This window comes from Panthera onca, chromosome B3 (assembly GCF_046562875.1).
Source record: "Panthera onca isolate mPanOnc1 chromosome B3, mPanOnc1 haplotype 2, whole genome shotgun sequence".
Taxonomy (NCBI): domain Eukaryota; kingdom Metazoa; phylum Chordata; class Mammalia; order Carnivora; family Felidae; genus Panthera; species Panthera onca.
This window is the reverse complement of record NC_138344.1, coordinates 72,591,051-73,141,891: the sequence shown is the minus strand read 5'-3', so window position 1 is coordinate 73,141,891 and position 550,841 is coordinate 72,591,051. Positions and strand designations below refer to the sequence as shown.

Here is a 550,841-nt window from a genome sequence, read left to right as displayed (position 1 = left end):
GGAGAGAGCCCTCGCTGCCAGGAGCCCTCATTAGGTCAGCTATTCAGGCTTGCTCTGCTTAAAAAAAATTTTTTTAAATGCTTGTTTATTTTTGAGAAAGAGGCAGAGCATGAGTGGGGGAGGGGCAGAGAGAGAGAGAGAGAGAGAGAGAGGGAATCGAAGCAGGCTCCTGCTTGATGCGGGGCTTGAACTCATGGTCAGGTGAAATCATGCATGACCTGAGCCGAAGTCATATGCTTAACCAGCTGAGCCACCCAGGTGCCCCTGGCTTGCTCTGCTTTTTAAAATTCAAGGATGAACACTTAGGTTTTAACTTTTTATTATAGAAATTTACACACACACACACACACACACACACACACACACACACACACACACGACTAGTAAACTCCCAGATGCTCAACACTCAGCTTCAACTATTAACATTTTACCCCAATCAAGTTTCAGGATATTAATTAGTAAGACATATCTGGTGGGAGAGCTCTTTCTTTCTATTCATCATTTAGTTAAAAAAATATTTGAGTGCCTACTCTGTGCCAGGTACAATAGATATAGAGGTGATCAGAACAGACCAGGTGCCTCCCACTCAGAGCCTTAAATCCTAGCTGGGACGAGAGCCACATCAGCACATAAATAGAATCGAGAACCACATCAGCACATAAATAGAATCGTGTTGTTCTTTGGGGAGTGGAGGACATAAACAATGTGAGGTGGCTGTAAATGGAGCTGGGGAGGGAGCTCCTCAGAAGCAGTGGTCAGGAAAGCCCTGAGCAGGTGACATTTAGGCTGAGATCTGACAGCTGAGAGAGCCAGGAGCCCAACCAGCTGAGTGTGTCTAGATACTACTTTACTAACTTGTGTTGCCATATGAATGAGTAGTGGAGTTTGCGTGTGCAAAAAGTATTGCCTCGGGGGGGCGCCTGGGTGGCTGAGTCAGTTGAGCGTTTGACTTGGGCGCAGGTCATGATCTCACAGTTCGTGAGTTCGAGCCCCGCATCAGGCTTTGTGCTGACAGCTCAGAACCTGGAGCCTGCTTCGGATTCTGTGTCTCCCTCTCTCTGCCCCTTCCCCGTTCATGCTCTGTCTCTCTCTGTCTCTGAAGATGAATAAACGTTAAAAAAAAAAAAAAAGAATGAAAGTATTGCCTCGGGAGATTACTAGGAACAATGTGCATTGGAGGAGTGCTTCGTAAATGTGTGGGCCTCTGTTTTGCCGTCTAGTCTGATTCTAAAGGGGGATCAAGTAGGTACAGAGTCTCAGAAGAGGGGAGGGACATCCAGGCAGAATACAAGACTTGTCTTGGGGAAGTCCAGAGACCCCAGGTCTTTCCTGTTCCTTCCCCTCTGATGGCAGCTTCTGGAACCAACTGGGGCTTCATGTCCACAGTTGCTTCCTGGAAAGCCAGGGGGTCCTGATGTGGGCCTAGTGCTCTGTATCCCCAGCAAGCCACTTAACCTAAGCTTCCTCACTTGTGAAAGGGAGAGATAATACTCTGTCTTAGGCTTAGGTTTACTATGAAGATCAGAGGAGACAATGTTTGCTTTGGTGTGGAACAGGCCATTATGCACTAAAGATTCTAGATAAGGACGTTGCCACACCCATGTTGCTTGGTAAATCTCTGGAATAACGGGTCAGCCAGGAGAAGCAAGGACACCCCAGAGTTTGCTAAAAATAGTGTCTTGAGGTCTTCACTGGAGAGAAGTCCTTTTTAAGGTTAACCCAGTTTCCCCTGATCAAGGCTGGAAGCATGAAATGGAGGCCAGTTTCTCACCACTCTCTAAACCACATTCCTTCGTCTCCTTAAGCTCTCTTAAGTCCTGCCAGCCTTGTCTTACATTTATGTGCTCTTCCCCTAATATTTTCTTTTCTTCTTCTTCCTTGGCCGGAATTATATTTGGGTGGTTCAGGGAAAGGGTAGACAGGCACTCTCCTCTGCCTCAGTGGGATTTTCAAAAGGTTTTGAACATGGGAGGGATCTCTCCTGTGGACCCTACACCTGGAATGGGAATGTGCTCCCATTTCAAGAGCAAAGAGGAAGACTGGGCTCTTCCCAAAGGTGGTGAAAGCCCCCTGGAGCCATTAAGGGTGTTCTGGCCTGCAAGATGGCTGCCCCGAGAAGGTGTCCCCTGGAGGGTGCTGGAGAAGTCTGCCTTATGCTTTCAGATCTTGTGTCCTGTGGGGCTCCCAGGGACCTTTCTGGGGGCACAGAGGCCCCGGAGGGTGAGAGGGGAGATAAGAACCAGAAGTGTTCAGGGTAGGGGATCAGGGAGGCCTGGAGTGCTCTGGGGCCAGGAGTAGTGGCTTTTGTTAGAAATGGGGCCACAGCCTTGCCAGTGTTTCTGGCAGGTTCTCCATCAGGAGGTTCTTTCCATCCAGGTTCTTCCTGGAAGCTGGAAGCCATGGAGGGAGCAAGACGTGCATGCTGGTATAGTTAGAAGCTCCCACGGCCATGGTGAAGTGAGAGGTGGTCATCTGCTATGGGAAACAGCACATGCTAGTGGGACCTGGGAGCCTGGAGCTCACCAGGGGCTGTTGTTGGTCAGCGTGGTGGGCCAGCCTGGCAATCAGCATGCGGGGCCATGGTCCTTCCTCCCAGGTATTTCCTTATGCAGTAAAATCTTGCTTTGTGAGCATAATTAGTTCCAGAAACATGCTTCTAATCCAAAGCACTCGTATATCAAAGTGAATTTCAAGAACATTGGCTTAGTTATGATCGTGTGACGTTCGGCGTCACATACTACTCATTGCAAGATATCGCTCGTTTATGAAGTTAAAATTTATTAGAATTGTTTGCTCATCTTGCAGAACACTCGCAGAACAAGTTACTCTCCATCCAAGGTTTTACTGTATATGCATGTGTGTTTACTAAGCTTGTGCACCCTTACTGACAGCATTGAGAAGTAGGTGGGCTACTTTATATTTTATCCACATGACTGGTGAAAAATTGGGACTCAAAAGTTGAAGACTAGCGAGGCTGTGAAGCTTACAGATAATCGGTTCTCCTGACTCCTGCCCAGGACTCGTCCCCAAAATGTAACGGAAACCTCCATCATGAAAGTACAGAAATTGACACATCTCTTTCATGCTTACATAGTCACTGGACTGTTAGCTCCTTGAGGACAGAAACTGTGTTTGCATTTAATAGGAAGGGTGCTTTATTGAAATTTAATTAATATACACAAAAATGCACAAGTCCGAGGTGTAGAATTTGACACATTTTGACAGATGTACACATCCATGTAACCATCACCCAGATCAAGATACTGATAGTTTTCACCACCCAGAAACTTCCCTCATGGCCTTTCCCAGTCAATCCTACCTCAGAGGCATCCACTGTTCTCATTTCTATCACTGGTGATTGTTTTTGCCCATTCTTGGACTTCATCTGTGTGGAGTCATGCAGTTGTACAGAGACAACGCCCAGAGCCTGGCACAGGGTCCGGCACGTGGCAGGAAAGCAATGTGAAAGAAGGCGTTGGTTCTTAAACTACCCTGTGAGAGAGTACTGATCTCACTGGGAAACTGAGGCTCTGGGCATTTGCTGATCCCGGCACCAGGCCAGGGTGAAGGTGGACCCTAACGCCAGTTCTGAATCTCCTAAGGCTCCCTTTAGCTCCTCCCCCTAGGCTCCCCTTTAGCGCTCTGCCTGAGCGTGAGTGAGCGAGCCTGATGATCCTGGGCAGGTAGTGCCCCCTGCCGCTTGCGGGGCCTGACCCGGGACCCACTTCCCTCTACGGGGAGGTGATAGGATCACAAAAGCTCTGGAGCCCCGTGCAGCGACTGGCAATGATCAGGGGCTCCGTTCACGGAATGAAAGTCACCTGCCCTTTTATTTTCTTCTGAAGGAGGTTTTCCTAAGTTTTGGGGGGCTTCCCTTCCTCAGAATAAGCAGACTAAGGGAAAGAGGCCTTTTTTGGTGGAGCGCTGCTGCCCCCAGGTGGGCGGCGGGGGACACTACCACCGAGCGGGACGTCCAAGCCCTGCGTTGCGTCTCGGTTTCTGGTCTTAGTTCTGAGGCTCCTTGCCTATTGGTCTCCTGCATCCTGGGCTGTTGGTCTCCGAGAGGCAGATGTCCGTCAGGGCCATCACCCAGCACTTCAGCCTCGGCCTGGAGTAAAGGTCTTCTTCCGAGAACCAACCAGCTCCAGCTGTGTGTGGGGCCAGATGTGGCTCCAGGGAGGGTGGGCTGGACGTAAGCCTTGAGGGCCGGCCCTGTATTAAGCAAATGTTTAATCAGGTGTGGTCAAGGTTTGATCTTAGTGCTTGGTTCAGAGGAGGGGCAGAGGCGGGCGGGGGAGGCTTCTCTGCAACGGGGTGTGCAGCACCTCCCTGGCCTGCTGCCCGCCAGCAGCCCTCCCCCCGCCCCGTCCCGTCCCCTCCCGGCTCCGCGCCCCTCCCAGCTCTCCGTCCTCCTGTCGCACCTGCGGTTGGTGGCGGTATAACGGCCCAGCCCGCCTGGCCTCGGCACGTGGCCTGGGGCGATGCTATCTCACACTCAGTATTTTTAACTCCTGTTTGCAGAGGATGTGGCTTTTGCGGGAGAGCTTCAAAGGGTGCCCCATTTGCCCTCTCGGCAACCATGACGTCATGGAAATGGGGAGGGGAGGCCCTGAGTCCCCAAACACCTGCAGGGAAGTGGGAGACTTTTTCCACTTCCTGTCCTACTTCTGGCTACTGACTCAGTGTCTGACCTGTTTATTAATTTCAAAATACAGCTCTCCGGCGTGATCCTCAGAGGAAACCTTATACATGTGTGTGCCTGGGTGAAATGAGGTCTGGAAACCAGGTGGCCTTATACAAAGGCAGGGCTCAGGTGGTCCTGCAGGCTTCTCACCAGTCAGCGCACTTATTAACAGAATGACAGCACGGGGTCCCTACCTGGCTTACTCCCTGCAGGTCTGTCCTCAGTCAGGAGACCTTTGTCCCACACATTGCTCCAGGGAGGTAGACTGGAGAAGTGGTTTTAAGATAGGCCACGTGGGGAAAGTGAGGTGGAACAGTCATGTGACCTTCTGGCCCAGACCTTACAATGGTTGGGCTGTGTCAGGGGTTCTGCCTACCCTGCTCCCTGTGTGTTCTCCCAGAGTAACACCCTCCAGACTATTGGATGATTGCCTGCTTGGGGGCTTCACTGGCCAATGGACCATCACTCAGGTTTTGCTTTTCCTGATAGTTCTTGACAGGTTACTCTCAGCTCTTGGCAAAACTGTGAAATAGTGGCTCACCTGGCCAACTCCTCTATTAATCTCCATTTCCCTTTCTCTTATGCTCCTCTCACCTCCCCCACCAACTTGGTTTCCCTCCCAATGCCAAACGGCACTAATTATGTATTTGTCCATTTGCTAGTTATGTGTATGTTAAGGGTCTCTTGTGTGACAGAAACCGTGCTAGGTGTTGCGGACACACAGATGAACAAGATACACTTCCCATCCTGAGGAGTGCATAGTTGAGTGGACTTTCTTGCCAAGATGTTACCTGATAACTAAGGTGATACCTGTTAAGGCTTCCCAGGTGACCCAGAGGGGTTGGATTTTAATGGGTAAAGCAAGAAGATGAATAATCCTTGAAGACTCAGTTGGCTGCTTCTCCAGCAGCCAGTGGGTCATGGCAGAGGGTCCCTCTGTTGGAGTTGAAGACCCCACTTCAGGGTGTTCCTGAAGCACATGCTTGTGTAGCCTGCCCTTCTCCTGACAGGATAGTGATTCCAGTTTTACACTCAGGGGTAGGTCTCTGGGTCAGAGAATTCTCTAGGATCTTAGGCCTGGGGTTGAGAAGTCATTTGGTTCATTCTTCTGCCTTCGGGGCAGGAGGGTGTCTGTCCAGACGAATCCGTTCCACAACTGGCCTTGGTGACATATTCCCTAGTGGGATGAACAGTGGCCTCCTCTCCTTGAGACTGGTCCCTGTTCATGGGGCCTGGGGCTCTTCAGGGCTGGGCCTTGCTATAGATGTAATGACTGTGTCTCTAGGTTTCCTCGGCAGCCTCTTCCTGCCAGGCTGAGCAACACCTGGTCCTTTACTGCACTGAGGGGCTCTGCTGCAGTGACCCTAGGCCCAGCACTGACCCTCCCAGTGGGCACAGGAACCCTGTATCTGGGCCATCTCATAAGCCTACTTTAATTCCCTCTGACACCCTTGATGGGCCCTGCAGCCAGACATGAGGGCTGAGTGAATAAAGATGAGCACAGTCTCTGCACCACCCCCTCAGCACACCCGCTTGCTCCTGGTCTGCCCCCTGACTTGGCTCTAGGTGGCTTTAGGTGTAACCACCTTAGACTTGAGGGAGGGTTCTTGTTGGGATCGAGGAGCGCTGGTTTGGGATAGAAATGTCTCTGCTTTCCAGATGGCTTCCTACCTGCCCGAGGTGTTGTCACCCTTGGCTTGGGCTGGGCCTGGAACCAGGAGCCCCTGCTCTCTCTGTGGGTCTCAGTGGATCCCCAGCCACTGCCCATCACCTCATAGGTCCTTGGGTGGCCTTAGGGGTCCATGACTTCAGAGCCCTGACAGATGAGGGCCCAGGGCTGGCATGACTCCACAGGCTCCCTTGGCCTCCTTCACTCTGGGCTTCCTCCCAGGTTCTTGGAGGGGTCTCTCTGTCCGGTCCCCTGCCCTGAAGCCCCTGTGTCTCCTTTAGCCTCAGCATCTTTGCCGCCAACTCTCAGGAGCAGAGCTGCTTCTCCAGCCACCCACACATCCTGTGCCTGGGTCTTTTGCATACAGACCAAAGTGAATTACTACTTTAGGGGAGAAAAAAAAATAAACGAATTTGCCTTAGGTTTTTAACGGTTGATAAAGTCTTGCTCTGTTAACCCTCCCAGGGGCATTTGCATTTAATATGGAGAGGAGAATCCTTTAATTAAAAGAAATTCCCAATGGTGGGATCTCTGGCATCGTGTCAGATTCATGGGGAGGCAGTTTTCAGTTCCCCACAGGTGGCAGAATCTCACTTTTGGCAAAGTGGCCTCTGTCCTATGTGTGACAGTGATCCGCCAGGATGAGATTTCCTCGGCCGATGTTCCCTCCAATGATCTTTAAAGGGACTTGTATTCAGGCTGCAGATGAGGGGGTTCCGAGAGAACTGAGGATTCTGTGACTACCCTCAGTAAAGCTAGCCAGGAGATGGGCAATGGTTCTTAGTTCTGAATGGAGGCCACAGAATCAGAGATGCATGGAGCTTCCATGGATCTTCCTTCCAGGCAGCCTTCTAGTCCTAAATGACATTTTATAGGTGGTGATCCTGGGGCTCATGGAGGAGAGGGACATGCCTAAATCACTTCTTGAAGTGGTGGCTCTATCCCTGTGATAAGAAGCAGGCCTGAATTGTAGCTTGGAAGGATTTGTATATTAATGGTTGGTGTGGCCAGAGACACATGGGTGAACCATAGAGGTGTCTGGGGATAGGTCCCTTTCTTACCCCTGGGAATTGGTAAGCACTGGGCTTGACATCAGTAATTGTGAGGAGGATGGCTGAATCTCTGAGGGATGTTCCCATAAGTGTCCATGACCCCAGGAAAGGCACTCAGGTAGCAGAAGGCTCAGAAGAATCCCAGGGGCCCCAGGGAGCCCTACCTTCTGTCCTATAGGTGAGAGCTTGAGACATCCACTCTCCTTGGCAGAGTCCCTGGGCTTGAGGGGAGAGGACCCATTTCTAACATCCGGGGTTGGGGGGGGATAGAAAGTCTGGCTAATCTTCACCCCTTTCCTCTTAGACTGGGCACCCCAAAGTTGAGGCATTGGGTTGGGACCCAGGCATTCAAGTGGTGGGTGGTCCCAAGCCATGAATTTGTGGGGGCAATGCACCGTTTCAGTGGGAATCGAGTCTGAAAGGAAAGGCAAAGGAAATGTTCCCGGAAGGCAGGAGACAGTGGGTGGCATTTTGGGGATACTTGCTGTGTGGTCCCCGTCTGCCAAATTTCAACTGCCAGTCATTACCAGTCATGGATGCGGGCCTCCTGCTATGGGTGGCCTAGTGGTGTGGCCTGAAAACGGAAGAGCAGGGACCTAAACTTTTAAGTGGGTTTGCCTGGCCCCCAGCACAGCCTTCTAAGTGGAATTTTTAAGAGGTTGTTCCAGGAAGAGGTTGACTTAAGCAACTTGTTGAGTTAGGCTTTCTGAATGACATTAGGACGAACGCCTTGGTTTCTTTCTGCCGAGCCAGTGATCAAGAGCAAGCCGAAAGCGACCCTGACCAAACCCAGTCAAACAGAAACACAGTCTCTGCTCTTTCAATCGCCTTTAATGAAGTCATGGGTAGCAGAATATACAATGTGGCTCAGATACACAGCACAGCAGGGCCTAGATAATAATTTTCCTCACATCTTGGGGACAAGTGTGATGTGTTCTTCCTTTATGAACATAATTTAAAATATATAAACTCCTCACAACATTCTCCAGGAGCTAGAGCCTGAGAGGACCCACTGGGGATCCCTCATCCAGGGGACATATGGGCAGTCTCAGGGGAAGGTCGGGGAGTTTCTCCCCAGCCAGGTGAGGCCACAGCAGCAGCTCCTTTGCCGGGAGTGTCAGGCAGTGACAAGCAGCGATGAGGGGACAGACTGGTGGCAGCGGTGTTTGGCAGCTCTTCAGCATCTTGATCACAAATATCTGCTAGGGTCCGGTCAGTGGCATTGCCAGTGGGACCAGAGAGGTGGAGGGAACCTTCTTCTCCATGGGGGCAGAGAGTGTGCCTCTCTTCTTGAAGAGGGGGAGAAGGTGTGGGAGGAGCAGGGGAGCGCTGGGCTCTCACATTCTTGGCGACCTGGGATAAGGAAGAGCAGAAGTCAGGCTAGGTACCGAGGAGACAGACTCAAGACAGTTAGGGATGTGATGGAGATGCTTCTATGTGCAGAGTTCTAATGGACTCTGGAGTTCTTTTTGCTGGTGGTGGAACAGGATGCACTTGTCAGTAGGATGACCAGGGATACTGGGAGAGAAGGGTATGGAGACGCTAGCCAGGATTAGGGTGTATTAGGAATATAATATCTTCCCACCATATTGGGGGTGGAGGAGATGAGGAAAGGAATTGTGGACCCCTCTAGGTTTTGCAGTGAAATGGGGACAGTGGAAGGCATGGGTACGAATGAGCCTGGGTTCTGAGATTCTCTTATTCTTTGACTCTAATTAGTGGGTGGCCCTTGATGTTGCTTGGCCTCAACTTCTTCCTTCCAAAGTGAGGACAATAACAGCCATTCTTCGTGATTCATGGGAGAGACAAGGCTCAACTGAGGTAACTGTTGTCACCTGAGGAGTGTACTGTGTTATACCAGTGATCCAGGCCATTGTGATTAACAACAGGGACCCCTAACAGGAAAAAGTAGAAGAGTTCGGTGTGCCCAGCCTTAGGACCTAAAAGCAAGACCCTGGGGGGAGGTTTGCTTTCTGACCTTGGGGACCCACCCTAAGACCCTCACGGACCGCATTCCCACAGGAGATCCCTGCTCACCTCAGCTGGACCACAGCCGCAGCGTCATGAGCAGGTTAAAGCCAACCACCTTCAGGAAGGTAATGCGGAGCACGATCACTAGCAGGTTGTAGAAATTTAGGTTCATATCTGCAAAACCAAGAGATTATTAGCATGTACATCCGATGTGTCTACACAGCCCCTATGACCTACCCACGATTTCCCCCAAAGCCTCAGCTCCTAGCCCACCTCTCCCTTTGAACTTGGGTACACATCCCCTCCTAAGCATATTTGTACATTCCTCCAGGGTTAAGAGGGTTCCCTTTCAAAAGGAAAACACCAACTGCGCTCAGTGTTTATTTTATTTCTGCATCCTTCAGGAGTGGGGATGGGGTGGTGCTCAGAACTCACTGTAATCCCTTGGATCTGGGCCCCTGAGTGAGAAGCTGGTGTCTGGACCCCAAGAGGGACCATTCAATGAAAACGGCTCAGATGGAAATGGATGGGTCCAGGGTAGGTGGTGAGGAGAGGTGAGGATCCTGAGAGATAAGACTACTGCTGTGTGAGTTCTGCTGCTTTTCTCGAAAGGAGGCAGACAGAGAGAAAATGTCCTTAGGGTGACCTGGTTAGTTCAGGCCTTTGTGTAAGCCAGTGGGAAATATCATAGGTGGGCCACCGAGAAACTCTTTGGTTCTCCTGACAGTGGAGCAAGGGAAAGGAATACAGAGGCCTAGGAGTGAGTCATGGGTCTAGTAATACTGAAAGTACTTAGAGGGGAAAAGAACATTAGAGATGGTGAGAGGAGCCTGGGCATTCCAGAATGTTCCTGTTCCTCCTACCTTCATTCTAGATCCACATATTCCTTCCCAACTCTCCTATCTAGTCAGGGTGATTATGGATGCATTTCAAGCCATGATAGACCCCTCTCTTACCTGTTTCAAAGCCTTTCTCTACCACATTGGCATCACAGGGAAATTCTAAAAGGAGAAACAAAGAAATTTTCTTAGAGTTGAGTGTGCTGACTTTCCCACCCCAGACCATGGATTTGGGCAGATGAATGTCTGTCTATAGGCTTTCCACATTCTCTCATGGAAATGTCTGGAGGGAACTTGTTGCATATGGGCATCTGCTAGGAGAGCCCCTGGCATTGGTGGGATCAACACCGTAGCTTCCGGGTACCACTCCATTCCCGTAACAAACACTGGTCGTGCAAAGTACACATTACATGACACACAAGGCCACAGGAGCCATCAGACACAGACCCTGCCCTTGGGTAAGTTCCAGTCTGGTGTCTGAAAAGAGGCAGTAAGACATACACAGTGACAAGTGCTATAAGGAGTGTGGATGTTTTCATGTGTCCCACAAAGTTTGGATCCCTGCACTCTAAATTTGTTCCTTTGTTGTCACCATCTCAGTAAATGGCTCTGTCACTGACTCAACTGCTTGGGCATACAATCTAACTGCCTTCCTTGATCTCCTCTTTCTTTCTCACCCCTCCTTGGGTCTAACTTTAAATCTGAGATAGTGTTGGCCACTCATTTCCCCTGCTGCCTCCCTGTCTGGGCCTCCATCATCTCTCTGCTGCAATAGCCTCCTTTCTGCTTCCACTCTTGGTTCCTACAATCCATTTTCCACTCAGCAGTCAGAGTGTTCTTTTAAAAAAAGTAAATTGGATGTCATTCTCCTGCTTAAAACCAATCGATAGCTTCTCATTGTACTTAGAGTGGTGGCTGTTCTCTCATGACCTAGGAGGCCCTGTGTTGTGACCCTTCCCTACTTCCTCCATCTCATTTCCTGCTGCTCTCCCCCTTTTCTCACCGTGCACCTGCCTCAGGCCTGCATAGGATCCTTCCTTTGCCCTTGGAATGGCTGGTCTTTTCTTATCCTTTAAATATCATCTCACAGGGCATTTCTCTAGAGAGCCCTTTCCTGACTTTTTGTTCCAAAGTTGGCTGTTTCCTCAACTCCCAAGTTAAAGCACATATTACAATCTGAAGCTGTCTAGATTTCTGCTTGCTGATGGATGGTCTCTCCCAACTAAAATGGAGCTTCCTCATGGCACACCCCTCATCTGACTTATTTACTCCTCCATTCCAGCACCTGGCATATTGTACAGGCACAATCAATGTTGAATGAATAAATGACTGGGTGAGGTTTGACCTTTGGCAGAGAGACAGAAACAAGGGGTGGTATCTTGGAGAAAGGCATTGGACTGGAGCCTGAAGAGCAGCAACAGGGGCAAACAGCCCGAGCAGAGGCAAGGAGGCAGGAACTCAGGGCAGGTGAGAAGCCAGTGCCCTTCCTGCCACCTTCTCCCCATCTGCTCTTTGCCTGCAACAGCCTGCGACCTGCCAGGATGGACCTCGCTGGTGCTCAGTGACAAGAGGGTAGGGCTTTGCTGACCATCGATGAGGCTGAGACCACCAGTCAGAGCAGCTTTTAGATGCCCTCCACTTGAACTCCGGGAATAACCAGGCCTCTCAAAGTGAAGAGACTCAGCTTGCACAGGCACCAAGGCTGACTCACCTGAGCTGGAGTGGAAGGTGTAGTTGAAGGTACTGTTGCATCCCAAATCAAAGCTGTTGCTCCAGGCCAGGGCCCCGTTGCTCTTGGAATCCATAGTCTTCATGTCCAGTGAAGTACTTTTCAATCTAATCATGTCGGACTCTGTGGATGGTTCCACATTGACTTCCGAATCAAAATCAGTGAACAGGCAGACAGAGATGTTACTGGATTCAGGGCTTTTCAGCTGGTACACGGCAGGGTCAGGGTTCTGAATAGCTGTGGGCCAAAAGAACCCAGGTTAGGAGATGTCCGTTTGCCTCCTGCCCGAACCCAGGCCTGAGTCCAGATGCCAGTGATGGGCAAGAGCAGGGCTCTGTGGGACTGACAAGTCACATTCTCAGGCTTTGATGGGAAAGAACATTCCAGAAACCAGTTGCTCCAAAGAGCCTGGGAGTCAGGGACAGGTATAAACCATGAGTCCTGACCAAGCGGCCAGACTCTCAGTGAAGGCTTGCTGCCTGGCCTTGCCGGCCATTCAAGGAAACGAGAAACATAGGGCTGGCTACTTAATGGTATTGCTCATTCTTTTAGTTAATAGGAACTTCTTCAAAAGCACAAGGGGCCTACCAAGCAACAATATAGCTCTGGCAGGACAAAACAAGCCTAGAAAAAAGGCCTAGCAAAGCAAACCGTATGCCTTAGAATCTGGGGTGGTCTCCCCCAACTGAGACTGGGTATTGACAAGAATCTGAGGTTTATTATTGGCTGGCATTAAGTTGGAAGGAGGGTCACATCACCAGAAGACTTCTCACTGATAAAAGTTTTGGACAATAAACCTGCATCCCAGACCTGGTTTTACCATTCACTAGATACAAGGCCCTGTGCAAGTCACATCGGCTCCTTAAATGTCAGGAAGTTCATCTGTAAAATGGAGATATTGCCTCTTCCACCTTCCTAACCAGGCTATTCTGAGAAACAAAGGGGGAGTTTCTCCTTATAGAATTATATTTAATAAACCGTAAGGCACTGAATAAATGTTAGTGATTGCAGCTATTGATACCACTAGGGCGTTGCCATCATAACGTGCTACCGAGTTATACACAGTTTCTACTCTTCACCCCCCCCATGAAGCAGGGGCTGTTGGAGGCTTTTCCTTAGTGCTGAGAATCATTCGTCAGTATTTCTGGAGGATTTTGTGTTTTTAATGTAACTCTCATTGTTTATTCTTTCAGACCTCCTGCCTTTAGAGGAGGAAGCAGAGGTTTGCTGGGAGGGTTAACACGCTGGGGCCACCCAGAGAGTTTAGAGCAGCACTGGGACTAGAGCTTCCTGCCCCTGTGGTTCTCTGCTCCCACAGCTCCTCATCATGCATGCAAGGTTTCTCAGACCAGGAGTGCACCCCATGTGTGAGGCCAGCCAGGGTGGCCTTGGCAATGCAGACTTCCGGCTGGACCTGAAACCAGGGGAATCAGCCCTTGGCATGGCTTTGGGTTGCTTAGTCAAGGCATCCCAAGGGTGTGGGGCCGTCCCTGAAACAGCAGAACAAGGGTGGGTCCCTGGTCACGTGTGAGGGAGGTCCAAAGCTCTGGCCCTGAGGGATTCTGCCTTTTCCCCTCCAGTGTCCACATATCCAGGGAGTCTGCCATCACTGTGGGTTAAGGCCCTAAGGCATAAATCTTACAGGGAAAGGAGAGACCAGAAGCCATTATGCACCACAACACACCCCAATGGATTTTTTAATCATCAGTGGGAGTCATGGGTGGGACTGGGGAGGGGGATGTGGAAGGGTGTGGAGGTGCTGAGAGAATGTGGCTTTGAGGAGAAGGCAGAAGATAAGGTGCCACTAGATGCAGTTTGAGCTTAGAGGGGAAAAGGGATTGCAGTGGGGACCAGATGTCCAACTTTGAGTCCTGGTTAAACACTCACTCAAGTCCTAGAGCCAGTCAGCGTCAGACTAGAGAAGGTCTAGACCACACTGTCCAATATGATAGTCTTTAGCTACATGTGGCTATTTAAATTAAAGCTAACCAAAATTAAATAAAATGAACATTCAATTAAAAATTAAAATTCATTCCAAAACCAGACAAAGACCCCACTAAAAAGCAGAACTACAGACCAATTTCCCTAATGAACATGGACACAAAAATCCTCAACAAGATACTAGCCAACCAGATCCAACAATACATTAAAAGAATTATTCACCATGACCAAGTGGGATTTATACCTGGGATGCAGGGCTGGTTCAATATCTGCAAAACAATCAATGTGATACATCGCATCAATAAAAGAAAGGACATGATCCTCTCAATAGATGCAGAGAAAACATTTGACAAAATACAGCATCCTTTCTTGATAAAAACCCTCAAGAAACTAGGGATAGAAGGATCATACTTCAAGATTATAAAAGCCATATATGAAAGACCCAACGCTAATATCATCCACAATGGGGAAAAACTGAGAGCTTTCCCCCTAAGCTCAGGAACACAACAGGGATGTCCACTCTCGCCACTGTTATTTAACATAGTGTTGGAAGTCCTAGCCTCAGCGATCAGATAACACAAAGGAATAAAAGACATCTAAATTGGCAAGAAGGAAGTCAAACTTTCACTCTTTGCAGACAACATGTACTCTATATGGAAAACCCAAAAGATCCCACCAAAAAACTGCTTAGAACTGATCCATGAATTCAGCAAAGTTGCAGGATATGAAATCAATGCACAGAAATCAGTTGCATTCCTATACACCAATAATGAAGCAACAGAAAGAGAAATCAAGGAATCGATCCCATTTACCATTGCACCAAAAACCATAAAATACTCAGGAATAAACCTAACCAAAGAAGTAAAAAATTTATCAACTGAAAACTATAGAAAGTTTATGAAAGAAATTGAAGAAGACATAAAAAAGTGGAAAAATATTCCATGCTCATGGGTTGGAAGAACAAATATTGTTAAAATGTCAATACTACCCTAAGCAATCTACATATTCTCTGTAATCCCTATCAAAATAATGCCTGCATTCTTTACAGAGCTGGAACAAATAATCCTAAAATTTGTATGGAACCAGAAGAGACCCCGAATAGCCAAAGCAATCTTGAAAAAGAAAACCAAAGCAGGAGGCAGACTTCAAGATGTATTACAAAGCTGTAATCATCAAGACAGTATGATACTGGCATAAAAGCAGACACTCAGATCAATGGAACAGAATTGAGAACCCAGAAATGGACTCACAAATGTACGGCCAATTAATCTTTGACAAAGCAGGAAAGAATAGCCAATGGAACAAAGACAGTCTCTTTAGCAAATGGTGCTGGGAAAACTGGACAGCAACATGCAGAAGAATGAACCTGGACCACTTTCTTACACCATACACAAAAATAAACTCAAAATGGATGAAAGACCTCAGTGTAAGATGGGAAGCCATCAAAATTCTTGAGGAGAAAGCAGGCAAAAACCTCTTTGACCTTGGCCGGAGCAACTTCTTACTCAACATGTCTCCAGAGGCAAGGGAAACATAAGCAAAAATGAACTATTGGGACCTCATCAAAATAAAAATTTTCTGCACAGTGAAGGAAACAATCAGCAAAACTAAAAGGCAACCGATGGAATGGGAGAAGATATTTGCAAACTACATATCAGATAAAGGGTTAGTATCCAAAATCTCTAAAGAACTTATCAAACTCAACACCCAAAAAACAATCCAGTGAAGAAATGGGCAAAAGACAGGAATAGACACTTCATACATCCAGATGGCCAATTGACACATGAAAAAATGCTCAACATCACTCATCATCAGGGAAATACAAATCAAAACCACAAGGAGATACCGCCTTACACTGTCAGAATGGCTAACATTACCAACTCAGGCAATAACAGTTGTTGGCAAGGATGTGGAGTAGGAGGATCTCTTTTGCACTGCTGGTGGGAATGCAAACTGGTGCAGCCACTCTGGAAAACAGTATGGAGGTTCCTCAAAAAATTAAAAATGGAACTACCCTACGACCTAGCAATTGCACTACTAGGTATTTATCCAAGGGATACAGATATGCTGTTTCAAAGGGGCACATGCACCCCAATGTTTATAGCAGCGCTATCGACAATAGCCAAAGTATGGAAAGAGCCCAAATGTCCATCAATGGATGAATGGATAAAGAAGATGTGGGGTGTGTGTGTATGTGTGTGTATGTGTGTGTGTGTATGTATATATATATATATATATATATATATATATATATACATATATACACATATATATGTGTGTGTATACATATATATATACATATATATGTGTGTGTGTATACATATATATATACACATATATATATATGTGTGTGTGTATATATATACACACACACATATATATATACACATACATATACGTATATATACGCATATATATACATATATATATATATATATATATATATATATATACACACATACACATACACACACACATTAACAATGGAGTATTACTTGGCAATCAAAAAGAATGAAATCTTGCCATTTGCAACTATGTGGATGGAACTGGAGGGTATCATGTTAAGCAAAATTAGTCAGAGAAAGACAAATATCATATGACTTCACTCATATGAGGAATTTAAGATACTAAACAGATGAACATAAGGGAAAGGAAGCAAAATAATATAAAAACAGGGAGGGGGACAAAATATAAAAGACTCTTAAATACAGAGAACAAACAGGGTTGCTGGAGGGTTGTGGGTGGGGAGATGGGATAAATGGGTAAGGGGCATCAGGGAGGACACTGTTGGGATGAGCACTGGGTGTCATACATGGGGGATGAATCACTGGAATCTACTCCTAAAATCATTATAGCACTATATGCTAACTAACTTGGACGTAAATTAAAAAATAAATAAATTAAAACAAATAAAAATTAAGACTTCATTTTAAGAGCTTAGTAGCTACATGTGGCTGGTGGCTACCATATTAGACAGTACAGGTTGATAGAACATTTCCATTGTCACAGAAATTTATATTGGACAGCGTTGGTCTGGAGAGAGCTATGCCACAGAACATGAGATTTTGAGGAAGGGCACTAAGGGCTGAGTGTGGGTCTTAAAAACAATCTCTAAGTCTGTTGTGGGAGATGACTCCATCAGGGGCAGGCCAATTTTTGCTCAACTTTGCTAGTGAGAGATCAAAATGAAATAGCAATCAATGAAGTCAGAAGAATTGAGGTGATTTTGGCCTCTCTCAAGTCTAGTTGTCATCAATTGATACACTTTGGGCTTCTCTATCTGCATTTTTGCTGTTGTTTCTCCTGTCCAGCTCTTTTTGTCTGAAGACAAGAAATGAGTCACTTTTAATCTGGAGGTCTTTAGGGGTCCATCTGCCAGAGCCCTGGGAGGAGAGGCATTCTGTTGCACCTTAGCAAAACATATCCTACCACCGATGACATCTCAGCAGTTGGCCTTAGCAAGACCATCAATTTTTCAATGTGGAAGTTCAACTATTCTGGATCCTAAACTTTCATTTTAATTCAAAACTGACCACAGAAACCCATGCCCAGATGCTCAGTGCTTTGGAGGCAGAGGGGCACATAATGATCGAAAGCTTCCTTACCACTAAATCTGTGCTTCGTAGTTAGGTATCAGGAACTCGGAAGTGTGAGTTAGCAACCCTGACTCCAGGTCCCACTGAGCCTCTGGTGAGCATGGAAGCAGTGAGCCTGGGCAGACTTACCCAGAGTTATGAAAATTCTGGTTCCTTTGCCAAATTTCAGCTGGGAGGCAACACCTTCATGCCACCCCTAATATCTCCATTACAGAAACCCTTGGGCTTCCCCTCCTCTGAGGGATGGGGTAACCCACCTCTTAGAGCCCACTGAAGAAGGAAGAAGGGAGGTCCCTAGGCCTTGAGCTGTCCACGGAAGGAGCCAGCTCCTCTCACATTCACATCCAGTCTGTATTTCTAAGTTGGATCCCTGATTTCCTAGTGGGGGCCTTTGGCCCTAATTATCTGTATTTCTCTCAAAGGCTCTAGAATCCCTTTTCTCTGTTGTCTAAGAAGACATCTTATTTGCCTTTCTCTGCATCTGAATTTATTATCAGATGTGTTTACTTAGGCCAAAATGCACGTGCCTTGTTCATGCCCAACATCATGCCTTCTTTCTTGTTGTTCCTTATGCCTGAAATTCCCCCTTCTCTCCTTTCTTTGCCCATACGGATCTTACCTGTCCTTCAGGCTCAATGAATCCTTTCTACTGCATAAAACCTTATCCATCTGGGCTGGCTCCCAGTCGTAACCTTATTCCTTTGAATCTCTGTTGTGCCTATTGACGTCATCAATTGGTTAATACTAAAATAGTTTTCAGGTTGCTAAATTTATAATAGTTATGTGCCTTTGGCTAGTTTTCATCCTATTTGGGAATAGCTTAGGCATCTATGTTAGACTTCTTCACACTCAATCTAACACTTTATAGAGTGATGTCCACACAGAAGGCATTAGAAAATATCCATTGAACCATTAAAGTCAAATTTTAATGTGTTTGACCTAGAGAAACACAGATTTTGAAAACTGATAGTGATGTGGGCACACAGGTGGCCTGGTCCCAGCTCCAAGACAGCTCCAGGCCTCTGAAGACAATTCATTGTAACACCCACAGTTAGTCTTACCATAGTAAGACTGATACCCCTGAGGAAAGGAATAGTGACACTCACTGGCCCATGGGTGTCACCTGGGATGACGACTCACCAGATATTACAGACACTTGGGTTCCTTTTCCAAATGTGAATTTTCCCACACTTCCTCCAGTATTCACACTGCAGGTGACACCATTACAGAAACTCACTAAATCTACCTCCTCCTTCAATAGGAGAAGCACTTATCTCCCACAGAAGACAAGAGAATCACACTTTTTAGAGTTAGATCTTCTGCTCTTTTGGGTTGAGACTTTGGTGTGTTCATCCCTTTTCCTCCTGCCCTATCCTGCTGTAGTGCCCTGGGTTGGAGGTTGTGATTTCAATAAACCAAGAATTCAGTAGAGCAAAACCCCTGTTCAGGGCAGCAGTATCTTGGATCTTCTCGTGGAAGGTCCAGGACTACTTGTTTATCATTTGCCTCATGATTCTTAAAGTCTCAGTCTAAAGATGTTTCCCAAGCACAGAGTGCTGGTTGGGGGAATTTTCTGGGGAAGGGTGGAAAGAACCATTTGGGATCCTTCAGAAGAAAATACCTGGGCTTAACTTAGCATCTTGGGCAAAGAAGAATCAATTGTCAATGTCGATCCTTGCCCCACTTTACTTACTTGGATGGACACTCAGTCTGGTTCCTGCTCCAAAGATTAGCCTGGTATCCATGCTGTATCCTCACTGCAGCTAAGGCCTTTCTAATATCCTTCCTGACATAAATCTGCCTGAACCCACCAGGCTGTGAAAGTACCATCCTCAAAGGCTCCCTGAGTCTTTGTTTCTTAGATTTCCTATATCCCAGGGAAGCTGTTCCCCCTTCTCTTTATAATAATGTAAGCCTTTTATAGCAAGGCCTTGATGATGATGGTGATATCTTTTCTAGATAATAATAATAATAATTATTATTTTTTTTTTTTTAAATTTTTTTTTTCAACGTTTTTTATTTATTTTTGGGACAGAGAGAGACACAGCATGAACGGGGGAGGGGCAGAGAGAGAGGGAGACACAGAATCGGAAACAGGCTCCAGGCTCCGAGCCATCAGCCCAGAGCCTGACGCGGGGCTCGAACTCACGGACCGCGAGATCGTGACCTGGCTGAAGTCGGTTGCTTAACCGACTGCGCCACCCAGGCGCCCCGCTAATAATTATTATTAAAAGCTACCATTTATTAATTATTTGCTTTAGGCTGGACATTGTCTTATATTATTATGATGTCCTTATTGTCATTTTGCTGTTGAGGAAGGAGGCTTTATTAGTTAGAGAGGGTAGAGCCAGAATTTTCCCCAGATCTGCCAGCTTCTCAAATTTGCTACGAACCCCATACCATCCTGCCTCCATGCCTTGCTCTGTCACATCATATAATTGCCATGCAGATAGGAGTCGGGGTTACTTTTACCCTGGGAGAGGTTCAAAACTCTACCAAACTCCAGAGAGGAAGATTCTGTGAGAAGGTAAGTCATTAGCCAAAAGGAGGAATTTAGCTACCTGCAAGCATTGTGTTCGCCATTAAGTCATTCCTTCCCCCAAGGGCACGGAGCTAATTTCCTGAATGATCAGATTATCTGGTGCTGATATTATCAGCTTCGCTTGAGAGCACAGAGTATCTGGAAATCTTTTTATGTTTCTGTAAATTATTCTGCTCAGATTTTCATTTACTCAACTGCCTCTTGGCATTTCTGTCTTTAATATGAGAAATGGGACCATTTTAAGTCACCAAGAAAGCTTGTAGAAATGGGAAACTAGTATTTAATATTTCCCCGTTTGCCATAAATCATTGCCTGTTTTCTCATAGACAGGTTGTCAGTTACTTTGGTCCTTGACACGTGCATGGTCATACTCACGTGGCTGCACAGCTAGCCTGGTCCCAGCTCCAAAGATCAGCTTATTGTAGCTACCAGACAACACACAATAGCAGGGTGCTTTATAAGAACTCTAACCTAGGCAGGCCCAGCCTTCCTGGGGCAGCAACATCTCCTCTGTTCTACAGACTCCTCCAGATCACCCTTTCTCTGACACTAGCAAACAGTCTGGGTCACTGAGTCCTAATTTCTCAGCTTTCAGTGTAATAACCCCACAGATCTTACCCTCATAGTTACCTTCATAGTTACCCTCATAGTTAGCCTTGAGCTGTTCTGGCCTTCCTGGAGGGTGAACACCCTTTCTGGGTCCCACACTGAAAGTGAAGGAGGAAAATTGGAAGAGTCTGAAGATGAGCCAGTAATTAATTAGGAAATGAACCTTGAAAGAGAATTCAGAGCACTGGCAATGGATGGAAAACCTAGGGTAGGGCTGAATCATGAAATGGAGGCCTGCGCAAGGCCCTTCTTTTAGAAAGTAGTTTTATTATTTCTTGAGGGCAGAGAAAAAGAGAGGCTAAAATTGCCATAGGAATATTCACATGAAACGCACAGGGAAGATTGCTTAACTCTGAAGGTTGTGTGAATCAGGAGGGAGTTATGTACGGGGCTTCAGAATCTCTTTCTCCAGATGTTTCTAAGGTTAGGGTTGACATCCAAAGGGGGAAAAAATCTTTCAAAGTTTGAGAGTGGTTTAGATAAATCCTTCTTGGTGAGAATTTCACAGAACTCTACTCTTTCTAAATTTTTCTGCAAAAAAAGATTCTAAGCTCAAATAAGTTTGGAAAGTGCTGTATACTGTATACTAACAGGGCATATTAGCTAGTTTTAAAGGCTCCGAGAAGTCCTGCAGTAAAGAATCCAGAACCTCCCAACCATTTGATCCAGTAATCTTTTTTTCTTAAAACATCCATTAACATCTGTGGAACATATACAGGTTTAGATATATATGTATATTCCTTAGAAGTTCCTTTTCTAGCTCTAAGAATTTAAAATTCCATTCTAAATTTTAGCCTAATTTTAATCCTTAAGTTTTCTGTGTTCTGAGTCTGTTCTGCCTATGGCCACAATTAGGGGTCTCATTGATTCTGATTCTTTCTTTCTAATTATCATGAAACAGCTTCATTCTATTTGGGGAATTGCTGAACATGTAGTCAGCTGTATAGTGAATTCTCCTGCCACCATCAGGAACAGCTCGAGGGCAGTTACGGATGCAATCAAGATGCAGGAATCACATTGCTTTAACACTTTGCAAAGTTTACCTTCTAGAAACAATGACAACTTTAAAACCTTTCCCAAATATGAATTTATTGGTCTTCCTTCCACACACCTTCCTATACACCTTGAAGCTGTGTACTTCAAAGAAGATTCTGGTCCTAATGGAGGAAAGTTTCCTGGGTGGTCTCTCAAGTGGAGACATATTTATCAACAGAACTTTTTCCTTTTTGCCAGTAAAACCCATTTATGCTGCTTCCCTATCACAGGCATTATAGTTCTTACATGCCTCTGAACTCTGGTTCTTGAGGAATATGATAGGTTTTGGGCTTTTTAAATACAGCCTGAACAGACCCATGGCAGGGCAGAGGCTTTGCTGAAGTGCACTAATGAACAGGTCAAAGCAGAGGAAGTTTTCCCCAGAGAGATGGGCTTTATTTCACCCATGTGGATTTGGATGGATGTAATCTCCCATTTTGAAGTCTGACAACTCTCTCCATTGGGGAATACTTACTATTGTCTAAAGCAACATGTTCTGGGATGCCTGGGTGGCTCAGTCAGTTAAGCATCCGACTCGGTTTTGGCTCACATCATGGCTTTGTGGGTTCGAGCCCCGCATCAGGCTCTGCACTTCCTTCCTTCCTTCCCCTCGCCCTCACATCTAGCATAGTGCTCAGAATATAGTAGGTGCTTTGTAAATATTTGTTGAATAGAAAAGACCTCTAAATATTTGAATTCATTTTTAATGCAGTCCTGCTCTCTATCTTCTTTTATTAGCATTATTTCATTTCTCTTTTGAATTCTGTATGGTTCTATTTTCTGAAGTTTTTATGGTTTTTATTGCATTATTTAGGCTTTAAGCTCTTACTACAGCTCTTGATTAGATATGGAGTTTTGTGAGTGTGTCCAATGGCCAGCATCTTTGGGGAGTTTAATTTCCCACCTTTCATGAAAACTAGATGATAACAAAAATATATTTTCTGGCATAATCAGTCATAATTTCTTTTCTGATAAAGATCTTTTGTCTGAAAAGGATCCAGAAACAGCAAAAGAGTCTGTCTCAGGAATGATGAAAAGGCCAATCCCCGTGGGCAATTTCTAGCATTAGAAAATAAACCACTATTGAGCCAGTGGCTGGAAATTAAAATTTCAAAACATTCAAGTCTCATGAAGAAACATGAGAAATTGGCTCAGGAAGTGCAGATTCATCACCTAAGAAAGCAGAGTAGGGACTTTCTGTGTCTTTGACTAGAGTCTAAGGTCAGGCACTTACTTGGATGCACTTGGAGTCTTGTTCCACTCCCAAAATTGAGCGCTCTGCCACTTGTCCCCGCACCCTGATATGATTCAGTACAAATACCTGCCCTCTGCCACCCAGGGCGGCTGCCTGGTCCCCTCATGCGTTCACAGTGTTCACTCTTGGGAACAGGGCTTTTAAATAGCCTGTTCCATGGTTTTATGATAGATTTCTCTTTTCATGTCACCTCATGCCCATGGTTCTATTTCCCTGCCTGCCTTACCTGCATCCTGCCAACCCAATCCAATGACTTTACTGATTTCTCCAGAAATGCCAAGTCCTTGCCAAGGCTGCCATGGTCACCATGGCAAGAGGGCTCAGGATGGGCGAAGCAAAGACCAAATAAGTGGCCTCTGAGCCACTCTGAGATCTGGGGTCTTCTTTCTCAGAGTGCAGGAGAGATGTGGTAGCAGGGATAACAAGAAAACAATAGATAGAAGTCAAATATATTTGAGTTAAACTCTAAGTCTGTCATTCCTAGCTATGTGATCGTGGGCACGTTACTTATGGGAAGCCTCTGTTTCCTTATCTGTAAAATGGGCATGATACCAGCTACCTGACATTAGCATGGATGTGAACCTTGCAAGAGAACTTATGGCAAGATAGAGAATATCACTGGTACATGTCAGGCATTCAGTAAATAGTAGCTAATAATGTGATGATTCCCAGCAAGGCTTTACACTAAGGGAAAGAAATGAGGCTTCTCGCCACTAGAGGAGACCCATCCCTGCCTCACATGCCCCTCCCTCCAGCACCCTTGGGTGCCTTACTCTGGCTGGGACACTTTCACATAGGACAGGTATTTCATGGATCCACGGGGAGGTATGAGAGAGAGTCTCAGCCACAGGGTTGAGGGAGGGGGTAGACCTGTTGGCTGCCATGAAGAAAGTCCTGCTTCAGAAACTGAACCAAGAGTGAAGTATCTTTTCTCAAAACTTGAGAATTTGTCCTCTGAAAGCACCGTGAAATACCCTTGTTCAGCAGACCCTTGACCATTTCATTAGACCCAACACCCTAAGTTACTCCCAGACAACAAAGGATGGAGCAGACCACATCACGGACTCTCATTATTATGATATCCTTCTATAATATATTGCTGTCTACAAAATCTGCCTTATTGAAATGGTAATTTCTGTAATACTCACAAGGATGAACAACAAGGCTGGTCCCTCTTCCAAATATAGGTCTGTAGTTGCTTCCTGATACCCACAGCGAGGAAAGCCTTTGCTAAATCCTGTCTTATGTGACCTCCCCCTACCGATGGCCCGAGTGATGCTGGGGCAATAATCCAGGGAAAAAACACTGGGGACCCTTTGAGAGTTGCAAGAAATCTCCTGAGCCTTAGCCTCAAGGGGTGATGATGGGAGCCAGTGGTGGGGGCTGGAGAGTGCCTCACTTCCTTTACCCAGGAGAATATCATGTTCCTGGCAGCAGAGAAGTGGGGAGTGACTCCCCAATACCAGCACCACCACCCTGCCTGCTTGGCCAACACTAAGGGTCTGATCCTGCTGCTCTTCTGTCAGATACAAGGGGCTTCTGGAAGTCTCCAAGGCTGGAGGGCCCAGGACACATTTGGTAGTACATTGTGCTGAAGCTGTTCTATCTCCTTTTCCTGAAAGGCTTCTGTTCTGTCTTTCCCCTTCTTTAGCTCTTTAGGGTTTCCCATTCCTCGGCTTCTTCCTGCATTGAGGCCCATGGGTCTAGTCCCTGCATTTCCCTGGTTGTAGGCCAGACTCCAAGCAGATTTTGGCCCTTCCTGTGATTGGTACTTTTCTCCTTCCCTCTTTACCACCTGGAAATAGGCCAAAGCATCCAAAGGTCTTTGGTTCCTTTTTTTTTAGCTCCCAATATGGGGCTTGAACTCATGACCCTGAGATCAAGAGTCACATGCTCTCCTGACTGAGCCAGCCAGACACCCCCTTATTCCTTTATTCCTAATGACCTTGATTCAGACAGGGCCTGGCTTTTATGAACCATAGCACAGAGAAAAAAAGTCACAAGAATTTCCGTAAAATCTCTGAAGGATGAGAGAACCAGAGACCATGCTCCCTTCTTCTGAGATGGGAAAGCTAACCTCTCAGAAGTTATGGCCTGAGCTGAGGTCCTGAACTGAGGTGGGAACTCAGCTCTTGGTTTCCTGGCCAGTGCATGCTGCTGGTCCTCAGAGGGCTTACCTTGCACTAGGCTTGAGCTGTGTGTCTTTGCTGAGCTCAGGGCTTGCTGAGTGAGGGACTGGGGCCTTGTCCCTACCTTTCACTGCCTGCCCAGCATGGCCCTGGACAGGTGCTTGGACCCTGGGCCTCTGGCTCCCCCTACAACAAGAACAAGATGTCCCCAAGGCCCCTTCCAGCTCTCACCTCTGTAGGTCTTTGTGCAATTTGAAACCCAATCTCAGGGAAGAGCAGGGCAGATTTTCACGGAGGATGGGAGCATGGTCAGTGGAGATGCTGAGAGAAGCGGAGGGTAAAAGAAACAAAGGACAGGCAAAGGTTTGGGACAGTCACTGTCTAAGAACCTTAGGTGTGGCATCGATTAATGACATGTCCCCTACCCCCATGGACAGAAGAAGTTGTCCAGCACTGGGGGTTGGAACAGTGTTTGGGGGTGATGGGAGGGAGGTCATTTGTACAGGAGGATCCCAGCTCACTTACCTGGTGTGACCATCACCTGGGTCCCCTTCCCAAAAGTGAGTCTGTTGTTCCCATAGCCACACTCTGGGTAAGAGCATTACAAAAAGGTCCTGGTTTTGTGCACCCTCTCATGGAGGACACACACCCTTCACTGGAGCTCTAAAAGCTGGGGACCTAGAGGGACACCTGGGTGGCTCAGTCGGTTGAATGTCCAACTTTGGCTCAGGTCATGATCTCATGCTTCGTGAGTTCAAGCCCTACATCGGGCTCTGCACTGACAGCTCAGAGCCTGGAGCCTGCTTCAGATTCTGTGTCTCCCTCTCTCTCTCTGCCCCTCCCCCACTCATACTCTGTCTCTGTCTCTGTCTCTGTCTCTCTCTCAAAAATAAACATTAAAAAAAAAAAAAGCTGGGGACCTGGAAAGCCTGATCCTTCTGTTTTCCCTGTAATGCATGCTACAACCACCCTAATGGGTTTAGCTGTGCCACCTCCCACTGGCCTCCCTATTCCTCATCATAGCTATCAACAAACACAGCCTCTGGCTATTTTTCCTCTGGGGATGGGGGGGGGAGGGGGGAACAGAGCCTTCACAAAAGGTTGTGGAAAAACCTGCCTCCAATCTAGGTCAGGGTAGGTGTGAGTATTTCTAAAGATGGAAATTACAAGGCACCGGGGAGGCATTTTCTTACCTCAGCTGACACACCTGAAAAGAAGGTACCATTTTCTTGGGTAACATACGCAAAAATGTATTTTTCACTTTGCCAGAAAGAGTAGGAGCGAGAGCATTTCCAGCATGCCCTGCTGGGGCCCCGTGCTAAAAACATGCCTTGGCATGACTCAGTCACCTCTTCCTCTCTGGGGCTGAGTAAGAGTCCTGGTGACTCAGCCTGACTCATTGCAGTTTCTATCCTCACCTCACTCAAGGATTCTGCCCAGGGGGCTTTTTGTCCTCAAGAAAGTCAAACATCTCAGCAGATAACAGACATAAGTCCTTTTCCAGAAGCACATAGGTGGAATCATGCTTGGTCTCTGCCTGGGAATGCGGACTGACCCTTGTCACCACTGTCCTGTCTCCAGCCAACAGGACTCCCTGCCAGGTCCCAGGTCTTGTGCATGACCACATACAGTACCCATCTTGGCACATTCACATGTAAATTATTGTTAGACTTTTAATATATAAGTGTTGTTTCTCTGATAAGACTGGAACTTCTTGAGAGCAGGGGCCGTATCTTATGCTTCTTTTTTTCTTTTTTTCTTTTTTTAAAAGCAGCTGTGGTCCCTAGCTTATTGATGAGACCCAGTGATCATAAACAGTTGAACTGATTTTTGCTGTGCATAATTATTGGGACAAGGAGGCCAATTATGGGAGAGGTTAAAAGCAAAGTATACTCTGGATAAATGTAAGTTGCAAAATCTAAGTACCTAGGCAGGGAAAAATCAAGGAAACTTTTCTAAGACAGACAATAAGGAGGCAGTATAAAATCCAAAACATTTTGAGGTTCATATTGACCCTCAGCAGAGAAGGGGAGCATCTGAATGAACAACTAAGTTACTTGATTCCAAAGGAAACTCAAACATTTACCTCCTGATACCTTGACACTGACTCTCTTTAAAAGGTAAAAAAAAAATAATATGGTAGAAAATATATATTCTGAGTTAGCAGCATTGTTATGATCAATAATAACAAAATAGCAGTAGTACTAGTCAGAATGATGTTCTATTACAGACCATGCTAAATGCTACATATAAAAATGTAAACCCAGTTTTGGAGATGGGTTTACACATTTCAGGAGTTCTGACTTACTTGGGCTGATCAGAAGTTGGGTGCCAGTTCCAAATATGAGTTTCTGAATGGCTGTGTTCACACTCTGACATAACTCTATACAAAATGGCACCCTGTCACTGAGCCCGAGCCTGGGATTCCTATGTCACACAAAGGTTAGTTACTAAGCATATTCCTGCATCTGTGTGCATGTACCGAAGTGGGCGAAGGCATATAATTTTACTATTTACCCTTCATTTTCCTAAGACCATTGGAAGATGACAAGAAATAAGGAAGAACCCAATAGGAGATCCTGCTTTATATACAGTAGATTATATAAAAAAATGTTATGAAAATTCAGGTTGAAAAGGTCATTCGTATAATTACAGAATTTCAGTTCTATCCAGAACCTAGGGTAGTTTTATCCATCCACACTTGCTAGGTGTTCAGGACGTGTTTCTTGAATTCATGATGCTCATGGATAATAATGTGACACTATCATTGCCAACCTATCTTCTTATTTAAGTAGCAGACAAAACCATGCCCATCCCCTCAAATAAATCAATGAAAATGTATGTCCCTCAGCTGTAATCCCAATCAGATCATTTCATAGAACTTACTTGTTTTGACAAATAGTCTTGTTCCTGGCCCAAAGACAACTTTGGAGCCTATATTATTTCCCACAGTGATTTGTGCTGTGACAAAATGGGCCATTTCCTTCCCCTTCCATTTTTATACCATAGCTGGGGAGCAGGCCCAGGGTGCCTACTGGAAGGTGCTAATAAAAAGGAACACTTTTTTAATACTCCTATAGTAAAACCCATTTGTTTTTTTCCTGTGTTGAACATATCTCACACTTCCTACCAGGTTCATCAAACACTAGTCACTATTCTGTGAAATCAGGCACCAGAATCCCCAGGCTTTAGTCCCAGACCTACTTCTCACTGACTTTATGAGGTCAATTTTTTTATGGACAATTTATGGACAATTCAACCAACCTCCCTGGCGCTTAATGTCCTTGTTGTAAAAGTAAAGAGGACAGAATTAGATGATGTCTAAGCTCCCATTCAGAGCTGATGTTCTGTGATTCAGCGATGTCCAAAGTGCCCTTACTGTTACATTTTCTATAACTCACACTTGTGTTGGGCACTTGCCGATCAGTTACACTGGTGACTGGTCTACCTGGGGAAAATATAAGATACAGCCAGGGAAAGGGAGCATCAGGACAGTGGTTACTGGCAGCTCCTCTGTGTCCATGGGGTAAATGCCCCCAGTATCCCTGGTACTTTTTGTCTTTTCATGAAAAGGGGACGAGGATCCTTTGGACTCTTGGGGAATTCAGGTCAAGATCTCCCAAATCTCCATCTCTAAGTCATGGCAATATTTAAGAATAAAAAGATAAATTCCATGTTTTTCCTTACTCACGGTGATTGGCATTGTCTCTCATTTCTAAGTAAGCCCTGGCACAGGGTCTGTGACAGAATGTAGTAGAAAGAGCAAGGCTTTGAGATCAGGCAGACCTTGGTTTGAATCTAGACTTTTCTACTCACTAACACTGGGATCTCAGGCAATTACTTCTTTGAGCCTCAGTTTCCTCTTCTGTAAAATAGGGATACTGCCTCCTGCCCCCTAGAGTTGTTTGAGGATAAACAATACCATGTATTATGTACCTAACATCGCATCCACACATCATAGGCACAAGTTTCTATGATAAGGGAGTTAGTTTCTATGATAAGTTACATTATTGATTAACAATATTATTGAGTGAGGTCCCAGAACCACAGATTTTGAGTGTTTTTCCCCCACTCATCTCACACAGGAGGAGTCTAAGGCACACAGAGGGGCAATGACTTTTTCAATGTTACACCACCAGCTGGGGCCAAGTTGAGAATGCTAGACTGAAACCAGAAGCCCTGGGCTCATTTCTCTGCACTTCACTGACTCTTCTTGAACAATGTTTAGTGTAAAGGGACACAATCTCTGGAGTGAATTTGGTATAGCTTATTTGGGGCATGGATAAAATGACCTTGAACATCCTTCCCCCAGTTCATCTCTGAATCAATGGCATTGGAAGTAGAAAGCATCCATTAGATCATGGCCATGCAATTTTCTGCTTTTCTAGCTTTTCCTCTCGATCGGGCTCCATTTAGCTCACTTGCAGTGCTAAAAACTCTGATATTAGACAGAACTTCTGCCAGCGTCATATCTTGGGAAAAGTCTTAATGGTTCACTAAATCCTATCCCAGAGAAAATATGCTTGTATAGTCTTTGAATACTTTCACTAATTTGTCTGGGTGCCACAGTTCTTAATACATCAGTACTAGATTATAGTTAATTATAAATAAGATACAAGTGATGCAAATGACATCTCCTTTTCACCTGTTCACTGACACCAGAATACATTTTGTAGTTACTACTTACTCAGCTCCACCTTCAGCCATGTGCCTGTCCCAAAGGTGAGTTTGTTATTCCTTCCAGTGAGTCCCACAGTGTCTGATGCCTCACAATAAATTCTGTCACTTCACCTCTTTTCCTGATTTACCCTAATGAGTTAGAAAACGCTCAAGATTTCAGATAGCTACTTGACTTATTTGTAGGAGAAAAAAGCATCCCCCCTGCCATGGAATAAATTCATAGCTCCTGGTGCTAGGGTGGGCAGAGAGGCCATGCAGATCTGCTTCCCCATTTACAGAAGAGAAAACTGAGGCCCAGAGCCAGAGTGCTGTCCAAAGTTCCACTGCTAGTTGGTAGTAGAGACCAAACATGGATCTGTTTGATTTCTAATCTAGAGTCTTCCCCTCTTCACCACATTCTGGATGTTGTCATTTACTTTATCTCTTCTTCCCCTTGGCCTGGAAACTTGATTTCTTTAGGTGCTTGATTTCCATTAAACAAGCACTTATGAAGCACTTACATTGTAAAAGGACTATATTAGATGCTTCATGGGATATAACAAGAGTCTCTGCTTTCAAGGATCTTTCAGTTTTAATGGGAAGATCTTCTCAGTAATGAAAGGTTTCCATAGCTGTATGTGTCACAGATTATCCAAGATCCCATAGCTAAATTTGGGATATGGAGGGTAAGAGGAATGGGAGGGATGCCTGGGGAGAAAGTACAGCCAGGCTTCAAACAGGAAGCCAGCCTATTTCCAAAGATACCCGGTTTGTCCTAATTGTCTAGAGTGTTAATCTCTGCACCATTCTGACCCAGTGAATTGGTTCTACTGTTATTTCCAACTCTTCCATTTCCTATTTTCATTTTTAAATGTTCCCCATAAAGGCCCAATCTTAAATTCATAGGTTGCCTGATAAAACAAGGAAGATGCATCCATAAGGGTAAAACACACGTAAGTACACGTAGAAGCCTTAAGGTAGACACAGAGAAAATAAGGGCAGGGTGGGGTCAACATTTACCTGGAGAGACTAGAAGCATGGTCCCTTTACCAAAGATGAGTTTGTTGTATCCTGACATTCACACCATAGCAAACACCCACACAAAAATGGCCTTCCAGTGTTGGGGTTTGCAACCTCTAATCTACTTAGGGAAGGCAAAAGAAAACCATTTATGGAGAACCTATTACATGCCAAGCAGGTTAATAACCATATAGTACATTATCTCATTCAGGCCACAACTGCCTAGATATTATTATTCTTATTTTACAAATAAAGACCAGGTGATCTGAGGCTGAGCAGGTAGAACCATTACCACTATGAAAGACAAATGGCTTGGGCGCACAAGACATTTTGGCATAGGACAGGTAAATCGTAGAGGAGCTTCAAGAGAAGAATCTTGCTCCTTGTCCCTTTTAGAGGAAGATTATGGCTACTTGGGGTTAATTCTCCTGCTAGAGCCAGATGTCAGAACTCTAGTTAACAGTGATCCCCTAAAACTCCAGCTCATCCTCCATTACACAATCATTTCTTGAGACATGAAGACATTTTGTCCTCTATCTTTCCATTATTCATCTGATATTCTACTCACCAGGCCTGACCAGCAGTCGAGTCCCACTCCCAAAGACTCATGTATAACCTAGGCCCTTCCCACAGTTGTTTCTTAGTCAGCTAAAAACACCCACAAGTCTACACTCTTCTCATACCCCCAACCAAGAGGTAGAACCCTTTCATCTATAACGGGGGTTCCATCTTTGCTTTCTTTTTGTATTCTACACAACACACAGGCCATTTGACACAAATTTGGGCATTTATTGTGCAACACTTAAAATGAAGTCTCTATATACCCACATCTCTGCTTTATCACCATCAAACTCATGATTTTCAACTCTATTTATCCAACAGATAAATCTAGTCCTTTTATTGTTTCCATTACAGTTATCAATTTTTAGATTCCTGCCATAGTGTCTCTCCTAATTTTAACTTCAATCAATCTGAAACTTTATGGAGTGGCATCTAGATCATTATGAGTGACAGCTTCCCATTCCCCTAGTCAACTTTTTTTTGCAGACTCAGTGCAGCCTTGTTACTTACTCAAGTCCTGTTCTGCCCACAAAGCCAGGTGTCCTTCTGATTAAAGGACACCCTGTCTGCTTCAGGTCTGGTAAAAAACACCACTTGTCTTCTCTTTAGTTCTTATCTGTTGCATATCTACTATTTTCCATGGGCCTCACGAGTAATATCTTGCCTTTCTCTTCTATTAAGAAAGAGCACGACTTGGACAGAAGAATACTATTAGAATGTTAAAGGACAGCTGAGGCTATCCTTCTCCCACCTCTTTATTTAAATATTCTGAAAATAGTCAGAAAGGCCTATTATATCCTATCATGTACTCCAAATGTTATAATTGGAGAGGAGATGACATAAGGAAGAAGAAATGCTTGGGAATTTAGACTTACCTGGGGTGACTTGGAGCTTTGTTCCAGTTCCAAAGGTAATCTTTTGGTTACCCCCAGTAGTCACTGTAATTCAGGCCTTTACAAAAATGGCTTCCTTTCTCCTGCCATTTACATTTGGGTAACATACATGTCACTGTACCTCAGAAGAAGGATCTAATGACTATGGCTATAGATCCACATGAAAATGGCTAGTGTACTAAGAACCTATATATATATATCCTACATATGTAATTCCTTGAAAGAATTATACTAGCTGACCTAGCATTTTCTTTTTGTTCTGAAAACAGATGTTAATTTACATGTGTATAGCATTTAATAATTTATAGAATACTTTAAAATACATTATCTTATTTTGGTTTTAAAATTACTTATGAGCTGATGTTAAATATTTTCATTGTACTGACGAAGAAACTGTGGCCCAGATGCACTAATCAAGCCAAGGTTAGAAGAACTGGCTCAGCCAAAGTTTCTGCCTTTTTCTTTGAATCAACTCCTTGGCGGGGCTGTTTCAGTATGTTATTTTTGGTTCATCTCCATGCCTATTTTTCTCCACAGCTAGATCTTTGTATCCTCTATGCCATTATTTTAACATTTCTTGCTACATCAGAATGCACTTAAGTCTGCATAAACCATTAATTTCTTGACACTTGGGCCCTACAAATACTGCAGTAAGTTCAATGGGCCTCAGTAGCCACATTAAGTCTCCTACCTTAGTGACATATTGTCTACTTACTGGGTTTTACTAATAATCGTGTCCCACTGCCAAAGATGAATGTGTTATAAACCACTGCACCGTGCTGCCTGACAATACATGAGCTACCTTGATAATAGATTAATGTGGTTAACATGCCTCTCCCCTCCCTCATGAGAGCTCTGTCTGGGATTCCGCACCCCCCCCCCCCTTTTTTTATCTCACTGGAATAAAGACTATGGAATTAAGTCTGTGAAAGCCTTTTTTCAGGACACAATAGTAGTGATGTAGGGGAAAGCCTGAGAAGAGTTCAAGTGATATTCTCTAGACAGTGCTGACACTCATTTCCTTCAAAATGATTTGCAATTTTTCACCAAGTAATCTGTTTTTTAACAGCCATATTTATCAGCTCTGATCCCCATTTTTACTTCAGAACCAACACCTGCTCACAATCTCATTTTACCAGTGGTTAGCAAATTGGCTCTATCCCTGTAGGTAATCTTTCTTTTATCTTTTTAATGTATCTAAAAGTTTTATGAGCATGGAGTGGAACGTGGGATATCGTTGGAGTATTAGGGGTGGGGACAGCATCCCTTTTTTTTATTTTGTTTTAATGGCTTTCATCACTAAACCCCAATACTCATTGAGTTAAAGAATAAGGAGACATTTAGTCCCCTGTGCAATAGAAGACTACACGATAAGCACAAGTTTATAATCAGTAATAACCAGATACTTACTGGAGCTCACTGATAGCATGGTTCCCTTCCCAAAAGTCAACGTACTTGCCCCCTGGTAGGCACAGTGAAATGAGGCCCTACAAATACCTCGAGTACCCATTCACTCTACCTTGTTTATCACTATAAACAATGGAAATCTCGTATTCTGTCCTTACCTTCTGCAAGGAACTCAGTGGGCTTTAGTGTTTGGGTATGCAATAATAAAGCTCTGTTACTTTGTAAGGAGGAGGATAGGTCCTACACTCACTCGATAACTAGTCACTGAACACCTCTGTGTGTACGGCACTGAACTAGGCATAAGTGATATAGTGGATGGCCTCTTTGACACCATTCCCATCTACCACCTGTAGGTTGTCAGTCTAGGGAGTGACACACATAAAAATACACAGATAATATAATGTCAAGTGATGGAAATGCATGAATAAAATCAGGCTGGGCAATGGGATAGAAAACAACCAGGCAGCAGCTGGGTTTGATGGCTTGTTGGATTGACTGGGCAGGAAAAGTCTCTCTGAGGATGTGAGATCCAGGCATGGAGGAATTAATCATCACCTCCATTTACAGATAAGCAAATTGAGGGCTTGAGAGATCAAAGCCTGGATCCAAATCACATAGCATCAACCGTGGAGATGGAGGCTTAGATCATGCCTTCTCTCTGCTGAAGTACTAGGTCTAGTTCTACCATGTAAATTCCTGGTTAGAAAAGTTAAAGTGAGACAGGGGTTTTTCCAAAGTGATTTTGGGATGTTATTTGGGTAGTTGGAAGCTGGTACTGGCCATTGAGGGCATCAAGGTTGTGAGAAGACACCAGCCACAAGAGAAGGTGTTGGTATTTCAGAATAGGTTTTTCTGATGAACTGGCTACTAACATGAAGAGGTTTCCTTCATTTCAATTAAGAGAGAGAGAGAGAGAGAGAGAGAGAGAGATGGGGTGCCTGGGTGGTTCAGTCGATTAAGTGTCCAACTTTGGCTCAGGTCATGATCTCACAGTTTGTGGGTTTAAGCCCTGCATTGAGCTCTATGCTGAGAGCTCAGAGCCTGGAGCCTGCTTCAAATTCTGTGTCTCCCTCTCTCCCCTCCACCTCAAAAATCAATAAACATAAAAAAAATTAAAGAGACAGAGAGAGAGAGAGAGAGAGAGAGAGAGAGAGAGAGAGAGGCAGTCTCTCCATTCTGCTTTCCTATTAAGTTGGCAAAGAATGCAAACTATTACCTAGCAGAATGAAATCTTACAGTTAGGATGGGGCAGGCACAGAGAATGCTCTACTCCCCAATAAATCCGCATAAACTGAAGATACCTGGAAGTCCACTGAGACTTCCAAAAAAGCTTGTTACATGTGTGAATACATGTGGTGATACTTACTAAGATCCACCTTTACCACGGTCCCCTTCCCGAACACCAGCTTCTGGGTATTTGAAATACCACAGTGATCTATGTCCTCACAAAAACCAAAGGGTGCTTCACTTTTAAGTGTGGGAATCTTCCCAGGTTCTCTCACTTGGTTGAAACCCAACTCAACACTAAGCCTGTATTTAGGTAAAACTCAAGAAAGGTCTTAAACGCATATACTCTTTGGGATGTTAGGAAACCTCTGAAACCATTTACTACAAGCTCCCCAACTCACACATTTGTCTCTTCAGTGATCTCAGGTTTTTGATAATCTCCAGGGGACAATCCTGCTCAATAATTACCATGTTCTATTTTCTCATAATGGGAAGGGTTCATCCAATATCACAGTTTAACCCTTTCTCTGCCATAGCTGAACTTTGTTAAACCTCAGGGTTACCCTCCAATAGAGTTTTTCATAAAATCTGACTTTTTAAAAATTACGAGTCATCTGACTGCCCACACTTTTCTAAAACATATTTTTTTTTCAACGTTTTTTATTTATTTTTGGGACAGAGAGAGACAGAGCATGAACGGGGAGGGGCAGAGAGAGAGGGAGACACAGAATCAGAAACAGGCTCCAGGCTCCGAGCCATCAGCCTAGAGCCTGACGCGGGGCTCGAACTCACAGACCGCGAGATCGTGACCTGGCTGAAGTCGGACGCTTAACCGACTGTGCCACCCAGGCGCCCCGAGCCCACACTTTTCAAAGAGATTTCACACACATACTATCTAATTTGAATCTCACAAAATCCTTTGAGCAAGGCAGAGCTGGAATCATTATCTCCCTGTGACAGATGAACTGAGGCTTAGAGAACTTGAATGGTGTTCCCATGGCACAGAGTTGGTGAGTGGTTGAGCTGGGTCCACATTATCTTTTGGCTCCTAGTTGAATGTCTTAATGATTTATTTTGTACACATTCATGTGTTGATCACATCACCTTGCCTTTCAAATATTCCTCCCTTTCTTATTCTCTTCCGCATTGAAAAAGACAATATCATCAGCAACAAAAACAATACTTCTCCCCCATCACCCCTCCTCTCCTGCAAAAACCCCAAGCAAACCTCCAGCTCAACTCTTTTTCAGAGCAATGTTTTTTTAATGCTCATATGCTTTCTGTGAGCTGGGAGATAAGAGTTACCAATATTTCAGTTGCATTAATTGGGAAAAATGAGGGCCAGGGGAGATAAATCAGAATGCTAGTTATTGAGGTTGTAGCCTGTACAGACAGCAATATATTGAGCCTTAGAAAACGTGAGTCCTTGCCCTGCTATTGTGTCCATGTTCAAATCACTTAACCACTCTGAATAAAGAGAAGCACACCTTTCCACCGTCCTCTGCTTCTTGAGACAATCAGATAAAAGATGTGAAGAAATAAGAAAAATATACGTTAATCGTTTTCCTTCTCTTAAGAAAATAGACAAAATATCAAGGTAGCAATATCTTTTATCCATAATGAATTTGTATATACATATGTGTTTGTGCATAAGAGCAAGATTAAACATTTTTAAGGCAAATTTGGGACAGATTACTTTGGGCTGACATACCACATTAATGGCTGGGTTCTGGCTTCACTGCTAGAAACAGAATTGTGGCTCAAGTGCCAGTAGTCACTTGGTTTGACTAACACCCTAGTTTCTCCTCTAAAAATTAGCTTGTTTCCTGCAGTGTTGGTCACATGGTGATTTGAGGCCATCAAAACCCAAAGGGACCAAGGGACTCTGTAGATACTGGACCAAGGACATTTCCTACAGCCTTGACAAAGTGGAGGGGATGTGGTATTTAGGATAATCCTGTTTGCTATTGCTGTACCCACATTATAGAGCTGGAATGCCTGGAAGTGGGCACATATTTGGGTCTAACCCAATTATATGTTTACTTATTTCTCTGCTTTGGCTGCTTGGACCTAGATCTATGAGTGAAGTTAATAGCTCTCAACCATAGCTTCATTCAGGGGTCTGTTTGACCATTTTTAACCCACAGAGAAACCTGAGAACAGGAAGCCCCCTAAGCCCTGGAAACCTTCCAGGCCGTTCATGCTTCCAGGGTGGAAATGCTGATAAACACAGTCACGCACAGGCATGCAATATTAGGGTCTCTATACTCAATTTAGTGCTGAAGGAAGATGCCAAAGGGAGGAAGGATACATTAGTGGGTCCACCTAGGCTCTCTGAGTTGCTCTGCACTATGGATCAGCTTTACTTTCCTTGGTCTAAGTTTCAAACCCAGACATCCTATAGCTATTCTAGAGCCTCCACTGGTGAGGCTAGTATTAAGGAAGGGGGTAAGGAGCCTTCTTGGGGAAAGTTTACAGAATACAATGGAGAAGTCATTCTTGATAAGAAAGGAGTATAACAGTTGATGGCGCTTCTAACAGCGAGATGACCAAGAACTACAGGACTCAACAAAAATAAACCTTGTAAATCTATCCTCCAACTTGGCATGCCCATTCTGGGCTGAGGGCCAAATCTTTCCCCAAGCATTGGGTATAAGACCAGAGTGTATGTTGCAAGAAGCCTCACACACTCTAGTGGGATTGCCCTTCTCTTTTGCCTTTGGTGGGGATGAACACAGTCTCCTTTTAGATTCTCAAGTTCCTAAAAGGGACCCTAAGTCATCTTGACCTTCCTTTTGCCTTCCCATCCCAGTCTACCTAGCAAGAAGGGTCCTTCAGGAGGGGCAGTACACATGTTCCCTTAGTTTAAGGGAATTCATTCATTTCCCTTTCAGTTTCTTCATAGTGATATTTCCCTAGAGTCAAAAACAACCCACTCACCAGGCCGTACAGTTAGCTGAGTTCCTTTTCCAAAGTACAGCTTCCCTAAGGTTGAGCCTCTATCGACACAGTGCTGGCCCCCTTTACATGAACCTGGTGCTGATGTTCCCCAACCACTGTCTCTCCTGCCCTGGGGAAAGGGTTGAAAATCCACCTTCATCCTCTTTAAATGGCTTTAAGTGTTTTTCTTGTGCAGCCAGCAGTCTTAGCTGGACAGTCAGTCCTCAGAGGCTCTCTCAGGGGACAAACCGTCTACGGTAACAATAGCCTTCCCACCTGCAGAGGCCCCTCCTGTCAGAAAGCAATTACACGTCCTTTTGAGAGGGTTGAAATTGGAAGGAACTTTGCTTCCCTGGCCCTATTTCCCAGTATAAAAGACTGCTCACTTACTTGGATTGACATTATATTTGGATCCCTTTCCAAAGCTGAACTCGTGAAAACTTTGATAGACTAGATCTGCCCTCTGCAAAATCACCTCATTTCCCTCATTCAACCTCTGGTCCTCCTGCCAGGCATTTCTCTTTTCTCCTCTTTCTTTTTCCCTTCTGGATACCCCCTTTTATTTTCCCATTTACTGCACTGGGAAATCATGCCCCACCATCTTCTAGGCTTAAAAAATCCCAAATAGCCTTTAGCTCATGAATAATTTGGTGACCGATTTCTTCAGCTATCAAAATAATAAAAATAGAGGGAACAGGCCTGGGCTCTCACCTTTTCATCCTCTAGGCTTGAATCCTGGGATGTTAGCACTTACGAGTTGAAAGGGAGCACAGAGGTGATTCAGCCCATAGCTAAAATGGTATAGACATCCCTTCTCTAACATCCAGTGCTTACTAGCCTTAAGGACCCAGAGTGAGGATCTCCAAGGAAGAAGAGCTCTGCACTTCCCAAGCAGCCTTTCCACGGCAGGGCAGTTCTCCTAGTTCAAAAAGATTCCACCAGAGGCTGAGATACATCTCCTTGCAACCACCGGTTTTGTTTTTGCCTTCTGTACTAACCCCTTCCTCATCTACATGGCAGTTCTTCAAATATTTGAAAAGAGTTATATCTCATCTTAATAGAGTACAGTGACATCCTCTCTCACTCTTTCTTCAGGGACCTGAGACCATTTCAGATAGTTAGCTTGATTTTTAGCTGACCATGAAGCCCTTGCCCTCAACAAATTTATCATGGTGAAGGTGTACCTGATGGGGAGACACATTTCTGGGGTCGAAGAGGAGGTGAGGGAGACGAATGAAGTAGAAATCTTAGGATCCTAATGCAAACTGGGAAAGCTTTTTGGGAACATAGCTACTGACCATTGAGTTTCCCAGGTGAAACTGCCCATAACCGTAGCCACCATTTTATTTAAAAATGATTCTGACCCTTTCCTTCTTACTTACTTGCTCTTACAGTTACTGTGGTTCCTGCTCCAAAAACGTAGTTGTAGCCACTAGTGCCACAGTGCTAGGTCTACCTACACTAACCTCATCAAGACTGTGGGCTGCGGCAGGCAGGCTGCCTCTGGGCCTAGCTTTACGCCCCTGTGCAAGAAGCCCTTGGTAACTATTCTAACCTCTTGCTTTGGCTTTTACTTTCACAGAGTTTCCTCATTTGTGAAGAAAGCGGGGGATGCTAATATCCATCCTGGGGGATTGTTCAGAAGGCAATATGAGTTCAAGTAGGAGACACACTTAATACAGTACTTTGTACAGCACACAGCAAGCATTCAGTAAGAGTTCGTTAGGAAGATCAAGATTAATTCTTTTCATCTTAGAAGATGCATATAATTTTACTTTGTCACATCTTCTCTCTAAAACCTGGAACGTTCATAGGTACTTTAAATTATATCCTAAGGCTCCTTTGTCAACTAGTAAAAAATTGCCAGCAGTTAAACTTTGGGAATTTTTCATATATAGGATGCCATCCCAAGAGTAGGGTCGGCAGTTTCAGAATGTTTACTGAATCATAGGACTTGCTTACTACGTTTTATATCTGTTTAAGAGACATAAGAACAAGGAATGATAAATTGTTATGGGGGGGCGAACCCAAAACACAAAATAAAAGAACTCAAAACAAATACAAACTGGTAAGAGGAATTTAGGATAATATGTTGGTGACTTTCACTTATAGACAATTATAACTTACTTGGCTTTACGCTGAGCTTGGTTCCAGATCCAAAGTAAAATATGTTAGAGTTGTACACCACGTTTACTATCATTACAAAAAGTCTGGGACTTCCTAAAAGGGAGGTGGTTAAACAGAGGAGACCAACCAAGGTAGGTCAAGCCTCACTCAACCCCACCAGCTTCTTGCTATTTTCCTAGAAAATTCAAGAACCAAAGTGAGGAATGAGCCCAGAAGACACATTCATTATCAGAGACAGGCAAGATAAGGGCAACTGATTTTCTCCAGTGGTTTTATCGATTTCTTTTCTTTAGTTTTCTGCTTGGGTTCATTCTTATGTCTTCTGTGCTCCATACACACAATATTTGCAACAAGGACACTGCCAGTAAATGCTTTTTACCTTTTTCTTTTCCTAATTATAAGTGAAAATTCTCCTCAGGTGGACTGGACTGTGAGAAAAATCCTTACTCTCTGCTTTTAGTTCCAGGGCTATCTGGAAGCTTCTCTCCCTGGGTCTGTACCTGGATCTGTGTGCTTGACAACTTGAGCTGGGCTACTTTTTAATGATATCTTAAACCACACCAGCTGGTTTGCTGTAGTCTGTATGTATCATCCACCAAGATCCCTGTGTCCTATCTGTCAGAGTACCTACATTACATAACCAAATGTACTTTAACATCCACATCGACACTCTCCTTCCAGCCCCCACAATGAAACCGTACGTTTTGGCTTTTGTGTGTGTGTGTGTGTGTGTGTGTGTGTGTGTGTGTGTGTATGCTTTCTGCCTGCATGTTCTCTTTAGCAAAGAAGAAGAAAAGAGGCCTCAGTGCTGGCTGTCATTTGCAAGTCTAGATGAAACATTATTTATGAGCAAAATATTTTGCTGACAATAAGAACAGAAAGGGAAGCTCAGTGCCAACAGTTAGACGCCCACACAGTTTGGATTTAAACAAATCTCAACAAATGAACACAGTTATGAGAAATAAAATAGAGGTGACTTCAGTCTAAGCCAAGTAATTATAATACTTAGGCAGTTTTGGAGGACAAGGGGTTTACTTGTTCTCACTTGTAGAAATGATAAGCAGTGTGTTACGGGAACGCTTTGCTGGAAGGGCACCAGAGAGCTATAGAAAGAGAGCTTCATTTAAATATCTTAAATAGGCACGTTTGTGTTTAGCAGTAGAAATAAGCTAGAATAGGCTAGAAATATGGCTGGCTAACTAGACTTGGTTTAAGATAGTTAGTTCCTGGTAAAACCATCTTGTAACATTCGGTCTGGCTCAAACGGAAATGTTATGAGACACAGAGACTCCCTTTATGGAATCTGTTCCTATTATTCAGCATTCTTCTAGGTTAGGATAGCTTCTTCTCCACTCATTTTTCATCAACTCCCCTTCCAAACTTAGCAAAAAGCCTTCTCTTTCTCTTTGGTCTTTGATAAATACTTCTCTTCTTACATTACCCTTTTAGGCATGTGCTGTTGGTGTCTCTCCACCAACCTCAACCCCAGGCCCATTAACTTACATGTATGTACAGTAGACATTAATAGATTAATAGATCAGTGCAAATAGAATTTGATTGTGGAGGCCTACCAGGTACAACAGTCAACTGGGTCCCAGATCCAAAGGTCAGTTGCCAGCCTGAACCTGAAGAAACACTGTGATATGCCCAACAACAAAAACCAGATCAAAAGGCTAGGCTGGCAGTGCAAAGAGTTGGCAATTACTTTATGGGTTAGGCCTCACATCATTGCCAGACTATTGTCTGTCTACAAATCATAAATAAACCCGTCTTTATAATCTCCCTTTCTTTTAGGGAATCTTTGCTTTCCACTCTCTACTACAGAGTTCTAAGTGTCAAACATAAGCTTTCAACATATATGTAGAGTGAGTGCTCTCTGATTTCAGATGTTAAACCAGGGTTCACATCTTTTCATCTAAGAAGACTCACAAAGCCCAGGACAGAGACAATTTCTCCTCCACTCTGGGCATCACTGGGTTGTGCAACTAGGGAACTGCTCAAATCCTTGCGTCCTCCTTAGACTCAGTCTACAGGATCTAAATGAGGTACGGAGCTGCAATTATCTGGTTAGTTTGGCTGCTAGTTTGATATTGCTAAAATAATTTTACAATGATTAAATTATCAGGGGAAATTTCTAGTTTTCCACTTTACTTTTGGATCATTTCTTTTCTCCTGGCTAAAGTGGGACCTATATTGATCTAGCTGCCAAAAGTCTTCAAAAATGGGACAAAAATAAATTTTAATATTTTCTAAAGTAGTGAGGATGGCACGAAAGGGTCATGCCCAGGAGGGATCAGAATACAGATTGTCACATTCGAGGGAACAAATGAGATCCACCTCCAGACGGTAACTTCCCTGAGGGCAATATCACATTGAGTTTGTTCCCTAATGGGTCCCTGGTCTGAGCATCAAGCCTGGCAGAGAGTAGATGAACAAAAATATTTGTCAGATGAGTCCTGTGGACTCCTCAAACATCAGGCCAGGTAAATTAATGGTTGAGACAAGCTCAGAAAACTGGAGATTTAAGTTTTAGTTCCAGCTCAGGCACAGATAAGCTGTAAGACCATCATAAATTACCTGGTAAATTAGCTGGTAAATGAAGCTATGAGATCATGATCAGTGTCTTCCCCAGGCCTTAGTTCCATCATAAATGGAGACAATCAAAAGGGTTGATTTTAAGGGTTCTTTCTGCTCCATGAGGCTATGTCATACAAATTTTTGGCCTAAAGTTTCAGAAACAAGAAGCATCCCCTTGTACTTATGAGTAAACTTTTTTTTTAAGTGATTTTCAGGGGCGCCTGGGTGGCTCAGTCAGTTAAGCTTCTGACTCTTGATTTCAGCTCAGGTCATGATCTCATGGTTTGTGGAACCCTGAGTCGGTTTCTGCACTGACAGCATGGAGCCTGCTTGGGGTTCTCTCTCTTCTTCTCTCTCTCTCTGCCCCTGCCTTGTTCTTGCTCTCACTCTCTCAAAATAAATAAATAAACATTAAAAAAAAAAAGGTGATTTTCAGACTCTGGGAGAGGCTAGTCACAGTTATTTTGGTCAATGATAATTACTTGCAAGTTTCCTTCCATAAATGGACATAATCTTACTTAGCTGAAAAGAATGGTGCCTTAGAGGCTTGTTAAAGAATTAGAAATCTTGTCACTGATGACTGTACAAATCCAGGGCTACAGGGCCTAGCCAGTACCCCAAGAATCAGTCACACCCCTTTACTCTCACCACATATATTCTGGGAGAAATACCCAGGGCTCCCCTACATGCCCATTTCACACCAAGACATCAGGTCCTAGCCAGGGGTACTTTTGTCCTCCTTCTATTTGATGCTCATTCACCCTTTCTAAACATTCTTCGTATAGTGTATAATTGGGGCTAAATCAGCTCCTAATCCACAGACATTCCTTAATCCAGGGGTACACTTTTATACTTACTGGGCTTCACAGATAACTCAGTGCCTTGTCCGAAGATAAGCTTTCCTCCCTGGTTATAATTCACACTGTGTTACATATCCTGTCAAAAACACATCCAATCTTCCTGAACACATTTCTAATCCTCTCCCTCCAAACTCACAGCAGATCTCTTCTCACACCATAGCATGAATTGTGGCTATACTTATTGTAACTTTTTTTCTTATAAGGGGAATAAAGTACTTACACAGGAGACTGATAGAGAATAATGAGAATTCCTATTTATCCGAAAATGTTTCTATCCAAACGGATTTCTCGTGTTTGCTTAATGGCTCTGGGTATTGCTGCTCAGGGAAATGGCTTCCTTTCAAATATGTTTCTTGTGGTCTCAGCTAGAAATACTTAGCACACAGGGGTTAAAAAATTAAGGGCAGGTGAGACTCTGGGGAATCAGGCGTACCCGCAGTGACCACAACCTGGGTCCCTGCTCCAAAATTCAATTTCCACCAGCCATCAGTTGTCACACTGGTGACAAACACTTCTACAAAATGGCTTCCCCCGAGAAGACAGCTGGTAAATGAAGACAAACTGCTCATGGGGAAACAATCTTGCTACAAAATGAGGTAACTGCATGATATGAGATATAAGCTTTTCCCTCCCTTCTCTTCTAATTTCTCTTATTTCAAGACGCCAAGGATGATGTGTGCCAAGAGCTGTACTTCCCAGGCAGCAGGGCCAGAGAGCGGCGCCTCTGGGGTTAACAAAGCCTCGGCCCTTGCTCTAGACTCTTTAGTGACCCCAGTCCTCGGTACCACTGGAGTGCAGGTGACAACTGATCACCACTGCTACTCTCACCTTTAAATTATCTGGTGATTTGAATTCATGAGTCTCCTAGAAAAGCAGTTGTAGGATGTCTGAGCTTGGAGCCTCTTGGAACTATATCTGTCACTGGCGTCTACTAGCCTCGGTTTGTAAGTTTACAAAATAGGGATAACTCTACTGAAATCTTTGAGGAAGATTTGCCGTCAGATGAGGTTGCTTATTGGAAGTTTGAGAGAGCAGGCAGACCCCAGGCCTGGATTCCTGGTGGGGTCCTGCTGGGTTTCTTCCCCTCTACCCCTCCCAGATCTCCTTCAAGGATGAGAGGCTGAGGAAGATGACTGACCCTTGGTCTGCTCAACCCCTTTAATATTCTTCTGACTCAAGGAGGCCCCCCATAGAAAAGAGATCAGGTCTTCCCTTTGGAGATAATAGTATTCAGTGCACAATTCAAATTACATGCCACTTACTTGGCTTGACAAGCAGCCTTGTCCCCTTCCCAAAGATAAAGAAGCCTTGTCCTTGTACACAGTGATTAGCTCAGCATCAAAAACCTGCCAACTCAGCGTTCCCCCACACCGAGCCCTCCTGAGGAGGGAAACCTCCAGTGCACTTGCTTGGGTGTCATTCACACACACCTATGATTTTCCTCCCTGAATAAGCGATCCCTACCCCTCATTATCCCTTTCTACCTCCCTCTCCATCCCTGCACCTGAGGTCAAGATGGACCCAGGCCTCGAGACGCTCGGGCTCATTCCATCTCATCTCCCTCCCATCTAGTGGTACTTACAGGGCAGCACAGACAAGCTGGTTCCCTGACCGAGGATCAAACCCTGGCCATAGTTATTCCCACAGTGCCTCTGGGCTCTGCAAAAACCCCCTAGAGCTCCCCTGACTTCATCTCAACAGCCCAAGCGACCCAGGACCCAGAACCTGTGTTTCTAGCTTTAGGATGAAAAAGCCAACCTGTTTGTCCTGTCCAGTCCCGGGAACAAAGGGGGTTTGGGACAAAACCTAACCCAACAACCCTGGCGTCCTGAAGGGTGCAGCTCTGCGTTAATGAGCCAGAGTTTTTTTTTCACAGAGAGAGACTCCAGGGTCTGGAAGAGGCTTAAAGAGGTTCTCTCATTTCTCCTCCTGCCTCAAGGCAGAGTTGTGCTTCAATCACCCCTGATAGGAGGGTGTCTGTCTCCTTTCAGAAACTCTCTAGAGAAAGTGCTCTGGCAACTACTCCTGACAGCTCATTTTCACTGTTCAAAAACCTATTAGGAAGGTTTTACCACTAAGCTCGCTCCCTTCTTCTTGCAGTCTTAGCTGCGTCCTATGGGCTGCGTCCTGATGGGGCTGGAGAACACAGCCCCTCCAGCTCTTGTCCAGAGCCTCCGTTCCCAGACTGACATATGGGAGGCAATTCCACTTGCCCTTTAACCTCTTTTCTTCCATAGGCACTGCCCCTGTTTGCCTCTACAGAGACTTTACTGATCCTCAATCTCTGGGTCTGAGAGTTTCATTCAGGGGCTATTTTCAGGCGCCATATTTCACCATGAGCTTCACCACCCAGAGGAGCAGAAAGACAATTTGGGGGACAAGTTGCTCTTTTCTGTGAAGCTTCCAGCCTCTCTCTGTCCCTGTCCCTCCATAGGGGAAGCCTGTGTCTTGGGGCATTCTGGAGGTAGTCACACTGGGGTCAGCGTGGTGGGAGGCTGTGTAAGGTTTCAGCTACTGTGAGTGCATCCCTCTGAGTGGCCTCAGGAGCTCCAACCACGCAGCTCTCTGCAGATACCTCTCCCCTGCCTCTGACACTTGGATGATTTTGTATTTAAATGAGCAAGGATTCTTTCTATTTCCGCTTAGATACTTTCAAATCCCAGGTGAAGAATTTCATAGAGCAGGCTGACATTATCCACCCTCCCCCCACCAATGCCGGCTCTTCTCCTGATGCATGACAGAGTCTTGACAGAAGAGCCCGAGGGGCAAAACAAAAGTTCCACTGTGTGTTGGGGATGATGTTTATCATTATTATTAATAGCTAGGGTTTAATGAGCTCCTTTTATGTTTTGGGCACTATGCTAAATACTTTAGCTGTGTCATTTTATCTGATCCTTACAGTAACTCAACAGAGTGGGTATTTGTTTTTATCCTTATTTTATGGATGGGGAAATTGAGGCTCAGAGAAGTTAGGTAGTTTGCCCAAGGTCACACAGCTGAGCAAAGTCTTGGAGCCAGGACTTGAATTTAGGTTTTTCTATCTCTAAAGTTCATTCTATGTCACCTAATCCATAAACACTTGTGTTTAAAATGTCCCAAGGGAACAATGGCATCTCAGGGATGCTGCAGAAGTAGACTCAGCGCTGAGTCTCACTTTCTACAACAGAAATTTTGTTCCCAGATGAGATGCCCAAAGTTCTAATGGTTCTTTTTAGAGATTTAAACTGCAGTGGCAGGTGGTGTGGTGGTGGGTGGGGTGGTCAAAAAAATTCTTTCTGACAGCAAACATTGCTAAATTTCAGAATTGATTACAGAGAGGCACTGAGGAATTTCCTGCCCTAGACCATCCCTGGAGGGCCAGGGAGCACACAGGGAAGCCTAGTTAGGGGTGGTATGGCATTGGGTCCCTCTGGGAGTCCTTCCTGACATTCTCATTGGCTCAGTGGTTGTTTATATCTCTATTTCTTTGAAAATGTTGTATATGCTCCTGAGAACCCCTCACTATGAGCTGTAATAACAGATTGTGTGTGCATATGTGTGTGTGTGTGTGTGCACGCGCATCTCATTTTAAAGCAGAGAAGGAAACCAACTCTCTTTGGCCTGGGGAAAGAACATTAATAAAGAGCCCAAGCAGATGCACAGGATTAAAGTATTTTTCAAACTAATGATTTGATTGATTGCCCCTTAAGGCCCAGCCAAAGAAGAATACAACTTACTTGGCTTCACAGTGAGCGTGGTCCCGTCCCCAAAGGTTAATTTGCCCGCGTTGGTGTTACACAGTGTTCAGTGCTATTGCAATAACCTTGACTGGGGCCTCTAGGAAGACAGGTGGAGGTGGAGGAGGCAAGCAGGAAAACAAAATCTAAAATGACTGCCCATGGCCAAAACAATCTTCTTGTAATTAGGTTAGAACGTGGGATGAATACTAATAACTCGCAACTTCCCAGCCCGATTGTATTTGCCATAATCTTCCTTGAAAGAATGGGCCTTGGTGGGAGCACCTCTTGGGAAATTCACTCAAAGTGGCTACTGCTAGTCTCCTGGGATCCCGTCTTGTTTGTTATTCCTGCAGGCCTTTTGTCTATTTTCATCCAATTCCTGCCTTTTTTCTCCCTACTTTCCGTGGACCTTCCTTCTCATGGAGGTTCACATATTTTCTCAGGGAGAGACTCCACGGATAGTAAAAGCTAAAGCACAATGCTGTAGGGAATATACGCATTAATAACCTTGTTTTCCAGCTGGTATCACAAACCACCAACACAAACCAAGCAAAAAAAACACCACCTGTGTTTTGACAGCTTCTGCGTGATGGAAGACAGGCTTCTTGGGAAGAATAATTAGCCAGAAAGAAGAACTTACTTGGTGTGACCATGAGCTTGGTGCTTTTCCCGAATGTGAGTTGGTAACTCCCAACCCTAGAGTCTACCCAGAGTTTCCTTTCTTTGCAAAATCCCTGCAGATGCTGAGAAAATGAAACCACTCACAGCACAAGGAGCAGTGCTGACAGAAGCTCAGACTGTCACAGTAACCAGAAGACAGGCAGAAGAGCTGTGACAGAGGCTGGCCATGGGGTGGACCATCCCTTGGAGTCCTAGAGACATGGCTGGCTTTCAGAGGCCATCCAGTTCATCCTCCCATCTTCTGCCAAGGTGTTCTCTGACCAAAGACCTATCCAGTCTTTAAGAGCTCCTGGGAAGGTGGTTCTCCTTTGCCAACAGCTTTTGCATTCAAGAAACTGTGCCTTATCTAATTGAAATCTGCAAACTGCAGCCCGAGTTCTTTGTGTCTCTAGCCTCCCTCCTTGAAGGAAATTTCGCGTCAACAGACTCCAAACAGAAACTCATCACGACGTACCACACTAGTCCCAGTGGTTGTTTCTGGGCAGCAAACTGATACTGAAGGAAATGGGTCAAGGTGAATATTGGGTTTATCTGTAATTTGAATTGTTTTTACCATGAGACATCTTCATGTATTTCTTAGACAAATTTAAAATTAATAACAACATTAAATATTTTAAATGGCTCTTGGATCTCACACAAGCCTTCCTATGTGCCTCAGGCCAAGGAATCTCCACTTTTCTTTCCTAAGGTTTTGGTCTCCTGGGATCAGAGGAGGGAACTGGGCCAGGATGTGTGGTCAGAGCAAGCCGGAGGCACTGAGGCTGGGCTGCGCTATATGCCCATGATTGTCTGCTGGGCTTTTGAATCCTGCCATTGTAACCTGTTTAACTTCCTGCTCAGAACTAGCTTCTCAGCTCTTAACAGACCTTTGTTTGGGGGCAAAGCATTCCTGGGAACATTGAAAAATCATTAAGGGAAGAAGCCATGCAGATCAAAATTAGAGATAGCCAGGGACACTTACTTGCAATCACAGAAAGTCTTGTGCCCTTTCCAAAGATAAGCCTGTTTCCTGAATCCCCACAGTGATTGCCTCTATAACAAAAACTCTGAATGTCTGGCCCAAGTTTTTCGGGATGTTTCCTCTTGTTAATCTTTTTCCCAGATAAAAATCTTCCCACTTAACAATAGTTTTTGTTTTCCCTTGCTTGTCTTTGCCTCCTTCTCCCTGATCCTCTACAAAATGTGGTGTAATTAAGATGCCTCTAGCTTTGACCGTCTCCTGTCTGTAAGACTTTCTGTACATGGAGCTGTGGCCCAAGAATGCATTTCTGAACCACCTGCAAACTTCCATTTTATTGTTAGCCTGTGAAAAATATTCTGAAGGAAACTCCTATCTCTGGCCTCATAGTGAACTCTTTGCTGTGCTAGAACTCAAAAGGAGTGCCTCCTTTTCCTACATGAAGGAAAGGATTTGGAAAATGGCACACAGGGAGAAGGCTTGACACAAGATGTTGCTCTTGGCTGACATACCATCTTTGTTGCCTCTGGCATTTAAATAGGTCTTTACAAAGTTATCTCCCACCCATCCCTGGAACAAGGGAAATGAGAAGGCATGGGGCATCAGAGCCAGGAATCTTAGCAGAGGCCAAATGGGAAAAAGTGGGTCTTTTATGAACAAGTGGAAGGAGAGGGTCATAGGTAGGCTGTGGTTACTTCCAAAACCACTTAGGTTGGAGCCAGAAATCACACTGGGTTTAGCAGTGTGTTCAAATAAAGTCCACTGGGGACAAGCCTGGGGGGAGACCTGAAGATAGACTCTGGGCAAAGTTTCACAATTTTGTACTCTTGATAATATATAAACAATGAAAAAGATAATTGATAGGTAAGCAGCAAAACACTGACAGCAACTTTCCCAGCCCTAGAGAAGAAAGAATTGGCACTTGGCTGAGCTGTGGAAGGACCAAGGACTGAGTCTCTGTGAGAGCAGAAGGGCCCAGGACCTAGACGCTCCCTACATGTCTTAGAGCCTGAGAAACTTTTCGTGCCTGACACCAAACAACTTTGAACTCTGTGAGATTTAATATCAGAAAATTACAAGAGCAGCACTTACTGAGGAGAACATGAAGTTGAGTCCCCTTTCCAAAGATGATTTTTTCAGAATTTGTTCACACTGTGATTGGGGCCACAACAAAAACTCTTGGTGACACTTTTCAGGAAAGCACCCCTTAATGGATATTTCATCTTCCTGGGACTTAACAGATCCCCACACTATCTCCTCCTACTGTAATGAACAGGCTTCATTATCTCTTCAGCCATCTTTCTCTGTATCTCCTGGTCATTTTGCCGGAATTTTATGCTGCTCATTGCAAATGTGCAGAGAGGAAATTTGATGACCTCATTTAACACTGAGGGCAAATTACCAAAGCAACCAATTCAGCAGAGTCCTTTGCGATATCAAACACAATTCTATTATGGCAGTCAAAAAAATGGCTGGGCAACAGCCATGGGGCTAGAAATTCACCCTTCAGAGCCCAAAGAAAGATGGGGGCAGGTCGGGGCCATGTCAGCCACACATCTGATTTTCCACCTGAGGATAGAACTGCATTACAGAGCCCTCCCCTCACCCTTGGCTGTTAGAGTGGCCATGTCACAAAACCCTGAAGATACGTCACCTTAGGTCAAGCACAGGTTTGCTGCACTCACTAGAGCCCTGAGCCAGCCGGAAGTAGTGGGGATCATTCATTTTGGCCCAGAGGGATCCTAATCTCTTGGGAAGTGTTCTCCTTTCACTGTCCACAGATACAGTCTCTCAGCACTAAGAGATGGACACCTAGTGCCATTACCACCAGCCCTGATGGGGTCCTTGTTTGACTCATAAAGAACCAAGCCCCACTGTCTCATCCTCATTGTCTACCTGACCCCCAAATGCTGTTTATTGCAGTCATTTAAAAAGATTAACATGGGTTGGTCATGTTTACTAGATTTAAACAAACTTATGGAGCAATGTAGCTTGTTTCCTGGTCTTTTGGCATTTCCCACAGCTAAACCATTCACAAATAGGCTATCCTATTTTAAAGCTCCTTAGGTTGGTCATTTCATAGTCTCAATTATAACCCAGTCAGTCAACTTGACAATACATGCCTCTTAATATGAACTTTTCGACTGACATTTGGACGGGCCCTGTTGTCTCCAAAATGGTGCTGTGGAGGAACTAACACCTTGGGTGCAACCCCCAGGAATGCTAGCCTCCTGAATTCCTTATTTCCATCCTTCCCAGTGGGGTATGTGTAAAGTTTTTACTCCCTACGGAGGAATTGATTGTTAAACAAAAATCTAGCCATCACACCTGCCATTTTATTTTAGTCTGAATTTCCTTTCAGGTGTTTATAAAGCCATCTGGGACCATCAATTTATCTCTGAATTGTTTTAATCCCCCATTGCATTTGAATAGTAGAGCTATGTTTTTAGCGAAATTTGACACGTATGGGACTAGATGTGGACATTTGTCAAAACAGGAAACTGTGTGGGTTTCGTACTGGATCTATTAAAATAAATACATATGCAGGCATGAGAGACAAAGAAGGTACCTTATACATATTAGTAGAATTTAAAATGAGATGGATTCTCATTTTTAATAGAACGAAAGACAAGTTTGTTTGGTGGGCAAGATCACAGCAAACACACAAATCATTGCAGAACGTAGTTTAAGAACCACTGTGGCTGTAAATAACTCAGGGCCCCAATTTCTCTTCGGAAGAAGGAGAGCTAAGCTACCACATTAAAGGCAATTTGGGGAGGTCTCATTTTGCATCTATTTGTCGTTATTGCTCTATTCTCAACAATCATGAATGTTTCATGCATTTGCAAAAGTCATCTTTCAAAAGGTACATTTGTCTACATATTAAATTAAATCTTCACTAACTTCACAGGATTTATTTGTTTGGTCAAATATAAATAGAACATGGCCACTTACTGGGCTTTACCACCAGCTGGGTTCCGGCTCCAAAGAAGAGTCTGTCATTGTTATTCCCACAGCATTTCCTCCCTTTACTGAATCCCCTAGTAAAACCCCACCAGACACATGGTGTGGTGGTGAGGGGGCAGTTGGACTCCCTGTGATTTTTTTTTTTCCTGTGTCTCTGGAAATTGGCCTTTTAGGGTAGGGAGAAAAAAATTGGTTGTGCTACATAAAGCAAAACATTTTTATTTTAAAAGACCAAACTTATGAGCTTTTCAGAACTTTTTGCATTTGTAAGTTTAACTCTGCCAAAGCTGAATCAGATAATTTGTCAACTCTTGCTCTCAAATGTGTGAGCTCAGCCTTAGACGCACAGGTCTGCAGGGATGATGCAGTCCTATTCTACAGGGATGTTTCCCAGCAACAGAGACATCTAAACTCACATCCAGACTCCCCCCAAACTCTGCAGTCCTGTCCCCTATTCATTGGTCAAGTTATTTCACAGCTTTCTTCCTGTGTAATAGTGTCTATGTGGTAGCCAAAGAAAATATTTCACCAGGGAGGAGTAATAAAACGTAAACAGTCCTATCATTTCCCAAAGAAGTTCCACCGTGAACTCATGATATCTTAGACAGACAAGGGCAGGGAGTTAGGATGCACCATCTCCTGCACATTTAGAAAGTCAAGTCCTGAAACAAATGGAAGAAGTGAACATTTTTGTTATAAGAATGGTTGTATCCTAAAGGCAGGCATAAGAACTCACAAGAGCCCCTTTATCACAAAGCTGTGCATTGGTTGGATGGTAATATACATCAGGTATTGAAGAAAAGACATAGGGTGAGCCTCTAAGACAGTGGTACCAGGTCTTGGTTAAAAGTAGAGCTTGAGTGTCAGAATTGTACACTCTGAGAGAGGAGACTCGATCTCATCTCTGACATGACTGTGACTTGCTGATTCTTCAGATTTGGAGAGAAAGAATTCAAACCTGAATTTTTGACCGCTCAGCCTGGGAGCAGTAGGTGTCCAGAATGAACCAAAAGGACTCATTGCAGGGGAAAATGAAAGGGGAGACAAACGTAGGAAAGACAGGAAGGTGCTACAAGGGTCACAGTTTTAAAACTGAGTTAACCTACTCTAAGCCTCCTCTCTGTCCTCCTCCAGCTCTGGGTCAGTTCCGCCCGACTTCTTAGCAATCTCCCCCCTGTAGCTCTGCAGTCTTGTTTGGAAGAACAAGACAAAGAAGAGATGGCTGGTAGGAGAAGGTGCTTGGACCAGCTGACACACAATTGTACAAACAGGTTAGCAGAGGCTGTCTCTCCCCAGGTAAAGGTACGACCAGAGCAGATATGGGCCTGGAAATTGAATTCACGGAGCAGAAAGCCTGCAGCATTTAGATAGGAACAACATTGCCACAGAAGTTTTTCTTCCTAGGATTTATCTCAACCTTCGTACTCTTTCCCCTTCTCGGCTGTAGCATGGTAGGAAAGGGATGACCGTGGGGGTACCAGGGCAGCCCCGGCCCTCCTTCTCACCAGAGTGGCCATTACTGGCCACTTGTCATGGACACAGAACCCCACTACTCACGCACTTGGCTTCACAGAAAGTGCAGTTCCGGTGCCAAAGATGAGCTTGTTTCCAGCACCCCCATAATTCACACAGCCCTTCAGAGCCTTACAGTAACCCGCAGGAAGGGGCATGGTGGGATGGGGTGAGGATGGGCCTAGTCTTTCTAGGCTAAGCACGTCTCTGTCCCACCACTGCAAAGGCCAACTTGCCAGGTATCCCTTCAGCCTCCATATTTCCTTGACCTGCCCCGATACTGCCTGTTAAGTTCCATCCTTGTGGGACTTGCACTAAGGTCCAGAACCCGAGGTGATGCACCAGCAAGTGACTGGAAGTTTTGCAGGCATCCAAAGACGGGAGCCAGAGGCAGTGATGTGGGGAAAGCTGCAGACACCCAAGACAGGAGCCAGAGGCAATGATGTGGGGAAAGCTGCAGACACACTACTTTTCACCCATTGGTCTTTGACTGTGGACCTTTCTCTTTTCTTTGAATTTGCTTTTCCAGTGGAATGAAGCCGGTTCTATCCTTGGGAAAGAAGTCTAACTGTATCAGGGGGAATTAGATACTCCCCAACAAGTCAGCTCTGCTCTCGTACAGGGCTAGTTAAGTATTATTCATTCTGGAAGCAACTAGACCAAACAAGAGAGCTGGTGGCTGACATTTCCTCTCACTGGGAGTGAAAACCCCATTTGGGTTGAGTGCATTGTCTCCAGCAAGCCAGATTGTTCTTAAAAATATAATTTGCGTGCTATGCTTCCTGTATTATTCAACTCATGTCTCCTCTCCCTTACAGGCACCTGAGACTTACCTGGCTTTATAATTAGCTTGGTCCCAGAGCCCCAGATCAACCGATAGTTGCTATCCACACAGACACAAAAACCTTAACAAAAACCTTCACTGTCCTTCCGGGGAGCCTATTAGAGATAAATCCCAGATAAAAAGTCCAGAGCAAAGCACATAAAACAATGTAGGAATATTGACTACTGAAGATTATTTGCTCATTTAATTATATTTGATTCCCTTGCCCATTACAGATTCCACACACAGATGGTGAAATTGAATGACTAAACATCCAAAGTCAATCTAGGTCTCTCTGCATATAAGAGAAGCATAATTCATAAAGTTTTCAGATCGGCGAAGTTGAACTTGCTTCGCCTTCCCCAATATTTTAAATAAAAATGCAAAAGAGAGGAACAGATCATTTGTCTGGAGTCGTAATGCATCTGCTTCTCTAGCGTCTTATTTTCACTGCTGATAAGATTCTAGTCAGAACCGTGGCATTCACACATAGGTTAAGCCGATTTGGTTTACAGAGAGTTCTACCTGTGAGACCGGAGTCCCTAGGGACCCAGGCAGGTGGAGGCCCCGAGGACCCTACAGAGCACACTGTTAGGCGGCCTGCGGTACCGTGAGGAGGTACCAAAGCAAGTTGGCCATTTAATAGAAAACACCTTTTCAAAATCGCTGCTTGGTTTCCAGCACTTACTTGGAAACACTTGTAATCTGGTTCCAGCCCCAAAGAAGAATTTGCCACTGTTGGTGAACACTGTGATACCGAGGCCTACAAAAACCCCCGAGCCCAGGATGCAACTGATAACTACCAGCTACAAAAACTTGGAGATCCATTTAAAACACAGTGCAGTGACACAGTCCATTTTTGTTTTGGTTAAATTTCAACCCCTGCACGTTCCCATGGCCTGTGCCTATTGTTTTCAATTCACAAAGATGACAGCTCAAAATAATTCACCCTAAGAAAACAGGGCGTCTCAAGCTCTAATCTCAGTTCTGGTTTTTTTTGGTTTGACTTAAATTATTTAACTTGTCTGTGCTTTGGCTTTTCTGTCTGTGAAATATGTCTGATGATGTGTGACCCTGTTTATCTTATTAGAGCATGTTGAGAAGATAAAAGGGCTGGGGGTAGAGCAGTGGGTTCACGCCAGAGAAACGCATTTTGAATAATGTGGGGGGAAATGGGCTTGTTCAAGCCAAGATATTACTAACAGGAACGGGGGTGGGGTGGGGTGGGGGGAATATGTTAGCCGAAGTTTATTGTCAAAATCACTAACGAAAAGCTTTCTTAGTAAAAACTGAGGGAGAATAGATCTGTCTCGTGTGTTTTTTCACAAGAAAGTTAGCAAACACGACCACTTAATGTGCCAGAAGGGAAAGGCGTGGAAAAGGTCAGCTGAATTCTGAGGCCTCACTGCCGGGGGGAGAGGGGGAGGGATAAGAAGAAATGACAGCCCCCACCTCCCCTCACCCTGTCCCCCCGCCCAGTGGTGAATGAGCATCGATTAGCTTGCCATGACATGCCAATTTCCCTTTGCTGTCGGTGGCATTAAATGAAATCAGTCAAAGTTATTTTTAAAACGAATTTCACCATCTTAATGGTCAAACTGGCAGTGTAGCTAGATCCGGAAACTGTATACGCTCAGTACTCCCTGGGAAATGGGGGATAAAACAGAAGCCCTCGATATGATTTACAGACATACTCATGCACAGAGAGGAAAAAAGACACTTACGCGGTATGACCATCACTTGAGTGCCGGACCCAAAATGCAGCATATCCCCAAAGCCTGTCAGTCCACAGTGGCTGACGCTACTACAAAAAGCCTGCTGTGAAACGTCTCTTCAGAGACAATGTGTCTCGGGTCCCAAGGTGGAAGCTACAGTTTCCCAGATAGGAGAGGATTCAGACTCATGTACCATGAAAACCATGGTGTTCCTTACTCCACGCAGATCTTCCTCCAGGGGGTGTTCCTCATCCAGGGCCCCCTGTGCCAGCCTTGATGTAGGCGTTCGGTAGCCCATGGTGGCCACCTCCACCTCCATGGGGACTCTGCTGGGATCTGCCTTCAGGGAGGATTTCCTCAGGTGCCTGAGCCATTGAGGATCACCGAAGGAGCCAAGAAACTTCTCCGAAATACAACGGATGGGCTAAAGAGGCAGGCAGCAGTGTGTGGTGGGGTTGGTGCTGGGGTGGACATGGTTGCCAGGAATCAAAGGAGAGAGAAAGGAGCCAGTGATGGAAGGGACAGACCTGGAGTGGAAGGGTCTGAAAACCAAAGTAAGAAGGAGTAGACACACACCAACAGCTGATGTTGAAATCTGTCGTGCCCTGCTTTGTGGGAACACAAGAGTTCTAGGGGAAAGAAATGCTCCTGGCTCCGTCAGTTGCCCTGACCTATTTAGTACTGTTCTACCTCCTGTAACCACCTCTCACGTACGGCAGAGAAGACCCACACTACAAACGAAGATCGCCTCCTTTTCTCATTTCTGTATCACAGAGCAATCTGACCAAATGTTCTACACGAAAGGGCAGGAACAGCAGCCACAAAAAGATACTCAGAATCTGCGTCTCTCCTTCTAATTAGGCTGTCAATCTGTTTAGCTAATAAGTCGTATGAAGTGTCTTAATCTCTTCCAAGGAAAAGAGTCATATAAATGCAAACTAGCAGCAGCAATCAGTCAAATGGCTTGCTGGGTATCTTTCCTTTGTGTGAATAGAAGGAAAACTTTCTGTGTGGAGAGGAGACAGACTGGGGGAAAAACAAAACAGCATTTGTTTTTATTAGGCTGAGTCTATACAGCACAAAGTAAAACAGATCTGGCAATTATTTAGGTAATGTGACAGTCAATTCAAGCAATTTTGAGCGCAAAGAAGTTTTCACAAGGAAGTGCCTAAATATCTGGATCAGCTGCTGACATTAATCAAATTAACTGGACAATTGTGCTGTGTAGACACAAACTAATAAATGTGCCCTGAAACGGTTCTTCTGAAAGGGTTACATTTTATAAACTTAACATTAAAACTGGTCCAATATTTATATCCACCGTCTTCATTTTGGCACTGCAATTGACATTTCCTAATTTTTTTCTTTCAAAACATGTCTTACATTTAGAGCCAGGAAAGTAAGGGTGACCTTCTCCCTGGAGAGTCTTATCAAGTTAACACACGGAAGCTCATTTAGAAATTCATTAGGAGTCTGGGATGTGAGAGCTGGTCATTATAGATTAAGGGCTTTCTCTCAAGTGGTAAAGGACTTACAGGGAATAACGGTGAGTCTTTTTTTTTTTTTTTTTTTTTTTTTTTTTTTTTTTTTTTTTTTTAATTTTTTTTTTCAACGTTTTTTTTTATTTTATTTTTGGGACAGAGAGAGACAGAGCATGAACGGGGGAGGGGCAGAGAGAGAGGGAGACACAGAATCGGAAACAGGCTCCAGGCTCCGAGCCATCAGCCCAGAGCCTGACGCGGGGCTCGAACTCACGGACCGTGAGATCGTGACCTGGCTGAAGTCGGACGCTTAACCGACTGCGCCACCCAGGCGCCCCCGGTGAGTCTTGTTCCAGTCCCAAAGACAAGCTTGTTTGTTCCAGAATCAGCACAGTGTTTTTGCCCAGTACAAAAAGACTATACTCTGCTAAATTTCCTTCGTCTTCTTCCTCTATAACACTCACCAGGGGTATGCTGCACACATTTCGACTCCTATTTGGTGATAGCCTCTTAAAAATCATCCTGTGGAGGGGCTCCTGGGCGGCTCAGTCGGTTAAGCGTCCGACTCTTGGTTTCGGCTCAGGTCAAGATCCCACGGGTTGTGGGATTGAGTCCCGTGTCGGGCTCTGCACTGACAGCACAGAGCCTGCCTGGGATTCTCTCTCTCCCTCTCTCTGCCTCTCCCCCACCCATTCTCCCTCTCTCTTTCTCAAGATAAATAAACTTTAAAAACCAAAACCCCATCCTATGTAAAATGCTGTCTTCCATGTTTCTTGACAAAAAAAAAAAAAAAAAAAAAAAATCCAAGTCACCAACAGTTTCTCTTCTTTCCTCCCCATTTTTTCTGCATTTCAAATAAAAGCTTGCTATTTCCATGCTTGAAAGACAGTTTTCTCCCTGAATGACAGTTCTTGGAGAATTCTAGTAGCCATAGGGGCGGTTTCTACTCTAGTGTACTATTAGGAAAATCACTTTTACTTTCTGTGAGCCTCTCACATTGGATGTTTTTATTTCTCCAAGGTCAGCCAAATTTATATTCTCTCAGTCTTAGCCTAGAATTTCCAGACCCAGATCACCTCCAGTCTTTCTGCCCTTTTTGCCTCTAGCTGAAACCAAATGGGTTAGAGAAGACCCTATTAGCCGGGCTTTACACACATCCTACTAGCTTGTATAAAAGGAAAATAAAACCTAACAATCAAAGTCCTTGGTTAGAAATTGAGAAGGTGGATAAGATGACCCTCAAAAGGAATGTAGTGGGCACTTGTGCCTCAGTCAGGAACATTCAGACCCACCTGGTTTTACTTGTAAACTTGTCCCCTGCCCAAAGATGAACTTTCCTCTGCTGCCAGAGCCACACTCCACTGCTGCGCTTTACAAAAACTTTAGGATAGGATTTTTTCCTTTTCCTTCCTGCCAGCAACCTGATCTAGTAATAATAACTGATATTTGTTGAAGACTTACTATGTGCCAGCCACTAGGCAAAGCCCTTTATAGGTGTTAACTCTTTTAATCTGATAATTCAGTGAGGTAGGTAGTATTATTATCCCCATTTTACAGATGAGAAAAAGGAGGCATAAAGAGATTAGGTAACCTGCCGAAGGTCACATGTCCAGTAAATAGCAGAGTTAGGGTTTGCCCAGGCAGTTTGATTCCAAAATTCATGTTCTTAACCACTATGCTCTTAGCCATTTTTTCTATTTTGGGTTCTCCTTTGAAGTGTGTATGCCAGTAACATTGACAAAACAGTTAGCTCACTGACCCTAATAAATGTACCCTGAGCTGGTTCTGCTGAAAGGCTTACATTTCACAAACTGAACATTAAAACTGATTCAGTATTTATACCCAGTCTCTTCATTTTGGCACCGCAATTGACATTTCCCATTTTTTTTTTCTTGCAACGCATGTCTTACATTTAGAGCTGCAAAGGTAAGGTGACCTTCTCCCTGGAGAGTCTTATCAGGTTAACACACAGAAGCTTGTTTAGAAATTCATTAACCCCTATATCAAAGATGTCTTTCCTGAAGCCCCTTGGCTCCACTGTGAACTCCCTTTCTTCTCCCTGAGCGTTGCCAAGCCTGGAACTGTCCTGGGAGCTAGCCCCAGCCAAAGCCACAGCAAACACTACTGGGAACAAACACAGCCTGGTTATACAAAGCACAATTCCAAACAGGGTAGGTGGTCTCTAAGATGCTCTTGGAGATTCTTGGAGAGAAGAACTTCTTGGGGGAGGCCAGAATTAGGATGAAACCAATTCCTTTCCCGTTACTTCTAACAAATCCACTGTAAGGCTGTAAGCCAAGGAAGGCTGAGAGAAGGAGTAATTATATGGCAAATCTGAGTCATCCTGGGTTGTCCTTGGTGGGGAGGTGCTCTCCAAGGAGGTCACAGGGATGGCCCTGAGTCCTGGGAGTTCCCGGCAGTGCTTGACTTATCTTTGCCTCAGGGGAACAGTATTTACAATGGCCCATGCGAAGTTGGCACAGTATGCATGGAGGAGGCCATGAAACATGATGCATATTCCCACCTTCTCCAACTTTCAATGCTCCCTAACAGCCCTTTTTTGGAATGGGCCCACCTGTTTGCTCTATAAGAAAACAGTCAGGTACTCCAACTGCCTTCCTACCCTGCATTCCTGGATCCCTCTATCTTGTCATTTTGACTGAAGGAGATGCAAGGGCTCAGCTTGGGTGGAGGGAGAAAAACACCACCCGCAACTGCACATTTTAAACATTAGGGCTCAAAAGGGAGAGATGGTTTCTGAGATATTGCAAACTGCCCAGACAGGTTTGAGAGAGTTAATTTGAAGACTCACTTGGATTTACTGCCAGACTTGTCCCCAATCCCCAAATCAGCTTACGGTTGTTGCCAATATTACACAGTCATAGAAAGCCTTACAGAAACCGACCAGGCCAACGTGTACCAGGAACTCCCTTTCAATCCCCCAATCCAGGCAGCGTGCTCCTCCAGCTGGGACCCCAGCCAAAGAGGCAGTGGAGGGGACTACGTATTATTGTGGTCAATTCATAGCGTGGTTGGGACGGAAAGGCTCTTCTCGGATTAAACAGTGCATCCCTCCCCTCTAGATCAACCCACTCCCTGACCAGGAAGGAGTCGGGCAATCCTGACAAAGCCACTGGAGAAGGACTCTCCTGACTCCAGTGCTCACCCAGCCCTGCACCCAACGCAGTCAGGACTTTCTCACCCGACGGTTAAGACAAAAAGCACAAGGAGCCTGTTACTCTCCAATCCATCTGTTCCTGTGCCCGGCCATCACACATGTGCCCATTTTCACATGTACCTATGGCATATGTATAATTATGTACCTATGGCACAGTATAATCATGAGGATTCATAATCAGAATTAACATAAAAAATAAAATTGGGTGGAGAAAACAGCCCCCAAATGAAGCTCAGTGCTACGGCTTCCTTTAGAAATTAGAGCACTCATTATGGATTCAGCAGAGATACTCACAGGATTTGACCATTAACCTTGTTCCCCCTCCAAATGTGAGCTTGCTGCCTGCATTATTATTCACACAGTGATCTTCAGCTCAGCAAAAACCTCCTAGAAACTGAACTAAGTTTTCCCTAAAGATCTTCTGGAAGGAGCGATACCATGAGCACAGAGAATATTAAGTAATTGTCACAGTAATAACCTGGCACAGAATCTTAGCACCAGCTTGGATTTCAGGACTGTTTCCACGTTGGATAAATGAAGGATATTCTTTCTAAATATTCTAAAGAGGGAGTTTTCCTGTACAAGCCCAGAATGCTGACTGCCAAAATCCTGGTGTATCCTCTGGTGTTTTAGATAATAATTCTCCAGGGGTTCTGAAGATCATATTCCTCGTTTGGACAAAGGAGGAACAGTTCGTGTCCATGGCACCACGCCAAAGCAGTCAGAGATATTGTCGTCACCGTGGGAGAGACTGAGGGTGGCTGCCAGGGCTCCCCTGGCAGGGGTGGGGGTCAGCATGTCGGTCCATCCCTCAGGGTGCTGGAGCCAGACACCTCTGACCGACGTCCAGCTTGTGGAACAGCAGAGGGGATTCTCACCTTTTCTCATTCCATAGAACTAAAGACAGTTGCAGGCACTGGCCAGCCCTGAATTCACCAACTCCAACTCCAGCCCTTTCTACTCCCTGCTCAGATGGTCACCAGGACAAGACATAGATCTTTGTCCTAGTGGACACTTTTCCATTCTTACTGTCCCTTTCCTCAGGTAACACATGTTGAGAGCTAACCTGAAATGTTTCTCTTATAGGTAGCTTCTCCTATTCTGTCTAGGTGAATCTTTTGAATCTCTCTTAACTTTGAGGGTAACTTGAAGGAAAATCTGAGAAGAAAAGTCCATGGACACCCCTGCTGAGTGTATAGCATGGTGTCCTCCCTTTTCCTCACCTCTGGCTGCTTGGAGGACCAGGGGCTTAACAAGAAACAATCAGGAACATACCATACCAGGGGGGAAACAAGGAACACACAGGTAATATGGCAGCCGATACATTTCCTTCTTGGATTTAGTCAGTGTTTTTTCTCCTCTGGAGAATATCTTCCTGTGGATAAATCCCTCCTTCCCACATCCACTACAGAAGCATTTCCTTCCTTCCTACTTTGCTATTTGCTTGCTGGATCTCTCTTACCCAAGCCTCTTTAATTTTTAAAAAGGGATATGATTTCTCAAGCTCTCCCTATGAAATTCAGTGCGGTGTCACCTGTGAAACTCAATGTGTTTCATGAGTGCTAGTCTGTTTACAGTTGCGGGTCCATGGTGACTGATTTATGAACACCAGGTATTGGTTTGGGCAAGTGCAGGCATTCAGGGGAAGTAGGTGCCTCATTTGCCTCGAGCAGACCATTTGTGGAAGGGAACAAGTAGGAATACATTTAGAGAACCAAAATGGCCAGGTTTTAGAGTCTTAAGTGACAGGCTAAGAAGTGGACATAATGGTTTCTCAAAATATGAATGCCCAGATGAAATGTTGAGTTGGACAAAGGAGGGAGGCCAAAAGAAGGGTGGGAAAAGCAAGTGAAAAGTATGGAATGAGAATACAGTTTTAAAAGAAGAGAATATGGACCAAGGAATTCCTACAGTGTTTAGAGGGGTCTCTCAAGCTTTTTAGCTAATATTTTTCTAAGGATTAATACAATTCAAATGAAAATGGTGGTAAATCCATCATGGTGGTCCTCAGAAGTCTCCTTTACCTCTCCTGTCTGGAGTAGAGAGACCCAGAATTACCACTTTAGGGAGCAGTAATTTTTGCTTCTGTAGTTTATAATGAATATCTCTCTTATTTTACCTTCTCTTGATCCTTGAACACCAACAGCTTTAAAAATAAAGTCTTGTCTTGTCTGTAATACTCACTTGGTAAAACTGTCAGCCTGGTGCCTTCTCCAAAGATGTATTTGTAGTTTCCTGAGTTGTCACAGTGTTATGTGGCTCTACACAAACCGACATAAAGTTACCATTTCGTGGAATAGGTTTGTTATCAATTAGTAGGACATCATATGCACTTCCCATTGGAAGCTACTGCCCTCATGTTTTTCCAAAAGGAATTTATTTGGGATAATTATCTCAGTTCATACATAAAGTCTTCATTGGTTTGATGAGGTCTGAGTTTGCACAACTTCCTCAATTTCATGCTATGTTTATCTTAAGTGTGTTTATTAAGTAAAGAGGATAAAATAGCTAAAAGAGGCTCAAAACTTCTCAGGATTTGAACATCTAAATGATTTTTGACCCCTTTGAAGTAGTCCCTTTAGGACTCTCAATGAGAATCAGTTTATGAGCCACACAAACACACCAATGATACTATTTTATATTCATACCTCATTTTGGAACCAAAATAGTACCAGTAACGAGTTTGAGTCCCTCCTTTATTTTATAAATCATGGCTCTGAAAGGCTTGTGATTATTAACAAAAATGAAATCCACCTTCAAAGACAGAGGCATCATGGATGGTACAAAAAGAATGTGTCTTAAAAAAAAAAAAAAAGGATGTGCCTTGACCTTTGAGGGTGGATTCAAAAGCGAAGGGGTGCCATGGGCAGTGTTGGAATAACCTGTGTGCCACTTGAAGCTGAGTGGTTTGGCTGGGCCACTCATTTAAATGTATCAACTCCATTTGTTGACAAATCAGCCCCATTACATTATTGTCACACCTGCTTCAGGCACAGAGGGTTGTCGACGAGAAATACCACAAAATGTAAAGTGGCAGGCATTGCTACAAAGAGTATGTCGGCATGGAAAGCACCCAGTTGCTGTGACTCTAATGGGAAAGCAAAAAAACAACAACAAGCACAACCAAAAAACACTGAATTCTGCAAGGTGCGGGGATGGCCCGTAACTCTTCGATACTGCTTTCTATAATCCATCTCTATTACCCTGTCCCTGACAGCTTCACAGTTTGGATAAACATTCTGCTTTATCACAGATAATCCGGTGGAGGTGGGGAGCTTTTCAGGGTGTCGGGATTCTCTGCTCCTCCCACAGGGACAGCTCAGTCAGGTGAATGGGTGAAGTGGGTCCTCTCGGAGAAAAGGGGGCTGTCCAGAAAGCCATGAGAAGATTTTAAGTCCTGCTGCTCAACCCTCATCCGAGTCCCCAGTCCACTTGCCAGATTTTTCACCTCTACCCGGTGACACGGGCATAAACTCAACTGGGTCCCCGTCACTTGTCTGTTAAGGACACACTTCCTTGGCTACACACTCCTGCTTTGGTCACCTCCCTTTCCACTGGTTTGTTTCTGTCTCTAACACAGAGCCTTTCTTTCTCTTATCTCTGCCTCTTTCCCAAAGCCTCAACATGCTATGTGGATTTTCGAGAAACACCGCCTGTGGTATTAATACAATTTATCAAACTGCCCATAGACCTGATAACCAAATCCAGCCTCTGGGGAAACATGTATTCATATCTGGCTCACACATCTGACACAGTTAATGCCTGCCCGCTAAACGAAGCAATTAAATTCAGCTGTGTTTCAACAGGCCCCACTGGGTTTCTTTCCAGAAAGAATAATTAGTTAACCACAAGAACTCACCGGGTGTGACCAGCAGTGAGGTGCCTTTGCCAAAGTTGACTACATACCCGCCGTCTGAGTTCCACAGTGCGTTTTCCCTAAATAAAAAGCCCCTCGCAGTAACCACTCTGCTTCCCCCTCATGTGGTGCTCCATTAACTCTAGTGTCTGAAAACCAACCACACAGCAGCCACACAGACCATGGCTCATCTACGACACCACTGTTGAGAAGGTTGCCCACTCACCACAGTGAGGCGGGTGATCACTCCTGAGAAATGCCATCCTGGGGAGAACTTTGTTTCCTGTTATGAAGCCCAGAGTTTTCTGCCGTCCAGCAGAGGGAAGTGCCCGTCTGGACTGAGGACAGCCAGGGGCATAGACCAGGGGCAGTTTTGAGGGTCATGGGTGAAGGGTGGAAAGACACCACAGAGAAAGAGGCTGGTGAATTTCGCCTCCTTCATTCTGGGTCATCCTTGAGTCCTGCTCACCGATTTAGTTTCTGAGACCACCCCCCCCCAACTTACTTGGTTTAACAGAGAGTTTAGTGCCTTTTCCAAAGTAGAGCCTGCTTTGGCTGCCTCCGTAATTCACACAGTCATACGAGGCCTTACAATAATCAGGAGGAAGGAAGGACTGAGGGGGAGACTGGAAGAGTGAGGCCACTTTCCCCTCTGGCAGAAGACTCACCGCCCCGCAGCCTCAGCTCCCAGCTCCTTGGCAGGGTTAGGACATACCTCTAAAAGTAACAGCCAGCTGTGCAGAGAGATCTGAGCTTGCTCTTAAACCATCCATTTTGCTTCCAGAACACTGGGTTTTGATGGCCTGCTCATGCCTGAGACACATAGGACAACTTACAAGGTCAGGCAGAGACAAGCCACCTAACACAGGTGGTTAACACCGGGGGCAGGAGCACCATGCCACTTTCAGCGCCGTAGTTCATATAAAGAATATTAGTAAAAACAACAACAAAACCAACAAAAGCCAAAAACCACATTAAGAGAGCTGCTTGCACTCCTTTTGGATTAGAGGGGTCCGTATGGAGGGAACCCCAATTTCTGAGTTGTTAGGTCTTCATCTTATCACAGAATGTGGGTTTGCCTGTTATCCTTAGCATTTCTTTATATCCAGAGCCAATGAAGAAGCCAGTGAAAACTTCTACTTCTCTATGATCTGTCCTTAGGATTGCCTGAATTCATTAACTGACAGACTTCCAACCAGCTCAGGCACAAAGAAACTGGGTGCATTGGTTCGGTTGGGAGGGGCAGTGTCTTAATCCCACTAAAACTGCACAGAAGAACACCACTACTCGCCCTGATCAGCTTTTGAGATTGACCCACTTCCCTCACTCACATGGCTTTACCGTCAGTCTGGTCCCTGCTCCAAAGCGTAGGTCATTGTTGTTATTGCCACAGTGACACACCCTTTAACAAAAACCTCCTGGGGAAGACTTGCAGCCAGGCTCCCAGCGTGGCCGGGATGAAGGGGAGAGGCATCCACCAGTACCACACAACGCAATAGTCCTATTCTCCATTTACTATAGGAACCCAGCCACCTTGTCATGCTTCTAGGCTGTAAAAGCGGGCACTTCTCAGCTCACTGAGCACAGCTCATCTAGACCCCAAATTGGCACTTGGAGACATCTAATCAGCTTGCAAACAGGTTCCTGAACTGTGTATCAACCCATGCCACAAACAAATCGTGCCCGAACACACTGTTTGTCTTCAGGGACCACTATGTATGAGGTACTGGCTCGTGGCATGCTCCAGAACTTCTATAATTTGCATCTTAATTATGGGTTCAAAATACTCAAACTACTCATCTATATAATTTCATGTTAATTATCATGTAGTCATCTTGTAATTGGCAAATAATGAAACACAGCAGAGCTTTGGGGGAGAGGGTTAGTGATTGACTATGTGTTCAGAGGGTCGAGGTTTTGCTTTTAGTGCACTGAGTGTCTGACCAAATGACTCCTCTCAGAAGCTGAGTGTGTAGGACGTTAAGCAAGTTTCCTTACAGTCTCTCTAAAACAGTCATTAGAAGTTCACCTAGCCCACTTCCTCCCATTTGCACGTATCGCCGCTGAAAAGTTACCAGAATAAGTGGCACTCTCTAGTCTCCATTTGAGAACCCTTTTCGTTCTGCTGCCTGGAGTGACAAATTAATTCCCAGACCCACTGTTCCAATGGAAACACATAGGATATGAAGACTGAAGAAGCGTGGAGCAGGGAGAAGTCTGTTTGCCCAGGTGGAAAGGAAAGATTCAGTAATGGAAATAAAAATAACACAAATTCTGACTGAATGCAGATATCCTCTGTGAGATCACCTCCACTGGAAGGGAGGAAGGACTACATCCAGCCAGGACGTCCCCTCTGTAGTACCCCCTGTTTTAAAGCAACACACAGTTAAATTACCTCATGGCTCCTATCACCTACCCGGGGTGACCTGAAGTCTCGTTCCAGTCCCAAAGACTAATTTCCTGGCACTGCCAGTGGTCACACTGTGAGATGCTCCATAACAGAAACTTGCTCAAGTTTCCATCTGGTCACCACCCTCCACTGGCTTACTCAGAGCTCTTTCCATGACCTCCTCCCAGATGTACAGCCGGGTGGGCCCTCAGGGACCCATGTCCATTTTCCAAACACTGCACTCTTAGCCCCTGTGAGGGCGGGGGGGGGGGGGTCCAGGCAGATACCTGCTTGGCTAACACTATCAGCCTGTGGCCCTCTTTAGCCTCAACTGATCGTAGGGTGCTGGCTAGTTGATTAAGGCCAAAGACTTGTCAAGTTCAACCCTGGAGACTCTGGGAAGTGAACTCTTTGTCCTTTTCCTTTCTGGGTTTTATGTTAATGGATCCCTCTTGCCAGACTTGATGAGTGATGGGGCTCAGAAATCAAATGATTAATCACTGTTCTAACGTAAGGTCTCTAAGTCAGGCAGAGAAGAGGGCATGAAGGCAGAAAAAGAGAAACAATCAAACCTCCACATGCATAGCCATTTCCACAATTCCTGTGAAAGTCATTGCACAGTGCTGCTAAGAAAGCAGCCCACAGATGTTTGTGCCCCAATCCTAAGTGGTACCTTTTGTCTCTTGGAGCCTAGAATTCCCAACAATGGCCTCATAATCAAATACAATCGCAAAAGCACACAGGAGTCCTCCGAATCACAGACTGTATCACCTCCCTCATCTACACAGCTCAAAATCCCCTCTGTGTGTAGGAAGGTGCCATTGGTGGCAGGGGTAGCAGAGGCTCATGAGCAGGGTTGGGAAATGTTCCCAGGGGGCCTGCATTTGGATCCTGATGTCCTGAGCAGAAACACTTACAGGGCTGGATGATGAGCTGGGTCCCCTTCCCAAAGGTGAGTCTGTTAGTACTTCCTCCTACATTGACACCGTGGGTCAACCCTTTACATAAATCTCCCTGCCAGAGACCCACGCCCTGAAACCCTCAGAACCTCTACAGCTGCTCAGAAGCCCCCAGACACCGGCCCGGCTGGTGCTGTTGGTTATCTCTCCCCCTCCCTTGTTGCTGTCATAAAAGCTCAAAAAATACACGATCGAGGGAAGGGGCCCAAGGATGAGGACTGGGAGTGCCACTACACAGCCACTAACCCGTTTTACCTGAGTGGCTGTGGCCACAAACTTCTCCCCCATCATGTTGGAGAGGATGGCTAAGACGGAGACCCTCCGTCACGGATATTTAAAGGGGCACAAAACAACGCCATGGTTTGTCTATCTGGAATCTAAAACAGGACAACTCAATGGTCAGTCTAGAACACATAATAGGAAAAGACATGAAGACCTCACTTGCCCTCAGACGTAAGTTAGCCTGACAGTTAAAGGAGTCCTGGTCCCCAAAATCAGCCTTTCCCTGCTGCCAGTCTTCTCACTGTTGTCAGCAGCTTTACAGAAACAGGGCAGATGCCTGTCGCAAGTGTCGTCTCGCCAGCCGGTCTGCCCAGCTTCCCCCTGACACCACCCAGAAATGCCCTTTGAGCTCCCACACCTCCCTAAGTCGCAGGCTTGGGAGAAGTGGCTAAGCTTGAGACTGCACACTAAGTTTTCCATTTTGGAATCAAGACACCAAACAGCAAGCAGTGTGGTCCATAGAGATGCTGACATAAAAAAAAAATTTTTTTTTAATTCTGTTTTAAAGCTGTGGGTCACTCTAGTTAATTGGTGTGATTGGCTCTCTCAGAGGCAACGCTTGGCGATTCTTAAGTGAGTGACACTGGTGAAGTTCTTATGGTGCCCCTGAAATTTCACTTTCTTTCTTTGGAATCAAATATGTCTAAACCAGAAAGTTTCCTCAGCACGGAATGAAACTCGGGTTGAGACTAGGGAGTCCCAGAATGTGTTTTATACTCACAAGGCTTGACTCTCAAAATGGTTCCGGAGCCAAAGATTGGGTTGTTTCCCACAGCATCAGACTCCTCTACAAAAACCAAGTGGGCAGGGGTGTGCACCGGGTGGGGTGGGGGCCAGTGGCTTGGCTCTGGAAACAGAGGACTGTTCCACTTTGCTTTTAGGAACTGCTGGGATTTGGCCAAGAAGCCAAGCCAAGGCCATTGGAATAATTGCAGAAACTTTTAAATGTGACCAGGTCGATTGTGTATGGAATTGGCCTGTGTTTGCTTTTTGCTTCTTGGCCTAGATAAATGTTGCAACTCTTCCCTTGAAGGAACACTCCAAAGGCCTAGTGTATCTTTTCTTTCAGGACTTTTCTAGCCCTCTAGCCAGAATTTTCTTTCATCTCATTAATCCTAATCATGCTCCCCCTGTTCCAAAACATTCTACTGTGCTGTGATGTCCTCTAATTTCAAAACCCATAGCAACTACCAACCACTAACAATTTTTGGAAGCACTGCTTGGAAACAAACTCATTATAGCTGGCCTCCACATACAGTTTTCAAATATTTGGGGCTCTGTGTTGATTTACAGCCACTCTGACTGTCCCCTGCTGGGTATAGCATTCTTACATCGAGCTGCTCTTAGTGATGCGGGGAAGTTTGGCATTTTCCCTGGTTTGTTATGTTTTGACCCTGGACAATTTCCCCGAAAGTTTCTGGCTACTAAGCCGACTGACCATTGCTGGGTCCCCAGATCCCACTGCTCAGGTCTCGCTTTATAACTCCGGGACACTCTCTGAACTCCCTGTCCTTGGATACAGAGAAAGGAGAGCACCACTTTCCTATCGTATCTGGACAGAGGAGAAGAAAAACCTTGGATGTCTAAAGATGCTCCATCCAGCCTGGCTGGGAGGTGCTTTATCACGTAATTTTCACTGTAAGAGTCTGAGCCATCCAAATCCTCAGTACTCGTGCCTGTAATTTCTAATGCAGAAAAAAAAAAAAAAAAAAAAAGATTCCTCTAGGTAACTGAGTCGTTAAGACAGTTGGAAAATGCAGACTTGGAAAGGTTCCATACCTTCAGTTCTTGCTTTTTCAGTATGCTTTTCTTTCCATTTTGTGAAGTTGTCTTTGGTTACAAAGTGAACATATTCAGATTTTCCACAGCTTTTAATTTCAGGTGCAAGAAATGTATGCGCCCTATGTTTTTCACATTACTGTGTGTATATATATCCAGTATCCCTCTCTCTTTTTCTCTCTTCCTCTCTGTCATAGATCTAGACATAGTTGATTTTAACAGTTAATTATGTGCCTTGCCTAAACTATAATTTACTAAATGTAGATGTGCTGCCATACTAATAAACTACTGGAACAAAACAAAACAAAACAAAATCTTTGGGTTTTCCAAGTGTAAACTTTCCCCTTGGAGGGGCGCCTGAGTGGCGCAGTCAGTTAAGCGTCTGGCTCAGGTCATGATCTCACGATTTGTAGGTTCGAGCCCTGAGTTGGGCTCTGCACTGACAATGCCGAACCTGCTTGGGTTTCTCTCTCTCTCCCTCTCTCTCCGTGCCCCTCCCCTGCTTGTGCTCCCTCTCAAAAATAAAGAAAGAAACTTAAGAAAATAAATAATAAGCTTTCTCCTTGGAATGAGTGCTTAGTCTTGCCACTGAGTAAGCCTGTCCCACCTAGAACATCAGCTCTTAGCACCTTTCCAAGGACCTATGCCATCTGCAAAGAGAGCCACTTTGCAGTGGCTGGACTAATTTTGTAAAATTATACTGCCTGGCATTCTGTCTGCCTGCCTTTCTGGGTCTCCTTGTTGCTTGTCTCTTTGATAGCCTGTGTTTCTACCATTTCTTCCAAACATGTGCACTACTCGGAGCGAAAATTATCATACAAGATAAAAGTGAAGATGAAGTTATTCTGTCTGAATTTTCTTCACATGTCACATTAGCATATGATGGCAGCAGCAAACAGAGAATTGTGAATCATATTTTCTCATTTTGAATTAAATATTCAAGTGCCCCAGAAAGCTCAGATATTTGGTTGACACCCATCTCTACCAGTTATGAGAAAGGACAGATAGAAATTCCCATGTCTGAGCCTGCATGGTCTAGTAGGACCCCCCCAGCATCTTACACAGGTGACCTAGAAATTAAAGAATAACTGAGTCCCTGACCAAGGATGAAGTACTTACTGGGTGTAATAGTGACTCTAGTTCCTGTCCCGAAGGTTAATTTGTTGCCTCCGTAGTTAGACACACAGTGTTCTAAGTCATTACAAAAACCATTGCTCCAAACTCTTTAAACTGCACTGCAGCCCCCCACCCATTTCTCGTGCAGCACCCCCTCCTCGCAATGCTTCTACAACCTCAAAGCCACCAGTGACTCTTTCGTCCTATTTCCTGCCAGAGAAACTGAGAGAAACTGAGATGCGAGACTGTAATTAGGAGAGGCTTGACATGTGAGGTCTGTTTGAATTCTTCTGCCAAATTTTCCTTTGGAGAGAACAGAAACCCTCTTTCTCTCTCCACGTGCCGTCAGTGATCCCTCGGGTCCAACACAGTGACAAGCCTGGACACCCCTGCCATCCTGTTCATCCTTCTACGCGGCCTCATATTTTGGTTTTCTCCCAAATTATCTCATTTCCCTTTTCTAGCCTTCTGGCCCACTTCCTCTCAGTTGATACTTGTGCCCCTATTTGCTGCTCCCACGACCTGTGCCACAAAGGGCCAGGCGTCTCTGGTCAGTGCAGAAGTGAGGGGTGAGCTAGGGGACAGCCTGCCTCCTTCCCTCAGGGATTTTCAGGCAGGGCAATAAAGACCAGTCAAGGCATAAATCATTCTTGGTGTGGAGGGGAGGGGCTCTTAGCTATGTTCCAGCAAAAGTTATCCCCAGAAGCAGAGAAACAGAGTAGCAGACTTTTGACAATTCTTGCTGGAGTTTAAAGGCCTTGCTTGACACAACGGCGCGCGCGATGGAAAATTTTCTTTGACTTACTTGGGATGACAGTCAAACTTGTCCCTCGCCCAAAATAGAAGTTCTGGTTACCGGTGTTCCACTGTGATAGGGAGCCCAACAAAAACCAGGCAGAGGAGAGAGCCAGCACTTACACCTGGGACCCCACCCAGCCTGCTGGCTGGAGAGCAGGCATGCAGGCAGGCAGGCCTTGTCTCTCCCTGGGCAGGCGAGGGAACAGAGCGATAGCGGAAAAGGAGCTGCAGGGCTGAGAGCAGCTGTGACCATGCACTGCTGGAGGGACGGAGCCCTCCTGAGAGGGGATTAAAGGGAAGGCTAATGGGCACCTTGGGCTGCTCCCTGCCTAATTAAAGGCGTAGGCCCATTTGTTTTATGCCTGGCCATTTAAAAAATTCTTTTTCTTTTAAGACGTAATTTCTCTCCTGATGATCATATGATTTTCAAGTGCATTTTAATTAGGTCTCTTTATTATATCTTTTGAGTCTGGGAAGGATTTTCTTTGCGAGATTTCTGGAACAATCCATCGTCTCCAGATTAACTCAGTATGAGGCTCTGATCACCTTGCTCCTTTCCAACCTGCTCATTCCCTGAACACCCTGTCCGTTGCACTGTCCATTGTTCATCTTCACCCCTGCCCCACCTTGTCCCCCATATGCAGGGACATCATGTGGGGAGGACACAGGTTGGTGACACAGGTTGTTTTCCAAATTGCCATTTTCAAGTCCTGAGCTCTGTATGCTAACTTTTAAGGTTGAAAACTACATTTGCTACTCTTTGACCTTTTTTTTTTTTTCTGGCTAGAGTTAATAATCCTTGATTTTCTCAGCTTGGTATCCTCAACCACCATGCCACTTGCACAGCCCTTTGAGGCCCATGCATGTGACAGCCCCACCACACCCCACAGGCAAAGTCACGGGGAGACTTACTTGGAATGACTGATATGCTTGTCCCCTGCCCAAATGTCAACTTGTTGGAGGAGGTTGCCACACAGCCACTCAACCCTTTGCAAAAACTGACAGGTGACTCTTACAGATCTTAGACCTCGACCTCTCTATGCCACTTCAAAAGGCATCTCAGGTACCCATGGTTTCTGTGAGTGTGGGGCCACAGTCAGGCCATATTCTATAGGGAATGATAGGAAACTTGCTGCAAATGTGTTCTCCACCTTGGATTCCAATTTTTGACATGCTGCAGGTTTGACAAAGCATCAGTGAGCTCTCCTCTCCTCCTCACTTCTTTGTTATTCCCCCATCCACAAAACATCCCAATCTGCATCTCATTTCCATCTCCAAGCTCTAGCTTGGTGACACCAGGTCCTCAGGCACCATTGATCGGCCTTCCCTGAGACAGCATATGTTCCCCAGCACGCTGTGATTAAAAGACTGGAAATGCCAGGCTCTCAGAGGCTGAGATCTGGGCTCCTTATCTCTGGTCAATATGTTGTTCTCATTTGTCTGGCTAATGAAGAGCTGACCTTTCTAAGTGGATGCGTTTTGCTGAAATGACAAGGACCAGGGGGCTGACAACCAAAGCAGAGCCCTGAAGGCAATTTTGGCTCTTCAGACCCGGCTGGCATCGTTTGGTCAGAAGGCTCCCAGGCTGAAATGTCAACCTCTCAGCTTTGGCCCCCATCCGACTGGGCTTGGAGAAGCTCAACCAAAAACTGGGCAATTGGTCCGAGTGCCCCCTGCTCATTAGAACCAGGTTTCCCTTGGAGGCATCTGGCACATTCAAGATGGTCGCAACAACCCGACATTCTGCCTTGTAGCAGCCCTGACACATTCTAGCTCCATCCCCACCTGACGTAAACTGATGCTGCCACTCAGTGGAGAGATAACTGGGATGCCAGACGACCTCCCCAGCACACACAGAGCAGGGACTCCACCTGATAGACTGTGCCTGCACCGAAATACATGGCCTCCACTCTCGTTCCTTTGGCACAGGTGACTCTGCCCTGGAGGGAGAGCCTGAGAAAACAGAGTGCCCGGAAATAGCAATCGGAGTGACATCCTGCTCTCCTACCCACATCTCCTCATCCTAGTCTTCTTACCAAGCCACCTCGAAAGATATATTTCTACCTGGTTGTTCATTTCCTATTTCTGAGCGCCCACGGGGCTCCAGAATCTCCTCGATCCATTTCTATTTGACTCCATTAGAATCCCTGCAAGAAAGCCAAAAGGTCTAAAATGCAAAAAAGTGCACGGGGGACACTGAGTGTGGGTCTTTCCAGCTTGCTTGGCTTCATGGTTAGTCGCACCCCCCTTCTAAGTATCGGCTTCTTGGAGCTGTCACGCTTCTCCCTGCAGCAGGGAGTTTCACAACGACTGACAGAAGGAACTTTATGAATCTTAAAAAAAAAAAAAACAAAAAAACAAACCAAACCAACCACAACAACAACAAAACAACCAGGCAGAGTTTTTCCTCTCTTCCCAGCGGGGTGCAGCAACAAACACACGGAAGCCAAATCTTTCTATCTGCTCTAATTATCAGCAAGGATACAAGTCACCGTGAGGAAAAAGGTATTAAGCCTTGTATCTGAAAGTCTTTGGAATTAATTGTAATCCCTTGCCTGGTGGTTTCAGCGATAGGAATGGACACAGTGGCTATGTAATTCTTTCCATTCTGTTCTCTCTCTCTCTCTCTCTCTTTGTAGTTTTGCATCTACAGAAGCAGTGGGAGACATTCAGAGAACATAGAGGGATTTGAAATAAGACCTCAGATTCCCATTCAGTTTTCATTTTTTCCCCTCTCTGCTTTCATTTAAAAGCCATTCTGAACTGAACGCCACATACCTATTCAAACTCTGCTCTCAATTATCCCTCTCCACTGCAGAAGATACCGGTGGGAATGGCTTCCGCTGCACTAAGAAGAATTTAAGATTCATACAAGGAAGAAGTTCCTGATAGGAAATGGTACTAAATGTTAGACTGGGTTACTTGGTGGAGGGATGGGGGTTGACTGGAAAGGGTGACCTTCCCAACCCCCAAAGTTGGGCAGCATCTCTAAAGAAGGTTCTGAAAGCAGCAAAGAAAGATTCTTTTCTATCTTTGTGGGGTCAAGGTCACCTTCACTCAACAGCAGGGATCAGACAGACCTGGTGGCTTAGGGTCCAAAAGAGAACCTGTTAACATTGAGATTAAAGAAGGGACAGGACCTTGGGGGTCCTGTTGACTTCAGGCAAGATCTGGTTCCCAGGCAACATACATTTCTGTCAAGCCTGATACCTGGGGTGAAATTCCAGAATTCCCAGTGTGCAGCTGTGTCCTGTTACACTTACTTGGATGGACGGTCAAGATGGTCCCTTGTCCAAATGTCAGCTTTCCGTAGCCAGAGCTACCAGTATCAGCACTGCAGTGGAGGCCTTTACAAAAACCCCAGGGAGAACTCTGAGGCTCATAGACATCTTCCTCTTTCACTCTGGGGAGAAGAGACTCACCTACAGGGGCCTGGATCCCACTGAGGGCCAGGGGAACATTTCCATGTTTGGTTCTGGGACACTGACCTGCCGGGTCCCCTGAGGGTCTGACTCTCATCTCTCTCCCCTTCCTCTGGTTGCCATCCGGAGGCTTACTGATTTCTCATGTTCAGCATCTCTCTTTCTAAAGGTCTCATTTCCATTTTACGGCATCATTTTCGGGACAATTTCTCTGATCAATTTTCAAGACATGTCCTCTCCTCCCTTCGAGGTGTCACACATTTCTGATGACAATGAATTGATTATAGGGAGACAGGAGGAGAGCGTTCAGCGTTTTGGAGGCTGACTAGAATTAGATGAGGTTTAGTCTCTGGCTTCATGAAACTCTATCTCCCAAGCTTCCCTTCTTGCCCCAGCCTCAGAAATGAAAACGACAGGCACATCTGAATCTTTCTTCACACGTGTGGCTTTTCTGTCCGTCTCGAACCTGGTGAAATGCTAGTGGTATCTCACAGAAAGTTTACATTGAGCTTTGTTACGGTGTCTGACTATCCTGGGGGCTATTCTGGGGTTAGCAAAGAAGACCTTTGTCCCGGGAAGGTCCTCAATCCCAGTCAAACGGGAAAGCTGGTCACCCTACGGTCTAACCCGCAGTGTCCCGACCTCATGCAGCAGCCCAGTGAGCCCCAGTGGGAGAGTTAAGTGAGCCCTCTGTCAGAGCCAGGCTCTTGAATATTTACCTGGAGTTGTTATAAATGTCCTCCTTGGACCAAACACAGCTTCCCTGTGGCTGTGTCTGGTGGATGCCACAGACAGTGTAAGTAAGGAACTGAGGTGGGGCATTATTTGGCACAGTGGTGACCAAACCCTGTCCCCGAAGAAGATGGACAACAAATATTTTAGCTCTGTAACTGCATTCAACTTTTAAGCTCTTTGGCCTTTTTGACTGAATTTGTTGTGTCTGTCTAGTCAGCCATCGCTTCCAGCAACTACTTATTAGCAAAGGGACAAAGCTTTAGCTTGCTTACCAACATGGAAGCAAGGAGAGAAAACTCTACTATTTAGCTAAGAAGTGTCCACCTGCTTTATGGACAAAGGAGGCAGGAATTCCAATGATCCTTCCTGTCTCTCCCCCACTTCACAGCCTCACATTTTCCAGAGTCCCCCACACTTTACTTGCGCTGCCTTAACAGCAAGACATAAGCGAAACAGATGGCTGCCCTCAGCTGAGTCCTCAGAAGGCGCCAAAGTGTTGCTGTGGCAGCAATCTTAGTGCTCTGCTGATCGAAGGAAGACAGAATGTAATCCTGAGTCTTTGGAATCCAGCTCTGCTACTCTGCAGCCCCCGCATGTAAAAAGCCAGACACAGAAGGTAAAACCTCCTGTTTGGTCTCCAGGTTCGGCTGCCCACCCTCTGAAAAGGGATGTCCTCGAGCCTCCCAGGATGTTCATATGAATCCCCTGGAAGCCTTAATTAGGTAGGACCCCAGAGACTACTGAAGGCGTGGGATTTAACAATATCATGTATTATTCATTGTTTCTGTTGTGGCAGACATGTGCCGGGTTCGTCCCTGCTGAGCAAGGCACTTGTGCGCCTGACAACTTCATGGCTAACCACACTGCGTGTTCGTTAGGCAAGGCCTATCCCAGAACATCCCATGCTGTCTGCTACCAGGGCTGCATTAACTCCTTCCAGGCTGCACACACTGTATCACTTAATTATTTACATGCCCCTGAACCAGTCTTCTCAAGAGCTTTGACTAGGCTGGGTTTGGCAACATGCGTTTTCCAGCGCTGTATCCTCTCCTAATCCCAGAAAGCAGATCTGAATAAATGAAACTCAGTAATCAGGACATTTAGCTTATGTCAGAAGGAGACTGGGGCCCTTCAACAGGCTTCCCCCATTTCCATTTTGCCACATTTTTATAATAAGTCAGTTTTCCCAGCAGTAAGGGCATAAGGATCACTCCTCTCAGAAGCCTACCAGAAACATAGATTTTCAAGAAGTGACAGTTCCTTACTTTTGTATATAGGATTTCAAACTTTTCCAAGTACTCTCACACACATTACTACCATTATGGAAAGCTGGGTGTGTATTTGAGGGAGCGAACGTATTGCTCTATTCTCATGACTCAGAGGACAAATGAATTTTTTCCCTTCTCCTCAGCTGAACCAAGTAAAGTGGCAGCTTAATCAGTGATAGTGGTAATGGAGGGAAAAGTGGGGTTAAATGCTCTGAGTTAACCAGACAGTTCTACCCACCAAGACCTCACTTACTGGACTGGGGATTGAGAACAGCTCCTTTAAGAGAGGTAAAGTAGAGGTAAAAGAAGAAAAGAAATCTGTCTGTAGAATTTCCTGCATTTGTTAATAAAATCTCAGGGTCCCATTATTTCAGGAGATAAATTTCAGGGTTTTAGTATCTACGTCAGGAAGATTTATATTTGGTCTACTGAATTTGCATAGTCTCAATATGCCAATTTCCTCTCTGTTTTTTTGGCAAACATTTCCTGGCTTTAGCGGAATCCCTCAGGATCCTGTATTCAATTTTTCTCCCTGTACCGATAGTTTCGTTTAAGATGGATGATAGGAATGTTTTTGGCTGAAGGTAATTTAGTCTTTGTACAATGGAGTTCTAATCTCTCTGATGGGGACTCTATCTTCCCAACACAACATGAGATGTGGAAGCTAATCTGGAATGTTTTGGTGGGGGAGGGGAGTGGTTGGGGACAAGTAATTTAAATCAGAACAAGGAAGTATTTTGAACTCCCCACCGCACATCCTTGCTCTACCAGTCCCTTCAAACTTACTTGGATTCACAGTTAAGAGAGTTCCTTTTCCAAATATGAGTTTGTAGCTGCTGCTACCTTCTCACAGTCAGGGGAGGCTTTACAAAAACAGGAACAGGAACAGCTCTTTTGCAGAAGGGCCCTGGGGCTCAATATGGTCTTGATCCTTCAACCCTGCACTGACTATAAGCCCAGAAGTTGGCTGCTGCAGGCGGAAGCCAGGCTTCCACAGGGCAATGAGGCCCGATAAATATATGCATCGCTTATTTAAAAAATTTTTTTATTGCTTTTCTTTTTCTGTCCAAGCCACCGCCTTAGTTTGGATAATCCATTTCCTTTCCTTCTTCCTTCATTGTCTACCCCCTGGCTGGTACACTCACATAGTTTCTACTTTATTGCACTTTGGGGCTGTTTCTCTGCTTTTTATTGCAATTGCTCACATCGACTCATTAGATTCTGGTTTACTAGAAACTAATTGCCAAAGGGAAGGAGAGTCAGGGAGTTTTTATGGGGACATGTTCAAAGGTAGATATTTCAGGGCTTTTTGGTCATTCCTGGTCTGATTCCCAATGATGGGCTAAGCCAAGTGTGTGGGGCTCCCCTGTCCAGGAGAGCTCATGAGCTGTGGCCTAGGAAGGAGAGGGCCCCATGTAGCCTCATCTTTCATACTCACCGGGGTAGATGGTCAGCCTGGTTCCCTGCCCGAATACCACCTTTTGGCCGCTACTCCCCATGTCACACCACAGCAAATGGCTTTACACAAACTGCACGGAGGCCCCCCCCCCCCCGCTCCCCCTTGAGGAGGATGCCTGATCTGCTTTCCTAGCACCCCGGCTGCTGTGGACAGTTGCCCAAATCTCACAAACTAGACAAGTTCAAGGCAGTGTCTTTTTTTGGGCTACCTATTTGCTCCTTGACAAAGTCTCCTTCAGGCTCCTTTGTAGACATGTACCAGGTTTTTAATCTCTTTGCCAGACAAATATTTAACATCTTTATTTGTGCTTCATAGACTTTTAACTTTTTTCTTTTTAACCTTTCCTTCTGCCTTTACAGAGCTCCCTGCGAAAAAACAGGTGGATTAAAAGAATTTTTAAATATACTAGGTCTCCTGAGTGAAGCTAAACTGGCTTCCTCCTTAAAATTTCTGGTTTGCATCCTAGGGCCTGCTCGCCTGGGACCTAATCCATTGGGCTGAGACGGGAAAGGTCAGGAGGCAAGACAGGAAATCCAGGGGAAATCCTGCCCGGTGAGTCCTTCTTGTCCCCCGCACACTTATTTGGACTTATTTCTGTGCTCATTCCCTTCCTCCTGACCAGGACGTTGCTGGTACTTGTCATGAGCAGGGATCCCTCCTCAAGATCGGTTTTAGCAGAAACCCACCCACATGCCCTTTAATCTGACAACAGATAGGGTTTCTTTCCTCTGCTGGGGGAAGTTTGATTGAAAAACAATTTCCAATTTTGCAAAGTGAAGAGGATTAGGAGAATATCTGTTTGCCTCTGTTCTCCTCCTCCTCCTCACTCCTCTTCAATGGTTTTAGGTAAACTATTTATAGAAACATCCCCTCTGGGGTTAGAGAAATGTGACAAGTTTCTAATCTCTTCATCTTTTTTTTCTTGCTGTCTATTTACTGCAGTCATATATTTACAATCTAAATTTACATTTCATTTCCATTTGCAGGAGCTTCTAATGCACTTTTCCATTACTTCCAGAACACTGTGTGTAATGATAAACTCTATTGAAATAAACCAATTCACAAGGAGTTTTTAGGGCTGGAGGTTGACATTTCTCTCTCCCCAAGACAGTTATTACGACTTTTCCAAGCAAGCCTAGGAAAGGGGCAGTCCAGCCAAGCTGGGAGCAGGGAGGCTTGCAGGGTTGATGTTCTTATGACTAACATATCTACTGAGCATTGCTCTTCAGGATTAATTTGGATTTTCTTTTTAATCTAGTTCCAAAATGTCAATTTCCAATCTTTTTAGCTTTGAGAATCTCTCTGACAGGCAAAGCTTAAGGTAAATCTCATGGATGTTTTTGGAATCTCAACCAATATTTCATCTCTGTGCACGTCACAAATAAAGGAACCAAGAGTAGGATGAATATCACACCTTTGGGAGAAAATTTATAACAGTTCTCTGAGAGAGATGAGAATTATAAATAAAAATGGAATTGCATATGCTTTTTTCTGATGATCATTTCTAATATCTGGGGGGTTCTAAATATCCAAACGAGTTTGGAGATATAGCTGCTGAAACACCTGATATTTGGACTTTAGTTAGCAGCTGGACACATGGGTCAGCATGGAAATGCTTTTTTGACTTTTTTTATTTTTTTAAATCTCGTTTGTTTGATGTATAGTGGACTTCAGGAAAGTCATCTGGAGCTGACACAATGCTCACTAGGACATCCTGATTCTAGTTTTTCTAAGGTGGGTGATGATTTGGCCACGAAAGTGGAGGTTTTGTTTTACATTACTCATTGGGCAGCTGGTATCTCTTAGGAATCATAAGCAAAAGTTAAACCAATTGTCTGGAATGAGTTTCTGTTGCAAACAGAGACTCTCTCATGAAGCAAAATTTCAGCTACATTCAAGTTAGTTGAAATTAGGTTTGTTTGGAGAATGGTGGGCAACACCCAAAATATCCCTGTGGGTATTGCAGGGTGGAGAGAAGGGCCATTATTACATTTGGATTAGGGAAGCCCTTCTCTCAGACTTCCAAGCGTAGCAGCCACTTTTTCCCCGAGGGGCCACAGAGATGAGTGGGTATCAAAAGGGGCTTCTCTGATGCTGAGCTCAGCCAAGGCAAGGATGAAAATGTCCCAGTCAGAAACACAGTGCTTGACAACGCCCTGAGATGTGTTTTCAGAAGTTCACGATCTTTCTGACTAATTTGAATATTGCTTTCAATCTTACCCTTTCCCTAAATATCAGCTTGTCATCAGTGTCAACACCAGGTAATCTTACATGGCTTTATCCAAATGGCTTGGCTCCAAAATTTTGAGAATTACAGGGACTATATGATTTTTTTCCCTAGTTGCATAGACAAAGAGGCCTTGGGAAGACCAGGCAGATAACATGAGAGAGGTCGTTCCTTTCGTTGTATCAGTGGGGTTTATATCAGTAGGGCTACATCTCACTGTGTCCTTTGGATCAAGTTGTGTTGTACACCCCCTGCCATTGCTAGGTATTTTAGTTTAATCTGTATCTTTCTGTCCCCTGCTCCTTTCTTTCTAGATGCTTTCTGCCCCTACACACTAAAACTTTAAGTCTCATTCCATCTGTCGGACACGCATCTCCAACAATAACAAAAACAAGCTCAACATTTCCAAGTGTTTCAAGGTATTGAAAAAATGGTCCTAAAGGGGCTCCATCAGCAGCTGTCCTCATTATCTTTTTTGCCAGAAAGACACATGTCACCAAAGCCCCCAAAGATGCTAAGAACTGGGTGAGTAATTCAGTGATCGTTCACTGAATTTTTAAGAATAGTGGCTTATGTTTAGGTATAAGTCATCTTTAAAACATACCTGGTCTCACATTCAGAGTTGTTCCTTTTCCAAATGTCAACTTCTCATTGCTTTCCATATCACACAATGACGCGAGACTCTACAAAAACTCAGTTGCCCATACACCCCAAGATACCTGCTTAAATGTTTACTTGTCATCCAAGAATCCCCTGATAAAGCCAGCTCTTTAGAATGAGGGTCTCGTGGTAGAGTCCAGAGACCCCCTAGACTTTTCCTCGTGCTGCCGCCATTTTACTGGCAGTGTGTGGACATCCCCTCCCAGAATGCCTGCTTTGGTAAAACAGGAGTAGGGATTACCTCCCCCATTTTACAGAGGAAGAAAATAGAGGCTCCGGGAGTTGACTGACTTTCTCTCTGTTCCTGGAAAATTCCACCAATTCTAATAAGTTAAGCTCTCTAACAGTCTGACTCCTTACTTAGTTCAGTGACCTGCTAGTACCATTATTCTCATCTATTAGATACAACAGCACGTGATGGCAAGCAAGAGAGTCCTGCACGAGGTAGGTACACATCAGCGGTTGCTTGAATTGGAATCCATCAACGGACTGCTGTGGTTTGGACTTAGGTTACAAAACAGAATGGAAAATGTAGGAATCAGAGTTCCAGAGAGAAATTTGGAAGCATTAGTTATTCAAACTTACATGTCTTTGCTGTCAGTTTTATTTCTTTTCCGAAGAAGAGTTTTTCTGATCCGCCCGGAGGAACACCCCCACAGACTGCTTTACAAATACTGCCAAGGCCCTTCCACCAGGCGCTGGGAACCAGCCTCCCAAGGGAGGCACAAAGGCAGAAGCACAATGTGGTGCAATTATACAATTGTATGGTTATTCCTGAAAAGGGAGAGGAACTATGGAAAAATTTAATCACTCTTTACCTAACAGCCAGTTAGACTGTTCATCATTAATTAATTACTGAATCTAGCTGGTGGACAGTTGCAGTTAATTTGAAATAGCTCTGGGTTGGGGGTCAGGGCAAGTTCTTTAGCTTGCTGTGCCTTGGCTTCCCTATCTGCAAAGTGGAGAGAATAATAACCACTGGAAGATGTTGTTGTACAGATTAGGACACGTAAGTGGGTCTGCTGATCAATCCCTGGCTTTAGTTGCTGAGAGCACATTTCCTCGGGGATTATTTTAGTAATTTAGGAGACCAGATATCTGTGACTTTTCCCTCCAGACATAGTCCCAGCTGGCAAATATTTAGCTCTGGAATCTGAGTGTCAAGAATGAAATTTTAGGCCGTCTTTCTCACAGAACCAAGTTAAGCAAGCTATTAAACCTTTATGTGTTTCTAGAAAAATTTAAGATATAAAAATATAGGGGCACCTGGGTGGCTCAGTCGGTTAAGTGTCTGACTCTTGATTTCAGCTCAGGTCATGATCCCATGGTTGTGGGGTTGAGTCTTGCGTTGGGCTCTGTGCTGACGGTGTGGAGCCTGCTTGGGATTCTCTCTCTCCTTCTCTGTCTGCCCCTCTGTCTCTCTCTCTCAAAATAAATAAATAAACATCAAGAAAGATATAAAAATATAAAAAGTTCTTTTCTAGAAAGTGAGGGTAATAATAGCACCTAACCCACAGAGCTAGTATCAGGATCGAATGTGCTAATGGGTGGAAAGCATGCCGCACATCGCCTAGCACATAATAAGTAACTAATAAATCATCATTATCTTTCTCCCAAGAAGCCAAACACATGTCAACATTCTCCTTTCACAGTGACCTAAAAATGACCTGTCTTCCTCTAAGTGGCAGACCAGCAGGGCTTGGAGGGCAACAAAGGAGCCACCAAGCAGTTTGATGAAAGGGTTAAGCGATTTTGTGACAATTTAGTAAAAGCTGTATCCGGCTGCATAGGCGCACCTTCACGGTTGGACCATTCCAGGGGACGTGGAGAGGGCAGCCTCTAGCCAGGCAGGACTTGAATATGAGCAAAAAAGGGCCAATAAGTCACATCCTCATTAGTTGGAGTCAAAAAGATCTCAAAACACATTCAATCAAGAAGAGGATTCAATGCTCTCCTCCACTCACCAAGATTCACTGTGAGCTGGGCTCCCTTCTCAAATGTCATCTTAGAACCACTGGTTTGCTGAACACTGTGCAGAGGGGCTTTGCGAAAACCTGTGGCATCAACTTGATGACTCCAGCTTTGCAGAGTTTCCCCAGAACTAACGTCTAATTAACTTCTTCAACTTCCATGCCTCCAAGACAGGGTTGGGTGATGGTGTCTTTCTTTCTGGTAACTCAGGGCTTCTGGGCTCAGGGATATTACCAGAGATACGATTGCCACTTTAAGACACCAGAAGGTTTAGAAAACCAACTCTGTATACATATTCTGTGGCCCAAAGCAATTGTGTTGCTGGGTGCAATCTATCATAGAATGTAAACTCCCACTGGGAAAGAAATTAGCTCTGCAGTATTTTTAGGTAGTGTTTGATGGTCATAGTCATTGTCTGAAGACAAGACCAGCATTTTCATTTTGACTTTTTCTATCCCTGCCCTAGTTTGCAGATGGCTGAGCCTTTCTCCAAATGTCAAGTTCAGCTATTGTTCCTACTTCACCTCCAACAGCCATGCAATGATTTTATCTCCCTTTGGAAACTTGGAGTTCTGTTTTATGTCCATTAAGTCTTGGATAAAGAATGTTTGGGGTGCAAACGGAGCTGCTATGGCCAAAGATCATGTTTTTTCTCTGCTGGGTCTGGCCTGGTCAGAGCTTTGAGCTGTCTTGGCTTTGCCCTGGACCAGGCTCAGCTGTGTGACCTTCAGCAAGTTTACAACCTCTCTGAGTTTCACTGTCCTCATTTGCAACATTAAAGAAATGAGTTAGGTGGTCTTTAAGGACTTTCTGAGCTAATAGTTTTTGATTTCATTCTCTGGATTTACCTAAAAATGCTGTGCAATCCCCCACCCCCACCCCAAGAGTGTCCAGTCTTCCTCTCCATTTGCTAAACAAAATAAATAAGCATGATAGGTATCTACTTATTACATAGGGAAATAGAGTTTTCCAAGCTTACCATCTGCCTTAACATTTAATCTTTTCAGAAGTTTGAAGGCAGAAGTTTGGAACCGAATCCTCAGGGGAGAAGTGTTCTTTCTTCGGAGCTTCCAGATAATTCAGAAACCAAACCAAATAAACCGACACCTTTGGTTTAAAGCTAGTACTTACTCAATTTCATGATCACTTGAGTACCTGTTCCAAATGTAAATTTCCTGTATCCTTCCTTCCCACAGGAGCTGATGCCTTTACATAAACTACAGGCTCCTGCTTACCCACAGGAAAGGTGGTTTGATCTTTACAGCCTTTTCCCACAGGATAAGGGAATTCATCATCTGGCCGAGAGTTTCAGCTCCCTGATTACCCGGTGTTGGGGACCGAGGGGGTTTGATGCTAATACTGGGTCTGAAATGGAGGTACTTACCCCAGCTGACAATGAACTGAAACCCCTTCCCAAAGTGGGGCTTCTTAGTGTCTTCACACAGTGCCTAGGCCCTTAACAGAAGTTCCTCCTAGTGCTGGGATGCCACTTCCAGTTCTCAGACCCATCTCCAGTGTAATTAGGGCCACGATACAGGGCCAGCATCACTAGTGAGGTCACTGAGGACTGTCCTGTGCTACTAATGCAGCCCAGGACTCAGGCTGTGAGGACAGCAGGGCTGAGCATGTTAGGATGGCCCAAAGTTCTTCCCTGGTTTCACAGGCAGCTGGGACACCCCCACCCCCATCCTGAACACCCAGGAGGCTGTTCCTTGCTGCCTGCCCTGTCATCCAGATCTAGAAGAACCATAACTGCCTGGTGGTTCCCGGCTGGTTCTGGCCTGCAGCAGGGAAGGAGATCCCTGTAGGCCTCAAGAATACAAGGGATCCCTTTTTTCATTGTTGGAAAGACAAAAAAGCACCACTTCTCCTATGTTGATTTCTGGGAGCCTGATTTCAGAAATGTGTAATTCTTGAAAAGCTTTCCTCTCATAGACTTTATCGATCAGCTCAAGATAACTTAAACTGGGAAAGTGAACCTGCCTTACAAAATAATGAAATACATGCTAAAACCGATCATTAAATAACATTTTTTATTACCTTGTGTTTTAGATTTCCATGCTGTTGTGAACATTTTTTTTTTTTTTCTTCTGAAGCTCAGCTACTTACTCAGACATTTAACCATGTCTGGGTCTCAAAGGTAAATCTGTTGTTGTTGTTCACCCAGTCTCTGATCCATTGATAAAACCCCGTCCTCCATTAGGGCATTGATCACATCATCTCAGAAACTGGCCCAGATGATCCCCGGGAAAAAGTGTAGGCACTTAATAAATGTTTGTTAAATTGAATTGTATTCAACATTCATCTTTTGTTTCTATCCCTCGAGGAACACTTGACCATCTCTCTGACAATTTCCAGATGAGAAAAAAAATTAATTCTGCCAGGTATTACTTGCTGAGTTTCACGACTCTTTTAGTCTTGGTTCTAAATGTCAGTTTCCTATTAACCCTGTTCCCACAGGAGTGAGCACCTTTACAAAAACCAAAAGCGTCAGCATAGTTGAAAGGCATGTGGCGTCAACTTTGTTCTGTTTCCCTGCTAGCCTGAGACACCCATCTGTCTCCCCCCTCCCCAGGTGCCCCATCTTCCCCAGGGAAGGTCTGCCCTCCTTCCTTCTTTCAGAGCAGAGACAGGAAGGGGCAGAGGAGATTTCAGGGATGAAGATGATAAATAAGATATCAAAATGCTATCACACAATGCAGAGCTGCCTTCTTCTTCTTCCTTTTTTTTTTTTTTTTTTTTGCCAAATTGATGTTTCTTCCAAAGGCTGTTTTCAGCACTTTCTCTCTCCCAGATGCAATAATAACTGGATTCCAAGTTGGCAACTGGGTCTGCACCTCCAGGCTCTGATGAGTCACACATATTGAATTCAGAAATTATGCTACCCCCCCCACCCCCCCCAGTGAAGAAGCATGCTTTGCTTTTTCCCCTTGCTGGGCAGCAAGGGGCTCAAGCAACCTGCACAGGGAAATGAATAATAGCTCTCCTAGGTCAGCTTTGTAGCTTCATACATTAGCATCCTAGAATGTGAGACCCGGATGGGAACTTAGCGACCGCCTGGGCCAACTGCCCTCATTTTAAAGATGAGGAAGCTGAAGCCCAGAGAGGTAAATTTGCTCAAGGTCATGTAAGTAGGTAGAAGCAAATCTAGGCTGAAACTCAGGACTCCTGAGTCCCAGTCCTGCCTCTGCTCCTCCCTTCCTGTGATTCGGGAGAATTAGGGTCTTCTCTAGGTAATCTCTGTCCCTCATGGCTCTATGACCAGCCCAGATATGGTTATCCCTGTTAAACAAGAAGGTGTTTTATTTTGGCACATAGTTTATGATTTCAAAAGAGATAGAGAATATCTTAATTCATTAATTTTTTAAATTTTATTTCTTAGGCTGCAGGCAACAGCAACTAATAGTGGGAGAAATGGTCCATGAGATCTCAGGGAAGCCAAACAAAAGACAGAGATTTAAAAACTTGCCCTTTACCAAAAGGCTAATCCAACAGAAAGTTGGCTCTGATTATTCTTTCTCCGCAGGACTCATTACAGGAATGACATCTAGAGCAGAGTGGCAAATACAGAACCGTGTGGCGTTACCCCCTGCTCCTGTTCCCATGGCAGATATTGCTAATAGACACATCACTCTTTCGCTCTGAGTCTGCATGTGGCCTCACCATCCTGCTTAACAGTGTGCTTCAGAGAGCCACCACCAATGGCCAATGAGATAGAATTTGTCCTCCTCACCCTAGGGAGTAATTGGAGAGAAGACCCTATAGAAGGCTTGAGAATTCTGGTTGTCAAGAGTCAGGTCCCACACAGCCCATCACAAAAGGTGTCACTGACCTGGTTAGACCAAGACTGTTCTTTCCACAGGCTGCTCCAGACATGGCGATAGCAACACTATAGAGTTTCACTTCTTCTTCACACCTGGCTTCAGGCAACAAATGATGATGGGGTTCTTCATACCTGTTCTTGCCCAAAGGGCCTTCAGCAAGATCCTTCCCCAAAAAGAAGTTCTGGTGGGGGGGCTCCCCCTGCCTGGGGGTGAAAGACATCTGTAGGACCTCAGGCTCTGCTTGGCATGCTTCTTATCCATCAGACCTGGGGGTCTTGGAATGGAATGTAGCACAGGAAGAGAGTGATGGAAAAACCCCTTTTTAGTCCATTCAACTCACATTACCACACATTCAGATGCTTCTAAGCTTTTCCTTTTTATCACGTTTCTATTCTTTCACAAAAAGAGGTACATTTGTCCATATCCACCCAAGGAAATTTCCCCATGTCCTCCACAGCTGCATTAGGCTTTTTGTTGACAGGAAAATGTCCACCTACCCTTTTAGGGTGCTAACTTACATCCTTAAAGATAGGCCTCTTTGAGTGACTGGGGAGAATAGGCCAACAGAGAAGCAGCTGCAGGTGTCAGGGTTGAAAGGGGAGTGGGAACAGAAGCGGCAACTTTGACTTAAGTTATGAACAAAGAATATTTTCCTCCCCTGACCTGTTTTCTGTCAACATCCCATATAACCTGTTTATGGAGATGGGCTAATTAGAGCAGTAGAGGGCGCTGCAAGGTCAAAAACAAAGCTGCCCACCTCAGAGGAAACTGGGAGAAAAGTCTTTTCTGAGTGATAGCAGTGACCAAGAGCCAAGCCGTGGGACAAGAATGGCCTTGTTTAGCGACCCCACCAGGTCTGAGGGCCCCTCTTGAGTGGTGGTTTCAGGCTAATGAAAGGCAGTCCAGGGCACTCAGTGCCTTGGGGAGTTACTCTGCAGGTATCAATAAGGTTTAAGGGGGATGCAAAAGAGAAATTCAAGGGCGATAAGTCTGTAATAGCTCATTAGATCTTGAGAGTCTCTTGTATCCTGAAACTTTGAGAGTCACTTGATTGTACCCGGTTGCACACTGTGGTCTCTCATGAATAAGCCTGTTGCAATTTTTGGAAACCATATGAGCAGGGTAAGGAGGCCCATTTCTCATGCTTCCACTGCTCTTAGGGATTTGGGAAGAGCACAGCTGGCTCAGGTGTCAGGAGAGTGCAACGCTCTATGACAGGCTTGCAGAATTGACAGAAAATTACATATGTGGGTCACTTTTTGACTTTTTTGGGGGGCATTAATTGGTACAACATGTCTTTTGCCAGATTTTGCAACTGTATATTTTTATTTTTTTAAAGTTTATTTAAATATTTTGAGAGAATCAGAGAGAGTGCGAGTGGGAGAGGGGCAGAGAAAGAGAGGAGACAGAGAATCCCAAGCAGGCTCTGTGCTGCCAGTGCAGAGCCTGACCTGGGGATTGAACTCATGAAACTGTGAGATCATGACCTGAGCCAAAACCAAGGGTTGGGTGCTTAACCGACTGACCCACCCAGGTGCCCCACAACTTTATATTTTTAGATCTTTTCTCTAAATATCTGTGATGGGAATAAAACTCTCAGGACTATATTCATTAGTCTATTTAGTAAAAATTCTAAGAGCAACAGCAAACACTAATATTCCCAGATCATTTGCTTGTGTCTTGTGTATGTTATTTCATTTAATTTTCCAGCGGAGCTGTGAAAAAGTTATTATTGTTATCTCTGTTTTACAGATGGAGAAATTGAGGCTTGGGATAGTCAGGTCATGCTTAAGGTCATACAGCAAATAAATGCTAGAGCTGATATGAACCTAGGCATCTGGCTCCAGAGCCCCATTTTTCTTTTTCTCATTAAAAATGAAAAAATTTTGGGGGCTCCCAGGTGGCTCAGTCAGCTAAGTGTCTGACTTTGGCTCAGGTCATAATCTCATGGTTTGTGAGTTCAAGCCCCACGTCGGGCTCTCTGCTGTCAGCGTGGAGCCTGTTTGGATTCTCTCTTTCACACGCTCTCTCTCTCTCTGCCCCTCTCCTGCTCATACTCTCCCTCTCTCTCAAGAGTAAATAAACACTAATTTTTTTTCCAGCTTTGTTGAGATATAAATGACATAACATTGTGTAAATTTCAGGTGTGCCACTTTTGATTTGGTGTGCTTATATATTGCAAAATGGTTACTACCATAGCGTTAGCTGGATACCTGTATCAGATGACATAATCACCAATTCTTTCTTTCTTTCTTTCTTTCTTTCTTTCTTTCTTTCTTTCTTTCTTTCTTTTTGTGGTAAGAATATTTAGGATCTACTTCCTTAGCAACTTTGGAGTATATGTTACAATATTATCAACTATAATCACTATGCTGAACATTAAATTCTCAGAACTTGTTAGTCTTCTAACTGGTTGTTTGTACCCTTCGGCCAACATCTTTCCTTTTCTGCCACCCCAGCCCCTGGTGACCACCATGCTACTCTGTTCCTATGGCAGAACCTCATTCTTTGTCATGACACTGCACTGCTGTTCTGAGAAGTGCCCTTCCTGAAGGGATGCCTTTCAAGGAATGTTGGAAGGACACCCTGGTGGGGAGAGTCATGATTGTGTCACCCTGAGGAGTTCTCAGTGTCTGAACTTTCTGTGTGAAGGGGGAGGGTGTCTCCCTCTGTGTGAGGGTGTCTGAAGCCTTCTTTGTTCTTGGTGTGGTCACATGTAACTGAGGGTGTGCAGTCAGAAGAGAAGGAGCAGTTTAATTTCAAAATTACTCCCTAGGGACGCCTGGGTGGCTCAATTGGTTAAGCGTCTGACTCTTGATTTTGGCTCAGGTGTTGTGAGATTGAACCCTGTATCCGGCTCAGCATGGAGCACAGAGATTGCTTGGGACTCTCTCCACCCCCCCCCCCCCCCACTCGTTCTCTCTCTCTCTGTCTCTCTCAATAAATAAAAAAAAACTTAAAAAAATTGCTACTGCCTAATACTGCCTAAATTAGGAAGGGAACACTCAGCTCTCTTATAAATATCAAGGCTGCTGACACCTTTAGAGCAGGGACAGACACCAGAAGCTGGGTGGGGACTGGCAGAGCTCCTGGATGTTGAAAATCTGGAAGCTCTGAGACAATCTTTTGCCAGCAGAGGGCTGTGTTCCTGTGAAGGGGACCCCCGCCAGCAGGCGGCAGTGCAGGCCCCCGTAGCCTGGTCACTGAACCATCCTCTTCCAGGTCCAGGGGCCTGGGGATGCTCATGGGCCGACTTCCACGGCCTGGTGTTCACTTTTGGTATTCTCCATGCCTACAGTCGCCTACGATAAAACACAGGATTCCCAGTGAAATTTGAATTTCAGATAAACAATGTATACTTTTTTTTTCAGTGTAAATGCACTCCAAATATTACTAAAATTTTTTTGCTGTTCTTTTGAAGTATGAACTTAACTGGGTGTCCTGTATTTTTACTTGCTAAATCCAGCAAACTTAGCCATGTCAATGGTGAGTTTTTGAGTGAAGAAAGTTGCATTCCTTTATTCCACAAATATTTATGGATTGTCAATTATGTAGCAGCCACAACCCTAGGCGCTGGGGGTATATCCATGAACAGATAAACAAGGTCTTTGCCTTCATGGAACTGGCATTATGGTGTGTGTGTGTGTGTGTGTGTGTGTGTGTGTGTGTGTGTCAGGGGGCTGAGGTGGGACAGGGGCTGAGGTGGGACAGGAGGCAGCTGCCAGACCATTTGCAGGGTATTACAGGCCCAGGAAAGGAGGTCCAGCTGCCATAATCTGATTTATATTACATAAAGATCTGGGGAAGGGATTGTCCAGGAACAAGAACAGAAGTAAGAGGACAGTGAGGGGGTTACTGCAGTGGTTCTGACAAGAGATAGTAGTGTTTGCAGGAGCTGCTGGTGGTGGAGATAGACAGGGTGGACATTTATTTCATGGCAGAATGAACCGATGAGTTTGATGTAGGGAAGGGAAAAAAGGAACTCCTACAGACACTCCTGGGTTTGGGGGAGTGAGGTACTCAGTCTCCTCTTTCTCAGAGCCATACACCCTGCTGTTGCCATGTTCCTGGCTTACACACAAAATGGTATTTGTCTTGCATGTGACTGGAAGGGCCGGTCCCAGGGGCTCCAGCCACGATGGCTCCAGTGGCCACACCGAGCACTAGCCCAGCAAGCTTGTAACCCACTCACAGCAGTATTCCCCATGGAAAGTTCTGCTGCGGGGGAGAATTTTCCAGCTGGAGCCAAGCGTGTGCTGCAAAGGGCCTACTGAGAGATGGAAAGTCACACTCTATGATATGCAGCAAGCACTCTCAAGGGCAAGGTATGCCCCGAGCATTAGAAATAGAAGATTTCTAGAATTCAAGGCTAGGAGAGATTTTAGAATCCATCTTGTTCAACCCTCTTCCCTCCCTCTTTACATGGAGGAGTAAGAGACGAGTCAAGGGTACTCATTCCTTTATGCCATTTATTGAGTATGAGTGCAGCTGACCTTGGGCTGGACACCGGTCTGTGTGTGGTCCAAGGATCCGGGAATGGAGGGTAAGCCTCTTGTACAGCAATTGGGTCATTGGGCTTGCAGTTTCTATTTCTCTCTCTCTTTATTTATTTTTTTTTTAAAGTAATTCATCTTCATTGTGTTTTACAAAAGGATTAGTTCAAGATGGATTGAGGACCAAAATAACAATAACAACAATAATTTCTTGGCTGGAAGCATTTGCCTCCTAGAGTTACAGCTCATTCAGCCACATGACTGTCAGGGCTGCCTGCCTGCTCCAATTCCCTCCCACTTCCTCCCGTCAGAGGCCCCAAGATAGTCTTAGAGACCTCAGGAACCCCATTTTATTCTCCAGCCCTGATAGGAAGATGACTCTCCTTGTGGGCGTTAGCCTTTTGCTTCTCTGTGGGTACACTCACTCGTGTACATTCCCTTTGTCCTACCACCCTGTTTTCCTTTCTCTGACTTTAAACGCTTGGCCTGTTTCTCTCTGCGCCTGGTTTTCCAGTCATTCTCCACCTTTGACTTTCATCTCTGTGTCCTTCTCCTGCCTCTGCCCATTGAGTTCCCTCTGGGAGGGCCTGTGTGGGACCCAGTGCCTATGGGGTGCGGAACTTGACCGTTTTCTACTTTTATCTCTTCACAGACCGAGGCGTGCTGTGTGACCAAGTGACCCAGAGCCCCCCATACCAGACAGTGGCAAGCGGCAGTAAGGTGACACTGTTCTGCACTTATCACACAACATACTCAAACCCGGATTTATACTGGTACCGAATAAGGCCAGATCGTTCCTTTCAGTTTATCCTCTACAGGGATAACACTCGATCCAAAGATGCAGATTTTACTCAGGGTCGTTTTTGGGTGTGGCACAGTCAGTCCCAGAAAACCTTCCACTTGGTGATCTCGGTGGAGCCTGAAGACAGTGCCACATACTACTGCACCATCTATCCCCACAGTGTCGCAGGTGCCCAGGAGGTCTGAACATAAACCCCCAGCACAGCCTGGTATAGCTCCCTGGGATCCTTCTTCCCGGATATTTTGTGTTCCAGCCTGGCCTTTGGAGGTGCCCTGACATGTCTGCTGAATAATACAAGGGCAGCTCACATCCAGGAGAGCACCCTGGCTTCATATGAAGCAGAGCACCTCCCTTCTGACTCAGTGGGCCGTTGCGGTGGGAGAGTGGGAGAGGTATGTCTGGGGAATTCTCATCTTCATGTCCCCAGTGCCCAGGTCACTCACGCCTGATATGGGGGCCTGTCGCGTATGTACTCTGAGGACTGTGAAGATACCAGAATGGCCAAGGTACCATTCGGGAGTGTTTTTATTTTAGTCTCCATCATTTGTCCATTATTGTGAATTGGTCTGTTTTCCTTTTAAGATTCAAAGTAGACACAAAGTTACTTACTTCAAAAATTTCCCCCCAGTTCACCTTTTCCCTGCTTCTTCTTGTACAGCCACCTTATTTTTCTTGAATGCTCTTTGACACTGCCATTTCACTTACTTTATTTGGAGAACATTTTTCTTTCACGGAGGAGCATTGAGATACTCCGAAAAAGCTGTTGGTGATCCCTAGAACCCCAGCATCAAGTCCCTGGGTTTGGAGCTCATGGGTGTCTCCAAGGAAGATAATCATCTCCAGGAGAATCCAACTGTGTGATGTCAAAATAGATACACCCTGAGCCCTGGGAACTCGTCCCTCTTTCCTTTTTTTTTTTTTTTTCCGTTGAATTCTTTGCCTTAAAACAACTATTCATTATGAGATGTAACCTTGAAGAGAGTAGAAGCCCAGGCTATGATTTTATACGGAAAACACTAGAGCGCAGAGAAGGGAGGGACCTTCATTCCCAAGGTCAGAGAGCTGGGTAATAATAGAGCTCACATGTGCTGCTGCGCTTTTAGGGCTCTCCCTGGCAGCTTTATCAGTAGGTGCTCTGGCAGCAGTTTATCTGGGCTTCAAAACAGGTGGGTGAAGAGCAGTCACTAGAGAGAGGAATGTACAGAACACGGGTGAGGGAGCCAAAGGCTTTGGGCAAATGTCTCAGCCTCCTGGGTCTCCGTGCTGCCCACGACTGAGTGTGTGTAGCAGTCTTCTGGAGGACTCCCTCAGGGCTGTTTTGGACTTAAATGAAGTGCTGTATGCAAAAGCTCCAGAGAACTATAATCCACAATATGAGCCCCCCCCCCCCCCCCCCCCCCCCCCCCCCCCCGCTGAAAACGGCCACAATCCCCATGTGGCTCTTGCCATTAATTTTTTTCTGGAGGCTCCTTTTGGTAGGAGAAATTCAAGATCCTGTGATAAGCTAGGATTTTTTTTTTTTTTTTTTTTTTGACCACCAAAGTAGATCAGAGGGTGGCTCATTTATATGCTAACTATTGGACAATCCCGAAGTCCAGTCTAGCTGAAATCAAATCACCACCTTGTCCTTGTTTTGGGGATGCTGTATGTTCTAGAAGGAACTTTGGGCTGGTGCTCTTGATAACATGGTTCTGCTCACAGCCACATCCTGCCTCACTGAATGACTTTGAAGAAGGTACATTACCTTTTTGGAAGGGGTATTTTTTCCATCTGAAAAATGAGGATGTGATCTTTTTGTTCTTTGCCACTTATAGAAACATGCTAATGTTACCTAAGGTAACAGATGTGAATGTTTTGGAAATAGGCATTCTTTACACACACAAGGTGCAGTTGTGTGGAATCTTCTAATGGTTCTTCCCTGGATGGACCTCCTTATCCATGTAGATTGTCCTAAACCCATTGAGTCAGAGGGCTACTGCCTCCTTTCTTTGCTTTGGGCTGTGAAGACAACATGGGAGTCTGCAGATGGCAATATCAGGGGGAGTTGGTGAGGGTTGCTCTTTCACTTGTGACCCCATAAGCCCCTGCTTGACACCCTAGGTAGCACCCTAGGTGCCCAGGAAACCACAATAGTGGGTTGCAAGGGCTCTGCTACCTGAGTGGGTGCACCTGGGAAAATGCTGTGGCCTTGCTGACGTGGGGGTAGCAGAGCTCATCGGCCACAGAGGGGTCATTGCTGCTGTTTTGCTGTAGCAGCAGCAGCAACAGCCGGAAACCCAGGGCAGGGTCCCTGAGGCAGGAGCCTGCAGGCTTGGGGCTCAGGAAGCTGCGGTGTGACCTACAAGTTCAGTTTGGCTTTTGTCTGCCTAACAGTGAGTTCACAGCACCCACTCTCCCCCTCCCGCAGTGGTCTGTTATGAGTAAAGCCAGAGGCAAGGCACACTCGATGCACTTTAATAAATGCAACAGAGACAACACTGAGAATGGCAGAATACCATCAACAACAAGGGGCAAGCAAGAGTCAGCATCCACTGAAATCAAATTCCCTGTGCATATATTGGCAGGCAAAACCCAGTAAAGATACTCTTTTTACAGCCCAAATCCAGGAGTCTCATTCCTCTCCCTCCCTCCAAAAGTGCTTGCACAGTAAGTCGCTTGAAAGCAGACCCACCTCTCATTCATCTTTACACCCTCAGCTCGGTGCCTGGAACTTAGAAGGAGTCAATTCATGTTTGTGAAGTCAATTGATAAAAGTAATTTTCTCTGTATTTTACCCTGATCTTTGCTAATAGCTTGGAGAGTATTTAGATGAGGCTTTAGAAACCCCATTGGCTGCATGAGAAGTCAAATTTAATTTTGTTTGTAAAGTACTAAGGAAAGCAGAAAGTGCTTTTGTGGATGAGAATGCCAGCTTGAGGCAAACCTAGTGCTGGGCTGAAAAGAGCCATTCCTCTTAGGTGAAGGGCATCTTCTCTCCAACCCCCAGGGTCTGTTTTCCTCTGGGAGTATGGAGCTGGGAATCTGTTGGCTCCCACTTTCTACTTTTGAAGGCAAAGAAAGTTAAGGGAACAAAACACTATTTTCAAAGTGTATCTGTTGTAGAAATAATAATAAAAAAAATGAGTCCTATATTCCTTTATAAAGCAACAGATAGAGCAGTTAGGACCATAACGCCCTACTCCCTAGGACTTGTGTCTTTCCACAAAGCTGGAAAATGAGCTGGGTTTGTTGCTTTGATGGTTTGGGTAGCAGCCACTTAAGCAAGACTGGGATCGGTCACCTTGAATCACCGAGAAGCCAGAAGTCTAAGAGACAGCTCCTCTGTAGGCTTTTGTGAAGACATAATGTGGGAGTTTCATAAGGCAGCCTTCTGAAGCCAGTCAGCCTGCAAGTGAAGGACAAGGATCAGAGTGTCATAGATCACAGATAGTCCGTGCTGGGAGGAATTGTAGTACTTACATAGTCTGGGGATGGCCAGTACTTGCTGTGCCTGCATCATTACAGACATCACTAATCTATCATGGTATGGTTCTTTCTGCACCTGACCATAATTCAGCTACTCAGTATTAGCTTATCATTATTGGCATAAGCCATGCAACTCATTTGCTCTCCTTAGTCTTTCTTAACTCCTTTGTTTAATGGGTGAAAAACCTCAGGCCTAAAGCGGTGGACAACTAGGCTAGGGTAGCAGAGCGTTAGTGACAAGGACAGGGTGAAAACCCACGTCTTCTGTCTCCTAGTGTAGTGCTCTTTTTATATAGCCACACTGCTCTTGTCCTTGGGACTCCTGGAAACCAGTCACCCATTTGGAAATGATTGGACATGTCCTCAGGCTGGGTTGGATCAGTCCCACACTTAAAATCTAAAGTTGTCCCTAGATCAGGAGTTGGGACTGGGGAGAATTGGGGGTACTGGAAAAAGGGCAAACCTAGGCCCCGGTTTAAACTTCATGTCTAAGATTACATGAAGAAGGAATGCAAGTAGCAGGCAGATAATTAATGTCTCAACTGCAACTTTGTATGCATCTTGAATAGCTAGCAGTGTGCTGGTTACTACTAATGGGCATGTAGGTTCATCCCAAAGATGGGCTGGTCTATACACTGGGAGTCCTGTGATAAAGAGATGGGAGCTGGCATCTCCTTTGTCTAGGCAAGGCAGTTTCCGGAAATTCTTTGGGTGAAGCTTTACTGATGGCCTTGCAAATAACCATGACCCCTTGGCCAGATAAACAAAATAGCAAATAAAGAAAACTATTTCTCATTACATAGCTCCAAGGTTTTAGCTCCTGGGTTGGAGGTGGGGATTATCAGCCAGTATTACATCATACTACATAACACATTTTGAGTCTGGCTTGAAATAGGAGGACAACAGGAGATGGGGTGTTATGCTGAGTATCTGAGGTGGCCCACCTTTATTAAATCATACTATGTCTCAGGGCACCTGGGTGGCTCAGTCGGTTAAGCATCTGACTCTTGACCTCGGCACAGGACACGATCTCATGGTTTGTGGGTTCAAGCCCTGCATCAGGCTCTGCACTGATATCTCAGAGCCTGCTTGGGATTCTGTCTCTCCTTCTCCCTGCCCCTCCCCCACCCATGCACATGTGTTCACGCGCGCTCTCTCTCTCTCAAGATAAATTAAAAAAAAAAATCCTATTGTGTCTCTGTGTTCTTCCCTTTCCAAGCCTTCTTGGCCCCTTACATTCCTAAACTCCTTTTCTCCATGTGCAGCATAGTTTGGCTTGAGGTAGGCATAAGAAGAAGCTAATTCTTACCTTAAAAGAAAAATAACTTAGCAGTCAAGAGAAAATTGATGGCAAGACTCTTGGCAAACACCATCCGGAGCCCCAGCACTGTGAGGGACAGCATGTTTACATTCCCGGCTGTGAACTGTGAACTGTGATGAACTGTGGCTGAAAAAGAGTAAAGATAGCGGCTTTAGCAAGAAACTAAATTCCCTTCCAGAAATTAGGCCCACAACACACAGACACCAGCCTACCCCGAATCACCATCATTCTGCCTGGGCTGCAAGCCTAGCTTGGTGGCAGATGGCCCTGAGAGACCCAAGGCTGCTGCTACTCCCAGCCAGGCAAGCTTTGGAAACCCATGCTTGTAGCCAGGCAAGCTTCACCGAGAGGCTCAGAGGGAACCAGCTGGGCTCAGGTATGGTTTTTGTTTTCTTTTGAAATCTGCTGACTTTTGGCCCTGTCTGACAATTACAGAGTTTGCTTTAACACTCAGTTCTGAAGTTGACCCTTGATTTCAACTAACCTTTGGGCTCACTGATGCTCTTTGGAGTTAGCTTTATGTTTTCAGTTTCCGTTGGTTTTGGTTTTACAGTACCTGGAACAAACAGCAGTGGTCAGGGATTTACTGGCAACCAAGAGGCTCAAAGGGTTTGAGGTTTGAAAAGTGGAGGAGACTTTAAGTAAGTAAACTGAGGATCAGGGGTATGAGTTGCTTAAGGTCAAACAGCTATTCACACAGCCAACATTCTTCCCATTCTGGAATTTTTTCATTATACTATGAGGCCCACATTCAGGTATGTTTCTAATTTGTAGGATGAACGAGGGTTCTCAATCCCGTGATAGGCTGGGCTGCCCTTTGTTTTGGCATTCACACTGGATTAGACTGTGCACAAATTTTTTTTAAAGATTTTTTTTAAAGTTTTTAAAATTTATTTAGATAGAGTGCAAGAGAGCAGGGGAGAGGCAGAGAGAGAGAGAGAGAGAGAGAGAATTCCACACAGGATCAGCCCTGTAAAGGCAGAGCCCCTCATGGGGTTCGATCCCACAAAATGTGAAATCATGACCCGAGCTGAAGTCAAGAGTCAGACGCTTAACCCACTGAGCCACCCAGGTGCCCCATAGTCTGTGCATGAATTTTTAACCCAGAGTCTAGTAGTAGGACAGTCATTAGTATCAAGGAGACAGTGACTGGTGAAGAGGAGATAGGAGATGAAATAAGATGGACTTTATCTTAGATTCCAGCTCAGGGATGCAGAGTTAAGTTCAAAGTCAATGACGGGCCATAGTTGGGCTCAGTCTTATTTCTAGCATGAAGCCACGTTGAGAATGATCTGTCAAGAGTTTACATCTTCAGCTTCCCTTTCCCTCAATTTTTCTTCCCTACAATTCCAGCCCCTTGAAACTAGATGAGACCTACCTGAAGAATTTGTCCTTGGTTCAAAGTTAGTGGAGCTCACAGCTTTACTGTTGTGTTCAACCAAACAGGTCACCGAATTTGGATCTTCATACCGACCAAGCTTGACAGCACTGTACTTCCCACTGGGGGAGACGACAATAGCAGGGTCAAATTCTTCTATTTTCTTGGTTGATTCGAGTTTTATGTCTATATCCTTAGGATAGAAATCCTTCACCAGACAAGCAACCGTCGTCCCATTTCGCATGATGAAAACGGATGGTGTGGCAGGAGGCTGGCTTTCTGCAAATATAATCAATTTATCTTGAAAGATGATTATCCACAAGTGTGGGAGTTAAACGGTGGGGTTTACTTCAATGCCTTTGGGGCCAAATACTGCAATACAGACTTTCCTGCATCCTTTAGTGACCTGGGCTTGTTAACACCCAATGAAAGAGGTGGCTAAGGGAAGCGGAAATGAAAGGCAGTCAGTCAGACTTCTAGTTAGGAGCTGCTAAGAGACATGGCTGGAAGTGGAGATGGAAAATAACAACTACAAACAAGTTTCTGGATCATCTGAGATTCAATTATCTATATTTTGTTAATCAGTCCTCTGGATGATTGCAGTCAGGTTGAATATCTGTCTGCATCGTTGGTTTATTTTAAACGCATAAGCCCTTAGAATGAGAACAGGGTTGGTGCTCAGTTAAAGAATCAGGGTCTGAGAAGGACTACATGACTGGTTCAAATACCCTGAGGATGGCAGTATTGGAGTCACTTTAGGGTGTCTTTCTCATTTTTCGGACTGGAAGGGATAACCACTGAAGTTAAGTGGTACATCTCTCTGCCTTTAGGTAAATACTTATTTTGTTGTAAGGGACTATCCTATAGTTTCTGAGTCTTTTATCAGAGATAACAGCTATTATTCCCAGGAAGTCCTTATAGATATTAATTTTTTAAACATTTATTCATTTTTGAGAGAGAGACAGAGTGTGAGTGGGGGGGAGGGGCAGAGAGAGAGAGGGAGACACAGAATCCGAAGCAGGATCCAGGCTCTGAGCTGTCAGCACAGAGCCCGATGTGGGACTCAAACTCATGAACCATGAGATTCCGACCTGGGCCAAAGTCAAATGCTCAACCAACTGAGCCACCCAGGTGCCCCTAGATGTAAAACCAGTTTAAACCCAGTTCTTATTTTATTCTAAGTGAAGCTATGGAGTGTTGGTGCTAATCATTGGATCTCCTCCTGGCCTCCTCTGCATTCATGCCTCACCTTGATCTACCATCTATCTGCTACTCTGTATATGCATCTTTTTCTTTCTTTGAAACTGAAAGTTTTAAAGCTTTGAGGGAGGCAGTATTGATTCTTTCCCATCATGCCTTATTAAGGTTTGCGAATTATGATAAATTTTGTCCATGAAGACTTGGATCCTTAGGCTATCTTCAAATAACTGTTAAAAAAGGAGGGTGCTGTGAAGATGCCTGAAATCAGGAGAGACAACCAATCTGTGGATGGTGACCTAGATATATTTCCAAACAGAAGCTTAACTGTCAATTTTCTGTAGTAATTACTTGTGTGAATGTAGCTCTTCTATTTGAAACTAGGTGATATCAAGTTAAAAATGTTGAATTCCAGCGTACTTTTATTTACTATGATCTATAATCAAGATATAAGGTAATGCTAAATGAAAAGTCTTGGTAATGGATGAGTAAATGCAATCATTTTTCTAATACTCTGTCCTAATTTGGATTTGGGCGTTAGCTGTTGAAGCTCATGGTAGTGGAGCTATAAACAAATAAATTGGTTATATCTGCTTGAGAGGGTGCGTTTGCTAGTCTAGAAGTTCTTTCTGATCATCATTTTGTAAATGGACAATGGCCAATCAGGGCTTTCCTAGGGAATCAGCTGTTCAGAGACCACCGCCCCCCCCCCCCCCGCCCTTAACTAGCCTCCAAATATTTTTTTGAAAAAATTTGTTACCACTTTTTTCTCTGCCTGGAAGCTCAGCTGGAAGACTGGATTCTGTTTCAGTCACTAAGGGCAGGAAACTCATTCCTAAGAATCTGGTTCCATATATTTTGGCTTCAGTTCTAGACAAGATGGGGATTGGGGATTTTTTCAGGGGGCTCTCCTGGAACCTAATTTCAACCCATGTGAGGAAACCTTCATCGTTTTGCTTTCCGGCATAGCTGAAGCCACTGATAACAGACACTGATAACTCGGCAGCAACGGCTTGAAAAACCACATGTTCATTCACCTGTCTTCAGAATTGCAACATTTCTCATTCACTATACTGACTTTGGTGACATGTACTCTGGTTGATTTTCAAGGGAGTTATGAGATACAGAGAAAGGAAACCAGTAATTAAAAAACAAAGCAAACAAAACAACAAAACAAAACAATCCTATTTCCTTGGTTACTACAGAGTATGACCCAATCCTAGACTGATTTACTTGGATAATTAAGGCTTGCTTGGGATTTTAAAATCTAAATTCAAAGGCAGTTGTCAATGATCACTTGGGGCTAGAGAGATTTGGTTTGAATAATTTGAACAATGGAACATAGCTGACAAGACAAATGTCTGAAGAAGGTCATACACTTATGATATTGAGCTCTTAATCTGTTACTATTTCAGATAAAGCATAATGCATTCATTTGGTAAAACATTTTTCTCAGACCCTTTTCTCAGTGAATACCTATCTACTGAAAACAATTGTTTGAAAATGAAGTGTTTTATCTAATCCATTCTTTGGTATCATGATAACCAAATAAAAGGTTATCTGGCTGAATTGAACCTTTTTTTAAAAAAAACAGAATGCATTTTATATGGTTGCCATATGTAAACTAGTCGATTTTGTTTTCAGTTTAAACCAAAATCCGAGTTAGATAAAATTTGCCCTACTGTAGTCCAAAATTTAAAGATCTAATTGTTCATTTTTTTGAGAATTGCTGGTCTTTCTTCTTGGCCCACAAGTGTAATTACATTTCACTATGGGCTTCAAAGTGCTATTTGTTTGGACAATTGTTATTTTATTTCAGACTTTCTCTTTCTATGAGTAACAGTCCAATGCTAAGGTTATGTGCTGGTAAACAATACCAGAAGAAGTATATACCTTTCCTGAACAGCCTTTCTTAACTTGTATACATAGAAATCATCTATGTTTTAGATTCCCACTGAGTCCTATCAGTTCCCTAAGGATTGTACCATCTGTAACAAATGTCACTCACAAATTCAAGGCTCTCTGACATCGTGGGATTTAACTTTAACATTGAAATACACATTTGCTCTACCTGATTACTCTGACCTGGTTAACTGTCTCTGTCTTAAATCTTCCAAGCTACAGGGCATTTGCTTATGGTTGCAATGAGGCATGTGCACTAGTCAGGTTAGCCAAAGAGATGGGTAAGAATGGAAACAACCTTCTGGAGATTTGGGGCCAGAGTGTCCCTGCACATCCCCTCCCCCACCATGTGCCCCAGCAATTAGTATGATTTTTCTAGTTTTCCTGGCATTTTCTGGGCTGCCCTGAAGATTTCAGAAATAAGTGGGGGATGCAGTTTGAATGTATGTTTTTTTAAAAAACAAAACTAGTTACAGAGCTGCTTCAGGGACTCAGCCCAGTGTCTTTATCTGGCCACCCCCCACATCTGGGCTACTCCATCTCCTAGTTATACTTTCCCAAGTAATGCAAACTGGATGGCAGCCCCAGTGCCAGGACTCAATTTATCCCTAGAAATATAGTGGAAAAAATCAACTCACGTGGTTCCACGAGGAGTTTGGTGCCGGCTCCAAAAAACATCTGTCGGGTATCCCAGGAGCACATCGCAGCACTGCCTCACAAATAACCAGCCTGGGGCTGGCCCTGGGGCCTGGCCTAGAACATCTGTGCCCTGCCTCCCCAGCCTGGGTCCCAGCCTAGAGACCCCACAGCTCAGAGAACTACAAAGCTGCCCTCGATGAGATCAAGGGGCTGAGTGCACAGAGGCTCAGTTCCCTTTGAAGCTAATAATAGTGTATCTGCTGGATAAGGATGTGTGCATGAAATCCCAGCCAGGAAGCACGGAGACAGGGGACAGAGCTGACATAGAGGAAGAGAAGAAGGCGACAGGTGACTGGTAGCTGCCTTCAAGATGGACAATTTAACTCCCAGTTTATTGGAGGCCTTTCCAAGAAGAACACGATCGCTTGGGAATAGGGATGGGGCACGGAATAGTGACATTTCTTAGAGTGAATGTTTGGCTGAAGAGGGTTTAGACACAGGTCTGGTTCTTACATTCTGGTTCCCTTCTCTTGGGTCACAGATACTGCTTTTTGATTAGAAACCTAATTTCTTCCCCATCACTCAGACTGAGCTTCACAATAATAAGGAATCTGTCTCCTAATTCCCCGAGCCCAAGGAAAGGCTTTCTAAGGATCTGAGGCTTGAACAAGAAGTTGGTAGTGGATGGAGAGCCCAGGGTGCTGTGTGTCCATGGATGTGGGTCAGAGAAGCCGCTGCTTGCTTTGGACCGCTTGTTTTTGTTTTATAATTCCTCCCGTATCTGGATCCAGATACAAGCTTCAGGAGGATATAATAATCATGTGAAATAGAATTTGAAGGCCTTATGGATTACTCGGTCTCATCACCAGAAATCTAGAGTCTAGGGCTAGAGCCAAAGGAAACGATGGTTGTATAGGGCCATTATTTGCTGTCAAAACTTTAAGGATTGAGGGCTTGACTTGAAATTCTCACTTTCCCTAACTGAGCTTCACATAATCATTTTACACTCCATCACTGCAGGAAGAGAAAACTGAAGAAGTAAATAGAGTATCACCAGAGAGCACAGGTCAGAGTCCTGGCAGAAGGGCTAAGCATCAGTTTCATCTCTTTCCTTTTTCCCTAAGATTCCCAAAGGCACAGCCTCAGAGATTTGATTGTAACACTGCAGATAATTCTGAATTTCAAGTGGAAATGATTTAAAGGGAAAATGAAATACAATACTTTTCGCTCAGATGCAATTTGCCCAACATCGATCAGACTGCAATCAGCTACAACATGATTGTTTCCCTCCTTCTTTCTAGTCTCTCTCTTTTCAAAGATAAGATAACACGCCAAATCCCACTATTGGCCTGGAAGCAACAGGCAACCAAGAACCCCTGTAAGTTTATGTTTCCTTCTGAGAGGCAGACACCATGTTGACAGTACCAGCTGCTTTCAGGATGTCAACCTTGCCACATTCACGTACATTTCCCCACTTCTTTATTTCCTCTGAAACAAAATTTAACCACGTAAGGGGGCAATGCCTGCCCCATTGGACTTGGCATTTTGGAAAGCTTCTGAAAGACTACTGTTCTCTGGACCAGTCCCAGTGACTGACTGTTGGCAGCTACCCAAACTACCTGAATATCACCCATGGATTTCTGAGCACTGGCATGCCTTACCAGGGGACAGTATCTCTAGGAGAGCACCATGACTTCCCTGTTGTCCTGAAGTTGGTGTCTGTGATTCTACATTGGATGTAGGCTCCTGAACCCTGTGCAGAGTCTTCAGATCTAGGGCTAAACAAAGGGATGCAATTTCTGCTCTTGGAAGACCCCGACAAGGATGGGGCCTGGGGGATCATTTAGTCTGAGCCAGGCACACAGATTTAATGCAAGTTCTCAGCAAAAAGTCACAAAGGCAAGATTGGCTTTTGTCATCTGAGGGAGAGAAGACTGTCTTGATCTAACTCTCTCTGCAATAATATTTTTCTTCTTTTTAACCCTTCCTCTTCCTACATTTTGGCTATGAGTCTTTTTCCTCATAAACAGTGGAGCGACTCTCACCTAGAGCTTGCCTTTTCCCTGACTAAGGAGGGGACCAAAAGCCTGACTAAGGGATTTCTTCAGGCCTTTGTAGAAGGCTTATTGCTACAAATCTTTAGAACAGAGTTTCCATGCATACACAGACTATTTTCTTAAGAGAAACCTAATGAATTCATCCTCAAATTTTACCTTGACTCTTTGCAACAACAAAACAATGCATTTCCAATTTAGAACCTCCTGACCTCCCCCAAAGCTCCAATCCATTCAGGACTCTGCTACAACAAGCCCAAGGGACTATACGCGCTGAAGTAAATTAAAATGCATGACTTACTTGGTTCCACGACGAGTCGAGTCCCTGCTCCAAAGATAAGTGGTGCATCATGACACCACCTCAGGCACCATTACAAAAACCCCACCGCCTATTTGCCCTCCGTTTAGTCCGTCTGTTTGGAAGGGGGGTGGGTGGAGCAGAACGAGAATAGCTGGAGGCATAAAACTCTGCAACGGTTTCTGAGATCTAAGCACTGTATCTTGGCAGCTTGTTTATATGTGTTGTCCTCTGAGTGTTGGCATTTAAGGAAGTCCCTAGGTTTTCTACTATTATTTCCTCAACCTGCCATCACTTACCTGCCGATCTTGCTTCAGGATCAAATTTCACAGGGAGAAAGGAATCATTTTGGGTTGGCTGAGAATTGACAAATGGCTATTGTTAGCAGAAACATAACTATAAGTCTCTAGTCAATCATAAAGGACTATGACTCAGTTAGAGGTGGAAGAATGTGATGGTTGGTGCAAGAGCCATCGATGCAAAAGAAGTGGAGCCTACCCGAAGGGTCATAATAATCATACATGACCACCATTTGTATAAGAACTTGGCTATTTACAAATGTCTTGCGTTTATACTACCTTAGCAAACATTATAGTAACAAACTCCATGAGGTGATATCATTATTAGATCCTTCTTACAGATGAAGTCACTGAAGCTAATAATGGTTAAGATAGTGAGTGTCAGGACTGGGCCTTACTCCCAGGTTCTTCAGACTCCAGTTTCCATGCATTGAACCAGAGTAACGAGTGATAGGACTGGAAGGGGCCACAGCAGTCACTTGTCAAAACCTCTGTGGTGACACAAATGTTAACTAATGGATGCATAGGAACAGTTTTGATCTTTTCTAGTACCCTTTTTAACAATCAAATCACAGAATTCCTACTGGGTCATAAGACACTCAACACCATTGGACTTCCTTGCTTTTCCTACTAAATCATCCCTAAGAATTGGTCTAGAGGATAATTAGAATCCTAGTGTGCTAAAGCTGGAAGACCCCTTCGAAATCACTTTGCTTAGCTAGAGGGAAACTAAAGTTCGGTGAAGGAAAGTCACAGAGCTTGTCAGTCAAAGAGAAGGATTGAAACTTGGTCTGAATTCTTGGTCTGACTTGCTCATCATCACACCTCTCATTTACTAGGTGTATTTGGCGCAGTTCTGGTTATGACCTGGTTATGATCTGTAAATGGTGAGTGCACAGGTGGCAAGCTGGTTCTCTAAAGTTAGTCAGGTAGAGGGAAGACAACGAATACTCTCCAGGAAGGATAGTGGATCAAGAGGACCACTGCAGCACATACCTCATTCTGGAATTTGTCAGAAACTCAGTCCCCGTTCCTCAAACCATCCCTTGCTAAATTACATGCTGGCTAGATTTTTTTCAAGGGTTTCCAAAGCTGGTGACTTGGGAAAATACTTAAAGATAATTGCTAAACATAGTGGTCACAAGAAGGAGAAAGAAGTCACTTATGTGGTTCTACCTCCAGATAGGTTCCTTTGCCAAAGAACATTGGATACTGCACAGCTGATAGACCTAATCTAAAAAGAGCTTTGCTTTCTCTGTATGGTGACCCTGGCACCAGTTGCCAAGTCATGTGATATCTACTGGACCGTATTTTCTGTCTCATCTAGAGTAACTTCTTTGCGCCTCTGTCTTGGCGGCTATCCTTCAGGACAAAGCAGGAGGTGATTCCTGAGTGAAATAGAAATCTGAGACTTTGCCATGTTACAATCTGAATTTGTGCTCTGAATGAGAGAGAATGAGTTTGTGCTCTGAATGAGAGAGATTGGAAAGGAGTTTCTTAGTTTGATCAGGAGAGAAGAAAGGTGGTACGTTGGTCATAGGCTGGCGGTTCTCAACCTCTGGGCTACACTTAGGTGGGGCAAAGATCTAGTGAGTCATGTACCCCACTCATTCCTCACTTTAGGGGACTTCCATTTCGTATCCGGTAAGAGCTTTGCATCATTGTCAAGCATTGTGCAACACACTTCTTAGTATAAAATAGAATTAGAATCTTTAGTACATTAAAAAAATTTTTTTAAATGTTTATTTATTTTTGAGAGAGAGAGAGAGACAGAGACAGAGGGTGAGTGAGGAAGGTGCAGAGATAGAGGGAGACAGAGAATCCCAAGCAGGCTCCAGGCTCCAAGCTGTCAGCACAGAGCCCGATGACGGGCTCGAACTCACAGAACTGTGAGATCATGACCTGAGCCGAAGTCGGACGCTTAACCGACTGAGCCGCCCAGGCACCCCTAGTACATTTTAAGAACATGTTCATAAATATAAAACTTTAGCAAGCTTTAATGATACACTCACACTTAAAAATGACTGTGAAATTAGCCTCTGTCATATGTAAAAATGAGAGTCTATAAGATTGTCTGTGTCACTTATACAACCAGGGCGAAAATACATTTTCAGATCTGCTTACAGCCCGTAACGCGTTGCAGATCACTCTTCGAGAATCACTCAAATGGAAAGTGAGTCTCAGTGGTGGTGAGACAGAAAGATGTCAGAAACCCTGAAATCCGGTTCGACTCTGTTCCTCACTAAGTGTGTAATCTTAGCCAATTTCATGGAGCTACATTTGTCTCCTTTATAAAGTGAGGGTGATATCTTCTGTATTGGGGGTTCTAAAGATGAAATGAAAGGGTGTGTATAAGGCACTCTGTAAACTAGAAAGCCTTGGCTGAATGACTGGACTGTTCATTAGGGCTACACTCAGAGAAAACACATTTGACTTGAAGTAAGGGGTGTAATTTCCCTGAGCACAGAGCTTCCCAGGGTCAGAATGGTAGGAAAAGGTCACTAAGAGGGAACAGAGTCCTATTTCTTTGTTGCAGATGAGAATGCCCACTTCTTAGGGCTGTGGGTGAGGCCTGAAATCCAAATTTCTGTCTCCCTTGGTCTCTTCTCACGGCCAGGTATGACCTCCACTCCGTTCTCCAGCCTCCCCTTCTCTGGTCTCCAAACCGAAGCCCTGACTCCTCCCAAGGCCTATTACCAACCTGACCTCATTTTCAAATTCTCTCCCCGTCACTCACTTTCTTCCAGCCACACAGGCTTCCTTACTATCCTTCACATGCTCCAGGCAGCACTGCGTTCCCCCTGAGTGCTCTTCCTCTGGATGGATATCTGCGGGTGGCTCACTCTGTCCCACCCTCAGGTCTCTGGTCAAATGTCACCTTTCCAGTGCGGCCTTCGTGACTCTGTTAGAAACTGCACACTGCTCCCTCCTCTAGTCTTCTGCTTTCCCTTTCCTGCTTTATTTTCCCTCACAGGGCTTATTGCCGCCTAAAGTACTATATATTTTATTTATTTAGCTAGTTTACCATCTGTCTTTTGCCATTAGAGCGAAGGCACCAATAAGGCATGGGTTTTTGTCTGCTTTGTTCATGCCGATTCCCTTAGCAGCTAGAGGAGGGCCCAGCCCATGGGGACAGGGACTTGTCACAGGTTGCAGAGCGGGGACCTGGGCTTGGCTCTGCGGGTTCCCAGTTTGCTTTTATTTCTAATTCCCTTTGCCTGACACCACAACTGACTGTCCATTCATTCATTCATTCATTCAACAGTTATTTAGGCCTTCAGTGTATTTGTGGAAACAGTGAGGAACAAGTCAGCACCCTTGCCCTCAGGGAGCAAGGAAGACACATAGTGAGTTATACGAAGTTTCAGGTGGAGGTGAGAGTATAGAAATCGAGTGGGGTAAGGGGACCGCAGAATGACAGAGGATGGTTGGGAAGGCGTCACTAGAAGTGACATTGAGTAAAGACCTGGAGGAGGAGAGGGAGAGAGCTATGTGAATCCCTGGGAGAATGTGGTTGTGGGCACAAGGAACTGCAGGCCATGGGCTCTGTTCTGAAACTGATGGTTGCCAGAGGGAGTGGGTGGGGGAGGAGCAGCGTCGGGGGAAGGGGAGCAGGAGACACAGGCTTCCAGTTACAGAATGAATGAAGAGGCCATGAGAGTAAAAGGCACAGCATAGGGAATATAGTCAACGGTATTGTAGTAGTGATGTACAGGGGCAGATGGTAGCTACCCTTGTGGCGAGCACAGCATAATGAATATACTTGGGGAATCACTATGTTGTACGCCTGAAACTAATGTAACATTATGTGTCAACTATACTTCGATCAATAAAAAGAAGGAAGAAAAAGAAGGCTCTGTTCTGGGAGATGCTTATCGGGAATGAGAGGGGAATGCCAGAGACAGGAACAGGAAAGTTATCTCTTGGAATTTTAGAAACATACTGATGAGCCCAGGATTTTCTGGACTCTTTTTCTTGGGGTCAAGATAATCTGTTCATTGCCTGGATCTTTCTGAGTGTAGAGACCTTCGAGTCCAGGGGTGTAGTGTGAAGAATGGGCCTTGCCTGGAGAATACCTCCTTGGGGAGCTGGTTTGGGTATGGGCGCAGGAGCACGTCCTTGGTGAAGGCGGGATGGTGGTGGGGGATGGTGGTTGGAAGGGAAACAGCCTAACTGTGGCTTCAGACCCTTCAGGCAGCTTAGAAAGGAGCCCAGTAGAGGTGGAGGGGGAGGCTGGGCCAGGCAGGAAAAGCCTCTCATGTGCCTCTATCAAACTGCAGTCCCAACAGAAAAGAAAAGTTCTCAAGTGCACAGATGGTGGAATCAGACAGATGATACAAATTTTGACTCTGTGATCTTGGAGAACCCACCTCCCATCTGCAAACAGGTGAGGAATAGTACCTACCTCCACATGACCATTGTGAGAAGTGCATAAAATGGCATTCATTAATAAAGTGCCTCGTCCAGTGGCCTGATACATAATAGACACTCAGAAAGTGGTAGTTAATATAGTGATGGCACATAATAATACATATTATTCTAAGTGTATCTCATGACCCACTTTCCTGAAGATGCTCCTGATGACTATGGCTCTTTTCTAAGCTCCTATCATTGTCATGGTCAGTAGCACATGCTTACATTGTGGTTTTTTATTCCATGCTGTTTTGTCCTGTTTTCTGGTTCTGCTTTATGAAGTTAAGCGGCATGCCCAGGTTTTCTCTATCCAGAGGGCTGAAAGGTTGATGGATTTGGGTCTGTGGGTTTGTGTAGACCTTTTGTTACTTTTGTGCCACCCAGGAGCCCTGCAGATAAGAACACAAAAGGAGCTTCCAAGGAAAAGGAAGCTTCAAAAGGAAGTAGGCTTCTGAGAAGATAAAGTCTCTGGGTTTGCAGTGAGGCCTCCTCAATCCAATATTACTTGGCTAAAAAAGAAGGCATCATTCAAAGATATTCTGGATCCTTCTCTCTCTGGATGCCCCTTATCTTTTCATTTCAAAGGATGAAGGAATGTACCAGCGCAGTATTTCCCAGACTTCAATTAATCACATTTCTGTTTTGTCACATCCGTCATATAATTTGCTTAATAATTTTTTAAAATTTACTCTTTAAAAAATTTTTTAATGTTTATATTCTTGAGAGAGAAAGAGACAGAGTGTGAGTGGGGGAGGGGCAGAGAGAGAGGGGGAGACACAGATTCTGCAGTAGGCTCCAGGCTCTGAGCTGTTAGCACAGAGCCTGACGTGAGGCTTGAACTCACGAACCGTGAGATCATGACCTGAGTCAAAGTTGGATGCTTAACTGACTAAGCCACCCAGGCACCTCTTAAATTTACTTACCTTTTAACTTAAAATATAATTAAAAGGAACCTTTAAGTCATAGAGGTTTGACAACCTAGTTGTACTATTCTGATATCCATTAAAAGATAGCACAATGAAAATGAAAAAGTCTGTGTACCATATAAAACCTCAGGCTGTGCATTCCACACTTAGGAAAACACTGGATCATAACTCAGCAAACAGAAGGACTTAATTTATTAGGAAGAGCATGGTGAACAAAGGGTGGTTAGGGAAATCAGTCACTCACTCCACTGGGAATGTGGATAAACTATTATCTTAGTGAGAAATTTTAAAGCCAATGAGGTCTAAAGGCAAGGACTTGAACTAGTTGAATTTTCAAAATGTTGCTATGATTTTTCTCTCTCTTTTTTTAAAATCTGAATTTCTCTGCCCTGGCAGTGCTAGCACAGCTTGGGATCTCTCTCTCTTTCTGGATGCAAAGCTATACCCTGTTTCTCCCCATAGTAGGTGAGGCCTGGGAATGGCCAGCCTGCGTTCCTTCTTCCTTCCTCAGCCCCGAATTCTACGGTTCCCTCACATCATACATGTAGGCATTCTCTGAGAGGAGACCACCCCATCAAATTCTCCCACCCCACCTCTCTGGAGCTTTCTTTTACTTTGGAAAACACAAGCTGAATGTCAAAGCATTAGGCTAGAGTGTGCTGTTAATTTTCTAGTAGCTAGCTCAGCAAATTTGGGACCACTGACCCCACTGTTAGACTTCCCTAGGACCTTTGAAATGGGGTTTTGTATTTTCTTTCTTTCTTTCTTTCTTTCTTTCTTTCTTTCTTTCTTTCTTTTTTACATTAGGTGGCTAAATATTAATATCCACTATTTAACTGGAAGCTTCTGACAAATGGAGACTTTTTAAAAATTTTTTTTAGCAAGACATGGTTGAATTCAAATGTCATTTAAATGACACAAAAAGATGCCTTCTGTGTTGAGTACAATCTTTTGACAACTTCACCGTCGATTCTTTTATAGCAGTTAATTAACGAGTGGCACCATACCCTCTTTGTGAGGAAGATGAACACCATGAGTTGTTAGGGAATTTCTCCTGCCTGTGTGCTACAGTCTTTAAAGCATTTCTTAGTTGGAGGCATTACACATTCACTTTGCTTGGGATTTGGTCTCGCTGGGAATCAGAATGTTCCCGCTTCCTCACTAGTAACCTAGCTTCCATTTGTAGCTCAAACAATTAGAAGCCGATGTCTGGAACTGGGTTTTTGTTTGTTTTTTTCTGAAGAGAAATGTAGCAACCCCAGTGACCACCCTCTGGCTTCACCCTCCAGGGCCAGTGAGCTGTCTCGAGAGCATGTGTTTGGCCTAAGGAAGGTCAGAAGTATTCATATTTACATTTAAAGAACTTTGATAGAATCACTTAGGCTCAGATCAACCTTTTTCCTGATGGGTTCTCTCCTTGGGGAGTTAAGCCAACGACTCTGTGGTCTCTACAGCCTGACCTGAATCCTGCAGATTGGGCAGAATTTTCTCAGTTTCTCTGGACTTGTGTGGGTTCTTTTGCAGCTCCAGAGCCTGTTTTTGTTTTTTACAGACAAACCTCCTCCCAGCTCCCATCGAGGGGACTAACCATAGTTCACATCTTCCCTAAAGTCCTCCTTGACATGGTTTTGGCGCTATTACTACCTGTTTCACATTTCCTGATATTTTTGCCCCCTTCAATGGAGGAGCCCCTAAACTCGAAGAGCAGATAAATGCGTTACTTACTTGGTTCGACAGTCAGGCGAGTTCCTTTTCCAAAGACGAGTTTGTGTCAGAGCAGTTGAGGGCATTCCAAAAACCTCAACGGTTGTCCGCGGGAGCTCCTCTTCTTATTAGCTTTAGGACTGGAGGGTCTTCAGGGCTCAGCTCTTAGAAAAATGGCCCTCATTGCTTAGCCAACTGGTTCGTGATGATTTGATCAATCGCAGGTGGGGTGGGCTTGCTTTTGGGAGGCTGCCTGAGGCGTAGGTAGGGGCACTTGTTCCTATGGGGAACATTTCTAGTCTAGTACACCTCGTGATGTCCTCTGAACGATTGCTTTCTCTTGTTTTAGATTGTTCTTACTCCCAGACCCACACCTAACTCTCAGTCTTGGAAAACTGACAATGTCAAGAAGATGGGTCTCGGGTTTGTGACTATTCTAGAGTCAAGGGCCTTTACATTCACCAGGGCTGCTTTAAGGACAGATAGCGTGTGGCATAACAAGAGGTGACAGGGCAGCATGGAGCCCTGATGAGGGCCCGGTGATTTACAGTTCGGTCAGCGTTAGAATGAACAACTGTGGCTGGCGTTCCCCTAAAAACCAATCAATCTCTCTTTGAATTTGTTTTCTCTAAACTGCAAAGCAAAACACTCAGGCAAATCTCTCTAGGGATTTGGATTCAGAAATTCCATCTGAGATGGCTCATATAACCCTTATGACAGAATCAACATGAACAAAGACAGGAATAGTTTTTAAAGAAACACCTTTTGCATTCCCCACATGTGGCTGTGGGGATATGTTGAAATGCCAGTTTCATTCAAGGGAGAACAGCAGTGAGTGAGAGGCCAGCCGTGGGTGTGGGCGGGGGTCACTTTTCCTGGTCCAGTCAATTTTGTGGCGTCCTTTCCGGGTTCCTGAGCCAAGAGGGGTGGCTTCCTTCTGTGTTTCACCCTCGGGGCATGGTAGCCAGGCTGAGGTTTTCCCGGGGAAATGCCACTTTTGCTGCCTGCAGTTTTTGTACAGGTCTCTGTGGGTTTTGTAGCACTGTGAGTATCCCACCAATCACAGTGCTACAGAGCTTTACAAAAACCTGCCCTGGGTTTCTCTATGTGGCCTCTGATAGTCTTCTCCCAGTCAAGCTCCAGCAAGTTCAAAGGGTTTTGGCAGTTAGCTCAGGGCAGGCTTGCCTAGGTGCTGCTGTCTGAGGCTTTTCTGCCCTGCCGGCTGGATCTGCCCTGGAGTTTGCGACCATTATGGACATTCAGAAGTCATCATGTCCGTTCCCATCTGTGCCTTTGGCCAGTCCACTCTCAGATGGCTTCCACAGAGGAGTCTGTCAGATTTCTGGATGTCTCGAGTGGGTTCTACGCATTGTGGGCTGGGCAGAAAATGTTTGCGGTCAGGGTAATTTCCCCTGTGACCTCCTAAGCCTCTGAATCACCTCTGCCTGCCCCACTTTGCACCTCAATAGTGTTGGAGGTTTAGAAAGGGCTGTCATGTAAATTGAAAATTTCATCCTCTTCATGGACTCTCCTGGTTGCCAGCAGCCCATATGGTGCTTTGTGTGATGTTGAAAAGGCAGCCCTGTTGGGCAAATGCTGAGGCAGTCCCTTGGGTCCAAGCCTGGCGAACAGATGGCACCTTTGTGTGCTTTATAAAAGCCACCCCTTTCTCCAGCTGATGCTGCATTGCACCAGGCCTGGGCTCAGCTGGCCGAGCACACTCTGGATTTTAGCCCCGCTCGTCCCCTCAGCTGAGTGCCCTTGTGCAAGGCATGGCCAATGTGACAAGACACAGTGGCTTTGGCCAAAGTCAATGCATGCTTTTTATTCGTATTCTTGTTTGACCTCTGATTTTGGACAAGTTATTCCCTTTTCGAAAACTCCTCTGGGGCCCTCCACACACTGGTCCTGGTTTGCCTGTGATCTCTGTGTCTGTCACTGTGAAGATAAAGCGATATGCTAGGCTCATCGAAAGTGACATTATTGAATGGTAACCATTTGAAGAGAGTGTGGATTTTGCTGTTGTTGCTATCAATAGGAAGCAAGATTAAAAAAAGGTTTATCTTCACACTCTCTTTGGGAGATCTTATCCAAATCCATGGCTTGATTAAGTACCTCAGTTCTAGTTATAATCTTTGTGACAAGTCCTTCCCACCCTACATACAACTGTATGACTGTCGCATAAATATTGAGCAACCTCATCCCCATGTACAGAGTCTAACATTCTTTTGCTGGGAGAAAAAAACAACCAAATAAACAAACAAAAAAACAACAACCAAAAAACCAAAAACCGAAACCAAACAAACCAAAGAGTGAACAGGAAAAAAGGAAAAGAAGAAGCGTTATGGTCTCAGTAATCATGTAAAGGGTTGACTTTGGGGCAGAAAGGAAGGAAATGTGGGCCTTGTGGGGAGGGCCAGATGTGAACAAGGAATTATAACCTGGACTCTTGAGTAGAGCTGGTTTTAGGTGCTAGTGTTTGCAACGGCAGGAGGTACTTACTGCGTTTGAAAATGAATTAAGGGACTGGTTAATCTGCGTGAGACTCACTGACTCCTTCCTAGAGCTTTCCCAAGCAGCCATTAGAAATCGGTTTGATTGGAGCTAGTTATAGGAAACAAATAGTTGAGGATGAAAAGCAGTGGAACTCTGGAGTAATCCCAAAACCTAAACCATACAAATGTGTGGATCTGGGACGGTGAATCTTACAATCCCATGGCTGTGGCAGAGAGTTCTGGGGTGACGAATCCTGATGAGAATGCTGCTGTTGTGGCTTCCAATTCTTCACCCCTCCCTGCAACAGAAGTATGTGTCCAGGTACTTTGCCTCATGACTTTGCAAGGCCTTCTGTGAGCAGAGTATGTATCCCACTCATTGGCTTTGGGGCTTGGCCATGCTTTGATTAATAGAATATGGGTGGAAGTGACAGTGCGCTAGTCTAGGCTGAGGCTCCAAGAGACATTCCATCATGGATTTTCACAGCACTCTTGAATCTCTTTCTTCTGAGATGAGAGGAGTCTGCTCCAAGGAGTCACTGCTGCTTCAGCCAGGGTCCTAGAATGAAGACATGTAGAACAGAACTGAATCCAACCCACATATTGAAGCCAAGTCCAGCTGGACTGCAGGCCAGTGAGCCAAAGCAATATATGTTTGTTGTTGTAAGCAGCAGACAATTTGGGATTGTTACAGGTCACAATCACAGGAGAAATAGCTAATTAATACAGATGTTAAGCCTCGGGTGACCTCAAATATGAAATTACATGCTTGAAATTATTGGTAGCTCCCCATTATCTTCAGGAGAAAATGATACGTAACATAGGCTTTTGTTTACCTATCCAGACCTACATCTTGTACCTTTTCACTTGCTCCCATAAACTCAGATGCACTGAACTACGTGCTTCCTGAAAGCTCCATGTCCTTTCGGACCTCTTTGCCTTTGCCATGTGATTGCTTTTGCCTGAAATGCCTTCTTATTCTTTGATTCCCCAATTTGGATCTTAACCCACTTCCTTAGATCCTATTTATTTTCTGGTCTTAGCTTTGCTGTTGAATTACTTGCGGGGGCAGGGGGGCAAATGCTGGTGAAAGACTGAATTGGGTTAGATACCCACACTTTCCCTAAATTTTCATGAAAACCATTTCCCCCTCTTTTTCATTAGGTAGAGACCCTTGAGAGAAGGGATTTGTCTTGTTCATCCCTGTATATTCTGTGCCGGCACAGTGCCTGACCAGTGAGTGCTCAGAAAGTGTCTTCTGAATCTGTTTTAAGGATGAGATATTTCAGGCTCAGAGAGGATAAGTTAGGAAGCAATACAGCCATGGCCAGAATGCACATAGCCCTCTGCTCTCTCTCTCTGGCACCAGGCTGCCTTATGGAACACTACCTGCAGTTGTTTAGTGAAGCAGAGCAACATTACTCGTGAGCAAATTGATTTTTAACATTAGCCTGAGTTAAGCATCATCAGGAAGACAAATTTGTTGTGATTTGCTGCACACCATGAAATATATCCTACAGTCACATAGAAATGAGTTTCCCCTCATCTATATTCAAATCACATTCTTTACCACTAACATGAGTAATCAAGGATCAGTTGTGCCTCTGGAGAGGAATCCTAGAGTGTCATGGCTGGGGGAGACCTCGAGGATCATGTACTCACTCCCTGGAATGTTCAGATGAAAGAGTCTAGAAAGATCCAGTGAGGTTTTACAACTTTGCCAAAGCACCCAGTTTCAAAGAAGCATCCAAGAAATCAAGTATCCCAATTCCTAGTCCAGTGCTAGTTTTTATTTTTATTTATTTATTTAAAAAAATTTTTTAATGTTTATTTTTGAGACAGAGAGAGACAGAGCATGAATGGGGGAGGGGCAGAGAGAGAGGGAGACACAGAATCCAAAGCAGGCTCCAGGCTTTGAGCTGTCAGCACAGAGCCCGACATGGGGCTTGAACTCATGGACCATGAGATCATGACCTGAGCTGAAGTCAGACACTTAACTGACGGAGCCACCCAGACTCTTCTACTAGTTTTTAGTACACTAGGCAAATACCCAGTCTTCTTTGGCTTTTATTCTGGCATTTATCATTTGAAAGTGTTTCTGGGTATCGTCTCAGCTGACCTCCTTGTCTGAAGTGGCCATAGGCTGGCTTGGGTAACCTGTCCTTTTCTTTCTCTATGTGGTTTTACACTGTTGTATGAGATGCTGTTCTGTGGGAACGGCGTGGAACAGGCACAGGGCAGGTGTATCCTAAAGTTCAGCACTTCCTGGAGGGAGGCTGGGCCATGTTCTCAGTCGGTCAACTTCATTCTGAGGTGGGTACAGAGGGAAGGGAAACTGTGAAAACTGGGCTTGCCATGGTATTGTCCATTCCCAGCTAAGACCAGGCCCCAAGCTCAGAGACTCCAAGTACTTTGAGAAAATTCATGGGATACCAAAGCAAGAAATGAAGTAAGGGCTGATCAGGGACATCCTCCAGGCTTGAAATATTTGGAATTGTGGACTTTGAACTAGCTGTATTTATCACCACCGCCTACTTCCAGTATTGACATGTACTCTTTGAGGGTTTATAAACAAACTGCAGTGTATTCAAAGGAGGATACCAGGCTGTTGAAGATACTTCGTATCATGTACAGGGAGGAACATGGGGAGCAAAAAAACATGGGGGAGTGTAGACAGAAGGAAGGGACATAGATACTGGGGGTGTTTGATCATAGTCTTTGGTATCTGTCAGGGCAGAGCTGGCTTATTAATAGGCAGCTGGATTCTCATGTCTACTTATGCATTCCATCTACTGAAATCTGCTGGTTTGGTTTAAAGATATGAGAAAACTCTGGACTTGCACAGATCTGCAGTTTGAAAAAAGATGTTAATTGCAATGTGGAATCTGAAACCATATTAATGAACTTTTCATATTCTTTTATACTCAAATCCATTGGTCTAGCTTGCATTTTGGATGGAACCTTCGCTGGTGCATGGTTTTGTAACACTATCCATTGGTCATTTGGTAAATAATTGGTTCACTGATTTAGGCAACTTCCACATGTTGACACATTTCATTATACAGTGTCAAACTATCACAGTAGTTAATATCACCATCAACATCTTTAAATCAGAAAAGTATTTAAACACTGGAGGGGGGGGGAGCATTCAGCTCATGGTGGCAGATACAAGTTTTCCCAAATTCTGCTTTTTGCCTGAAAGCTTAGATTTTTTTTTTATCATTAGCCACAATTTTCAGTTTTTCTTGACGTGACAGGCTCAGTTCATTCATTTTCAAGGAGATGCCTGCCAAATGCCCAAGTCTGAATACCCATAGTTTTATCTGTCAGTTATTCTTTCAAGCAAAAGTGACGTCTCATGGAAAAACTGGCTAGTTCAGCTTGCAATTCAGCCTATTGCACAAATGTTTTCCCTTGAGATAACTATCCTAATTTAGAATGCAGCATAAGTATTTTGTGTGTACTTCCCCTTTTGTCACACAGAACATTAAAAAAAAAAACATATCCAAGAGTTGAGAGTTTATGAAATTAATACTTTTTACTGCTTTGTCATTGTTATAGACTGAATTGTGTCCTCCCCAAAATTCATATGTTGAAGTCTTCTCTCCCAGTACCCCCAGAATGTGGCTGTATTTAGAGTTAGGGTGTTTTTTTAAAAAATATTTATGTATTTTTGAGAGAGAGAGAGAGAGAGAGAGAGAGAGAGAGCACACAAGTGAGGGAGGGGCAGAGAGAAAGAGAGAGTGAGAGAGACAAAGAATCCAAAACAGGCTCCCAACTCTGAGCTGTCAGCACAGAATCCCATGCAGGACCTGAACCCATGAACTGCGAGATGATGACCTCAGCTAAAGTCAGATGCTTAACTGACTGGGCCACCCAGGTGTCCCTAGAGTTAGAGTTTTTAAAGATATGGTTAAAATGAGGCCATCTGGATTGGAATAGCATGGATCCTAATTTAGTCTGACTGGTATCCTTATAAGAAGAGGAAATTTGGACACAAAGAAAGGAGCCCAGGGGTATGCATGCACAGAGGAAAGGCCATGTGAGGACGCAGAGAGAAGGTGGCCATCTATAAGCTAAGGAAAGAGGCCTCAGGAGGAACCAACTCTGCAGGCACCTTGATCTTGGACCATCAGCCTTAGAACTAAGAAAATAGATTCCTGTTGTTTAAACCGTATTGCATGTGGTATTTTATTATGGCAGCCCTGGCAAACTAATACAGTTAATAGTACTTTAAAATGAAACCGGCTTTTTTCCACCTGAAAATAACATGGCAGTAAAGAATACAATGACTCGTAACACAGCATTGATGCCACTGCTTTGATTCATGCTACAGGGCTGGAAAGTTGACCATCAGTGTAGAAATCAACAGAATGAAAAAGGTAAGTCGTGTTTTGGTATTATTGTGAAAATAGTTCTTACCTCACGGAGTCCCTGAAAATGTCTTGGGGACCCTACAGGTCCATGGGCTCTACTTTGGGAACTACTGTTCTACATTTGTTCTTCTGCTGCCGAAGCTGCAATGGCAGCTGGCTTTCTCTACTGCCCCAGCATGCTCGACTTGCTTGCTAGTGATTAGCAGATCATTTGCATCATATGCTTTGACTGATCGATGAATAAGTGGTCAGAAGCCACGGTGCACAGCAGCATCCAGTTCTGTAAAAATGAGAAAATTGACCCAAATACTTTGGTTGAATCTCTAGAGTCAAGGACCATGGATCTGTAAGTCATCTGCCACTGGTTTCTTCTGCGTGATGGTACTCTGGGGGGACAGACACTGGATCCAGGACGGTTGTGCTTTGGTGACAGAGGGAGGGCTCAGTGAAAGCGTAGAGTCTGACTACATTACCTTCGGTACCCATACAACATTTCTGTGGCAGTAGTTCAGACTTTCCATGAAAAATGATGTTTACTTATTTAACGGGCAGCTAGTTGGGACGGTAACTTGAATGTTTGGCAAAACTATAAAGAAGAGGAATACAGCAAAATGCTTGCGGGTTTAATGGGTCAAATAATACCCTTAGTGACTGGATAGGAATTAAAAGAGGCCAGGCTTTTGAATAGAGCATAATATAAGGTCCCAAGTATGGATAAATCTAGTCAAGTTCCCCTCATTCAGGGGACTCCTGATATACCCCGACTTTTGTCAGAACCTTTTCTTTTCTTTTTCTTTTTAGAGAGAGAGTGGGCATGTGGGGGAGAGGCAGAGGGAGAAGGAGAGAGGGAATCTCAGGCTGGCTTCATGCCCAGCACAGAGCCCAACGTGAGGCTCGACCTCATGACCGTGAGATCATGACCTGAGCTGAAATCAAGAGTCAGATCCTCAATTGACTGAGCCACCCAGGACCCCCTATCAAAACCTTTTTGAACCTTCTTCTAGGATACTCACCCAACTTAAGGAGACATGAGCTTGACAGTCAGTTGATTGGAGTTCATCGGTACATCTGTAGAAGTCAGGAATACTCCCCTCCCCCAAGAGGAACACTTGATTTTGAGCTATTATCATTATCTCATATCTTGAAAGTCAGTGGTTTTTAAGATACCTCACTTGTGCTTATGTCTTGAATAAGAATAATCCTAAATGTGCAACATCACCATTAGGTGGTTTTCTTATTTATTTTACCTGTGTAGTCAGCAACAGAATTCTCTGTTGTCTTAGAAATATGTCATATGAACATACCATTTTAATTTGTTCAAATGCCTTCACCTTCAGGGAGTTATTTGAGCAGAGCAGTATTCTTTAAGAAGATATGCTAATTATTAAGAAACATATGGCATTTCGCTCTTCCCCTATTTAAACTTACTGCAGACTACTTGGCCACTTAAAAATAAAAACTTTAAAAAACACTTTATTATAAAGTTTTTGAAATATTCCAAAAAAAGAGGTTAATAGAATCAATATCTATAAACTCAATTACCTAGATTTAACACTGGTTAATATTTGCTGTATTTGGTATTTATTTTGGTCAAGTATTTAGTAATAAATTATAAGCATCATGACAATTCTTAAACATTTCAGCATGAATTTTTAAAAAGCAAAGTATTTTCCCACATAACTATAATACCACTTCCCACCTAATGAAGTTAACAATTCCTGAAAATCATTTAATAGCCAGTCCACAACCAAATTTTCCTAATTCATCCCAAATGTCTTTTATAGATTTAAAAAAAATTATTTATTTATTTTGAGAGAGAAAGAGAGAGAGAGAGAGAGAGAGAGAGAGAGAATGTCAGTGGGGGAGGGGCAGAAAGAGAGGGAGAGAGAGAATCCCAAGCAGGCCTTGTGTTATCGGTGTGGAGCCTGATGCGGGCCTTGAACCCACAAACAGTGAGATCATGATTTGAGCCGAAACCGAGGGCCAGATTGAGTTACCATGTGCCCCTGTTTTGTTTTGTTTTAACGTTTATTCATTTTTGAGAGACAGAGGGAAACAGAGCATGAGCGGGGAGGGGGCAGAGAGAAGGAGATACAGAATATGAAGCAGGCTCCAGGCTCTGAGCTGTCAGCACAGAGCCAGACACGGGGCTCGAACTCATGAACTGCGAGACCATGACCTGAGCTGAAGTCGGACACTCAACTGACTGAGTGACCCAGGCACCCCATGCTTTTTTATTTTATTTTAATTTTATTTTTTAAACTTACATCCAAATTAGTTAGCATATAGTGCAACAATGATTTAAGGAGTAGATTCCTTAATACCCCTTACCCATTTAGCCTGTCCCCCCTCCCACAACCCCTCCAGTAACCCTCTGTTTGTTCTCCATATTTAAGAGGCTCTTATGTTTTGTCCCCCTCCCTGTTTTTATATTATTTTTGCTTCCCTTCCCTTATGTTCATCTGTTCTTTGTCTTAAAGTCCTCATATGAGTGAAGTCATATGATGTTTGTCTTTCTCTAATTTCGCTTAGCATAATACCCTCTAGTTCCATCCACATAGTTGCAAATGGCAAGATTTCATTCTTTTTGATTGCTGAGTAATACTCCGTTGTATATATACCACATCTTCTTTATCCATTCATCATTGATGGACATTTGGTTTTCCATACTTTGGCTATTGTCGATAGTGCTGCTATAAACATTAGGGTGCATGTGTCCTTTTGAAACAGCACCCCTGTATCCCTTGGATAAATACCTAGTAGTGCAATTGCTGGGTCATAGGGTAGCTCTATTTTTAATTTTTGAAGAACCTCCATACTGTTTTCCAGAGTGGCTGCACCAGCTTGTGTTCCCACCAGCAATGCAAAAGAGATCCTCTTCCTCTGCATCCTCGCCAATATCTGTTGTTGCCTGAGTTGTTAATGTTAGCCATTCTGACAGGTGTGAGGTGGTATCTCATTGTGGTTTTGATTTGTATTTCCCCGATGATGAGTGATATTGAGCATTTTTTCATGTGTCGGTTGGCCATCTGGATGTCTTCTTTGGAGAAGTGTCTATTCATGTCTTTTGCCCATTTCTTCACTGGATTATTTGTTTTTTTTTGTGTTGAGTTTGATAAGTTTTTACAGATTTTGGATACTAACCCTTTATCTGATATGTTGTTTGCAAATATCTTCTCCCATTCTGTCAGTTGCCTTTTAGTTTTGCTAATTGTTTCCTTTGCTGTGCAGAAGGTTTTATTTTGATGAGGTCCCAATAGTTCATTTTTGCTTTTGTTTCCTTTGCCTCCGGAGACGTGTTGAGTCAGAATATGCTGTGGCCAAGATCAGAGAGGTTTTTGCCTGCTTTCTCCTCAAGGATTTTGATGGCTTCCCGTCTTACATTGAGGTCTTTTATCCATTTTTAGTTTATTTTTGTGTATGGTGTAAGAAAGTGGTGCAGAAGGTTCATTCTTCTGCATGTCGCTGTCCAGTTTTCCCAGCACCACTTGCTGAAGAGACTGTCTTTTTTCCATTGGATATTCTTTCCTGCTTTGTCAAAGATGAGTTGGCCCTACATTTGTGGGTCGATTTCTGGGTTCTCTGTTGTGTTCCATTGATCTGAGTGTCTGTTTTTATGGCACTACCATACTCTCTTGATGATTACAGCTTTGTAGTATAGCTTGAAGTCCGGGATTGTGATGCCTCCTGCTTTGGTTTTCTTTTTCAAGATTGCTTTGGCTATTTGGGGTCTTTTCTGGTTCCATACACATTTTAGGATTGTTTGTTCTAGCTCTGTGAAGAATGCTCGTGTTATTTTGATAGGGATTGCATTGAATGTGTAGATTGCTTTGGGTAGTATCGACATTTTAACAATATTTGTTCTTCCTATCCAGGAGCATGGAATCTTTTTCCATTTTTTGATGTCTTCTTCAATTTCTTTCATAAGCTTTCTATCGTTTTCAGTGTATAGATTTTTCACCTCTTTGGTTAGATTTATTCCTAGGTATTTTATGATTTTTGGTGCAATTGCAAATGGGATCGATTCCTTGATTTCTCTTTATGTTGCTTCATTTTTGGTGTATAGGAATGCAACCGATTTCTGTGCATTGATTTTATATCCTGCCACTTTGCTGAATTCATGGATCAGTTCTAGCAGTTTTTTGGTGGAATCTTTAGGGTTTTCCATATACAGTATCATATCATCTGTGAAGAGTGAAAGTTTGACCTCCTCCTGGCCGATTTGGATGCCTTTTATTTCTTTGTGTTGTCTGATTGCAGAAGCTAAGACTTCCAATACTATGTTGAATAACAGTGGTGAGACTGGACATCCCTGTCTTGTTCCCAACCTTAGGGGGAAAGCTCTCAGTTTTTCCCCATTGAGGATAATATTAGCATTGGGTCTTTTGTATATGGCTTTTATGATCTTGAGGTATGATCCTTCTATCCCTACTTTCTTGAGGGTTTTTATCAAGAAAGGATGCTGTGTTTTGTCAAATGGTTTCGCTACATCTGTTAAGAGAATCATATGGTTCTTGTCCTTTCTTTTACTGATGTGATGAATCACATTGATTGTTTTGTGGATATTGAACGAGGCCTGCATCCCAGGTATAAATCCCACTTGGTCATGGTGAATAATTTTTTTAATGTATTGTTGGATCTGGGTGGCTAATATCTTGTTGAGGATTTTTGCAACCATGTTCATCAGGGAAATTGTTCTATAGTTCTCCTTTTTAGTGGGGTCTCTGTCTGGTCTTGGAATCAAGGTAATGCTGGCTTCATAGAAAGGGTTTGCAAGTTTTCCTTCCATTTCTATTTTTTGGAACAGCTTCAAGAGAATAGGTGTTAACACTTCCTTAAATGTTTGGTAGAATTCCCCTGGAAAGCCATCTGGCCCTGGACTCTTGTTTTTTCGGAGATTTTTGATTACTAAGTCGATTTCTTTACTGGTTATGGGTCTGTTCAAATTTTCTATTTCTTCCTGTTTCAGTTTTGGTAGTGTATATGTTTTTGGGAATTTGTCCATTTCTTCTAGATTGCCCATTTTATTGGTGTATAATTTATCATAATATTCTCTTATTATTGTTTTTATTTCTGTTGTGTTGGTTGTGATCTCTCCTCTTTCATTCTTGATTTTATTCATCTGGGTCCCTTCCTTTTTCTTTTTGATCAAACGGGCTACTGGTTTATCAATTTTGTTCATTCTTTTAAAGAACCAGCTTCTGGTTTCATTGATCTGTCCTACTGTTTTGTTTTTGTTTTCATTTTTGTTTTCCGATAGCATTAATTTCTGCTCTAATCTTTATTATTTCCTGTCTTCTGCTGGTTTGGAGTTTTATTTGCTGTTCTTTTTCCAGCTCTTTAAGGCGTAAGGTTAGGTTGTGTATCTGAGATCTTTCTTCCTTCTTTAGGAAGGCCTGGATTGCTATATACTTTCCTTTTATGACTGCCTTTGCTGTGTCCCAGAGGTTTTGGGTTGTGGTGTTATCATTTTCATTGGCTTCCATGTACTTTTTAATTTCCTCTTTAACTTCTTGGTTAGCCCATTCATTCTTTAGTAGGATGATGTTCTTTAGTCTCCAAGTATTTGTTACCTTTCCAAATTTTTTCTTGTGGTCGATTTTGAGTTTCATAGCATTGTGGTCTGAAAATATGCATGGTATAATCTCGATCTTTTTGTACTTGTTGAGGGCTGATTTGTGTCCCAGTATGTGGTGTATTCTGGAGAACGTTCCATGTGCACTGGAGAAGAATGTATATTCTGCTGCTTTAGGATGACATGTTCTGAATATATCTGTTAAGTACATCTGGTCCAGTGTGTCATTCAGAGCCATTGTTTCCTTGTTGATTTTTTGATTAGATGATCTGTCCGTTGCTGTGAGTGGGGTGTTGAAGCCTCCTACTATTATGGTGTTACTATCAATGAGTTTCTTTGTGATTAATTGATTTACATATTTGGGTGCTACCACATTTGGTGCATAAATGTTTACAATTTTTAGGTCTTCTTGGTGGATAGACCCCTTTATTATAATATAATGCCCTTCTTCATCTCTTGATACAGTCTTTATTTTAAAGTCTAGATTGTCTGATATAAGTATGGCTACTCTGGCTTTCTTTTGTTGACCATTAGCATGATAGATGGTTCTCCATCCCCTTATTTTCAATCTGAAGGTGTCTTTAGGTCTAAAGTGGGTCTCTTGTAAACAGGATATAGATAGATCCTGTATTCTTATCCATTATGTTACCCTATGTCTTTTGGTTGGAGCATTGAGTTCATTGACGTTTAGTGTGAGTACTGAAAGATATGAATTCATTGCCATTATGTTGCTTGTAGAATTGGAGTTTCTGGTGGTGTTCTCTGGTCCTTTCTAATCTTTGTTGCTTTTGGTATTCATTCATTCATTCATTCATTCATTCATCTTTTCTCCCCTCAGAGAGTCCCCCTCAAAGTTTCTTGCAGGGCTGGTTTAGTGGTCATAAACTCCTTTAATTTTTGTTTGTCTGGGAAACTTTTTATCTCTGTTTCTATTTTGAATGAGCCTTGCTGGATAAAGAATTCTTGGCTGCATATTTTTCTGATTCAGCACATTGTATATATCCTGCCACTCCTTTCTGGGCTGCCAAGTTTCTGTAGATAGGTCTGTTGCAAACGTGATCTGTCTTCCCTTGTAGATTAAGGACTTTTTTTTTCCCCTTGCTGCTTTCATGATTCTCTCCTTGCCTGAATATTTTGTGAATTTGACTATGATATGCCTTTTGATGGTCACTTTTCGTTGAATCTAATGGGAGTCCTCTGTGCTTCCTGAATTTTGATGTCTGTGTCTTTCCCCAGGTTAGGAAAGTTTTCTGCTATGATTTGCTCCCATAACCCTTCTATACCTATTTCTCTCTCTTCCTCTTCTGGGACCCCCATGATTCTGATGTTGTTCCTTTTTAATGAGTCACTGATTTCTCTAATTCTTAAATTGTGCTCTTTTGCCTTAATCTCCCTCTTCTTCTTCTGCTTCATTATTCTCCATAAGTTTTTCCTCTATATCACTGATTCTCTGTTCTGCCTCATCCATCCTTGCCGCCGCGGCCTCCATCCGAGAATGCAGCTCAGTTTAATATTTTTTATTTCATCCTGACTAGCTTTTATTTATTTTATCTCCGCAGAAAGGGATTCTAGTCTATTTTTGACTCCAGTTAGTATTCTTATTGTCGTGATTCTAAATTCTGATTCAGACATCTTGCTTGTTTCTGTGTCGGTTACATTCTTGGCTGTTGTTTCTTTCTGCTCATTGTTTTGGGGTGAATTCCTTTGTTTCATCATTTTGAAGGGAGAAAAGGAATTAATGAGGTAAAAAAATTAAATTAAAAACAATTAAAATTTTAAAAATATTAAAATTAAAAAATTAAAAACAAACACACACACACACCAAATCAAATAAATGATGCTAGATCCTAGGTGTGTTTTGGTGTGGGTGTTGAAAGGCGCTTGACAGATTAGAGAAAAACGGGGAAAGAAAAAAAAGGAAATCGTTTGAAAATTTGAAAAAATGAATACACCGAAGTAGACTAAAATGAAATGATGGAAGTAAAATAGAATTTGAAAAAATTTACACAAAAGTAAAAAATATAGTGGAAAAAATTAAAGAAAAATATTTTTAATAAAAATTGGAAATAAAAATGAATTTTTTCTCTTTCTGTATTGAAGAAAAAGAAAAGAAATGAAAAAGAGAAATAAAAAGAAAAAAAAGAAACAAAATTGAATAGATGACCGGCAAACAGACTGAAATACTACTGAAATTACTTCGTTTTCCCCCAGAAGTCAAACTGTGAAACGCTTTATAGTCCATAAACTAAGCAGGCGGACACACTTTTGTTCCTGAAGAGAGAGGTTGGCCTCGTTGGGCGGGCCTTAGTGTAACAACTTTGTTCTCCAGTAGATGGCGCTGCTTAGCTTACTGGGGTGGATTCTTTGGCGCTTGTAGGTGCGTATGCGCATGCGCAGGAGCGGTTAAAATGGTGTCTCCCAGCTACCCCAGAACTCTGCTCTCCCCGAGCAGCAATCAGGCACCCACCGTTTGTCCTCAGCTTCCATCCACTCCTCGCTTTTACACTGTCCGTGACCAAGCCCCAGGCAATACTTGCCTCCTGAGTTTTGTCTCAGATGCGGCTATTTTCCCCAGCCCCTTACTTCTGAGGGACTGCGGTTTTGACCTGTTCTGCCCTTCTGCGGGAGGGTCTCACCGAGAAATGGTCGGTTGCCAGCCGCACCCAGGAACATTTGCGGGACTGGGCTGCTGCTGATGCATAGAGACTGAGGCCTGGTGCCAGCCCGCCCCAGAAAAAGTTCGTGAGATGGTGTAGCAGCAGCGTTTCAGGGATTATGGAAAATCACAACATGCATCTGGCACCAGGCTTCACCCTTAATGACCTTGTTCCAGCACCAGCGAATGTGATTGTTCTCCCGGGTCCACTGGGGCCTTACCTTCGGGGGACCCACACAGCCTCTACCAGGTGTCCTCCCGGCAAGGCAACCGCCTTTCCACTTGTGGCCTGAAGAACCCTGGACTCCACTCTGCTCCTGGGGATTCACCCTTCCCACCAGAGCACCACCAGGTATTGAGCTGTGGAGTTTCAGGCTCTGCGCTCCCCCTGTTTGTAGTCTTAATGGAATTTAAACCCTCTCCTTTCTCCCTTTTTAGTTCAGTCCCTGCGGCTGTTTCCACTTTTCCATTTTCTCTCCAACTACTTTGGAGGGGTGCTTTTCCCATATTCCCCCCCATCTCCGTCCTCTCTCAACAAGCAAAACCACCTCCCTGCCCTCCGCGGCTTCTCCCCCAGTTCACCTCTCTGCGCCACGTACCTGCTGAATTCTGTGGTTTAGGTTGTGCAGATTATTGTGTTCATCCTCAGATCAGTTTTCTAGGTGTGCAGAATAGTTTAGTGTTGGTCTGGCTGTATTTCATGGATGCAAGACACACAAAAAACTTCCACACTGTTCCACCATCTTGGCTCCTCCCCGTTTTTTTTTTTTTTTTTTAATAGAGTTTTTAAATGTTTGTTTATTTATTTAAAATGTTTATTCATTTATTTTGAGACAGAGAGAGTGTGCATGAGTATGAGTGGGGGGGGGGAGGGGCAGAGAGAGAGGGAGAGAGACTCTCTCTGTCAGCGCAGAGCCCAATTGTGGGGCTCGAAATCAACCATGAGATCATGATCTGAGCTGAAACCAAGAGTCAGAAACTCAACCGACTGAGCCACCCAGACGCCCCTACAGACAATTTTTAAAAACAGATTTGGCTCAGGTCATGATCTCATGATTCTTGAGTTCAAGCTCACCTTGGCTCTCTGCTGTCAGTACAGAATCTGCTTCAGATCCTCTGTGCCCCCCTCTCTCTGCCCCTCCTCCGCTTGCTCTCTCTAAAAAATAAATAAACATTAAAAATAAATAAATAAAAACAGCAGATTATGCTGAAAGGTTATGCATTTCATTTGGTGCTAAATTTTTTAAGTTCTTTGAATATGTAGTAGTCCTCCTTTCACTGCTTTCCCTCCACTGTACTTTGTTTTCTTCTCATGACGTTGATTATTGAAGGGATAGGGGCTGTTGTCCTGTTGATTATCTTACCTTCTGGATTTGTTTCATTGATTATCTTACCTTCTGGATTTGTTTCATTGTTTCTTTGTGGAATCCTTTAACTTGTTATTCTAGCTCCCTGTCTCCTTTTAGAACTAAAAGTTGGATTAGGTTGAGTTTATTTACTGATTTGGGGCAGACGTCCTGTGTGGGGGATGCTGTGGATACTGTGTCATGTCAAGATGGACATAATGACTGAATGAGGCTAATGTCGATCCCTAGGATCAGACAGTGACAGAAAAATCTATCTTTTGTAAAGTTACATATTCCCATTGCAACCAGCAAGTAAAGTGCTTTAAAACTTTTTTTTTTTTTTTTGGCTTGGAATATTTTTTTCTGCATGATTTCTTGTGTGAAGCAGGAAGCTATTCTGTAACTGTGAATGCCTCCAGTCTGCTATACCAGAGAGAAATGTTAAAAACTCATTGCTATATGCTAAAAAATTAATATCTAAAAGGGTTTGCTCTTTTAGAAACTGAGTAATCCAAGGATGATGTGTTCCGTTTCTGTACTGAAAGTAAGAGTTTCATTTAAGTGATATCTCTGTGAATTGTTTATATTCCCTGAAAATGGGCTCTTCTGATTTTATTTTGATTGAGTTGATGTATTCTATCCTTTAAGCCATAAGCCTAGTTATTTTGCACAACCTGGGAGGAAGCCTGGGTATAGTTTTATTTCCCTATGCATTGCTTTTGCTCTTCTAGACTTAAAAAAGAACAATTTTGGTGTGCTGATGATTGTAATCCCAGGATGAAGAGATTAATCCCTGTGCTCTTGGATCAAACGTATGTAGGGTCAAGAGAAGAGTGAAGGAGAGTTCGAGACTCGTAAGCTCTCAGATCTATGGTATTAACATTGACTGATCATCTGAAGTGAACAGAAATATTGCTTCGTTCCCAGGAAATATCATTCAAAAACACACAGTTTAAGTGGGCAGGGATAAATTGTGCCTTTGCTCTGCAATGAGGAAACCGCTTGGTGGCATTCCGTCACAGAGGAAGATTCCTTGACTCTGAAATAATATTCCTGGTTATGCTAGATCTTACACTATCTTCAAAGACCAGCTCAGGATTTCTCTCCAAGAGCATTTCCCAGATAACTCTACCTGCAAAACTCCCCCTGCCACCCTCTGTTTACTTATTTGTGACTTTCTGATAACTCAGGATTTATTCATGAAGAGTCTATTCTCCATCACATAACTGGGCCATTTGTCCAGGACTGCCTAATGGCAACCTTCTTGCCTCTCTGCTCCCTCATTCCACAGTTTCCTTATTTGAACAAGACACATGAATGGTTTGGATTTGGGAATTTGGTGTCAGAGGTTTATCTTGTGGATGCACTTCTGGTTATTGAAAAAAAAATTGAACTCTTTAAGCATGTCATATTGCAATGAGATGAAATTCATTTCACAACAACCACTTTCCAAACCCTTGTTTTGTTGTACTAGGCATCGAGCTCTTTGAGGGGAGGAATTATGTAAATTAGACAGACCTGGGTTCACCTGGATTCATCATCTGCAAGTGTGGGACTCAGTACACAGGCTCAAGGCCATTGTTACTCCCATTCTCTTTATGCCTTCCATGATATTCTCTTTTACACTGCCCCGAGTATATTTAATAAATGCTGTTAAAATGTATGGTTGGGATTATTTATTACTGATGACATTGGTGATAGTTGCCCACATTGTGAAACAATTGCAGTAGATGATATGGAGTATATCCCTAAAGAAAGGAGTTAGGGCATCAGGGAGCAATAAAGTTCACATATTATTTTCCCCTGGACACTCAGAGGACTCCTCCTGATGCAACATACATAGGGGATCACAGCTGAGTGTTTTTGAATAAAGGTTTAATGAACTTCAACCTCTGTGATAACCCCGTCACGGTGAAACACAGCAATACAAAAACTCTCTTTTTTCCTTCTTCCCTTTCCTTGGCATTTTGCCATTACCACTCGCTGCCACCCAGAATACCTCAGAAATTTCCTTTCCCCAACGCTGTTTTTGTGGTTAATTGCTATAAAATTCAGAGGCACAAAATTATTACAGTCACAAAAATCAATAAGTAAAATACTAAGAATCTGGAAAAAATGGGCAAAGGACAAATAAAGAAAGTTAGTCACTGGTTAACAAACTTAGAAAAATGTTTTAACCATCCAGTAATAAAAGATGTAAATAAAGCATTAACAAACCATTTTTCCTCTGACAGATATTTAAACAGTGCTTTTGTTAGAAAAGGTGATGTTCCCAATGCTGGCAAGATGTTGATAACAATATAAATGGTTGTTTTTTATTGAAAGTCAATTATTTAATATCAAGAGGGTGAAAATATTCATACTAGTTTGAGGAAATACTTCCACTTTGAGGAATTGACTGTGCAAAAATGCTATATATGTTTGAATATAGAGTGAGGTTTATTATCCTCAGAGAAGAGAGAGTCCCTTATATTTGGTTCCTTATAAAAATTACAAAAAGCAGTATTACAATGCTTTTACACAGCTATTTTATTTTGTGTGGTTGAGTACAGATTAGTGAAGAGGCATTAACCTGGAATGTTCTCAATTAATGCTAGTTCATGGCTACTTATAAAAATCAGCAGATGAGATCAGTGAAAAAGATGATGAAGAAATTTAACGAGGATTTAGTAACTATTCTAGAGAGTATGCTTTCGCAATGACAAAAGTTCAATATTGGTTAAATATCTATTGTTGTAGAGTCTTTTATAATTTGTTATTATTATTTTTAACATTTATTAATTTTTGAGATACAGAGCATGAGCAGGGGAGGGGCAGAGAGAGAGGGAGACACAGAATCTGAACCAGGCTCCAGGCTGTGAACTGTTAGCACAGAGCGTGACGTGGGGCTCAAACCCACGGACCATAAGATCATGACCTGAGCTGAAGTCAGACGCCCAACTGACTGAGCCACCCAGGAGCCCCTTTGGGGTCTTTTAAAGTAAATGTTTTGTTGTGGAAATCAGGAATATTTGCTTATAGCGTAATTGGCAAAACAACAGTTCTAACGTTTTATGAGTAGGTATCATGGTTCAAAAATGTTTCAGTGATAGCTTCATATGTGGATTCATAACGTGCTATAATTCAAACAACTTAAACACAAGTGCGCTTGATATGCTTTGGATAAATGTTTAAAGATTAAAAGAAGCAGCTCTACGGAGGACAAATAAATTGATTTGAGATGCTTGTGAAGAATTTGAATAAAGTTTTATGAACTATGATGATGGAAAAAAGCAGTATTTCAAAATGAATATACTATTTCATATAATATGTGATTTTAAATATGTATGTATAACTAAATTAATACATTAAATGTTTTAAAGTAGAATTTGATAATTTCATCTACAACCCTAAAGGTTTATATATTCAAGTTGGCTAAAAACCTTTATTTTGAATCTTCTAAATGAGAGAAATGAGGACTACTTCAGATTTACATATAAATAAACTTTATATATATGTATTTATTCTCATATACATATATGTTAACTTTAAGTAATGAAAAGATGATATACACATACGGTCTTTACAGCAACTTTAAAAAAATGTTTATTTATTTATTTTAAGAGAGAGAGCAAGTGTGCGAGTGGAGTTGGGGCAGACAGAGAGGAACAGAGAGAATCCCAAGTAGGTTCTGTGCTGTCAGTGCAGAGCCCAATGGGGGGCTCTATCCCACGGACCACGAGATCATGACCTGAGCCAAAATCAAGACTCAGATGCTTAACCAACTGAGCCACCCAGCTGTCTCAGTCATTACAGCAATTTTAATAATAGGAAAAATGTAGAAGCCCTCTAAATTCTCAGTCATAGGAACTGATAAAGTAAACTGTAGTCTGTTCCTAGACATAATATTAATGTAGCTTATTAAAAATGCTGGTTGGAAAAAGTATCTAATAATGTAAAGAATTGATTATGTAATGTGAACAAATATACAAATGTGCATATGGAGTAGGATTACATATACAGAGCGATAATCTATATGTTGAGAAAGAAAACTGGGAAGGAATATACCAAAACAGTTAACTGCAGTTGCTTTTTGGTGGTGGTCCTGATTTTCTTAACACATAGACTTCTGTCAGGAATTCTAGGGAGGAAAAAGAGCTCATATCATCGAGTTCTAGCCTGACCGGTGTAGACAACATTCCCAGTGTAGGCATCCACCTGAACACACTCTGACAAGGATGTTTATTTCACTGCTGAATGTAGTCAAATATCACAAAGCTATTCCTGCTATTGAAATATCTGTTTTTTCCTCTTTGCTCCAATTCTGCCTTCTTTTCTTCTTGGGCAAGATGATGTCCTCTGTGTGCTCCAGCTGGGCCTCTTCTTGGACATACTGGAAGAGAAGTGGCTGCTCTGTAAGAGTCCAGACTCTCTTGTATGATCCACACTAAGCCTCCAGACAAAGAGAGGACAAGCTTCCATCTTTCATTTTGGTCAGTGTTCCTCAAGTTTTGAAAATTTCACCATGGTTGCTTAGTCTTTAGCTTACAGCTATTGTCTCGATTAAAATACAAGGCTTCCTGCCTCTCATTGCAACCTGAGAAAAACCAAAGCCGCCATCTATTTCTGTCATTCATTAAATTAGTGTGAATTGGTTTCAAGTCATTTTTTGATATTGGGTTTTTGTGGGAATAGAATGAAAGCATATGAGGGGTGTGATGGCGAGGAGGGCCCAAGGGAAAGACACATAAAGATAAGAATGGGGAGCCATGGATGACCTGCTTTTCAGTTTGCAGAGGACTTTGGATCACCAAAGACTGGATTATTCCAGTCAGAGCTATGCGCTTTTTTTTTTTTTTTTTTTTTTTTTTTTGGTGGATTCTGCAGGATTCAAGGAGTCTGCACTTCTCGAATTCTCATATTTTCTTTCTTTTTTTAAATTTTTAATGTTTATTTTTGAGAGAGAGAGAGAGAGAGAGAGAGAGAGCAAGCAGGGGAGGGGTAGAGAGAGAGAGGGAGACACAGACTCCAAAGCAGGCTCCAGGCTCTGAGCTGTCAGCACAGAGCTCTACACGGGGCTCGAACCCACGAACCATGAGATCATGACTGAGTCGAAGTCAGACACTTAACTGACTGAGCCACCCAGGAGCCCCATAGTCTCACATTTTCTTTCAGAGACCCTAAGAAAATACCCATCCTAATATTTACCCTTGTGTTTTGGGGAGGGGGAGATCAGGTTAATATCAATTCAAGTGATAAATACTCTGAAGTTCACAATAGTATTTTATCTGGTATTAATGTCTTTGTTTCTTTCCTTGGACTTTGTCCTTGTCCTTTCTATTTTTCTTAGCTTTACTAAGTAGACAGTACACAATAGGGACCATTTTACTGGAGTAAAAAAAATAGTAAGGAAATCTACAGACTTAGGGATATCCAGGGTACAATCTCTCACAGACAGAGTACAAAGAAATGACCTTGCAAGGCTTGGCATGAGCAAGTAATGGCATTCTGATCAGCAGAATCCCATTCCTATTGTCCTGCATGTGGAGTAAAGAAAGGTCCTGGTGCAAATGGCTTTGAATGTCTATATGGAAAGTGATCACCATGTGGGATTTGGAGAGTGGGATGAGCAAGGTCAATGATACAGGAAGGCATTTTGTCAGAATTTGGGGTAGATTTGCAGGTTTTCCTTAAGTACATGTAAAGTTGTAATACCTACTTTTCAATGATTCCTTTAACTCTCAGTCTTCTTAAATCTTAGTAAACTCAGTCTTCTTAATTCCCAACAGAAAGCATTAAATCGCTAAGATGCTCAGGAGAAAGTCTCCCAGTCTATCTTTGAGCAGGTGTTAGATGACTGATGGGATCATGAGTATGGGAATTTTTAAGAATCTGATTCTCATGCCCTGCCCTGGGTGGTTGGCGGTTGCGACCCACATCTGTTGCGAACTGGCCCAGAGCCAGCGGCTTTTGTTCTCTGAATTGGAAAGGAACTCAAAAGTGGGGTGTTAGGGGTACAGGGAACCACAGGATGTGGATGTTCTGGGTCTCCTGTGCCTCTTAAGGAGATGCATCTGTTGGATTAAACAGCTGGTAGAAGACTGAGTCAGCAGAGGATGTGAGCAGTTTCCCAGCAGCCAGGTCCCACCCATTCCCTTAGAACATGGGCTTTTCCAGGCTTATTAGCCAATCTGTATAGTAAGTTCTGACTACTGGGATCAGTGTGATGGCGTGGACAATGCTGAACAAAGAAATCCTTCCTCCAGATGTGATGGAGGACAGATGGTGTGGGGTGTGGAAGCCAAAAAGCCATGGCAGAACCATCCTAACCCCTCCTGGCAAACAGTCTATCCAGAGAGAAAGTCATTGTAGGAAGAAAGTTTCTCTATTGTTTTCCTCATGAAAATAGAGGTTAATAAATCTCAGTGCAAAATTGTCTCTCCATCCCCTACAGTCAATCTGCACTGATAGTTGAGTTAATTAGTATATGTCAGATAGATCTTCAATTTTCATCACTGAATTCTCTGTGCAGAAACAATGTATAGGAACTGGGAGAAATATATCCAAATGGAATTTAAGGTGATTAGCACCCTGCTTTATACATAGCCCTTGGAGTCTTTGCGTTGGAAAGAGGGGAAGATTTTACTCCTGGAGTCAGATTCATTTACTTTACCTTGAGCCTCCAGACTAATGCAAGAGTATGTTGACTTTTTCCAGGTTTCTTTGGGTAGACTAGATTTGTGGTAAATTCATAGTAGAATGAGGTATGGTATTAGGAGAACCACAGAACTGGTACATTCAAGCCTTTGCCCTCTGGAGCTTCATAGGATCTATATATCCTGTAGAATTTAAGATTTAGTTCTGAGCCTTTATAGGAGTGATATGTAGATAGACCAAACTTTTTCTCTCAATGTGTATGGAAAATTACAGTGATGAAGTAGCTAGTCCTGGAGTTAGCTAGAAACTTTCAAGTCTTTCTGAGTTAGGCACCTGCAAAATTCATAATATCAATGAAGTTCGGTCTCAGTCCCCAAATGCCGCTCCAGGGACAGATCTCTGAGAAAAATGCCCACAAGTGGCGCAAGGTGGAGCTAACTTTCTAGACCTGCATGGGTTGGGGAAGGACTGAGAAACAAGAACAGGAATAGGAAGGGACCTGGTTTGCGTTCCCTATTGAAATGCAAATGATCTGGGAACAATTCTTGTGGGGGATGTAAAACTCAGGATGCGGGATCCTGGAAGGAAAAACTGAGGAGTGAAAGTTTGTAGGGTATCAACACCCTGTGAGTAGATTTCAAAGAAGAAAGTATGATATTATAAATAGGAAGTCCAAGGATCAAGATTAGAGAAAGATATTTATAAATTGATGCTGCAGAAAACGTTAAGTGAATGATAGGTATGGAACAATAATACTGAGAGTATTTTTTATTAATGTTGTACTGTCCCAAGGTAGTCCAAGCTTGAACTCATTGCTTCTGATAACTGCCTGGGATAACGAAGAAATGGGAGAGGAAATCTCTCCATAGAGATTTCTGAAGAAATCCAAAATTTTAACTTGTACATTGACCTTGTAATGGAAATAAGAATGCACAGGAAAGCCCTTTGGGAATTAGCTTCAGAAGGGAAATACTAGAAAATACAAATAAGCCCAGAGCATTTATAGAAAAAGAGAAAATTCCATGCCTAGAGAATGGTCGGATTTAACATAGTTTGGAACATAAAATTTTCCATCAGAATATTGGTAACAATATTTCAATAAACTTGGGGTTGGATGCGTTGTGTTGAATAAAATTGGAAGCTGTTATTTCGTGTGAGTTCAATCAGGGAGACACAGGGGACAATTTGTCTGATCCCTGATTCTTTGTTTAGTAGACCCTCTTGGCCCAGAAACACGTTGAGATGTCTTGTGTTTTTCAGGCCTTTTGTTTGTGAATGCTTTTCAGTGCTGTTATACCTGAGGACCTTGTGTTTTTCATCATGTGTATATATGATGTGAGACACCCTGTATTGGAGACACAGATGATTTATTTGCAAGCCTCGCCTAAGACCAAATTAATATCAGTACCTCAAGTAGCTTGCAAGATTAGATTCTAAGCCTATATTTAGGGAATATAGACTTCTTGGTCTTTTTCTTACTGTCCCAAAATATAATCAGATAATCCTCTGTCTGGGTACTTGGGTGCCAAGTTACTTTCTTGCAGAAACATTCTCAAGAATTCCTTTAGAAAATCTAGGAAAGTGTAAGTCTAAAGACAAGCTATAGCCTGAAGCCCAGGCTGCTGACTTGAGCACAGATGGGAGAATGTTAACAGCCAAGAAATATGAGGTCTTTGGCTCCTTTCCCAGAACTGCCAGGCTAAGACCTTGGCAGAGACTCAACAGGAAACTGAACTCTATTTGCATATCCTTTTATACATGGGAGATTAAAAGCTTCAACCTTGAGTGATCACAGTTTTTGAGAATCATGATGAGGCATTAAAGAGAAGGAGTGTCTCAAGGGAGGTGAGCTGGAGGCAAAGCAAGGTAGGTGTGAGGTTAGCAATGACTTTCAATCCCCTTTGATTAACCATGAGTGTATTTCATTTAGTTCTTTTTAAAAAATTTTATCCTCATTGGGTCACATAAAGGAATCAGCTAGGCCGAAATCTGTGCTTCCCAATCTTGGGAATCTGTCAAATGTGATCTCTCTTGTCCCACGGCTTCTTCCTTGTCTCTCTTCCTGGGCAGAGACCTATAGTTTGTTGGTGGTGGTGCTGAAGGGACTGCAGAGATCATTTAATATAAACTCTTTATTGTACAGATGAGCATCTGAGGCTTGAAGAAGTTCACTGACTTTCTAAAGTTATACAAAAGGAAGTAAGAGTTCTGACTCCCATTTTTTTTTTTTTTCAACAGGCTGCTAGCTCTACTTAGGAGGTGGAAGTTTCCCCAGCTCTCAGATAGCTTCTTTCCAACATGTGATTTGGCACAGGTACCCTTCACTGTCTTCTCTCTTCAGAAAATGCATTTCTGGCAAGAGAGCAGCTTCAATTTCCCTAGCTTTTCTTTCCAGTTCCCCTGGATAAGATCCTGATAGTTTTTTAAAGGAAAAGGCCAGGGCACTGAAATGGGGTTAGGGGATATTTATCGCTGGGATTCATTAAGGGGAATTGGGTTTTCTTGGCCAAGTACTATAGTCAGAACTAAACCCATGTAGGCAGCATGGTCAGCATGATGATGGACAAATGTTACCCTTCATAGGTTAGTAGCCCCACTTTATAGGTTTCTTTGGAAGGGTGGAAAAAGATCTCTCAGTTCCTAAAAAGGTGCATTAAATGTACCTTAAGACTGGGGAGGTCCTGCAGGAGAGTATCCTCAAGGCTAGATAGGAGAGAGCTTTCTGAAGATTGAGAATTCAGTGACCGGACCTCTGGAAAAGAGGAGGCACTAATAAGAACTGTAAGACACAGACCTCATACTACCTCAAAAATGGTGACTTGTGCATTACTGAAAAGGACCAGTATGAGGAAGTCCGGCCCAGGCAGGCACCACAGGCTGGACACTGAGGTGGGAAAGTGCCAACAGACATGCCATGGAAGCTGTCAGTCTTGGGTGCATAACATAAGGGTAGAATCATGGACACCCAATCAGAAATAGTTCTGCCTTCCTTACTTGGCTTCCTCTTACAGAGTAAAGCCCACTGTGGTCAAAAAGGACTCTGGGAAGGTACAAGGCCCACTTTTTTGCCCACAGATATTATTTAAGAAATAGCTTTTAATAAACTCCAGAAAAAGAAGACTCCTGAGTTGTGTGGCAAAGTACGTTTGGAGGCAGGCTTCCTGGGCCTGTGTCCAAGCTCAGCCCTCACCAGCAGTCTGACCTTGAGCAATGCCTTGACCTCTCCTTGCTTCAGTGCCTTCATTAGTAAAATTAGGATAATAATGGCAATGGGTTGTTGTGAAGATTAAGCAAATTAAAACATGCAAACTGCTTTGAGCAGTGATTTGTAGATAGAAAAGTATCCCCCATGACTGTAGGCCATCAATTATTCTTACTAGTACCTCTTTACAGTTGTTGATGATTTTCATTTCAAGGAGATTTTCATTTTTAACTTCTTTTTGCTGAAATCTCAGAATGTTTTCTCTTTTTCTCAGTTCCTAGGAAATGAGGACAACTGATCATAGAGTCATAGTGGGTAAGAACTGGAAAGGACTTCAGGCTGTATCAATTCTGGCCTCTTTACCTTATATAAGTGAGCTTGGGGAAGGGAGGTGAGGAGTTCAAGTTCTCACAGGGTAGAACTAAGTTTCGAACACAGCTTCCAGTCTAGTGGGTTTCTTTCCCAATGTGTAATAACTCTTCACATGCCACAGTTCAACACTTTAATTTCTCTAAGACTTACTTGGGATAACTCAGGAACATGCCAGGACTGTGACCCTGTGGAAGGAGCTGACCAGTGCTGAGTATAACATTGTTGTTCTTACAATCTCATAGCATCTCATTTGTTTTCTCTCTCTCTCTCTTTTTTTATTCTTTTATATATTATTTTCTTTTATTAAAAATTTTTTAAATGTTTTTTTAATGTTTATTTATTTTTGAGAGAGAGACACACACAGCATGAGTGGGGAAAGGGCAGAGAGAGAGGGAGACACAGAATCTGAAGCAGAGTCCATGCTCTGAGCTGTCAGCACAGAGCCTGCTGCGGGGCTTGAACTCAAGATTGGTGAGATCATGACCTGAGCTGAAGTCAGACGCCCAACTGACTGAGCCACCCAGGTGGCCCATATTTTATTAAAATTTTTTTAATGTTTATTTATTTTTGAGAGAGAGACAGAGCACAAGCAGGAAGGGGAGAGAGAGAGAGGGAGACACAGAATCCGAGTCAGGCTCCAGACTGCAGGCCTCGAACTCACAGACTGCTAGATCATGACCTGAGTTGAAGTCAGACGCTTAACTGATTGAGCCACCCAGGCGTCCCTATATTTTTTTATTTGAGAGAGAGAGAGAGAGAGAGAGAGAGAGCACGAGCAGAGGAGAGGAGCAGAGGGAGAAAGAGAGAGAATCTTAAGCAGACTCCATGCTCAGTGCAGAGCCTGACCCAGGGCTCTATCCCTCCACCCTGGGATCATGACCTGGGAGGAAATCAAGAGTCATTCGCTCAACCTGTTGAGCCACCCAGGCACCCCTGGTTTTCTGTTTAACAGCATTTTCGTATTGTTGGCTTCATTTATTTTGGGGGGAAAAAGGAGAGGGGAATTTGTATCTGAATAGAAGGCAGGCTCCAGCCATTACTCCTCAGCAGGGGCTATCAGAGGCACTGCATGGGGACAGAGGGCAGGGAGTGAGGAGCACTCCCTTAAGGGTCCCTAAGGAGTGGGGTTTACTTAGGTTGAGATGGGTGAGAGGAAGCCCAGCCTTTCTTCTTTATGCGGTACACTTGCTGTGTACTCAGTATGATGCTAGGCACCCATAGGAAGGACCCAGGGCAGGGTTTGAGATTTCAAGGAGTTTCTACAGAAAGAGGTAGAAAACAAAGGTAGAACTGTCGTCAAGCCCTTTGGAATTCTTTCAGGGGTCTTTACTCCCACAGCCCCGAAGAGACTTCCTACTCTTCCATCCGCAAGGGCACTATACAGGGCTCACCTTGGCTGGGACGAGAAAGACATTCCAGGTGACTGGAGGGGAGAATAGCATAGCAGGGATGTGGACTGGAATACAGGAGTGGGAGGGTGCTTTCCTGTGGCAACTAGGTGTCAGAGTGTGGTGGAAAGAGTACTTGACCGGGAGTTGGGATACCGGCACTCTCTATGGCTTTGCCAGCAGCTGGTTGTGTGATGGTGGGAAATTCGGTTAATTTCTCCATTCTTCAGTTTCTAGTTCTTCACCTGAAGAGGTTGAACCAGGAGGTGGTTAAAGTTTCACACTGTTCTAACACTCTTCGTGTGTGTGTGTGTGTGTGTGTGTGTGTGTGTGTGTGTGTGTATGTTGTGGGGGCAGCAGTAGGGCTCTCAGGCTGAGGAGGATATCCCTCACATTAACACTTGATGGTTTGGATGCTCAGAAAGGGACAGGCTGTGAACTCAGATATTTTTAAGTTGATTTTTACTATGGAGACATGTGATTGTTGTGCCTCTGCTCTGATTTCAACTTACGGTGCCAGTTACACTGGCCTCTTTGAGGTTCTCTGTGTCTTTATTTACAAACTTGGTGCATGGAAAAACCCTCTTTCCCTTCTCTAGACCACGGAGACAGTTAATCCTCTATCAATCCCTCATGACTGTAATATGTGCTATGCAAACACAGTTGAAGTCTTTATGCATGAGGAGCCTTTGATGTGACGGAACTTCTGACAACGCAGACTTGGGCTGTGTTTCTTGGTGTTGTCCCTGTGGGCACTGATTTTCCTTCTTGCTGCCTCAGTGATGTTACTCACTTTTGTCAGGTGGCAAGTAAAGATGGAAACTAACTCTGGGGCCAACCCTGAGCCTTGTAGTTCTAGCACACCCAGAAGCCCTGGGGGGTAAATCCCTAAAGCTTTGTGGGAAATTGTAAAGACACTCCCGCTTTCTCCACAGTGACTCCAAATCCTCCAGGTTTATCTTGGGCTGGCTTCCTGGAGATGAGGAAAAACCAAGAACTTTGCTGAGGTGAACACATGTTTTATTTAGCTTCCCTGCCTATTGGGACTGTTTTTGGAAGGTGCCTCAATCTGCAAGCATAGATGAGGCTGCACATTCTCTCCTGGGGAAGTTGGTGTAGAGTTCTCTTGGGGACCAGCAAGAGAAATGCATCATCTGATTTGTATACTCTCCTTTCATGGTTGGGAGATACCATAGAATGTGGTCATGTTAAGTAGGAAGAGAAGGCAGACAGCTTGATGTTACATGTCCCATATACCATTTGTCAGTAATCCAGTTCTGCCATTTTCCCTTTCAAGTTCTAAATTTTGACCTTTTCAGGATTGCTTGCTCCCCGTTTTGTGCTAATTAACGGATTCCATCACTTGGTTTTGAAAAACGAAAAGTCTGAACTATTAGTGAAAGAGCTCTTAGCAAGTAGGAATGAAAGACTGTTGCCTATTCCCCCAGGGCTACAGAAAAGCTGGTGCTATTATGGGTCCCAAACCTGGACGTGAACATATTACTTCTAACTGAAAAGTCTGGCAAATACTTGGACTCCGAATATCACCCTCCCTGCTCTTCCCCAAGCCTTTGCTGAAATGAGACCTTCTCATTGCAGCCTTCCTTGACCACCTGATTTAAAGTGATTATCTCCCATGCCCTGGCTAACAGCCCCCTTTGTCTTCCTGAGAGTCTTCTTCATGACAACTGTAATCATCTAACATGTATTATCTTACTTATTTTCCTTTGTGCTTATTTTCACTAAAATAAACTGAAGAGCTTCTGAGTACTGTGCACCCTGTGTATCTAGACAAGTACCTGGTGCATAGTAGGTATTTAACAAATTGTTATTTCATAAAAAGATGAATGTTGTTACATTCTCTGAAAGTAACTTCAGTCTCCAAAGCTCTAGACTTTGAATTGGCCTTTTTTCCTTAATAATTTGTTGCCCTAGCAATAAATTTATACTGACATTTCTTTCTCTGAAAGTTATAAATACTCATGAGGCTTTGCCCTTAAGCCAGAGAAAGATAATTTACACTTCCCTAGTTTCCCACACGGATGCAGGTAAATAAAAAGCTTACGGCTATTAGATTTCTTATTTAAACAGAGTTTGAGAACTTGCCATGTTTAAGTTAGCACAAGCAACTGCATTTTGGCTTGATTCCCTTTGTCCTGTCACCAGATCCTTTTCCTGTTGAGTGCGGCATGCTGGGTGCCCCCCTGCTCCACTGGCTGACTACTGCCTTGGGAGCCCTTGAGCATCCCAGGGAGCCCTTGAACATCCACAGAACTCCTTCAGGAGTTAATACACACTACTGTACACTGTTATCTTTTCACAATGTATGTCTTTGTGTATGTGGGAATTGCTAAAAAAAAAAAAAAAAAAGACCCCCAGGGATTCTCCATTCTTGAAGAATACCCAAAGCATGTGGTAGTAGTGATCGTGGTGGAGATAAGGGGGATGAGGGGGTTAAGGATTGCTCTTTTGTTTGGGAAAATGTGTTACTGTGGTTTTTGGTTACAAAATGCCAAGCCCCTGCATGGAGAGAAAGTTTATAAAACTCCTTTGTGAAGTAAAGTAGAAATGTTCAGCTTTTTCCTATTCAAGACTCAAGGCCTGGGGCCTTAGCATTAAAAGGGGGGTGGTGGCGAAAGGTGGCAAAGGAGAAAGCCTGCCATCCTCTCCTTTTATCCCTCTCATGGAGAATGTTCAAGAAACATAGAGGCATTAATGTGTGCTCTCCAAAACTAACTTATTTGGTGTTCTGGCAGACTCTTATTATCAACCCTTTAGAAAATCTTGTTACAGTTTATAGCACTTTGTTAATGGACAGATGAGGCTTGGAGAAAGCATCTCAGAAGGCAAAGTTAGCATCAGTCCTGTGCACAATTGCATCTCCGAGCATCCAGCATAGCACAGGGTACATAGCGCTCACTCACTAAAGACTTCACTCATTTACTCATTAATGTGTTTTTTAATTTAAAAAAATTTTTTAAAAATGTTTATTTATTTTTGAGAGAGAGAGATAGAGTGCAAGTTGGGAAGGGACAGAGAAAAAGGGAGACACAGAATCGGAAGCAGCTCCAGACTCTGACCTGTCAGCACAGAGCCCGACGTAGGGCTCGAACTTGCAAACCATGAGATCATGACCTGAGTTGAAGTCTGACACTTAACTGACTGAGCCACCCTGGTGCCCCCAAATGCATTTTTTTAAGTTTATTGTCTTTATTTTGAGAGAGAGAGAGAGAGAGAGAGCGAGCAGGGGAGAGGCAGAGAGAGAGGGAGAATGAGGGAATCCCAAGGAGGCTCTGCACTGTCAGTGCAGAGCCCGATGAAGTGCTTGAACTCATGAACCACGAGATCATGACCTGAGCTGAAATCAAGAGTCAGACGTTCAATTGACTGAGCCATACAGGTGCCCCTCAATGCATTTGTTTAATTCCTGTTTTGTGCCAGTCTTACTCCAAGTGTTGGAGTCGGGGCATTGAGCAAAACAGACAAAATCCCTGCCATCATGGAGCTTACATTCCAGTGGAGAGCTAAAAGAGAAAGAAATAAGCAAGTAACATATACAGCACATCAAATGGTGATAAATGCTATGGAAAAAAATTAAGCAGAGAGGAGAGATGGTTTTTGCTGGAGGAGTGAATCACGTGCTCTGATGAAAAAAGTTACAGGTGTATAATCCTACCATTTCAATTAATATTTGGGGGCAATATGTTGCAATATAGACTAGGAAAGAAGCCTCAGGTCTGGAGTTTTTCTCTTTTGTTAGCACGGGAAGAGTTATCAGCCAGCACTTCCTGTCTGAGGCATCACAGCAGCTAAGACTCTGCCTAAAGCCTTAATTCACTGCAGTGCTCTCTGGTGTCAGTTTGCTCACTTTGAATGCAGAGAACTAGAAATGACAGATCTTGAGCCCTTTTGCTACCTCCGTATAAGGATAATAAGTCAATAAAAATGGAAGAGACAAACTCAGACACTTTGCCGCACAGTAGAGCTATCTATGACTGGTAAAGTTAGCCATCCTGTGGATCTGCCAGAGACCCATAGAATTTCTCACGTTCTCTTCACACTTGCCCCAGACCCCTGTAGCTGCCATTCCAGGCGGGCCCCTGAGAAGGAAAGGAGAATGCAGTGAATACATTAGCACCCCAGAAACTCTTAAGGGAGTCCAACAAGATATTACCTTTGACAAACATCAGAGGGGAGGAATATGTAGGTCCGTTTCCTGGGAGAAGAGCTGCTGACCTGGGGGTGGGGCTCAGGAGTCTAAGTGGTAGGGGGTTGGGTAGCAGCTGTCTTCCTTCAGCCAGGGTTGGGGGGGGGTGTGGTGGTGGGCATCTCCAGAGAACAGCCTGGAGGCTGAAATTGCAACTGGTGTTTTTAAAAATTTTTGTTTAATGTTTATTTATGAGAGAGAGAGAGAGAGAGAGAGAGAGAGAGAGAGAGAGGCAGAGCACTAGCAGGGGAGGGGCAGAGAGAGAAGGAGACACAGAATCTGAGGCAGTCTCCAGGCTCTGAGCTGTCAGCACATAGCCCAATGTGGGGCTCAAACTCGTGAACCACGAGATCATGACCTCAGCCCAAGTTGGATGCCCAACCGACTGAGCCACCCAGGTGCCCCGCAACTGGTGTTTTAAAACAAGGGATGGAGAGATGGGAGATGGAAGGAGTTAGGTACCCCCGCCTCCACTCCCCTCTTCTGGGGACTGGACAGGAGTCAAAGAATGCCTGCAGCACCAGATGACTGGATGTCATACACTGGTTCCCAGCCATTCTGTAACTCAGATATTGTTACAGATGATACATCTCTTCAGTATATCCCCCAACCCCTAGCCCAGTGCCAGGACCATCAGCCTTCAACTCAGACCCAGATTCTGGCTCTGCCTCTGTAACCTTAGGTTAGCCCCTCAGACTCTCTGAGGCTCAGTATCCCCATCTGTAAAACAGGATTACGTGAGCCCACCCCTGAAAAGTGGCTGCATCTTGTTGGCACTCAGTAATTGAGTTTGCTTTCTCCTTGATTATCCCATTTTATTATTTGCCCTTTTTTATAAGTAACATCTACGAATAGCTACTACGTGTAATGCAGTTTACTTTCTATTGTTACCTTTTTACAACACGGTGAAGTTGGAACTCATTATCCTTATTTCAAAGATGAAGAGATCCAGATGATTTTAGAAGACAATGTGAAGCTTATGCCAGGATCACAAAATCTCAGAAAACATTTGAGAAGTCATGTGGGACCACTGCTGCATTGTCCTAGTTTCTTGACAGATGGTCACAGATCATCAGTTTGAATAGGTCTAGTGGTGAGAGCACAGCCCCTGCTCTTCCTTATTTCTGACACATCCTGGAGACTGCCTCCTCTATGGTACCTGCCCTGCCCTGAATCCCATTCTGTGTCCTCCAGTGCAGACTCTAGAGCCTGAAACCTGTCACCCTCCCTTACTGGATGTGGTACTTTGGACAAGTGTTTTAGCTCTTCTAAAGTGGAAGTGGACTGAGGATAATAATAGAAAATGCATTATAGGGTTGTTGAGAGGATTAAATCACATAACACATGTCAAGTGCTCAGTAGTACCTGATATATAGTAAGCACTCGACAGATGTTAGTTATTACTACAGCCAACCTGCAGTTTTATGGATTTGTCCACGTAGTTTTCCTCCTCCTTCTCCTCAAAGACATTCTTCCCAGTCTCTGTCAGAAGGACCCCTTGGATCTCTTCCTGGGACTCCATCTTGCAGGCCTTATAAAACCATGGTTCCAAAATTTTGACACCATCTGTGTAACTAGCTTCCAAATGTCATTCTTTTTCCAAAGTCATGATTTCAAACTGAGAGAAGAATCGTACCCTTTTAGTCTTAGAGATGCACTCTACCTTCCCACATATAGTTCATTTAAGCAAGAATAACTGGATACAAGTAGCAGGCTGAGGCCTTGGTGAATTGTGACAGGGCCTCTGTGGTAACCTGGACGCATGCTAGCTAGGAAGGTTGGGTTCAAACTCCTTTCCCAGAATGTGAGGCTCAGGGTGCCTAATCTAGATGGGGATTGGAGAACTTGATTTTATCCAAGGGCAGAGTCAATACCCAGAGCCTTGCTGACAGTTCAGCCAAAGATGCAACCCAACAGGGTGGGCAGAGAGGTAGAAGCCAGGCCCAGGCCTGTGTTGAAATCAGGACACAGTGAGTAGGTGTGATATGGAGAGTAAAAAGGAGAGGTTCCTTGAAAGGTTGGAATGAGCTGTTTGGGGAGATAAATGATGAGAGCTCATGGGGAATCCTGAAATATATACGTATATATTTCAGGCAGGGTCATGAGAGAGAGGGGGATTGGGAAGACCCTCGGTGGAACAGGGAGCAGCCCTGACTGGAGCTGTGTGTCTGGCAAACACTTGCCAGCCTCTTTGTCCTGACACTGTGGAGGGCAGTATCTTTTTTTTTTTTTTTAATTTTTTATTTTTTATTTTTTAATATATGAAATTTACTGTCAAATTGGTTTCCATACAACACCCAGTGCTCATCCCAGAAGGTGAGGGCAGTATCTTTGACTAGTAGCATTAGTTGGAGAAAGTTTTCCCTAGACATTGCCTGAAGTAGTCCAATGAAGCTTTTAAAAAATTGTATTTTGTTTCTATTTAGTTATTTATTTTTAGAGAGAGAAAGAGTGCCAGTGGGGGAGTGGCAGAGAGAGAGGGAGACAGAGGATCTGAAGCAGGCTCTATGCTGACAGCAGAGAGCTCGATGTGGGGCTCAAACCCACAAACCGTGAAATCGTGACCTGAACCAAAGTCAGATGCTTAACCAACTGAGCCACTTAGGCACCCCTAAAGTAGAGTTTAAATTGAGCTGTTCATAGAAGGATGAGGAAGTGTCAGTGGAAGAAATCTGTCCATGTTTCGTCTCTAGCACATATAGCAGAAGTCAAGAGATAGAGATGATAGGATAGGCAAAAGACATATCCGGTGAGTGAGTAATCATGAAAACAATATAGATGCTATATTGTCCTTCATGTTGGCAAGCTGAGCATTGGTGCAAACTGTTCCTGCTGGAGGAAGGGTGGAGTCTTCCCAACCTCGTCCTATAGAGTACCTGAGTTTCTGGTGAATATAGTTAGGGAGAAACCGGACATCATCCATGATTGTACTTTGAGAAGTGTCATGCCCTAAGAACTTTGGGTGTGGGGTCAAATCATTTATTAAACTAAAAAAAACCCCAAACAAACCCCAAAACATTAAGGGTATAGTGAATGCCACAATTCCTGCCTTTGGCTTTGTTTCTCCTCTCTCCTGCATGCCGCCCCCCTGGCCACACCACACTGGGAGTGGTCTGTCTGAACACCACAGGAGTACCTAGGCGGCCTGAAGGAAAGGCAAGGAATGCCAGCCTTCTCTGGCCCGCATTTCTCAAATGATTTGTTTAAGAGAAAATCCCAATCTTGTTGGAAATGCCAACAGTGCATTTCAGTGGACTGCTCAGCAGTGGACCTGCAGGAGGGTGGGGTCACTGGCACAGTAGTAAGATCCTTCCTCTCTTCTGATGCCTCAAGGATCTTAAGTAGAGTTTGGCTGTTTGAACCATCAATTTGACTTTGGAATCTGTCCTGAAAACCAGGGCCACATGGGGTCTTTCTCGGTATCTGAAAGTCATTGTGTTACCCTGGGTCTTCCTGTGCCAGTTGATAGGGTAGTCAGTGATTGTTTCTCCCTCCATGGAGCACTGGAGGGTGGCTGATCCCTCTGCGGCGGGACACGCAGAGCCACTACTAGGTCTTGCACCAGTGTAACAGCTGCCGTGACTCCTGAGAGAAAAAATAAGAGAAGGCTCCAAGAGGGTGGGGCTGAGATCCCTGAGGAAGGGGCACCGACCATGAGTGTGAGGGCCTGGCAGCTCCATTTCTCATTGTTGTTGAGTCTTGCCCAGTTGAGGTTCCAGGATCTGACTCACCTGTCCAGAAGAGGGTGAGATGGATGAGGGAGCACACCTTTGGCATGGCTCCCCTCAGGGACAGCTCTGCTTCCCCTCTGCCTGGGGAATCTCCCCTTCCCCTCTTCCCCTCTGTTTGCCCTCTGCCCGGTCCTTCCTCTGAGTCCACACTCTGATATGTGTTTGTGCCTGAGGAAACCAGCCACCATGGGCAGCTGCTCTGTTCCCCAGGAGGGACTTTGCCAATCATAGGAAGCACACAGAGCCTGTTGCCTATTAATGGGATGACAAGGCCACCTTCAAGATCAGTGATGTGGTCCACATAAGTGAGAGGAGGTAAAGGGCAGCTTATTTGGCTGATAACAAGGTTTCTTCTTTCCACCCTAGAAGTTTACTATTGTTTCTCCGTTTTCATATTAGATGTACATGTTGTATGCTCTGTGGTGAGGTTAACAGTTAATACCAAGAAGAATTATTAACATCTATAGCCATAATCAAAGGAAAATGAGCAGATCAAGATAGCATGTGCACGAGGATTGCGGATGTTGCAATGACCCCTGTATTTACTGCAAACTCCCTCTCTGGAAAGTTGGGTAAGGGTGATTCACCCAAGTGTAAAAGAGAAATCCAATGAAGCATTGTCTCCAAATTTGAGCCAGAATTTCCTGATCTTTATTGAGCTCATCTATCTTCTTTTCTGAAGGGTTCTTAGGTCAAATACTGAAGCAAAATACTGTTAAAAACTTAAAAACCACCACTACATTCCAGTTTATGACAGTCTAAATTTATATGTACTTCAAAAGAGAGGAGTGTTTGAATTCTTGGGACTATACTTTTGAATTGCAAGACCAGTAATCTATGAAATTTTGATAAAAGAGGTAATTTTTTTTTTAAGTTTATTTATTTTGAGAGAGAGAGAGTGAGTGAGCAAGCAGGGGTGGGGCAGAGAAAGAGAGGGAGAGAAGGAATCCCAGAGCTTGAACCCGTGAACTGTGAGCCAAAATCAAGAGTTGGATGCTCAACCAACTGAGCCACCTAGGTGCCCCAAAACAGGGAAATTAATAATGGAAACTGGAGAGTGCAGCAGAAAGTGGGAAGAGGGTCATTTGGTATGTGAAGAGGTAGGAGCAAAGGTGGAATCCAATGTCTGAGGACAGGTGTAGGACATAAATTCTCATGCTAGTAGAGGAGTGACCTACATAAACTTTCTGTTTTCTCCAGTGTGACTGAGACCAGACTGGCCTGGGGAAATTCAGATAGAAGCAAGCTCAAGTTGGTTCAACCTCATGGTAGTTGCTCTCCCTACCTTGACATCGTCTCGTTACCCAACTGCTTGTCTCACCCACCATTCCTAGAGGACCATTAACAAGTACTCAAACTGGTCACATTATTTGCAATGACAAATTGCACCATCAGAACCTACCTACCTACCTGTAGGTACTGATTTTCTTTGATTCTTTGAAAGTTGCCAAGGGCAACTTCTCTGAATTTCCATACTTGATTTTTTTTTTTTTTTTTAATCAGGTGGCCTCACTCTTGGCACATCCTATAAATCTAGTCATTTTTACCATGCACCAATCTCTGAGGATTCCCTGACAAATGACGAATATGGTTCTTTCTTGGAGCTTGCGTTCTAGCATGGGAGCCGGTCATCACTTCATGATTTGCCAAATGAATTCCTTCACTGCAGCTATGATAAGCACTCTGTAGATGCAGAGGGATTATGAGAGCATGTTACAGGCACCAGGACCTGGTCAGGAGATCACTTCTTCCCTGAAGAAGTGACTTTGCAGCTGAGATTCAGAAGCAGAAGTTACTCAGCCTTGCCAAATAGTGTCTGTCCCTCTGGATCTGCTTTCTTTCATATTTGAGGAGGCTGATCTTAATGGACAGCATCCACCTGGTTCCTTTGGTCTCTGGCACCCCATTTAGTTTGGCCAATGGGAGGCATCATCAGGAGATTGGAGAGAAAGAAAAGAGAGAGAGGTGGAATGGTATTACCCCAGATCCCTTCCTGCCAGGCTGTGGATTGGCAATGCCTGCCTCCCTCTGTGGGAGGCTCCAACTCCTGTTCTACAGCTGCTAGTCATAGTAAAGTCTCCTCCACTCTATGCTTTGGACCTAGGGTGGTAGTGGTTTCTCTCTTGCCAGACTCAAGGGTGTTCCATCATCTTTTTTTGGTTCCCCATAACCCAACTGTATTAGCTTCCTAGATCTGCCTTAACAAAATACCACAAACTGGATGGCTTAAAACAAGAGAAATTTATTGTCTCACAATTTTGGAGCCTCAAGATTTGAAATAAAGGTGTCAGGTGGGCCATGCTCCCTCTGAAATCTGTAGGGCAATCCTTCCTTGACTCTCCCTAGCTTCTGGTGGTTTGCTGGCCATCTCTGGTGTTCCTTGGCTTGGATTGCAGCTGCATGACTCCAGTCTCTGCCTTTGTGGTCGTGTGGTGTTCTCTCTGCATTTCTGTCTTCTTACAAAGACATCAGTCATATTGGATCAGGGGCCCACCTTACTCCAGTATGACCTTATCTTAACTAATTACATCAATCTTAACTAATTATGTCCATTGCCATGACCCTATTTCCAAAAAAGATCCCTTTCTATGGTTCTAGGTTTAGGAATTCAACTATCTTTTTTTGAGGGATACAATTCAACCCACAACACCTGTCTACATCTTGTAAATGTCTCTTTTATTAGATATTTTTCTAATCACGCCTTCGAGAGTACCCTCTGTCTCCAGCTAGGACGATGCCTGTTACACCAGGGATAATGGCATTTGTAGGGTAAAAAAACATTCAAAATAAGAAATAAGGACATGCAAAAAAAAAAAAAAAAAAAAAAAAGAAAGAAAAAAAAAAAGAAAAAAGCCCTGAGGCAGGAGGAAGTGCTGTGGGCTTAAAGCTGCATTAATATCAAAAGAACAGTTAGCAGGGCTCAAATAAGCCTGTCTTCCTAGATAATTACTGAAGAACTATCCCAAATCATGCAGGAAGTAATTCTGAAAAATTCCAAGAATGTGCTTGTGTTTATGACTGTGATTTATATCTGCCACAGGTTAGGAGTAATTTTAAGAGTTTATTGTTAGTGGACAACAACAACCCTCCTCTAGGCCTGACTAGGAGAGAGTTATTATGAATAATAAATCAAAGTCAGAGGCAGAAGGCAGCTGGGGAAGGGAACAGGTGATGGTCTGATGGAGGTTTGGGACAGAGTGTGGCTAGAAAGTATGTTGTACCCAGTCCTAAAGAGTGAGGACCTGCTCACTCCGGCATTATCTTGGGGTGCCCTGGTGGAAGGTAGAAAAGTGTGCCAGGGCCCGGCCCATGGACTCCATTTTTTCAGGCTCTGTGCAGGCTGTATTCTTTGTGCTCAGTCATTCATTCTGTGTCAAGGCTGCCAATTAGGCCACAGCTTCGCAGGCCCTGGAGGTTGTCTGTTTCTTTATGAGAGTACACTTATCATGATGGAAAAGAAAAAAGAGAGAGAGAGACAGAAAAGAAATAAAAATAAGGATACCTGAGACTTGAAGAGTTAGTAGGAGAGGCAAGAGTGCTTTGGGGGTTTTATGTATCCTTCCCCATAATCTCCACCAGTCTTTCATTCTTTGATATCTTTCCAGATTTTAGGTGGTGTGAAAATACAGCTTCAAAGCAGGTTCCTGAGGCATCTTCCAACCAGACTGCCACACCTCAGCTTCTCATGTGTAGACATTGAAGTTGTCATTGTATATTATGCTTTATGGTGTATGAGTGCTGCCTCACACTTGTTAATTGGTCTGTCTTTATCACCTGTGGAATCTCCCCAAAGCCCCTGTTGAATGCATACTCGTTCTCAAAAATACTGGTTGAAGTGAAATGATTTCTTCTGCCCACAGGCTGTCTGACATACAAGGAAAGCAAAGGAAGACCAGTGAGGAGCTCATTCCCAAGATGCTGGCTATGGGAAGGACCCCACATCTTTCAGTTGTGACTCTAAAACACTGGCCATATCATTATAGGAACTTCTGCTCCCTTCAGCCTTACAGACAGGGGATGTTTGAGATAAGCACTGCTGAGCCACCATACAAAGTGCCACAGGCTCGTTCTGCCTCTCTAGTAGTGTAAGATGGCTGGAGATGGCTATAAGGCTGAGGTCATTAATATTTCATTTTCAGGGACAGGGTGTTGCTTGGAGGTCCCAGGGGTATCAACCAATGCATTACATAGCAATGGAGGAAGATATGTTTATTGGCCTCACTGAGAACAGAAGGGTGAAGGGTTTAAGGGTGGTAGAGGCCTTTGCAAGCCTTCAGATCCATGTTTTCAGCCTTCACTCCCCCATAACCTTAAACAGAGAGCTGTTTTTCCTATTCTTCAAGTGAGTTCCATCAACCCATATTCTATTTATTTGAATTTGCAGACTGTTAAAAGCAGGCAGCTGGAGAACCCTACCTCTGTTCAGGCAAGACTCAGACAGAATATGATTTATAACACTGGGCTGGACAGGGTCCCAGAACTTGGGGGTCCTCTTTTTTGCTGCCTGCCCTAGTTCTCAAGAGGCAGCTGTGTTGTCATGGAGAGACCAGTGGATTTAGGCGTGGAAGATCTGGGTTTGTATCTGATACCACAACTTACTTGCAAGTTACTTAACCTCTCCAGGCCTTGGTTTTCTGGACAGTAAAATGGGGATAATATTGCCTCATGTGGCCATGAAATAACAAATGTGAATATGCCTTGTGATTAATCTACAGTTAGACCTGCAGTGGGGGTCAGCTGGTCAGTGTGGAAGGTCAGAGGGGCAAGCTCTGGTTTGTGACCCACCTGGAGGCAGAGGTGGGTGGTGCCGTGGGTAGGGCAGCAAAATAACCAGTCCCCTCTGCTCTTACTGGGCCTTCAAGAATCTCCAGGGAGAACTAGCATCTATTAGTAAAGTTGCTCTGGAGATCAGGGCCACAGAAGTCTCTTTGTTGGTATACAAAGTTCAGGACGCCATCTTGGTTCCTCTTATACAGTATGTAGTATAATTGTTCATTTTTCCCCCTGTGATTTTGCACTCAAAATTTTGCTTCTTCTAAAAGGAAGAAATATCTCTTGTTGCTCCAACAAGGCATCTGGCTTGATTCCTGAAAAACAAAACCAAGGGAAAAGGAAGATCAAGAAATTGAAGAACCATATCCGAATATCAAGCGTGGGATTACAGAGCCACTTTCCAATTTCAGCCTTTCCACAAACTCTCTCAGGAGTAATTTCGTCAGGGAGCCATTTATTTATTTACCCAATTATTGGGCAGATATTCACTGGATTTTCTGGAATGCTCAGGGCTGGGCTGGGCTGGGCTGTGGGGATGATGATGTTTCAGGCTTCCTGGGGCTCACCTGATTCAGGAAGCTGCAGACCTACTATTCCAAGGCTTCAAGGCTGCTCTTGCACCTGGGCAGCAGGAAGAGAAATGGGCAGATCCACTTTGTGGCTTCCCCTGAAGACTGAAGTCCTCTGGAACCATCTCCTGCTCCCTTCTTCATCATCTCAGCACCAAGTGGCTCAGTGACACTCCTGTGTGCTCTTGGGCTTGCCTGGGGACAATGAGGAAATGAGCCTGAATTAACAGATCTTCTGCCCCCAAAGAACAGCCTCACCAGGTGTACAGACCATCTAGGGATTTCTTCTTTCTGCTGCAAATGGAGGCAACTCCTTCCTAAGGAGAGGCCAATATTCTGGCAGGGGAGATGTTATTTAGCTTTAGACAGCTTTGAATGCTTCTTTCTCCCCTATTTGTGGATGTTCCTGTTATTTTTTGTTACAATATATTTGATTTTGGATCTTTTATTTATATAGCAAGGGAGCTGCTTCCTAGGAAGGGAGATAGACTTTGCCACTGTGCCTGTCTTCTATAGGATGACAGCCCATTAACTGTAGCACAGAATTTAACAGAAAATAGTATTGCATTGGATTTAATTTTTAGTAGCAGTTGAGTGTCTTCCACAGTACTCTGCCCATATCAAGCAACCTGTAAATGTTGATACTGGACTAAAGAAAACACAAAACAGACATAATGGGAAGATGAAGTGGAGCAGGCAATGAAAATTAAATGAGAAAGAGCAGAGTTAAATCATGAAAAAAATTTAATGGAGTATTATAGAATTATCTACTGTAAGGACAAAGAGAACAGACTAAAACTAAAAGAGAATATAACAGTCTGGTAAGAGGAATGTGGAGGCAGAGAAAAGCTGGAGAAGTAATTAGGACAATTAACCCCCATGTAGTGGTTCTCAGTCTTGGCTGCACATTGGGATCACCAGGGGTAGTTTAAAAAATAATGAAGTCTAGGTGCTACCCCCAGAGTCTGATTTAATTGAGCTGGGGTGGGGTCTGGGTATCAGGATTTTAAAAAGCTTCCCAGGCAATTCTGATGTTCATCCAGGGTTGAAAACCATTGTGTAAGAGAATCATTTAGTCAAAGAATAAAACTTGTAGTGCAGTCAAGGCTTATTACGGTGTTGTCTTCAGGAGACAAGGCAAAGCCTATGACCAGCAAGGTCTGCCAGTCCTCTCCTTGTCCCTTCCTCAGGACCAGGATGGACCCTCAAGAGCTCTCTTGCCTGGTGATTGCTTGCCACTGGCCTCTTATGAATCAGAGGCCATGAGGACCTGCTTAGGTCAGCATCAGCCATCTATCTCCCTGTTCCCCTGGGTGCCTCCAACAGTGCTGGGCACTTAATGGGCACTTAGTGAATCTTTGCTTAGCAGCCATGCTCTTTGTCCTTTCCAGGTTCTTATGCTGATTTGAAATGGGTTAAGTCTGTGGTTCTTGTTCCTCCTCTTAATCCTACCTTGACTTTCGAGATTCAAATTTTGCCCTACCCAGTTTCTTTTGAGAGGCAGGATTCAGATTCAGCCAGGGGAGCCCACTTGCTGTGATTCCTTCCATTGGACAACATATCACTCTGTGTGTGTGTGTGTGTGTGTGTGTGTGTGTGTGTGTGTGTGTGAGAGAGAGAGAGAGAGAGAGAGAGAGAGAGAGAGAGATGGAATGCATCCTAGAGTATACCAGACCCAGAGAGTAATGGGTTCTTGCTTTATTTGAACTTTGTGTTCTCTTTTTCTTCCCTCCTTCCCTTCCTTCCTTGTTTTTGTCCTGAAATTCCTAGGCTCATAGCAGACCATAGGCATCAAAGGAGACCTGCCTTTAAGAGTGAAAGTATGTCCAGTGCCCTGAAGTGGCCCCCTGTTTTTGGAGAGGGTGAATTACCTTCTACTTTCCTAGAATTGCTGATTTCACAGTGAAGATTTGCTGCCACACAAAAAGAGCTGTGGGTAGAATGTAAAGTTATTGCTGGCTCTGGAAATCTTTCATTTCCCCTGCTTGCCAGAAGAACTGGGTGGGGGGCGGGGCTGGTTGTCCTCAGGTAGAACAGAGGGGCCAGCCAGAACACAGGTTTTCATGCTGATAAGAGACTAATCTTATGCCTTTGTTGGTAGAAGTATCTTTATAAAAACAAAACAAAAGGAAACAATGGTAATTTTGTCCTTCCATTCAACAATATCCCCAAAGAGAGGAAAAAGCTGGAAAAACTTGGATTGGGGGCAGATAGGTTATTAGTTTAAAAGGAGCTGAATTGAAGCCCCTCCTCCTTTTTAGCTTTTGTCTACACATAAGAAAAAAATACTCCCTACTTTTCTCCTGCGAAATGGAGAAAAATATTTTGCTCAAGATTCTTGGTTGGGAGTAGGATTAGGGGACAGGTCAGGGATAGAGAGAAGATAAATGCTTTTTTTCTTCCTTTGGTGATGGAAGCTTACGAAAAAGTAGAATGTAGTATTCCAGTACTTCTAGGGAGCTCAAATTCTGTAGTTCTGGAGCCCTACAGCTGTGGAATTAAGATCTTATATAGATTGAACATCTGCCATCCTGCTAATTGTCCCCTAAAGCAGAGGGTAGTGACATAACTGGGCTCTCCCAGAACCCTAGGGAAATTCCGTGCTTCTCCCAAAGGGAAGCAAATAAAGCCCCTTACCCTTCAAAGAAAGGGAGAGGAGGGGAGTGAGACCATTCCTATTCTACCTTTAAGGGGGAGAGAGTTAGATGACCCCATCCTCTGGGTTGAATCTATGCTTCCAGAGGAGAAGAAATACCAAGATGGAAAACCTTCACTTTCTTTTCCTTGAGAGAGGTGTGTGGTGGGCCCAGCTGCCAGTACAGTTTGGTCCTCCCTGCCAGTGGCTTCCACAGCCCCCACTAGTAACTGGCATCCTCCATGCTTCTTCTGGTTGGACTTCCAGCCCAGATACAGTTCTGTAGGCACCTACCTCCCAATTCTTGGGCTCTGAGCTAATGCACTTACTACCTTGCTTAGTTTTATCCCAGTTTGGGAGGAAAAAACAAATGAGGCTGAAAGAATGCCTAAAACATGGCATCAGCTCTAAAGATACAGAACTAACAGAAGAAAAAGGAAGAGAAACATGGTCCCATTCTTGGGTGCTCTGTGGAAGGCAGCTGTGTAGATAAAAAGAAGTGGCCATGAGGTACCTTTGGGGCTAGAAAAAGAGACTTCCCCAAACAATTAAGTGGAAAAGTATTTGGGTGGCTGGATGTTGGTACAGCAGCTTGGGTTGCCATAACCCAGTGCCCTCTTGGTGTCCAGTATCCTCTCCCACTCTGCATCTGCTGCTGCCCCATTGCCACACCCTGAGCATCTCTGACTTTCTGTTTGGTTTGTGGTGAATCGTTGGTGGAAAGTGGGGATGAGTAGAGGGGCAAAGATGGAGGTAAATACAATATTACTGATCACATTCACCATGGCTTATCATAGTACAGAGTGGTTGTTCTATGATCACTGTGGTACTGATGTGTTAGAGCTGGTTTGGAATGCAGGGGCTGTTACACATATCATGGATGTGACAAATTAAAACGCTGTTAACACTGAGCTACATAATGAATGCTTAGTACAAGTGAAAGAAAAGATTATTGAGTAGAAAAGCTATTCGGTTGGCAGGGCTTTAATTGCCAAGTAGTCTGAGAGTTGGCACATGGGCATGACTGAGTAGCGACTGTGTGAACTTGGGAAGTTACTAAAGGAGGGCAAAGGAAATACTATGTGCAGCCTGATGAACAACCTGCATCTATCAAATGGCTATACTATTGCAAGTGAAATCACGGTACCTGACAAAGCACACAGTATCAATCTAAACTGACGGCAGTGTCCAGGCTGTGGTGAGAAATCAGGGATGTAGGATAACAAAAGGTGCATAGGGAGTGGCACATGCCAGGAAGACAGACTAGAAGAGGACAGGGGAAGAAGATTTTTTTTTGCAAGACTCAACTGATAATGATCTCTCTCTGTCAGAATACTTTATTTTGTAAAAGTACCAGCTCAAGTTCCAGATGGGTGACACAGAGGCTCAGCCGAGGGTCACAGCTGCAGCATGCTAGGGAGAGAACCGTAGCCTCTATTCACAATCTGCTGTGTTTGTGTTGACTCACAACATGGTTGGGGACCAGGCTGGACAGCATTCCAAACTCTCAGTGGAAATCCTAAAGGCATTCCACCCCTTGTTAATGATAAATATATGTTTATCTAGGGAAGTGTGATGGAGAGGGGATACCTCCAGAAAAAGAAGACAATTTGAAATGCTACAGAAAAAAAAAAAAAGCTACAGTGATGGAAAAATGCTTATTTTTGCAGAAAAGATGTAATCTGCACAATTTTCCTCTTATTTTGATAGACTAAATCCTAAGTTTCAAGCATGTGAAGGCCAAAGACAAACTCTTATTTAGGGCCGCCAAGATGAGAAATAGCAGCCTCTCTGTACACACACAAAGGAGCTGTGCCATGGGGCCATGGGGCCGTGTCCACATTATGATTGGGGCCTCCCTGTGTGGCCATCGGGGACCCCTGACTCACTTGGGCTGATCATCAAGTCTAAAAGAGTTCTTAGCTTTTCTCTAGAGAATGCTCAGTTTCCATCGGTCTGCTTTTTTCTAATGTGTATAAAACTGGGCTGCCTTTGACTGGTAGAAGGGGCCTGGGAGAGAGAGGCTTGGAAAAAACTGGATCAACATTCAGATGAAGCCCCAGAGGTGCAGGTGCCGCATGTTCTCATTAGCGCTGCTGGTGAAACACCTTTCTGCAATGAAGGGGGTCCTCCTCTTTGACCTCCTCTTTGGGTCTGACTCCTAAATTGAGGAGTCAGCGTTACACGGTGGAATCTCTGCTCTGGTTGGGTGGGAGGGTTTCAGGCTAGCCCTCGCTGTTTTCTCTTACCATTTCATGTTAAAGTAGGGAGTAGATTCAAGTGGGGGACTATTGAGAAGAGTTAGTCATCCATGGCTGTAAGATACCAGCAATGCCAGATGGGGTGCGGGAGTGCAAGCAATTTATAAAGCCTTCGCGGCAATTTCTGTGACCACAAGGGATGATACTGGCTCGATTTAGCATTTTTGAATTTAAGTATTCACCTCATGCCAATGTATGTAGCTATGTTCTCTCATCTGAGGTGGTTCATTTGGAAATACAGAAGGGTGAGGCATTATTTCTTGAAATAAAATATTCCCTTTCATTACAACTGTGTCTCAGTGATCCCTAAAGCAGAAATTCAGTTCAAACATTAAATTCAATAATCAGATATTAAACACTTACTATGCAACACACTGTGGAAACTGAAGATGAAACAGACCATGGATCCCTGTCCTCGAGGAGTATATAAATTAGGAGGAGCATAAAGGAAATATCCAAACAGTCTTGGAAAAGAGAGAGAACAATGAAATGACTCCAGACAGGTAAGTACCAAGGTGGTTCAGCTGGGGGAGACTATGTCCTCAGAGGGGAGGTTCATATCGGAGACATAAATTTGGGAATCATAAATGTGGAATTTAATGCCATAGGCATGAATGAGATCACTGGGGGAGAGATACAGAAGGGAAGAAGGACCCAAACAAGGGCCCTGGGTGCTCTATGTTTAGAAGCTAGTCAGGGGAGAAAGAGTCAGCTAAGGAGACTGGGAAGGAGAGGCCAGTGACCCTAGAGGAAAATCAGCAAAGTGTGGTATTTCAGAAACTAAGTGTGGAAGGCATTGCAAGAAGGAATGGGTGGTACACTGCTGAGAGGTTGTATGATCATCAACTATCTATTCTCATGTGTGTTTTATGTTTGTTTCCTCTTAAACTGGCAAATCCATGAGGACAGGGCCCATGTTTATTTTGTTCACACTGTGCACTCAATGTCTGGCATTGTACTTGGGACAGAGGGGTACTCAAAATATATTTGTTGCATAAAGGAAGGAAGACATAAAAGCCAGTCTAATGTGTTTATACTTAATTCAGTAGGCAAAGAGTAGTATCCAAATTAGCATTTTCAGGTTTCTCACACAGAGTTTGATCTTAGCCAAAAACACAAGCCTTCTTTAGGAGTCCTGTACAGATGTGTTGGCTTCATGCATACCTCCTCTTAACATCATTCAGTGTCCTTCAGTCTGGATGCACAGAAATGAAGAAGCAACAAGAATCCATCCGGGTGGTTCTCCTGTAATCCTTTAGGGCAATGTTAGTCACTGGAATCTCATGAGATATTAATGATTCTGCCATTCTGGAAATAAATCTATGATCCCAATCTTGGGTTAAGTAGCTATCTCTACAGCAGGTATCGTCGAGAGCATTTAATCTGATAATACAGAATTGTGAGTATTACGAGAGGGCTATTAACATAGAACATTTTCCAAACTTATTTGACCAGGGAATCCTTTTTAGTTGCTTAACAACTGTTAATATCTCAGGGGACAGTAATATTCTGAAGAATGATTTGGCAAATGTTGCACAGGGCTTAATAACAATCCTAAGAGGGCAAAAAAAAAAAAATCATATCACATTTCTTTTTAGTTGACATGGGGAGAAAATTCCTATACTGGATATAAGTTACATGGGTGGAGTCTAAAGGAATGGTAAGTTGTATTATTGTTCTGAAATAATTGATTCCCCCTTCTATATGAGAAGATTATCAATTCCTGCCTGTTGCTGTGTGTCTTTCAGTAGCTTCTGTGGGGGATGGGGGGTGAGTCCCTGCCCACTTGATTCTGAGGTTGACCATGGAAGGGCTTTGGGTAATGAATGTGAGTGGACATGGTGTGTGCCATGACTGAGCAGAAGCTTTAAGGAGCATCTGGAGTTTCTGTCAGCAGCTCTCTTGCTCTTTTTCCTCTGTCCTGAAAACAGTGTGTCCCAAATAGTGAATTATCTTTTACTCTGGATTCTGGAATGGGAGGACACAGGGAGCAGAGCTTAGTTGCCATCTCATAGCCACCAATCTGCAGTAAAAGCAGGAGCAAAAAGTAAATGATCGTTGTGTAAGCTACTGAGATATTGGTGCTATTTGTTACCACAGCAGAGTTGACTAATACAGAGAGGAAAGTATGTAAGGCTGTTATGAATGTGACAGCTATTTCTTTTCCAGAGCTTCCAGAAGAGAGACAACTCCAGAGGAGAAGCAGAAAACAGAATAGCTCCATTTGTAGCTGAATTTTTTATATTTTACAGGAGAAAAGTTGAATTCTTGTTCTGCCTCAAAACAACTCCATGAATTGAAAAAACTCAATCAACCTAAATAAAGATTTATAGATTTAGTGTAGGCTCTAATGTGCTGGCATATGTGAGAAGAAATCTCAGTATTTCAAACCGAATGAAATCCATGAACACACAGAAGTGGACATTCATGGCCAGTCCTACTGGTATTATTTGCCTCCTTGTAGAGAATATTATTTTTTTTAATAGTCTCCCCAGATTTCCTCACAGTTGTCATCAGTGGGACGAGGAGGAGGCCAGCTGCCCAGTAGCACCAAATTCTGGGACATCCCGGGTTTGGGAGGGCTCTTGAATAAGAACAAAAAGGTAAAGGGAGTGATCATTATCCAAGGAAACAATGTTCCTCTTCCCTGTCCCTTCCTCTTTACTTCTTCTTATTTTTTTTTTTTTTATTTAAAAAATTTTTTTATACATACTGTTACCCTTTAGCTGATCTGTTTTGTGGTGTGTACAATAGCAGCATTTTGGAAATCTCTCAGCTTTAGTAGGCAGGGAATTTGGGACATCTGTGGTTTAGGAGCCCCTGTGACATTAGCTTCCTCACACTTACGTCTGGTCCAGGTTCAATATTTTCCCATCAGCTTTCAGTTTGTTTATTTCTTTACTTAAATTGAAAAGATGATAGATGAGGGGCTCTCTCTCTCTCTCTCTCTCTCTCTCTCTCTCTCTGTGTGTGTGTGTGTGTGTGTGTGTGTGTGTGTGTAACTGTTGAGAATGCTCATTTTTCTTCCTGGGTCATCTTAAAAAATCTCCAAGCATATGCTACCTCAGGAAGCAAGTGTTTTTTTCTGTGATGAGCTTATATCACCTCCTCTGAGAAGCCTTTCCCAGCTTTAGGCCATCACTTTCTTCTTTACCTTCTCATAGATGTTTGCTCCTTCCTCTGTAAATAAGTCTCTATTTTCATGTCTGTTTCTCCCACTGTAAAGAGCACCTTGAGGACAGGAATTGAGCTTTGGTGGTTTTTGTAACTCAGCATGTGGCGTAGAACCAGGAACATTGTGCATGCTCAGTACATATTTGAGGGATGAGGATATGTATGCCCATAATTATAGACTTGTGTATTTTAATAATATAGCTACTGAAAATATTCATACAAAATCCAAAACACCAGAAGGGCTTATCATAAGCCAAGCCAAGAGTCACTGAGAAAATAATAATCATATCGGCTCCTCTAATTTCCTCCTAGCTGGCCACTCTTTCTGGGTGGGTTTTGCTTACCTGTCCCAAATCCCTTCTTGGTAACTGGCTCAAAAATATGCAGGATCCTCTGACCTCTCACTTTTTCTTTGTGCCCCAAATGCGTGGAAATCCTTGGTCTCTGAGAACCTCTGGACTCTAGCTCAGAGTAATTCTAGGGTCTCTAAGACCACTGAAAAGTGAAAATATGGTGAGACTTGGGAACTTAGCGATGAGCACCAAACTCTGGAAAATCTTAAGATCTCAGAGTCATTTATTCATACAAACACATTTCTGCAATTTGTCAGATTCAATGATAAGCAAAAGCAGATATAGTCCTTGATCTTTCAGAGCTTACAAGCTAGAAAAATAGACATTAATCAAATTAATGAAATAATATTACAAACTGATATATGAAAGCATATTTTAACCCCCCCCCCCCAAATCTGAACTTGTTGGGAGATTTCAAGACATCTCTGAGGAATTGATGTGCAAATTTTGATTCAAAAGATGAATAGGAGTAAAACAGGTGATGAAGAGATAGGAGAAATGTTCCCCAAGGATGGAGTAATATAATGTGCAAAGGTGGGAGGTACCTGTGCGTTTCATCAGCTGAAAGGTCATCTGTTTGATAGGAGCAGGGAAAATGAAGAGCGAGGGTAAGAAGTATTGGAAGTGTAGGTGAGAAGGGGTCAGACTGTGCAGGGTTGTAGAGGCCAGCTTGGGGATTTTGATTGGTCTTTTACCTGTAAGCAATGGGAAGTCATTGAAGAATTTTTAAAAATATTTATTCATTTTTGAGAGAGAGAGAACTCGACTGGGGGAGTGGCAGAGAGAGGGAGGTACAGGGGATCTGAAGCAGGCTCCTCACTGACAGCAGCGAGCCCAATGTGGGGCTCGAATTCATGAACGATGAGATCATGACCTGAGCCAAAGTCAGACGCTCAACTGACTGAGCCACCTAGGTGCCCCTGTCATTGAAGGATTTTTAATCAGAGGTATAACATAATCACATTTGTATGTTGAAGAAATTACTCTGGCTGCTGTGGGGATGACATATTGGAACGTCCGAGAGACCAGCTAGCTCATTCAGACTGACGAAATAATTCAAAGGAGAAAATGGAAGTTTGGACAAGGAGTTGGTAGTAAAGGATGGAGAGACGTGTCTGGACTGGAGATGGCAGTGTTATTCACTGAGATAGGCAACCTCAGGAAAGGACCATATTTGGAAGGAAGATCTTGATTTTAGTCTTGGAGTTGAGTTAAAGTGAGTTTGAGACTTTTACATGAACATATTGAACAGTCACTGGGCACATCATACGTTCACTCATATTTACTGACTACCCACCACATGAGAGTTACAATATTGAGAATTGTGTGGAACAGAAAAATATACTAAACTTGGAATCTACTCTTGAAGACCTTAAAACTTATGAGACAGTCATGAGGAATGGCTGAGTATTGGGTATAGAGAAATGAGGGCTTGAGAGTTTGGATATGATAGCTGTCTTCAAATATTTGAAAATATAAAGGTAGAACTTAGTCTATGTTGTTTCAGAATGCACAAAAAATACCAACATATAAAGTTATAAGGAAGGATCTCTGTGACTTAATTATTTTATAATTGGAAGTTTGTATCCTTTAATGTCCTTTATCTATTTCTCCCATCTGTCCACTCAGCCCCCTTCTGTGATGATGACTACACTTACCATGGCAAGCACTGAATAATGTATAGAGTTGTCAAATCAATATGTTGTACACCATAAACTAAGATAACATTGTATGTTAATTATATTTTAAAAAAAGTTATAGGGAAGCAGACCTCAATTTGGTGTAAGAAGTGATTTTTTTTTTTTTTAAAGTAGGCTCCATGCCCAACATGGGACTTGAACTCATCACCCTGAGATAAAGACCTGAGATCAAGAGTCGGACACTCCACTGACTGAGCCACCCAGGTGCCCAAAAAAGTGATTTTTTTTTTTTTTTTTTTAAATTTTTTTTTTTTTTCAACGTTTTTTTATTTATTTTTGGGACAGAGAGAGACAGAGCATGAACGGGGGAGGGGCAGAGAGAGAGGGAGACACAGAATCTGAAACAGGCTCCAGGCTCCGAGCCATCAGCCCAGAGCCTGACGCGGGGCTCGAACTCACAGACCGCGAGATCGTGACCTGGCTGAAGTCGGACGCTTAACCGACTGCGCCACCCAGGCGCCCCATAAAAAAAAAAAGTGATTTTTTAAAATAAGAACTGTCACTGAAAATATTTTAATTGAGTTTGGATGATCATTTATTCAATTGATATTTAATGTACATATACATTTAATGGAAGGATTCTTGCTTGGCCTCTAAGATCCCTTTTGGCTTTCAAATTCAGTGATTCTAATTTTCTGGTTAAAGCCATAATTATTTAGAATGAAGGTCACAACCTGGATTACCTTAGTCCATTTCCTTACTTGGACCCTACCTGGATGTTCCCTGGGCACTTGCAGGATGCTGTAATGAGTAATTTCTTCCAGGTTGTGACCCCTTCAGAAAATAAAATATATAATGTAGGAATCACATTCTCTTCCTTGGCTGGCTGTGGCCTCCTCTGACACAGAGGAAATTCCCTTGTTTTCTCTTGCCAGTTACTCCATACCATGGTTCCATGATGTTGGATGGCCTGTTTGTAAGTTCAGCCAATTGATAGCACTGTGCTACCAGATGGACACAAGCTACTGCCTTTTTGCTACCTGTGAGCAATTACATCTTCCATTTCTAGGGACAGAGGATGCCTAAGGACTCCTTTGTTTGGGAGCTTGGTGAAAGTGGCATGCCTATTACTGTGCCCTGACAGTTGAACTCAAAGATCTTTTAGAGCCTGGGCAGACACACTCTGAGATATCTCTTCATTGCTCTGAACTCTTTCAAGTGAGCACTTTTTATGATAGATAAGAGTCACAGAAAGAAGGATAATGGGGACAACAATAGTATGACTTTAGTCAACTCTCAATTGCCTTTACCAGTGCAGTAGGGAAGAACATGGACAATATAGAAATATCAATTGACATTCTTGTCACTCATTTGGCTTTGGAATTTTTGCAGAAACACTTGGTTCATGTTTATAGTATGCTAGGGCCTTTGGTGGCCCTATCTCCACCTCAGTCTGAAGCTCCAGGTAATATATAAAAGATTTTCTTTTTTTTTAAGTTTATTTATTTATTTTGAGAGAGAGAGAGAGAGAGAGAGAAAGAGAAAGCCCAAGTGGGGAAGGGGCAGAGAGAGAAGAGAGAAAGAATCCGAAGCAGGCTCTGCATTGTCAACACAGATCCCAGTGCGGGGCTGGAACTCATGAACCCTGAGAACATGACCTGAGCTGAAGTAGGACACTTAACCAACTGAGCCACCCAGGTGCCCCTATATGAAAGGTTTTCTCAATTACCTTCTGGTAAGCTCAGGGAATTTCTCTAGGTCTCTAATTTTAATTCATGTGGTTTCCTTTTTCCCTGTTTTGTGCCCAGCCTCTCTCAGATCATTGTTGGGCACTCTGCTTGCTTTCTTCTGCCTTGGCTCCAGGCTCTGTTTTTTATGCTCACCCAATGCCCATCTTAGGTTCTGAGTTGCCTCACCCCAACCTGAATCAGAACTTCACATTCTCATCTGTCCTGAAGGAGGAATGGACAATTAGATACGCACGCTCTCACTCTTATCCCTTTTCTTCCCAGTCAGACTTAATCAGACACTAATGATTCATGTTCTTTTTTTCTGGCTTGATCTTGAATTGAAGTTATGTGGCACAAGGTTCTGGGTTACAGTGGATAATCTATGAAGGTCACATGGTGTGGTAAAAAGTACATTGACTCAATAAATATTAATTCATTTCCTAATCTGCTTGTGGATGAATGAGAAATGATCATACCTGGAATTTATATAAAGCCTTCTTCCAAGGAACATACAAGGACACGGTAGCACCTCAATGACTCAAAGAGAATATTTATTATATTGGTAACACAAATAATCTGTAACCTGGTTTGGGGATGACTGATTGCTTGTCGTGAGTCCCACACCTGGCTGCACATCAGCCTCCCTCAGGAGCTTTTTACAAATACGGATTTTTTGGGTGGCATTGGGGAAAACCAGATTTATATTTCTCCACCTCTGTGAAATTTTTCAGTGGTGATGGCTTCCCTGGACTTGTGCTTCTCGAACTTTAATATGCATATAACTTACCCAGGGAATTTTGTTAAGATGCAGATTTTGATTCACTAGTTCAAGGGCAGTGCATGAGATTCTTCATTCTGGCAACATTCCAAGTGATGCTGATGCTGTCTAGCCAGAGACCACACTTGAAATAGCAAGGTCTTAGACTGGAGAGGGGGGAGAAGGCAAGGCATGGAGGTTGAATTACCTGGGAAACCAGAGTTCCATGCCCACACCACTTCAATCAAAATCTCTGGAGATGTGTTCCAGATCTTTGTATTTTTAAAGAACTTCCCCCAGGTGATTAAAATATGCAGTTGGAATTGAGACCCATTGTTCAAGAGATGCCTTGACCACATCTAATGTCCATTTCTCTGTAGTGAGGGCAGGAGAACCTGGCCACATCTTCCCTGTACTAAACTAATAGTTTTGTTGCTTACAGCAGAGTTTCTCAAAGCATGTCCTTGAACCACTTGCATCAGAGTCACCTGGGCACTTATTATAAATGCATGTTCCCAGGCCTGCCCCCAGATAGACTGAAACATAATCTTTGTAGCTGGGACTCAAAAGTACAAATAGGAACAATCTCTCCAGGTGCTTTGCATGCACAGTGAAGTTTGAGAAATACTGGCTTATAAAATCAAATCAAATCTCTTTAGCCTTGTAGGTCAGAGGTCTCTAAACAAGTTGGTCTCAACCAGATTTTTGAAGCCCTCTCTTTCTACTGTGTTAATCTCCTGTGGTAGGCAGCTTCTAAGATGGCCCCCAATGATCTCTAATCCCTGGTGTTCATATTCTTGTGTAATCGCCTCCTCCCCTTGAGTGTGAGCTGCACTTATTGACTCACTTCTACAGAATAAAAAATGGCAGGGGCAATGAGATGTCACTGCTAAGATTAGGTTACAAAAAGATGATGCCTTCAATCTTGGAAGCCTTCTTTCTAAGTCCTTGCTCTAGGGAAGGAAGCTGCTATGTTATGAGGATCTGTACAGAAATGCTCACATAAGGATCACAAACATCCACTTGAGTGAGTTTGGAAGTGGATCCTTTTTCAGTCAATGCTTAATGACTGTTGCCCCAGCTGATCCCTTGACTGGTGAGAGACCCTGAGCCAAAGGACCCTGCAAAGCCACACCTGGATTCTTGACTTACAGGAACTATGAGATAATAAATGTTTGAGCCTCTAAATTTTGTGGTAATTGTTATGTAACAATAAATAACTAGTACACCCACCTTGAAATATCCCTCCTCTTCCTTTCCACTTACCCAAGTCCCGCCTCTTTCAAGCCTCAGCTATTCCAAGAAACTTTGCTCATAGTGATTGTCCTTTCATGAGCTCCTAGAGCACTGCATATGAAGCCAGTGCACTCATTGTTAGATAGTATGTGCTTTCTTGTATTTTTGTATTCGTCTGTAATCTTTAATTGTAATTCTAATGCTGTCTTTAAAATAAATTGTAGACACATTAAGGAAACTAGAACTTAGGCTAGAACTTGACTTACAGCTATTTCTATTCCCATGACCTATCCTAATATCATAAGTACAATAATCGCCCTATAAATAAATGTGTGAGGAAGATGATAGTGCATTGGAAGGAATATTGAATAGAAGGTATCAGGAGAGCTGTTGTTCTCACAAACTCAATGTCTACTTTGCATCATAATGCCTGGGTTGTAATTTAATGTAGAGAGAGAATTCCAGACTAGTCAGTTGAGCAGAAAAATAAACAGTTGGCTACTAGAGCCAACAGGGTGAAAGCACTCCCTAAACGATTATTAAATGTTTGTATCTGTAAGTCCTCCAGCCTGTTGGTCTACTCAGTAGGTTCCTCCAGGACTTGGCTTCCTGTAGTCTCTGACACTTTTGGCTTATCCATTTCAACTTGGGACTTGGGATTTTTTTTTTTTTTTATTCACTTGATCCATGACCAACTCACAGATCCCACACTGCCACAAATATTAGTCTCCAAGATCTCGCTCAGCAACTAACATTGTGTTATCCCTCCCTACCCATCCCCATGCCCCCCCCCCCCACCCTGAACTCCTCTGTGACTAAGGGATGATATAAAACATTCAATATCTGAAATAGTTAGGGAGCATTTCAGAAAATGACTCTATTCATCCTTCTTCACAGAGTAAGAGTTAAAGCTATCTCTAATAGCTTTGGAAATTTTGATTAGGATGGTAATGGAAAACCATCCTTGCTTTATCTAGTTTATGCACACGAATGCTTTCACAATAAAGACTCTGGAATGAGCTACAACACTCATGATAGTAGAAATTCTGTTCATCTCAGCCTGCCCCCACACTAAGAAAACCTTCTCAGCATTGAAGATTGTTTTTTTTTTTTTCAACCTTTTCTCAGAAGTCCCTGAGAGTCAGGTGCAGGGCCCCCTTGGTCGCTTTGCATAAACCCTAATGAAATTTTCTGCCCTCTTCGACTGATAACTAAGCCCCCTCTCAACCAACCACAAAGATAAGGCCCTTGCCCCAACTTAGCTCTTGTCTCTCTTATCAGATGTTACTGTTGAGATTATCAGGTGGTCTCACCTCAGTGTGGTGCACATTTTAGCTACAGGTGGTCTTCTCATTGGACCTGCCCCCTTGGTTTGACGCAAGGGTTCTGAGGAGACCAGCTTGCAGGGCTGTAGCACCGTGGATATCGGACGCACAGTAGTAGGTCCCAGTGTCTTTTATTGTTGCTCTTTGAATGTCAAGTATACATTGGCCCTTTAAAGCATCGATATTTCCTTTGAAATTACTGCTTATATTGGCATTAGAACTGTTGCTTAGTCTGTATACTAAAGTCAGGGAGTTATCTTCATTCTTCTTATACCAGCTCACTTGATAATTTTTCCAGTCCCCTCCTGTTATGCTGCATCGGAAGGTGGCAGGCTCCCCAACTAGAACAGTCAGGGTTTCGGTGTCTGGTTTCAAAACGATATCCAATGAGACCCCTGAAAGGGAAAGCCCAGGTGGAGAGGCTATGGAGATCTCCCTCTTTTCCAATGGGATGGAGCCAAGCTCAGCAATGGCCCTCCCCGAAGACTGCCCCCCCTACCCCCCACCCCCTGCCCCGCAAATCATTCCTGCAGCACATTTCCCTAAGAGTGAAAGGCCCAGTGGCTTGTCCTTACCTGCACAGAAGAGGGTGAGGTAGAAGAGGGGACAGGTCCACAGCATGGTTTCATGGGGGAGGCTCTTCAGTATGCTGGTGCTCCCTGGCTGTCCCTGATCAGCCACTGCCTGCCTGGGAGAACTTTGTCAGTTATAAAGGTATCTGGGTGTTAGTCACTTCCTCACAGAGAGGTGTGACAGCCCTACAAGGTCACACGTTGGGCTGTTTATCCAACAAACTCGGGTGAATTACCTGTTGCAGGCCAGATGCCATTTGGGAGAAGAGGAGGTGAACAGGACGTGGCTTCTGTCTTCAAAACACTCAGTCTTTGCGGGGAAGCAGACATAGAGCAATTACGAAGGAGTGTTAAGTGCTATGGAAGAGGTCGGCACAAAGTGCTCCAGGAGTGGGGAGGAAGGAACTGTCTCTGCCTGGGACATGAAGAAGATTCCACCCTGAACAAAGCTGCAAGAGTTGAGTAGGGTGTTGTCAGCCTCTGCCTCTGGAGGGCATTCCCAGGGGAGAGGGCATTCTGCAGGGCATGGTTATTCTCCCTCCTTGTCATTCCTTTGCCAGTCCCTTTTCCTTTGGCCTCTGCTGCCTCTGCTTCCGTCGGAGCCTTCTTCACCTGTTGCAGGCTGTTGCTATACTATTCCAAGACGTCTTCTTCCTGCTTCCAGACTCTCCCCATTTTCATCCGTTCTCCAAGCAGCCATCATACAGATTTTTCTTCAGAACAGGGGGATCAGGTCACACCTCTGCTGAAACTCCTTCAGTAGTTTCCCTTTACTTTAGGGAAGTATGAAAATCCTATGTTATGGCCATAATTATCTCCTGATCTGCTTTTTTCCTCCAGTTTCACTTTTGGCCACTTGCACTCAGTATTTCAGCTGCACAAAAATACTTGCAGGTTCAAAGATGTATCATAGTCTTTATAGTACCAGTTTTTGCACTAGCTTCTCCTTCCTGGAAAAACCAGAACTTCCTCTTCCTTCCCCCACCCCAACTCGAGGGAAGCATCCCCTGGTTTCCCCGAGCTTGTTGGGTCATGGCGCTTATCACCTCTATTACAATTATCCGATAATTTTTTTTCTGCACTGGGCTTTAAGATTCATTAGAACAGTGACTGTATCTTATTTATATTCGATTTCTCAGTGCCCAGCACAGAGCTTGTCAATATTAGGAGCTTAGCAGAGATTCAACGGTCTAAGTAGGATTTCTGTCTGGAGTTTCCTGACTCTCAAGGAGCATTGTGGGCTGCTCATCTAGTGACGGATGGGATTGGGAAAGGATTTGCCAGCAACCCAGGCCAAAACCTGGGGAAGCAGGTCTTCTATATATTGTCGTAGGTGTAGGGAGAGGCAGGCCCTCTGCAACAGCAGGATATCTCCCACCTGGCTAGACCTTGTTTGTAATTGTAGAAGCAAACATTCTGATATCACCCCTGGGTGTCTAGGTGGTATCACTACCCGCATCATCTACGTGCAAAAGGGGCACTGGCTGTGCAGATCTAATGGCTCTGGGTTTTGAATCTTCCTTTGCAATTTAGCAGTAGCTGGGCAAGTGTGATCCCTAAGTCTTGATTTCCTCTTCTGCACATAGGGTCATTGTAGTTACCATGCAGGGATGTTGTGAGGTTGAAATGAGAGAACACATGTGAAGTAGCACTTACCCCTGTGCCTGGCACACGGTGGAATGCCCACTAGATGTCGGTTCTTTGCCACATCTCTTTTGCTTTGCTGTGGGTGGGTTAGTGACCTAGTCATAGCTCCCTACCTGAGCCATCATCACCAAGGGAGATACAGAACTTCCCATTTCGGGTGTGGCACAGAATGTTCTGCTGAGGGAAGGAGGTGTTGGCCCAGCTCTTTTAGGCTGTCTGTAGGACTCTGGGCCGGTGAATGATGACCTGAATGTAGCTGTGTCAGAGATGAATGGGCAATGTCACTAACTTCTACACCCTTTGGCAAAGGAGTCTCTGGCAACTAAAGATGGAGGCCCATAGGGGCTAGAGACACAGTCTTTTTTTGTCCATCTGGGATGAAGAAAGAATAGGAAGACTTGAAGAAGCAAAAAGACTCCAGGGTCAGATCAAATCAACCCACACTGGGTCCTACACACTCCAGCTCAGTGCCCTTCTCTTTGATGGCCGCTGCCACTCTGGGTCTTTAGTATCAAACATCTATCCAGAGGATCACTGGAATATTAGTGGGAGAGAGTGCCAGAATTTCTGATTTTATCTCTAATTGGAAGTTTCAGGAATCTACTTTGCCTTTGATTTGAGAACACATCCACTCTTTCCCCACTCCCTTTGAGTTCTTTGGGAGAAAAAAGAGAGAAATTTAGTGAAGGAAAGCTCTTTGCTTGCTTTATCTCATACTCATTACCCTCAAACTTCCCACATAAAGTTTTAGTGACAACAAAGTCAGACTCTGGTGTGCGCCCACGATTTATCTCTGTTCAGGCACGGCAGTTATCAGCTGTTTGCCCTGTTTCTAGTTGCCGTCTTTGCTCTTTTGTTTCTCTGCCCTGGCACCAGCTGGTTGGACAAGCAACTGAAGAACAAGAATGGAGGTGAGTAAAAAGAGAGGAAATACCATTTCTATGTCCCTTGGCCAGGACCTCAGCTGCCTGGGGTCCCAGGACGGCCTTCAGTAAGTAAGTGGTTCTTGGTCTGGCTGCTTTGGGATCAGAATGCTCAGACGGATGGGATTACTTTGTTTCTCTGATGTGTTTTCACTGAAATGTCTGAGCCCCACTGGTTGTGTTAAAGCAAACCTAAGCAAATTAGTGAGGAATTTCAATGGGTGTCAAGGAAAATCACAGTGTCATTTGTCTCTAAAAAGATTTTGGCTGCCACTATTCCATCTGCGACTCACTTACCCAGCTGTGTGGCACTGAATGAAGCAGCTGCCAAGCAGAGCAGCGGAGAGGCAAGCTGGGACTCTTCTAAGTTGTAATTCTGCTTCTGTTACTGACTTGGGACTTTGAGATGTAAATAAGTAAACTTTTCCATATTTAGTCTCAGCTCAATTCCTTTAAAAAGTTTGCCTGGCTCCCATCTCCCAACTCATCCTGAAATCTCAAGGTCCTAATCCCAATCCGTGCTTTGATCCTGGAACCCTCTTGTAATCGCTACCACCAAGTACTTCTCTTGCTCCCATGTGTGTCTGGTCTGGTTCCTCTGTTAGGCCGTAAGCCCTTGCTACAGTGTGAAATCCAAAATGGCAGAGAGCTTATATCATTTGCCTTGAAACTTGGCTCTTGGCATAGTGTCTGGCACATAGTAGACACTCAATGTATATATATTTATATTTTAATATAAATGATTGTCAAATTGGCTAACATACAGTGTGTATAGTGTGCTCTACCTCAATATATATTTTTGAATAAAAACTGAACCATGCCAATTCTATACTCTGAGACTTATTGACACTTATGAGCGATTTTTTTTAAAGTGTACTTATTTATTTTGAGAGACAGAGACAGTATAAGTGGGGAAAAGGCAGAGAGAGAGGGAGAGAGAGAGAATCCCAAGTAGGCTCTGTACTGACAGTGCATGAAATCATGACCTGAGCCGAAACTGAGAGTTGGATGCTCAACCAATTGAGCCACTCAGGCACCACTTGATGAGCATTTGTTAACCTTCCTGCTCACCTTTTCTTCTATGCCTGTCCTTCAAGGACTACATGGGGAGACTAGAGGGCTTCCAGTTAGGCCATGAGGTGGTTGGGACAGATCACCACCCAGAAACCTGCCCTTGGGAAGTACTCTCCAGTCCATACATAAATTTCTAATGACTTTGTTTTTCTTCCAGACTATCCTTTGACTTTGGTAGTAGCAGGTTTTGTAAAGGAAGAAAGATTATTTCTCTCACGGTACTCTTCGCATGGCAGAATCAGAGACCTGGAATTATGGGATAGTTTTTCCACTGGCAGAGAACACAGCAGGGTTACTAGGGTTGTAAGTGTCCTTTAGAAAACCCGCGTTCTCCAATTTAACATTCAGCAATTCTGGAGATGTGTCATCAATAACCCTGAGGTGCCCTGGAGAAAAGCAAGCCCAGGAGGAAAGTGACTTACTCACTCACCAGACACTTTCTGGGGCTGTGCCCATCCCAGTAAGGTTAAGACTTTGAAATCTGATCCCCAAAGCCAAATGGGGCAAAGGGTTTTCCTCCAGTTCTATATCCCAAGAAAAGCCTCCAATTTTGTATGATTCTGAGCCCTTAAAGGGCTGCTCTTGGGGGGCACCAGTGCTGATGAGCCCATATGTTGGCTGCAAATGAGAAAGCCAGCAAGACAGCAGGGGATTAGGATTTCCACTGATGAATAAATGCAGTATCTGAGGCAGCAGGAGATGTGCATCTTCAGAGGAGAAAATAGAGGAGACAGTTCTATTTACTCCTAGTTCTCAGCTCAGCGGGTCACACCAAGGAGTTTCCCTGGGTGGTTCCTTAAATAAGCAGAGGCAGAAATGGATGTGTCCTTGTAGAGCCCATGTACTTTTGGAATCTTGGGATCATCTTCACTTGATAGTTTTTTAGGATGTCATAAGGTCAGGGGTGCTTTGACTTCATTTGTCATGTTCTTGGAGGTGGGAAGTCATGTAGTACACTTGTGATGTTGATGGAACTAATTCCTTATTTATAATTATGCTTATAAACAACTTTAATTTTATAAGTGATTCCACTATCCATTTAATAAGTGGGGGGGGGGTACTGTTGTATTTTAATATCTCATAAAGTCTATATTTGCTTATTTTATGAGGGTCAAGCAGAAATTACTTTCCTTTGGTTTCATTTTTTCTATGTAAGAATGCTTTTAATAATTTATCAGCAACTAGTGAAAAAGGTCCTGAAGATCTTTTGAATTGTATTTCTCTCTATTTTCATTGATATTTTGTTCTTACTAGATGGGATACTAATATATGGAAGAATGTTTAGTTGCCTAAGAGATTGACTTATTTTTTAATCAAGAAGCTCCTCAAGCTCCAGCCCAGCCCAGTGGTAGGGACGTGGTGAGGAATTATCATCATGATAGCATCACCATCAACAACAAGGGTGACTGGTGCTTACCGAGTGCTTCCTATGTGCCAAGCATAGCTCTAAGTGCATGACATATAATAGTTCACTTAATTCATGCTACAATTCTCTAAGGTAGATATTATTATTATCATTATTTTAAGTTTTTTGCAGTTTTTTTTTATTAAGTAATCTCTATGCCCAACATAGGGTATAGAGGCATGACCTTGAGATCAAGAGTCGCATGCTCTATAAACTGAGCCGGCCAGTGCCTCTATTACCATTATTTCCTAAACGAGGAAAGCAAGGCATAGAGTAACTTGCCCAAGGTCATATAGCTAGTAAGTCAGTAAGTGGAAGATTTGGGATTCAAAATTTAAGAAGTCTGGATTTCAAGTCTGCTTCAGTCATTCATACTATACTGTCGACTCTATATCTATCTATCTATCTATCTATCTATCTATCTATCTATCATCTATCTACCAATCTATCATCTATATAATTTCCTGGATGTGTGTGTGTATATATATACATTATATATATAATTTTTTTTCAGGTTTTTAGAAATGTTGATAAGTTTTCAAGGATCGGTGATTAAGTTGTTGATTGTTGGCTTTCAGTTTGTATGTGTGTCTGTTCATTTGTCTTTCTGGGTGTTAGGGACTGTGCCTTTTTGTGTCAGGTCAAAGGCTCAAGTAATTCAACAGTATTTAATTTTCACTTTTCATGGCTTAGCAAGATAAAAGTGAGGAGGCGCACTTGCTGAATACATTTCATTATTTGAGAAATTATTGTTTTATATCTTTGTATCCCCATAGCACCTACTATATCCATTTGTAAGACATAAGGTCCCCTTAGTTTTGAGTGAATGAATTGAGGAATGAACGGGGGGAGGTTCAAGATGACTCTGAACACCTTCTGTCTTGTTGGATGACCCTCTGAATTTCTGGTGTTGAGTTTGCCTGAGGCTTACGGTTTTTGTTCCATGTGATACACAGTATGTATCATGGTGCCGAACAGCACAGTAGTAAATGGCTTTGTCTCTAGGCTGCACATGCTTAATGGTTAAGGTACTGGACAACAACTTTCTGTTCACAAACAACTGGTAATGTTCCAATTCCACGGTGCCTTGAGAGGTATGGCTGATATAGGTGAATCTTTGGTCAGCTCTTTGCAGATACCAGTACACAGACTCAAAATTTTTATCAGGAATATTGTATTGGCATGGAAACTCCACATCTGTCCCAATTATGGCAGTTATGTTGGAAGATTGTATAATTTCAGTCTTGCAGGAGCCATCTGGAAAAGAAAAAGGGGTAGGAAATGAGAAATGAGAAAGAGAGGGAAATTGCACCTGTTTACCTGGGAGCCACGTACAGAGGAGGGGCAGTACAAGGCAGAGAAGCCGGGACATGGTGGGTCTGCAGTTCCTCTCAGTGCTGTTTACCAGGAAGCCTACTTGGCATGCATGATGCACTCGGGCCACCTTATCTGCAACAGCCATGTGGCTGCTTCATTGCTGCAGCAATAAAGGAAAGAGGTCCTTGGGGGTGGTTGGTGCTCACGCTATCGAAAGACACACTCAGATTTTTTCAAAGGCAGCGATCCAACAGGCCCCTTTAGAGGAGGCTCTGGCGCTCCTCTGCCACTCGGGGCCCGTGTTTTCAGCATCTGGTGCCATTCTCTTATCAGCCCCGAGAGGCTTATTCTTTGAAAGGAAACAACCAGGGAGACAGTCTTTTGTTGAAAGACATTTGGTGGGTCATGATCTCTTGGGTCCTTGTTCCTGAGTTTAGGGGTCTAATGTGCGCAGAAGGATGAGGTAAGGTCTGAGCAGTCATTTTTTTTGGAAGTAGTACTATGGCTTTTGTTGCTCACCTGGCAGTTTCTGGTTCTAGGACCCACTCCACAGAAGCCAGACAGGGAGGAAGTAATTTGTTCATTTTTAATTAATTGATGAACCAGTCAAGCACCCATTTATCAGATACTTATTGAGTGTCAATTACATGCAAACTTTCTGCTGAGTGCTGAGGACACAGTGGAAGCAAAAAACCAGTCCAAGTTGCTGATTGTGGAGTTTAAAGTCTGATGATGATGTTTCACTTCAGGCAAGAGAAGGAGGTACAGCCCATCACACAATATGTAGGAAGCTGCGGAGGGGCCCGTGAAGGGGCTTCTGGGGTCTGCCCATATCCAGACAGGGCTTTCTCCCAGTCAACACAGCTGGTTGTGAGCTCACCATGGCAGAGCAGAGATTGGAATTTCCCCTGGCAACCCCCACCCCATCTGAGAATCAGAGGGTTCCTTTTCTACCCACCTTCCCTTCTAACCATTTTCCTATCAAGAAATCATTCTATTTGTTGACAATCCAAAGTTTTGGAGTTCCTGACTTAGCACTGTTATCATTCTATTCTTGGAGCAGAATCAGCTGGGCAGCAATCGTTCCCACTGTGAACATAACTGCATCTTTTGTGTGATGGCTTCCTTTTCATTGTGTACACAGTGACTGCAGAGCCAGGAAATTTTAATTTGGGATAAATAATAAGCTATCTTTAGGGCCAATCTTATTTTGAGAGTCAGGGCTGATGGAGGTCAAGAATTCGCTTTCTTTTCTCGCCTTTGTCAAGGCTTTTCCTCCCACATCAGCCTCCATCTTACTTATGTCATCTTTTTCCTAGTATCTTTTCCAAGACTGCTCATCTTTCTGCAAGATAGTCTCATGAACAGCTTTAAAGGCATAACGGGACAGTGCACAAAGAAATAAGGAGACACTCACCCCAGAATGCCTGGGCTTAGGGTTATACAGAAGAGAGCTGGGGACAGCTGAGGCCACACAGACACACAAACAGGCGTGTGGAGGTGGGGGTTGGGGGTTTGGGGGGGTTGGTGACATGGCGGTGGGGGTGCCTGCACTAGAGCAGGTGGTATGATGGGGTGGTCGGGAGTCCTCCCGAGGCATGGCCATAGCAGTGTGAATGATGTCTGGGAGCGGGTTGGGAAGATATATGTGTGTTCATGGGGACTGCAGACAAATTCACCAAAGACCCCTAAGGAAGGCCATCCCTGGTGGTGGGAGAATGTCATACCCAAAGCCATTCTACTGAATAGGGGCTCTAATTTTTTAGGACGACTGACACCTCAAGACTTAATGTACTAAAACAAAAAAAAGAATTAATTTTAGATGGCAAGGCCATAGAACTTGGGAACCGGAGAGTATTCAGTATGCAACCAGGGTGCCAGGAAGAGGCCATCTCTTCCTTCTCCTTCAACCCCCCTGGTACCATTCATTTACTTTTGAAGTGTCTCCTCAATCTGTTTACTCTTTCCAGGTCCTTATTTCCAATCCTTCTCATTGTCTACCCCACTTTTTGCATTAACTTTATATCCGATCTCATGGCCACAGCAGCACGAAAAATAAAATCCACCAGTTACTTACCAGGGCTGTGTGGCCCTGGAGTTGTAAGAAAGGCGTATGGTTTCAAGGTAGACAACCTCAGACACTTCTTGCCTAGGACAAGGTGTCAGAAAGTTAAGAATTCAGGAAAGATTGTGAGATTTTCAAAATCACAAGGCAGGAGGATCTGTGACCTGCCATCAATGTCAAACCTGGTCATCAGACCTAGTACAAGGCCTCAGGCATTATCCACCCACCAGAGACCTGGAAAGGGAAATCAGAGCCCTGAGACAGGTCTGTATTGAATGCAGGAAATAACCCTGGGGACCATCCTTGCCTCTCGACTCTTGTGTATTGACTGTCAATCTCCTCTTTTACAGAAATTTCTGTACATTGTTTTTTTTCCAGGTACAGAACTGAGACACTACCCTGGAGGCCTGTCCCTTAATCACAGTGAAGCCATCTTGAGAAAGTACATAGGATAGGACACGCTTAACACAGGGGATCATCTCAGATCCCATGCTTAACATGGGATCATCTCAGCTCCCATGGACAGTGATTGAATTGTTTTTTTTTTTTTTTTCAATTTCTGTTTGCTCTCAGGAAAGTATCCTCTGATTACAGACTTTTTATGAGAAGGATCAGGACCAGCCATGTCCTCTGAGGACCTAGATTTGAACTGTATAGTGAAATTTCAGTTAGAAATTTACAACTATACAACTTACAACTTACAAAGCGAGGGCTTTTCTTCTCTTTCCTTTTTCCTCCACTTTGGTTGGAGAACGTCTCCTCGAAGACTGTTGGGCATATTGGGGTTCTGTCGGGAGAGTAGAGACTCTTGGTGAAGTTTAGAGCACTCTTTTTTTTTTTGTTGAGAAAACTGACGTAAGGTTGAGAATAAGTTTATCCACACCTAAAACAAATATCCACTCATTGCTGTCGAGGTGATGAAGTTATCATAAAACTAAAGGCAGGGGCCCCTGGGCAGCTTAGTCTGTTGAGTGTCTGACTTTTAGATTTCAGCTTGGGTCATGGTCCCGGGTCATGGGATCAAGTCCCAGATTGGGATCCACGATGAGCATGGAAACTGCTTGAGATTCTCTCTCTCTCTCTCTCTCTCTCTCTCTCTCTCTGCCCCCTTTCCCCACTCTTGAATGTGCGAGCTCTCTCTCTCTCTAAAAAATAACAACCAACCAACTAAATGCAGATGTTATATACTAAGATGGTAAGTGTTTGGTTAAAAATTAGTTGGTGTCACGGTGCCTGGGTGGCTCAGTTAGTTATGCATCCGGCTCTTGATTTTGGCTCAGGACATGATCTCATGGTTCTTGAGATTGAGCCCTGCTTCGAGTGCTCTGCACTTGGGATTCTCTTTCTCCCTCTTTCTCTGCTGCTCGTGAGCTCTCTCTCTCTCAAAATAAATAAAGTTAAAAAAATTAATTGGTGTCTTTCTAATTAGAATGAGGGGCAGGTTCTACCCCCATCCCATATGAATTTAATCAGGGCCATTGGTGTCCCATAAGTGGTGTTCTAAGACCTAAAAACACCATGTTCGCCCTGTTGGGCTGTGAAGGCCACACTCTACCTGAGACAGTGGAGGGTGTGGGGAGAGCTTCTTGGCAGGAAATGATTTTTTTCCCCTGTCCTGGTTCAGGGCAGGAAAGGAGCTAGTCTTGGGTTCTGAACTTGGAGATGTGAGGATACCTGCAGATTTTTAACGGGGGCACAGACTGGTTCCTGCTATGTGAAAGCCCGTGGGGGAGACAGGAGGGTCTCATGTTGGGTTTTGGCGTCTCAAGATGTGCACTTCTTTCTCTCCTCAAGTATGTAGTTGTGTTCTAAATGATTGTGGGAGCAGGCTGTGTCCACACTGCCATGGGATCTGTCGGGGGCAGATACAGGTGAGAGTAGCCTAGACCTGAGTCTCATGAGATGGCCCAAGGTGGTGTGAATAGGAGCTCTGGCTCAGAGGAGTTGTTGAGCCCTGTGGGGTTCCAGTGTGGGATGAAATTACCACAAATCCCCCAGGGAGAGCATGGTGGCTTCATATTCCCACAAGAGAGGCTGCGGTTACTGTGGGTCGGATATTAAGGGAACAATGTCTGTGTTTTTAAATCCACAGGCTGGTGAGGTCTGAGGACACATGGGTGACATAATGAAGGACTTCCTAAAAGTAAGAGATTGAAATTCTTGAAGTGGTGTTTGAAATAACATCTGTACAATGACAGCCACTGTTGTAATTAATAACCTGACTATCCTTAGCTGTCTCCAAGACTATGAATGCTCAGCAACTAATTGATGGCTGAAACATCCGATGTTATAAGAGCTAGAAAACAGCAGCAGATCTGAAAATGGCCAATTTCCATTATGCATATATATACATGCATGCATGCATCCGTTCACTCGTTCAACAGACGTTTATTGCCAAGCACTGTATGTGCTGCCAGGAGCTTACATCCGAGAGGGTAGAAAAAGGTAGGAGTCTACAACCCCTGGTCAGAGGCACAGATTGTTCCTGCTTAATGACATGATGAGGCAAGTTTTCCTTTCAGTCTCTTTCCCAGGGGACTGTGTCACCTATGGAGCCAAATCCTCTTTCCAATGAACTGCCTTTTATTCCTACTACGCCAGGCGCAGGGAGCCATTGTAACAGTGCTGGCCGTGCTGCTGCTCTCAGGGTGCTCCCGTGGTCCTCGGTTTTGGCTCCCAACCAGAGGCTGCATGCTGCTTATGCCAGGGCAAGGTGGGGACAACGGTGGAGCAGAGCCCCTAAAGAGATTTGGCTGGTCCAGCACTGCCCTCCAGTGGTCAAATGCAGGCAGTTTGGGGAAGGATGGATTCCTAGAGTGAGGCTAAGGTGGGTGTCTGGATTCATCAGGAGCCTTAGGAACGGCTCCCCCAGATGAGGCTGGCAGAGTAGGAACTGGAAGCCCTAGTTGAGAAATGAAAGTGAGGATTAAAATTCACCAGTACCTGAACTGGTATGTATAGAGAGAACCAGAAATAAAGATCATATTGGTTTCCCAATTTGGGTTTTGTCAGGAGAAATAATGACCGGCTGACAAAATGACCAGCCTGCCTAGAGACCTAGAAAGTGTGGTGGTTGGGGCGCCTGGGTGGCTCAGTCGGTTGAGCGTCCGACTTCGGCTCAGGTCATGATTTCGCGGTCCGTGAGTTCGAGCCCCGCGTCGGGCTCTGTGCTGACAGCTCGGAGCCTGGAGCCTGTTTCAGATTCTGTGTCTCCCTCTCTCTCTGACCCTCCCCCGTTCATGCTCTGTCTCTCTCTGTCTCAAAAATAAATAAACGTTAAAAAAAAAATTAAAAAAAGAAAGTGTGGTGGTGGTGATGGTGGGGTGGTGGCCTAGAGCTGTACCCCCTTGACTCTCAGTCCAGTCTTGTCAAGGTTCTAGGAAGACGCTGATCTCGAATAAACATCTTCAGATTGATGGTCAGTGCAGGAATGAACATGAATCTCTGGAAATGAAATTGGATGCAAATTTGTGTGTAATGAACTCTTAAAAAAATTCGATTTGCAAAGGGATCCAGTCCATTGATTTACCTTAAGTCTGCTCTCAGCATTCTTGCTGTGATTCAAGGGGTCTTGGTCAGTCCTCCTGTATCTCACATGTAGGTGGTTCAGTAGCTTGACTTTGGAGGGAAGTTTCTCTTTCTTAATACCAAGAAGTCTTCGCCCCAACCCCCCTATTGGGTCAATGCCACTGGAAGACGTCCAGCACAGCAGGACACTGTGCTGTCTCCCAGATCATGGGAAGGTTGAAGTAGCCTTGGCAGCTAGTCCACTCTTGGCAAACTCTGCAATTAGTGCAACCTTTGCTTCCTTCTTTCTGTTACATCGTCGTGTGCGGTGTCCTTCAGATACATCATCACTTCCCTTCGGAGGTCATGGAAGCAAAGGAGTTTCACCTCACCCTGCTTTATTTCTTCTCGTTCTATCACTTGACTTCCTGAGCCTCCAAGCTTGAAATCTTCCTGGTCCCTGCCCTGTTGCTCTTCTGTCCTGCTCTTCTGAAAATACAGAGTAATGGGGTCAGAGAAACTTCCCAATCAAATTAAAAAACAATATAAAACAAACAGTGGCTAGTTCAGGAGCTTAGTAACTATAGCGTCATGCATCCGTGGTCTAATTGCTCACATTGTTGCCTGTAAAATTCAAGCATCCGAAGTTCTACTGGAAAAGACCGCAGTCTTTATGGTACACACGATGTTCACACTGGGAATCAAGGGCAGGAGTTCTGAGAGTAGTGTGACGGGGAAAGATGGGACATGGACCCCTTGGTTGTAGGAGTCTTGGAGCATACAAGTGACAGTAACTCTGTGTGCGCTGGTGAGTGGTTGAACTCAAGCTTTCTGAAGTCAAGAACCTGTCCTTCCTGTTCCTCCTCAGAATTCCAGTGCCTCCGACACATAATAAACATGTTGCCCCACAGCACGGTGGTTAAGAGATGATGCTTTAAAAATCCATCAATCCTGGATCCAAGTTCTTTTACTTTAGTTTTTCAATTTTAGGCAAGTTTCCTAGGCTTTCTGAGCCTTGGGCACCTCACCTGTAAAACAGGGATAATGATATCTGCCCTCCCCGCCAGGCACCTTTGAGGCTTGGAGGCGATGGTGTGTGCAAAGCCCTGGGCATTGTGCCTGGCACATGGTCAGTGTTCAGTTAGAGTGTTTTAGTATTTCCATGTGCGCATGTGCAGACCTCTGCAGGTGCGTGAGTTTTCCAGTCAAAGCCCAACTTAACTACCAAATAAAATCAGCCCCATTTCATGAGACAGCAATGCACAGACATGGGGTTGGACAGATTCCCTCCCTAGACATGTTTGCTGCTTCCTTCTATAACTGGAAAGACTTTGCCCAAGTTTCTAGGAAGCGACATATTCTTGAACCCTGTCTAGAATGGGAAGACCCTCCTCGTATATAGAAGCTTTCAGGTGAAACAGGCATGACGTGGCAGTGACTGACCCTCCCCTTTTGCTCTGGGCCTGGGCACTCACCATACAGTCGGCATGGCTGGGTCTTCTGCTCTGGACGGTGGTGACTGACCGGGTGTCAGGAGCTGCCAACACAAAAGAGACTTGGAGGCTTTGTATTCAATCATCATTGAGAGCCTATTAGGAGAACAAGGTGCCATGCGGCCACTTGAAAGCCTGAGTGTCTAGAAATGGCCATTACAGGGGAAAATCCTTCCGCTTGGCTGACTGGGGCCAGGTCTATGGCTTTAAAGCAATTGGCACAGATGCTGAGTGAGGGGGTGCATTCATTTTGTGCTCAATAAAACCAGTTTTATTCAGGGAAGTGAATTGTTATCCCCTTGGGAAGGGTGAAGGTATAAAAACAGGTTGTAATTCTTGGAGAATCTAATTCCTCTGTTGTTGGAGACAGAAAGAGAAAGAGGGAGAGAGACAGAGAGGTGGATGAAAGTGAGCTCTGTTGTCCCGGGGTAATTAGGCAGCTTGGATTTCTCCTGGAGCTTCAGGACAGTGCCAGATGTGCCCAGGCCTTCTGTGCGCCACCCCCCAGAGCTAGCATCCAGAGTCCACCTCCTCCCCACTGTGGCTGCTCCTCGTGTCTGGGAATACATCAAAGGAGGTTTGATATTCATAATGCTGTGAGTCATTTTCACATGGAGCTGTGGGGAGCTGCCTTCACCACGGCATGCTGTATTCAGCCCTTTGTAAGAGCAGCTGAGCTGAACCAATCCCCCATTATGGGCGAGAGTCGATCCCTCCTGGGAGACCTGGATTTGCCCCCAGACCCCTGTGCAGAATAAAATGGGTCTTTTTATTGAGAAATAGTTATTAAAACATCCTCCGGTCTTGCCCGTACATCTCCACCGCCCACTGAGACAGCTCTGCGTGGTCTCTTCCACAAGAGTGTGGCCACCTCCAGGCCCTGCTGTTAGTGTCAGTAACATCTGAAACTTCCCTGTTTCTCTTGCTCTGAGGACAAAGAACATCAACAAGACTCCAACCACGATCACATTTCTTCTCAACTGGAGGAGGAAATGCTGCTTGCTCCTGTTGAGTGTGGCTATTGTTGGAAAAAGCATCATGTGTGACACTCTCTGAGGGCTGGCAGAGGCTTGTGAAATTAAAGCCACAGGATCACAGAGCTGGAAGGGGCCTTAGTCATCATCCAGTACCAGCCCCTCAAATTACAGATGAGGAAATGAGGCACGGAGAGGGTAAGTGAGTTGTCTACGGTCACACAGACAAGTGAAGGTTTCTAGCACCTTCTAGGCTTGTTTTCCAAAACAGGGAGGGAAATGGTGGCAGGGTGAATCTTGCTATTACTTTTCCACTGGAGACCGTGGAGAGGTTTCAACTTTTTGGAAAGGGATGGGGACCGGGAGACCTGAAGCTATATCTCAGTTTTGTGCCTCAGTTTCTCTGTATGAAGAATGGCTATATAAAACCTTCGGTTGGGAAGGTGGGAGAGTTAACTAAGGAATGGTCAGGCTGAGTGGCTGGGGGTAGGGCAAAGTGTGGGGAGTGGAAAAGTAGGTGGAATATAGAAATGAAATATAGCAGTACCTGCTTGCTCCCAGCCCTGGTAACAGTCCGTCAGGAAAACCACTCTCCTAGTGAAAATATTTCACAGTCAGCAGGGCTGGACTCCCCACCTTTGCTTAGGGCAGCGTGGAAAAAAGTGTTCCCCTGTCTCTGTGCATTTGAGTGCATTTTCATTACACTGTGCATCTTCAATTCTGCCAGCAAAGTAAGCATGCCTCGCTCTTTAAAATGTCCGGAGCTCCCGTTCCCATTTGGGGTTTGTGGCGAAAGGTCAGACTCCAGAGCTGTCTGGTGGTAATCGGGTTCTGAATAAATGAGCCCTCAGGGACTGCCAGGGAGACCAGAAAGCTGCCAAGCTGGGCCTGGACTGAGTCTGGCAGCAGAGGCCACACAATGTCCCTTGGCAAGGTGGCCCCCGTGGGCTGGGCTGCTCGCATTTGCTGGCAACCCGCCCGGCACCCCGCCAGGGCGATGCTGCCAGCCCAGAGGCCCACGTCCCTACATCAGTCTTCTCAACTGCTTTCTCCTGTTATTACCTTGTCAACAGCGGCATCCAAGACACAAAGGACAACTCTGCATGATGATGCAGTGAATGACTAGTTAGGTGCCTCCTGTTTAATAACCAGAGAAATATTGCTGTGCGGCATCTCTCCATATGCTCTGGCATCTGTGTCTGGCATGTAAGGGACTCATTTTCTTCGCATATCTCATTAAAGATGTAAAGCAAAATGGAGGGGCTGCAAGCCTCACACGCCCCCCCTCCACCCCAGCCGCCTGGAACTCACTTTTCTTACCCTCTGCTGCCATCTAGTGGCCACTTGCCTCTTCTCCGCATTGTCGTTTTCACAGTGGAGGTGAAGTTCCGGCGGCGCCGGTGAAACAGAAATCCCACAGCGTTGATCTCCTTAGGTTCCCCGCTGCAGCAGAGGGTCCGGTTTCCTGACATTGGCCTGGACCACCCTGGCACTGCCTCCTGGAGCCTGGAGCCCTTTCCCCTCTGGAGAGACGGTGTCTGTTGATTTTTTACAAATCTGGCTATCTTCCAGACTCTACACGTAAATCTTGCAAATCTGGCACACTGAACATGTCTTGCCAAAGCCGAGGTGAATTCTGCCACTTGGGCAGACGGAGTCCCACGCCCCACTCTGAAATGTCCCCTCATATCTTGAGGAATCCCCAAAGGGCGGGATGGAGAAAGTCACAGTGCACAAGGGGAATTCCGTGGGTCTTTTCAGCTGCCTGCCACCCACTTTCACACCAAGTCCTTGTAAGTGGACCCTCACTCCAGGGCCGATCCCACCCTCTCAACTCAGGGCCCAAGTGTCCCAAGATTGACCTTGTATGACATGAGCTCCATTGCCTGTGATGGCGTCGAAGTGTGTGTTTAGCCCTGATTCAACAGACTGGGTCTTGGGCAGGTATGCTGGGCTGTGTGGACAGCTGTGAAACACTCCCCAGGGTGGAAGACCCAGTGCAACACACTGCAGCTCACAACTGCAGCTCACAAGAGCAGTGAATAAAGTGCAGGCAGGGCACGCGCCAGCTGCGGGGTTTAGGCACTGGCTGCAGGTGCCTGCGCATCACTGTGGGCCCCCAACACAAGAGGAAGGCGACTGCATCTCTGGGCTGGGGACTGAAACACAAAGAGTGATGTTGTTTTTTGTCATCAGGCCAAGCAGTTAATGTCCTTCTCCTTAAGCCTTGGCATGTGCTCATTAATTTCATTAATTGATTCATTCTTCTGTATGTACTCAGCTTTAGAATGTGCAATGAAGTAGGCACAAAAAGCAGCATATGACGCCATCTCAACCTTTAAGGATCATATTATCTAGAGAAGGAAGGAAGAAGCACAACAGTTAAAAACAGTACTGATTAATTCTCTAAATGAGGAAAACATCTCACATGGGAAGTAGAGATTCCAAGAAGAGAGGGATCACTAGAGGCTACAACAGGTGGGGAGCATATCATGGAAGCTAATGATTCAAGCTGCCCAAGGAATTGTGGCCGACGGTGACATGCTCGCTCGGATGTGTGTGTGTGTCATGCTAGGGATTCTGCTCCAGCTGTTGGCCACTCTCCCCGGGTCAGGAGACAAAGGGAGACAAAGGGGAATCTCCTGGGTTCCTGTTCATTGATCTGTAATAGATTTCTTCCCTTTCTCATATTGCTGTTCATTCAGTGGGTTGACGTGTCATTCATTTATTCATTCAAGAAACATGTACCATTCTAGCATGAGGGTTCTAGAAATCAATTCACATGAAGTTCTACGTTTCCACACCAGCTTGAAACTGAACCAGAACTTCATAGAACAGAGACAAGCTAAAATCATTGTCACTTTTGTCTCCATCTTACATTGCCTCATTTAAGTACCTGTTGGTTCTTTATTGCTTTTAGATATCTGCCCATGTGGTCCACCCACTTTCCCTACTCCATCAGGACCACTTCAGACAGAGATGGAGCCCCAACTGTTCCTGCTGCCTTTTCTCACAATCCCATCATACTCTCATCTCTGGGGCTGACTCTGGGGGTGATGGGGCTGATTCGCAGGGCTTCCGGTTGGCAGGATGGACAGAGAGGACACTTCATTGGTTGTGTGGGAACAGAAAGTCTAAAAATAAACATAGAAAGGACCCTTTGATTTAGTCTTGGTTAAAAGTAAAATAGACTTTAGTTTGCAATGGTGTTTGATATGCCTTGCGAGGGAGAAATCCTATTATGTCAAATTTTCAAAAGTCTGTGCTGCTAAGATAAAGATATTTACATTCCGAGACCACAGAGCTCAGTGAAAAGGGGCTGTTAAGAGACCAGGCAGTTGGGGGAAAGGTTTTATGTAATTTAAATTTACACAGGTTTGGCCTCTTCTTATGTTTACTGACAAGGAGCGAGAAGCTCTGATATCAACTCTCCAGGAATACAACTTTTACAGCAAAGCATTTGATCACAAAGAGCTAAGAAAAGTATTGTATTGTTCATTTAATCCTCAGAATGTTTGTATAGGAAATATAATTTGTTGAATTGAGTTGTTAAATGAACTCAAAAAACTTTAGTACTTTAACTTTCTCTCCCTCCCTCCTCTTTCTGTGTGTGTGTGTGTGTGTGTGTGTGTGTGTGTGTGTGTCTTTTCTTTAGTCGGAAAACTTTACACATCCTTCTGTTTCCCTCTCCCCTCCCCTGGGGCCTCGTTTTTCTTTTAGCAGACCACACAAATTGCAAGGCTGTAGTAGTCATATCTTGGAGCCCAGTTTCTTTGCCAGTTGTGTTGTTGGGGGTTTATATTCTGGAGACAGAGACCAGGAGAGGATGGGTAGCAGGTAATTCATTCCTCTCTGCAGGTGTGGAGCACAGAGGCTCAATGTGTCCTGGAGGTGGGCTGACCTTGGTCGTATCCACCCAGGCTGCGGGAACAAACGGCCCTCCAGATTCTATGACCTCCTGGTCCTGGAACCAAAGTAAAGCCAGTGATCAGAGTCCCTGGGCCTCATTTCCCTCTTTTTTCATTTCTGAACAAATCACAAATAAGAAGAAAAGTTCTTTCCAACTTCATGGAGTTGTACTGTGTCACCTGGAGCCTGATGTGGATTCGTCGGAACCACAACACCTGCGCTTCCCTCCTCCCTTTATCCCCCATCACATCTTCTCCGGGATTGTATGAGTTTCATTCCAAACTTACAAGGCAAGGGAATTTAATTGTCACTGAGTGCCTACTGCGCGCCTTCAACTCTACCACAACACGGACTCATTTAACTCTTACAACCAACCGAGGTTTGTGTTCTATTCCCATTTCATGAGCGAAGGGACCTTGGGCTGTTCAATGACTTCCCCAAAGTCTTAGAGCTAATAAGTGCCAGAGACAGAACTTGAATCTAAGTGTAAAGCCCTGGTGATTTCTCTGCAGCAAAGAGGAAAGGGTTGGCCCGTTCTGCTCCTCCCTGCTCTGCCCACCACTGTCTGTCAGAGGGAGGAGTGGTTTGGAGGTGGAAGATTCCTCAGTTGGGCCTTGTGGCCTTGGAGCCCCACTCCTAAGACCCCAGGCCTCAGCTGGGCAGGCAGGATGCTGGGGACAGCACAGTCACTAACACAGTCCTCTGAGTGTCCTTAGGGCCAGAACCAACCAGTATCACAGCAGTACCCCCAAGGAGGAGGGTAGGGGGCGAAGCAGATACCTGGTCTGACTGCTGCACTCTACTCTCTGACAGGCTGGACCTGAGTGAGGAAATCAGTGGTGGAGTGACCTCCACCCAGATCCCTTCTTTTCTTCCTTTTCTCAAAGGGGGCCTGAGTGGCCCCAGCTTGCTCTGCACATCTCTCATGGGCTCCTCTGAAGCAGGTGTAGGAATCCTCATAATCACAGGGGACTATGAGGGGTTGAGGACTTCCACCCCTTTGGAGGAGGGAGGTGACAGAGTTGGTTGAGACACCAAATGCCTCAGTCTCCTCTATGTCCCAGGGGCTCAGCAGCCGGCCTGCCTAGAAGAATTCTGCCTTAGAAGAATTGGTTTTGGAACACGTTAGAAGAATTGACGTGAATGTCTGTGAGGTAGGAAGAGGCCGCAGAACTCAAACTCCAGAGCCAGGCATTACCAGGTAGAGCTGGGGCCAGGGCGAAACCACTGAGCACAGAGGTGCGGTGGACTTCTGGCTGGAAGGCAGGTTTAAGCCTTGTCCAAGGGGCCAAGCCCACTTAGAGCAAATCAAAGTGGTTTATTCTGCTTTCTTCTGAAAGCTGGCTATAATCACTCAGCCTAATTTGATTTTCCTTGTATAGAAATATGGGGGTGGGGGGATCACAGAGAGGTTTCCTCCCAGTCTCCGAAGGCTTCTGGAATCACCTCGCTGAGAAATAAAACTTAGTCACTTAGCTGGCACTCCTAGGTTCCTTTGTGGTGGTGGTGTTTGTGATTTGGTTTTGTTTTACAAGATATGGAAGTTAGTGATTCAGTGTGAGAGGGAGCTATCACTTTTGTGATATCTCTTTAATATCATGGCATCACAAGCATGTTATGGATGATTTAGCCCCTGTTCATGTGTGGTTCTCTATTGGGCATCATCCTTCGTTCGTTAAATGGCAAGAAACCCTGCCTTCTTGAAATTTCTAGTCTGAATCAATGAGATGTTTCTCAAATGCAAGGCAGACAGACATACAGACTAATGCAAAACCACAAAAAGATGATCCCTTCCTATCCAGGAAGTAGCCATATCATCGACATTGTGAACAAGCACCTTTGGACAGGTGAGCAAGAAATTAAGCATGGGACATACCTGTCCCAATTCAGAGCTAACAACGGCTCAGGAGAGGCCTTCTGAGGGTCTTGGCCGGCACCACCAGCTGATTCCTCTGCCACTGGGTGTGAAAGAAGGAAAAAGATGGAGAGATTCTATAGTGGAGAATAACCGAACAGAAATTTTACAATGTGTTTTCTTTTCCATATCTAAGATCTATAGATCAGGAAACTGAGGCTCATATTGCTTAGGTGGCTTAATTAAGGTCACATGCCTTAAACGCAGTAGAGACAGAGTCAAAACCAGATCTTTCTGCTGTGTCTATCACACACCCTGCTTACACTGAATTATGAACGGAATCTGATCCCCGGGGAATCTGTACTAATATTCTGCTTCCGACATGGGCATGGGGGAAGTAGCTCTTCTTCTTGACATTAACCCCAAAGGTTAAACTGTAAGTTTGCGCTAATTCCTATCGATAGAATATCGAGGATCTGTCATGAATTTGTTGATCCAAAATGATCTTGAATCTCTTTACATTTTGGTACCACTTTAATTTCATAAATTAAATATATTTTCTTATAAAACCAGTCCTCATTTGTTGCTATGTTGATTTCAACCCAAACTTCTTAGTCTGACCTTCCAGCATTACTGGGGCATTAGTAATTGAGAAAGGTTCTGGAAGATGCTTCTGCAAGGAACAGATTTGGCGTTTTAACCTGCACCTTCAGTGGCTATACTTCAAAGGGTGAAATATGTCTAATGGATAGATTTCAGCTGTTACAGCGGGTTGGTGGGGGGTATAAATCCTGTTAGTGGAGGAATTTTGGTCTGTGTGTCAAATCCTGCTGCATAACTAACTTCTAGGTAAGGCCAGTCCTAACCTGAAGGAAGGCATTCTGGAAAATCTGAAATGCAAATCATGCTCAGGTTGTGATGTTAGAGAAAAACATCAAACTGGAACAGCAGTGTCGTCCCTCTGGCCATTTCCGGAAACTGCAGAGAAGCGGCAGAGGTGGGGGGTGTTCACCCTGCGCCGCGGGCCCAGTGGCGGCTCTACTGTCAGAGCTCGGCGGTACAGCGAAGACTCATCCCTCCGAGGAGAATTCCCTTCTGTGTAAGAAGTTCTTACAGAATTAATCCTCAAAAATCTTTGCTGGGCTTTACCAGATTGTTCTCTGGTATATATTTCAGAAGGAGCCAGAGGCCTCAGATGGAACACGATATCTGGGCACAGATGAAGAGCCCCAACACAGGAAGGTGCCCCTGAGCACTTAGGGGCATTAAGGCCCCTCCATTAGGTCGGAGATGATCCAGGGAGGTGAGGGCTCACCCCCGTCTACTGAAAGGAAATGTGCCTCTGGGCAGATTCTAAGCAGAACTGTGACATATTTCACTGGAAGTGAAATAGGAGATGTCATAAATTCGCGTGGGGGCTGTTCCTGTTTGGGGTTACTCATCACAATTAGAGAGTACATCGCTCAGAAAATGCAGCCTTCGGGGGCCTGGACTTTTGAGGAAGTTGAAGCAGGGAGGAGATCTTTGCTATTGTTGTTGGTCCTCCCTGCCATCAGTCCCCATGCTCTAGGATGGTTATGTGTTTGCAGAATGGGTTGGTTGGGCACCTCCAGGAGCTGTGGGCATCGCTAGGACAAACGAGGGCTGGCATGTTAGAAGTCACTTATTTGGACCCTGCTCTCTCTCTGGAGGTCAGATGCACGAATAAATTCCTCCAAGTGTCCTCCGTTCATGCTTTTCAAATTTATTTCCATCTGAGATCCACTTTGGCTAGGCATATACCCACGGGCCTCTACCTCTCCAACTCTTTCTTGCTAATGTAAAATCAGCTCGTTGGAATGAATAAAGAGAATGGCACTGCTTTGGCTCAAATGCTAATGAGCACTTTCACTTTGTCATAATGTAAATATTAAAGTTTTAAGAGACAGCCCTGGGACCAACTAATTATTTTAAAGTGCTTGCAGAATGTCCACACTGAGAAGCTATGTCATTTAGTGCGGAGACTCCTGGATTCCCTAAACTTGGTCTCCACAGGCCTCCAGGGGCCAGCCAGAAGAAAGCTCCTCATAGACCCATAAGATGTTAGAGCTAGCAAATGTAGTCCTTGAGTCCCTTCCCTCATTTTAGGGATGGGAAACAGATCACAGAGTGCCAAGATCTCGTGATTAGCTTGGGAGCCTCATGGTTAGACTGCCAGTCAGGGGGTGGGTGGTGGCTTTTCTCTCTCCCTCTTGCTGGGGAAAAGGACAGTGATCCCTTGATTGTCCACACAGGAGGTGTTTTGGGGGTTGGTTTTTGTTTTGTTTTTGTGCTTTTTGTTTGTTTGTTTGATTTCATTTCCTAAAGAGGATCTTTGTACCTCTTATTGTCCTTCCTGCTTTTAGGGAGAATGCAGTGTTTATCTATCAGATTTGTTCCAGGGAAGATTTGCTTATAGAAGCATCTGCACTTATCCCACTTAGTTCTGAAATAGGAGGTAAAGCAGTTCTTATCTTTTACAGGTTATTTTTTAGGGAGGCAGGAACCCAAGGTGAATGTTCGTGGCTTGATGACGTTTTGCTCTCTTTTACCCTCCTCATTCCAGTCTTCATGACCCAGCAGGGTGCTGGGTGCAAACTGGTGTTCAGAACGACTGAATTGATTTGGATGTTTTGAGAACAGTGATCAAACATGATTCTGTGGTCAATTTAGATTGTTCCCTCTGTCCTGAGTGTTAGGTATCCTCTCCTTCCTGGCCCTTTGTGGAGAAACAACATGTCGTTTTACTTTTGAAAAACAAAATGGCTCACCAAACAGACCATGCGTGTAGCTTGTATTGTTTAACAAAAATAATAGAGCTTTAGCTGAAGCTTGAAGCAGTTAAATTCAGGGGTGGGGGGAAGGCAGTTCTGAATTACATTGTAGGCAGTTGACTTTAGAACTCCTCTCTCCAGGGATGGAGCATATTAATCTGTGTTCTAGTGAGATCTGGACAAATTTATTTATGTTAGACCACCCACTTTAAGGGAAACTAGGAATATCTTAAAAATATGCAATCTAGTATTTAAAAGGTGCTTTTATGAGATCATTTTTCTCATTATATGTGTTCATTGAAGAAAAAATTGTGATTACATGTCATTTTATTTTACTTAATTTTTTAATTTTTTTAATTTTTTATTTTTTACACACCATTTTAAAGAAGAACATCATACATGATGCTGTGACCCAGAGATAATTACTATATCATTTTGCTATATTTCTTTTTAATCTTATTCTTAAGTATATTTTCTTACATTGCTGAAGCCATATTATATATTCAATTTTCTGTTTTCCATTTATATTAGAGCAAAATATTTAGGTTATTTCCAATTCTTGGGAGTATGAATAACCTTTAATGGACCTCTTTGTTTATTAAAAAAATCTGCTCAGATAATTATTTCAAAGACAGATTACAATTATTGGGCCAAGAGGGGTGATCATTTTAAAAATTTGCATTATATATATTATATATCTATGTTATATTGTATCAGTTTGTAATCATAGCAGCAATACATATAAGAGCCCTTCATGTGCCCAATTTCGTGAGCACTGAGGTGCAATTGTTAAAAAAAAAATCCATATTAGGCCCCGTGTCTGGCTCTGTGCTGACAGTGTGGAGCCTGCTTGGGATTCTCTCTCGCCCTCTCTCTTTGCCCCTCCCCTGATCCCCCCCACCCCTTTCTAAATAAATAAACTTTAAAAAATCCATATTATTTTATATGAATGATAGTTGTCTTCATTTTTTTTTTTAATTTTAAATGTGGTTGACTTTTTCAAATATTTATTAGCAATTTATATATAATTTTTGTAGCTAATTTCCCCCCATATATTTATCCGGCTAGTGTTTTCCTTATCCATTTGTAGGAGCTCTTTATATATTAAACATATTTTTTTAAGTTTGTTTATTTTGAGAGAGAGAGAGAGAGAGAGAGAGCGTGCGCACAAGCGGGGGGGGGGGGGGTGGGCAGAGAGAGGGAGAGAGAGAGAATTCCAAGCAGGCTCTGCACTGTCAGCCCAGAGTGCACTGCACTGTTAAACTCATGAACTGTGAGATCGTGACCTAAGCTGAAATCAAGAGTCCAATGCTTAACTGACTGAGCCACCCAGGTGCCCCTATATTAAACATATTAATATTTGACTGTTATACAACACACACACTTTTAAAATACTAATTTAGGGGCGCCTAGGTGGCTCAGTCGGTTAAGCGCCCGACTTCAGCTCTGGTCACGATCTCGCGGTGCATGAGTTCCAGCCCCGCATCGGGCTCTGGGCTGATGGCTCAGAGCCTGGAGCCTGTTTCTGATTCTGTGTCTCCCTTTCTCTCTGCCCCTCCCCCGTTCATGCTCTGTTTCTCTCTGTCTCAAAAATAAATAAATGTTGAAAAAAAATTTTTTTAAATACTAATTTATTGATCTTTTAATTAAAACACTTTGGGACACTTAGAAGTCTTTTGACTTTACGCACTCAAAATTATGTATTTATATATATCCTGTTAATTTTGTTTACTGCCTTTACACTAGAATTTCCTTTTCTATCCTTTTTCAGAGGAAGGGGACAAAATGTGGATGGAGGCAGAATAGCCTGGGCTGGGAGGAGGACTTGGTTGGGACTTGGATTAGAGGTTGATTGTATTTGTGGACCTCATAGCCAGGTGTCTCCTCACTGCTAACATACTCAGGAACTCCCTCTAGGTACGACATATGGTACCATTTTTCTCAGTGTGATAAGGCTTCTCCCAGAATTGGGAAGGTAGAGAGACTGTAGGCTGATAGTCCAAGACTGTGAAAGTTTGCCTAATTAAATTAATGTATAAAGAGAGGAGACACAATGCCTGTCACTTCTGCAAGAAAAATGATTGAGGTTCCAACCTGGCTCTAGCATTATATCTCTAAGGAAATAATAATTCACAGGAGGACAGTTGTCTGTGTTAAAACTGAATGCATGTGGAATCCAGTTGCCAGAGAGATGTTTTTGTTGGGAGGTAGGTTCTTCATGGTGGTTTGTTAGAGCTTGGGTTAAGATAACATCCCCTCTTGTAAGCCATTAAACTTCTCATGTTCTCAGCAGGCACATTTATTATCAATAATTTGGTTTCCAAGGTATCATAATAAGCAAGGGAAGAAGTTGCCTTGCACAGGGACTAAAAATGCAAATTCATAGGCATTTGGGTTTAAGTCTGAATCTTGTCCCAATTTAAATAGCTTAAGTTTGCCACTGGTAGGCCAATCACCTGTTGGTTTACTAAGAACATTCACTTTCTTTTTTCTTTTTTTTAATGTTTATTTTTGAGAGAGAGAGAGAGAGAGAGAGAGACTGTGGCAGAGAGGAAGGGGAAGGGGCAGAGACAGAGAGACAGGAGGACAGGGGATAGAAGATCTGAAGTGGGACTCTGTAGCCCCATGTGGGGCTTGAACTCACCAACTGCAAGATCATGACCTGAGCTGCTAAGCTAAAGTCTGATGCTTAACTGACTGAGCCACCCAAGCACCCCAAACTTTCTTAATCAACAGACTAAACACCAATTACTCAATGGCTGTACTGCCACAAGGAGGTTCCTCTAGCCATCAGCAGACCTTATCACTACTGCAAAGCCATTTGGAAAACAAATGGTTTTTTTGCTTTTTTAAACAAGTATGTTACATAACAAAATATGTTCATCAGTTGGGAAAAGGACTCAGTGGAATTTGCTCATTCTAATAAAGTTACCAAAAGGAACAGACATGGATGAAATGGATCTGGGTGCCAACTTGCAGACCTATAATGTCCTGTTACTATGCAATATTCAGGGTTTGTATTATGCAAGTATTTTTATTAACATAAATGGCACCATACTTTATGTATTGTTCTGCAACTTCTTTTCCCAATAACGCATTTTGAGGCTCTTTTCTTGTTATTATGCATATAGATTCACTTCATTATTTTTAACTGTATGGAATATAGACTTATCAGAATTTATTATACCACTTTTTGCTATATGATTATGTCATTTCCAGGGTGTTATAACCCCAATCGCTGCACCAACTTTTTCCTTTTTAATCGTAAAGTTAATATATGTGTATTTTATTGTAAATTTGGAAAACACAAAAGCATAATGAGAAAACAGGTAATCACCCAATTCCCATGAGCTCAGATATTCACTACTCACTAGTGAGATACTTTCTTAGAGATTAAAAAAAATCATAATTTGGTAACGGCTAATTGACAATCAGGCTACATTATACTGTTTTGCAATAAACAAGGTAATAAATTATGCCTTAAATATATCAAGAATTTCGATTATTTAGGTTACTGATTGAAGGATTTAGAAAACAAACGACCTATGAATTTCATGTTAGTGATGGACGGTATTCTACATTTTATTAAGTTTTTATCCCTTTTTTGAATAGAGTTCTTTTTTATAGAGACAAAGTTACCATGACTTTTAAGTCATTTCTAAGACCCATATGGAAATTATAATAGCAATAGAGGTTATTTTAAAATTGCGTTAAAAAAGTTATTTATACTTTGTATTTATCATATTTATGGTGATGTATCATGGAATTTTTATGGGTCTTCATATTTTTATGAAAATTAAAAATGTGTTTTTAATACGGTATTGTCTAAAACATGCAGCATAAATTTTGTGAAATCTAAGTGGTGCGATATAAAAGTTAATAATCCATATATTATGAGCAAAATTTGTAATATTGGGGTTTTCACCAAACTTAAATTAAGATTTGCATAATTTCAGTTGATGAACTAAAAGAATTGTGAATTATTTTTACTCCTGCCACATGGTGGCGACACTTCAGCTTGTAAGGGAAGCAACCAGGACATTCCTTGTTAGCCTGTTGTGTTCTACCTTGCGCTTCATGAGAATATCTGTAAGAAATATTGGTTACTTTTCTGCTATTATGTTTAACGGCCACTTAAAATTTTTCAAATTATTTTATGCATCATTATAGTAGCTTTTGTTAAGGGTTGGTACCAAAGCTCATGCTGCAAAGTATGCATCTAAATACATAACTTGGGGCGCCTGGGTGGTTCAGTCGGTTAAGCCTCTGACTTCAGCTCAGGTCATGATCTCGAGGTCCGTGAGTTGGTGACCCGCGTTGGGCTCTGTGCTGACCGCTCAGAGCCTGGATGGAGCCCGTTTCAGATTCTGTGTCTCCCTCTCTCTCTGACCCTCCCCCATTCATGCTCTGTCTCTCTCTGTCTCAAAAATAAACGTTAAAAAAAATTTGAAAAAAATACATAACTTATTTTATTTGTAACTTTTAAACAGATCTTAGCTATAATTTGGTGCCATGAAGAAGGCCATACGACTGCCTTGATGTTTTATTATTAATTTAAAGAAGAGCAATTGCTAAATATTATAGATAATGCTAAGAAAATAAAGAACAGCATGAAAACAGAAATGTGCTACGAATTTGTAAATATATGGGCTCTGTAAATCAATTCCTCATTTGCTCCCACAGGGAATTTCCCACCTTGAATTATGAAAGACTACAAAGAATATATATTTCTTGTAAAATGCAACTGACTCACATTGGGGCTTATCTTAATAATGATCTTATAAGCAAATACTGCCACAAGATTCCAACACCCTCCTTTGCTTTTTAATAATGTTAGCAATAATGAAGGTCAAGTGATGTCAGGTAATTTGAATAGAAAAAAAATTGTAAGAAAATGGAATCATCACATCTGGGATGCCATACACATGTAAAACTCAATGTGTGACCAATGCTGTATTCATCATGCATGTAGCTATGCTGTGTAGAAGTCATCTTTTGGTAAGCCATTTATTTGACTACAGCTGATTAGGAATACCTCCAGTAGTAATTAGTAAAGAATGTTTCATTAAAAGTTAAAACTATTTCTTTCAATATTGCCCTGTTGGTGGATCGTAAATTAATTGGACCGCCAAGTGAACGGAATTGGACCACCAAGTGAACAGATTAACGATTCAATATGAATTTGTGTTTGAACAAAGGAAAAATAACAACAGTGAAAATTATGCACAAAATAAAAAAAATCAAGCTGATGAGTAAAATCCACTACCACATATATATTTTTCATCTCTTCAATTCAAAACTGATGATATAGTTTCAGCAAAACTTCACGTATAATATTTAATGAAAATCTTTAAAGTTTTATTGGTTTTAAATTTTTGCACATGTTTCACTTGTATTTTTTAATTTTTGCTACAAGCGCAATAAGCATATAGAGTTTAAACAGCATTTTATGTTTCTACATGTTTAAATAATATTATGTTAAAAGTAGTGCAGTTAACACTGGGGTCTATGAAAATTATTTGTCCTTTAAAGGAGCTATACCTGACTCAGGTTGAGAAACATTGCTATGACGTTGGGAAGTCTGAGGTTCCTTTTGCAGATTTCCCCCCTGTTTTCTGGTTCTACCACTGTGGCCAGAATGCCTGGTGGGGAATGTGGCTGGATCCCACATCATAGCACTTAGTGGGAGGAGGCAGGGGCTGGGGAGCACTGTGTAACTGCTACATGGAGGTAGGTGGCCAATACTCTGAGCTGGGGAGTCCTGATGTGCAAGAAGAGGTCAGCATCTTTACTGAGTGGTTTTAAGAATCTTCCTCTCCATTTCTCTCTTTCTTTCATTTGATGAGATACTGCCTGAAACATTGACAGGCAAGCACTGGCTGTGTAAATCAGTTCAAAATAAAGTTCTCTGTATTTTAGAATTTATGGGACCTAGGGATTCTGTTCACTCTCCTTTTGGTGTTCTTCTTCCTTTGGAAGACTGAGTCTAAAACCAGAAATGAGCCTTTTGTTCCTCATACCCATAGTGTACCTTTTAGTTTCACTGTCTCTGAGAGGAATCTCAGTAGATCCAGACTGATGGTCTCATCTTTGAGAGGAAGGTTCCCTGTGTGCCTCAACTGCTGTCTCCAGGAATCTTCCAAATCACAGGTCAGCTGCATTCACAAGACCACCAGTGAGCCCCTAGGGTCTTCTCTGCTTTCCTTTCTGCCCATATTCACTGTCTTCTGAGATCTGGGATAAGGACAAGCACTTTAGAACTGCTGGACTGTGCTGGTCAGTTTGGTTAAACAGACAGTTGTGTTTCCCAGAATCTCCTTCCACATGTAGTTCTGCAGTAAAGATGGCCAAAAGATGGAATAGCATGTGATCTGGAAGACAAAAGTGAAAGAGTTACAATTCCTCTTACAAGGTCATGGTGGTCAGATACAGAGGTACTAGTCAGGTCCCAAGTTGTCTTTGTTCTCCTACATTCTATGTCCAGCTAATCTTTCTGACTCTTGACTTCCCTGGCCAACAGTGACCCCAGGCCCATCATGAGATGCTTGGCCTTGGGTCCACATAAGAGGTAGCTACAGAATTATAATTGATTCTATCTTGGAGTTACAGTGGTTCTGCTAACCTGTCTGACCTCTAAGTGATAACAATTTTTGGCCCTGGAACTGATTTGGAGGAACAGAACTTTAAGGATGGGAAGTTAGTATTGATTCTCTGATTTTAGTAGGATTAGTGACCCCATTGGCAATGGTAAATGGGACACTAGTAGTTCCTGACATTGGGGTCTATGGAAAAAAGGAGTTGGGTTACCAGATAGCTGTTGCCGTAGAACAATTTAGTAGAAATAAAGAGTAAGAGGTGTGGGTTTCTTCTGAGTGCCCATAGAGAAATTGGAGGAAGAAAATAATGAACTTACCTTTTCAACCTTTTCAACCTTTTCAACTCAAGGTCCAGGAAGGAACTGCAAAGTTTCTGTGACTGCTCTGATAGAAATCTTTATTTCTCATAACCGCAGGGTCGGACATTTCTGAAAACCAAACCCAAAGGCTAATCTTGTGGGTAGCTGGATTATAATACCAATTTAATTCAAGGTCTCTTATGGTTAAAATTAAGGCATTAATTGGGATTGATGTAGGCTCCTGAAAATAGCCACATGTGGCAGATTCTGAGGAAACCAAGGTTTTGCAGCCCCTCAGTCTTCCTTTTCCAGAAGCTGACTCCCTCCCTTATTTGGGGAGTTTAGTCCCTCCTTGCTTGAAGAATCTATCCTCTGGATAAATGCTGAGACTCTTCGAGAGCCAGCCTCAACATCTTTCATTGTTCCTATATCTAAAACCAGGCCCCATGGGGACAAGTACAAAATAATGAGGTGTCATACATTCTAAAAGAATTGTAAGATTTTTTTCTAATTTATATGGACAAAGTTTATATAATCTAAAATTTTAAGTTTATAGAATTAAAAATTTTTTTTAATTTCAAAAAAATTAGAAATTTTCCTTTTTCCTTTCCCCCCAAAGACCTGCAGTCATTTGCCAAGGTAAATGCACTGGGGAAGGGAAAATACCTAGACTTTTTGGGGATTTCTGGACACTGGCTCTGAAATGATACTAAGTCTTGGAAACCCAATATGCCACTCTGTCCACTTATCAGAGTAGGGGTTTATTACAGCCAAATGAGTAATAGTATTTTGGCTCAGGTATATCTCACAGGGTATCCAGCTGGGCTCTGAACTCACCCCATGGTTATTTCCCAAGTTCTAGAGCGTCTAATTGAAAGACACACACTCAGCAAATGGCAGAATCACTGTAACTGTTGTCTGATCTATGGAATGAGGACAAGTCGAAGACATTAGAATTGCCTCTGAATTCCAAAACGGTAGATCCAGTAATACTGGAGTAACTGTAGACATTAATGCCTCTATAAAGGACTTACAAGATATAGCGCTGGCAATTGGCAGCTCATCTCCATTCATCTCATCTATTTGGCCTGAGTGGAAGGAAGATGACTCTTGAAGAATGGCAAAGGATTACTGTGCATGTAACGAGATGGTGAATAGAATTGCAGCTGCTGTTCCAGATGTGGCTTCATTGCTGGATTAAATCAACAAATCCTTTGACATTTGACTCAGGCATTGATATGAAAAATAATTTTGTTCTTCTGTATACCTGCTAGCAGAGACTACTGGAAGCATTTTTTTTTTTTTTTTTTTTTTTTACCCAGAAGGTCCAGCAGTATACCTTCATTGTTTCACTTTAAATATATGTCAGCTCTCTTCACCTTGTCCTATTTTGTTCCACAGGGATTTGATTGCATTGCCATTCCACAAGACATCACATGGATCCACTACGTTGATGGACCAACTGCTTCAGACACCTTGGTAAGACACATATATGCCAAAGGGTAGGAAATACATCCAAGAAAAATTTAGGGGCTTGCTCCCTCAGTGAACATTTTTGGGTTTCCATGCTCTGGGACAAATTGAGATGCCTGTTGCAGGATGAAGGTCAAATTGCTACATCTGGTCTCTCCTACTGTTAAGAAAGAGTCATAATACCTGATGTGCCTCATTGGATTTTGGAGAAAACATATGTCTTACTTGAGTGTGTTGTTATAGCCTAGACCTATTTACTGAGTGATGTGAATGGCTTCCAGTTTTGAAAAGGGCATAGAAAAATAGAGCTGCAGGACTGGTGGTCCCAGTCCCCCAAATAGATGCACTCTTACCAGAGGACACAACAAGGTTTCCATAAACCAATAAGTCACAGCTGCTGTGTAACAAACTGCCTCAAACTTTGGTGCCTTAACACAACACTTTATTATCACCTCTTAAAGTTCTGTGGGTTGAGTGGGCTCAGCTGTGTGGTTCTTGCTCAAGGTCTTTCATGTGTTCATGGTCAGTTGTTGGCTGGACTGATGTCATCTGATGTCTCAGTTGGGTATGACATCTTTACGGCTTCTTTGCTTACATGATGGAGCTTGGGATGGGGGTGCTGTTCTGAAATTGCTGAAGGCTGACTAGCCATCTTTCTGTCATTTGGCTTCCTCTTATCATGGTGGTATCAGAATAGCTCACATGACGGCTGCCTTCCCCCAGAGCAAGTATTCTAAGAAATCAAGACAAAAACTGCAAAGCTTCTCCCAACAGAGCCTCAGAAGTCATGTAACATGATTTCTACCACATTGTACTTACAGTCGAGTACAGATTTCAAGCGGGGGGCGGGGGGGGGGGGGCGGACCACACAAGAATCTGAATACTGAGAGGTGTGGTTCATTGGAAGACCATCTTTGGAGACCAGTTATCACAGTTGCCTTGAAAATTTCCTGAATAGACAGATTCTTACCTTAATAACTATTCTCTTTACTAACAAATATTTATGGGGGAATACGTAGTGTGTGAGAGCCTTAGAGTAAGTAGAAGAAACAGAGAAGGCATTGCACCTATCCTCAAAGTTTGTACATTATACCGTGAAATATTCATATTAGCACTGAAGCTTAGGGCAAGCTGGGAGTCCCAGAAGTGAGAATTAATGTACTGGTACTGATGGACAATGTGTGTATTACAGCTCTCTGAGGTGAAATAAATAGATTGATAATGGCCCTCTGTACATAGTTGTATCAACAATAAAATGATGGAATACTTTCCTAGCTGAAAATTTTTACAACCTAGTGATTCTTAATCTGGTAACCAACTCATTCCTCAGAAGATCTGCTTACCTCAAAAAATTGTTTATGAGGATGCATTGGAGTGTCAGAAAGGACCTTGTAAACTATGAACAGTGATACAAATGTATGAGGCTGCTTTTAACTTTTCAAAAAGGACAAATGATAGAGGTGATATAAATATTTGTTGAATAAATGAATTAGAAGGTAAAATGCATTCTTGAAACAAATTTAATAAATGGTTAGCTGAACCATTGTCCCTTTTCAAGTTATAATATTATTGCTTACTCAACCTTATTATACTTGACATTTCTTGGGGTTTTGTGTCTTAATCCTTATTTTGTCCTAGATATATGGCTTGATGAGAATAAAGCAAATGAAGGGGAAATGGAAGAGAGACAGTGTCATGTGTAGGTGATAAATAACATCATTTATTTTTTTATACATGCATCAGATCTTACTCATTTGTTGAATAATTCAGATGAAGTCCTAGGCTTCTTGATGCTATATTCTGGTGGATATACAGATAAAAAATATGCCAAAACATATATAATATGATGTCTGCTAATGATGATTGCCATGAAAAAATGTGAGACAGGGTAAGGGGAAAGTGGGATGGGTTGGGGGAGTACTAGCTGTATAAGACTGAAGGAAAGACGTATCTGATGAGGTGGCATTTGAGCAGTGATCTGAATCATGGGATGAAGGGAAACATTTGAAGCAACAATATTCAAGTAAAAAAACCCAGAGGTGGAAGCCTGCTTGGGACACTCAAGGAACTATTCTAGGGGTAAGAGTGATCCCAGTAGAGGAAGAAAGGTGAAGGAAAAATGGGAAATATTCAGTAAACTTGAGAGTCTTCTACTTGTCATGTTCTGTGTCATGTTGGGAATATCGAGGTGAAAGAGATATCCTTGCTCTCAAGAAACTGAGTATCCTAGAGGAAGCAGGCAACAAATATAAAAATGTACAAGGAGATAAGTGCTATTTTGGAAGTATGTACAAATTTCAAAGGGAGCCAAAGGAGAGAGACTTTAAATTTGCCTAGACCTTAAATTAAGCTTTAGAGAGGAGATATCAGAGGACCATGAGGAGGAGGTGGTGATGAGGTTGGAAACTCCAAACAAAGAGAAGAGTAGAGGGAAGGATGGAGATAAGAGATATGTTAACTCATGGCATTTCTTGAATTCAGTATTTTGGTATATCTAGGTCAACATTGGTGAGAGATGTGTCAGGAGAGGAGGTTGAATCGGTAGCTAAGGGTGAATCATGTGTGGGCTTGTGCCAGGCTAGGTCTAAAATATTGTGAGAAGTGAAGTAAAATACGTAAATCTGCCTTTTACACAGAGCTGTGAGGTAAGATAGTATCATTAACTAAGGTAAGAAATACAGAACCAGAAGAGCTTGAAGTAGAGGAGGTAAGAAGATTATAGGTTTTAGGATTATACATTTTATATTGCTCAAGGGTCATCTGACCAAAAGGAAGTGGGCTGTATACATAGGTCTGAAGCAAAATCAAGATTAGAGCCTTGATAGTCATTAGCACAGGTATTAGTTGCAATCCAAGTGTGGACAAAGAATTAGAGTAAGGTTGCAGCCAGAAAAAGTGCAGCACTTAAGGCAAGAAATAGAGGAGAATTGACTCTAAGAATCCTGTAGTATCACTGACCTTATAGTGTTTGAAAATTTTATTAATAAGCCTAACTTGTCAAGTAACCGTGAACTTGTAGGAAATAATTATAACTCATCTTTTTTGGTGTATTCGTATTTCCAGCAATTGTCCCAGAGCTTTGTACATGGGATACTTAATGTATGTGTATTCAAATGAATGGGTGAATAATTAATTAATGAAGGACTCTCTGGCTTGACATTTCAGCTTGGTGCTTCCATCTTTTAGTGTGACATTTCATAGCAATTGTTCTATGTGTCTTTTTATTTTTATTACTTTTTTTTATTGTACAAGGAACACACATTTATTAAAGAAAAATTAGAAAGAGGAAAGCTAAAACAATTACCCTGAATTCTACTACCAGGAATAACTATTATTAACATTTCATCTCTATCATTTTAGACCACTGCAATCAATAGAAATACAATGTGAGCCACATAAATAAATTTTTTTAATAGCCACATGAAAAGAAACTATAAATAAATATATAAAATTAATTTAAAAATTTATTTGACCTGATAAACCTCAAATATCATTTCAACATTAGTCAATAAAAATATTAATGAGATTGTTTACATTCTTTTCTTCATACAAGTCTTTGAAACTTGGTGTATATTTTACACTCACAACACATCATAATTTGGACACATCACAATTCAGTGTTTAAGAGCCACATGTAGCTAGGGGCTATTATGGACAGCACAGTTCAAGACTCCTTTTGATGTATAAATAATGACATGACTATATTTAAATTGTAATTCTCCCTAAACAAAATGCAGGTCACATGAAACCTACAGTTTTGTAACTTTTTATAATAACTGTTTAGTTTTAGAACAGTTTTAGATTTACAGAAAAGTTGTGAAGATAGTACACATACTTTCCATATACTGCACACCCAGTTTCCCTTACTATTAACATCTTACAATGGTACATTTGTCACAATTAATGAACCGATACTGATATATTATTATTGACTAAGGTTCATTCTTTGGTAGATTTACTTTGATTTTACCCAATGTCCTTTATCTCCTGCAGATTCCCATGAGGAGACCACATTACGTTTAGTTTTCATGTCTTCTTAGGCTCCTCTCAGCTATGACAATTTCTCAGATTTTTCTTATTTTTTAAAATGTTTTGTAAATTGAAATTTTATTATATTTCAGAGAGAGAAAGAGAGCATGAGCAGGGGAGAGGGGCCAAAGGAAGATAGAGAAAGAAACCCAAGCAGGCTGCATGCTCTGTGTGGAGCCCAATGCAGGGCTTGATCCCACAATCTGGGATCGTGACCTGAACCAAAATGAAGAGTTGGATGCTTAGCCAACTGGGCCACCCAGGCGCCCTTCAGTTTTTTCTTATTTTTGATGATTTAGACAATTTTTTAGGAGTATTAGTTAAATATTTTGCAGATGTCCCTCACTTGGGATATTTCAGTGATTTCCTCATGATTAGGCTGGGGTTATGGGTTTTTTTGGAAGGAAGACCACAGAGGTAAAGTGCCATTTCTCATCACATCATATCAACAGGACATGCTATGAACGTGACAGCTCTGTTGATGTTGACCATGGTCAGCGAGCTAAGGTGGTGTTTGTCAGGTTTCTCCACTGTTGCTCTTTTTAAATTTTTTTTTAAATAGTTTATTCATGGGGCACCTGGGTGGCTCAGTTGGTTAAGCGTCGGACTTTGACCTAGTTCATGATCTCGCCATTCCGGAGTTCAAGCCCCGCGTTGGGCTCTGTGTTGACAGCTCAGAGCCTGGATCCTGCTTCAAATTCTGTGTCTCCCTCTCTCTCTGTCCCTCCCCCACTCATGCTCTGCCTCTCTCTCTCTCAAAAATAAGTAAACGTTAAAAAAATTTTTTAAAAAGTAGTTTATTCATTGGGATGCCTGAGTAGCTCATTCAGTTAAGCATCTGACTTCGGCTCAAGTCATGATCTTGCGGTCCTGTGTCAGGCCCTGTGCTGACAGCTCAGAGCCTGGAGACTGCTTTGGACTCTGTGTCTCCCTCTGTCTCTGTCCCTCCCCTGCTTGCACCCTGTCTATCTCTATCTCAAAAATAAATAAACATTAAAAAATTGAAAAAAATGAATAGTTTATACATTTATTTTGAGAGAGAGAGGGAAAGTGATCAGGAGAGGGGCAGAGAGAGATGGAGAGAGAGAGAGAATCTTAAGCAGGCTCCACACTGTCAGCACAGGGCCTGATGCAGGGCTCAATCTCACAAATTGTGAGATCATGATGTGAGCCAAAATCAAGAGTGGGATGCTTAAATGATTGAGCCATCCAGGAGTCCCAATCTACTGTTGCTCTTTTGTGACCCTTTTCATACTGTCCCTTTTGGAAGGAAGTCACTATGTGCAGTCCACACTTGAGGAGTGGGATATGTGGAGTGTCTATATCAATTATTTAGATTTATTAAGGATGGGAGATTTGTCTGTTTTGCCTCACTTATATATACAATAACTTATATATATCAGTGACTGTTGGATACTTATTTTATACCTTGGGTTATTGGGTTATTACTCAACACTACTTTATTTCGTTGCTCACATTGTTCCAACTTTGGCCACAGGGAGCTTTTTTAGTTGACTCTGATGTCCCCTTAACATAACCCCATCATAGATGGTGGTGGTTCTTTTCTTTCTCTCTCTCTCTCTTTCTTTCTTTTCTTTCTTTCTTTCTTTCTTTCTTTCTTTCTTTCTTTCTTTCTTTCTTTCTTTCTTCACTATAAGATGCTTCAGGCTTATCTGGCATATTCCCTGCCCCAGCCCTGGAATCAGCCATTTCTCCAAGGAACTCTGGTTCCTTTTATTGAAATGGTATTAGAAACCAACATCCGAGATCTAGGCATGCTCGTTGCTACTGGGCTATCCTCAGAAACATCAAACACACGAATTAGGTTTTGAGAGACAGTGAGTTGAAAAGGTAGAGATGGGGAGGAAACTGTTTACGGAGACACAGCTAGCAGGAGCAGGATTTGGGATTTTGGAAAATCACAGTCTCACAAGGAATCCAGAAGTTCTAAGCAAGCAAGATTCTTTGAAGAGACACAGTTGGGAGATTAATCTGGCAGCACTAAGCAAGGTGACCCTAAGCAGGAAGAGTCTGAAAGGGAAGAGAACAGTTAAATAAATGTTCAGTGTAATAACAGGTACAGTGTTAAATTTGTCCCTTCCCCTTATCACCCTGGATGATGTGTGAGGAAAGGGCTGAACAACTGATCTAATCTGAACAGTCTGAGGAGTCGTAACCTGTCTCACCTGCAGGAAGCCAGGAGTTTATGTAGGTCTCTTTTGATTGCAAGTGATAGAAAACCCATCTCAAAATAATTTATTAAAAAGAAAGAAATTAATTGTGTTGCATTTTTGGTGTCTTCCCTGTATCCCTTTGTGCTTATGACTTCAGTGCACATTGTCCCCTTCCTCTTGCCAGAACTTGGGTTTCTTTGCCTAAGGACTTTCTCTTACTGCACAGCCTGCTTGGCAGACATAAGTGCTGGGGAATCATTACTCATATTCCCGGGCGCTGAGTGACACACAGGATTTGGGGTATCAATACCTTAGCTCCTCTGGCCCTCAGGTAGGACAAATTGAGGCAAGTGTCTCATATGGGTTGTCAGATACTCCGTGGTAGGATGAAACTCTGGGTGTTCATAGTGGCAGTTGACTTGAGACTACATATGCCCAGCATTTATTTATTTGTTTGTTTGTTTGTTTTTCTCATTTTTTAAAAATTTAAGTTTTAATTAGTGAACTTACTGCATAATATTGGTTTCTGGAGTAGAATTCAGTGATTCATCACTTCCATACAACAGCCAGTGCTCATCCCAACAAGTGCCCTCCTTAATGCCCATCACCCATCAAGCCCACCCCACCCACCTCTGTCCATCAACCTCAGTTTGCTCTCTATCGTTAAGAATCTGTTATGGTTTGTTTTCCTTTCTCCTTTTTTTTCTTTACTCCTTTCCTATATGTCCATCTGTTTTCTTTCTTAAATTTCACATATGAGTGAAATCATATAGTATTTGTCTTTCTCCTACTGACTTATTTCCCTTAGCATAATACATTCTAGCTTCATCCATGTCATTGTAAGTGGCAAGATTTCGTCTTTATTGATGGCATAGTAATATCCCATATATATACATATACATATACATATACATATATATATACACATATATATGTATGTGTATATATATATGTGTGTGTATATATATATGTATATATATATTTTTTATTTATATATACATATATATATATACATATATATATATGTGTATATATATATATATATATATATGTATATATATATATACTACCTCTTTATCCATTCATCAGTCAATGGACATATGGGCTGTCTCCATAGTTTGGCTATTGTTGATAACACTGCTATAAACATTGGGGTGTATTCACCCCTTCAAATCTGTATTTTTGTATGTTTTGGGTAAAATACCTAGTAGTGCAATAGTGCAATTGCTGTATCATAGGGTAGTTCTATTTTTAACTTCTTGAGGAGTCTCCAAACTGCAGACTCCAAACTGCAGTTTTCCAGAGTGGCTGCATCAGTTTGCATTCCCACTAGCAGGGCAGGAGGGTTCCCCTTTCTCCAACTCCTCACCAATACCTGTTGTTTCTTGTTGTTAATTTCAGCCATTCAGACAGGTGTGAGGTGGTATCTCATTGTGGTTTTGAGTTGTATTTCCCTGATGATGAGTAATGTGGAGCATCTTTTCATGTGTTCAGCCATCTGGATGTCTTCTTTGGGAAAGTGTCTATTCATGTCTTTTTCTCATTTCTTAACTGGATTATTTGTTTTCTGCGTGTTGAGTTTGATCTAGTTCTTTAAGGTTTTGGATACTAATCCTTTATCAAATATATTGTTTACAAATATCTTTTCCCATTCCCTCAGTTGCCTTTTAGTTTTGTTGATTGTTTCCTTCACTGTGTTGAAGCTTTTCATGTCGATGAAGTCCCAGTAATTCATGTCTGCTTTTGTTTCCCTGGCCTCTGGCAACATGTTTAGTAAGCTACTACAGTTGAGGTCAACGAATTTCTGCCTCTGTTCTAGGATTTTGATGGTTTCCTGTCTTACATTTTGGTCTTCCATCCATTTTGAATTTATCTTTGTGTATGGTCCAGAAAGTGGTCCAGTTTCATTGTTCTGCATATTGCTGTCCAGTTTTCTCAACACCATTTGTTGAAAGGACTATCTTTTTTTCCATTGTACTCTTTCTTGCTTCTCAAAGATTAGTTGACTATATAGTTGTGGGTCCATGTCTGGGTTTTCTATTCTGTTCCGCTGATCTATGTGAATGTTTTTGTACCAGTACCATACTCTCTTGATGGCTACAGATTTGTAAGATAGCTTGAAGTCTGTAATAGTGATGCCTCCAGCTTTGCTTTTTCAGGATTCCATTGGCTATTTGGAGTCTTTTGTGGTCCAAAAAATTTTAGGATTGTTTGTTCTAGCTCTATGAAAAATGCTGGTGGTGTTTTGGTAGGGATTGCATTAATACACATGACCTTCACTGGCTGACTTCCCTTTTTGTTCATTCTTCCCACAGCCCCTGCCAGGCATCCTGGGATCACCTCCCAAGTAAATCACTTACATTCAAATCCTTGTTTTCTTCTGGAGGAACACAAGCTAAGACAGCTAGGGTGTACAACTGAAAAATCCCAGGTAAATCTCTAATCACTGCAGAGTCCAAGGGCCAAACAATGTTGAGAGAGCTCAGTTTCACTCCCTCTTTTCAGAATCATGCTCTTCCTTTGTGGTGGGAAGAGGGCTGCTGGCAACTGTAGGGTTATATCCTATCCTCTTCCATCCCCAGCAGTATTTCCAAGAGTTTCATATTAAGTTTTGGGATGTGGGCTTGGGGCAGGCACCCATCCTTGAACCAATCATTGTGGTCAGAGAGATGAATTATGTTAATTGGCCAGGGAGTCCAAGGCTGGGGTAGGAGGAATCAGGGCTTGGTTATCCAGGGAAAATCCAGGTGTGGTCATGAGAAAAGGGGGAATGGATGTTGGGCATGTCAAGGAGACAGATGGATATCTTGATCGGCAATGTGATCATCTTTAGGCACCAGATTTCTAGGTGAAAATACTGTTGAGGTTGGGATCTTGTAACCACAACTGTTTCTTTGAACCAGATGTGGGAATATTATTGCTAGAACATTCATCAGCTTCCACTCTAGACCCACCAGTGCCACCCACCCTGCCTTCTGTCTACCTTTCCCTGTGTTGTGGGTTGTTTTCTCCTAAGTACCTGGAGCAGGTAGCTGTTTCATGCTGAGCCCAGGGGGTTTTTGTAAGGTTCTTCCTGTCACTCCTCTCACTGTGGAGTTCTCTAACAGCACAGAAATAGACACCTGAGTCTGTAGACATCAAGCCTGTGATGGTGAGCTTTAGGGCTTTGTTTCCTTTCTGATGTGACACAGAATATCGTCCTTTCCTAGTGTTTGTGCTAGCAGAATAAAGATTAATGATTTCAGTCATGTTTCCATTGGAAAGCTGTTGAAAGAAGCTCATCACATAGTAAGTGTAGCTGAGTGTGAAAATGCAGTCCAAGGTCACAGATTGTTTCTCCCGTTTATGCACTGAACTTGGATATTGAGTGATGCTCTGTGTTTTGCTGGAACCTGTAGAAAAGAAGAAAAAAACCAACTTAGCTTCTGACATTGCTCCCAAGAAAGCTGTCACAAATAGCAAGGGTTTTATCCAGAAAACAAAGTGGAGAAAAGCACAGTCAAGTTCTCTTCTAACTTCTTTCCCAAACCCCCTCTATCAGGTGCCGACTGCAGGGGTGGTGGGCCCTTCACCAAAGTGGATGAAAGCCACCACTGTGCACAAGAGAGCGGGAAGTCCGGACTGCATCCTGGGGTCCTTCCTGCTGGTGAAATGGCTCTTGTTCTGCCTGTCACCTGCCAGGCTCTTTGCAGTGTCCCTGGAACTGAGTGGCTCTGTGGCCTTGCTTCTATAGGGCTGGCAGCGGGCCTTCTGCATACGTAAGCTTAGTCACACTTCCTGCTTTCTGTGTCTGCCTCCTGCCTCTCTTCCTCCAGGGCTCTCTTGTCTAATTGATTGATAACATGTCGTATATAGTTTATCATGAAGAAAACTTGTCCAATGTGGACATACCAAAAGGGAGAAGTAGACAATAAAATCCAACCATAATCTCATTACCCAGAGATAACATTTTGTTCTAGTTCTTTCAGTATTTTTTTTTTTTTTAACGTTTATTTATTTTTGAGACAGAGAGAGATAGAGCATGAACAGGGGAGGGGCAGAGAGAGAGGGAGACACAGAATACACAGAATCGGAAGCAGGCTCCAGGCCCTGAGCCATCAGCCCAGAGCCCGACGCGGGGCTCGAACTCACGGACTCACAGACCGTGAGATCGTGACCTGAGCTGAAGTCGGACGCTTAACCGACTGAGCCACCCAGGCGCCCCTCTTTCAGTATTTTTTAATGCAAATATGCATACTCTAATGGAATTGGGATCAAATTAAAAATACTTTTGTGTTGAACATTATGATATGAATATGCCACCATGTCATTCAACCGTATGTGAAAATATGATTTTTACAGCTTCATACTACTCTGCTGCGTAAGTGTACCTTAATTTGTTTGAATATCATTGTTTGACATCATTTTGGTTCCTCTTTTATCTGTTTTAAATAAGATTTGGTGGACATTGTAAATATAAGTCTTTGCAATTCTGATAATTGATTTGTATATTAATTATGGTATTTCAAAGTTTTGAATAATGAAAAATTCAAACATCCACAAAAGAGTATAGTGCAATCAAAGAGCATGTACTCATTGTCCAAGTTCTACAATTATCAAGTTATGGCCAATATTGTTCATCTACATCATCATCACCTTATATATCTATACCTCTTCCAGTTCTGGTTAGATTAAAGCAATTCCCAGACATCATGGGGTTGTGTACTTTACTCAGGAGACACGTAAGTTCAAATTGTCTTTTCGGCTGTGTGTGTGTGTGTGTGTGTGTGTGTGTGTGTGTGTGTTTTGTTAGTGATTGTTGATAAGCAGTGACTAGATCTATTGTTTGAATGGGAGCTGGTTTGCAAAATGATGATATTCTAATTATATCATCTCTACTTCTAAAAGTAGTAGTTTTCTACTGAAGTTTTAAACTGAAGTATTCCTATTAAAATAATTTTTCCTTGCCAATTATTTGATTAACTTTGAGGTTAAGTGTAGGATTCTTTCCACTCATTTATCAGTTTGTAGGATAATGAGCTGATTCGCCTCTGGGGTGACCAAACCATCCCTGCTTGCCTGAGATGGAGGCGTTTCTCAGGACAAACACCAAAATAGTCCCAAGCAAATGCCAGGCAACCAGGATAAATCCCCAAAAGTAATTAATGAGGATTATTTTATGAACTCATGGATTATAACATACCTGATGTGTTTTAGTTGATTGGATTCATGATCTCAGTGATGTGGGAATTGTCCCCTCTTTACCAGCAGAAATGTTTTCAGGCTGGCTCCTGAGTCTTTGTGACGTGGCCTCTGTAATCTGTGCTAGCTTCTAGTTTTCTGGGAGGAGAAGATACTCTAGGCTCATTTGTACGCTTTCTCCCCCAGCAATGGAATCAGCTATCTGTGATTAATGATAGATGTGTTTTCCTTTTGCAGTTCTAATGTTCTTATTACTTTACTGCACTTGTTAAAACGTTTAATGAAAAAGGGGTGCCTGGGTGGCTCAGTCAGTTAAGCGTCTGACTTCGGCTCAGGTCATGATCTCAGGGTTCATGGGTTCGAAACCTGCATCAGGCTCTGTGCCGACAGCTCAGAGCCTAGAGCCTGCTTTGGATTCTGTGTCTCCCATGTCTCTGCCCCTCCCTGGCTCATGTGCTCACTCGCCCTCTCTCTCAAAAATAAATAAAAACAAAAAATTTATTTAAAAAAATGTCTAGTTTAATGTAGAATAGAAAGAATAACACTGGAAATCTTTGTCTTTTTCAAATTTTTAAGGGAATGCTTTTAACATGTCCCTTTGAAAACAATTCAAAGATTCCCTAGGTCAGGTGAAGGAAGTTCCCTTTTCTTCCTAGTTTGTGAAGAAGTTTTAATTAGAAATACATGTTAAACTTGACCAGATCACTTTTCTGTATTTAGTGAGAGAATTTTATAGTTAATACCTTTTATGTGTGGTATGTTGCACTAATATTAAACCTTCCTCATATTTCTGACATGAACCCTAATCCATCATGGTGTATTAATATTACTTTTTAATATCTAATGCCGGTTTGATAATATTTTTAGGAGCAGTCATTGTCTTTCATAAATAATACCAGTGTATAATTTTCATTTGTCATCTGTCTTTGTTTATTTTTGTCATTGTGGTCCTCTTGGTCTCATAAAATGTGTTGAGTAGTAGTCTTCCTGTTTTTATTTTTCTCAGTAGTCAGGAATGGAAATTATTGGTCTTGGGTTTGATGTAACTTGCCTGCAAACCATCTGTTTGTTTAGAGTTTTAAATTTCTTTAATGTGCATGTAAGTTCAAGTTTTCAAATTTTCTTGTCAGTTTTGCTAGGCCATAATTTTTAGAGAGTTTTACATTTTGTTCAAGTTTTCAAATTAATTTGTATGAATTTATTCCTTGCATGTTCTTAAAATTATTTAAGTTTTTACCGAGTCTGTAGTTACGATCTCCCTTTACATCATATTTTTCTATGTTCTTTATTTCCTTGATAAATTTTATTAGAGAATTGTCCCATTTTGATTCTTTTCAAAGAACCATTTTAAATGGATTCTTTCCTTTGCTTCTTTGGCTTAATTTCTTTAATTTTAGCAACGATTATTACCATTTTTGTCCTCCAACTTTTGTTGTTTATTCTTACTCTCTTTTAAAACTTTCTGATTGAATTTTTAACTCATTCCATTAGTCTTTTTGTTCTGGTATATTTTTAGGGTATAAAAAGTTCTCTGTGTGCTGCTTAGGTTCCTTGCTCAAGTTTTAAAATGTAGACCTTTCATGATTGTTCCATTGTAAATATTTTAACAATTCCATTATAATTTCTTTTCTGGTTCATAAATTGTTTTTTTTTTAAGTTCATTTATTTGTTTTGAGAGAGAGAGAGAGAGAGAGAGAGCTAGCCTGTGGGGAGGGGCAGAGAGAGAGAGGGAGAAAGAGAATTCCAGGCAGGTTCCTGGCTGTCAGTATAGAGCCTGATGCAGAACTTGAACTCATGAACCTGAGCCAAAATTATGACCTGACATCATGACCTGAGCTGAAATCAAGAATCGGACCCTTAGCCAACTGAGCTACCCACGCGCTCCTGGTTCATAAATTATTTAGCAGTGCATTTCCTCTGATTTGAAGTTGGCTCTTTACTAATAGTATCTATGTTTATTCATTGTAGTAAAGGAACATGATATGTATGATATTTATTCTTTAATACTTATTGATATTTTCTTTTTTTGTGGTCAATATTTCTGATTATTTCTTAAAAAAATTTTTTTTAATGATTATTTATTTTTGAGAGAGACAGAGACAGAATGCGAGTGGGTTAGGGGCAGAGAGAGAGGGAGACACAGAATCGGAAGCAGGCTCCAGGCTCTGAGCTGTCAGCACAGAACCCGACCCGGGGGTCGAACTCACAAGCTGAGATCATGACCTGAGCCGAAGTTGGACACTCAAACGACTGAGCCACCCAGGCACCCATCTGATTGTTTCTTAATGATAAATTTCTGAATGTAGACTTATTGAGTGAAATAATTTTTATATATTAACAAATTAACTTTACAATGGCTGAACAAATTGATATTTCTGTAGTGTTTTCTACAAGTTTTATTTTATGACCTCAGCATTTAATGTTTAAAAAATTATTTAATAATTTATAGAGAAGAAGTATTACTTTTTTGTTGTTTTCATGTGCATTTGTTTAGCAATGAAGTCGGATTCCTTTCATATTTGTATTTATTATTTTTTTAATTTGGAAATTATTTGTTCATAGCCCTTGCATTTTTTTAAGAATTGGTAGAAGTTTTCTCTAATTTCTTTGCAATAATATTTTCTTTTTAAAGGAGATTAAACAAATTTGTTCATAAAAGATCATTGTCCCAGACTCCAGTGCTGATTCTTAACTAGATAGGTAGGCAGCTGAATGTTTATTTTGACAGTTCCTGAGCTCCTTGAACTAATCATGTACTTGGGCCCTCCCAACCCTCCACTTACCATCACCCTGATGTATCTTTACATGTAAACTACAAAACCTTGTGGCATTTATCCAGGCTGTTTCTGAGAACTATTTCAGAAAACCCTGAGATGCTGGCTGCTGAAATTGTCATTCCAGAAGAGTCAAACATGACATGAGTACCAATGGGTACATGTAAAGGTTAGGGTGACCTGCTCAAGACAAGGAACAATTTCTTCTGACCAAGTTATTCTTCCGAGAGGGATTTGTTATAAAGGATGAAGCTTTATAACCACTGTCATAAAGAGTATCTTAACCCAAAGAAATGATAATAAAATGGGGAGCTTCTCCAAGTGGAGAGGTTTGCAAGCCTGGGGTTGGGTCTAAGACAGGTGTTGGGAAAAATACCCTTGCAGGTGAAGGAAAGGGTTGCTCACAGAGGTTCCTAAAGTTTAGGAGAATTTTAAAGAGATCCTGTCTTCAGTGACCTCAATATTACTCAGGCTTCTAATTTTCAGCTTCTCCCTTTATTGTCCTAAGTTCAGGCCTCTCACCTGTCCACAGAGAATGTCAGCTTGTTCTCATTCCTCTGAGAGTTGTGTTAGTGGGCACGATTGCCCCCTGGAGGCCAGAGAGAGGAGCAGCCTCCTTAAAATATTCTAGGGCAGTGGTTCTCAGAGCTGGGGGCACATTAGAACAAATTGAGGAGTTGTAACAAAAAGTGCTCAGTCCTGGGCACCCAGACTACTGGGGATGTGGGGACACATTCTAGTAACACCATGTTAATGTTTACACTTGAGTGAAAAAATAAAAAGGAAATAAAAGCAACTGACCTGAAGTAGATCTAAACATAACCAGAAGCACAATTACTAATAGTAGTGAGCAGAGTAATAAAAGGTGTCAGAGGATGGAAAAAGGAAATACCTTACCTGTACGTTTACTGCTCTTGGAGGTAATTCCTTTTAGCAAATCTCACCCTGTGACTTGGAGCTTGAGTGTGACAGATTTTTGATGTGTATATGTGACGTGCCCACAAAGGTGCTCATTTTCATATATAAGTTGACTGCTGATTACCCAAGTTGGCCTCCTAATTCTTAGACCTTACTTTTCACTCAGCTTTCCCTGGGTTCTGGGTGGCTAGAATATCAATAGGGGCCAACATCACTGACTCTCAACTAAACTTCATCAAGGGCTTGGCCTCAGTGCCTAGACTAGCTTTTTGAGAGTTATTCTTCAACACTAGCACTAATTTAAATTTTACCTTTTCAAGTCATAGAATCACAAAATAAAAGTAGAATTAAAGGGCCTTTAGAGGCTCCCCAGGCAAACTTCCTTATTTTCAAGATCTGGAAAAAGCCATGAGAGCATTTTGTTTTGGCAAACAAACAAGCAAACATAAAATATAGCTACCATATTTAGTACCTCCTTCTTGATATCCTCGCCTGACTCTCTCATACTCTGAACTCATGGGATACAAAAACTCCAGGAATTCTCACCCTGCACTCCCTGGGAATTCTGTATATTTCTAGTCATGTACATAGAATTTTCCTCCCACTGTCTCTACCCAAAAGAAGCAAAACACTGCTAGGGGTTCTACTGACTTCCTCTAAGTTGTTTCTGGGTGTTTCTAATTCTGGATGTAGAAACATACTGGATGTAGAACGTTTGGGAATATATGGAGGGAGGAGAGACACAGCCCATGAAATACCTCTTAGGTCTGTGCCTGAAGGCCAGACTTTAAGTTATGAAGTGATTTTCTGCATGGTCCTGGTGTCCTGGTGTGCATCAGGGAGGGAAATCTGGCAATGTGTTTCTCGATACATTTCTATCTGCCCTATATTAAGGGTTAGCAGAAATCTGGAGTTTAAGGATACTGCTAGTGATGTCTTAGAAGGAAGTAAAGAATATGTTATTGGGAACTGGAGGAGGGAAATCCATATCAGGTGGTGATAGAATGCTTTTTGAAATTGCCTCCTATAGTTATGTGGAAGGTTGAAGTTGGTTGTAGATCTGGGGAGATTTCAAATCAATGTATGAAGGTTCCACCTGGTTTCTTCTTGCTGCTTTTAATGAAATGAAGAGATGTGAGGTAAAGGGAGGAAAGAATTGTTAAACAAATAGTAACCAGGACTGGATGAATCCGGAAATTCGCAATCTCTTCGAATGGGAAAAGATGCTAAAATTAAGATAGTGTGGCACGAAGGAAAAATCTGACAGCATGACTACATAACCTTTCATCAAAACCTCAGAAGGATTGAGGGGTGGGAGTATTCAGTCACACAAGAGCTCTTTCAAGAGTTTTGGATGTGACCTCCAAAAACGATTGATTTCAGGTTTTGAGAGATCGAAAAGTAAAGATGGGGAGGAAACATATTTCTGGAGAAGCAGCTAGCAGTAGCAGGAATTGAGATTTGGGAAAAGCACAGTCTCATAAGGAATCCAGAAGTCTTAAGCAAACAAAATTCTTTGGAGGGACACAGTAGAGAGGTTAATCTGGCAGCACTAAGCAGGGTGACCCTGAGCAGAGAGAGTCTGAAAGGGGAGAGAACAGTTAAATGTTCAGTGTAATAACAGGTACAGTGTTAAATTTGTCCCTCCCCCTTATCACCCTGGATGATGTGGGAGGAAAGGGCTGAACAACTGATCTAATCTGAACAGTCTAAGGAGTTGTAGCCTGTCTCCCCTACAGCAAGCCAGGAGTTTTAAAAAGTAGTATTGAACTATTTTGTTTGGTTACTTTGTTTCACCCAATGTTGTCTATATTAGTGTTTCTAGTTAGGTCTCTTGATTGCAGTGAGAGAAAACCCATCTCAAAATAATTTATCAATAAGAAAGAAATTAATTGTGTTGCGTTTTTGGTGTCTTCCCTGTATCGTTTTGTGCTTATGACTTCAGTGCACACTGTCCCCTTCCTCTTGCCAGAACTTGGGTTTCTTTGCCTAAGGGCTTTCTCTTACTGCACAGCCTGCTTGGCAGACATAATTGCTGGGGAATCATCACTCATATCCCTTTCGCTGTCCTCTATGAGTGACACACAGGATTTGGGATATCAATACCTTAGCTCCTCTGGCCCTCAGGTAGGGGGAGTTGAGGCAAGTGTCTCACATGGGCTGTCAGATACTCTGTGGTAGGATGAAACTCTGGGTGCTCATAATGGCGCTGGGCTTGACAATACACATGCCCTGATTGATTGATTGATGATTGATTTTTCCCATTTTTTAAAATTTAAATTTTAGTTAGTGAATTACCATGCATTATTACTTTCTGGAGTAGAATTCAGTGATTTATCATTTCCATACAACACCCAGTGCTCATCCCAACAAGTGCCCTCCTTAATGCCCATCACCCATCTAACTCATCTCCTACTCACCTCCCTCCATCAACCCTCATTTTGTTCTGCGTCATTAACAGTGTATTATGGTTTGTTTCCCTTTCTCCTTTTTTTTTGCCTTTACCCCCTTCCCATATATTCATCTGTTTTCATTCTCAAATTCCACATATGAGTGAGATCATATGGTATTTGTCTTTCTCTGATTGACTTATTTCACCTAGCATAATACATTCTAGCTCCGTCCACATCTTTGCAAAGGGCAATATTTCTTTTTCTTTTTCTTTTTCTTTTTCTTTTTCTTTTTCTTTTTTTTTTGATGGCTGAAAGAAAATACTACTCTTCTTTGTCCATTCATCAGTCGATGGACATTTGGGCTCTCTCCATAGTTTGGCTATTGTTCATAATGCTGCTATAAACATTGGGGTGCACGGACCCCTTCAAATCTGTATTTCTGTACGCTTTGGATAAATACCTAGTAGTGTAGTTGTTAGATCATAGGGTAGTTTAATTTTTAACTGAGAAACCTCTATAATGTTCTCCAGAGTGGCTGCTCATGTTTCTATTCCCACCAGTGGTACCAGGGGGTTCCTCTTTCTCCACATCTTTTCCAAAACCTGTTGTATCTTGTGTTGTTAATTATAGCCCTCAGACAGGTGTCAGGTGGTATCTTATCATGGTTTTGGTTTATATTTCCCTGATGGTGAGTGATGTGGAGCATCTTTTAATGTGTCTGTTAGCCAGCTTGATGTCCTCATTGGAAAAGTGCCTATTCACGTCTTCTGCTCATTTCTTAGCTGGATTATTTGTTTTTTGGGTGTTGAGTTTAATTAAGTTCTTTATAGATTTTGGATACTAACCCTTTATTAGATATGTTGTTTGCAAATATCTTCTTCATTCCATAGGCTGCTTTTTAGTTTTGTTGATTGTTTCTTGTGCTGTGCAGAAGGTTTTTATCTTGATGAAGTCCCAGTAGTTCATGTTTGCTTTTGTTTCCCTTGACTCTGGCAATGTATCTAGTAAGAAGTGCTATGGTCTAGGTCAAAAAGGTTTCTGCCTGTGTTCTTTTCTAGGATTTTGATAGTTTTCTGTCTCACATTTAGGTTTTTCATCCATTTTGAAGTTATTTTTGTGTTTGGTCCAGAATGTGGTCAAGCTTCATTGCTCTGCATGTTGCTATCCAGTTTTCTCCACATCATTTGTTGAAGAGACTCTTTTTTCCATTGAATATTCTTTCCTGCTTTGTCAAAAGTTAGTTGACCTTATAGTTGTGGGCCCGTTTCTGGGTTTTCTATTCTGTTCCTTTGATCTTTGTGAATATTTTTGTCCCAGTACCATATTGTCCTGATGAATACAGCTTTGTAAGATAGATTGAAGTCAGGGATAGTGATGCCTCCAGCTTTGCTTTCCTGTTTCAGGATATTTTTTTTTTTTTTGGCTATTCAAAGTTTTATGTGCTCCATACAAATTTTGGATTGTTTGTTCTAGCTCTATGAAAAATGCTGGTGGTATGTGATAGGGATTACATTAACACACATGCCCTTCCCTGGCTGACTTCCCTTCCTTTCTCTCTTCCCACTGCCACTGCCCTGTATCTTGGGATCACCTCCCAAGTAAATTACTTGCACTTGAATCCTTATCTTCTTCTGGAGGAACACAAGCTAAGACAGTGTGGGTGTACAATGGAAAAATCCCAGTACATCTCTAATACTGCAGGATCCAGGGCCTCAAACAATGTTAAGGGACCTCAGTTACATTCCTCTTTTCAGGATCATGCTATTCTTTTGTGGTGGGAAGAGGGCTGTTGGCAGCTGTAGGGTTATATGCTAGCCTCTTCCATCCCCAGAAGTATTCCCAAGAGTTTCATATTAAGTTTTGGGGCTTGGAGCAGGTACCTGTCCTTGTACCAGTCATTGTGGTCAGAGAGATGAATTAGGTTAATTGGCAAGGGCGTCTGAGGCTTTGCTTCGTCTAAACCCAAACATGGGGTAGGAGGAGGCATGGCTTGTTTATCCAGGGAAAATCCAGGTGTGGTGACTAGAAACGGAGGGATGGATATTGGGCAGCAGCAGAGACCAATGCATATCTTGATTGGCTATGTGGTTCCAAGGTGAAAATGCTTTTGAGACTGGGATCTTGTAACCATAACTCTTTCTTTGATCCCAAATGTGGCAAAATTGTCGTTAGAACATTCATCAGCTTCCTCTCTAGACCCAACAGTGCCACTCACCATGCTTTCTCTCTACCCTTTTCCTGTTCTGTGGGTTGTTTTCTCCTAAGCTCCTGGAGCGGGTGGCTGTTGCATGCTCAGCCCAGGGGTTTTTGTAAGACTCTCCCTGTCACTCCTCTCATTGTGGAGCTTCTCCAACAGCACAGAAATAGATGCCTGAGTCTGTAGGCATCAAGCCTGTGATGGTGAGACTTACAGCTTTGTTTCCTTTCTGATGTGACACAGAATATCGTCCTGTTCTAGTGTTCGTGCTAGCAGAATAAAGATAAATGATTTCAGTCATCTTTCTATTGGAAAGCTGTTGATACCACTTCATCACATAGTAAGTATAGCTGAGTGTGAAACGGCAGTTCAAGGTCACAGATTCTCCCTCTTTTTCCTGCACTAAACTTGGAGATTGAGTGATGCCCTGCGTGTTGCTGGAACCTGTAGAGAAGAAGAAAAAAACCAACTTAGCTTCTGACATTGCTTCCAAGAAAGCTGTCACAAACAGCCAGATTTTCACCCAGAAAACAAAGTGAAGAAAGGCACAGTCAAGTTCTCTTCTAACTTCTTTCCCAAACCCCCTCCCTCGGGCCCCAGCTGGAGGGGTGGTGGGCTCCTCACCAAAGAAGAGGAAAACTACCACTGCGCACAAGAGAGTGGGCATTCTGGACTGCATCCTGGGGGCCCTTCCCACTGGTAAAATAGCTCTCGTTCTGCCTGCTACCTGCCAGGCCCTTTGCAGTGTCTCTGGAACTGGGTGGCTCCGTGGCCTTGCTTCTATAAGAGCTGGCAGTGTGGTTTCTGCATACGTCAGCTTAGTCACACTTCCTGCTGTCTGTGTCTGAATCGTGCATCTTCCTCCAGGCTACTCTTGTCTAATTGATCGATAACACGTTGTGTATGGTTTATCATGAAAGAAAACTTGTCCAATGTAGACATAACCAAAAGGGAGAAAGTAGACAATAAAATCCAACCATAATCTCATTACCCAGAGGTAATGCTGTTAACATTTCGTTGCATTTCTTTCAGTATTTTTAATGCAAATATGCATACTGTAATGGAATTGGGATCAAATAAAAAATCTTTTTTGTGTTGAACATCATGTATATGAATATGCCACCATGTTATTCAACTGTATGTGAAAATATGATTTTTACAGCTTCATACTACTCTGCTGTAAGTGTAATTTAATTTGAACATTATTGTTCAACATATTGTTCTCTTTTGACTGTTTAAAAAATTTTTTTTTTCAACGTTTTTTATTTATTTTTGGGACAGAGAGAGACAGAGCATGAACGGGGGAGGGGCAGAGAGAGAGGGAGACACAGAATGAGAAACAGGCTCCAGGCTCCGAGCCATCAGCCCAGAGCCCGACGCGGGGCTCGAACTCACAGACCGCGAGATCGTGACCTGGCTGAAGTCGGACGCTTAACCGACTGCGCCACCCAGGCGCCCCTCTTTTGACTGTTTTAAATAAGATTTGGTGGGTATGGTACATATGTCTTTGCATTTCTGGTAATTTGTTTGTTTGTTAATTATGTTATTTTAAAGTTTTTAATTATGAAAAATTCAAATATCCACAAAAGAGAGTATAGTGTGATGAAAGAGGACATACTTATTTCCAGGTTTCACAATTATTAAGTCATAGCCAATGTTGTTCATCTACATTGTCATTACCTTACACATCTGTATCTCTTCCAGTTCTGTCTCGATTAACGCAAATCCCAGACATCATGGAGTTGAGTACTTTACTCAGGAGACACGTAAGGTCAGATTGTCTTTTCGGCTGTGTGTGTGTGTGTGTGTGTGTGTGTGTGTGTGTGTGTGTGTGTTGTTAGTGATTGTTGATAAGCAATGACTAGATCTGGTGTTTGATTAGGAGTTGGTTTGCAAATTGATGATATTCTAATTATATCATTTCTACTTCATTTATTAACTGAAGTACTTCTGTTAAGATAATTTTTCCTTGTCAATTATTTGATTATTCTTTGACGTTAAGTGTAGGATTCTTTCCATTCATTTATCAGTTTGTAGGATAGTGAGCTGTTTCCCCTCTAGGGTGACCAAACCATCCCTGCTTGCCAGAGATGGAGGCATTTCTCAGGACAAACACCAAAATAATAGTCTCAAGCAAATCTCAGGCAACCAAGATAAACTCCCAAAAGTGATTAAGGGGGTTTGTTTTATGAACTCATGGATTTAAACATACCTGATGTATTTTAGTTGATTGGATTCATGGTCTTATTGATGTGGGAATTGTCCCATCTTTACCAGCAGAAATCTTTTCAGTCTGGCTCCTGAGCCTTTGTGACATGGCTTCTGTAATCTATGATAGCTTCCAAATTTTCTGGGAGGAGAAGACATTCTAGGCTCATTTGTACACTTTCTCCCCCAGCAATGGAATCAGCAATCTGTGATTAATGATAGATATGTTTTCTCCTTCCAGTTCTAATGTTTTTAGTATTTTATTGTGGTTGTTAAGATGTTTGGTGAAATATAGAATAGAAAGAATAATATTGGAAATATTTGTCTTTTTCAAATTTTTAAGGCAATGCTTTTAATATCTCCCTTTGAAAACAAATTCAAAGATTCCCTTGTTCAGGGTAAGGAAGTTCCCTTTTCTTTGTAGTTTGTGAAGAGGTTTCAATTAGAAATACATGTTAAATTTGACCAAATCACTTTTCTGTATTTAGTGAGAGAATTTTATAGTTACTATCTTTATGTGTGGTATGTTGCACTAATATTTAACCTTCTTCATATTCCTGAGATGAATCCTAAATGATCATGGCATATTAGTATTACTTTTTAATATTCAATGCTGGTTTGATAATATTTTAGGAGCAGTCATTGCTTTTCAAAGGTAATATTGGTGCATAATTGTCCTTTGGCATCTATCTTTGTTTATTTTTGTCATTGTGGTCCTCTTGGTCTCATAAAATGTGTTGAGTAGTAGTCTTCCTGTTTTTATTTTTCTCAGTAGTCAGGAATGGAAATTATTGGTCTTGGGTTTGATGTAACTTGCCTGTGAAACCATAGTTTTTGCTTAGAGTTTTAAATTTCTTTAATGTGCATGTAAATTTAAGTTTTCAATTTTTCTTGTCAGTTTTGCTGGCTGATAATATTTAGAGAGTTTTACATTTTGTTCAAGTTTTCAAGTTAATTTGTATGGAATTATTCCTTGCATGTTCTTATAATTATATAAATTTTTACTGTGTCTGTAGTTATAATCTTCCTTTACATCATATTTTTCTGTGTTCTTTTATTTCCTTGATAAATTTTAGTGGAGAATTTTCCCATATCTAATTCTTTTCAAAGTATCATTTAAAATGGATTCTTTCCTTTCATTCTTTGGCTTTATAGCCTCAATTTTAGCACTGATTATTACTATTTTTGTCCTCCTACTTTTGTTGTTTACTCTTATTCTTGTATAAAGCTTTCTGATTGAATGTTTAGCTCGTTACCTTCAGTATTTTTGTCCTGGTTTATTTTTAGGGTATAAAAGTTCTCTGTGTGCTGCTTAGGTTCATTGCTCAAGTTTTAAAATGTAGACCTTTCATGATTGTTCCACTGTAAGTAGTTTAACAATTTAATTATAATTTATTTTCTGGTTCATAAATTATTTTATTGTTTTTTAAAGTTTATTTATTTATTTTGTGTGAGAGAGAGAAAGCAGGGGAGTGGCAGAGAAGCAGGGAGAGAATCCCAAGCAGACTCCTCGCTGTCAGCTAGACCCTGACACTGGGCTGCAATGCATGAACCACTAGATCATGACGTGGGCTGAAATCAAGCAAAAGACACTTAACTGATGGAGCCACCCAAGTGCCCTGGGTTCATTAATTGTTTAGGAGTGCATTTCTTTTTGTTTAAAGTTGACTTTTTACTAATAGTGTCTAACTGTATTCATTACAGTAAAAGAACATGATTTGTATGATATTGATTCTTTAATATTTATTGGGATTTGCTTTTTTGTGGTCTATTTCTCTGATTATTTCTTAAGGATAAATTTCTAAATACAGAATTGTTGAGTGAAATAATTTTTTTATCTATGAACAAATTACCTTTACAATGACTGTACAAATTGACATTTCTATAGCATTTTTCTAAGAGTCTTGTTTCATGACATCAACATCTAAAGATTTAAAAATTATTTAACAATTTGTAGAGAAAAAATATTATTTCCTCATTGTTTTCATGTGAATTTATCAATGAGGTTGGAATCTTTTTATTTGAATTTGCTATTTTTGTAATTTGGAAATTATTTGTCCTTATCCATTGCTTTTAGTAAAATTGTTACAAATTTTCTCTAATTTCTTCGTAATAAAATATTTTATTTTTTAAGGAGATTAAACAAGTGTGTTCATGAAAGATCATTGTCCTAGAGTGCACTATGATTCTTAACCAGATAGGTAGGCAGCTGAATGTTTACTTTGACAGTTCCTGAGCTCCTTGAACTAATCATGTGCCTGGGCCACCCCAACCCCACCAACCCCACAACTCACCATCACTCTGATAAATCTTTACAAATATCACAAACCTCTGTGGCCTTTATCCAGGTTGTTTCTGAGAACTATTTCAGAAAACCCTGAGATGCTGGCTGCTGAAATTATCATTCCGGAGGAGTCAAACATGACATGAGTACCAATGGGTACATGTGAAGGTTAGGGTGACCTGCTCAAGGCAAGGAACAACTTCCGACCAAGTTATACTTCTGAGAGGGCTTGGTTATAAAGGATAAACCTCCACAACCACCATTTAATGTGAATTTTATCCAAAGAAATGGTAATAAAATGGGGAGCTTCTCCCAGTGAGTAGGTTTACATGCCTGGGGTTGGGTCTAAGACAGACATTGGGAAAACTGTGCTTGCAGGTGAAGGAAAGTTTGCTCACAGAGGTTCCTAAAGTTTAGGAGAATTTTATTTTGTTCTATTTTATTTTTTATTTTTGAATTTATTTATTTAATATAATTTATTGTCAAGAATGTTCCTATGAGCTCACTACTGAGCCCGAGGCTGGCTCCCCTCCTTCCCAGGTATGCAGACAGGGCAGCTGGCCCCAGTCCGGAAAAAGCCCCACAGTTGGAAATTGGTTCTTTCTCCGTTTTTTCCACTCCCCACTCAGTAGTTTTTCTCTTGTCCAAGTACAATCTTACACTTTCACAGCCTCTCTTTCTCTTCCCTTTGTCTCTCCATAGAAGGGGATCCCTCCCCTCCATTCCTATGCTGCCCCTTTTATCTCTCCCACTTTGCAATCATGCACCTATGGCCTGCCAGGTTGTCCCCAGAGATGTCTCTGTCACTCTGCAGCCCTGAATCTGGGAATTCCAAGACCTCTGGCCTTAACACTGCTGTTTTTGAGGGATAAGGGGCTTCGGGTCCTCCTGCTTTTCTGCCATGTTGACCAGCAGCTCTTATTTTTATTTTTTAATGTTTAGTTTTGAGAGAGAGAGAGAAAGAGAGAGAGCATGAACGGGTAGGGGCAGAGAGAGAGGGAGACAGAGAATCTGAAGCAGGCTCCAGGCTCTAGGCTGTCCTCACAGAGCCTGACACGGAGCTCAAATTCACAAACTGTGAGATGGTGACCTGAGCCAAAGTCAGACACTTAACCAGCTGAGCCACCCAAGTGCCCCATACGAGAATTTTAAAGAGATTCTGCTTTAAATGACCTCAATAGTATTCAGACTTCTATTTTTCAGCCTTATCCTTTTTTTGTCCTGAGTTCAGGCCTCTCACCCACCCCCAGAGAGTGTCAGCATCTTCTCATTGTTCTGAGAGTTGCGTTAGTGGCACGATTGCCCCCTGGAGGCCAGACAGAGGAGCAGCCGCCTTAAAGTATTCTAGGTCTTGGATCTCCAGGCTGGCTGCACATTAGAAGAAATTGAGGAGACATCCGGATGGCCAACAGGCACATGAAAAGATGTTCAACGTCGCTCCTTATCAGGGAAATACAAATCAAAACCACACTCAGATACCACCTCACGCCAGTCAGAGTGGCCAAAATGAAGAAATCAGGAGACTATAGATGCTGGAGAGGATGTGGAGAAACAGGAACCCTCTTGCACTGTTGGTGGGAATGCAAATTGGTGCAGCCGCTCTGGAAAGCAGTGTGGAGGTTCCTCAGAAAATTAAAAATAGATCTACCCTATGACCCAGCAATAGCACTGCTAGGAATTTATCCAAGGGATACAGGAGTACTGATGCATAGGGGCACCTGTACCCCAATGTTTATAGCGGCACTCTCAACAATAGCCAAATTATGGAAAGAGCCTAAATGTCCATCAACTGATGAATGGATAAAGAAATTGTGGTTTATATACACAATGGAATACTACGTGGCAATGAGAAAAAATGAAATATGGCCTTTTGTAGCAACATGGATGGAACTGGAGAGTGTGATGCTAAGTGAAATAAGCCATACAGAGAAAGACAGATACCATATGGTTTCACTCTTATGTGGATCCTGAGAAACATAACAGAAACCCATGGGGGAGGGGAAGGAAAAAAAAAAAAAAAAGAGGTTAGAGTGGGAGAGAGCCAAAGCATTAGAGACTGTTAAAAACTGAGAACAAACTGAGGGTTGATGGGGGGTGGGAGGGAGGGCAGGGTGGGAGGGAGGGCAGGGTGGGTGATGGGTATTGAGGAGGGCACCTTTTGGGATGAGCACTGGGTGTTGTATGGAAACCAATTTGACAGTAAATTTCATATATTAAAAAATAAAAAAAAAAAAATAAAAAAAAAAAAAAAAAAAGAAGAAATTGAGGAGTTGTAACAAAGAGGCTCAGTCCTGAGCACCTAGACCACTGGAGATGTGGGGACACATTCCAGTATCACCACATTAAGGTTTAACTTTGAGTGAAACATTAAGATGGAAATGAAAGCAACTGCTCTGAAATAAATCTAAACATACCCAGAAGCAGAATTACTCATAGTAAGTAGCAGGGTAAATAAAAGATGTCAGGAGATGGAAAAAGGAGATATTTTACCTGTAGGTTTACCAGTCTTGGAGGTAATCCATTTTAGCAAATCTCACCCTGGGAGTTAGAGTTTGAGCATGACACTGTTTTGGTGTATATTTGTGATGTGCCCATGAAGGTGCTCGTTTTCATTGACAGCTGATTACCCAAGTTGGACTCCTAATTCCTAGACTCCATTTTTAACTTGGCTTTCCCTGAATTCTGGGTGGCTGTATTAATAGGGGCCAATATCACTGAGCTCTCAACTGAAACTTCATCAAGGGCTTGGTCTCAGTGCCAAGACTGGCTTTTTGAGAGTTATACTTCAACACCAGCATTAATTTATATTTTGTCTTTTCAAATCAGAGAACCACAAAAATAAAATTAGAGTTAAAGGGGCTTTTAAGGCTCCCCAGCCTAACTTCCTTATTTTCAAGATCTGAAAAAGCCATAAGAGCATTTTAGTTTTGGCAAACAAGCAAATAAGCATAAAGTACAGCTACCCTACTTTAGTACCTTCTTCTCTATATCATTGCCTGGCCCTGTCATACTCTGATCTTATGGGATACAAGAAGTCCAAGAATTCTCAGCTAGCACTACTTGGGAATTCTTTCTATTACTCATAGACCTAGAAATTCCCTACCACTGTCTCTATTTAAAAGAAACAAAACACTGTTAGTAGTCCTACTGACTTCCTCTTAGTTGTTTCTGAGAGTTTCTATTTCTGGATGTAGAAACATGGTGGATGTAGAATGGTCAGGAAGAGATGGAAGGAGGAGAGAAACACCTTGAAATACCTGTCAAGTTTGTGCCCGATGGCCAGACTAAGTTTTGAAGTGACTTTCTGCATGGTCCTGACTTCCTGGTGTGCATCAGGGAGGGAAAATTGGCAATGTGTTTCTTAGAAAATGCTCTATCTGCCCTGTATTAAGTGCTAGCAAAAATCTGGAGTATAAGGATACTGCTAGTAAAGTCTTAGCAAGAAGTAAGAATATGTTATTGAGAAATGGAGGAGAGGAATCCATGTCAGGTAGTGGTAGAAAACTTTCTGAAATTGCCTTCTGTAGTGTTGTGGAAGGCTGAACTTGGTTGTAGAGCTGGGGAGATTTCAAACGAATGAAGGTACCACTGGGTTTCTTCTTGCTGCTTTTAATGAAATGAAGAGAAGAGAGATGAATGAAGGAAAGTATTGTTAAACAAATAGGAACCAGGACTGGATGAATCTGAAAATTCTCAATCTCTTCAAATGGAAAAAGGTGCTAAAATTAAGAGCGAAAAAACTGACAGTGTGACTACATAACTTTTCATCAAAACCTCAGAAGGATTGAGGGGTGGGAGTATTCAGTCACACAAGGAACTCTTTCAAGAGGTTTGGATGTGACTCCCAAGCAAACGATAGGACTTCTGAGAAGCTTAAGAGATTGGTCCCTCAGCCATCAGAGCATGGGCCACAGGTGCAGTTTTTCTGGAAAGGATCTGTGGGTGGTGGCTTTTTTCTAAAGGAGTAAACTTCATTTAAATCCATGGGAGACCCAGGAGGTGTTTGAGAAAATGATTTCAGCAGAAACACTACCAGCTTGGTTTGAAAGGGACAGAATACAGAATAAAAGGAGGAGGTCAGACCCCTAAAGCTCTACTGGCAGGAAGCAGTTTTATAAAACTACTCAACTGCAAATATGTGTTACCTTTTGTGAAGGAAGAGAGACGACTCTGAAAGCAAAAGTAAAAGCCAAGGGGTCACAGTTGAGATTTATTTCCAGGCCTTAAATGTAATCAAAGAACTCCTAAGTTTTGCCCAGCTGGATTTCTCCAAGTGTTTCTACACTTGGTTTTCCACTCTTTGGACCCAAATGTCTTTAGCTATTAACCCGTGCCTTCCTGGTCGTGTCTGATCTAACACTGTAATCTGGATGTGTGGGGGAAGGTCGCTTGTTTTGCAGCTTGACAGATGGAGAGGAATTGTGCCCCAGGAGCTGTACTTAACAGATGACACCCGGGAGCTGCATTTGGACTTGGACACCATTTAGATGATGTGATTTTGTCTATGAGCTGACGCTGTATGATATGAGACTCTTGGGGTCTTTGGGAGTGTGTGTGAATGTATTTTGCAAGTAGGAGGAATATGAATCTTCGGGGGTCAGATGGTGGACTCTGGTAGAGAGATAAGTCCCTGCCTCCTGGTGTCCATGCCTTTGGATAATCCCTTCTTTTGAGTGTAGAAGGAACCTGTGACTTGCTTTAACCAATACAATATGCAAAGGTGATGGGGCTAGGCCTCTGTTTTTTGTTTGTTTGTTTGTTTGTTTTTGTTTTTGTTTTTTGTTTTTTGTTTTTTGTTGTTGTTGTTACATTATGAAAGGTTTCTGTCTTAGCTAAGATGAGAGATTCTCCTTGCTGGCTTGTGCTGTAAGCAGCCGTGTTGAAAAAGCCTAAAGAAAGTGCAGGAGACCACTAGGAGCTCTGGGAAGCCTCTAGGAAAAGAACTGTTTATGAGGGTACACTGGAGTGTCAGAGAGGAACTTGTAAACTATGAACAGTGATACAAATGCATAAAGCAGCTTTTAACTTTTCAAAAGGAACAAATGATAGGTGTGGTATAAATATTTGTTGAATAAATGAATTAGAAGGTAAAGTGCATTCTGAAAACAAAATTAATAGCTGGTTAGCTGAACCATTGCCCCTTTTTAAGTTATATTATTCCTTACTGAGTCTTACTATCCTTGACAATTCTGGGAGTTTTGTGTTTTAATCCTTCTTTTGTCCTAGATATATGTCTTGTTGAGAATAAAAGCAGATGAAGAGGAAATGGAAGAGAGAGAGTGTCATGTTTAGGTGGTAAATAACATCATTAATTTTTTTATACATGCATCAGACCTTTATTCATTTGTTGAATAATTCAGACAAAGTCCTACGCTTCTTGATGCTTTTATTCTGGTGGATAGACAGATAAGAATATACCAACAAATATATAAAGTGATGTCTGCTAATGATGACTGCCATGAAAAAATGTGAGACAGGGTAAGGGTAAAGAGGGATGGGTTGGGTGAGTAGTAGCTATATATGGTTGAAGGAAAGACATCTATGATGAGGTAGCATTTGAGCAGTGATCTGAATGATGGGTGAAGGCAACCATTTGAAGCAAGACTACTCTAGTAAAAATATCCAGAGATGGAAGCCTGCTTGGGGCACTCAAGGAACTATTCTAGGGGGTAAGAGTGATCCCAGTAGAGGAAGAAAGGTGGAGGAAGTGGGAAATATTCAGTAAACTTGAGAGTCTTCTACTTGTCATGTTCTGTGTCATGTTGGGAATATCGAGGTGAAAGAGACATAATCCTTGCTCTCAAGAAATTGAGTACCCTAGAGGAAGCAAGCAATAAATATAAAAATGTATAAGGAGATAAGTGCTATTTTGGAAGTATGTACAAATTTCAAAGGGAGCCAAAGGATAGAGACCTTAAATTTGCGTAGACCTTAAATTAAGCTTTAGAGAGGAGATATCAAAGGACCATGAGGAGGAGGTGGTGATGAGGTTGGAAACTCCAAACAGAGAAGGGTAGAGGGAAGGATGGAGATGAGAGGTGTGTTAACTCATGATATTTCCTGAATTTAGTATTTTGGTAATTCCAGGTCTACATTGGTGACAGATATGTCAGGAGATGAGGCAGCTAAATGCGAGTCGTATGTGGGCTTGTGCCAGGCTAAGTCTAAAGAGCTGTGAGAAGTGAAGTAAAATACCTAAATCTGCCTTTTACACAGAGCTGTAAGGTAAGACAGTATCACTAATTAAGACAAGAAATATGGAGGCAGAAGAGTTTGAAGTAGGGAAGGTGAAAAGATTATGGATTTTAGGCTTATACATTTTATATTGCTCAAGGGTCACCTGACCCAAAGGCTGTGGGCTGCATACATAGGTCTGGAGCAAAATCAAGGTTAGAGGCACAGTCATTAGCACACAGGTATTAGTTTCAATCCAGGTGTGGACAGAGAATTAGACTAAGGTTGGAGCCAGAGAAACAGCAACATTTAAGGCAGGAAATAGAGGAGAATTGACTACAGGAATTCCGTAGTATCACTCAACCTACAGTGTTTTAAAATTTTATTTATAAGCCTAACTGGCCAAGTGGAAAGTGAACTTGTAGGAAATAATTATAATTCAACTTTTTTGTGTGTGTATTTGTATTCCCAGCAGCTGTCCCAGTGCCTTCTACATGGGATACTTAATGTATGTATATTCAAATGAATGGATCAATAATTAATTAATGGACTCTCTGGCTTGACGTTTCTGCTCGGTGCTTCTATCTTTCAGGGTGACATTTCATAGCAATAGTTCTTTGTGTCTTTTTATTTTTATTTCTTTTTTTTTTTTATTGTACAGGAACACACATTTATTGAAGAAAAATTAGAAAAAGGAAAGCTAAAACAATTACCCTGAATTCTACTGCTGGAATAGCTATTATTAACATTTCATGTCTACCTTTTAGTCCACTGCTATGAAGAGAATTTAATGTGAGCCACATAACTAATTTAAAATTTTTAGTAGCCACATTAAATGAAACTATATATAAGTATATAAAACTAATTTTAAAAATATATTTTGTTTAACCTGGTAATCCCCAAATATCATTTCAACATTGGTTCATAAAAATATTAATAGGATTGTTTACATTCTTTTCTTTATACTAAGTCTTTGAAACTTTGTGTTTATTTTAAATTCACAGCACATCTTTATTTGGATTCATCACAATCCAAGTGTTTAGGAGCCTTGTTAGCTAGTGGCTATGTATGGATAACACAGTTCAAAATTCCTTTTGAGGTATACATAATGACATATTTAAATTGTAATTCTCCCTCCACAAAGTGCAGGTCATGAGAAACCTATAGTTTTGTAAGCTTTTTGTATTAAATGTTCACTTTGAGAACAGTTTTGGATTTACAGAAAAGTTGTGAAGATAGTACACATACTTTCCATACTGCACACCCAGTTTCCCTTACGATGAACATCTTAAAATGGTACATTTGCCACAGTTAAGAAATGGATGCTGATGTATTATTATTGGCTAAAGTTCATACTTCTGTAGTTTTACTTTGATTTACCTAAAGTTCTTTATCTCCTGCAGTCCCACAAGGAGACCACATTACATTTAGTTTTCATGTCTCCTCAAGCTCCTGTTGGCTATGGCAATTTCTCAGATTTTTCTTGTTTTTTAAATGTTTCTTTAAATTTCATTTTATTTAATTTATTTCTTGTAAACTTAAAATTTTTTTTATTGTTTATTTTTGAGAGAGAGAGACAGAGACAGAGATAGAGCACAAGCGGGGAGGGACAGAGAGAGAGGGAGACACAGAATCTGAAGCAGGCTCCAGGCTCTGAGCTGTCAGCACAGAGTTTGATGCAGGGCTCAAACCCATGAAAGGTGAGATCATGACCTGAGCTGAAGTTGGACGCTTAACTGACTGAACCACATAGGCAACCTAAAGTTTATTTTATTTTATTTTATTTTTTTTTTTTTTTTTTAATTTTTTTTCAACGTTTTTAATTTATTTTTGGGACAGAGAGAGACAGAGCATGAATGGGGGAGGGGCAGAGAGAGAGGGAGACACAGAATCGGAAACAGGCTCCAGGCTCCGAGCCATCAGCCCAGAGCCTGACGCGGGGCTCGAACTCACGGACCGCAAGATCGTGACCTGGCTGAAGTCGGACGCTTAACCGACTGCGCCACCCAGGCGCCCCAAGTTTATTTTATTTTAGAGAGAAAAAGAGCATAAGCAGGGGAGGGAGGCTGAGAGATAGAGAGAGAGAAAGAGAGAGAGAAAATCCCAGCAGGCTCCATGCTCTGTGTTGAGCCCAATGCAGTCTCCTTCCCACAAGTCTGGGATCATAACCAGAGACAAAATCAAGAGTTGGATGCTCAACTGACAGAGCCACCCAGGCGCTCCTCAGATTTTTCTTATTTTTGATGACCTTGACAATTTTTAGGAGTATTAGTTAGATGCTTCGCAGAATGTCCCTAAATTGGGATTTTTCTGATGATTTCCTCATGATTAGACTGAGGTTATGGGTTTTGAGGAGGAAGATCACAGAGGTAACGTGCCATTTCTCTTCACATCATATCAAGGGGACACGCTATCAACATCCCTGGTGATTTTGACCATGATCAGCGAGCTAAACTGGTGCTTGGCAGGTTTCTCCACTGTTGCCCTTTTTTATTTTTTTAAAAATAATCTATTCATTCATTTTTAGAGAGAGAGAGGGATAGTGAGCAGGGGAGGTGCAGAGAGGTAGGGAGAGAGAGAATCCCAAGCAGACAGTCCAGAGCTCGGTCTCACAAGCTGTGAGATTATGACCTGAGCCAAAATCAAGAGTCAGAGGCTTAATGGATTGAGTGACCCAGGTGCCCCAATCCACTGTTGCTCTTTTGTCACACTTACCACACTGTCCCTTTTGGAAGGAAGTCACTATGAGCAGCACACATTTGAGGAGTCAGAAATGTGGAGTATCGAAATAAATTATTTAGAGTTCTAAAGCATGGGAAGTTTGTTCTGCCTCACACTTATTCAATGATTTATTTATATCAGTGATTCATGGATATTTATTTTATACTTTATTTTATTGCTTAAATTGTTCTAGTTTCAGCCACAGGGAGCTTTTTTAGTTGACTCTGATGTCTCCTTAACATAGCCCCATCATAGGTGGTGGTGGTTCTTTTTTTTTTTTTTAACATTTTAAGATACTGCAGATTTATCTGGAATATTCCCTGTGCCAGCCCTAGAATCAGCCATTTCTCCAAGGAGCCCTGGTTCCTTGTACTGAAAAATTGTATTAGAAACCAAGATACGAGATCTAGGTATGCTCATTGCTTCCGAGCTATTCTCAGAAACATCAAAGCGTGACCTAGATTTTGAGAGACAGTGAGTTCAAAAGGTAGAGATGGGGAGGAAACTGTTTCTGGAGAAGCAGCTGGCAGGAGCAGGAGCAGGAATTGAGATTTGGGAAAAGGACAGTCTCACAAGGAATCCAGAAGTCTTAAGCAAACAAAATTCTTTGGAGGGACACAGTAGAGAGGTTAATCTGGCAGCACTAAGCAGGGTGACCCTGAGCAGGGAGAGTCTGAAAGGGGAGAGAACAGTTAAATGTTCAGTGTAATAACAGGTACAGTGTTAAATTTGTCCCTCCCCCTTATCACCCTGGATGATGTGGGAGGAAAGGGCTGAACAACTGATCTAATCTGAACAGTCTAAGGAGTTGTAGCCTGTCTCCCCTACAGCAAGCCAGGAGTTTTAAAAAGTAGTATTGAACTATTTTGTTTGGTTAATTTGTTTCACCCAATGTTGTCTATATTAGTGTTTCTAGTTAGGTCTCTTTTGATTGCAGTGAGAGAAAACCCATCTCAAAATAATTTATCGATAAGAAAGAAATTAATTGTGTTGCGTTTTTGGTGTCTTCCCTGTATCGTTTTGTGCTTATGACTTCAGTACACACTGTCCCCTTCCTCTTGCCAGAACTTGGGTTTCTTTGCCTAAGGGCTTTCTCTTACTGCACAGCCTGCTTGGCAGACATAATTGCTGGGGAATCATCACTCATATTCCTTTCGCTGTCCTCTATGAGTGACACACAGGATTTGGGATATCAATACCTTAGCCCCTCTGGCCCTCAAATGGGACAAGTTGAAGCAAGTGTCTCCCATGGGTTGTCAGAAATTCCCTGGTATGATGAAAGTCTTGCTGCTCATAGTGGCAGTTGGCAGGAGAATACACAGGTCCGGATCGATGGATTGATTTTTCTCATTTTTTAAAATTTCAATTGTATTTAGTGAATTACAGTGCAATATTGGTTTCTAGCGTAGAATTCAATGATTCATCAATTCCATGAAACACCCAGTGCTCATCCAAATGAGTGCTCTCATTAATGCCCATCACACTTCTAGCCCACACCCATCCACCTCTCTCCATCAGGCTCTTTCCATAGATTGACTATTGTGATAATGCTGCTATAAACATCGGGGTCCAGTTATCTCTTCAAACCTGTATTTTTGTATCCTTTGGGTAAATACCTAGTAATGCAATTGCTGGATCATAGGGTAGTTCTATTTTTAACTTTTGGGGAACCTCCATATTGTTCTCCAGCGTGGCTGCACCAGTTTGCATCTCCACCAAAAGTGCAAGAGGGCTCCCCTTCCCTCACATCCTTGCCAACACCTGTTGTTTCTTGTGTTATTAATTTTAGCCATTCAGACAGGTGTGAAGTGGTATCTCATTGTGGTTTGATTTGTATTTCCCTGATGATGAGTGATGTTGAGCATATTTTCATGTGTCTGTTAGCCATCTGGATATCCTCATTGGAAAAGTGCCTATTCATGTCTTCTGCTCATTTCTTAACTAGATTATTTGTTTTTTGGGTGTTGAGTTGATTAAGTTCTTTTGTTTTTTTTTTTGTTTTTTTTTTTTTGTTTTTTTTACATTTATTTATTATTGATAGAGACAGAGCACAAGTGGGGGAGGGGCAGAGAGAGAAGGAGACACAGAATCCGAAGCAGGCTCCAGGTTCCCAGCTGTCAGCACAGAGCCTGATGCGGGGCTCAAACTCACAAACCACGATATCATGACCTGAGGCAAAGTTGGATGCTTAACAGACTGAGCCACTCAGGCGCCCCGATTAAATTCTTTATAGATTTTGGACACTAACCCTTTACCAGATGTGTCATTTGCAAATATCTTCTTCCATTTCATAGATTTTGCTGATTGTTTCCTGTACTGTGCAGAAGCTTTTTTATCTTGATGAAATCTCAAAGGTTCATGTTTGGTTTTGTTGCCCTCGGTCTGGCAATGTGTCCAGTAAGAAGTTGCCACAGCCGATGTCACAGAGGTTTCTGCCTGTGTTCTCCTGTTGGATTTGATGGTATCCTATCTCATGTTCAGGTCTTTCATCCATTTTGAATTTATTTTGTGTATGGTCCAGAAAGTGGTCCAATTTCATTCTTCTGCATGTTGTGTCCAGTTTTCCCAACACCATTTGCTGAAGATTTTCATTGAATATTCTTTCCTGCTTTGTCAAAGGGGTTGACCATATAGTTGTGGGTTCTTTTCTAGATTCTTTATTCTGTTCCATTGATTTGTGTTTTATGCTAGTACCATACTGTACTGACTGACTATAGCTTTGTAATATACCTTGAAGTCCAGAATAGCGATGCCTCTACATTGCTTTATTATTTTCAGGATTGCATGGCTATTTGGGGTCTTTTGTGAACAACATAAATTTTAGGATTGTTTGTTCTAGCTCTATGAAAAATTCTGGTGGTATTGTGATAGGGATTGCATTAACACACATGCCCTTCACTGGCTGAATTCCCTTCCTGTCACTGTTCCCACTGCCCCTGCCAGGCATCCTGGGATCACCTCCCAACTAAAGCACTTGCACTAGAATCCTTGTCTTCTTCTGGGGGAACACAAGCAAAGACAGCTGGGGTGCACAACTGAAAAATCCCAAGTAGATCTCTAATCATTGCAGAGTCTGTACCTCAAACAAGGTTAAGGGATCTCAGTTTCATTCTCTTTTCAGGATCATGCTCTTCCTTTTTGGTGGGAAGAGGGGTGCTGGCAACTGTAGGGGTATATCCTAGCTTCCTACATCCCCAGCCATATTCCTAAGAGTTTCATATTAAGTTTTGGGATGTAGACTTGGGGCAGGTACCCATCCGTGAAACAATCATTGTGGTCAGAGATGAATTATGTTAATTAGCCAGGGTGTCCAAGGCTGGGCTCAGTCTCATCTAAACCCAAACATGGGGTAGGAGGAGGCATGGCTTGTTTATCCAGGGAAAATCCAGGTGTGGTCACCAGACAAGGAGGGATGGATGTTGGGCAGCAGAAAAGATGGACGCATATCCTGATTGGCGATGTGGTTCTGAGGTGAAAATGCTCTTGAGGCTGGGATCTTGTAACCACAACTCTTCATTGGATACCAGATGTGGGAAGATTATTGCTAGAACATTCATCAGCTTCCTCTCTACACCCACCAGTGCCACCCACCCTACCTTCTGTTTACCTTTTCCTGTTCTGTGGGTTGTTTTCTCCTAAGCTTCTGGAGCAGGTGGCTGTTTCATGCTCAGCCCAGGGGGTTTTTGTAAGACTCTCCCTGTCACTCCTCTCACCGTGCAGTTTCTCCAACAGCACAGAAATAGACACCTGAGTCTGTAGGCATCAAGCCTGTGATGGTGAGACTTAGTGCTTTGTTTCCTTTCTGATGTGACACAGAATATCGTCCTTTCCTAGTGTTCCTGTTACCAGAATAAAGATTAATGATTTCAGTCATCTTTCCATTGGGCAGCTGTTGAAACCAGCTCATCACATAGTGAGTATGGCTGAGTGTGAAACTACAGTGCAAGCTCACAGATTCTCCCTCTTGTTTATTCACTGGACCTGGAGTTTGAGTGATACTCTGTGTATTGCTGGAACCTGTAGAGAAGAAGAAAAAAGTAGCTTAGCTGTTGACATTCCTCCCAAGAAAGTTGTCACAAATAGCCACTTTTCACCCAGAAAACAAAGTGAAAAAGGCACAGTCAAGTTCTTTTCCAACATCTTTCTCAAACCCCTCCCTCAGTCCCGGGCTGCAGGGGTGGTGGGCTCCTTACCAAAGTGGATGAAGGCCACCACTGTGCACCAGAAAGCACTCAATCCGGACTGCATCCTGGGACCTTCCAGCTAGTGAAATGGCTCTTGTTCTGTCTGCCACCTGCAGGCCCTTTGCAGTGTCACTGGAACTAGGTGGCTCCGTGGCCTTGCTTCTATAGAGCTGGCAGTGGGCCTTCTGCATACGTCAGCTTAGTCATACTTCCTGCTGTCTGTGTCTGCCTCCGGCTTCTCTTTCTCCAGGCCCCTGTTGTCTGATTGATGGAGAACATGTTGTGTATGGTTTATCATGAAAGAAAACTTGTCCAGTGTGGACATAACCAAAAGGGAGAAGTAGACAATAAAATCCAACCACAATCTCATTACCCAGAGGTAAATGCTGTTAACATCTCGTTGCATTTCTTTCAGTAGTTTTTATTGCAAATATGCATCCTCTAATGGAATTGGGATCAAATTAAAAAACTTTTTTGTGTTGAACATAATGTGTATGAATATGCCATCATGTCATTCAACTGCATGTGAAAATGTGATTTTTATAGCTCCATACTCTTCTGTGTAAGTGTAACTTAATTTGTTTAAACATCCTTGTTTGAAATTGTTTTGTTTCCTCTTTAGATTGTTTTAAATAAAAATCAATGGACATTGTAAATATAAGTCTTTGCATTTCTGGAAATTTATTTGTATGTTAACTATGTTATTTCAAAGTTTTTAATTATGGAAAACTTAAACATCTACCAAAGAGAGAATAGTGCAATGAAAGAGCTTGTACTCATTGTGTAGGCTGCACAATTATCAAGTCTTAGCCAGTCTAGTTTGTCTGCACCTGCATCACCCTACACATCTATACCTCTTTGAGTTCTGATTAGATTAAAGCAAATCCCAGACATCATGGGGTTGTGTACTTTACTCAGGAGACAAGTAAGGTCAGATTGTCTTTTCAGGTGTGTGTGTGTTAGTGACTGTTGATAAACAATGATTAGATCTGTTTTTTGATTAGGAGTTGGTTTGCAAATTGATGATATTCTAATTATATCATTTCTACTTCATTTTTTAACTGAAGCATTTCTATTAAGATGATTTTCCTTGTCAAATAATTGATTAACTTTAAGGTTAAGTGTAAGATACTTTCCTTTCATTTATCAGTTTGTACGATAATGAGCTGATTCCCCTCTATGGTGACTATACCATCCCTGCTTGCCTGACATGGAGGCGTTTCTCAGGACAAACACCAAAATAGTCCCAAGCAAATCTCTGGCAACCAGGATAAACCCCAAAAGTAATTAAGGAGGATTGTTTTATGAACTCATGGATTTAAACATATTTGATGTGTTTCAGTTGATTGGATTCATGGTCTTATTGATGTGGGAAATGTCCCATCTTAGAACAAATCTTTTCAGGCTGGCTCCTGAGCCTTTGTGACATGGCCTCTGTAATCTGTGATAGCTTCCTAGTTTTCTGGGAGGAGAAGACATTCTAGGCTCATTTGTACACTTTCTCCCCCAGATATGGAATCAGGTAACTACGATTAATGATAGATGTTTTCTCCTTCCAGTTCTAATGTTTTTATTATTTTACTGTAGTCGTTAGGACATTGATTGAAATATAGAATAGAAAGAATAACATTGGAAATCTTTCTCTTTTTCAAATTTTTAAGGGAATGCTTTTAACATCTCCCTTTGAAAACAAATTCAAAGATTCCCTTGTTCAGGTTAAGAAAGTTCCTTTTCTTCCTAGTTTGTGAAGAGACTTTAATTAGAAATACATGTTAAACTTGACCCAGCTCACTTTTCTGCATTTAGTGAGATAATTTTATACTTACTATTTTTATGTGTGGTATGTTGCATGCACTAATATTTAATCTTCCTCATACTCCTGAGATGAATCCTAAATGATCATGGTGTATTAGTATTACTTTTTAAAATCCAATGCTGGTTTGATAATATTTTATGTGCAGTCATTGCTTTTCATAAGTAATATTGGTCTATAATTGTTATTTGTCATCTCTTTGTTTATTTTTGTAATTGTGGTTCTCTTGGTCTCATAAAATGTGTTGAGTAGTAGCCTTGCTGTTTTAATTTTTCTTAGCACAGGTATGGAAATTATTGGTCTTGGGTTTGATGTAACTTGCTTGTGAAACCATATGTATGTATAAAGATTTAAATTTCAGTTTAAATTCCGGTACATTTAATTCCAGTTTTCAACTTTTCTTTTCAGTTTTGCTGGCTGATAATTTTTAGACAGTTTTACATTTTGTTCAAGTTTTCTGATTAATTTGTATGCATTTATTCCTTGCATGTTCTTATAATTATTTAAATTTTTGCTGTGTCTGTGTCTTCCTTTACATCGTATTTTTCTATCTTCTTAATTTCCTTGAGATTTCCTATCAGAGAATTGTCCATTTTCTAATTCTTTCCAAAGAACCATATTATTTATTTATTTATTTATTTATTTATTTAATTTTATTTTTAAATTTTTTAAAAAACTTACATCCAAATTAGTTAGCATATAGTGCAACAATGATTTCAGGAGTAGATTTCTTTGTGTCCCTTACCCATTTAGCCCATCCCTCCCTCCCAGAACCCCTCCAGTAACCCTCAGTTTGTTCTTCATATTTATGAGTCTCTTCTGTTTTGTCCTCCTCTCTGTTTCTATATTTCATTTTTGTTTCCCTTCCCTTGTGTTCATCTGTTTTGTCTCTTAAAGTCCTCATATGAGTGAAGTCATAGGTTGTTTGTCTTTCTCTGACTGACTAATTTCACTTAGCATAATACCCTCCAGTTCCATCCATGTAGTTGCAAATGGCAAGATTTCATTCTTTTTGATTGCTGAGTAATACTCCATTATATATTTATATGCCACATCTTCTGTAACCATTCCTTCATTGATGGACATTTGGGCTCTTTCCATACTTTGGCTATTGTTGATAGTGCTGCTATAAACATTGGGGTGCATGTGTCCCTTCAAAACAGCACACCTGTATCCCGTGGCTAAATGCCTAGTAGTGCAATTGCTGGGTCATAGGGTAGTTCTATTTTTAGTTTTTCGAGGAGCCTCCATAGTGTTTTCCAGAGTGGCTGCACTAGCTTGCATTCCCACCAGCAATGCAAAAGAGATCCTCTTTCTCCACATCCTCACCAACATCTGTTGTTGTCTGAGTTGTTAATGTTAGCCATTCTGACAGGTGTGAGGTGGTATCTCATTGTGGTTTTGAGTTGTGTTTCTTTATAATGAGTGATGTTGAGCATTTTTTCATGTGTCGGTTGGCCATCTGGATGTCTTCTTTGGAGAAGTGTCTATTCATGTCTTTTGCCCATTTCTTCACTGGATTCTTTGTTTTTTGGGTGTTGAGTTTGATCAGTTCTTTATAGATTTTGGATACTAACCCTTTACCACATATGTCATTTGCAAATATCTTCTCCCATTCTGTCAGTTTCCTTTTAGTTTTGCTGATTGTTTCATTTGCTGTGCATAAGATTTTTATTTTGATGAGGTCCCAGTGGTTCATTTTTGCTTTTGTTTCCGTTGCGTCCAGAGACGTGTTGAATAAGAAGTTGCCGCAGCCAAGATCCAAGAGGTTTTTGCCTGCTTTCTCCTCAAGGATTTTGATGGCTTCCTGTCTTACATTGAGGCCTTTCATCCATTTTGAGTTTATTTTTGTGTCTGGTGTAAGAAAGTGGTCCAGGTTCATTTTTTTGCATGTTGGTGTCCAGTTTCCCCAGCACCACTTGCTGAAGAGACTGTATGTATTCCACTGAATATTCTTTCCTACTTTGTCAAAGATTAGTTGGCCATATGTTTGTGGGTCCATTTCTGGGTTCTCTATTCTGTTCCACTGATCTGAGTGTTCTTGTGCCAGTACCATACTGTCATGATGATGACAGCTTTGTAGTATAGCTTGAAGTCCGGGATTGTGATGCCTCCTGCTTTGGTTTTCTTTTTCAAGATTGCTTTGGCTATTTGGGGTCTTTTCTGGATCCATATACATTTTAGGATTATTTGTTGTAGCTCTATGAGGAATGCTGGTGTTCTTTTGATAGGGATTGCATTGAATATGTAGATTGCTTCGGGTAGTATTGACATTTTAACAATATTTGTTCTTCCTATCCAGGAGCATGGAATCTTTTTCCATTTTTTGGTGTCTTCTTCAATTTCTTTCATAAGCTTTCTATCGTTTTCAGTGTATATATTTTTCACCTCTTTGGTTAGATTTATTCCTAGGTATTTTATGGGTTTTGGTGCAATGGTAAATGGGATAGATTCCTTGATTTCTCTTTCTGTAGCTTCACTGTTGGTGTATAGGAATGCAACCGATTTCTGTGCGTTGATTTTATATCTTGCAACTTTGCTGAATTCATGAATCAGTTCTAGCAGTTTTTTGGTGGAATCTTTAAGGTTTTCCATATAGAGTATCATGTCATCTGTGAAGAGTGAAAGTTTGACCTCCTCCTGGCTGATTTGGATGCCTTTTATTTCTTTGTGTTGTCCGATTGCAGAGGCTAAGTCTTCCAATATTATGTTGAATCACAGTGGCGAAAGTGGACATCCCTGTCTTGTTCCTGACCTTGGGGGGAAAGCTCTCAGTTTTTCCCCATTGGGGATGATATTAGCATTGGGTCGTTCATATATGGCTTTTATGATCTCGAGGTATGCTCCTTCTATCCCTACTTTCTTGAGGGTTTTTATCAAGAAACGGAGCTGTATTTTGTCAAATGCTTTCTCTGCATCTATTCAGAGGATCATATGGTTCTTGTCCTTTCTTTTATTGATGTGATGAATCACATTGATTGTTTTGTGGATATTGAACGAGCCCTGCATCCTAGGTATATATCCCACTTGGTCATGGTGAATAATTTTTTTAATGTATTGTTGGAACTGGTTAGCTAATATCTTGTTGAGGATTTTTGTATCCATGTTCTTCAGGGAAATTGGTCTATAGTTCTCCTGTTTAGTGGGGTCTCAGTCTGGTCTTGGAATCAAGGTAATGCTGGCTTCATAGAAAGAGTTTGGAAGTTTTCCTTCCATTTCTATTTTTTGGAACAGCTTCAAGAGAATAGGTGTTAACTCTTCCTTAAATGTTTGGTAGAATTCCCCTGGAAAGCCATCTGGCCCTGGACTCTTGTTTTTTTGGAGATTTTGGTTACTAATTCGATTTCCTTACTGGTTATGGGTCTGTTCAAGTTTTCTGTTTCTTCCTGTTTCAGTTTTGATAGTGTATATGTTTCTAGGAATTTGTGCATTTCTTCCAGATTGACCATTTTATGACATATAATTGCTCATAATATTCTCTTATTATTGTTTTTATTTCTGTTGTGTTGGTTGTGATCTCTCCTCTTTCATTATTGATTTTATTTATTTGGGTCCTTTCCTTTTCCTTTTTGATCCAACTGGCTAGTGGTTTATCAATTTTATTAATTCTTTCAAAGAACCAGCTTCTGGTTTCATTGATCTGTTCTACTGTTTTTTGTTTTTTTTTTTTTTGGTTTTGATAGCATTAATTTATACTCTAATTTTTATTATTTCCTGTCTTCTGCTGATTTGGGGTTTCACTTGCTGTTCTTTTTCCAGCTCTTTAAGGTAAGGTTAGGTTGTGTATCTGAGATCTTTCTTCCTTCTTTAGGAAGGCCTGGATTGCTATATACTTTCCTTTTATGACAGCCTTTGCTGTGTCCCAGAGGTTTTGGGTTGAATTCCATATACTTTTTAATTTCCTCTTTAACTTCTGGTTAGCCCATTCATTCTTTAGTAGGATGTTCTTCAGTCTCCAAGTATTTGTTACCTTTCCAAATTTTTTCTTGTGGTTGATTTCAAGTTTCATAGCACTGTGGTCTGAAAATATGCATGGCATAATCTCAACCTTTTTGTACTTGTTGAGGGCTGATTTGTGTCCCAGTATGTGGTCTATTCTGGAGAACGTTCCATGTGCATGGAGAAGAATGTATATTCTGCTGCTTCAGGATGAAATGTTCTGAATATATCTGTTAAGTCCATCTGGTCCAGTGTGTCATTCAGAGCCATTGTTTCCTTGTTGATTTTTTGATTAGATGATCTGTCCATTGCTGTGAGTGGGGTGTTGAAGACTCCTACTATTATGGTATTACTATCAATGAGTTTCTTTATGTTTGTGATTATTTGATTCATATATTTGGCATGATATTTATATACTTAGCATGATAGATGGTTCTCCATCCCCTTATTTTCAGCCTGAAGGTGTCTTTAGGTCTAAAGTGGGTCCCTTGTAAACAGCATATAGATGGATCTTGTTTTCTTATCCATTCTGTTACCCTATGTCTTTTGATTGGAGCATTGAGTCCATTGAGTTTTAGAGTGAGTACTGAAAGATATAAATTCATTGCCATTATGTTGCTTGTAGAGTTGGAGTTTCTGGTGGTGTTCTCTGGTCCTTTCTAATCTTTGTTGCTTTTGGTATTTATTTATTTATTTTTTCATCTTTTTTCCCCTCAGAGAGTCCCCCTCAAAATTTCTTGCAGGGCTGGTTTAGTGGTCACAAACTCCTTTAATTTTTGTTTGTCTGGGAAACTTTTTATCTCTGTTTTTATTTTGAATGGCAGCTTTGCCGGATAAAGAATTCTTGGCTGCATATTTTTCTGATCCAGCACATTATATATATCCTGCCACCTCTTTCTGGCTGCCAAGTTTCTGTGGATAGGTCTGCTGCAATCCTGATCTGTCTTCCCTTGTAGGTTAAGGACTTTTTTTTCCCTTGTTGCTCTCATGATTCTCTCCTTACCTGAGTATTTTGTGAATTTGACTATGATATGCCTTGTTGATGGTCACTTTTTGTTCAGTCTAATGGGTGTCCTCTGTGCTTCCTGGATTTTTATGTCTGTGTCTTTCCCCAGGTTAGGAAAGTTTTCTGCTATGATTTCCTCACATAAGACTTCTACCGCTATTTCTCTCTCTTCCTCTTCTGGGACCCCTATGATTCTGATGTTGTTCCTTTTTAATGAGTCACTGATTTCTCTAATTCTTAAATCGTGCTCTTTTGTCTTCATCTGCCTCTTTTTTTCTGCTTCATTATTCTCTATAAGTTTGTCCTCTATATCACCGATTTTATGTTCTACCTTGTCCATCCTTGCACTGCTGCATCTATCCATGATTGCAGTTCAGTTATAGCATTTTTAATTTCATTCTGGCTATTTTTTACTTCTTTTATCTCTGCAAAAAGGGATTAGGATCTGTGTTGGTTAAATACCTGGCTGTCTTTTCTTTGTGTTCTTTTTTTTGGGGTGAATTCCTTCGTTTTGTCATTTTGAAGGGAGACAATGAATTAATGAGGTAGAAAAATTAAAATTAAAAACATTAAAATTAAAAAATATTAAAATTTAAAAATTAAACACACACACACACACACACACACACACAAATCGAATAAATGATGCTAGATACTAGGTGTGTTTTGGTCTGGGTGTTGAAAGTGGTTTGACAGATTAGAGAAAAAAAGGTAGAAAGAAAAAAAAAGAAAATAGTTTGAGAATATGAAAAAATGAATACACTGAAGTAGGCTAAAATGAGATGATGGGAGTAAAATAGAATTTGAAAAAAATTACACACAAGTAAAGAATATAGTAGAAAAAATTAAAAAAATATTTGTAATATTAAATAAAAATAAAAAATTAATTTTTCTCTTTCTGTATTCAAGAAAAAGAAAAGAAAAAAGAAAAAAGAGAAAAAGAAGAAAATCGTTTCAAAATTTGAAAAAAGTGAATACACTGACATAGACTAAAATAAAATGATGGAAGTAAAATAGAATTTGAAAAAGTTTACATAAAAGTGAAAAATGTAGTCAAATAAATTAAAGAAAAATATTTTTAACAGAAATTGAAAGTAAAAATGAAGTTTTCTCTTTCTGCATTCAAGAAAAAGAAAAGAAATGAAAAAGAAAAAAGAAAAAGAAAAAAAGGAAATCGTTTGAAAATTTGAAAAAGTGAATATACTGATGTAGACTAAAATAAAATGATGTTAGTGAAATGGAATTTGAAAAAACTTACATAAAAGTAAAAAATATAGTAAAAAATTAAAGTATTTTTAATAAAAATTGAACAAAAAATGAATTTTTTCTCTTCCCATATTCAAGAAAAAAGTGGAAAAGAGAAAAAAAAAAGAAAAAAAATTGAATTGATGATGGACCTACTAACAGATTGAAATAGGACTGAAATTACTTTGTTTTCCCCTAGAAGTCAGACTATGAAGCGCTTCATAGTCCATAAACTAAGCAGGCAGTAAGACTTGTGTTCTTGAAGAGCGAGGTTGGCCCAGTTGGGTGGGTATCAGTGTAATGGCTCCATTCTCCACTAGATGACACTGCTAGCCTACTGGGTTGGAGTGCTGTGGCGCCCGTAGGTGCGTATGCGCATGCGCGGGAGTGGTGAAAATGGTGTCACCCAGCTACCCAGTTCTAGTATTGGAACTCTGTTCTCCCCGATCAGCAATCACGCACCTGTCCTCTGTCTTCAGCTTTCGTCCACTCCCTGCTTTTTCACTGTCTGTGACCAAGCCCCAGGCAGTACCTCTCTCCTGAGTTTTGTCTCAGTTGCAGCTGTGTTTTCCGGCCCTTTACCTCTGAAGGAACTGAGGCTTTGACCTATTGTGTCCCTCTGCAAGCAGTGGCCGAATGAGCAATGGCCGAATGTCAGCTGCACCCAGGAATGCTTGCTGGACCCTGCTGCTGCTGATGCCTGGAGGCTGTGGCCAGGTGTCATCCCACCCCAGAAAAAGTTCGTGAGATAGTGTAGCAGCAGCTTTTCAGGGATTATGGAAAATCACAACACACATCTGGCACCAGGCTTCACCCTTAACGACCTTGTTCCAGCACCAGCGAATGTGGCCGTTCTCTGGGTCTGCTGGGACCAGGTGGCTTCAACAGTTTCTACCAAATGTCCTTCCAGCAGTGGAACTGCTTTTCCCCGTGTGGCCCAAGAACCTCCCAGACCCCACTCTGCTCCTGGGGATTCGCCCTTCCCACCAGAGCACTGCCAGGTATCAAGCTGAAGAGTTGCAGACTTTGTGCTCCCCTTGTTTACAGTCTTAATGGAATTTAAACCCTCTCTTTCTCCTTTCTCCCTTTTTAGTTTAGTCCCTGCAGCTGTTTTCCACTTTCTCTCCAGCTGCTTTTTGGGAGGGAGGGGTGCTTTTCCCATGTTCTCCCCGCCCCGTCCTGCCCTGTCTCCGTCCTCTCTCCACCCACAAAAGTACCTCCCTGCCCACCATGGCCTCTTGCTCCCCAAGTTCACCTCTCCACACTGTGTACCTGCTGAATTCTGTGGTTCGGGTTGTGCAAATTGTTGTGTTAATCCTCAGATCAGTTTTCTAGGTGTGCAGGATTGTTTAATGTTGGTCTGGCTGTATTTCTTGGACGCGAGACACACAAAAAACTTCCATGCTGTTCCGCCATCTTGGCTCCCTCCAAAGAACCATTTTAAATGGATTCTTTCCTTTGTTTCTTTGTCTTTATTACCTTAATTTTAGCACTGATTATGACTAATTTTGTCCTCCTACTTTTGTTTACTCTTACTCTCTTTTAAAACTTTCTGGTTGAATGTTTAGCTCATTATGTTCAGTCTTTTAATTTACATATTTGTAAGGTATAAAAAGTTCTCTATGTGCTGCTTAGGTTCATTGCTCAAGTTTTAAAATTTATACCTTTTATGATTGTTCAGTTGGAAATATTTTAACAATTCTGTTATAATTTCTTTTCTGGTTCATAAATAATTTTATTTTTTTAAGTTTATGAATTTATTTTGAGTGAGAGAGAGAAAGCAGGGGAGACGTAGAGAGAGAGGGAGAGAGAGAATCCCAAGAAGAGTCCTTGCTGTCAGTGCAGAACCTGATGCAGGGCTTGAACTCATGAACCTGAGCCAAAATTGTGACCTGAGATTATGACCTGATGAAATCCAGAGTCAGACATTTCGCTGACTGACCCGCTCAGGTGCCCCTTGTTCATAAATTATTTATGAGTGCATTTCTTTTTATTTAAAGTTGGCTTTTTTATGAATAGTATCTAACTTTATTAATTGTAATAAAAACACATGATATCACTATATGATATTGGTTCTTGAATACTTATTGAGATTTGCTTTTTTGTGGTAAATATTACTGATTATTTCTTATTTTAAACATTATTTTTAACATTTATTTATTTTTGAGAGACAGAGACAGAGTGAAAGTGGGGAAGAGGCAGAGAGAGAAGGAGACAGATCCAAAGCAGGCACCAGGCCCTGAGCTGTCAGCATAGAGTCCGATGTGGGGCTCGAACCTACACACCATGAGATCATGACCTGAACCTAAGTCTGACACTGAACTGACTGAGCCATCCAGGCACCTCTATTTCTGACTCTTTCTTTCTTTCTTTCTTTCTTTCTTTCTTTCTTTCTTTCTTTCTTTCTATTTTTAATGTTTATTTATTTTGAGAGAGAGACAGACAGCATGAATTGGGGAGGGGTGGAGAGAGAGAGAGAGAGAGACAGAAAATGTGAAACAACTCCAGGCTCTGAGCATAGAGCTCAACATGGGGCTTGAACCCACGAACGGTGAGATCATGACCTGAGCTGAAGTCTAGTGATTAACCAAATGAGCCACCCATGCATCCCTTTTTCTGATTATTTATTAAGGATAAATTTCCTAATATAGAGCTTTCTTCTGGGCCACTGACATGCCATCCAGACTGAGGAAGACCCGGAAACTTCGGGGCCACGTGAGCCATGGCCACGGCTGCATCGGCAAGCACCGGAAGCACCCAGGAGGCCGGGGTAATGCTGGTGGTATGCATCACCACAGGATCAACTTTGACAAATATCACCCAGGTTACTTTGGAAAAGTTGGTATGAGGCATTACCACTTAAAAAGGAACCAGAGCTTCTGCCCAACTGTTAGCCTTGATAAACTGTGGACCTTGGTCAGTAAGGAGACATGGGTAAATGCTGCCAAAAACAAGACTGGAGCTGCTCCTATCATTGATGTGGTGCAATCGGGCTACTACAAAGTATTGGGAAAGGGAAAGCTCCCCAAACAGCCTGTCATTGTGAAGGCCAAACTCTTCAGTAAAAGAGCTGAGGAAAAGATTAAGGGTGTGAGGGAGACTGTGTCTTAGTAGCCTGAAGCCACATGGAGAGAGGTTCATTAAATACTAACAACTGCTTTTCTTTTCTGGTCTGGGTGTAAGTTCTTTAGCACCCCTACCTCTCTATCTGTACATTGGAAAGTCACCTAACAGATCCAGGAGTAAGGGTATGAGGGCCTGAGCTCCTTTTGCCAACTCCCCTCAGAAAATGTGCAAGAGAGAGCACCAGTACTTAAAGGACTTGGCCCTACCTTGAACATTTATAAAGTGAGAATATTTTTCGATAGCATATTTGTGTATCTTAGAGTTGAAAGGCCTGTTTTGCATTGTATACTCTGAAAATACAATGAATGGGAGAATATAAAAAAAAATTTCCTAATATAGAATTGTTGGGTGAAATAATTTTATACATATTAATAAATTACCCTTCCAATGACTGTACAAATTGACATTTTTATAGCATTTTCTAAGAGTTTCGTTTCATGACATCAGCATCTAATGATTTAAAACAAAGTACTTAACAATTTGTAGAGAAAAAAATATTTGCTTATTGTTTTATAATGCATTTGTTCACCATGACATTGGACTCTTTTCGTATTTGTGCTTGTTTTTTTTAAATTGTTTAATTTTTTACATTTATTTATTTTTGAGAGATAGAGTGAGACAGAGTGTGAGCTGGGGAGGGGTAGAGGGAGAAGGAGACAGAGAATCTGAAGCAGTCTCCAGGCTCTGAGCAAGCTGTCAGCACAGAACCTGACATGGGGCTTGAACCCATATCATGACCGGAACTGAGGTTAGACGTTCAACTGACTGAGCCACCCAGGCGCCCCTGTGCTTGTTTTTTTGTTTTTTTTAATTTGGAAATTATTTGTTCATATCCATTGCATTTTTAAAAATTGGTATAATTTTTCTTGAGTTTCTTTGTAAAAATGTTTTATTTTTTAAGGATATTAAATAACTTTGTTCATAAATGATCATTATCCCAGAGTCCATTAGGATTCTTAGCCAGATAGCTAGGCAGCTAGATGTTTATTTTGACAGTTCCTGAGCTCCTTGAACTAATCATGTACCTGGGCCCTCCCAACCCCACAACTCGCCATTACCCTGATGTATCTTAACATACAAACCACGGAAGATCCGTGGCCTTTATCCAGGTTGTTTCTGAGAACTATTTCAGAAAACTCTGAGATCCTGGCTGCTGAAATTGTCATTCCAGAAGAGTCAAAGATGACATGAGTACCAACGGGTACACGTAAAGCTTAGGGTGACCTGCTCAAGATAAGTAATAAGTTCTCCTGACCAAGTTATTCTTCTGACAGGGGTTTGTTATAAAGGATGAATCTTTATAACCATTGTTATAAAGTGCATCTTGCCCAAAGGCATGATAATGAAATGGGGAGCTTCTCCCAATGGAGAGGTTTACAAGCCTGGGATTGGGTAGAAGACAGGCTTTGGGAAAATTGTGCTTGCAGGAGAAGGAAAGAGTTGCTCACAGTTTCCTAAGGTTTCGGAGAATTTTAAAGAGATTTGGCCTCAATTACCTCAATATTATTCAGGCTTCTAATTTTCATCCTTATTCCTTTTTTGTCCTGAGTTCAGGCCTCTCACCCACCCCCAGAGAGTGTCAGCATCTTCTCATTGTTCTGAGAGTTGTGTTAGTGGCACGATTGCCCCCTGGAGGCCAGACAGAGGAGCAGCCGCCTTAAAGTATTCTAGGTCTTGGATCTCCAGGCTGGCTGCACATTAGAAGAAATTGAGGAGTTGTAACAAAGAGGCTCAGTCCTGAGCACCTAGACCACTGGAGATGTGGGGACACATTCCAGTATCACCACATTAAGGTTTAACTTTGAGTGAAACATTAAGATGGAAATGAAAGCAACTGCTCTGAAATAAATCTAAACATACCCAGAAGCAGAATCACTCATAGAAAGCAGTAGGGTAAATAAAAGATGTCAGGGGGATGGAAAAAGGAGATATTTTACCTGTATGTTTACCTGTATGTTTACCAGTCTGGGAGGTTAATCCGTTTTAGCAAATCTCCCCCTGGGACTTGGAGTTTGAGTGTGACAGATTTTTGGTGTGTATTTGTGATGTGCCCACGAAGGTGCTCATTTTCATATATAAGTTGACTGCTGATTACCCAAGTTGGCCTCCTAATTCTTAGACCTTACTTTTCACTCAGCTTTCCCTGGGTTCTGGGTGGCTGGAATATTAGTAGGGGCCAACATCACTGAGCTCTCAACTGAAACTGGATCAAGGGCTTGGTTTCAGTGCCAAGACTAGCATTTTTGATAGTTCTACTTAAACACCAGCACTAATTTAAATTTTATCTTTTCAAATCATAAAATCACAAAAATTAGAATTAAAGGGCCTTTTGAGGTTCCCCAGGCAAACTTCCTTATTTTAAAGATCTGAAAAAAAGACATAAGAGCATTTTATATTTGGCAAACAAATAAACATAAATTATAGCTACCCTACTTTCGTACCTTCTTCTCTGTCCTCATTCTCTAAGTTGTTTCTGGGAGTTTCTGTTTCTGGATGTAGAAACTTCATGGATGTAGAAGGTTGTGGATAGATGGAGGGAGGAGAGAAACACCTTGAAATACCTCTCAGGCCTGTGCCTGAGGGACAGACTTCAAGTTATGAAGTGACTTTCTGCATGGTCCTAACTTCCTGGTGTGCATCAGGGAGGGAAATCTGGCAATGTGTTTCTAGATCCAGCTCTATCTGCCCTATATTAAGGGCTAACAGAAATCTGGACTTTAAGGATACTGCTAATGAAGTCTTAGAAGGAAGTAAAGACTATGTTATTGGGAACTGGAGGGGGGGAATCCAGTTCAAGAGTTGCAGAAAAATTTTGAAATTACCTCCTATAGTTATGCAGAAAGCTGAACTCTGTTGTAGAGCTGGGGAGATTTCAAAGCAACGTAAGAAGGTTTCACCTGGTTTCTTCTTGCTGCTTTTAATGAAATGAAGAGAAGAGAGATAAATGGAGGAAAGAATTGTGAAACAAAAAGGAACCAGGACTGGATGAATCTGTAAATTCTCAATTTATTCTAACAGAAAAAGATGCAAAAATTAAGATAGTGTGGCACAAAGAAAAAATGTGACAGTGTGACTATATAATCTTTGATCAAAACTTCAGAAGGATTGAGGGATGGGAGTATTCAGTCGCACAAGGAGCTCTTTCAAGCGGTTTGGATGTGACTTCCAACCACATGATAGTACTTCTAGGAAGCTTAAGAGAAATGTTCCTCAGCTATCTGAGCAGGGGCCACAGGTACAGGTTATCTGGAAAGGATCTGTAGGTGTGGCTTTTTTCTAAAGGAGTAAACTTCATTGAAATCCATGGTGGACTCAGGAAGTGTTTGAGACAATTATTTCAGCAGAAACACTACCAGATTGGATTGAAAGTGACAGTGAACAGAATAAAAGTAGGAGTTCAGTGTCGCCTGGGTGGCTCAGTCGTCGCCTGGGTGGCTAAGCAGCCTACTTCAGCTCAGGTCACAATCTCACGGTTTGTGGGTTCGAGCCCCGCATCTGGCTCTGTGCTGACAGCTTGAAGCCTGGAGCCTGCTTCAGATTCTGTGTCTCCCTCTCTCTCTGCCTCTCTCCAGCTCATGATCTGTCTCTCAAAAATAAATAAACGTTAAAAACAATTAAAAAAAAAAGTTAGCTGAACCATTGCCCATTTTCATCTTATAATATTATTGCTTACTCAGTCTTATTATACTTGACAATTCTTGGAAATTTGTGTCTTAATCTTTCTTTTGTCCTAGATATATGGCTTGATGAGAATAAAGCAAATGAACGGGAAATGGAAGAGAGACAGTGTCATATGTAGGTGATAAATACCATCATTTATATTTTTATAGATGCACCAGATCTTTGCTCATTTGTTGAATAATTCAAAGTCCCAAGCTTTGATGCTTATCTTGTGGTGGAGATACATGTAAAAATATATTCCAACAACATATAATATATTTGCTAGTGATGATTGCAATGAAAAATGTGAGACAGGGTAAAGGGGAAGAGAGAATGTGTTAGGTAGGTACTATCTATATTGGAGTAAAGATGTCTCTAATGGGGTGGCATTTGAGCAGGGATCTGAATGATGGGATTAAGGAGACTATTTGAAGCAAGAATAGTCTAGTAAGAAAAACCCAGATGTGGAAGCCTGCTTGGGGCACTCAAGGGTAAGAGTGACCCCAGTAGAGTAAGAAAGGTGAAGGACGATGGGAAATATTCAATAAACTTGAGAGTCTTCTATTTGTTATGATCTGTGTAATATTGGGAATATCGATGTGAAAGAGACACAATCTCTGGTGTCAAGAAATTGAGTATCCTAGAGGAAGAAGGCAATAAATATAAAAATATATAAGGAGATAAGTGCTGTTCTCATAGATAAGTACAAATTTCAAAGGGAGCCAGATGAGAGAGACTTTAAACTTGCCTAGAAGATCAAGGAAGGCTTCAGAGAGAAGAAGTCAGAGGACAATGAGGAGGAGGTAGTGATGAGGTTGGAAACTCCAAACAAAGAGTAGGGTAGAGGGAAGGATGGAGACAAGAGATGTATTAACTCATGATATTTCCTGAATTCAGTATTTTGGTAATTCCAGGTCTACGTTGGTGACAGATGTGTCAGGAGATGAGGCAGCTAAATGAGAATCTTATGTGGGCTTGTGCCAGGCTTAGTCTAAAAAGCTGTGAGAAGTGAAGTAAAATACCTAAATATGCCTTTTACACAGAGCTGTAAGGTAAGACAGTATCACCAATTAAAACAAGAAATGTGGAGGCAGAAGATCTTGAAGTAGGGGAGGTGAAAGGTTATGGGTTTTAGGTTTATACATTTTATATTGCTCAAGGGTCACCTGACCCAAAGGCTGTGGGCTGTATACATAGGTCTGGTGCAAAATCAAGGTTAGAGGCATAGTCATTAGCATATATATATTAGCTGCAATCTAGGTGTGGACAAGAATTAGACTAAGGTGGGAGTCAGGAAAAAAGCAGCATTAAAAGCAGGAAATAGAGGAGAATTGACAACAGGAATCCCATAGTATCACTGACCTTACAGTGTTTTAAAATTTTATTTACAAGACTATTTGGCCATGTGGACTGTGACCTTGTAGGAAATAATTTTTTGTGTATTTGTAGTCCCAGGAACTGTCCTTGTGCCTTGCACATGGGATACTTAATATATGTATATTCAAATGAGTGGATGAATAATTAATTAATGAAGGACTCTATGGCTTAACATTTTTGCTTGATGTTCCATCTGTTAGTATGACATTTCATAGCAGTAGTTCTTTGTGTCTATATTTTTATTACTTTTTTTTATTGTACAAGGAACACACATTTATTGAAGAAAAATTAGAAAAAGGAAAGCTATGGCACAAAAACAGACACTCAGATCAATGGAACAGAATAGAGAACCAAGAAATGGACCCACAAACATATGGCCAACTAATCTTTGACAAAGTAGGAAAGAATATTCAGTGGAATATATACAGTCTCTTCAGCAACTGGTGCTGGGAAAACTGGACAGCGACATGCAGAAGAATGAACCTGGACCATTTTCTTACACCAGACACAAAAATAAACTCAAAATGGATGAAAGGCCTCAATGTAAGACAGGAAGCCATCAAAATCCTTGAGGAGAAAGCAGGCAAAAACCTCTTTGATCTTGGCCGCAGCAACTTCTTACTCAACACGTCTCTGGAGGTAAAGGAAACAAAAGCAAAAATGAACCACTGGGACCTCATCAAATAAAAAGCTTCTGCACAGTGAAGGAAACAATCAGCAAAGCTAAAAAGCAACTGACAGAATGGGAGAAGATATTTGCAAACGACATATCAGATAAAGGGTTAGTATCCAAAATCTATAAAGAACTTATCAAACTCAACACCTGAAAAAAAATAATCCAGTGAAGAAATGGGCAAAAGACACGAATAGACGCTTCTCCAAAGAAGACATCCAGATGGCCAACTGACACATGAAAAAATGCTCAACAGCATTCATCATCAGGGAAATACAACTCAAAACCACAATGAGATAACCACCTTGCACCTGTCTGAATGGCTAACATTAACAACTCAGACAACAACAGATGTTGGTGAGGATGTGGAGACAGAAGATCTCTCTTGCACTGCTGGTGGGAATGCAAGCTGGTGCAGCCACTCTGGAAAACAGTGGGGAAGTTCCTCAAAAAACTAAAAATAGAACTGCCCTATGACCCAGCAATTGCACTACTAGGCATTTATCCACAGGATACAGGGGTGCTGTTTCAAAGGGACACATGCACCCCCGTGTTTATAGCAGCACTATCAACAATAGCCAAAGTATGGAAAGAGCCCATATGTCCATTGATGGAGGAACGGCTAAAGAAGATGTGGTATATGTATACAATGGAGTATTACTCAGCAATCAAATGAATGAAATCTTGCCATTTGCAACTATATGGATGCAATGGGAGGGTATTATGCTAAGTGAAATTAGTCAGGGAAAGACAAATATCATATGACTTCGCTCATATGAGGACTTTAAGAGACAAAACAGGTGAACATAAGGGAAGCGAAGCACAAATAATATAAAAACAGGGAGGGGGACAAAACATAAGAGACTCTTAAATATGGAGAACAGAGAGTTACTGGAGGGGTTGTGGGAGGGGGGATGGGCTAAATGGGTAAGGGGCATTAAGGAATCTACTCCTGAAATCATTGTTGCACTATATGGTAACTAATTTGGATGTAAATTTAAAAAAATAAAATAAAAAAAAATACCCAGAAATTTCAAAAAAATATCTACTAGATTAGATTTAAAAAAAAAAACCAAAAAAACAAAAACAAACAAAAAACAAAAAACAAACAAACAAAAAAACAAACAAAAAAAGAATATTCTTTTCCCCAGGGGCACCTGGTGGGCTCATTCGGGAAAGCATGTGACTCTTGATCTCAGGGTTGTGAGTTCAAGCCCCAGGTTGGGCGTGGAGCCTACTTAAAAAAAAAAAAAATAAAAGAATATCCTTAAAAATATTCTCTTCCCCAACCAGCTGAATTGGATCCTTTATCCAAGTTATGTAAATACTTGCTACCATTATTATTATGGATCCAAGTATCTCATCTACATGGGGTTTTGGGCTCCCACACATGGGACACTGGCAAGTGACAATTCACTCAAAACAAAAGCTTGACATAACACAGTAAAAAGGAAAAGAAAAACCCAAAGTTTTATGTGTGTCTCTGCACATGTGTTTGTGAGAAAACACACCCACACATAATGTTAAAAGGCCACACTACCCTGATTACATCCTAAGCCTAGGCATATCCCTGTAGTTCTGACCACATTCAAATGTCTTAATTCAATGCGATTTTGGATACCCACAATTCCTTTCTTTCAGCTGGACAAAAATAGCCAGGTTGCTCTGCAAAAAGAATACAACTTATCATCATGCTTCTGTGTTGGGAGACATTCTCGGTAAAATTTGAGCCCAGCCTCAAAACTTGCGGATTTATCTGTCTATTCTTTATTCATTTATCTACCTACCCACCCACCTATATTATCTATCTATCTATCTATCTATCTATCTATCTATCTATCTATCTATCACCTATTATCTAATCATCCATCCATCCATGCATCCAACAAACACTAACTCATTTCTTTGGAGCTCATGAGTTTTTTTAGAACTCATTTCAGTTCACTAGCCTCTCTTTCTTACCCAAGAGAGAAGCACTTTCATGATGCTAAGCCTTCACTTTTCACAGGGAATGACTTACCTCCTGTCCATTTTGTAAAATCCCACTGATCCTTAAAATTCAGGTTCAATTCTTTTTATTTTAAGTAATCTCTACCCACAACGTGGGGCCCTAACTCATGACCCCAAGATCAAGAGTTGCATGCCCTACCGACTGAGCCAGCCAGGCCCCCTGGTTCAATTCTTTTTTGGAAAATGGTTCACAGACTCCTACTGCAAGCCCACACTGTTATCTTCCATCTTAATTTTATGGTACTAAGGTTGTGTATCCCTCTTTTATTATGTAATAAATTGCTTCCTTCAAGATCTCTCAAAAAAAAAAAAAAAAAAAGAAAAAAAAAACTAAGCTAAAAAGTTACCCTGGATTCCACTATCAGGAATAACAATTGCTAACATTTCATGTCTATCCTTTTAGACCACTGCTATCAATAGAAATACAATCTGAACCACATAAATAATTTAAATTTTTTAGGAGTCACATTGAAAGAAACTATAAATAAATATACAAAATTAATTTTAAAAATATGTTATTTAACCTGATAAACCCCAAATATCATTTCAACATTAGTTAATAAATAAATATTAATGCGAATGTTTATATTTTTTTCTTCATGGAAGTCTTTGAAAGCTGGTGTATATTTGACACTCACAGCACATCTTAATTTGGATTAGTCACAATCCACGTGTCCCATAACCACTGTACCCTCTGGCTATGTTTGCACAGCACAGTTCAAGACTCCTTTTGATGTATAAATAATGATATGACTATACATAAAATTGTAATTCTCCCTCCACAAAGTGCAGGTCATATAAAACCTATAGTTTTGTAAGTTTTTTTTTTTTAATTTTTTTTTTTTAACGTTTATTTATTTTTGAGACAGAGAGAGACAGAGCATGAACGGGGGAGGGTCAGAGAGAGGGAGACACAGAATCTGAAACAGGCTCCAGAGTCTGAGCTGTCAGCACAGAGCCCGACGCGGGGCTCGAACCCACGGACCGTGAGATCATGACCTGAGCCGAAGTCGGCTGCTTAACCGACTGAGCCACCCAGGCGCCCCGTAAGTTTTTATAATAAGTTTAATTTTAGAACAGTTATAGATTTATAGAAAAGTCATGAAAATAGTACACATAGATTCCATACACTGCACACCCAGTTTCCCTTACTATTAACATCTTACAATGGTACATTTGCCACAATTAATAAAACAATACTGATACATTATTAACCGAAGTTCATACTTTACTAGATTTACTTTGATTTTACCTAATGTCCTTTATCTACTACAGAATCCCGCTAAGAGACCACATTACATTTAGTTTTCATGTCTCCTTAGGCTCCTCTTGGCTATGACTAATTCTCAGGTTTTTCTTATTTTTCTTAAACTTTCTTTTTAATTTAAATTTTATTTTATATTAGAGAAGGGGGGGGAGGGAAGGAGGGAGGGAGACAGCCTGAGCTGGGGAGAGGGGCAGAGGGAGAGAGAGAGAAACCCAAACTGTTTCCTTATTTCCTTATTCCTTTTTTTGATGCCTGAATAATATTCCATTGTATATATATATCACCTCTTCTTTATCCATTCATTAGTTGATGGACATATGGGCTTTATTCATAGTTTGGCTATTGTTGGAAATGCTGCTATAAATATTGGGGTTCATGTACCTCTCAAATCTGAATTTTTGTGTCCTTTGGGTAAACACTAGTGCAATTGCTGGACCATAGGGTAGTTCTATTTTTAACTTTTTAAGGAACCTCCATGCAGTTCTCCAGAATGGCTGCACCGGTTTGCAGTCCCACCAATAGTGCAAGAGGGCTCCCCTTTCTCCACACCCTCGCCAATACCTGTTGTTTCTTATGTTGTTAATTTTAGCCATTCAGACAGGTGTGAGGTGGTATCTCATTGTGATTTTGATTTGTATTTCCCTGATGATGAGTGATGTGGAGCATCTTTTTATGTGTCTATTAGTCTCTGGATGTCTTCTTTGGAAAAGTGCCTATTCATGTCTTCTGCTCATTTCTTAACTGGATTATTTGTTTTTGGGGGTGTTGAGTTTGATTAGGTTCTTTAGAGATTTTGGATTCTAACCCTTATTCAGATATGTTGTTTGCAAATATCTTCTTCCATTCTGTAAGTTTTGTTGATTGTTTCCTTCACTGTGCGGAAGGTTTTTATCTTGATGAGGTCCCAATAGTTCATGTTTGCTCTTGGGTCCCTTGCCTCAAGCAATGTGTCTAGTAAGAAGTTGCTGTAGCCACGGCCAAAGAGGTTTCTGCCTGTGTTCTTTTCTAGAATTTTGATGGTTTCCTGTCTCACAATTAGGTCTTTCACCCATTTTGAATTTATTTTTGTGTGTAGTCCAAATAGTGGTCCAGTTTCATTCTTCTGCATGTTGCTGTCCAGTTTTCCCAACACCATTTGTTGAAGAGACAGTCTTTTTTCCATTGGTTACTCTTTCCTGCTTTCAAAGGTACTTGAACATATACTTATGGCTCCACTTCTGGATTCTCTATTCTGTTCCATTGATTTTGGTGTCTGTTTTTGTGCCATTACCATACTGTCCTGATGATTACAGCTTTGTGTTATAGCTTGAAGTCCAGATTAGTGATGCCTCCAGCTTTGCATTTCTTTTTAAGATCGCATTGGCTATTTAGGGTCTTTTGGAGTTTCATACAAATTTTAGGATTGTTTATTCTAGCTCTGTGAAAAATGCTAGTGGTATGTGATAGGGATTGCATTAAAACACATGAATTTCGCTGGCTGACATCCTTTCCTTTCACTCTTCCCACTGCCACTGCCCTGCATCTTGGGATCACCTCCCAACTAAATCACTTGCACTTGAATCCTTATCTTCTTCTGGAGGAACAGAAGTGAAGACAGTGTGGGTATACAACTGAAAAATCCAAGTACATTTCTGATCACTAAGGGTCCGGACCTCAAACAATGTTAAGGGAGCTCAGTTTCACTCTCTCTCTTTCAGGATCATACTCTTCCTTTGTGGTGGGAAGAGGGCTGCTGGCAGCTGAATGGTTGTATCCTAGCCTCTTATATTCCCAGCAGTATTCCCAAGAGTTTCATAGTAAGTTTTGGGATGTAGACTTGGGACAGGTACCCATCCTTGAAACAATTAACTATGGTCAGAGAGAGAAGTATGTTAATTGGCCAGGGAGTCCAAGGCTGGCGTCGGCCTCATCTAAACCCAAACATGGGGTAGGAGGATGCGTGGCTTGGTTATCCAGGGAAAATCCAGGTGTGGTCACCAGAAACAGAGGGATGGATGTTGGGCAGCAGAAGAGATAGATGCATATCCTGATTGGTTATGGGATTTTGCGATGCAAATACTCTTGAGACTGGGATCTTGTAACCACAACTCTTCATCTGATACCAGATGTGGGAAGATTATTGCTAGAACATTCATCAGCTTCCTCTCTAGACCCACCAGTGCCACCCACCCTACCTTCTGTTTACCTTTTCCTGTTCTGTGGTTGTTTTCTCCTAAGCTCCTGGAGCAGGTGGCTGTTTCATGCTGAGCCCAGGGGGTTTTTGTATGGCTCTCCCTGTCATTCCTCTCACCGTGCAGCTTCTCCAACAGCACAGAAATAGACGCCTGAGTCTGTAGGCATCAAGCCTGTGATGGTGAGCCTTAGAGCTTTGTCTCTTGCCTGATATGACACAGAATATCGTCCTTTCTTAGTGTTTGTGCTATCAGAATAAAGATAAATGATTTCAGTCATCTTTCCATTGGAAGGCTGTTGAAACCAGCTCATCACATAGTAAGTATAGCTGAGTGTGAAACGGCAGAACAAATTCGCAGATTCTCCCTCTTGTTTATGCACTGAACTTGGAGATTGAGTGACGCTCTGTGTATTGCTGGAACCTGTAGAAAAGAAGGAAAAATAACTTAGCTGCTGACATAGCTTTCAAGAAAGCTATCAAATAGCCAGGTTTTCACCCAGAAAACAAAATGGAGAAAGGCACAGCTAAGTTCTCTTCTAACTTCTTTCCCAGGCCTCCTCCCTTGGGCCCTGGCTGCAGGGGTGGTGGGCTCCTTACCAAAGCTGATGAAGGCCACCACTGTGCACAATAGAGTGGGGAGTCTGGACTGCATCCTGGGGGGTCTTCCTGTTAGTGAAATGGCTCTTGTTTGGTCTCCACCTGCCAGGCCCTTTGCAGTGTCATTGGAACTGGGTGGCTCTGTGGCCTTGCTTCTATAGAGCTGGCAGTGGGGTTTCTGCATACGTCAGCTTAGTCACACTTCCTGCTGTGTGTGCCTGCCTCCTGCCTCTTCCTCCAGGCCTCTGTTGTCTAACTGATAGATAACATGTCATGTATGGTTATCATGAAAGAAAACTTGCCCAATGTGGACATAACCAAGGGGGAGAAGTAGACATAAAATCCAACCAGGAGGTTGGTAATAATCTCATTACCCAGCGGTAATGCTGTTAACATTTTGTTGCATTTTTTTTCAGTATTTTTAAATGCAAATGTGCACATTTTAATGGAATTGGGATCAAATTAAAAGTATTTTTTGTGTTGAACATTATGTATATGAATGTGCCACTATGTTCAACCGTACGTGAAATGTGATTTTTACAGCTTCAAGGTACTCTGCTGTGTGTCACTTAATTTGTTTACATATTATCGTTTGACATTGTTTTGTTTCCTTTTTTGACAGTTTTAAATAGGATTCAGCGGGCATTGTAAATATGTCTTTGCATTTCTGATAATTTGTTTGCATGTTAATTATGTTGGTTTAAAGTGTTTAATTGTGGAAAATTCAAACATGTACCAAAGAGAGAATAGTACAATGAAAGAGCACGTACTCATTTCCAGGTTCCACAATTATCAAGTCATGGCCAATCTTGTTCGTCTACACCCGCATCACCCTACACATCTATACCTCTTTCAGTTCTGGTTAGATTAAAGCAAATCCCAGACATCATAGGGTTGTGTCCTTTACACAGGAGGCATGTAACGTCAGGTTGGCTTTTGGTGTGTGTGTGTCTCTGTGTGTTGATCTATTGTTTGAATAGGAGTTGGTTTGCAAAATGATATTCTTATTATATCATTTCTACTTCATTTTTTAACTGAAGCATTTCTGTTAAGATAATTTTTCCTTGTCAATTATTTGATTACCTTTGAGGTTAAGTGTAGGATTCTTTCCATTCATTTGTCAGTTTGTAGGATAATGAGCTGATTCGCCTCTAGGGTGACCAAACCATCCCTGCTTGCCTGAGATGGAGGTGTTTCTCAGGACAAACACCAAAATAGTCCCAAGCAAATCTCAGGCAACCAGAATAAACCCCTAAAAGTAAATAAGGAGGATTGTTTTAGGAACTCATGGATTTAAACATACTTGATGTGTTTTAGTTGATTGGATTCATGGTCTTATTGATGTGGGAATTTCCCCCTCTTTACTAGCAGAAATCTTTTCAGTCTGGCTCCTGAACCTTTGTGACATGGCCTCTGTAATCTGTGATAGCTTCTAGTTTTCTGGGAGAAGATATTCTAGGCTCATTTATACACTTTCTTCCCCAGCCATGGAATCAACTATCTGTGATTAATGATAGATGTATTTTCTTTTTCCAGTTCTAATGTTTTAGTAATTTTACTGCAGTCATTAAGACATTTATTGAAATATAGAATAGAAAGAATAATATAGGAAATCTTTGACTGTTTCAAAATTTTAAGGGAATGTTTTTAATATCTCACTTTGAAAACAAATTCAAAGATTCCTTTCATCAGATTAAAGAAGTTCCCTTTTCTTCTGAATTTGTGAAGAGACTTCAATTAGAAATAAATGTTAGTGGGGCGCCTGGGTGGCTCAGTCGGTTGGGCATCTGACTTCGGCTCAGGTCATGATCTCGCGGTCCATGAGTTCAAGCCCCGCATCGGGCTCTGTGCTGACAGCTCAGAGCCTGGAACCTGTTTCAGATTCTGTGTCTCCCTCTCTCTCTGACCTTCCCCCAATCATGCTCTGTCTCTCTCTGTCTCAAAAATGAATAAACGTTAAAAAAAATTAAAAAAAAAAGAAATAAATGTTAGACTTGACCAAATCACTTTTCTGCATTTAGTGACATAATTTTATAGTTAATATCATTTATGTGTGATATGTTGTACTATTATTAAACCTTCCTCATATTCCTGAGATGAATCCTAATCGATCATGGTGTATTAGTATTATCCAATGCTTGTTTAATATTATGTTTAGGAGCAATCATTGCTTTTAATAGGTGATATTGGTCTATAATTGTCCTTTGTCATCTATCTTTGTTTATTTTCATCATTGTGGTTCTCCTGGTCTCATAAAATGTGTTGAGTAGTAGTCTTCCTGTTTTTATTTTTCTCAGTAGTCAGGAATGGAAATTATTGGTCTTGGGTTTGATGTAACTTGCCTGTGAAACCATATTTTTGCATAGAGTTTTAAATTTATTTAATGTGCATTATAATTCAACTTTTCCAATTTTCTTGTCAGTTTTGCTAGACAATAATTTTTAGAAAGTTTTACATTTTGTTCAAGTTTTCAAATTAATTTGTATGGATTTATTCCTTGCACGTTCTTAAAATCATTTAAATTTTCATTGTGTCTGTAGTTACAATCTTCCTTTACACCATGTTTTTATATATTCTTAATTTCCTGATAAATCTTATCACAGAATTGTCCATTTTCTAATTCTTTTCAAAGAACCAACTTAAATGGATTCTTTCCTTTGGTTCTTTCTCTTTATTATCTTAATTGTAGCACTGATTATTACTATTTTTGTTCTCTTTTGTTGTTTACTCTTACTCTCTTTTAAAACTTTCTGATTGAATGTTTAGTTCGTTATGCTCAGTCTTTTTGTTTTGATATATTTTAAGGGTATAAAAACTCTCTGTGTGCTGCTTAGCTACATTGCTCAAGTTTTAAAATGTAGACCTTTCATGATTGTTCCATTGTAAATATTTTAACAATTCCATTATAATTTCTTTTCTGGCTCATAAATTATTTTATTTTTTTAAAGGTTATTTATTTAGAGAAAGAGAGTTGGGGAGGGGCATAGAGAGAGGGAGAGAGAGAATCCCGAGTGGGCTCTGTCAGCCCAGAGCTTGACCTGGGGCTTGAACTTATGAACCTGACCTGAAATCATGACCTGAGATCATGACCTGAGCTGAAATCAAGAGTCAGACCCTTAGCTGACTGAGCCATTCAGGTACCACTGGTTCATAATTATTTATGAGTCTATTTCTTTTTATTTATAGTTGTATTTTTACTAATAGTATCTAACTTTATTCATTGGAGTAAAAGAACATGATCTGTATGATATTGATTCTTTAATACTTATCTGATTTGCTTTTTTGTGGTCTATTTTTCTGATTATTTCTTAGGGGTAAATTTCTGGGTGTAGATTTATGGAATGAAATAATTTTATATCTATTAACAAATTACCCTTACCATGAATGTACAAATTGACCTTTCTATAGTGTTTTCTAAGAGTTTAGTTTTATGACATCATCATCTAATGCTTTAAAAAACTTGTCAATTTGTAGAGAAAAAATATTATTTCCTTGTTGTTTTATTGTGCCTTTGTTTATCAATGAGGTTGGATTCTTTTCATCTTTGTATTTGTTATTTTTTAATTTGGAAATTATTTTTTGTGTTTTTTGAAGTTGGCACAATTTTTCTCTAATTTCTTTAGAAATTATAATAATAATATTTTATTTTATAAGGAGCTTGAACAAGGTTGTTCATAAAAGATCATTGTCCCAGACTCCACTGCTGATTCTTACCCAGATAGGTAGGCAGCTGAATGTTTATTTTGACAGTTCCTGAGCTCCTTGAACTAACCATGTGCCTGGGCCATCCCAACCCTCAACTCACCGTCACCCTGATAAATCTTTACAAAGAAATCACAAACCTCTGTGACCTTTATCCAGGTTGTTTCTGAGAACTATTTCAGAAAACCCTGAGATGCTGGATGCTGAAATTGTCATTCCAGAGGAGTCAAACATGACATGAGTACCAATGGGTACATGTAGAGGTTAGGGTGACCTGCTCAAGACAAGGAACAACTTCTTCTGACCAAGTTGTTCTTGCAGGAGGAAGAAAGGATGGGAAAGAAAGGAAAGGATGAATCTTTATAACCACCATTATGAGTGAATTTTATCCAAAGAACTATTAATGAAACGTGGAGCCTCTCCCAATGGAGAAGTATACAAGCCTGAAGACTGGGTCTAAGACAGGTGTTGGGAAAACTGCTTGCGGATGAAGGAAAGAGTTGCTCACAGAGCTTCCTTAAGTTTAGGAGAATTTTAAAGAGATTCTGCATTCAATGACCTGATATTATTCAGGCCTCTAATTTTCAGCTTATCCTTTTTTTTTTTGTCCTAAGTTCAGGCCTCTCACCCACCCCCAGAGAGTGTCAGCATCTTCTCATTGTTCTGAGAGTTGTGTTAGTGGCACGATTGCCCCCTGGAGGCCAGACAGAGGAGCAGCCTCCTTAAAGTATTCTAGGCCAGTGGTTCTCAGGGCTGGGGGTACATTAGAATGGATTGAGAAGTTGTAACAAAAAGTGCTTGGTCCTGAACACCTAGACCGCTGGGGATGTGGGACACATTCTAGTATCACTTTATTAACATGTACACTTGAGTGAAAAACTAAAAATAAAATGAAAGCAACTGCTCTGAAATAAACCTAAACATACTCAGAAGCAGAATTACTCATAGTAAGTAGCAGGGTAAATAAAAAATGTCAGGGGATGGAAAAAGGAGATATTTTACCTGTAGGTTTACAAGTCTGGAAGGTAACCCATTTTAGCAAATCTCCCCCTGGGACTTGGAGTTTGAATGTGACAGATTTTTGGTGTATATTTGTGATGTGCCCGCAAAGGTGCTCATTTTCATATATATAAGTTGACTGCTTATTACCCAATTGGTCTCCTAATTCTTAGACCTTACTTTTCACTCAGCTTTCCCTGGGTTCTGGGTGGCTGGAATATTAATAGGTACCAACATCACTGACTCTCAACTGAACTTCATCAAGGGCTTGGCCTCAGTGCCAAGACTCGCATTATGAGAGTTATACTTCACACAAGCACTAATTTAACTTTTATCTTTTCAAATCATAGAATCACAAAAATTAGAATTAAAGGGCCTTTTGAGTGTCCCTAGACAAACTTCCTTATTTTAAATATCTGAAAAAGCCATGAAAGCATTTGAGTTTTGGCAAACAAACAAATACACAAAGTACAACTACCCTAATTTAGTACCTTCTTCTCTATCCTTATTACCTGGCTGTCTCATACTCTGAACTCATGGGATACAAAAAATCAAAAATTCTCAGGCTGTACTACCTGGGAATTCTTTCCATTTGTAGTCATATCCATAGAAAAATTTCCCCACTGTCTCTACCTAAAAGAAGCAAACAAAGCACTGCCAGTAGTCCTACTGATTTTCCCTAAGTTGTTTCTGGGAGTTTCTATTTTGGATGTAGAAACATGGTGGATGTAGAACGATTGGGAATACATGGAGGGAGGAGAGACACAGTCCTTCAAATACCTTTCAGGTCTGGGCCTGAAGGCCAGACTTTAAGTTATGAAGTGAGTTTCTGCATGGTCCTGGCGTCCTGGTGTGCATCAGGGAGGGAAATCCGGCAATGTGTTTCTAGATCCAGCTCTATCTGCCCTATATTAAGGGTTATAAGAATCTGTCTTTAAGGATACTGCTAGTGAAGTTTCAAAAGGAAGTAAGGAATATGTTATTGGGAACTGGAGGAGGGGAATCCATGTCAAGTAGTTGCAGAAAAAATTTGAAATTGCCTCCTGTAGTTATGTGGAAAGCTGAACTTGGTTGTAGAAGTAGGGAGATTTCAAAGCAAAATATGAAGGTTCTACTGGGTTTCTTCTTGCTGCTTTTAATGAAATGAAGAGAAGAGAGATAAATAGAGGAAAGTATCGTTAAAAAAAAAAAAAGGAGCCAGGACTGGATGAATCTGAAAGTTCTCAAGCTCTTCAAATGGAAAAAGATGCTAAACTTAAGATAGCGTGGCACAAAGAAAAAAAGTGACAGTGTGACTATTTAACCTTTCATCAAAACCTCAGAAAGATTGAGGAGTGGGAGTATTCAGTTACACAAGGAGCTCTTTCAAGAGATTTGGATATGACTTCCAACCAAACAGTAGGGCTTCTAGGAAGCTTAAGAGAATGGTCCCTCAGAATTCTGAGTAAGGGTCACAGGTACAGGTTGTTTGGAAAGAATTTGTGGATGTGCCTTTGTTTTAAGGAGTAACATTCATTGAAATCCATCAGAGACCCAGGAGGTGTTTGAGAAAATGATTTCAGCAGAAACACTACCAGCTTGGATTGAAAGGGACAGAATACAGAATAAAAGGAGGAGGTCAGACCCCCAAAACTCTACTGGCAGGAAGCAGGTTTATAATACTACTCAACTGCAAATATGTGTTGCTGTTTTTTGAAAGAAGAGAGATGACTCTGAGAGCAGAAGTAAAAGCCAAGGAGTCACAGTTGAGAATTATTTCCAGGCCTTAAATCTAATTAAGGAACTCCTAAAGTTTGCCCAGCTGGATTTCAGTGAGTCTTTTCTACCTTTCATCCCCCCCCCCCCCCCCCCCCCCCGTTTTGGACCCAAATGTCTATAGCTATTAACCTGTGCCTTCCTGGTCATGTGTGATCTAACATAGTGATCTGGATGTGTTGGGGCAGATGGCTTGTTTCACAGCTTGAAAAATGGAGAGAAATTTTGTCCTAGGAGCTGTACCTAACAGATGACATCCAGGAGCTGCATTTGAACTTGGACCTCATTTAGATGATGTGATTTTTGTAAGTGAGCTGATGCTGTACAGGATGAGACTGTTGGGGTCTTTAGGAGTGTGTGTGAATGTATTTTGCAAGTAGGAGGGATATGAATTTTGGGGGGTCAGATGGTGGACTAAGGTAGAGAGATAAATCCTTTCCTCCTGGTGTCCATGCCTTTGGATAATCCCTTCTCTTGAGTGTAGGAGGGAACTGTGATTTGCTTCTAACCAACACAATATGCAAAGGTGATGGGCTATTCCTCTGTTACTGTTACATTAGGAAAGGTTGTGTCTTAGAAGAGTAGAATGAGAGATTCTCCTTGTTGGCTTGATGATGTAAGCAGCTATGTTGAAAAGCCCAAAGAAAGTGCAAGACACCGCTAGGAACTCTGGGCAGCCTCTAGGAAAATAATTGTTTTTGAGGATACATTGGAGTGTCAGAAAGGACCTTGTAAACTGTGAACAGTGATACAAATGTATGAGGCAGCTTTTAACTGTTCAAAAGGAACAAATGATAGATGTGGTATAAATATTTTTTGAATAAATAAATTAGAAGGTAAAACGCATTCTCGAAACAAATTTAATAAGTGGTTAGCTGAACCGTTGCCCTGGATTCCATTACCAGGAATAATACTGATATATTATTATTGACTAAAGTTCATACTTCAGTAGATTTACTTTGATTTTACCTGAAGTCCTTGATCTACTGCAGAATCCCACCAGGAGACCACATTACATTTAGCTTTCATGTCTCCTTAGGCTCCTCTTGGCTATGATAATCACCCAGATTTAAAAAAAAATTTTTAATGTTTTTTTAAATTTAAGTTTTATTTGATTTTAGAGAGAGAGAGAGCATGAGCAAGGGAAAAGGGCAGAGGGACAGAGACAGAGAGAGAGAGAGAGACAGACAGACAGACAGACAGAATCCTATCAGGCTACATGCTCTGTGTGGAAGCCAACACAGGGCTCAATTTCACAACCCTGGGATAATGACCCAAGCTGAAATCAAGAGTTGGACACTCAACTGACTAGCCACCCAGACGCATCCTCAGATTTTTCTTATTTTTGGTGACCTTGACAATTTTAGGATTATTAGTTAGATATTTTGCAGAATGTCCCTCAATTGGGATATTTCTGATGATTTCCTCATGATTACTTGGGGTTATGGGTTTTGGGGAGGAAGACCACAGAGGTAAAGTGCTATTTCTCTTCACATCATATCAAGGGGACATGCTACCAACATGACTTATCTCTGGTGATGTTGACCATGATCCTCGAACTAAGCTGGTGTTTATCAGGTTTCTCCACTGTTGCTTTTTCTTTTTTAAAGATTATTAATTTATTTTGAGAGAGAGAGAGAGAAAGAGCAAGAGAGCAGGGAGAGAGGGGCTGAGAGGTAGGGAGAGAGACAATCTCAAGCAAGCTCTGCACTGTCAGAGTCCGATGCAGGACTCAATCTCACAAGCTGTGAGATCGTGACCTGAGCCAAAATGAAGAGTCAGATGCTTAACCAACTGAACCACCCAGGCACCCCAATCCACTGTTGCTCTTTTGTCACCCTTTCCATACTGTCCCTTTTGGAAGGAACTCACTATGTGCAGCCAGACTTGAGGAGTGGGAAATGTGGAGTATCTAAATAAATTATTTAGAATTCTAAAGCATGGGAAGTTTGTCTGTTCTGCCTCACTTATTTATTCAATAATACATTTATATCAGTGACTCTTGGGTACTTATTTTATACCTTGGGCTATTACTCAACATGACTTTATTTTGTTGCTCAAATTGTTCCAGCTTTGGCTGCAGGGAGCTTTCTCCTGTGTCCCCTTAGGGACATAGGGGACTCCTATGTCCCCTTAACATAGCCCCATCATTGGTGGCACTGGTTGTTTTTTGAACACTTTAAGATGCTTTGGACTTATCTTGCATATTCAGTGCCCCAGCCCTAGAGTCAGCCATTTTTCCAAGGAACCCTGGTTACTAGTATTGAAAAATGGTATTAGAAACAAAGATATGAGTTCTAGGCATGCTCATTGCTTCTGGGTTATCCTCAGAAACATCAAAGATGTGACCTAGATTTTGAGAAACTGTGAGTTCAAAAGGTAGAAATGGGGAGGAAACATATTTCCAGAGAAGCAGCTGGCAGGAGCAGGACTTTGGATTTGGGAAAAGCACAGTCTCACAAGGAATCCAGAAGTCTTAAGCAAACGAGATTCTTTGGAGGGACACAGTAGGGAGATTAATCTGGCAGCGGTAAGCAAGGTGACCCTGAGCAGAAGAGTCTGAAAGGGGAGAGAACAGTTAAATGTTCAGTGTAATAACAGGTACAGTGTTAAATTTGTCCCTCCCCCTTACCACCCTGGATGATGTGGGAGGAAAGGGCTGAACAACTGATCTAATCTGAACAGTCTGAGGAGTTGTAACCTGTCTCCCCTGCAGCAAGCCAGGAGTTTTAAAAAGTAGTATTGAACTATTTTGTTTGGTTAATTTGTTTCACCCAATGTTGTCTATATTAGTGTTTCTAGTTAGGTCTCTTTTGATTGCAAATGATAGAAAACCTGAATCAAAATAATTTATTAAAAAAAAGGAAATTAATTGTGTTGCATTTTTGGTGTCTTCCCTGTATCCGTTTGTGCTTAAGACTTCAGTGCACGCTGTCCCCTTCCTCCTGCCAGAACTTGGGCTTTTTCTTACTGCACAGCTGCTTGGCAGACATAAGTACTGGGGAATCATCACTCATATCCCTGGGCCCTGTCCTCCACCAGTGACATGCAGGATTAGGAGTATCAATCTCCTAGCTTCTCTGGCCCTCAAGCAGGATAAGTTGAGGCAAGTGTCTCCCATGGGTTGTCAAAAATTCCCTGGTATGATGAAAGTCTTGGTGCTCACAGTGACGGTTGGCTTGAGAATACACAGGCCCTGAATGATGGATTGATTTTTCTAATTTTTTTTTAAATTTAAATTTTAGTTAGTGAGTTACAGTGCAATATTGGTTTCTGGAGTAGAATTCAGTGATTCATCACTTCCATACAACACCCAGTGCTTATCCAAACAAGTGTTCTCATTAATGCCCATCACCCATCTAGCCCATCTCCCACCCCCCTGCCTCCATCAACCCTCAGTATGCTCCCTATCATTAAGAGTCCATTACAGTTTGTGTTCCTCTCTCCTTTTTTTCTTTACCCCCTTCCCATATGTTCATCTGTTTACTTTCTTAAATTCCACATATGAGTGAGGTCATATGGTATTTGTCTTCCTCTGACTGAGTTCGCTTAGCATAATACATTCTAGCTCTGTCCACATTGTTGCAAATGGAAAGATTTCATTTTTTGATGGATGAATAATATTCCATTGTATATGTATAGAACGTCTTCCTTGCCCATTCATCATTCGGTGGACATTTGGGCTCTCTCCATAATTTGGCTACTGTTGATAATGCTGCTATAAACATCAGGGTACATGGACCCCTTCAAATCTGTATTTTTGTACTCTTTGGGTAAATACCTAGTATTGCAATTGCTGGATCATAGTGTAGTTCTATTTTTAACTTTGAAAAACCTCCATACTGTTCTCTAGAGTGCTGCACGTGTTTCTATACCCAACAACAGTGCTAGAGGGTTCCCCTTCTCCACATCCTTGCCAAAATCTGTTGTTTATTGTGTTGTCAATTTCAGGCATCAGACAGGTGTGAGGTGGTGTCTCATTGTGGTTTTGAATTGTATTTCCCTGATGATGAGTGATGTGGAGCATCTTTTCATGTGACTTAGCCATCTGAATGTCTTTTTTGAAAAAGTATCCTTTCGTGTCTTCTGCCCACTTTTTAACTGTATTATTTCTTTTTTGGGTGTTGAGTTTGGTTAAGTTCTTTATAGATTTTGGATTCTAACCCTTATTCAGATATGTTGTTTCCAAATATCTTCTTTCATTCTGTAGGTTTTGTTGATTGTTTCCTTCACTGTGCAGAAGCTTTTTATCTTGATGAAGTTCCAATAGTTCATGATTGCTTTTGTCTCCCTTGATCTGGTAATGTGTCTAGTAAGAAGTTGCTGTGGCCTGTGTCAGAGAGGTTTCTGCCTGTGTTCTTTTCTAAGATTTTGATAGCTTCCTATCTTACATTTAGGTCTTTCATCAATTTTGAAGTTATCTTTGTGTATGGTCCAGAAAGTGGTCCAGTTACATTGTTCTGCATGTTGCTATCCAGTTTTCCCAACACCATTTGTTGAAGAGACTGTCTTTTTCCACTGGTTATTCTTTCCTGCTTTCTCAAGGATTAATTGACCATATAGTTGTGAGTCCATTTCTAGCTTTTCTATTCGTTCCATTGATTTACGTGTCAGTTTTTGTGCCAGTACCATACGGTCCTGATGACTATAGCTTGAAGTCAGGATAGTGATGCCTCCAGATTTACTTTTCTTTTTCAGGATTGTTTTGGCTATTTAGGGTCTTTTGTGGTCCATACAAATTTTAGGATTGTTTGTTCTAGCTCTGTGAAAAATGCTGGTGGTATTTTGATAGGGATTGCATTAAAACATATGCTTTTCACTGGCTGACTTCCCTTTGTTTCTCTCTTCCCACTGCCTCTGCCATGGATCCTGGGATCACCTCCCAACTAAATCACTTGCGCTTGAATCCTTGTCTTCTTCTAGAGGAACACAAGCTAAGACAGCTGGGATCTACAACAGAAAAATCCCAAGTACATTTCTAATCACTGCAGGGTCTAGGGCTTCAAACAATGTTAAGGGAGCTCAGTTTCCCTCTCTCTTTTCAGAATCATGTTCTTCCATTGTGGTGGGAAGAGGGCTGCTGGCAGCTGAATGGTTATATCCTAGCCTCTTCCATCCCCAGCCGTATTCATAAGAGTTTCATATTAAGTTTTGGGATGTGGGCTTGGCTCAGGTGCCCATCCTTAAACCAATCACTGTGGCCAGAGAGATGGACTATGTTAATTGGTCAGGGAGTCCAAGGCTGGCGTCAGCCTCATCTAAAACCAAATATGGAGTAAAAGGAGGTGTGATTTGTTTATCCAGGGAAAATCAGGGTCTTGTCAACCAGAAAAGGAGGGATGGATATTGGGTAGGCAGAAGAGACAGATGCATATCTTGATTGGCTATGTGATCATCCTTAGGCACCAGATTCGAGGTGAAAATGCTCTTGAGGCTGGGATCTTGTAACCACAACTCTTCCTTTGATACCAGATGTGGGAAGAATGTTGCTAGAACATTCATCAGCTTCCTCTCTAGACCCACCAGTGTCGCCTACCATGCCTTCTGTATACCTTTTTTTTTGGTCCTGTGGTTGTTTCCTCCTGAGGTCCTGGAGCAAGTGTTGAGCCCAGGGGGTTTTTGTAAGGCTCTCCCTGTCACTCCTCTCACCGTGGAGCTTCTCTAACAGCACAGAAATAGATGCCTGAGTCTGTAGGCATCAAGCCTGTGATGGTGAGCCTTAGGGTTTTGTCTCTTGCCCAATGTGACACAGAATATCGTCCTTTCCTAGTGTTTGTGCTAGTAGATACAAGATAAATGATTTCAGTCATTTTTCCATTGGAAAGCTGTTGATACCAGCTCATCACGTAGTAATCAAAGTTGAGTGTGAAATGGCAGTCCAAGGTCACAGATTCTCCCTCTTTTTCCTGCACTGAACTTGGAGATTGAGTGATGCTCTGCGTATTGCTGGAACCTGTAGAAAAGAAGAAAAAAATAACTTAGCTTCTGACATTGCTCCCAAGAAAGCTGTCACAAATAGCCAGGTTTTCACCCAGAAAACAACGTGGAGAAAGGCACAGTCAAGTTCTCTTCTAGCTTCTTTCCCAAACTCCCTCCCTCAGGCTCTGGCTGCTGGGGTGGTGGGCTCCTTACCAAAGAGGATGAAGGCCAACACTGTGCACAAAAGAATGGGCAGTCTGGACTGCATCCTGGGGCCCTTCCCACTGGTTAAATGGTTCTTGTTCTGCCTGCCACCTGCCAGGCCGTTTGCAGTGTCACTGGAGCTGGGTGGCTCTGTGGCCTTGCTTCTATAGAGCTGGCAGTGGGGTTTCTGCATACGTCAGCTTAGTCACACTTCCTGCTGTGTGTGCCTGCCTCCTGCCCTCTTCCTCCAGGCCTCTTTTGTCTAATTGATCGGTAACATGTTGTGTATGGTTTATGATGAAGGAAAACTTGTCCAGTGTGGACATAACCAAAAGGGAGAAAATAGGCAATAAAACGAACCATAAACTCATTACCCAGAGATAACTTTTTGTTGTATTTCTTTCAGTATTTTTAATGTATTTCTTTCAGTATTAGGTATGCATACCCTAATGAAATTGGGATCCAATTAAAAATCTTCTTTGTGTTGAACACTATTTATATAAATATGCCACCATGTCATTCAAATGTATGTGAAATGTGATTTTCACAGCTTCATACTACTCTGTTGTGTAAGCAGACCTTAATTTGTTTAAACATCATTGTTTGATATTGTTTTGATTCCTCTTTGACTGTTTTAAATAAGATTTGGTCGGAATTGTAAGTATAAGTCTTTGCATTTCTGACAATTTATTTGTATGTTAAGTATGTTATTTTAAAGTTTTTAATTATGGAAAATTCAAACATGTACCAAAGAGAGAATAGTACAATGAAAGAGCACGTACTCATTTCCAGGTTCCACAATTATCAAGTCATGGGTAATCTTGTTCGTCTACACCCACGTCACCCTACACATCTATACCTCTTTCAGTTCTGGTTAGATTAAAGCAAATCCCAGACATCATAGGTTGTGTCCTTTACACAGGAGGCATGTAACGTCAGGTTGGCTTTTGGTGTGTGTGTGTCTCTGTGTGTTGTTAGTAACTGTTAATAAGCAACAACTAGATCTATTGTTTGAATAGGAGTTGGTTTGCAAAATGATATTCTAATTATATCATTTCTACTTCATTTTTTAACTGAAGCATTTCTGTTAAGATAATTTTTCCTTGTCAATTACTTGATTACCTTTGAGGTTAAGTGTAGGATTCTTTCCATTCATTTGTCAGTTTGTAGGATAATGAGCTGATTCGCCTCTAGGGTGACCAAACCATCCCTGCTTGCCTGAGATGGAGGCGTTTCTCAGGACAAACACCAAAATAGTCCCAAGCAAATCTCAGGCAACCAGGATAAACCCCTAAAAGTAAATAAGGAGGATTGTTTTAGGAACTCATGGATTTAAACATACTTGATGTGTTTTAGTTGATCGGATTCATGGTCTTATTGATGTGGGAATTGTCCCCTCTTTACCAGCAGAAATCTTTTCAGGGTGGCTCCTGAGCCTTTGTGACATGGCCTCTGTAACCTGTGATGGTTTCCTAGTTTTCTGGGAGGAGAAGATATTCTAGGCTCATTTATACACTTTCTTCCCCAGCGATGGAATCAACTATCTGTGATTAATGATAGATGTATTTTCTCCTTCCAGTTCTAATGTTCTTCTTATTTTACTGCAGTCATTAAGACATTTAGTGAAATGTAGAATAGAAAGAATAATATTGGAAATCTTTCTCTTTTTCAAGTTTTTAAGGGAATGCTTTTAGTATCTCACTTTGAAAACAAATTCAAAGATTCCCTTGTTCAGGGTAAGGAAGTTCCCTTTTCTTTGTAGTTTGTGAAGAGGTTTTAATTAGACATACATGTTAAACTTGACCAAATCACTTTTCTGCATTTAGTGAGATAATTTTATAGTTACTGTCTTTATGTGTGGTATGTTGCACTTATATTTAACCTTCCTCATACTCCTGGGGTGAATCTTAAATGATCATGGTGTATTAGTGTTACTTTTCAATATTCAATGCTGGTTTGATAATATTTGTAGGAGCAGTCATTGTTTTTAATAGGTGATATTGGTCTATAGTTGTACTTTGTCATCTACCTTTGTTTATTATTGTCATTGTGGTCCTCTTGGTCTCATAAAATGTGTTGAGTAGTAGTCTTCCTGTTTTTATTTTTCTCAGTAGTCAGGAATGGAAATTATTGGTCTTGGGTTTGATGTAACTTGCCTGTGAAACACCATGTTTTTTTTAGAGTTTTAAATTTCTTTAATTTGCCTGTAAATTCAAGTTTTCAATTTTTCTTTCCAGTTTTGTTGGATGACAAATTTTAGAAAGTCTTACTTTTTGTTTAAGTTTTTAATTAATTTGTATGGATTTATTCCTGCCTTCTTATGATTATTTAAATTTTTACTGTGTCTGTAGCTGCAGTCTTCCTTTACACAATATTTTTCTATGTTCTTTATTTCCTTGATAAATTTTATTAGAGAATGGTCCATTTTCTAATTATTTTCAAAGAACCATTTTAAATGGATTCTTTCCTTTGCTTCTTTGTCTCTACTGCCTTAATTCTAGCACTGATTATTACTATTTTTATCCTCCTACTTTTGTTGTCTACTCTTACTCTCTTTTAAAACATTAAAAAAATCTTTTTTTATTTTTATTTATTTTTGAGACAGAGAGAAAGACAGAGACAGAGTGTGAGTGAGGTAAGGCCAGAAAAAAGGGAGACACAGAATCCGAAGCAGGCTCCAGGCTGTGAACTGCCAGCACAGAGCCCGACAGGAGGCTCGAACTCACAAACCGCGAGATCATGATCTGAGCCCAAGTGGGACACTTAACCGAGTGAGCCACCCAGGTGCCCCGAGGATTCTTTTTATTTGTATTTGTTATTTTTGTAATTTGGAAATTATTTGTTCATATCCATTGCATTTATTAAGATTGGTACAATTTTTCTCTAATTTCTTTGTAATAATGTTTTTAACGTTTATTCATTTTTGACACAGAGAGAGATAGAACATGAATGGGGGAGGGTCAGAGAGAGAGGGAGACACAGAATCCGAAACAGGCTCCAGGCTTTGAGCTGTCAGCACAGAGCCCGACGCGGGGCTCGAACTCACAGACCGCGAGATCATGACCTGAGCCGAAGTCGGATGCTTAACCGACTGAGCCACTCAGACGCCGCTGTAATATTTTTTAAAGGAGATTAAAAAGTTTGTTCGTAAAAGATCATTGTCCCAGACTCCACTACTGATTCTTAACCAGATAGGTAGGCAGCTGAATGTTTATTTTGGCAGCTCCTAAACTCCTTGAACTAATCATGTATCTGGGCTCTCACAATCCACCTCACTATCTCACTATCACCCTGATATATCTTTAAAAAGAAACCATAAACCTCTGTGGCTTTTTTCCAGGATGTTTCTGGGAAGTATTTCAGAAAACCCTGAAATCCTGGCGGCTGAAATTGTCACTCGGGAGAGTCACACATGGCATGAGTATCAAAGGATGAACCTTTATAACCACCGTTATAGAGGGAATCGTATCCAAAGGAATGAAAATGAAGTGGGGACCTTCTAATAAAGAGGTTTACAAGCCTGGGATTGGGTCTAAGGCAGGCATTGGGACAATTGCGCTTGCAGAAGAAGGAAAAGATTTGCTCACAGACTTCCCTAAACTTTAGGAGAATTTTAAAGAGATTCGGCCTCAACTACCTCAGTATTATTCAGGCTTCTAATTTTCATCCTTATTCCTTTTTTGTCCTAAGTTCAGGCCTCTCACCCACCCCCAGAGAGTGTCAGCATCTTCTCATTGTTCTGAGAGTTGTGTTAGTGGCACGATTGCCCCCTGGAGGCCAGACAGAGGAGCAGCCTCCTTAAAGTATTCTAGGCCAGTGGTTCTCAGGGCTGAGGGTACATTAGAATGGATTGAGGAGTTGTAACAAAAAGTGCTAGGTCCTGAACACCTAGACCGCTGGGGATGTGGGACACATTCTAGTATCACTTTATTAACATTTACACTTGAGTGAAAAACTAAAAATAAAATGAAAGCAACTGCTCTGAAATAAATCTAAACATATCCAGAAGCAAAATTACTCATAGTAAGTAGCAGGGTAAATAAAAGGTGTCAGGGGATAGAAAAAAGGAGATATTTTACCTGTAGGTTTACCTGTATGTTTACCAGTCTGGGAGGTAATCCGTTTTAGCAAATCTCCCCCTGGGACTTAGAGTTTGAGTGTGACAGATTTTTGGTGTATATTTGTGATGTGCCCACGAAGGTACTCATTTTCATATATAAGTTGATTGCTGATTATCCAAGTTGGCCTCCTAATTCTTAGACCTTACTTTTCACTGTTTTCCCTGGGTTCTGGTTGGCTGGAATATTAATAGGGGCCAACATCACTGAGCTCTCAACTGAAACTTGATCAAGAGCTTGACCTCAGTGCCAAGACTAGCATTATGAGAGTTCTACTTCAACACCAGCACTAATTTAAATTTTATATTTTCAAATCATAGCATCACAAAAATTAGAATTAAGGGCCTCATGAGGTCCTCTAGCCAAACTTCCTTATTTTCAACATCTGAAAAGTCATAAGAGCCTTTCAGTTTTGGTGAACAAGCAAGCAAGCAAACAAACAAACAAACAAACAAATATAAAGTACAGCTACTCTACTTTAGTACCTTCTTCTCTATCTTTATTGCCTGGCCCTCTCATACTCTGATCTCATGGGATACAAGAACTCTAAGAATTCTCAGTTTGCATTACCTGGGAATTCTTTCTATTTCTAATCATATACATAGAATTTTCCTTGCACTGTCTCTATCTAAAAGAAGCAAAACACTGTTAGTAGTCCTACTGACTTTGTCTAAGTTTTTTTCTGGGAGTTTTTATTTATGGATGTAGAAACATAGTGGATGTAGAACAGTTGGGAACAGGTGGAAGGAAGAGAGAAACACCTTGAAATACCTGTCAGGTCTGTGCCCGATGGCGAGACTTTAAGTTATAAAGTGACTTTCTGCATGATCCTGACTTCCTGGTGTGCATCAGGGAAGGAAAGCTGGCAGTGTTTCTAGATACAGCTCTATCTGCTCTATATTAAGGGTTAACAGAAATCCGGACTTTAAGGATACTGCTAGTGAAGTCTTAGAAGGAAGCAAAGAATATGTCATTGGGAACTGGAGGAAGGGAATCCATGTCAAGAGTTGCAGAAAAATTTTGAAATTGCCTCCTATAGTTACACGGAAGCTGAACTCGGTTGTAGAGTTGGGGAGATTTCAAGCAACGTATGAAGGTTCCACCTGGTTTCTTCTTGCTGCTGAAATGAAGAGAAGAGAGATAAATGGAGGAAAGAATTGTTAAACAAAATGGAACCAGGACTGGATGAATCTGAAAGTTCTCAATCTCTTCAAATGGAAAAAGGTGCTAAAATTAAGATAGAGTGAAAAAACTGACAGTGTGACTACATAACTTTTCATCAAAACCTCAGAAGGATTGAGGGGTGGGAGTATTCAGTCACATAAGGAGCTCTTTCAAGAGATTTGGATGTGACTCCCAAGCAAACGATAGGACTTCTAAGAAGCTTAAGAGATTGGTCCCTCAGCCATCAGAGCATGGGCCACAGGTGCAGTTTTTCTGGAAAGGACCTGTGGATGTGGCTTTTTTCGAAAAGAGTAAATTTCATTAAAACCACGGGAGACCCAGGAGGTGTTTGAGAAAATGATTTCAGCAGAAACACTACCAGCTTGGATTGAAAGGGACAGAATACAGAATAAAAGGAGGAGGTCAGACCCCTAAAACTCTACTGGCAGGAAGCAGGTTTATAAAACTACTCAACTGCATCCATGTGTTACCTTTCGTGAAAGAAAAGGGATGACTCTGAGGGCAGATGTAAAAGCCAACGGATCACCGTTGAGAATTATTTCCAGGCCTTAAATCGAATCAAGGAACTCCTACGGTTTGCCCAGCTTTATTTCTGCCTTTCATTTCCCCCTCTTTTGGACCCAAATGTCTATAGCTATTAACCTGTGCCTTCCTGGTCATGTCTGATCTAACACTGTAATCTAGATGTGTTGGGGCAGGTCGCTTGTTTTGCAGCTTGACAGATGGAGAGGAATTGTGCCCCAGGAGCTGTACTTAACAGATGACACCCAGGAGCTGCATTTGGACTTGGACATCATTTATGATGTGATTTTGTAAGAGATCTGACTATATGAGATGAGACTCTTGGGTTCATTGGGAGTGTTTGTGAATGAATGTATTTTGCAAGTAGAAGGAATATTAATTAATCTTTGGGAGTCAGATGGTGAACTAAGGTAGAGAGATAAATTCCTGCCTCCTGGTGTCCATGCCTTTGGCTAATCCCTTCTTTTGAGTGTAGGAGGGACCTGTGACTTGCTTCTAACCAATATAATATGCAAAGGTGACGGGCTAGGCCTCTGCTTTTTTGTTACATTAGGAAAGTTTTCTGAATTAGCTAAGATGAGAGATTCTCCTTGCTGTCTTGGGGACATAGGCAGCATGTTGAAAAGGCCCAAAGAAAGTGCAGGAGACCACTAGGAACTCTGGGCAACCTCTAGGAAAAGAATTGTTTATGAGGATACATTGGAATGTGAGAAAGGACCTTGTAAACTATGAACAGTGATATAAATGTATTAGGCAGCTTTTAAGTTTTCAAAAGGAACAGATGATAGGTGTGGTATAAATATTTGTTGAATAAATGAATTAGAGGGTAAAATGCATTCTCAAAACAAAATTAATAAAAACAATGGTTAGCTGAACCATTGCCCCCTTTTAAAGTTATAATATTATTCCTTACTGAGTCTTATTATCTTTCACAAATCTGGGAGTTTTGTGTCTTCATTCTTCTTTTGTCCTAGATACATGTCTTGTTGAGAATAAAATCAGATGGAGAGTAAATGGAAGAGACACAGTGTCATGTGTAGGTGATAAATAACATCACTTACTTTTTTCATACATGCATCAGATCTTTATTCATTTGTTGAATAATTCAGACAAAGTGCTATGCTTCTTGATGATTTTATTCTGGTGGATAGACAGATAAAAAATATGCCATCAAATATATAATGATGTCTGCTAATGATGACTGCCATGAAAAAAATGTGAGACAGGGTAAGGGGAAAGAGGGATGTGTTGCTTGAGTACTAACTATATAGGGTTGAAGGAAAGACGTCTATGATGAGGTAGCATTTGAGCAGTGATCTGAATGATGGGTGAAGGCAACATTTGAAGCAAGACTACTCTTGTAAAAATATCCAGAGGTGGAAGCCTGCTTGGGGCACTCAAGGAACTATTCTAGGGGGTAAGAGTGATCCCAGTAGAGGAAGAAAGGTGGAGGAAGTGGGAAATATTCAGTAAACTTGAGAGTCTTCTACTTGTCATGTTCTGTGTCATGTTGGGAATATTGAGGTGAAAGAGACATAATCCTTGCTCTCAAGAAATTGAGTATCCTAGAGGAAGCAGGCAATAAATACAAAATTATGTAAGGAGATAAGTGCTATTCTTATAGATAAGTACAAATTTCATAGGGGGCCAGAGGAGAGAGACTTTAAATTTGCCCAGAAGATCAAGGAAGGCTTGAGAGAGAACAAGTCAGAGGGCAATGAGGAGGAGGTGGTTATGAGGTTGGAAACTCCAAACAAAGAGAAGGGTAGAGGGAAGGATAGAGACGAGAGGTGTGTTAACTCATGATATTTCCTGAATTCAGTATTTTGGTAATTCCAGGTCTATGTTGGTGACAGATGTGTCAGGAGATGAGGCAGCTAAATGCGAGTCATATGTAGGCTTGTGCCAGGCTAAGTCTAAAGAACTGTGAGAAGTGAAGTAAAATACCTAAATCTGCCTTTTACGCAGAGCTGTAAGGTAAGACAGTATCACTAATTAAAACAAGAAAATATGGAGGCAGAAGAGCATGAAGTAGGGGAGGTGAAAAGATTATGGGTTTTAGACTTACACATTTTATATTGCTCAAGGGTCATCTGACCCAAAGGCTGTGGGCTGCATACATAGGTCTGGAGCAAAATCAAGGTTAGAGGCATAGTCACTGGCACACAGGTATTAGTTTCTCTGTCCAGGTGTGGACAGAGAATTAGACTAAGGTTGGAGCCAGAAAAACAGCAACATTTAAGGCAGGAAATAGAGGAGAATTGACAACAGGAATCCCATAGTATCATTGACCTTACAGTGTTTTAAAGTTTTATTTATAAGCCTAACTGGCCAAGTGGAAAGTGAACTTATAGGAAATAATTATAGCTCATCTTTTTTTGTGTGTTTGTATTCCCAGAAACTGTCCCGGTGCTTTGTACATGGGATACTTAATGTATGTGTATTCAAATGAATTCATGAATAATTAATTAATGAAGGACTCTCTGGCTTGACGTTTCTGTTTGGTGCTTCCGTCTTTTAGTGTGACATTTCATAGCAATTGTTCTATGTGTCTTTTTATTTTCATTACTTTTTTTGTTGTACAAGGAACCCACATTTATTGAAGAAAAATTAGAAAAAGGAAAGCTAAAACAATTACCCTGAATTCCACTGCTGGGAATAACTATTATTAACATTTCATGTCTATCTTTTGGATCACTACTATAAATAGAAGTACAATGTGAGCCACATAAATATATTACATTTTTTAGTAGCCACATTGAAAGAAACTATAAATAAATATATAAAATTAATTTTAAAAATATATTTTATTTAACCTGGTAATCTCCAAATATCATTTCAACATTGGTTCATAAAACTATTAATAGGATTGTTTACATTCTTTTCTTTATACTAAGCCTTTGAAACTTTGTGTGTATTTTACACTCACAGCACATCTTAATTTGGATTCATCACAATCCCAGTGTTTAAGAGCCACGTTAGCTAGTGGGCCATGTATGGATAACACAGTTCAAAGTTCCTTTTGATGTATACATAATGATATGACTATACATAAAATTGTAATTCTCCCTCCACAACATGCAGGTCATAAGAAATCTATAGTTTTATAAGCATTTTATAATAAATGTTTAATTTTCAAACAGTTTTGGATTTACAGAAAAGTTTTGAAGATAGTACACATAATTTCCATACTGCATACCCAGTTTCCCTTACGATGAACATCTTAAAATAGTACATTTGCCACAATTAATAAATAATACTGATATATTATTGGCTACAGTTCATACTTCAGTAGTTTTACTTTGATTGCCTAAAGTTCTTCATCTCCTATGGAGTCCCCCAAGGAAACTACATTACATTTAGTTTTCATATCTCTTTAGGCTCCAGTTGGCTATGACAATATCTCAGATTTTTCTTCTTTTTTAAAATTTTTTTTCAAATTTAAGTTTAAATTTTATTTTATTTCTTGTAAACTTTTTTTTCATGTTTGTTATTTATTTTTGAGAGACAGAGACTGACAGAGCACAAGCGGGAGAGTGTCAGAGAGAGAGGGAGACCCGAATCAGAATCCGAAGTAGGCTTTGACTCTGAGCTGTCAGCACAGAACCAGCACAGTTGAAGCTACAAAGTGTGAGACCATGACCTGAGCCGAAGTCAGGTGCTAAACCGACTGAGCCACGCAGGTGTCCTAAAGTTTATTTTATTTTAGAGAGAAAAAGAGCAATGAGCAGAGGACAGAGGCTGAGAGAGAGAGAGAGAGAGAGAGAAAGAGAATTGCAAGCAGGCTCCATGCTCAGTGTTGAGCCCAATGCAGGCTCATTCCCACAATTCTGAGATCATGACCAGAGTCAAAATCAGGAGTTGGATGCTCTGGGAATGCACGCTGGTGCAGCCACTCTGGAAAACAGTATGGAGGGTTCCTCAAAAATCTAAAAATAGAACTACCCTATGACCCAGCAATTGCACTACTAGGCATTTATCCACGGGATACAGGTGTGCTGTTTCGAAGGGACACATGCACCCCCATGTTTATAGCAGCACTATCGACAATAGCCAAAGTATGGAAAGAGCCCAAATGTCCATCGATGGAGGAATGGATAAAGAAAATGTGGTATATACATACAATGGAGTATTACTCGGCAATCAAAAAGAATGAAATCTTGCCAGTTGCAACTACGTGGATGGAACTGGAGGGTATTATGCTAAGTGAAATTAGTCAGAGAAAGACAAAAATCATAAGACATCACTCATTTGAGGACTTTAAGAGACAAAACAGATGAGCATAAGGGTAGGGAAACAAAAATAATATAAAAACAGGGAGGGGGACAAAACAGAAGAGACTCATAAATATGGAGAACAAACTGAGGGTTACTAGAATGTTTGTGGGAGGGGGGGTGGGCTGAATGCATAAGGGGCACTAAGGGAGCTACTCCTGAAATCATCATTGCACTATATGCTAACTAATTTGGATGTAAATTTTAAAAAATAATAAAAAAAAAAGAGTTGGATGCTAAACCAACTGAGGTACCCAGTCACTCCTCATTTTTCTTATTTTTGATGATCTTGAAAATTTTTAGGAGCATTGGTTAGACGCTTTGCAGAATGTCCCTCAATTAGGATTTTTCTGATGATTTCCTCATGATTAGACTGGGGTTATGGGTTTTGGGGAGGAAGATCACAGAGGTAACATGCCATTTCTCTTCACGTCATATCAAGGTGACATGCTATCAACATCTCTGGTGATGTTGACCATGATCAGCAAGCTAGGCTGGTATTTGACAGGTTTCTCCACCGTTGCTCGTTTTCATTTTTTAAAAAACAATCTATTCATTCATTTTGAGAGAGAGAGAGAGAGAGATAGTGAGCAGAGGAGGTACAGAAAGGTAGGGAGAGAGAGAATCCTAAGGAGGCTCTACACTGACAGTCCAGAGCTCAGTCTCCCAAGCTGTGAGATTGTGACCTGAGCCAAAATCAAGAGTCAGATGCTTAATGGATTGAGTGACCCAGGTGCCCCAATCCACTGTTGCTCTTTTGTCACCCTTTCCATACTGTCCCTTTTGGAAGGAACTCACTACGTGCAGCCCACACTTGAGGAGTTGGAAATGTGGAGTATCTATATAAATTATTTAGAATTCTAAAGCATGGGAAGTTTGTCTGTTCTGCCTCACTTATTTATTCAATAATTTATTTATATCAGTGACTCATGGATATTTATTTTATACTTTGGGTTATTACTCAACATGACTTTATTTTGTTGCTTCAATTGTTCCAGCTTTGGCCACAGAGAGCTTTTTTAGTTGACTCTGATGTCCCCTAACATAGCCCCATCATAGGTGGTAGTGGTTCTTTTCTTTTTTTTCTTCCTTCCTTCCTTCCTTCCTTCCTTCCTTCCTTCTTTCCTTCCTTCTTTCCTTTCCTTTCCTTTCCTTTCCTTTCCTTTCCTTTCCCTTTCTTCTTTCTTTCTTTCTTTCTTTCTTTCTTTCTTTCTTTCTTTCTTTCTTTCTTTCTCTTTTAACACTTCAAAATACTTCAGATTCATCTGGCATATTCCCTGTCCCAGCCCTAGAATCAGCCATTTCTCCAAGGAACGCTGGTTCCTGGTATTGAAAACTGGTATTAGAACCCAAGATACGAGATCTAGGCATGCTCATTGCTTCTGGGCTATCCTCAGAAACATCAAAGATGTGACCTAGATTTTGAGAGACGGTGAGTTCAAAAGGTAGAAATGGGGAGGAAACATATTTCTGGAGAAGCAACTAGCAGGAGCAGGATTTGAGATTTGGGAAAAGGACAGTCTCACAAGGAATCCAGAAGTCTTAAGCAAACAAGATTCTTTGGAGGGACACAGTAGGGAGATTAATCTGGCAGCATTAAGCAAGGTGACCCTGAGCAGAAGAGTCTGAAAGGGGAGAGAACAGTTAAATGTTCAGTGTAATAACAGGTACAGTGTTAAATTTGTCCCTCCCCCTTACCACCCTGGATGATGTGGGAGGAAAGGGCTGAACAACTGATCTAATCTGGACAGTCTGAGGAGTTGTAACCTGTCTCCCCTGCAGCAAGCCAGGAGTTTTAAAAAGTAGTATTGAACTATTTTGTTTGGTTAATTTGTTTCACCCAATGTTGTCTATATTAGTGTTTCTAGTTAGGTCTCTTTTGATTGCAAGTGATAGAAAGCCCTTTAGGTTGTTCTCTATCATTTAGAGTCTGTTATGATTTGTTCCCCTCTCTCCTTTTTTTCCTTTATCCCCTTCCTATATGTTCACCTGTTTTCTTTCTTAAATTCCACATATGAGTGAGGTAATATGGTATTTGTCTTTCTCTGAGTGACTTTTTTCACTTAGCGTAATACATTCTAGCTCCATCCACATCGTCACAAATGGCAAGATTTCTTTTTTCTTTTTTCTTTTTTTCTTGATGTCTGAATAATATTCAATTGTATATGTCTACCATCTCTCGTTTACCCATTCTTCAGTCGATGGACATTTGGGCTCTTTCCATAGATTGACTATTGTGATAATGCTGCTATAAACATCAGTGTCCAGGTATCCCTTCAAATCTGTATTTTGTATGCTGGATCATAGGGTAGTTCTAGTTTTAACTTTTGGGGAACCTCCATATTGTTCTCCAGAGTGGCTGCACCAGTTTGCATCCCCACCAAAAGTGCAAGAGGGCTCCCCTTCCCTCACATCCTTGCCAACACCTGTTGTTTCTTGTGTTATTAATTTTAGCCATTCAGACAGGTGTGAAGTGGTATCTCATTGTGGTTTGATTTGTATTTCCCTGATGATGAGTGATGTTGAGCCTCTTTTCATGTGTCTGTTAGCCATCTGGACATCTTCATTGGGAAAGTGCCTGTTCGTGTCTTCTGCTCATTTCTTAACTGGATTATTTGTTTTTGGGGGTGTTGAGTTGATTAAGTTCTTTATAGATTTTGGATACTAACCCTTTACCAGATATGTCATTTGCAAATATCTTCTTCCATTTCATAGATTTTGTTGATTGTTTCCTGTGCTGTGCAGAAGCTTTTTATCTTGATGAAGTCTCGAAGGTTCATGTTTCATTTTGTTGCCCTGGATCTGGCAATGTGTCCACTAAGAGGTTGCCACAGCTGATGTCACAGAGGTTTCTGCCTGTATTCTCCTGTTGGATTTTGATGGTTTCCTATCTCACATTTAGGTCTTACATCCGTTTTGAATTTATTTTGTGTGTGGTCCAGAAAGTGGTCCAATTTCGTTCTGCAGGTTGCATCAGTCTTCCCAACACCATTTGTTGAAGAGACTATTTTTTTCATTGGACATTCTTTCCTGCTTTGTCACAGGAGTTGACCATATAGTTGTGGGTTCATTTCTGGATTATTTATTCTGTTCCACTGATCTATGTTTTTGTGCCAGTGCCATACTGTCCTGATGACTATAGCTTTGTAATATACCTTGAAGTCCAGAATAGTGATGCCTCTACTTTGCTTTTCTATTTTCAGGATTGCCTGGCTATTTGGGGTCTTCTGTGATCCACACAAATTTTAGAATTGATTGTTCTAGCTCTGTGAAAAATGCTGGGGTATTTTGATAGGGATTGCATTAACACACATGCCCTTCACTGGCGGACTTCCCTTCCTTGTCATTGTTCCCACTGCCCTTGCTTTGCATCCTGGGATCACCTCCCAACTAAACGACTTGTACTTGAATCCTTATCATCTTCTGGAGGAACACAAGTGAAGACAGTGTGGGTGTACAACTGAAAAATCCCAAGTAGCTCTCTAATCACTGCAGAGTCCAGACCTCAAACAATGTTAAGGGATCTCGGTTTCATTCTCTCTCTTTTCAGGATCATGCTCTTCCTTTGTGGTGGGAAGAGGGCTGCTAACAGCTGTAGGGTTATATCCTAGCCTCTTCCATCCCCAGCCGTATTCCCAAGAGTTTCATATTAAGTTTTGGGATGTAGACTTGGGGCAGGTACCCATTCTTGAAACAATCATTGTGGTCAGAGAGATGAATTATGTTAATTGGTCAGGGAGTCCAAGGCTGGGGTCAGCCCATCTAAACCTCAACATGGGGTAGGAGGATGCGTGGCTTGGTTATCCAGGGAAAATCCAGGTGTGGTCACCAGACAAGGAGGGATGGATGTTGGGTAGCAGAAGAGACAGATGCATATCCTGATTGGTTATGGGATTATGCGATGAAAATACTCGTGAGACTGGGATTTTGTAACCACATCTCTTCTTTTGATACCAGATGTGGAAAGATTGTTGCTAGAACATTCATCAACTTCCTCTCTAGACCCACCAATGCCACCCACCCTGCCTTCTGTTTACCTTTTCCTGTTCTGTGGGTTGTTTTCTCCTAAGCTCCTGGAGCAGGTGGCTGTTTCATGCTGAGCCCAGGGGGTTTTTGTAAGGCTCTCCCCGTCACTCCTCTCACCGTGCAGCTTCTCCAACAGCACAGAAATAGACGCCTGAGTCTGTAGGCATCAAGCCTGTGATGGTGAGACTTAGGGCTTTGTTTCCTTTCTGATGAGATACAGAATATCGTCCTTTCTTGGTGTTTGTGCTAGTAGAATAAAGATTAATGATTTCAGTCATCTTTCCATTGGGAAGCTGTCGAAACCAGCTCATCACATAGTAAGTATAGCTGAGTGTGAAACTACAGTGCAAGGTCACAGATTCTCCCTCTTGTTTATTCACTGTACCTGGAGTTTGAGTGACACTCTGTGTATTGCTGGAACCTGTAGAAAAGAAGAAAAAATAACTTAGTTGTTGACATTGCTCCCAAGAAAGCTGTCACAAACAGCCCAGTTTTCACCCAGAAAACAAAGTGGAGAAAGGCACAGTCAAGTTATCTTCTAACTTCTTGCCCAAACCTCCTCCCTTGGGCCCCGGCTGCAGGGGTGGTGGGCTCCTTACCGAAGAGGATGAAGGCCACCACTGTGCACAAGAGAGCAGGCAGTCCAGACTGCATGTTGGGGCCCTTCCTGCTGGTGAAATGGCTCTTGTTCTGCCTGCCACCTTTCAGGCCCTTTGCAGTGTCCCTGGAGCTGGGTGGCTCTGTGGTCTTGCTTCTATAAAGCTGGCAGCGGGCCTCCTGCATACGTAAGTTTAGTCACACTTCCTGCTGTCTGTGTCTGCTTCCTGCCTCTCTTCCTCCAGGCCTCTCTTGTCTAATTGATTGACAACATGTCATGTGTGATTTATCATGAAATTTGTCCAATGTGGACATAACCAAAAGGGAGAAGTAGACATAAAATCCAATCATAATCTCATTACCCAGGGGTAAATGCTATTAACATTTTGTTGCATTTCTTTCCGTATTTTTAATGCAAATATGCATACTCTCGTGGAATTGGGATCAAGTTAAAAAAACTTTTTTGTGTTGAACATAATGTGTATGAATATGCCACCATGTCATTCAATTGTACGTGAAAATGTGATTTTTACAGCTTCACACTACTCTGCTGTGTAAGTGCAATTTGTTTCAACATCATTGTTTGACATTGTATTGTTTACTTTTTGGACTATTTTAAATAACGATCGGTGGGCATTGTAAATATAAGTCTTTGCATTTCTGAAAATTTATATTTATGTTAACCTTGCTATTTCAAAGCTTTTAATTACGGAAAACTCAAACATCTACCAGAGAGAAGAGTGCAATCAAAGAGCGCGTATTCATTGTGTAGGTTGCACAATTATCAAGTCTTGGCCAATCTCACTCATCTACACTAGTATCACCCTGAACATCTATACCTCTTCCAGTTCTGGTTCAATTAAAGCAAATCCCAGACATCATGTGGTTGTGTACTTTACTCAGAGACATGTAATGTCAGATTGTCTTCTCGGGTGTGTGTGTGTATGTGTGTTGTTAGTGACAGTTGATAAGCTATGTCTAGATTTGCAAAATAATGACATTCTAATTATATCATTTCTACTTCATTTATTTATTTTATTTATTTTTTAACGTTTACTTATTTTTAAGAGACAGAGAGAGACAGAGAACGAGCAGGGAAGGGCAGAGAGAGAGGGAGACACAGAATCTGAAGCAGGCTACAGGCTCTGAACTGTCAGCACAGAGCCTGACACAGGGCTCAAACCCACGAACCCTGAGATCATGACCTGAGCCGAAATCGGATGCTTAACTGACTGAGCCACCCAGGCGCCCCTCTACTTCATCTATTAACTGAAGTATTTCTATGAAGATAATGTTTTCTTGTCAAATAATTGGTTAACTTTGAGGTTAAGTGTAAGATACTTTCCGTTCATTTATCAGTTTGTAGGATAATGAGCTGATTCCCCTCAAGGGTGACCAAACCATCCCTGCTTGCCTGAGATGGAGCCATTTCTCAGGACAAACACCAAAATAGTCCCAAGAAAATCCCAGGCAACCAGGATAAATCCCCAAAAGTAATCAAAGAGGACTCTTTTCGGAACTCATGGATTATAACATACTTGATGTGTTTTAGTTGGTTGGATTCATGGTCTCAGTGATGTGGGAATTGTCCCATCTTTACCAGCAGAAATCTTTTCAGGCTGGCTCCTGAGCCTTTGTGACGTGGCCTCTGTAATCTATGATAGCTTCCTAGTTTTCTGGGAGGAGAACACATTCTAGGCTCACTTGTACACTTTTCCTCTTCCAGAAACGGAATCAGCTATCTGTGATTAATGATAGATATGTTTTCTCCTTCCAGTTCTAATGTGTTTATTATTTTACTGTAGTTGTTAAGACATTTATTGAAATATAGAATAGAAAGAATAATATTGGAAGTCTTTGTATTTTTCAAATTTTTAAGGGAATGCTTTTAACATGTCCCTTTGAAAACAAATTCAAAGATTACCTAGGTCAGGTTAAGGAAGTTCCCTTTTATTCCTAGTTTGTGAAGAGATGTTAATGAGAAATAATGTTAGACTTGACCAAATCTCTTTTCTGCATTTAGTGAGAGAATTTTATAGTGAATACCATTGATGTGCGGTATGTTGTACTAATATTAAAACTTCCTCATAGTCCTGAGATGAATTCCAAATGATCTTAGTGTATTAGTATTACTTTTTAATATCCAATGCTGGTTTGATAATATTTTTAGAAGCAGTCATTGCTTTTCATAAGTAACATTCATCTATAATTGTTCTTTGACATCCATCTTTGTTTATTTATGTCATTGTGGTTCTCTTGGTCTCACACAATGTGTTCAGTAGTAGTCTTGCTATTTTTGTTTTTCTCAGTACTCAGGTATAGGAATTATTGGTCTTGGGTTTGATGTAACTTGCCTGTGAAAACATATGTATGTATAGAGATTTAAATTTCTAAAAAAAAAAAAAAATTTCTTTAATGTGCATTTAATTCAACTTTTCATTTTTTTTCAGTTTTGCTAGATGATAATTTTTAGAAAGTTTTACATTTTGTTCAAGTTTTCAAATTAATTTGTGTGGACTTATTCCTTGCTTGTTCTTATAATTATTTAAATTTTTACTGTGTCTGTAGTTACAATTTTCCTTTACATCATGTTTTTCTATCTTCTTAATTTTCTTGATAAATCTATCAGAGATTTGCCCATTTTTTAATTCTTTCAAAAGAACCATTTTAAATGGATTCTTTCCTTTGCTTCTTTGGCTTTATTGCCTTCATCTTAGCACTGATTATGACTATTTTTGTCCTCCTACTTTTGCTTACTCTTACTCTCTCTTAAAACTTTCTGGTTCAATGCTTAGGTCATTACTTTCAGTGTTTTAGTTTTTATATATTTTCAAGTTATAAAAAGTTCTCTGTGTGCTGCTTAGGTTCATTGCTCAAGTTTAAAATTTACACTTTTCATGACAGTTTTGTTGTAAATATTTTAACAATTCTGTTATAATTATTTTCTTGTTCATAAATATTTTTTTTTAAGTTTATTGATTTATTTTGAGTGAGAGAGAGAAAGCTGGGGAGGGGTAGCGAGAAAGGGAGAGAGAGAATCCCAAGCAGACTCCTCGCTGTCAGTGCAGAGCCTGACACAGGGCTCGAACTCATGAAGCTGAGCTGAAATCATGACCTGAGATTATGACCTGAGTTGAAATCCAGACTTGGACACTAAGCCAACTGAGCCACTCAGGTGCCCCTTGTTCGTAAATTACTTAGGAGTGCATTTCTTTTTATTTAAAGTTGACTTTTTATGGATAATATCTAACTTTATTCATTATAGTAAAAACACATGACCTATATGATATTGATTCTTGAATACTTATTGAGATTTGTTTTCTTGTGGTCAATATTTCTGATTATTTCTTCTTTAAAATTTTTTTACATTTATTTATTTTTGAGACACAGAGAACGAAAGCAGAGACAAGACAGAAAGAGAAGGAGACACAGATCTGAAGCAGGTGCCAGGCACTGAGCTCTCAGCACAGAGCCCAAAGTGGGGCTCAAACCCACACATAGTGATCATGACCTGAACCAAAGTCTAGCACTTAACGGACTGAGCCACCCAGGTGCCACTATTTCTGATTCTTTCTTTCTTTCTTCTTAAAAATTTTAAAAAATGTTTATTTATCTTGACAGAGAGAGACAGAGCATGAATGGGGGAGGAGTAGAGAGGGAGAAGGAGACACAAAATCTGAAGCAGGCTCCAAGCTCCAGGCTCTGAGCTGTCAGCATAGAGCCCAGTGCAGGGTTTGAACCCACAAACGGTGAGATCATGACCTGAGCTGAAGTCAGACGCTTAACCAACTGAGCCACCCAGACGCCCCTATCTCTGATTATTTCTTAAGGATAGATTTCTGAATAAGAATTGTTGAGTGCAGTAACTTTATATATAGTAACAAATTACCCTTCCAATGATTGTACAAATTGACATTTCTATAGTATTTTCTAAGAGTTTTGTTTCATGACATCAGCATCTAATGATTTAAAAATATTATTTAACAATTTGTAGAGAAAAAAATATTATATCCTTGTTTTATAATGCATTTTTTCATCGTGAGGTTGGATTCTTTTCATATTTGTGCTTTTTTTTTAATTTGGAAATTATTTGTTCATATCCATTGCATTTTTAAAAATTGGTATAATTTTTCTTGAGTTTCTTTGTAAAAATGTTCTATTTTTTAAGGATATTAAACAGCTTTGTTCATAAACGATCATTATCCCAGAGTCCATTAGGATTCTTAGCCAGATAGGTAAGCAGCTGAATGTTTATTTTGACAGTTCCTGAGCTCCTTGAACTAATCATGTTCCTGGGCCCTCCCAACCCCACAACTCGCCATTACCCTGATGTATCTTAACATACAAACCACAGAAGATCCGTGGCCTTTATCCAGGTTGTTTCTGAGAACTATTTCAGAAAACTCTGAGATCCTGGCTGCTGAAATTGTCATTCCAGAAGAGTCAAAGATGACATGAGTACCAATGGGTACACGTAAAGCTTAGGGTGACCCGCTCAAGATAAGTAACAAGTTCTCCTGACCAAGTTATTCTGACAGGGGTTTGTTATGTTATTCATAAAGGATGAATCTTTATAACCATTGTTATAAAGTGCATCTTACCCAAAGGCATGATAATGAAATGGGGAGCTTCTCCCAATGGAGAGGTTTACAAGCCTGGGATTGGGTAGAAGACAGGCTTTGGGAAAATTGTGCTTGCAGGAGAAGGAAAGAGTTGCTCACAGAGTTTCCTAAGGTTTCAGAGAATTTTAAAGAGATTCGGCCTCAATTACCTCAATATTATTCAGGCTTCTAATTTTCATCCTTATTCCTTTTTTGTCCTAAGTTCAGGCCTCTCACCCACCCCCAGAGAGTGTCAGCATCTTCTCATTGTTCTGAGAGTTGTGTTAGTGGCAGGATTGCCCCCTGGAGGCCAGAGAGAGGAGCAGCCGCCTTAAAATATTCTAGGCCTGTGTTTCTCAGGGCTGGGGGGACGTTAGAAGAAACTGAGGGGTTGTAACAAAGAGTGCTCAGTCCTGAGCACCTAGACCACTGGGGAGGTGGGGACACATTCCAGTATCACCACATTAAGGTTTAACCTTGAGTAAAACAATAAGATGGAAATGAAAGCAACTGCTCTGAAATAAATCTAAACATACCCAGAAGCAGAATTACTAGTTGTAAGTAGCAGGGTGAATAAAAGATGTCGGGGGATGGGAAAAGGAGATCTTTTACCTGTAGGTTTACCTGTATGTTTACCAGTCTGGGAGGTAATCCATTTTAGCAAATCTCCCCCTGGAACTTGGAGTTTGAGTGTGACAGATTTTTGGTGTGTATTTGTGATGTGCCCATGAAGGTGCTCATTTTCATATATAAGTTGACAGCTGATTACCCAATTGGCCTCCTAATCCTTAGACCTTACTTTTCACTCAGTTCTGGGTGGCTGGAATATTAGTAGGGGCCAAAATCACTGAGCTCTCAACTGAAAGTTGATGAAGAGCTTGACCTCAGTGCCAAGACTAGCATTTTGAGAGTTCTGCTTCAACACCAGCACTAATTTAAACTTTATCTTTTCAAATCAGAGAACCACAGAATAAAATTTTAAGATTTGCCTGGGTGCATTTCAGCAAGTCCTTTCTACCTTTCATCTCCCCCTCTTTTGAAGCCAAATGTCTATAGCGATTAACCTGTGCCTTCCTGGTCATGTCTGATTAACACTGTAATCTGGATGTGTGGGGGGTGGTCGCTTGTTTCACAGCTTGACAGATGGAGAGGAATTGTGCCCCAGGAGCTGTATTTAACAGATGACACCCAGGAGCTGCATTTGGACTTGGACATCATTTAGATGATGTGATTTTGTCTTTGAGTTGATGCTGTATGAGATGAGACTCGTGGGGTCTTTGTGATATGAATCATGGGGGTCAGATGGTGGACTGTCGTAGAAAGATAAATCCCTGCTGCCTGGTGTCCATGCCCTTGGATAATCCCTTCTTTTGAGTTTTGGAGGGACCTGTGACTTGCTTCTAACCAATACAATATGCAAAGGTGATGGGCTGTCCATCTGTTTTTATGTTACATTAGAAAAGATTCTGTCTTAGCTGACTGAAATGAGAGATTCTTCTTGCTGGCTTGATGACATAAGCAGCCATGTTGAAGAAGCCCAAAGAAAGTGCAGGAAACCGCCTGGAATTCAGGGCAACCTTAGGAAATAGTGGAGACCTCCAGGCGACAGTTGGTAAAAAGGCTGGGTCCTCAGTCATGTAGCTGCAAGGAAATGAATTGTGTCGGAAACCTGAATGAGCATGACAGTGGATTCTTTCATAGTCAGGCTTTTAGATGAAATATGCGGCCCAACTGACAACTTGATTGTAGCCTTGTGACACCCTGAGCAGATAACCAGCTAAGCTGGGCCCAAACTCTTGACCCATGGGATTGTGAGATAATAAATGTGTTTTGTTTTAAGCTACTAAATTTGTGATGATTTGTTACATAGCTATAGAGTACTAGTATGGCATGTGTCATTTATTCCAAAAAAATTTTAAAGATGTATAATTGTATATGTGTCCCATGCCAGCCAAAATGGGACCTAATGGCTGACCTATTGGTTTTGAGAAGTTTTCTCCTAGGTAACTTTTTTAATGTTTACTTATTTTTGAGAGAGAGTGAGAGCAAGCATGGGAGGGGCAGAGAGAGAGGGAGAGAGAGAATCCCAAGCAGACTCTGCACTGTCAGCTCAGAGCCCGATGTGGGGCTCAAACTCATAAACTATGAGATCATGATCTGAGCTGAAATCAAGAGTCAGACGCTTAACCAACTGAGCCACCCAGGAACCCCTCTCAGGTACTTTTTTGAAAAAGCTACAACAGGGATTGCCCACCAGCCACCATTTTATTTTATTTTATTTTATTTTATTTATTTTTAATTTTTTGATCAGTCACCATTTTAAAGTGTGATTGGTAACGGGGAGGTGTTTGAGTATAGGAGGAATATGATGAGTCACGTGAACACAAAGATTAATAATTTAAAAAAATTTAAACGTTTATTTTTGAGAGACAGGGAGAGACAGAGTGTGAGTGGGGGAGGGGCAAAGAGAGAGAGACACAGAATCCAAAGCAGGCTCTAGGCTCTGAGCTGTCAGCACAGAGCCCGACCCGGGGCTCGGGCCCACAAACCACAAGACCATGACTTGAGCTGAAGTCAGATGTTTAACTGACTGAGCCACCCAGGCGCCTCAAGATTAAGTAATGATTTTTAAAGAGAGGCAAGTGTAGTAGGAGAGATGAGAGCTCTGATTTTTAACCTGTTTGTTGGAGAGGGACCTTTGTGAATGACTGATAACAGTTATGAACCCATTCCCACTTATAGGCATGAGACAAGTTGTACAAAATATAGGAGAGAAGGGTTATAGATCTCCCAGTTACTTGGTTTCCATAACAGGAGCTCCTAAACTAGAGGCATGAAGAATAGTTAGGTGGCTTCTATAGTGATCTTCATGAAAAGTAGTAAGAGCTGAGCCAGGTTACTGATGGATATATGAATAGTCAAGACGGTACTTGTACTGAGATGAAAAATCTATGATTCCATGTGGAGGAAAGAGAGGGGGAGCAGTCAGAGGTGACATGAAGGTTTCATTTTTGTTTTCTGGAAAATAATGGTGTCATAACAGAAATAATGTATTAACACAGAATAGGAGAAAGACTTGGAAAAACTGTGATTAAATCTCTATCACTTTTGGATATGAGACTGTGGGATTCAAAAAAATTTTTTTTAATGTTTATTTTTTGAGAGAATGAGAGAGACACAGAGCTCAAGCAGGGAAGGGGCAGAGAGAGAGGGAGACACAGAATTGAAAGCAGGCTCCAGGCTCCAAGCTGTCAGCACAGAGCCCAACATGAGGCTTGAACTCATGAACCACGAGATCATGCCTGAGCCGAAGTCAGATGCTTAACTGACTGAGCCACCCAGGAACCCCTCAGGGATTTTTTTTTTTAAAGTTTATTTCTTTCTCATTTACTGTATGTAGTAACTCCAGGGCCCCTGGACTTTCAGTAAGAGACTGGGACTTTGTTTTTCTCTCTGTGAATGGCCCTAAGGGAGGACTGTCTTTGGAAGAGAGTGACCCTCTCCCTACCTATTATGGATAGAAATGTGTCCCCTCAAATTCATATATTGAAGCTGCAACTTCCAATGACTGTATCTGGAGCCAGGGCTTTTAAAGAGGAAATTAAGGTTAAATAAGATCCTAAGGAAGAGGTCCTAATCCAAAAGGACATCAGTTCCCTTATAAAAAGAGAAGACATCACTGATGTGCACAGAGTTTCCCAGGTTTGATGTTCAGTTTCCATACCCTCTGAGAATGAGTATATCTGAACCTGTGGTCACAGATGACGGGTGATCTCAGGCTCAGATTGGTCTCTTTGGCCTTAGGGACTACTGCGATACTGAGCCTGGTAGGTTTTGTATGGCATATCTACTTTAGGAAATATCTATTACCTACATGGAAGTGAAAGAATCACTGTGTGTTTCCTTAGTTCCTCTCATCTGCTTACTGGTGACTGTGCCTTGACTTCTAATCTGAGTTATTCAATATAAGGAGATAGGAGGGATACGTATCATGTATTTGTTGCAATTGAAGATATTTTAAGAGGCTTAAGTGATCACTCAGCATTTTTGAGCCTCTAACTTCATGATGTTCATTGTTTGAAGGATATTTTTTCTCATCCATGGTGAAAATGTACTGCAAGACCCACTATCTCTGGGGAGGGCCAATAATCCCTAAATGAACAAGGCAGCCCCCTTTATGGTGCTTTTATAATGCTCACCCATGGTTTCTCTCACACACATTTTATTATATTTTATTTTTGTGCTTGGCATGTCAAGAAGACTGTGACTACTAGGGTGCCTGGGTGGCTGAGTCGGTTAAGTGTCCAACTTCAGCTCAGGTCATGATCTCCTGGTTTGTGGGTTGGAGCCCCACGTCGGGCCCTGTGCTGACAGCTCAGAGCCTGGAGCCTGCTTTGGGTTCTGTGTCTCCCTCTCTCTGCTTCTCCCCCACTTGCTCTCTCTCTCTCTCTCAAAAATAAGTAAACATTAAGAAGACTGTGACTACCTTGAGGGCAGGGACTATGTCTTACTCAAGTTTGTAACACTGGAGCTGACCATAGTGTTTGTCACATGGTAGACGGTCAATAAATGTATTTTGAAAGAGTAGCTAAAGGGTTCCCTTAGCCCTGTGTCCACATTGCAGCTCAGTTGTACTGTAGATCAACCTGTATTGGGCATTCGATGATAGAGCTCTTTTGGTTTAGATGTGGTAAATCTGTGGAAATCACACAGATTTCCAAAAAAATTGCGTAAGAAAAACAAGGTTGCTTAACGTTGTATCATGTCACACTACATTAGTGGCTGTCCTCAGATTCGCTTCTATCAGCCATCCTGGAAAAATTAAAGGAAATGCCCTGGAATTTTCAGATTTATACTCTCAAAGTCCATGTGGGTTTCGCTAAAAAAGTGGCAATTATAGGTGGCAATGATATCCTTTATGTTGGAGTTCTAACTCCAGGCACAAAATAATGAGATGCTGAGCTGAACAGAAATTTAGAACCTGGTTGGTCGTGAAGCTTCAATTGTGAACTAGACATCCACCCATATGTAGTCTGAGCTCTGGCCAGTTAGCACAGCTCTCTAGAGTACCATTATAAAGAGAACCTTGGTGGTCACGAAATCAATGAATTGTGCTCTATTCTTCTGAGAATACAATTTTCCTAGGCAGATATGGTGCAAACGCCCACCGTCTTATCTCAGGAAGAGTGACATTGGAGGTGTGGTGGATTGGAGCAAATCCAAGTTACCTTCCCTATGGAGCAGTGTCAGCTCTTCCGGGAGCAAGTCTCACCTTTTCTGGGCCGTGTGACTGATGTGTTCATAGGCGTCTGTTGGGTGGAAACTCCTTTCTGCTTGTTCTGTGTTTCCCAGTGGTAGAATGTTCATTAGTGTAACAATTCTGACTTCTCTCCACCCCTTTACCCGCTGCTTCCCCAGGAGGGAAAGGCATTTCCTGATTACCCTATTTAAATTGCACCCTTCAATCTCCTCTCAGCCTCCTGTTTATTGCTTTCATAACACTCATCCCAATTTGCATATATATTTGTTTATGTATCTGTTTATCCTATCTTTCCCGTTAGACAATAAGGAACCAATTGTCGGGTATATTTTTTCCCTAGCTTTGTATCCTTGGCATCTAACACAGTGCCTGCGACCTATCCACAAATAAATGCAGTCTAAAACACCATGATTGTTCTAAGGTTTTAGAGTTGGCAAGGATGGGGAAGACTGTCTTCAGGTAGGTGTGCATCAGGGCTAGGTTTTTTTGTACTAAAACACAGGGAGTAGAGAGTCTTTGAGGCAAGTGGAATGGGCTGAGTGTGGAAACAGGAAAGTGTTTTCAGGGAAAGCCTAGTCTCAGGAGGGATCCTGGGACAGTTCTGAGGAGGAGAGAGACAGTCTGGAAGACTGGTCTGGCTGCACTGGGCAGAATGGTTTACAGTAAGCGGGCAGAACCTAAGGGTTCCGTGGGCTTGTGTGTGTGAGGAGCCTGGAGGCCTGCAGTAAAGCCAGCTGTGGGAACGGCTGTCTTAACTGCTTGTCGGAGCCCACTCTCCTTCCTGTGTGATGGGGGAGAGGCGGGCATGAAGTCAGAAATATTCCTTTTGAGACATGTAGCCAGTGTGTATGGCCAGAGGACTTGGCTTTGTTTCTGAGTTCCACAGGGAGACAAAGCTCAGACAGCAGGCCATTTTTTTTTAAACAAAGATTTGCTTTGTTTTGAGCGAATACCATTTTCATCTGCTGCCCAATTACCTCAGGTACTAGATTCAGGGAGGAGAATGTCGCCAAGAAGGAGGTCTAGACATCATTAATGTCTCTATTTTCTGGGCCCAGGGGTGGAAATGCTTTCCAAATATCATCAGCAGTTTCCTCCCCAGACCCCAGAGGAAACCACTCACAATTCTTCTTTCCCAGTGTCTTCGTGTGTGTGTGTGTGTGTGTGTGTGTGTGTGTGTGTGTGTGTTGGGGTCTCCAGGCTCCTGCAGCCTGGGGCTTTTTTGGCCACTGCTCTGCTGTCTGCCCTCTCTGGAAGCACAGTGATATGGGTCCTTGGCTGGAACTGTGAGCTGCTGGGATTGATGAATTTAGCCTCGCTTTGAAAGTTCATTGAAAACCATCCATTTGTCGAATAATCATTCTAATTACACAGAAGAAAAAGATAAATCTTCCCCCTACCGGGAAGCTGTTTGTAACACTCGAATTTTAATCAATAACACAGATAGTGTTCTTTCAGACTAGAATCACAGCTCCTCTACTGCACAGACATTGTTGTTGGAGCTGATGGTCCCCGGAGTCTTTCTGGGACCCATGGGTCCGAGAAGAGAGCTGAGGGCTCTCCTGATGGGCTCTCTAGGGACTCCAGGTAGGTGTCAGGTACCATTGGTTCAATTTCCCGTGCTTCCCTGCAATGAATTCTCATACCAACTACTTGGTGGTAGGGCAGGCTTCCCAGGGTAAGGGCATAGGCCTCTGCAAGACTGCCCTCGCCCCAGACACCAGTTGCTAGTTCGGGGACTCCAGGCCACCCTCATTTCTGACCAGCTGGCTACAAATTTGGAGAGTCCCATAGTCCCTCAGGTTTGGGAGTCCTAGGGGATGACTCATGGAATTCAGAAAAGTGCTATACTTACAATTAGTTTTATTATAGCAAAAGATTAGAATCAGAATCAGCAGGGCATCTGGGTGGCTCAGTTGGTTAAGCATCTGACTTTGGCTCAGGTCAGGATCTCCTGGTTCATGAGTTTGACCCCCAGGTCGGGCTCTCTGCTGTCAGCACAGAGCCTGCTTCAGATCTTCTGTCCCCTTTTCTCTCTACCCCTCCCCTGCTTGTAATCTGTCTCTCTCAAAAATAGATAAACATTAAAGCACACACACAAAAAGAATCAGAATCAGCCAAGGGAGAGACGCATAGGGTGACATCTGGGAAGGTTCTAAAAATGAAACTTCTGATCATCTTCCCCATGTGAAGACCTGGATTGTGTTATTTCCTCCCATCAATGATATGTGACGGTATGCACAGGGATGCCCACTTGAGCCTTCAGTGCTCAGAGATTCAGAATTTTTTATTAGGCTTGATCATACATATTGCTTATGTGGCTGACCTTTAGCCTTGCAGCCCCTCCAGAAGGTTCTGGATAATACTTTTAGTCTTTGTTTCCTCTGGAGGTGGAAACTCAAAAGGCATTGTTCCAAAGCCCCCATCATAAATCACACTGTGAAACTGATGGTGGCCAAAGCCCCCAGATGGACAAAGATATTTCTATGAGGCAGGACATTCCAGGGCCTTGAGATCACCTCCCAGTAGCTGATGATAAAGGCCAGATTTCTCTTTGGGAAAGTTAATTCTTCATTATAGAGGCCCCAAACCACTGGCAAATATAACCTCCCGGCATGCCCAGAGCCTGAGACGTGACACAGTCCCAGCTTGGGGTTGTCCCTGACTAGGAAGATGACTGGCATCACAGTCCAGACTGGAGCAACCAGGTAGGCCTTCCACTCTTGACAGTGTCCCCTCCACTTTGGATCCTGACCAGTCATATTCAGAGTCCCTGGAGCATTTGGCACTACAGTCCCAGAAGAGGAAATGGGATTTCTAGAAGGACCAGCTAAGAGCACTTCCTGTCACATCCTTGCCTGCTGATCTTTTTTCCTTGCTTCTGTCTTTGAACCTTCAGGCCTGTCTCTAAAATGACAGGTGCTGGGCACCTGGGTAGCTCAGTTGGTTAAGCGTTGGACTCTTGGTTTGGCTCAAGTCACGATCTCATGGGTTCATGAGTTAGAGCCCTGAGTTGGGCCCCTCACTGTCAGTGTGGAGCCTGCTTGGGGTTCTCTCTCTCCACCCCTCACAGTCTATCTGTCCCTCCCCTACTCACTTGAGTGGGCACGCATGCTGCACACTCTCTCCCTCAAAATAAATAAATAAATAAACAAAAAAAACCCATTATTTAAAAAAATAAATTAATTAAGTAAAATGACAAGTGCACATTTTCCAGGCCAAGGCTTGATTGTGTTGCAGGCTTATTGGGAATTGAGCGTCACGGACTCAAGTACTTTTGGGGTTTCCACTATGTGCAGATATTGTACTAAGTGCTGGAGGTACTATAAATAAGAGACACATATGATCGCTGATCTCACACAGCATAGATCTGGTATGGTATGTAGAGAGCCTCATAAGAGGATCCCCACCAGAAGAGGCTTCCCAGAAAAGTGCTGTCTAAGTTAAGATCTGATGGATGGTTAGGAGCCAATGAAGTGTGTGTGGTTGGTGGGAGGCAGGGAGGGGCGGCTGCTGGTTAGAGAGAGAAGGTCCCAGGCAGAGGAGATAAATGTGAGAAGGGTCAGGGGTCATTTATGGGCTCCTGGACTTAACTGTGCTGTTGAGCTGTCTAAGCACGGGTTTTGCCAACCCTTCCTAACAGGGGTCTTCCTAGAGGAAGCCCTTGAAGTGTGACCTGGTTCTTTCCTCACAGGCTGACCCAGGCTACTCTCTGTTTCTAGATATGGGCATCACTCCATTATCCTTCATTTAACTTCCTGTACCTTGGCTCTGAATTTGCACCCACTCTGACTTTAATTCTTTACCTACATAAATCCCTCTTATTTTTTTAATGTTTATTTACTTATTTTGAGAAAGAGAGAGAGAGTGAGAGCATGTGCATGGGTCAGGTAGGGGCAGAGAGAGAGGAAGAGAGAGAGAGAGAGAGAGGGAAAGAAAGAATCCCAAGCAGACTCTGCACTGTCAGCACAGAGCTCGACATGGGGCCCAGACCCATGAACCATGAGATCATAACCTGAGCCGAAATCAACGGTCAGACACTCAACTGACTGAGCCACCCAGGTGCCCCTCATAAACCCCTCTTCTCTCAGCTCATTTAGAGATTCTCCCACACTGGCTTTCAGAAGGATAACTATAGACAATAGAAATATGTCCACTACTTTAGGATACTATCATTGGTATTGTAAATGGTGCATCATTTTTATTTAGTGAGTCTCTTGATTGAAAACCATTTTCTTGTCCACTGAATTATTCCCTTATTATCTCTTACGTGTTTTATTTCATCCACAAATGGTCGGAAAGCTTGTTCTACAACCCCATTTCTTCTCTTCTTAAAAAAAAAAAAACAAAAAAAAGACATATAACCATTAAGAGTGCTTAGAAAATGTTTCTTGAATGTGGCATTTTCTGCTACACTGCAAATGGAGGTGAGAAAGAGGAAAACCAGGCAGCACCTGGACTCTCGTGCACCTCCTTTCCCACTCTTCAGACTCAACTAATAATCTCACTTCTCGGTTCATAAGAGAATAGAAGCAAATGGAGCACAACTTCTTCACCTGCTCACCCCAAGTCCGCCAACCCTGCCGCACGTGAAGTCGTGTTCTCTGCCTTTCCATCCATTTAATGGGTGAATCATCCATGCTTATCTTAAGTCTTATGCCTCTGTTTGTGCGCTGGACCCTGTCCTCCATTTTTGCCAACTCAAGGACTTTATAATATTAGCTTCTCCCTCAACATTATCAATTTCTCCCTGATGGATCATTCCAGTCGGTATATGTAAATATTCGATACTATCATCAATGTTGTCTCATACCCTCTGAAAAATGTCTCTTGGTTGGCAGTTTTTGATTTGCTACCACTTGGATGTAAAAACAAAATGTGGGGTTTCTCACCTATTTGTCTGTTATACCCCTCTTCTCCCTCTCTTAGGATTCTTTAAAAAATATTTATGTTTTTTTTTATTCTGCCTTCAAAGGAATGCATATTCATTATATATATTGGGAAAGCACAGGAAAAAATATGAAGAAAATAAAAGCAGCTTTTAAATCAAATGTGCAGAGATAAGCTTTGTTAACTTGTGCATTAGCTTTATATATGTGCATTTATAGAATTGTAACAATGTGTTATATTCAGTTTGTATTTATTGTATTTTTTTCTTAACAGCTAGAGTATTTTCAGATTATTAATATGGCTTTAATGGCCGCTTTTCAAGAAAAATTGCCAGGATTTATTTAACCATTCTACAACTGGTAGATATTTATATTTTTCCAATTTTTGACATAATAAAAAGTACACAATGAAATACTTCTGTATAATTATTTATGCACATTTAGATTAATTCCTATGAATTAAATTTGTAAGAGTAGAATTAATGAGACAAGCACATAAACTAACTCTCTCTCCCTCTCTTTCTTTCTCTTCCTGGCAGCAAAGCTCAGAATCCAAAGTACATGTTCTTTCCACCACTGGACCTTTGTGTCTTCAATCAGAAGGCTTCAGGTTTTCCAAAGCACTGCTTAGCTCTTCACTTCAGCATTGGCCATTATAAATTTTCCTAAAAATCCAAATCCCTAGGGGTGCCTGGGGGGCTCAGTCAGTTAAGCGTCCGATTTCGGCTCAGGTCATGATCTTGCAGTCCGTGAGTTCTAGCCCCGCGTCGGGTTCCATGCTGACAGCTTAGAGCCTGGAGCCTGCTTCGGATTCTGTGTCTCCCTCTTTCTCTGCTCCTCCCCCACTCTCTCTCTCTCTCTCTCAAAAATAAATAAACATTAAAAAAAAAAATCTAAATCCCTAAATTGCGAAAATGATTCATGCTGGCTGTTACCATCATATAAGACAGAGATGGGTGAAGAAGTCAACCTCTTCTGCTCCTCTGCTTCCTCTCCCGCCCCATGCTCCTTCTCTTCTGCCAAGCCCTTCCTCTTAAGGCAACCAGTGGTTCATGTCTACACATGTCTCACTATATAGGCTTTTATGTTTATAGGTTTTATTTTGTTTTGCTCTTGCAGAAAATTGAATCTTACCATAAGCAATATTTTTTAGTTTTGCTTCTCCAATAAATATATCATAAACATCCTTCAAGGCCAATGTTTATGGTAATAATATATTCTTTCTGATGGCTACATAATAATCATGATATTCTAGATTAGTTGCTAGTTCTGGGGCAGCAATTTAAGTGAGACTCAACTGAGTATTTCTTCTAGTCTTAGTTAGACTCCCTCAGGATCTGAAGTCCACTGTGATCAGCTGCCGGTCTTCTTTGCTGATCTTGGCTGGGCTCTCTCACCTGTCCAGGGCCTAAGCTGGGACTGGGCTAATGTGGCGATGGTCCACATGGTCTCTCATCCCCTAGGAGGTTAGCCTGGGCTTATTCACAGAGTAAAAGCAGAGGTCTCAAGAAAGCAGGCAGGAAAGTCTCACGCAGGCAAGGTCTCATGAGGTGTTGGCTCAGAACTTGCCCACTGTCACTTCTGCTACACTCTGTTGGCCAAAGCAACTCATAAGTCCAGTTTAGATTCAAGGGGTGGGGAAAAGGAGTCGACCTCTTCATGGAAGAGCCACCAAGTTGCAAAGGGCATGGATTCAGGGAGGCACGTGCAACTGTGCCCATTTTTGCAAACTACCACACAGGCATATTCCATTATTTAGCAAGCCAGTCTACTACTGATGAGTATTCATGTTATTAATATGAATCTTCTTGAGGGTTTTAGTAAATATTAGCATCTAAGAAGTTTGCACTAGTTTTCATGTTAATCAGCAGTGTATGGCAGTGTGTTTCACCACACCCTCAATATTCTAGGAAGGATCTGTACCCCCAAACCTCCATCAACTTGTGGTAAAAATATGCCACACCTTGTTACTTGATTTTGTATTTTGTTAATTATTGGTGAGGTTGAGTTCATTTTCAAATGCTTATTAACCATTCTTCTTTTTTCTTTTATGAATTTCCTTTTCATGGCACTTGTCCACTTTCCCATTGAGGTATTAAATTTTCTTATTTGTTTATAAATACTTTTCCTTTTTAAGGACATAAACCAATCTGTTACAAAAGGACAGGAACTCAGATTATTCAAGAGGCCATCACATCAATTTTGTTTGTTACCAATTTTAGGGTAACCAGAAGCTGAGTCCTTCTTAGACAGCACCCTGGCTTTTCAAGTAAATTTATGCTCAGTTTATGCTGAGAACAAACTCTGGCAGGGCACTGCCATACCTTTTTTTTTTTTTCCAAGAAGACTTTCCTTTTGTTTTTATGAATAACATTAGGAGCTGTTTCCTCCTTCTTGGTCTTCTTCCTCCTCCTCTTCCTCTTCCTCCTCCCCTTCCACTTCCTCCTCCTCCTCCTTCTTTAGGAAGCAGAAACCTAGGAGAAGTTTAAAAATGCCAAAGAGAAAAGCCAAGATACTTCATGACATTTGAGGGAAGTAGATTAAATTCAATTAATTTATCAAGAATTGTCTATAAGCAAGATACGGTGCTCAGTGCTGCTGGTGTTGAAGTATGAATCAGACAGAGTTACCACTCCGGAAAATTTGGAGACTAGTATATAACTCATATGTTACTGAGGAACTGTAAGGACTCTGAGATTCCACCTGTGCACCAGGCATTACCCATGGATTGAATAAACTTCGACAACAGCTGTCATTAGTAGTTACTCTTTATTGAGTGCTTTCACTGTGTCAGACCCTGTAATAAGTTTGTTTTATACATATTTGTCCTTTTGGGTTAAAAATACACATGGATGAGGCGCCTGGGTGGCTCAGTCAATGAAGTGTCAGACTCTTGATTTCGGCACAGGTCATGATCCCAGAGTCATGGGAGTCAGCCCTCCGAGTTGGGCTGAGAGTGGAGCCTGCTTAAGATTTTCTCTCTCTCTCCCTCCCTCAGCCCCTCTCCCCTGCTTCTACTCTATGTCAAATAAAAAATTAAAAAAAAAATTAAAAAGCAAAAAATTGGCATTAAAAAACTCATGGATGTATTGTGATTAGTAAAAAAACCCCCATATTATTAAAAATATTACTATATTTATAATCCTATTTTTCAATCAGTGAATATTAAAAATCTATTACTATTTGCAAAATTTTTGGATTTAAAAAGGTCTCCATGTTTAAAAAGGTGGAGATCCGCCCAGCAATGAATGGGACTTGGGACAGAACCTCTTTCAGTGAGGATTGACACCAGATTAAAAGTGTGATCGATGGCTGGGTAAGTTTCAGGAATTCAGATATTTAAACATCAAGCTTGATCTCTGTTTCTGGCCTATAACCTGAACCTATCTCATAGTCCTCATTTTTGTGCCCATTTTTATTTTTATTTTATTTATTTATTTATTTATTTATTTTTTTTTTTTCAACGTTTATTTTTTTATTTTTTTTGGGACAGAGAGAGACAGAGCATGAACGGGGGAGGGACAGAGAGAGAGGGAGACACAGAATCGGAAACAGGCTCCAGGCTCCGAGCCATCAGCCCAGAGCCCGACGCGGGGCTCGAACTCACGGACCGTGAGATCGTGACCTGGCTGAAGTCGGACGCTTAACCGACTGCGCCACCCAGGCGCCCCTATTTTATTTATTTTTTGAAGTTTATTCATTTTTGAGAGAGACAGAGACAGCATGAATGGGGGAGGGGCAGAGAGAGTGGGAGAGAGAATCCCAAGCAAGCTCCAAGTTGTCAGCACGGGGCCCGATGCGGGGCTCTAACTCGCGAACCGTGAGATCATGACATGAGCCGAAACCAAGAGTCGGAGGCTTAACCGACTGAGCCACCCAGATGCCCCTGTACCCATTTTTAGTTCCCAGGCCTGGTAGGAGAAGCAGGTTTCCTGTTGGGGGACCATGGGTCTTCTCTGGAGGCTGTTTTGTGGTATCTGGTGACTCACTCAGCCTGGGTGGCCTCTTCTGGACATTATCAGGGTTTCATGAGGGTTGGGTAGGAGTTAAGAGCCAAGCCAAAAGTGAGTGTGAGGAAGAAGGAGCACATCTGGATGTCTGCTAATCACCTATTCCCAGTGGGAAAAAGGCCTGGTAATCAACATTGGCGCTTCCTCTTTTTCCTCCTTCCTTTTTGCCCTTCCGACCTGGATTCCAGGCCACAGGAAACCAGCCAAACTGCCCCCAGGGCCGAGGAGCTCCTGATCCCTTAGTCCTCAGCCACATCCTCCACATCTCCTCACCCTGGTGGAGTCAGAGAGTTTAGGGAAAGGACACATTGCATTGTTCCACACAGCGAAAGACAGGAAGGGAACAGCATTGATTTTTATGCCTCATCACTATCATACTCTTGTTACTTGTCAGAGTTCCCTGTTGAAGACACGATAAATCGGACTTTTGCAAAGTATCCTTAATGTAACTATTGAAAATGAAAAAAGATATTTTTTCTCTCCCTTATGGATTTTCAAGTACTTTTGAAGTTTAGAAAAACACTGAATAAATCTGAAAGCAAGTTGAATGCTGTCAGACAGAAGATATTGTTGTCATCTCAAACAGAGAAATTGCATTGTGATTTAAAGTAAATCTGTTAGAATCATTTTATTTTTTTTTAAATTTATTTTTACAAGGAGAAATGCCTTCAGCTGTTTTACAAAATTTAGGTGAATCTGCTCAGTCCTTCTATATTGATTGAAAGAATTAGACCTACATCAGCAATACCACATCTAGCCTTTTATTAATCACAGGTCAGTGAGTCAGAACAGCCTCTCACGCAAACATAGTTTACTATTACAATAATCAGCGTTTTCTTACATAGAACAAGTGAGGTTTCTGTAACACACTTTCCTACTTAACGGTTCTTGGAGCCATTAGGATAATATTTTCAATATTATGGGAAAGCTCTTTGCTTTTTTTGGTGAACAGATAAGTAAAAAACTTTGTTATCAATATAAAATACAACTTTGTTACGTTTTATAGTCGCTGGCATATAACTAATCATTAACTGCTGCTTTTATTTACCTATATGCAAATAATAATTAGCATTAACCAAACACTTATGTGTCAAGCTCTAGCAACCCTATGAGGTATCTATTATTTACTCTCCCAATTTTTCAAAAACACCGAAGCACAGAGAAGTGGAATGATTTGTTCAAGGTCACAGGACCGAAATACGAAAGATCTGAATGCAGACTGTCTGTACCTGAAGCCTGTGCTCTTTATCTCTCTCCTTATACCATAAATTTCTTGCACTAAAAAAAAAAAAGGCTTATTGTTAACCCAGCGTTTTTCAGTCTCAAATGTCCTTGTGTCAATAACTTCTTGACATTTCGGTCAAATTTCTCTCTTTTTCTAAGAAGTTTTTCATTTTATTTTCATTTCATTTTAACTTAACTTTTATTCGGGGTCGAATCAAGGATGTTTGGGGCTCATAAAAATTCATTTCCACAAAGAGCTGCTGGGAGAAAGTATACATCTGTTCACTGAGACATTATTTCAAAACTTCCAGAATATGTGCAGGCTGGGTCTTTTCAACACTTCACTAAAACATAACTCAGTGTGATGAGATCAACAAGGAACTTACATTTTAGTAGGTGACAAGAGGGAATAAAAAAAGACTCCACTTTCCTATTAAGCCATTCTGTACTTGTGCTTGGTGACACCGGCTGATTGATGATCTTCTGCTGGCATGGCCAATTCAACAAAAGGACCGACACAGATGTGTGCCAACAACGTGGGGAATGGGGGCGTCCGTTCTCTTTTTGGAGTGATGCAGTTTTGGGGTTAGATTTATGATGTTTTTAATTGGCAACGGTGGCTCCTATGAGGTTTCTAAGAAGGTGGAGAATGAGTGTTTGCTAGGCCTTGAAAGTCAATTGTTCAGAAATTCTAAAACATATGCCCGGTCAATGGGTTTGCTGTCAAAACAGAGAAGATTGATAGAGAGGAGGACATTTCTTTAGAAAGCAGCTTGCGATCCTAGCCTCGAGTGCCCTTAAGGGAGACCCATTTGCAAGGCTGGTATTTACTCTTTCATTTGGCTTAGTTGTGGTATTTACATAGTAATGGTTTCAGTTTAACTTGGGAATGTTATTTTAAATCCTAGCCAAGCTGCATATAAAAGTGTCCGAATGAATTATCTTATGTGTTTACTGTTTCTCCATGTTTGTTTCTATGCCTTTTTGAAACTGCTGTCTGCCAGTCACCACCTCCATTCTTTTCACTGTCAGCAGGGTCCCCTAACAGGGAATATGTATTCCTCCGGTGCCTCTCGTAACGGATTCCCATATTTGAGGGTTATACCAAATTCCATACCAACCCAAACTATTTCTCTTAGTAAGTATCCAGGTGAGTGGTTTTTAGTCGTAGTGTTTTCATTTCTCTGGTCTTAGAAAGAGCACAGAAGCTTTGATAAGCCCCGGGGGTGGGGGTGGGGGGGTGGGGGTGTGTGTGTGTAATACACTTGAAAGCCATCCATTTGTCATTTGTGTAGGAGCAGAAAAGCTATTGAATATGGCTGATCTGATAAATATAGATGTAGTGGGTAAACCATTTGCAATTGACTCAGAGATACAAACCAGGACTGCTTTATCTTCTCTAACAACTGAGTGTCTAGTTCCGGCAACCATTTGCCTGGTATCAGAAAACTTACTTTAAGCAAATACAGGGTTTTCATAATTAAATCATGATTTTTGAAATCTGTGCAGGATTTTCCCCACCAATTCAAGTCATCCCCCCACCCCACCTTCTTGGAATGACATCTAAGTTCTAGAGTGCTGAAGTGTTCCTGACATCGCTTGGGGACACCTGGCCCGCACTGGCATGTGCTAGGATGAAGTTCTGGGTCTGGTCTGTAGCATTACTGTTTCTGTCTGTCCAGATGTGTGAGTCCCTGAAGGTTTCTGGTTGTTGATCTACATGTTCTGTGTCCTTCTTATCATAAAATTAAGGCCACTCCAGATTCACTTAAGGCTCTCTTGGTTAATTTCCATGCGTTTTGTGTACGTGTGAAAAGTCACCTGCTCTAAACTCAGTCTGGCAGAAGCAGGCTATCTTGGGCTCTGTGAGCCCATTGGCACTATAGCACAGCCATCTCTGGAAACTTGCAAGGATATTGTCACCAGGGCTTTCTGACAGGAATTAGTTGTAAGTCCTTTACGTTCAGATTCCTTCACACTGCTTTGGGGCTTCATTATTGCCCTTTCTACCCCATTGGTGGGAGACGGGTAAGGAGGTAGGACACAGGGATCTTCACCAATGTCTTACTTCCTTGTTTTTGTCTTCATCACCCCTAGGGATTCCCATAGACCAAAAGTCTGCATTACATCTAGGGCTGCATTCATTGCTCTTTGTATCAACTTACATTCTCAGGGATCTTTTTAAGGCATAGATTTCTTTTAAACTCAAAAGACATAACCCAGACTCAGACTCCTTTATTTCATTGTACTGTTTCTAGAGAAAGTTTCCAAATTTTATTTTGAAGTTTGAAAGCAAAGCATTTACTTATTCCTTTTTCTTTTGTGCTCATTATGCTTTCTCTCCTCCAGTACAAGAAGTCAGGACTTTCTGCCTAACATGAGAAGGATCACAGGGTGCAAGGGGATTGTCAGAAATAAAATACACATCTGCTCATAGAAAAATCTTACTCTGTCACAAAGATTAAGATTGGGAATTAAGATAACCAGTTTACTAACACCTTTCTATAAGATCAAAGAAAATATAAGTGATTACTTTCTGAGAAGCCATATGGAGCACTGATTAAGAGCAGAATTAAAGAGTCAGATGGTTTGGATTCAAATCCTGGGAGTACATAACCTAAGACAAATTATTTAGTCTCCTTGGGCCTCATTTTTCTATAAACTGGGCTGATAACTGGGATTGTTCTGAGAATTAAATTAGTTAATATATGTAGAACATTCAGAACAGACACTTTCAATAGTAAGCATTTAACAAATACTAATTATTATTAGATGTTGCCAGCACATGTGTTGAGAACATTTTAAAGTAATTATCTCATATACACATGTGTTCCAAATGACACGTGTAGACATTCACTTCCCTTTTCAGTTGCGTTGCCCATATTGTCAACTTTTAACTTTTTTTCACTTTCTTGATGTAATTGATTAGTTGTTCAGGCATCAACACAGACACTTTATTTTATCCACATGGGATTGCTCAATACAAAATGAAGCCGCCAAGATTTGGTCACACTGTGAGGTTGAGGTTTAGACCTCTGGACTGACAGGTCTACCCAGAACTTGTGACCCCAATTGCATGGAGTTAGGAACCAACTATAAAGTTAAAGGAAAACATGTACACAAGACTATTCTTACTTTTGACAGCTACAGGTTTAGGAGTTTCCAAAAACCACCTTAGGTTCCATCATTCTCTAGAAAGACTGACAGAACTCTTTGAAACCTATCATATTCATGGTTACTTATATTACAAAAAAAAAAAAAAAAAAAAAGAATACATTGAAACATCCAAAGTAAAAGGTGAATAGGAAAGTCTGGGAGATTTCCATACTCGGAAGTTTCCATTGTTCTCAGAGATGGGCTACCCTCTCAACATCACTATGTGACAAATATTCACGGAATATTGCCAACTCAGGAAACTCACTTGACCTTGGTGTCCCAAATTTTTATTGGACCTCATTATGTAGGCATGATTGATTGATTGCCCACGTGGTTGAGCTCAGTCTCAGGGTTAATTGATATCATTAACCCAAAGCCTCCACCACAAATTATATGGTTGTTATTTTTGGCAGAGTCAACTCCCTACCCTGAGACTATAGGGTGTGGCCAGCCCCATGCTGAATCATCTTGTTAGCAGAAACTATCAGGTGTGATCCAAGAGGCCCACCATCTATAATGAAGGTAGTCCTATGATTCAGGAAAATCCAAGGATTTATAAGTTACTTCCCAGGAGCTGGAACAAAGTCCCACCTTTAGGCAAAGCTAACTTCCTTCCTATCCTTTAGTGGAACAGTAAGCAAATCCCATTGTAAGTAATCCAAGGTTTCCCACTGTCTTTCAGGGCCTGGTCCACTATGATCTCTTACCTTAGCCTGGTTCAAGTTTGGAGATGATTAGTATGTTGATACTGTGTCCACTTTCCATATAAACATATTCTCCGTGGTTTTTCACATTTACATTAAACCTGGGTTTGAGAGCATAAGTCATTCCAGAAACATGCTTGTAATCCAAAGCACTTGGATATCAAAGAGAATTTCCCCATAAGAAATAATGGAAATTCAGATGATTCTTTCCATAACCTAAAAATATTCATATAAAAATGATTACAATACTTTAATATAATACAAAATAATAAATAAAACACAAAATATAAAAGAAAATACAAATTAACTTGCATTTACCTTTGAAAACCTTTGTGGCTCTTGTGAGGGAGACGAGAGAGAGGAGGGTTAGTGTATAGGATGACTTTCACTATCACTAATGGAATCACTGCTATCTATTGACTCAATGGAATCTTTCTTTTTGTGTATCTTTAACAAGGAATCTATCCAATGACCCTTGTTTTTGCCTCCTTTTGAGGATTTTGCAGAAATATGACATTGCATTGACGATCACCCACAATCCAGAGAGAGAGAGAGAGAGAGAGAGAGAGAGAGGGAGGGAGAGAACCATGGCTCAGTTGTGATCATGTGATATTCAGCATCACACATGACTTGTGTTACAAGACATCACTTGTTTATCAAGTTAAAATTTATTAGAAATGTGTGCTCATCTTGCGGAACACTCATAGAACAAGTTACTCGCAATCCAAGGTTTTACTGTGCTTTTATGTGAATTCTCTTTAAAGCCTTTGTTTTTTGTCTTCACTCATATTGAACTACAGCTACACTCCCAGAAGCACTGCATCATGTGTCTCCAATCCTCTTTGGGCATTTGAGAGTTTGAGTTAATGGATGTGTCACTGAGAGCATCCCCACTTACAGAACAGTCCAGTGTAGAGTAAGAGAGATGCCTGATGGCTCAGATTCATTCATTCATCAGCTATCACATTCCTTTGTGCCAGGCACTAGTCTGAACACAGAGCATTTAGTGGAACTTAGAGGCTGATAGGAAAGACAACTATTCATTATAGAGATAATCACACAGAAATATATAGGAATTGTGATAAGGCCAATAAAGTAAAACCTGTTTCACTCTTTTGTAGAAATTACAGGGTTCTTTGAAACAATAAAACGAAGGGAACAAATTGAGATTGGGGGCAGGAAAGTACTCATTGAGGAAGTGACATTTAATTCAAGATTACAAGAATGGGTAAGGATTAGCTAAATGACTGGAAACTGATTTGATATGAGCTGGTAAGAAAGGCATGATGTAAGCTTTAAATTTAGTCTTTGAGTTGCCTCCCCACTTCCACTAAATGAGGAAACTGTTCCCTGATTAAACTTGAAATTCAAAGGTCCTTTGTATCCAAGGTCCTAACTGACTCTGGGGGTCAAAAAGAAATCTAGTGAAGATATTTAGTGAGGTTGTGAAGAAACACTCCAAGAAGAGAAGGCTTTGGAAAGCTTTCAGTTCATCTCATTCCCATGTCTGTGGCAATTGAAGGCTCTCTCTAGCATTCAGAAGGTTGGTGTCTGTTAGAATCAAACTTAAGAGGGCCATTCTGCTTTCATTCCATGACATTTCCTGCACCAGCCATCAAAATCGACTTTGTTCCTTTGCATAGTCACAGTCCTGCCAGGCAAAGGAACCAGAAATCACTGTAAAGCATTATGAACTGTTCCTTGTTAAGACGAACTGAATGTGCCCCAGTGAGATGGTTAAGCAGCTATGATACTCAGTTTGAAGTATATCGGAATGAAAGCCACAGATTGAACACTGTGAGATGTCTGTGTGATAGATGACGAGAAAGAGAGAGTCATGGGCTTTACCTTGTCTAAGAAGATAGGGATTTGGGGAGGGATATTAGATAGCTCACAGAATCATCAAGCAAGCTGGGGAAATACTCTGGCCCTGACTTCTAGGAGCAATGACTGGAGTCATTTGTACAACTAGCCCCATAACGAGGTCACTGCCTCTGTCCCAATCACAGGACCACTTGATGGTGATGCTAAATGTCCAGATCAGGAAGCTGCCTTCAGTGCCACTGGCCACAGAACATGCAGCCAAACTGGCCCAACCAGGAAGCTGTGCTCCTGGCCAAATCAAAAAGATATCATTCCTGCCAATCCCAGAACCATGCAGCCTCTACTGTCCCCAACTAAGAAAAGGATGTCCCTGCCTAGACTGTTCTTCACATGGCTCATTTCCCAAGTAAAGGCTTAGGTCCACACCCCAGCTGCAAGGGACCCTGGGAAATCCAGTTATTAAAAATAACTGACTTGACAAGGCAGAATTCATAGCATATGGAACTGTCAATGTGGGGATCATGTCTGAGTCCTTTTTGGAAGCCATCAATGGTAGTTGCTCTTTAAAGTAAAAAAGAATGCCCGAAGAGATAAAACAACAAAGATGATTACAGGAATAAAAGAAAGATTCCGAAGAATTAGAAATTCTCAGTTTAACATGAGAAAATGAGAGAAATGATGGAAAGTACTTTATAATTTAGTAATGTTACAATAGATAGTATAATGAACTTGATCATTAAAAGCTGAGTAAAACTGAGGTTTGAAGCTATTTAAGGGCTTATATCCTACAAAACCATATTATTACAAGTGTCAGTATAGTTTGAATTTATCCTAACTTGACATGAATTATGGGTAAATGAATTCAGGGATGAGAAATAAGAACTAGTTTTTAAAGGCAGGTGTATTATTGATATCAGAAAAAAACCCAAATGCGTTTACTAGTAACTATTTTTGCCAATGCCATCCATAGGTATCATTTATTTTTGTTTTTATTCTTTATCTCAAGTTGATGGGGCTGTTTTGTAAATATTTATGTAAATGATTTTTTTGTTTGAAATGGCCAACAATTACGAGTGACTAGAGCCAGAGAAAATGAAATGTATGAAATTATTAACTAAAGAATTAAGAGGGAGGCTCCTGGGTGGCTCAGTTGGCTAAGCATCTGACTTTGGCTCAGGTCATGATCTCACAGCTCATGAGTTTGAGCCCTGCATTGGGCTCTCTACTGTTAGTGTGGAGCCTGCTTTGGTTCCTGTCCTCCCCTCTCTCTGCCCTCCCCACCTTGTGCTTTCTCTCTGTCTCAAAAATAAATAAAAAGATCAAAAAAAAATTTTTAAGTAAATCTATTTAAAAAAAGACTTAAGAGGTATATGGTCAAACAATAAGCTCCCTTCTAAATTCTAGATATACTTGAAGAGGCATTGTTCCCTCTAGTGCTTTTAGATGGCTTTTTCTCTGGCCTCAGGTATTTTCCACATGCCTGATGAGCATTCTGCTGAATACTTGAGGTGATTCTCTGCACACCTTCCGGGACCTCTCTCTACACAGCTCTCTTTTCTCTGGTATCCTGTCCTATGAACTGTAGCTCATCCAATCTCAGCTCTGTCTCCTCAACTCAGGGAAGCCACCAGGTTCTGCCTCAATTTCTCCTCCCTGTGCCCTGATCTGGAAACTCTCTTAAAGGCAATAATCTTGGGCAATATTAGGGCTTACCTCATTTGTTCTCACCTCTCGGAGATCATTGTCATTCATTGCCTGGTAGACAGTGTCTTAAAAACTGTTGCTTCATGTAATTTGTCATGGGCTTTCTGTTGGTTGTTTCAGATGGAAGGGGCAAATCTGGTCTGTGTCCTTCCATCTTGGCTAGAAGCAGAAATCCAAATAAGATGACTTCTAGTGGTTGTATCCATTATACACATGTGCCAAAAATTAAATCAATTCTTCTATCCTTAGACATTTAGGTTTTACCCCCTTCTCTTTTCTTTTAAATAAAGTTCTCATGATTGTTTTTAAAAAATAAATATTTATATATCATCTAACTTATTCAGCTAATATCTTTTGATAAAGGTAAGGTTTTTATTATTATCCTGGTTTTCCAGGTGATGAATGAAGCTGGAAGTGGTGATATGCTTTCTCTAAGGTCATTGGGATCAAGAGTCCAGGATTTTGCCCACTAAACACTGCAAAGAAGTTTTTTTCAACAGAATCCTAGAAACTATTCTGTTCACTTCACTTATTCCTGAAAACACTTATTGGATTTCTTCTAGATATCAGTTACTGAGCTGGTTGCAGGGGAAATACCAGTGAGCAAGACACACAAGGCTCTGAGCTCACTTATATTCTCTGAGCCAAAAAGACAATCCACGAGTCAACAAAAAGGCAAAATAGGGAGGTATAGAAAGAAAATCAGAAGGAACAAATAACTTCCAATGAAAAAGATGAATGCAAAGTAATGTAATTCCACATTTTTTTTCCTGTTTCTACATTTGGCAAAGTAATATGCTAATAAGTCTGTGGATGTGAAAATGAACAAAATATCCCCCTGCCATGAAGAAACATTCATTATCAAAACAGGTGACAAAACTGGATAGATCAATGAGAACCTTCCTCACTCCAGGCACTGCGCTAAGCACTAGGCACACAGTCATGACCAAGACATGTGGTATCTGGCCTCATGGACCTTGTAGTTGTTCAATTTCAGGAACAGCCTGCTTCATGGAAGTGAGGCTTGAGGTAAGACACATTGGGCCAGACTGAGTTTCTCTGAAGAGGGTTCTAATAGTTACCTTGCAGTTGTCGCACCAGCCTGATGCTGATGCCTGGTAAGTGCTCTATGAGTACCTCCTGATTTAGTGACAGAGGACAAGATACAAGAGAGGAAAAGCTGACCAAGCCATGTTTCTCGATGGACCAGTTTCCACCACTTCATTCATTTGGCCACAAAAGGGTATTGATTTCTATTCAGAGTAAAGGATACAAATGAACTGTAAGCTTTGGCACCTTTACACCAGAGAATCTTTCTGCACTCAAACCTTCCACACGGCAATAATCACTGAGGATACTTAGAAAAATTGAGACCCAGAAGTCTATCTTTGTGAATGATCTTGTCAACCCAACGAAGCAGCTTTTATCCTTGTTTGTGTCTTCTCTTTATTTTTACCTGTGGGTTTATCAGATGGAAAAAATCTTTTGGTTCTTGGGAAGGACCAGTGGATCTTCAGGCAGATAAGATATTTTATACAAGAATAGATTTTTGCCTTTCCTCTCTGCTAGTGTCAGCGTATCCTGGGTCTCTCTTCTGTCTCACTGTGTAATTTCACTCAGATCCTGACTTCAGCACTCGATTTCAGTAAAGTGATGTAGGTGTGTCCCATCCGTAAAGCTAGGAACACATATCACGACAAGGAGAATGTTGTTGGTAGTCACTGAGACAGTTGCATGGGCCAGCATCTATGGCTTTTGAAGAGGAAGAGATACTCCTGAGAGCAGATTGGAAGGGGTTGCATGTCTTCCTGTTCTGTGTTCTGTCTCTTCAGTGGGAGAGAAAGCAGTGTCTTAGCCTTAGTTTCCTTAAAAGCAGAACTAGAGAGAAAGGCATCTATTTGGGAAGTGAGCCCCGGGAGCAGGAGTGAAGGATAAAGGAAGCAGAACTGGACAGTGGGGAAAAACCACACTTTCAGTGGTGCATGATGGAGCTGGCCGCCATTGTTACACCATTGCTTGATCCTGCTGGGACCTTCTGAACAGCCTTATGGAATGTGCTGCAGACTTTGCCTTCTGTGGAGGGTGGGGTTGGTGTGAAGGTGAAACCATTTATTTGGTGGGTTTTTTCCCCATTGTTCAAAAGTAGTCCCAAGAGTATTCATTTCTCCTGCACTTCTTGGTTGTGTGATAAGTGTCCAGCAGGTTCCTAAGGTATCCCACACCTTGAGGTCAGAGAAGTCCCCAGTTGGGAAACAAGAGGTACACCTCTCTGGCCAGTTGAGGTGAGGCACTGAGATGTTGCGCATGCATCCGGCCAGAAGAAGCCTGCAGAAACCTGGTTGTCACAAGAGTGACAACAGGAAAGGTGGGGCTGATGCACTATGAAGTTATGTCCAGGAGGCATCTGATATAAGCCATTTGGCACTTGCCGTCTTTTTTCCCTTTTCGCAAAGTATTTGCTCCTGTTTGGCTCCAAACCATAGGTCCTAGCTGTTTCGTATTTTCTAGTAGCCTGGGTCTAGGAATATTTTTGGTTCTTCAACTTCAGCTTCAATTATCCACTCACCAAGACATCATTGACTAAATCTCACTGCTTCTGCTTTCTACTGTTTCAACTGTCAATAAAACAAAAGGTGTTCTAGAAGTTCGTTCACACCTCATGGAATTTCAACATTGGCTCCTCACCAGGAAATGGGTACTTGAAATTAGCATTGACTTGATATGGCTATATAATAAGACTTTGGAAATGGAGCCATGTCTGAGGCTAGGAGAGATTGTTAGGCTTTTGGAGAACTCTGTTGAGTCTCAAGGACAAATAGAAGAGAAGGAAAGAGGGAAGACAAAAGAAAAAAGAAGAGAGAAAAAGTGATTGGGGTATGGTGGTGGGTGGTGAAAGGTCTTTGATGGATTCCTCCCGGCTGTCATTGATACTCTCACTCCTACTGGGATCCTATTTTGAAAGTTTCGTGCTTGTTTAAAGTTGATCCTCTTTTGTTTTTTCCCCAGTTGTCATCCATGGAGCACGGTCTCAGGGCCAGCTTTGTGCCTTTGTCTGAACAACTTGCTTATAAAACCCTCTTTCTCAGCAGAAATCTGTGTAAGATTCATTACCTTAAGACTTCACTAAAGAGATTTACACATGTTATTGGTAGTTGAAATAGTGGGAGATTTAAACAAATGAAATGAACATATGTCTGATGGATGACTGATGAATATCTGTCCTTGACTTGGAAATGGGGTTTAGAAGATGAGTCTGGCATCTTTCTTTAAATGGAGGAGGGAGCAATGTTTCAGAATTCAAGAAGACCTGCCAAGTTTAAAAAGGAAGTGGAGAGTCAACTAATGTTAATCAATGTGCCAGGGCAGAATGAGAGAGAGAGCTAAAACAGGTCGTAGAGGCAAAAAAATAATATTGCACCTGGAAGCCATATGGCCTCTCTGAGTGTGAGGCAGGATAAGAAACCTTTAGAGCTGAACATCTAATCTTATTCCCATTGACTAGTTTGCGCCCATGGATGGAGTTGTGTGGCTGTCAATGGACTTTAATTTCTAATTCTTCCAGCTTCCAGCCCCTTGAAATATAAAGGTTTCGTGCTCTCATGACTCAGTTCAGAGCAACCAAGGGAGAATCGGGGACACCTGGAGTCATGTAGTTTCTAGGATTGGTGGATGGGAGGGTCTTTTTTCTGATCCTTCTGACCTTGGCTGTCTGTCCCTTTTCTCCCTCACAGATCCGTATGCTCCTTCTGGGACAGATCAGCTAGGTTAATAAGAGTGCCATAAACAAAGGACCACAAGACTACGAAAATACATACTGTCCTTCCCCAAAGCAGAAAATATCCATGATCGCCAGGATGCTTGTATGGAATAGTGTCCTGTGACTTTTTTCCAATATCGTAAGCCTCTTTAGAAGATGCTTTTATTTATTGCCTGACAGGACCCATTTATCGGAGGCATAGTCTGAATAAATGGAGTTTCAATATTTGTTCATTCCTTCTCCTTGTCTCCTCGAGCAAATAACTTCTTCTTTTACCTTGAAGTTAACTATGCTATCTATATGCTTTCACAAACTCCACAACAATGCTGCCTAAATGAAAAACATTGCTTGTTCATTTGTACTTTGAGTTTTATTATAAGTCCCGGTGATCACCAGAGTCTTTGGTCTCATCCTTAAAGGATTTATTTTTAGGTGCTTCACACCTGAGGCCAAATGTAGATCTCTCAGGCTGGGAGAGGTTGTTAGGGATCATCTAGAATTTCCCTCCATATCACAGACTGTGGTGTTGGGGTGTGTGTAATGTATGAAGTCTCTGACTCATGACTAACAGACAAATTTAAGGGTCATCCTGTCCTTTCTGTAGCTTCCAAGCAGTGATGTTCCTAAACTTTATAGTAAGACCATCTTACATAAGTGAATTTTTATATCTTCTGATATCCTGATCTTTCTACATGAGAGCACATTGTGACTTCTAGGAGAGGGACAAAATAAAGATACTTCATTCATAAAACTTATTTCCTGATCCAAACCTATTTTTGTGTAAATCAGAATAAAATAGGAATTTGATTGTCATAAAATATCATCAAGTCTCACATACACAGGTGTACAAACATGCTTCAAGTCACCACAAATTTGTTTTATTTATTTATTTATTTATTTATTTATTTATTTATTTATTTATTTTGAGTGAGACAGAGACAGCACGAGCAGGGGAGGGACAGAGAGAGAGGGAGAGAGAGAATCCCAAGCTACACTAACTCACGAAACTGTGAGATCCTGACCTAAGCTGAAACTAAGTGTTGGATGCTCAACTGACTGAGCCTCCCAGGTGCCCCACAAACTTCTGTTTTGAAAGAATACTAAAAAAAAGAACAAAAGCATCCAATTTAACAGGAATCTATTCCAAACCTGGATAGGAATCAGTGGAAAGGAAAACACAAGCTGAAATTCGTGGGTACACACCCATGCTATAGATTTTCAGGATCTTCTTGGGGCTTGCGGGCTATGTTCTTAAGGTAAACAGTGTCTGGCTGACTTGACCTTTGTATTGTAAAATTCTAGAAGGTACTGTCACATAGAATAAAGTAAGAAGGGTGCCCTCCAGAGTGGTGCCATGGAAAAGTACTGCTGGTAGAGTCTTGGGGATCTGGGATTTTTGTGTCACCTGTGTGACAGATGCTGAGGTAGCTGTCATTGCTTAGGTCATGATTGCTTTACGGATCTTTCCTTCCAACTGCAGTGATTGCAAAGAGGCTAAATTTAGTTCTGAAGTGCTATCTTGAATTTAGTTAGACAAAGAGAGGAATGTCATGAGATTTTGGGGAAATGATTAAAAATTCTCCTTTCCCCTCAGAGCTTCACTTTGGCTGACACAATATTGGTGTTTCCGCAGTCATCATTTAGTTTTTCAGACATTTGTTACCCAACTAGAGATTCAGGTACTGCCTTAATAAGGAGTGTAACCAGGCCATATGCTAATTCAACTCAAAGGTCTTAAACCTGAGTTGCTCAAACCTCAGGGCTGATGCAGGAAAATACATTTAAATTGGAAGTAAGAATGTTAGGCAATCCCCAGAGGTCACTTTTCTGCAAGTGAATCACTTGTATTTATTTAGTGATTTAATCCTGAATATCTAGTTTTATATTTTTATAAATTCGAGATGAGTTTCTATCACTCGTAACAATAAAGTAGCACCTTCAGATAGCTTTGTCTTCTGAACGCATACTCTGTTGTTGCCTATTTTTAAAATCAACCAACCAACCAAACAACAAACCAACAGAATAACAAACTGCTCTCTCACCTCCGGTTCTTGCTCAGTTAGTATTCTATTTCTCTGCTCCCTTCCGAACAAAGCTTCTCAAATGAATTATTTTTCCTGCTTCTATTTCTTTGCTTCCCATTAGCTCCTCAACCAATTTCAATTCATCTCCCATTCCCACCACTCACTGAAACTGTTCTTGTCAAATGCACTAGAATCTCCTTGCAGCCAGTTGTCAACTCTCCATTCTTGTCTTACTCAACCTCTTGGCAGACCAGTACCCTCTCACAGTTAGACATTCCCCTCTCCTGACTCTCCTGGCCTTCCCCTACCTTATGGCCACTCCTCCTAGGTCCCTGTGCTGCTCTCTCTCTCTCTTCTCTGCTCACCTTCTTCTGGAGTGCTCCAGCCTGACCCAAGCTCTTATCCCTTCACTATATTTTCTCCCTAGCAAATCTATCTCAACTGGCCTTAAATACCACCCACATGTCAATGACACCTGAGGCTTTATCTTGATCCCTGACCTCTCTATTAAGCTCAAAAATAATTTATCTAATTTCTTTAGGACATCTTTACTTGGGTTTCTAATGGGCATCATAAACCCACCATGGCTAGAACACAAATCTTGGGACACCTGGGTGGCTCTGTTGCTGGAGCATCTGACTCTTGATTTCACCTCAGGTCATGATTTCACAAGTTATAAGATGGAGCCTGAGTTGGGCTCTGAGCTGGGCATGGAGCCTGCTTAAGATTCTCTCTCTCTCTCTCTCTCTCTCTCTCTCTCTCCCCTTCTCCCTCTGCTCTCTCCTGCACACACTCCCTCTCTTTTTCTTTCAAAAAAATAAAAATAAAATGAAACACAAATCTTGATTTCTCTTCAGTATCCCAGTCTTTTCTACGTCAAGAACTCATACTGAGATGTACTCAGTTGCTTAGGCCACATAGCAAGAAGTCATTCTTGGTTCTGTTCCTTTTCCTCTGCCCTGCCCCTCATTTAAATCCTGAGCAAATCCTGTTAATTTCACTGTCAACTATATCTTATATTTGAATATTTCTCTTCGTCGCCTTTGTTCCCGTTCTAGTCTAAGCCACCATCATTTTTGCATGGATTATTTCAACAGTCTACTAAATGTTCTTATTTCTTTGTTTTTTGCTTTTCCTCCACTCTTCTCTCCTTATCTACTTTCCACACTGGAGCCAAATAATGTTTAAAAAAAAGTAAATCATACCATGTCACTGGCCTGTTTATAATTCTTGAGCAGCTTCTCATTACACTTGGTATAAATCCCAAATCCAACTCACTGTGGTTTTTGTAAGGCTCTACAAGACACCTCTAGGAGCCACCTAATCCACTTGGCTCCTTCACTGCACTTTGGTTTCTCCCTTCTTATTCTTGTTCCTGGAATACACTGGGCTTTCCCTCATTTCAAGGCTTTTGTATTTGCTTTCCCTGTTCCTCGAATGCTTTCTGCCCATGACCTGGTCTTTATTCTGCTTTGAGTTTTAGCCCAAATATCATCTCACAGAATTTTTTCCCTCACCACTTGATGAAAGTGTTGTCCACTCTTATTCCATCATAACAGCCTCTTTTATCTTCTCTGAATATTTATAATATCTGGTTTACCTTATTCACTTATTCACTAGAATATTGATTCCATGGGAGTAGATTCTTTTGTTTATTTTGTTCACTGCTATGTCCTCAGGGCTTAGAACATATCTGGTAAATAGTAGGTGCTCAATAAATATTTGTGGAATTATTGAACGTATTTATTTCTGTATTTTTATGTCTCTCTCTGTACCTTGATTGATATAAGTTTCATGGTCAGAAGAACTTTGCTTGTCTTGTTCATTGGTGTGTACCCAAAGTCTTGAATAATGCCTGGCCCTTAATAGTCCTTTCAACAAATACTTATTAAATTAACAAGTGAATAAAACAATACGATTTATGTATCCAGCATCTTTGAAAAAAAAGTGTTTTCCTACTCCCATTCAGGGAAGATGGTTCAACATCACTTTACTTGGCTTTTTAATGAAGAGAACTCTCTTTTAATGTTGAGGAAATATTTTATTCTTATCAATTTTTTTATAGGTGTGGTAGACTCAGAAAAGCAAGTTGTGCCTGCCTACTTCCCTGGATGATAGTCAATCCAGGGCAAGGAATGTGGACATGTATGAAGTGAACATAATTACAGGAGGAGTAGTAGATACTATTAGGTTATAGGCTCTTCTGAGACACCAGAGAGTCTCAGGAATATTATATGCATGGAGCCTAGAAATGCTTTCTACTTAGTTACTCACGTACATTTGCTGAATTGAAATTTTAGAGTATTAGGAAGAAAAGACAGAATCCTAAACCTGCTCAGAGAGAAAAAAAAGTCATAAAAGAGAATGATTCAAAATGGCATTACCTTTCTTAACAGCAATCCTGGATATTAGGACATCAGGGAATGATATCCTCAAAATACCAAGGGAGAATGGAGTGCTTGTCACACTTTTTCTCCAAAAAAAAAAAAAAAAAAAAAAAAAAAAAGTCAGTGAAAATACTTTTTCTACTCAAATACTGGAAATGCTGAGGGGATTTCAACCTATAATTTTCTAATTTTATATTCAGTCAAAATAGCAATAAAGTATGAGGGTAGAATAAAGATATTTTCAGACATGTGAAGACTGAAAAAAAATCTTATGTGTGCTTTATTACAGAAGTTTTGGAGAACGTGTTTTAGCAAAAGAAAGGATTAAACCGAGAGATGAAGATATTTGAGATTCAAGATGCAAGATGGCAAAAATGGTCAGTGATACAAAAACGTCCTAGAATGACATTTATGCCCCAGGTCCAAAGACCAATCAGTTCACACAAGCCAAAGGATAGATGTCTAGGGAGAGGGAATCTCTAGGGAAAAAAGAAAAAAATAGATAATCAACTTGATGTGCATTTGGGGGAAATTATTAACAAGTGTTCTTTTTATTATTATTTTTTAATTTTAGAGAGACAGAGCACACCCAAGGTGGGGGGAGAGGGACAGAGGGAGAGAGTGAGAGAATCTTAAGCAGGCTCCATGCTTAGTGCGGAACCCAATGTAGGGCTCATCATTGGGCTCAGTGCAGGGCTTGACCTGAGGCTCAATACGGGACTTGATCCCACGACCCTGGGGTTGCCCCTGGATCATGATGTGAGCCAAAATCCAGAGTCAGATGTTCAACTGACTGAGCCACCTAGGTGCCCCCATTAACAAGTATTTTTAGAACTCTGCTGAAGAACTTAGAAAAAAACCAGGAAATTGATATAGAATAAATGAAAAAAAAATGAAGTAATGATTAGCTAAACACAAATGGTACCAGAAAGGAAATGTAATCATAATACTCAGGTTGGTAGGAAAGTGAAAATATTTACATAGTCATAATCATATCTGTACTGACTACTGATTTAACTCCGTATTGTGATATAACTGTGTTAAGAAGGTGAGAGTGGTAGTGTGTTACCATAAAAGGAGGTAAATAGATCATGCCTAATATTGATCAATCAAGAGAAAAACATATAATTTAGAAATTGTTAAAGTGGACTTGGTTTGGAAAGTGGGAGTAGAGCATGGTATTGCTGTTTTTTTGGGTGGAGGAATAGGGGAACAGACATTTGTAGCACTAATGACTTTTTAGATATGCGCAGGTAGTAGTTTGATTTAAAAAAAAACTTTAAAAGAAAAAGACTTAGTTGTATGTTAATATATGCAATTAATTTTGTAAGTTACAAGAACAATGATAACAATAGTATGTTTCAGCATAAGAATTCCAGTGGATGGGAAAGAATGATGTAAGGAATCCTTGGTGAAAGAAAGGTGGAGAACCAGTGACTGAGACCCACTGGTTGATATTTCATTTCATGAATTTTTGGGTTTTTTTTTTTAAAGAGAGAGAGAGGAGAGGGACAGAGGGGAAAAGAGAGAGAGAATCTTAAGCTTCATGCCCAGCACAGGGCCCAACACAGGGTTCAATCCCATGACCATAAGATCATTACCTGAGCCAAAATCAAGAGTCAGATGCTCAACCGACTGAGCCACCCAGGTGCCCCTCCTTCATGAATTTTTATAAATGCCAGTTTCCATTAGGGATTTCCAGGTGAGAAAATTAGAACCTGCGTTTTCTCCAAAGGAAGGCACTGAACTTCCCCATGACTGCTCTTACCTGTCTGTCTCCATACAGAAACCAAACTGTAGTGTCATCCTTCTACTAGATTTTCTAAAACCACTCTATGTTTTTCCTAATACAATTTTTAAAGTCTGATGACTACTGGGCATTATTAGTAAATAACTTGGAAACTCTAAGTATTATTAGGTGCTTGTTATTTATCTTCCATTTATCTCTCCAAAGATTTAAGGTATTAACCCATCAGTGAGTATTGGCAAACTCATGGTACATCTAAACCTAATACTAATGATAGTTACCACTTACATAATACTAACTATGTGCTGGGGATTGTTTTAAGCACTTTACATGTATTGCATGTATTACCTTGTATAATTCCCACACGTAGGAGTTAGATACACTGTTTTCTCTTTTTTTAATTAAAAAAAATTTTTTTTAACGTTTATTTATTTTTGAGAAAGAGAGAGACAGAGCATGAATGGGTGAGGGTCACAGAGAGAGGGAGACACAGAATCTGAAACAGGCTCCAGGCTCTGAGCCATCAGCACAGAGCCCGATGCGGGGCTTGAACCCACGGACCGTGAGATCATGACCTGAGCCGAAGTCGGACGCTTAACCGACCAAGCCACCCAGGCGCCCCCTGTTTTCTCTTTTTTATAGCTGAGGAAAAAATGAGAAAGAGTAACTTGGCCAAGATCATCCCAGTGAGTTAAGTGGCAGAATCAGTATTTTTGTACCTTGGCTATTTAGCTCCAGAGTCTGTATATTCTACTTCCAATATAATAGATCATGTGTTGTTTTGGTTAAAATACTTGGTGATGATGCTTTACATTTTAGAGGTGGTTTAGAAAATATTACATTTCAAAAAAACTTAAAAAAACTGACATCATCTGCCCAAGGAGAGAGACAGACAAGTTTAGAAAGACAAGAATGAGGAGAAATGATGCCTTTGAGCTTCAGAGTTTGGGTACAGGCTCCAGATGACGGTGCAGCACTGTGTCTCCACAGCACAGAGGTAGATGGCAGAGTCTCTGGGCTGGGAGGCTGTGATGTACAGAGAGCTGTGAAGTTCCTCTGTGTTTATTGTGGCTCTTATTCTTCCTTTCTTCTTCATCTCGAGGCTCAGTATAAACAAGGAGACAATACCTCCTCCAGGATTCTGTTGCAACCAGTGCAAAGCGGTCATTCCTACTGAGAAACTGCAGTTGATTGTGACAAAATTACCTTCCTGGGCAGTCAGGGACTGGGGACTCTGTTCCACTCCATTTTTGCCACTTGCCCCTATTCTCAAAGACATGGTCAAACACAGCATATTACTATTATTGTAATATTTCTCCAAAACATTTTCCTTTATACATTTCCCAGAGGGTCCTCTGGGTTAGCCACTCACAGTTCCCTTATCTCCCCTCCTCAGAATCTTGAAAAAATATCCACTTAGGCTTCCTCTTCCCATATGCCCAAACTCCCCAACTTACAGATGAACTGAAACCACAGAGTAGCCAACAAAACTTGCTGGGTCTTCACCATTATTACTGCAGCTAAGGCTCACACGGTCTCTGCTATAGGATTTGGAATATATGTTAGTTGGTCAAGGAATCTTTTATTATTATGACTTCTGCACAGTTACTTTAGAAATCAAATGGGATCCCCAGCCCATCAGAGACAGCACAAATGTACATGTTTGCACTATTTATAGGGCTACCTGTACAATGAGCCGTTCACGGTCTTTAAAATGCCCACATTGCCACCTAGTGGCTAGATGCACAGTCATTTGTTATATAGGTCAAGTACTCTGAAAAAAACCAAGACAAATCTAGAATCAAAGTTAGCATCCGCCAGCTGGGACTCCCCGGGGTGGGGGTGGGACTGGGGGTGGAGCTGGGGGGGGGGGTGGGGAGGGGTAAGGTGGGGAAGAAAATTTGATGATTCTTTGGCTTCAGCTGGCAGTTCCAGATCAAGTAGAGTAGATGACAACCTGTCTGTGCCACTTGATATTTCATTCCCAAGGACTTCCTAAAAAACCCAAGGACTGTTCTGTTCTGTTTTTTAAAGGCATTCCTTATAAATATCTCTGGTTTCTTCACATGACAGCCCTGTTTCTCCGTGTCATATGATTTCAGTCTCCTTTCCTAGTCTTAATCTTTCATTTTTGTCCATGACTTGACCAAATATGTTTCAAATGTTATCCTGCCACAGTATCATTTTATTCATCTGGTTTCCATTCATCTATGATTGTTCCCTTAATTGTTTCAGTAGTTTTATCACTCTGTTGAATTATTTGGAGCTTGAAGTCATTTTTTAATTTGGGGACTCCTTGCTAGCCCCTCCATCAGAGGTGCTCCTTAAGGAACACACCTAGAGGTCATATTTGTATTAAGTGACCTTTCCCTGGCTGTAGCTTATTGGATCTGGGTAAACACTGGGGTTATGAATTTGGACTATAGGTATACAAACAGTTGTTAGATAGTGTTAGTTGCTAGAGCTATAAAACCCCATGGAGTTTGAACCAATCATCCCTTGGCAAAGCTGGGTATGTTCAAACTCAGGTTATTGTGGAATAGAAACTAACAGGCTTACCATGGAATCTAGTCTCCTAAGAGGAGAACTGATTATATATTCAGAGAAAAGTAGATTCAGAAAGAATAAGCAATTGATGATGTCCTTCTTGTGAGGCTCAGCTGTATTTTTCACAAATAGATTTTACGAGACTCCTCCGTATCCTTTCAGCAAATCTCCTTTTCTTCTAGTTAGGTTGAGCAAATTACACGCCCAAATCATTTTCACAAAAAGTACTGTCAATCCATGGTTCCCCTTAGTATGTATCAGAATAGATTTTGATAAAACTACATGCAGAAACACAGTTATCCCCATAAAATTTTATTTTGGCTATTTCAGTTCATCTAATATCACCTAACATATTAACTACCTATCTCAGTATTGTGCTGTTTGCCTATTTGACGGGCACAGCTTATGTGAATTCACATAAAGTGAATATGAACCAGTAAGAGGAAGGATAAAATCATGTGAAACGACAATAGAGACGGTGTTCCCAATTGAATCTTTATATAAGCCATTCTTTCAGCTGAGGACCATGGACTGTAGCATTACGCAGAGCAGCAACATGAAAAGTGGATATGATTTGGAGAGCCTAATAGACCTCAGTTTGAGTCTTAGCCCTGCCACTTGCTAGATACTGGGTTTTGAGAAGTTATCAAAATGCTCTAGTCTTCAGTTTCCTATAAAATGGAGATAACAACACTAAATTTGTGGTTTGTGGTAAAAATTGCTGATAACACTGGGAGTTAACAAAGTTCAGCAGTTAAGAGTACAGGTTTTGGTCTAATCTACCTGTACTTCTATGCCAGCTCTCTTCCTAACTCTGTTCATGGACAAGTTGGGCTATTTCTCTGTACCTTAGTTTCCTGGGGACTAATAACTGAGCCTGCTTCATGGGGTTGTAGGGAAGATTAAATGAATGAATTTATGTGATGTATTTAAAACAATACGTCATACATGTTGGGCACTTGATAAATGCTAGCTATTATTATTATTGATAGTACAATAGGGCCTGTGATAAATAGATCATTTAGTGAGTGATGTATGATATTACTTATTTTCCTAATGATCTAATGAGAAACAAAGTAGTCAAATGCCTTGCAAACATTTGAGTCAGTTTTAGTCCAGAGAAGTAACTTGAATTCAGCAGGTTTGTTTAAAAAATATCTTTAGGGAATTCATTCTAGCTTATAATGTTTCCTGCATTATTTTCTAAGAGCACACACATTATCTGTTAATAATATGCTTGAAAACGTTGTTGCTGGATATCAATCCATTTCTTCCTTGTTTATAGGTTTGAGATTTCCTTCATTCCCCTTAGGCTTTCAAAGATTTTGCCCAATACCTCTCAAACGATGCCTGAAAATTCTTTTTTGTGTTTTAGAAATTAATTTAAATGATCCAGAAGACTTGATTATATTGAAAGCATCTAAATCTTTTCTTTGTATCTTTTCACTTATCCTTTCCCATTTTCTCTTTCCAGTTCAAAAATTATTCTGCCTGATGGAATAATTTCCCTTTCCCCACATGTCTTTTTCAGTTAAAGAACCCCCTGGAATTAGAGGCAGTTGCAGCTGATTTTGTTTTTATTTATCTTCCAACAATGTCCCAACAGGACTGTGAGAGAGAACAAGTTTCCTCAGCTTGGGGTTCCCAGGCTCACTGCATACCTTGCCTGGGCCCCTGAGGTTTTTGTACAGGTCCTCCCACGCCCTTGGCACTGTGTGTATCTCTCAGAAGACAGTAGTACACCGCCGAGTCTTGTACCTGGACTGAGGATTTTGTGATAGGGGAGGTTTTGTCTTTAATATTTCTGCCTCCAAAGTTCTTGCTGTTTTCCATCGTCTCTTCCTGAAGAAATTGCAGAGCTTTGTTGGGGTATTGGACATACCAGAAAAGAGTAGGGTACTGTGTGGATGTGTACGTGCAATTCATTGTCACAGATGCTCCTTCCAAGGCAGTAATTTGGTCTGTCTGTTTGACCGAATTGCCACTGGTTCCTCCTGTAAGGAAAAAACAAAGGGCTTGTTTCACGAATTTGACCAGAGTTCTATCTTTTAGAGAAAGTTTTCATTATTTTGAAATTTAAAAAAAATAATTAAAAAAAACCCCATTTCAGTAAAATGTACTTACCAAACATTAAGATCAGAATGAGAGCGCCCAGAGAAGAGTTCATTGCCAGTGTGTTTGGTCTACCGGAAGGAGGGATCACTATTGAAATGGAGATACAAAGGGATCACAGCTGTGCTCAGAATTCATGCATAAATGATGATAGTGTTGGCAACAGCGCCTCTGTGTGACAAGTTAATGAACAAATTATAAAATAGTCTTTTTGATTCAAAAATCTGCTCTTCTCACTACCGTCCTCATCTTAAGGGACCAGCTGGGTAGAAGATGGTTCTTTGGTGCAAGGAGAGTTACTACACCTCTAATAAATCTGTTGTTTCTAGGATACATATTCTGAGGGAGAATAACTTCCACTAGAACTTAGACATCACAACTATATCAGTATTGTAGATAAAGTAGTTTCCATTTTTGCCCAGTGTTTATAAACAATGCTGATAAATGTATGCTTACATGAATTTCATCCATACCTCCCATTATTTCCCTAAGATATCATGCACTAGAAACACGTTTTGGTCAGATGCTCAACATTGAGATGTTAGGCCAAAGCTAAAGGTGAACCTGAACATCAACAAAGTAGAATTAACTTCAGTAGTACAAGAATAAACCCAATTTTGTATTCAAAATTTAATTATTATTATAATTGTATTATTAAAGGCTTTAGCATTCAAATTTGTAAAATTTGACACTACAGTACAGGAAGAATAACTTTTCAGGGCTGTCTATTGTTTGCTCCTGTTATCACTCTATTTCACATTTGCAAAACTTTGTATTGAAAATGCAGTAATGCAAGATATTTTTTGGCTTGCTCTCCTGGGAGAGGGCTATGCCAATGGTACATTCATCCCCTTCTCACCTGGACCTGAAAGTTGGTGCAACTTTATTGAAGTTGTCCTTCCTACAAAATGGTTTGTGCACTTAACATTGTTCTCTTTTCCTTGATTGCTTTTTTTTCCCTGTCCTTTCTTCCTCAGCCCTGACATCATTTAATCTAGTTTCTCAAAACTGGATACTTTGTTCTTTGGGTACATAAGCCTGCACTGAGGCTAGATGTGATTGGGCTTAAGAATTGAGCATTTGCAGTCTTAATTTCTGATTATAGAGTGGGTGGTTCAAGACTTGTGGTACCCATTTGGGGAGAGGTTGGGGGAGGTCCTTGGAATAACAGAAAAGGAATAAGAAGGAATTCCATGATCGTGTGTGTGTGTGTGTGTGTGTGTGTGTACATAATCTTCACTATTTTGATAGATGGAAAAATGAATCACATTGTAATTTTTTGTGTTTCTTTGATGGCTAAGAATTTGTATACCTCTTTATAAATTGACTGGCCATTTGTACTTCTTTTTGTGAAGTGCATTTTCACCACCCCCCCCCCCCCCCAGGATATTAATGGTTTCTGAAACAATTATTGAAGTATAGTTGACATACAATGTTATATTAGTTTCAGCTGTACAACATAGCAATGTCATCATACAAAGTTATTACAATATTATTGATTATATTCCCTATGCTGTACTTTTCATCTTAACACTTTTGTTATTGATTTATATGGACATTTTAATTACAAGGATATTATCAGAAAATCACATGGCGCATATTTTAAAATAACTGATGGTAAAGAAACTTCCTTTACGACGTTGCTAGGCTTGTAGGTTTGATCAATGAGCAAACATTAAACAATAATTTGTTTCCTGCCTGGCTTGGGCAGGGTTGTGATAAATCTTTTCTTTCCCCATTTCCAAAAAGCAGTCTCACAATTGTTCTTACCTGGGATAGCCAAACATAAGGTTTGTCCACCTTCCCAGAAATGTCCCCACATTCCAGGGCTCTGTGTCAAGGGAAAAGAAAGTTGCTCACCCAGACTGCACACAACCAGCCCCTGCTGTGCCCCCTTGGGATTTGTGTTTAGCTGCTCCTTTGGTCCTTCTCTCTATGTCATTAGGAACACAAAGTACCCAGTCCTGCCTGCCACTTAGATGTAGGATTTCTGTAGCTGGAAGGAAGTTCTGGTCCTAACCTGATGGACCTGAAAACCTTGTGATCTTTCTCTTCATTTTTCCTGATGCATCAGAGAAGGCAGTGCAGGGCCTCTCTGGGATATTGGACATACCAAAAGAGGAAAGGGGAGTCACTGGCTTGGTACGTGCAGTTCAATGTTAGGTGTATCCCTTAAGAGAGGTCCCTTGTCTGGGTCACTGAGTCTCCAATGGTTCTTCCTGAAAATCCAAGGCTTTCTTTTTTATTTTTAAACAAAGCTTTTATTAGAATGAGTAGAAACAGCATTGAATTCAATTAATAAAATGAGAATTAAGAGAAATTACAAAACCAGCCAGAGGTTTAAACTGTCATTTTGCTTCCCAGAGAGTAATAACGTCTCAGGCATCAAGGTGGAGGCAGAGATCATGGCTGCTCTAAGTGAGTCCACAATTTCTCCATGGAAAAAGGATTGTGGATTGGTTGTGCCCCAAGACCTGCCCTGTCTTGGGAGTGCCACACAGCACATGTGAGGGTTAAGGCTGCCAACTTGTACCAGTGTTTGCATATCCCTCCTGTTGACTTTGGGGACTTTCTCATTTTAGCCGTGATTTCTCTTTGAGGTATGAGACTCACTAAATCTGCTGGGTCCTTAGCAGTATGAATATACAAGTACATGTGATTCCATGTAGGAATCTTCCTTATCTTAGATATGCCAAGACACACGATTATTTCTGCACTGGAGGAAGAAACAAAACAAAATGAAACAGAGTGGCACCCTACCATGGGTAGGAAGTGAACTTTGAGCATTTCCTATAATTTTTATTGACTTAGTCACTAGAAGAGAGAAGTTCTGGTTTATAAAACACATGCTGCCCTCTCTGTGTCTAGTTAAATCAATAGAAATTAATAATAATGGCAATAGCTAGTATTTCCTGAGGCATACTAAGGGTTGGGCATTGAACCAGAGGCTTTGCATACATTAATCCATAAAGCTATAAAAAGTAGATATTAATATTATTGTCATTCTTGCTTTACAGATGAGAGAGCTAATGATCAGAGAGGCTAAATAAATCATCCACAGTCACACACTGCTCAACACCAGATCTGTCTCTCCATTCCCTGAGCCTGCAGGCCTTGTGTATCTGGTCACAGTTTATTGAATAGATATTCACTAGGCTTCAGATACTATACAGGTCTGTCAAATAGTAGAAGCTCAATATTGGTCAAATAAATGAATGAATTGATAAGTGAGTGAATGAGTATTTGTTTTCAGAACCTGGGAGTTTAACTAGAACATATGCCCTTTCTAAGCGTTACTTCTTTACATTTTTGCTCCTTGTCCTAGAAGACAGCCAAGGCTTTCAAGAAAAAGTCCCAGGTTGGCTGTGATAAATTATTTTTATGATGATGCAGTTTCTTCTGTGAGGGGAGAACTCTGAAATGTTATCAGGAGAGACAAATCTGGGGACTCTGATCATGGTGCACAAACTGGCCCCCTGATGCAGAGGGCAGGGAGGGGCTGAAGAAAGAGGCAGACCACTCCAGATTGGTGGGTGGCAGGTTTAAAAAGCAAGGGAATTTACATGTGAGGCTGGTCTTGGGTGGCCACAAGATGATAGAATTTCAGCTCCACCTGCCAGAATCTTAAAATTTATAACGGCCTTATAATGGGGCTCAGTCAAGTATGCAATCCAGATGGTCTCAACAACTCATTGCTCTTTAAGGCTGCATCCTTGAAAATGGCTTCCACTGTGGGAACAGTGGGCAGAACATACATTCCAAGGACAGAGGGGGGGATAAGGAGCCTCTGATTGCCTGGGGCCACCAGTCATGTCCTCTTGAAGACCTCCTCCAACACCTGCCTAGATAGCTCCTATGGGGAAGGACAACAGATGCTTCTCACTTAGAAGTCGTAAAAAATCTCATGGTAAAACTCAGCCTCTTTTTTGTTTTGACTAATAATCCCTTTATTATACTATTTTCCTTTGCAGATAGATTTCTCCTATTACCTTGGTCTGTGCCACTGGGGTCCTACTTAAACGGATTATATTCAGTCTTCAGATGCCAAGAGAACAGGGCATCTCACCAGCTCAGAAGTATGTGGAAGAGGTGATGTGCCATCCCAAATGGCACAGTTAATTTGCCCTCACTCTGTCTTCTGTGTGGCTGAACTATTATCAAATTAATGCAAGTTCTTCCCCATGCTCCTGTCTGTATCATCTGTATCTGGACTATCTGTTTGGCTCATGCAAATTCAAGCTAAAGCCGAGGACCAGCTTCATGGGTATTAAACCTTAGCAGTCTCGTAAGACCCCATGCTCAGAAGGCCCCATGCTTAGTTTAATGCTCTGCTCTTGCCATCTTGAAATTCTTACTAAGTTTGAACAAGAGGCCCTGCATTTTCGCTTTGCACTGGGCCCTACCAATTTTGTAGACAGTCCTGTTTACAGGCCTGTATCTCCTGGAAGGTTGGGAACTGAGCATTCTTCTCCATTGTTGATCACTCACCCCTGTTCAAAGTAATGAGACAGCAGTGATCCTTATTGCCAGGCCACTCACAGGCATTTATACTTTCCCCCTGCTTCATAACAGCTTCTGTTTCTTGTTACCTTCATTGTCATGGGACAATTTTCTAAGGTCCTTAATACGCCTAACCTTGAGTAGGGAGTCTTACACAACAGAAGAAAACTCCAATATTTGTCCTTGGAGAAGGTGTCTTCAGAAGTCTTCTGGTATCTGGAATCAGGACTCCTTCTAATCCTTTTCCCCAAACTCACAGATCATCCACAGTTCAAGGATTCCTGGAGAGGTTATCAAACATGTCTCCACCTCTCCATCAGCAGAAGCAGAAATGACAGCCACTCCTGAACCAGCTTTCTTTGTGGAAGAAGCCTCTCAGCTCAGGGGAACACCAGACACTGTTTGTTCTGATGTTTACACAATTTTCCCTGTATTCATCTTGATGCCTATAGTCTATTCTCAATAAAGCGGCCACACTGAGACTTTTAATTGGAAGTCAGATCATATTGTTCCTTTCTCACAATTCTCCTGTGGCTCCTCATTCCACCCAGTCCTTGAACACATTGGGAACTTCTTACTTAGAACTGGACTCTCTTCTGCCTGGAAAGCTCTTGCCCCGGATATCTTCAAGACTCACTCCCTCATCTTTATGTGTGAGCCTGCTCTGACCACCATACCTAAAATTACAAGGGGAACCACCTTCCTGTGCTCCACCCCCCACCCCACACTCCCTCTTCCCTTTACCCTTGATTCTTATCTCCACAAACTTATCTTTTAAAGTATTATATAACTTACTCTTTATGTGTTTATTGGAATGAAGTTTCTATAAGTCTGGCATCGTTGAACATTTCGTTAACAGGTAAATCTCAAGTGCCTAGAAGAAAGCCTGGTATGGAGTGGACATTCCATAAATCACTTGTGGAATACATTATTTAATCTGAGATTAAATAAGGATAAGAGTGGGATAAGAGTTTCAAAAAACACACTTCCTATAGTACAAAGGGACTGGACACATTGGCCCCGTGGCCACATACATTCATTCTACATTTATACCAACTCTCTCCTGGGCACTGTGCATGTGGTTTTCACAGACTTAGAAGTAAAGATAACTGATTCCCTGCAGGCTGCCCTTCCAGAGAGAAAGCTGGCTTCCTGAAGAACTCCAACCCAATGCTTAAGTCAACCGATTTCATTCAGAAAAGTGTTGGGGTGATAGATAAGGACTGAGGACAGTCCATCACTTTCTATTGTTGCAATTACATAGTTTGGAGCCCAATCCTTATGCTGAGATAAGGCCTGGTGCTTCCCAATAAAGCAGCATAAAATCTGCATGGCTCAAGACTGGGATCTCATTCTTAGAGTCTGGTATTGGCCCTGCTAGAGTGCCATTTGGCACCCCAGGATGTCAGGGGAGGGGTGTGTGTGCTGTCCTTGAGGAAACCACAGACCTGCTCCTTCTCTTTGTGAGGTTCCTCAATAAGCACTATTCTAGAAGGTCTGGTATTTGTACTGTTTACTTGACATATATTACATCTCATTTTAAATGTCATAAAAACTTTGGCAAGTGGATATTATTTTTCCACATATTTTGATAAGAAAAATGAGGCTTATGTAACTTGCCTAAGGGCACTGAACTCATAGTAGAAAAGTCTGAATACCAACAAATTCCTTCTGACATCAAGTCTGGTGTTCATGCTATTGTATTATTAGAATCTCCAATTCTATATGCAGTGGGATAAGAGTTTCAAACATAATCTGACATATTTTCCTTCTTTAAAATTCATTTTTTCCCCTCTAACCCTTTTGTCATAAATTCTGGGGATAAATTTTATTGATCCAGGAAAGGGAGATCACAAAAGGATCCAATGAGACCAAAGATTCAAATTCTTGGCTTTGTGTTTCAAAATAGACTTTAAAAGTCTTAGGAGGAGAAGATGTCCTAAAAATGAAAGCATTTTTGAGTTGCATGATCCTGGCACATGATTATTTTACCTTTTGAAAATTTACATGTCAAGAGCAAAGCTTGATGTTTCGGGGTGGTTTTTATCATGAATTCTGAGTCTAAAACCCTGAGTTAGTAATGCTGGTGATAAAAAAAAAAAAAAAAGCACACGATAGTGGCTATCCAATGTGGAGGGAACTTTTTCTTATTTCTGTCTGGAATACTGAGAAGACCCAGCTCTGCAAAATGATACACTCCTATGCATTTCAGCCACAGTAGAGTAGAAATAGTAATACGGTCAATTTAAATGCTGTTTTTCAAGAATATCTGAAAATACTGCTTGCCTGAAGGAGTTCATAGGAGGTAGCTGGGAATTGAGAATAGCTGTGCCAGCCAAGGGGACCTCATTAAGTAAGATACATGGTGCAGAGACCATGGTGCAGAGAGGGACGTGGTTGAATCTCAGGGGATCAGCAACTTCTGCAAGAGAGGAATTGGGAGTCAAGATAGCTGGGAGAGACTGAAGAGCTTGCATGCTTGGTCTTAGAGAAATTCCTGAAGTTGCCACATGACATTTACACTTACATTTCATTGACCAGAACTCAGTTTATGGCCATATCTAGCTTCCAGGAAGTCTGGGCAACACCGATTTTATTCTGAGACTAATAGAGGAGGGAAAGAGAGCAGAATGGATATTGAGGGGGAAATAGCAGGCTGTATTTATTACACAAGGTGAATAAGAAATAGATGATTTTCTGGGCATTATGCTAAACAGACAGACTTTATGGAGAGATGTGTCATAAACCATAGTCACCAAAAACACAGAAGCTCGGTAAATGAGAGAAAAAAAGCAATTTGCAAGAAGAACCTGATAAAATAAGTAGAAGATTTCAACAGCCCTCTTTAGGAATGTGACAGATTCGATAGAAAACAAAACAAGGGCATAAAAGAATTTAATGATACAATCAAAAAGGTTGAGTACACAGCTATATGCACGTATACAAATTCATAGCTTTCAGATAAAATTAATTATGGTTATGTACTTGGCCTCAAATTAAACCTTAACATTTTTTTGAAAAGTAGAGCTTTTATGGGCATATTCTCTGATCATAATCCAATTAATCTAAAAGTATAAAAATATATATATATAAAGGTAAAATACATTAACTCTTGAAATGAAGAAATGAATTTCTAGATAAACCTTGGAGCAGGGTCAAAATTAAAAGTAGCCAAGGATGCCAAAAGCAAAGGAAAAGAATAGTTCACACCAAAACCTGTGGGACAGAGTGGAAGAATTTAAGACATAAACAGCATAATTGAGAAAAGTTTCTCTTTTCCTAATCTTTAGCATGAGCAGACTTGGTAACTGGTGCATCTGATCAGGATGAAGCTCTGAGTGTTTTATGGACCTTCTTGTTGGTAAAAGCTCTGGTCATTAGCAGCAACTGCTGGAAGCTGGGATTCACACCACCAGAAACATTTACGGATATCCCGCCAGGGGTGAACATACTTGGTTTAGTATGCTCTGCTATGTTGGTGATGTTTTCAACTCTGACAATATTTTCTTACTATACCATCATACCCTTAAAATCAACTGGTTCAGTTTTGAACACCTGGATTTGTAACACCTAATGATATATTTTCATTAAAACTAAGTGATCCTAGGAGAAGAAAATAAAAAAATCTGTGTATTCACAAGTTGTGCAGGGCCAGTAAGGGAGGTGAGAAGAGCTTACTTTTTTATGTTTTAAATTTCAAATTAATGGCTATCTGTAAAATGTCTGAATCATGCGTGCCTGGGTGACTCAGTTGGTTGAGCACCAGGTTCTTGATTTTGGCTCGGGTCATGATCTCATGATCTCATGATCTCATGATCTCATGATCTCATGATCTCATGATCTTATGGTTCATAGGTTTGAACCTCCCATCAGGCTGCAAGCTGGTGGTGGGGAGCCTGCTTCGGATTCTCCTTCTCTCCCTCTCTCTCTCTGCCCTTCCCTCACTCATGCGCGCTAGTGCTCTCTCTCTGTCTCTCTCACAAAATAAATAAATAAACTTAAAAAAAATAAGTGTCTGAGTCATATTCATCTATTTTTGGGTTTGCTTATATTCTTGACCCTAAGAAGACTCAAAAGTTAATTTCAGAATCCAAGTCCTCTCTATACTAAGGACAAGATTTGAGGATTCAAGTGAATTATTTGTTCCTTCAGTAAACTCAATCGGATTGAACAATGATTTTTTTTCCCTGTCACGAATGGTTTCCTTGTGAAACTGCTTTCAACGGCAAAATCAAGGCGTGGTGACATGATGCTAAATGTTACAGAAAGGTTATAGGAAATTTGATATAAAACAATTGTCTGATTATAACAATGCAGAGAGTGAGTTCATAAATGCAAAATAAAAATTTCCTCACAGGAAGTCACTAATAAGGAAGCTTGCTTTGGTAGCAGTTCAGGAAACTTGAAATTCAGGGTACATTATGAACATTTATAAATTTAAGGTTAGAGTTCTTTTAACCTAATCTGTAGGAATGGAGCCTCTGCTTGACTTGAGGGAAGATGGAACCAAGTCAGTTTTTCATGAGAAATTTCATTTTGTCTAAATATGGAAGTTATTATAGTCAGTGCTGGAGGTTGTGAGTGGTTTGAAGAGCTTTTGGTCTGTACATGGCTGGAGCTGACCTTTCTTAACCCGCCAGCATGTTGCTGTAGATGCTGATTAGCCTGTGGAGATTCTGCCTATTTGGAAAAATAAGATTTTTCATTTTTTTAAAAATGTGGTGTTGCTTAAGAGGGTCTGAATATTGAAATGTTAAGGTCAGCTTTTACATTGTATTGTTATTTCTGGAATATTTTCACTTAAAGTCCTGACCGAAGCAAGGTTATTATTTTTCTCAGAGTTTTGGAGGAAAATCTGATGAGACTGGTATCTGAGGGTACTGATTAAGCCTTGTGCATCTCTCTTGTAGACCGGAAAACTTGTCTTCAATTATTTTTATGTAAATCTCACTCTTATAGGATGATTTTTCTGACAGGGAAATTTGTTCTTACCTAGCAGAAAAGGGCAAAGTTTAAGTAGATTTCACAATTTAGCAAAATAAAAACAAACAAAAATAGAGGGAGAAGAAGAGGGAACCGGTGGATAATAAGAAAAAATATTATATTCTTCAGACTGGCAAGGACACTCAGTCTTGAGGCAAATCTAGGCCAGATCCAAAAATTAGATTTTTCTGAGATTCCACCCTGCAACGTCTTTAGGAGGTGTTCTATGTAGTAGAGAGCTTGGGAGCATGTGAAAAGTGCCTTACAAGGATGTTGGGTCACAATTGCTAGTGGCAAAGAAACAGCCACATTTCAACAGATTTTTTTTTAAGTACAGTTTTGTTAACTGGTAGCTGCAGTATCTTATTTTTCCAAAATTGCTCCTCGGACTGAGAAAGCTGCTCAATTATTGACCCTATCCCATAGATGTGGAAACCGTGGAGGACAGAAAACAATAAATTCCACCATCAAAGACAGTCACTACTGGTGTTTACATAGAACTTTGCCATCTTCCTCAACTTCAGCTTGTCTGAGGTGAGACACCATCATGCTCAGGGCTCTTATACACCTTTTTTTTCCATTCTCCCTCTGCCCGCCCCCCGCCCCAGTGCCAATTAAAAACGTGGAAAGTTATTAAAAATCTGATTTGCTTTATGGGGGCGCCTGGGTGGCTCAGTCCATTGAGAGTCCGACTTCGGCTCAAGTCATGATCTCACAGTTTGTAAGTTTGAGCCCCGCGTTGGGCTCTGTGCTGACAGCTCTCCGCCTGGAGCCTGCTTCAGATTCTGTGTCTCCCTCTGTCTGCTCCTCCCCCACTCATGCTCTGTCTCTCTCTTTCTCTCTCTCAAAAATAAATAAACATTAAAAAAATTTTTTTTAATCTGATTTGCTTTAGAAGATAAGCTTCATGATGAATGGCTCTCTTATTCAATTTCTTCCTTTAAAAAGTTTCCAAGTTAGCCATTAGGGTTTTCTCCTGACTTTATTTCATAAAAGCTATTTCAAATGCTGCTGGAGTAATTTTGGCAAAGAATAGTGTCCTTACTGTTTCCTGTTGCAACTCACAGCACAATTGAAGCCCCATGTCATTTCTGAGGCTTTCACATTTACCAATTTGGGATGATCAGGGAATCTCTTAGTCAAAATAACCTTGTTGGGGCACCTGGGTGGCTTAGTCTGTTGAGCATCCAACTCTTGATTTCGGCTCAGGTCATGATCCTAGGGTCATGGGATTGAGCCCTGAGTAGGTCTCCATGCTGAGTGTTGAGCTTACCTAACAGTCTCTTTCTCTTTCTTTCCCTCCCTCTCTCTTTCTCTCTCTCTCCCTTTGCCCCTCTCCTTGCTCTCTCTCTCTCTTTCTCTAAAAAAAAAAAAAAAAAAAAAAAAGTTTCTTCTCTTGTAGCATATTTTCTCCTATTCGCCCAGTCAGTAAGTTGGGTCTCCCACTCAATATTTATCAACCAGTAGGGCCTCTCATTCACACAAAAAATCATATTCCTTTGCTATAAAGTTCCAATGATAAAATATGAAAAGAAGAGGAAAAAAGAAGCACCAATGCCTTTAGACCAAGCAGTCCTGCTGTGTTCTCTTAAAATTGTTATTCAGGGACTATAGTATCAAATCCAATGTACAATATGAATAAATCTCTATTTTTTTTTTTTTTTTTTAATTTATTTTTGGGACAGAGAGAGACAGAGCATGAACGGGGGAGGGGCAGAGAGAGAGGGAGACACAGAATCGGAAACAGGCTCCAGGTTCCGAGCCATCAGCCCAGAGCCCGACGCGGGGCTCGAACTCACGGACCGCGAGATCGTGACCTGGCTGAAGTCGGACGCTTAACCGACTGCGCCACCCAGGCGCCCCTCTATTTTTATTTGTTGTATCTGTACATTGCTCCTTATCCATTCCTGAATGATGGTGAAAATGGATCACAGGTTACAGATACAAACACTATTGCATACGCAATGACCAAGAAGCCACATCCCTGACCTTTTATGGCCTGTGTGGATTTTACCGATGTTCATGTAGTGTCACAGGATCTATTGTTCTATATAGTGGAGGAATCTGTTTGAGCTCGGGATTTTGGTTAGTAAATAACCCAGCCCCACTCACAAGCATTGCCCAACAGGGAAGAGGGTGCAAAACAAACCACCAGACTCAGGATAGAGACTCTGCTATGTTCTTCAGCAGAGCTGTGAACAGTGCCAATGTGGTAAGAAAGGCAGCCATGGACATTTTGCAGAACAATTAGAGGGAAGCAAAGCCTCTAAAACAATACAGAATTGATATTATGACTTTGAGAAAGTGTATACATAAACACTAGAAATATTCTGAGGTTTCATCAGGGTCTTTAAACCAGGCAGTGACCTCTCATTGCAAACTGTTGCATTAATGCAAACGAGAGCATTACAAGACAAGTAGAGGCATAATGGGACCTGGAAAAAGGTAAACCTAGGTTATATCAAAGTAGATACTACTTTCTTTGGCAATAAACTAACGTGTTGTAACCAATCCCTTAGCAGGAAGATTAGAACTTAATGTGTAATTTTATTTCATTGTATTAAATTGTGCTCAATTCACTTCACAAAAGCACATAGTAGGGGACCTACCAGTGGTAATGTTTGGGTTAGTTCTATTATTTAGGAAGAAAAGCCAGGAAACTATTGTATAGTCGCTGAAGTTATCATCCTTTAGAAAAGGAAGATTGATACTACGGAACCATTATGGTTGCCCTCTTAGAAAACTAGCATAGATCACCTCGGAGAGTCTCATTTTGGGGATAAATCACCCTTGAGTCTCTGAAAGTAACCTTGATTGAAGAGAGGCTGTAGGATTCTCAGGGGTTTTTAAGAATATCTTTCCTTAAGAGGGTCAGGGCATAACCCTATAGTCACTCTGGAGAAAGTGAGCGTAATCAGACCCACAGGGCCTGAGACTTGCAAAACAAAAGATATTTATCACTTAGCTATGGATCTCAGAGGATGGAAAAGGCAGTGTTGTGTGGACCCACCTATGAATGCCAGGATTACTCTGAACCCAGCGTTCTTTGGTTTTCCAGGGCTTGGGTGATGGTTTTGTGTCTACGAAGAAGAATACAGGTCTCTGTAACCCTGGGAGCCCAAGTGTGAGGCATCCCTTGGCCAGGCTGACCCTGAAGGAGTGGGGTCACCCTTCAGGGGCTGGATCAGTAGATGTCCAGCATTCCTTCTCAGACCATGGTGGGGGCCAAGTGCCAGCAAGAAACAAGGCAGGAGTCCACGGTGGGGGGACACTTTGTGGGCGTGGAAGTGGGGCTAGCCCTTTTTGCACTGCCTAAATCTGTCTATTCTGACAGGCCAAGGGCGGGAGTGGGGAAAGCCTCAAGAGGGAGACAATAAACTTGCTGCTTATTTGGCAGGTAGTTGCTCTAACCATTAGCTGGAAAAATAAAAGAGACCTGACGATATTTGTATCCTGGATTTATAGATCAGGTATGTGCATAACGTTTTCATTTAACAGTGTATGGTCTGCTCTGTCCAATTATTCTTGTCTTGTCTTTTTTTTAAGGTCCTACAATAAGAATATCTCCACACATTGATATAAATAAGTATCTGGACCATATGGATATTAACTACTGTAGTCAGTGCTTTGGGAGGAAGGTAAGAACCTTCTTATAGAATGTTCTTTTATAAAGCATTTATTTATTTTCTCCATCCATTGGTAAATGCTGTATGCTGTATTCACATCTAAAACAAATAATAGGTCCATGTTTCATAGGAATTATTTGTGACAGTTGCACTAATGCACAATCATTCTGTATAGAAGACTAACGGTTTTGACTGAGGCCGTAAAGAATGAGATCTCATAGTCTCAAAAAAGACACATTTAGGATTTTTTTCCTCCTTGAATCCTTTTTCCTTTTAAGAACATTTTCACAGTAAAGAAAATAAAAGTGAAAGCCACCATCTTTTCTCATTCTAGAATTTTCCTTGCAGGAAGAGTTAGAGTGACAGTTCAGTAAGCCTCATAACTGTAGTCTCTGCAGCAGGGGTGGCCAGAGCTTCAGCTCAGGTCTCGGTACAGACTGAAAACATGAGGGACAGTGAGCATCTATGGCACCAAAGTAGGTGGCAGAGAGGCCACCTGGGAGGTGGAGGTGTGCAGGGTGCCACCACGGGCTTTGGCATCAAGTGAAGCTGTGAATCCTCCTCCTGCTTCATTGCCCCTTTTGAAGCCAATAAAAACAGATTCCAGGCTCTTCTCCAGATCCTGTCTGTACCCTGCAGTCTGAAGTAGCACTTGAATCATTGCACCAGGCAGAACAGTCTTTTCCCTCCTGTGTGCTCAGGCGCAGCAGCTATGCTCTGCTTTTACCTCTGCATTTAACCCTGTCCAAAGAGAACATTTCAGAAGGAGGAGTATCATTATCTCTGTGATCCAGTTCCTCCCTGAGGAACCTCAGATGAGTCACATGGAGCCGGATCTCCATCCCTGAAATGTTGTATGACAATTTCTTTGCCTCCATGGTTCCCTCTCCAGTAAACTCTCAGCTCACAGTCTAGATGAAGCCACAGAGTCACTGTTGGCAGATCTTTCTTCCTTCCTTCCTTCCTTCCTTCCTTCCTTCCTTCCTTCCTTCCTTCCTCTCTCTCTCTCTTTCTTTCTTTCTTTCTTTCTTTCTTTCTTTCTTTCTTTCTTTCTTTCTTTTCTGTCCAGTTCAGTGAAGACTCAGATTTGGGTGCCTTAAAAGTTAGCTGGGGATCTCCAAATATGTAATATTTGCTTTCTCCAAAGAAGCACAATTTTAGCAGATGTTAAAACCGCTTGGAATCACCTCATGCAATTCACTCGGTTCCTCCTCTTATGCTTTGAACAGAAGTTGGTGTGCATGTGTGTGCGCGCATGGAAACAGTGTCCCTTGCAGGATATTTTGAGAAATTACTTAAAAAGTAACGCATAGAATTATTGTGTACACAAGTAGAATTTGCTTTTTGTAAGCCAACAGGTGTTTCTAAATATTTCTTAGCAGCGACGCCTGGGTGACTCAGTCAGTTAAGCCTCTGACTTCAGCTCAGGTCATGATCTCAGGTTTGTGGGTTCAAGCCCCCACCATGAGCTCTGTGCTGACAGCTCAGAGCCTGGAGCCTGCTTCACATTCTGTGTGTCTCTCTCTGCCCCTCCCCCACTCGTGCTCGCTCTCTCTCTCTCTCTCTCTCTCTCTCAAAAATAAATAAACGTTAGGGGCGCCTGGGTGGCTCAGTCGGTTAAGCGTCCAACTTCAGCTCAGGTCACGATTTCACAGTCTGTGAGTTTGAGCCCCACGTCGGGCTCTGTGCTGACAGCTCAGAGCCTGGAGCCTGCTTCAGATTCTCCCTCTCTCTCTGCCCCTCTCTCTGCCCCTTCCCCGCTCATGCTCTGTCTCTCTCTGTCTCAAAAATAAATAAAAGCATTAAAAATAAATAAATAAATAAACGTTAAAAAATAAATAAAATAAAAATTACTTAGCAAATTAATCCTTAAAAATCTGGTTGATTAGTCAGGACATTTAGTCAAGTGACAGAAATATAATACAAATAAGCTCAGGCGAAACAAAATAGATGAACATAGAGGAAGGGAAGGAAAAATAAAATAAGATAAAAACAGAGGGGGAGGCAAACCATAAGAGACTCTTAAATACAGAGAACAAACTGAGGGTTGATGGAGGAGAGGTGAGTGGGGGTGGGCTAAATGGGTGATGGGTACTAAGTAGGGCACTTGTTGATCACTGGGTGTTGCACGGAAGCGATGAATCACTAAATTCCACTCTGAAGCCAATACTGTACTGTATGTCAACTAACTTGAATTTAAATAAAATTGGAAGGAAAAAAGAAAAGGAGAAAAAAAAAGATATTTAGAATCACAGACAGCAGATAAGCCATGATTCAGCAGTTTAGTACCCTTTCGGCACAAATAATGTTTGGGCTGAATTCTTAGCTGTAAATACTCTTCAACGTAGACAAAAGCAGAAGTAACAAAATAGCAGTCATTATATATCTGAAATATATATACAAAAAAAATCTCTTCTTGGGAATGTATACTGTGTTTGTATGTGCATGCATCTTTTTAAATTTCTTCAATATATTATTTGTCTGAACTACAGTGCCCGGTTAGGAAATGAGATGGGGATTTTGGGGAAAGAGATTTATTAAGGAAGTGCTCTCGGGATAAGCCTGTCAGGGAGTGAGGGAGGCAGGCTTAGGCAAGTGGGGAAGCTCAGCCAGGATGTGGCCTCCACGGGAGACCACAAGGGTGATCACTCCCCAGTGCAAGAGAGCTAACGTTTTGTACCTGTTGTGCAGGGTTTGCAGTATGGAGAATGGTGAAAAAATAGGGGCAGTGATCAACCGAATGAGATGACTCCCATTTGGCCAAGGGTAGCTATCCGGACTAGGACGCTGCCGTGAGCTGTTAGCAGCCAACACTCAGAGCCACTGGGAGCCAGAGCTATGGACTAGTGGTGGGTGAGGCACCAAAAGCACCAACACGATGCACTATTTTTAAAACAACAACTGAACCCCATCCATAAATAAATAAGAATAAGAATATTCAGTCAGTAAGAATATGTACTGACTGACTTCAATGAGGTAAAAGTGTATTTAGGAATATGTATGAAACATGTCTTTCAGGCGGGGCTCCCTGTCTCTTTGTTGGGTTATCTTCTCCTGCTTCATACATAGTAGGCAAGCAATAAATGTGAAATCAAACAGTTAAAAAATAAACAAACAAACAGAAAACCAAATAAGCTTAGGCCAGAAAAGAAATCCATCGGCTCCTATAACCTTGGCAAACGCAGAAGTACATATGGGTTTCAAGTATCCAGGGTGCCAGGGAACTGAATCCTGCAAGGATTCCTGCTCTCTGCATATCAGCTTTACTCACTCAGACCACAAAAAAGGAGACATGGTGGCAACCATTCTCTACCTAGAGTTCATCTCACAGTGTAGCCACCAAGAAAGGACGAAGGATCCCTCTTTCCCACCCCAAATTAAAAATTTCTGGCGTAGGGTTTTGCTTATATTAGTCTGAGTCAGGTTTTCCTCCAGGGGGTCAATCTGTGACTGCAGCAGAGTGTACATGATGTGATTGGCTCAGCTGGACCATGTGTCCTTGTCTGGGTCATTTGGGGGTGTCCCAGGTGGCTATGTAAGTAAGATGACAGCCTCCATTCAGACCACATGGTTAGAGTTTATCTCTTACCAGGAGGGAGTTGCTGTTCTAAGCGAACAAAATATTAGATGCCCACCACAACAGTGTTGTCTCAATTGTGTGGACTCTTGGGGGTGGGGGTGGAGATTGGGAGGATGAGAAGGTTTCATTTCTTTAGGACTCCCCTAAACATGAGTAGCTACTTCTGATGAACTCGGTTAGTTTCTGAGATCATTTTGGTTCCCTACAAGCCGTGGACCTTTTCTGACTCACATTAACTCTTGGAGAACACCATCACAGCTGCTGCTGCTTCTTCTTCTTCTTCTTCTTCTTCTTCTTCTTCTTCTTCTTCTTTTCTAATGTTTATTTATTTTTGAGAGAGAGACACAGAGAAAGAGAGAGAGAGAGACAGAGTGCGAGCAGGGGAGGGGCAGGGAGAGTGAGATACACACACAGAATCTGAATCAGGCTCCAGGCTCTGAGCTGTCAGCAGAGCCCGACGTGGGACTCGAACTCACGCACCATGAGATCATGACCTGGACTGAAGTCGGGTGCTCAGCTGACTGAACCACCCAGGAATGCCCCATCACAGCTTCTTTAGGTCCTCAAATACCTCTTACACAAGTTGTGGAAAAAAGACAAAATACAATAATAATCATAACTAATATATACAGACCAGTGGTATACTCTAAGCACTGTGTTAACTGAATGAATGATAGCATTTACTCCTCAGAATATCTTTAATTTATAGAAGAGGAAAGTGGGATTTACAGGGGTAAATGTTAAGCTTAAGATCACGCAGCTGGTGTAGTGACGGGGTGGGATTCCAACCCAATTGCCTAACTACTGAGCTAATGCCTAGTCTTGTGCTTTTCTGTGTAACAAGCTTCTGGTTAGGATTTGGTGGCAGTGATTTTTTTACCCATTGCCCTCACTGCAGTCAGTGTGGGACATTGTGGAACAGCTTCATCCATATAATTTCTCTTTTTAAAAATCCTAAACCCAATCCTCTACTGTCTCAGGCAAATTCCCACTAAAATTCCCTTTCCTGCATGAACTCTCTATAACTGATAGAACCATTCAGTACTGATTTTTCTTCTTAACAAGGACACCTGAGGAGAAAATGAAGAATATTAGAAGAACTAAAAGACATTATAGTCAAAGGTACATACCAAGCACCCACCAAGTGTCAGGTAATGTGATAAATGACGGGATGGGAGTTTTAAATAATTTCATAAGGTCTAGTCTAGGTCTTAATGGAGTTGTAAGTTAGGAAGATTAAAATAACATGCAAAGAGCAAAAGTTAAAAAGTGAAAGCAGTGCAGTTTTTGGGGGTGGGGATGGGATATAGGCTTTCTATAAATTCAGAAAGGAGAGACAGATTATAGGAGACTGCAGGAATCTGATGCAGCCATTTTGGAGGAATTGAGACCAGAAGAATACATAATGTTTGACACAGAGAGAGACAGAGGCGTTGCAGGGAACATAGGGAGGTAGCAGTGAGGAGGATGAATTTGTGAGAAAGTGATAAGAAAGGTAGGACTAACATAGAAAACATAGGCTAGGAAAAAGCCTCTGGGAAAGCAGGTGGGTTGATAAAATGACGAGTGGATGATGGAGGTCACTGAAAGCTAGCCAAAGGGGCTTACTTTTGTGTAAAAAATCAGAACTACTATGAGATTTTGAATACTGAAGTGATATATAATGAAAAGATACTTTCTAAAAAAGGGTGTGGCAGTGGTACAGAGGGTGGTTGGGAGTGGGCGAAATGGGGCGAAGGGCAAGAAAGACTTCAATACTGGCAAATGTTTTGTTCAACTTGGTGGGAGGAATTACACATATATGTAGTAACTTGCTGGGTGTGTGGGGAACATAGAAGAGACAGGTTTTGTCCTTTATAATTTAATGCAGACTTTGGAATTATAAAATAATATAAATTTTTAGGAAATTAGGGTTCAAATGAAAAGTTATAGATTTTTAAAAATTATCCATGTCATCAAAGTCTATTTACACAAAGTACCAATAATTTTAAAAATTCCTTCCTGAGATGGTCTTATATCACCTTTGTCATTCTTAATGTGTATTCGTGTTTTGTTTTTTTTTTTTAATTTTTTTAACGTTTATTTATTTTTGAGACAGAGAGAGACAGAGCATGAACCGGGGAGGGTCAGAGAGAGGGAGACACAGAATCTGAAACAGGCTCCAGGCTCTGAGCTGTCAGCACAGAGCCCGACGCGGGGCTCGAACTCATGGACCGCGAGATCATGACCCGAGCCGAAGTTGACCGCTCAACCGACTGAGCCACCCAGGCGCCCCATTTTCTCTTTTTTCTTAACAGATTTTCCAGAACTCTTGGCTTAATAAATTCCAACTTTTGTTTTGCTCTTAAATTAATTCCTACTTTTATTATTAGACTTTTCCCTTCTTCATTTTGGCTTATTTTGCTTATTATCCTTTTTTAATTTCTTGAATTGAAGATTTGGCTCCGTTATTTGACTGTTTATTAATAAATGTATCAAGGCTGCACATTTTCTTATGGGTTTTGCTTTGAACAAATCCACAGGTTTTTATATGTAGTGTTATCATTAGTGTTAATTTTTAATGACCCGCAGTTTTAACTTTTAGTTCTTTGAACTGGAAATTATTTAGAATAACGTAAGTAGTTAATTTCCTTCCAACTCATTTATTGACTATCTTTTAATTATTAATTTCTAGCTTTATTGCATTTTCAGAGAATATAGCTCTTATGAATCTTTCCTATTGCTTCTTTGAGTCATAATATATGCTCATCTTTTGGTAAATGTTCTATAGCTGTATATATGTGTGTGTGTGTATATATATATATACACACAAGTTTATTTTTCATCTCCCTCTTTCTCTTTCTCTGAGAAATATATATTAAAGTACCCCATACTTATTATTGTCAAATTAGTCTTATATTTCCGACAGATTTTGCTTTATAGTTTTCTGATGCAACCTTGTTTTTGAATAAAAGTGGGCTCATTCATGAACTCATTCAATCCATTTTTGAATTCAACAAATAACTACTGAGAACCCACTGTCTTCCAGGTCCTGGGTTGAACTCTTAGATTATGACAATGAGCAAGACAGACTCAATCCCTAATGTCCTGGAATATGCAGCCTCCTAGAGAAGGTGACATGAACACGACTCAGTGGTTGTCACTAGGCAGGAGGATAAGTGACAGGAGAAGTACATAGTGCCATAGGAGATTTAGCAGGTAGTTATACATGAATCAAAAGGGCTAGGAAAGGCCTCCCCAAAGAAGTAACATTTAAGTTCAAATAGGCACATTTTAGGATCTGAAAGCAGACACTGTCAGCCAGGGTTCTAGCAGGAAACTTGTACACACAAAAATTGCAAAATTTGAGGAGAGTTTAATGTGGCTCTAGTTATAAAAGTACAAGCAAGGTGTAGGAAACATATAAAGGATAGTGCTATGCTCTGGGACAAGGATCCATCCAGGCCTTAAGTGGAACAAACTGATTACTGGAACCTGGAGCTAGAGAGGACAGACCATCTTAAAGAACTGACCTTGTGATAGAGGGTCAATGTCAGCCTAGGTGAATCTCACAGGGAAGATGCTGGGGGAATAGATACCCTGACCTTATGCTTCTCTTCTTCCTCTTTATCTCTGCAGGTGCTCCCCTTGGGCCAAAACCAACTAAAGCAGACAAGAGAGTCTGTTGATGCAGTTCCTACAGTTCAGCCACCTGGGGCACAGAGCAGGGTGCAGAAGGATGGAGAGAGGACCCGGAAAAGCAAACAGGAGATACTAAACACACAGTCCAAGGTGGGGGAAACTGAGAGATGGGAGATAAGGCCAGAGAAGTAAGCCCAGATCGAGGAGGGCTTGTGAGACTTGGTGATGATCTTAGGTTTTGTCCTATGGGAAATGGGCAGTCATTGGTTAATTTTAAGCAAGAGTGAAATTATCACCACTGTGTGTTTCAATAACTGGCTGTAGTGAGGAAAATACCTGGATGGAATGATGATTTCCTTCACTTCACTAGGATGGGGACACTGGAGGAGGTGGAGTGGTGAGATAATGAGCTTAATTGATTTGGGGCCTTTCAAGATTAAAGCATCTAGGTGGGTTTGTACTGAGAAGGGGCTGGGTCACTGACACCAATTTGTCAGTATAGACCAGTTAATAGGTATTTCAGAGGTTAGGAGTTGATGAGATGGCTTAGAATCTGTGTGTAGTCTAGGGGCAGAACGTTTTTCCTTTCTTCCCTTCTAGGTTCTCTGCCTGGTCCAATAATTAACTTGATATAAGACAGATTAATAGGAGAAAGGAAATTTAATTTAGTGCATATGGAAGCTTCAAAGATAGGAGACCTGAGGGCAAGTTGAGCAGTTGAGGCTCATTTGCCATCCTGAGCTAAGGAAAGGGAAAGGGATAGGGGCCTGGGGCTTCACTAGGGAGGAGGGGCATTCACAGGATGATACAAAGAGCAAATATTTGGAAATCAGATGTTTGCCCTGCCATATGAATAGATTTTTCAGATATAAAGTTGTCCCTGGTAATTCCTCTCCTGTGCCAGGCTCTCTATCTAAATTCCTTTAGGTAGTTTAAGGGGGAAAGTAAAAGTTTTTAAATCTGCTGGATTTTGATTGACTTCAGCTCAAAATAATCCGCATGCTAAAGTGGCACATTTTGAGGTGGCATATTCTGTTCCCCTTTAGTGGAGGGATTAAGAACACCAGAACTCAAGAAACTGGTAGAGAAGATACAGCCTTCAAAAGAAGAGGAAAGTAGGGAGGGCTAAGAAGGTAGGAGAAAAACCTGGAGAACTTTGAGAAGTCATGCTTTTGAGTTCTTTCATGACAAGTGTACTCCCAGCATGCACTGAGTCAGGGTAGGCTTTTGTTATGCCAGATACCAGGACAACACTAGTGAGGTCGTTTCAAGTAAGGGGGAAATTTGTGCTGACATTTGATAGACTTTCTTTATCTCCCAGAGTAACTGTGCCCTAGAATTCTGAAACCCTTTAAGGAAGATATGGATTTGAGTTTTCTTTTTGGAAAATCTGCATGCCTGCAGATTCTGCTTTTGTGAAGCTGGTGTCCAAAGCCAGAATGTGCCATGTGGTTGGAGAGAAAGGTATACAGTCCATGGGATTTGACAGTATTACTATAAATGAATCATCTATTTTTGTTTCCCTTCATCACTAAATCCAGACTATTGAAAAATAATTAGGAATGTCTCAAGACATGTGGTCCATTAGATTTCCTCTCACAAAGAAATCTTTAAATGTTCGGATATCAAACTAAATAAAAAATGGCCAGCTATTTTTTCTGTCCAACCTAGATGTGTACGGAACCAAGATTTTATAGTTTAGGTATCAGGAAGGACTTACCTGATTCAGAGCCAGAATGGCCTTACATGTGCTAAAAAATAAAATTCTCATACAAATAAAGAGTGAGTCTGTGTCCAAGTTTTATTAAAGTTTTTGGTGAGAGAACATTAATAATCAAAATAGCTGATTCCACGAGTGCTTACAGGAAAAAAGATATAAATGTACACATAGCAAAATAAAATATCGGTACAGTTGATACAACAATTTGAGGTTAATTTGTCTTCCAGGCTATGAACTCTTAACACCTCTTCCATTTCTGTAGGTTAACCTCCAATACACAGGAGTGTAAACCATATGAGCCTTTCTCAGTTATGGATTGCTAGGTAAATATGCTGTGACAGCCAAGTTACATTCCCCGAGAGTGTCAGGTAAGTTCTTACTGGGAAATGCTCTTGCATGATAGAGAAAAAAAAAAAAAAAAAGATCTGGCAATCATCATTTTTTTTCTCCCAAGGGACAACTTTCTCTTTCACAATGTTATTAGTGAATGGCCATGGCATTTAAAACTGCCTTTCCCAAGATAAAGACACATGTGTGTTTTGTTTTGAGGAGGCAAATTATGCTCAGAGACTGACTTTGTCTTTGTCAGCAATCTATTTAATATGGATTCATGGAGGGACTTTCACAAACCAATAGCATGCAGGAAAATGTCTCTTAATAAGCCAATAAAGAAATAATATACTCTGAACCAATGATAGATTAATCACACTATTGTCCCAGGCAAGGGGAGATGAAAGGAAAAAAGTTCATATTTAGTGGAGGTGTACTTTTTTTTTTTTAATTTATTTTGAGAAAAAGGAACAGCACGACTGGGGGAAGGGCAGAGAGAGAGAGAGAGGCAGAGATTGAGAATCCCAAGCAGGCTCCAAGCTGCCAGCTCAGAACCCAGGAAACTGTGAGATCATGACCTAAGGCAAAACCAAGAGTCAGAAGCTTAACTAACTGAGCCACTCAGGCACCCCCTGAAGTATACATTTAATAGGAGTTGGTACTTGGGGAGAGATGGCTTAGCCCCACCAAAAGCTGATGTCCAGCTGCGAGCCCCAGAGTAAAAGTCTCCTGTTGCTAGAGCATGTTGCTAGGAAACTATGGGGTTGGTGTTGAGGGACAAGTTGTTCTTCATGGGGCCACTGTATGGCTTTCTTCAATGTTGGTAAAACAGATCTTTACCTTGGCAGAAGCTAATTGCCCCATGGTTTTTTCAGAGTTCTCTTTAGGTCAGCAGAGGTCCCTTGTTCAGACCAAGCACTCTCAGATACTCCTCACAAACCCTTGGTAATTATGTTCTAAATGTACCCTTGACATATTTACTTCTTCGTGTTTTTATTGATAAGCCCTCAGTGGGGCCCCTCAGTAGCTCAGCTACTGAGTTCTTATTGGTAAAAATAGATAATATGATAACACTCTGACACAATGTATTTCATTCTTCTATCAAAACAACTTTCCTCCAAAAACCACTTCATTCTTTTTTGTCTGTCACAAACCAGTGGATTAAAACAACTTCATTTAAGTCATAAACAAGTTGATTTGAAATCATAACAAACCAATACACGTTAGTGTGCAAAATGACTTTGTGTCACGCAGGAACTTGATCCTTATTGCTTTCTAACTCCTCAGTAGCTATTCTTCCAATCCAGAAATGTCCAACAGATTTGAGGCAATTTATTAGGCTGATTGAAATTTAAGGCTCTTTCCTTCAAATTCCCTGCTTATTTTCCTCACACCTCATTCCTGAGCGAAGACTTCCACTTACTGAGAATGAATCAGTAATATTTAGAGCAGTCCAATGCAGTGATCTTCAAACAAAGGAGCAGATAGATGTTTTAAGGGAATCAACACCTAGATCCTGAACTTCTCTGTGTGTGCTTTCCTGAAAATGATCTGCCGGAGAACTTGACTATAGTTTTCATTTCACGACTGTGCTTCTTCACATTACACAAGAAAGAATCTTTTTTCTGCAGTTTAAAAACCCCAGGACCAAAAAAAAAAAAAAAAAAAAAAAAAAGAAAGAAAGAAAGAAAAGAAAAGAAAAAAAAAAACAACTCTAAGACATTAAGGAAAGGAGTACTTCTTTTTGTTTGTGTAGGGGAAGCCTCCTTCAATCAAATCATTATAGATCCCAGTCATTTCATTAAGATATGCATTTGCAAAGAAATTTTTACCTTTTATGTTAAAAATCTTTTTGAAATGGTAGTATCTTTAAGTAATTTTCATCAAATGTGCATTATTAATAATTGTGTTTACAATTCAACTCTGAAAAAAAAAACAGAGCAATATGGTCCGAGGAAATAAAAAGAATAATAATTTCGATCTCATACAGGTTTTTGTCGCACAAATTTTGAGTCAATAAAAGAATTTTAATGAAAAATATGTGATATTAAATCTTCAGGAGCTGAAAGGAAATATGATTTTAAGGAAAGAAAAAAAGCAATTGTTATTGTATCTTCAATTGTTAATGGAGACTTTGTTCATAAATTTTAATTGGGTGTTTATGGGTAGCAAATCACTTTAGTATTAAGATTTCATCGCATATATTTAAAAGCTCTTCTAAAATTTTATTTGAAAATGTCAATATTTATAATACAGTGGAATTTATAACCTCCATAGCTATTTAAACATTTACAGTAATGATCAAATATTTTAGAACTCATCTTCAAAATGTGTGATCACGTAGTTTCCCTAAGTTTGACTGCCATTAATCTAATGCACTGGTTGGTCTACAAACATGAACATGCCTTGATGGCATGCAGAATTACTGTCAATGTATATGTGTGTGTAATCCTTTAGCCATTCTTAAATTTGTATCTTCTATAGGGTGGTGGAAAATATCACTGAAATTCATGAGGCTGCTTGAATATTTCTCCTTAAATGTGAATATGAATGAAGTAAGACAGTAAAAGGGACTCTTAGATCTGACAGCATTCATCCTTCTCAATTTGCAGACATTGTGTGCGAGAAATTATCAAACTGTCATTCTGAAATACTGTCTCTACAGTATCTAAGGTTATCTGCCTTAGCTTCCCCATTAAGCAGAAGTGTTTCCTTCTGTCAAGAGATTGCAACTTCTGTTTAAAATGACTGATTCCTGGGGCGCGTAGGTGGCTCAGTCAAGCACCTGACTCTTGACTTCGGCTCAGGTCATGATCTCATCATAGTTGGTGGGTTTCAGCCCCACATCAGGCTCTGTGCTGACAGTGTGGAGCCTGCTTGAGATCCTATCTCTCTTCCTTTCTCTGCCACTCCCCTGCTTGTGCTCTCTCTCTCTCTCTCTCTCTCAAAATAAATAAATAAACTTAAAAAAAAATGACTGATTCCTGGTGGTGCAGAGAATAAAGTGTCCAGAGAGGGGTATATCTAAGAATAAAAGCCCAAGTTAAGAGGAGAGTGAGTGCTTTAAAGCCTCGTGCTGCCAGTTTTTGTTTACCACCAAAGCAGGCTACAAGTGATAGCAAGGCACATTAGTAAGAAGCAAAATAGGCATAGGGATTAACTAATGCAGTCTCCATACCTAAAGGTTCTACTCTGATCAAGTTCTTAAGCAAAGGCTAAGATTAATATAGGCACGTGTAATATTTGTGATTTATAATTAGAAATATATATTTGATCTGTGTCCCCACTTCAGACACACAGCATCCAAAACTCTTGGAATTTCATTTCGTGAAAGGGATAGAGGTGTCTTTTGTTTATGTTAATGAAGCGATTTAGGAAAGGCACCTAAGGATGGCTGGTGGCAGAGGAGCCAACCATATGATTAGAGGGTTGGAACTTCCAACTGAACAGTAAACTCCTGGCTTAGTAAGGGGTCCCCACCAGAACTCTGTTCTAACACTATGATTGTCTCCTCCCAACCTGTGTGCATTCCGATATTCATACCAAATCCAAACAGGCTATTAGATATCAGGCTAAAAGTTTTTAATATCATCCCTACCTGGAAGGAAACACAATACATACAACACATGACAAATATAACAAATAGTCTAGTAGGTGAGAAAAAGCTAATGTGGGCTAATGGAAAAACACAAAGAAAAGGTTTTTAAAGTTTAAATTAAGGATATTGAGATGGGGAGACTACCCTGAAATACCTGGTGTGGAGGCCACTTTCAGGCAAGCAGGCTTGAGCATTGAAATGTAGAAAGGACCACGGCGTCCACCTGGCTGAATATAAACAGGCCCATCAGATGACCCACCTCAAAATATCCATCAGCCCTAACTGACCAATGGGCTACTTACAACCAGGCACAGTTACCAAAAAGGGAAGATCCCATACATTGCCATACGGCCTCATCTTCCCCCTGTAAATATGGCCCCCACCCACTGCCTTGTTGCAGACAGCCTGTCCTCTGCTGTCCTGCCCACCACTCCCTGGCAGTGTATTCAATAAACTTTTATGCCTTTGTTCTGCCTCAGGTGAATCTTTTCACTGTCCACCGGCTTCCACCTGATCGTCACCCCACATTTGGGGGCCTCCATCCTATCCTGAGACACCCCATTGAGACACCACCCCTGGGTGAGCCCAGTGTAACCACAAGAGTCCTTGTAAAAGGGAAGCAGGAGGGTCAAGACAGAGAAGGACATGATGTGGCGGTGGTAGTAGGGGTCAAAATGATACAGTTGCAGGTTTTGAAGATGGAGGTCAGCCACGAGCCGGGAGTGTGTGGCAGGTGCTGGAAGTTGGCAAAGTCTCAAGGTTTCACTATCCTTCCCCCAACCCCACCCTGAGACTCTAGAAGTCATGCCGGCTCCCTTGCCAATGCTTTGGTTTTAGTTTGGTGTGACTTCTGACCTTCAGAAGATAAGATAAAAAATTTATATTGTTTAAGCCACTAAATTTGTGATTATTCCTTTCAGCAGCAATAGGAAACCAATACAGCAGGTTATAAGTCTGAGGCTGCTGGTGGCTGTTTTTGCCATCACTTGGCCAAAGCTTACTTCGGAATAAAGCCAAAAAAAAGAAGAGCTAGTGCAGGGCAAGTTATGGGTGACATCATTTGAATACTTGGACCCAGACTTCTTGAAGAGGTAGTTAGCTTGGGTTTTTCAGTTTTTTTAAGCCAACTAGTTTTTTGGTTTTTTGCTTCAGTCACTTTGACCTGGGCTCTTTCTTACTTGCATATGATGTGGAAAATACTGGGGCTCAGAGCCGAAGGCTAAGAAAGAATTCTTGAGCCATCTTCAGTGCAAAAAGGTAGTTTTATTAAAGCAAAGGGACAAGACCTGTGGGCAGAAATTGCTGCATTGGGGTTGTGAGGAGTGACTGATTCTACACTTGGGAGTTGGGAGAGGTCAAGACAAAGGGAAGTTTCCAAAAGGACTTTCATATGCTAAAGAAAACTCTCAAGATCCTGGAGGCCTGGCTATTGTCAAGCTAAGGTTGTTTTCCCTCTAGGAAAGTATTAACATTAAGACAGTAGGAGTTGCTGGAGGAATGTTCTACTCTGCCTGCCTCAAGTATTTGTCAGTGGGCTGCAGGTTATAAGGAAATTTAATGTGATCTACATTTCTTTCTGCCTTTGTTCCCCACATCACTATACAGCGTTATGTACAGTATTTTTCTTTAATACTTCAATTTTACTCATAATAACCCTGGTTTGGTAACAATATACTTGTGCTCATCTGCAAAAGCGACTGATTGAGCAAATTAAGGTACATCCCAAAGATGTAAAATTTTATAGCCATGGGAACTCATGCAATGGAAAAACTATTTATATGGGAAAGTATTTCAAATATTAGTTTTGCACTAGAGGTAAAAAAAAAATCAGAAAAAAAGCACTCACAGCAATACCCAGTCCTATGAAAAACAGCTCAAAAAGTTACAAAAAAAGGTTTTCCTATGATAATTTGGGTTTTTTAAAACTACATTCTTCATTGAATAACACAATGTGACACTTGGAACATTTATGGAGCACCACTGCCAAAAACCGTGTTTTAAATTTAAGATGTAATTGGGGCTCCTGGGTGGCTCAGTTGGTTAAAGGAGCAACTTTGGCTTAGGTCATATTCTCCTGGTTCAGGAGTTCAAGCCCTGAATTGGGCTCCTCACTTACAGGGTAGAATCTGCTTGGAATTTTCTCTCTCCCTTTCTCTCTCTGCCCCTCCCCCATTTGCGCGCGCGCGCGCGCGCGCTCTCTCTCTCTCTCTCTCTCAAAATAAATAAATACACTTTAATAAATAAATAAATAATTTTGAAATGCTATTGAAAAATGCATCAGACAAGTTAAAAATATTAAAAATTCACAAGCCAAATAAGCATAAACTAGTATTAAGGTACAAATTCTCTATGTAGAAGCATAATAATGGACTACTGTTAATTCTACTTTAACTTTAACTAATAATGATAAATGAAATCAGGTAGTATGCAATTACACCCTAGAAAGAGTGAGAACAGTGTGCATATTATACAAGTGTGTGCACATTATAGCACCATTTTCATGCATTTCTTTCTCAAAATATATCTATGCATCTGTCAAATTAATAAGATTGACAGGCTGTAGCATTTGCCACTCTCTGGGGACGCAGAATGTCCACTGATTAATGAACCATACACACAATGTGTGATTTTAGGCAAGTTAGCCTCTCTGAGGTTTAATTCCTCATATCAAATAGGGTTATCAAGAGTACCTAAAGCATAGATTTGCTCAAACTACTAAGTGAAATAATCCATATTCTGCACCTATCAGAATGTGGGGCACACATACATATGCAATAAGTGTTAGCTACTATTATTATTACTATTATTATTATTAAGTATTAGCTATTGTTATTATCAATATAATATTGTCATTATTAGTCATTTTCTGTATACCATATAGTCTCTGTTTCCTCTGAGTTAGCCCAGAATCAACTTTTGTTGTATCATGTTTATTGAGGAAATAAGGAAAATACTATCAATGAATTAACTTCATTAAAAAAAATCCTATCTGTGAATTAAGGAATATTGTAGGTACTGTTGCCATTGAACTGAATAAAATTCAGTCTCTAATAAGTAAAGCTTGCTCTTAAAACAAACAAACAAACAAACAAACAAACAAAGAATACACTTAGGGTTGAAAACCTAAGGGAAAAAAGAGGAAATGGTCAGCACTACCTGGGCAAGTTGGGGACAAGGACTTTGAGAAGAGGAGACACTTCAGAACACCTTGAACACTAGAGAAGTGGCTGAGTGGGGATGGGCATTCCATGTTGAGGGACCAGTTATTTTTATTACTATTTTGAGAATTACTAAGGCTTACAGACATCCTTTCTGTGTTTCCTCTGGTTTGATAGAATAGCATGTTTTTTCTCTGGAGAAGCTGATGATTCCCTCTCTATGCTCCTGGTACCCCAACCACTCACACTCCCCCTTCCCCTGACCTCTGCACAGATGCTGAGGTCTGAGGTTTCTGTAAACCTCCCTCTGTTACTCCTGTCACTGTGCCCTCCATGAGAGCACACAAATACATCGCAGCATCCTCCAGCTGGGCGTCTGAGATCCTGAGACTGAAGGATTTGTCTGCCTTCTGGAAGTTCACAGAGAAGCGATTATTTGTTGCATTCTCTTGCTTATTAGCTTCTTGGCGAATAATGAGAACCATCTCCCTGCTGGGAGGTTGTTTGTACCAGAACAAATAATAATTACTGTCACTAGTATCAAACGTGCAGTCCAGGGTCACAGTCTCTGCCTCATGCACAGACATTTCTGGTTGAGTCTGGGTGACCTTCTGGGCCATGCTGGATCCTGTGGGAAGGAGGAGAGGGTATCACGCCAGATAAGGCAAGCAGACTCACAAGCTGATCCCATTCCCTACCACCTTTCGTCTTCTTGATCAAACTTCAGGCAATATCCATAAACTTCTTTGCCCCCAATAGCCAGCACCAATGAGGAGGTAAGATGCCTGTGTTACTGATCTTTCTTCCTATTTCCCAGTCCTGTTGGATAATAGTAAAAGCAAATACATGTGCCTTTCTTACCAAGATAGGTGGAAACCACGAATACCCACAGCAAACCAGAGCAAACCATGCTGGCGGCTCTCTCTTGCAGGGTGAAAATTCTCCTGCTCTGATCTGAAACCGGGGGATCAGCTGTGCTCAGTGACGTCACTGCTCCAGACCAGGAAATGTATGGCAGGTGGGTGGTTGGTTCTGTCTTGCTTAAAGAAGTGCATCAAAGCTTTTTGTCTTTTGCTTCAGAGAATGAAAGTTTGGTTGTAGTGGCAAAGAAAAGAGATGTCAGAACTGTAATTTATTCTGAGATAACAATCAAGAAGTGAAGGAGCTGGTAAATTGTTTTTGTAAAGATGTAATCTAGGAGGGGAGGATGGGGTGGGTGGGGAAAAGACAAGCAAAGCTAATGTAACGACCTCAGTTTTCTCTGCCAGCTTTCTCTCTCTCTCTCTCTCTCTCTCTCTCTCTTCTCTTTTCTTTTTTAAAGTTTGGAAGCCAATATCCTAATGGTCTCTGGGTTGCCATACACAAGTTTTGGTTATATTATTCTTTGACTGATTCTGTATTTTAATTATTTCTCCAAACTTCAAAATAATGATAAAGACAACAGCAATGCTCAGATAGTCTAGAGAAAATTGGAACCAGGATTTTGATATCTAATGCACTGTTATTTGCTTGAAGAGTTTATTTTTTATTTTTTTGTAATTTGAGAGAGAGAGAGAGAGAGAGAGAGAGAGCGAGCGCATGTGGGGGAGGGGGACAGAGCGAGAGAGAGAATACCAAGCAGGGTCCACACTCATCCTGATGTGGTGCTCCAACCCATGACCTTGGGATCATGACTTGAGCTGAAATAAAGAGTCTGAAGCCCAGCTGACTGAGTCACCCAGGCCCCGCTCTCCCTTTTTAAAGAATATCTGGCTTAGGTGAGGTCAATGAGCTCTAAAATACCAGTGGCAAATGTTCCCATAAGGACTTTTGTGCACATGTATTCATGGCTGCGTAAATGAAGAATCAGAATAATTGGTATAAAACTTATCTGGGAACAGTCTGTGCTGCCCATTTGACAGTGTTTCATTGGCACGCCATTTTTCCTCATGCACACATTCTCCTATGAGGAGACAACGGAGCTAAAATGAAAACTCATACGTATGGAACCACTCATTTGCATTAATTTTCTCTTCCTACCAAGTTTTTGTCATCCAGTCTTAAAAAAGGCCATCTCTGTGGTCCAGCTTTATGTAAACTTTCCCTCTGCATAACAGAAAGGGGAACAAAAGATAAGTTAAAAGCTGTCTTGCTGTATAGGGCACAGTGGCCTTACGTCTTCCAACCTGTTTATAAGTTCCACTCGGGAAGTGTGGTGAATAGTAGGCATTTTGCCACCGACGCTGCTCTTAACATCAGAAAACTTAAAGCACAGCCTGGTGAATTGCTGTAGTTGGTACAGTCCTTTCTCCTGTTTGTTTCATGACGAAATTTCTACCATGCCTACCATTTTCTGGTTGGGGTCATACGACATTTGCAAAACTGTGATTATTTTACAATTTCTCCCTTTTTCTCTTTAGTTTTTATAGGAAACTCTAGATTGATGGACTGTCTTTGTCTCCATCTCAGCCCCACTGAAGCTATGAATTCACAAACGAGGCTCTCAGGAGGGAGTGTTTTCTGCCTCTTGCCTGCGTTCACTGCACATGCGATGGTGTTTGGGGATCCCTAGCCAGAGCGTCTTTCCCTGATCCTCTGGGCCCCACCAATCAGAATTTTAATATCTTCTATCCATCATCTGGTCAGCCCCTAGCTGCCACAGCTGATCAGGCCATTGAACTCTGAAGATGGAATAAGATAATTCATATGAAAGAATTTTCAAGTGGGCAAATATGGGGGTGGGCAGAAAGCTGAATTTACCTTTCTCCTTTTTCTTTTTTTAAAAGATAGATATTATATCTAGATGATCCTTGCTTTTGTTTTTTTTTTTTTTTTCTTTTAAGTCAGAACAGTCATTAGGTTGGGTTGTTTAGGAAACCTATAGAAGGTGGTGAGCAAATCCAGATTATAGATTATTAAGCAGAAAGGAAGGGTGAAGAGAATAGAGGAAGAGGTTAAAAAACAAAAAACAGGGGCTCCTGGGTGGTTCAGTCGGTTGAGCCTCCGACTTTGGCTCAGGTCATGATCTCAGTGTCCATGAGTTCAAGCCCTGCGTTGGGCTCTGTGATGATAGCTCAGAGCCTGGAGCCTGCTTCCGATTCTGTGTCTCCCTCTCTGTCTGCCCCTCCCCCCACTCATGCGCTCGCTCTCTCTCTCTCTCTCTCTCTCTCTCTGTTAAAAATAAATAAACATAAAAAAATATTTAAAAAAAAAATAAAAAAAACCCCAAAACAAAAAGCAGTGCCCCATGCGGGCAGTCTGAGAGAGTTTACTGTGCTCCCTTGGGATAGCAATAGTATCTGGCAACTACCATCACAGGATTCCTCACAGGATTTGACTATAGAAAGTCAAAACTAGGAGAAAAATATGTGGACATCACATGTCTACTCTCACGTTCTCATGGAAGAAGTTTGACAGAGGCAGAATCTAAGGTGCTTCAGCAACTCATGGCCCAAGTGCGAGAAGCTGCTCGAGACATCAGGACACTCTCTTTTGGCTGGGTGGATCTCACGGAAGAACACTGAGGGTCCCGGCCCCAGTCACATCTGCCATCTCCTGTGTAGTATTCTCATGATCTCATTTCCGTATTTGAAAATACAGCGAACAAAAAAACTGGTGAAAAAAATCTTTAAAAAGTTTTATTTATATTCTTTATATTCACTGACAATTTTCTTTTGTCAGTGGAGATGATGGGGACTGTTTACTAGCTTCCGACTGGTGGTCCCCATGCAGGGTGTAAGTCCCAGTGCACTTGGGTGCTCTTTGGGGACCGTGAGCTTCCTCTAGCACAGAATTAGGTGGCTGAGTCTCTCAAGTGCACAGTCTGGATGTGCAGGGAGGCGGGGAGCTGGGACTAACACAGGATCATCCCTTGTGCTCCAAAGCCCTGTTGACCCAGAACAAAAACAAAAGCATCAGATTTATTTTACACACTTTCCATACTATACCCGTGGATCTGAAATACTGTTCAAGCAATTACAGTAAATATTAAAATTCTTTCCTCCTTGGATCATCAGTTTTAGGAAGGATTTTTTTCTCTTTTTTCATTTGGTGATTAATTTTCTTAAAAAGAAAATGTTAAAGAGCGGATTACAAAATTCATTTGTTCTTTGAGTCCCTTCTACAAAAGATAGACACTAGTTCTTGGAAACTTCTGGGTCCTCTGGGTTCCTGACGACATAAATTCTCCCAGCTGGGGGCACCTGGGTGGCTCAGTCGGTTGAGCATCTGACTTCGGCCCAGGTCATGATCTCGCGGTCCATGGGTTTGAGCCCCACATCGGGCTCTGTGCTGACAGCTTGGAGCCTGGAGCCTGTTTCAGATTCTGTGTCTCCCTCTCTCTCTGACCCTCCCCTGTTCATGCTCTGTCTCTCTCTGTCTCAAAAATAAATAAACATTAAAAAAATAAAATAAAAAAAATTCTCCCAGCTGAAGCCACCAGATCATAAATGTGGCTCCTAGAAGCTCATTTATATTTGGCCTTCCTAAGTCCACGGAAGATTTGATTCTGGAATGTGGAAATCTGACCTAGACTCTTCAGATAAAGAAGTGTTTGTTCCAGAGTTTTCATATGTGTGAGGGACAGAGATGCTGGAATAAGAGACAGGTTTTTGCAAATAACTGTTGTCAATGAATGCAAGCAGTGCTCTCTTAAGGTCAAAGAAATAATAACAGGCAATTCCTATGATTTAGTCCTCTACACAAGAAGAACTTGGTTTTGTCAAGAAATCTGTTCTGGAAGTAATGTGTTTATATAAATTTCAGAGTTCTGTTTACACTCAATGAAGAGAACTTGATATTTAGAATGTACCTTATTCTTCCCTTTATCACTGCTTTTAAAAATCCTACCTTTTATCATGTCTTACCTTTTCAAAGAAAACTTTCTGTGACAAGGTTAGAATGTACCGATTTTTCTGCTTAATATTCTGTCATGAATATATGATGATTATTAAATATGTTTTAAGCATAATCTTTAGCTTTACCGAACACTTCCCATCTGCCTGACATTGTGCCAAAAACATTGAGGAATGTTGAAGAATACAAGGGAAAATTCTGTCCTCCTAGAGACTAGAGTAAGAAGCAAGATCGGTACCTTGAAACAATACCAAATGCTTACAAAGGTAAGTCACGGGGCACTTGGGTGGCTCAGGTGGTTGAGCATCTGACTTGATTTTGGCTCGGGCCATGATCTCAGGATCGTGGGATCAAGCCTGCATTGGTTGGGCTCCATGCTGTGTTTGCAGCCTGCTTGGGATTGATTCTCTCTCTCTCTCTCTCTCTCTCTCTCTCTCTCTCTATCTCTCTCTCTCTTAAAAAAAGAAGGTATATCACTGAGAGTCAAATTGTATGGTTCAGATTCAATGTCTAATTGCATGACATTAGAAGAAAAGGAATTCAAGGATTCTCTGTTAGAGATGAATCTTTGGATGAGATAGAGCCTTAAGGTGTGCTTATATAGGACTAATATGATTTAGCCAGCCTGAGATATACATAAAAGTATATTTGGCAAATTTGGGTGAGCAGAACAAGCAGAAAAGAAATTCAAGGCTTGAAGTGTTTATGGGTCAGTGAGGAGAACAGACTGAAATAGAGCTATGTTTTGGGAGGAAGTAAGAATGAGGTTTAAAAAGTAGAGGGTGAGCAGACATAGGGAAGGGGATAATGATAAAGAGAGTTTAGATTTGGTATGTAAAGTTTCTGTGCAATGAAAAGACATGATCACACATCTGCAGAGCCTGTAGTTTCATATATGTGACCTGTTTGAATCAGATCAGACAGATCTGTTGAATCACATGGAAGATTTCCAATTAATCACTCAAGTACCCACCTGCTGTTATTAGCAACCAGCCCAGTAAAGTTCACCTCAAACTCTCTTCTGTTCTTTCTCTATTAAATTTTCAAAGAATGTGTTAATTTTTCTTGTCCCCAAATAGAGCCTGAAGCAAGGACTCAGGTGAAAGTAGTTTATTTAGGAAGCGATCTTAGGCAGCAGGAGTGAGAAAATAGGTAGCATAAGATTGGAACTTGATTCTGCCCGGATCTCCTGGTAAGCACACAGGAAGTCCCTCTGGGACCCTCTGCTGGAAGGCAGGGAGCTAGGGCATGCCTTGGTCCTCCCTCCCACTGGTTGGGACTTGCCAGCAGAGGTGGTAATTCTTCTTTCAGGCTGTGCTTACCCACAGCCTGAGTGAGCTCCTGAGGAGTCAGAGAAGGCTCTGGGGTAAGAAATAAAAAAATACACAGTGCATGTGTAATGTTGGATGTTATCAGCTTGAGATGGGTGTGAGTGTCCACAGAATTATCTACCATACCTATTGATAGAATCGGAGCTGGGCATTTGGACATGACCACAAAGCACATCAGATCTTGATTACAATGCTTTTCTTTGCACTACTCAGGTGGGTGTTTGCCCTGTATTATTTTCACTACGTCACTGAGTCTTCAAGGTTGTGGTGGACTGAATTCCATCTAAAACACTTAATACATGACCTTCAGGCCCCACTTCTTTAACTGGTCCCAAGGCTGTAATTAAAACTCTTTCTCCCCCTGTCCCTACTCTCTAGATTTCCTTGCCATTGGATAGCATTTTACTGGACTTAGATTGCTTGCCTGATAGGGGGACCCAGGCCTTCATTGCTCAGGGGTCTCAGTTCTTGTTTACTTTGTCCTTTTCAGGCCACAACTACCACTTGCTGTTTTTTATTGGGCATGAAATACTCAATGTGAAACACAGATTCCAGACACATTCCTTTTTGCCCCCATTGTGTAATAACAACCCGATGCTTCATGATAATCAGAGTCAATTACCCCTCCTTTCTTTGCCTGCTGGACAATTGGCACAAGGAGTTTGAAATGGCGTAGGCAGCTGTCATAGCTTCAGGTTCAGTGGAACTCTTACTGGATCCTCTGGTGGAAGCATTCTTCTGCAGGGTCCTAGGAACTCTAATCCAGCAGAGCCTAGGGCTGTAGGAAAGGGCAACACAAATTCTGGAAATGAGTTACAGGGAGTGATAGTAGAAGAGTCTAGTCTACATCTAGCTCTTCATTTCTAAATTTGCATAATTTAGCTAGGAAGCCAGAGCACCATGTATCAGCCATTGGTTTAATGAATACTATCGCTTCCGGGAACATGGCATTCCAACCACTAAGGGTGATGCCGTTGAGCTGGCTTCTTAACTGAGCTTTTAACAAGCCATTCCATCCTTTTTCTAGGTCATCTGACCTAGGTACCATGGGTCTAGGTCAACTTTTTGGTTCATGGTAGGACCAGTGGATCCTTTCCTTGGTCACTCCTTCAACAGTCACATCCACTGTGTTGTAAAATGGGTACCTTATTCTGAGAGATTCGGTTTTGGACATGGATGGACAATTAAAAGAACAAGCACCAACCAGCAAAATGGAAAACATTATGAATTTTGGAAGCATGAGTTCCCAGGAAAATTATAAAGATTTGCTGGGCAGAGGACATGCTTAGGAAGTCTGATTTGTCACGTATACTATGCAAAGCGAGAAGGGTTACATGTGACACAATGTATGAAGATACTTCGTAAAACTGGAAAACACTACATATGTTATTATTTTTACTGTTATTTTAAGGATTGTAGCTTACAGATATCCATCTCTCTGTGTTTCTTATATTCGGATAGAAGGAGCTTTTATTCCAAGAGAAGTCAATGATTTTCTATGTTCCTGGTGCCCTAGTCACTCCTCCCACCCCGACCTCTGCACAGATGCTGAGGTCTGAGGTTTCTGTAAACCTCTCTCTGTTGCTCCTGTCACTGTGCCCTCCATGAGAGCACACAAATACATCGCAGCATCCCCCAGCTGGGCGGCTGAGATCCTGAGACTGAAGGATTTGTCTGCCTTCTGGAAGTTCACAGAGAAGCGATTATTTGTTGCATTCTCTTGCTTATTAGCTTCTTGGCGAATAATGAGAACCATCTCCCCACTGGGAGGCTGTTTGTACCAGAACAAATAATAATTACTGACACGAGTGTCAAACGTGCAGTCCAGGGTCACGGTCTCTGCCTCGTGCACAGACATTTCTGGTTGAGTCTGGGTGACCTTCTGGGCCATGCTGGATCCTGTGGGAAAGAGGAGAGGGTATCACACCAGACAGATAAGGCAGGCAGACTCACAAGCTGATCCCATCCCCAACCACTTTTCCTCTTGATCCAAACCCGAGGCAGCACATATCAGCTTTCTGCCTCCCCATAGCTGGGCTCTGAGGCGATGCAGTTCCTGTGCTATTAATCTCTGGTTCACAGCCCCATTAGATAACACTATGCATGAAGACCTCCACCTTCCTTACCAAGACAGGTGGACACCACGACTGCCCACAGCACACGGGCCAGCGGCATGCTGACAGCTGTTCCCTGCAGGGTGAGAAGAGGCTTTGGCTCTCAGCTGGGTGTTCTGTGCTCCACGGCACTTTTGTTTCAGAGCAGGAAATGATCTGACAGGTGGGTGGCTGATTATGTCTCACTGAGGAAAGTTTTCCTAACACTTTCTGGTCTCCCTTTCAGAAAATAGGACTTTGGTTGTATCATTTAAATGAAAATGTGAAAATGTGAAATGTTTTCTGTGTCCTTCTATTCTGGGATGAAAATAAAAGAGACAGGGAGCTGGCAAATTTATTTCTGATATGCCCCAATCTCGGAGAGGAGAGTAGGACCTTGGGTGGTGGCTGGAAGTGGCAGGGTTTCCTTTGAGACAATGACAGACTCTAATTTTTCTTTAAAAAAAATTTTGTTTGACATTTGTTTTTTTATTGAGAGAAAGAGAGAGACAGAGCATGAGCATGGGAGGGGCACAGAGAGGAGGAGACACAGAATCTGAAGGAGGCTCCAGGCTCCTAGCACAGAGCCCAACGCGGGGCTCGAACTCACAAACTGTGAGAGCATGACCTGAGCCACCCAAGCACCCCTCTAATTTTTCTTTTTTTTTTTTTTTCAAAAATAAAAATGACAGGGCGCTTAGGTGACTCAGTTGGTTAAGCGTCTGACTTTGGTTCAGGTCATGATCTTACGGTTTGTAGGATTGAGCCCCACAATGGTCTCTGTGCTGACAGCACAGAGCCTGCCACAGAGCCTGCTTCTGATCCTCTGTCCCCCTCTCTCTCTGCCCCTTCCCTGCTTGTGTTCTTTCTCAAAAATAAATAAAATATTAAAAAAAACAAAAATAAAAATGACAAAACAAATATGAAAGTATGAACAATTAGCTATGAATGATGAGAATATACCTGTTATATTAATGTATTCAATTTTTTTTACATTTCTACAATTTCCTAACATACAGAATGAGATAAAGATAGATTTTTTTTGAGAGAGAGTGCACATGCACATGCATACACACATACAGTGGGGGTGGGGGCAGAAGAAGAGAGAGAGAGAATCCCAAGCAGCCTCTGCACTGTCTGTGGGATTTGATCTCATGAATGGTGAAATCATGACCTGAGCCAAAATCAAGAGTTGGACACTTAACCCACTGAACCACGCAGGCACTCCTAACGACAGATGTTTGTAACTGGAAAGAGCACTGACTAGATTCAGAAGCGGAACATGTGTCTAACTATGCTTGTGTTTTCCATGGATTCTTTAAGAAAAAAAAAAAAGGGGGCGCCTGGGTGGCTTGGTCGGTTAAGCGTCCGACTTCGGCCCAGGTCATGATCTCACAGTCCCTGAGTTCGAGCCCCGTGTCGGGCTCTGTGCTGACCGCTCAGAGCCTGGAGCCTGTTTCGGATTCTGTGTCTCCCTCTCTCTCTGCCCCTCCCATGTTCATCCTCTGTCTCTCTCTGTCTCAAAAATAAATAAACATTAAAAAAAAAAAAGTCCTTGTTTGTTCTGTATCAGGAAATGCTAAAACAACTATGGCAGGAGTTCTCACTAGCACTGAGTTGCCTCACCCAACTCATAGGAAGAATTGTTTTCCTGACTCTCATTCCGTCTTGAGGAAATGTTGTTGAACAAAGAATGTTTTAAAAAAACATACTATGATTCATTAGAATGTTGCTTTTCCAGACAGAGTGACAGAGATACTTATGTAATTCCGGAGTTAGAGTCCCCAAGCTGGGAGTAAGAATGGGGTCTTGTCGCAGACAAGTTAGTGTCTGAGGAGCATGGGTTCTCTGTGACACAGAAGTAGGTGGTTGAGTCTCTCCACTCAGAGAGATGTGCAGGGAGTCATGACGGTTGGGACCAGCCCTGAATGAGGCTATGAAAATCCCATGTTCCACCAAACCCAGTTTGATAGCAATGGAGGAAGGAGCACCATTATTTCTTCTAGATCATCTCCATCTTTGCCCTATGATTTGAATTCCTGTATCTTGGTTTTGGATCCTGAAAGTCAGTTCTAATACAAGGATTTGTGTGTAAGCAGTTTATTTCCAGATCATTCCAGGAAACATTGGTAAGAAGTAAATCAGGAGGGGGAAGGAGGCCAATACAGGATGTTGTCAACAAGCCAATTAATACCATTGGCAATTGGAGCTTAATCTAACTGGTAAATCTGGGAGACAGCATAGCATACCCTTTGGAGTTATTCCAAGTGAGGCATGAAGGAGCTGGAGAATTCATCCGTAAACTCATTGTTCATCACTGAGTGAGGGCTGCTTTGGGGGCATTAACTCTCCAGCACATCTGGCTAGCCCTGCACGCTGGCCACATGTGTTCCCATGGCCTGAAAATAGTCCTCAGAGTTGCTAGGTTTTTCAGCATGTAGAGGTGACTGTCAAGGGGATATGAACAGAAAACCAATAGCCACTGTACAGCCTGTCCCTTGCACTGCTGGTATCCACTCATGCTCTGTGTCAAATCCGCCCGGATCACTAGTTCTTAAAAAAGATTAACAAAAGGATTAGTGAGACAAATTGTAATCGCAATAGTTGATTTCATGGCTGTAATTCATATATACCAGCTCTCTCCATCTACCTTCTATACCACTCATTCTTGATCCTCTCCACCTTTGGCTAATACATCTATTGGTCTAAGTTTCTATCTCAGTGAGATAACCAAGATCTTTACCCCTGATTATCAAGGTCTAAGCCCCTGATTATTCTTCCCTTGTCAGGCCATAGTTGTTACAATTGCCTATTTATAGTAATCACTGCCACAAAAGCACTCAAAGTCACCCCAGTAAATCCCCTGAAATTTAGTCGTATTTTCCCAGTGCCCATTAGGTAGCAACCGCCCTATATCCTCATGATAATCACAGTTGATTGCCCCTGCCAGTGTTGTAACCCCCTTCTTGGCCTTCTGGTCTTTTGGCACGAAGACCTCCAAATGACCAAGCGATTTATGTAACATCAGGTTAGGTGAAAAACCTCTGTGTTTCCCTAGTAGCAGTGCCCTCCTTTCCCCTTCAAGGGGAACTGGGACCCCTGGTTCAGAACAGTGTGAGGACAGGATACATCAACATCCAAGTGAGTCACTGAAGATGAGAGTCGATGGGGAGACAGTCCTGCTTCCACCCCTTGGCTCCACATATTTTATCTAATAGGAAAATAGCATCATAAAGAATAGCTCTCCAACCTCTCAGAGCACTATCCCTAAACTGGTCCTTTCACTGAAACTTTAAGTGATCATTCCAGTGTGGTTTGTCGATAATACTCCAGAAGCGTCAGCATACCCAATGGTCACATGTCCATTGTTACACCTCCTTACTATCAAGTGGATCTGTTGATGCAAAGGTATGTGAAATCCTTTACTCATCATGATAATCAACCAGCCACTCTGAGTCCTCAGTCCATGTTTCTGTGTGTGGCAGTGTGGAGGGAAGGCAAATCATGCCCAGAGTATGCATTAACCCCAACAACCCAATAAGAAAAGATTTCTGCTATCTGCAGGGTGGAAGTGGTCTAATGTAGTCAACTTGGCAACCAGCAGCTGGCTGGTGACCTTGAGGGGTGATTGCATATTAAAGGCTCAGTGTTGTATCTGCTGCTGACAGGTTGGATGTTTGGCAGCAAAGTAGCTAAATCCAATGTAGTGAGAGAAAACCCATGCTTCTGGGCTCATGGAGAACCCCTACTCTGCCACCTTGGCTAATGTGTTCACAAGCCTATGTAAGCACTGAAATGGACTAGAGGGGCACCTGGGTGGCTTAGTTAGCTGAGTGTCTGACTCTTGATTTTAGCTCAGGTCATGATCTCACGGTTCATGGGATTGAGCCCAGAGTCGGGCTCTGTGCTGACAGTGCAGAGCCTGCTTGGGATTCTCTCCCTCTCCCTCTCTTTCTGCCCCTCCCCTGCTCACACTTGTATTCTCTCTCACTTTCTCAAAATAAATAAATATTTAAAAAAAAGAAAAAAGAAATGGACTAGAGACAGGCTGGTGATGTCCTCTGAATGGGTCATATTTTCCACATGGACATTGAGCTCCTTGTAGTGAATGCTTTGTGGTGGGTATTGATGTGCGACACAATGACCAGAACACTGTGCCTGCACTCACTGCTTCTTGAGTTCATCGTTGCCCCAAATGTGACTCGTCCTCCTCCCACTCACCTGCTCAGGGTTCTGATCCTAGAAAGAGCAGTTGTTTGGGACTTTGAAAGACCTCTGGCTAGTAACTTCCGGTTATACCCCTTGACTCTTCCCTAACCAGCCAGCCTCCACTTTTCAGGAGGAACCAGACTTTCTATCATACTGTGTTATCTTTACACTTCGTCCTTTATAAACTTTATACCATTTTCCCTCGGCTTTTTGTTCTTGATCTTCTAAGCCAGCCTTTTCAGAATGTCAAAATATATTTTCTTTCACTACTGAATTTGATGGTCATGGCTTTTAAGATTTTGTATTTTCAATGTATTTGTAAAAGTCTACAAAAGAGCTCAAGGGCAAGAATTTTATTCTGTTCTCTCTTTGTTCTTTAGTGCTCTCCCCTTTCTGGTATTAAGCCTCAGGATCTTGGACTAGGTTTAATGGAGTAAGGACTTCACACTGAGAAACAAAATACATTAGATGGTATTTGAAAACATTATCCCTCTGCCCAAGATCTTCAAATGAAATATTTGATATCAGGTTATTAAAAGCCCCTCGTGTTTGCTCAAAGTTAAGTTCAGCGCCCTGGAGCCCTTGTAGAAGTTGGTGCAGGGCTGAGCAGGGTTTGGGTGCAAGGCACAGGTGTCTGAGAAGCACTGTGCTATCCACTGCACACAGGAAGGTGGCTGAGTCATAGAGGAGCGAATCTTTCAAGTGCAGAGAAAAGTGCTGGTCCCCTTTGTTAGACGTGGCTGTAAGTCTTCCTCTGATCTTCTCTTTCTCATTTGATCGAATATGTATCAGAGTGTGGATGCCTTCCGTGGGATCCTGCCTAAACCATTGGAAGAAATCCAGAGTACTGTCTCTGTAAGTGCAGTTTATTGTGAAGCTCTCGCCTTCCTGGACTGTCAGGGAAGGAGGGCTCTGTTCCACTGGACGCTGTCCATTTGACCCTGTTCAGAGAGAGTGAGAAGACTTTCATACATAAGAAACTGTTTTGTTTTGTTTTGTTTTAAAGAATTTTCCCTGAGGGACCCCGAGGATCCCTCTGGATTTCATTTCCAGAGCTGCACCCTATCCCTTCCCCTCCCCCTCACGCACAGGTTAGCTTCACACACAGGAGCATCAGCAAGGCTTGTAGGGCAATCTCCATTCCTGCTTCTTCCTGGAGTCTCTGACCATTCAGTTTGGAGGCCTGGAACTGACAATGTTCATTGAGCCTGGTTCACTGTTCTGGATTCTTCTGCCTCTTTTGGTTTGGAAGCTTAGGTGATCTTCATACTGTTTTCACAACCAATCAAAAGCTGACCTGTCACGTCAAACTCATCATTGAATATACTCTTTCCTGCTTCTCCCATCACTCAGTCTAGTTCCCAGCCAATCACTTTTGCCAGTGGAATCACTGCCCCCAGGTGGTCTGAACTTTTTTTGTTATATTTTTTTTTCCTTTTTTTCCCCTTTAATACAATGTAACTCATTATGCTAGATCAAAGGATGATAGAACATACAGAGAGGGGGGAAGCAAACAAAATAGAAAAAAAACAAAACATAGTGTTAAAATGTTCTCCAGTAATGACTGTCTGAATCTTCTTAGTGCCTGGAATGCTCTTCCTTCCACTGCTCACCTTTAATGAAAATCTACAAAGTTCATTGCCTATATGACCCCATACTACATTCTGAGGGATATAAATCAAAGGTTGAGAAAAGACCTGATCCTTCTCCTCAGTTGATTAGGGTCTGTCATGGCTTTGTTGTATCTTTCAATCTGAACAGGTTTAAATTAGCCGAAAAAGTCAGAGCTTTTCCAGATTCTCCCTGAAAATATAAAGGAGGGAAATATAATATATATATTTTTAATTTAAAAATGTTTTTATTTTTTGTATTTTATTTTTATTAGAAAGAAAATATGCAAGGGGGAAGGGGCAAGGGAAAGGAGAGAGAAAGAGAATCCTAAGCAGGTTCCACACCCAGCACAGAGCCTGACATGGGGCTTGATCTGATGAAAACCATGAGATCATGACCTGGGCAGAAATCAAGAGTCAGATGCTCAACTGACTGAGCCATCCAGGCGTCCCCAGTATCTTTTCTTTTAATACATTCTCAGATGTGAGAAAGCACCCTGGTATCTGGCTAACTCTGAAAATGGTAGTGCTTTTGCAAAAATCTCAGTGTTTCTTATATTTCAGTCTGGGCACCTGTGCAAAGTCCAGTAATTTCTCCTATTTAGTTTTTACATATTAGTTATCTGAAACCCTGTTTTATGGTCTCCTATATTTACAGAAAGGATTAGGAACTGGAAGAGGAGAGATTAAGGAGGAAAGTTCTCTTCTATCCTTTGCATCCAGTCCTCACTCTGATGATTCTAGATACCGACCTAGAATCGACTTAACCACATTTCCTCAGGTACCTTCCGTGGCCGAAGCCCTGGCCCCGGCACACCAATCCCCATCCTTCCCTCCTTCACTTCTTGCTGTGGGGCTGAGCTAAGTGGCTGAGAGTTGGTGATGAGTAAAGGGCTGTGATCTTCTTTGTTGTTCATTGTGGATGTCAGTCTTCCACTCTGCATGTGTGAAATTATGTACAACAGGGAGACTGCTTCTTCTAGCGTTTTTCCTGAAGCTCCATGTCATAGTAACTCAGCTAGGAGTTAGCTCCCTCTTGGATCTGCAGAGCCAGAGGAGAGCTATGCTTTACCTTCCCCTGTCCTCTGATTTCTGCTTGAGAAGAAAACAACAGACCACCCGTGGGGTGGTCAGCGGAGAATCTGGCTGCTTGTAAATTGCTACACTTTCTTGGGAACATGATGGTTCTTTTCCTAATCAGAGCACTGTCAAAGGGCATCAAATCTGGAACCACAAAAATACTAGCAAAACTTCTTCGTGTCTTTTTAAAGATTTTCTCTCCACTGATGAGGAATGTTCTCAAAGGTGGGAATTTTAGTCTGGGAAGAATAAAAGGAATTGTTTCAGTTGTTTGGGAGAAGTAGCAATTATATGAGCATTTCCCTTGGAATTTTTTTCTTTCCTGTCTCAGGTATGATGATTTCAACCTGCCAGATAGGTGCCAACAGGACTATGTCTGGTTAAAGGTGATTTAACAATTTTCCTGAGCAGTGATGGACAGGGGTGTAGTAGGTCAACAATAAATGTTGAGTGCCTGCTATCAAAAGCTCTTTCAACTTAACCCTGTGGGGATGTTTAATAAAATGTACAAAATAGAATATGCTAATTATGCAGCTGGGGGAGACTGGAAAAACACGTGTAAAGTTAACTAACTCTAGAGGGCACTGGATGATAGGTATTAGCACTTATAACAATATAAGCAAAGTATAGGAGTGAAATATTTGCAGTTAAGAATGAATAGCTTTGGGATGCCTAGACGGCTCAGTTGGTTAAGTGGTTAAGCATCTCACTCTTGATTTCATCTCAGGTCATGTTCTCATGATTTGTGAGTTCGAGACCCACATTGGGCTATGAGCTGACACTGCAGAGCCTGCTTGGGGCTCTCTCTCTCACTAGTGCTCTCTCTCTCTCTCTCGAAATAAATAAATAAATAAACTTAAAAATTACTTTTAAAAGAATGAGTAGCTTAATAACTGGCATAAGAGCTAGCAAGAAAAATCATGTTCATCTCCATTGATATGGAAAAGGCATGTGACAAAATACAAAACCCATTCATGTTAAAAACACTAAAAAAAAAAAAGGAATTACTAACAAATCCCTTAACACAAAAAAATGCATATGCATATGTCACAACCCCAAACCAACACCTACTTATGGGGAAATGCTAGAGACTTCCTTATGAAAGGTAAGGGAAAGACAAAGTCTGCTATCCTCACCACTATTTAACAGCATGTTGGAGCTACTAGCTAATTCAGTCAGCTCAGAGAAAAAGAATTTGAAGCATAAGAATTGGAAAGAAGTAAAACATCATCTGCACGTTTGCAGAAGAAATGATTATATACCAGAATATCTAAAAGAGAAAAAGACAGTTTATAATATAAACAACAGTTTAAGTACAGTATTCATAGCATTCACATGCAACCCCCCCCAAAAAAAAAACAGATAAAAAAACATGTAGAAGAAATGAGCACATTATTGCATAAAAGTAAAAAGAAAGAGGAAGGAAGGAAAGTTCTTTTTTTTAAAGTTTATTTTGAGAGAGAAAGAGCAGGGGAGGGGCAGAGAAAGAGGGAGAGAGAGAATCCCAAGCAGACTCAGCACTGTCAGCTCAGAGCCTGATGCAGGGCTTGATCCATAAACAGTGAGATCATGACCCGAGCTGAAATCAAGAGCCTGACAGTTAAATGACTGAGTTACCCAGGTGCCCCGAAAGGAAGGAAAATTCTTAAGTGCAAACAGACTAGGCAGACAGGTCAGTTAAATGGAATGGCAAGTTAATAAATCGGCCCAACTGTGTATGGGTATTTAGCACATGACTGACAGCATCTCATATCAGTGTGTGTGGGTGGTGGGGGGAATGACTCCTCAGTATGTTGTAATAACTTGTATCTCTTCTAACTGCTTCTATTAGATTGTGATAGTGTCCCATTTTAGACCAGTGGTCTTCAAACTGGGGTTTATGTGCTCTTGGAGTTGTATGAAGAGTTTCCATGGGTTATCTAGATAATTCTAGAGGAATCCAACTATATATGATTTTCTTAAAACTTATCTGCTCTAGAACATGCCTGAGATCCAGATGTCATGCTGCTGCTTCTTTCCCATTTCCCTTTCCACTCTACCCTTCCCTTAAAAAAAAAATAAAAGAAAAAAAGTAGTATACATCTCAACCATCCTGAATCTTAGTATGGTGTATTACTTCAGAGTGCCAAATCTCCAAGGTACCATATAAGGAGATAATTCAATGGCTTCTTCAGAGGGAGAATTCTTAACAGCTAAGCAAGAACTATAACAAGACAGGGCTATACTTCAATTAGATAACAACCTCTAGACAAGATTCCTTGTTTCTATCTATCTATTTACCTATCTATCTATCTATCATCTTAGAATTAGTGTTTAGAAATGAATTGGTTGTTGCAGGGGAAAGGGAAACATTTCCTTTCTTCCCTTCTAGGTTTTTTGGCTGGTCTAATAATTAAAGTGACATAAGACAAATTAACAGAAGAAAAACATTTATTTGTAAGGAGTTCAAAGATATATGAGTCTCAAAGAAGGAACCAAAGCAGGCAGCTTTTCTTTTAGACAAAGAAACAATACATTTGTCAGGAATTGAGAAGACAAAGGGGCTTGGGTTTGAAGTAGTAAATTAGTAAAGAAGTAGCAAGTTTGTTTATACAGCCTTCTCAGCCTTAAATTCCCTACCTCTAGTAATAAGGATCGCTTTTACCCTCCAGGAGCAGGAATGGTGGGCTTCACGTGGGGAATTTATTTCCTGCTTTCAGGAGGCCAGAGGAGGGTCAGAGTGACCTTCTTGCCTTGGCTGTGTCTTAAGTGACTTTAATTCAAAATAACCAATATGCCACAGTGGCATAATTTGGGATGGCCTGACATGAACCCCATTAGTGTCACTGAAACCTAGCATGTAACATCATTATTTGAATTGAAAAACGAAGTCAGACTTCTTCTGACAGGAAATAAATCTTATGTGGCCAGTTTGACAGTGTGGGGTATGAAGAAAGAGAGAATTAAAGACTCCAAGGTGTTTGGCTTTAATATAACTACCTTTCTTTTTCCTTTTCTTTTTTTCTTTTCTTTTCTTTTCTTTTCTTTTCTTTTCTTTTCTTTTCTGTCTTCTCTCTTCTCTTCTCTTCTCTTCTCTTCTCTTCTCTTCTCTTCTCTCTACTTTTCTTTTTGAGATAGAAAAGAGCAAGGGAATAGTCTATGGGAGGGAATCAGGCATTATGTTTTGGATATGTTAAATATAAGATGCCAATTAGACATCCAGTGTAGATATTATACCAATTACAGTATATATGAGCCTGGCTTTCAACAGAGAAGGCTGGGTTGGAGATGTAAATTTGTGAGTCATCAATGGGTAAGTCAGTGGTAATTAAAATCATATTTCTAGATGAGATTGTAGGGGAGGCAGAGCTTTACCTTTTCCTCCAGTTAGGCCTGAAAATTAACTTGAAAGAAAATGGATTAGCAGGGGGAAAACATGTAGATTTTATTTAATAATTTTTACATGTACAGGGAAGCCTTCATAGAAAAATGGGAACCCCAAGAAGTAGCCAGGCCTAAGTATTTATATGCTAAGTTGAACAAAGAGAGACAACTGTGGACAAGTAATAAAACATATGGGTAGATCAAAGGGGAAGAGGGGAGTGACTTTAACAAGGTCTGTTTGCACAGATTTCCTTCAGCACAACCTCCATCTCTGGTGTTATGAATGCTTCTTTTCTGGGTGAGGGAGGGTATCATTTTTCACCTCCTTCTCTCAGGAAGAAAAAGAGGTGGTGGGAGAGGGGTGGCATGCCAAAAACCCTTTTTGCACCTGCTATTTCCCAAGTGCCTTCTGCTCAAAATAATCAATATGCCAAAGTGGCACATTTTGGGGTGGCATGTCCTGACCTCCTTTAAGATTATTTAAAGAGAATGACTGTAGATAGAGAATATGTTTGAGAACTGAACCCTGCAACAACACAATATGTAGAGGTCAGCGGGAGGGGGCAAGTCTAGGGAAGGAGATAGGGCAGGAGTGGTTTGTGAGGCGGAAGGCAAACCAGGAGGACATGGACAAAGACGGGATTCAGGGAGAAAGTAGCTGTGGTGTCACATTCTTCAAGATTCAATAAGATAAGGAATGGTAATGGATCATTGGGTTTGTTGATGGGAGACTCATTTGGGACCTTAGCGAGAGTAATTTCAATGGAAAGGTAGGAATGAAAATCTGACTAAAGTGGGTTCAAGTATAAAGGGGGTAGGGTGTAGAGATCATTAATTTAGAAAACATTTTAAAGGAGTTTTGTTTTTAAGAAAGACAAGAAACAGAAAATGTGTAAACTGGTTTTACCCATTGAGCCACTAATTCTAGTTCTAGGGTGCTGTCCTAATGAAATGATGAACATTTTAAATTAAAATTTAGATTTAAGGGTGCTCGCTTTGGCAGCACATATACTAAAATTGGAACAATACAGAGAAGATTAGCATGGCCCCCGCACAAGGAGGATGCGCAAATTTGTGAAGCATTCCATATTTTTAAAACATAAGAGACTCATAAATATGGAGAACAAACAGAGGGTTATACGAGGGGGTGTGGGAGGGGGATGGGCTAAATGGGTAAGAGGCATTAAGGAATCTACTCCTGAAATCATTGTTGCACTATATGGTAACTAATTTGAATGTAAATTAAAAAAAATAAAATAAAATAAAAGAAATATCTGTAAAAAAAAAATTAGATTTAAGGGGCACCTGGCTGGCTCAGTCCATGGAGTATGCTACTATTGATCTCGGGGTTGTGAGTTCAAGCCCCACATTGGGTGTAGAGATTGCTTAAAAAAATATTTAAAAAACATTTAGATTTAAGATGGTTACCATAATGCTATTTAAAATTATTTAGGGGCACCTGGGTGGCTCAGTGGGTTGAGCATCCAACTCAATTTCAGCTCAGGTCATGATCTCACAGTTCGTGAGATCGAGCCTCAAGTCGGGCTCTGTGCCGACAGCAAGGAGCCTGCTTGAAATTCTCTCTCCCCCCCTCTCTGCTCCTCCCCAGCTTGTGCTCATGCTCCTTCCCTCTCTCAAAATAAAAAAATTAAAATTATTTAAAATAAGAAATAAAGAATCAAAATATATCAAAGCATGACAATTATAAAGTTGAGTATGGTATACTTATGATGTAGAACAGATCATCAATCAGTTTAAACTATGAATGCAAGGCTTTAAAAGACAGAAACGGAACTGTTAATAAAAGAACATAAAATTTTTCCTACAATACGATGTAACAAAGTACAAAAAAGTGAAAGAGAAACCAGTGAAAATAATGAGTGCTTATCTGTGAATGTTTTTAGTATTTTTTTCTATTTTTTCCACTCAGAAATTTGTAAACATACCTAAGACTAACATGACTGATGTTCACTATAATGAAGGTAAACTGATGATTATCCGCCTCTATATAATTCCAACTATTTTGACTAGACAATGCTTCTAGGCACCACAAATTCAGCCCATAAAATAATGCAAAATCAATCAAGAGTCTCTCCCCATCTCTGGGTATTAATTATGGATCTATTGATTGTAAATGACAAAATCTTGGCTCATGCTGGCTTGTTCCCCAAAGACAGTGTTTTGACTTTTGCAGCTCCAGGCAGAGTTGGATCTACAGGTTCAGATTATGCTCTCTGAAATCTGTCCTTCTTCCTGTCTCAGCACTGTCTTTCTGACTCTTAGACTAAGATGTGAATGATACTCCCAAATGTTGTGCAGTGAATAACTTGCACAATTCACAAAAATTTGGAGGCTTTACTGGACAGAAAAAAACCATGAAAGCCACAGGTGTCCACTTAAAGAAATCTGTCTGCAAAGCAGTTATACTAATTTACTTCTTGCGTCTTTGTGTTTACTCTCTTGTCCACAGTGGTTTCAACTTTTGAGATGCTGGAAGCCTATTTAATAACAAATCTTAAGTATGCCCTTTTGGACAAATCTTCTCTGTCCATGGCCCATTCCTATTTCTCCTCTCTTTCCTCTGAATTGTTTTTTGTCTCTTCCACCATTCAAGATCCTAAATGAGTCTATCATAGCATTGCCCAACATTCTGCACCAAGAAAATCTTCCCCTGACAGGAACAGTGGTGAGTGACATAATTCTAACTCTAATGACTGTTTTTTCAGATTGGATTGTAGATATTTGATGGAAATAAAAGGTGCAGACTTTGAAAATTTCTACATCTCTCACTTCATCTATCACCAAATAATGTTATAGAAAGCCTTTTATTTGATAACATAGATTTCTCTTTCTCACTGTTATCAGTCTCTAATTTTAAAGAATGTCTTTCTTTTCTGAATGATGTGGAAATAAGATGAAATCACCAAAAGGCAGAACAACCATTTTAGTTTTACTATAGAGTTGGTGTCTATTTTTTTAAAATGTTTATTTATTTTTTTGAGAGACAGAGAGACAGAGTGCGAGCAGGGAAGGGGCAGACAGAGAGGGAGACACAGAATCTGAAGCAGGCTCTGGGCTCTGAACTGTCAGCACAGAGCCTGACGCAAGGCACGATCTCGTGAACCACGAGATCATGATCTGAGCTGAAATTGGTCACTTAACCAACTGAACCACTCAGACACCTCTATGTCTACTTTTTAAAGTGTTTACTTGAGTCTCAAAACCTGCATCAATTAATAGAAAAACAGAACTACAAGTCCCCTAAAAACTTAACATATTGCTGCCTGAAGAACCATTCTGTTTTACGTACACCCAACCATATTTTTCTAAGAGTTAATGTGAAACAGAATGTAGCTATGTTTTATTTGTTTGGTCTGTAGTATTTGATTTAAAATTTTGTTCTTTATGCGGTTAATGAATTGAAAAAAGCAATTAGTCTTCCCCTTCCTGCAAACAAAACTCAGGCTGGAAAGTGATCATAAAATTGAAACACACTTGAAAAAGCATTTAGATTTTTCCTTTTCTCCAATATGGGCTATTCACTGGTGGTTGAATTGCTCAGAGAAAAGAAAATTTATATGTTCGTTGGATCAATTATTACAGTAATCCAGTATTTCCATATATTTAGAAATGTGCTTATAAAAGTAAATCTTTGATGTTATTTAACAATTTAAATTTAGATGAACATCTCATTCTGAAAAACAATTTCAAGTCATTTAACAATTTAAATTTAGGGGCGCCTGGGTGGCGCAGTCGGTTAAGCGTCTGACTTCAGCCAGGTCACGATCTCGCGGTCTGTGAGTTTGAGCCCCGCGTCGGGCTCTGGGCTGATGGCTCGGAGCCTGGAGCCTGTTTCCGATTCTGTGTCTCCCTCTCTCTCTGCCCCTCCCCCGTTCATGCTCTGTCTCTCTCTGTCCCAAAAATAAAAAAAAAAAAAAAAAAAAAAAAAAACGTTGAAAAAAAAACAATTTAAATTTAGATGAACATCTCATTCTGAAAAACAATTTCAAATTATTTTTTAATTTTGTTTATGGTAAAGACATATAATCTCATGATTTCTCTTTGTCTGGGAGGAACCCGGTTCTGGGCTGTGTGTAGTCTCTTGGATTAATAATTGGCTCAAACTGACATTTCGTATTATCTCACAGTACTACCCAATAAAAATTATCCCCTTTAGTAATACTAAAAACTTCTAACTTTCATTCAGTTTCCATGAATCTGGAAGTGATTTTTTTTTTTTATTGGTGGCAAATTTTAGAAGCATTTTAGTTAGGTTCTTTTATGGCATTTTCTCCATTTAAATCTTAAAATTCTTAATTTTGCACAAAATCATATAATTTTGTAATTATCATCACTGGAAAATGGACATTCCACTTTTCTTTGAATATTTTCTGTAATGAGGAATATTTTACACTTCAAAGCAGTCTGTTTTGTTTTGAAAAACCTCTAGCTGAAAATTGTCTCCATATAAATTCTAACCATTGGCTATAAAGGTAGGTTATTAGCTATAAATATGACACGTGGGTCATTCATTCATTCAACCATCATTTAGTGAATGCTTATTGGTAAGAAAAAATTTGATGTCTTCAGAAAGCTTAAATCAGACTATTGGCTAAAAATCTAAGAGTATTTGTATACATGTGGATTATGGGAGATGATGTAAGTAAGGTAATGTTCTTTCAAAACCTTGGAAGCTTCCTAAGTGAAATCTGAAATTGACCCTGATACACAGGGAGTGAGGAAAGACAGAACCTTCCAGATTAGTAGATAGCAAGTTTAGTAAGCAAGGAGACTTACATATGAGGTTTGTCTTGGGTGGCCTCAGGACGAGTAGATGTCTGCCCCTGCCTGTCTGAATCTTAAGGTCATATAGAGGCCAACTGGGTTCAGTCACATATTCAGCCCAGATGGTCTCAACAACACAATGCTCTGTCTCTCTTTTTTAATGTTTATTTTATTTTTGAGGGGGGGACAGAGACAGAGGGAGACACAGAATCTGAAACAGGCCCCAGGCTTTGAGCTATCAGCAGAGAGCCTGATGGTAGGCTTGAACTCACGAATGGTGAGCCTAAGTCAGACACTTAACCAACTGAGCCACCCAGGTTCAGCCACCCAACACAATGCTGTCTTAAGGCTGCATCCTTGAAGTGACTGCTAGTGTGGGAATGGTGGGTAGAATGTACATTTCAAAGATAGGGAAGGGGGTGAGAAGCCTCCAATTGCTGGGGTCCAGCTTGAGGTCCAACCAGTGGTCGTATTGCTTGATGACTTCCTCCAACAGGAGGAAATCAGAAGCTATAAAGAAACAGTGTATTTGACTATATGAAATTTGAAGTATATTCAAAAACAAAATATACCATGCCATATACTATTAAAAAAGTCAAAAAACAAGTGGACTGAGGAAGTGTTGGAAAATTTGTACAGCCCTAGCATATATTTTATTGATGAGAAGTAAATAACCTAAAAGAAGAATGGATACAGATACAAAACACAATTTACACAAGAGAAAACCCAATCTGCCATAAACTTTTGATCTTACTAGAAATCAGAGAACTGCAAATTGGAGCAACAATGAGTTAATTTTTGGCCTATCATATTTGTAAATTTGAAAGACTCCATATTGTCTAAAACTAGTGAGAATAAAGGGAAAATCCACACCAATTGTGTGACATGCTATACCTTTATTTGAAAGGAATCCAAAAGTCTGTTAAAAATAAATATGAAGATATCCTTTGATCCTGTAATCTAATTTTTAAAAATCTATATGTAATATAGATCTATATAATATAGATATAGTTATTTATCACAGCAGTTGTCCTAAATAGACAAGATAATATCTATCCATAAAGAAATGCTTGTGCCAGATGCATGGGTTTGGGCCCAAGCTCAGGGCCTTGGAAGATTATAAAAATATGCACTTTTATTTATTTTTTGAGTATATCTCCTGAGGACTCTCAGTGATATTGCAAAGAGATATGGGATCTTTTGGGTCCAGCTGTGTCAGGCAAGGACAAAAAGAAGAAGGTGGTGAGAAGATCCTTAAGAACCTTGTTGAATAAGAAACATACTTATTGAGAGAGAAGCTTAAAGAAAACAAGTGGATTTAGTGGGAATCAGAGTGAGAATACTTGAGGAACAGGGTGATGGTCTGTTTCTTTAACTTAGTATTACCCTATAGACATTTCCTATTTCACTTTATAATCTTTATATTTTAGAGGTGGTTTTTTCTAAACATACTCTAACAAATTGATGGCTAAATATTAAAATTGTTTTAAAATTTTGCAGGCAACACCTCAAATTTCATGTTTCTTGTGCTCATTGCTCTCTTGGCAGATTTTCTCCTTAGGGAAAATGGAGTGGGATGCATGGGTCAAAACTCATGGTCGTTTACCTTTTACCCGTGTGAGTTATAACCAAGAATGAGAATGACCTTGACCGGGTAAAAGCCTGTGTCCCAGTGTATATCATTGCATTCAACCATGTGTGGGAAGTCTCATAAGACCCCTCCCTACTACGCATGAAAGAAATGTCTAACATTATGAAATATTTTAAACAGATTGAAAATCCGATAAAATAATTTAATAGACTTCGTTTACATGCTATATGGATCTAATAACTGCTGAAATTTTGTGATCCTTTATATCAAGCCATAGGTAGGCACTTCTTTCCATCTGACTGTCTTAAATGCACTGGAGACTAAGCCTCTAACAGGTGTCTTGTATGGGAGAACTTGAGGCCATGTGCACACTGTAAACAGCTAAGGGTAGGATGGTTTTTGCAGTGAATAATTAGAGTTGATGTTGTGAATTTTTTTTTATTTTTCAATTTTTGCCTTTTATAGATCTTGATGACTAAAGGGGGGATGATAAGATAAAAAATCCAGTTCACACACCACTTTCGGGGAACATACCTCATGTGTGAACGATGGCCACCTGTAGAGCGATTACTTACTTGTCTTCTTTTGACTCTTTTCTTCCTGGGTCTTCAAATGAAACAAAACAAAACAAATATATCTTCTTCCTATTGTTTTTACTTTACAGTATTTCCCTTAGAAACACTGGGGAGACTTACCCAGGATTTCCACTTCTATCTTATAATCTTAAATAAAGAAAAGCTGGATTCTCCTCCCATCTCCACATCTTGGTTTCTGGCTCTTGGTGTAGATAGAAAAGGGGGAAGAAGAGAAAACGGGCAGAGGCATGTGCAGGCTGAAAACCAGCAGGTGCATTGCAGTCGTTTTTATCCTATTTCTTCTTTTCCTTGAATAACTACTGGCCCTTTTCCCACACTGTCTCATTTCCTGGACAGTGGAATCTAAACTGCACTCAACTGCAATGCATTTCCTAACAAACTCATGAGTTCAAGCTGCCTTTACTGTCTTCACTCGCCTATGATAATAGGGCATTAAAACACTCCACGTACAGGAATAGTCATTAAAATCAATTATCAGGAGAGGTAGGTCTTCTTGTAACTTTTACACCTTCCCCACTTAAGGGAGCATTAGTCCACAGTGATTTGAAGGGCTAGCAATCAAAAATCTTGTTTTAATACTGTGTCGCTTGGTCATGTATAGTTAATCATTGTAACCCAGCTAACATGAGTGTCAGATAATAACCACAGAATGCAGTTTCGCCTTACTTGGGTTTTGGCATTTTAAAATAGAGGGTATTGTATATTTTTTTCTATTTGTGAAATAATGCTCGGTATTGAGTTCCTGTGGGGTTGTTTGAAAAATAAAGAGTATTATAAAGTAGAAAATAAACAGTGTTAAGCCCCGTGCTCAAAAAACACCGATACAGTGATAAACATTGTGGTGTTATTGTGAACATGTTATTTTATTCACATGGCAAGCACATCTTATTCCAGTGTTTCATGTACTTTTTTGGTATATAACTGTGGTCACACTGTTGGTAATTATTTTTCTCCTGGGATATTTAACATGGGGCATGTAATGGAAAAAGCATGGCCTTCAGAGTCAGATGGACTTGATTTCAAATTCTAGCAGTTATTTTTCAGAAGGGAGGAGGCAACTTTAATCTTCCCGAATTTGCATTTCCTAACCTGTTAACTGAGAAGAAGAACAATGATCCATCACAGTTGTTTTGAAATTTTAATGAGGTAATATTTGCAAAGCACAAGTCCTATCATGTTTACTCTCAACAAACAGTAGTCTCCATTGCTAACTCTGTAAACACAATATATATGAGTTCATATATTTCACTGAAAAAATATACCGTAACAGAGCTAAGCTAAGTGTATGTTAGCTCGGCATTAACTTAGTTTAGCTAGCCTCCTTCTTTTGGGAGACTGTTTCCGGCACTAAGTTTTCAAATTAATGTGCAAGTTCTCGAGAAAGCTACCCTCATGAAGCACCTAGCTTAAGCAACCACCCAAAGATGAAGGGAGTAAGTAAGAACACTGCAAATGGAGAAGAAAAGCTTTTGTTTGAATCAAGTAATGATGTTTTCTGATTCCCACCCTTTGTTCTTTGCTAATAATCCAGCAAGAAAAGTGGCAGGCAGAACTCTACCTATAAATGTGCCTATTCTAGGTGGAAATAGCTGACCCAAATCAACCAGACTTTCCATCCATCATGCTGTTAGGTACAGTCCTTGATTTGTGGTGCACATACAAGTTGCTGGTGCAATCCTGGTAAAAGGGCTTTCTTTCTCCCCCAGGGCATGATGGTGTTGTTATAGAGTTGGTATTGTATGAGTGACCCTGTAAAAATATTTGCTATGCAGACGTCCATAAAAAGCACAGACAAGGTAGTGAATGCAGGGCTTGGACTCAGTAAGCCACAAGTAATTGTCAACATGGGCATGAGGGTTTTAAGTGATGGTTGCTTTTCCTTACAGTTTACTTTTGGGTTTGTGCCTGATTTAGCAAGGTCCCCATCTAACAGTCGCAGGAGCATCAGCTGTAGTATTTGGGGACGGGCTGCAGCTGACTAGACCACACTGTGCCTCCACTGCACACAAGTAGGTAGCTGAGTCTCCGAGCTGGGTGGCTGTGATGTGCAGGGTGCTGAGAAGTGCTTTCTTATCTAATGTCCCTTTTAACCTTCCTGACTTCTGAATCCCATCTGAAATTTGTCTAAACAGAAAGGTAGGAGCGTTCTCTTGCTGCTGAAACCAAAGTAGGCTTTGAAAGTTGGTCACTTGGTAACTGCAGTTGAGAGTTGCACTGTCTTCCTCCTGGACAACCAGAGATGGGGGGCTCTGTATCACCTTGTCTTCACTGCTCACCCCTGTTCAGAAAAAAAAAAAAGAAATAAATCAGTCAGAGAAAGAGTGATGTCAGATCAAGTCTTCTCAGAGATCATAATTAGTCTCCACTGGAACAGCAGATAAGTCAAGATGAATGCCACTTTTCTGAGAATCAGTCCTCAGGTTTTCCAGGTTGTCCCTGCCGTTTGTGATAATGCTACTCACAGCTCAGCTGCAGCCAAAAGATTGCTAGTGAAGCTAGTGGCCACTTCTCCATCCTTCCACTCTTGAGTTGGTTTTCCTGAGCAAAATGTGATTCACTGCCCTGAGCTTTTCTTGTTCTTTTTTGAAACAACACCCTTTCCCCCAGGACCCACCCCCGCCCCCCCCCCCCCACCCCCCAAACACACACATAATCTGAAAGGGAAATAGCAATTTGGCTCTTCAGCCAACCAGAAAAATAAATGTCATTTGGCCCTAATTCAAATTCAAATCCTTCCCACTCAGGCACTCAGGAGTCATTCAAAAGAGAGCACTGCCATCTTGTGAGCTGGTGCAGAATAGCTGAAAACTTGTATCCACTTGTTTTACCGATGATAATAGATTCTTCCAAAATTGTCTCATGGCTGAAGGATAGCCTATCCAAAGCTACCCACAGTTCTAATAGTCTAGGGTTCTTTGGCTCAGTGAGGGCAGAGAGGGATGGGAAGTAGGAAAAGGCTGAACTAACATTCAAGTAGGAACCTACCCTGTGAGGTAAAGGACTACAACACTCTGGAGACTTGGAGGAAAAGGTGGGTAAAGAGGCAAAGGTCCTTCCAAAAGCTCTTTGAAGGTTCACTGTTGATCTCATTATCCTGGAATACATACTTAGAAAGCAGTATTTCTAATAAACAGCAGGGTCTCTGATAATTCACAGGGTATATTTGGATGAAAGTCAGTTGTTGAAGTGTTCTTTCCTGTTTCATCACAATTTGGTCAAAACAAATACCAGGACATCACCCCTATAACCTCATTTCTAAATTCACTGAGACCCTTCCCTCCTGCAAATATTGTTTTCTACCCAGCAATTCATTGTTTATCCTATTCACCTGTTCTATAGACTTCTATTTTCATGTTTTGTTTTTTGTTTTATTTTATTTTATTTTATTTTATTTTTTAAGTAGGCTTCATGCTCAGTACAGAGTCCAATGTGGGGCTTGAACTAATGACTCTGAAATCAAGACCTGAGCTGAGATCAAGAGTTGGACTCTTAATCGATGAGCCACCCAGGTGCCCCATAGACTTCTATTTTCTTTAAATTCCTGCACTAAATACATTTCCAGATGGTGACAACACAACACTGGGGAACACATTTTGTACTGTATATTACTAAGGTATATTCATCCATATATTTTGGGATAAGTATTCCTACATAAATCGTGATGTGAGTCTCTCCCCTTTAGAAGTTAAAAAATGATTTCTACTTATTCTTTGAAAATACATTTTTTCTGATTTATTAAAGAAATAAATGGACATTGAAGAACATTTGGAAACCACAGGGAAGCACCAGGCAGAAAATATAAATCCTTTGCAATTCTACCCTATACCCCCAACATGTTGCCATCCAAAACTTTCTTTTTTTGTATCCTATCATAGATTTGTTCAAAATAAAGTTACTTTCTTTTCTCATTTTGTACAATTTTCTAAAGCATTGTAGACTTTAAGCAATGGTGGGGGGATGGCTAGATAGAACGTCAGCTTAACATTTAGAAAGAAGTGGCCCCTCCCCCAACTGTCCCAGTGCATGATAATCTAATGTACTCAATTCTGGCATCCACCCCACCTTCTCACCCAGGTGCATGGTTGCTAGAGAACCTCCCAACCATCCTGCTAAGTGTCCAAGACACCATTTGGCCTTGAGTTGTTCTAAAGGTGATGTAAGGTAATGTATTCAAGTGTGATTGGGGGCTGAAAGGGTTCTTGCTGCCGAGAGAGAGAAGTGGCCACTTGCATGAAGTGTGAAAATTTACCTGGAACAGGATTTAGGGGCCATCAGCCTTCTGGAGACTTACCTGGAGAGCAGGCTAGTGGGTGGGGAAGGCCATGAACTAGCTTGGCTCTTGGGCACTTAAACTTTGTCTTAGCAGCTGCTCCTTCTTGCCTCTTGCCCATTTTTAATTCCTTTCTTGCATCAGGGGCCTTGACATCGCATGTCCCCCTCCTCCTGACTCTCTAGCATCTCCTGGCTTCCCTTACAAATCCTCTTTATCCCTTCACATCAAAAGTCTCATTATCTTCTTTATTCATTCGTTTCTCCTAGAAGAGTCTCCATGATTCATTCAAGCAGAACTTTATGCTTTAGGAATAGGAAATATGGAGTCTATTTCCTTGAGTTCTGGGGAAGATGAGATATTTACAATCCTTATCAGGCAAGGTGACCTGTCATGACCCAATCCATAAGGGGTTGAATGAGAGTGAAAAAAGACAAAATGGCTAGATTTTCAAATCAAGGGAAAATGAAATTTAAAGGAAATAAAATTTTATTTTATTTTATGGTTATTCTGTAACTCATTTGTTTGTCGCTTGAACAGTCTATGTTAAATGTATTTCCACACCATTATGTGAGGTTCTACTTCATTTTTTCTTTAATGACTGGAGTGTTCTTTAGTATAGATGTTTAATTATTTAATCATTTACTGAGTGCTGAATACATAGTTCCTAGTTTCTCTGCTCACTATCATGTTTATTGTGAATTTTTAGTTGATAATTTTATTAGATTTAGGGTTCTTCTAGTCTTTTTTTTTTTTTTTTTTTTTTTTTTTTTTGTAATGTGACTGTAAGGGCAAGAATCTTAGCACAACATTACCATTTAGTTTGGGATTCTTTTATTTTTTTTTATTTTTTATTTTTTTTTAACGTTTATTTATTTTTGAGACAGAGAGAGACAGAGCATGAACAGGGGAGGGGCAGAGAGAGAGGGAGACACAGAATCTGAAACAGGCTCCAGGCTCTGAGCTGTCAGCACAGAGCCTGACGCGGGGCTCGAACTCACGGACCATGAGATCATGACCTGAGCTGAAGTCGGACGCTTAGCCAACCAAGCCACCCAGGAGCCCCATGGGATTCTTTTAATTCTTACATCTCTCTGGATACTTAGCTAGATGGGCTGCACGACTAATTTCCATTCTTTAGCCAGCTGAATCCTAAATTCTTTAATTTCAGGATTCATTACAAAAAAACTCCCCAATTCTAACATAACACAGCAGAGTAAGTTCATAGCAGCCCCTAAAAGACTCTCATTTATATTCTAGTAAATTGCACTGGGATGTTTACCAGTCGTATGTTTGTTTGTTTGTTTGTTTTTTAAATGGTATTTTTTTAATGTTTATTTTTGAGAGAGAGAGATAGATCATGAGCGGGAGAGAGGAAGAGAGAGGGAAACACAGAGTCTTAAGCGGACTCCTGGCTCTGAGCTGTCAGCACAGAGCCCGATGCCGGGCTTGAACCCACGAACCCTCAGATCATGACCTGAGCCAAAGTCAGACGCTCAACCAACTGAGCCACCCAGGTGCCCCACCAGGAGTATGTTTGTAATCAACACTGATTCCGGGGTCACAAAAAAGAGAGAGGGAATGAACTGTACTTACCTGTTCATAATCCTTTACTTCTAAATGGATGCCTGCACAGGTTATTTGTATAAACAACCAAGTTTTAGAAATACTTTCAAGTCAAAGAGAAGGTTTTAAAAGCAGTCAGAAAATACAAGAGGCTATTGACAAAGGAATGGCAAAAACACCTAGGCAGACCCCTTAAAATCAGCAATGGAAGCATGATATACTGGAAAATACCTTCAAAGTGCTGATAGAAGATAGCTATGAACCTAGAATTGTAAGTAAACTATCTTTAAGGATGAAGTTGAAACTAAAGCTACAGAAATGTATCCCCAACAAAACTTCAATTCTAAGGGATGTACCTCAGGAAGGAGTAAAATAATCTCAGAAGAAAGGTCTGAGATGCAAGAAGGGATAGTGAGCAAAGGAATTGGTAACACAGGGATAATCTAAATAAATATCAGCAGTAAAAGCCAATATTAATAATTAATAATTTCTTTTCCTTTTTAAAAAAGATGTTTATTTTTGAGAGAAAGGGAAAGTGTGAGGGAGAATCCAAAGCGAGCTCTGTGCTGACAGCAGAGAAGCCTGATGCCGGGCTCGAACTCACAAACTGTGAGATCATAACCTGAGCCAAAGTCGGATGTTCAACCTACACAGCCACCCAGCTTGCCCCAGTGATGTTTTTTCCTTTTAAAGTCATGATCTAAAACAGCTGATGATAGCATGGAAGCCAGTAAAGTTCAATTTAAGTTATAGTATTTTAAAGTTTGAAAATTTTTCGGAAAGGTGGTTAAGCCATAGATTAACTTTAGATTTTATGTATGCATGGTAAATCTTCAAAGATAAATACTAAAGAATTATTTTTAGAAGGAGCATGTAACTTCCAAACCAATAGAGGGGGAAATGGGATAAGAAAAAACAAAAGAAAAAAAAATAACAAAAAAGAAGACACAAATTGAATCACTTCCCCACATGCAAAAGGGGGAAAAGGAGAAAACAAATATAAAGAATACATTAAGGGGATCCTGGGTGGCTCAGTTGGTTAAGCAGTCCAACTTCGGCTCAGGTCATGATCCCACAGGTCATGAGTTCAATCCCTGCATCGGGCTCTGTGTTGACAGCTCAGAGCCTGGAGTCTGCTTCAGATTATGTGTCTCTCTCTCTCAAAAATAAAAAAACTTGGGGCGCCTGGGTGGCGCAGTCGGTTAAGCGTCTGACTTCGGCCAGGTCACGGTCTCGCGGTCCGTGAGTTCGAGCCCCGCATCAGGCTCTGGGCTGATGGCTCGGAGCCTGGAGCCTGTTTCTGATTCTGTGTCTCCCTCTCTCTCTGCCCCTCCCCTGTTCATGCTCTGTCTCTCTCTGTCCCCAAAATAAATAAAAAACGTTGAAAAAAAAAAACATTTAAAAAAAAAATAAAAAAACTTAAAAAAATATTAAAAAAAAAGAAGAATACGTTAAGATGGTGGAATCAAGTCTTAATTCTGAAAAATTATAAAAAATGTAAATAGAACTAACTCACCCATTAAAAAGTAGAGATTGTAGATTGATACAAAGCCAGAATCTAGTCACATCTTTTTCAAAGAGACCATCTTAAACATAGTAGTCAATGAAGTTTGAAAGTAAAAGATGGAAAAATATGTGCAAGGAAATCCTAACTAAAAAAAAAAAAAACCTTATGAATCTATGTTAATAATGGAAAAAAAATATTTTAAGGCAAGAAACATTTTTAGGGATAAAGAAGGTCTTTAATCAGTAATAAAAGTTTACTTAATTCCAGTATGATGGAATGATTCTTAACTTCCATGTATTTAATATTAAATACATAAAACAAAAATTGATGGAATGGTAGAAATTGAAAAATTCACTTATAGTGATATTTCAATATATCTCTATCAATTACTGACAGGACAAGGAGACAAAATGTTATTTATTATACAAAAGACCCACACAGAGTTGATTTAATAGACATATATAGAACTCTGCACAAAAAATGAGAGGATATTTCTTCTCAAGCACATGCAGATAATAAAAAATAACTAAATATTAGACTATAATGTATATTTGCACAAATCTCAAAGAATCAGTATTATCAAGGTATTCTTTAATAAACAAATAACACTGCTACGTATTTTAGATGCGATCATGTAATTCTGAATATGTTAAAAATACGGTCCTATCCCAAAGGATGTATTTTGAATTATTTATGGATGGAATGACTAACATTTAGAATTTGCTTTAAAATAATTCAGCTGGGTAAGGGTCAGAAAAAAGGAGTATGGATGAAAAAAGATTGGTCATAGAGTGATAATTTATCATTGTTGAATTCAGGTGATGAGTACATATTTATGATATTATTCTTTCTTTTGTGCTTGTTTGGAGATGTCCATAATAAAACATTAATTTAAAAATACTATTGGGGCACCTGGGTAGCTTAGTCGGTGGAGGCAGCAACTCTTGATTTAGGCTCAGGTCATGATCCCAGGGTCATGGGATCAAGCCCTGCATAGGACTCCATGCAGAGCGTGGAGCCTGCTTAAGATTCTCTCTGTCTTCCTCTGCCCTTCCCCACTACTCGCATGCACGTTCTTTCTCTGAAATAAAAAATAATAATAAAAAATCAAAGTACTACCCATTGAGATACTCTTGTCATTTTTCTCCTTTAATCTGCTAATGTTGGAATTATATGAATAGATTTTCCTAATGTTAAACCTTCCACACATTTCTAAGATAAACTTTACTCATAGTATTTTATGTTACATATTCATGATTAGTTTATATTTGTCCATATTTTTAATTTAAATTTTTTCAGTTATTTTCATAAATGAAATTTCTTTTTAATTTCCCTTTCTTAACTGTCTTAATTGATTTATTTTTTATTTATTTTAAATTATTGTATCCTTTTTTAAAATTTAATTCCAGGGGTGCCTGGGTGGCTCAGTCAGTTAAGTGTCTGAGTTCAGCTCAGGTCATAATCTCACAGTTCGTGTGTTCAAGCCCCACATCGGACTCTGTGCTGACAGCACAGAACCTGGAACCTACTTCAGATTCTGTGTCTTCCTCTTTCTCTCTGCCCCTCCCCTGCTCACATTCTGTCTCTCTCTCTCAAAAATAAATAAACATTTAGAAAAAAATAAGAAAAAATTAATTCCAGTATGGTTAACATACAATGTTATATTAATTTCAGGTGTACAATAGAGTGATTCAAAAATTCTATACATTACTCAGTGCTCATCATGATGAGTGTACTCTTAATCCCCTTCAACTATTTCACCCATCCCCATCCACCTTCCCTGTGGTAACTATCAGTTTGTTCTCTATAGTTAAGAGTCTGTGTTTTGGTTTGTCTCTTTTTTCTTTGTTCATTTGTTTTATTTCTTACATTCTACATATGAGAGAAATCATACGGTATTTGTTTTTCTCTGACTGACTTATTTTATTTAGCATTATACCCTCTAGATCCATCCATGTTGTTGCAAATGGCAAGATATCATTCTTTTTTATGGCTGAGTAATATTCCATTATGTGCAAATCCCTTGCCCATTTAAAAATTGGTATTTGCCTTTTTATTGTTGAGTTCCAAGTTATTTTTTATATATTCTCAATACTGTGTCCTTATCAGATATATGACTTGCAAATATAGTTTTCCATTCTGTGGGTTGTCTTTTCATTTTCATTGGTGGAAAACTTTGTGGTCTCTGACAAAAGTTCTTAGTATTGATAAAGTGCAGTTTATTTTTTTCTTTGGTTGCTGTACTTTTGATATCATGTCTAAGAAATGGTTGCATAGTCCAGGATCACCAAAATTTTGCCTGTATTTTCTTCTGAGAGCTTATAATTTTAGCTCTTACATTTAGATCTTTGATCCACTTGAAGTTTTTTTTTTTTCAGTTTTCAGTTATTTATTTTGAAAGAGACAGAGAGAACATGAGTGAGGGAGAGGCAGAGAGAGGGAGACAGAGAAAATCTTCGCCATCAGCACAGAGCCAGATGCAGGCATCGAACCCATGAAACCATGAGACCATGACCTGAACCAAAATCAAGAGTCTGGATGCTCAACCGACTGAGCCACCCAGTGCCCCAATTTCAGTTAATATTTGAATAGGTGTATATTCTTTTGCACGTGGCTATCCAGTAGTCCCAGCATCATTTCCCCATTGGATGGTTTTAGCACCCGTGTTAAAAATCATTTGCCCATGGATGTCTGGGTTTACTCCTGAACTCTTAATTCTCTTCTACTGATATCTATCCATTTTTAAAGAGAGATGTGTTAAATCTTCTACTGTGATTTTGTACTGATCATTTCTCCTTACGTACTGACAAAATAAGTAAATAAATCTCTCTACATATTAAAAAGGAGTTGTGTTCATTAAGCAAAGAGCACAATCTTTCGAAGATAGAGCCTTGAATACATGAGGGTTTGCAGTAATGGCAGGTGAGAATTCTACCACTGAACCACCAATGCCCCACGAGAGTTTGCAGTAATGGGAGAGCAGGGCACATAGGTTGTGTGTATGATCATATTTCATGCCAAGAGGAGCAGCAGCTCGAGGCAGCATAGTGACTAGGGTTCCAGCTGCAAGTTTATGTGCAGGTTGCAGGTGCTCGGGGAGCACAGTGCTGCGCACTGCAGAAGTAGGTTCCTGCATGTTTAGTCTCAGAGGCTGAGATGTTCAAGAAGCTGTCCATTCTCGTTGCGCCCAACTGAGCAGTCAGTTTTCCACTTCTGGTCACTTCACCAGGCCTATATGAGGCTATCAGTAGGACAAGGCCTTCCCCAGGATCCTGCTTGAACCATAGTAAGGTGTTGATTGTACTTGAGGAATTGCAGTTCATGGAGACATCCTCTCCTTCCCGAACAGACACAGACTGAGGACTCTGATTCACCTGCTGGCCATTCACCCCTGTTTAGAAAGACAAAAGAAGGTATTCAAAATCATTTTTAGGTCACTTTTGTTGGAGCTGTGATGGGCACTCTTCCCTAACTCCCAGCTTTACCACTGTGCTTTTTTTCTTTCCTCCCTCCCTGTCTAGCTTTTCTCCTTCTGCTTCTCTTTTCATAAACTTGACTAAAACATCACCTTTTGCCTTCACAGAATTTCCACCTCTTTAGAATTCTCTGTGTGAGACCCAGAAACCCCCAAGACTCACATGTCAGCTGCATCCACAAGAATATTAATGAACCTTTGAGGAGCATCCTTATCACAAGTCGTTCAGCAAAGAATTATTTCCTAAAAGGGTTTTTGCTTCAAGAAACTCCTCTGAGCTTCGTGTAACACTATAAATACCACCGTGATGTTAAAATATCTGTTCTGTGTTTCAGCCAATCTGATCTCTAACTGGAGGTTTCTCTGAGTTTGGAGCTGATCTTGAAGGTTAAGTCTGAATGGAGACACTGCCCCCTTATGACTTGTCACTGGATTGCTGTTCTTTCATGCCACTATTGGAGAGTTGTAAAAATAATTCTATTTCTCCCATTCATTTGATGAACCCTTATGAGTACCCACTATCTGCTAGGGAAATACAGAGATAAGAACGAGACAGACAGGAACTCTGCATCTGGGCACCTTATAATATCTCCCTGGAAAATCAGTGAGAGCTGGATTTATGATTAAGCATGGTGAATCGGAGACATATTTTTTTCTCTGTGCCTTTCTCAGAAGCCACTGAGAGTAAACATTCTTTTAAAAGTCACGAACCTCAAAGGACATATAGAACAGAGACAAGAGATGACAGCCTGTAAGACGTTTAGGTAACTGATTGTGAACAGATAACTGGTAACTGGTTTAGCTGACTGAAGAAAGTTGAATCCTAAGGGCCCACAGAGGGCAATGCCAACAAAAACCCAGGTGCTCTGAAAATCTCAAGAATTTGGGCACTTGATACTTCAGAAGATCAGAGTGAGGGGTGCAGGGTAAGGGAACTTTAAATAGAATGTACCAGGTATAAAGTATAAAGTATCAAGTTATACTCTCAGATCTCCCATCCTGACCTGGAAAAGTCAGATGTCCACTCCTTTCCACCTGCTTTCATGGAAAAAAAAAACAAACTATTTTTTTCTAAAGATATTGACTAAAGAGGCATATAAGAGTCTGGGATACCAGGTTCAATTGAGAACTAAATGAGGCAAATACTGAAAAACAGAGGAACCAGAGCCACCTCCTTTGCTCAGATCCCACATTCATATCCCACTAAGTATGAATGAGCATCTGGGATCACAGGGCATTTGACAAGATTACCTTAACATGAAAGGCAGAGACAAGAACGAAAAGAGAAAAGGACCCTGACAGTGACAATGCAGGAAAAAGGTTACCGTTGCTTACTGACAGAGTAGGGTGAACATTCTGACTTTTTTAAATGAAGAAAATAAAACTTTGAATAATAGCAAAGGCTCATTTTTATAGAATGGAATTTTAGAGGGGAAGTTTTGTCTTTAAAAAAAAAAATGATCTGACAACTTGGAGTTTCAAATGCTGAGGATCTGGGCTGAGTGCCTGAGGAACACCTTGTAGCTTCTGTCCTGATTTACATAAATGAGCTTCCTACCTTGTACTGACCAGGGCATTCATTTTCTATCCCATTGTGCTTCTTAGACTTAGGAAAGCAGGGCTTTTTTAGGGTCAATGCTAATTGTAGGTCTAGGTTTGCCAGAGGGTTACTTCTGTGTGTATATTTACCTTGTTTCTTCTCTATTCCTTTTCCTAAAGCAAAAATACTGGCAACCTAACATTCTCTTTTTTCTCCCTTTCCTTTCCTTTCCTTTCCTTTCCTTTCCTTTCCTTTCCTTTCCCCCTTCCTTCCTTCCTTCCTTCCCTCCTTCCTTCCCTTCTTTCTTCCTTCCTTCCTTCCTTCCTTCTTTTCTTTCTTTCTTTCTTTCTTTCTTTCTTTCTTTCTTTCTTCTCTATACCCAATGTGTGGCTTGAATTTACAACTCTGAGATCAGGAGTCACAAGCCCTACCAGTTGAGCCAGTCAGGTGCCCTTTCTTGCTTTTTAGTGACGCTGCAATATTTTATTAAAGTAATGCATTTTTTAAAAAAGAAACAAAGCAAACAGAATAAACAAAAAACCAGGACATCTCCTTTTAGATAAAAACAAATTTGCATTAATCTGGTAATCTTTACTGATATGTGGGAGGCATAAAGAGGACAGGTCAAGTTTATCACTAGATCTACTGCCCTCTTGTAATCATCAAGGTGGCTGTTGCAGTTTCCCTGATGATGAGCCACTGTTCCAGTTCTCCATGAAGCCCTGATGTCTTAGGGCTTGAAAGCACCCCCATTTTCTTGAGATTGCTGGCAGAATATTTATGTCCCCTAACAGAGAACAGGTCAGGTAGCAGTGTATGAAGGGTGACAGTAAGCACTGGGATAAACATGTCATACTTTTCCGGATCCTGAATTTAAAGCTTTTTTTTTTTTTTTTTGTATATTGAAACAAATGAAGGCATATTACAGAATAGAATGTGACACATGAATTTTAAAGACAGAACATGAGATTTCAAAGAGATATCATCTATATAGCAGACAACATCTCACGGGCCTATGACAATACAGCCTCACTCTCCTAGCTGTTAGCAGGAATTTGTAGGAAAACTTTTAAAAACACTGAGGTTAATGAGAGGACCCATATATGTCTTAAGTGTGCAAACTACAACCTAAGAAATACAGTTGCTATGTATTCTAATTTAATTGTTCAGATAATTTTCTAACTAGAATGACTCTGCCAGAAAATCAAGCACAGCAAATGGCTTTAGTGAGCTTGTGCAGAATGAAAACCCTGCCAAAAAAGGATAGATTATTACTATTTAAAGTTGGAGGAGAAAAAAGATACCAATCAGGAACCCCAGAAAAATAAAATAAACTAAAGTAAATATGAGAAGCCACCACTTTTCAGTGCAGGACACTGATACATAGGCTGCATACATTGGCCCAGGGGAGAGATTTGAGACTCAAAAAAGGTCTAACTCAGTTACCTGGTAGGGTCAGGAGCAGAGTAACCCAGTTTCCATCATTTTTTAATTTTTTTAAGTTTAGATTCAAATTAGTTAACATACAGTGTAGTATTGGTGTCAGGAGTAGAATTTGGTGATTCATCACTTAACAACACCCAGTACTCATCCCAACAAATGCCCTCCAAGTACATCACCCATTTAGTCCATCCCCTACCCATCTCCCCTGCATTAACCCTCAGTTTGTTCTCTGTATTTAAGAGTCTCTTATGCTTTGCCTCCCTCTCTATCTTTATCTTGTTTTTGGTTCCCTTCCCCTATGTTCATCTGTTTTGTTTCTTAAATTCCACATAGGAGTGAAATCATATATTGGTCTTCCGCTGCCTAACTTATTTCACTTAGCATAATACAGTGTAGTTCCATCCACATTGTTGCAAATGGCAAGATTTCATTCTTTTTGATTTCCAAGTGTATATACCACATCTCCATCATTTTCTGATATGCATTTTACAGAATGCAAAGCACAACCTGCCTTCTGGCTTCAGAAAATTTGTCCAGGGGCACCCACTAAAAGGAAGCAGGCAAGGTAAGGATTCATCACGTGATAGGCGAGTGGCCTCTATGTCTCTGGAGTGGCTGTGGCGTCCAATGTGTTCCCCTAGAATTCCAGTTTTCAAAAGCATTCATTGATGCTCATATCTTCTCTCACTCAGCTTTCCCATGAGTAAAATGCATATAATAATATCTGTCATTCTATGCCTTTTATGGTATTGAATCTAAATGGCCATGGTTCTTTCAATGTTGTGTGTTGCACACATCTATCACAATGATTGTATGTAGATTGTGTCTATCTTAGATACGAGATACTACAAATTACTGTGTGTAGTGTCAAGCAATAGAATCTCTGTTCTTTTTCTTTTCTGGATTATATTATCCTTCTAAGCAAATTTGAATAATAACATATTTAAAAAAATTTTTTTTTGCAATGTGGTGCCTGTACCCTCGCCCACGGGAGTCACCCCAGATGGGTACACTATGGTTTAGCAGTGTGGGAAACAGCATTTGACACAAAATGTCCTTTCTCTCCAACAGTCACCCTAAGAGAAAGGGCACCATTGGAGGTTACTCCCTTTGAATCTCCTCCAATGTTCCCTTTTCAAATACAAGCAATCCAGGGAGAGCTAATCTAGAATGTTGCACTGAGATGTTAGGTTACAAACCAACTTCACTTTGGAGACTGAGCTGGGAAATGGATATGGAATCGATAAAGTGGGAGAAGATTTTGGAAAGCAATTTGGTGACTGGAAACATTAGGCTTTGGGTGGGCAAAAGGGTGTTAAAAGGTCGCAGAGTACATTAGGAGTTTGGGGAAAAGCAGGAGTGGCTGATAGGAGGGAGGTTCACAAAGGTGTGGGGATGGGGAAAAACTAAGGACAAAATCTCTGCATGTGCATCTGGCCTTAAGTGCACATCTTTCATCAAAGACAATGGATAAGACAAGTGGGAAAAATGTCTGTAAGATGAACGCTGCTGCAAGGATGAAATATAATTTGTTTCTTTTTGAAACTACATCAGAGTGAGGGGCTGCAGCCAGTGGGCAGTGAGAACGAGTGAGGCCCTATTGTTGGAGAAGAGAGGGGCAGTCTGTGAACTGTTTTCGGTCTCTCTGTCATTTATCTATCCATCCATTTGTATATCTCTATATTTGTAATATAAACTTAGGAAAAAAATATTGCCCCTGACTCCTCCCAGTGCGACAATATTGCTGCCCTGATACTCATGGTATAGTCCTAAAATGCCACAAGGAATCTCCTAACTGACTCAGAATTTCTTTCTGTTAATAAGCTGAGTGAGTAGCAGAAGGGAAAGAGTTTCCTTGGGACACTAAAGCCACAAGGTTTAGTTATTGCAAAAATCACTGAAATCCATGCCATTCTTATCCCAGTTTGAGGTTCTATCTACTAAAAAGTACGCATTACCTAGACAGAAAATCAAATGAAATTAGGGAATCAAGGTAGATCTTCCCCTACTCTCACTCCAGAACTTTCTTCTTCTTGTGTGTGTTTTTGTTTTTTATTTTTTTGTTTGAATTTTTGCTTTTGTTTCTTTGTTTTGTTTTTGTTTTTGTTTTGCAATGAGACTATGGCATCTTCCTAAGGCTTCTCATCTTGGCAAGCGTCCAGTCACCCCTTCGGAGCCCTGTGTCAACAGAGCATCTGTGGCCCAGCTGCATGTTTGGGGACAGCCTGCACAGGTCTGGAGATCACAGTGTATCTCCTGCACAGAGATAGATGCCTGAGTGGCTGGGCTGGGAGGCTGTGATATGCAGGGAAGTTTGCTGCTTTTTCTCATCCAACTTAGCAGTAATTTTTTCATGACTCTTTTCTTCCCCACTTTTCTGTAACATCATCAAGGAGCTTAGACCTTCACCATTCTTTTGCCTGTACCAGCCCAGGGTATATAAAATCTTTGATGAACTGCAGTTTATGGTGAAATCTTCTCCCTCTTGGATGATCAGGGAACGTGGACTCTGCTCCAGTTCTTGGCTACTGACCCCTGTTCAAAGAGACAATATAAAGAAAATACAGAAGACCGGCGTAAGATCATCATGACCCCAGTAGGGAAGGTTTTTCTCCGCCGAGCTCTTCACCTCCCCCCAGGAACAACGTTATCACATCAACATAGAATATTGTCTATCTTTCCAACATGTAACTGGCTCTCAAATGGGCCTACCCGGGACAAGAAGAGGACTCAATTCCTGCCCTCCGGGAGCTGTCACCATCCCCTGACTCTCCTAGATGAACCGTATACTTACAGGCCACTTGCAACTCTAATATTCCTATGAGTACTTGGAGGAGAGTCTCCATCCTTTGGTTCATCAGAAAACACAGCCCGATCAGGTGTTGTCATACGAGCTTTCACAGCACAGTTTACTTTAGCTCAGGGGTCTCTCATGGGTGGGAGGAGACTGAGCCAGAGACCAGACTTGTTTTCCTGTTCTTCCCGCGCTGCACAAACCTGAACTCAAACACTTTTTAAACACTGCCACCTTTTGGCCAGACTGAGAAATATTGAATAATGGAGGACTTCAAAATTAATTTATATATATGAGGTACACTTATTTATTACACCAGGTATGGTATTTATTATTAGATATAGAAAATATCCTGTTACCTTTGCATGCTTGAAACAGTTTCCCCTTGTAATAAAAGGAAAATGAAAAATTCTGCTCTCTATAACACTGATTAATTGGTTTTCAACATTTAGTTCTGCCTGCCTTTGATTTTGGTCTTTCAAAAAACTGCTTTATTGAGGCATACTTGACATAATAAACTGCATATATTTAAAATGTACAATTTGATCATTTTTGACATGGGCATACAAATGTGAAATCATAAGTCACTGAGCTCTCTAAGTCTTGGATCTTGATCTTTTGCCTTTGTTTCCCTCTTTTTTCTGCTACATTATTCTCCATAATTTTATCTTCTAAAACACTGAGTCTCTGCTCTGCTTCACCCGTCCAAATGTGAAATCATCATCACAATCAACATACTGAGTATATGCACCTCCTCAGATCCTCCTCCCCCCCCCCCCCCACCTTCTGACCCTATTCATCGTGCTCCTTTTTAACCCCTCTGGTATACTTTCCTGGCACTTCACTCCAACCCCTATTCAGCCCCAGGCAATCAGTGGTCTGCCTTCTCTTACTAAAAGGGCTTGCATTTTCTGGAATTTTATGTAAATAGAATCATAGAGTGTGTATTCTCTCATCTGGTGTCTTTTGGCATATTTCTTTTGAGATTCATCCATGTTGTTACATTTATCGGTAACTGATTCATTTTCATTGTTGACTGGTATTCCATTGTGTAGCTATACCACAATGTATTTATCCATTCACCTGTTGATGGACTTCTTGGTTATTTCCAATTACTGTTTTCCAAACAATTGTGAAGATTCACTTATAATTGTTTATATAGACATAAACTGTAATTTCTTTTGGGTTAGAACCCAGAAGTGTAATTGCTAGGCTAAATGGTGGGTTCATGTTTAACTTGTTAATAAACGGTGAAACTGCTTTCTCAGTGATTGTACCATTTACATTCCCAACAGTGTAGGAGTTCCAGTTTCTCCAAGATTTCACCAATACTTGGTATGGTCTGTCACTTATATTTTAGCCACTCTAGTAAGTATGTAGTGGTATCCTGTCATTTTAATCTGCATTTTCCTTAAGAATAATGATGCTAGCATCTTTTCCACATGTTTATTTACTATACATAGGGTTTTTGTTTGGTTTGGTTAAGTATTTGTTCAAATCCTTAACCCATTAAAAAAAATTTGACCGTCCTTATTAAGTTCTGAGAGCTTTTAAAATATATATTCTAGATATAGGTCTGCTTTTAGGTATATGTTCTGCAAAGATTTTCTCCTAGGCTATGGCTTCTGTTTTCTATTTTCCTAACAATGTCTTTTAAAGAACAAACATTTTTTTAAGTTTATTTATTTTTGAGAGAGAGAGAGAGAGAGAGAGAGAGAGTGTGTGTGTGTGTGTGTGTGTGTGTGTGTGTGCGTGCATGCACAAGGGAGGGGCAGAGAGGGAATTCCAAGCCGACTCTGTACTGTAAGCACAGAACCCAATGTGGGGCTCAATCTCATGAACCGTGAGAGCATGGCCTGAGCCAAAAACAACAGTTGGATGGTTAACCAACTAAGCCACCCAGTCATCCCTAAAGAGAAAACATTTTTAATATTGTGAAGTCCACGGTACTGATTTTTTTAAACCCACTTTATTGAGGTATGATTGACATACAAAATGCTATATGTGTTTAATGTATACAACTGGGTGAGTTTGGAGATAAATCTGTATTCACGAAACTATCCTTACAATCAATGCCATAGATATATCCATACCTACAAAAGTTTCCTCCTGCTCTCTATTTTTAAATTTTTATTTTTATTTTTTTTGTGATAGAAACCCTAAACAGAGGTCTACTCTCTTAGCAAATTTTAAAGTATACAATACAATATTGTTAGCTATAGGCACTGTGCTCTGCAGTAGATCTCTATGACATATTTATCTTGCATATTTGAAACTTTGCGCCCTTTGACCAACATCTCCCCACTCCTGCTTCCTCCAGCCCGTAGCAACCACTATTCTATCCTTTGCCTCTATGAATTCGATGATTTTTAGATTTGTTATATAAGGGGATCATGTAATGTTTGTTCTTCTCTGTCTGGCTTATTTCATTTAGCATAATGTCTTCCAGGTTCATCCATTTGTCACAAGTGGCAGGGTTTTCTTCTGTTTTAAAGGCTGAATCATATTCTACTGTATGTAAACACCACATTTTTTAAGTTTATTTATTCATTTTGAGAGCGCAAGAGTGGGGAATGGGCGGGAGAGAGGGGGAGAGAGAGAATCCCAAGCAGGCTCTGTACTGTCAGCACAGAACCCGATGCAGGGCTCGAACTCACAAACTGTGAGATCATGACCTGAGCTGAAATCAAGAGTCGGACACCTAACTGACTGAACCACCCAGGGGCCCCCACATTTTCTTTATCCATTTATCTGTTAGTGGACATTTAGGTTACTTCCGTGTCTTTTCTATTGTGAATAATGCTGCAGTGAACATGGGAATACAGATATCTTTGAGATCCTGACTTCAATTCCTCTGTACATATACCCAGAAGTGGGATTGCTAGATCATATGGTAGTTCTATTTTTCACTTGTGTAGATTTTAAAATCTTATGTCATGTATCCTTTGCATCATAATTAATTGATTTTTGCCAAATCCACAGTATCTAAGATTTTCCCTGCTGTTTTATTCTAGGAGTTCACAGTTTTAGCCCTCTCATTTAGTTCTATAATCTATTTGGAGTCAATTTTTTATATTGTGTGAGCTAAGGGTTAAGGTTTATATTTTTGAATATGGCTATCCAACCATGCTATTAAGCTATTAAGCATGATTTGTTAAAAAGATTATTTTTTCCTCATTGACTTGTTATGGTACTTTTACTGAAAATCAACGGACCATATATGTGTGAGCCTATTTCTGGACCTTTTATTCTGTTCCAGTGTTACATTTGTCTACCTTTACATCGATCCCATAGTTTCTCAATTATTGTATTTTCATAAAAACAATAATATTAGTAGTGTTGGTTCCTTAAACTTGCTATTGCTTTCAAAATGTTTTTACTAACATAGTCCCTTTTAACTTTCATGCATACCTTACAATCCTTTTGGCAATATCAACAAAACTTTCTGCTGGGATCTTGATTGGTATTACATTGAATATGTAAATCAATTTGGAGAGAATTAACATTTAATATGGGTCTTCCAAGCCATGAATACAATAATTCTACATTTATTTAGCTCTGAAGTTTCCCTCAGAAATTTTTGTATATCTTTCAGTGTACAAGTGTAGCACATTTTTGTCAAATTGGGTGCTAAATTTAGTTTGTTGATGCCATTATAAACTGTATGATATGCATTATATTTTATTTCAATTTTGATTGTTTATTATTAAAACATAGAAACACAGTACAATTGGTATTTTGAGACTGTATCTTGTAACTTTGCCAAACTCACTGATAGCTATATAGTAGCTTTAAAAATTTTTTTAATTTTTTTAATGTTTATTTATTTATTTTTGAGAGAGAGAGAGAGAGAGGGAGAGAGAGAGAGAACAAGCAGGGGGAGGGTCAGAGAGAGAGAGAGAGAGGGAGACACAGAATCCCAAGCAGGCTTTGCACTGTCAGCACAGAGCCACATGTAGGGCTCTAACTCATTAATCGAACTATGAGATAACCACCTGAGCTGAAACTAAGACCTAGTCATCCAGGAGCCCCTATAGTAGCTTTTTAAAATCACAGATTCTGTAGGATTCACTACATAGACAATTATGTTGTTTGTAAACCAGGAGTTTCTTTTTCTTTGCGCATATGATTGTCTTTTCTTTTTTCTTTTGGTCTCATTCATTGCATGGATCTTTCTTCTGTTCCTTTCTCTCTTTCTTCTACCCTTGGCATTCCCATTATGTGTATGTCACACCTTTGTAGTTGCCACAGTTGTTGGACATTCTGTTCCTTTTTTTCAGTCTTTTTTCTCTTTGCTCTTCAATTTTTAAGGCTTCTATTAATATACCATCTAGCTCGGAGAGTCTTTCCTCAGCTGTGTCCAATTTACTAATAAGTCCATTAAAGGCATTTTTCATTTCTGATACAGTGTTTGTCTTCTCTGGCGTTCCTTTTTTGGTTCTTTCTTAGGCTTTCCATCTCTCTGCTTACCTTGCCCATCTGTTCTTATGTGCAGTCTAGTTTATCCATTAAGTTCTTTTTTTTTAAGTTTTTTCATTAATTTTTTTTTAACATTTATTTATTGTTGAGAGACAAAGAAGGAGTAGGAGAGGGGCAGAGAGGGAGACAAAGAATCCAAAACAGGCTCCAGGCTCTGAGCTGTCAGCACAGAGCCCAATGCAGGGCTTGAACCCACAAGCAGTGAGATCATGACCTGAGCCAAAATGGGATGCTCAACCAACTGAGCCACCTGGGGGGGCCCCTATCCATTAAGTTCTTTAGCAAATTATAGTTGTTTTAAATTCCTGGTCTGATAATTCCAGCATCCTTGCTGTATCTGATTTGATGCTTGCAGAGTGCCTGGGTGGCTCAGTCAGTTAACGGTCTGACTTTGGCTCAGATCATGACCTCACAGTTCATGGGTTTGAGCCCAGCACTGGGCTCTGTGTTGACAGTTCAGAGCCTAGAGTCTGCTTCTGATTCTGTGTCTCCCTCTCTTTCTGCTCCTCCCCTGCTTGCACTGGCTCCTGTGCTCTCTCTCTCTCAAAAAAATAAATAAACATTAAAAAATTTTTTTTGAACAGAGTGCCCTTGCCAGTCCCCCCTCCACCCCCCCCCCCCACCCCTCCTGCCACCACCTGCCAGAAGCAGAAAGGGATTTTTCTCTGAAATTTACTTTGGAAAACCTTTGGAGATCTATTTCACAAAACTGTGGGCACACCCTGTTACTGGGGCCTCCTGGAGTTTTTAATTCTCAGACTTGTCCACACTGAGCCTCCAGCAATTCATGAATTACAATTCAGGTTTTCCTATCAGGCTTTGGCTCCTGAGGTGATTTCTGTTTGTGAATCTCTGCTCCAGTAAACAGTGAATCCCTGTAGTATTTGCCTGTCTTTCCAGTCTAGGGTGTGGCCCGTTAGCCTGTGTCCTCCTCACCAAGAAGAGTTGATAGTTTTTCAGTTTGTTCAGCTTTTTACTTATTATTAGAATGGAGTGATGACTTCCAAGCTCCCTCCATGTGAAAACTGAAACCGGAAGTTTCTGCAATGTACGTCTTAATTTATTATAATCGCTTTTAGGTTAATGCTAACTTAATTGCAATAAAACACAGAAACTTTGCTCTAAGGTAGCTCAATTTCTTCCCTCCTCCTTTGGGCTATTCCTGTCATATATATCATGCCTATATATGCTATAAGCCCAACAACAGTGCATTATAATTTTTACTTTCTACTATCTTCGTTTTTAAAAATTAGGAAGAGAAAGGAGAAAACATATTTAAAGGGCTTTTTATAATAATCCAAATATTGACTATTTGCAGTGTTCTTCCTGTGGTTTTGCATTATTGTCTGATGTCTTTTCTTTTCTCCCAAATGGTTCCGTTCCCTGCCCCCTTCTTTTGTTATTATTACATATATTATAAGTTTATAAACTATAAGTCTGCCATACAGTTTGAAAGTTATTGTTTCATGCAATTTTCTTTTAAATCAATTAAGAAAATGAAAGAAAAACATATGTATACTTCCTTTCTATCTATTTACTTGTATAATTATAATTACTTTTACTTGGGCGTTTTATTTCTTTAGATGCATTCAAATTGCCATCTGAGGGGTGCCTAGCTGGCTCAGTCAATAGAGCATGCAACTCTTGATCTCGGGGTCATGAGTTGGAGCCCCACGATGGGTGATTTCTTTTTGAGACTATATTTTTAAAAATTACCATCTGATATCATTTCCTTCCTTCTTCTCTTCTTAAATGAAGTCTAATTCATATACAGTGTTATATTAGTTTCAAGTGTACTAATATAATTTCATTTCATTTTGAAAACTTTCCTTTAGTGTTTCTTGTTAAGCAGATCCCTGTTAGCAATGGATTTTCTCAATCTGAGTTTATGTGGGAAAGCCTTTATTTTGCCTTCTGAGGAGAGCATTTTCCTGATCAGCTTCTAGTTTAGGGAAAGGAATAAAATAGATGTGTCACTTCGAGTGAAGAACATCACAGGCACAAGTGCACAAGGGCACCTTGGCTGACTGATGGGGAGGCGGGAGGGTTCCTATCCTAGATCTCACCCACTTGGAAGGAATTTGAACAATGTAGCGTGTGCTAGGGCTGCTGGAACAAAGTACCACAAATGGCACAGCTCCAAAAACAGAAATAAATTGTTTCACAGCCCTGGAGCCTAGAAGTCTAAAGTCAAGATTTCAGCGGATTATTTCCTTCTGAGGGGCATGAGAGAAGGATCTGTTCCATGCCTCTCTTCTGGGCTTGAAGACTCATTACTCTGATCTCTGCCTTCATGTTTACAAGGCATTTGCCTTGTGTGTGTCTGTCTCCAAATTTTTCTCTTTTATAAGGATAGAAGTCATGTTGGGTTAGGGCCCACCCATAATGATCTGATTTTAACTTGATTATCTCTGTAAAGACCCTATTTCCAAATAAGGTCATATTTTGAAGTACTGGAGGTTAGGACTGCAACGTGTGTGTGTGTGTGTGTGTGTGTGTGTGTGTGTGTGTGTGTTTGAATCTCATGTGTGTGTTGGGAGGGTGGCACAATTCAACCCATAACAAACGGTAAGGTTTTTTTAAATCAGTAAGTCTGTTACTCTTTGATTTTGAAATTCAACTTACATGGCATCTCTTCTATATAAGTAAAGTGCAGAATTGTGGAGTCCATCATTTTGATCAAGAGTCCTGTCTCCCCTCATCAAATATCTAACCCTAGCAGGGCTCACAAGTTCCTCCTTCAAACAGATTAAAAGAATGTTCTTGATTAGAAGAAAATGTAAGAATTTCAATTTATCAACTTGAGATAGGTAAAGTCTTCCTAGAAGGCTTAGGTTTGATGGTATAAAAATTAAAATAGGGAGGGTGGGTGATGGGTATTGAGGAGGGCACCTTTTGGGATGAGCACTGGGTGTTGTATGGAAACCAATTTGACAATAAATTTCATATATTAAAAAAAAAATTAAAATATCCCCAATAATCATTGAATAAGCAAACTTAAAAGATGTAATACATTTGGAGAAAGTCTGTGCAATATATATAACAGGGAAAGTAATTCATATTATTAAAAAGAATTTTTACAAATAAACAAGAAAAAGATAATCTATAAAAGTGCAAACACACAAGCTAAGTTGTTCAACTACCCTATGTTGTTGAACCATCAAGAAAATGCAAATGAAACCAACAAAATACTTTCAAGGTTTCTAAATTCTAAAACACATAGATAATAGTGTTAACCAAAATGCAGGGAAATAGGTTTCCCGTATGCTGTGTTTTGCAGTGTAGACTGGTAGAGCCATTTTGGAAGGCAAATTTTCAATATCTGTAAAAATATAAAATAGACATATCCTTTGGCAATTTCACTTCTAAGAAATCATCCATATATAAATATATATGTATATATATCATATGTATATATATTTGTTGATTTATGATTCTGGTTAAGATAACTAAGAGAAGTAAAAAAATTTAAATATTATTAGTAAGTGTGCAGGTTAATTAAATTTTTATGCAGTCATACTAGAAAGTCTGTGTGTGCACATGTGTGTCTATGAGCACATCTCAAAAATACATTTTTAAATTTTTTAATGTTTATTTATTTTTGAGAGAGACAGAATGTGAGTGGGTCGGGGGCAGAGAGAGAGGGAGACACAGAATCTGAAACAGACTCCAGGCTCTGAGCGGTCAGCACAGAGCCTGACTCGGGGCTCAAACTCACGAGCTGTGAGATCATGACCCGAGCTGAAGTTGGACACTCAACCAACTGAGCCACCCAGGCGCCCCTCAAGAATACATTTTTACATTAAAAAAAAACCCAAGCTGCAGGAAAATACACATGGTATAATCCAATTTATATAAGGGAATTGGGTATTTATATGAATGCTCTTATAAATGAAAGGGGATGAGATTGTCAAGACCTACTCCAAGATGTCAAAATGGGTTATCATAGGAGCTGAGAAGGAAATGAAGTGGAGACTGGGAGAGTCAGTGTTGGACTTTCAGGCTTTACTCTACGTCCTTATGTAATAATATCTTGAGTCTTTTGCAATGAGAGAAGATGTGTGTGTTTGTGTGTGTGTGTTGTGTAATAATAATATCTTAGCATAAAACCTAAAAATGGAATATCCACATATTTATCCTAAAGTTAGCCCTTTCCCCAAATTGCCTCTATCCCGGTGATGTGTGTTGTACAGATAAGCAACAAAGAAAATTCCAAATTTTTCTCAAGGGCAAATGAATCAGTTTCTGAAATCCATTCCCATTTTTGAGAAGTTGGAAGGACTAATTGGTGCGATATCCAGAGGTTGGGTGCCTCCTCTGATCTGAGTGAAGAAAGTCTGTGAGACAACCCAATGGTTGTTCCCACCTATTTTGGGGAGACCTATATAGAAAGCAACATTTGATGAAGACAAAGAACTATGGCAGCACTGGGTGTTATATGTAAGTGATGAAATCACTAAATTCTACTCCTGAAACCATTATTACACTATATGTTAACTAACTTGGATTTAAAATTAATTAATTAAAAATATATTAAATTAAAAAAAAAACAAAGAGCTATGGCAGATTCTCATTTCCCTTTCCCTTTATGGCAGGTTTACAGTTGTGTCTCTTTGTTTCCTTGCAAGCGTTTTAGTCCTTCCCTTTAATAACTAAGCCCTTCTTCTGCATCCTCTTTGATCCTTTTATTCTTTCTTCCTTGACTTCCTTACAATCTTCTCTTCACCTCTTCCCCCTTTTCTTCTTTACGTCTCTTCTACTGGGCTCCGGCTCATTCTTGTGCAGTGACCTCTTGAGATGGCAGCTGCTGCTTCCCTTCCCCCACTTTCCCTCCCCTCCCCTCCCCGCCAGGCAGATAGTGTACAGGTGCGGCCCCATCTGTCCCAGTGTGTGTCTCTGGTGATGCAGTAGTACACAGCGGCATCTCTCAGGGTAACCCGGGGCAGGATCAAGGTACTGGACTTTCTGTCTTTTGCGATGGTTAGAGAGGCCATTCCATTAGTCACATTGTCTTTTAGACCATGAATCAAATACTCTGGCCCGTGGTGGGGAATCTGTCGATACCAATATATGTACTCACTCCCACTGATTGTGGAGTGGTTGCAGGGCAGGCGTAGAGGTTCCTCTTCTGTACTCTCCATTGCATTTGGCTGTGTGGTCTTAGCATCACTCATAATACCTGAGGGGTTGAGAAACAATAGATTAGCTCTGGGTGGTCAGTTGTGGGTGCCTCTAAGGTCAGGTTCACAAGCACTCCCAGAACTCTCCTCTTGGCCTTGTCCCAAAACCTAAGCATTTCTGTGTGTGCTACACAGGATGAGAGAAATATTACTGGCATGTATTATTGATCCCTCCAGATCCACAAGGCCAAAGATAAATTTCTGTGTTCCATGACACTTGGTCTCAAGGACCTCAAAACTCCTTACAGCCTGAGAGCTGTGAGACTCAGGAGGTCTTCTGTAAATGGTGGGTATGATTTGCTCCTCACAATGATACTCAGAGATACTCTCTAGAGAAACATAGATGAACAGAAGTGTATAAATGCAAATTTTGCCAGCCATTTGGTAAGTATAGTGAGAGAAATAGAAGAAACAGATGCCTGCCTTTTGCTTTAGCTGAGAGAGTTCTCTTTATTAGACCTAGATCACTTACCTAAAGTTAGGAGAATAGCTAATCCCGTCAGTGATCTCATAGTTCAAGTGCAAACTGGAGTCCCAGGTCGCAGAGCTCAGGATCTGTATCTTAGCCTACAGTGGGGGAGGTCCCAGCAAGACCTAGGCAGCCAGTAGCACAGCCCTCTGCCAGGCAGCTTTCCAGTTGGGTGTTTCCAAGCCAAGCATCAGATGAACACAGAGCAGTCTCTTGATTGGGTCTAGTCCCACCCCTAGGATTAAACAAAAAAATTTAAAAGAGAACAAGGATATTTTCCCAATGTCCAGGCCTAATTTAAAGGGCTTACACTAAGATCCTTTTCAAGGCTCAAACTCAAATTGGCTATGTCTGAGTGCAGCTGAATGAGCAAAATCATCCCCAAAGAGATTATCCAACTCTCATTTGTGGCACAAGGCAAAACCCACCACTAATTGGTGACTTGATGTTCTGCTGAGCTGGTATGAATGTCTTTTAATCCAAGAAACCTATATTGAGCCCTGGACTGTATAAGGAAGACGAGAATTCCTATCTGTATGCTCAGCCAGAGGAAGTACATCTCAGGAGCAGTAACAGACAATTTAACTTCAAAAGTTAGAAACTTCTTTCTGGTTAAAAAAAATGGCCATAAGCTGAGCTAAAAATCCAATAACATTGGAAGAAAATATTTGCAAGTTTATGACAAAAATAACTTCACAGTTGTATGATACTACTGTGCGTACTCTAACAGGAAAAGAAAAAATTGGAATCCAGTGTAAAAGCCAAAGTGAAAAAAAAAAAAAGCCAAGGTGCCTGGTATTCAGGTCTTCCATGTTGGCTCCTGAAATGGTATTTTAAGCTTCTTCCAGACAGACGTTGTTGGATGCCTCTGGTCTTGATACAGAAACCAATGACTTGAATGGTACTTATTCCTATCCCACCTGAGCCCATCTTCAACACATATTTTCTCATCTCCAAGCCTAGTGGTGGTGTGCATTGAGGCCGCTAAAAAGAAGGAAGGAATGAGAAGAGATTATTTGAAATGAAGCCATTTTACAAGAGGTGGAAATAAACATAAAAGAGTTTCCCTATTTATTCTAAAGAAATGGTTGTTATTAAAGAAATGGGATAGAATAAAGTTAAAATTTTTCATCCTTCTCTGCTCTAATAACTAAGCTTATCACTTTACTATAGGAACCAATATTTGGCCATTAAAAATTAAACTATTAATCACCTCTCTCTTTTCTTCCCATGAGAGGTCCGCTCTTTGCTCTGCATTGGGTAAGAGGTTTACCTATGTCCTTGAAGCTGTGTTCTCATTCCACGTGAGATTATGAAGTGCAAGGTGACAGGGGAGGAAAGTAAAATTTTTGCGCAACTCAGTGATAATCTCCCCCTCAGTCTGGAAGGAGCTTTGATTTGCAGGTGTAACAGCCCCCTCTTGTGACCGTGTGTATGAACTTCTTTACTTAGAACTAGGAACCAAGTCTGTCCACAGTCTTTCAAGGTTTGTGTTTTAGGTCTAAAGTTAAATACCTTGTCTATGATACCTCCCTCTAGTGGAAGGCTCAGTGAAGACCTTCCTACCACAATACTCTGAGATGAAAGACTGAATTATTTTCAGTCACGCAGGGATTTTAGAACTATTTCTGTTAGGTTTTTTCTCCCAGAATTAGTTGTAAAACTCACTCTCAACCAAATTCTTTTCACTTCCCTTAGTACTTTCTTCTTCCTGTGTTTGAAGGCAGTTCCCAAAGCCTACATTGTTTGTTGTTTAGCATAGGATTTGGTGAAAAGGGGCAGAAAAAGGAAACTATTAGCAAATAATGCATTGTTTTAGGCAAGTCGCTTTTCTAAGGGGAACAGAGGGGATCTATCTGGCAGGTTATCTCACTAATGCTGACTAGGTAATTCCATGTTAACTGGTTAAAGTTTACATTCCTGGAAGGTTGGAACTACAGTTAGGTTAGGGATTAAGTCTTGGTTTACTGATGTGGGGTTTAGCACAAGTGACTCCATTTTGAGCCTTCTGTTTCCTTTTTAACAAGCCTAACTGTTTAGGGACAATTAGAGAAGCACTGGGTGGTTTACTTTAACCCAAGATACAAATGTAATACTTGGCAATCTCAGGGAACAATATTGTTTTATACACTGAGCTCAATTAGGAGAACATTTTTTTAATAGAAAGGAAGTTTACATTAGAAAGTCTCAACTGGGCTACCACAGTGCCTTCCTTCTTCCTGTCAGTGGTTCATGGGTTTTTCCTAAGCCTCTAAGCAGGTGGCTGCCTTTGTGGAGCTCCAAGGTTTTTGTTCATCTTCCACTATTATTTTTATTACCGTGGAACTACTGAGAGCACAGAAATACACCGCCGAGTCTGCCAGTTGTACGAGAGAGATGGTGAGAGCGATGGATTTTTCTGTCTTTTGAAAGTTCATGGAGAGGCGACCCTGCTTTGCATTTGGCTTGCTTTCATCCTGGTAAATGAGGAAATGCATCCTTCCACTGGGAAGCTGTTTGTACCAATACAAAGTATAGTAATTACTCCAACTGGTTTCATACTTGTACTCCATGGTGGCAGCTTTTCCTTCCTGAATTATTACCGTATTCTGCATTTGGATCACTCTCTCAGCCATGCCGGATCCTATGGAAAAAGAAAGGAAGTTTGGTTCTCTGAAATGTCTCAGATGGGTCATGAGGACTGGATTAATTTATGACACAAGGAGAAAGAAAAGAACCACATAGCATTTCATTTGCCCATCATCTCTCTTCCCTCTTAATATCCCTGTCCGTTACAGCTTGCAGAGTCCCATTCTCGAACTAGAAGAGGCAGCTGAGGCCTCATGTTTACGGCCACTCTTACTGAAGCCAAAGGAGGCCAGGAATGCCCACAGCAGGCCAGGGCAGAGCATGATAGAAATTCTTCTGGTTGAAATTTCTCTTGGTCTCACTCCAGTCCAGAGACCAGCTCTTATCTGAGTCTCTGAGTGTAGGGTTCCTGGGGCTATAAGATGTTTCTGTCCCCAAATAGGAAGTAAGGTTCACAAGTGGGATGTCCCACTGCTATATGCAGAGACTGAAAATCTATCCCACCGCAAACCTCTGCTTTGCCTTGATGTTCTTCTGTAGCAATACACTTGAAAAATGGCTATTCTATCCAGCAAGGTATAAAAATGAAGTTTAATTATCTTTTTGTTATTGAATTCTCACTTAATATTATTGTGATCAGAGACTATATTCTGAATGATTTAAATCCTTTGCAACTGATTAAGTCTTGGTTTAAGATCCTGAATATAGTCAACTTTGATCAGTATTCTGTGGGCATTTGAAAAGAATATATATTCTGTTGTTTGAGGTTAAAGTGTTCTGAGATATGTAAAGTAGGTAAAGAATATTAATTGTGTTGGTCATATTTTCTCTACATTTCTACTGAGACATGTGTGTTAATGCCTGCCACTGTGGTTGTATATTTGTTTGTTGATTTTTACATCAACAAATTCTACTGGTTTAATTCTACTGATTTATGTTTGATATATTTTGAAGCCATGCTATTAGGTGCATATAAAAATAGAATTGTTCTTCTATCTTCTTGGTAGATTGTGCACTTAATCATTTTGAAGAGTTGTTCTATATCTCTAATAATTCCTGGTTTAATGTCTACTTTATCTGATATTGGTATAGCTCCTCAGCTTTCTTTTGGCTAGGGACTCCCACAGTCTTGTTATCCATATGCAACAGAATGAAACTGTTATCTCTGCCTCCCACCGTACTAAAAAATTAACTTGAAATGGATCAATGACCTCAATGTGCAAACTAAAACCATAAAACTCTTAGAAAAAAAACATAGATGTAGATCTTTGTGACCTTGAATCGGGCAATGGTTTTAAAATACGACATCAAAACACAAGTAACTAAAGAAAATATAGATAGATTAGACTTCATCAAAATTAAAATCTCTTCTACTTCAAAAGATACTATCAAGAAGGTAAAAAAGAGAACCCCCAGAATGGGAGAAACTATCTGGAAATCATATATCTGTTAAGGGTTGAGTATCTGGAATATATAAAGAACAACTTAAGGATAAAAAGACAAATAACCCAAGGAAAAATTTAATTTTAATAGGGTTTTCCTAGACTGCTAGGGTTGGTGGAGATAAAGGTGACAGGGAATGTTACTTTCCCGAATATACTATACATATTTTCACTATATTTTCTTTTATATAATTTTTATTTTCTATCTTGTGTTTTTATTTCCTATTCACAAATCCAAAAGTAATTTGTATTACAAATATTTTCACTACTCTTAGCTTTCCTTTATAAATATTATTTTCTTTTGCCTTATAAAGGAGTTGGTGACGTTTCTTCCCTTCTAATTTGAATCATTTGTTTAAAATAGTTATTACTTTCCTTTCATAAAGGAGCATTGGGAAAAATGGAAAAATTTCATACCATTGCTGATGTATATATAGACCTATGAGGAATGAAAGAAATCGGTGGTATGTTTGGGCAAAATCTCAAAACTCATGAGTAGTATCAGTTGAACCCTGAGTATAGACATTCCTCAAAAACTTTCCCAGTTATTTCTGGTGAGCAGAGGAGAGAGGCAGAGTTACATGTTGCTATCTCTTCCTGTTTATCCTACTCAAAAACAGTGTCTGACACACAGCAGACAGTAAATATTTGTTGAATGTAGAATAGTTGCAATGTGAAAAAGTTTTGCTGGAATTTTTCTGATTGCTCCTTGAATTGTATCTTTTATAATGAACACCCAATACTTTGAAGATGGATTGTACAAAGGAGAATGGCCATAAACGTTACATGAAAAGTATATTTTATATGTTAGACTGATACGGAGGCATTTGCAGATGGATCATCTAGAGTAAGAATATTTATAGTAAATGGTTATCTTTGAGCAGCGGAATTTTAAATGACTTTAATTTTTCTATCACATTTTCTATACTCTCAAAAGTGTCCATAATGAGCATGTGTTAGTTTTCATAATTATTTAAGGCAATATTTTTTTTCTGAAGGCCTTCCACATTGTCACCCAGAAGAGTTTTAGATCTCTTTGGCACATTATGAACCATGTAAGATTTCAATGAAAGTAACTTAAATACCCCAATGAGGTTATTCTTACAATTTATTTATTGACTTAAAAACACTACTATTTCTCTAGAATATAATATATTGGAGCTAGTACAAATTGCAGTAGCTCATCTTGAGTTATTGAAAATGGAATTTTTAATAATCACAATGATGAGATCTCTGCATTCATTTCAAATTGGAAATAAACACATTACGGCAAGCCATTCAATCCCAAACCTGCTCGAGGACAAAGAATGTGGCTGGGTCCCCAGCTACAGGCTGCAGGTGCCTGAAGAGTTCTATATAACTACTAAACAGAAATCCAAGGCTGAGTTTCCTGACTGGGTGGCTGTGATATGCAAGAAGGCACATTCAACTTTTTTTTTCAACAGTACTGTGAATCTCCTGTCCTGTTTTCTATCAACATTTGAATGAGTCTGTTAGAAATGTAGAGTCTTTCTCTGCTTCCTTCCTGTACCAAGGAAATAATTCAAAGCCCTGTCAGTATAACTGTACTTGATAACAGCTATTTTTCTCTCCCAGACATTCAGAATTGAAGGACTCTGCCCCACATCCTTTTTTTTTGGCCACTCACCCCTGTTGAAGCAATGAAGCTGAGTTACTGGATAATTTTCAGAATTTGCAATTTATTTTTAGAGTCTGTAGGAAACTTGAGAACCAGAATGACCCTCTTTTCCTTCCCCAGACTTGTGATGGATCCTTCCAGAAACCCTTGGACTCACAGTGTCAGCATCTGTGACAAATCTTAGATAAATATATTAATAAGAAACATCCTTTTTTTTTGCCAACTTCCTCAGAATTATACCTAGCGAATAAAAGTGTATGAATTAACATCTCTGTCAGGAGCGTCCAATCACGTCATCGCTAGGAACAGAAAATAGAAGCCATGAAAATATAGAGTTCTACAATAAGGCTGCCCTGACTTAAGTACCAAAGTTTTCCTGAAACAATCTTATTGTTTCATGAGCCATTGAAACTCCAGCTTCTTGAATTATTGTTAATGTATATAAACTTAAGAACACTATTGTGGGATCTCAAGAAACTTAACAGAAGACCATGGGAGAAGGGAAGGGGAAAAAATAGTTACAGAGAGGGAGGAAGGCAAACCATAAGAGACTCTTAAATACAGAGAACAAACTGAGGGTTGATGGGGGGGGTTTGGTGGGGGAGAGGGGGAGGTGGGTGATGGGCATTGAGGAGGGTACCTGTTGGGAAGAACACTCTTGTGGTTATGTTAAAAAGGAATCTCTTTCTGGGGCGCCTGGGTGGCTCTGTCGGTTAAGCGTCCAACTTCAGCTCAGGTCATGATCTCACGGTCCGGTCCGTGAGTTCAAGCCCCGCATCGGGCTCTGTGCTTACCGCTCAGAGCCTGGAGCCTGTTTCGGATTCTGTGTCTACCTCTCTCTCTGACCCTCCCCCGTTCATGCTCTGTCTCTCTCTGTCTCAAAAATAAATAAATGTTAAAAAAAAAAAATTAAAAAAAAAAAAAGGAATCTCTTTCTTTTTGAGTACTCCACTTCAAATTTTTAACTCCACACTCAACTTGAAGTTGTCCCTGCTCAGTGAGATGTCTCCCTTTCTGTATTTGCTCTTGCTCCCCGCAACAACAGATGGCTGTTTGTTATTCAGTGCTTGCTAGGCTTACTGTGTGGATAGGTAGCCTCTGTTATCTTGGTGCAGTGTCAATCTTAGACTGATCCATGTACCTGGTCCTTGGATCTTGGATTTTCTCAGCATTAGGACCTCTGCTCCTGTGTCAGCCAAACACCACATGTTTCTCTATGCGTCTTGTGTAAGAAAATGTTCTGCCTCTTCCTCATTGTGTAAGCAGAGTTAGGGGGTCCTCAGAAAAAGAAAGATGAAGCATAGCTTTCAAGACACAAGAGAAATCATTTCAGGCCCGCATCTATTTTTGTGATTTATGCCCAACAGGACTACTTGCCCAAGCATCCTGCTTGCAGAATTTCCGAAAAGGTGTTGGAAATTAAAAAGAAATGCAAAAACCTCAGTAGTTAAAGATTTTAAGGAAACAAAGGGAATGCAAAAACTAGCAGTCTCTCCAAAGCCCAACATATCAGATATGATAAATCAGTAGTAAAACTCCCAGTGCTTTTTCAAAAGTAAGGATTGACCTAACACACATTCTTGAATCATTTTTGCAGGATTTAAGCCCCTTTGAGCCTCAAACACCAGGCTAACTGGAGCAGAGAATTGAAGATACTGACCCTTGCTGGCCTTCATGACTTCAATCAACTAGGACCTGGACTCTGCCGTCTTAGGTTGGCTTCTGTCACAATTCTATACTGAACTCTCCTTTGTCAAGCCCCTTCGTGAATATGCAGAGAGTCATGCTTTGGAAATTATTCCCTGTGACCTCCTTATTTGCTGCAAAGAAAGATTACTTTGTATGACGACTCCCCCCTCCGTGTAGTCTCTGTTAACTCACCAGCGAGAGAACTCATGCTTGTTCAGTTACAATTGGTAGCAGAATGATTAATGGAACTGTTATAGGATTTTCAGCTCAGGATGTTTTCCTGCCCCTTCGACAAAGGTAGATGGCTTTTTCCTTGACTATTCTCTCTGTTGCAGTGGATCTTAACTGTGCCCTAGGGGTGTGTGTGTGTGTGCGCGTGCGTGTGCGTGTGTGCATAGGCGTGTATGCACACATGTGACAGAATTTGCTCTTTATCCCCATGCCCAACAGCCTCAGGCTTTTCCTTTCTGTGAGAGACTGACCTGGGCAAGGTTCTTAGGTAAGGGACTTTTGCCTCCTGCTGTCACAGCCAATCACATGGTGCAGACCAACATCTCTGATGGGGCTCCCTCTGTCACCCTCTCTGCTCCCATTTTTGCGAGCACAAGGTGGAGATCTGTGAAAATGGTCCCACCAGTGAATACAGACTCCTCTTGAGTCTGTGACTCCCTGCAGTTCTACATTGTCATGAGAGCCCTCACTCAGTCTTGTGGCTGATTTCTTCTTGCTTATAAGGCAGCCAGCTCCTGTTTTACCTATGGTCTGCTACTGTGGTGCCAGTCCAGATGCCTACTTGTCCTTGGAGTACCCTGTTCCTGTTTGGAATCCAGCCTACTTGGTTTCCTTGTGAATTCAGGTCTCTAATAGGTAAAAGCAAAGTTATGATTTTGCTGTTTATCTAGTTTTACATGGTAGGGTGGATATGACACTCTTTCATGCTTTATATATCTTATGACAAATTGGAACCCTGTCCATCTTCCAGTGCACCTAAAATTGAAATATTGGCATCAGGAATGCAGCACTGCAAAATATATAATCATTGTAAGTCACAATTCATAATTGAAATATCTCCTTCCTATTCAATCAGAATAGGACAGCGCTGTTTTACCTTCTGCTGGTTGTATTTTAACTTCTACTGATCGCTAAACCCCCTTTAAGAAAATGAGCCTATTTATATTTTATTTTTAGGAATTTTGTAGAAACTAGAATCTTCATTGGATCTTTGCTGAAGAAGGAACAGGCAAGTTCCAGAAGGGATCTTTGCTGATTCTGTGATTTCAGCTAGATTCCCATGATTGGGAATCATGGGAGTAAATCTGGATCCAAGAAGAATAAATCCCAAAGAAACACTGCAAGGCCGAGGAATCAGGTAATGATAGTTTATTCTGGCCCAGATGGGCTCTTTCTGGGACCTTTAAAAATAGGTCCTGAAGATGAGCTTATGGATAGTATAGATATCCAGGGAACATCTTCTCTATTATTATTCACCTTGGTCTTGATTCCACAGATCATGAGGAGGAATATTTTGTAATATATATAAGGGAACTTGGACACAGACACTTCCCTTAAAGCAATTAGAAACAACTGAATGGTTTTACCTAGAATCTAATTTTTATTCTCGGAATGAACAAGTAATTGACGACACCAATGGGAGTAAGTATTCAACAAGCATAGCAATCCTAATTTCAGTACACAAAGATACAATTTCAGGGGAGGAAGGTCCAAATTGTCCAGCAACAGGTAATAACCACAAAAAAGTTGACACTTGATGTATTTCATTTTTGATTCTCATAAGTTGTCAAAGCCTTAGGTCAGGGCACACCGTGAAGAAGAAAGGAGGTGAATGATTTGGCACTGTGTCAGACCTGCAGACATGTGAGATAGGGTCTCTTCATTATCCTTAGCAGAGGATTCCTAGGAGGAATTTTGGGGAAAATGACTCATCAGAATCGAAAGACCAGTCCTGTGGACTTGACAAAAAAACAAAACAAAACAAAACAAAAAACAAAAACAAAAAAAACCATTGGGAAGTAGGTGACTGAATAAAAAAAAAACCTTCTGTGATTTAGAATCTGCAATCTAACTTTTCGTTTTCCATGAACAAGTCAGGTAGATACAAACTCAACTGCAGACCCTAGAGTATATAGTAGTGCCTCATCACATGCATCCTTTAACTCAGTGATGATTAATTAAAGCTTGTGATGGCCACGTGACTGTAGGGGGACTCCATTCAACAGACCGGCTACTTGGAGTATGGGAGTCAAAGGGCATGGTAAGCCAAACTGAAGTTGGCAAGGGTTAGAATGAAATGCAGTCAAACAGGTAAGAAAACGTGTCTGGTCCAGAATAGGTTACTATCCTACTTAGTGTGATATGCTTCTGTCCTGTCCATAGTCTTAGCTGAGGTTCCGTTTCTCTGGTTGGTCTTCAAGGCATCCCAGCATATAAATTTCTATTTTGTGTGCTTGTTTTTCCCCAGTGTCTTCTCTGATTTATAATAAGAAATATGTATTTGGTCTTTAACCCCATTCATGGCACAGAGCTCTTAAGATCTTTGGAATTTCCTGTGATAAGAGCTTTGAAGGTGTCTTTTATGTTAATGAGGTGACTTTTGGAAAGCGCTTAGGCAACCTAAGGATGGGGACTGCTGCTGGGGACCAGCCTTGTGATTCATTTGGAGCTTTCAGTACCCACCCCCTACACCCTCCAGGGAGAGGAGGAGGGCTGGAGGCTGCCAATGGCCAGTGACTTAATCAGTCATAGCTGAGTGATGAAACCTTTGTAAAAACCCAAAAGGACAGGGTACAGAGATCTTCTGGGTTGGTGAACACGGGGAGGTGCTGGGAGAGTGGCTGAGAGAGCATGGACGTTCCGCACTCCTTCCCTATACCTTGCCCTCTGCACCTCTTCCATCTGGCTGTTCCTGAGTTCCTGACATCCTTTTCTAATAAACCAGAATCTAGTAAGTATAACATTTCTCTGAGTTCTGTGAACCACTCTAGCAAATTAATGAGACCTGAGGAGGAGGTCATGGGAACCTCTGCTTTAGCCAGTTTGTCAGAAGTACGATAGCAACCTGGACTTGCAACTGGCATCAGGGGTCTAAGGAAGGTGTTGTTGGAATCTCTCATCTCTAGTAAGTTGGTCAGAAGTACAGGTAACAACGTGGGCTTTCAACTGCATCTGAAGTGGTGGGGAGCAGTCTTGTGGGACTGAGCCCTCAACCAGTGGGATCTGTCTCCAGACAGATAGTGTCAGAGTTGAGCTGAATTGTAGGATCCCCAGCTAGTGTCTGGACAATTGCTTGGTGTCGTGGGAAGTCCCTCCCACCCCCACAATGGAGTTGAGTCCAGGAACTCAAAAAGAACTATCTGCCCCAAAAGATTGAGTTGAGCAGGTATAAAATCTAGAATAATCAAATATAATTTTAAAATACTGTCCTTCATGTGCTGCTTTAGTTTAAAAATGCCATACTCCCTGGGAAGAAATAGATATACGATGACATCTGAGGACTGTGACTTTTGCAAATGGTCCTGAGTGGTCCCAGAGCCAGCTGTGAAAGAGTACTTCTTGGAATGTATTTAACAACTTCCTTTCTGGATCTTATCTTACACACTGTAACTGCCAGCTGCTAACACATGTCTGGGTAAAGTTTGAGACTTCCCTGGGAGTACAAGAACAGGAAATTGCCACAGGTTGAGTTCTGGCTTTTTGTAAGGCCATCTCTGAGACAAGAGAAATATGTTGCAGTCTTCCAAGTATGATAATAATGTGATGAGCCTGATAGTTTTACCTGCTTTCTGGAAATTCACAGAATATTGACCCTGTGTTGCACTGGTTTCTGTATCTGTGTGCTGGGGAATGAGGAAAATTCTCTCCCTTCCGGGAGGCCTTTTGCACCAATGCAATACATAACATATAACCCTGGCATCATATGAACAGTCTAGTTTCACAATCTTGCCCTCCTGCCTAGATGGTGTTGGTTGGGATTGAATGACATTTTTGGACACGCTAGATCCTGTAGACAGAAAAAATAACAAGACTGATCCCCTGAACTGATCTGTAAGGGAGCTGGCTACCAGGGTATGAGTTAAATCTTCGGTCAAGGCAGAAGGAGTAAAAACTCTGGTTCCTTTCTCCTTCCTTCTATTTTCTCAGGAATGTCTGTCGTAGTTAGCCATTGTTCATCCCCTCTGCTCCCTACCTCCAATCCCCCCTCAATCCTAAACTGTCCTCAGCTTCACTAGCAGCAACTATCCCTACCAAGGAAGACAGAGGCCACCAGTGCCCATGATATGCTGAGAAGAGTCATGTTGGCACCTCTATCTCTAGGAAAGGAATCTTCTGCTCGGAGCCTGGGATTCATTCTTATTCAGTTTTTTGTAAAGCTCAACCTAGAATTGGTGGAGAGGGACACTGCAGCTGTTTCAAAACAGGTTTGATAGGGAAAGGTTGTCAGATCATATCCTGCTCACACTTGCACGGACTAAGTTTAGCTGTTCGTTGTGTTTAAGATAGCTGCTTTCCTCCTGAAAAAGCTGTTCAGTTATTCTCCAGAAATTTGGGGGCCATGTACATTTATTCTCAGATTTGGTTTGACATTAAAAATATATAATACCTGGCTCAGTCGGTTGAGCATCCGACTTCGGCTCAGGTCACGATCTCACCGTTCAGAGTTCGAACCCTACATCAGGTTCAGTGCTGACAGCTCAGAGCCTGGAGCCTGTTTCAGATTCTGTGTCTTCCTCTCTCTCTCTGCCCCTCTCCTGCTCGTGGTCTCTCTCTCTCTCTCTCTCTCTGTCAAAAATAAACATTAAAATTTTTTTTTTTAAAATATAATACCTGTGTTTTCTTTCCCAAATAAAAAAAATATATTTTATTTTTTAAAGTTTATTTATTTATTTTTAGAGAGAGAGCATGCGCACATGCATGAAAGAGAGGGGGGAGGGCAGAGAGAGAGAGAGAGAGAATCCCAAACTGCCCCAGTGCAGAGCCCGACTTGGAGCTTGAACTCACAAACCATAAGATCATGACCTGAGCCAAAATCAAGAGTCAGATGCTTAACCAACTGAACCAACCGGGCACCCCAAAGAAAAAATATTTTAAATTAAAATACCAAGGAGGATCTCCATCCTTGTATAGGGGTAGATAGATATTTTTACAACATGGAATTTCATGGTAATACTGGTAGCCATGCATTCTTTTCTGTTTCCTTTCCTGCTCAGTTCATGTTTTCAAACACTTTTCTTTGAAGTCCACTCTCTTATCTGATTATCTGTATTTCGGATTAGGCTTCTGGTTGTGATCTAAGTAACTACATTTCATTAGACAAAAGAAAATTTCCATTTTATTCAATGTTATCTGCCCTGGGCCCAGCTATAACGACAGATCATGTCTATGATAAGATGTTATTTCCCTGATTCCAGGTCACTAACCAGTCTGTGAGATTTGGCAAAAATAACCTTTTTTGCTCTATTCTCGCCTCCAGCCCCTCACACTGCCCAACTAAAAAAAGAAATCTTGGAACCACCATGCCATGTTGGTCATCTCCCACAATTTTATTTAAAGAAATTAGACTCATTTGCAATGACCACTTTTGGTTAACAATAAAAATAGTAAATAAATAGCCCAATAAAAACAGTAGATAAAATTTACTGAACACTTAACATGTTCTAGGAACTTCATGCATGTGATCTTACTTAATCCTTGCCTTGAGGCAAGGCACAAGGAAACTTGTGAGAAATTATTACTCCTCCCACCCCAGAAACTTGCTTAATATGACAGAGCTAGTGAATGATGGACTTGGGACCCAACAGCTTTTTGAGACTGAACTTGATTACATACTACTTGTCACCTACCCCCCCTTCTGCTTCTCTTTCTTTCATGTTTTATTCCAAGTTAAAATAGAAAAATTACTTAACTCTTGAGTTGAAAGAACTGTTACTGTTGTCGAGAGATGTAGAAACTAAACAGCTTTTATCCAGCTTATTTTTTAACTCAATTTTATGGGATCTAAGTTATGTAATGTAAAGTCACGTTTCAAATGTAACACTTAGAGAGTTTAACAAATGTATACTCCTGTGTAACCACTACACCAATTAACGCATAGATTATTTTTTATCACCCTATCGGTTTCCTTATGATCCACTGTGCTCAGTGCCTTCCTTAGAGACAGAGATGGAAAAAAATCATACCACTTGTATGATTTTTGTATTAAATTTGCCGTTTTCTGGAATTTCTTATACGTGAAGTAACCGAGGAGGTACTCTTTTGTGCCTAGCTTCTTTCAGAGTAATGGTTTTTTTTAATGTTTATTCATTGTTGAGAGAGAGAAAAAGAGAGAGTGAGTGGGGGAGAGGCAGAAAGAGGGGGACAGAGGATCTGAAGCAAGCTCTGTGCTGACAGCAGAGAGCCCAATGTGGGGCTTGAACTCACGAACTGTGAGATCATGACCTCACCTGAAGTTGGACACTCAACCAAATGAGCCACCCAGGTGCCCCCTTTAGAATAATGTTTTAAACATTCATACACATTAATGAATGAATTGGTCATTTATTTTTGTTGCTGAGTAGTATTCAATTTTGTGAATATATCAGTTTCTTTATTCCTGTCCATGTTCTTTCTTCTGCCATCTCCAATCTGCTGTTGAGACCATCTCACGAAACATTCAGTTTTTATACTCTTAAGTTCTAAGATTTTCATTTGTTTCCTTTTTTATGGTTTGCATTTCTTTGCTGAGATTTTATTTCTGTTCACTTACTAAGAACATTTTGATTCGATTTTTGGGATATATATTCTTTTAGTTCTTTGTACATAATTGCTTAGCACTTTATAATATTTGTCTGCTAAATTCAATAACTTGAGCCATCTAGAGTTATTTTCTTCAAAATTTTATTTATTTATTCATTTATTTACTTATTTTTGAGAGAAAAAGAGAACACAAGTGAGCAAGGGGCAGAGAGAGAGAGGAGCAGGGCGCATCTGAAATAGGGCACAAGCTCACCAGAAGTGGGGCTCGAGCTCACCCCATTGGGACTCGAACTCATGAACTGTGAGATCATAACCTGAACAGAAGCCACATGCTTAATGACTGAGCCACCCAGGTGCCCTCCCAAAGTTAGTTTCTATTTGCTTTCTTCTTGACTGTGAGTCATATCATATGCATGACCAAGCTAGGACACCATGATGATGTATGGTGAACTTTGCTGCTTTTTTTTCTCATTCAGTGGGACACCTGTTTTGTCATGACTCTTTGATTCACCATCTCTCAGTAACATCATCAAGAAGATGGGACCTTCACCACTCTTCTGCCTGTACCAGTTTAAAGAATATAAAGTCATTTTTTTTTTTTACTTTATTTTTGAGAGAGACAGAGAGTACAAGCGGGGGGTGGGGGCAGAGAAAGAGGGAGAATCTCAAAGAGCCTCAGCCCTGTCAATGCAGAGCCCAAAGGTGGGGCTCATGAGATCCTGAGATCTCATGACCTGAGCTAAAATCAAAAGAGTTGACTAACTCAGCCTGAGCCACCCTGGCGCCCTAGGAATATAAAGTCTTTGAGGAATTGCAAGTTTTTGAGTCTTGCGTTTCTTGGATGGTCAAGGATTGAGGTCTCATGGCTTCTCATGCCTGATCAGAACATAGAAAACAGAACATAGAACATGATATCTCAATCTCATAAAAGGAAGGGTGATTTTCTCCCCTCCTTTACTCAAAACATAAACATCACCACATAGTTACAGAACATTTCCCACACTTCCTCTTGCGTCTGGTTTTCAAAACGATCCCTCCCAGGACAGAAGGATGACCCAGTTCCTGCCCTCAGGCTGCAGTCACTGTTATAAGCCTCTCCCAGACTGAATCCTGTACTCCCAGGCCCACTGCCACAACAGAGTGCCCAAAACCATTTTCAGGAGGGTCTCCATCCTTTGGCTCCCCAGCAAATCCAGTGGACCAAGTCAGCTTCTGAAGGGGCTTCCTCAGCAACGGTTAAGTTCCGAGTGAGGCCTGTTTGCAATTGTTTCCAGAACACTGTAACTTTGGAGGACAACCAAGCAGAGAGACATCACAGCTCTTTCACTCTTCATACAGAACTACATACCTCTAGCTAGAATACTTTCAAAGCAATTCTTCCCTGTGGCCAAGCTGAGAAATGTTGATTAAAATGGATTTCGGCTTTTCTTTAATAAGTTTACATCTAAGATATGTCTTTTTCTTGCTGTAAGGAAGAGCCTATCAATCTACTGGGTTAGAGAGAGAATTACTCCAGGATGAAGAGAAAAAGGAAAATCAAGGGAAAAATATGTATGCAATTATATATAAACATATGTATGCATATATGAAAACAGAATAATATTTCAAATAGTATAACATTTCACTGTACCATTTGCTTGTTCAGATCCCTTTTAGTGCTCATTAATGCCTTTAGGATAATGTAAAGGCCTCTTAAAATGGCTTATAATTATTTTCACAAAGTGGATTCTGCTTATTGCTTTAGTTTTATATTTACTGTTGCCTATTTTGAGTTGTATGCTCCAGACACTCTGAATTCCTTTAATGTAATTCTCTAATTTTGTCTTTATACTTTTGCACATTCTATTTCTCTTTCTGTAATAGTCTGCCTGACTCCCTCTTTGACGAATGCTTTTATAAGTCCTAATTTAGATGTCACCTCTCCCAGGTAGCCTTCCCTTTAGACGCCTCTGTTAGGTAGTTTAATTTTATTTGCCTCCTGTGATAGCTTTGATTACCCTATTTTGTAACACATCGCACAATATTACATGATTCCTGAAGGCATACACAATGTCTATTTCTTTTCTGATTGCATCTCCTATGTTGAAGTCTAAGGCACATGTTGGGTGTCAAATGAATGAACTATTATAAGAATCTCAAGTCAATAGAGAACACATTTGGCAAACCCACAAAGATTATGATTGCTCATTTGTAAAACTGAGATTATGGCTGCTTTGCAGTGTTAGTTTGAGAAATATAAATAAAACAATGTATAATGTTATTCATGACATAATCTTGGCCTTCAGTGCTGACATTCACTATGATCTTTATTGCCTTGTATGTGTTGTTCCTACTTTTAAGATCACTTCCATCACTTCTTCTGTCCTGCAACCTGATTAACTCCTACTAAACCTCCTGTCTTAGCTTGGGCATCACATCACAGACTCTACACTGTCTTTGACTCACTACTAAGGCTGGGTGGGGATAGAATGCTATATGCCTTCAGATCACCCTTTGCTTTCTTAAGCTTAGTCCTTGATTCACTTTAGAGTACAAATCGAGTGACAGAAGATACTATACTCTGCATTTTCTCACAGCTCTTTTTAAGTTCTATGTGTGTAGAACTTAGCGGGTACTCAATGAATAATTGTTGATTGATCAAATGAATAAAATCTGAGAGCAGCGTTAGCTGGAAATTTTTGTCCTTGCATTACTCATGAATACTTGAGTATGAATGAATTACTCCTGATATAAGATGCTAAAAAGCTGATCATTTGCTCACGATGACCTAGCACACTCATGACGAGGTCAATGGTAGAAAGCAACTCTTTATTAATGTCACTTCTCAAGTGTATCAAATAAGAAAAGGCTATAGACTGATGAGTGTGGGAATTAATAAAATGTGAACGTTGTAGTATAAAGAGCTTGAACAAGAATAATAGGGATGAGATTGTATAAAGCATTCTCTTTTCTAGTATGACTTCTTATATCGTCTTAGGAATGTAGAAAATACATCAATCTACTGCCTTATTATAGCCTCTCTCATACATAGACATGAACTAGGGTAAATATAAATGGCACTCAGAGTGAAAACTGTCCATTGTAATGGAACTTTATAACTAAATTTGAATAATTTATAAATCATGTTAAATATATCTAAAGATAAGAAAAGGTATTTGATTTATTGACTTAGGATGTTAGAAATAGTTTTGTTAAGAAGAGGAATGTATAATAACTAGACTTTTATCCATATTTCCATATATTTTGAAATTTAGATGGACTGCATTGTATCACTTATATATGAAATCTTTTTTTAAAAAGTTGAACTCATAGAAAGGAGTGAAAAAGTGGTTGTGAGGGGCTGAGCAGTAAGAGAAGTAGGGAGAGGTTGGGGAAAATCTATTAAAAATAAATGATAAAAAATTGAATTCATAATAATAGATAGCATATAATAATTATTAGAATACACATATAGATAAATAGTATGTGTTATGTAAAATAATACATAATATTATGTCATGTTATGTATTTTTCCCCAGCCATGCCCTGCCGTTGTGGAATATACATATGTGGAATATACATATATACATACAAGGATATATATACACAATATATGTACAATATATAGTGATATAATATGATGAGCATCTGAGACTTGCTTTGGCCAATTTGGCATTGCAAGTTGTGATGGAAGTAGAGGTTTAAATGATGCTTTCATGTCTCAAGTCTTGCTCCCCTGTGATTGATGTATGCTTGACCTAGGCTGCCAGAGGATAAGGCACATGGAGAAGAGTTGAATAGTGATAGTTATCCTAGACAAGGCCATTCTAGACCAGCCAACAGCGAGCTGTCTTCAGACATTAACAGTGAGCTCAGCCAAACCCAGAAGAAATGCTCATCTGAGTCCAATCTAAATTGTCACTTCACAAATTTATGAGTGAAATAATTTATTGTTTTAAGCCCCTGAGTTTTATTTTATTGTTTAAAAAATATTTTTTATTTTTGAGACCGGCTCATGAGCAGGAGAGGGGCAGAGAGGGGGCAGAGGATCCGAAGCAGGGCTCAAACTCCCAAACTGTGTGATCATGACCTGAGCAGAAGTTGAACGTTCAACCGACTGAGTCACCCAGGCGCCCCTCAGCCCCTGAGTTTTAGAGTTATGCACCATTATTGTAACAATAGCTTACAGATATAGCAAAGGAGATGTGGGTGCTTAATTGAACAGCCTATGGTGTGGCTTCTAGAAGATAAGACTATATTGCATTACAGTAGAGTAGGTAGGCTCTCCAGTGAACTCTGTGTTGACTCCATGATTAGATGTCTCATGGGTCCAGAGATCTGGGATCTCTGAACCTATCCCAAATGGAATGACTATTGCAACTGTCTCTTGTGTAATATAAATAAACAGCTTCTTAACTCAGGGACCACGTTGGATGGCCACAGATTTTATTCTTAGAAAGGTATTTCAGGAACGCCTTTAGCTTTATGGTGATGAAGAATCAGGAGCAAGCTCCTTTGCAAATATTACACACATACACACAGACACATAGTCTCTACATATATATTATTTACACAAGTAGTATCTTGTTTCCTCAAGAAACCCATGGATGTCTCATCCTAATTCTCTTTTTCATTCTGATAGCTGGCATCTTTTTTTTCTCTTTCAGCATGAAATTCTACATTTAAGAGACTGAGAATTCATGACATGAAGAAGAAAACTTTTTCAGGGCGACTGGGTAGCTCAGTCAGTGAAGCGTCTGACTTCGGCTCAGGTCATGATCTCACAGGTTGTGAGTTCGAGCCCCACGTCATGCTCTGTGTTGACAGCTGAGAGCCTGAAGTCTGCTTCAAATTCTGTGTCTCCCTCTCTCTTTGCCCCTCTCCTGCTCATGCTCTGTCTGTCTGTCTCTCTCTCTCCCCCAAAAATATATGAACACTAAACATTTTTTTAAAAAGAAGAAAATTTGGGGCGCCTGGGTGGCGCAGTCGGTTAAGCGTCCGACTTCAGCCAGGTCACGATCTCGCGGTCCGTGAGTTCCAGCCCCGCGTCGGGCTCTGGGCTGATGGCTCGGAGCCTGGAGCCTGTTTCTGATTCTGTGTCTCCCTCTCTCTCTGCCCCTCCCCTGTTCATGCTCTGTCTCTCTCTGTCCCCCCCAAAAAAAAAAAACAACAAAACAAAACAAAAAAAAAAACGTTGAAAAAAAAATTAAAAAAAAAAAAAAAGAAGAAAATTTTTCATAGAAATTCAGGTTAACTAATTTCCTTCTATTCATCACATAAGTGAAAAGCATAAAACCAGTGGTCAGTAAATGTTTGAGGTGAATGGAATCATACACTTATTGGGCTGTAGGGAAATGATTTCATCTAGTTCTAACCCATGTTTCACAGGAACCTGAGTGACTAATGAAATTGCCAAGCTCATACAAATTGACAGTGGAACTTAGAATATAAAACATCAGGATATTTTTTATTAGTCATCATGCTCATTTCATTACCACTTATTTGTTAGGAAAGGGGAATCCCAGGTAGGTAACTTGGGCCATTTAGATCACTTAAGTTTGAAGCTGAAAACTGCTTGTATCTTTGATTAACTGACAACCTACTGGAGACTTATAATTAATAAACGTTTGGGATATTTCTTACATCTTCTAACTTCTTATGGTCCTAGGGTGATGTTGGCCTGGTTCATCACCCTTTGAACTGCATCCTAAAGGCTCCAGTGTGATACATCCATCTCAACAGAGAATCAGGATGGCTACCCAAAACAAGATGCTTGCAGCTGGTAAGTTCGTGACATGCCTGTATTTATTATGATGATCCACAGGGCAGCACCTTTTACTGATGGACAGTGTGTCAAATAGTTCCATGTCTGCCTGGGGATAAGAATACACAGTAAGTGATTCACTGAAGCAATGCCTAGAAGTATCTTGTGAGCGATGAAACAAATAAATGCATGTAACTTAAAACATATACATCCTGAAATGCATTTAATGTGAAGGCACAGTGATTCAGAAGAAATAACTAGGGATTATTTTGTTCATTTAACACAAAAATGAAGCACATGATTGCTGGTACGTATAGGCACATAAACATTCACTGGGAGAACTTGCAGTAGAATCCTGGTTTCCCCATCTCCAGGGTATCTTTTCCCCTAAGCTACAGGGGAAATGGTATCCTCATTCCAAGGTCTAGCGGGATCAAAGCATCACCAGAGATTGATGCTTTAGTTAAACCAGCAACCTCTCTCTGAAAGTGAAAAAGGAGAATGATTAAACTCTTTGACACCCTAAAACCCAAGGAACATCCTTAACTCATTTGAGGGACTTACTATGTATCTGATCTTCCTTAAAGCTCATCCCACTCACCTACTTTAAAGCATACCCTCTCTTACTGCTCTGTTTAAGTGGAAGCAAGTACGTGCCTCCAAGTATGAGCCCCCAAAGAGGCATGGACCCAGCTGCAGTTTTGTGTATAGGCTGCAGGTGCCTGGAGAGCACTGTGCATTCGCTGCGCAGAAGTACAAGGCTGAATCTCCAGGCTGTGAGGCTGCGATGTGCAGAGACAGGTGTTTGGCACTTTCGTTGAGGTAGACTGTGAATCTTTCATCTTCCTTTTTATCCACAATGGAACGTATTGATATCACAAACTCAAGACTTTTGGCAGGGTATTTTTTGTACCATATGAAGTAATCAAACATATTATTATTGTAGTCACAGTTCAGAATAGAAATCTCTCGTTCTTGCACACTCAGGGATGGAGTTTGCTTAACTTGCTGCTGGTCAGCATTCTGTTGACTATTCACCCCTGTTTGGGAAGAGAGTAAATTTTAAATTATATTCTTAAAGTCCCCACAGAAAACCAGCATGAGCTAGAAAACAAAACACAATAAAGCAAAACTTCCCAATGATCTCGTCTCCCAGCCTTGTGGTGTTTCTTGAAGGTTTTCTACTGCATTCAGACCTCCCACCCAGAACTCACAGTCTGGCTGAAGCCACAGAATCAACAGTGATACTCCCAGGAGCTTGCCCATTTCTCCTGTGGACTCAGGTTGTCTTCTCTCCTGCCCAAACAACCATAAATCTGACTTCAACTTCCTGCACTTCTTTCATTTCCTTCCACAGAGGCTTCTATTTCACATATGAATAGTACTGTTTTTAGCTCTTTATCTTTATGAGAGGAAGCACTGCCCCCTTTAGCCCACATGTAGAAAAATTCTGAAAATGCATTTCTGTGTTTCCTTAAAATCAATTTGCACTCCCTCCCCCATAAAGAAGTTAAAATAAGATATTGGTGGTGTTTGGGGGAGAACACAAAGGTATGGTGCTATCTTTACCATGGTTACAAATTTAGAATACAAGGAGTTTGATAGCTTAGCCTTTAATGTAATTGCATTCCAAGATGGTTTTCAGAGGTGTCCATATTTGGTCTGAATGAATAAATGCCACAAGGCAATTAAATCTGATATAAATTCTGGACACTTACCTTAAAACCACAAATTAACACAACAAAACTTATCCCCTATATTAAATCACCCTCTGCACTGGATTTCCTCTCTGAGAACTTGGATGTGATCATTTGGTGTGTTCTGTGTTCACAAATGAGAAAGCATTACACAATCCTGTAAAGTTTATAGACAGAATGAAGCCATAAACTTGAAAGGCACCGGGAGATGTCAAAAGGCAATATGTTTGTTTGTCTTCACTCTTGGTCTATATCTAGTATATGTCTTCCCAGTTTAATCCAATGGAAGAGGCAAGAAGAATCTATTGTGCTTTCAATGCTAAATCAGTAGGGCAACTAGTCATTACTGCCAATGGTAAATCTCAAAATAATTTTTTGGAATTAGTTTGAGCAAAGACACAGAACACAAAATAAAACAATTTCTAATGCATATTTTATATGGGAAGAAACATTTAAAATTTTTATTTGAATTATAATGAAACTAACATGCTGGGAAGTTACACTAATTATCCAATTCAGGACAATCTGGTAAGTTGTCCGTGTTTCATATTATGTGGTTGAAACTTTCATAATTCAAACTTTCTAGTGAAGAAATGTTTTCAGAATCACTATTGTATTTATATATTTTGTCAACATTTATTTCATTTCTCTGAAGTACCCGACACTGTGCTTGGTTAAGGTTTTAAACATGACTATGGAACTATCTTCAACTTTAAATATCTGGTGGTCTAAACTGAAAGACTACATCCTTACAACACGACATGACACATAAGGGTGCTTAATGAGGAAAACATAATGGTTATCAGTTAGTTCTACCGCGAAAGCTAGAAATGTGGAGTCAGGGAAGACCTCATAAAGGCAGAGCTCTTTAGTTTGATTTTAGGGAAGGTTGACAAATTGACTTTGTAGGGGAAGGTCAGATTTCAAAAGAAAACAGGCAAATTATAGCTCAGAGTGCTGGGGGAAACTTGGTTCATTATAGTTGGAGTTAAGTGTTTGCAATAGGAAGTTTCTAAACTGATGTCAGAAAGGACAATGACATACAGTTCACGAGGAACCACATCTGACACACTAAGAAGGCTGCTTTTCTAGGCCCAGGGGAACTGCTGGACTGCAATGCACACACCTCCCCCTTTTACACACACACACACACACACACACACACACACCACACACACACTACTTTGGTAAACGAAAACATATGACACACAACGCACATATTTAAGCACAAGCCACAAGCCCCATGCAGAATCACTGGAATTGGATCACAGTCTGTCTCTTACACAGGAAATTGGTTTGATTGGGAGAAACGGTGGAACATGTTTATCATTTTCTAAATTTTTTGGAGCAATTTTTTTTTTTTTTTTTTTTTTTTTTTTACCAAACTGTGGATGATTGTGGCTTGTTGACAGCTGACAGTCTTACATCTGTTGCAAATTACTTTGTAACTCATGTGAATACACAGTAGGAAGGCAAGGCCTCAGGAGAAACCAAACCAATTAACACCTTGATCTTGGATTTCTAGGCTCCAGAACTATGAGAGAGTAAATCTTTCTTGTTTAAGCCACCTAGTCTGTGGTATTTTGTTATGATGGCTCTAACGAACACACACACTAGGTTTCTGATTATTATTTCTTCCAGTCGGTATCTGGACACTCATTTCTTAAAAACGAAGAATATTCTAATGCTATTCATTTATATCTTCCTAGAATATCAGGGTACAGTCAGTGCAGCAGAGTTATCATGAGTGCTATGGGATAGGGGCTTAAATTACAGGAACTTGATCTTACACGGTTGTGAAGAGAGCTGAGGAAATGAAGGTCTAAGGGTAGTTGGGTAGTCAGAGAGAAAGAATCCCTAACCAGTCAATCAATCTGAGGACCAAGCCTGTCTATCTATGAAAGTGTGATTTGAAGGGGAAACTGATGGAGAAATCTAGAGAAGCTAGAGCCACGTGTGGCTACCATCTCCATGGGTCCATTGCCAGATACATGGTGGTGGTTGGTCAACAGAGTCAGGCCAACAGAGTCAGCAACAGGAAACAGTGTTGGACAATTTAGTCATATTTATTTTGAAACCCTTTGGCGTTAACTCCAAATGTGAATCATCTTTGGGGCTGCTTCTATACCTTATGTAACCCTTGCTCCTGCTTCATTACATTTTTAGTGACTTTGTTTATTGTATGCTACACAATGTGGGTCATAATGAGCAGAAACTCTGGATTATTTTGCCTCCCTTGGAAAAATGTTAACTCTGTTAAATTACTAGCAGATCACTTAGATTTTATTGAGGCTTACTTTAATCTTTGTAAGGCAGAGATTTTCTTTTCCAGTTTTTTTTTTCTAGGCCATAGCCCTTACTTCTGTCCTTCTTCTGGTGACTCAGTTCAAAGTCCAAGGTATTTACCAAGATGTCTTCACTCTGGAAAGGCCAGAGCTCCAATGTCTTCCCAGCACAGTACAAGCTCTGGAAATCTCGGAGATTTTACACCCTCAGATGCTATTTTCTGCTAGGCTTGCCAATGTCTCTCTCTGCACATGTGCAGCTGAAGTGTAGGCTCAGATAACCCCCTATGCAGATTTCACAGTCCTATCATAGGAAGCTCATGTCTCTCCAATACCTGTTTTCCTCAAAGGCCAGTTATTTAACAGCCCTGATTCTGATCTCTGTTTTTGCCATTGAGCAAGGCTGCTGCTCTCCGCTGGGGCTTCAAGTCCTTATGCTGAGGTTTAGAAAATACCCCCAGGAGAGAAATGTTGCCTGCATGTGGGAATCACTTGGCAGGCTTGCTTTCTCCCAAGGACTGAAAGCATTCCCTGTCTGCACTCCTCAAAAACAATTCTTTCCTATGTTTCCCAATTTTATAGTAGTTTACAGTTGGAAGATAATTCCACTATCAGGTATACCGCAAGAGCCAGAAAATTCTTTTCTCTTAAGATAACACACTCACATATTTCCTCTTTTAAAGGCAATTGTCGGTTTTATTCAACAGTCAAAATGTATCATGTTTATGTATCATGTTTATCATACCTTGTGCAGCTTATTTAGAAATGCTTTCTGCATTTAAAAAGGAATCAAGGTCTCTAGAAAAGTAATATTTCTTATCACTAGTTTCACCATTCTTTTTATTGGTCCTCAATGCAGTTATCTATCCCTGCCCATGCTCTGTGAGTATGTAGGCATGCTAAGTGGTCCCCATATCCTTCATCTTACTGTATTGTAATATACAGACAATGAATTTCAAGGATCTTATTCATTTTAAGACTCTCATAGCATGAGAGTCACCCATGCACTGTGTTTTATCACTTGTTTTGATCACTAATTATATTTTAGGACTTAAATTTGCCATGATATGCCTTGCTTCACACACACACACACACACACACACACACACACACAAGCATGTGCCCTTGTGCTCACTTTTCCTTGACCCAGAACACTTTTCCTCCACCCTCTTCTGTCCTTCAGCCTGATGAACTCCTATTAAACTATAAGGTTTCAGGCTGGGACGTCAAATGCTCCAGAAAGCTGTCTCTAACTGACTGTTTTCATAATCTCTTTTTCTCTCCGAATTTAGTTCTTCTCTTTAGTTTGCAGGGACTTTATGATAACAAAAACGAGCTCCCCATTAAACTGTACATTCAACGAGGGAAGGAGCTCTTCATTTATTCAAAGCCCCCTATCCAGGATCTCACAGGTATTCAATATATATTTGTTGAATGATTGAATGTATGAAAATACGAGTAACAGCAATGGAAAATACTCTCCTCACCTACAGGAGGATTCCGAGGTAGAAAAAGTGTGACTCCCTTGTTCAAGATGATGCAGCATACTCGTGATTAGAAGTCACGAGTGGATTGCTAATTTACTGATTCCCTGGTTTAGGGGTTAGCGTGTTAGGAATGGTTTATTTTAGGACAGAGATGGTTACTAGATTGAATATTCATCAGCATTTCCAAGTTTTTTGAAAGTGGAATCAAATGTTTGATCCACTTGGACTGATCAAGTGTGCATTTCTCAACACCATGTTAGAAGTGAGGGAAAGCACACAAACATCTCTCCTGTGTTGCTGGGTTTGGTGGCTGTGGCCACATGTCTCGATTCAGGCCTTAGGTGCCTAGAAAGCTCTGTGCCTCCACAGCATGGAAGCAGGTGCCTGAGTCTCTGGGCCGAGATGCAGAAAGCTCTGCCCATCCTTCATACTACTAGTGGCCCTTTGGTTTTTTTCTCCTCTTTTTATTCCCCATTTGAGTATATTAGAAAAACAATCATGGAGCTTTTTTCAGGGTTCTGTATGTACCAATGTAAGTTAGAAAGACGCCCAGGAGATATAGGTGAGATTGGTATTTTCTTGCTTGTAGAGATGAAGGAGGGAGGCTCTGCTCCACGTTGAGTTGACTGCTCATTCTGCCCAGAAAGACAGAAGCAGATATGAGAGAGTTGATCAATCTACAGTATTTACCTAGTAACACTAGCCCCATGGAGATCTCAGGATGAGCCACGTACATGCCTGCACTGTAGTGTCAAGTTGTAGCTCATTTAGAAATGCTTTCTGCATGAACCAGGAGAGGCAAGGCAATGGACACACAATTCTGATCATATTGGGCCCCTGCCCCCCGCTCTGTGGGTTGGGTTAGTCTCCAGCTATGGCTTCATGTACAGGCCACAGGTGTCTGCAGAGCACTGTGCCTCCACAGTGCAGAAATAAGTGCCTGAGTCCCCAGGCTGCAAGTCTGTGATATACAGGTGGCTATTACGTTCCTGGAAGTTGAGCATGAATATTAGTCTTCCTTTTTGCTGCATTCCAGAAGTGATGTACGACAAGGATACGAGGCGTCCTTCAGGATTTTGTTGGAACCACTGCACAGTGGTTATGATGCTAGAATAATTGCACATCATAGAGGTATTTCTCCCCTCTTGGAGGTTCAGGACCCCAGGACTCTGCTCCACATTCATCTGGACTCTTACCCCTGTTGAGAAAGAGAAAAATAGACACAGTGGAGGGTCACTGCAAAATGACCGTAGCTGTTTCTGAGTACAGGAAATTTTTCTCTAGTTTCCATCCTCATAGTAGAGGACACAGCCCAAGAGACTTGTGTTCTCTCTCTTCCTCCACCTCTCCTTTCCTCCCTTGCATCTCCCCACTCAGTTGTGAAATTTCTTCAGGTTCCCTTTGGGATGTTCTCAACTCACAGCAAGTCTGTAGCCACAGGAGGCCCAGCAAGACTCTCATTTGTGTCTGCATGGTTCTTGACTCCTTAGCAGTATGGACACACCTTAATGGCAAGTCCCTTTAAATACTGATATGCATCATACTTTGAATTTGGGGCTAACTTTGTTGCTGTAACCCATCAGCTTCATGATATAGATCTGGCAGTGGCAGCCCCTAAGCACCTTCACTCGGCTTTGTAGTGGGAAGCGCCGCCTACTTGTGGCTTAGTCCACCTCTACACTGTTGGGTGCTTGCATGAGCCGGTGCATGTGTGTGTGCGCGCGTTTGTGTGTGTGTGTGTGTGTGTGTGTGTGTGTGCGCGCCCGCGCGCTCATGTGTGTGTTGGGGATAATGGAGGAGTTGTCTTTTAGCATTTAAGAATATTTTTTTCTCTAAACTCTGAGTATTTAAACTCTGAGTAGAATAATTTATGTGAAAAATGTGGAGATGTTAGCTTAGAGGGGGAACAGAGAAATAGTTTATATGTTATAAGTAAGAGATACTGACGAAGCTGAAACCTGAGACAAGATCAGACTGAGAAACTTCTCAGTTGTGAATTACTTGTTATATGTAAATTGTATACACATTACATATGCTATTAGTATATTTGTAAATAATACAAATATATAACCTATTTCCATTCTTTACATTCCTTGTATCTTATTTGTTGAATTTATCAAAGACAAATGATATGATAACAGTTCAAGATATATGAATCATAATAGTAGACAGAAAAATATTTGCTTCCTCAGTTTTTTTTGTATATCAAAAATACAGGATGTATCTATATCTATATATATCTATATATGTGTGTATCTATATCTATGGATATCTATATCTACTATCTATCTATCTATCTACTATCTATACATGAAAAAGACTGAGGAAGTGAATATTAAATAGTCTATATGTTAAATTGATAGAGTAAAAACTTTTAGGCAAGTATAAATAATACCTGAAATATCTCTCCTTCCTTCCTTCCTTCCTATCTATCTATCTATCTATCTATCTATCTATCTTCTGAAAGTTTCTACTTTATGAAGTTAACATATAGATCATTAGTTTTTAATCAGGACTTTTGCTCCCCAGGGGATATTTAGCAATGCCTGGAGACATTTTTGATTGTCACACTAGGGAAGGGAGGGGCTGCTACTGGCATCTATTGAGTAGAAGCCAAACATGCTATTAAATACCTACGATGCACAGGAAAGCCCCTCACCCCAGATTCTGGCCCCAAAGCTGCTGTTGAGAAACTCATGTAATGATTTTCAGTTCAAACAACCCTCTGCCATTTTCTTTTACCCTTTTTTTTCTCCACCTGCTTCTGCCCATATGTACTCCCCCTCTTCTTTCTTCGCCTCTTTCTTTGCTTTTATTTTTCTTATCTTTGAATTTCTGATCTTATAGGAGGTAAGAGCATGGTTTAGAGAAGAACAACAATTTCTAGACAAATAAGTGAAAGCTCATATTGGTCCCTGATACTAAAAAATATGGATTCATGAAACTCTAAAGTTACAGAAATATGAAACAAATTGTTCTATTTTATTTTTAATTAAAAATTTTTTAATGTTTATTTATTTTTGAGAGAGAGAGAGAGAGCATAAGTGGGGGAGGGGCAGAGAGAGAGGAAGGCACAGAATCTGAAGCAGGCTCCAGGCTCCAGGCTCTGAGCTGTCAGCACAGAGCACAACATGGGGCTCAAATTCACAAACCATGAGATCATGACCTGAACCGAAGTTGGACACCCAACCGATTGAGCCACCCAGCTACCCCACAAATTGTTTTATTTTAATCTCCAACTTTATTTTGGCTTTTGGAGATAGGAAGCAAAGCAAAGCAAAGCAAAGCAAAGCAAAGCAAAGAAAAGAAAATGGGTGATGAGAAAGCAGGATTGTGCACATTATTAACAATTCTCTGGCCCACATATTCTCTTGCTCTTCCTCCTCTACCCTGGCCTAAATTCGTAACCCTCTGTTTCAGAGATTTTCATTCTTCATTTAGCAATGAATCCTAAAAGTGAATCATAACACTTTTCTCAGGTTAGAGCGTTCCCTTGTGGACTAACCTAGGGCTGACACCATATTATGTGCAGCAATGCGGCCCCCAACCCAGGGTCTCTGAGTGTGACCTTTGACATCGACGGTATGTTTTCAGAAGCTCCTGGAGCATGGAGTGTGTCCAAAGTGCTCTTAGAAATGATTGATCTGAATGGAGGTGGTACGTCAGAGGATTCTTCAGCTCATAGGTCTTGCAGCCCGATGGCTGTGGGAAGTGGTGAATGGACCTCCAGTCACCATGAGAGGGAGTTCCTTGAAAGCAGGAAAAGTCCTTTCCATATTCCCTGTCAGAACATATACCGGGACACAAGTGAAATTTCGAGTGTATCTGATCCAAGCTGTGGTGCCTACTTTCAAGTTTTTTCATTTTTAATCTACTATGCTAGGCAATTCACAAAACATGGTTAATCCTCATGATGACACAGTAAAGTAAGTACCATACTTACTTCCAAGGTACTTAGGAGGAAATTGATGCTCACAAAGCTAGTATAAAATGCCCAGAGTTACCCAGCCACAAAGTGGCAGAGCCATGAGAGGCTATGGCTCTTTTCACAGTGTTGCATCACCTTTCAGGGAGAGAGACGTCTAAGAACAATGATTATGGAAAGACACTGGGCCCTCTTCTGGGGAAATGAAAACAAAATCTCCTGCCAGTCCAGAACAACTCTCCACAAAGGGAGAAAAGAAAGAGTTTTATTATTGAGGAATCATTAAGCCAGAATGTAATGTGCACCACAGGCAATTTGTTAAGAGATTGCAAAACATAGACAAGAGGCGCCTCCGTGGCTCAATGGGTTAAGTGACTTCTGCTCAGGTCATGGTCCCCACATCAGTCTCTGGGCTGACAGCTCAGAGCCTGGATGGAGCCCGCTTTGAATTCTGTGTCTCCCTCTCTCTCTCTCCCTCTCTCTGCCCCTCCCCTGCTCATGTTCGGTCTCTGTCTCAAAAATAAATAAACATTAAAAAAATTTAAAAATACTTAAAACACAGGCAAAAATTTTACCCCTTTATATAGCCAGCCGGGCAGATACAACCCATTACAAGTGTTTTCTCAACATGAACAGAAATTAGTCCTCAGGTAAGAGAACTTGACAGCGTCCTTTGTCATAATTTGCCCTCAATTTACCTGGGAATTGGGGTAGCCACCCTGTGTTTGCTAATTGCCTTTATCTGAAAGAGAAACTTCTCATATCTTTAGGACAGAAGGTGAGTTTGCAACTTAGAGCAAGGCGTCTGTGGAGTTTGGGCTCATCTCCTCCCACAGAAACTGGGAGGCAGGAATGCCATCCTTCCTCATGATTACATCTCAATGAGCTGGCTTCCACCTGCTTGAGAGAAACATCCCTGGGTTGTAAAACTGGCAAGAGGCTTGGTCAGCTTTTTAAAAGATTTCCACACCTCAAAGGGACAGAGAAAAGATTCATAATTACAAGTTTTCTAAAGTACTCTAAGAAAAGGGACTGGGAGAGTGCCCTTCCCTCTTTATACCACAGAGAATTAGAATTTTTTTAAAACTTTTTTTTAACGTTTATTTATTTTTGAGACAGAGAGAGACAGAGCATGAACAGGGGAGGGGCAGAGAGAGAGGGAGACACAGAATCTGAAACAGGCTCCAGGCTCTGAGCTGTCAGCACAAAGCCCGACTCGGGGCTCGAACTCATGGACCGTGAGATCATGACCTGAGCCGAAGTCGGACGCTTAACCGGCCGAGCCACCCAGGCGCCCCTAGAATTTATTTTTTTGGCTTTAATTTCTACGTACGATCTTCAAAATGAAGGAGTTCCCTATGATAAAACTTTCAGGGAAAGCCTTTGGAATAGGTTACTGGAACAGTATGGAATTAAAAGCAACAGCAAAATGGCCTTTGGAATCTAAGAGTGAGAAAATATAAAACTGCAGTTATTAGTTATTCGCATGGAAATGGATATTGTCTATAGTGAAAAGACTTTGGATGAGAAAGTGAATTCCAGTCTCCCACGAGTGTAAGAAATTGATGGAAATTTTTAAATGAGGCCTCTTGGCATGGAAGATGAAGGTTTCATTCTTAATAAAAATTATGTGAACATTAATACTTTAAGAAGTACGTATAATCAGTATGAATGCAGGTGCCTTCCTTGTATAAACACAGTACTTGCTTCAAATCTTTTTTCCTCACTTTCCCAAGAACTCTGAAAATCACAACGTCGTTTTATGTCAATCCTACTACGGTTAGGGTTGTGTTTAGCCGCAGGTAACAAAAAATTCAATCGAATCATGGTTTATGAAGAGTTTTCATGCACAGGGGTGCCTGAGTGGCTCAGTGGGTTGGGCATCTGACTTTGGCTCAGGCCATGATCTTGTGGTTCACGAGTTTGAGCCCCACGTCCAGCTCTGTGCTGACAGCTCAGAGCCTGGAGCCTGCTTCAGGATTCTGTGTCTCCCTCTCTCTGCCCTTGCCCTGCTCATGCTCTCTCTGTCTCTTTCAAAAGTAAATAAACATTAAAAAAAATTTTTTAAAGAGTTTTCATGCACAAATAAATCTGAAGAAGGGACTTGACTTGGCCTCTAAAAGATGAATGTGGGATTGGGGAGGAGACCCAGGCCTGGGCTTTCCTTGATGATAAGTTACAACTTCTGTGTTGCCTGAAGAAGAGTTGGGGAAGGGGACTGGAAAATGTAGTCCTGTACCAGGAGAGCAAAAACATTATAGAAACTCCTAGCAGTTTTCTGATTATGTCTCATTGGTCAGAACTGTGCTATATGCAACCCTTCGTTGTAAAAAAGGATGTGAAATGTAGCACGGGTTTTTTTGTTTTTTGTTTTTTGTTTTTTAAGGTGGGGGGATAGTTGCCCAAATGGGTTATCAACAGTTCTGTAAGTAAGGAGGCAGAAGAGAATGTGGATTAGGTTGGCAACTTGCCATGTCTGCTTTCCTGACCACTAAGGTGGGGATCCAGAATATTAGGCAGAGATGACATCTTTCCTTCTTAAGAAGTCAGTACAAACTTCACAGTAGCGATAACATTTCCTTAGAGGCATTAATAATCATATCATTACAGGGTATTTGTTGAGTACATATGTTGCACATGGGACTTCATATAATTTTGTATATTTTATCTCATTTAATTCATAATAACTCAGCACAATAGGAGTTCTTTTTTTTCTCTTTTTTTCAAGTGTATTTATTTATTCTGAGAGAGAGTGCGGGGGGGGGGGGGGGGGGGCGGGGAGGGCAAGCTCTACCTGACATGGGGCTCGATCCCACAGACCATGAGATCATGATCTGAGCCAGAATCAAGAGTCAGACTCTCAACTGACTGAGCCACCCAGGCCCCCCTGGGTGTTCTTATTAACATGTGTTAACAAGGAAGCTTAGATGAAGATAAATAATTGCCTAAGGATACAGAGCTAGAAAATTGCGCACAAGATTTGCAATTTGATGTTTGTGACTCCAAAACCCATGTGCTTTGCATATCATCTTGCTTTTTTTTTTTTTAAGTTTGTTTATTTTTGGGAGAGAGAGAGAAAGAGAGAAAGAACAAGGGTCGGGGAGGGACAGAGAGAGAGAGAGAGAGAGAGAGAGAGAATCCCAAGCAGGCTCCACTCTGTCAGCGCAGAACCTGTTGTGGGGCTCAAACCCACGAACTGTGAGATCATGACCCGAGCTGAAATCAAGAGTCGGGCACTTAACTGCCTGAGCCACCTAGGTGCCCCTCATCTTGCTTTAAAGACCAGTAGGAATTTGTCAAGTATAAAAGTAGGCCAGTGGAAGACTTACCAGGTGGAGGGAACTGTCAACTAGCTTCTTCGGAATAAACTGGTGGTTTCCAGAGGGGAGAGGATGGGGGAGGCAAACCGGGGGAAAAGAGGTGGGAGGTACAAGCCTCTACTTATGGGATGAGTATGGCACAGCATATTTTATGGGAATAAAAGGCATAGCATAGAGAATATGGTCAATGATATTTTAATGGCATTGCATAGTAACAGATGGTGGTTATACTTGCCATGAGCACAGCATAATATATAAACTTGTAGAAACACTATGTTGTGCACCTGAAAGTAATGTAACATTGTGTGAACTACACTCAAATAAAATTTCTTTTGGAAACCAAAAAAATCCTATCTTCTTCAGCCTTGAAAACTTGAAGTTATTGATATCTACCACTCAAAGTCTAATAATCACCAAGCAAATCCTGTGTAAATACAGGCAATTGTAGGGGCACCTGGGTGGCTCAGTTGGTTAAGCGGCCGACTTCAGCTCAGGTCATGATCTCGCAGTCCGTGAGTTTGAGCCCCGCGTCAGGCTCTGTGCTGACAGCTCAGAGCCTGGAGCCTGTTTCAGATTCTGTGTCTCCCTCTCTCTCTGACCCTCCCCCGTTCATGCTCTGTCTCTCTCTGTATCAAAAATAAATAAACGTTAAAAAAATAAAAATAAAAAAAAATAAATACAGGCAATTGTAGCTAATGTGTAAGTAGTTCAGAACCACCAAATGGAGAGATTGCTTTGGAATCACAGTTGGGATATTACTGGAGTACACAATAGGCATTTTTTTTTCTGCCAAAAAAAGTACCAACTTTCTTCTAATTATTTTTTTTTTTACTATACTTCTGACTTTCACTCCAGTTTCATCAACTCTACTAGAATAAAGCTGCAAAATCATTCATTTCTGTCCCCTTGGACTAACCATTCCTGGCTGTGGTCTTTAGGAAAACAGAATGACTCATTGGAACTACGATGCACTCTGACCATTATATTCATTTTTCTTCTCTATTGACTCCCTTCTTTTCTCCCCACTGCCCACCCCAGGGAGCTGTAGATCCATATTTTTACTGGTTCAGATAGTGAGATGCATTTCTAGAAGGTGATCCCATGACAGAGGAATCTTGTTCTTTAGTGTATGTGGGAAATATCTGGAAAGGTAGTGGAGATGGTTCCATGAGAGGCTGAGATTGTTACCACTGTTCATGTCAGGAAATGTGGGAGGAAGGGCCGGGTAGGGGGGTGGGGGACTCAGCAGCAGCGTGACAGAGCCTGCAGTAGGGCTTGGGTACATGCATCAGGTGCCGTGGGAGCACTGTGGCCCTGCACAGATGTAGATGGCAGCATCTTCAGCCTGGGCGGCAATGATGAACAGGGAGCTGTCTTTTCTTGCCTCACCAAACTGAGCTACTAGACTCTTCTGCTTCTTTATTTCTCCTCTCCTAGATAATGTCATCAAATGGACTGGACCTTCCCCAGGCTTCTGTCTGTACCACTGAAAGCTGGTAAACGTGCTTGTGGAGTTGCAATACGCAGTAAAGTTTTCTCCCTCCTGGATGCTTAGAAAGCGAGGACTCTGCTCCAGTTGCTGGGTGCTCTGCCCTGTTGAAAACCAAAGCAGTGGGCACTGGGGAACGGAACTGGGGACTCTTTCCCAGCCTGACATGACTTTTCTTCCCTCTTCCCCACCTGCTCCTTCCCTCACCCTCTCCTTTTTTCTTTTAATTTTCCCTTGGATTTCCAGTTAAGGTAACTGGAAACTTCTCAAACTCACATGCCAGTTGAATCCAAAGGATCAGCACTGAGAATTTCAGGAGCATCTTTTCTTCCTGTCACAGGATGGCCCTGGTCACTGACTTTAGCTGCCCTTGAAAGATACCCTCCTGAAAGAGGCTTTTTTGAACTAGAGTAACACTTCCCACCCACTTGGATCTGGGTAAAAAGGCAGAGGTCTCTGTGTGGCAGCCAATTGAATTATTCACTCTCTAACCTCCCCTTCCTCCAGCCTCACACTCTGCTTTGAAGGATTTTGCCTTTTGAGACAGTACCCTCCTGTGGAGAGATAGGAAAGTGATTTACTTTCAGTAATGCTTTTATTTCTCCTAGTTTCATTTGGTATGCACAAATACCAAGATATAAGTAGAGACTAATGACCTTCCTCAGAAATAGAAAATACATCCTTTTAAAAATTGATCATTTTGGGGTGCCTGGATGGCTCAGTCGGTTAAACATCCAACTTTAGCTCAGGTCATGATCTCACTGTTCATGAGTTCCAGCTCTGTGTCAGGCTCTCTGCTGACAGCTCAGAGCCTGGAGCCTGTTTAGGATTCTGTGTCTCCCTCTCTCTCTGCCCCGCCGCTGTTTCTCTCTCAAAATAAATAAGCATTAAAAAATTTTAAAAACATTTATCATTTTGAGGCGTACCTGGGTGTTTCAGTTGGTTAAGCGTCTGACTTTAGTTTCACCTCAGGTCATGGTCTCTCGGTTCATGAGTTTGAGCCCTATGTCTGGCTCTGTGTGCAAGGAGGGGCAGGAAGCCTGCTCAGGATTCTCTCTCCCTCTCTCTCCCTCTCTCTCTGCCTCTCCCCTGCTTGTGCTCTCTCTCTCTCTCTCTCTAAAAATAAGTAAATAACATTTAAAAAATCATTAAAAAATAATAAAAAAATAAAATTTTATCATTTTGAGACAGAATAACAGAAGATAATGGAAATACTATCTTATAACTTCTGGTATCCTCAGCAAGCATGTTGAGCAGAACTGTGTCTGTAAACTGCATTTGTAGGTGTAATATGAGTGTTGTGTTTGTGTGTGAAACTGTGGTATATTTTCTGGGTCATATGGCATGGGTAGGCACCCAGACATGAACCTATTTTTACCAAATTAAGATGAATAACCCTGTTGATATTCTTTAATTAAGAATACTTTCCTGATATCTATCGCATTACTCTGCCATTAGGTCTCTGATTCATGACTCTCAAAGTCTTCAACATGTTGTGTTGTGATTGCACTTGTTGGATTCACCTACAAGTTCCTTGACAGAAAGATTGCACCATTTTCACTCTTGTGGCCCTAGCAATTACTAGGCAGAAAAATGTCAATACATGGCTAACAAATTATTGAATCAATGTGTGAGAGTGTGTGTGTGTGTGTGTGTGTGTGCATTAATATAGTGCTTCAAGTATACAGATATTGTGATGTGGGTGTATTGTGTATTCAAATATCATAAAATCTTGGGTAAATGGCCTCATGATTGCTTTAGCTACTGTTCATAGCCATTAGTAAAGATAATCAGTGTTGGCCATGTGACTACATCCAAGTGTAATGAGATTTGGTTCAGCATGATGGCTCTCCAGGTGAATGTTTTTGGGCCTTCTCTGCCATCTTATGCTCCATAACGTACTACTGAGTTCTAGGTACTATATCACCCTTTTGTCATGAGCTACAGTATTCACAATAGCCGACAGAATTAAGTTACTATTTAGCTCTTCAGATTCTGAAGTCAAATGGGATCACCATCAACTTTCGTCAGTTGTTGGAGAAATGTTTCTTTCCTCAGTGTGCCCATTCTATAAAGGGATCTGTTTATAATCATACATTAAAAAGAAAATAAAAACCAGTTATGCTCAAACAACACAATGATTTCTCTCAGTGTATGATTGTTACTGAGCCTCAACATCAGCTGCGCATTGCTCGAAATGCCAATACTCAAGAGACGACGGGGTTTTTTTTTAAGTTTATTTATTTATCTTGAGAGCCAAAATCAATTTCAAGCTGGGCATAAAGCCGACTTTAAAAATATGTATTTTGGTGGAGGAGGGATAACTTCTGACTAAATGATTTGGTGCTGGAGTCAGACATATTTAGATTAGTAAGGCATCACTGCCAATTACCAGTGAGGTCACATCAATTTACTTCACTCACTCATGTAATAGCTTCCTATTCAGTAGAGCAGGGACTACACTATAGGTACTATAAGGTACTATAAGTATAGGTACTTACACTATAGGTACTATAAGGTACTATAAGTATAAGAATAAACACTACTTATTTTATGGGTATGTCTTGCGGATACACTGAGATTATGTACATAAATCAGACCATGTTTCAATCAACCTATTTTTATGATTCCCTGAAGCTCATCTCTACTCCTCCAATTCCTCCTCAACAGGACTGAGCAAAAAGGTCTAGCGGGGTCCTTATCCAGAAACATCCAAGAGCACGTCACCATCGTTAGCCACAATCATCCTAAGGGAAATCACCCATCCCGTGTGAATGTCCTGGCCTGTGACAAGGGTTGTGTGAAGAGGTAGGACAAGCACACAAGATCCAATTAGTCACCTTTTCCCTTTTTAATAAACCGGTATACAAAGTATTAGTTGGGCCAAAACGTAGGTATTTTTGATTTGGTAAACTTGATAAACTATGCATACAACTAGCAGTTATCGACTTCTCTAAACACTTTACATAAATCAACTCATTTCATCCTATCAACTCTGGGAGCTGGCTAACATTATTCTTATTTTTCCTGAGGAGCAAATGGAGGTACAGAAGTTAATTAAGCTCCCAGGATCATAGAGCAGAGTCCGGCTTCGAATCTAGGCAGTGCACCTGATGAATGCACAAACCTGACCAGCTTAGAATACTGCCTCTCAGGCGGTGTAAACCTTGCTAAGAGGGGGGGGGGGGGGGGGGGGGGGTGGTCAGCAGACCAGCAGCAGCATGTGGGAGTTTGTTAGAAATGCAGAGTTACAGGTCTTACCGAATCATAATCTGTAGTTTAACAAGATCCCCACCTCATCAAAGTTTGAACAAGTCTGATGCAAAAGTGGTATGGTAACCATCCTAGATCATTGAGAATAAATATGCATCCAAGCGAGGTGGTGGATTCAAGAGGAAATACATATACTTATCTATTGAAACTACCTTGAGCGTTATGAATATTCAAATACATATTTCCTCTTACCGCAGCTGTGGATATTCATGTCCTTGCCTTCCTTCCTCAACTCAACCCCTGAGATATCTTTATTCCCTTAACTTAAGTCTGTAACATGGATGCCGGAGGTATTTTGTGTTTTTATCTCCTAAATCTCTGCCGAGGGAAACCTGTTCTATCCACAGCTGAGATTGCATCTTCTCTTTCCAAGAAAAATGTCTCATATTGTACTCAATTTATTCAAGTCAACTAGTAGCTTTATACAATTCTTTGGAAGATGGCTACTGTGCAAAGAGCTAGAGCTTAATTTTGTAATCTAGGGTTTAGTGACTTTGGATGCTCACAGGTGCTATAAATTAATTAACTGGCCTGTGTTCCTGGTTAAGTCATCAAAACAGCTCCCCCTAGGGGCGTCCGGGTGGCCTAGTCAGTTGAGTGTCTGACTTCGGCTTAGGTCATGATCTCACAGCTCATGAGTTCAAGCCCCACATCGGGTTCTGTGCTGACAGCTCAGAGCCTGGAGCCTGCTTCTGATTCTGTGTCTCCCTCTCTCTGCCCCTCCCCCATTCATGCTCTGTCTGTCTGTCTCTCTCTCAAAGATACAATAATAAAACATTAAAAATTTTTTTTAAAAACCCAACTCTCTCTCTGTTTCATACAAGTAACTATATGTTGTGAGCAATTCAAACCCCTGGCCGGTTTGCAACTTAGTATTCGATCCACTTACAAAACAGCCAGTGTATATTTTACTTCAGTGGCACAATGAGGCTCAGCCCATCATTTATGTTAGTCTTTATTAGTTTCTTATTTGATAAATGGACATCTTTATTCTAGAAGGTGTTTTAGAATGGCCCTGTGAGAGGCTGAGTAGGTGAAATTGTCCTTTCAGAATAGAGGAAGGCTGTCTAAGATCACAGAATAGGGATGGATAGACAAGAGGCAAAAGTCAGTTTTCTCTTGCCAGCTCCTTTTAGGGCACCAAGAGAGGCAGAAAAGGGAACGGTGAGATAGCACAAAGAAGGAAATGTCCGTGGAAGATATGGAAGAAACTAGAACAAAAATAAAGTACTCACATTGCAGGCCCCAGTTATGCAAGGGTGGGAAATAAGTTAATGTAACTAACATTGGGGAGATAGAACTCTATGAAAAGCCATTGTTATACTTCAGTGTGTAGGCCTGAGTGGCCTAGAGTGTCACATTATATAACGTCAAAAAATAAGAGGATGGACCGAGTTACTGACTTCCTTAGCTGATGCAGAGGAAGAGAAGTTGGCAAAGCCCATATTAAGGCATAGCTATATTATCAAATGTATATATTTGCATTTTGAGATAATTTTTTCAGACTACTAAAAATACTTGATTCACTGGGGTTGCTTTTCCAAAACGCCTGCCGAGAACAACTTTGCTGCCTTGACGCTAGGTGTCACAACCCCAGCAGCAGGACTGGGGACCAGCTGCAGGTGCCCAAAGAATACAAAACACAGAGGTTAATTGGTGAAACTGAAATGTTCCTGAAGCCCTGAATCTCCTTAGTGGTAAGGGTAACTCTTGGTTTCTCTCTTCTTTTTCACTCCAATTTAAATTTGTTACAAACAGGATCTTGACAATCCTTCCTGAGGTTCTGTTTATCCCCGTTAAAGCGTACACAGGAACAGGAATAGCAACTTTAGTGTTTCTCCCCACTTTGACATGCAGGGATCAAGAACTCTTTTTGTTGATTGGCAAGGCAGCATAAGACATATAAATTTAATCTTGCTATAGAATTTACACACTTTTTCTACTGTTCTTGCAGAGAACCCTGGATAACCCCAAACAAGGGTGACTCTGCTACATCCCTTAGCCTGTTGGGAAAGTCTTTGACAGCTTTGGTGCCCAAATCCAAGGGGAAGCCATAAGATCTAAGCTTCTCCACCCAGCCTGGCCAAGCATCTGAACCTGAGGTGCTTGAAGTTCAGAACTGTTGAGATCTTAGACTTCAAGAAATAGAATTATGTGTGTGGTTATGAAGACAGAGACCAGCTCCACTCTTTGCCAAGAATTATTTACACAAACTGTAAACGATGTCCCTCCGATCTGTGAGTGGAAACATGACCCTTTCAGGGAGGATTCATAAATATTAAAAATATTATCCAGGGGTGCCTGGGTGGCTCAGTCAGATAAGCATCCAACTCTTGATCTGAGCTCAGGTCTTACTTGCAGGGTCGTGAGTTCAAGCCCCATGTTGGGCTCTGAGCTGAGCGTGGGGCTTACTTAAAAAAAATTTTTTTTTAAATACTATCCAATACTGTGCTCGCTTCGGCAGCACATATACTAAATACTATCCAATATACAATAGACTGTTTCTGTTAGGTGGGTATTCCAAGTAGAAGTCTTCTCCTTTCAGGTTTACAGGAACCCAAGAATCTGTCTCAAGGCTGAGAACTCTTCCTAAAGTCACCAAATAGCCTTCCCACTCTGGATCTCACTAATTCTAAGAGAATTGTCAAGAAACAATGACCTGACCACCCCACCCCCCACCCCCCTATTGCTCTGGGCCCTGCAGACCCTCCTCTTCTCTCCTGGCCACTTTTTCCTTCTTATTTCCCACCACAAACCCTCTCATCAACCTCTACCACTTTCCATAAACCCTATACATTTTTGAATAAATTTAGGATTTTACAAACAAGCCAGAAGATTCTGTCAGCAAATATAGCTTGCTTGCCAGACATCATCACTTACATGTCGAAGCACAGATATACCACTTGCTCAAACACAAGTGAGCAGGAAGGAGAAACATGCAAGGAGAAATAAAATATAAATGAATACAGCAAAATAATGGCAAATTATATTTATGTATGTGTGTATATATATATATGTTGTGTGTGTGTGTATATATATATATATATATATATATATATACACACACACAATCCCCCCCAACATATGTGGGTTGTGGGTTACCTTATAGTGTTCTAGTGTAGTCATCATGTGTATACAGCATTCGTTTTGTGGCAGATCGTCATAACTGGTAATTCTTTAAAAGATGAAAGAATAAAGTTCTTTATTCTAAGCATGCTTCATGTGTTTTCTGTCATCGCTTAGCGAAGTGTTCTGTGAATGTGTATCAATAAGGTCAAATTGGTAGATAGTGTTGTGAAAGTCTACTATAATCTTGCTGATTTCTGACTATGGATTCTGTTACTTATTGAGCACAAAGGGTAAAGGTCTCCAAGTGTAATTGTAGATTTGTCTATTTTTTTTTCTTTCAGTTCTAATAGTTTTAGGTTCCAGCATTCTGAAGTTAGATGCATATATGTTAACACTGTTATGTCTTCTTAGTAAGCTGAACTTTTATACGTATGGAATATACCTCTTTATTTCTGTAATATTTCTTTTTCTGAAGTTTAAATTGTCTGACATTAATATAGCCTTTCCATATTAGTGTTTGCCTGGATGTCTTTTCCCATACTTTTATTTTTAATCTATCTATGTCATTATATTTAACATGGGTTTCATGAGACAGTACATAGGTGAGTCAAAAAAAATCCACACTGACAATGTCTGTCTTTAAATTTCTTTAAATTTGTGTATTTAAACTATTTGTATTTAACATAATTATTGATGTGATTAGATTTAGGTCCATCATTTTATTGTTCGTGTTCTGTTTGCATACTCTGATTTTGTTTCTCAGTATTCTATCATCTATTTGCTCTTTCTTTTTGTAGTATGTTATGTAGTATGCTTTCTAAGGACTGTAGCGTGCCTACTGCCTCACCTTTCCCAGTCTATTTAGAGTTTTTTCAGTGCTTTAAGCAAAATATAGAAATGTTATGATTGTATAGGTTATTTTACCCCCCCTTCATTTTATAGCTGTTGGATGTCTTCCATTTCAAACTTTAAAAAAAATTTTTTTAATGTTTATTTATTTCTGAGACAGAGACAGAGCATGAGTCGGGGAGGGGCAGAGAGAGAGGGAGACACGGAATCCGAAGCAGGCTCCAGGCTCTGAGCCTTCAGCACAGAGCCCGATGCATGGCTCGAACTCACAAACCGTGAGATCATGACATGAGCCAAAGTCGGACGCTCAACCGACTGGGCCACCCAGGCGCTCCGAGACTTTGAAAGCCCCACCATCAATGTTGTAATGATTTGATTTCAGTAGCTATACATGTTTTAAATAAGAAAAGAAAATTCATTTCTTACGTATGACCAGACTTTTACTATTTCCATTGTTCTTACTTCATTCTTAAAGTTCCAGATTTTCCTCTGGTATCATTTCTTTTCAGTCTGAAGAACTTCCTTCAGGATTTCTTTTAAGGTAGGTCCACTTAACAGTGAATTCTGTTTTCCTTCACTGGAGAAAGTCTTTATTTTACCATAATCTCAGTAGGGAATTTTCATTGGCTGTGGTTTTCAGGATTGAAAACTAATTTTTACCCCTTAGCATTTTAAAAAGGTAACAGGAGAAGATCATGTAGAGTCTACAGGCCATTGTAAGGACTTTGAGAAAAATGGGAAACTACTGAAAGCATTTATGTGACATGATCTGACCTGTGTTGCTCTTGTTTTTTTTTTTTTTTTTTTAAGATGTTTTTTAATGTTCTTTATTTTTGAGAGAGAAAAACAGAGTGTGAGTCAGGGAGGGGCAGAGAGAGAGGGAGACACAGAATCTGAAGCAGACTCCAGGCTCCGAGCTGTCAGTGCAAAGCCAGACACGGGGCTCGAACTCACGGAGTGCAAGATCATGACCTGAGCTGTAGTCTGATGCTTAACCGAGCCACCCAGGCACCCCTGACCTATGTTTTAAAGAATCACATGGGCTGCTTGTCATGGACTGAATGTGTGCCCTCCAAAATTCATTTGTTGAAACTCCACCCCCTAATGTGATGATTGTAGGAGGTGGAGCTCTGGAGAGGTAATTAGGATTAGGTGAGGTCATGAGAGTGGAGCCCTGAATGGGATTAGTGACCTTACAGGAGTCCTGACAAAGCTTGCTCTTCTCTGCTCTCTGCCACATGAAGATGCACCGAGAAGTTGGCAGTCTGCAGTCTGGGAAGGAATACTCCCCAGAACCCAACCATGCCGGCACTCTGATCTCAGACTTCCAGCCTTGAAGACTGTGAGAAATAAATTTCTGTTGTTTATAAGCCACCTGGTCAACGGTACTTGATACAGCAGCCCAAAGTGAGGAAGACACTGCTGTATTAACAAGGAACTGTAGGGGTGCCTGGGTGGTTCAGTTAAGCACCTGATTCTTGATTTTGGCTCAGTCACGATCTCGAGGTTCGTGAGTTTGAGCCCCGCAACACACTCTGCACTGAGAGTGCAGAACCTGCTTGGGATTCTGTCTTCCTCTCTCTCTGCCCCTCCCCTGCCCCCTCTCTACCGCTCTCTCTCCCAAAAATAAATAAATAAACATTTTTTTAAAAAGCTGATTGGCTGACCCAGCTCTTAAAAAAAAAATGGAAGAAGAAGAAGAAGAAGAAGAAGAAGAAGAAGAAGAAGGAGGAGGAGGAGGAGGAGGAGGGGGAGAAAGTGTAGGAGGACAAGCCAAGGGACCCTTAGAAGACTCTCAGAGTAATTCATCTGAGAGATGAGGGGGGCTTGACCAGGGAGGTATAGTGAAGATGGTAACAGTGGTCAGATTATGGATCAATTTTAAAGATAGGGCCACCTGGAATTTTTGGTGGATTAGATGTCAACAGTGAGAGAAAAAATAAGAATCAAAAATAACTCTTGAGTTATGACCAGAGACTGAAAGAATGGAGCTGTTAGAAAGTAAAAAAAAGCAAAAGATGGTGTGGGGAGCATGTTGGAGGTGAGTTCAGAAAGCGAAAGATTAGAAGGTCAGTATTGGTCACATTAAAGTGGAATCCGGACCCTCTAGAATGCAATATCCCCAAATGGCAGGAGAATATCCATACAAGTGTCTCTGTTCTAGGACTTGTCTACATGACCCAGTAGTAAAAGAAGATACACGGTGAAGTTCCTATTTATCCTCAGGAGCCAGGAGCCAAGCACCCCCCCCAGAGGTCTCTTCCTCCATTTGCTCACTTCCATCAAATGACAGACTTTGCTAAAAACAAGTCAGATTGTGTCCTTGAGTCTCTGAAAACTGCGGTGTCTCAGGAAGTTTGTGTTCAGGTCCCCCTGCAGTCCCAGGCACCGTGTCACTCACAGCACAGAAGTACTCGGCCGCGTCACTACCAAGGGCTGGGGATTTCCTCAGGTGGAAAGAGGTTTCGCTCTTCTTAAATTCAGCCTCAAAACCGTTGAGGCCTTTAACCAGGGTGTCCCCTGATATGTACTTGAGGAGAAGCTGGAGTCCTCGGTTGGGGTACTGCACGTACCAGAAGACATAAGTCGTTCCACGAGAGGAATAGTTGCACTTCAGCTCCAGACGGGCTCCTTCAGAGACCAACACCTGGGCATCAGGCTGAGTCACTGACTGGGCTCCCATTCCTCCTGAAACATCAATGCTGAGTCAGTGAGACCAGGACAGACGTACTTAAAATGAGACAGTGTCTCCCTGCAGATTCCAGTCAGAACAGTGTTTCTGACATGGAGGCAGGAGCGTAAAATACAGTGTTACTTACTCACTGTGAAGAGCATTCCAAACAGCAGGATGGTCACTGAGCACATAGCTAGGCGGTGAGGAAGCTGACGGCTGTGTTCTGGAAGATTTCCCCTGAGGAGCAGGAAGAAGCCTGCCGGATTGCGCTGAGTCTTTGTAACAAGGAAAATTTGAGTTTCCAGAAATCCCCGTTCAAAGGCTAAGTTCTAGAGATAGTAAGAGACGCTTCCTTGACAATGACTGCTCCTGGTGTCTAGCCTACTCAGAATGTGTGCCTCTGTTGAGCTGTAAGGTAAAGAAGCTCACAGAAGTGAGGTAGAATTTTTTTTTTTTTTTTTTAGAAGAGTCTCTTCCAGTTTACACAATATCACCCTCTGGGGGTCAAATATGGTAACAAATTGTGTCAAGGTTTTTGTGCCTGTCTTTTTCCTGCTCCTATTTAGGCTTGAATGAATTTCTTAGCATTATAATCTGATGAGAGTGTGTTTAAGGGGCTGCTTACTAAGAGTCTGTTTTCATCTTAAGAAGTAAGTACTAGGGGGGCCTGGGTGGCTCAGTCGGTTAAGCATCTGACTTCAGCTCAGGTCATGATCTTGCGGTCCGTGAGCTCGAGCCCCGCGTTGGGCTCTGTGCTGACAGCTCAGAGCCTGGAGCCTGTTTTGGATTCTGTGTCTCCCTCTCTCTGACCCTCCCCTGTTCATGTTCTGTCTCTCTCTGTCTCAAAAATAAATAAACGTTAAAAAAAAAAAAAGAAGTAAGTACTATTATTTGGCCAAATGAAGGAAATAGTATTACCATCCTCATTTTATAAATGAGAAAACTGAAATGTGGAAGGAAGTTTGTAATTTCTCCAAGGTCACAGTAAGTGACAACTGGAATTTGTCCCATTAGAATGATTCAAAAATCCGTGTTATTAACCACTGAAAATTTACTACTAATGTCCCTTAGAGTAGATATTATCCTAACTTACTGACGGGAAATCAAATCTTTACGAAGTTAAATACTTTGTCCAAGGACAACATAAGAATTGGAATCTAATTCTGTTATACACCAAGCCCAGCTCCTCACCCACTATATTATTTATGATATAGTACTCCCTTTAAATAGTAGATATAATTTCACCAAGACACTCAGAGCAATACTCTGAGAAAAGCAATACTCAGAGAAAAGAATAGAAACTAAGGGAAATGCCCAAGGAACCCAACACCAAAGAGAGGGCAGTGGAAATCGTACCAAAGAAACCTCAAAGAGTAGCCTGGAGAAGTAAGTGACAAGTCAGAAATGACGTGTCCAGAAAGAGAAGGGAAAAGGACTTTTAAGAACAAAGGGACATTCAACAGAGCAATGCTGAAGACTTTGAAAGCCCCACCATCAATAATGATTTGATTTCACTACTCCTATGTTTGTCACAATTTTTAGCAAGCGAGAATGTTGAATTTTGGCAAACTTATTTTCTGCATAGATTAACACGATCATGTGATTTTCTTCTTTAGCCTGTTAGGAAGGTAGATTGCATCAGTTAAGTTCCAAACATTGAAGCAGAGCAGTCTTGCATCCCTGGGAAAAATCCATTCGCGTTTGGTATTATTCTTTTTATATATTGATGAATCTACTCGCCAATATTCTGTTAAATTTTGTGCCTATAGTCATTCATGAGGGAACTCTGCAGTTTTCTGTATGTCCTTTGTCTGATTTTGGTACTGGAGTAATACTAGGTTCATAAAAGGAGTTAGCAATTACTCTCTATTTTCTGGAAGAACTTGTTTAAAATTCATGCCAATTCTTCAAATGTTTAATAGAATTCTCACAATTAAGCCATCTGAGTCTGGAGATTCTTTTAAAATTATTTAACATTTAACTTTACACAGACATTGTGCCTTCAGCTTTCTCTGACTCCTGCCCTAAAGAGAGATAAGGAAGGGTTGCTCCTGGAGCTCCACAGCAAGGTTTGGGGACAGGTCGCAGGTGCTTTGAGAACACTGTGCCCCTGTGCAGAAATAGACTCCTGAATCTGCAGTCTCGGTGGCCACCATGTGCAGCAAACTGTTCTTTCTAGTGTCTCCAAACCAAGCTGTCAGTCTTTTCTGCTTCACATCTCCACTCTTAACTAAGGTGATCAAGAGGACGGGACTGCCCCCAGGCCTCTGCTTATACCACTGTAAGCTGTTTAAAGTCCTTGAGGAATTGCAGTAAATGGTGAAGTTCTCTCCTTCTTGTAGAAGCAGGAATTGAGGAATTTGCTTTATCTCTTGTCCGTTCACTTCTGTTAAAAAAAAAAAACACAAACAAAAAACCAATGGGAGGCATCAGAGAAAATCTGATTAGATCTCTATTCTCTGAGCTACACTCTTCTTGTCTAATTTTCTCCTTCTTTCCCTGTCTCCCTCCCCAAGTGCCTCTAACTTTCTTATTTTTTAGCTCCCCCTCTCCAATATTTTTGCTCTTAATCAGAAAAATCTCATTCCTGCAGATGGTATTCCACTATGCTGGGCTCTCTGGAAGCAATCAGGGAAATCTCAAACTCACGTGATATTTGCATCCACAAGATCAACACTGGTACTGTAAGTAACATCTTCCTCTTCTTCCTCTTCAGAAAGAATGACTGAATCTGGTTGCTCCTAAATGTGTTTCCCTTGTTACAAGAGTCTCCCAGACCCAAAGAAATGTAGTGTACCACTACACTGCCTTTTGGAAAGAAAGGGGAAAGAAGTGACTGCAATTTCAGGTAGCCAATCAGAGTATTTTTCTCAATCACCTTCAGAAGAGGGTCTATGATTGCAGATGCTGCCTCCTGGGGGCCAGACTCAAAACGTGCCGATTTTATAACCGATTCCTTATACACTTGTTTGTTTTGAGAGAGAGAGAGAGGGTACACATGAGCAAGGGGGAGGAGAGAGAGAGAGAGAGAGACAGAGAGAGAGACAGAGAGAGAGAGACAGAGAGAGACACACACACACGCAGGGCTCGGGTTTTTACCGGAAGCCAGGCTCCAGTTCACCCGATGCGGGACTTGAACTCAGGAACCCCTGAGATGAGTGGCAGTCAGATGCTTAACCCACTGAGCCACTGTTTTCTACTTCAATGGTGCCTATATTTGTCAAGACTTGGGGAAAAAAAGTTTACTGTTGCTGATACCGTTCAGGGAGGAATACTTTGTCTTTAAAAAAAAAAAATGGGTTCTGTGATTTAAAACTAGGATGTCAACAGGTAATAAAACTTCCATTTGGCATTCCCAGTTTCATCCAGAAAAAAGTAGCTTTTGTCTGTGCATGAGCTAATGGAACATACTAGGTCACAGATATTTAAATAAATGTGGGAAAAGACTCATAATTTATTGTTAGGTCACCCATGATCTCAAAGTAGAAGATAAAAAGTACCTATTTCTCTGTCATCCTACAGATTACCCTGGTTATTAATTACCAGTTTAGAGGTCATCTCTACTGTCCCAATGTGTTACTTGTTCACATATCAGTGATTTTTAAAAAAATCAACATAATTTGAAAGAAGAGGTCTTATCTATCACATATGAATTTCTCTAAGAAGGCTTCCTTAAAACACGTGGGTAGAATAGCTCCCCACGGCTCCAAAGATTTTCAATCTCACTTACCACAGTACTTACTGCCCTGTGTGATAATGATCTGTTAATTGTCTGAGCTGCCTCATATTCATCTACCTTGAGGGCGTGTACTAGATATCATCCTTAACAATTGCGCTGACCTATATGGTAGCTACTAGCCGCATGAGGCTTCTTAAAGTAATTAAAATTAAATAAAATTTAAAATTTAGTGTGTCAGGGTGGCTCAGTCAGATAAGTGTCTGACTCTTGATTTCGGCTCAGGTCACGATCTCACACTTTGTGACTTTGAGCCCCGCGTCGGGCTCAGAGCCTGCTTGGGATTCTCTCTCTCTTTCTCTCTCTCTCTCTCTTGCTCTCTCTCTCTCTCTCTCTCCCCCCCCCCTCCATCCCTCAAAATAAATCCATAAAAACTTTAAAGAAGTAAAAATAAAATGAAATTTAGTTTGTCAGTTATATTAGCTACGCTTCAAGTTCTCAATAGCCACGTAGGGCTAGTGGCTAGTGGACAGTGTGAATATAGATATTTCTGCTACCTCAGAAAGTTCTGTTGGACAGTGCCTCTTTTGAATGTGGGGTCTATGAAAACAAGGAATTTTGTCTGTTTTTGTCGCTACTGTATCACAAGTAAAGTCCCGGACGTGTGGTAGTCACTTACTCAATGTTTGTCTTTGTTCATCACCATGTTCCCACAAACTATTCTAATACCTGACAAACAGTGGGTACTCAAATATTTGTTAAATGATAAATAAATGTGTGTGCTTGCATATACCCTTTGGGAATGTAGACAGTCAAGTTACTTTAGGGAGAAACCACATTCGTTTTCTAGGTCTACTGTAACAAACGTGGTGGCTCAGAATAACAAAAACTTATTTTCTAACAGTACTGGAGGCCAGGAGTATGTAATCAGGTGTCAGCAGGGCAATGCTCCCTTTGAGTGCTCAGGGGTTGGATCCTGCCCTGCCTCTTCCACCTCCTGATGCCTCCAGGCATCCCTTGGCTTGTGGCTGCATCTCTCCAAACTCCACCTCTAGCCAGAGTGCCTCACCCGGCCTTCTCCTCTGTGTGTCTCTCAAAAAGACATTTGCCATTGGATTTATGACCCGCCTGGATAATCCAGGATGATCTTATATTGCTATTCTTAATTTAATTACTTTTGCAAAGGCTCTTTGTCGGGTAAGGTCACATTCACAGTTCCCGAGGATTAAGAAGCGGACTTCTCTTTGGGAGGTTAATGGTTTAATCCACTATAGGCGCTCTAATGTCTTTGAAGTATTGCCATGTAGATGTTTTAATAGCAGAAATCTCAACACTTCAAGTTAGAGTTAAAAGTGGATCTGAATTTGAATTAAAGAATAATATGGAAACAGAACATGTTCTGTTTTAGCAGTTTCAGGATGAGCTAGAAAATGAAAATCCCGTGAGTTAAGATAAACGTTTTGGACATACACGCCATTGGGATCCTCTTTCCTTCCCAGGAATGTTGGTTCGGGGCCCCCAAATGAAGGCAAAACCAGTGCTGTGATAATGAAGTCTCCTTCCCATGCCAAAAGAGCAAGGAGTCTGGAAGGGGCACTGCGGAAACTTGAATCATTGTGTCACTTCTGGGCAGAACAAGGGCAGGGCTGCAGTGCACACGGAAGCCTAACCTGGAGCGAGAACGTCTGGCGTGGGAGAAATCTGCTCTTCTCCAACACACACCGTACTCTCTGTTGTAAACTGTCTCTGGGCCCCACGGCGTGATGTAGAAATTTGCTAAATGAAGAGAAGAAGGAACTGGTTTGAGGAGTAGAAGGAATCTCTCCCCTCCCAGTAGGAAATGCTTGCACTGAATATAAAAAAATTTTTTTTTAATGTTTATTTATTTTTGAGACAGAGAGAGACAGAGCATGAACAGGGGAGGGTCAGAGAGAGGGAGACACAGAATCTGAAACAGGCCCCAGGCTCTGAGCTGTCAGCCCAGTGCCCGACGCGGGGCTTGAACTCACGGACCGCGAGATCATGACCCGAGCTGAAGTCGGCCGCTTAACCAACTGAGCCACCCAGGCGCCCCTTGCACTGAATATAAATATAAGACAGCTCAAAGTAGCAAATATTTTTGTTAAAATAATCACGAGGGAGTACAGATTCAAGAATATTTATACTAAAATGCTGTGTGTTATCCTATGAGATTTCAGATAAGAGGTACACAATGCTGTCTGAACTGGACAAGTTGGATGAGTAGACATTTTACAATGGGGAAGGTATATTCCGGGCAAAGGGGGTGCATCTGCAAGGGCACAGATTTAAGAAAGAGTTCAGTGTGTGCATAAGTGGTTAGAATTTTTAAATAGCAGATACACATCTGTGGCATGTAGTGAAAAGGGGTGGGAGGTGAACATAGAAGATAACTTAAGAGGGGCACCTGGGTGGCTCAGTCAGTTAAGCGTCCAACTCTTGATTTTGACTCAGGTGACAGCATGGAGCCTGCTTGGGATTCTCTCTCTCCTTCTCCCCGCCCTGCCCCCACTCATTTGTGTGCTCACAGGTGCGTGCTCTCTCTCTCTCTCTCAAAATAAATAACCTTAAAAAAAAAGAAGATAACTTAGGGGGGAAACGTAAACGGACTCATATCTTTTAATATAGAATTTATCTTTACAACTTCTAATGGTTCCTCATCACCCAAAGATTAGCAAGAAGTGATCTGATCAAATATATATATTTTATAATAATTCTAGTGGCTACGTAGAAGTTAGATCCAAAGGAGTAGAGACTAGAGGCAACAGACAATTAAGAGGCCATAAAATCATCCAAGGAATGTGTTTATTCCATTCGCTTTTTGGTTAGATGCCCCCCACCCCCCCCCGCCACACTGTCTGTTCTTCCTGAATTCCATGCTCCCCTTACATAATGAATCTGAGCTGGCTTTGTGACTCACTTTAACAAACAGAATGTCACAGAAGGAACATCGTGGCAGTTCTAGGACGAAATGTTAAGTTCGCTTGGCAGTTTCCACCTTTGTGATTTTTTTTTAGAAAGTTTATTTATTTTTGAGAGAGAGACAGAGCACAAGCAGGGAAGGGGCAGAGATAGAGGGAGACACAGAATCCGAAGCAGGCTCCAGGCTCTGAGTTGTCAGCACAGAGCCCAATGCCTGGGCTCGAACCCAAGAATCACGAGATCATGACCTGAGCCGAAGTCAGATGCTTAACCGACTAAGCCACCCAGGCACCCCGCCACTTTTGTGATTTTGAAAACCCTGAGCCACCACATAAGATATAATATACAGCTTCCCTTCTGGAAAGACCACTCCAGAGGTCATGTGGGGAGGAACAGTCTCTGAGAATACAGCAAATGAGAGACGAGCCTTGCCATCCCGGTGTTCCAGCTGAGGCCAGCCTTCCAGGCATTCTCGCTAAGGCTCCAGACATTTAAGCAAGCAGTTTGGGGGTGTGCCAGTCCAGTGGAGCCCCTGGACGCCACATGGAGCAGAAGTATCATGAGATAGTAAAACGGTAGCTGTTTAAAAGCTGTTTAAAAGTTTTGGGGTGGTTTATTCTGCAGCAAACTGTTATGGCACTGAAGTCCTTTGAAGAGTCTTGTTGAGGACTTGGGAGAAATTGGCAAGAATTAAAATGTGTTTTTCCTCTATCTGACTTCTGATGGTTTCTAACAGTTCCACCTGGAACATCTGCCTATTTCACCGAACTTCTTTTCAAATATGACCCCAGCGCTCCCGCTCTGGCACAGAAGGCATGGTGACAATGCTTGGGTGTGATGTGAGCCCTGGGCTTCCACAGCACAGGAGCAGGTGGCTGATTGCTCATGCTGGGGCCCTACAATAAACAGGAAGATGTAAGACTATCTTGTTCAATGTGATTTTTATACTTCACTTGTTCTTCTCATTCCATTTACTAAACTCTAAAACACAAACAAAAGACACCCCCACACTGTGGAGCTATTTACAAGAGCATGCCTGTATCTCTGTGAATAATCAAAATTTGACAGACCATTTTCAATGTCAGATCAATTTTAGCACTCAGAGACTGAGAATTGTGGTTCATATTTCCTTGGTTACACTTTTGTAAAGGTATAGATATTTTTTTGGTAAGGAGTCTGCATTCCAGATTTACATTTCCCCCATGCTTTTAATAGTAGATTTTCCAAAGTATGTGCCACTGTATCCAGGAATTGGCCACGTGTGGAAAGAGCTTTATCTCCTCGCATCCAAACGCAAGCAAGGGGCCCAGAGAAGCTGGAGTCATGGACCAGTGTCAAGTGGCATTCTGTCCGGAAGCGCTGTGCAAATGCAACCGATTTCTCTCTGTCCTGTTACATGAAAAAGTCTGTGAAGCATTGTGTTGCGGTAATGTGCAAACGAACCAAACATTGTCCTTGACTGTCTTCTGTGCCTTTTGTTTCTACCAATTCAGAGTTAGCTAAAACCACAGGATTATTACTGAAAATATTAGAAATTTCTACCATTGATCTTTATGACAGTAATAATGGAGATCCAATTTGGGAAGCTGACCAGTGGCTAGAACAGTGAATGGCCTTCTCTTGTGTTGTTTTCCTCCAACAACGCTACTGGGCAATGGACTGTACGTTCTCCTCACTCAGTCTTGTGCTACACACCTCCCATTCTACACACATTCCAATAACATGACAGGCTCAACTGTTCCCAGTCTGACCATCAGATGGAGTTATCACTACCTTGTGAATGATTTTTGGAAAAACAATCTTTCCATATGTGTGCCTCTTAAATAAGGGTCCAATCTGAGGGATCGGTATGCAATCCAATACTGTTTTCAAAATATGCAGTTTTTTTTGTTTTTTTTTACATGTGATGATGACAGGAGTGAGATTTCAAAACCCAAAAATCTACAAAAAGAAAGAGACAAAGAGAGCACTGGCAGCGTAATTTAAGAAGCTGGACAGAAGCTGGATGAGCAGTCATTAATGTAGATGTCGAGAGAAAGCTGACAAGCTATGAGATGAAAAGGCCCAGAAAGGAGTTAATTCATGTTAACCAAACCCCAAAAGGCTCCAGAATTAGAGGCCTCTAGAGCACCAATGGGGTATTAAACTACTAGATTGTTTGGAAGTCTGCAAAATGAGCACAGCCCCAGATGCTCTACCCACCTCATATGCCTGGAAATGACAAAGAAAGAAACTTAGATCCTCATCGAGTTCAGTTACTTACTCAATATCGCAATCCCAGTACAAACTAGGGGATAGATCAAGCATAATAGTGAGCTTCCCTTATCCGTGCTCCTTTCAGGCCTCCCAAGTGATTTTTAAAAATGCAAATATCCATATATGAGAAGAGATGAAATCCAGATCACGTAGGGGGCAAGTTGAACTGAACCAAAACCAAAATTGGCATTGCCTGTTCCGGGTATGACACAGGCAGATCTCCTTGCCAGGAGTGAGAAGAGGGCACATTCACATGTTCCACTCATGCATGTGAACAGACATGACCGAATGATTAGCGCTTAGGATGTAGCAACAGTGAGGAGTAAATATTATCCTAGTTTAACCAGATTACTTTACCTAGGTTGGAGTAACCATCTAGTGCACCTGGAATCGGTTATGCCAAAAGAGGAAGCAAGGGACCCGACTCAGTGACACAGCTAATATATCGGTGGGAGTTGAGGTCAGTGGGGCTTAGTAATAGTCCAGTTAATTGAGGGAGCTACAGTGACTGGAAGGTTTGTGTATCTGGGTCTGCACTTTCCTCTGATTATTGAAAACACTGTAACTCAATGAATTTGCCTTTTCCACCCTGCACATGGCACTTGTCAACGCTGAGACCAGAGTGGCACCAGCCACGGGTTTGGGTATGGGCTGCAGGTGCCTGGAGAGCACTGTGTCTGTCAAGGCACAGATGTATGTGGCAGCATCTTCCAGCTGGGATCCTTTGATGTACAAGGAGCTAGAACCCTTCTTAGTATCAAGAGTGACTTTTACTCGTTCTTCCTCCTTTTCATCCCCATTTAAAGCAATTGTAAACAGGAACTTGGGGCTTTTTGCAGGTTCCCATCTGTACCACTGTAAACTATAAAAACTGCTGGTAGGAAAATGGCAGGTGAAATTGGTGTTTTCTCCTTCGTGAACATGAAGCGACAAAGGATACTGGTTCACATCCAATACGCTGCACACTCCTGTTGAGAAAGACAGGGTCAGACAGAGAAATTGGTCTCTACAGTTTCCATTTTCTTTGCACATTCCCAAGTAACACCTAGAGGTGTCTGACCACCCTCTCCCCCTTCTCCATCACCACCCACGACTGTCCAGAATCTCTCTGGCAACCCAAAGACTTACGGCCAAGATGAAGCCACAAGATTAGCAACGAGGCTGCCAAAGGACTCTTCTCCATTGATCCTACCCAAGGATCTCCGCAGAGGAACACGCTGCAGCCTAGATCTGTTTCAGAAAACAGAATGTCGCATCTGGTTGCACAGCCAATCACAGACAAGCTCATCTAAATGTCCTGGAAACACACCAACCAACTCTGCCCTAGATTCAGTTTCCTGTGGTTCAAAAGGAGAGATCAAACACTGTTTTTGTTTGTTTAGGGTTTTTTTTGATGCCAGCTCCACAAGCATTGGGGAAATGCCACACAAAGAGAGTGGGCAACCTATGAGACATTGGCTGCTTAATCATGGACTGCCATTTTTCTGCTTCAGAGAGAGTTACAGGTGCCATAGCAATCTGGGATAGGGAAAGCACTTTGGCTAGAAATCTTTCCATGAATCTTCAAAAAATGTATTTATTTTATTTTGTTTTGTTTTATTTTAGAGAGAGAGCACAAGTGGGGTAGGGGGCAGAGGGAGGGAGAAAGAGAGAGAGAGAGAGAGAGAGAGAGAGAGAGAGAGAGAGAGAATCCCAAGCAAGCTGCTTGCTCAGCGGAGCTCGATCCCACCACGCTGGGATCATGACCTGAGCTGAAGTCAAGAGTCTGAGGTATAATGTTAGTTTGACTTAACATACATGCATTTGCTTAAGCAGTGATTTTTGTGCCTAGGATTTCCCTTTGAGCTCTGAAAATTACAAAAGCAACCTTCTCTGTTTTCTGTGAGCTCAAAATGTAGTTGGAGAAATAAGAGGTGCCCAGAAAAAAAGGAATAGTGCACGATTGCAGGAATTAAGATTATTCAGAATATATATCTACTTCTGGGAAATTGGTGGTATAAGTTGGTTTCAAACCCCTTCCTGTGAACAACTAAAATAAGTAAGGAAACAGCATGGTTTAGTGGCTAATATTAAAGAGTGTTTTCCACAGACTCAAATCATATTCTGAAAAGTGGAGTAGGTTGCAAACGCATCTCAATGGCTAATTTATAGTTCTCCTTTCTAAGAAAAGAGATGTGGCTGTGGTTCATGACAGAAATCCTAGAAATATCTCCTGGTTCAGAAGTGTAAGGGCTAGGGCTAGGGATGGGCTGTGAGAAAAACAACAGCCACTCCGAGTCAAGCTCCTTTTTTCTTCAGATCACGGCATTCTGATACTGATACTGAGAGTCTGATACTGATACTGAGAGTCTCAGTGATACTGAGAGTCTGTCCTCACCGCTCAGAAAGCCCACTTGATGTAAAATGTGTATCTGCTGAAAATACTGATCCAATGATGAGTTCATTCACACATTGGAGGGGCAGGGTCCTCAAGAAGAAAGGCATGCCTCTGACAGAGGGAGCATTCCTGTAACTAATAGGGCAGAATCTTCAATTTTTAGCCACCTACTTTGCCTGAAACAGAGGCCAAGCCAACTGACCGCTAGATACCTTACATAAGTTAAATCATACCTTGGGGCACCTGGGTGGCTCAGTTAGTTGGTTAAGAGTCTGACTTTGGCTCAGGTCATGATCTCGTGGTTTGGGGGTTCAAGCCCCACATGGAGCTCTCTGCTGTCAGCGTGGAGCCCACTTCAGATCCTCTGCCCCCCCCCCCTTTTCTGCCCACTTGAGTGCTTTCTCTCTCTCTCTCTCTCTCTCTCAAATAAATAAACATTAAAAAAATCATACCTTAAGTGACTTGCAGGGTAGAAATCTTGACAATTCTGGATAAATAACACACAGATTAGTCCATCTTAATCCTTTACATTAGTATTGGAATTGCGAGGACTCTAGACATAAAGTGGACCTTTGGACAACACAGGTTTGAGCCATGCAGATCCACTTTTATACGTTTATTTTTCAATAAATGTGCCGGAAATTGCAAGGGAGATTTGCGACAATTCGGAAAACTTGCAGATAAGCTAGATAGCCTAGTAATATGGGAAAAAATTAAGAAAAAGTTAGGTATGTCACTAACGCACAAAATATATATATATATATAGATACCATTTTATCATTTATGACTATAAAATATACACCAATGTATTCTAAAAGTTAAAATGTATCAAAACTTACACACACAAACACTCACCGTACACGACCCCATTCACAGCCTACCCTTACATAGGCATAAGGGGAATGATATTTAATTTAAAACTAACGTGTCAGTTTTCCTTTTTTAAAACTATGTTCGTTTTCTTACCGTTTTATCACTTTGCTTTCAAACAATCACGTTACCGTAAAGTATGCCTCTCTTTCTCTTTATTGAAGAAACTGTATCAAGTAAACAGTTTTTTAAAAATGAAACTATGTTTCCAAAGCTGTATTATAAATATGACTGTAATACTCTATGCCCTAAAATCTTTATAACAATTCATTCGCTGGTGTGGAGGCTAGGCTATATACTAATGGTTATGAATCATAATCATTACACTATGGTATACACGTAGGCTTATCTGCTGTGCTCGTGAAGCGATCATGCCAGTTCACTAAATTACCATAAAGTAATCATATCGCTGCTTCTTCATCATCAATGCGTGAATTGTTATACCTGTAAATAAATAGGAATTTGTGTCGCACATTATCTTTTCATTTTTGATGTCTAATGTTAGCAATGCATACAGCACCTACAGTGTTTTGTATCATGTAAGACAATATTGATACAGGTACTGGCAGACAACTTATCCTGTAAACAGGTAACATAAACTTAGGTAGGGTATTGATAAATACAGTTCAGTACTGTAAATGTATTGTTTCTTCCTTATGATTTCCTTCATAACATTGTCTTTCCTCTACCATACTTTTGTAAGAATACAATATATAATACATATAACAAATGTGTAATTATATGTTAATATAAGTATATGTTAATCAACTGTTACCAGTAAGGTTTCTGGTCAACAGAAGGCTGTTAGCAGTTTTTTGGCGAGCCAGAATTTAAAAACACAGATTTTCAGTGGTGCAGGGGTTGGTGCCCTTAAACTTCACCTTGGTTCAAGGGGTAATTTTATCTGTTGTACATTCATTCAACAAGTATGTATTGATGATACCTCCTCTGTACTAGGCATTGTTCAGGCAAGGAAGATGCAGTAGTGAAGAAGATAGAGGAGAAGAAAAAAATTAAAGAGATTTTTAAAAAATAAGATAATTTTAAACAGTGATAAGCTCTATAAAGACAATACAGGGGCGCCTGGGTGGCTCAGTTGGTTATGCGTCCAACTTCGGCTCAGGTCACGATCTCGTCCTGCGAGTTCGAGCCCTCGTTGAGCCCGGTGCTGAGAGCCCAGAGCCTGCTTCGGATCCTGTGTCTCCCGCTCCCTGCCCCTCCCCCACTCGCACTCTGTTTCTTTCTCTCTCCAAAAAATAAAATGAACATTAAAAAAATTTTTTTAAGACAATACAATACTATAATGAAATAGAGTGTTATTTTTGGCATGAGGAAAAGCATCTGCTGTAAATAGGATATGGAGGGAAGGCTCCATTCTGTCACTTGCTCTGTGACAGTAGGCAAGGTATTTTACCTCTCTTATGCTCAATTTTTTTCTGTAAATGGTCAGTATCCTTCTATTGGGCAATGGACTAAGCATTGGCAGGCATCATCTCATTGACTTCTCATCAGTACTCACACTATAGGGATGAAGAAACTGACACATAAAAATTATTAACTCATTTACCTAAGATCTTAACTGATGAGTGGTAGATCTGGAAATCCAAGCACGTTGGTCCCAAAGCAAAGTGGTCTCAAGCATTTTGCTACACTGTCTCCCGAAGGGATCCTACACCAACCTTGAAGTGTTCCAATAAGAATTAAATGAGAACACACATGCCAGTCACCTAGTGCAATAACTTCCTTACCTCAGGCACTCAACGAGATGCATGTAATGTATAAAACACCGAGGGCTTGGGAGACACAATCTGAAATTGCAGTGGAGTTTATTCACAAGAGAAAGCTCAATATTTTCCGAGGCAAATTTTGCAATTTACATAGCGTATTTCACGTATTATCGTAAGTATCCAGGGTCTATCATGTTTGATTCTGTCAATGGGAAGTCAGTGCATTATGTTGTCATATTGGGGGATTGGGTGGCATAGGATAACATGAAAAGAGTAAACCAAGCAGTGTTCTCTATGACACAATTATTATTATTATTTTTTTACATCATTGATCCTTGCTCCCACTTCTCAGGATATTTCTATACTACAATAAAGGACAGAGGAGTAAACACAATGTCACTTAACAGAGAAAAACTTCCTGTCTTGGGCAACAGTGCCAAGCTTTATTTCCCCGATATGTTATTATTCTCCAGCTTGAATCATCCCACATATTATAGGTATAATTTGGAAGTCAATCACTTTCACATCTGGCTGGCCAAAAGGTTAAAAACCAGCCAGCCCTCCTGAATCTTCTCTCGCATGATAACAGCAATGTCAAGTTCACTGACTTTGGTTCAGCAATGGTAGCTCCTGCCAGGACGAGTCTTTGCCACAATTTAACCTTGCTGTCCTCACTGGAGGGCAGAGCAAGGCCAGTGTCACAAAATATTTTAGCAGAACACCAGGTGGCAGTGCTTTAGTAAAGAACTGCTCTCGTTTTTGATAACTTGGAGTATGCTGGAGCCTGATTCTCAGGGTAGAAAAATAGAGAGAAAAGATTCACAAAGTGGTGACATTTGAATAAAGATGTAAAGGAAGTGCAGAGGTACACCGTGCAGATATTTTGGGGAGAGTGCAGTTTTATAGGCAGAGAGGACAAAGGCAAGCAGCAAGTATCTTGATATCGAAACATGTTGTGAGTGTTTAAGGAACAATCCCTCTTCTTTCCCTGTAACCCCTTATTGCTCCCAGAACACTGCTGTGTAAGAGATTTGTGAAAGCATTCAGCGCTGTTAACTGGTTAGTGGACGATTTCTTCATGTATGGACCCTGGGACAATTTGTACTTGGGTTCACCATCTTCTTTTCTAGTTCTTTTTGAGTTCCAGTTGAAACCAGAAACGTTACCATTGCTGAGGTATCCAGCCACCCTCTTCTGGGGCCAATTGCTTCTCTATATTCCAAACCTTACTCTCTCAGAGCCCTGTAAGGTGTTACACCCTGGCTGATGATATAAGTTAGAGATGCTTTTAAAGTTAGGAAAGTTATGTCTCATTTCCCAAATACAAAAAATGGGAACATGTATGTCAACTCTACTTAAAAAATAAACATTTTTAAAACAAAAGTTATAAAATGGGGATAATGAAACCTGTCTCATAGGGTTTGCAGTGTTTAATTAGATAATGAATCCAAATGCATACTGCAGTGCCTAACATATAATAAGCTCAATAAACACCAAGTTTCTTTTTTCCTAGTAAAGCCCGCCTTTCCTTCAATGTCCAGGTTTGTGACCTGTTACTGCTTTTGTTTCTCTCCACATGGATTCAGTGATGGAAGTTTCTCTGAAATTCACTCAGTCCTGTATTTCCCCAGAGATAATCATTATTTTCTCCTATTCTATTAGGGTCATTTCCTCCTAGCTACGTTCATATACTCAGGGCAGATGAAATACTCAGGTGGGGTTATATTTTCATTTCCCTAATGAATAATAATATTAAGAGCTTTTTTTGTATGTTTGTCAGCTATTTGATATACTTCTGTAGTGACTCTTCAAGTTTTTGTCATTTTTATTTGTTGCGTTCTTATTGAATTACATGTGCTTTTTATATATTTTGCATCTGAATCCTTTTTCAGAAATATGCATCGCAAATATCGTTTACCAGTCCGTGCATTGATTTTCCACCTTCTTACCAGTGATTTTTAACAAAGACAGGATTCAAAGGTACAAACTTACAGTTATAAAATAAATAGGTCACAGGGAAGAAAAGTACAGCATAAGGAATATAGTAAATAATATTATAATAATTTCATATGATGAAATATAGTGACTACACTTAGCCATGGTGAGTGTCTCATAATGTATGTAATTGTCAAATAACTAGAGAGTACACCTGACACTAATATAATATTATATGACCACTATGCTTCAATTTAAAAATAAAGAAACCCCAAAATATGTTTTCATGTTCATAGGAATCAAGCTTAAAAGGTTTCTTTTCTTTAAGGACTTAAAAAATGTTTTCTCTTGATAACTTTCTATTGCTTCTAATGAAAAATCAGGTATCATTCTTTTTTTCTTTTGGAAGTTTATTTTTATTTATTTTGAGACAGAGAGACAAGCAGGGGAGGGGCAGAGAGAGAGAGGGAGAGAGAGAATCCCAAGCAGGCTCTGAACTGTCAGCCCAGAGCCCGATGCAGGGGCTGGAACTCACAGACCGTGAGATCATGACCTGAGCCGAGGTCAAGAGTCTGATGCTTAACCAACTGAGCCATCCAGGCACCAGCCACAGGTATCATTCTTAACCATGTTTCACAGAACGCAAGACAGTGTTATCAACTGTCCCTGAGTACGGGCAAGATTTTTTTTCCACTTAAATAAACATTCCGAATATGTATTTGTGTTCAGTGCCCGCAGTGTGCTTCTGCCAAAGCCACGGTGGTGGACTTGTAGAATTCTTTATGGAACTTTATGGAATTCTACATAACATTGCTGCTGAATAAGGAGCTTGTTTCATAGAAAGTTAAACAGAACAGTGAGAGGAGATGCTTGCTATGAGCAAAAAGGTTATGGAATGAGTGACGGAAAAAGTAGTGACAAATAACCAGCTGTAATCACGTGACAGTGTACAGAAACAAAGGCTACCGTAGTTACAAAAATTTGTTTTTTATAACTTTGATATGCATATATTCGTATGTTAACCATGTTTTACTCCTCTTTCCCATTTGCCTACATGTAGTAGTATGCACTACTATAAAGTTATCTTATACCTCATTGTATCAGTAGTGAAGCTATGGGATATCAATGGGAGAGTGACTTGGCTAGAAGAGGAAACATCACCCCAAAATGGACAAATATACTTTATATCTTTTTTGTGGGAGAAGGCTATCTTGGTTCTGGTTGAGTGAGGAACAATGGCATCATATTAGCAGGGAGCATCATTTTGCTACTGTCTTTACTTAAAAGTGAAGTGTTATTGACAGAGGTACATACAGATGCCAAGGTGAAAAGGAGGGTCCTGTGGTAGCTTTGTACTGTCTCAACTTAACTATCTGGAAATATGTTTCCCAGAGTTTGCTTCCTGGTATTGTTCTGGGTTAAGGTTTTCCACAAAAGACATTTGTGCAAGATTTGGAAGGTAGTTGTGACGCGGCAGCCATATTTTTTGATGTTCTGAAGGTTTTGCTGTGGTAACTCACACAGGCTGCGGCCGATCTACTGGCTCATCTTACTGTTGGTTCTCGACTCCTTCACCTCCTACCACAGCTCCTCCCTCAGCTTCCCTTTGTCTTGGGCCAAGTCTCCATGTAGCGTGATGGCAAATAATACCTACTCCTCCTGAAGGTCACCCAACACTATGAGATTGAAGGAGGTGAGAGAGAGGGACGTTTTAGTTTGTCTTTGTGGGTTCCAGTTGTCCTCATGAGTTCTGGTATGTTCTTACAAGTCACACTTTGTCCATGCCTTTGTTTACATCCACATTTCCTTCACAAATATCACAACTGATTTACAGCAAACCCAGGCTCAGTACTAGGTGCAAAGACAACAGCTTTATATAGACTTCTCCACCAGCTAAGGCAATTGCATGAGGTCAGATCCTTATCATTAATCTCTGATTCTATGCCACTCATGGTAGGTCTAAGTCTCTGATTGTACCCTTACTGACACAGAGCCTAAAAAGAAAGGACTAAGGAGATGATTTTCATGGTGATTCCAGATAACTAGACCCAGATTTGCAGTGTGAGCATCTTTAACTGACACTGACACTTTAAAATCATCATGGGGTACGTTTTTTCAACTTCAGGTGACTTTGTGCATGTTCTGTATGATGGATTTTAGGTCAAAAATTCAAACTGAGAATGTATTAGAAGAGAGTTACTCTCGACACCTGCTTCCAAATGACATAGAAAAAGGCTTAACTTAGAATTAAACCTTCTGATCCACACCGCGGATTAAGCAACCACAGCCACTACCATTTCTTGTCTGGGACGTTGCAGGTGTGCATTTCAACTTGGCTCCTGCAGCAGGGAGGCTGTCTCTTACTGAGCTGTGGGATTTTTTTTTTTAATTTTTTTTTTAACGTTTTATTTTTGAGACAGAGAGAGACAGAGCATGAACGGGGGAGGGGCAGAGAGAGAGGGAGACACAGAATTGGAAGCAGGCTCCAGACTCTGAGCCATCAGCCCAGAGCCTGATGCAGGGCTTGAACTCACAGACCGCGAGATCATGACCTGAGCCGAAGTCGGCCGCCTAACCGACTGAGCCACCCAGGCGCCCCTGAGCTGTGGGATTTTTATTCAGCTTTATGATCACTTCGAACAGTGTTCCTGGAGAGCACAGAAATACTTTGCTGAATCCTCCAGCTATAAGGTTGAAATGGTGAAGTTGATGGATTTAGCTGATTTCTGGAAGTTTGTAGAATAGCAACCATTCTTTGTGTTCTTGCCAAAAGAGCTCTGATGAACAAGGAGAGTGATCTCTCCACTGGGATGCTGCATATACCAAAAAATGTATCATGTGCTCTGCATTGTTTCATACAGACAGATCAAGGGTAACTGCGCTGCTGAACCTGTTACATGGATGTGGCCAGCTGGACATGAGTAACTTCCTGGGCCACACTGGATCGTGAGGGAAACATCTGAAAACAGAGCTGATGTGGTGAGTAAAATATTGTGAAGAATTAGACTAATGTAGGACCCAAAGAGAAACCAAACTGAAATCATAATATGCTTGCTTGTCTTGAATCTTTCTTTTTTCCTCAAATGCCCATTAAGGACCACCTGCCTGCGTGCAGCCCTTTCATTCTTAACATTCTTACCTTTTTCTGGAACCTTCCCCGTGAGAGTAGATAGAGGCCATGAATACCCTCAGCAGGCTGGAGAGCAGCATGCGGCCTACATTCCCAGGACAGAGGTGTTTAGCTCTGCCTTAAGCAGAGAGCAGTGCCTGAGTGGTTCGCAGCACAGACACATAGTTCCTGGGGTCTGAGGCTACTCCCCCAAACAGGAAATAGGGTTTCTGATGTTCATTGACCACATGGTCCATGCACAGATAAGAGTCTGGCTCACCCCAAGCCTTTACTTTGTCTACTGGTTTTTCCCTGATAGCTAAGTTAGGTAGTACCTGAAAGGGGACATAGAAGAAGCTTATTAGCATGAAAGTTTTGAGCTGAAGGGAAATGAAGATTGAACCAGTTGACATACACTGATAATTTTCAGAGGAGGAATTTGGGGGGCCCGTTGGAAATGGAATTTATTATGGGCTGTGGACCTTCCAACTACTTACTAGTTGTTAATTTAATCTATACTTTCTTTTCTCCTTCCAGAATCTAATGATTTAAAAAACAACAACAATAACAAAAACCCTCACAGATCTTTGGCTTTCTCAGTGAAATGTTATCCTACTCAAAGCAATGAGTACATCTCTTTTTCTTCTTCCCTATTGAGTTCTAGGATTCTGCTTAACTTTTAGAATAAAGGTCCTTCAAAATCAAATGATGAAAAAATCAGGCTGATGAAAATTCTGACTTTCTGAATTCATTCAGTTATATTTTTATGAAATTATAACAGAAATAAACTATTTTTCTTTTGAAATCTGACATTGAGCTTTATGTATTAGACTCTAAAAAGGATCAGGATATTCAATCCTATTGCCTCCATAAGTAGAATTGTACTTATTAGATCATGTGTCCTAGTATTGTCCTGAGGTCATATTTTCTCTCATTGGTCCAGAGGTTTTGGTCTCGCTTATAAAATCTGTGGCTGGGTGGTTTGTGTGGGTCTGTGTGTGTGTTTTGTAAAATAAAGTTAAGGTAAGCATGCTACATCGCTCTGTGATGCAGTGCTATAATCCACTCCTACAAGTTGTGATATCTATAGGTTTCACGCACTTAGGACATGTCAAGACCACATGGTGGCTAAGTTTTGTATACTGTAACTGATCGTGTGGAATGTAGCTGTCAGTCTTCTCTTCAGTTTCATTGTTTTAGTGGATGAATTCATCTAAAAGGACCAAAAGGCAAATAACTAGAAAAGAAGGTACAGACAAGGTCTCTAAAGCATTGCCAGTTCCTTGATTCTAAGGTCAAAGTAACTTATCAGAGAGTGGGGCAACGAAGAGAGTTTATAGTTAGTTGAGACATCTACCTCTCTGTCCCATTTTGCTTCTGAGTGCTGACAGTTAACTGATGCCTTGGTTTGTTATTATTTGTAACTAAGCAAAGGAGACCACGTGCTGTGGGCACAGCAGCCTGGAGAGCAGCATGAAGGCCAGATGACCCTCTTGTTGAAATGGCCCTGCGGGTTTCTGACAGTAGAGGTGTAAGGTCCCTCAGCTGCATAGAGCAGCAGCCTCTGAAATGTGGTTTCTGGATGGATCAAGGTTTTTGTTTATTTGTTTTTTACTTTTTTAAGTTTATTTATTTTGAGAGAGAGGGTGAGTGAGCAGGGAGGGGCAGAAAGAGGGAGACAGAGAATCCCAAGTAGGATCTGCACTGTCTGCGCAGAGCCCGATGCAGAGCTCAAATCCATGAACACACAAGATCATGACCTGAGCTGAAATCAAGAGTCAGATGCTTAACCCACTGAGCCACCCAGGTGCCCCATGGCTAAATCAAGTTTGAACGTGCTATGACACCCAGTTCGGAGTTTTGTCCTGTCCTAAACATTATTTTGTCTTTCCTTATGACTTAATGATTATATCTGGTTAAGGACAAGCCTAAAACTTAATACCAAAGCAATAATTAGAAGGAGATTTATTACTGAGGCACCTGGGTGACTCAGTCTGTTAAGCGTCAGACTTCAACTCAGGTCATGATCTCAAGGTCCGTGAGTTCAAGCCCCGTGTCAAGCTCTGTGCTGACAGCTCAGAGCCTAGATCCTGCTTCAGATTCTGTGTCTCCTCCTTTCTTTGCCCCTCCCCCCACTCACATTCTGTCTCTCTCTCTCTCTCTCTCAAAAATAAAATTAAAATATTTAAAGAACAAAAATAAGAAAAAAAGATTTATTGCTCAAAATTTCTAAGTTTAGTAAATTAATCTGTGATAAGATCTGACAGGCTTATCTGAAACAAATTTATTATGAATCATGGCTGTGACTGCAAATATTTATTCATATTTTGATTCTTCTCTTGCCTCCAACCTGATTCTGAGGTGAAACATGCTCACTGATCTTTGGCTTCCCTACATGAGACAAAGGGGAACTCATTATCTCCTTTCCTTTCCTACTTACCACCAAACCATGAGAACTGGTAACTTTACAACAGCAAATATTGTTCAGACAGATGATATCAAAATATGTTTCTGGCTTCTGTAACCTCTCCAGTCGTGTATTGGAATACCAAATGTAACAGCAGTAAAATCATATTCATTTATGACATAACTCTATGCTTAATTTATTAGAAGTTATATATGGAATCATAATAATCTAGTAAGTGAAATCATACATTATGTAGCCTTTCGAGATGGACTTTTTTCACTTGGCATAATGACCTTGAGATCCTTCGAGGTCGTTGCATGTATCAATAGTCTGTTCCAGGGTGCCTGGGTGGCTCAGTCGGTTTAAGCATCCGACTTTGACTCAGGTCATGATCTCACGGTTTGTGGGTTCAAGCCCCACATTGGGCTCTGTGCTGACAGCTCAGAGCCTGGATCCTGCTTCGGATTCTGTGTCTCCCTCTCTTTCTGCCCTTCCCCTGCTCATGCTCTGTCTCTCTCTCTCAAAAATAAATACACATTAAAAAAATTTTTTAAAATAATCTTTTCTTTTTTATTACTAAATGGCATTCCATTGTATGAATGTACCACAGTATATTTATCCATTCACCCAATGAAAAAGATTTGGGTGGTTTCCAGTTTTTGGCCATCACAAATATAGTTGCCGTAAACATTCATGTACAGATTTTTGTGTGAACATAAGCTTATCATTTCTCTAAAGTATGTACCCAGGGGTGTGATTGCTGCATTGTAAGGTAAGTGAATGTTTAACTTTATGTGAAACTACCAAACTGTTTTCCAGAGGGACTGTACCACTTCCCCACCAGCCACGTATGAGTGATCCAATTTCTCTGCGTCCTTGCCAGAACTTGGTATTGTCAGTACTTTTTATTTTAGCCATTCTGATAGATGTGGTGTGGTATCTCTGTGTGGCTTTAATCTGCATGTCCCTAGTCACTAATGATGCTGAAAATCTGTTCATATGCTTATTTATATGCTTATTTCCCTACCACAAATTCTCTTTGGTGAAGTGTCTGCATGAATCTTTTGCCCATTTTTAATTGGATTAAAATGTTTGTTTCCTTCCTTTCCTTCCTTTGTTTGTTTCCTTCCTATTGAGTTCAGAAGGTTCTTTATATTCTGAATACCAGTCCTTTGATGAAACTGTATTTTGCAAATATTTCCTGCCAATCTGTGGTTTGTCTTTTTTATTCTCTTAACTTTTATAGAACAAATGTTTTTAATTTTGGTGAAATCTAGGTTGTTGATTTTTTCTAATGGATTGTCCTTTCAGTGTCTTGTCAAAAATCCCTTCACGTAGCCCTAGGTCATGAAGATTTTCTCTTATATTTTCTCTTAAAAGAATTATAGTGTTACATTTTACACTTGGGTGTATGATCCATTTTGAGACTCTTCTCAAGTTTTTGTATAAAGGTGTGAGATTTAGGTCAGGGTCAATTATTTGCTTAGGAACATCCAGTTGTCCCAACACCATGTGTTGCTAAGGCTAACTTTCCTCCATTGAGTTGCCTTGAAACTTTGTCAAAAAATCAGTTGTCCCACTTGTGTGGGTCTACTTCTATAGTTTTACTCAGCAGCACAAAGCTGTTAATGATATTCTTACATTATCCTTGTAGGGTAGAATCTGGAGGGTGGTTTTCTTTTCCATTCCTTACATGTATAATTTGTATCTTCTCTCTTTTTTTTTTTTCCTTGATAATTCTAGCTAGGGACATATCAACTTTATTAATCATCTTAAGAAAATAAACTTTAAATTTTTTTATCTCTATTGTTTGTTTTGTAGTTCATCAGTTTGACTTTCTAATTCTTTTTTTTTTTTTTTTTTTTTTTTTAGTTTATGGTGGGTTTAATTTGTTCTTTATTTCTATCTTCTTTTGTTGAAAGCTTACAGCAGTGTTTTTCAACTTTTCTTCCTTACGAATGTAAGTATTTAAAATATTGGGGCGCCTGGGTGGCGCAGTCGGTTGAGCGTCCAACTTCGGCCAGGTCACGATCTCGCGGTCCGTGAGTTCGAGCCCCGCATCAGGCTCTGGGCTGATGGCTCGGAGCCTGGAGCCTGTTTCCAATTCTGTGTCTCCCTCTCTCTCTGCCCCTCCCCCGTTCATGCTCTGTCTCTCTCTGTCCCAAAAATAAATTAAAAAAAAAACAAAACAAAATAAAATAAAATATTAAATGTCCTAGGTGAAGGGGATTAAAAGTACACTTACCATGATGAACACTGAGTAATGTATGGAATTGTTGAATCACTCTATTGTACACCTGAAACTAATAGAACACTGCATGTGAACTACACTGGTATTAAAATAAAATAAAATAAAATATTAAATCTCCTTCTATGTACTATTTTAGCTACACCTCATGTATATTTTTATTTTTATATGCTGTAATAAAATCTATATGAATGTGGTCTCTCAAAATATCTTCTTGTACTCTACTCCTCTTTTCTTATGACGATGTGAGATGATAAAATGTCTACATGATGAGAGGAAGCAAGGGGAACGGAGTAGGCATGGTGACCTCCTGTTAGTTGACAATATGCCTGAAGGAGGCCCATCTGCCTCCAGACTATGGTTGACCACAGGCAACTGAAACCACAGAAAGGGAAACTGTGGTTAAGAAGAGGCTATTGTATTTTAAAGTTCAAGGCTTAAATTCCAAATACTTGAGAGTTTCCAGAGACATTTTTTTTTTTTTTGCAGTTGACCTTCAGAATCCATTTTACTTTGATCAGAAAATAAATTCTGTATCATTCCAGTCCTCTTGAATGTATCCAGAATTTTTTGTGGCCAATCAGACTTTGCGCATGCGTGTGAATGCTTCCTCCGCACAGTAGGGCTTGTCTGGAGCCACAGCTTCAGGTTTGGGTACAGGCAGCAGGTGCCTGGGGAGCACTGTGCACTTGCTGCTGCACAGAAGTAGGTGGCTGAGTCTCCCGGCTGGGAAGCCATGATGTGCAGTGAAAATTGTTTGGCACTTTCACTGACGAAAACTGTGAATCTCCCATCTTCCTTTGTGTGCTTAACCGAGAACACGGCTAGTAGTAATGCAGGGCCTTGACCAGGGTATTGCCGGTACCATACGAAGTAGTCAAACGCTGTGTTCTCATAAGTGCAGTTCAGAGTAGAAAAAGCTCCTTCCTGGACTATCAGAGAGGGAGGGCCCTGCTTCACCTGCTCCTGGCCACTCTTCTCTTGGCCGCTCACCCCTGCTTAAAAAAATAACAAAGTCATTAGGTCCCCGAATTTATATTTTCCTCTTAAAGTTTTGACGTGCATGAGGTTGCCTGTATCCCAATTTCCTCATCCCCCCAGATTAAAGACATATCCTGGCCTTTCTCCTCTGCAACTCACAGCCTAGTTGAAGCCATAGAATTAAAATTGATGTTCTCAGGATCTTGTCCATTCCTCCCGACACCAAAGATCCGAGACAACTCATTTGGTCCTCTGTTCTTCCTAGCTTGCTAGAACTCTAACTTGAAGGTCACACCTGCTTTTAATTCCTTCAACAGGCCCCACCCCTTCACAAGTGCTTTCACTGAAAGCTATTTTTGTCAAAGGAAGTACTTCCTCATCTTGCCCTAACTTAGAATCACTGAAAATATCTTCTCTGGGAATCAAAAATTTCCCCAACACATGGATGAGTTTAGAATTTCTCTCCTCCCCAAAACTCCTCTTCCTTTTCCTCATACCTCCTAGTTAAAAATCATATACTAGGTCACTAGGTTTATATGTCAATAAAGATTACATTTAAGAAAAGGAAGAGATGGACCCCTATGAAGCCACAAGATTAGCATGTGTGGGGCATTTCTTTTTTTTATTACAAATACTAATTAAAGTCTATTAAAAACACACAAAAAGTGTAATATCACATTACAAGCTAGGGTGATGGAGCAGAACATAGAGAATATATGGTCTCTTTCCCCTTAGGGAACTTAAATTTTATTACACTCTTTTAAATGTGTCCATATTATATATGATCTTAAAAGAATTATAGAAAATAATTGAACCAATTTTGATTTCTTTTATATTTCTTCTAAAATATAAATCAGGTAAATTAAATATTTCTAAGAATATACCTGGGGAAAAGAAATTGGAAAGTACTGGAATAATCTGTTCTGCAGGACCTTTGATCTCCAAATGGGCATAAAAGAATAGAAAGATTCTGCAGATTTCAGAAGATATGGAGTCTTGATCATCCAGTAACATAGCATTTTTAGTAGTGCTCATTCTGAGTTTGAACAAACATTTAACTTTTTCTTCACATTTTGTCTTAATGGGTAAAATATGAAAATATGAAGAATCAGTTTGGCTTTAGACGTTAACACGGCAGGGCATAGAGACAGAAATTCAGGATAAATTCCAAAAGCAGCCCTAAAAATAAAAGTGATAGGTACTACAAATAATAGAAATTAGAAGAAATAAGGAGGACATAATTTTTCTGAAGCACAGAGAAAATTATCTGTATTTGATATCATCTCAAATCTAATAAAAAGAAAACACATCAGAGTTCAATTGGAGCCAATGATTAGAGTCCCCATTCCTCATTCCCCAATCTCATTCTACTCCAGTACTCTAAAGAGATTTCTCATCGTTTGTTGCATTTCTGATGTGTTTCTTCCGTTTTCATTTATTCATTCATTAATGCGTATCTTCAATATATAAGTGAGTGCTTACTAAATGAGTAACACTTGGGTCTCATTCTGAAAGAAACATAGTCCCAATCTTCAGTCAACCTAGTCAATACTCAAGTTCAGCTAAATAAAGTCTACAAAAGAGAACTGTGTATCTAATCGATGTGATGGAAAAAGTAATGGACTCTGCTTCTAGACCCAGATGGAGAAGGGTTCTTATGGAGGATATGCTTGAACTAGGACTTAGATCATCAGTAGATTTCCCAGTAAAAATAATGGGATAAGAGAATTCTATGCACACATTAACTCAGTGATTGGAGGTTGGCTGTGTATGGGTGAAAACAACATAAATTCATATTAAAGAAGCTAATGTAGCCCTGACCTTGAAGAACAAGGTATATTATTTTAAAAAGTGTTGTTTGGTTGGGGGGGGGGGCAGGTGACTCAGTCAGTGAAGCATCTGATTCTTGATTTTGGCTCAGGTCATGATCTCACAGTTAATGAGATCAAGCCCCACATCGGGATCTGCTCTGACAGCACAGAGCCTGCTTGGGATTCTCTCTCTCCTCTCTCTCTCCCCCTCCCTCTGCACTCTCTTTCTCAAAATAAATAAATAAACTTTAGAAAAAGTGTTGCTTTTCAAAGTCATATTTTTCAAACTATTAGACTGAACACCGATACTATTTAGGTAGATGGATGGATAGGTAGATAGTTAAATGCATAGATACATGCAGATGATTAATAGATACAAATTGAAGCAAAGTAGGAGATAATAGTTGATTAAATTTTTAAGGATTAATTCTGGCTAGTTGATGAATTTGTGTGGGTGAGACAAATGTTAATCTTCTTTGAAGCAGCACTGCCTCTTGGTGGTCATATAGAAAAGTCACACTGAACAATTTTCCACAGTTTCTTAACAGTTTGTGTTCAGAAATCCCTCGGTCAATTAGAGCATGGAAGTAAGTGACTGAATCTTCTTGAGCCAGTGATGTCTTCGGATGAATGAAATTTTGCCCCTGTTGAGTTCTATGAAACTTGTGCTCTTTTTTACTGAGATGTATCTCAGGTGGATTTAGAGGTCTTGGTTGCAAAGAGGGACCTACCAAGAGACAACAGGGCTCCTGAAACATTCTTGGTGGAATGTCACGTGCCCTATGGTCTTTTCAGATGCAGAAATTGGCCTGCTGGCTGAGTCACTGCTTGGGCTGTCTTTCCTCCCATAACCTCAACATCAGATCAGGGAGAGTCCTTTATATTGAAGAGAACGCGTCTTTAAATAAATTCTAATATAGACAATTGTTCTACATCTTTGCCAAAGTATTATATAGTCATCTTTTTTTTTTTTCAGCTGACATAATGGTTATGTAGTGATCTCATTGTGGTATTACCCTGTCTTTCTCTGATGACTAAGGATGTAGAAAGTTTGGCAGACTTTTTCAATACAGAGTCGAATAAATATTTTTGGCTTTGCAGGCCATTCGGTCTCTGTTGCAACTACTCAACTCTGCCATTGTAGCATGAAAAAAGCCACTGATAATACATAAATAAATGAGTGTTGCTCTGTTCCAATAAAACTTTATTTGCAAAAATATGTAGCTGGCTGGATTTGGTTTGTGGGCATATTTTGTTGATCCCCAATGTGGAGCATCTTTTTAATGTGCTTATTGGTCATTCCTACCTCTTTTATAAAAAGCCTGCTCAAATATTTTGCCCATTTTTAAACTGGGTAATTTATCTTTTATTGAGTTTTTTTTTTTTCAATGGCATGTTCGTGATTCAGTGAAGAATCTTATTGCTATGTGGACACAATTACCCATAACTATGCAGTCCACAACTTCTTTGAAAAATCTGACTTTGGAACCAGTGACTTAGCAGATGTCCAAAGCAGTAAAACATCAGGATTCGGACTAGAATGAGCTGCAAAGAGAAATTCGTTTTCCCATAACCATAAATGTTGATGATTTTGTAAGTTCTGATATTATGTCAAATGATGAGGGAGGATAAGGCAAGTTGAGGTCAAAGCACAGCTGGCATGCATTCCACCTCCCATCCCCACCCAAGGGTATTCCTGGCACTCCAGGCTGCCCAAGAACAAAGGAAAGAAAACAAAACAAATGGTTCACTGAGACCACTGGACCTGAGTTCCCATCAGTTTACAAACGTCTTAGTAAATTATAAGAAAAAGGCAATCTTATCAGTAATTTAATCCAGAAACCTGTAGACCCAGTTTCCTGGAGCCCCAACATTACCCTCCCCTCCATAGTGATGTGGGGAACAAAGGCAAGAAGAAGGAAATGGAAGGTAAAGTTAAATTTCTTGGGGCACCTGGGTGGCTCAGTCGGTTGGGCATCCGACTTCGGCTCAGGTCATGATCTCACGGTCTGAGTTCGAGCCCCGCGTCGGGCTCTGTGCTGACAGCTCACAGCCTGGAGCCTGTTTCGGATTCTGTGTCTCCCTCTCTCTCTTCCCCTCCCCTGTTCACGCTCTGTCTCTCTCTGTTTCAAAAATAAATAAACGTTAAAAAAAAATTAAAAAAAAAATAAATTTCTTTACAACTTGTGGTCCACTGAAAAATACTTGAGGCAAAAGAAGAGTAGAACATTACTCCAGGAACCCCCTACCATCCTAAAGTTAATACCTTCCTAGAGGTAAAACAACCTGAGATTGACAATAGTAGGGCTTCAGGTATCTTAGGAGTCCTCTTTAGCATATGAAAGTCCTTCTGGAGACCTCACTTTTGCCTTTACCTCCCCAACCTCCATAGTACGTATATAGCCAGTCACTCTTCACAACCCCAGTGCGGCTCTTTTTGCCCACAGGTCCTGTCCCTGTGCTTTAATAAAATCACCTTTTGGCACCAAACATGTCTTCAAGAATTCTTTCTTGGCTGTCAGCCTTGAACCTCACCCCCATCACCCCAAAACAACCAAGAACACAGGACTCCTTCTTCCCCTGTACTTCCCTCAGACAGGCTGACTGCTAACACCTCTCCTCTCCCCCGGCTTTTTGTTATAGAAGCTGCGTTGCCCGCAAGAGAAGCCACAAAGTCCATGGCAACGGTTCACCCCACTCACGGGGCAGCAAAGCCCTACCCCAGGCATGACAGACTGAGAATACTGAGCCCCTGTTGCACTCACCCCAGCTCCCTCATTGAGTGGTGCTTCCATGCTGGGAAAGGTAAGTCGGGACCAGAGGCCGCTTCTCCCACCCAGCACACTGTTCCTAAAGCAGGAACATCACTCTGAGAAACACAGGTCATGGTCCTTTCTCACAGCTCCAGAGTGGTGACAGAGAGGTTATGCGCAGGGAGAGAAGCAGCTATAAGAACAGAGCTCTCCCCTCGAGAAGACTTTATCTGGACCGTAGCATTGGGAAGTTCAAGTTTAAGGGCACTGTTGAGAACAGTGGAGATTTTGGTCATAAGAAATTAATAGAAGTCCAGTAGCTCAAGAACAGCAATAAGGTAAATCATAAACTAGGAATTTGACAGAGAAAACAGGAAAAAGCTAGGAAGCATCCTCCAGGGGTCAGAATAAGCATCAAGGATAAATCTCAAAGACTACCTCTGCAAAGGGGCTTGGAGCAATGTATGCCCACTGGGGCATTGTTGAAAACAAAAGAACAATCAGCCAGCACTTAATTGAGGCTATTTGGCTAGGTGTGATACAAACAGGGGCAGAGAGCTTACCACAGATCTGGGAAAAAGTCTGTCAAGGTTATCTTGCTAAATACCACTGTTATACCAGGATGTCCGGGCACGTACCCAAGACTGTGTTTTCTTAGGACCAATTTCAGAGGCCACACACCATGGACAAAATTGGTTTAATTGAAAGAGTTGAGTCACCAAACAAATAAACAAGCAAACAACAAGAAGAAGCCCTAAAAGGGATGGGGAATGAATACCCAGGGTTGCTATAATATGTGGTTACCTCCAACCATATCTAGCTCCTAATGCCTGGTATTTGAATATATGAATGAATATGACAAGAGGAACTTTGGATATATGATTAATGTAAGGATCTTGATATGAATCATCCTGGGGTATCTGAATAGGCCCTAAATATAATTACAAGTGTCTTTGTGAGAATGATTAGGAGATTTGACTCCAGAAGAGGAAGGAGCTGTAGTGGTGATGAGGGAGCACAAGGCAAGCTGAGGCCAAAGTACAGGCTAACAGCACCCACCCCACCCCCTGCTGCCACCTGGTCCGAGGAATACGTGTGATATTTCTCGGACACTCCTTGCTGCCCAAGAACAGGGGAAAGGAAAGAAAGCAAATGGTTGACTGATAGAGATCACAGTCATACATGACAGGAGTCTCCTTCAGCTTATGGATAACTTAGTAAACTGCAAGAAAAAGGCAATCTTATCCATAGCCTAATCTCCAGAAACCTATAGACTCCGTTTCCTGGAGCCCTAATATCACCCTCATCAAAATGTAAGGAGGTTTAAGTGTTTATGTGGGAAACAAAGGCAAATGAAAATTAAATTCCCTTACTGCCTATAGCCCACTGACAAGTCCTGAGACTGACAGAGTGACCTTCCTCTAGGAGCTCAGCTCCTGGATGATGGCACTTTGCTAGAGGCAAAAGGGAATATGGGCTTAACATGATCCTGACCGCCCCCCCCCCCCCCCAGGATCCTGTGAGTCTCTTTAAACACATAAAAATTCCTTTGCAAATCTCCTTTATCTTTAACTCTCAAGTGTATGTTGGCAATTATACTCCAAGCTTACGCCCCCAATATACATTTGAAGTCTCATAACTGAGGTTTAACTAAACAGTAATAAATGGTGTTTCCCTAACAACAGCTAGCCCCTCAAGGTCCTGGAAACCTTGCTTCCAAAATTCCTTAGAGACTTACACTGTCCCAAACCCCCTCCCAACCTGAAGGTATATAATCAGTCACTCCTCACAACCCCAGTGCAGCTCTTTCTGCCCATGGGTCCTGTCTCCGTGCTTTAATAAAATCACCTTTTTGCACCAAAGACGTATTCAAGAATTCTTTCTTGGCCATCGGCTCCCAACCCCACAATCACCTCAAAACCCCATGGTGGAAGCGAGAGGCTGGAATCATTCAAGAAAGGGTCATGGGCCAGGGAATCCATCTGGTCTCCAGAAGCTAGAACAGGAAATGGATTCTTTCTCTTGAGCCTCTAGAAGGGCTCAACCCTGCTGAGACCTTGACTAGACAGAGAAAATGATTTCAGACTTCTTGCATCCAAAACTATAAGAGGATGAATTTGTTTTGTGTTCAGTGACCAAGTTCATATATGAACATTCAGAAAGAAATTTTTTTTGTTTGCTTTGCCAGACTAGTAGTGGTGTGGTTTGAAGTAGGGGTCGGGAGCCAATGGGCAAGAAAGATCTCTTGAGACATTTTCAGTGCCAATAAATAAATAAATAAATAAAAGGTATTTTTATTATAGCATCGGGACAGGACCTGTGGGCAGAAAGAGCTGCCTGGGGTTGTGAGGCGTGACTGAGTATATAAGATTTTCTATCCTATGGAGGGAAGGGTGATGTTAGGGCTCCAGGAAATTGAGTCTATAGGTTTCTGAAGGTTGCTTTTTTTTTTTTCCTTATAAATCATTAACGCAGTTGCAAACATGGAAACATGTCTTGCATGGCTGTGATCTCTATCAGTTAACCATTTGCTTTTCCCCTTCCTTTGTTCTTGGGCAGCCAGGAGTGCCTGAGGAATATCACACACATCCCACCTGGGGATGGGGAGGGGTTGCAGGATGTTAGCTTGTGCTTTGCCCCCAGCTTGCCTTTTGCTCCCTCATCAGGATGGGATGCAGCCAGTTGCAATTGTCTATTAAGACACATTGGATTGAGGCAGGTTTGTACTCTTGAGACACCCAGCTAAGCTGGATCCTTCTCTAATAACATCTTTATTGGAGTGATTTTTTTTCTTTGTATTCCTTTCACTTTTTTCCCCTCTTGGAATCCCGCATATTGGGCTTAACTATTCATTTTAAGTCTGTGTTCTCATTAGCTACTCATGTTCCAAGTCAGAGGTTTAAGTCCAGAAAAAGAGATCCCAGGTTGAGAAGGGAAGATAAAGACCAAAAAGTCTCAAATCTGTAGGACCTAAAAGTGCCTGTGGTTTGAACTCCAGCGATACAGTCAGAAATATTAAGCCGTGCCAATGCCGTGTGGTGGGCTTCTGGATCTGACTGCGGCTGGAGGAGGAGCCAAGTCCTGCTGAGGGTTTGTGCACAGGCTGCAGGTGCCTGGGGAGCATTGTGACTCTGCCCCGGCGCAGAAATAAATGGCTGAGTCTGTGGTGCTGGAGGAGGAAATGTAGAGCAAGCTGCGGCGATCCTCAACCACGGTCGTAGAGCGTAATCTTCCATTCTGCTTTGTCCCGGAAGGAATGTAAAACAGGTGGATGAGGTGGCCCCCAGGATTTTGGCGAAACCACTGCACCCTGTTCACAGAGGTGGAAAAATTGCACTGCAGCGTGCAGCTGAGTCCTTCCTGGAGACTCAGGTCTGGGGGACTCTGCTTCACCATCAATCCTGTCACACCTGATGAGAAACGGAGACACGGTCACAGGCTCTGGTCACTGCAACCCCTGCAAAACCTAGAAAATGCTCTCATAGATGATGAGAAGGACAGAAAGCCTGCCAGTCTTGTGAGCTCCCCCCGTCCTCCCTCAACAACACTGCAGCTGCTGAATCCTTTCAGTTTCCCACCTGGGACTGTCTCAACTCACAGCAAACCTGGGTGCACAAAAGTCCCAGCACAGTGACCAGTAGCCTCTTCAGGACGCTTTGCCCTGCTGACCAGGACATTTTCACCATAAGATAGACTAAACTAAACCCTGGGGCGTGAGCGTCACCAACTGGATCTGGAAGTGTTCCTGCTTCTGCAACCAATCAGCCTCACCCAACAGATACTGTTGGGGCCCAGATGCTCTGTGACAGGAAGCCCCACCCTCTGGCCTCAACCCCCCTGAGAATGGGCTGCGTGGGGGCGCGACAGAGGGCGTTATTCTGATACTTCAGGGACACTTGCTGATAATCCTGGAAGTCGTAGTGTGGGAGAGGGAAAGGGAGAGGCCCCCGGGGGAGAGAACCAGGCTTCTTCTAAGCTAATGGAGGAGCATCATAGAAAGAATTTTCATGTTCTAAAATCTGAAAGACAGGCGAGTATTCTGACAAAAAGATATTTACTCACCCATGAATTAATTATATGAGAGCCATTCCAGTCATGCCAAGTAAGAACATAAACGTTATATATTATATACTTAACGAATTCCTATTATTGGAATGTATGAAATATTTATGGCCTAGAATAACCAAGACTTGTGGTAAATATTGTTACGGGAAATGAACCTAATAAGACTGTAAATTATGAGGAAAAGATAGGACCAATTTGGACGTTATTTCTACATATTAACTTTGCGGCATAATACTTTGTTTTTCTAATTCTTGGCTGTAAAGTTTCCTGTGGTTCACACTTGCAGTTTAGTGAATCCTTTCTCTAATTTATCTTCCTCTTTTCCTTCTACCTTCCCCTCTCATTGCACCTTCTACTTCCTACTTCCTTTCTTCTTTTTTCCCTTAGCTTCTCTGTCTTCCCTCCTTTTGGTTTTCTAGTGACAGGAAAGAAACAGAAAAAATATTAAGGAAAAGGTGGTATACAACGATTTAGAAATGATTTTGGATCTGTGAACAAAAGTTCCTATTTGTCCTGATACAGAAAATTCTTAGGCAGTAAAAATGAAACAAACCAGAAAACTCTGGAATTCTTCACCTTCCATCTCTCTTTTTTTTTTTTTTTTTTTTTTTTAATTTTTTTTTAATGTTTATTTATTTTTGAGACAGAGAGAGACAGAGCATGAATGGGGGAGGGTCAGAGAGAGGGAGACACAGAATCTGAAACAGGCTCCGGGCTCTGAGCTGTCAGCACAGAGCCCGATGCGGGGCTCGAACTCACGGACTGCGAGATCATGACCTGAGCCGAAGTCGGCGCTCAACCGACTGAGCCACCCAGGCGCCCCACCTTCCATCTCTCTTTATGTGACTCTGTTTGATCTAGAAGTCTTTTCTGATAAAGGCAGATCAAGGTAATGATACAGATAAAGATTATAACAATGTAAATACAGATATATGCATCACAGCTAGAAACGTCTAGTACTTGAATCAGGGAATAAGGCAAAGCTACTAATTGAAAGGAATATTCAGTAAGAAGCATGTTTCGTACATGCTGATAATGATTTAGTTTTTCCTCACACCCAATTATTCTCCCCTCTTTACTGTCTATTACTAGCCCCCATTTTCACACTCAGACAATTTCTCCAGTCTTTCAACAGCTACTCACAACTAGGTCGCTCAGGATAGTCTTGATTTAAGAAAAGCCTATAGTACCTCCTGATGGACCAGAACCTTAAGAAAGAAACACCTTTTACTCAGCAGTAAGAGCACACATAGCTCAGCCCAGCTATCTTTGTCTGGCGCTGTACCTGTGGATTGACTTGAAGCCATAGAAGTGTCCACAGGACAGAGAATACCATGAATTGGACTATGAGTCCCCCGCCCCCCAGTGCCTTTTAATGAAAATAAATATTTTCATGTAATATAATTTTTGGTAATTGTATGAAAACAATCTAATTCTTAGCTATGAACTTATTTTTTTATTAATTTTTCTAATGTTTATTTTTGAGAGACAGAGACAGAGTGCAAGTGGGGGAGGGGCAGAGAGAGAGGGAGACAGAGAATCCGAAGCAGGCTCCAGGCTCTGAGCTGTTAGCACAGAGCCTGATGTGGGCTTGAACTCACAGACCATGAGATCATGACCAGATCTGAAGTCGGATGCTTAACCAACTGAGCCACCCAGGCGGCCCTTAGCCAGGAACTTAATTAAAAAATGAGACCTTCACTGTGATTCAATACAGGTTAGCTCATATATTTAAGAGTGTTTTAGACCTGGGAAAATAAAAAAATGAATTAGACACTAGATCTTCATTCAGGGAGCTTATGGTAATAGTGGGGGAGACAAACATCTTTCTAAATGTAATCAAGTCCTAGGGAATGCAGCAATTAAAACATGCCATTAATATTACCTGAACACCAAGACAGCAACAATTACTTTAAGCCTCTATTATAGGAGGCAGTTTAGTGGAAAATATGATACCGTATGCCTTCTATGCAGGTGACAAGAGTGGACAATAACAAAAGCAAAGATGGGTGATCTTTGAAATGCAACCCATTATTTTAATTTTTTTAAGTTTATTTATGTATTTAGAGAGAACGAGTGGGGGAGGGGCAGAGAGAAAGAATCCCAAGCAGGCTCCACACTGCCAGTGCAGAGCCCGATGCAGGGCTCGAACTCACGAAAACTGTGAGATCATGACCTGAGCTGAAACCAAAAGTTGGTTTTTAAGCAGGTTTAGCCGCCCAGGCACCCCAAGTGACCCATTATTTTAAATACAAAGAACAGAGAAGATGAGCAAGTATGTGGACGGGACCACTGATCTCACACACACACACACACACACACACACACAAATAAATGTATTAAAAATTTGGGTGTCTCTGTCACTCGGATCTGGGCACGGTCTATAACCTTAAGTAACTACTAATAGCTTTTAGGCTCAAGGAAAAGCCTTATTCACATACCTTAAGGGTTGCCTCTTAAACTGCATTTGAATATCGGAAAAATTTGTGGGCTGTGCTACTCCAGACTTTGATTTGGAATTTGGGAAGATTTAAAGGAAAGGAAAGAAAAATCAATTCACTAACCCAATCTTTCCTTTCAGATGCTATGGGTGCAATAGATTCTTGCATCATGAAATTTTATTTCCTGAAATGCTAAGTATCCATTTTCTTGCTTATCTATGTACTCACCTATGGTTCTAAAGGATATCGGCATGGTATTCATAACAGTCTTTCATGATGGTTGGAACACTGCAGGACTTAACAATACTACTTTAAAACCATATGTATTCATTCTGGACTAAACATGCTTAAAAAGTGGTGTTATTTATTTTACAACTAGATGGACTTTGAAACTAAAATTGAATGACTTTATTTTTATTAAAAAAATCCATAATTAAGCTTAACATTTTTTATATTATTTATTTATTTATTTTTGAGAGAGAGAGAGAGCACACATGGGGGGAGGGGCAGAAAGAGAGAGGGGGAGACACAGAATCTGAAGCAGTTTCCAGGCTCTGAGCTGTCAGCACAGAGCCTGATGTGGGGCTCGAACCCAGGAACTGTGAGTTCATGACCAGAGCTAAAGTCAGAGAACTCAGACGCATAACCAACTGAGCCACCCAAGTGCCCCTAAGTTTAAAATTTTTAAATAAAATTTCAGTTTTAAGCACATGTTACTAAAACTGTTGATTATTCTTTTTTTTTTATATATTGCCTTTTAGCTTTAGTAGATTAAAAGGAAAATAACTTTTTGAAAGCATATGAATAAAGGTTTAGTTTGTGCCCTTGTCTCAGACTCTATAAATAACAGGAGTCCTCTGCAGATGGATTTGCAGTTTCAAGGAATAGAAAACGAAGGCCTCTATATTTTAGTGATCTGCAGACACTGAATATCTGATGAATTGTTCAAGAATATTGCAAATTTTTATCAATGGCACTGTGAGAAAAAGTGTAGGAAAAGAAAATGATTAAGGATTCACTTATTATTATTGTCCATTCAACAGGTATGAGAGAAATTGAATTAGAGAAGAGAAAAAGGGAGGCAGTAACCTGGGTGTGCTGATCAAGAAAGGCTGGTCACTCATAGAACAAAGAAGTCCAAGATTTCACATGAACTTCATCATGACCTGTGTTTGACTGAGAATGTTATCAAGGACCAGTGGATAAAAAAGGCCCTTTTCCCTTCATTTTGAATTGTCTTTCAAAGGTCACCTGACAATATCCTTAAAATGCCAGCTCTAATTAAGTCCATTCTCAAATATTTTAGTCAAAGCGCTGATGTTCTTTAAGGAAAGAAACTTCTGAGGATACTAGTAAAATAATCTGGAGATAATGCAGTTTGACACAAGCAGTTATCCTGGGTTTTCGGTAGAGTAATTCTCTGATTTGCCTTATGCCAACTCACATGGCCAACCCCGGACCATCTAAGCCCATCACTATTTCAGATGACACAAGAGCAAGTAACTTCCTCCAGCTTGTTGAAAATCAAATCCTATAGCTTCATTTCCTCTAGAAGCCTGACTCTAGAGGATAAAAATGCTGCACTTCAAAAAACAGGAGTCTTGCCTTTGCAAAATGGAAAAATAAATAAATAAAAGGAAAAATATCTAGGGGTGCCTGGGTGGCTCAGTCGGTGAAGCATCCAACTTTGGCTCAGGTTGTGATCACAGTTCGTGAATTAGAGCCCTGAATCAGTTCTGCACTGATAGCATGGAGCCTGCTTCGGATCCTTGGTCTTCCTCTCTCTCTGCCCCTCCTCTGCTTGTTCTCTCTCTCTCAAAAATAAATAAACATTTTTTGAAAAAGGGAAAATATCTGGGAATGCAAGCTGGTGCAGCCACTCTGGAAAACAGTATGGAGGTTCCTCAAAAAACTAAAAATAGAACTACCCTACGACCCAGCAATTGCACTACTAGGCATTTATCCAAGGGATACAAGTGTGCTGTTTCAAAGGGACACATGCACCTCCATGTTTATAGCAGCACTATCAACAGTAGCCAAAGTATGGAAAGAACCCAAATGTCCATTGATGGAGGAATGGCTAAAGAAAATGTGGTGTATATATATATATATATATATATATATATATATATACACACATACACACACACACACAATGGAGTATTACTTGGCAATCCAAAAGAATGAAATCTTCCCATTTGCAACTATGTGGATGGAACTGGAGAGTATTACGCTAAGCGAAGTTAGTCGGAGAGTATTACGCTAAGCGAAGTTAGTCAGAGAAAGACAAATATCATATGAGTTCACTCATATGAGGACTTTAAGAGACAAAACAGATGAACATAAGGAAGGGAAACAAAAATAATGTAAAAACAGAGAGGGGAACAAAACAGAAAAGACTCATAAATATGGAGAACAAACTGAGGGTTATGGGAGGGGTTCTGGGAGGGGGGGATGGGCTAAATGGGTAAGGGACACTAAGGAAGCTACTCCTTAAATCATTTTTCCACTATATGCTTACTAATTTGGATGTAAATTAAAAAAAATAAAAAATAAAACAAGTTTAAAAAAAGAAAAAAGAAAATGGGAAAATATCTAAGATGTCCATAGAAACCAAACACTTCCCAGGATTCTGTGTTATCTGTATTGTTTGTCTTTACAGAACATGTCAACTTCCTGAAAACAATTCAGGCTGAGACCCTTAGTCCTTTAAGTTACAGTGTCTCAGAAGGTTTGTGTTCAGCTCCCCCTGTAGTCCCAGGCGCTGTGTCACTCACAGCACAGAAGTACTTGGCCGAGTCGCTCCAATGGGCTGAGTGTTTCCTCAGGTGGAAGGCCTTTTCACTCTTCTTAAATTCAGCCTCGAAACCTTTGATGCCTTGAACCAGGGCATCTGATGGCCCTGAAGAGTACTTAAGAAGAAGCTGGAGTCCTTGGTTGGGGTGCTGCACATACCAGAAGAGATAAGTAGTTCCACTAGAGGAATAGTTGCAACTCAGCTCCAGACGGGCTCCTTCAGAGACAGTGATGTGGCCGTCAGGTTGGGTCAGTGACTGGGCTCCAGTTCCTCCTGAAACATTAGTGCTGAGTCAATGAACTCCACTAAAGCAAAAGGTCTATATTCAGAATCAAACCAGAACAATGTTTTACTTGTGGACAAGGGAATTAAATGGAATGTTACTCACTCAGGAACAGAAGCACCCCAAGAGTCAAGATGAACACCAAGGTCATGGCCAAGCAGAGAAGAACCAGAGTTTTCTTTCTGGGAAGTTCCTCACACACAAATAAAATCTGATGACTGAGGGGACTTGAATCCAGATTGCTCTGAGGTTGAGGAGGAATGACAGATTTAGATTCCTTTTTCTTCGGGACTGTTAGGAAGAGATGCTCTCCGGGCAAAACTGTCTGCCCCTGTTGTCTGAGATTCTTTATATGTCACTGTCTAAAAACTGCCGACAGAACACTTCTTTAAAGTGTAAGGACAGAAGGTTTTTGGGAGCTTATTCTGATCTTTTACAGAAAAGCCATTTTGAATTTAGGCAACAGTGCCCTCTAGGGGTGAAACAGAGCTAAGGAGACATTTACATTTTTTTGTGAACCTTTCCGACTTGTTCCTGACCGTCTATAGGTGAATTTCAAAGCATTATGGTTGTGTCCAGAGGAGTTATGTTTTGCAGGCCCTGCAACTTATACAATGGGGGATTTTTATAAAAGAACAGAAAATTTTGAATAAAAAATCGGGCACAAAATAATTTTTTAGAATGAGAAAGAAAATCACAACAAATTACAAATTTTATTAAACAAAGGCCACAAATATCATAAAATCTAGAAAACTGCATATTTCCCTCATACATTTATTTAATACTTTTTGTTTCTTTTTCTTTTGACTCCATACTTTTTAGTTGTTTCTTCATTTGACAATAAATTTGCAATATTTCCTATATAGTAAAAGTAAAGATAATTCAGTCTTTACTCCCAGCATGGTTGGTCACACACACACACAAATTTTAATTCACAGTGCATTGTGATAATGCTACATAAATTTTTAGGACTATAGTCAAATTTTGTAAAACATCTATTAAGTCACTGTGTACTGTAAAATTTCATTACATTTCAAGTTTTCTTATGCTGTAACAAACCCTAAATACTATGAACTGATGACACTTATTAACCAGTCTATTAAGTCTGTGTTACTTTTCTATTGCTATGTACCAAACTACCATGAGCTCTGTGACTTAGAACAACACCCATTTATTATCTCACATATTCTGTGGGTCAGAAGTCTGGGTACAGTTAAGCAAGATCTCACAAGTCTACAATCAAGAAGTCAACCAAGATTGCTGTCTTGTCTGAGGTGTGGGGGCCCTCTTCCAAGCTCAAGTAGTTGTTGGCAGAATTCATTTTCTTGTAGTTGTAGAACTCATAGCAGCTTGCTTCTTCAAGCCTAGCAGGAGAAGCTCTCTGATCTCAGGAAAACCTAAGCCCTCTTGTGTCAAGCACACCTGATTGTAACAAGCCCACCAAAGGATATTCTGTCTTTTGATGAACTCAAAATCAAACTGATTCAGGGCTTTAATTACATCTGCAAAGTCTCTTTACCTTTGCCACTAACATAACTTGGTCGTACAAGTGACATCTGTCATATTGTAGGTCCTGCCCACATTCAAGGGGAGGAGATTACATAGGGTATGTACACCAGAGATCAGAAATCTTAGGTACCATCTTAGAATTTGCCTACCACAGTTGTTAATGTCTTCATTTTACTGGTGTTTTATGAGTTATACATTATCCCCATAAATGTAAAAAATTTGGGACCAATCATCAAGAAGTTAAGAAAAACCTTAACAGATACAACTGGGTAAAGCCATTTCACACCAAAGGAAAGCATAACCAAAGGCACCCACCACAAAGGTAAGGAATCAAGTTTATATAGAATGGAGTGCACAGATATGGTAACAGTAGGCAGTAAAACCATAAAAATGAATTGGAACCAGCCAGGAAGGTGCAATATAGTTTTAAACTCCAGAAAGTTGCCAACAGTAGACCATCAGGTCTTTAAGGAAGCAAAGACTTGTTAACGGACCATTAGCAGAGTCTTATGTCTAGCCTGAGTAGTCAGGCTGCTGAAATGAGAATTGAGGCCATAGGGGCAGATGGAATTTCCAAAGGAGAGGGCACATATTGAGAAGAAAAGAGGGCCTACAGCAGGAGGAATGCTCACGATGTGGAATAATCAAAGAATAGTATAAAAGGACACTGCAAAAGATCTCCCAGATCTTGAATTTATTTTTTACTTTTATTTATTATTTGTTTATTTGATGTTTATTACTTTTGAGAGAGAGAGAGACAGAGTGCAAGCGGGGGAGGGGCAGAGAGAGAGAGAGGGAGACACAGAATCCCAAGCAGGCTCCAGGCTCCAGGCTGCCAACACAGAGCCCGATGCAGGGCTCGAACTCACAAACTGTGAGATCATGACATGAGCTGAATGAAGTCAGACACTTAACCAACTGAGCCACAGGTGCCCCCAGATCTTGAATTTTTAAATGGGAGTGCAGAGGGTCAGAGAGAGAAAGATTTCAAAAAAGGAATGAGTGAATGAGTAGGTAAGACTGCAGAAAGTGGCTGCTCTAAATGTGGTCTGTAGGTTAAGCAGCATTGGCATCACCGGGGGCTATTCTGGATTGCGTGATCTCAGACACTACCCAAACTTCCTAAGCCAGAATCTTCATTTTAGTGATTCATGTGCACATTAAAATTTGAGAAATATTGGCCTAGTGTTTTAATGCAACTTAAACATATCTTTTGGATTTAAAGGTGAAGAGGCCATTGATGACTTCTGAGAAAACAGATTTTAAAAAGGGTTGGGACAAAAGCCAAGATGCATGGAGGTGTGGAGTGAAAGACAGGAGACAAAGTGAAAGCAGTTATGATTGAGGCTACAGTAAAGGAACAGGGAGCCAAGAAGTGGATTGGTGGCAGGAGAGACGTGTATGGGCTTGGGGCGAGTGTTAAATTATTTTTTAAGATGAGAAAGCTTAAATATTTTAATTGATGAAAAGGAATCGGTGGCAAAAAAAAAAAAAAAAGATTATGGAGTTTGGGTAATCAGTGGGCTGAGGTGCCAGAGAAGTGAGACAGAATGATATGGGAGAAGAGTTTGGGCACAGGATACTGTCTGTTTAAAAGTAAGAGGGATACCTTTTACATCATTACAGGAAGTAAGGTAAATTATATGTATAAAAGCAAAGTTTTAGTTGGGATGCAGAAAGTTGAAGATGATATTAATGATATCATTTAATGATATCAATTATCTTTATGGTCACCTACCATGGATAATCAAAAGGTGGTAGATATGCCGTTTTGGCAGAATAGAGCTTCAAGGGAGATATTGTAGAGTATAGAATGATAACAGATTATAGAAACAAAATATTTTCATGCACTGTTTCATGTACAGTTGATGTTAAAAGCTGTGACTATATGGAGACAATCTTCAGTATAGCTATGTGGTTTTTACCAGCTATGCTCATCAGTCAAGCAATATGACTAAGAGGGAAGATTGGTCCAGAAGTGGAATTTATCAGATGTGTTGTGATGGTTAATTTTGTGTCAACTTAACTGGCCTGAGGGATGCCCAGATAGCTGGTAAAACATTCTTTCTTCATGTCTGTGAGAATTTCCAGGAGAGATTAGTGGATTGGAGGCAGGAGAGGCACGTATGGGTTTGGAGAGTGTTAAATTATTTTTTAAGATGAGAAAGCTTAAATATTTGAAATGATGAAAAGGAATCAGTGGCAGAAAAAAATAAGATTATAAAGTGAGATTATTTGACTGAGTGGAATGACCAAAGAGATCTCCTCTCACTAGTGTGGGCAGGTATTGTCTAGTCCACTGGGGGTCTGAATGGAACAGAAAGATGGAGAAAGAACAAATTGTCTCCCTCTTACCCTTTTCTCTCTTCATGAGCTGGAACATCCATCTTTTTCTGCTGTCAGACCATGGAGATCCTGGTTCTCAGGCCTTTGGACATGGAGGGAATTATACCACTGGCTTTCTTGGTCTTCCAGCTTTCAGATGGCAGACTTTGGGACTTCTTGGCCTCTCTAATGAGTGAGCCAATTCCTATAATGAGTCTATCTATCTATCTATCTATCTCCTATTAATTTCATTTCTCTGGAGAACCATGACTAATACAAGTGTCGTAGAATAACAGGTGGACAGAGTGAGATGAGAATACCAGCACGAAGCAGTTGAAGAAATATGTCCTGGAGACTGTTGGATGAGAAGGAAGAGAAAATAGCAGATGAGACAGAAGACTATGAAGGAACTGGAGGAACAGATGTTATTAAAGAACAGATTTGGTAAGAGTAACTTCATGAGGACAATCAAAACAGATGATTGTCATCTGAGAAGGTAGGGCTTCAGAGATGGAAAAGTTCTGGTTAATGACTAGTGGCATGGCTAGCTTATTTGACATCTGGATCAAATAAAGTTTAAGACTCTTTTTCACTATACACAAAAATGTTTCATAATTATCATGGTATATTTAGGAAAAGACATTTTCTTGGTGCATTCTTTAGTTTTTAATGTAAATAATTAACAACTTAATAAAGAAGATATTTCAGTGTTTAGAATATTATTCAAATTCAATAAATCATTTATTTATGACTTAAATTGGCACTTAAAAATATTACCCCTTCTGGGGCACCTCAGTGGCTCAGTCGGTTAAGTATCCGACTCTTGATTTTGGTTCAGGTCATGATCTCATGGTTCCTGGGATCAAACCCCGCCTTGGGCTCTGTACTGGCAGCACAGAACCTGCTTGGGGTTCTCTTTGCCCTCTCTCTCTGTCCTATCCCTGCTTGTGCTGTCTCGCTCTGTCTCTCAAAAATAAACATTAAAAAAAATATATTATCCCTTATAGTGTTCATTCTCTGTTTTTTATTTTAAACACAAATAGAAACTATCAATGGTCTCATAAAATAACAAAATAGAATAACTCAATATTATGTTTCTCTCCACAACCATTGTACTATTATTGTTTGTTTCAAATCTATGTTTGAATGCAGAAATATATAACGCGATAGGTTTAGAAATATGACCTGCATGAAAAGCAAGCTCAGACAATTACACAGTGTTACAAACTTGTTCCAAAAATTAAAGGCATGCGCTTTCACTATTGGGAACATGGAAGAGTTATACTTTTCTCTAAGTACTATACAATTAAAATCCATGGACATTATGTATAAAACAAAACAAAACCAAAAGGTGGAGAGAAGTCAGAACAGCTAGGGACTTTGAGAACTGAGAAAGAACAACACAGTGAGTTTACCGGGTTTTCTTTTTGTCTCCTTCGGGATTTGGAGTTGAGGAAGCTGACAACAAGGAAACATGGTCTCTCGGGCTCACTTGCTCTCCGATCTTGAGATTGTGCTTCTCACTTTAAAAAGCTTCCCAGCTTGGGGCACCTGGGTGGCTCAGTCTGTTGAGTGTCCAACTTCTGGCTCAAGTTATGATCTCACGGTTCATGAGTTTGAGCCCCTTATCAGCTCACGGCTGTCAGCATGGAGCCCGCTTTAGATCCTCTGTCCTCCTTGCTGCCCCTTCTCTGCTCTCTCTCTCTTTCTAAATAAACATGAAAAAAAAAGCTTTAAAAAAAAGCTTTCCAGCTTGTGTTACACACACACACACACACACACACACACAGGCCGTTAGATATATGGAATTATGCTAATTATCAAGTCTTGAGCCACAGCCTTCACCTGCACCAATAACTGTATCTGAATCTAGCTGTCAACATTGTTGCCCATTAGAATCTGGGACAACGGAAAAGAAAGAAAGAAAGAAAGAAAGAAAGAAAGAAAGAAAGAAAGAAAGAAAAAAGAAAGAAAGAAAAAGGAAGGAAGGAAGGAAGAAAAAAGGAAGAAAGAAAGAAAGGAAGAAAGAAAGAAAGAAAGGAAAGAAAGAAAGGAAGAAACCCAATGTTTCAGTGTTTCAGGCCCGAGGAGGTCTGATTTAATTGCCTGAGATGGACCCAGGTATCAGTGCTCTTTTAAGCCCCAAAGCTGTTCCAATGGGCTCTCAAGTTGAGAATCCGGGTCAAGAGGGACTCAGTCCACTGATCAGCTTGGACTCCATCACTAGACCCAAAATTAGAACCTCACCTAAATCATGTGTACTAAGAAGGGAAGAGGAGCTGTGCCTCAAAACAAATATGAGGTATAGTTACTAAAAAGCAAAGCAGGGATGGATCCTAGCTGGCAAAACAGAAATCTTCTATATGGGCCACACACCTTATCTTCACACTGCCGATCATTCTGTTGCAAACCTTGCCAAATTCTCAACACCGTAAAGGGAACTTCGTGGCTCTTCCAGGTGAAAAGGTCTAAATATTATAGAGAACACTACTTTGAAAAGACCCTCCAAAAAACCCTGCTACTCTCTCTACTCAAAGGATCAGTAAACGGTCTTGTTTAGCAAGACAGAGCATGGTTAGGCAATAATCGTTGTATTCCCGACACACATCCCAGAAAAAAACTGCAGCCCCATGCATACTAACACAATCAGATGCCAGGTGGGGAGCCTAGACTACTGCCCTGCAAACACAGAGGCACCTATAGCATCTCTCCTGATGTAGTGTCAGAGAAGGCCAAGTAGAGAATGGGAACTGTAACTCCTGCCTTCTGGTAATGAGTTTTACTATGTTCCCTGAGTGTGAGGGCAACTCTGTGGGGAGCCTGGACTTCCACCACCACTGGGAACAATGGAGAGCCTTTCCTCTTCCCCACCGGAGTGGTCTAGTAGCTACCTAGTTCAGGCCTAGTTCACTATTGCCCAGTAGTTACAAGGCCACCCCTGCCTAGCGTCCGTGGAGACCATGGGAGCTGCAACTCCCACCTAGCAATAATGAGGTGCACTGTATCAAGAAGTATCAAGAAGGCTGAATGGCTGAAAGAGAAGAGAAGAGCTGTCAAATCCAGAACAGATTTACAAAAATGGTGAAAGAGGGAAACTTAAAACATCAGGAGGGAAGAAAGAACACAGTAATCAAAAAGAAGGATAAATACATAAAGCTTTCCTTTTTCTCTTGAGTTTCCTAAATTAAGTTTAATGGGTCAGGGAAAAATTATAACACTGTTTAATGATATTCTAAGCATATATAGGGGAAATATTAAAGAAAATTATATTATGAATATGGGAAGATAAGTGGATGTAAAAAGGAGGCACTGTTTTTATACTTCATTCAAATTGGTGACATGACATCACTAGTAGACTGTGTTATGTATATGACAGTGTAATACCCAGGACAATCCTTTTAAAAAGCTATACAGGGAGATACATCAAAAACACCATAGATAAATTAAAATTGAATTCTAGAAAAATGCCAAATGACTCACAGAGATTAAAAGGAAAAAACACAGGAAAACAAAAAAACAGTGAGAACAAATGAATAAATAAATAGACTGGAAGATTAAGCCACAAAACATCAATGATATTAAATGCAAATTATATAAATATATCAGTTATGATACAGAGATTGTTCTATCCATGAAAAGACAGTTAAAATAAGAAGTGGATTAAAAAACATGACCCAACTATAACTGTCTACAGGCAACTCATTTTATTTTATTTTATTTTATTTTATTCATTTTTTTTAACTCATTTTAAATTACATAGGCATATTGAAAGTAAAAGGATAGAGGACTAGGAAGATGGCGGCATAGGAGGACGCTAGGCTCACCGCGCGTCCTGCTGATCACTTAGATTCCACCTACACCTGCCTAAATAACCCAGAAAACCGCCAGAGGATTAGCAGAATGGAGTCTCCGGAGCCAAGCGCAGATGAGAGGCCCACAGAAGAGGGTAGGAAGGGTGGCGAGGCGGTGCGCGCTCCACGGACTGGCGGGAGGGAGCTGGGGCGGAGGGGCGGCCCGCCGGCCAAGCAGAGCCCCCGAGTCTGGCTTGCAAAAGCGGAGGGGCCGGAGGGAGTGTGTTCCGCAAGCAAGCGGGACTTAGCATCTGGGAGGTCATAAGTTAACAGCTCTGCTCAGAAAGCGGGAAGGCTGGAGGACAAAGGGAGGGAGAGTTGCTGAGCCCCAGGATGACAGAGCTCAGTTTGGCGGGGAACAAAGGCGCTCGCCAGCGCCATCTCCCTCGCCCATCCCCCAGCCAAAATCCCAAAGGGAACCGGTTCCTGCCAGGGAACTTGCTTGCTCCGCGCAAACACCCAGCGTTGTGCTTCTGCAGAGCCACCCCTGCGGCAGCAGGTCTGACTCCCTCCCGCTGCCACAGGGCCCCTCCTGAAGTGGATCACCTAAGGAGAAGCGAGCTAAGCCTGCCCCTCCTGCCCCCGTGCACCTTGCCTACCCACCCCAGCTAATACGCCAGATCCCCAGCACCACAAGCCTGGCAGTGTGCAAGTAGCCCAGATGGGCCATGCCACCCCACAGTGAATCCCGCCCCTAGGAGAGGGGAAGACAAGGCACACACCAGTCTGACTGTGGCCCCAGCAGTGGGCTGGGGGCAGACATCGGGTCGGACTGTGGCCCCGCCCACCAACTCCAGTTATACACCACAGCACAGGGGAAGTGCCCTGCAGGTCCGCACCACTCCAGGGACTAGCCAAAATGACCAAACGGAAGAATTCCCCTCAGAAAAACGTCCAGGAAATAACAACAGCTAATGAACTGATCAAAAATGATTTAAACAATATAACAGAAAGTGAATTTAGAATAGTAGTCATAAAATTAATCGCTGGGCTTGAAAACAGTATAGAGGACAGCAGAGAATCTCTTGCTACAGAGATCAAGGGACTAAGGAACAGTCAGGAGGAGCTGAAAAACACTTTAAACGAGATGCAAAATAAAATGGAAATCTCCACAGCTCGGATTGAAGAGGCAGAGGAGAGAATAGGTGAACTAGAAGATAAAATTATGGAAAAAGAGGAAGCTGAGAAAAAGAGAGATAAAAAAATCCAGGAGTATGAGGGGAAAATTAGAGAACTAAGTGATACACTAAAAAGAAATAATATACGCATAATTGGTATCCCAGAGGAGGAAGAGAGAGGGAAAGGTGCTGAAGGTGTACTTGAAGAAATAATAGCTGAGAACGTTCCTGAACTGGGGAAGGAAAAAGGCATTGAAATCCAAGAGGCACAGAGAACTCCCTTCAGACGTAACTTGAATCGATCTTCTGCACAACATATCATAGTGAAACTGGCAAAACACAAAGATAAAGAGAAAATTCTGAAAGCAGCAAGGGATAAACGTGCCCTAACATATAAAGGGAGACCTATAAGACTCGTGACTGATCTCTTTTGAAACTTGGCAGGCCAGAAAGGCATGGCAGGAGATCTTCAATGTGATGAACAGAAAAAAATATGCAGCTGAGAATCCTTTATCCAGCAAGTCTGTCATTTAGAATAGAAGGAGAGATAAAGGTCTTCCCAAACAAACAAAAACTGAAGGAATTCGTCACCACTAAACCAGCCCTACAAGAGATCCTAAGGGGAATCCTGTGAGACAAAGTACCAGAGACATCGCTACAAGCATAAAACATACAGACATCACAATGATTCTAAACCCGTATCTTTCTATAATAACACTGACTGTAAATGGACTAAATGCGCCAACCAAAAGACATAGGCTATTAGAATGGATAAAAAAACAAGACCCATCTATTTGCTGTCTACAAGAGACTCATTTTAGACCTGAGGACACCTTTAGATTGAGAGTAAGGGGATGGAGAACTATTTATCATGCTACTGGAAGCCAAAAGAAAGCTGGAGTAGCCATACTTATATCAGACAAACTAGACTTCAAATTAAAGGCTGTAACAAGAGATGAAGAAGGGCATTATATAATAATTACAGGGTCTATCCATCAGGAAGAGCTAACAGTTATAAATGTCTATGCGCCGAATACGGGAGCCCCCAAATATATAAAACAATTACTCATAAACATAAGCAACCTTATTAATAAGAATGTGGTAATTGCAGGGGACTTTAACACTCCACTTACAGAAATGGATAGATCATCTAGACACATGGTCAATAAAGAAACAAGGGCCCTGAATGATACATTGGATCAGATGGACTTGACAGATATATTTAGAACTCTGCATCCCAAAGCAACAGAATATACTTTCTTTTCGAGTGCACATGGAACATTCTCCAAGATAGATCATATACTGGGTCACAAAATAGCCCTTCATAAGTATACAAGAATTGAAATTATACCATGCATACTTTCAGACCACAATGCTATGAAGCTTGAAATCAACCACAGGAAAAAGTCTGGAAAACCTCCAAAAGCATGGAGGTTAAAGAACACCCTACTAACGAATGAGTGGGTCAACCAGGCAATTAGAGAAGAAATTTAAAAATATATGGAAACAAACGAAAATGAAAATACAACAATCCAAATGCTTTGGGATGCAATGAAGGCAGTCCTGAGAGGAAAATACATTGCAATCCAGGCCTATCTCAAGAAACAAGAAAAATCCCAAATACAAAATCTAACAGCACACCTAAATGAAATAGAAGCAGAACAGCAAAGGCAGCCTAAACCCAGCAGAAGAAGAGAAATAATAAAGATCAGAGCAGAAATAAACAATATAGAATCTAAAAAAACTGTAGAGCAGATCAACAAAACCAAGAGTTGGTTTTTTGAAAAATAAACAGAATTGACAAACCTCTAGCCAGGCTTCTCAAAAAGGAAAGGGAGATGACCCAAATAGATAAAATCATGAATGAAAATGGAATTATTACAACCAATCCCTCAGAGATACAAACAATTATCAGGGAATACTATGAAAAATTATATGCCAACAAATTGGACAACCTGGAAGAAATGGACAAATTCCTAAACACCCACACTCTTCCAAAACTCAATCAGGAGGAAATAGAAAGCTTGAACAGACCCATAACCAGCGAAGAAATTGAATCGGTTATCAAAAATCTCCCAACAAATAAGAGTCCAGGACTAGATGGCTTCCCAGGGAAGTTCTACCAGACGTTTAAAGCAGAGATAATACCTATCCTTCTCAAGCTATTCCAAGAAATAGAAAGGGAAAGAAAACTTCCAGACTCATTCTATGAAGCCAGTATTACTTTGATTCCCAAACCAGACAGAGACCCAGTAAAAAAAGAGAACTACAGGCCAATATCCCTGATGAATATGGATGCAAAAATTCTCAATAAGATACTAGCAAATCGAATTCAACAGCATATAAAAAGAATTATTCACCATGATCAAGTGGGATTCATTCCTGGGATGCAGGGCTGGTTCAACATTCGCAAATCAATCAACGTGATACATCATATTAATAAAAGAAAAGATAAGAACCATATGATCCCGTCAATCGATGCAGAAAAGGCCTTTGACAAAATTCAGCAACATTTCTTAATAAAAACCCTTGAGAAAGTCGGGATAGAAGGAACATACTTAAAATCATAAAAGCCATTTATGAAAAGCCCACAGCTAACATCATCCTCAATGGGAAAAAACTGAGAGCTTTTTCCCTGAGATCAGGAACACGACAGGGATGCCCACTCTCACCGCTGTTGTTTAACATAGTGTTGGAAGTTCTAGCATCAGCAATCAGACAACAAAAGGAAATCAAAGGCATCAAAATTGGCAAAGATGAAGTCAAGCTTTCACTTTTTGCAGATGACATGATACTATACAAGGAAAATCTGATAGACTCCACCAAAAGTCTGCTAGAACTGATACATGAATTCAGCAAAGTTGCAGGATACAAAATCAATGTACAGAAATCAGTTGCATTCTTATACACTAACAATGAAGCAACAGAAAGACAAATGAAGAAACTGATCCCCTTCACAATTGCACCAAGAAGCATAAAATACCTAGCAATAAATCTAACCAAAGATGTAAAAGATCTGTATGCTGAAAAGTATAGAAAGCTTATGAAGGTAATTGAAGAAGATATAAAGAAATGGAAAGACATTCCCTGCTCATGGATTGGAAGAATAAATATTGTCAAAATGTCAATACTACCCAAAGCTATCTACACATTCAATGCAATCCCAATCAAAATTGCACCAGCATTCTTCTCGAAACTAGAATAAGCAATCCTAAAATTCATATGGAACCACAAAAGGCCCCAAATAACCAAAGTAATTTTGAGGAAGAAGACCAAAGCAGGAGGCATCACAATCGCAGACTTTAGCCTCTACTACAAAGCTGTAATCATCAAGACAGCATGGTATTGGCACAAAAACAGACACATAGACCAATGGAATAGAATAGAAACCCCAGAACTAGACCCACAAACGTATGGCCAACTCATCTTTGACAAAGCAGGAAAGAACATCCAATGGAAAAAAGACAGTCTCTTTAACAAATGGTGCTGGGAGAACTGGACAGCAACATGCAGAAGGTTGAAACTAGAGCACTTTCTCACACCATTCACAAAAATAAACTCAAAATGGATAAAGGACCTGAATGTGAGACAGGAAACCATCAAAACCCTAGAGGAGAAAGCAGGAAAAGACCTCTCTGACCTCAACCGTAGCAATCTCTTACTCGACACATCCCCAAAGGCAAGGGAATTAAAAGCAAAAATGAATTACTGGGACCTTATGAAGATAAAAAGCTTCTGCACAGCAAAGGAAACAACCAACAAAACTAAAAGGCAACCAACGGAATGGGAAAAGATATTTGCAAATGACATATCGGACAAAGGGCTAGTATCCAAAATCTATAAAGAGCTCACCAAACTCCACACCCGATAAACAAATAACCCAGTGAAGAAATGGGCAGAAAACACGAATAGACACTTCTCTAAAGAAGACATCCAGATGGCCAACAGGCACATGAAAAGATGCTCAACGTCACTCCTTATCAGGGAAATACAAATCAAAACCACACTCAGATATCACCTCACGCCCGTCAGAGTGGCCAAAATGAACAAATCAGGAGAGTATAGATACTGGAGAGGATGTAGAGAAAAGGGAACCCTCTTGCACTGTTGGTGGGAATGCAAATTGGTGCAGCCACTCTGGAAAACAGTGTGGAGGTTCCTCAGAAAATTAAAAATAGACCTACCCTATGACCCAGCAATAGCGCTGCTAGGAATTTACTCAAGGGATACAGGAGTACTGAGGCATAGGGGCACTTGTACTCCAATGTTTATAGCAGCACTCTCAACAATAGCCAAATTATGGAAAGAGCCGAAATGTCCATCAACTGATGAATGGATAAAGAAATTGTGGTTTATATACACAATGGATTACTACAGGGCAATGAGAAAGAATGAAATATGGCCCTTTGTAGCAACATGGATGGAACTGGAGAGTGTGATGCTAAGTGAAATAAGCCATACAGAGAAAGACAGATACCATATGTTTTCACTCTTATGTGGATCCTGAAAAACCTAACAGAAATCCATGGGGAAGGGGAAGGAAAAAAAAAAAAAGAGGTTAGAGTGGGAGAGAGCCAAAGCATAAGAGACTCTTAAAAACTGAGAATAAACTGAGGGTTGATGGGGGTTGGGAGGGAGGGGAGGGTGGGTGATGGGTATTGAGGAGGGCACCTTTTGGGATGAGCACTGGGTGTTGTATGGAAACCAATTTGACAATAAATTTCATATATTGAAAAATAAATAAAATAAAACTGCAAATCACATACCCACACCCCCAAAAAAAGAAAGTAAAAGGATAGAAAGATATATCATGTGAACATTAATCAAAGGAAAAATGGCTACATTGGTACCCGATAAAGTTGATGGACTTCTGAACAAAGAAAATTACCAGAAACAGAGAGGAGCCTTACATAGTGATAAAAAGGATAAATTTCCAAGAGGACATAGCAATCCTAAATGTGTATGCACCAACCAACAGAGCTGAAGAATGAGTGGAACAAAAACTGACAGGACCAAAGGGAGAAATAGACAAATCTACAATTGTAGTTAGAGACTTTAATACCCTCTCTCCACAAGTGAGAGAACAACTAGCCAGAAAATCAGCAAGCATGTAGAAGAACTCAATAACACCACAACCAGCCATATCTAGTAGGCAGCTCTACCCATCAACACCCTAGCCAATGATGGCAGAATACACATTGGTTTCAAGTGCCCATGAAGTACATACCAAGTAAGACTGTATCTTGAGCCATAAAGCAAACCTCAACAAACATGATGTAGAAGAATTAAAATCATAAGGAGCATGTTCTCTGACCACAGTGAAATAAAACTGTAAATAAATAACAGAAAGATAATAGGAAAATTTCCGAATACTTGGTAACTAAACAGCATACTTCTTTTACTTTTTAATGTTTATTTATTTATTTTGAGAGAGAGAGAAAGAGCATGAGCCTGTGCATGGGAGGAGCAGAGAAAGAGGGAGAGAGAGAATCCCAAGCAGGCTCCAAACATCAACGTAGAGCTGGAGTCAGGGCTTGATCTCACAAATTGCAAAATCATGACCTGAGCTGAAATCAAGAGTTGGAGGCTTAACTGACTGAGCCACCCAGGGGCCCTACAACACACTTCTTAATAATCTAAGGGTCACAGAGAATGTCTCAAAGAAAATCAAGTGTATACTGAATTGAATGAAAATGAAACTACAGCACATCAAAATCTGTGGGACGTGGCCCAAGTAGTGCCAAGAGGGAAATTGATAGCACTAAATGCAAATATTAGAAAAGAATAAAAGTCTCAAATCAACCACCTAAGCACTCACCTCAAAAACCCAGAAAAAGAGAAAAACTAATCCAAAACAAGCATAAGGAAGGAAATAATAAAGGCAAAAATTAGTGAAATTGAAAATGGAAAAACAGTAAAAAAAAAAATCAATAAAACAAAGAGCTGGTTCTTTAAAAAGATCAGCAAAACTGACAACCTTCTAGCAAAACAAGGAAAAAAATGGAGAAGACATGAACAGGTTAACTAAAGATAGGGCATCCTATGTGATTGGTTAGGGGCGAATATCTGCCTTTTTCCAGTTGGTCCCGTGTTGGATGGACTTCCAGAACACGGTGCTAAGTGAAAGAAGCCATGTATGAAGGGCTGTACAATTCCATTTATGTGAAATGAACAGAATAAATAAACCCTTAGAGACAGACTGCAGGTGACCAGGGGTTGGGGGAGGGGAGAATGGTAAGCAACTGCTTAATGGGTATGTGGTTTCCTTTCCGGGTGATGACAAGGTTTTGAAACTAGATAGAGGTGGTGGTTGTACAACATAGTGGACGTACTAGATGCCACTTCATTATTCATTTTAAAAGAATGAATTGTTTGGCCTGTGAATTAATCTCAACAAAGCTATTATTGAAGTTGAAGTTGATAAAAATCTAAAGATCAAATGTAACTTCAGATACATATGTGCAGATAAGTATATGCGCATATATATGTATACATACGCATAGATGTGCATATATACACATACATATGTGTGTGTACATATATAGATCAGGTTTTGCATAGTTAATTGCTTCTATCTGGGAAAAGAGTCAATTTAGAAAGCCCCTCGATGGAGAAAGATTCCTCAGCTTCAAGATAGGGCACGTGGGTGGAGCCCCAGCTGCAGAGTTTGGGTATTGGTGCCAGGAGCCTGTTGTGCACTGTGTCTCTTATAGCACAGAGGTAGGTGGCCGAGTCGCTGGGCTGAGAAGCTGCAATGTATAAAGCACTGTGTTTTGACGGTTTATCCAGCGAGGCTTTAATTCTTCCACTTGTTTCTTCTCTCTGAGCTGACTGAATCAACAACAGAACTGTGAGTCCTTTGCCAGGGTCCTGCCTAAACCACTGAAGGGAATAAAAAGTGCTACCAGTGTAACTGCAGTTGAGAACCACGCTGTCTCCCTCTTGGACATTCAGAGCTTCCGGACTCTGCATCACCTCCTGTTTACTGCTCACCCCTGTTCAGAAAGAGAACACAGAGAGAGGGACGGGTTGGCGGCTAACCATTCCTGGGAAATTACTTCCCAATTTACTTTTTCAGTCTACATAGAACATCACACCGGTACAGCCCCCTATCTTTCTTACTCTTCCCTGAGGAGAAACGGCTCAGGATCTGTCTGTTCTTTGCCCATTTCCAAATCCCTTTCACTCACAGTCCAGTTGTAACCAAAGGATGAGCAAACTCAAGGATTTGTCCATTCCTTCTGTCACTTAGAGCCACTGAGAACTCGTTCTTGGGTCTGTAATACTGACAAGGGCTCAAAAGATAAAGAATCTGCTTTGCTACCTTATATGTTCAAGCATCTGTAGGAAACAGGGTGAGCCCAGCCAATCAGAGACAAGTCATATGCTCACACACACACACACACTCACCCGCACGCACACACACACTCACACGCACAGATCTGCCAAGAGTAGGAGGTGGAAATGGAAACAGTGCCATCTCAGGAGCCACCCCAGCATTGCCAGAGAAATAGTCATTTCTCTTCTTCTTCCTGAATGGCAACAATGTTTTAAATATCAAATGCATCGACTGCAGCAAAATCCACGCATAGAGAAAAGTGTAGAGTATAAATGCTTATACCAGAAAAGAAGAAATCTAAGTTTTTACTATATAGTTGTAGCTGCTTTCTTCAGATTCCTATAACTGCTCCCTCCTCTTGCCACTTTAGTCCAGAAGTGCTGGTTGCCCTTAACTCACACTTTCTTGAAAAATCCTTTTATATCCTTTCTCGCCCATCAGATGGCAAAGAGTTAAGAATGATGAATAATATTAATATTTTGTGTGTGTGATAATGTCAGGATATGAGTGCTCATCTCTCATAGCAGAACTGTAAACTAATTAAGGTTTACAAGGGTTATTTACCTATTACTGGATCCCAGAAATTCCACCTGCCTGAGAATTTTTTTCCAGAATCACCCTTAAAAAAATATGTATAAAGTTGTATGCAGCAGCAAAAAAAGTAGAAAAATTTAAATATCCTTCACTACAACTAGTCAATACATTATGGCACATCTATATTAGGATACTATACAGTTACGGAAAGGGATTAAACTTAAATTTTCTGACTTGCAGAGAATTCTCTGACGTTCAGTCAAATGAGAGTATTTTACATCTAAGTGTGGTCCCATTTATGTCTTTAAGCAGTATATTTATTATGAATATGTATTTAAATGAGTCGAAGCAGTTGAAATGTGCTCACAAAATGTTCACAGTAATTGAGAACTTGTGAGGGACAAATCAAGGAGGGTCACTTTCTATTCTAAATGCATAAAGTTGCTTTAATATTTTTTTAGTTTATTTATTAATTTTGAGAGAGAGAGAGAGACAGCATGAGCAGGGGAAGGGCAGAGTGAGAGGGAGAGAGAATCCCAAGCAGGCTCCGTGCTGTCAGCGCAAAGCCCCATGTGGGGCTCAAACTTGAAAACCACAAGATTGTGACCTGAGCTGAAACCAAGTCAGAGGCTTAACCAACTGAGCCACCCAGGCACCCAAGTTGCTTTAATATTTTAAACTATTAAATCTTCATTTATAACTTATTTAATCATAAAAATAGAGAACATAACAGCCGTCTAGAACAATAAGGAAAACATTGAAATAAATATATTAATTGTTTCTTTCTAGCAAACTTTCAAAATTCATTCATTTCTGAAATGCATATGCTACAGTTGGAAAATTGAGGGAACCCAGAACCCTTCTTTTTCCTTATTTTTTCTCCTTTCCTTCTTCTTTTCTTTTCCATTTTCCTCCATGAAGCTCATGTTTTATGTGTAACGTCCTCTTTAAATAGAGGTTATCTCCCCTCCCCTGCCAGAGAAACAGGTATACAGCATTCTGTCCCACTGTGCATCTCTCACAATGCAGTAATCCACAGTGGTATTTTCCAGGGTAACCTGGTGCAGGTTCAGGGGACTGGAATTTCTGTCCACAGGGATGGGTGGTAAAGCTACTTTATTAGTCACATTGTTCTTTAAACCTGAAATCAGATACTATGGGCCTTGGTTCTAAAATTGTAAATATCAGATGATGTACTCTTTTCCTCTAATGGTGGGGTGGGAACAGAGTATGCTTACTTCTTGTCTTTCAGAACTTTCCAAGGAGTTGGGCTCCGTGGTCGTAACATTACATAATCCCTAGGAGTGGAAAAACATAAGATTGTCTCCACACCCCCAAGGCAGACTTTTAAGGTCCAGGTATGGTACCTCTTAGAAGTTTCCTCTATGAACCCCATTCTCTACTTCAACTTTCTCTCCTTTCCATCCTACAGAAAGAGCAAAATGTGGCAGGAATTATCTAGACTCACTTGTCAAGAGCCAGGATGCCATTGCTTTCTCTCATTTTCCTTTGGGCTCACTGAATATAAGAAATTCTTTATAGCAAAGAAAGCTCTTATGTGATCACAGAGGGTTATGGGTTGAATTGTGTCAAAATTCATATGTTGAAGTCTTAATCCACAGAACCTCAACATGTGATTTTACTTAGGGTCTTTTCAGAGGTAACCAAATTAGAATAAGGTCATCAAGATGAGCTCTAACCCAATACGGCGGGTATTTTTAGAAAAGGGGAAATCGTACGCGAAGACTTCATAGGGGAAAGATAAACGTGAAGAGACACAGAGAGAAGGTGGCCATCTACAAGCCATGAAGAGATATCTAAAATGGACCCTTTCCCAACAGGCCTCAGAAGGAACCAACCCAGTAGACACCTTGCTTTCAGACTTCTAGCCTCCAGAACTGTGAAGCAACACATCTCTGTTGTGTAGGTCATCTGTGGTCCTTGTTATGACCATCCTAGCAAACTGATATACTCGATATGACATAGCCCCTCATACTAAGGATGTGACTTCCTTGCAGAGTATACAGATGTGATCTGACTCCTGCTCTAAGTATGGTTGAGTGAAGGACAGGAAGACAAGTGAAGGCGGCAGGCCCCTCTTCTAATTCCTTGGTTTCAAAGACCATTCTTTCCTAAGTTCAGGATCTGTAGCATAGACACCTCCATCACCCCCAAACTTCAAGCAGACATAAGAGTTCAGGGCCTAGAATTCAGCCTCTGTATTGGAACCTGGACTGGGGGAGATAGAAGGACAGACACTTAGCAGGTGTCACACTGAGGAATCCCAGACCATTGGTCAGCCAGTGAGAAAGTAGCTTGGTTGATACACTTCCCTGGTTTAGTTATGTCCCTGGAATAAGGGTAAAAACATGACACAGGCATCCACTCTCACCCAGGGTTTCCCTTGAGAAGTAGTTATGAATTTTCAACTCTAAAAGGATGAGTCAGAAAGAGGAAAATAAGAACTGTAAGGACAGCATCAACCCAGAATGCTTTTCTTACTGCGTTTTCACACTCCAAGAGAAAGAATATATTTTACCACTGATCTGATGAGGTGGGGAGCTCAAAGATTTTTCTTTACATTCAGAAAGCCACCAAGTAAAAAATAGTTATGAGAGGACTGAGAAAGTTCATCTAAATGACAAGAATGAGTAAATTAGACTCTGATGCAGAAAGTGACATGCTCAAAGTGACTGGGCAGGTGTAAGATCAGATCCTAATCTAGAAGCCAACTTTTCTGATTCTCTAGTCTCCTCAAATACTTCCAGGGATCATGTATCTGTAGGGGCCGGGGGCGGCATTTAGAGACTTCACATGTTGGTATAAACAAAACAAGACACGTGGAATGGCACCCATCTTTATATTCCACAAACCCTGCTCAAACCCCCCCGTTCTGTGTGTATGTCTCTGGTCACTGACAGAGTTGACCTCAGAGAAGAACAGGAAGAAGAAAAAAGAATAAAGGCTCTGTAAGAAAGGAGAGAATGACCTTGATAACTTCCTGCTATCTTCTCAAATTTAAGAGAACTGAATGAAACAGATTGAGTAAGATAATTTCCTTCCCACCAAATAAATAAATAAATTCTACTTTTCTCTATCACTATAAAAAATGGTCAAAAATAGATTATTTAGGCTTGAAAATGGCACAGCCACTTTCCCGTCCTCCTCTGTCATCCTATTTTGAGTGGAAAGAAAACGTTTTATAATGGATTGGGACAAAGCCAGGAATCGCTGAATGTTGGAGGCCATGCACAGACTGTTCTGCTTCTAATGAAGAGAATAAAATATATCATTTGTCACAGTTTTTGCAGAGCCTCAGTACTGAATGTTAACCAACCGCTTTCTGCCCCAACTGATCAGGGATGTTATTGACAATGGAACATCCTCCTCTTGCGACTAAAGACATGAAGGCCTTCTTCCCATGCCGGGCAAGTCCACCAATCTGCTCTAGTAAAGTTACTTTACAGACGTGGACGAGGATTGCTTAGATGTGCTTATGACGTCACAGAAGAACTTCAATTTTGGTCATTTGTGGTTTCAGAATGATCTCCACGTGGGACAGGACGATTTTTGCAATATTAACAGAGTTTTTGCCTTTTTTCATTTTTAAAAAACGACATGATCTTTCCTCCATTCAGGCAGTGGGGTGACTGGCTCATCACGTCAAGAACAGGACATACAGCTGGAAAAAGAAAATAAAGATGCCTTTCTTGCCACTTAATTGCAACAGTTTCAGCCCTATAGGCATGTGAAAGGATCTGGCATCAACTGTAGATTTAGGGGATGATACGATGATATAACACAAGTTTACCTACTGAGACAAAATCAACATTTTCTAGGTGGAGCAAACATTTTAATAAGGGGAGAGGAAAGAGTATCAAAGACTAGCAAAGAGGCTTAAATCTGGACGGGTGCTTTGGAGGGACGCTGGATCTTATTCCCTTAAAGACATCATGGAAAGAACCCAGCAAAGCATCTGGGCCATTTTCAGTTATTAAACAAATCAAAGTGCAGCCTTGTTTATATCTTCCATTGTCATCTCTCCTTTGCTCTCTGAACTTGAGTTTTGACCCCTGGCTACCAGAAGGTCAGCTTGGCCTGCTCTGTTCACTTCCTCCTGCTTTTTCCAGATGCCCTCCATGGGGGGCGGGCAGGCATCTGGATGGAGAGCACCAGGGAACCCCGAGGGACCTCCTCAAGGCTGGGCTCTCCCCTCCCTGAGGGTCCCCACTCAGAGGCACTCTCAGTAGCCTCTCGCTCTCTCTTCTCTCCTGGCTGGAGCACTGGCAGGACAGCTCAGGCCCTGCTGCCTTCAGCAGCGTTTCTTGCTCAGGAGAACACTCACTCCTCCTTACTGTGCCTAATGGAGAAACTCAGGCAGCCCCATTGACGCTCCTCCTCAGTCCACCATCTTTCTCCAATTTCCTTATCTTCTATTTAGGCAGGTGTAAAAATAGATCACAATCTGCTTCAGAAGCAGATATCCAAACACAGAATGTCATGCAATTTTCCTTTTTTTTTTTTTTTTTTTTTTCAGGTGACTTTGTTTTTAATAGTCATTTTAGGCGGGGATCTTGACTCCTCAAGTGACTTTTGGGGAAAGGGGAACACTTTTTCTCGTCTTGGCTCTTCCCATTCTTCACATCAGCTAAGTGGGGAAAGATTGGGGGTTGGAGGGTACACAGACTGTTCGCTTTCTTCTTCTTAAATCCTAGAGGGAGTGTATGGCTGCAAGCCTTTCTTAATAGAAAATGGTGGTGGATGCATAGTGCTTTTTTTTTAATTTAATTTTTTTAATGTTTATTATTGAGAGACAGAGAGACACAGAGCCTGAGCAGGGGAGGGGCAGAGAGAGGGGGAGACACAGAATCTGAAGCAAACTCCAGGCTCTGAGCTGTCAGCACAGAGCCCGACGCGGGGCTCAAACTCACAAACCGTGAGATCATGACCTGAGTCGAAGTCGGACGCTTAACTGACTGAGCCACCCACGCGCCCCAATGCTTCTTGGTCCTTAGTTGTTGTTGTTGTTTAATTTTTTTAATGTTTATTTATTTTTGAGAAGAAGAGAGAGAGACAGAGCGCGAGTGGGGGAGGGGCAGAGAGAGAGGGAGACATAGAATCCGAAGCAGGTTCCAGGCTCTGAGCTGTCAGCACAGAGCCCAATGTGGGGCTGGAACTCATGAGCCATGAAATCATGACCTAAGCTGAAGTCAGATGCTTAAGCGACTGAGTCACCTGGGTGCCCCCCCCCCCTTGGTCCTTAGTTTTGGGTCCTAGTTGCCAAATTCGTGACAATGGAGAATGCCCTACATTCCTCTAACTGGAAAAAGGATATTTAATTCTATAGGTGACTCCAAATAAAGATTTCTCATTCTTCAAAAGACAACATGAAAAGATATACTCATATAGTCCTATAATTATATTTTATATAAATATATAATATTTAACCTATAGATTATAAATATATAAATATATATTATATATTCCAATAATATTAGGAATAGTAAGAATGTTCCATTACTATTAGGTAAGTTTCAGGGACAAAATTAAATAATAGGCCCCACACCAACCAAAATTCACCATGAATATCAGAAAGGAAAGCCAGGCTAAGAGGATATAGCAGAAGATTAAACATGGTCATGAAATGATTATGAGTCATTTTGTGGTCTCTACTGGAAATTATTAGGAGAACTCTAAAGGCAGACATTAGAGAACTATTGTGCTATGTTTGGTAATAAGCATGTCTTTATCAGTGTTGTAACCAGCTTTCTTCAATATGAAGTTACAATGTTGTAAAGAATCCTGAGAGAGTAAAATGATTAGAATAAATAAAATATATTTAAATTTTGGAACAAAGGAGAAAATATTAAGGAATTATGGCCTTTAAGATATAGAAGGATTTTGGGGCGCCTGGGTGGCTCGGTCGGTTAAGCGTCCGACTTCAGCTCAGGTCATGATCTCACCGTCTGTGAGTTCGAGCCCCGCGTCTGGCTCTGTGCTGACCGCTCAGAGCCTGGAGCCTGTTTCAGATTCTGTGTCTCCCTCTCTCTCTGCCCCTCCCCTGTTCATGCTCTGTCTCTCTCTGTCTCAAAAATAAATAAACGTTAAAAAAAAATTAAAAAAAAAAGATATAGAAGGATTTTAATTTTTAGTTAAAAAGAAAGAATGAATAAACTTTTATCCATGATGGAGAATGGAATAAGTTGTGGCCTTTTTTTCTGGTTAAGTCTACAACCAAAGGCTTGTCTATCTCTTAACTCTTCTCTGCTGCTTTTCAAACCATGGGTGAATTTCCTTTTGTTGTTGCAAAAAGTTACTACTTTTTTTATCATTAAAAAAGAGATGATCTGCTAACTAAAATAGGATATGGCTTCATCAGAAATAAGGTGTTAGCTGCATTCAGGCATTCCAAGGTGGGGTTCGATGTTCCCTAAGCACCTCTCCTCTATGTTAACCCCCAATACTTGCAGGTCTGCATCACCCATCCTCCTGAAATCCAGCAGTCACCCAACTGCAGTGTTTTTCAAAGCAAGATCTCCAGTCATTTGAACCCAAATCATCCGTGACTCCCTAAAAAAAGTGGCCCCCAACCTCATGCCAGACCTATTTACTCCAAATCTATTGATCAGAATCAGATCTGCATGAACTGAAAGATCATGACCTGGGCCGAAATCAAGAGTCGGCTGCTCAACCAACTGAGCCACCCACGTGCCTCCAGATCTGCATTTTTGAAATAGAGTCTCCGTGTGATTCTTAAATGTACAGAAGATTTGAGAAGTACTGTCCAGTTGGTCAACAGTGGAGCTTTTACTTTGTTATTTTTTCATCTCATTTTATGAGGCCTGAAACATTTACTTTATATCAGAAATTTCTTCATCTTTAAACATACCTAAGCCTCAGTTTCTTCATCCAAGGATGCATTCATTTTACTTCATGGGTTTTGGATTATTAAATGAGTAAGTAGAGTGCTAGGCAATGGACTTGGCATATGTTAAGCATTCAATAAGTGATAATTAAGACGCTGGTGACAATGAGGATGACAAAATGAGGGCAGGTTGAAACAAGAATCCCGTCGTACTTTCCTGATTTCTTTACCTGAATACGTTGGGCAAACTGGAAAGCTATAAATACATCAGGCTAAAATTGAACAAAACCAGATGATGTGGATAAAAGAACACTTCTGTCTCTCTCCCTAGATCAGGAAGCTTCCACTTCTGCCTCTCTTGTTTCTGGGCCTTCCCTCATCCCCTCCGCACAAAGGAGCTAATTCTGTCATTCAGAGTCCATTTATGAGAAGGACATTAGTCATTGCTCTAGCTTACTTTTTTGAATTTTTTAATTTTAATTTTATTTTTAGAGAGAGAGAGAGGGAGAGAGAGTGTGTGAATTGGGGAGAGGGGAAGAGAGAGAGAGAAAATCCTAAGCAGGCTCCATACTCACTGTGGAGTGGGATATGGGGCTCAATCTCATGACCCTGGGATCATGACCTGAGCCAAAATCAAGAGTCAATCACTCAAGCGACTGGGCCACCTAGGCACCCCATCATTGGTCTAACTTAAAAGGCAGGCCCCCAAACTTCACTCATTCTGTTTATGTCCCTTGCATTTTTAAATCTTTGCCTACCAGTAATAATAAACAGATCTAAGTATTCCCAGGAAGCCAGCCCTGCCCCTAAGGCTGGCAAATAAGGCAAGGAAAGTAAATAATAAAGACTGAAAGAAAGAAAGAAAGAAAGAAAGAAAGAAAGAAAGAAAGAAAAAGAGAAAGGAAGAAAGAAAACTTTCTTCTTGGAGGCAGCATGATTATGGATGTAGAAAATCCAAACAAATTCAGAAATGATTAGAATTAACTACTTCATTTAGCAAGTTCAGTGAATCTAAGGTCAATGCATAAAAACCAGCTGTATTTCTATACATTAGCAACAATTGGAAAATAAAATTTTTTAAATTGCATGGAATATCTTATACCTGAGTGTAAATCTGACATAGGAAGTAAAAGATCACGGCATTAAAAATTAAAACCATTGCTTAGAGAAATTGAAGTTGACCAAAATAAATTGATAATCTATATTTATGACATGAAACTCAATATGGCTAAGATATCAATTCTCCCCAAATTGATCTCATAGAATTTAATGCAATACCAACCAAAATTGCAACAGAAATTTTGTGGAAATTGAAAAGGAGTTAGAATACAGGAATTGATTCTAAAGTTTGTGTGGAATTGCAAAGGACCCAGAATAGATAAAATAATGTGGAGAAGAACAAAGATGATGGGAAAACACAACGAGCTTCAAATCTTCCCATAAAACTACACTAATAAACACATTATCATATAGGTGGAATGATGATAGACAGTGCAGGAATAGACCTAAACATGTATGGTCACTTGATATGTGGCAAAAATGTGACTGCAGTTCTATTAAGAGAAAGGATGATCTTTTCACTTAATGGTTATGAACCAATAGGAACATTGACACCTATTGCATATTATTACAAATATTGATTTGAGTTGGAATAGGTACCTAAATGAAAAAAACATGTCCAGGGGCACCTGGGTGGCTCAGTCGGTTAAGCCTCTGACTTCAGCTAGGATCATGATCTCACAGTTCGTGAGTTTGAGCCCCGCATCAGGCTCTCTGGTGTCAGCACAGAACCCACCTCAGCTCCTCTGTCTCCCTTTGTCTCTGCCCCTCCCCCACTCCTTCTCTCCCTCTCTCTCTCTCTCTCTCTCTCTGTGTCTCTCTCTCTCTCTGTCTCTCTCTCTCTCAAAATAAATAAATAAACTTAAAAAAATGTCCATGCCTTGAAATAGGCAAAAATTTTTCAACAGGGCACACACAAAAAAATACTAACCAATATAGGAAAAAATGATTAGCTGGACTTTACTGAAATTAGGAACTTCTGTACATTAAAGGACATCATTATGAAAGTGAATTATCAAGCAGTGCATTAGGAGAGAATCCAAGGTATATAATTTTGACAGGAGCTCATAGCCAGACTATATAAAGAATGCATGTACATGGATAATAAACATACAAATGAGCAAAAGACTTGAATAGATACTGGACAGAAAAGAACATCCAGATGGCCAATGAGCACATAAAAAGTGCTTAGCATCATTCTTCAGGAAAAGCAAATTAAAACCACATTTTTATGAGATATCACTAAATATCACCAGAATGACTTAAATTAAACATATAAAGAAAACTCATACCAGTTCTTGGTGAGAATATGGAGAACCTAGAACTTTCATACTTCATACTTCACTCATAAGATTTTAAGTTGCTTCAATCCTTTGGAAAAATGTTTGCCAACACTAAAGCTAATTATATGCCTACTCTATGACCCACTAAGTCCATTCCAGTGGAATTACACAAAAATAATAAGTTCATATGTCCACCAAAAGACATTTAAATGAGTATTTCTAGGGGTGCCTGGGTGGCTCAGTCGGTTGAGCATCCGAGTATTGATTTTGGCTCAGGTCACAATCCCAGGGTCATGGGATCGAGTCCCACATCGGGCTGCAGGCTGAACATGGAGCCTGCTTAAGATTCTCCTTCTGCCCTCTCCCCCACTCACTCTATTTCTCTCTCTAAAACAAAGAAAACTTAAAAATTAAAAAAATAAATGAATATTTCTAGCAGACTTTTTCATAATGGCACCAAAGTATAAACAGTCCAAACAACCCGAATGTCTATTTCAAGGAGAATGGATAAATACATCGTTGTATATTCATAAAAAGAATCTACCCATCAATAAAAAAGAACAAACAACTGGGCACGCAGGGCAACATCAATGAATTGCAAAGACATTATGTTGAGTGAAGGAAACCAGATTTGAGAACATATACTGCATGATGCTGTATGATTCGAGTCATGTGAAGTTCAGGAATAGATGACAGAAATCAGAATAGTGGTTACCCAGGGCAGAGAGTAGGAAGAAGCGCTGTCGAATTTGCAAAGGGCAGGTGAAAATCTTCTGGAGTAACAGCAATGTTTGATATGTAGATCTGGATGGTGTTACATAGATATAAACAAGTGTAAAGTCTCCTTGAGCTATAGGTTGGAGTTTTGTGCACTTTATTATATATGTTACAACTCAATTAGAGAGAGAGAGAGAGAGAGAACAAAGTAACAGCATTTTAAAATATTGAAGTAAATGTCAGTACCAGCCCTTGAGAATTAAAAGGTCCATCAAGGAGGCAGGACTGAAGTATGTGGAGGAGTGCTTTTGATTTCGTACATATATGAAGTATGATTTTGTTTAAAAAAATAACACTTATTTTTAAAGATAAGGGAAGAGAGACTGCTGAGAATTTCAGACAAGATGAGGACTGGAAACCAACCACTGGTTTTATCAATGCCAAAGCCTTGGACATGAAATCAAGAGTTTCTCTTGGAGTGATGCTAACAGAGGCCAGATTCAAGTGGAGGTGAAGAATTGGCATTGAGGAAATGGACATAGTCAGTACGAACAATTCTTTCCATTAAGTTGGTTATTAAGGAGAAGAGAAATGTAGAAATGTGGCTGGTGGAGATGTGGCCTTCAAGAAAACTATATTAAAATGGGAAAGATATGGGGCGCCTGGGTGGTTCAGTCAGTTGAATGCCTGACTTTTGATTTTGGCTCATGATCTCAGGGTCCTGGAGTTTGAGCTCCGTGTGGGGCCCAGTGCTGCCATTGAGGAGCCTGTTTGGGATTCTCTCTCCTTCTCTCTGCCCCTCCCCTGCTCATACACATGCACTTTCCCTCTCTCACTCTGTCTCTATCTCTCAATAAATAAACTTAAAGAAACTAAAAGGAAAAGATTCGCTAATAGAGATTGACCAAATTATTATAAGAGAATATAAAACTTTTTTTTTTTTTTAATTTGGGGGAAGAGTGTGTATTCCTGGGCAGGTTCTTTTCAAGTGACCCAAGACTGGAAACCAAGGCCATCCATATCACAGCTGTCCTTTCTGTATCCATGTGAGGGAAGCTTCAGGCTGTTATAAAGAGCAGACAGACCCAGGAACACACAAAGGGGACTGTCCAGGACACCAGGACAGAATGAACAGTCATCTGTGCCACCTGGCTACATCAAGAGATTTTGTTCTCTTGGAACAAATAGGACCACTTGGAAAGGCTGTGAATTCTAAGTAGGTACTTCTTCGAGGAAGAAAAACAACAGAGATGTTATTGATGTCCAGAGCTCAACTGCAGGTTTCTGGTTCAGGCTGCAGGTGCCTGGGAGCACGGTGTCTCCACAGCACAGAGGTAAGTGGCTGAATCTTCAGGTTTAGAGGCTGTGATGTGCAGAGAACTTCCCTGCTTTAATACTGTGGCTTTTAATCTTTCTTTCTGCTTTTCCTCGTTAACTGAATACAGGAGGAAGAGGAGTTCAGGGCCTTTCCCAGGATTCTGCCTAAGCCACTGGAGCCCTGTAAACAAGCTGATCGTGTAACTGCAGTTGAGGCTGACATTGTCTCCCTCCCGAAGTCTCAAGGTCTGAGGGCTCTGCTTCACCCGGTCTTCTCCATGCAACCCTGTTCAGGAAAACAAAATCAGAAGCGATGCAATGACTTTGGTACAGTAGTTTTGAAAAATTCCGACAAGACACCTGTGTGAGCTGAGACTGAACCCCTATCCCTTCCCCCCGGCTTTGGATAAACGTGTCCCTGTGGTTCTCGCCTCTTGCCCTCCAACTTACAGCCAAGCTGAAGCCACAAAACTATGAATGCACACTCCAGCACGTTCCCCATCCTGACATCTATCTGAGTCTTGGTACAATCCGTAACGATTCCAAACCTTCTCTGAGGTGCTGTCTCTGGGTCTTCGCTCTTGTTCTCTGATGCAGGAGAGAGCCTTTCTCTTGGTGGCTTAGCCAATCAAAACTCAGTTTCATGCCTTTCAAGTTTCAAGAATTCAGGAAATGAGAAGAATGGAACCACCGCCACCTCCTGGTCACAGACACAATCTCACAGTACCCGCCTCATACTGCCCTACAAAGAAAAGATTGATGGAAAGATTATATTCAACGGGCATAGTGTCTATGAGGTTCAAAGTTATAGTCAGAAAAGCCATCTCTTATTTACACTTTTAAAAGATTTTTTAATGTTTATTTTCATTTATTTTGAAAGTGAGAGAGAGAGCGTGTGCGTGGGCGCGCAAGAGTTGGGGAGGGACAGAGAGAGAGGGTGAGAGAGAATCCCGAGCAGGCTCCAGGCCGTCAACACGGAGCCCAACTCAGGGCTTGAACTCAGGAACGATGAGAACGTGACCTGAGCTGAAACCAAGAATCCAGTGGCTTAACCAACTGAACCACTCAAGACGCTCCTCTTATTTACACTTTTAATTGTTTCGTTGTTTCTTGAATGGCCTTTAAAGCTAAACTGGTACCAGAGGTTATAAAAGAGTTGGTCCTACATGTAACAGATTGTGTTTCTTTTTAACATACACGAGAAACTCAGCAGGTGACACTTTAAAAGGACTAGAGCTCGAAAAAAGGGAGATCAAATAGGGTGTAGCTTCATCTGGAAACCCTACTGAATGGAAATAGGGAATATAAGAAATCCATGTCTTCAAATAATTTTATGCGTAGCTACAGGGACCAGGTGTGACCAAAATTCATGGTCACAAACATGACAGATCTTTGGAGGGTGGGAAGGAAAAGCGTAACATGGGGAAAAAAGACCTCTCCACTTCTAGACCTCAAAGGGATCAGAAAGTCACTGCGTGTGTGTTGGGAGAGAGTAACTATTATTTATGTACAGCACATTGTATATAAGTAAATAACATACAGTAAAAGTAAGTCTTCCTTCCTCACTTATCTTTCAGTACCACAGTTCATCCATACAGGTGGCTCTTCCTATGATACACATGCATTCACTATTTTTAGAGAAACCTATACACTCCATGCCCTGCTTTGTTTATTTTCCTGCCAGAGTCCAGTCCAGCAGGTCCAGGGGTTCCCGAAGGATGAACAGCGTGGGCGAAAAAGTGAAAATAAACTAAAACAAAAATAAAAATGGACACAGACAACAGGAGTGTGTTGGACTGCCCGCTTTATTGTGGCAAACATGGCATTATATTTGCTAGCAATTTCCTCATAGTGTGCGTCATCTGTGTTTTCTGGCATTACCTAATTCTAAAATTGTTCCTTTGTGTAATCACCCATTAAGGAATAACACGATTGTTTTCTTGTAATGTTCCCTCCTGCGCTTTGCTTAGTGATTAATTTCTCTCATTGTTTTCATTATGTATCTACATTTATCTACAATCTATAAAGCATCTGCTTTGCTGTTTTCATGAAAGGTCATTTATCTCTCAACACCTCAAGTGGAACAGTTGCAGGGACATGACCTCTTAGTTGTTTCCCTGAACCATTCGTGGTTTGAAGAACAAAAGTGTTCGCCTCTGTCTGAGGTTTCAGGAGGGGGCCAAGAGGGCCTTAGAAACCCATACCTTATACATTCTCAGAGAGACAATGCACCTAGGAACTAATGAACCATTCTGTACCTTAACCGACTAGGTTCAATCATCATCTGGAATGCCTCCTGGGGTCCAAGTGGGCCTAGGGGTTGGAGTGACCTGTGCCCATAGATACACTCCTTAGTTACCAGAGTGGAGCTTTCAAATCCATTTGTTCCTTCCTTGGCTGGGAAACATTTGACTCTATCCTTCCTTTAGGTAGAGGAGTCTTCATAGGGGGTGGCAAAGGCTAAATGTAGGGCCGCACAATTTCCTTGCGGAACCTTATTTCTTTCCCCAATGGTTGTTTTCCCAGGGGGCCTGTCGAGGGCAATTCCCCAACAGACAACTCCCCAGGTACTTATTATTAAGGCCAAATTACATAAAAGCAGGAGTACAAGAAGCTTCACTGTCCGTGGGCTGCCCTGCAGTCCTGATCCATCCACCGCCCGGGCCCTGCCATCAGGCTGGTTGGATAGCTCGGCCTCCAGCATTTTCTCCCATGCAAAATGGCTACGTAGCATACCCTTGCACAGACAAATCATATTTTACTTAAGCAGTTTTGTATTTTTGCAAGTTTAGATGATTTCCAGTCTTTTACTGTCACAGATTTTGCTGAAATGAATTTCCTCAAAGAGGTTTGCCAACATGATCCAGTATATCAATAAAAATTATTGAAAGTTATAAAAGCTACAAAAAAAAATCCATGCATCTTTCATTTAGTAAGTATTGCCAAGACGCCTTTAAATAAGCAGTAGTAATTTACATAGTTACAATGTATCAGCATCTGTTTCTCCATTCCCTTGCCAGCACATTATATAACTAAACTGTTTTATCTTTCTTAATTTAATAAGTGAAAAATGCTAATTCAGAGTACCATCTTTAATTGCTCTATTATTAGTGAAACTGGGATTTTCAAAATAATTTTAAAATCTGTTTGCATGTCTGACTTTGAAAACTCTATTCAAAATTTGTTCCTTCTGAAGTCAGAACAACAGGAATCAAACGCCAGGTCTATGGTTTATTTGCTGTGAGATTTTGAACACGTTTCTTACTGACTCTGTTACTTAGTTTTCTCAACTGAGTAATGGAGAAACAATAGTCATATCTTCTAGAATTGCTGTATCATATGCATTGATATAAATAGATTACATATATGTTTATACAGTTATAAACATATAAAATCAAATAATGGCTAGTGTTAGGATGTCCTTGGAACCACAGTAGAGGGGACAGCCATCTTGCCAGGGCAACCCAACGAAAAGCCCCTAGTAGCATGCCAGAAGGAATTGGAGGTCAACCAATCACCGAGCGACAGCACGACCTGACACGAAAAAGGCCCACCTGGACCTAAACCCGGAACCTCTGCAGTTTAAAAACCCCACCCCACCACACCTGGGGGCAACTTCCCTGATTCCTCTCTCTCTCTGAGTCACGGAACCTCGCCCCAGACCTTAGTTCCCAAATAAAGCCTTTGCTAAAATTTTTTAGCCTCTGACTCCTCTCTTTACCCCGCCTTACGCCTGACCCTAACATTTGGTGCTGAAACCCCGGGAGGAGGTAGTAGCTCGCCTCCTTGGCTGAGCTCCCTCCTTGCCAAGCCAGAGGCCAACCACCCTACTCTCAAGCGCCTACAGGAACCGGTAAGTAGGAGAGACCCCTCCTTCCCTCCTCCAACCACGGCTGACACCCACGAGAGACGTCTCCAAGTCAGTCTCCATTCCTCCGCACGCCTCAAAGCCCGCACGCCAATAGGCCCTTATTGCAGCCCGAGGGACGCCTCGCCCTGCCACACCAATGGCAAGTAACGAGTCTAAACCTCCTCGATCTCTTATCCCCCGCCCAATGTCTGTTAAAAAACTTCTGGCTCCTAGGCTTACAAGGCGAACTTCGTCGTAACCGACTCATCCGCCTTTGCACTGTAGTCTAGCCTCAGTACAAATTAGATAATGATCCTCAATGGCCTCCCGAGGGGTCTTTACAATACCAAATCTTAACCAATCTGGACAATTTCTGCTATCGGCTGGGAAAATGGGGAGAAATACCCTACGTCATGGCCTTTTGGGATCTCAGGTCTCGCCCCAACCTATGTTCCTCCTGCCCCTCTGCATGCGTGCTCCTTGTCCGCCCACAACCCCCCAACGACCCACCTCACCAACTTCCCCGATCTCCAACCCCTTAGAGGATCTAGCCACGCCACCCACCGGTCCTCGCCCCCCTCCATACTCCCAACCCCCAGCCGTTCCGCCCTTGCCTCCCATATCATCCCGAACTCGTGCTCAGGCCCCTCCCAGCGAACAGACCCCAGCGGCCATCTTACCTTCTCCTAGGTGGCAGGACCTGAAGGTCTAGTTCGCATTCACGTCCCCTTCTCCCTCCAAGACTTATCCGCCATTGAAAAGGGGCTAGGGTCATTCTCGGCTGACCCCACCCAATACACTAAGGAATTCCAATACCTTGCCCAAGTCTACAGTCTCACATGGCACGACATCCATGTAATCCTCACCTCTACCCTCACCCCTGAGGAGAGGGAGCGCATCCAGGCCTCAGCCAGGGAACATGCAGACCAAACCCACATGACCGACCCCACTATGCCTGTAGGGGCCGATGCTGTCCCGGCGGCCGACCCCAACTGGAACTACCAACTTGCAGGCAATGGTCACCGGCGCCGGGACCAGATGATCCAGTGCCTACTAGCAGGCATGAGGGCAACCTCAACCAAATCAGTAAATTTTAACAAACTTCAAGAAATAATACAGGACCCCGATGAAAACCCCACAGCCTTCCTTAGCCGGCTCACAGAGGCACTTACCCAGTATACCAGACTAGACCCTACCACCCCCGCCGGGGCCACAGTATTGGCCACCTACTTTATTTCCCAATCAGCCCCTGATACTCAAAAAAAACTAAAAAAGGCCGAAGATGGTCCTCAAACCCCTATGGCCGACCTGGTAAAGATGGCTTTTAAAGTTTTTAATGGCCGAGAGGAAGCTCAAGAACAACGGCAACAGGCCGGTCTCCAACAAAAGGTACAATTACAGACCCAAGCCTTGGCAGCTGCCCTGAGGCCAGCCACAATAAAGCCCTCCGGACCACGGCCCCCTCCGGGGCCATGCTTTAAATGTGGCCGAGAAGGCCATTGGTCTCGTCAGTGTCCCCATCCCCAAAAGCCTACCAGTCCATGCCCATTGTGCCAGCAAATGGGCCATTGGAAATCCGATTGTCCTCTCCCAGGGGACGACAGACTCGCAAGACCCCCACTTGGCGAGGCTTCACCCCGATTGTACTCTGCCTTCCAACTGCTGGAGATGGAGGATGACGACTGACGAGGCCCAGACTCAGTAACTCCGGTGACCCACGCTGAGCCCAGGGTAAAACTCCAGGTAGCGGGTAAGTCCATCTCCTTTCTGTTGGACACGGGGGCTACCTATTCCATCCTGCCGAGCTATTCCGGCCCCACCACGCCGTCCTCCGTTTCGGTCATGGGCATAAATGGCACCCCCTCCGTTCTCCCATGTACACCGGTACTCACCTGCTGCCTGGATGGCTTCCACTTCTCCCACTCCTTCCTAGTCATCCCCTCCTGCCCCGTCCCCCTGTTGGGCCGAGACATCCTCAATAAATTAGAAGCCTCAGCTACCTCCCTATCCGCCTTACAAAGGCAGATCAACACCCTAGCACAGGTCACTCTACAAAACCGACGAGCCCTAGATCTCCTGACAGCAGGAAAAGGGGGAACATGCCTGTTCCTGAGGGAGGAATGTTGCTACTACCTCAATGAATCAGGCTTAGTTGAAACCAATATAGAACACCTAAAGGAAATCCAAAAAACTCTATCCGCCCGCCCAAGATCCTCACACCCCCTAACTTCCTGGTGGCAATCACCCCTCCTAACTTGGCTGCTCACCATAGTCACCCCACTAGTTGCTATCTGTATAATACTTACGCTCTTACCTTGTTTTCTCCGTTTTGTACAAAAACGAATTCATGAAGTTTCCCAGGTGGTCCAGCCATATTCCCGCATTCCAACCTCAGACCCCACATACCATGACGTTGCCCTTACACCCACAGGAAGCAGCCAGATCAGATCCGTCGCCCATTATCACCAATAAGAGGTTGGAATGTTAGGATGTCCTTGGAACCACAGTAGCGGGGACGGCCATCTTGCCAGGGCAACCCAACGAAAAGCCCCGAGCAGCGCGCCAGAACTGGAGGTCAACCAATCACTGAGTGACAGCATGACCCGACACAAAAAAGGCCCACCTGGACCTAAACCCGGAACTTAAAAACCCCACCACACCTGGGGGCGACTTCCCTGACTCCTCTCTCTCTCTCTCCCTGAGTCAGGGAACCTCCCCCGAGACCTTAGTTCCCAAATATAGCCTTTGACTGCTAAAATTTTTTAGCCTCTGACTCCTATCTTTACCCTACCTTACGCCTGACCCTAACAGCTAGAACATAGCAAATAGTTGATTAATATTAGCTATTATTGGTGCAATTTTCCTTTGGCAAGTTAATCTACTTACTGATTTTAAAAAGCTCTATATTTTAAAGTTACATTTTCCCTGTTTTTGAATCTTTTTATTCCATTTTGGCATTTGCATTTGGCTTTTTAATGGTGTTTTTCCTATGTAGAAATGTTTGCTTTGATGTGCTCTTATTTATTGCTTACTTATTATTTTGCCTGAAATTTGAAATTTGAGTCACACTTAGAAAGTCTTGATTCATGCCAAAATTGTTTTTTAAAAGTCCTGAAATTTTCTATTATGTTTAAATTTTAATATTTTCAGGCTACCTCTTGGGATTACTTTGATCTAGGGAGTAAGGTTAGGGGTCAGGTTTTTTTTTCAAATGGCTGGTCAATTGCCCCAACATTATCTGCTGATCCATTGTCTTCTACTTGATACAAATTACCTTTGTGGTATAGTAATTCCCCATTCAGAATTTGCTTCTATTTCTGTCTTCTCTCTTCTGGTCCATAGTCTCTCTTGTTCTACATTTGCTAGTACTATTTTTAATTATTCCAGCTTTGTAACATTATTTGATGTGTGATACAGCTTTGACAGTCACCACAATCCCATTATTCTTCTGTTTCCAAATTGTTTCTGATTTTCTGCATATTTGTCTTCACTTGAATTTTAGAAATAGCATGTCTTGTTTCAAATTTCACAAATAAATATGTAAAAGTTTCAAAGTAACATATTATAGACAGTCTCATATTACATACAAAAATAAGAGCTATTGAATTTAGAGAGTAGCTAATAATATTTCAATACTGATATTGAAATTACTAACACTGGACTAAGGTATCTATGGCAAAACTAGTATTGCCTAATTTGTTTGATTCTATGACACTCCATTGGATTTTGTCATTGAAGATGTGTTTACCTTGGTGAGTTACCACCATTTGTGTGAGTTATCCTCAGACTTGTCCAAACAGCATGCTTTGCTCTCTGTTAGCTACAACCCAGAAAAAAAAGCATCAACTCTCAGATGCACAGCTTTTATGTTGTTACTCCATCCATTCTCTTACTTAGTAACCAGAAAATATAAGCTACCCAGAATTTGTAGTACTAACAGTACAACGTTCATTGCTTTTTGGCTTTCTCTTTGAGAATTAGGTAATTTCTCAGTGATCTAAAAATCATTGTGCTAACTTGTATACTATTTATTATCTACTGATATGATTTATTCTAGCCACATTTAGCAAACTCTGACTGCTATAAATCATATTTCACAGGCAGTTTTTCTCTGTCATTGAGTGTGTGTATCTCAGAAAGAAGGTGAGAAAGGTAACTGCAAGATTAGTGCAGGAGCTCTGTGCAGGAAAGGAACTACGAGAACGGAGAAGCTGAATTGGTGATGTGTAACAGAGCCAAAGGAGACAACTCAGTTGTGAGTTTGGTGAGAATTTTAACTTTGATGAGTTCAATTTTAAAAATATTTTTAATTTGAAATGATTATAGATTCATGGAAGCTTCAAAAAAAAAAAAAAAAAAAAAAAGGGAGGTCACACATACTCATTACCCAGTCTACTCCAATGATACCTAAATCAGGAAACTAACATTGGTACAATCCACAGAGCCTACTTAGATTTCCACAGTATTGTTTGTACTTGTGTGTGTGTGTGTGTGTGTGTGTGTGTACTGTGCAATTTTATATATGTACAGAGACATGAATTCATGTGTATTATATGTATAGATCCTCTGTCACAATTAAGATGCAAAACCAAAGCTTCCTCATGCTACCCCTTTGTAGCATGACATCATTAAGCTCTGACAATCACTAATCTGTTCTTCATATCTACTATTTTATTTCAATAATGCTGTGTAAATAGAATTGTATAGTCAGAGCATATTGAGATTTTTTTTTTCATTCCACATGAGTACAAAAGCATAAAATCTCTCCAAATTATTGGATATATATATATAATCTGTTGGTTCTTTTTTATTTCTGAGTAGTAATCCATGGTATGGATGTGCCACAGTTTGCTTAATCAGTCACTCATTGAAGCACATTTGGGTTCTTTCCAGACTTTGTCTGTTAGGAATAAAGCTGCTATGAATATTCACATACAGGTTTTTGTGTGAATATAAACTTTCATTTCTCTAGGATAAGTGCCCAAGTATGCAATTGCTGGATCATATGGTAAGGCATATCTAGTTTTTAAGAAACTACCAAACTATTTTCCAGAGTGCTTTACCATTTTACATCCCCACTTGTGATTTGTAAATGATCCAGTTTCTCCACAGGTTTGTCAGCATTTGGTATTATCACTAATTTTTATTTTAGCCATTGTGATAGGTGTGTAATGATATTTCATTGTGGTTTTATTTGTTTAATGCTTATTTATTTATTTTAAGAGAGGGGAATGGTAGAGAGAAAGGGAGTGGGAGAATCCCAAGCAGGCCCACACAGTCAGTGCAGAGCACAGCATGAGGCTTGATCTCACAAACTGTAAGATCGTGACCTGAGCCAAGATCAAGAGTTGGATGCTCAACTGACTGAACCACCTAGGTGCCCTTCATTGTGGTTTTAATTTGCATTTGTCTGATGAATAATCACATTGAACATCTTTTCATGTGCTTATTTGAAAGATAAGCTTATCTTTTCATTTTCTTAACAGGGTCTTTTGCAGAGGGCAAGTTTTTAATTTTGAAGTAGTCCAGTGTGTGTGTGTGTGTGTGTGTGTGTGTGTGTGTGTGCGCGCGCGCGCGCGCGCGCGTGCGCGTGCACGCACTTGTGCAATGCTTTTAGTGTCAAATCTAAGAACTTTAGTGTCAAATTTAGCTCCAGGTTATGAAGATTTTCTCCTATGTTTTCTTTTAAAAGGTTTATAGTTTTACTTTTTGTGTTTAAGTCCACAATTTATGTTAATTTATTTTTTTTTAATTTTTTTTAAACTTTTTTATTTATTTATTTATTTTTGAGACAGAGAGAGACAGAGCATGAATAGGGGAGGGACAGAGAGAGAAGGAGACACAGAATCGGAAGCAGGCTCCAGGCTCTGAGCTATCAGCCCAGAGCTTGACGCGGGGCTCGAACTCACGGACCGTGAGATCGTGACCTGAGCTGAAGTCGGATGCTTAACCGACTGAGCCACCCAGGCACCCCTCATGTTAATTTTTTATAATTGTCTTTAAAGACTTTTTTTAAAAAGAGGAATGTGTATTATCTTTGTCTTAAGCTTTACCTTTTTGCTGTAATCAGGTAACTAGCTCAAAACAGCACAACCAAAATGTAAGCTGAAGACTTCTTACAGAGGAGTGAGCCTGCAAATTTTTATACTTACTATGATTTCTCTTCCTAAAAAGTAAATTTAAAAACATGGTACCCAAACCAAAATCTTCTCAACTCATCAGTCTCAGAAATGTTTTCTAGTATAGATTTACAAAGTGATTACATCTATGTTATGACAAAGGATAACTGTAATATTTCCTAACGTTCACATTCTTTTAAACTTTAAAATTCTCTGAGAAAAATTCCCATCCACCATCTTTAAATCTGAACTTTAAATTGAACTAAAAGTGAGATATGCCCTCCTTGTTTATAACTTCTTTCCTGGTAATTGAGCACATGTTTCTTAAAGAAAAGAATATTCTGTACAAACTGTCCGGAGAATGAACAATTCCTCTTCTTGTTATTTTGCTAAAACTACATGCTTTTTTCTACCTGTTCCCACAGACATGTTTCCAAGGCCAAATAGCTCAGTTCCTCAAGGACATAGTGTTGCTTCTTCCTACCATCCTAGGGACAGAGTCTTGATTTTGCTCTCATGGGGGATTCTGAAAAGATAAATATTACAATTGATGATAATACTTCCTTAAAAGTTTTCTTAAGGGCTAAGAATACAGGAGCTTTAAAGGATTCTTGACTGAAATAATTCAGGCCTTGGAACTAGAATCAGGAAATTAGAAAAACAGCCTCATTTTCGTTGTCTCAGGCTAGGACTTCCAACAATAGGAATATCTACCCAAAAGCTAAGTAAACCAAATAAGTCACTGGACTTGAAGGAAAAGATATACAATAAAGCAGTGCGATCAATGACAATGGTGAAGACACAAGGCAATGGATAGTTTGACCGTATCCAGCTATACACAGGGGCAGCATCTAGTGTATGGAGAACATCTGTATAAAGGTCATTTAATTTGTGTTTCAGAAATTAGTATTAAGTGGAGAAGTATGGGGGTACAGAGAACTCAGTTAACTGTGATTTTCTTTCAACCTGGATGGCCTTGTGCTCTGCCATTATCACCCCTAACTTTACAGGATTCATATCTCCAGCCACAGTAAATACTTGAGGCTCAAATCCTAAGACAAAAATCCTGGAGATCAAACCAGAAAAGAGATAAAACAGAGGGATGTTATCAGTAGCTGAAACCAAGAGGAATCAGCATACATACATGAGGGACATCCAAATTCACAAGAAACTGAATCAGACATAAACCTTCTTATAGTCTCACTCAGGTGATGAAGATGCCTCCATCTATACCAACAAGATAGAGACCATCTAAATCGCAAACCTGGAAATAGCACCATACAAGGAAAATCTGTAGAAACAGAAAAGGAATCTATGGCACATGCAAACAGAAAGTATTCTCATGGTCATGAGGAAAGGGCAAATACAAGAAATAATTGATCCATACTTATCTTACAACATCCAAAGGATTGAAGTTCAGTATCTGTTGATGTTATCAATGTATTCTTCAATCAACAAATAATGTGCAACCACTGTGTGCCAAATACTGTGTAATGAATAATACATACAGGTTTCCTGACCCTGTGGAGCTTACAGTTATAGACATATCAGGCATTTTTTAAAAAATTTATACATAAATATAGATACAGATGTCAATATGTAGAAGTATATTAGTTACAATGTTTCTTTTTGTCTTGGTCTTTGGAAAAAGCCCTGAATACACAAGAACATGTATAGAGAAACAACAATACATGCTTGGGGATGCTCACAAAACATATATAAAACCCAACTTTTAAACTTTCCTTGGCCTATTACCCAGACACATGAGATATATGAGATAAAGCTACCTGAGAAAACTGAGAAATTCTCTAAGGAGCTGGAGATCACAGGAGTGAGTCTGTGGTGTTGTGGTATTTCCAGTCTGCTCAGAGAGTCTGCAATGAGCATCACGGAGTTCGGAGGAGTTAGAAATCACGCTAGGTTGCGTGACAATTTCTCTCACTTTGCTATATTTATGTACAGAATGCTGACTATTGTGTTATTTTTACCTGTGTATGTACATGGCCACCAGGTGACATACTTTTTTAATTGAGTAGAAGTAAGAAAAGTGTATGTCAACTAACTTGAATTTAAATAAAATCTTGAAAGAAAAAAAAAGTCAGAGAAAGTAGATCGTGAGGCCTGGCACAGAGATATAACTATGTGAGTCATATAGGCATGAATAAAATGTCATATAGAGAGGAGGGAAAACATAAGGAGAGGTGTGGAGTTATTTCTAGAGAAGGTATTGTAAGCCCTAGGAAAGTGAATGGAGTCATCGTTGAAATGTCAGTGAAGTTCTGTTCTCAAGATTGTTGAATGTGATAGCACTATGAGAACAGAACCCCCTGATCTCCCAGGAGCCTGTTAGGGAACAGACCCACTGTAACTTTTTAGCAGCCCTTGAAACTGTACATCTTCCCTACAGGCTTTCCCATAAACACCAGATGTGTGTTTGGTCTGTGTCTGGAGGCTCCTTGTGTATTCCTCCCATGCTTTAACATTCTTTGATGTTTATGCCTGGCGAACATGAAACAAAGACTATGTGCCGTTTGCTGCTACTGCTGTTTTGCTGCCAGAGGCAGTCCTGCGTGTCCGCTCAGTCTAAGTGTCTGAGAACTTTCTCTTCAGTGTGAGGCTACAGAGAGGGCTTGGCCCAGGGCTAGCTAACCCTCGAGGACTTCCAACAGCTAGTGACTGGAAGGGAGATGAGAGTGTGCACAGGAGTCAAGGTGGCTCATCAGGGGAAAGGAAAAGAGAGCTTTAAGAGTAAGTGGTCACAACTCATGTGTTGAAAGTTTCTGAGAGGTCAGCTATGGGGATACCTGAAAATTTCTGTTGATCTACAACACAGAGGTCATTAGTAGTCTTTTTGAGGGCTTAACTAGTGGAGGAATTCAAGCCAGATCGATCTATACTCTTTAATCCAGAAATTCCAATGGATAAGCACAACAGCAGTGTATAATTACATTCACCAAAGAACATGTATAAGAATATTCATGCAGGGCACCTGGGTGTCTCAGCAGGTTGAGCGACTGACTCTTTATTTCAGCTCAGGTCATGATCCCATGGGTCATGGGTTTGAGCCTGCCTGGGATCCTCTCTCTCCCTCTCTTTCTGCCTCTCCCCTGTTTGTGCGCTCGCGCTCTCTCTCTCTCTCTCTCTCTCTCTCAAAATAAATAAATACACCTAAAAAAAATATTTATGCAACACTGCAAATGAACAGGCAAACAGGCAAAACAAATCTATCTATGGGACTATGGTTTCCCCAGAAGAGCAGGTAGTGACCAGAAGGGGACATACGGGAGGGCCATACATGACAGAGCAGCAGACGTAGCTTCAGTCTCTGGAAGATACTAAATCCTTCAAAGGAAGCTTCCTAAGAGTCCCTTTGACACCAGGACAGATCTGGGCTTTGACGCTACAGGCTGAAGCAACTTTGGCACTACAGGTCAACACAGGGAAGCCGTTTAGATTTTGGGTCTTCTGCTTTAATGTAATCATCACAAACCACTTAAAAAAATCTTTTGTGAAATGTCTACTGCGAGGTAAAGAATTGAAGATAAAGATGCTTTTGATGAATGACACTGTTTGATATGTTCTCTGAGCCAGAGAAATAGCATTTTCCTTAGAGTGAAGCATCCACCTGAAAACCCCCACTGCCTCAGGCACAGCCCCCCGCTTCTTCCTTCCACGCCGCCGCTCTCCCTGGTGTCCATAGCTGGGGGATGCTTGAGATCTGAGGTTTTTGTGGGGCTCCCACAGGTGCCGCATCACTGTGGTGTCTCTCAGAGCACAGAAATACACTGCTGAGTCCCTGAGTTGTAATCCTGTGATGGTGAGGCTGATGGATCTGTCTGGTTTCTGGAAGTTCAGAGAATACCGCCCCTCTGTTGCATTCTGCTCACTGTAGGACTCCTGATAAATAAGGAGAATCATTTCCCCACTTGGTGGTTGTTTGTACCAGAATAGATAATAAGTATAACCACTGGCTTCATATACACAATCCAAGGTCACAGCCTCCTTCTCTGGCATAGAAATTGCAGGTTGGGCTTGAGTTACCTTCTGTGCCATGCTGGCTCCTGCAAAAAGAGAAGAGAGAATTAGGCTGATTCTCCTGGTAGTGGCCCTAGGGTCTTAGGGAACTCAGGTAGGACTGAGAGTTCTGATTCCCCTGCCCATTATTCTACTCTCCTAAACCCCAGCAGACAATGATAACCTGTGTCTACCCCTGAACTTGGGACTCGGCACAGCTTGTCTGTGCTTGTGGCTGTCTTTACTAGCCCTACCAAGGCAGATGGAGGCTGTGACTATTCTCAGCAGGCTGGGGAGCAGCATGTTGGAGGCTCTTCCTGTGAGTGAAATGTGCCGTGTTCCATCTCAAATTCAGGTCTAAATGCAAGCCCTGTGCCTCAGAGGGCGGACACACACACACACACACACACACACACAGTGACTAAGCTGTAAGATGCTACCGTGCCAGAACAGGAAATGTAGTTTGCTATCAGTTTGCTTGTGTTGCGCTGTGGCTTTGTTGACATGGTGGGAGAGTCTAACTTGCCTATTAAGTCTTTTTCTAATTTAATTCACAACAATGATATGTATAGGAGTTAAGCTGAATTGTAGGACACTGATGGTAGAACCATTTGCCATATTCAGCCAATGCATCTACGATGGACTGGTAAATCTGAAAAGAAATACAATTTATTATGATTATGGTGACTTCTGAGAGCAAATAGTCATCCATCTTTTTGCGCAGTGTATGCTTCTTTTTGTCCCCAGCCAAAATCTACAGTGAAATATACTCACAGATTTTTCTTCTGGACAAGAAGATAAAACTATTCATTCTCAGTCATCATAACTTTTCTTCTTACACTGCAAGGCATTGGTTTCTGAGGAATTTTCCTTGGATAAAGCTCTTTGTCTGTTTAATGCTACCACAGCAAGTTTCCTGATTGACAAAATTTGGCTAACTGCACATGCCTAATAGCAATCAATAGTAAGTCTGTTAGAAAACTCTTGCTTTGGAGGTGCCTGGGTGGCTCAATCGGTTAAGCATCTGATTTCAGCTAAGGTCACGATCTTGACTTCGGCTCAGGTCATGATCTCAGGGTTGGTGGTGACAGCTCAGAGCCTGGAGCCTGCTTCAGATTCTGTCTCCCTCTTTCTGCCCCTCTCCCACTTGTTCTCTCTCTCTCTCTCCCTTCCTCTCTCTCTCTCTCTTTCTCTCTCTCTCAAAAATAAATAAACATTTTTTTTTAAAGAAAAAAAAAGAAAGATCTTGCTTTTGAATATTGCCCCCTCCAGTCATAATAAGGCCAAATTCACCAGGTCATACATTCTTATTTTCTTATATCAAAAGTGTAGCCTTTCAAAAATTGCAAATATCACTTCTCTGTGTTGCAGCAGCTGTGGCTCAGAGGCTCTCACTGGACTCAGTCCCTCAATAGCTTCATGACTTAGCAACACGGAAGTTGGTGCCTGATTCGCTTGGCATCAATGTGCTGATTTATGACTGTGATTCAGTTGACTGCAGCTTTTAATTGCCTATTTATTTTCTCATCCCTAAGTGAATATATCAATTTAGTGCCATCTAACATCCATGTTATATAATGAGAAAACAGAATTTTTTAGAAGTCCAGGATGGTTCAACTATCAGAAAAATGTTGTCTCTAAGAGGAGGGATTTGACTGGAAAGAGGCACGAGGGGACTTCTGAGGTGAAGGATAATTTCAAGACACACTGAACAGAACATGTAAAATCTTGCATTTCATTGTAGAAAAAATGATACCTCAATAAAAAAGTGAACTACAATAAAATAAAATATACAGAGAAAATTAATTCGTCCAGCTTTCTGTAGGTGTTGCAGAAATTTATTTATACTTTTTAATTGCTACGGAACAGCTGTAGTCTGCTGTGATCACAGCCCAATTCCAACCCTTCTGACAACCACTCGAGACCAGGAAGCAACAAAGACTAGCGGGACATTAATATGCTGAGAGGCTAAATATACACAAAAGAAATGATTAAACAAAATGGAATACCATACAGCTCTCAGAATCAAGGTCCACACAGCTACACATAATTATACGAATAAATCTCGCAAAGGTAAGATTGTCTAAAAGAAACCAGCTACGACAGTACATGCTAAATGATTCCTTTTACATACAGTACAAAAGCAGAGAAAACTGTTCTGTGAGTTGATGTCAGCATAGTGATTACTGGGGGTGGTAGACACAGGAAGCAGGTCCAAGAGTGGCCTGGCACAGGGGTAATGTCCTGTTTTTCAACGTGGGTGCTGGCTCCAATATGTGGCAGTTCATCTAGCTCTGTAATTATTCAGGTCCACATTCTCTACCTGTAAGTTATTTCATTTATTTTGGTTCCTTTTTATTGAAGTATAATTTATCTGCAATACAATGCATGGTCCCTATATGTTCATTTCAGTGAGTTTAAGTATTTTATGTACTTGTGTAATCACCACCCAAACAAAATCAAGAACATTTACCTAACCCCAGGAAGTCCCCTTGTGACCCTCTCCAGTCAAACCTTCGTCCCCAGAGGGAACCACTTTCTACTTTTAACCAAGCTTAGTTTTTTTCTGTTCTTGAATTTCATACTAATGGAATCATACTGCATTTGGCAGGAAGGGTCTGGCTTCTGTCAGTTACCAGAGATTTTAGAGATCCATCCTATTATTGTACATATTGGTTGGTGGTTCGTTCCTTTTGATTGCAGAGTAATATTCCCTATATACCATTAATTATTTACATACTCTCTCGTTTGTGGATATTTTGGGTCGTTTCCAGTTGGTGGTAAATATGAGTAAACCTGCTACGAACATGTTTGTGTGTCATTTGTGGGTCTGTATTTTCATTTCTCTTCGGTAAATACCTATTCATGGACTTGGTAGGCCACAGCAGTTTCCCAAAGTGATAGCACCAGTTTCCCCTTTACCAGCAGGGCACGGAAGGTCCACTTGCTCCATGTATTTGCCGATATTTGAGGCTGTTACCTGATTTGTTTGTAGGCCTTCTAGTGGAGGTGAATGACATCTGAATGTGAATGTAATTAGCATCTCCCTAATGATTAATAGTGTTGAGTGTATTTTATATACTTATTAGTCTTCCTATTTAAGTATTTTATTATTGTTTTATCTTTCTTTTTTTTTTTTTCTTTTTTTTTTTTAATTTTTTTTTTTCAACTTTTTTTAAATTTATTTTTGGTACAGAGAGAGACAGAGCATGAACGGGGGAGGGGCAGAGAGAGGGAGACACAGAATCGGAAACAGGCTCCAGGCTCCGAGCCGTCAGCCCAGAGCCTGACACGGGGCTCGAACTCACGGACCGCGAGATCGTGACCTGGCTGAAGTCGGACGCTTAACCGACTGCGCCACCCAGGCGCCCCTATTATTGTTTTATCTTTCTATTGTTGGCTTATGAGAGTTCTTTATATTTTCTGGAAACAATCCTTTTCCAAATATTTCTTTCTAGCATACTTCTGCCTAGACTTTAGATTGCTTATTGATTTTCTTTCTTTCTTTTTTAAATGTTTATTTATTTTTGAGAGAGACAGAACGTGAGCAAGGGAGGGGCAGAGAAAGAGGGAGACACAGAATCTGAAGCAGGCTCCAGGCTCGAACTCAGGAAATGTGAGTTCATGACCTGAGCCAAAGTTGGACAGTTAACCAAGTGAGCCACCCAGGTGCCCCAAGATTGCTTATTGGTTTTCTTAAAATTGTTTTTTGATGAGTAGAAATCTTAAATGTTGCTCATGTCCTATTTATTAATTTTCTTTTATGGTTAGTATATTTTGTACCATGTCAAGGAGTCTCTTCCTACTCTGAGGTCTCAAAGATATTCTCTACTGTTTTGGGCTATTTTTAGTAGTAGCATCTGAAATTAAATTAAGCATCTTAATTTATCCTAGCCTGATTTCAAATAATATTATTTCCCTTTATGAAGAAAATGTTTTTTATTGCATCTGGATATGCTGTAATACCACAACACATTGTTTTTATGTTGCCTTAAAGAAACAGTGGCTTTTTAAAGTAAGTGAAGTTATTAAAATTACTAACAAAACTTAAAAATGTCCACTCAGGCATCTACCCTTTCTGGTATTCTTTGTGTCTTTTTGTGAATCTGAGTTTCCATGTGATATTATTTCCCGATAGCATGAAGTCTTTCAGCATCTCTTCTACTGCAAGTCAGGTGGAGACAAATAATCTTTGATTTTGTCTCTTTGAAAATATATTTAGGGGCACCTGGGTGGGTCAGACACGGTTAAGTGTCTGACTTAAGCTCAGGTCATGATCTTACGGCTTGTGAATTCAAGCCCTGCGTCGGGCTCTGTGCCGACAGCTCAGAGCCTGGAACCTGCTTTGGATTCTGTGTCTCCCTCTCTCTCTGCCCCTTACCCACTCGTGCTTTGTCTCTCTTCCTCTCTCAAAAGAAAAGTAAATAAACATTACAAAAATTTTTTTAAAGAAAATCTATTTATACTGCTTTTATTTAAGGGTATTTTGGCAAGTGATGGAATTCTAGGTGGTCATATTTTTGTTCTTTCAGTACTTTGAAAGTGTTTTATTGTCTTCTTTATACTACTGTTTTTGGTAGTAAGTCAGTTATCATTTGTATTTTTATTCCTGCATGCATGTAATGTGGCTATCTTTTTCCTTTGACTGCTTTTAAAAATTTTTTAAATTAAGTTTATGTATTTACTTTGAGAGAGAGAGAGAGAGAGAGAGAGCACTCTGGGGAGGGGCAGAGAGAGGGAGAGAGGAAGAATCCCAAGCAGGCTCCACACTGCCAGTGTGGAGACTGATGTAAGGCTTGAATTTACAAACTCTGAGATTGTGACCCAAACCAAAATCTAGAGTTGGATACTTAACTGACTAAGCCACCCAGGAGCCCTTTCCTTGGACCACTTTTTAAAAGCTGATCTTTATTTAATTTTTTTTTTTTTTCAGAATTTTGACTGTGATGTGCCTAGATGGGGCCTCCTTTGTGTTTATCATCCTTGGGATTCTCTGAACTTGTTTAATCTGTCCATTAAGAATTTTCTTCAAATGTGAAAGTTCTCAGCCATTATCTCTTTTTGTGTGTATATATAGATATATGTGCGTGTGTGTGTGTGTATATATACACCATATATATATATATATATATATATATATATATATATATATACACATCCATTTTCCCCCTTCCTTATGGGAATTTTCAATCATTAATATGTTAGACCATTTGTTATTGTCCCTCAGATCTCAAAAACTTGTTCTGTTTGTTTATTCTTACCATTTTACCTTTTATGAAGTTGAGATAATTCTACTGACCTGCCTTCAGCTTCAGAGATTATATATATAATCTCTCCTAAACTTCTACATCTTGGCATGCATATTGTTTACATTTCCTGTTAATTCCTTTGGCATTTTTACCATAGTATTTTGTAGTACATGTCTGACAATTCCAACACCTGGGTCGTCTTTTTGTGTCTGCTTCTGTTAACTGTTATCTTTTTGACCATGGGTCACATTATTGTTTGTTTATATGTTTATTTGCTGCTTCTTTGGGTATCTCATAATATTTTATTATATTCCAGATGATTTATATAAACTAGAAATAGAAACTGAAATAAATAAAATTTCTCCCCCCAAATTCATGCCCTTCTTCTTCCTGCTGTTAAGGTGTATGTGTGGTAGGGGTAGAGTCTGAATCAATCTGATTTATGGTTCAGAGTCTTAAAGAAAATAGAATCCAACTTATGTTTGAAAACTTTTGTAGCTTCAGGTTTGGTATTTGTTGCAGCATTAGTTTCATTCAGGGTAAGGTCAGGACTTTCCATCAAAGGGTTTGGTATCAGCACGCTGGAAAAATTCCAGATATCTCTTCATGCTGTCCTACCAGATCTGCCTTCTTTCTCACCTATTGGAAGTCTCTCTCTTGCTTTATAGTCTGGGGGCCTGCTTTTGAGTCACCAGGGAGTTCTGTTTGTTTGTTTGTTTGTTTGTTTACTTATTTTGAGATGGGAGGGGCAGAGAGAGAGGGGGAGAGAGAGAGAGAATCCTAGGCAGGCGCTGCACTGACAGTGCAGAGCTCGATGCTGCGCTCAGTCATGGCCTGAAGTCAGATGCTTAACTGACTGAACCACCCAGGTGCCCCTAGGGACTTCTTACTGATTCCCAGCCCTGGACTTGGCTTTTTGCTCCCTGAGCAAATTCTTTCTCCCCTGCTGCCTGTTCCAGTCTTCAGAGAACTCTTGATCTATACTATATAAAAGCCCAAAACGTCTCAGAGGATTTTCTCCCCACTCTCAGCTTTTTCCCACGGCTTCAGCATGCTACCTATGCACCCTGTGAAGACCCATGGAGAAGGATTGGTGGATGGGTGTACACTTGGCAGTAGCTGGGGCTCTTCAGAATTCTAATATGTCTTAGCAGCCACCACATGGCCCTTAGAGGTTCCTTAAACATTTGACTAATTTCCCCTTGTCCCTCTCTATAAAAGATTCCTTCTTCTTCCACTATTTCAACAGTGATGAAAGTTGCCACTTTCTGGAATTTAGTTCATTTAGGTTTCTTTGCATCCTCAACTTTCTGACAGTTATTTGTTTTAAGCTAATTGGAAGCAGAGATTCACATATGTATTTTACATTAATAACAAGTTTTACTTTTTTTTAAATCAGAGGGATCAAATTTCTAATCTAATATTAACCATCAACGGCCTCTCCAAATCTCAGTTTTCATGGGAATAATAGTAGTACTTGACGTAAAGCAGTACTATAACAGAAAAATATAAGGGCACGTGCCTGGTATGTGTTAGTGCTTAGAAAGTTTAATAACTAGGAAATATCATTATTATTCCATAATACAATTCATATTTTTTATAACAATGTGAGAGCGATGTGATAGTAAAATAATGAAGTTCTTTTTTTTTATTTGGATTTGTGCAGATTTGGAAGATATATTTTTTTAAGTGAGTTCCACACCCAGTGTGGGGGCTTGAACTCATGACCCTGAGATCAAGAGTCACATGTTCCACAAACAGAACCAGCCAGGTGCCCCAATTTTTGGAGAGTATCTTTAAAGCACAAGACTCTTAGCTCACCAAAGAAAAGGCTCATGTACTTTGTAATAGCCCCAGAACCTAGCAAACTGCCTCTGTATAGCATTTCTTAAATAGATTCATTAACAAATGGGAATAATAGCATCTTACAATTGTATAATTCATTATTGCTTAAATGATATTTCTACTTGTATATTATATATACATACTTGTATATTGTATATATATATATATATATATATATATATATATATATATATAGGTAACATATTTTTGGAGAATATTTTTAAAGCACAAGACACACACATACACATGTATACATGCATATACAACATATATATATACATAATATATATACACATATATGTTTTATATATTAAACAGGTTATATTTATATATAACACTTATATATAAATATAAGTGTATATATATATGATTTATGGTATATATAACTGGAGAGGCTTAAGTTGATGACATTTAAAATTTCAGTTTCTGAACTTGGTGAAGGGGATTAGAGAGAAGTTGCCTCTATCAGAACGGACTAAGAAGATTAAGACAGGCAGATCTAGAAACACAACCATAAACGATGTACTTAATGCAAGCATACAAAGTGGATACAGGCTGATGGGCAGGGCTCACAGGATCCCACAACACTAGGAACTTTAGAGCACAGTAGAGAACTTACCCTGAGTAAGGAGGTTGAGGGGAATGAGTCAGGATCAGATCCTAACAGAAACATAATCCAAATAAAATTCAAAAGTCTTTGTATCCCCTCCCTGAAATGGTCTCCTTAGGGGTATCTGGACCATACTTGAATGACAACAGCCTCACCCCTTACGAGGGCACACTTATTTATGTAACTTGGTTCCTGAAATACCTTCCTTCTATTTCTTGTCACATCATTGTTTTAATCCAGCTAAGTATTTTCTTCTAGAAAGCCAGATTTAGATGCTTAACATTCTTAGCCAGGTTCTCTTCATTCCAGAGGCATGTTGGTGGTATTTAGCTGCCTCCTGTTGTATTGTTTTATTAGAGAATTCAGGAATCTCAGCTAAGGGTTCCGTGTCAGTTGGCTTGTTTGTCTAGTTTCCTTTGTAATTATTTGTGCTGGTGAAACAGCACAGATGTAAAAGGGTCATTTCCATAGCTTGTTATTTCTCTATTTGTCTAGATTGGGTTTACTTTATGCAAAGTAAGATTGTGTTATAGTAAGAAGTCAAAATGTTATAATTTTAAAGCGTTGGGATTTGTTATTACAGACAGCTGTGACATTTTCTTATGTAGGCTCTGAAGGATAGTGTCTTCGATACAATGACAATTGCTATGACCAAATCAGCTGAACACAAGAATCATCTTCTGATGACACAAATTCACCTTGAATAGATTTTCCCACCTATTGCAATGAACTTTGTTTTAACTCTTATTAAAATTAGGGTCTTGAGTAGAGATAGGCTGGCAAGGTTCTCCAGCTAAGCACATTACCTAGCTGCCCTTAAACTACTGTGCATGTTCAGGAATCCCTAAGCTCAAGCATTCATTCTGGAAATCTACAGTTATCTATGATGTGCAAAACTCTGTAAAAAGCACATAAACCAAAACAAGATATGATTTCTATCTCAAATTGCTTTCAGTTGGCAAGGATCAGATAAGTGGAGCAAATTCCATTTCCTGCCTGTACTCCCTGTAGCCCAGGCCCAGGCAGGTGGAATTAGGAATCAGACAGGAAATAGATAGCTGAGGCATTTATCATTGAGCAAATAAACCCTGTTTGAATATCTTATTTCTAGTGTTTAGATTTATTTTTGCTGTTCCATCTCCCTCTCCCTTTCTTAGACCTGTTTATCGAGATGTTTAACCTGCACTGCTCAGGTATCTAACACCCAGTGTGAAGGAGTCCAAAATGTTAGGGAAGAAGGCAGTATTTACCTTCAGGGTTGGGTGTCCAGACATTCGCCTAGAACTTTCTCCTTTCTCATTTCATCACATTAGTTCTCTGACTTGCTTCAAGAAAGATTTAGTATTATCTAGCCTTGGAATAAATAAAATTAAGTTCTTTATTGATATATCTTAAATCTTATACACTGAGTTTCAGAATCAAAAAGTTCTCCATTTTGCCTGCCATTTGAGTTATTTGAGAAATGATCTCTGGAATGTGATCAAATTGAAATTTATTTTACTGTGGTTAATTAAATGGAGGTTCTTGAAGCTCATTGCCACTGCCTCTGCTGGCTTCCTTTGAACCTTTTTTTCTTTTTGTCTTTTTTTTTTCAATTTTGAGGCTAGGGTATGAAGGTAAAATTAAGGCCGCCCTGGCCTTGGAAGGGCTCTTTTCTCCCTACTCCCCAAGGTAAATAGTTTGGAGGTGAAGTGATGTGTTTCTTCAGCTTTTACTATAGGAGTCTCATAGAGCCAAAGTAATATGCTTTTATCAGTCCTTGAGCTGAGTGGGGGCAATGTAGAAATAAAATAACTTAGCTTTGCAGAGTGCCCTAAACACCTTGTCCAGTACTTGAGGGATACAAAGTGTAAGCACATTTTAAAAATGTATAATCTTTTGGGGGGTGGTAATATAGCCATTCCTCATAGCCAGATAATTAATTCTGTGTAGAAAGCTTGGATGAGCCTGGGCTGTACCCTTTGCCAAGTGCACTGGTTTAAGTCACCTCACCTCTCTGAACCTTTGGGGTTTTCATCTATGAAGTGAGAGTAACTCTCTGTATCTTGGCTTGCTCACATGATGATGAGGAGCAAATGGGATAACGCATATGAAAGTGCATTGCAAAATTAGGTGGTACAACTGAAATACTTTTAAAAATGTTAGGTAACTTATCAAAGGCAATAATTAGTGGCGGGGCTTTTCACAGAAAAGGAGAGATCACTGTGGGCTGGAATGACCAGGACATTCTTCAGGAGGAATGGTCTGAGATGGTCTCCAGGATTGGGAGGAGAAATGACGGTAAGTACTCAGGTCGAGGTGATTATGGGAACAACGGGCTGTAGGCAGGGTTATTTAAGGAGGACAGCGAGTCCTCCCCAACTTCATTCTTAAAAAATTTTTTTTTAATGTTTATTTATTTTTGAGACAGAGAGAGACACAGCATGAGCAGGGAAGGGGCAGAGAGAGAGGGAGACACAGAATGTGAAGCAGGCTCCAGGCTCTGAGCTGTCAGCACAGAGCCTGATACGGGGCTAGAACTCACAAACTGTGAGATCATGACCTGAGCCGAAGCCGGGCGCTTAACCGACTGAGCCACCCAGGTGCCCCCCCAACTTCATTCTTGAGTCAGACTTAATCTGCCGAAGCAGAAAGTTCCTGAGAAAACTGTAGAGGCCACTGAGATCCACAAAAAGAGCTTTAACCTTATTACCATAAACAAAGGGTGGTCACTGAAGTTTGTTAAATAGTGGATTGATGTGATCGATGCTGTTTTTGTTTTGTTTTGTTTTAAAGAAATTATTCGCTGGGATATGGAGTAGGATCCAGAGAGGAGACGTTGGTAGTAAGGAGGCTAGTTAAAAGGCTGTTACAGAAAACCAGATGTGAGACGCCGAGGGTCTCATCTTGGGGCAGTTGTAGAGAGAAGCAAGCACTAGAAGGACGTTCAAGGCCACCTGGTAGCATGTTGTATTCCTGGAACTGGGAGAAGAGAATATTGCAACTATGTATCAGAAATAACTAAGTCCTTTATTGATCAAATATTTATGAAGACTCTGTTAAATGAGGGCACAGTGTGAGGGACAATGGGGATATGAAAATAGATTGAATGTGAGTTGTGTTCTCAGAATTCAGTTAATGGGGTAAATGTATAACTTTTAAAAGCTTATTAAGGTATGATACACATAAATTTATAAAAATTAAGTGTAGAGCTTGGTGAATTCTCTCAAAGTGAACTCACCCATATTACTAGCACCTTCACTGAGAAATAGAGCATTATCAACATCCCAGAAATCTCCCTTGTTCAGTCTCCCGCCACTATCTACTCGTAAAGATAACCACTATCTCTACTCTCTCTCAACTTAGGATTTCATAGATTAGTCTTATTTATTTTTGAACTCCTTTTGTGTCTGCCATATTTCACTCAGTCATATTTGTGGGATTCCTTCTATACAGAGAATATGGCAAGTTTATTCATTCTCTTGCTGTGTAGTCTGTTATCAGAATCTATCCTTGAAATTGAGGATGGATATTTGGGTTGCTTTCTAGCTTTAGGGTATTACAATTACTGATGCTATACATGTTCTTACTCTTGTACATTCCTTGTGACTGCGCAGGGGTCACATTTTGGGCGGGGGTATATACCTACAAGTATAATTGCTGGACCTTAGGTTATGCACATGCTCAGCTTTAGTAGCTATTGCCAAATGTTTTCAATTCACCAATTTACATTGCCTCTGGTGGTACCTGAGAACGTTGCCCCACGTTCTTACAGACACTTGGTGTCGTCAGTCTTCTTCATTTTACCCATTCTGTTTTCTGGTGTTGTTATAGGTATGAATTTTCAGGACCACAATACAAGGTATCAAGTGGCAAGAGCCAGGAAGGGTTAAAGAGTGAATGGAAAGCTTAGAGGAGGGATTACATCTATTGTGTTTGGTAGGAGAGCTAGGCCTCGTAAGGTAAGAATGGTGACTATATATTCTCCAGGACCACTCTACATTTTAATAATCGTGCTGAGAAATTATGAAATAACAATGACTCAGTGCCTAGGCCACATCTCCCAGCAGCAAAATAGATCTCGTTCTCACCTGCTGTGCTCCACATTTTCCTTCCAGAAAATATGATCACAGGAGGTATAGCCAGGTTGCCAGCCACAGAGATACAGAGGAGATGCCCTGTGCAATTGCAACAACGGATCAGTGACCAAAGTAGCATCCATATTCCTGTTGATGAGCAGAGGAGTAAAAGGGTGTCTCGTGCTTTGGGAGTGGGTGATACTTTCTCCTAGTTTCTTGGAGCAGATTAGAAAGCTCATCCCACTCGCAAGAAAGCTTGCATTTTAACTGGATATAGGATGAGAGCATCCTCTTTGCTAACAATGACCTCATCACAGGGAAAATTCATCCACCAGTCATATTTTAGGTATATCAAAAGGTATTTACATACTCTTAAAATAAGAGGAGAAAAAAACCCCAACATAACCTGTAGAGATTTAGTGCCTCACACCTTATCTGTTAGCTGCATATTTGCTCAGAGGAAAAAAATGCCATTTCCTTGTTAGCTTTTATCTTGACATGTGGAAGTTTTCTGGCTGTTCATTCCAGTAGCACTCAAGGTTGAAACCAAATCAGTTTGAAGGCTGGTGTGACTATTGCTCATGTCTGAGAGCATTTCTTCTTTGGGTGTCAGCAAATGCGAGGAAATATACCTGAAATTGTTTAGGTAGGGGGATAAAGTGGCCCTGCCTACCCCTGAGTAGACATAGGAGCTACTGTCCAGAAAGTTCTGCTCAGTCCCTAAGTATAGGAATTTCTGTTGTGACTCAATACACATACTTCTGAAATACCTCCTGCTCTTCCAAACCACACACATTAATTACGGTGGAAATAGGGAAAACCCTAAAAAGTACAACTCTAGCCAAAGCATTACCAAAAACAATAGAAATCCCATTAAAAAAATACCAGCAGAGTGCAGTACCTGTTAGCACTTGCCCTTTTCATCACACTCAGGAAATTCTTTGAAGCCTTAAATATTGGAACTTGTGTTTTGCCTCTCTAGATATAGGTCCACGAGAACATGTGCTGCCGGTAAGATCAGGTTCACCAATATTTTTAATGCCATTATTCTTCATAAATCAGCAGGAGAGGCAAAGACAGCCGCATGATCTTTTTATCCTCACTCTCAGTTTCATCAGGTAGCTTTACCTTGAAAACACTAGAAATTCTTGAAGCCACTAAAACAAACTCGGCTAACACTAAAGTAGAGCTGAGGCTTTTTTTATAGTGAGAAATTTGTCCCCATTAGTTCTTTGATTTGAAATTATTATTAAGGTGCTTAGAAAAATCCATGAGAATAAATAAAACTTCCACATCATATTGACATTATACTGGTATTTACTAAATACACGAAAAGAGTTTGTTTTAATGAGATATATGCTGTAGCAAAACAAAAAATGTTGTGTCCTGCACTCTCAGTGAGTAGACATATTTGCAATATGAAGAATTTTTGTTTGTATTTGGAAAATATAATCCCCATTTCCATGGCAAGTACCTGTATGTCTCCTGATAACAGCCACTGGGGCTCAGCTGTGGCTCTTCAAATATGAGAGCTGTATTCAATCAGAGAGCATATGAGCAACTTCAGGGTTCAAGAACATAAAAGATGGTGACTGGGTTTTTTGGCTTATGTAGATATATATATATAGACTTCTGTGGTTGCCAAATGAGTAAACTGCAGTTTTTAATATTGCATTGGGTTCTTCTTCAAATGAAAACATCAACAATTATGAAATCTAAGATTACAGTTGAATTCTGGGAAAAAAAGAAGACAGATTTCTAGAACGTTCAACCAAATAGTTGTTAAAATATTGGTCACACGTCAGATTTGGGTCTGGCCAACTTCTGCTCCCAGCTGGTTATGTAACCTTGAATAAGTCACTTAACACCACTAAACCTCAATTTCGTCATCTGTCAAATGAGAATTTGGTAGTATCTAGGAGAGGGGGAATTTAAAGTGCTTAGCCCAGTGCCCATAAAACTGTAAGCACCATAGGGGCGCTTGGGCAGCTCAGTTGGCTGAGTGACCGACTCGTGATTTTGGCTCAGGTCATGATCCCAGGGTCATGAGATTGAGCCCCATGTCAGGCTCTGCACTAAGTGTGGAGCCTGCTTAAGATTCCTCTCTCTCTCTCTCTCTCTGTCTCTCTCTCTCTCTCTCTTTGTGTCTCTCTCCCCCAGTCACTCTTGCCCTAAAAAACAACAACAGCAACAACACCACCACCAACAAAAACCCAAAAAGCAAAGCTGTAAGCACCACAAACATTTAGGAACAAACACAGTTCAGTAAATGAATAAAATGATTTGTTTAAAAAAAAAAGCATAATTTTAAGACTTGTGTGGTATTTTAATGCACTATGTTATAAAATCCTAAAGGAGGAGACTCTGTTACCTAAAATATATTCCCAATACTTATTAAAATGACTGGCACATATGAGTAGGTGCCAAATTTTCTTGAATGAATATATATATAGCTTAGAATAATATCTTACTTTAGTATAAGTCATTATTTGTAGGGAGCATTTTCTCATATTTATTCAATTGCATATCCACAAAGAAACGTTAGTCCCAAATAAAGCAAAAAACAAAACGAAAAAATACCCAGAAATCTCTAACTTAAAATATATTCAAGTTTGAAAGAGCAGAGCTCCTGTACATGAGTGTTTTCACAAAAAGTGGAAACAACCAAAATGCCCATCAACTGATGAATGGACAAAGAAAATATAGGTTATCCATACAATGGATTATTGCGCAGCCACAGAAGTACTAAAGTACTGATACATGGATACACCTTGAAAAGGTGATGCTGTGTGAAAGAAACCAGACATAAAAGGCCATTGACTATAGGATTCTATGTATAGGCATAATTATAATCTAAGTTTTCACCTACATTGCCTCCTTCCATTCCTAGCTCGAAGTAAAACTCGGGGTGCCTGAGGGCGGAGGCATCAGGTATCTGTTCCCTGGGGGCCGCGCCCAGCACAAGACTCTAACTAGAGAGAAATCATCATTCTCCCCTCCCAGGCTGCTCACATCCAGGGCCCTCCTGCGCCCCTCTGGGTTTGTGCTCTGCTCCCCCTGCAAGCCATCTCGCTGTGCCTCCTAGGACGCAGTAGTACACAGCGGAGTCTGACATTCTCACAGAGCGTTTCTGCAGGTGGAAGGAGCTGTCACTCTTAACAAGACTGGCGTGAAAACCGTGATGCTCTGCCCTCTGGTTTTCTGATAAGCCTTTCAGGAGCAATTGAGGAGCTTTGTTTTGGTACTGGACATACCAGAAAACAAAAACTGTGTAGCTGCTCTGGTAAGTGCAATTCAGGGTCAAAGGTGTCCCCTCAAAGAGGGTAACAGAACCTTCTGTCTGGGTCACTGAGTCTCCATTGATCCCTCCTGGAAAAAAAAAAAAAAAGTTAAAGACTTTGTTATATTGATAATGTAAGGATAGTCTCCAGTTTGGCAGGGGTTAAAAGTCATCCTATAATCAAGGACTAGAACATCTTAGGAATTTTGAATAAATGTTACTTACTCAATATCAGCAAGATTGAAAGTCCTAAGTAGGAAGCAGACAGCATGGCCTGTGGAGAAGCAGTGGAAG

General features: G+C 41.4%; 1 protein-coding gene, 4 long non-coding RNA genes, 1 other non-coding gene, 2 pseudogenes and 5 gene segments (V, D, J or C); 5 read left to right on the top strand and 8 right to left on the bottom strand.

Moving 5' to 3' along the window:
• Window positions 1-8,221: 8,221 nt before the first annotated feature.
• LOC132669389 (T-cell receptor alpha chain constant-like) lies at window positions 8,222-60,776 on the bottom strand. The segment is given in 5 exon segments: window positions 8,222-8,758; window positions 9,443-9,550; window positions 10,333-10,377; window positions 11,927-12,181; window positions 60,651-60,776. Coding segments are annotated over 4 exon segments (420 nt in total).
• Window positions 43,830-48,344, top strand: LOC132669399 (uncharacterized). The gene is made up of 2 exons (XR_009606101.2): window positions 43,830-43,918; window positions 47,561-48,344. It is a non-coding gene; the product is annotated as an uncharacterized LOC132669399 (long non-coding RNA).
• Window positions 60,777-90,029: 29,253 nt separating the features above from the next.
• On the top strand, window positions 90,030-93,285 carry LOC132669390 (uncharacterized). Its single transcript, XR_013556227.2, has 2 exons — window positions 90,030-92,005; window positions 92,247-93,285. It is a non-coding gene; the product is annotated as an uncharacterized LOC132669390 (long non-coding RNA).
• Window positions 93,286-94,834: 1,549 nt separating this feature from the next.
• On the bottom strand, window positions 94,835-273,225 carry LOC132669387 (T cell receptor alpha chain MC.7.G5-like). Its single transcript, XM_078447723.1, has 7 exons — window positions 273,042-273,225; window positions 259,974-260,277; window positions 104,654-104,712; window positions 98,561-98,839; window positions 97,667-97,738; window positions 97,171-97,308; window positions 94,835-95,781 (listed from the first exon to the last, which is right to left on the bottom strand). The coding sequence occupies exons 1-6, from the start codon at window positions 273,223-273,225 to the stop codon at window positions 97,172-97,174; spliced, it is 1,035 nt and encodes a 344-aa protein (XP_078303849.1). The 3' UTR covers window positions 94,835-95,781; window position 97,171.
• LOC132669398 (uncharacterized) lies at window positions 168,546-170,058 on the bottom strand. The gene is made up of 3 exons (XR_009606100.3): window positions 169,238-170,058; window positions 169,005-169,117; window positions 168,546-168,824 (listed from the first exon to the last, which is right to left on the bottom strand). It is a non-coding gene; the product is annotated as an uncharacterized LOC132669398 (long non-coding RNA).
• On the top strand, window positions 182,437-484,065 carry LOC144616677 (uncharacterized). The gene is made up of 15 exons (XR_013556226.2): window positions 182,437-183,604; window positions 200,259-200,336; window positions 323,584-323,671; window positions 342,730-342,821; window positions 350,008-350,160; window positions 351,993-352,098; window positions 354,545-354,600; window positions 359,748-359,834; window positions 418,277-418,393; window positions 419,557-419,737; window positions 430,766-430,879; window positions 447,735-447,872; window positions 457,523-457,613; window positions 473,572-473,689; window positions 483,910-484,065. It is a non-coding gene; the product is annotated as an uncharacterized LOC144616677 (long non-coding RNA).
• Window positions 248,209-248,696, top strand: LOC132669392 (large ribosomal subunit protein uL15 pseudogene; annotated as a pseudogene).
• LOC144616586 (T cell receptor delta variable 1 pseudogene) lies at window positions 287,271-287,940 on the bottom strand (annotated as a pseudogene).
• Window positions 366,173-367,268, bottom strand: LOC132669718 (T cell receptor alpha variable 38-1-like). The segment is given in 2 exon segments: window positions 366,173-366,879; window positions 367,107-367,268. Coding segments are annotated over 2 exon segments (432 nt in total).
• On the top strand, window positions 378,323-378,429 carry LOC132670480 (U6 spliceosomal RNA). Its single transcript, XR_009606718.1, has one exon. It is a non-coding gene; the product is annotated as a U6 spliceosomal RNA (small nuclear RNA).
• On the bottom strand, window positions 452,423-455,327 carry LOC144616676 (T cell receptor alpha variable 3-like). The segment is given in 2 exon segments: window positions 452,423-454,943; window positions 455,075-455,327. Coding segments are annotated over 2 exon segments (435 nt in total).
• On the bottom strand, window positions 463,787-465,048 carry LOC132669713 (T cell receptor alpha variable 24-like). The segment is given in 2 exon segments: window positions 463,787-464,769; window positions 464,930-465,048. Coding segments are annotated over 2 exon segments (537 nt in total).
• A 37,429-nt stretch (window positions 484,066-521,494) lies between the features above and the next one.
• LOC144616587 (T cell receptor alpha variable 20-like) lies at window positions 521,495-522,307 on the bottom strand. The segment is given in 2 exon segments: window positions 521,495-521,808; window positions 522,250-522,307. Coding segments are annotated over 2 exon segments (372 nt in total).
• Between the last annotated feature and the right edge of the window lie 28,534 nt (window positions 522,308-550,841).

Bases quoted from the DNA above. Each gene is read 5' to 3' on its own strand.
- LOC132669387 (XM_078447723.1), bottom strand. From the start codon at position 273,225: ATGCAGAAACCCCACTGCCAGCTCTATAGAAGCAAGGCCACAGAGCCA. The intron at 260,278-273,041 runs GTAAGGAGCCCA...TCTTTTCTACAG, and splicing joins GTTGGCCTTCATCCTCTTTG to GTTCCAGCAATACACAGAGC. The intron at 97,739-98,560 runs GTAGGTCTCATC...TGTTTGTTCCAG, and splicing joins ACCAAGGACAAATTCTTCAG to GTACTGTAAAACCAAAACCA.